Source organism: Struthio camelus, chromosome 3 (assembly GCF_040807025.1).
Source record: "Struthio camelus isolate bStrCam1 chromosome 3, bStrCam1.hap1, whole genome shotgun sequence".
Classification (NCBI taxonomy): domain Eukaryota; kingdom Metazoa; phylum Chordata; class Aves; order Struthioniformes; family Struthionidae; genus Struthio; species Struthio camelus.
The window spans coordinates 313,560-851,737 of NC_090944.1; the positions used below are offsets into that span (position 1 = coordinate 313,560).

Here is a 538,178-nt window from a genome sequence, read left to right on the forward strand (position 1 = left end):
GAAGGAGGAGGAGCTCAGGAGGGGATCCGGGCCACCTAGACAGTGCCTAAGGGATCTGGGGGGCCAAAAAACAGCTCTGGGGCACAACGAGTACTGCAATTGTAGTTCAGAAGTCACGAGAGGGCTTCTAAGGGCTCTGCATGGCCACAAAGAGACTCTGGGGAAGGAGGAGGAGCTCAGGAGGGGCTCTGGGCCACCTAGACCGTTCCTGAGGGCTCAGCACGAGCAAGAGCCAGCTCTGGCTAGCAAGGAAGAGCCAGAGAGTGCTGCGGAGTGCTCTAGAGCAGTGCGAAGGGGCCTAGGGAGCCAAGATCCAGCTCTGGGGCACAGGAACACCTGCCAGAGTAGTCCCGAGGACACCAGAGGGGGCCCTCAAGGCGTGTGCCTAGCCAAAAGACAAGTCTGGGGAAGGAGGAGGAGCTGAGGACGGCGTCTGGGCCACCTAGACAGTGCCTAAGGGGTCCGGAGAGCCAAAAGACAGCTCTGGGGCACCCCAAAGGTCTCCCCAGGGGCTCTGAGGTGGAGAGAGCAGTGCTAAGAGTTCTGGGGGGGCCGAAGACAGCTCTGGGGCACAGGGAAACCTGCCAGAGTAGTCCCGAGGGCACCAGAGGGGGCCCTCAAGGCGTGTGCCTAGCCAAAAGACCACTCTGGGGAAGGAGGAGGAGCTCAGGAGGGGATCCGGGCCACCTAGACAGTGCCTAAGGGATCCGGGGGGCCAAAAAACAGCTCTGGGGCACAACGAGTACTGCAATTGTAGTTCAGAAGTCACGAGAGGGCTTCTAAGGGCTCTGCATGGCCACAAAGAGACTCTGGGGAAGGAGGAGGAGCTCAGGAGGGGCTCTGGGCCACCTAGACCGTTCCTGAGGGCTCAGCACGAGCAAGAGCCAGCTCTGGCTAGCAAGGAGGAGCCAGAGTGTGGTGCGGAGTGCTCTAGGGCAGTGCGAAGGGGCCTAGGGAGCCAAGATCCAGCTCTGGGCACAGGGACACCTGCCAGAGTAGTGCCGAGGGCCCCAGAGGGGGCCCTCAAGGCGTGTGCCTAGCCAAAAGACAAGTCTGGGGAAGGAGGAGGAGCTGAGGACGGCGTCTGGGCCACCTAGACAGTGCCTAAGGGGTCCGGAGAGCCAAAAGACAGCTCTGGGGCACCCCAAAGGTCTCCCCAGGGGCTCTGAGATGGATAGAACACTGCTAAGAGCTCTGGGGGGGCCGAAGACAGCTCTGGGGCACAGGGAAACCTGCCAGAGTAGTGCCGAGGGCACCAGAGGGGGCCCTCAAGGTGTGTGCCTAGCCAAAAGACAAGTCTGGGGAAGGAGGAGGAGCTCAGGAGGGGGTCTGGGCCACCTAGACCGTTCCTGAGGGCTCAGCACGAGCAAGAGCCAGCTCTGGCTAGCAAGGAGGAGCCAAAGAGTGTTGCGGGGTGCTCTAGAGGGTTGCGAAGGGGCCTAGGGAGCCAAGATCCAGCTCTGGGGCACAGGGAAACCTGCCAGAGTAGTGCCGAGGGCACCAGAGGGGGCCCTCAAGGGTTTACATGGCCCAAAACCCCACTCTGGGGAAGGAGGAGGAGCTCAGGAGGGGTCTGGGCCACCTAGACAGTGCCTAAGGGGTCTGGAGAGCCAAAAGACTGCTCTGGGGCACCCCAAAGGTCTGCCCAGGGGCTCTGAGGTGGAGAGAGCAGTGCTAAGAGCTGTGGGGGGCCTGAAGACAGCTCTGGGGCACAGGGAAACCTGCCAGAGTAGTGCCGAGGACACTAGAGGGGGCCCTCAAGGCGTGTGCCTAGCCAAAAGACCACTCTGGGGAAGGAGGAGGAGCTCAGGAGGGGATCCGGGCCACCTAGACAGTGCCTAAGGGATCTGGGGGGCCAAAAAACAGCTCTGGGGCACAACGAGTACTGCAATTGTAGTTCAGAAGTCACAAGAGGGCTTCTAAGGGCTCTGCATGGCCACAAAGAGACTCTGGGGAAGGAGGAGGAGCTCAGGAGGGGCTCTGGGCCACCTAGACCGTTCCTGAGGGCTCAGCACGAGCAAGAGCCAGCTCTGGCTAGCAAGGAAGAGCCAGAGAGTGCTGCGGAGTGCTCTAGAGCAGTGCGAAGGGGCCTAGGGAGCCAAGATCCAGCTCTGGGGCACAGGAACACCTGCCAGAGTAGTCCCGAGGACACCAGAGGGGGCCCTCAAGGCGTGTGCCTAGCCAAAAGACAAGTCTGGGGAAGGAGGAGGAGCTGAGGACGGCGTCTGGGCCACCTAGACAGTGCCTAAGGGGTCCGGAGAGCCAAAAGACAGCTCTGGGGCACCCCAAAGGTCTCCCCAGGGGCTCTGAGGTGGAGAGAGCAGTGCTAAGAGTTCTGGGGGGGCCGAAGACAGCTCTGGGGCACAGGGAAACCTGCCAGAGTAGTCCCGAGGGCACCAGAGGGGACCCTCAAGGCGTGTGCCAGGCCAAAAGGAGACTCTGGGGGAGAAGGAAGAGCTCTGGAGGGGCTCTGGGCCACCTAGACCGTTCCTGAGGGCTCAGCACGAGCAAGAGCCAGCTCTGGCTAGCAAGGAGGAGCCAAAGAGTGTTGTGGGGTGCTCTAGAGAGTTGCGAAGGGGCCTAGGGAGCCAAGATCCAGCTCTGGGGCACAGGGACACCTGCCAGAGTAGTGCCGAGGGCCCCAGAGGGGGCCCTCAAGGCGTGTGCCTAGCCAAAAGACAAGTCTGGGGAAGGAGGAGGAGCTGAGGACGGCGTCTGGGCCACCTAGACAGTGCCTAAGGGGTCCGGAGAGCCAAAAGACAGCTCTGGGGCACGCCAAAGGTCTCCGCAGGGGCTCTGAGATGGATAGAACACTGCTAAGAGCTCTGGGGGGGCCGAAGACAGCTCTGGGGCACAGGGAAACCTGCCAGAGTAGTGCCGAGGGCACCAGAGGGGGCCCTCAAGGTGTGTGCCTAGCCAAAAGACAAGTCTGGGGAAGGAGGAGGAGCTCAGGAGGGGGTCTGGGCCACCTAGACCGTTCCTGAGGGCTCAGCACGAGCAAGAGCCAGCTCTGGCTAGCAAGGAGGAGCCAAAGAGTGTTGCGGGGTGCTCTAGAGAGTTGCGAAGGGGCCTAGGGAGCCAAGATCCAGCTCTGGGGCACAGGGAAACCTGCCAGAGTAGTGCCGAGGGCACCAGAGGGGGCCCTCAAGGGTTTACATGGCCCAAAACCCCACTCTGGGGAAGGAGGAGGAGCTGAGGAGGGGTCTGGGCCGCCTAGACAGTGCCTAAGGGGTCTGGAGAGCCAAAAGACTGCTCTGGGGCACCCCAAAGGTCTCCCCAGGGGCTCTGAGGTGGAGAGAGCAGTGCTAAGAGCTGTGGGGGGCCTGAAGACAGCTCTGGGGCACAGGGAAACCTGCCAGAGTAGTGCCGAGGGCACCAGAGGGGACCCTCAAGGCGTGTGCCAGGCCAAAAGGAGACTCTGGGGGAGAAGGAAGACCTCTGGAGGGGGTCTGGGCCACCTAGACCTTTCCTGAGGGCTCGGCACGAGCAAGGGACAGCTCTGGCTAGCAAGGAAGAGCCAGAGAGTGGTGCAGAGCCCTCTAGAGCAGTGCAAAGGGGCCTAGGGAGCCAAGATCCAGCTCTGGGGCAGAGGGAAACCTGCCAGAGTAGTGCCGAGGGCACCAGAGGGGGCCCTCAAGGCGTGTGCCTAGCCAAAAGACCACTCTGGGGAAGGAAGAGGAGCTTAGGAGGGGTTCCGGGCCACCTAGACAGTGCCTAAGGGATCCGGGGGGCCAAAAAACAGCTCTGGGGCACAACGAGTACTGCAATTGTAGTTCAGAAGTCACGAGAGGGCTTCTAAGGGCTCTGCATGGCCACAAAGAGACTCTGGGGAAGGAGGAGGAGCTCAGGAGGGGCTCTGGGCCACCTAGACCGTTCCTGAGGGCTCAGCACGAGCAAGAGCCAGCTCTGGCTAGCAAGGAAGAGTCAGAGTGTGGTGCGGAGTGCTCTAGGGCAGTGCGAAGGGGCCTAGGGAGCCAAGATCCAGCTCTGGGCACAGGGACACCTGCCAGAGTAGTGCCGAGGGCCCCAGAGGGGGCCCTCAAGGCGTGTGCCTAGCCAAAAGACAAGTCTGGGGAAGGAGGAGGAGCTGAGGACGGCGTCTGGGCCACCTAGACAGTGCCTAAGGGGTCCGGAGAGCCAAAAGACAGCTCTGGGGCACGCCAAAGGTCTCCGCAGGGGCTCTGAGATGGATAGAACACTGCTAAGAGCTGTGGGGGGCCCGAAGACAGCTCTGGGGCACAGGGAAACCTGCCAGAGTAGTGCCGAGGGCACCAGAGGGGGCCCTCAAGGTGTGTGCCTAGCCAAAAGACAAGTCTGGGGAAGGAGGAGGAGCTCAGGAGGGGGTCTGGGCCACCTAGACCGTTCCTGAGGGCTCAGCACGAGCAAGAGCCAGCTCTGGCTAGCAAGGAGGAGCCAAAGAGTGTTGCGGGGTGCTCTAGAGAGTTGCGAAGGGGCCTAGGGAGCCAAGATCCAGCTCTGGGGCACAGGGAAACCTGCCAGAGTAGTGCCGAGGGCACCAGAGGGGGCCCTCAAGGGTTTACATGGCCCAAAACCCCACTCTGGGGAAGGAGGAGGAGCTCAGGAGGGGTCTGGGCCACCTAGACAGTGCCTAAGGGGTCTGGAGAGCCAAAAGACTGCTCTGGGGCACCCCAAAGGTCTCCCCAGGGGCTCTGAGGTGGAGAGAGCAGTGCTAAGAGCTGTGGGGGGCCTGAAGACAGCTCTGGGGCACAGGGAAACCTGCCAGAGTAGTCCCGAGGGCACCAGAGGGGGCCCTCAAGGCGTGTGCCTAGCCAAAAGACCACTCTGGGGAAGGAGGAGGAGCTCAGGAGGGGATCCGGGCCACCTAGACAGTGCCTAAGGGATCCGGGGGGCCAAAAAACAGCTCTGGGGCACAACGAGTACTGCAATTGTAGTTCAGAAGTCACGAGAGGGCTTCTAAGGGCTCTGCATGGCCACAAAGAGACTCTGGGGAAGGAGGAGGAGCTCAGGAGGGGCTCTGGGCCACCTAGACCGTTCCTGAGGGCTCAGCACGAGCAAGAGCCAGCTCTGGCTAGCAAGGAGGAGCCAGAGTGTGGTGCGGAGTGCTCTAGGGCAGTGCGAAGGGGCCTAGGGAGCCAAGATCCAGCTCTGGGCACAGGGACACCTGCCAGAGTAGTGCCGAGGGCCCCAGAGGGGGCCCTCAAGGCGTGTGCCTAGCCAAAAGACAAGTCTGGGGAAGGAGGAGGAGCTGAGGACGGCGTCTGGGCCACCTAGACAGTGCCTAAGGGGTCCAGAGAGCCAAAAGACAGCTCTGGGGCACGCCAAAGGTCTCCGCAGGGGCTCTGAGATGGATAGAACACTGCTAAGAGCTCTGGGGGGGCCGAAGACAGCTCTGGGGCACAGGGAAACCTGCCAGAGTAGTGCCGAGGGCACCAGAGGGGGCCCTCAAGGTGTGTGCCTAGCCAAAAGACAAGTCTGGGGAAGGAGGAGGAGCTCAGGAGGGGGTCTGGGCCACCTAGACCGTTCCTGAGGGCTCAGCACGAGCAAGAGCCAGCTCTGGCTAGCAAGGAGGAGCCAAAGAGTGTTGCGGGGTGCTCTAGAGAGTTGCGAAGGGGCCTAGGGAGCCAAGATCCAGCTCTGGGGCACAGGGAAACCTGCCAGAGTAGTGCCGAGGGCACCAGAGGGGGCCCTCAAGGGTTTACATGGCCCAAAACCCCACTCTGGGGAAGGAGGAGGAGCTCAGGAGGGGTCTGGGCCACCTAGACAGTGCCTAAGGGGTCTGGAGAGCCAAAAGACTGCTCTGGGGCACCCCAAGGGTCTCCCCAGGGGCTCTGAGGTGGAGAGAGCAGTGCTAAGAGCTGTGGGGGGCCTGAAGACAGCTCTGGGGCACAGGGAAACCTGCCAGAGTAGTCCCGAGGACACCAGAGGGGGCCCTCAAGGCGTGTGCCTAGCCAAAAGACCACTCTGGGGAAGGAGGAGGAGCTCAGGAGGGGATCCGGGCCACCTAGACAGTGCCTAAGGGATCTGGGGGGCCAAAAAACAGCTCTGGGGCACAACGAGTACTGCAATTGTAGTTCAGAAGTCACGAGAGGGCTTCTAAGGGCTCTGCATGGCCACAAAGAGACTCTGGGGAAGGAGGAGGAGCTCAGGAGGGGCTCTGGGCCACCTAGACCGTTCCTGAGGGCTCAGCACGAGCAAGAGCCAGCTCTGGCTAGCAAGGAAGAGCCAGAGAGTGCTGCGGAGTGCTCTAGAGCAGTGCGAAGGGGCCTAGGGAGCCAAGATCCAGCTCTGGGGCACAGGAACACCTGCCAGAGTAGTCCCGAGGACACCAGAGGGGGCCCTCAAGGCGTGTGCCTAGCCAAAAGACAAGTCTGGGGAAGGAGGAGGAGCTGAGGACGGCGTCTGGGCCACCTAGACAGTGCCTAAGGGGTCCGGAGAGCCAAAAGACAGCTCTGGGGCACCCCAAAGGTCTCCCCAGGGGCTCTGAGGTGGAGAGAGCAGTGCTAAGAGTTCTGGGGGGGCCGAAGACAGCTCTGGGGCACAGGGAAACCTGCCAGAGTAGTGCCGAGGGCACCAGAGGGGACCCTCAAGGCGTGTGCCAGGCCAAAAGGAGACTCTGGGGGAGAAGGAAGAGCTCTGGAGGGGCTCTGGGCCACCTAGACCGTTCCTGAGGGCTCAGCACGAGCAAGAGCCAGCTCTGGCTAGCAAGGAGGAGCCAAAGAGTGTTGCGGGGTGCTCTAGAGAGTTGCGAAGGGGCCTAGGGAGCCAAGATCCAGCTCTGGGGCACAGGGACACCTGCCAGAGTAGTGCCGAGGGCCCCAGAGGGGGCCCTCAAGGCGTGTGCCTAGCCAAAAGACAAGTCTGGGGAAGGAGGAGGAGCTGAGGACGGCGTCTGGGCCACCTAGACAGTGCCTAAGGGGTCCGGAGAGCCAAAAGACAGCTCTGGGGCACGCCAAAGGTCTCCGCAGGGGCTCTGAGATGGATAGAACACTGCTAAGAGCTCTGGGGGGGCCGAAGACAGCTCTGGGGCACAGGGAAACCTGCCAGAGTAGTGCCGAGGGCACCAGAGGGGGCCCTCAAGGTGTGTGCCTAGCCAAAAGACAAGTCTGGGGAAGGAGGAGGAGCTCAGGAGGGGGTCTGGGCCACCTAGACCGTTCCTGAGGGCTCAGCACGAGCAAGAGCCAGCTCTGGCTAGCAAGGAGGAGCCAAAGAGTGTTGCGGGGTGCTCTAGAGAGTTGCGAAGGGGCCTAGGGAGCCAAGATCCAGCTCTGGGGCACAGGGAAACCTGCCAGAGTAGTGCCGAGGGCACCAGAGGGGGCCCTCAAGGGTTTACATGGCCCAAAACCCCACTCTGGGGAAGGAGGAGGAGCTGAGGAGGGGTCTGGGCCGCCTAGACAGTGCCTAAGGGGTCTGGAGAGCCAAAAGACTGCTCTGGGGCACCCCAAAGGTCTCCCCAGGGGCTCTGAGGTGGAGAGAGCAGTGCTAAGAGCTGTGGGGGGCCTGAAGACAGCTCTGGGGCACAGGGAAACCTGCCAGAGTAGTGCCGAGGGCACCAGAGGGGACCCTCAAGGCGTGTGCCAGGCCAAAAGGAGACTCTGGGGGAGAAGGAAGACCTCTGGAGGGGGTCTGGGCCACCTAGACCTTTCCTGAGGGCTCGGCACGAGCAAGGGACAGCTCTGGCTAGCAAGGAAGAGCCAGAGAGTGGTGCAGAGCCCTCTAGAGCAGTGCAAAGGGGCCTAGGGAGCCAAGATCCAGCTCTGGGGCAGAGGGAAACCTGCCAGAGTAGTCCCGAGGGCACCAGAGGGGGCCCTCAAGGCGTGTGCCTAGCCAAAAGACCACTCTGGGGAAGGAAGAGGAGCTTAGGAGGGGTTCCGGGCCACCTAGACAGTGCCTAAGGGATCCGGGGGGCCAAAAAACAGCTCTGGGGCACAACGAGTACTGCAATTGTAGTTCAGAAGTCACGAGAGGGCTTCTAAGGGCTCTGCATGGCCACAAAGAGACTCTGGGGAAGGAGGAGGAGCTCAGGAGGGGCTCTGGGCCACCTAGACCGTTCCTGAGGGCTCAGCACGAGCAAGAGCCAGCTCTGGCTAGCAAGGAAGAGCCAGAGTGTGGTGCGGAGTGCTCTAGGGCAGTGCGAAGGGGCCTAGGGAGCCAAGATCCAGCTCTGGGCACAGGGACACCTGCCAGAGTAGTGCCGAGGGCCCCAGAGGGGGCCCTCAAGGCGTGTGCCTAGCCAAAAGACAAGTCTGGGGAAGGAGGAGGAGCTGAGGACGGCGTCTGGGCCACCTAGACAGTGCCTAAGGGGTCCGGAGAGCCAAAAGACAGCTCTGGGGCACCCCAAAGGTCTCCGCAGGGGCTCTGAGATGGATAGAACACTGCTAAGAGCTCTGGGGGGGCCGAAGACAGCTCTGGGGCACAGGGAAACCTGCCAGAGTAGTGCCGAGGGCACCAGAGGGGGCCCTCAAGGTGTGTGCCTAGCCAAAAGACAAGTCTGGGGAAGGAGGAGGAGCTCAGGAGGGGGTCTGGGCCACCTGGACCGTTCCTGAGGGCTCAGCACGAGCAAGAGCCAGCTCTGGCTAGCAAGGAGGAGCCAAAGAGTGTTGCGGGGTGCTCTAGAGAGTTGCGAAGGGGCCTAGGGAGCCAAGATCCAGCTCTGGGGCACAGGGACACCTGCCAGAGTAGTGCCGAGGGCACCAGAGGGGGCCCTCAAGGGTTTACATGGCCCAAAACCCCACTCTGGGGAAGGAGGAGGAGCTCAGGAGGGGTCTGGGCCACCTAGACAGTGCCTAAGGGGTCCGGAGAGCCAAAAGACTGCTCTGGGGCACCCCAAAGGTCTCCCCAGGGGCTCTGAGGTGGAGAGAGCAGTGCTAAGAGTTCTGGGGGGGCCGAAGACAGCACTGGGGCACAGGGAAACCTGCCAGAGTAGTGCCGAGGGCACCAGAGGGGGCCCTCAAGGTGTGTGCCTAGCCAAAAGACAAGTCTGGGGAAGGAGGAGGAGCTCAGGAGGGGCTCTGGGCCACCTAGACCGTTCCTGAGGGCTCAGCACGAGCAAGAGCCAGCTCTGGCTAGCAAGGAGGAGCCAAAGAGTGTTGCGGGGTGCTCTAGAGAGTTGCGAAGGGGCCTAGGGAGCCAAGATCCAGCTCTGGGGCACAGGGAAACCTACCAGAGTAGTGCCGAGGGCACCAGAGGGGGCCCTCAAGGGTTTACATGGCCCAAAACCCCACTCTGGGGAAGGAGGAGGAGCTCAGGAGGGGTCTGGGCCACCTAGACAGTGCCTAAGGGGTCTGGAGAGCCAAAAGACTGCTCTGGGGCACCCCAAAGGTCTCCCCAGGGGCTCTGAGGTGGAGAGAGCAGTGCTAAGAGTTCTGGGGGGCCCGAAGACAGCTCTGGGGCACAGGGAAACCTGCCAGAGTAGTCCCGAGGACACCAGAGGGGGCCCTCAAGGCGTGTGCCTAGCCAAAAGACAAGTCTGGGGAAGGAGGAGGAGCTCAGGAGGGGATCCGGGCCACCTAGACAGTGCCTAAGGGATCTGGGGGGCCAAAAAACAGCTCTGGGGCACAACGAGTACTGCAATTGTAGTTCAGAAGTCACGAGAGGGCTTCTAAGGGCTCTGCATGGCCACAAAGAGACTCTGGGGAAGGAGGAGGAGCTCAGGAGGGGCTCTGGGCCACCTAGACCGTTCCTGAGGGCTCAGCACGAGCAAGAGCCAGCTCTGGCTAGCAAGGAGGAGCCAGAGTGTGGTGCGGAGTGCTCTAGGGCAGTGCGAAGGGGCCTAGGGAGCCAAGATCCAGCTCTGGGCACAGGGACACCTGCCAGAGTAGTGCCGAGGGCCCCAGAGGGGGCCCTCAAGGCGTGTGCCTAGCCAAAAGACAAGTCTGGGGAAGGAGGAGGAGCTGAGGATGGCGTCTGGGCCACCTAGACAGTGCCTAAGGGGTCCGGAGAGCCAAAAGACAGCTCTGGGGCACGCCAAAGGTCTCCGCAGGGGCTCTGAGATGGATAGAACACTGCTAAGAGCTCTGGGGGGGCCAAAGACAGCTCTGGGGCACAGGGAAACCTGCCAGAGTAGTGCCGAGGGCACCAGAGGGGGCCCTCAAGGTGTGTGCCTAGCCAAAAGACAAGTCTGGGGAAGGAGGAGGAGCTGAGGAGGGGGTCTGGGCCACCTAGACCGTTCCTGAGGGCTCAGCACGAGCAAGAGCCAGCTCTGGCTAGCAAGGAGGAGCCAAAGAGTGTTGCGGGGTGCTCTAGAGAGTTGCGAAGGGGCCTAGGGAGCCAAGATCCAGCTCTGGGGCAGAGGGAAACCTGCCAGAGTAGTCCCGAGGGCACCAGAGGGGGCCCTCAAGGGTTTACATGGCCCAAAACCCCACTCTGGGGAAGGAGGAGGAGCTGAGGAGGGGTCTGGGCCACCTAGACAGTGCCTAAGGGGTCTGGAGAGCCAAAAGACTGCTCTGGGGCACCCCAAAGGTCTCCCCAGGGGCTCTGAGGTGGAGAGAGCAGTGCTAAGAGCTGTGGGGGGCCTGAAAACAGCTCTGGGGCACAGGGAAACCTGCCAGAGTAGTCCCGAGGACACCAGAGGGGGCCCTCAAGGCGTGTGCCTAGCCAAAAGACCACTCTGGGGAAGGAGGAGGAGCTCAGGAGGGGATCCGGGCCACCTAGACAGTGCCTAAGGGATCTGGGGGGCCAAAAAACAGCTCTGGGGCACAACGAGTACTGCAATTGTAGTTCAGAAGTCACGAGAGGGCTTCTAAGGGCTCTGCATGGCCACAAAGAGACTCTGGGGAAGGAGGAGGAGCTCAGGAGGGGCTCTGGGCCACCTAGACCGTTCCTGAGGGCTCAGCACGAGCAAGAGCCAGCTCTGGCTAGCAAGGAAGAGCCAGAGTGTGGTGCGGAGTGCTCTAGGGCAGTGCGAAGGGGCCTAGGGAGCCAAGATCCAGCTCTGGGCACAGGGACACCTGCCAGAGTAGTCCCGAGGGCCCCAGAGGGGGCCCTCAAGGCGTGTGCCTAGCCAAAAGACAAGTCTGGGGAAGGAGGAGGAGCTGAGGACGGCGTCTGGGCCACCTAGACAGTGCCTAAGGGGTCCGGAGAGCCAAAAGACAGCTCTGGGGCACGCCAAAGGTCTCCGCAGGGGCTCTGAGATGGATAGAACACTGCTAAGAGCTCTGGGGGGGCCGAAGACAGCTCTGGGGCACAGGGAAACCTGCCAGAGTAGTGCCGAGGGCACCAGAGGGGGCCCTCAAGGTGTGTGCCTAGCCAAAAGACAAGTCTGGGGAAGGAGGAGGAGCTCAGGAGGGGGTCTGGGCCACCTAGACCGTTCCTGAGGGCTCAGCACGAGCAAGAGCCAGCTCTGGCTAGCAAGGAGGAGCCAAAGAGTGTTGCGGGGTGCTCTAGAGGGTTGCGAAGGGGCCTAGGGAGCCAAGATCCAGCTCTGGGGCACAGGGAAACCTGCCAGAGTAGTGCCGAGGGCACCAGAGGGGGCCCTCAAGGGTTTACATGGCCCAAAACCCCACTCTGGGGAAGGAGGAGGAGCTGAGGAGGGGTCTGGGCCACCTAGACAGTGCCTAAGGGGTCTGGAGAGCCAAAAGACTGCTCTGGGGCACCCCAAAGGTCTCCCCAGGGGCTCTGAGGTGGAGAGAGCAGTGCTAAGAGCTGTGGGGGGCCTGAAGACAGCTCTGGGGCACAGGGAAACCTGCCAGAGTAGTCCCGAGGGCACCAGAGGGGGCCCTCAAGGCGTGTGCCTAGCCAAAAGACCACTCTGGGGAAGGAAGAGGAGCTCAGGAGGGGATCCGGGCCACCTAGACAGTGCCTAAGGGATCTGGGGGGCCAAAAAACAGCTCTGGGGCACAACGAGTACTGCAATTGTAGTTCAGAAGTCACGAGAGGGCTTCTAAGGGCTCTGCATGGCCACAAAAAGACTCTGGGGAAGGAGGAGGAGCTCAGGAGGGGCTCTGGGCCACCTAGACCATTCCTGAGGGCTCAGCACGAGCAAGAGCCAGCTCTGGCTAGCAAGGAGGAGCCAGAGTGTGGTGCGGAGTGCTCTAGGGCAGTGCGAAGGGGCCTAGGGAGCCAAGATCCAGCTCTGGGCACAGGGACACCTGCCAGAGTAGTGCCGAGGGCCCCAGAGGGGGCCCTCAAGGCGTGTGCCTAGCCAAAAGACAAGTCTGGGGAAGGAGGAGGAGCTGAGGACGGCGTCTGGGCCACCTAGACAGTGCCTAAGGGGTCCGGAGAGCCAAAAGACAGCTCTGGGGCACCCCAAAGGTCTCCGCAGGGGCTCTGAGATGGATAGAACACTGCTAAGAGCTCTGGGGGGGCCGAAGACAGCTCTGGGGCACAGGGAAACCTGCCAGAGTAGTGCCGAGGGCACCAGAGGGGGCCCTCAAGGTGTGTGCCTAGCCAAAAGACAAGTCTGGGGAAGGAGGAGGAGCTCAGGAGGGGCTCTGGGCCACCTAGACCGTTCCTGAGGGCTCAGCACGAGCAAGAGCCAGCTCTGGCTAGCAAGGAAGAGCCAGAGTGTGGTGCGGGGTGCTCTAGAGAGTTGCGAAGGGGCCTAGGGAGCCAAGATCCAGCTCTGGGGCACAGGGAAACCTGCCAGAGTAGTGCCGAGGGCACCAGAGGGGGCCCTCAAGGGTTTACATGGCCCAAAACCCCACTCTGGGGAAGGAGGAGGAGCTCAGGAGGGGTCTGGGCCACCTAGACAGTGCCTAAGGGGTCTGGAGAGCCAAAAGACTGCTCTGGGACACCCCAAAGGTCTCCCCAGGGGCTCTGAGGTGGAGAGAGCAGTGCTAAGAGCTGTGGGGGGCCTGAAGACAGCTCTGGGGCACAGGGAAACCTGCCAGAGTAGTCCCGAGGACACCAGAGGGGGCCCTCAAGGCGTGTGCCTAGCCAAAAGACCACTCTGGGGAAGGAGGAGGAGCTCAGGAGGGGATCCGGGCCACCTAGACAGTGCCTAAGGGATCTGGGGGGCCAAAAAACAGCTCTGGGGCACAACGAGTACTGCAATTGTAGTTCAGAAGTCACGAGAGGGCTTCTAAGGGCTCTACATGGCCACAAAGAGACTCTGGGGAAGGAGGAGGAGCTCAGGAGGGGCTCTGGGCCACCTAGACCGTTCCTGAGGGCTCAGCACAAGCAAGAGCCAGCTCTGGCTAGCAAGGAAGAGCCAGAGAGTGCTGCGGAGTGCTCTAGAGCAGTGCGAAGGGGCCTAGGGAGCCAAGATCCAGCTCTGGGGCACAGGGACACCTGCCAGAGTAGTCCCGAGGACACCAGAGGGGGCCCTCAAGGCGTGTGCCTAGCCAAAAGACAAGTCTGGGGAAGGAGGAGGAGCTGAGGACGGCGTCTGGGCCACCTAGACAGTGCCTAAGGGGTCCGGAGAGCCAAAAGACAGCTCTGGGGCACCCCAAAGGTCTCCCCAGGGGCTCTGAGGTGGAGAGAGCAGTGCTAAGAGTTCTGGGGGGGCCGAAGACAGCTCTGGGGCACAGGGAAACCTGCCAGAGTAGTCCCGAGGGCACCAGAGGGGACCCTCAAGGCGTGTGCCAGGCCAAAAGGAGACTCTGGGGGAGAAGGAAGAGCTCTGGAGGGGCTCTGGGCCACCTAGACCGTTCCTGAGGGCTCAGCACGAGCAAGAGCCAGCTCTGGCTAGCAAGGAGGAGCCAAAGAGTGTTGCGGGGTGCTCTAGAGAGTTGCGAAGGGGCCTAGGGAGCCAAGATCCAGCTCTGGGGCACAGGGAAACCTGCCAGAGTAGTGCCGAGGGCACCAGAGGGGGCCCTCAAGGGTTTACATGGCCCAAAACCCCACTCTGGGGAAGGAGGAGGAGCTGAGGAGGGGTCTGGGCCGCCTAGACAGTGCCTAAGGGGTCTGGAGAGCCAAAAGACTGCTCTGGGGCACCCCAAAGGTCTCCCCAGGGGCTCTGAGGTGGAGAGAGCAGTGCTAAGAGCTGTGGGGGGCCTGAAGACAGCTCTGGGGCACAGGGAAACCTGCCAGAGTAGTGCCGAGGGCACCAGAGGGGACCCTCAAGGCGTGTGCCAGGCCAAAAGGAGACTCTGGGGGAGAAGGAAGACCTCTGGAGGGGGTCTGGGCCACCTAGACCTTTCCTGAGGGCTCGGCACGAGCAAGGGACAGCTCTGGCTAGCAAGGAAGAGCCAGAGAGTGGTGCAGAGCCCTCTAGAGCAGTGCAAAGGGGCCTAGGGAGCCAAGATCCAGCTCTGGGGCAGAGGGAAACCTGCCAGAGTAGTGCCGAGGGCACCAGAGGGGGCCCTCAAGGCGTGTGCCTAGCCAAAAGACCACTCTGGGGAAGGAAGAGGAGCTTAGGAGGGGTTCCGGGCCACCTAGACAGTGCCTAAGGGATCTGGGGGGCCAAAAAACAGCTCTGGGGCACAACGAATACTGCAATTGTAGTTCAGAAGTCACGAGAGGGCTTCTAAGGGCTCTGCATGGCCACAAAGAGACTCTGGGGAAGGAGGAGGAGCTCAGGAGGGGCTCTGGGCCACCTAGACCGTTCCTGAGGGCTCAGCACGAGCAAGAGCCAGCTCTGGCTAGCAAGGAAGAGCCAGAGTGTGGTGCGGAGTGCTCTAGGGCAGTGCGAAGGGGCCTAGGGAGCCAAGATCCAGCTCTGGGCACAGGGACACCTGCCAGAGTAGTGCCGAGGGCCCCAGAGGGGGCCCTCAAGGCGTGTGCCTAGCCAAAAGACAAGTCTGGGGAAGGAGGAGGAGCTGAGGACGGCGTCTGGGCCACCTAGACAGTGCCTAAGGGGTCCGGAGAGCCAAAAGACAGCTCTGGGGCACCCCAAAGGTCTCCGCAGGGGCTCTGAGATGGATAGAACACTGCTAAGGGCTCTGGGGGGGCCGAAGACAGCTCTGGGGCACAGGGAAACCTGCCAGAGTAGTGCCGAGGGCACCAGAGGGGGCCCTCAAGGTGTGTGCCTAGCCAAAAGACAAGTCTGGGGAAGGAGGAGGAGCTGAGGAGGGGGTCTGGGCCACCTGGACCGTTCCTGAGGGCTCAGCACGAGCAAGAGCCAGCTCTGGCTAGCAAGGAGGAGCCAAAGAGTGTTGCGGGGTGCTCTAGAGAGTTGCGAAGGGGCCTAGGGAGCCAAGATCCAGCTCTGGGGCACAGGGAAACCTGCCAGAGTAGTGCCGAGGGCACCAGAGGGGGCCCTCAAGGGTTTACATGGCCCAAAACCCCACTCTGGGGAAGGAGGAGGAGCTGAGGAGGGGTCTGGGCTGCCTAGACAGTGCCTAAGGGGTCTGGAGAGCCAAAAGACTGCTCTGGGGCACCCCAAAGGTCTCCCCAGGGGCTCTGAGGTGGAGAGAGCAGTGCTAAGAGCTGTGGGGGGCCTGAAGACAGCTCTGGGGCACAGGGAAACCTGCCAGAGTAGTCCCGAGGGCACCAGAGGGGGCCCTCAAGGCGTGTGCCTAGCCAAAAGACCACTCTGGGGAAGGAGGAGGAGCTCAGGAGGGGATCCGGGCCACCTAGACAGTGCCTAAGGGATCCGGGGGGCCAAAAAACAGCTCTGGGGCACAACGAGTACTGCAATTGTAGTTCAGAAGTCACGAGAGGGCTTCTAAGGGCTCTGCATGGCCACAAAGAGACTCTGGGGAAGGAGGAGGAGCTCAGGAGGGGCTCTGGGCCACCTAGACCGTTCCTGAGGGCTCAGCACGAGCAAGAGCCAGCTCTGGCTAGCAAGGAAGAGCCAGAGTGTGGTGCGGAGTGCTCTAGGGCAGTGCGAAGGGGCCTAGGGAGCCAAGATCCAGCTCTGGGCACAGGGACACCTGCCAGAGTAGTGCCGAGGGCCCCAGAGGGGGCCCTCAAGGCGTGTGCCTAGCCAAAAGACAAGTCTGGGGAAGGAGGAGGAGCTGAGGACGGCGTCTGGGCCACCTAGACAGTGCCTAAGGGGTCCGGAGAGCCAAAAGACAGCTCTGGGGCACGCCAAAGGTCTCCCCAGGGGCTCTGAGGTGGAGAGAGCAGTGCTAAGAGCTGTGGGGGGCCCGAAGACAGCTCTGGGGCACAGGGAAACCTGCCAGAGTAGTGCTGAGGGCACCAGAGGGGGCCCTCAAGGTGTGTGCCTAGCCAAAAGACAAGTCTGGGGAAGGAGGAGGAGCTGAGGAGGGGGTCTGGGCCACCTGGACCGTTCCTGAGGGCTCAGCACGAGCAAGAGCCAGCTCTGGCTAGCAAGGAGGAGCCAAAGAGTGTTGCGGGGTGCTCTAGAGAGTTGCGAAGGGGCCTAGGGAGCCAAGATCCAGCTCTGGGGCACAGGGAAACCTGCCAGAGTAGTGCCGAGGGCACCAGAGGGGGCCCTCAAGGGTTTACATGGCCCAAAACCCCACTCTGGGGAAGGAGGAGGAGCTGAGGACGGCGTCTGGGCCACCTAGACAGTGCCTAAGGGGTCTGGAGAGCCAAAAGACTGCTCTGGGGCACGCCAAAGGTCTCCCCAGGGGCTCTGAGGTGGAGAGAGCAGTGCTAAGAGCTGTGGGGGGCCCGAAGACAGCTCTGGGGCACAGGGAAACCTGCCAGAGTAGTGCCGAGGACACCAGAGGGGGCCCTCAAGGCGTGTGCCTAGCCAAAAGACAAGTCTGGGGAAGGAGGAGGAGCTCAGGAGGGGATCCGGGCCACCTAGACAGTGCCTAAGGGATCTGGGGGGCCAAAAAACAGCTCTGGGGCACAACGAGTACTGCAATTGTAGTTCAGAAGTCACGAGAGGGCTTCTAAGGGCTCTGCATGGCCACAAAGAGACTCTGGGGAAGGAGGAGGAGCTCAGGAGGGGCTCTGGGCCACCTAGACCGTTCCTGAGGGCTCAGCACGAGCAAGAGCCAGCTCTGGCTAGCAAGGAGGAGCCAGAGTGTGGTGCGGAGTGCTCTAGGGCAGTGCGAAGGGGCCTAGGGAGCCAAGATCCAGCTCTGGGCACAGGGACACCTGCCAGAGTAGTGCCGAGGGCCCCAGAGGGGGCCCTCAAGGCGTGTGCCTAGCCAAAAGACAAGTCTGGGGAAGGAGGAGGAGCTGAGGACGGCGTCTGGGCCACCTAGACAGTGCCTAAGGGGTCCGGAGAGCCAAAAGACAGCTCTGGGGCACGCCAAAGGTCTCCGCAGGGGCTCTGAGATGGATAGAACACTGCTAAGAGCTCTGGGGGGGCCGAAGACAGCTCTGGGGCACAGGGAAACCTGCCAGAGTAGTGCCGAGGGCACCAGAGGGGGCCCTCAAGGTGTGTGCCTAGCCAAAAGACAAGTCTGGGGAAGGAGGAGGAGCTGAGGAGGGGCTCTGGGCCACCTAGACCGTTCCTGAGGGCTCAGCACGAGCAAGAGCCAGCTCTGGCTAGCAAGGAAGAGCCAGAGTGTGGTGCGGGGTGCTCTAGAGCAGTGCGAAGGGGCCTAGGGAGCCAAGATCCAGCTCTGGGGCACAGGGAAACCTGCCAGAGTAGTGCCGAGGGCACCAGAGGGGGCCCTCAAGGGTTTACATGGCCCAAAACCCCACTCTGGGGAAGGAGGAGGAGCTGAGGAGGGGTCTGGGCCACCTAGACAGTGCCTAAGGGGTCTGGAGAGCCAAAAGACTGCTCTGGGGCACCCCAAAGGTCTCCCCAGGGGCTCTGAGGTGGAGAGAGCAGTGCTAAGAGCTGTGGGGGGCCTGAAGACAGCTCTGGGGCACAGGGAAACCTGCCAGAGTAGTGCCGAGGACACCAGAGGGGGCCCTCAAGGCGTGTGCCTAGCCAAAAGACAAGTCTGGGGAAGGAGGAGGAGCTCAGGAGGGGATCCGGGCCACCTAGACAGTGCCTAAGGGATCTGGGGGGCCAAAAAACAGCTCTGGGGCACAACGAGTACTGCAATTGTAGTTCAGAAGTCACGAGAGGGCTTCTAAGGGCTCTGCATGGCCACAAAGAGACTCTGGGGAAGGAGGAGGAGCTCAGGAGGGGCTCTGGGCCACCTAGACCGTTCCTGAGGGCTCAGCACGAGCAAGAGCCAGCTCTGGCTAGCAAGGAAGAGCCAGAGAGTGCTGCGGAGTGCTCTAGAGCAGTGCGAAGGGGCCTAGGGAGCCAAGATCCAGCTCTGGGGCACAGGAACACCTGCCAGAGTAGTGCCGAGGGCCCCAGAGGGGGCCCTCAAGGCGTGTGCCTAGCCAAAAGACAAGTCTGGGGAAGGAGGAGGAGCTGAGGACGGCGTCTGGGCCACCTAGACAGTGCCTAAGGGGTCCGGAGAGCCAAAAGACAGCTCTGGGGCACCCCAAAGGTCTCCGCAGGGGCTCTGAGATGGATAGAACACTGCTAAGAGTTCTGGGGGGGCCGAAGACAGCTCTGGGGCACAGGGAAACCTGCCAGAGTAGTCCCGAGGGCACCAGAGGGGACCCTCAAGGCGTGTGCCAGGCCAAAAGGAGACTCTGGGGGAGAAGGAAGAGCTGAGGAGGGGCTCTGGGCCACCTAGACCATTCCTGAGGGCTCAGCACGAGCAAGAGCCAGCTCTGGCTAGCAAGGAGGAGCCAGAGTGTGGTGCGGAGTGCTCTAGGGCAGTGCGAAGGGGCCTAGGGAGCCAAGATCCAGCTCTGGGCACAGGGACACCTGCCAGAGTAGTGCCGAGGGCCCCAGAGGGGGCCCTCAAGGCGTGTGCCTAGCCAAAAGACAAGTCTGGGGAAGGAGGAGGAGCTGAGGACGGCGTCTGGGCCACCTAGACAGTGCCTAAGGGGTCCGGAGAGCCAAAAGACAGCTCTGGGGCACCCCAAAGGTCTCCGCAGGGGCTCTGAGATGGATAGAACACTGCTAAGAGCTCTGGGGGGGCCGAAGACAGCTCTGGGGCACAGGGAAACCTGCCAGAGTAGTGCCGAGGGCACCAGAGGGGGCCCTCAAGGTGTGTGCCTAGCCAAAAGACAAGTCTGGGGAAGGAGGAGGAGCTCAGGAGGGGCTCTGGGCCACCTAGACCGTTCCTGAGGGCTCAGCACGAGCAAGAGCCAGCTCTGGCTAGCAAGGAAGAGCCAGAGTGTGGTGCGGGGTGCTCTAGAGAGTTGCGAAGGGGCCTAGGGAGCCAAGATCCAGCTCTGGGGCACAGGGAAACCTGCCAGAGTAGTGCCGAGGGCACCAGAGGGGGCCCTCAAGGGTTTACATGGCCCAAAACCCCACTCTGGGGAAGGAGGAGGAGCTCAGGAGGGGTCTGGGCCACCTAGACAGTGCCTAAGGGGTCTGGAGAGCCAAAAGACTGCTCTGGGGCACCCCAAAGGTCTCCCCAGGGGCTCTGAGGTGGAGAGAGCAGTGCTAAGAGCTGTGGGGGGCCTGAAGACAGCTCTGGGGCACAGGGAAACCTGCCAGAGTAGTCCCGAGGACACCAGAGGGGGCCCTCAAGGCGTGTGCCTAGCCAAAAGACCACTCTGGGGAAGGAGGAGGAGCTCAGGAGGGGATCCGGGCCACCTAGACAGTGCCTAAGGGATCTGGGGGGCCAAAAAACAGCTCTGGGGCACAACGAGTACTGCAATTGTAGTTCAGAAGTCACGAGAGGGCTTCTAAGGGCTCTACATGGCCACAAAGAGACTCTGGGGAAGGAGGAGGAGCTCAGGAGGGGCTCTGGGCCACCTAGACCGTTCCTGAGGGCTCAGCACAAGCAAGAGCCAGCTCTGGCTAGCAAGGAAGAGCCAGAGAGTGCTGCGGAGTGCTCTAGAGCAGTGCGAAGGGGCCTAGGGAGCCAAGATCCAGCTCTGGGGCACAGGGACACCTGCCAGAGTAGTCCCGAGGACACCAGAGGGGGCCCTCAAGGCGTGTGCCTAGCCAAAAGACAAGTCTGGGGAAGGAGGAGGAGCTGAGGACGGCGTCTGGGCCACCTAGACAGTGCCTAAGGGGTCCGGAGAGCCAAAAGACAGCTCTGGGGCACCCCAAAGGTCTCCCCAGGGGCTCTGAGGTGGAGAGAGCAGTGCTAAGAGTTCTGGGGGGGCCGAAGACAGCTCTGGGGCACAGGGAAACCTGCCAGAGTAGTCCCGAGGGCACCAGAGGGGACCCTCAAGGCGTGTGCCAGGCCAAAAGGAGACTCTGGGGGAGAAGGAAGAGCTCTGGAGGGGCTCTGGGCCACCTAGACCGTTCCTGAGGGCTCAGCACGAGCAAGAGCCAGCTCTGGCTAGCAAGGAGGAGCCAAAGAGTGTTGCGGGGTGCTCTAGAGAGTTGCGAAGGGGCCTAGGGAGCCAAGATCCAGCTCTGGGGCACAGGGACACCTGCCAGAGTAGTGCCGAGGGCCCCAGAGGGGGCCCTCAAGGCGTGTGCCTAGCCAAAAGACAAGTCTGGGGAAGGAGGAGGAGCTGAGGACGGCGTCTGGGCCACCTAGACAGTGCCTAAGGGGTCCGGAGAGCCAAAAGACAGCTCTGGGGCACGCCAAAGGTCTCCGCAGGGGCTCTGAGATGGATAGAACACTGCTAAGAGCTCTGGGGGGGCCGAAGACAGCTCTGGGGCACAGGGAAACCTGCCAGAGTAGTGCCGAGGGCACCAGAGGGGGCCCTCAAGGTGTGTGCCTAGCCAAAAGACAAGTCTGGGGAAGGAGGAGGAGCTGAGGAGGGGGTCTGGGCCACCTAGACCGTTCCTGAGGGCTCAGCACGAGCAAGAGCCAGCTCTGGCTAGCAAGGAGGAGCCAAAGAGTGTTGCGGGGTGCTCTAGAGAGTTGCGAAGGGGCCTAGGGAGCCAAGATCCAGCTCTGGGGCACAGGGAAACCTGCCAGAGTAGTGCCGAGGGCCCCAGAGGGGGCCCTCAAGGGTTTACATGGCCCAAAACCCCACTCTGGGGAAGGAGGAGGAGCTGAGGAGGGGTCTGGGCCGCCTAGACAGTGCCTAAGGGGTCTGGAGAGCCAAAAGACTGCTCTGGGGCACCCCAAAGGTCTCCCCAGGGGCTCTGAGGTGGAGAGAGCAGTGCTAAGAGCTGTGGGGGGCCTGAAGACAGCTCTGGGGCACAGGGAAACCTGCCAGAGTAGTGCCGAGGGCACCAGAGGGGACCCTCAAGGCGTGTGCCAGGCCAAAAGGAGACTCTGGGGGAGAAGGAAGACCTCTGGAGGGGGTCTGGGCCACCTAGACCTTTCCTGAGGGCTCGGCACGAGCAAGGGACAGCTCTGGCTAGCAAGGAAGAGCCAGAGAGTGGTGCAGAGCCCTCTAGAGCAGTGCAAAGGGGCCTAGGGAGCCAAGATCCAGCTCTGGGGCAGAGGGAAACCTGCCAGAGTAGTGCCGAGGGCACCAGAGGGGGCCCTCAAGGCGTGTGCCTAGCCAAAAGACCACTCTGGGGAAGGAAGAGGAGCTTAGGAGGGGTTCCGGGCCACCTAGACAGTGCCTAAGGGATCTGGGGGGCCAAAAAACAGCTCTGGGGCACAACGAATACTGCAATTGTAGTTCAGAAGTCACGAGAGGGCTTCTAAGGGCTCTGCATGGCCACAAAGAGACTCTGGGGAAGGAGGAGGAGCTCAGGAGGGGCTCTGGGCCACCTAGACCGTTCCTGAGGGCTCAGCACGAGCAAGAGCCAGCTCTGGCTAGCAAGGAAGAGCCAGAGTGTGGTGCGGAGTGCTCTAGGGCAGTGCGAAGGGGCCTAGGGAGCCAAGATCCAGCTCTGGGCACAGGGACACCTGCCAGAGTAGTGCCGAGGGCCCCAGAGGGGGCCCTCAAGGCGTGTGCCTAGCCAAAAGACAAGTCTGGGGAAGGAGGAGGAGCTGAGGACGGCGTCTGGGCCACCTAGACAGTGCCTAAGGGGTCCGGAGAGCCAAAAGACAGCTCTGGGGCACCCCAAAGGTCTCCGCAGGGGCTCTGAGATGGATAGAACACTGCTAAGGGCTCTGGGGGGGCCGAAGACAGCTCTGGGGCACAGGGAAACCTGCCAGAGTAGTGCCGAGGGCACCAGAGGGGGCCCTCAAGGTGTGTGCCTAGCCAAAAGACAAGTCTGGGGAAGGAGGAGGAGCTGAGGAGGGGGTCTGGGCCACCTGGACCGTTCCTGAGGGCTCAGCACGAGCAAGAGCCAGCTCTGGCTAGCAAGGAGGAGCCAAAGAGTGTTGCGGGGTGCTCTAGAGAGTTGCGAAGGGGCCTAGGGAGCCAAGATCCAGCTCTGGGGCACAGGGAAACCTGCCAGAGTAGTGCCGAGGGCACCAGAGGGGGCCCTCAAGGGTTTACATGGCCCAAAACCCCACTCTGGGGAAGGAGGAGGAGCTGAGGAGGGGTCTGGGCTGCCTAGACAGTGCCTAAGGGGTCTGGAGAGCCAAAAGACTGCTCTGGGGCACCCCAAAGGTCTCCCCAGGGGCTCTGAGGTGGAGAGAGCAGTGCTAAGAGCTGTGGGGGGCCTGAAGACAGCTCTGGGGCACAGGGAAACCTGCCAGAGTAGTCCCGAGGGCACCAGAGGGGGCCCTCAAGGCGTGTGCCTAGCCAAAAGACCACTCTGGGGAAGGAGGAGGAGCTCAGGAGGGGATCCGGGCCACCTAGACAGTGCCTAAGGGATCCGGGGGGCCAAAAAACAGCTCTGGGGCACAACGAGTACTGCAATTGTAGTTCAGAAGTCACGAGAGGGCTTCTAAGGGCTCTGCATGGCCACAAAGAGACTCTGGGGAAGGAGGAGGAGCTCAGGAGGGGCTCTGGGCCACCTAGACCGTTCCTGAGGGCTCAGCACGAGCAAGAGCCAGCTCTGGCTAGCAAGGAAGAGCCAGAGTGTGGTGCGGAGTGCTCTAGGGCAGTGCGAAGGGGCCTAGGGAGCCAAGATCCAGCTCTGGGCACAGGGACACCTGCCAGAGTAGTGCCGAGGGCCCCAGAGGGGGCCCTCAAGGCGTGTGCCTAGCCAAAAGACAAGTCTGGGGAAGGAGGAGGAGCTGAGGACGGCGTCTGGGCCACCTAGACAGTGCCTAAGGGGTCCGGAGAGCCAAAAGACAGCTCTGGGGCACGCCAAAGGTCTCCCCAGGGGCTCTGAGGTGGAGAGAGCAGTGCTAAGAGCTGTGGGGGGCCCGAAGACAGCTCTGGGGCACAGGGAAACCTGCCAGAGTAGTGCTGAGGGCACCAGAGGGGGCCCTCAAGGTGTGTGCCTAGCCAAAAGACAAGTCTGGGGAAGGAGGAGGAGCTGAGGAGGGGGTCTGGGCCACCTGGACCGTTCCTGAGGGCTCAGCACGAGCAAGAGCCAGCTCTGGCTAGCAAGGAGGAGCCAAAGAGTGTTGCGGGGTGCTCTAGAGAGTTGCGAAGGGGCCTAGGGAGCCAAGATCCAGCTCTGGGGCACAGGGAAACCTGCCAGAGTAGTGCCGAGGGCACCAGAGGGGGCCCTCAAGGGTTTACATGGCCCAAAACCCCACTCTGGGGAAGGAGGAGGAGCTGAGGACGGCGTCTGGGCCACCTAGACAGTGCCTAAGGGGTCTGGAGAGCCAAAAGACTGCTCTGGGGCACGCCAAAGGTCTCCCCAGGGGCTCTGAGGTGGAGAGAGCAGTGCTAAGAGCTCTGGGGGGCCCGAAGACAGCTCTGGGGCACAGGGAAACCTGCCAGAGTAGTGCCGAGGACACCAGAGGGGGCCCTCAAGGCGTGTGCCTAGCCAAAAGACCACTCTGGGGAAGGAGGAGGAGCTCAGGAGGGGATCCGGGCCACCTAGACAGTGCCTAAGGGATCTGGGGGGCCAAAAAACAGCTCTGGGGCACAACGAGTACTGCAATTGTAGTTCAGAAGTCACGAGAGGGCTTCTAAGGGCTCTGCATGGCCACAAAGAGACTCTGGGGAAGGAGGAGGAGCTCAGGAGGGGCTCTGGGCCACCTAGACCGTTCCTGAGGGCTCAGCACGAGCAAGAGCCAGCTCTGGCTAGCAAGGAGGAGCCAGAGTGTGGTGCGGAGTGCTCTAGGGCAGTGCGAAGGGGCCTAGGGAGCCAAGATCCAGCTCTGGGCACAGGGACACCTGCCAGAGTAGTGCCGAGGGCCCCAGAGGGGGCCCTCAAGGCGTGTGCCTAGCCAAAAGACAAGTCTGGGGAAGGAGGAGGAGCTGAGGACGGCGTCTGGGCCACCTAGACAGTGCCTAAGGGGTCCGGAGAGCCAAAAGACAGCTCTGGGGCACGCCAAAGGTCTCCGCAGGGGCTCTGAGATGGATAGAACACTGCTAAGAGCTCTGGGGGGGCCGAAGACAGCTCTGGGGCACAGGGAAACCTGCCAGAGTAGTGCCGAGGGCACCAGAGGGGGCCCTCAAGGTGTGTGCCTAGCCAAAAGACAAGTCTGGGGAAGGAGGAGGAGCTGAGGAGGGGCTCTGGGCCACCTAGACCGTTCCTGAGGGCTCAGCACGAGCAAGAGCCAGCTCTGGCTAGCAAGGAAGAGCCAGAGTGTGGTGCGGGGTGCTCTAGAGCAGTGCGAAGGGGCCTAGGGAGCCAAGATCCAGCTCTGGGGCACAGGGAAACCTGCCAGAGTAGTGCCGAGGGCACCAGAGGGGGCCCTCAAGGGTTTACATGGCCCAAAACCCCACTCTGGGGAAGGAGGAGGAGCTGAGGAGGGGTCTGGGCCACCTAGACAGTGCCTAAGGGGTCTGGAGAGCCAAAAGACTGCTCTGGGGCACCCCAAAGGTCTCCCCAGGGGCTCTGAGGTGGAGAGAGCAGTGCTAAGAGCTGTGGGGGGCCTGAAGACAGCTCTGGGGCACAGGGAAACCTGCCAGAGTAGTCCCGAGGACACCAGAGGGGGCCCTCAAGGCGTGTGCCTAGCCAAAAGACCACTCTGGGGAAGGAGGAGGAGCTCAGGAGGGGATCCGGGCCACCTAGACAGTGCCTAAGGGATCTGGGGCGCCAAAAAACAGCTCTGGGGCACAACGAGTACTGCAATTGTAGTTCAGAAGTCACGAGAGGGCTTCTAAGGGCTCTGCATGGCCACAAAGAGACTCTGGGGAAGGAGGAGGAGCTCAGGAGGGGCTCTGGGCCACCTAGACCGTTCCTGAGGGCTCAGCACGAGCAAGAGCCAGCTCTGGCTAGCAAGGAAGAGCCAGAGAGTGCTGCGGAGTGCTCTAGAGCAGTGCGAAGGGGCCTAGGGAGCCAAGATCCAGCTCTGGGGCACAGGAACACCTGCCAGAGTAGTGCCGAGGGCCCCAGAGGGGGCCCTCAAGGCGTGTGCCTAGCCAAAAGACAAGTCTGGGGAAGGAGGAGGAGCTGAGGACGGCGTCTGGGCCACCTAGACAGTGCCTAAGGGGTCCGGAGAGCCAAAAGACAGCTCTGGGGCACCCCAAAGGTCTCCGCAGGGGCTCTGAGATGGATAGAACACTGCTAAGAGTTCTGGGGGGGCCGAAGACAGCTCTGGGGCACAGGGAAACCTGCCAGAGTAGTCCCGAGGGCACCAGAGGGGACCCTCAAGGCGTGTGCCAGGCCAAAAGGAGACTCTGGGGGAGAAGGAAGAGCTGAGGAGGGGGTCTGGGCCACCTAGACCGTTCCTGAGGGCTCAGCACGAGCAAGAGCCAGCTCTGGCTAGCAAGGAGGAGCCAAAGAGTGTTGCGGGGTGCTCTAGAGAGTTGCGAAGGGGCCTAGGGAGCCAAGATCCAGCTCTGGGGCACAGGGACACCTGCCAGAGTAGTGCCGAGGGCCCCAGAGGGGGCCCTCAAGGCGTGTGCCTAGCCAAAAGACAAGTCTGGGGAAGGAGGAGGAGCTGAGGACGGCGTCTGGGCCACCTAGACAGTGCCTAAGGGGTCCGGAGAGCCAAAAGACAGCTCTGGGGCACGCCAAAGGTCTCCGCAGGGGCTCTGAGATGGATAGAACACTGCTAAGAGCTCTGGGGGGGCCGAAGACAGCTCTGGGGCACAGGGAAACCTGCCAGAGTAGTGCCGAGGGCACCAGAGGGGGCCCTCAAGGTGTGTGCCTAGCCAAAAGACAAGTCTGGGGAAGGAGGAGGAGCTGAGGAGGGGGTCTGGGCCACCTAGACCGTTCCTGAGGGCTCAGCACGAGCAAGAGCCAGCTCTGGCTAGCAAGGAGGAGCCAAAGAGTGTTGCGGGGTGCTCTAGAGAGTTGCGAAGGGGCCTAGGGAGCCAAGATCCAGCTCTGGGGCACAGGGAAACCTGCCAGAGTAGTGCCGAGGGCCCCAGAGGGGGCCCTCAAGGGTTTACATGGCCCAAAACCCCACTCTGGGGAAGGAGGAGGAGCTGAGGAGGGGTCTGGGCCGCCTAGACAGTGCCTAAGGGGTCTGGAGAGCCAAAAGACTGCTCTGGGGCACGCCAAAGGTCTCCCCAGGGGCTCTGAGGTGGAGAGAGCAGTGCTAAGAGCTGTGGGGGGCCTGAAGACAGCTCTGGGGCACAGGGAAACCTGCCAGAGTAGTGCCGAGGGCACCAGAGGGGACCCTCAAGGCGTGTGCCAGGCCAAAAGGAGACTCTGGGGGAGAAGGAAGACCTCTGGAGGGGGTCTGGGCCACCTAGACCTTTCCTGAGGGCTCGGCACGAGCAAGGGACAGCTCTGGCTAGCAAGGAAGAGCCAGAGAGTGGTGCAGAGCCCTCTAGAGCAGTGCAAAGGGGCCTAGGGAGCCAAGATCCAGCTCTGGGGCAGAGGGAAACCTGCCAGAGTAGTCCCGAGGGCACCAGAGGGGGCCCTCAAGGCGTGTGCCTAGCCAAAAGACCACTCTGGGGAAGGAAGAGGAGCTTAGGAGGGGTTCCGGGCCACCTAGACAGTGCCTAAGGGATCCGGGGGGCCAAAAAACAGCTCTGGGGCACAACGAGTACTGCAATTGTAGTTCAGAAGTCACGAGAGGGCTTCTAAGGGCTCTGCATGGCCACAAAGAGACTCTGGGGAAGGAGGAGGAGCTCAGGAGGGGCTCTGGGCCACCTAGACCGTTCCTGAGGGCTCAGCACGAGCAAGAGCCAGCTCTGGCTAGCAAGGAAGAGCCAGAGAGTGCTGCGGAGTGCTCTAGAGCAGTGCGAAGGGGCCTAGGGAGCCAAGATCCAGCTCTGGGGCACAGGAACACCTGCCAGAGTAGTGCCGAGGGCCCCAGAGGGGGCCCTCAAGGCGTGTGCCTAGCCAAAAGACAAGTCTGGGGAAGGAGGAGGAGCTGAGGACGGCGTCTGGGCCACCTAGACAGTGCCTAAGGGGTCCGGAGAGCCAAAAGACAGCTCTGGGGCACCCCAAAGGTCTCCGCAGGGGCTCTGAGATGGATAGAACACTGCTAAGAGTTCTGGGGGGGCCGAAGACAGCTCTGGGGCACAGGGAAACCTGCCAGAGTAGTCCCGAGGGCACCAGAGGGGGCCCTCAAGGTGTGTGCCTAGCCAAAAGACAAGTCTGGGGAAGGAGGAGGAGCTCAGGAGGGGGTCTGGGCCACCTGGACCGTTCCTGAGGGCTCAGCACGAGCAAGAGCCAGCTCTGGCTAGCAAGGAGGAGCCAAAGAGTGTTGCGGGGTGCTCTAGAGAGTTGCGAAGGGGCCTAGGGAGCCAAGATCCAGCTCTGGGGCACAGGGAAACCTGCCAGAGTAGTGCCGAGGGCCCCAGAGGGGGCCCTCAAGGGTTTACATGGCCCAAAACCCCACTCTGGGGAAGGAGGAGGAGCTGAGGAGGGGTCTGGGCCGCCTAGACAGTGCCTAAGGGGTCCGGAGAGCCAAAAGACTGCTCTGGGGCACCCCAAAGGTCTCCCCAGGGGCTCTGAGATGGATAGAACACTGCTAAGAGCTCTGGGGGGGCCGAAGACAGCTCTGGGGCACAGGGAAACCTGCCAGAGTAGTGCCGAGGGCACCAGAGGGGGCCCTCAAGGTGTGTGCCTAGCCAAAAGACAAGTCTGGGGAAGGAGGAGGAGCTGAGGAGGGGGTCTGGGCCACCTAGACCGTTCCTGAGGGCTCAGCACGAGCAAGAGCCAGCTCTGGCTAGCAAGGAGGAGCCAAAGAGTGTTGCGGGGTGCTCTAGAGAGTTGCGAAGGGGCCTAGGGAGCCAAGATCCAGCTCTGGGGCACAGGGACACCTGCCAGAGTAGTGCCGAGGGCCCCAGAGGGGGCCCTCAAGGCGTGTGCCTAGCCAAAAGACAAGTCTGGGGAAGGAGGAGGAGCTGAGGACGGCGTCTGGGCCACCTAGACAGTGCCTAAGGGGTCCGGAGAGCCAAAAGACAGCTCTGGGGCACGCCAAAGGTCTCCGCAGGGGCTCTGAGATGGATAGAACACTGCTAAGAGCTCTGGGGGGGCCGAAGACAGCTCTGGGGCACAGGGAAACCTGCCAGAGTAGTGCCGAGGGCACCAGAGGGGGCCCTCAAGGTGTGTGCCTAGCCAAAAGACAAGTCTGGGGAAGGAGGAGGAGCTGAGGAGGGGGTCTGGGCCACCTAGACCGTTCCTGAGGGCTCAGCACGAGCAAGAGCCAGCTCTGGCTAGCAAGGAGGAGCCAAAGAGTGTTGCGGGGTGCTCTAGAGAGTTGCGAAGGGGCCTAGGGAGCCAAGATCCAGCTCTGGGGCACAGGGAAACCTGCCAGAGTAGTGCCGAGGGCCCCAGAGGGGGCCCTCAAGGGTTTACATGGCCCAAAACCCCACTCTGGGGAAGGAGGAGGAGCTGAGGAGGGGTCTGGGCCGCCTAGACAGTGCCTAAGGGGTCTGGAGAGCCAAAAGACTGCTCTGGGGCACCCCAAAGGTCTCCCCAGGGGCTCTGAGGTGGAGAGAGCAGTGCTAAGAGCTGTGGGGGGCCTGAAGACAGCTCTGGGGCACAGGGAAACCTGCCAGAGTAGTGCCGAGGGCACCAGAGGGGACCCTCAAGGCGTGTGCCAGGCCAAAAGGAGACTCTGGGGGAGAAGGAAGACCTCTGGAGGGGGTCTGGGCCACCTAGACCTTTCCTGAGGGCTCGGCACGAGCAAGGGACAGCTCTGGCTAGCAAGGAAGAGCCAGAGAGTGGTGCAGAGCCCTCTAGAGCAGTGCAAAGGGGCCTAGGGAGCCAAGATCCAGCTCTGGGGCAGAGGGAAACCTGCCAGAGTAGTGCCGAGGGCACCAGAGGGGGCCCTCAAGGCGTGTGCCTAGCCAAAAGACCACTCTGGGGAAGGAGGAGGAGCTCAGGAGGGGATCCGGGCCACCTAGACAGTGCCTAAGGGATCCGGGGGGCCAAAAAACAGCTCTGGGGCACAACGAGTACTGCAATTGTAGTTCAGAAGTCACGAGAGGGCTTCTAAGGGCTCTGCATGGCCACAAAGAGACTCTGGGGAAGGAGGAGGAGCTCAGGAGGGGCTCTGGGCCACCTAGACCGTTCCTGAGGGCTCAGCACGAGCAAGAGCCAGCTCTGGCTAGCAAGGAAGAGCCAGAGTGTGGTGCGGAGTGCTCTAGGGCAGTGCGAAGGGGCCTAGGGAGCCAAGATCCAGCTCTGGGCACAGGGACACCTGCCAGAGTAGTGCCGAGGGCCCCAGAGGGGGCCCTCAAGGCGTGTGCCTAGCCAAAAGACAAGTCTGGGGAAGGAGGAGGAGCTGAGGACGGCGTCTGGGCCACCTAGACAGTGCCTAAGGGGTCCGGAGAGCCAAAAGACAGCTCTGGGGCACGCCAAAGGTCTCCCCAGGGGCTCTGAGGTGGAGAGAGCAGTGCTAAGAGCTGTGGGGGGCCCGAAGACAGCTCTGGGGCACAGGGAAACCTGCCAGAGTAGTGCTGAGGGCACCAGAGGGGGCCCTCAAGGTGTGTGCCTAGCCAAAAGACAAGTCTGGGGAAGGAGGAGGAGCTGAGGAGGGGGTCTGGGCCACCTGGACCGTTCCTGAGGGCTCAGCACGAGCAAGAGCCAGCTCTGGCTAGCAAGGAGGAGCCAAAGAGTGTTGCGGGGTGCTCTAGAGAGTTGCGAAGGGGCCTAGGGAGCCAAGATCCAGCTCTGGGGCACAGGGAAACCTGCCAGAGTAGTGCCGAGGGCACCAGAGGGGGCCCTCAAGGGTTTACATGGCCCAAAACCCCACTCTGGGGAAGGAGGAGGAGCTGAGGAGGGGTCTGGGCCACCTAGACAGTGCCTAAGGGGTCTGGAGAGCCAAAAGACTGCTCTGGGGCACGCCAAAGGTCTCCCCAGGGGCTCTGAGGTGGAGAGAGCAGTGCTAAGAGCTGTGGGGGGCCCGAAGACAGCTCTGGGGCACAGGGAAACCTGCCAGAGTAGTGCCGAGGACACCAGAGGGGGCCCTCAAGGCGTGTGCCTAGCCAAAAGACAAGTCTGGGGAAGGAGGAGGAGCTCAGGAGGGGATCCGGGCCACCTAGACAGTGCCTAAGGGATCTGGGGGGCCAAAAAACAGCTCTGGGGCACAACGAGTACTGCAATTGTAGTTCAGAAGTCACGAGAGGGCTTCTAAGGGCTCTGCATGGCCACAAAGAGACTCTGGGGAAGGAGGAGGAGCTCAGGAGGGGCTCTGGGCCACCTAGACCGTTCCTGAGGGCTCAGCACGAGCAAGAGCCAGCTCTGGCTAGCAAGGAGGAGCCAGAGTGTGGTGCGGAGTGCTCTAGGGCAGTGCGAAGGGGCCTAGGGAGCCAAGATCCAGCTCTGGGCACAGGGACACCTGCCAGAGTAGTGCCGAGGGCCCCAGAGGGGGCCCTCAAGGCGTGTGCCTAGCCAAAAGACAAGTCTGGGGAAGGAGGAGGAGCTGAGGACGGCGTCTGGGCCACCTAGACAGTGCCTAAGGGGTCCGGAGAGCCAAAAGACAGCTCTGGGGCACGCCAAAGGTCTCCGCAGGGGCTCTGAGATGGATAGAACACTGCTAAGAGCTCTGGGGGGGCCGAAGACAGCTCTGGGGCACAGGGAAACCTGCCAGAGTAGTGCCGAGGGCACCAGAGGGGGCCCTCAAGGTGTGTGCCTAGCCAAAAGACAAGTCTGGGGAAGGAGGAGGAGCTGAGGAGGGGCTCTGGGCCACCTAGACCGTTCCTGAGGGCTCAGCACGAGCAAGAGCCAGCTCTGGCTAGCAAGGAAGAGCCAGAGTGTGGTGCGGGGTGCTCTAGAGCAGTGCGAAGGGGCCTAGGGAGCCAAGATCCAGCTCTGGGGCACAGGGAAACCTGCCAGAGTAGTGCCGAGGGCACCAGAGGGGGCCCTCAAGGGTTTACATGGCCCAAAACCCCACTCTGGGGAAGGAGGAGGAGCTGAGGAGGGGTCTGGGCCACCTAGACAGTGCCTAAGGGGTCTGGAGAGCCAAAAGACTGCTCTGGGGCACCCCAAAGGTCTCCCCAGGGGCTCTGAGGTGGAGAGAGCAGTGCTAAGAGCTGTGGGGGGCCTGAAGACAGCTCTGGGGCACAGGGAAACCTGCCAGAGTAGTCCCGAGGACACCAGAGGGGGCCCTCAAGGCGTGTGCCTAGCCAAAAGACCACTCTGGGGAAGGAGGAGGAGCTCAGGAGGGGATCCGGGCCACCTAGACAGTGCCTAAGGGATCTGGGGCGCCAAAAAACAGCTCTGGGGCACAACGAGTACTGCAATTGTAGTTCAGAAGTCACGAGAGGGCTTCTAAGGGCTCTGCATGGCCACAAAGAGACTCTGGGGAAGGAGGAGGAGCTCAGGAGGGGCTCTGGGCCACCTAGACCGTTCCTGAGGGCTCAGCACGAGCAAGAGCCAGCTCTGGCTAGCAAGGAAGAGCCAGAGAGTGCTGCGGAGTGCTCTAGAGCAGTGCGAAGGGGCCTAGGGAGCCAAGATCCAGCTCTGGGGCACAGGAACACCTGCCAGAGTAGTGCCGAGGGCCCCAGAGGGGGCCCTCAAGGCGTGTGCCTAGCCAAAAGACAAGTCTGGGGAAGGAGGAGGAGCTGAGGACGGCGTCTGGGCCACCTAGACAGTGCCTAAGGGGTCCGGAGAGCCAAAAGACAGCTCTGGGGCACCCCAAAGGTCTCCGCAGGGGCTCTGAGATGGATAGAACACTGCTAAGAGTTCTGGGGGGGCCGAAGACAGCTCTGGGGCACAGGGAAACCTGCCAGAGTAGTCCCGAGGGCACCAGAGGGGACCCTCAAGGCGTGTGCCAGGCCAAAAGGAGACTCTGGGGGAGAAGGAGGAGCTCAGGAGGGGCTCTGGGCCACCTAGACCGTTCCTGAGGGCTCAGCACGAGCAAGAGCCAGCTCTGGCTAGCAAGGAGGAGCCAAAGAGTGTTGCGGGGTGCTCTAGAGAGTTGCGAAGGGGCCTAGGGAGCCAAGATCCAGCTCTGGGGCACAGGGACACCTGCCAGAGTAGTGCCGAGGGCCCCAGAGGGGGCCCTCAAGGCGTGTGCCTAGCCAAAAGACAAGTCTGGGGAAGGAGGAGGAGCTGAGGACGGCGTCTGGGCCACCTAGACAGTGCCTAAGGGGTCCGGAGAGCCAAAAGACAGCTCTGGGGCACGCCAAAGGTCTCCGCAGGGGCTCTGAGATGGATAGAACACTGCTAAGAGCTCTGGGGGGGCCGAAGACAGCTCTGGGGCACAGGGAAACCTGCCAGAGTAGTGCCGAGGGCACCAGAGGGGGCCCTCAAGGTGTGTGCCTAGCCAAAAGACAAGTCTGGGGAAGGAGGAGGAGCTGAGGAGGGGGTCTGGGCCACCTAGACCGTTCCTGAGGGCTCAGCACGAGCAAGAGCCAGCTCTGGCTAGCAAGGAGGAGCCAAAGAGTGTTGCGGGGTGCTCTAGAGAGTTGCGAAGGGGCCTAGGGAGCCAAGATCCAGCTCTGGGGCACAGGGAAACCTGCCAGAGTAGTGCCGAGGGCACCAGAGGGGGCCCTCAAGGGTTTACATGGCCCAAAACCCCACTCTGGGGAAGGAGGAGGAGCTGAGGAGGGGTCTGGGCCGCCTAGACAGTGCCTAAGGGGTCTGGAGAGCCAAAAGACTGCTCTGGGGCACCCCAAAGGTCTCCCCAGGGGCTCTGAGGTGGAGAGAGCAGTGCTAAGAGCTGTGGGGGGCCTGAAGACAGCTCTGGGGCACAGGGAAACCTGCCAGAGTAGTGCCGAGGGCACCAGAGGGGACCCTCAAGGCGTGTGCCAGGCCAAAAGGAGACTCTGGGGGAGAAGGAAGACCTCTGGAGGGGGTCTGGGCCACCTAGACCTTTCCTGAGGGCTCGGCACGAGCAAGGGACAGCTCTGGCTAGCAAGGAAGAGCCAGAGAGTGGTGCAGAGCCCTCTAGAGCAGTGCAAAGGGGCCTAGGGAGCCAAGATCCAGCTCTGGGGCAGAGGGAAACCTGCCAGAGTAGTGCCGAGGGCACCAGAGGGGGCCCTCAAGGCGTGTGCCTAGCCAAAAGACCACTCTGGGGAAGGAAGAGGAGCTTAGGAGGGGTTCCGGGCCACCTAGACAGTGCCTAAGGGATCCGGGGGGCCAAAAAACAGCTCTGGGGCACAACGAGTACTGCAATTGTAGTTCAGAAGTCACGAGAGGGCTTCTAAGGGCTCTGCATGGCCACAAAGAGACTCTGGGGAAGGAGGAGGAGCTCAGGAGGGGCTCTGGGCCACCTAGACCGTTCCTGAGGGCTCAGCACGAGCAAGAGCCAGCTCTGGCTAGCAAGGAAGAGCCAGAGTGTGGTGCGGAGTGCTCTAGGGCAGTGCGAAGGGGCCTAGGGAGCCAAGATCCAGCTCTGGGCACAGGGACACCTGCCAGAGTAGTGCCGAGGGCCCCAGAGGGGGCCCTCAAGGCGTGTGCCTAGCCAAAAGACAAGTCTGGGGAAGGAGGAGGAGCTGAGGACGGCGTCTGGGCCACCTAGACAGTGCCTAAGGGGTCCGGAGAGCCAAAAGACAGCTCTGGGGCACCCCAAAGGTCTCCGCAGGGGCTCTGAGATGGATAGAACACTGCTAAGAGCTCTGGGGGGGCCGAAGACAGCTCTGGGGCACAGGGAAACCTGCCAGAGTAGTGCCGAGGGCACCAGAGGGGGCCCTCAAGGTGTGTGCCTAGGCAAAAGACAAGTCTGGGGAAGGAGGAGGAGCTGAGGAGGGGGTCTGGGCCACCTGGACCGTTCCTGAGGGCTCAGCACAAGCAAGAGCCAGCTCTGGCTAGCAAGGAGGAGCCAAAGAGTGTTGCGGGGTGCTCTAGAGAGTTGCGAAGGGGCCTAGGGAGCCAAGATCCAGCTCTGGGGCACAGGGAAACCTGCCAGAGTAGTGCCGAGGGCCCCAGAGGGGGCCCTCAAGGGTTTACATGGCCCAAAACCCCACTCTGGGGAAGGAGGAGGAGCTCAGGAGGGGTCTGGGCCGCCTAGACAGTGCCTAAGGGGTCTGGAGAGCCAAAAGACTGCTCTGGGGCACCCCAAAGGTCTCCCCAGGGGCTCTGAGATGGATAGAACACTGCTAAGAGCTGTGGGGGGGCCGAAGACAGCTCTGGGGCACAGGGAAACCTGCCAGAGTAGTGCCGAGGGCACCAGAGGGGGCCCTCAAGGTGTGTGCCTAGCCAAAAGACAAGTCTGGGGAAGGAGGAGGAGCTGAGGAGGGGGTCTGGGCCACCTAGACCGTTCCTGAGGGCTCAGCACGAGCAAGAGCCAGCTCTGGCTAGCAAGGAGGAGCCAAAGAGTGTTGCGGGGTGCTCTAGAGAGTTGCGAAGGGGCCTAGGGAGCCAAGATCCAGCTCTGGGCACAGGGACACCTGCCAGAGTAGTGCCGAGGGCCCCAGAGGGGGCCCTCAAGGCGTGTGCCTAGCCAAAAGACAAGTCTGGGGAAGGAGGAGGAGCTGAGGACGGCGTCTGGGCCGCCTAGACAGTGCCTAAGGGTTCCGGAGAGCCAAAAGACAGCTCTGGGGCACCCCAAAGGTCTCCGCAGGGGCTCTGAGATGGATAGAACACTGCTAAGAGCTCTGGGGGGGCCGAAGACAGCTCTGGGGCACAGGGAAACCTGCCAGAGTAGTGCCGAGGGCACCAGAGGGGGCCCTCAAGGTGTGTGCCTAGCCAAAAGACAAGTCTGGGGAAGGAGGAGGAGCTGAGGAGGGGGTCTGGGCCACCTAGACCGTTCCTGAGGGCTCAGCACGAGCAAGAGCCAGCTCTGGCTAGCAAGGAGGAGCCAAAGAGTGTTGCGGGGTGCTCTAGAGAGTTGCGAAGGGGCCTAGGGAGCCAAGATCCAGCTCTGGGGCACAGGGAAACCTGCCAGAGTAGTGCCGAGGGCACCAGAGGGGGCCCTCAAGGGTTTACATGGCCCAAAACCCCACTCTGGGGAAGGAGGAGGAGCTGAGGAGGGGTCTGGGCCGCCTAGACAGTGCCTAAGGGGTCTGGAGAGCCAAAAGACTGCTCTGGGGCACCCCAAAGGTCTCCCCAGGGGCTCTGAGGTGGAGAGAGCAGTGCTAAGAGCTGTGGGGGGCCTGAAGACAGCTCTGGGGCACAGGGAAACCTGCCAGAGTAGTGCCGAGGGCACCAGAGGGGACCCTCAAGGCGTGTGCCAGGCCAAAAGGAGACTCTGGGGGAGAAGGAAGACCTCTGGAGGGGGTCTGGGCCACCTAGACCTTTCCTGAGGGCTCGGCACGAGCAAGGGACAGCTCTGGCTAGCAAGGAAGAGCCAGAGAGTGGTGCAGAGCCCTCTAGAGCAGTGCAAAGGGGCCTAGGGAGCCAAGATCCAGCTCTGGGGCAGAGGGAAACCTGCCAGAGTAGTCCCGAGGGCACCAGAGGGGGCCCTCAAGGCGTGTGCCTAGCCAAAAGACCACTCTGGGGAAGGAAGAGGAGCTTAGGAGGGGTTCCGGGCCACCTAGACAGTGCCTAAGGGATCTGGGGGGCCAAAAAACAGCTCTGGGGCACAACGAGTACTGCAATTGTAGTTCAGAAGTCACGAGAGGGCTTCTAAGGGCTCTGCATGGCCACAAAGAGACTCTGGGGAAGGAGGAGGAGCTCAGGAGGGGCTCTGGGCCACCTAGACCGTTCCTGAGGGCTCAGCACGAGCAAGAGCCAGCTCTGGCTAGCAAGGAAGAGCCAGAGTGTGGTGCGGAGTGCTCTAGGGCAGTGCGAAGGGGCCTAGGGAGCCAAGATCCAGCTCTGGGCACAGGGACACCTGCCAGAGTAGTGCCGAGGGCCCCAGAGGGGGCCCTCAAGGCGTGTGCCTAGCCAAAAGACAAGTCTGGGGAAGGAGGAGGAGCTGAGGACGGCGTCTGGGCCACCTAGACAGTGCCTAAGGGGTCCGGAGAGCCAAAAGACAGCTCTGGGGCACGCCAAAGGTCTCCGCAGGGGCTCTGAGATGGATAGAACACTGCTAAGAGCTCTGGGGGGGCCGAAGACAGCTCTGGGGCACAGGGAAACCTGCCAGAGTAGTGCCGAGGGCACCAGAGGGGGCCCTCAAGGTGTGTGCCTAGCCAAAAGACAAGTCTGGGGAAGGAGGAGGAGCTGAGGAGGGGGTCTGGGCCACCTGGACCGTTCCTGAGGGCTCAGCACGAGCAAGAGCCAGCTCTGGCTAGCAAGGAGGAGCCAAAGAGTGTTGCGGGGTGCTCTAGAGAGTTGCGAAGGGGCCTAGGGAGCCAAGATCCAGCTCTGGGGCACAGGGAAACCTGCCAGAGTAGTGCCGAGGGCCCCAGAGGGGGCCCTCAAGGGTTTACATGGCCCAAAACCCCACTCTGGGGAAGGAGGAGGAGCTCAGGAGGGGTCTGGGCCGCCTAGACAGTGCCTAAGGGGTCCGGAGAGCCAAAAGACTGCTCTGGGGCACCCCAAAGGTCTCCCCAGGGGCTCTGAGATGGATAGAACACTGCTAAGAGCTCTGGGGGGGCCGAAGACAGCTCTGGGGCACAGGGAAACCTGCCAGAGTAGTGCCGAGGGCACCAGAGGGGGCCCTCAAGGTGTGTGCCTAGCCAAAAGACCACTCTGGGGAAGGAGGAGGAGCTGAGGAGGGGGTCTGGGCCACCTAGACCGTTCCTGAGGGCTCAGCACGAGCAAGAGCCAGCTCTGGCTAGCAAGGAGGAGCCAAAGAGTGTTGCGGGGTGCTCTAGAGAGTTGCGAAGGGGCCTAGGGAGCCAAGATCCAGCTCTGGGGCACAGGGACACCTGCCAGAGTAGTGCCGAGGGCCCCAGAGGGGGCCCTCAAGGCGTGTGCCTAGCCAAAAGACAAGTCTGGGGAAGGAGGAGGAGCTGAGGACGGCGTCTGGGCCACCTAGACAGTGCCTAAGGGGTCCGGAGAGCCAAAAGACAGCTCTGGGGCACCCCAAAGGTCTCCGCAGGGGCTCTGAGATGGATAGAACACTGCTAAGAGCTCTGGGGGGGCCGAAGACAGCTCTGGGGCACAGGGAAACCTGCCAGAGTAGTGCCGAGGGCACCAGAGGGGGCCCTCAAGGTGTGTGCCTAGCCAAAAGACAAGTCTGGGGAAGGAGGAGGAGCTGAGGAGGGGGTCTGGGCCACCTAGACCGTTCCTGAGGGCTCAGCACGAGCAAGAGCCAGCTCTGGCTAGCAAGGAGGAGCCAAAGAGTGTTGCGGGGTGCTCTAGAGAGTTGCGAAGGGGCCTAGGGAGCCAAGATCCAGCTCTGGGGCACAGGGAAACCTGCCAGAGTAGTGCCGAGGGCACCAGAGGGGGCCCTCAAGGGTTTACATGGCCCAAAACCCCACTCTGGGGAAGGAGGAGGAGCTGAGGAGGGGTCTGGGCCGCCTAGACAGTGCCTAAGGGGTCTGGAGAGCCAAAAGACTGCTCTGGGGCACCCCAAAGGTCTCCCCAGGGGCTCTGAGGTGGAGAGAGCAGTGCTAAGAGCTGTGGGGGGCCTGAAGACAGCTCTGGGGCACAGGGAAACCTGCCAGAGTAGTGCCGAGGGCACCAGAGGGGACCCTCAAGGCGTGTGCCAGGCCAAAAGGAGACTCTGGGGGAGAAGGAAGACCTCTGGAGGGGGTCTGGGCCACCTAGACCTTTCCTGAGGGCTCGGCACGAGCAAGGGACAGCTCTGGCTAGCAAGGAAGAGCCAGAGAGTGGTGCAGAGCCCTCTAGAGCAGTGCAAAGGGGCCTAGGGAGCCAAGATCCAGCTCTGGGGCAGAGGGAAACCTGCCAGAGTAGTCCCGAGGGCACCAGAGGGGGCCCTCAAGGCGTGTGCCTAGCCAAAAGACCACTCTGGGGAAGGAAGAGGAGCTTAGGAGGGGTTCCGGGCCACCTAGACAGTGCCTAAGGGATCTGGGGGGCCAAAAAACAGCTCTGGGGCACAACGAGTACTGCAATTGTAGTTCAGAAGTCACGAGAGGGCTTCTAAGGGCTCTGCATGGCCACAAAGAGACTCTGGGGAAGGAGGAGGAGCTCAGGAGGGGCTCTGGGCCACCTAGACCGTTCCTGAGGGCTCAGCACGAGCAAGAGCCAGCTCTGGCTAGCAAGGAAGAGCCAGAGTGTGGTGCGGAGTGCTCTAGAGAGTTGCGAAGGGGCCTAGGGAGCCAAGATCCAGCTCTGGGCACAGGGACACCTGCCAGAGTAGTGCCGAGGGCACCAGAGGGGGCCCTCAAGGCGTGTGCCTAGCCAAAAGACAAGTCTGGGGAAGGAGGAGGAGCTGAGGACGGCGTCTGGGCCACCTAGACAGTGCCTAAGGGGTCCGGAGAGCCAAAAGACAGCTCTGGGGCACCCCAAAGGTCTCCGCAGGGGCTCTGAGATGGATAGAACACTGCTAAGAGCTCTGGGGGGGCCGAAGACAGCTCTGGGGCACAGGGAAACCTGCCAGAGTAGTGCCGAGGGCACCAGAGGGGGCCCTCAAGGTGTGTGCCTAGCCAAAAGACAAGTCTGGGGAAGGAGGAGGAGCTGAGGAGGGGGTCTGGGCCACCTGGACCGTTCCTGAGGGCTCAGCACGAGCAAGAGCCAGCTCTGGCTAGCAAGGAGGAGCCAAAGAGTGTTGCGGGGTGCTCTAGAGAGTTGCGAAGGGGCCTAGGGAGCCAAGATCCAGCTCTGGGGCACAGGGAAACCTGCCAGAGTAGTCCCGAGGACACCAGAGGGGGCCCTCAAGGGTTTACATGGCCCAAAACCCCACTCTGGGGAAGGAGGAGGAGCTCAGGAGGGGTCTGGGCCGCCTAGACAGTGCCTAAGGGGTCCGGAGAGCCAAAAGACTGCTCTGGGGCACCCCAAAGGTCTCCCCAGGGGCTCTGAGGTGGAGAGAGCAGTGCTAAGAGTTCTGGGGGGGCCGAAGACAGCTCTGGGGCACAGGGAAACCTGCCAGAGTAGTGCCGAGGGCACCAGAGGGGGCCCTCAAGGTGTGTGCCTAGCCAAAAGACAAGTCTGGGGAAGGAGGAGGAGCTGAGGAGGGGCTCTGGGCCACCTAGACCGTTCCTGAGGGCTCAGCACGAGCAAGAGCCAGCTCTGGCTAGCAAGGAGGAGCCAAAGAGTGTTGCGGGGTGCTCTAGAGAGTTGCGAAGGGGCCTAGGGAGCCAAGATCCAGCTCTGGGGCACAGGGAAACCTGCCAGAGTAGTGCCGAGGGCCCCAGAGGGGGCCCTCAAGGGTTTACATGGCCCAAAACCCCACTCTGGGGAAGGAGGAGGAGCTCAGGAGGGGTCTGGGCCACCTAGACAGTGCCTAAGGGGTCCGGAGAGCCAAAAGACAGCTCTGGGGCACCCCAAAGGTCTCCCCAGGGGCTCTGAGGTGGAGAGAGCAGTGCTAAGAGTTCTGGGGGGCCCGAAGACAGCTCTGGGGCACAGGGAAACCTGCCAGAGTAGTCCCGAGGACACCAGAGGGGGCCCTCAAGGCGTGTGCCTAGCCAAAAGACCACTCTGGGGAAGGAGGAGGAGCTCAGGAGGGGATCCGGGCCACCTAGACAGTGCCTAAGGGATCCGGGGGGCCAAAAAACAGCTCTGGGGCACAATGAGTACTGCAATTGTAGTTCAGAAGTCACGAGAGGGCTTCTAAGGGCTCTGCATGGCCACAAAGAGACTCTGGGGAAGGAGGAGGAGCTCAGGAGGGGCTCTGGGCCACCTAGACCGTTCCTGAGGGCTCAGCACGAGCAAGAGCCAGCTCTGGCTAGCAAGGAAGAGCCAGAGAGTGGTGCAGAGCCCTCTAGAGCAGTGCAAAGGGGCCTAGGGAGCCAAGATCCAGCTCTGGGGCACAGGGAAACCTGCCAGAGTAGTCCCGAGGACACCAGAGGGGGCCCTCAAGGCGTGTGCCTAGCCAAAAGACCACTCTGGGGAAGGAAGAGGAGCTCAGGAGGGGATCCGGGCCACCTAGACAGTGCCTAAGGGATCTGGGGGGCCAAAAAACAGCTCTGGGGCACAACGAGTACTGCAATTGTAGTTCAGAAGTCACGAGAGGGCTTCTAAGGGCTCTGCATGGCCACAAAGAGACTCTGGGGAAGGAGGAGGAGCTCAGGAGGGGCTCTGGGCCACCTAGACCGTTCCTGAGGGCTCAGCACGAGCAAGAGCCAGCTCTGGCTAGCAAGGAAGAGCCAGAGAGTGCTGCGGAGTGCTCTAGAGCAGTGCGAAGGGGCCTAGGGAGCCAAGATCCAGCTCTGGGGCACAGGAACACCTGCCAGAGTAGTCCCGAGGACACCAGAGGGGGCCCTCAAGGCGTGTGCCTAGCCAAAAGACAAGTCTGGGGAAGGAGGAGGAGCTGAGGACGGCGTCTGGGCCACCTAGACAGTGCCTAAGGGGTCCGGAGAGCCAAAAGACAGCTCTGGGGCACCCCAAAGGTCTCCCCAGGGGCTCTGAGGTGGAGAGAGCAGTGCTAAGAGCTGTGGGGGGCCCGAAGACAGCTCTGGGGCACAGGGAAACCTGCCAGAGTAGTGCCGAGGGCACCAGAGGGGGCCCTCAAGGTGTGTGCCTAGCCAAAAGACAAGTCTGGGGAAGGAGGAGGAGCTGAGGAGGGGGTCTGGGCCACCTAGACCGTTCCTGAGGGCTCAGCACGAGCAAGAGCCAGCTCTGGCTAGCAAGGAGGAGCCAAAGAGTGTTGCGGGGTGCTCTAGAGAGTTGCGAAGGGGCCTAGGGAGCCAAGATCCAGCTCTGGGGCACAGGGAAACCTGCCAGAGTAGTGCCGAGGGCCCCAGAGGGGGCCCTCAAGGGTTTACATGGCCCAAAACCCCACTCTGGGGAAGGAGGAGGAGCTGAGGAGGGGTCTGGGCCACCTAGACAGTGCCTAAGGGGTCTGGAGAGCCAAAAGACAGCTCTGGGGCACCCCAAAGGTCTCCCCAGGGGCTCTGAGGTGGAGAGAGCAGTGCTAAGAGTTCTGGGGGGCCCGAAGACAGCTCTGGGGCACAGGGAAACCTGCCAGAGTAGTCCCGAGGACACCAGAGGGGGCCCTCAAGGCGTGTGCCTAGCCAAAAGACCACTCTGGGGAAGGAAGAGGAGCTCAGGAGGGGATCCGGGCCACCTAGACAGTGCCTAAGGGATCTGGGGGGCCAAAAAACAGCTCTGGGGCACAACGAGTACTGCAATTGTAGTTCAGAAGTCACGAGAGGGCTTCTAAGGGCTCTGCATGGCCACAAAGAGACTCTGGGGAAGGAGGAGGAGCTCAGGAGGGGCTCTGGGCCACCTAGACCGTTCCTGAGGGCTCAGCACGAGCAAGAGCCAGCTCTGGCTAGCAAGGAAGAGCCAGAGTGTGGTGCGGAGTGCTCTAGAGCAGTGCGAAGGGGCCTAGGGAGCCAAGATCCAGCTCTGGGCACAGGGACACCTGCCAGAGTAGTGCCGAGGGCCCCAGAGGGGGCCCTCAAGGCGTGTGCCTAGCCAAAAGACAAGTCTGGGGAAGGAGGAGGAGCTGAGGACGGCGTCTGGGCCACCTAGACAGTGCCTAAGGGGTCCGGAGAGCCAAAAGACAGCTCTGGGGCACCCCAAAGGTCTCCCCAGGGGCTCTGAGGTGGAGAGAGCAGTGCTAAGAGCTCTGGGGGGGCCGAAGATCCAGCTCTGGGGCACAGGGAAACCTACCAGAGTAGTGCCGAGGGCACCAGAGGGGGCCCTCAAGGCGTGTGCCTAGCCAAAAGACCACTCTGGGGAAGGAGGAGGAGCTCAGGAGGGGATCCGGGCCACCTAGACAGTGCCTAAGGGATCTGGGGGGCCAAAAAACAGCTCTGGGGCACAACGAGTACTGCAATTGTAGTTCAGAAGTCACGAGAGGGCTTCTAAGGGCTCTGCATGGCCACAAAGAGACTCTGGGGAAGGAGGAGGAGCTCAGGAGGGGCTCTGGGCCACCTAGACCGTTCCTGAGGGCTCAGCACGAGCAAGAGCCAGCTCTGGCTAGCAAGGAAGAGCCAGAGAGTGGTGCAGAGCCCTCTAGAGCAGTGCAAAGGGGCCTAGGGAGCCAAGATCCAGCTCTGGGGCAGAGGGAAACCTGCCAGAGTAGTCCCGAGGGCACCAGAGGGGGCCCTCAAGGCGTGTGCCTAGCCAAAAGACCACTCTGGGGAAGGAAGAGGAGCTCAGGAGGGGATCCGGGCCACCTAGACAGTGCCTAAGGGATCTGGGGGGCCAAAAAACAGCTCTGGGGCACAACGAGTACTGCAATTGTAGTTCAGAAGTCACGAGAGGGCTTCTAAGGGCTCTGCATGGCCACAAAGAGACTCTGGGGAAGGAGGAGGAGCTCAGGAGGGGGTCTGGGCCACCTAGACCGTTCCTGAGGGCTCAGCACGAGCAAGAGCCAGCTCTGGCTAGCAAGGAAGAGCCAGAGAGTGCTGCGGAGTGCTCTAGAGCAGTGCGAAGGGGCCTAGGGAGCCAAGATCCAGCTCTGGGGCACAGGAACACCTGCCAGAGTAGTCCCGAGGACACCAGAGGGGGCCCTCAAGGCGTGTGCCTAGCCAAAAGACAAGTCTGGGGAAGGAGGAGGAGCTGAGGACGGCGTCTGGGCCACCTAGACAGTGCCTAAGGGGTCTGGAGAGCCAAAAGACTGCTCTGGGGCACCCCAAAGGTCTCCCCAGGGGCTCTGAGGTGGAGAGAGCAGTGCTAAGAGCTGTGGGGGGCCCGAAGACAGCTCTGGGGCACAGGGAAACCTGCCAGAGTAGTGCCGAGGGCACCAGAGGGGGCCCTCAAGGTGTGTGCCTAGCCAAAAGACAAGTCTGGGGAAGGAGGAGGAGCTGAGGAGGGGGTCTGGGCCACCTAGACCGTTCCTGAGGGCTCAGCACGAGCAAGAGCCAGCTCTGGCTAGCAAGGAGGAGCCAAAGAGTGTTGCGGGGTGCTCTAGAGAGTTGCGAAGGGGCCTAGGGAGCCAAGATCCAGCTCTGGGGCACAGGGAAACCTGCCAGAGTAGTGCCGAGGGCCCCAGAGGGGGCCCTCAAGGGTTTACATGGCCCAAAACCCCACTCTGGGGAAGGAGGAGGAGCTGAGGAGGGGTCTGGGCCACCTAGACAGTGCCTAAGGGGTCTGGAGAGCCAAAAGACAGCTCTGGGGCACCCCAAAGGTCTCCCCAGGGGCTCTGAGGTGGAGAGAGCAGTGCTAAGAGTTCTGGGGGGGCCGAAGACAGCTCTGGGGCACAGGGAAACCTGCCAGAGTAGTCCCGAGGACACCAGAGGGGGCCCTCAAGGCGTGTGCCTAGCCAAAAGACCACTCTGGGGAAGGAAGAGGAGCTCAGGAGGGGATCCGGGCCACCTAGACAGTGCCTAAGGGATCTGGGGGGCCAAAAAACAGCTCTGGGGCACAACGAGTACTGCAATTGTAGTTCAGAAGTCACGAGAGGGCTTCTAAGGGCTCTGCATGGCCACAAAGAGACTCTGGGGAAGGAGGAGGAGCTCAGGAGGGGCTCTGGGCCACCTAGACCGTTCCTGAGGGCTCAGCACGAGCAAGAGCCAGCTCTGGCTAGCAAGGAAGAGCCAGAGTGTGGTGCGGAGTGCTCTAGAGCAGTGCGAAGGGGCCTAGGGAGCCAAGATCCAGCTCTGGGCACAGGGACACCTGCCAGAGTAGTGCCGAGGGCCCCAGAGGGGGCCCTCAAGGCGTGTGCCTAGCCAAAAGACAAGTCTGGGGAAGGAGGAGGAGCTGAGGACGGCGTCTGGGCCACCTAGACAGTGCCTAAGGGGTCCGGAGAGCCAAAAGACAGCTCTGGGGCACCCCAAAGGTCTCCCCAGGGGCTCTGAGGTGGAGAGAGCAGTGCTAAGAGCTCTGGGGGGGCCGAAGATCCAGCTCTGGGGCACAGGGAAACCTGCCAGAGTAGTGCCGAGGGCACCAGAGGGGGCCCTCAAGGCGTGTGCCTAGCCAAAAGACCACTCTGGGGAAGGAGGAGGAGCTCAGGAGGGGATCCGGGCCACCTAGACAGTGCCTAAGGGATCCGGGGGGCCAAAAAACAGCTCTGGGGCACAACGAGTACTGCAATTGTAGTTCAGAAGTCACGAGAGGGCTTCTAAGGGCTCTGCATGGCCACAAAGAGACTCTGGGGAAGGAGGAGGAGCTCAGGAGGGGCTCTGGGCCACCTAGACCGTTCCTGAGGGCTCAGCACGAGCAAGAGCCAGCTCTGGCTAGCAAGGAAGAGCCAGAGAGTGGTGCAGAGCCCTCTAGAGCAGTGCAAAGGGGCCTAGGGAGCCAAGATCCAGCTCTGGGGCAGAGGGAAACCTGCCAGAGTAGTCCCGAGGGCACCAGAGGGGGCCCTCAAGGCGTGTGCCTAGCCAAAAGACCACTCTGGGGAAGGAAGAGGAGCTCAGGAGGGGATCCGGGCCACCTAGACAGTGCCTAAGGGATCTGGGGGGCCAAAAAACAGCTCTGGGGCACAACGAGTACTGCAATTGTAGTTCAGAAGTCACAAGAGGGCTTCTAAGGGCTCTGCATGGCCACAAAGAGACTCTGGGGAAGGAGGAGGAGCTCAGGAGGGGCTCTGGGCCACCTAGACCGTTCCTGAGGGCTCAGCACGAGCAAGAGCCAGCTCTGGCTAGCAAGGAAGAGCCAGAGAGTGCTGCGGAGTGCTCTAGAGCAGTGCGAAGGGGCCTAGGGAGCCAAGATCCAGCTCTGGGGCACAGGAACACCTGCCAGAGTAGTCCCGAGGACACCAGAGGGGGCCCTCAAGGCGTGTGCCTAGCCAAAAGACAAGTCTGGGGAAGGAGGAGGAGCTGAGGACGGCGTCTGGGCCACCTAGACAGTGCCTAAGGGGTCCGGAGAGCCAAAAGACAGCTCTGGGGCACCCCAAAGGTCTCCCCAGGGGCTCTGAGGTGGAGAGAGCAGTGCTAAGAGCTGTGGGGGGCCCGAAGACAGCTCTGGGGCACAGGGAAACCTGCCAGAGTAGTGCCGAGGGCACCAGAGGGGGCCCTCAAGGTGTGTGCCTAGCCAAAAGACAAGTCTGGGGAAGGAGGAGGAGCTGAGGAGGGGGTCTGGGCCACCTAGACCGTTCCTGAGGGCTCAGCACGAGCAAGAGCCAGCTCTGGCTAGCAAGGAGGAGCCAAAGAGTGTTGCGGGGTGCTCTAGAGAGTTGCGAAGGGGCCTAGGGAGCCAAGATCCAGCTCTGGGGCACAGGGAAACCTGCCAGAGTAGTGCCGAGGGCCCCAGAGGGGGCCCTCAAGGGTTTACATGGCCCAAAACCCCACTCTGGGGAAGGAGGAGGAGCTGAGGAGGGGTCTGGGCCACCTAGACAGTGCCTAAGGGGTCCGGAGAGCCAAAAGACAGCTCTGGGGCACCCCAAAGGTCTCCCCAGGGGCTCTGAGGTGGAGAGAGCAGTGCTAAGAGTTCTGGGGGGCCCGAAGACAGCTCTGGGGCACAGGGAAACCTGCCAGAGTAGTCCCGAGGACACCAGAGGGGGCCCTCAAGGCGTGTGCCTAGCCAAAAGACCACTCTGGGGAAGGAAGAGGAGCTCAGGAGGGGATCCGGGCCACCTAGACAGTGCCTAAGGGATCTGGGGGGCCAAAAAACAGCTCTGGGGCACAACGAGTACTGCAATTGTAGTTCAGAAGTCACGAGAGGGCTTCTAAGGGCTCTGCATGGCCACAAAGAGACTCTGGGGAAGGAGGAGGAGCTCAGGAGGGGCTCTGGGCCACCTAGACCGTTCCTGAGGGCTCAGCACGAGCAAGAGCCAGCTCTGGCTAGCAAGGAAGAGCCAGAGTGTGGTGCGGAGTGCTCTAGAGCAGTGCGAAGGGGCCTAGGGAGCCAAGATCCAGCTCTGGGCACAGGGACACCTGCCAGAGTAGTGCCGAGGGCCCCAGAGGGGGCCCTCAAGGCGTGTGCCTAGCCAAAAGACAAGTCTGGGGAAGGAGGAGGAGCTGAGGACGGCGTCTGGGCCACCTAGACAGTGCCTAAGGGGTCCGGAGAGCCAAAAGACAGCTCTGGGGCACCCCAAAGGTCTCCCCAGGGGCTCTGAGGTGGAGAGAGCAGTGCTAAGAGCTCTGGGGGGGCCGAAGATCCAGCTCTGGGGCACAGGGAAACCTGCCAGAGTAGTGCCGAGGGCACCAGAGGGGGCCCTCAAGGCGTGTGCCTAGCCAAAAGACCACTCTGGGGAAGGAGGAGGAGCTCAGGAGGGGATCCGGGCCACCTAGACAGTGCCTAAGGGATCTGGGGGGCCAAAAAACAGCTCTGGGGCACAACGAGTACTGCAATTGTAGTTCAGAAGTCACGAGAGGGCTTCTAAGGGCTCTGCATGGCCACAAAGAGACTCTGGGGAAGGAGGAGGAGCTCAGGAGGGGCTCTGGGCCACCTAGACCGTTCCTGAGGGCTCAGCACGAGCAAGAGCCAGCTCTGGCTAGCAAGGAAGAGCCAGAGAGTGGTGCAGAGCCCTCTAGAGCAGTGCAAAGGGGCCTAGGGAGCCAAGATCCAGCTCTGGGGCAGAGGGAAACCTGCCAGAGTAGTCCCGAGGGCACCAGAGGGGGCCCTCAAGGCGTGTGCCTAGCCAAAAGACCACTCTGGGGAAGGAAGAGGAGCTCAGGAGGGGATCCGGGCCACCTAGACAGTGCCTAAGGGATCTGGGGGGCCAAAAAACAGCTCTGGGGCACAACGAGTACTGCAATTGTAGTTCAGAAGTCACGAGAGGGCTTCTAAGGGCTCTGCATGGCCACAAAGAGACTCTGGGGAAGGAGGAGGAGCTCAGGAGGGGCTCTGGGCCACCTAGACCGTTCCTGAGGGCTCAGCACGAGCAAGAGCCAGCTCTGGCTAGCAAGGAAGAGCCAGAGAGTGCTGCGGAGTGCTCTAGAGCAGTGCGAAGGGGCCTAGGGAGCCAAGATCCAGCTCTGGGGCACAGGAACACCTGCCAGAGTAGTCCCGAGGACACCAGAGGGGGCCCTCAAGGCGTGTGCCTAGCCAAAAGACAAGTCTGGGGAAGGAGGAGGAGCTGAGGACGGCGTCTGGGCCACCTAGACAGTGCCTAAGGGGTCCAGAGAGCCAAAAGACAGCTCTGGGGCACCCCAAAGGTCTCCCCAGGGGCTCTGAGATGGATAGAACACTGCTAAGAGCTCTGGGGGGGCCGAAGACAGCTCTGGGGCACAGGGAAACCTGCCAGAGTAGTGCCGAGGGCACCAGAGGGGGCCCTCAAGGTGTGTGCCTAGCCAAAAGACAAGTCTGGGGAAGGAGGAGGAGCTGAGGAGGGGGTCTGGGCCACCTAGACCGTTCCTGAGGGCTCAGCACGAGCAAGAGCCAGCTCTGGCTAGCAAGGAGGAGCCAAAGAGTGTTGCGGGGTGCTCTAGAGAGTTGCGAAGGGGCCTAGGGAGCCAAGATCCAGCTCTGGGGCACAGGGAAACCTGCCAGAGTAGTGCCGAGGGCCCCAGAGGGGGCCCTCAAGGGTTTACATGGCCCAAAACCCCACTCTGGGGAAGGAGGAGGAGCTGAGGAGGGGTCTGGGCCACCTAGACAGTGCCTAAGGGGTCTGGAGAGCCAAAAGACAGCTCTGGGGCACCCCAAAGGTCTCCCCAGGGGCTCTGAGGTGGAGAGAGCAGTGCTAAGAGTTCTGGGGGGCCCGAAGACAGCTCTGGGGCACAGGGAAACCTGCCAGAGTAGTCCCGAGGACACCAGAGGGGGCCCTCAAGGCGTGTGCCTAGCCAAAAGACCACTCTGGGGAAGGAAGAGGAGCTCAGGAGGGGATCCGGGCCACCTAGACAGTGCCTAAGGGATCTGGGGGGCCAAAAAACAGCTCTGGGGCACAACGAGTACTGCAATTGTAGTTCAGAAGTCACGAGAGGGCTTCTAAGGGCTCTGCATGGCCACAAAGAGACTCTGGGGAAGGAGGAGGAGCTCAGGAGGGGCTCTGGGCCACCTAGACCGTTCCTGAGGGCTCAGCACGAGCAAGAGCCAGCTCTGGCTAGCAAGGAAGAGCCAGAGTGTGGTGCGGAGTGCTCTAGAGCAGTGCGAAGGGGCCTAGGGAGCCAAGATCCAGCTCTGGGCACAGGGACACCTGCCAGAGTAGTGCCGAGGGCCCCAGAGGGGGCCCTCAAGGCGTGTGCCTAGCCAAAAGACAAGTCTGGGGAAGGAGGAGGAGCTGAGGACGGCGTCTGGGCCACCTAGACAGTGCCTAAGGGGTCCGGAGAGCCAAAAGACAGCTCTGGGGCACCCCAAAGGTCTCCCCAGGGGCTCTGAGGTGGAGAGAGCAGTGCTAAGAGCTCTGGGGGGGCCGAAGATCCAGCTCTGGGGCACAGGGAAACCTGCCAGAGTAGTGCCGAGGGCACCAGAGGGGGCCCTCAAGGCGTGTGCCTAGCCAAAAGACCACTCTGGGGAAGGAGGAGGAGCTCAGGAGGGGATCCGGGCCACCTAGACAGTGCCTAAGGGATCCGGGGGGCCAAAAAACAGCTCTGGGGCACAACGAGTACTGCAATTGTAGTTCAGAAGTCACGAGAGGGCTTCTAAGGGCTCTGCATGGCCACAAAGAGACTCTGGGGAAGGAGGAGGAGCTCAGGAGGGGCTCTGGGCCACCTAGACCGTTCCTGAGGGCTCAGCACGAGCAAGAGCCAGCTCTGGCTAGCAAGGAAGAGCCAGAGAGTGGTGCAGAGCCCTCTAGAGCAGTGCAAAGGGGCCTAGGGAGCCAAGATCCAGCTCTGGGGCAGAGGGAAACCTGCCAGAGTAGTCCCGAGGGCACCAGAGGGGGCCCTCAAGGCGTGTGCCTAGCCAAAAGACCACTCTGGGGAAGGAAGAGGAGCTCAGGAGGGGATCCGGGCCACCTAGACAGTGCCTAAGGGATCTGGGGGGCCAAAAAACAGCTCTGGGGCACAACGAGTACTGCAATTGTAGTTCAGAAGTCACAAGAGGGCTTCTAAGGGCTCTGCATGGCCACAAAGAGACTCTGGGGAAGGAGGAGGAGCTCAGGAGGGGCTCTGGGCCACCTAGACCGTTCCTGAGGGCTCAGCACGAGCAAGAGCCAGCTCTGGCTAGCAAGGAAGAGCCAGAGAGTGCTGCGGAGTGCTCTAGAGCAGTGCGAAGGGGCCTAGGGAGCCAAGATCCAGCTCTGGGGCACAGGAACACCTGCCAGAGTAGTCCCGAGGACACCAGAGGGGGCCCTCAAGGCGTGTGCCTAGCCAAAAGACAAGTCTGGGGAAGGAGGAGGAGCTGAGGACGGCGTCTGGGCCACCTAGACAGTGCCTAAGGGGTCCGGAGAGCCAAAAGACAGCTCTGGGGCACCCCAAAGGTCTCCCCAGGGGCTCTGAGGTGGAGAGAGCAGTGCTAAGAGCTGTGGGGGGCCCGAAGACAGCTCTGGGGCACAGGGAAACCTGCCAGAGTAGTGCCGAGGGCACCAGAGGGGGCCCTCAAGGTGTGTGCCTAGCCAAAAGACAAGTCTGGGGAAGGAGGAGGAGCTGAGGAGGGGGTCTGGGCCACCTAGACCGTTCCTGAGGGCTCAGCACGAGCAAGAGCCAGCTCTGGCTAGCAAGGAGGAGCCAAAGAGTGTTGCGGGGTGCTCTAGAGAGTTGCGAAGGGGCCTAGGGAGCCAAGATCCAGCTCTGGGGCACAGGGAAACCTGCCAGAGTAGTGCCGAGGGCCCCAGAGGGGGCCCTCAAGGGTTTACATGGCCCAAAACCCCACTCTGGGGAAGGAGGAGGAGCTGAGGAGGGGTCTGGGCCACCTAGACAGTGCCTAAGGGGTCTGGAGAGCCAAAAGACAGCTCTGGGGCACCCCAAAGGTCTCCCCAGGGGCTCTGAGGTGGAGAGAGCAGTGCTAAGAGTTCTGGGGGGCCCGAAGACAGCTCTGGGGCACAGGGAAACCTGCCAGAGTAGTCCCGAGGACACCAGAGGGGGCCCTCAAGGCGTGTGCCTAGCCAAAAGACCACTCTGGGGAAGGAAGAGGAGCTCAGGAGGGGATCCGGGCCACCTAGACAGTGCCTAAGGGATCTGGGGGGCCAAAAAACAGCTCTGGGGCACAACGAGTACTGCAATTGTAGTTCAGAAGTCACGAGAGGGCTTCTAAGGGCTCTGCATGGCCACAAAGAGACTCTGGGGAAGGAGGAGGAGCTCAGGAGGGGCTCTGGGCCACCTAGACCGTTCCTGAGGGCTCAGCACGAGCAAGAGCCAGCTCTGGCTAGCAAGGAAGAGCCAGAGTGTGGTGCGGAGTGCTCTAGAGCAGTGCGAAGGGGCCTAGGGAGCCAAGATCCAGCTCTGGGCACAGGGACACCTGCCAGAGTAGTGCCGAGGGCCCCAGAGGGGGCCCTCAAGGCGTGTGCCTAGCCAAAAGACAAGTCTGGGGAAGGAGGAGGAGCTGAGGACGGCGTCTGGGCCACCTAGACAGTGCCTAAGGGGTCCGGAGAGCCAAAAGACAGCTCTGGGGCACCCCAAAGGTCTCCCCAGGGGCTCTGAGGTGGAGAGAGCAGTGCTAAGAGCTCTGGGGGGGCCGAAGATCCAGCTCTGGGGCACAGGGAAACCTGCCAGAGTAGTGCCGAGGGCACCAGAGGGGGCCCTCAAGGCGTGTGCCTAGCCAAAAGACCACTCTGGGGAAGGAGGAGGAGCTCAGGAGGGGATCCGGGCCACCTAGACAGTGCCTAAGGGATCTGGGGGGCCAAAAAACAGCTCTGGGGCACAACGAGTACTGCAATTGTAGTTCAGAAGTCACGAGAGGGCTTCTAAGGGCTCTGCATGGCCACAAAGAGACTCTGGGGAAGGAGGAGGAGCTCAGGAGGGGCTCTGGGCCACCTAGACCGTTCCTGAGGGCTCAGCACGAGCAAGAGCCAGCTCTGGCTAGCAAGGAAGAGCCAGAGAGTGGTGCAGAGCCCTCTAGAGCAGTGCAAAGGGGCCTAGGGAGCCAAGATCCAGCTCTGGGGCAGAGGGAAACCTGCCAGAGTAGTCCCGAGGGCACCAGAGGGGGCCCTCAAGGCGTGTGCCTAGCCAAAAGACCACTCTGGGGAAGGAAGAGGAGCTCAGGAGGGGATCCGGGCCACCTAGACAGTGCCTAAGGGATCTGGGGGGCCAAAAAACAGCTCTGGGGCACAACGAGTACTGCAATTGTAGTTCAGAAGTCACAAGAGGGCTTCTAAGGGCTCTGCATGGCCACAAAGAGACTCTGGGGAAGGAGGAGGAGCTCAGGAGGGGCTCTGGGCCACCTAGACCGTTCCTGAGGGCTCAGCACGAGCAAGAGCCAGCTCTGGCTAGCAAGGAAGAGCCAGAGAGTGCTGCGGAGTGCTCTAGAGCAGTGCGAAGGGGCCTAGGGAGCCAAGATCCAGCTCTGGGGCACAGGAACACCTGCCAGAGTAGTCCCGAGGACACCAGAGGGGGCCCTCAAGGCGTGTGCCTAGCCAAAAGACAAGTCTGGGGAAGGAGGAGGAGCTGAGGACGGCGTCTGGGCCACCTAGACAGTGCCTAAGGGGTCCAGAGAGCCAAAAGACAGCTCTGGGGCACCCCAAAGGTCTCCCCAGGGGCTCTGAGATGGATAGAACACTGCTAAGAGCTCTGGGGGGGCCGAAGACAGCTCTGGGGCACAGGGAAACCTGCCAGAGTAGTGCCGAGGGCACCAGAGGGGGCCCTCAAGGTGTGTGCCTAGCCAAAAGACAAGTCTGGGGAAGGAGGAGGAGCTGAGGAGGGGGTCTGGGCCACCTAGACCGTTCCTGAGGGCTCAGCACGAGCAAGAGCCAGATCTGGCTAGCAAGGAGGAGCCAAAGAGTGTTGCGGGGTGCTCTAGAGAGTTGCGAAGGGGCCTAGGGAGCCAAGATCCAGCTCTGGGGCACAGGGAAACCTGCCAGAGTAGTGCCGAGGGCCCCAGAGGGGGCCCTCAAGGGTTTACATGGCCCAAAACCCCACTCTGGGGAAGGAGGAGGAGCTGAGGAGGGGTCTGGGCCGCCTAGACAGTGCCTAAGGGGTCTGGAGAGCCAAAAGACTGCTCTGGGGCACGCCAAAGGTCTCCCCAGGGGCTCTGAGGTGGAGAGAGCAGTGCTAAGAGCTGTGGGGGGCCTGAAGACAGCTCTGGGGCACAGGGAAACCTGCCAGAGTAGTGCCGAGGGCACCAGAGGGGACCCTCAAGGCGTGTGCCAGGCCAAAAGGAGACTCTGGGGGAGAAGGAAGACCTCTGGAGGGGGTCTGGGCCACCTAGACCTTTCCTGAGGGCTCGGCACGAGCAAGGGACAGCTCTGGCTAGCAAGGAAGAGCCAGAGAGTGGTGCAGAGCCCTCTAGAGCAGTGCAAAGGGGCCTAGGGAGCCAAGATCCAGCTCTGGGGCAGAGGGAAACCTGCCAGAGTAGTCCCGAGGGCACCAGAGGGGGCCCTCAAGGCGTGTGCCTAGCCAAAAGACCACTCTGGGGAAGGAAGAGGAGCTTAGGAGGGGTTCCGGGCCACCTAGACAGTGCCTAAGGGATCTGGGGGGCCAAAAAACAGCTCTGGGGCACAACGAGTACTGCAATTGTAGTTCAGAAGTCACGAGAGGGCTTCTAAGGGCTCTGCATGGCCACAAAGAGACTCTGGGGAAGGAAGAGGAGCTCAGGAGGGGCTCTGGGCCACCTAGACCGTTCCTGAGGGCTCAGCACGAGCAAGAGCCAGCTCTGGCTAGCAAGGAAGAGCCAGAGTGTGGTGCGGAGTGCTCTAGGGCAGTGCGAAGGGGCCTAGGGAGCCAAGATCCAGCTCTGGGCACAGGGATACCTGCCAGAGTAGTGCCGAGGGCCCCAGAGGGGGCCCTCAAGGCGTGTGCCTAGCCAAAAGACAAGTCTGGGGAAGGAGGAGGAGCTGAGGACGGCGTCTGGGCCACCTAGACAGTGCCTAAGGGGTCCGGAGAGCCAAAAGACAGCTCTGGGGCACGCCAAAGGTCTCCGCAGGGGCTCTGAGATGGATAGAACACTGCTAAGAGCTGTGGGGGGGCCGAAGACAGCTCTGGGGCACAGGGAAACCTGCCAGAGTAGTGCCGAGGGCACCAGAGGGGGCCCTCAAGGTGTGTGCCTAGCCAAAAGACAAGTCTGGGGAAGGAGGAGGAGCTGAGGAGGGGGTCTGGGCCACCTGGACCGTTCCTGAGGGCTCAGCACGAGCAAGAGCCAGCTCTGGCTAGCAAGGAGGAGCCAAAGAGTGTTGCGGGGTGCTCTAGAGAGTTGCGAAGGGGCCTAGGGAGCCAAGATCCAGCTCTGGGGCACAGGGAAACCTGCCAGAGTAGTGCCGAGGGCACCAGAGGGGGCCCTCAAGGGTTTACATGGCCCAAAACCCCACTCTGGGGAAGGAGGAGGAGCTCAGGAGGGGTCTGGGCCGCCTAGACAGTGCCTAAGGGGTCCGGAGAGCCAAAAGACTGCTCTGGGGCACGCCAAAGGTCTCCCCAGGGGCTCTGAGGTGGAGAGAGCAGTGCTAAGAGTTCTGGGGGGGCCGAAGACAGCTCTGGGGCACAGGGAAACCTGCCAGAGTAGTGCCGAGGGCACCAGAGGGGGCCCTCAAGGTGTGTGCCTAGCCAAAAGACAAGTCTGGGGAAGGAGGAGGAGCTGAGGAGGGGCTCTGGGCCACCTAGACCGTTCCTGAGGGCTCAGCACGAGCAAGAGCCAGCTCTGGCTAGCAAGGAGGAGCCAAAGAGTGTTGCGGGGTGCTCTAGAGAGTTGCGAAGGGGCCTAGGGAGCCAAGATCCAGCTCTGGGGCACAGGGAAACCTGCCAGAGTAGTGCCGAGGGCCCCAGAGGGGGCCCTCAAGGGTTTACATGGCCCAAAACCCCACTCTGGGGAAGGAGGAGGAGCTCAGGAGGGGTCTGGGCCACCTAGACAGTGCCTAAGGGGTCCGGAGAGCCAAAAGACAGCTCTGGGGCACCCCAAAGGTCTCCCCAGGGGCTCTGAGGTGGAGAGAGCAGTGCTAAGAGTTCTGGGGGGCCCGAAGACAGCTCTGGGGCACAGGGAAACCTGCCAGAGTAGTCCCGAGGACACCAGAGGGGGCCCTCAAGGCGTGTGCCTAGCCAAAAGACCACTCTGGGGAAGGAGGAGGAGCTCAGGAGGGGATCCGGGCCACCTAGACAGTGCCTAAGGGATCCGGGGGGCCAAAAAACAGCTCTGGGGCACAACGAGTACTGCAATTGTAGTTCAGAAGTCACGAGAGGGCTTCTAAGGGCTCTGCATGGCCACAAAGAGACTCTGGGGAAGGAGGAGGAGCTCAGGAGGGGCTCTGGGCCACCTAGACCGTTCCTGAGGGCTCAGCACGAGCAAGAGCCAGCTCTGGCTAGCAAGGAAGAGCCAGAGAGTGGTGCAGAGCCCTCTAGAGCAGTGCAAAGGGGCCTAGGGAGCCAAGATCCAGCTCTGGGGCACAGGGAAACCTGCCAGAGTAGTCCCGAGGACACCAGAGGGGGCCCTCAAGGCGTGTGCCTAGCCAAAAGACCACTCTGGGGAAGGAAGAGGAGCTCAGGAGGGGATCCGGGCCACCTAGACAGTGCCTAAGGGATCTGGGGGGCCAAAAAACAGCTCTGGGGCACAACGAGTACTGCAATTGTAGTTCAGAAGTCACGAGAGGGCTTCTAAGGGCTCTGCATGGCCACAAAGAGACTCTGGGGAAGGAGGAGGAGCTCAGGAGGGGCTCTGGGCCACCTAGACCGTTCCTGAGGGCTCAGCACGAGCAAGAGCCAGCTCTGGCTAGCAAGGAAGAGCCAGAGAGTGCTGCGGAGTGCTCTAGAGCAGTGCGAAGGGGCCTAGGGAGCCAAGATCCAGCTCTGGGGCACAGGAACACCTGCCAGAGTAGTGCCGAGGACACCAGAGGGGGCCCTCAAGGCGTGTGCCTAGCCAAAAGACAAGTCTGGGGAAGGAGGAGGAGCTGAGGACGGCGTCTGGGCCACCTAGACAGTGCCTAAGGGGTCCGGAGAGCCAAAAGACAGCTCTGGGGCACCCCAAAGGTCTCCCCAGGGGCTCTGAGGTGGAGAGAGCAGTGCTAAGAGCTGTGGGGGGCCGAAGACAGCTCTGGGGCACAGGGAAACCTGCCAGAGTAGTGCCGAGGGCACCAGAGGGGGCCCTCAAGGTGTGTGCCTAGCCAAAAGACAAGTCTGGGGAAGGAGGAGGAGCTGAGGAGGGGGTCTGGGCCACCTAGACCGTTCCTGAGGGCTCAGCACGAGCAAGAGCCAGCTCTGGCTAGCAAGGAGGAGCCAAAGAGTGTTGCGGGGTGCTCTAGAGAGTTGCGAAGGGGCCTAGGGAGCCAAGATCCAGCTCTGGGGCACAGGGAAACCTGCCAGAGTAGTGCCGAGGGCACCAGAGGGGGCCCTCAAGGGTTTACATGGCCCAAAACCCCACTCTGGGGAAGGAGGAGGAGCTGAGGAGGGGTCTGGGCCACCTAGACAGTGCCTAAGGGGTCTGGAGAGCCAAAAGACAGCTCTGGGGCACCCCAAAGGTCTCCCCAGGGGCTCTGAGGTGGAGAGAGCAGTGCTAAGAGTTCTGGGGGGCCCGAAGACAGCTCTGGGGCACAGGGAAACCTGCCAGAGTAGTCCCGAGGACACCAGAGGGGGCCCTCAAGGCGTGTGCCTAGCCAAAAGACCACTCTGGGGAAGGAAGAGGAGCTCAGGAGGGGATCCGGGCCACCTAGACAGTGCCTAAGGGATCTGGGGGGCCAAAAAACAGCTCTGGGGCACAACGAGTACTGCAATTGTAGTTCAGAAGTCACGAGAGGGCTTCTAAGGGCTCTGCATGGCCACAAAGAGACTCTGGGGAAGGAGGAGGAGCTCAGGAGGGGCTCTGGGCCACCTAGACCGTTCCTGAGGGCTCAGCACGAGCAAGAGCCAGCTCTGGCTAGCAAGGAAGAGCCAGAGTGTGGTGCGGAGTGCTCTAGAGCAGTGCGAAGGGGCCTAGGGAGCCAAGATCCAGCTCTGGGCACAGGGACACCTGCCAGAGTAGTGCCGAGGGCCCCAGAGGGGGCCCTCAAGGCGTGTGCCTAGCCAAAAGACAAGTCTGGGGAAGGAGGAGGAGCTGAGGACGGCGTCTGGGCCACCTAGACAGTGCCTAAGGGGTCCGGAGAGCCAAAAGACAGCTCTGGGGCACCCCAAAGGTCTCCCCAGGGGCTCTGAGGTGGAGAGAGCAGTGCTAAGAGCTCTGGGGGGGCCGAAGATCCAGCTCTGGGGCACAGGGAAACCTGCCAGAGTAGTGCCGAGGGCACCAGAGGGGGCCCTCAAGGCGTGTGCCTAGCCAAAAGACCACTCTGGGGAAGGAGGAGGAGCTCAGGAGGGGATCCGGGCCACCTAGACAGTGCCTAAGGGATCTGGGGGGCCAAAAAACAGCTCTGGGGCACAACGAGTACTGCAATTGTAGTTCAGAAGTCACGAGAGGGCTTCTAAGGGCTCTGCATGGCCACAAAGAGACTCTGGGGAAGGAGGAGGAGCTCAGGAGGGGCTCTGGGCCACCTAGACCGTTCCTGAGGGCTCAGCACGAGCAAGAGCCAGCTCTGGCTAGCAAGGAAGAGCCAGAGAGTGGTGCAGAGCCCTCTAGAGCAGTGCAAAGGGGCCTAGGGAGCCAAGATCCAGCTCTGGGGCAGAGGGAAACCTGCCAGAGTAGTCCCGAGGGCACCAGAGGGGGCCCTCAAGGCGTGTGCCTAGCCAAAAGACCACTCTGGGGAAGGAAGAGGAGCTCAGGAGGGGATCCGGGCCACCTAGACAGTGCCTAAGGGATCTGGGGGGCCAAAAAACAGCTCTGGGGCACAACGAGTACTGCAATTGTAGTTCAGAAGTCACAAGAGGGCTTCTAAGGGCTCTGCATGGCCACAAAGAGACTCTGGGGAAGGAGGAGGAGCTCAGGAGGGGCTCTGGGCCACCTAGACCGTTCCTGAGGGCTCAGCACGAGCAAGAGCCAGCTCTGGCTAGCAAGGAAGAGCCAGAGAGTGCTGCGGAGTGCTCTAGAGCAGTGCGAAGGGGCCTAGGGAGCCAAGATCCAGCTCTGGGGCACAGGAACACCTGCCAGAGTAGTCCCGAGGACACCAGAGGGGGCCCTCAAGGCGTGTGCCTAGCCAAAAGACAAGTCTGGGGAAGGAGGAGGAGCTGAGGACGGCGTCTGGGCCACCTAGACAGTGCCTAAGGGGTCCGGAGAGCCAAAAGACAGCTCTGGGGCACCCCAAAGGTCTCCCCAGGGGCTCTGAGGTGGAGAGAGCAGTGCTAAGAGCTGTGGGGGGCCCGAAGACAGCTCTGGGGCACAGGGAAACCTGCCAGAGTAGTGCCGAGGGCACCAGAGGGGGCCCTCAAGGTGTGTGCCTAGCCAAAAGACAAGTCTGGGGAAGGAGGAGGAGCTGAGGAGGGGGTCTGGGCCACCTAGACCGTTCCTGAGGGCTCAGCACGAGCAAGAGCCAGCTCTGGCTAGCAAGGAGGAGCCAAAGAGTGTTGCGGGGTGCTCTAGAGAGTTGCGAAGGGGCCTAGGGAGCCAAGATCCAGCTCTGGGGCACAGGGAAACCTGCCAGAGTAGTGCCGAGGGCCCCAGAGGGGGCCCTCAAGGGTTTACATGGCCCAAAACCCCACTCTGGGGAAGGAGGAGGAGCTGAGGAGGGGTCTGGGCCACCTAGACAGTGCCTAAGGGGTCTGGAGAGCCAAAAGACAGCTCTGGGGCACCCCAAAGGTCTCCCCAGGGGCTCTGAGGTGGAGAGAGCAGTGCTAAGAGTTCTGGGGGGCCCGAAGACAGCTCTGGGGCACAGGGAAACCTGCCAGAGTAGTCCCGAGGACACCAGAGGGGGCCCTCAAGGCGTGTGCCTAGCCAAAAGACCACTCTGGGGAAGGAAGAGGAGCTCAGGAGGGGATCCGGGCCACCTAGACAGTGCCTAAGGGATCTGGGGGGCCAAAAAACAGCTCTGGGGCACAACGAGTACTGCAATTGTAGTTCAGAAGTCACGAGAGGGCTTCTAAGGGCTCTGCATGGCCACAAAGAGACTCTGGGGAAGGAGGAGGAGCTCAGGAGGGGCTCTGGGCCACCTAGACCGTTCCTGAGGGCTCAGCACGAGCAAGAGCCAGCTCTGGCTAGCAAGGAAGAGCCAGAGTGTGGTGCGGAGTGCTCTAGAGCAGTGCGAAGGGGCCTAGGGAGCCAAGATCCAGCTCTGGGCACAGGGACACCTGCCAGAGTAGTGCCGAGGGCCCCAGAGGGGGCCCTCAAGGCGTGTGCCTAGCCAAAAGACAAGTCTGGGGAAGGAGGAGGAGCTGAGGACGGCGTCTGGGCCACCTAGACAGTGCCTAAGGGGTCCGGAGAGCCAAAAGACAGCTCTGGGGCACCCCAAAGGTCTCCCCAGGGGCTCTGAGGTGGAGAGAGCAGTGCTAAGAGCTCTGGGGGGGCCGAAGATCCAGCTCTGGGGCACAGGGAAACCTGCCAGAGTAGTGCCGAGGGCACCAGAGGGGGCCCTCAAGGCGTGTGCCTAGCCAAAAGACCACTCTGGGGAAGGAGGAGGAGCTCAGGAGGGGATCCGGGCCACCTAGACAGTGCCTAAGGGATCTGGGGGGCCAAAAAACAGCTCTGGGGCACAACGAGTACTGCAATTGTAGTTCAGAAGTCACGAGAGGGCTTCTAAGGGCTCTGCATGGCCACAAAGAGACTCTGGGGAAGGAGGAGGAGCTCAGGAGGGGCTCTGGGCCACCTAGACCGTTCCTGAGGGCTCAGCACGAGCAAGAGCCAGCTCTGGCTAGCAAGGAAGAGCCAGAGAGTGGTGCAGAGCCCTCTAGAGCAGTGCAAAGGGGCCTAGGGAGCCAAGATCCAGCTCTGGGGCAGAGGGAAACCTGCCAGAGTAGTCCCGAGGGCACCAGAGGGGGCCCTCAAGGCGTGTGCCTAGCCAAAAGACCACTCTGGGGAAGGAAGAGGAGCTCAGGAGGGGATCCGGGCCACCTAGACAGTGCCTAAGGGATCTGGGGGGCCAAAAAACAGCTCTGGGGCACAACGAGTACTGCAATTGTAGTTCAGAAGTCACAAGAGGGCTTCTAAGGGCTCTGCATGGCCACAAAGAGACTCTGGGGAAGGAGGAGGAGCTCAGGAGGGGCTCTGGGCCACCTAGACCGTTCCTGAGGGCTCAGCACGAGCAAGAGCCAGCTCTGGCTAGCAAGGAAGAGCCAGAGAGTGCTGCGGAGTGCTCTAGAGCAGTGCGAAGGGGCCTAGGGAGCCAAGATCCAGCTCTGGGGCACAGGAACACCTGCCAGAGTAGTCCCGAGGACACCAGAGGGGGCCCTCAAGGCGTGTGCCTAGCCAAAAGACAAGTCTGGGGAAGGAGGAGGAGCTGAGGACGGCGTCTGGGCCACCTAGACAGTGCCTAAGGGGTCCAGAGAGCCAAAAGACAGCTCTGGGGCACCCCAAAGGTCTCCCCAGGGGCTCTGAGATGGATAGAACACTGCTAAGAGCTCTGGGGGGGCCGAAGACAGCTCTGGGGCACAGGGAAACCTGCCAGAGTAGTGCCGAGGGCACCAGAGGGGGCCCTCAAGGTGTGTGCCTAGCCAAAAGACAAGTCTGGGGAAGGAGGAGGAGCTGAGGAGGGGGTCTGGGCCACCTAGACCGTTCCTGAGGGCTCAGCACGAGCAAGAGCCAGCTCTGGCTAGCAAGGAGGAGCCAAAGAGTGTTGCGGGGTGCTCTAGAGAGTTGCGAAGGGGCCTAGGGAGCCAAGATCCAGCTCTGGGGCACAGGGAAACCTGCCAGAGTAGTGCCGAGGGCCCCAGAGGGGGCCCTCAAGGGTTTACATGGCCCAAAACCCCACTCTGGGGAAGGAGGAGGAGCTGAGGAGGGGTCTGGGCCACCTAGACAGTGCCTAAGGGGTCTGGAGAGCCAAAAGACAGCTCTGGGGCACCCCAAAGGTCTCCCCAGGGGCTCTGAGGTGGAGAGAGCAGTGCTAAGAGTTCTGGGGGGCCCGAAGACAGCTCTGGGGCACAGGGAAACCTGCCAGAGTAGTCCCGAGGACACCAGAGGGGGCCCTCAAGGCGTGTGCCTAGCCAAAAGACCACTCTGGGGAAGGAAGAGGAGCTCAGGAGGGGATCCGGGCCACCTAGACAGTGCCTAAGGGATCTGGGGGGCCAAAAAACAGCTCTGGGGCACAACGAGTACTGCAATTGTAGTTCAGAAGTCACGAGAGGGCTTCTAAGGGCTCTGCATGGCCACAAAGAGACTCTGGGGAAGGAGGAGGAGCTCAGGAGGGGCTCTGGGCCACCTAGACCGTTCCTGAGGGCTCAGCACGAGCAAGAGCCAGCTCTGGCTAGCAAGGAAGAGCCAGAGTGTGGTGCGGAGTGCTCTAGAGCAGTGCGAAGGGGCCTAGGGAGCCAAGATCCAGCTCTGGGCACAGGGACACCTGCCAGAGTAGTGCCGAGGGCCCCAGAGGGGGCCCTCAAGGCGTGTGCCTAGCCAAAAGACAAGTCTGGGGAAGGAGGAGGAGCTGAGGACGGCGTCTGGGCCACCTAGACAGTGCCTAAGGGGTCCGGAGAGCCAAAAGACAGCTCTGGGGCACCCCAAAGGTCTCCCCAGGGGCTCTGAGGTGGAGAGAGCAGTGCTAAGAGCTCTGGGGGGGCCGAAGATCCAGCTCTGGGGCACAGGGAAACCTGCCAGAGTAGTGCCGAGGGCACCAGAGGGGGCCCTCAAGGCGTGTGCCTAGCCAAAAGACCACTCTGGGGAAGGAGGAGGAGCTCAGGAGGGGATCCGGGCCACCTAGACAGTGCCTAAGGGATCTGGGGGGCCAAAAAACAGCTCTGGGGCACAACGAGTACTGCAATTGTAGTTCAGAAGTCACGAGAGGGCTTCTAAGGGCTCTGCATGGCCACAAAGAGACTCTGGGGAAGGAGGAGGAGCTCAGGAGGGGCTCTGGGCCACCTAGACCGTTCCTGAGGGCTCAGCACGAGCAAGAGCCAGCTCTGGCTAGCAAGGAAGAGCCAGAGAGTGGTGCAGAGCCCTCTAGAGCAGTGCAAAGGGGCCTAGGGAGCCAAGATCCAGCTCTGGGGCAGAGGGAAACCTGCCAGAGTAGTCCCGAGGGCACCAGAGGGGGCCCTCAAGGCGTGTGCCTAGCCAAAAGACCACTCTGGGGAAGGAAGAGGAGCTCAGGAGGGGATCCGGGCCACCTAGACAGTGCCTAAGGGATCTGGGGGGCCAAAAAACAGCTCTGGGGCACAACGAGTACTGCAATTGTAGTTCAGAAGTCACAAGAGGGCTTCTAAGGGCTCTGCATGGCCACAAAGAGACTCTGGGGAAGGAGGAGGAGCTCAGGAGGGGCTCTGGGCCACCTAGACCGTTCCTGAGGGCTCAGCACGAGCAAGAGCCAGCTCTGGCTAGCAAGGAAGAGCCAGAGAGTGCTGCGGAGTGCTCTAGAGCAGTGCGAAGGGGCCTAGGGAGCCAAGATCCAGCTCTGGGGCACAGGAACACCTGCCAGAGTAGTCCCGAGGACACCAGAGGGGGCCCTCAAGGCGTGTGCCTAGCCAAAAGACAAGTCTGGGGAAGGAGGAGGAGCTGAGGACGGCGTCTGGGCCACCTAGACAGTGCCTAAGGGGTCCAGAGAGCCAAAAGACAGCTCTGGGGCACCCCAAAGGTCTCCCCAGGGGCTCTGAGATGGATAGAACACTGCTAAGAGCTCTGGGGGGGCCGAAGACAGCTCTGGGGCACAGGGAAACCTGCCAGAGTAGTGCCGAGGGCACCAGAGGGGGCCCTCAAGGTGTGTGCCTAGCCAAAAGACAAGTCTGGGGAAGGAGGAGGAGCTGAGGAGGGGGTCTGGGCCACCTAGACCGTTCCTGAGGGCTCAGCACGAGCAAGAGCCAGATCTGGCTAGCAAGGAGGAGCCAAAGAGTGTTGCGGGGTGCTCTAGAGAGTTGCGAAGGGGCCTAGGGAGCCAAGATCCAGCTCTGGGGCACAGGGAAACCTGCCAGAGTAGTGCCGAGGGCCCCAGAGGGGGCCCTCAAGGGTTTACATGGCCCAAAACCCCACTCTGGGGAAGGAGGAGGAGCTGAGGAGGGGTCTGGGCCACCTAGACAGTGCCTAAGGGGTCTGGAGAGCCAAAAGACAGCTCTGGGGCACCCCAAAGGTCTCCCCAGGGGCTCTGAGGTGGAGAGAGCAGTGCTAAGAGCTGTGGGGGGCCTGAAGACAGCTCTGGGGCACAGGGAAACCTGCCAGAGTAGTGCCGAGGGCACCAGAGGGGACCCTCAAGGCGTGTGCCAGGCCAAAAGGAGACTCTGGGGGAGAAGGAAGACCTCTGGAGGGGGTCTGGGCCACCTAGACCTTTCCTGAGGGCTCGGCACGAGCAAGGGACAGCTCTGGCTAGCAAGGAAGAGCCAGAGAGTGGTGCAGAGCCCTCTAGAGCAGTGCAAAGGGGCCTAGGGAGCCAAGATCCAGCTCTGGGGCAGAGGGAAACCTGCCAGAGTAGTCCCGAGGGCACCAGAGGGGGCCCTCAAGGCGTGTGCCTAGCCAAAAGACCACTCTGGGGAAGGAAGAGGAGCTCAGGAGGGGATCCGGGCCACCTAGACAGTGCCTAAGGGATCTGGGGGGCCAAAAAACAGCTCTGGGGCACAACGAGTACTGCAATTGTAGTTCAGAAGTCACGAGAGGGCTTCTAAGGGCTCTGCATGGCCACAAAGAGACTCTGGGGAAGGAGGAGGAGCTCAGGAGGGGCTCTGGGCCACCTAGACCGTTCCTGAGGGCTCAGCACGAGCAAGAGCCAGCTCTGGCTAGCAAGGAAGAGCCAGAGAGTGCTGCGGAGTGCTCTAGGGCAGTGCGAAGGGGCCTAGGGAGCCAAGATCCAGCTCTGGGCACAGGGACACCTGCCAGAGTAGTGCCGAGGGCCCCAGAGGGGGCCCTCAAGGCGTGTGCCTAGCCAAAAGACAAGTCTGGGGAAGGAGGAGGAGCTGAGGACGGCGTCTGGGCCACCTAGACAGTGCCTAAGGGGTCCGGAGAGCCAAAAGACAGCTCTGGGGCACGCCAAAGGTCTCCGCAGGGGCTCTGAGATGGATAGAACACTGCTAAGAGCTCTGGGGGGGCCGAAGACAGCTCTGGGGCACAGGGAAACCTGCCAGAGTAGTGCCGAGGGCACCAGAGGGGGCCCTCAAGGTGTGTGCCTAGCCAAAAGACAAGTCTGGGGAAGGAGGAGGAGCTGAGGAGGGGGTCTGGGCCACCTGGACCGTTCCTGAGGGCTCAGCACGAGCAAGAGCCAGCTCTGGCTAGCAAGGAGGAGCCAAAGAGTGTTGCGGGGTGCTCTAGAGAGTTGCGAAGGGGCCTAGGGAGCCAAGATCCAGCTCTGGGGCACAGGGAAACCTGCCAGAGTAGTGCCGAGGGCCCCAGAGGGGGCCCTCAAGGGTTTACATGGCCCAAAACCCCACTCTGGGGAAGGAGGAGGAGCTGAGGAGGGGTCTGGGCCGCCTAGACAGTGCCTAAGGGGTCCGGAGAGCCAAAAGACAGCTCTGGGGCACCCCAAAGGTCTCCCCAGGGGCTCTGAGGTGGAGAGAGCAGTGCTAAGAGCTGTGGGGGGCCCGAAGACAGCTCTGGGGCACAGGGAAACCTGCCAGAGTAGTGCCGAGGGCACCAGAGGGGGCCCTCAAGGTGTGTGCCTAGCCAAAAGACAAGTCTGGGGAAGGAGGAGGAGCTCAGGAGGGGGTCTGGGCCACCTAGACCGTTCCTGAGGGCTCAGCACGAGCAAGAGCCAGCTCTGGCTAGCAAGGAAGAGCCAGAGTGTGGTGCGGAGTGCTCTAGGGCAGTGCGAAGGGGCCTAGGGAGCCAAGATCCAGCTCTGGGCACAGGGACACCTGCCAGAGTAGTGCCGAGGGCCCCAGAGGGGGCCCTCAAGGCGTGTGCCTAGCCAAAAGACAAGTCTGGGGAAGGAGGAGGAGCTGAGGACGGCGTCTGGGCCACCTAGACAGTGCCTAAGGGGTCCGGAGAGCCAAAAGACAGCTCTGGGGCACCCCAAAGGTCTCCCCAGGGGCTCTGAGGTGGAGAGAGCAGTGCTAAGAGCTCTGGGGGGGCCGAAGATCCAGCTCTGGGGCACAGGGAAACCTGCCAGAGTAGTGCCGAGGGCACCAGAGGGGGCCCTCAAGGGTTTACATGGCCCAAAACCCCACTCTGGGGAAGGAGGAGGAGCTCAGGAGGGGTCTGGGCCACCTAGACAGTGCCTAAGGGGTCTGGAGAGCCAAAAGACTGCTCTGGGACACCCCAAAGGTCTCCCCAGGGGCTCTGAGGTGGAGAGAGCAGTGCTAAGAGCTGTGGGGGGCCCGAAGACAGCTCTGGGGCACAGGGAAACCTGCCAGAGTAGTCCCGAGGACACCAGAGGGGGCCCTCAAGGCGTGTGCCTAGCCAAAAGACCACTCTGGGGAAGGAGGAGGAGCTCAGGAGGGGATCCGGGCCACCTAGACAGTGCCTAAGGGATCTGGGGGGCCAAAAAACAGCTCTGGGGCACAACGAGTACTGCAATTGTAGTTCAGAAGTCACGAGAGGGCTTCTAAGGGCTCTGCATGGCCACAAAGAGACTCTGGGGAAGGAGGAGGAGCTCAGGAGGGGCTCTGGGCCACCTAGACCGTTCCTGAGGGCTCAGCACGAGCAAGAGCCAGCTCTGGCTAGCAAGGAAGAGCCAGAGAGTGGTGCAGAGCCCTCTAGAGCAGTGCAAAGGGGCCTAGGGAGCCAAGATCCAGCTCTGGGGCAGAGGGAAACCTGCCAGAGTAGTCCCGAGGGCACCAGAGGGGGCCCTCAAGGCGTGTGCCTAGCCAAAAGACCACTCTGGGGAAGGAGGAGGAGCTCAGGAGGGGATCCGGGCCACCTAGACAGTGCCTAAGGGATCTGGGGGGCCAAAAAACAGCTCTGGGGCACAACGAGTACTGCAATTGTAGTTCAGAAGTCACGAGAGGGCTTCTAAGGGCTCTGCATGGCCACAAAGAGACTCTGGGGAAGGAGGAGGAGCTCAGGAGGGGCTCTGGGCCACCTAGACCGTTCCTGAGGGCTCAGCACGAGCAAGAGCCAGCTCTGGCTAGCAAGGAAGAGCCAGAGAGTGCTGCGGAGTGCTCTAGAGCAGTGCGAAGGGGCCTAGGGAGCCAAGATCCAGCTCTGGGGCACAGGGAAACCTGCCAGAGTAGTCCCGAGGACACCAGAGGGGGCCCTCAAGGCGTGTGCCTAGCCAAAAGACAAGTCTGGGGAAGGAGGAGGAGCTGAGGACGGCGTCTGGGCCACCTAGACAGTGCCTAAGGGGTCCGGAGAGCCAAAAGACAGCTCTGGGGCACCCCAAAGGTCTCCCCAGGGGCTCTGAGGTGGAGAGAGCAGTGCTAAGAGCTGTGGGGGGCCCGAAGACAGCTCTGGGGCACAGGGAAACCTGCCAGAGTAGTGCCGAGGGCACCAGAGGGGGCCCTCAAGGTGTGTGCCTAGCCAAAAGACAAGTCTGGGGAAGGAGGAGGAGCTCAGGAGGGGGTCTGGGCCACCTAGACCGTTCCTGAGGGCTCAGCACGAGCAAGAGCCAGCTCTGGCTAGCAAGGAGGAGCCAAAGAGTGTTGCGGGGTGCTCTAGAGAGTTGCGAAGGGGCCTAGGGAGCCAAGATCCAGCTCTGGGGCACAGGGAAACCTGCCAGAGTAGTGCCGAGGGCACCAGAGGGGGCCCTCAAGGGTTTACATGGCCCAAAACCCCACTCTGGGGAAGGAGGAGGAGCTGAGGACGGCGTCTGGGCCACCTAGACAGTGCCTAAGGGGTCTGGAGAGCCAAAAGACTGCTCTGGGGCACCCCAAAGGTCTCCCCAGGGGCTCTGAGGTGGAGAGAGCAGTGCTAAGAGCTGTGGGGGGCCCGAAGACAGCTCTGGGGCACAGGGAAACCTGCCAGAGTAGTGCCGAGGACACCAGAGGGGGCCCTCAAGGCGTGTGCCTAGCCAAAAGACCACTCTGGGGAAGGAGGAGGAGCTCAGGAGGGGATCCGGGCCACCTAGACAGTGCCTAAGGGATCTGGGGGGCCAAAAAACAGCTCTGGGGCACAACGAGTACTGCAATTGTAGTTCAGAAGTCACGAGAGGGCTTCTAAGGGCTCTGCATGGCCACAAAGAGACTCTGGGGAAGGAGGAGGAGCTCAGGAGGGGCTCTGGGCCACCTAGACCGTTCCTGAGGGCTCAGCACGAGCAAGAGCCAGCTCTGGCTAGCAAGGAAGAGCCAGAGTGTGGTGCGGAGTGCTCTAGGGCAGTGCGAAGGGGCCTAGGGAGCCAAGATCCAGCTCTGGGCACAGGGACACCTGCCAGAGTAGTGCCGAGGGCCCCAGAGGGGGCCCTCAAGGCGTGTGCCTAGCCAAAAGACAAGTCTGGGAAGGAGGAGGAGCTGAGGACGGCGTCTGGGCCACCTAGACAGTGCCTAAGGGGTCCGGAGAGCCAAAAGACAGCTCTGGGGCACGCCAAAGGTCTCCGCAGGGGCTCTGAGATGGATAGAACACTGCTAAGAGCTCTGGGGGGGCCGAAGACAGCTCTGGGGCACAGGGAAACCTGCCAGAGTAGTGCCGAGGGCACCAGAGGGGGCCCTCAAGGTGTGTGCCTAGCCAAAAGACAAGTCTGGGGAAGGAGGAGGAGCTGAGGAGGGGGTCTGGGCCACCTAGACCGTTCCTGAGGGCTCAGCACGAGCAAGAGCCAGCTCTGGCTAGCAAGGAGGAGCCAAAGAGTGTTGCGGGGTGCTCTAGAGAGTTGCGAAGGGGCCTAGGGAGCCAAGATCCAGCTCTGGGCACAGGGACACCTGCCAGAGTAGTGCCGAGGGCCCCAGAGGGGGCCCTCAAGGCGTGTGCCTAGCCAAAAGACAAGTCTGGGGAAGGAGGAGGAGCTGAGGACGGCGTCTGGGCCACCTAGACAGTGCCTAAGGGGTCCGGAGAGCCAAAAGACAGCTCTGGGGCACCCCAAAGGTCTCCCCAGGGGCTCTGAGGTGGAGAGAGCAGTGCTAAGAGCTGTGGGGGGCCGAAGACAGCTCTGGGGCAGAGGGAAACCTGCCAGAGTAGTGCCGAGGGCACCAGAGGGGACCCTCAAGGCGTGTGCCAGGCCAAAAGGAGACTCTGGGGGAGAAGGAAGACCTCTGGAGGGGGTCTGGGCCACCTAGACCTTTCCTGAGGGCTCGGCACGAGCAAGGGACAGCTCTGGCTAGCAAGGAAGAGCCAGAGAGTGGTGCAGAGCCCTCTAGAGCAGTGCAAAGGGGCCTAGGGAGCCAAGATCCAGCTCTGGGGCAGAGGGAAACCTGCCAGAGTAGTGCCGAGGGCACCAGAGGGGGCCCTCAAGGCGTGTGCCTAGCCAAAAGACCACTCTGGGGAAGGAAGAGGAGCTCAGGAGGGGATCCGGGCCACCTAGACAGTGCCTAAGGGATCTGGGGGGCCAAAAAACAGCTCTGGGGCACAACGAGTACTGCAATTGTAGTTCAGAAGTCACGAGAGGGCTTCTAAGGGCTCTGCATGGCCACAAAGAGACTCTGGGGAAGGAGGAGGAGCTCAGGAGGGGCTCTGGGCCACCTAGACCGTTCCTGAGGGCTCAGCACGAGCAAGAGCCAGCTCTGGCTAGCAAGGAAGAGCCAGAGAGTGCTGCGGAGTGCTCTAGAGCAGTGCGAAGGGGCCTAGGGAGCCAAGATCCAGCTCTGGGGCACAGGGAAACCTGCCAGAGTAGTCCCGAGGACACCAGAGGGGGCCCTCAAGGCGTGTGCCTAGCCAAAAGACAAGTCTGGGGAAGGAGGAGGAGCTGAGGACGGCGTCTGGGCCACCTAGACAGTGCCTAAGGGGTCCGGAGAGCCAAAAGACAGCTCTGGGGCACCCCAAAGGTCTCCCCAGGGGCTCTGAGGTGGAGAGAGCAGTGCTAAGAGCTGTGGGGGGCCCGAAGACAGCTCTGGGGCACAGGGAAACCTGCCAGAGTAGTGCCGAGGGCACCAGAGGGGGCCCTCAAGGTGTGTGCCTAGCCAAAAGACAAGTCTGGGGAAGGAGGAGGAGCTCAGGAGGGGGTCTGGGCCACCTAGACCGTTCCTGAGGGCTCAGCACGAGCAAGAGCCAGCTCTGGCTAGCAAGGAGGAGCCAAAGAGTGTTGCGGGGTGCTCTAGAGAGTTGCGAAGGGGCCTAGGGAGCCAAGATCCAGCTCTGGGGCACAGGGAAACCTGCCAGAGTAGTGCCGAGGGCACCAGAGGGGGCCCTCAAGGGTTTACATGGCCCAAAACCCCACTCTGGGGAAGGAGGAGGAGCTGAGGACGGCGTCTGGGCCACCTAGACAGTGCCTAAGGGGTCTGGAGAGCCAAAAGACTGCTCTGGGGCACCCCAAAGGTCTCCCCAGGGGCTCTGAGGTGGAGAGAGCAGTGCTAAGAGCTGTGGGGGGCCCGAAGACAGCTCTGGGGCACAGGGAAACCTGCCAGAGTAGTGCCGAGGACACCAGAGGGGGCCCTCAAGGCGTGTGCCTAGCCAAAAGACCACTCTGGGGAAGGAGGAGGAGCTCAGGAGGGGATCCGGGCCACCTAGACAGTGCCTAAGGGATCTGGGGGGCCAAAAAACAGCTCTGGGGCACAACGAGTACTGCAATTGTAGTTCAGAAGTCACGAGAGGGCTTCTAAGGGCTCTGCATGGCCACAAAGAGACTCTGGGGAAGGAGGAGGAGCTCAGGAGGGGCTCTGGGCCACCTAGACCGTTCCTGAGGGCTCAGCACGAGCAAGAGCCAGCTCTGGCTAGCAAGGAAGAGCCAGAGTGTGGTGCGGAGTGCTCTAGGGCAGTGCGAAGGGGCCTAGGGAGCCAAGATCCAGCTCTGGGCACAGGGACACCTGCCAGAGTAGTGCCGAGGGCCCCAGAGGGGGCCCTCAAGGCGTGTGCCTAGCCAAAAGACAAGTCTGGGAAGGAGGAGGAGCTGAGGACGGCGTCTGGGCCACCTAGACAGTGCCTAAGGGGTCCGGAGAGCCAAAAGACAGCTCTGGGGCACGCCAAAGGTCTCCGCAGGGGCTCTGAGATGGATAGAACACTGCTAAGAGCTCTGGGGGGGCCGAAGACAGCTCTGGGGCACAGGGAAACCTGCCAGAGTAGTGCCGAGGGCACCAGAGGGGGCCCTCAAGGTGTGTGCCTAGCCAAAAGACAAGTCTGGGGAAGGAGGAGGAGCTGAGGAGGGGGTCTGGGCCACCTAGACCGTTCCTGAGGGCTCAGCACGAGCAAGAGCCAGCTCTGGCTAGCAAGGAGGAGCCAAAGAGTGTTGCGGGGTGCTCTAGAGAGTTGCGAAGGGGCCTAGGGAGCCAAGATCCAGCTCTGGGCACAGGGACACCTGCCAGAGTAGTGCCGAGGGCCCCAGAGGGGGCCCTCAAGGCGTGTGCCTAGCCAAAAGACAAGTCTGGGGAAGGAGGAGGAGCTGAGGACGGCGTCTGGGCCACCTAGACAGTGCCTAAGGGGTCCGGAGAGCCAAAAGACAGCTCTGGGGCACCCCAAAGGTCTCCCCAGGGGCTCTGAGGTGGAGAGAGCAGTGCTAAGAGCTGTGGGGGGCCGAAGACAGCTCTGGGGCAGAGGGAAACCTGCCAGAGTAGTGCCGAGGGCACCAGAGGGGACCCTCAAGGCGTGTGCCAGGCCAAAAGGAGACTCTGGGGGAGAAGGAAGACCTCTGGAGGGGGTCTGGGCCACCTAGACCTTTCCTGAGGGCTCGGCACGAGCAAGGGACAGCTCTGGCTAGCAAGGAAGAGCCAGAGAGTGGTGCAGAGCCCTCTAGAGCAGTGCAAAGGGGCCTAGGGAGCCAAGATCCAGCTCTGGGGCAGAGGGAAACCTGCCAGAGTAGTGCCGAGGGCACCAGAGGGGGCCCTCAAGGCGTGTGCCTAGCCAAAAGACCACTCTGGGGAAGGAAGAGGAGCTCAGGAGGGGATCCGGGCCACCTAGACAGTGCCTAAGGGATCTGGGGGGCCAAAAAACAGCTCTGGGGCACAACGAGTACTGCAATTGTAGTTCAGAAGTCACGAGAGGGCTTCTAAGGGCTCTGCATGGCCACAAAGAGACTCTGGGGAAGGAGGAGGAGCTCAGGAGGGGGTCTGGGCCACCTAGACCGTTCCTGAGGGCTCAGCACGAGCAAGAGCCAGCTCTGGCTAGCAAGGAAGAGCCAGAGTGTGGTGCGGAGTGCTCTAGGGCAGTGCGAAGGGGCCTAGGGAGCCAAGATCCAGCTCTGGGCACAGGGACACCTGCCAGAGTAGTGCCGAGGGCCCCAGAGGGGGCCCTCAAGGCGTGTGCCTAGCCAAAAGACAAGTCTGGGGAAGGAGGAGGAGCTGAGGACGGCGTCTGGGCCACCTAGACAGTGCCTAAGGGGTCCGGAGAGCCAAAAGACAGCTCTGGGGCACGCCAAAGGTCTCCCCAGGGGCTCTGAGGTGGAGAGAGCAGTGCTAAGAGCTGTGGGGGGGCCGAAGACAGCTCTGGGGCACAGGGAAACCTGCCAGAGTAGTGCCGAGGGCACCAGAGGGGGCCCTCAAGGTGTGTGCCTAGCCAAAAGACAAGTCTGGGGAAGGAGGAGGAGCTCAGGAGGGGCTCTGGGCCACCTAGACCGTTCCTGAGGGCTCAGCACGAGCAAGAGCCAGCTCTGGCTAGCAAGGAAGAGCCAGAGTGTGGTGCGGAGTGCTCTAGGGCAGTGCGAAGGGGCCTAGGGAGCCAAGATCCAGCTCTGGGCACAGGGACACCTGCCAGAGTAGTGCCGAGGGCCCCAGAGGGGGCCCTCAAGGCGTGTGCCTAGCCAAAAGACAAGTCTGGGGAAGGAGGAGGAGCTGAGGACGGCGTCTGGGCCACCTAGACAGTGCCTAAGGGGTCCGGAGAGCCAAAAGACAGCTCTGGGGCACCCCAAAGGTCTCCCCAGGGGCTCTGAGGTGGAGAGAGCAGTGCTAAGAGCTCTGGGGGGGCCGAAGATCCAGCTCTGGGGCACAGGGAAACCTGCCAGAGTAGTGCCGAGGGCACCAGAGGGGGCCCTCAAGGGTTTACATGGCCCAAAACCCCACTCTGGGGAAGGAGGAGGAGCTCAGGAGGGGTCTGGGCCACCTAGACAGTGCCTAAGGGGTCTGGAGAGCCAAAAGACTGCTCTGGGACACCCCAAAGGTCTCCCCAGGGGCTCTGAGGTGGAGAGAGCAGTGCTAAGAGCTGTGGGGGGCCCGAAGACAGCTCTGGGGCACAGGGAAACCTGCCAGAGTAGTCCCGAGGACACCAGAGGGGGCCCTCAAGGCGTGTGCCTAGCCAAAAGACCACTCTGGGGAAGGAGGAGGAGCTCAGGAGGGGATCCGGGCCACCTAGACAGTGCCTAAGGGATCTGGGGGGCCAAAAAACAGCTCTGGGGCACAACGAGTACTGCAATTGTAGTTCAGAAGTCACGAGAGGGCTTCTAAGGGCTCTGCATGGCCACAAAGAGACTCTGGGGAAGGAGGAGGAGCTCAGGAGGGGCTCTGGGCCACCTAGACCGTTCCTGAGGGCTCAGCACGAGCAAGAGCCAGCTCTGGCTAGCAAGGAAGAGCCAGAGAGTGGTGCAGAGCCCTCTAGAGCAGTGCAAAGGGGCCTAGGGAGCCAAGATCCAGCTCTGGGGCAGAGGGAAACCTGCCAGAGTAGTCCCGAGGGCACCAGAGGGGGCCCTCAAGGCGTGTGCCTAGCCAAAAGACCACTCTGGGGAAGGAGGAGGAGCTCAGGAGGGGATCCGGGCCACCTAGACAGTGCCTAAGGGATCTGGGGGGCCAAAAAACAGCTCTGGGGCACAACGAGTACTGCAATTGTAGTTCAGAAGTCACGAGAGGGCTTCTAAGGGCTCTGCATGGCCACAAAGAGACTCTGGGGAAGGAGGAGGAGCTCAGGAGGGGCTCTGGGCCACCTAGACCGTTCCTGAGGGCTCAGCACGAGCAAGAGCCAGCTCTGGCTAGCAAGGAAGAGCCAGAGAGTGCTGCGGAGTGCTCTAGAGCAGTGCGAAGGGGCCTAGGGAGCCAAGATCCAGCTCTGGGGCACAGGGAAACCTGCCAGAGTAGTCCCGAGGACACCAGAGGGGGCCCTCAAGGCGTGTGCCTAGCCAAAAGACAAGTCTGGGGAAGGAGGAGGAGCTGAGGACGGCGTCTGGGCCACCTAGACAGTGCCTAAGGGGTCCGGAGAGCCAAAAGACAGCTCTGGGGCACCCCAAAGGTCTCCCCAGGGGCTCTGAGGTGGAGAGAGCAGTGCTAAGAGCTGTGGGGGGCCCGAAGACAGCTCTGGGGCACAGGGAAACCTGCCAGAGTAGTGCCGAGGGCACCAGAGGGGGCCCTCAAGGTGTGTGCCTAGCCAAAAGACAAGTCTGGGGAAGGAGGAGGAGCTCAGGAGGGGGTCTGGGCCACCTAGACCGTTCCTGAGGGCTCAGCACGAGCAAGAGCCAGCTCTGGCTAGCAAGGAGGAGCCAAAGAGTGTTGCGGGGTGCTCTAGAGAGTTGCGAAGGGGCCTAGGGAGCCAAGATCCAGCTCTGGGGCACAGGGAAACCTGCCAGAGTAGTGCCGAGGGCACCAGAGGGGGCCCTCAAGGGTTTACATGGCCCAAAACCCCACTCTGGGGAAGGAGGAGGAGCTGAGGACGGCGTCTGGGCCACCTAGACAGTGCCTAAGGGGTCTGGAGAGCCAAAAGACTGCTCTGGGGCACCCCAAAGGTCTCCCCAGGGGCTCTGAGGTGGAGAGAGCAGTGCTAAGAGCTGTGGGGGGCCCGAAGACAGCTCTGGGGCACAGGGAAACCTGCCAGAGTAGTGCCGAGGACACCAGAGGGGGCCCTCAAGGCGTGTGCCTAGCCAAAAGACCACTCTGGGGAAGGAGGAGGAGCTCAGGAGGGGATCCGGGCCACCTAGACAGTGCCTAAGGGATCTGGGGGGCCAAAAAACAGCTCTGGGGCACAACGAGTACTGCAATTGTAGTTCAGAAGTCACGAGAGGGCTTCTAAGGGCTCTGCATGGCCACAAAGAGACTCTGGGGAAGGAGGAGGAGCTCAGGAGGGGCTCTGGGCCACCTAGACCGTTCCTGAGGGCTCAGCACGAGCAAGAGCCAGCTCTGGCTAGCAAGGAAGAGCCAGAGTGTGGTGCGGAGTGCTCTAGGGCAGTGCGAAGGGGCCTAGGGAGCCAAGATCCAGCTCTGGGCACAGGGACACCTGCCAGAGTAGTGCCGAGGGCCCCAGAGGGGGCCCTCAAGGCGTGTGCCTAGCCAAAAGACAAGTCTGGGAAGGAGGAGGAGCTGAGGACGGCGTCTGGGCCACCTAGACAGTGCCTAAGGGGTCCGGAGAGCCAAAAGACAGCTCTGGGGCACGCCAAAGGTCTCCGCAGGGGCTCTGAGATGGATAGAACACTGCTAAGAGCTCTGGGGGGGCCGAAGACAGCTCTGGGGCACAGGGAAACCTGCCAGAGTAGTGCCGAGGGCACCAGAGGGGGCCCTCAAGGTGTGTGCCTAGCCAAAAGACAAGTCTGGGGAAGGAGGAGGAGCTGAGGAGGGGGTCTGGGCCACCTAGACCGTTCCTGAGGGCTCAGCACGAGCAAGAGCCAGCTCTGGCTAGCAAGGAGGAGCCAAAGAGTGTTGCGGGGTGCTCTAGAGAGTTGCGAAGGGGCCTAGGGAGCCAAGATCCAGCTCTGGGCACAGGGACACCTGCCAGAGTAGTGCCGAGGGCCCCAGAGGGGGCCCTCAAGGCGTGTGCCTAGCCAAAAGACAAGTCTGGGGAAGGAGGAGGAGCTGAGGACGGCGTCTGGGCCACCTAGACAGTGCCTAAGGGGTCCGGAGAGCCAAAAGACAGCTCTGGGGCACCCCAAAGGTCTCCCCAGGGGCTCTGAGGTGGAGAGAGCAGTGCTAAGAGCTGTGGGGGGCCGAAGACAGCTCTGGGGCAGAGGGAAACCTGCCAGAGTAGTGCCGAGGGCACCAGAGGGGACCCTCAAGGCGTGTGCCAGGCCAAAAGGAGACTCTGGGGGAGAAGGAAGACCTCTGGAGGGGGTCTGGGCCACCTAGACCTTTCCTGAGGGCTCGGCACGAGCAAGGGACAGCTCTGGCTAGCAAGGAAGAGCCAGAGAGTGGTGCAGAGCCCTCTAGAGCAGTGCAAAGGGGCCTAGGGAGCCAAGATCCAGCTCTGGGGCAGAGGGAAACCTGCCAGAGTAGTGCCGAGGGCACCAGAGGGGGCCCTCAAGGCGTGTGCCTAGCCAAAAGACCACTCTGGGGAAGGAAGAGGAGCTCAGGAGGGGATCCGGGCCACCTAGACAGTGCCTAAGGGATCTGGGGGGCCAAAAAACAGCTCTGGGGCACAACGAGTACTGCAATTGTAGTTCAGAAGTCACGAGAGGGCTTCTAAGGGCTCTGCATGGCCACAAAGAGACTCTGGGGAAGGAGGAGGAGCTCAGGAGGGGGTCTGGGCCACCTAGACCGTTCCTGAGGGCTCAGCACGAGCAAGAGCCAGCTCTGGCTAGCAAGGAAGAGCCAGAGTGTGGTGCGGAGTGCTCTAGGGCAGTGCGAAGGGGCCTAGGGAGCCAAGATCCAGCTCTGGGCACAGGGACACCTGCCAGAGTAGTGCCGAGGGCCCCAGAGGGGGCCCTCAAGGCGTGTGCCTAGCCAAAAGACAAGTCTGGGGAAGGAGGAGGAGCTGAGGACGGCGTCTGGGCCACCTAGACAGTGCCTAAGGGGTCCGGAGAGCCAAAAGACAGCTCTGGGGCACGCCAAAGGTCTCCCCAGGGGCTCTGAGGTGGAGAGAGCAGTGCTAAGAGCTGTGGGGGGGCCGAAGACAGCTCTGGGGCACAGGGAAACCTGCCAGAGTAGTGCCGAGGGCACCAGAGGGGGCCCTCAAGGTGTGTGCCTAGCCAAAAGACAAGTCTGGGGAAGGAGGAGGAGCTGAGGAGGGGGTCTGGGCCACCTAGACCGTTCCTGAGGGCTCAGCACGAGCAAGAGCCAGCTCTGGCTAGCAAGGAGGAGCCAAAGAGTGTTGCGGGGTGCTCTAGAGAGTTGCGAAGGGGCCTAGGGAGCCAAGATCCAGCTCTGGGGCACAGGGAAACCTGCCAGAGTAGTGCCGAGGGCACCAGAGGGGGCCCTCAAGGGTTTACATGGCCCAAAACCCCACTCTGGGGAAGGAGGAGGAGCTGAGGAGGGGTCTGGGCCACCTAGACAGTGCCTAAGGGGTCTGGAGAGCCAAAAGACTGCTCTGGGGCACGCCAAAGGTCTCCCCAGGGGCTCTGAGGTGGAGAGAGCAGTGCTAAGAGCTGTGGGGGGCCCGAAGACAGCTCTGGGGCACAGGGAAACCTGCCAGAGTAGTGCCGAGGACACCAGAGGGGGCCCTCAAGGCGTGTGCCTAGCCAAAAGACCACTCTGGGGAAGGAGGAGGAGCTCAGGAGGGGATCCGGGCCACCTAGACAGTGCCTAAGGGATCTGGGGGGCCAAAAAACAGCTCTGGGGCACAACGAGTACTGCAATTGTAGTTCAGAAGTCACGAGAGGGCTTCTAAGGGCTCTGCATGGCCACAAAGAGACTCTGGGGAAGGAGGAGGAGCTCAGGAGGGGGTCTGGGCCACCTAGACCGTTCCTGAGGGCTCAGCACGAGCAAGAGCCAGCTCTGGCTAGCAAGGAAGAGCCAGAGTGTGGTGCGGAGTGCTCTAGGGCAGTGCGAAGGGGCCTAGGGAGCCAAGATCCAGCTCTGGGCACAGGGACACCTGCCAGAGTAGTGCTGAGGGCCCCAGAGGGGGCCCTCAAGGCGTGTGCCTAGCCAAAAGACAAGTCTGGGAAGGAGGAGGAGCTGAGGACGGCGTCTGGGCCACCTAGACAGTGCCTAAGGGGTCCGGAGAGCCAAAAGACAGCTCTGGGGCACCCCAAAGGTCTCCGCAGGGGCTCTGAGATGGATAGAACACTGCTAAGAGCTCTGGGGGGGCCGAAGACAGCTCTGGGGCACAGGGAAACCTGCCAGAGTAGTGCCGAGGGCACCAGAGGGGGCCCTCAAGGTGTGTGCCTAGCCAAAAGACAAGTCTGGGGAAGGAGGAGGAGCTGAGGAGGGGGTCTGGGCCACCTAGACCGTTCCTGAGGGCTCAGCACGAGCAAGAGCCAGCTCTGGCTAGCAAGGAGGAGCCAAAGAGTGTTGCGGGGTGCTCTAGAGAGTTGCGAAGGGGCCTAGGGAGCCAAGATCCAGCTCTGGGGCACAGGGAAACCTGCCAGAGTAGTGCCGAGGGCACCAGAGGGGGCCCTCAAGGGTTTACATGGCCCAAAACCCCACTCTGGGGAAGGAGGAGGAGCTGAGGAGGGGTCTGGGCCACCTAGACAGTGCCTAAGGGGTCTGGAGAGCCAAAAGACTGCTCTGGGGCACGCCAAAGGTCTCCCCAGGGGCTCTGAGGTGGAGAGAGCAGTGCTAAGAGCTGTGGGGGGCCCGAAGACAGCTCTGGGGCAGAGGGAAACCTGCCAGAGTAGTGCCGAGGACACCAGAGGGGGCCCTCAAGGCGTGTGCCTAGCCAAAAGACAAGTCTGGGGAAGGAGGAGGAGCTCAGGAGGGGATCCGGGCCACCTAGACAGTGCCTAAGGGATCTGGGGGGCCAAAAAACAGCTCTGGGGCACAACGAGTACTGCAATTGTAGTTCAGAAGTCACGAGAGGGCTTCTAAGGGCTCTGCATGGCCACAAAGAGACTCTGGGGAAGGAGGAGGAGCTCAGGAGGGGCTCTGGGCCACCTAGACCGTTCCTGAGGGCTCAGCACGAGCAAGAGCCAGCTCTGGCTAGCAAGGAAGAGCCAGAGTGTGGTGCGGAGTGCTCTAGGGCAGTGCGAAGGGGCCTAGGGAGCCAAGATCCAGCTCTGGGCACAGGGACACCTGCCAGAGTAGTGCTGAGGGCCCCAGAGGGGGCCCTCAAGGCGTGTGCCTAGCCAAAAGACAAGTCTGGGGAAGGAGGAGGAGCTGAGGACGGCGTCTGGGCCACCTAGACAGTGCCTAAGGGGTCCGGAGAGCCAAAAGACTGCTCTGGGGCACGCCAAAGGTCTCCGCAGGGGCTCTGAGATGGATAGAACACTGCTAAGAGCTCTGGGGGGGCCGAAGACAGCTCTGGGGCACAGGGAAACCTGCCAGAGTAGTGCCGAGGGCACCAGAGGGGGCCCTCAAGGTGTGTGCCTAGCCAAAAGACAAGTCTGGGGAAGGAGGAGGAGCTGAGGAGGGGGTCTGGGCCACCTAGACCGTTCCTGAGGGCTCAGCACGAGCAAGAGCCAGCTCTGGCTAGCAAGGAGGAGCCAAAGAGTGTTGCGGGGTGCTCTAGAGAGTTGCGAAGGGGCCTAGGGAGCCAAGATCCAGCTCTGGGCACAGGGACACCTGCCAGAGTAGTGCCGAGGGCCCCAGAGGGGGCCCTCAAGGCGTGTGCCTAGCCAAAAGACAAGTCTGGGGAAGGAGGAGGAGCTGAGGACGGCGTCTGGGCCACCTAGACAGTGCCTAAGGGGTCCGGAGAGCCAAAAGACAGCTCTGGGGCACCCCAAAGGTCTCCCCAGGGGCTCTGAGGTGGAGAGAGCAGTGCTAAGAGCTGTGGGGGGCCCGAAGACAGCTCTGGGGCAGAGGGAAACCTGCCAGAGTAGTGCCGAGGGCACCAGAGGGGACCCTCAAGGCGTGTGCCAGGCCAAAAGGAGACTCTGGGGGAGAAGGAAGACCTCTGGAGGGGGTCTGGGCCACCTAGACCTTTCCTGAGGGCTCGGCACGAGCAAGGGACAGCTCTGGCTAGCAAGGAAGAGCCAGAGAGTGGTGCAGAGCCCTCTAGAGCAGTGCAAAGGGGCCTAGGGAGCCAAGATCCAGCTCTGGGGCAGAGGGAAACCTGCCAGAGTAGTGCCGAGGGCACCAGAGGGGGCCCTCAAGGCGTGTGCCTAGCCAAAAGACCACTCTGGGGAAGGAAGAGGAGCTCAGGAGGGGATCCGGGCCACCTAGACAGTGCCTAAGGGATCTGGGGGGCCAAAAAACAGCTCTGGGGCACAACGAGTACTGCAATTGTAGTTCAGAAGTCACGAGAGGGCTTCTAAGGGCTCTGCATGGCCACAAAGAGACTCTGGGGAAGGAGGAGGAGCTCAGGAGGGGCTCTGGGCCACCTAGACCGTTCCTGAGGGCTCAGCACGAGCAAGAGCCAGCTCTGGCTAGCAAGGAAGAGCCAGAGTGTGGTGCGGAGTGCTCTAGGGCAGTGCGAAGGGGCCTAGGGAGCCAAGATCCAGCTCTGGGCACAGGGACACCTGCCAGAGTAGTGCCGAGGGCCCCAGAGGGGGCCCTCAAGGCGTGTGCCTAGCCAAAAGACAAGTCTGGGGAAGGAGGAGGAGCTGAGGACGGCGTCTGGGCCACCTAGACAGTGCCTAAGGGGTCCGGAGAGCCAAAAGACAGCTCTGGGGCACGCCAAAGGTCTCCCCAGGGGCTCTGAGGTGGAGAGAGCAGTGCTAAGAGCTGTGGGGGGCCCGAAGACAGCTCTGGGGCACAGGGAAACCTGCCAGAGTAGTGCCGAGGGCACCAGAGGGGGCCCTCAAGGTGTGTGCCTAGCCAAAAGACAAGTCTGGGGAAGGAGGAGGAGCTGAGGAGGGGGTCTGGGCCACCTAGACCGTTCCTGAGGGCTCAGCACGAGCAAGAGCCAGCTCTGGCTAGCAAGGAGGAGCCAAAGAGTGTTGCGGGGTGCTCTAGAGAGTTGCGAAGGGGCCTAGGGAGCCAAGATCCAGCTCTGGGGCACAGGGAAACCTGCCAGAGTAGTGCCGAGGGCCCCAGAGGGGGCCCTCAAGGGTTTACATGGCCCAAAACCCCACTCTGGGGAAGGAGGAGGAGCTCAGGAGGGGTCTGGGCCGCCTAGACAGTGCCTAAGGGGTCCGGAGAGCCAAAAGACTGCTCTGGGGCACCCCAAAGGTCTCCCCAGGGGCTCTGAGGTGGAGAGAGCAGTGCTAAGAGTTCTGGGGGGGCCGAAGACAGCTCTGGGGCACAGGGAAACCTGCCAGAGTAGTGCCGAGGGCACCAGAGGGGGCCCTCAAGGTGTGTGCCTAGCCAAAAGACAAGTCTGGGGAAGGAGGAGGAGCTGAGGAGGGGGTCTGGGCCACCTAGACCGTTCCTGAGGGCTCAGCACGAGCAAGAGCCAGCTCTGGCTAGCAAGGAGGAGCCAAAGAGTGTTGCGGGGTGCTCTAGAGAGTTGCGAAGGGGCCTAGGGAGCCAAGATCCAGCTCTGGGGCACAGGGAAACCTGCCAGAGTAGTGCCGAGGGCACCAGAGGGGGCCCTCAAGGGTTTACATGGCCCAAAACCCCACTCTGGGGAAGGAGGAGGAGCTCAGGAGGGGTCTGGGCCGCCTAGACAGTGCCTAAGGGGTCCGGAGAGCCAAAAGACTGCTCTGGGGCACCCCAAAGGTCTCCCCAGGGGCTCTGAGGTGGAGAGAGCAGTGCTAAGAGTTCTGGGGGGGCCGAAGACAGCTCTGGGGCACAGGGAAACCTGCCAGAGTAGTGCCGAGGGCACCAGAGGGGGCCCTCAAGGTGTGTGCCTAGCCAAAAGACAAGTCTGGGGAAGGAGGAGGAGCTGAGGAGGGGGTCTGGGCCACCTAGACCGTTCCTGAGGGCTCAGCACGAGCAAGAGCCAGCTCTGGCTAGCAAGGAGGAGCCAAAGAGTGTTGCGGGGTGCTCTAGAGAGTTGCGAAGGGGCCTAGGGAGCCAAGATCCAGCTCTGGGGCACAGGGAAACCTGCCAGAGTAGTGCCGAGGGCACCAGAGGGGGCCCTCAAGGGTTTACATGGCCCAAAACCCCACTCTGGGGAAGGAGGAGGAGCTGAGGAGGGGTCTGGGCCACCTAGACAGTGCCTAAGGGGTCTGGAGAGCCAAAAGACAGCTCTGGGGCACCCCAAAGGTCTCCCCAGGGGCTCTGAGGTGGAGAGAGCAGTGCTAAGAGTTCTGGGGGGCCCGAAGACAGCTCTGGGGCACAGGGAAACCTGCCAGAGTAGTGCCGAGGACACCAGAGGGGGCCCTCAAGGCGTGTGCCTAGCCAAAAGACCACTCTGGGGAAGGAGGAGGAGCTCAGGAGGGGATCCGGGCCACCTAGACAGTGCCTAAGGGATCTGGGGGGCCAAAAAACAGCTCTGGGGCACAACGAGTACTGCAATTGTAGTTCAGAAGTCACGAGAGGGCTTCTAAGGGCTCTGCATGGCCACAAAGAGACTCTGGGGAAGGAGGAGGAGCTCAGGAGGGGCTCTGGGCCACCTAGACCGTTCCTGAGGGCTCAGCACGAGCAAGAGCCAGCTCTGGCTAGCAAGGAAGAGCCAGAGTGTGGTGCGGAGTGCTCTAGGGCAGTGCGAAGGGGCCTAGGGAGCCAAGATCCAGCTCTGGGCACAGGGACACCTGCCAGAGTAGTGCCGAGGGCCCCAGAGGGGGCCCTCAAGGCGTGTGCCTAGCCAAAAGACAAGTCTGGGGAAGGAGGAGGAGCTGAGGACGGCGTCTGGGCCACCTAGACAGTGCCTAAGGGGTCCGGAGAGCCAAAAGACAGCTCTGGGGCACGCCAAAGGTCTCCCCAGGGGCTCTGAGGTGGAGAGAGCAGTGCTAAGAGCTGTGGGGGGCCCGAAGACAGCTCTGGGGCACAGGGAAACCTGCCAGAGTAGTGCCGAGGGCACCAGAGGGGGCCCTCAAGGTGTGTGCCTAGCCAAAAGACAAGTCTGGGGAAGGAGGAGGAGCTGAGGAGGGGGTCTGGGCCACCTAGACCGTTCCTGAGGGCTCAGCACGAGCAAGAGCCAGCTCTGGCTAGCAAGGAGGAGCCAAAGAGTGTTGCGGGGTGCTCTAGAGAGTTGCGAAGGGGCCTAGGGAGCCAAGATCCAGCTCTGGGGCACAGGGAAACCTGCCAGAGTAGTGCCGAGGGCACCAGAGGGGGCCCTCAAGGGTTTACATGGCCCAAAACCCCACTCTGGGGAAGGAGGAGGAGCTCAGGAGGGGTCTGGGCCGCCTAGACAGTGCCTAAGGGGTCCGGAGAGCCAAAAGACTGCTCTGGGGCACCCCAAAGGTCTCCCCAGGGGCTCTGAGGTGGAGAGAGCAGTGCTAAGAGTTCTGGGGGGGCCGAAGACAGCTCTGGGGCACAGGGAAACCTGCCAGAGTAGTGCCGAGGGCACCAGAGGGGGCCCTCAAGGTGTGTGCCTAGCCAAAAGACAAGTCTGGGGAAGGAGGAGGAGCTGAGGAGGGGCTCTGGGCCACCTAGACCGTTCCTGAGGGCTCAGCACGAGCAAGAGCCAGCTCTGGCTAGCAAGGAGGAGCCAAAGAGTGTTGCGGGGTGCTCTAGAGAGTTGCGAAGGGGCCTAGGGAGCCAAGATCCAGCTCTGGGGCACAGGGAAACCTGCCAGAGTAGTGCCGAGGGCCCCAGAGGGGGCCCTCAAGGGTTTACATGGCCCAAAACCCCACTCTGGGGAAGGAGGAGGAGCTGAGGAGGGGTCTGGGCCACCTAGACAGTGCCTAAGGGGTCTGGAGAGCCAAAAGACAGCTCTGGGGCACCCCAAAGGTCTCCCCAGGGGCTCTGAGGTGGAGAGAGCAGTGCTAAGAGTTCTGGGGGGCCCGAAGACAGCTCTGGGGCACAGGGAAACCTGCCAGAGTAGTCCCGAGGACACCAGAGGGGGCCCTCAAGGCGTGTGCCTAGCCAAAAGACCACTCTGGGGAAGGAGGAGGAGCTCAGGAGGGGATCCGGGCCACCTAGACAGTGCCTAAGGGATCTGGGGGGCCAAAAAACAGCTCTGGGGCACAACGAGTACTGCAATTGTAGTTCAGAAGTCACGAGAGGGCTTCTAAGGGCTCTGCATGGCCACAAAGAGACTCTGGGGAAGGAGGAGGAGCTCAGGAGGGGCTCTGGGCCACCTAGACCGTTCCTGAGGGCTCAGCACGAGCAAGAGCCAGCTCTGGCTAGCAAGGAAGAGCCAGAGAGTGGTGCAGAGCCCTCTAGAGCAGTGCAAAGGGGCCTAGGGAGCCAAGATCCAGCTCTGGGGCAGAGGGAAACCTGCCAGAGTAGTCCCGAGGGCACCAGAGGGGGCCCTCAAGGCGTGTGCCTAGCCAAAAGACCACTCTGGGGAAGGAAGAGGAGCTCAGGAGGGGATCCGGGCCACCTAGACAGTGCCTAAGGGATCTGGGGGGCCAAAAAACAGCTCTGGGGCACAACGAGTACTGCAATTGTAGTTCAGAAGTCACGAGAGGGCTTCTAAGGGCTCTGCATGGCCACAAAGAGACTCTGGGGAAGGAGGAGGAGCTCAGGAGGGGCTCTGGGCCACCTAGACCGTTCCTGAGGGCTCAGCACGAGCAAGAGCCAGCTCTGGCTAGCAAGGAAGAGCCAGAGAGTGGTGCAGAGCCCTCTAGAGCAGTGCAAAGGGGCCTAGGGAGCCAAGATCCAGCTCTGGGGCAGAGGGAAACCTGCCAGAGTAGTCCCGAGGGCACCAGAGGGGGCCCTCAAGGCGTGTGCCTAGCCAAAAGACCACTCTGGGGAAGGAGGAGGAGCTCAGGAGGGGATCCGGGCCACCTAGACAGTGCCTAAGGGATCTGGGGGGCCAAAAAACAGCTCTGGGGCACAACGAGTACTGCAATTGTAGTTCAGAAGTCACGAGAGGGCTTCTAAGGGCTCTGCATGGCCACAAAGAGACTCTGGGGAAGGAGGAGGAGCTCAGGAGGGGCTCTGGGCCACCTAGACCGTTCCTGAGGGCTCAGCACGAGCAAGAGCCAGCTCTGGCTAGCAAGGAGGAGCCAAAGAGTGTTGCGGGGTGCTCTAGAGCAGTGCGAAGGGGCCTAGGGAGCCAAGATCCAGCTCTGGGGCACAGGGAAACCTGCCAGAGTAGTGTCGAGGACACCAGAGGGGGCCCTCAAGGCGTGTGCCTAGCCAAAAGACAAGTCTGGGGAAGGAGGAGGAGCTGAGGACGGCGTCTGGGCCACCTAGACAGTGCCTAAGGGGTCCGGAGAGCCAAAAGACAGCTCTGGGGCACGCCAAAGGTCTCCCCAGGGGCTCTGAGGTGGAGAGAGCAGTGCTAAGAGTTCTGGGGGGGCCGAAGACAGCTCTGGGGCACAGGGAAACCTGCCAGAGTAGTGCTGAGGGCACCAGAGGGGGCCCTCAAGGTGTGTGCCTAGCCAAAAGACAAGTCTGGGGAAGGAGGAGGAGCTGAGGAGGGGGTCTGGGCCACCTGGACCGTTCCTGAGGGCTCAGCACGAGCAAGAGCCAGCTCTGGCTAGCAAGGAGGAGCCAAAGAGTGTTGCGGGGTGCTCTAGAGAGTTGCGAAGGGGCCTAGGGAGCCAAGATCCAGCTCTGGGGCACAGGGAAACCTGCCAGAGTAGTGCCGAGGGCACCAGAGGGGGCCCTCAAGGGTTTACATGGCCCAAAACCCCACTCTGGGGAAGGAGGAGGAGCTGAGGACGGCGTCTGGGCCACCTAGACAGTGCCTAAGGGGTCTGGAGAGCCAAAAGACTGCTCTGGGGCACCCCAAAGGTCTCCCCAGGGGCTCTGAGGTGGAGAGAGCAGTGCTAAGAGCTGTGGGGGGCCCGAAGACAGCTCTGGGGCACAGGGAAACCTGCCAGAGTAGTGCCGAGGACACCAGAGGGGGCCCTCAAGGCGTGTGCCTAGCCAAAAGACAAGTCTGGGGAAGGAGGAGGAGCTCAGGAGGGGATCCGGGCCACCTAGACAGTGCCTAAGGGATCTGGGGGGCCAAAAAACAGCTCTGGGGCACAACGAGTACTGCAATTGTAGTTCAGAAGTCACGAGAGGGCTTCTAAGGGCTCTGCATGGCCACAAAGAGACTCTGGGGAAGGAGGAGGAGCTCAGGAGGGGCTCTGGGCCACCTAGACCGTTCCTGAGGGCTCAGCACGAGCAAGAGCCAGCTCTGGCTAGCAAGGAAGAGCCAGAGTGTGGTGCGGAGTGCTCTAGGGCAGTGCGAAGGGGCCTAGGGAGCCAAGATCCAGCTCTGGGCACAGGGACACCTGCCAGAGTAGTGCCGAGGGCCCCAGAGGGGGCCCTCAAGGCGTGTGCCTAGCCAAAAGACAAGTCTGGGGAAGGAGGAGGAGCTGAGGACGGCGTCTGGGCCACCTAGACAGTGCCTAAGGGGTCCGGAGAGCCAAAAGACAGCTCTGGGGCACGCCAAAGGTCTCCGCAGGGGCTCTGAGATGGATAGAACACTGCTAAGAGCTCTGGGGGGGCCGAAGACAGCTCTGGGGCACAGGGAAACCTGCCAGAGTAGTGCCGAGGGCACCAGAGGGGGCCCTCAAGGTGTGTGCCTAGCCAAAAGACAAGTCTGGGGAAGGAGGAGGAGCTGAGGAGGGGGTCTGGGCCACCTAGACCGTTCCTGAGGGCTCAGCACGAGCAAGAGCCAGCTCTGGCTAGCAAGGAGGAGCCAAAGAGTGTTGCGGGGTGCTCTAGAGAGTTGCGAAGGGGCCTAGGGAGCCAAGATCCAGCTCTGGGGCACAGGGAAACCTGCCAGAGTAGTGCCGAGGGCACCAGAGGGGGCCCTCAAGGGTTTACATGGCCCAAAACCCCACTCTGGGGAAGGAGGAGGAGCTGAGGAGGGGTCTGGGCCACCTAGACAGTGCCTAAGGGGTCTGGAGAGCCAAAAGACTGCTCTGGGGCACGCCAAAGGTCTCCCCAGGGGCTCTGAGGTGGAGAGAGCAGTGCTAAGAGCTGTGGGGGGCCCGAAGACAGCTCTGGGGCACAGGGAAACCTGCCAGAGTAGTGCCGAGGACACCAGAGGGGGCCCTCAAGGCGTGTGCCTAGCCAAAAGACAAGTCTGGGGAAGGAGGAGGAGCTCAGGAGGGGATCCGGGCCACCTAGACAGTGCCTAAGGGATCTGGGGGGCCAAAAAACAGCTCTGGGGCACAACGAGTACTGCAATTGTAGTTCAGAAGTCACGAGAGGGCTTCTAAGGGCTCTGCATGGCCACAAAGAGACTCTGGGGAAGGAGGAGGAGCTCAGGAGGGGGTCTGGGCCACCTAGACCGTTCCTGAGGGCTCAGCACGAGCAAGAGCCAGCTCTGGCTAGCAAGGAAGAGCCAGAGTGTGGTGCGGAGTGCTCTAGGGCAGTGCGAAGGGGCCTAGGGAGCCAAGATCCAGCTCTGGGCACAGGGACACCTGCCAGAGTAGTGCTGAGGGCCCCAGAGGGGGCCCTCAAGGCGTGTGCCTAGCCAAAAGACAAGTCTGGGGAAGGAGGAGGAGCTGAGGACGGCGTCTGGGCCACCTAGACAGTGCCTAAGGGGTCCGGAGAGCCAAAAGACTGCTCTGGGGCACGCCAAAGGTCTCCGCAGGGGCTCTGAGATGGATAGAACACTGCTAAGAGCTCTGGGGGGGCCGAAGACAGCTCTGGGGCACAGGGAAACCTGCCAGAGTAGTGCCGAGGGCACCAGAGGGGGCCCTCAAGGTGTGTGCCTAGCCAAAAGACAAGTCTGGGGAAGGAGGAGGAGCTGAGGAGGGGGTCTGGGCCACCTAGACCGTTCCTGAGGGCTCAGCACGAGCAAGAGCCAGCTCTGGCTAGCAAGGAGGAGCCAAAGAGTGTTGCGGGGTGCTCTAGAGAGTTGCGAAGGGGCCTAGGGAGCCAAGATCCAGCTCTGGGCACAGGGACACCTGCCAGAGTAGTGCCGAGGGCCCCAGAGGGGGCCCTCAAGGCGTGTGCCTAGCCAAAAGACAAGTCTGGGGAAGGAGGAGGAGCTGAGGACGGCGTCTGGGCCACCTAGACAGTGCCTAAGGGGTCCGGAGAGCCAAAAGACAGCTCTGGGGCACCCCAAAGGTCTCCCCAGGGGCTCTGAGGTGGAGAGAGCAGTGCTAAGAGCTGTGGGGGGCCCGAAGACAGCTCTGGGGCACAGGGAAACCTGCCAGAGTAGTGCCGAGGGCACCAGAGGGGACCCTCAAGGCGTGTGCCAGGCCAAAAGGAGACTCTGGGGGAGAAGGAAGACCTCTGGAGGGGGTCTGGGCCACCTAGACCTTTCCTGAGGGCTCGGCACGAGCAAGGGACAGCTCTGGCTAGCAAGGAAGAGCCAGAGAGTGGTGCAGAGCCCTCTAGAGCAGTGCAAAGGGGCCTAGGGAGCCAAGATCCAGCTCTGGGGCAGAGGGAAACCTGCCAGAGTAGTGCCGAGGGCACCAGAGGGGGCCCTCAAGGCGTGTGCCTAGCCAAAAGACCACTCTGGGGAAGGAAGAGGAGCTCAGGAGGGGATCCGGGCCACCTAGACAGTGCCTAAGGGATCTGGGGGGCCAAAAAACAGCTCTGGGGCACAACGAGTACTGCAATTGTAGTTCAGAAGTCACGAGAGGGCTTCTAAGGGCTCTGCATGGCCACAAAGAGACTCTGGGGAAGGAGGAGGAGCTCAGGAGGGGCTCTGGGCCACCTAGACCGTTCCTGAGGGCTCAGCACGAGCAAGAGCCAGCTCTGGCTAGCAAGGAAGAGCCAGAGTGTGGTGCGGAGTGCTCTAGGGCAGTGCGAAGGGGCCTAGGGAGCCAAGATCCAGCTCTGGGCACAGGGACACCTGCCAGAGTAGTGCCGAGGGCCCCAGAGGGGGCCCTCAAGGCGTGTGCCTAGCCAAAAGACAAGTCTGGGGAAGGAGGAGGAGCTGAGGACGGCGTCTGGGCCACCTAGACAGTGCCTAAGGGGTCCGGAGAGCCAAAAGACAGCTCTGGGGCACGCCAAAGGTCTCCGCAGGGGCTCTGAGATGGATAGAACACTGCTAAGAGCTCTGGGGGGGCCGAAGACAGCTCTGGGGCACAGGGAAACCTGCCAGAGTAGTGCCGAGGGCACCAGAGGGGGCCCTCAAGGTGTGTGCCTAGCCAAAAGACAAGTCTGGGGAAGGAGGAGGAGCTCAGGAGGGGGTCTGGGCCACCTGGACCGTTCCTGAGGGCTCAGCACGAGCAAGAGCCAGCTCTGGCTAGCAAGGAGGAGCCAAAGAGTGTTGCGGGGTGCTCTAGAGAGTTGCGAAGGGGCCTAGGGAGCCAAGATCCAGCTCTGGGGCACAGGGAAACCTGCCAGAGTAGTGCCGAGGGCCCCAGAGGGGGCCCTCAAGGGTTTACATGGCCCAAAACCCCACTCTGGGGAAGGAGGAGGAGCTCAGGAGGGGTCTGGGCCGCCTAGACAGTGCCTAAGGGGTCCGGAGAGCCAAAAGACTGCTCTGGGGCACCCCAAAGGTCTCCCCAGGGGCTCTGAGGTGGAGAGAGCAGTGCTAAGAGTTCTGGGGGGGCCGAAGACAGCTCTGGGGCACAGGGAAACCTGCCAGAGTAGTGCCGAGGGCACCAGAGGGGGCCCTCAAGGTGTGTGCCTAGCCAAAAGACAAGTCTGGGGAAGGAGGAGGAGCTGAGGAGGGGGTCTGGGCCACCTAGACCGTTCCTGAGGGCTCAGCACGAGCAAGAGCCAGCTCTGGCTAGCAAGGAGGAGCCAAAGAGTGTTGCGGGGTGCTCTAGAGAGTTGCGAAGGGGCCTAGGGAGCCAAGATCCAGCTCTGGGGCACAGGGAAACCTGCCAGAGTAGTGCCGAGGGCACCAGAGGGGGCCCTCAAGGGTTTACATGGCCCAAAACCCCACTCTGGGGAAGGAGGAGGAGCTCAGGAGGGGTCTGGGCCGCCTAGACAGTGCCTAAGGGGTCCGGAGAGCCAAAAGACTGCTCTGGGGCACCCCAAAGGTCTCCCCAGGGGCTCTGAGGTGGAGAGAGCAGTGCTAAGAGTTCTGGGGGGGCCGAAGACAGCTCTGGGGCACAGGGAAACCTGCCAGAGTAGTGCCGAGGGCACCAGAGGGGGCCCTCAAGGTGTGTGCCTAGCCAAAAGACAAGTCTGGGGAAGGAGGAGGAGCTGAGGAGGGGGTCTGGGCCACCTAGACCGTTCCTGAGGGCTCAGCACGAGCAAGAGCCAGCTCTGGCTAGCAAGGAGGAGCCAAAGAGTGTTGCGGGGTGCTCTAGAGAGTTGCGAAGGGGCCTAGGGAGCCAAGATCCAGCTCTGGGGCACAGGGAAACCTGCCAGAGTAGTGCCGAGGGCACCAGAGGGGGCCCTCAAGGGTTTACATGGCCCAAAACCCCACTCTGGGGAAGGAGGAGGAGCTGAGGAGGGGTCTGGGCCACCTAGACAGTGCCTAAGGGGTCTGGAGAGCCAAAAGACAGCTCTGGGGCACCCCAAAGGTCTCCCCAGGGGCTCTGAGGTGGAGAGAGCAGTGCTAAGAGTTCTGGGGGGCCCGAAGGCAGCTCTGGGGCACAGGGAAACCTGCCAGAGTAGTGCCGAGGACACCAGAGGGGGCCCTCAAGGCGTGTGCCTAGCCAAAAGACAAGTCTGGGGAAGGAGGAGGAGCTCAGGAGGGGATCCGGGCCACCTAGACAGTGCCTAAGGGATCTGGGGGGCCAAAAAACAGCTCTGGGGCACAACGAGTACTGCAATTGTAGTTCAGAAGTCACGAGAGGGCTTCTAAGGGCTCTGCATGGCCACAAAGAGACTCTGGGGAAGGAGGAGGAGCTCAGGAGGGGCTCTGGGCCACCTAGACCGTTCCTGAGGGCTCAGCACGAGCAAGAGCCAGCTCTGGCTAGCAAGGAAGAGCCAGAGTGTGGTGCGGAGTGCTCTAGGGCAGTGCGAAGGGGCCTAGGGAGCCAAGATCCAGCTCTGGGCACAGGGACACCTGCCAGAGTAGTGCCGAGGGCCCCAGAGGGGGCCCTCAAGGCGTGTGCCTAGCCAAAAGACAAGTCTGGGGAAGGAGGAGGAGCTGAGGACGGCGTCTGGGCCACCTAGACAGTGCCTAAGGGGTCCGGAGAGCCAAAAGACAGCTCTGGGGCACGCCAAAGGTCTCCCCAGGGGCTCTGAGGTGGAGAGAGCAGTGCTAAGAGCTGTGGGGGGCCCGAAGACAGCTCTGGGGCACAGGGAAACCTGCCAGAGTAGTGCCGAGGGCACCAGAGGGGGCCCTCAAGGTGTGTGCCTAGCCAAAAGACAAGTCTGGGGAAGGAGGAGGAGCTGAGGAGGGGGTCTGGGCCACCTAGACCGTTCCTGAGGGCTCAGCACGAGCAAGAGCCAGCTCTGGCTAGCAAGGAGGAGCCAAAGAGTGTTGCGGGGTGCTCTAGAGAGTTGCGAAGGGGCCTAGGGAGCCAAGATCCAGCTCTGGGGCACAGGGAAACCTGCCAGAGTAGTGCCGAGGGCACCAGAGGGGGCCCTCAAGGGTTTACATGGCCCAAAACCCCACTCTGGGGAAGGAGGAGGAGCTCAGGAGGGGTCTGGGCCGCCTAGACAGTGCCTAAGGGGTCCGGAGAGCCAAAAGACTGCTCTGGGGCACCCCAAAGGTCTCCCCAGGGGCTCTGAGGTGGAGAGAGCAGTGCTAAGAGTTCTGGGGGGGCCGAAGACAGCTCTGGGGCACAGGGAAACCTGCCAGAGTAGTGCCGAGGGCACCAGAGGGGGCCCTCAAGGTGTGTGCCTAGCCAAAAGACAAGTCTGGGGAAGGAGGAGGAGCTCAGGAGGGGGTCTGGGCCACCTAGACCGTTCCTGAGGGCTCAGCACGAGCAAGAGCCAGCTCTGGCTAGCAAGGAGGAGCCAAAGAGTGTTGCGGGGTGCTCTAGAGAGTTGCGAAGGGGCCTAGGGAGCCAAGATCCAGCTCTGGGGCACAGGGAAACCTGCCAGAGTAGTGCCGAGGGCCCCAGAGGGGGCCCTCAAGGGTTTACATGGCCCAAAACCCCACTCTGGGGAAGGAGGAGGAGCTCAGGAGGGGTCTGGGCCACCTAGACAGTGCCTAAGGGGTCTGGAGAGCCAAAAGACAGCTCTGGGGCACCCCAAAGGTCTCCCCAGGGGCTCTGAGGTGGAGAGAGCAGTGCTAAGAGTTCTGGGGGGCCCGAAGACAGCTCTGGGGCACAGGGAAACCTGCCAGAGTAGTCCCGAGGACACCAGAGGGGGCCCTCAAGGCGTGTGCCTAGCCAAAAGACCACTCTGGGGAAGGAGGAGGAGCTCAGGAGGGGATCCGGGCCACCTAGACAGTGCCTAAGGGATCTGGGGGGCCAAAAAACAGCTCTGGGGCACAACGAGTACTGCAATTGTAGTTCAGAAGTCACGAGAGGGCTTCTAAGGGCTCTGCATGGCCACAAAGAGACTCTGGGGAAGGAGGAGGAGCTCAGGAGGGGCTCTGGGCCACCTAGACCGTTCCTGAGGGCTCAGCACGAGCAAGAGCCAGCTCTGGCTAGCAAGGAAGAGCCAGAGAGTGGTGCAGAGCCCTCTAGAGCAGTGCAAAGGGGCCTAGGGAGCCAAGATCCAGCTCTGGGGCAGAGGGAAACCTGCCAGAGTAGTCCCGAGGGCACCAGAGGGGGCCCTCAAGGCGTGTGCCTAGCCAAAAGACCACTCTGGGGAAGGAAGAGGAGCTCAGGAGGGGATCCGGGCCACCTAGACAGTGCCTAAGGGATCTGGGGGGCCAAAAAACAGCTCTGGGGCACAACGAGTACTGCAATTGTAGTTCAGAAGTCACGAGAGGGCTTCTAAGGGCTCTGCATGGCCACAAAGAGACTCTGGGGAAGGAGGAGGAGCTCAGGAGGGGCTCTGGGCCACCTAGACCGTTCCTGAGGGCTCAGCACGAGCAAGAGCCAGCTCTGGCTAGCAAGGAAGAGCCAGAGAGTGGTGCAGAGCCCTCTAGAGCAGTGCAAAGGGGCCTAGGGAGCCAAGATCCAGCTCTGGGGCAGAGGGAAACCTGCCAGAGTAGTCCCGAGGGCACCAGAGGGGGCCCTCAAGGCGTGTGCCTAGCCAAAAGACCACTCTGGGGAAGGAGGAGGAGCTCAGGAGGGGATCCGGGCCACCTAGACAGTGCCTAAGGGATCTGGGGGGCCAAAAAACAGCTCTGGGGCACAACGAGTACTGCAATTGTAGTTCAGAAGTCACGAGAGGGCTTCTAAGGGCTCTGCATGGCCACAAAGAGACTCTGGGGAAGGAGGAGGAGCTCAGGAGGGGCTCTGGGCCACCTAGACCGTTCCTGAGGGCTCAGCACGAGCAAGAGCCAGCTCTGGCTAGCAAGGAAGAGCCAGAGAGTGCTGCGGAGTGCTCTAGAGCAGTGCGAAGGGGCCTAGGGAGCCAAGATCCAGCTCTGGGGCACAGGGAAACCTGCCAGAGTAGTCCCGAGGACACCAGAGGGGGCCCTCAAGGCGTGTGCCTAGCCAAAAGACAAGTCTGGGGAAGGAGGAGGAGCTGAGGACGGCGTCTGGGCCACCTAGACAGTGCCTAAGGGGTCCGGAGAGCCAAAAGACAGCTCTGGGGCACGCCAAAGGTCTCCCCAGGGGCTCTGAGGTGGAGAGAGCAGTGCTAAGAGCTGTGGGGGGCCCGAAGACAGCTCTGGGGCACAGGGAAACCTGCCAGAGTAGTGCTGAGGGCACCAGAGGGGGCCCTCAAGGTGTGTGCCTAGCCAAAAGACAAGTCTGGGGAAGGAGGAGGAGCTGAGGAGGGGGTCTGGGCCACCTGGACCGTTCCTGAGGGCTCAGCACGAGCAAGAGCCAGCTCTGGCTAGCAAGGAGGAGCCAAAGAGTGTTGCGGGGTGCTCTAGAGAGTTGCGAAGGGGCCTAGGGAGCCAAGATCCAGCTCTGGGGCACAGGGAAACCTGCCAGAGTAGTGCCGAGGGCACCAGAGGGGGCCCTCAAGGGTTTACATGGCCCAAAACCCCACTCTGGGGAAGGAGGAGGAGCTGAGGACGGCGTCTGGGCCACCTAGACAGTGCCTAAGGGGTCTGGAGAGCCAAAAGACTGCTCTGGGGCACCCCAAAGGTCTCCCCAGGGGCTCTGAGGTGGAGAGAGCAGTGCTAAGAGCTGTGGGGGGCCCGAAGACAGCTCTGGGGCACAGGGAAACCTGCCAGAGTAGTGCCGAGGACACCAGAGGGGGCCCTCAAGGCGTGTGCCTAGCCAAAAGACAAGTCTGGGGAAGGAGGAGGAGCTCAGGAGGGGATCCGGGCCACCTAGACAGTGCCTAAGGGATCTGGGGGGCCAAAAAACAGCTCTGGGGCACAACGAGTACTGCAATTGTAGTTCAGAAGTCACGAGAGGGCTTCTAAGGGCTCTGCATGGCCACAAAGAGACTCTGGGGAAGGAGGAGGAGCTCAGGAGGGGCTCTGGGCCACCTAGACCGTTCCTGAGGGCTCAGCACGAGCAAGAGCCAGCTCTGGCTAGCAAGGAAGAGCCAGAGTGTGGTGCGGAGTGCTCTAGGGCAGTGCGAAGGGGCCTAGGGAGCCAAGATCCAGCTCTGGGCACAGGGACACCTGCCAGAGTAGTGCCGAGGGCCCCAGAGGGGGCCCTCAAGGCGTGTGCCTAGCCAAAAGACAAGTCTGGGGAAGGAGGAGGAGCTGAGGACGGCGTCTGGGCCACCTAGACAGTGCCTAAGGGGTCCGGAGAGCCAAAAGACAGCTCTGGGGCACGCCAAAGGTCTCCGCAGGGGCTCTGAGATGGATAGAACACTGCTAAGAGCTCTGGGGGGGCCGAAGACAGCTCTGGGGCACAGGGAAACCTGCCAGAGTAGTGCCGAGGGCACCAGAGGGGGCCCTCAAGGTGTGTGCCTAGCCAAAAGACAAGTCTGGGGAAGGAGGAGGAGCTGAGGAGGGGGTCTGGGCCACCTAGACCGTTCCTGAGGGCTCAGCACGAGCAAGAGCCAGCTCTGGCTAGCAAGGAGGAGCCAAAGAGTGTTGCGGGGTGCTCTAGAGAGTTGCGAAGGGGCCTAGGGAGCCAAGATCCAGCTCTGGGCACAGGGACACCTGCCAGAGTAGTGCCGAGGGCCCCAGAGGGGGCCCTCAAGGCGTGTGCCTAGCCAAAAGACAAGTCTGGGGAAGGAGGAGGAGCTGAGGACGGCGTCTGGGCCACCTAGACAGTGCCTAAGGGGTCCGGAGAGCCAAAAGACAGCTCTGGGGCACCCCAAAGGTCTCCCCAGGGGCTCTGAGGTGGAGAGAGCAGTGCTAAGAGCTGTGGGGGGCCCGAAGACAGCTCTGGGGCACAGGGAAACCTGCCAGAGTAGTGCCGAGGGCACCAGAGGGGACCCTCAAGGCGTGTGCCAGGCCAAAAGGAGACTCTGGGGGAGAAGGAAGACCTCTGGAGGGGGTCTGGGCCACCTAGACCTTTCCTGAGGGCTCGGCACGAGCAAGGGACAGCTCTGGCTAGCAAGGAAGAGCCAGAGAGTGGTGCAGAGCCCTCTAGAGCAGTGCAAAGGGGCCTAGGGAGCCAAGATCCAGCTCTGGGGCAGAGGGAAACCTGCCAGAGTAGTCCCGAGGACACCAGAGGGGGCCCTCAAGGCGTGTGCCTAGCCAAAAGACCACTCTGGGGAAGGAGGAGGAGCTCAGGAGGGGATCCGGGCCACCTAGACAGTGCCTAAGGGATCTGGGGGGCCAAAAAACAGCTCTGGGGCACAACGAGTACTGCAATTGTAGTTCAGAAGTCACGAGAGGGCTTCTAAGGGCTCTGCATGGCCACAAAGAGACTCTGGGGAAGGAGGAGGAGCTCAGGAGGGGCTCTGGGCCACCTAGACCGTTCCTGAGGGCTCAGCACGAGCAAGAGCCAGCTCTGGCTAGCAAGGAAGAGCCAGAGTGTGGTGCGGAGTGCTCTAGGGCAGTGCGAAGGGGCCTAGGGAGCCAAGATCCAGCTCTGGGCACAGGGACACCTGCCAGAGTAGTGCCGAGGGCCCCAGAGGGGGCCCTCAAGGCGTGTGCCTAGCCAAAAGACAAGTCTGGGGAAGGAGGAGGAGCTGAGGACGGCGTCTGGGCCACCTAGACAGTGCCTAAGGGGTCCGGAGAGCCAAAAGACAGCTCTGGGGCACGCCAAAGGTCTCCCCAGGGGCTCTGAGGTGGAGAGAGCAGTGCTAAGAGCTGTGGGGGGCCCGAAGACAGCTCTGGGGCACAGGGAAACCTGCCAGAGTAGTGCTGAGGGCACCAGAGGGGGCCCTCAAGGTGTGTGCCTAGCCAAAAGACAAGTCTGGGGAAGGAGGAGGAGCTGAGGAGGGGGTCTGGGCCACCTAGACCGTTCCTGAGGGCTCAGCACGAGCAAGAGCCAGCTCTGGCTAGCAAGGAGGAGCCAAAGAGTGTTGCGGGGTGCTCTAGAGAGTTGCGAAGGGGCCTAGGGAGCCAAGATCCAGCTCTGGGGCACAGGGAAACCTGCCAGAGTAGTGCCGAGGGCACCAGAGGGGGCCCTCAAGGGTTTACATGGCCCAAAACCCCACTCTGGGGAAGGAGGAGGAGCTCAGGAGGGGTCTGGGCCGCCTAGACAGTGCCTAAGGGGTCCGGAGAGCCAAAAGACTGCTCTGGGGCACCCCAAAGGTCTCCCCAGGGGCTCTGAGGTGGAGAGAGCAGTGCTAAGAGTTCTGGGGGGGCCGAAGACAGCTCTGGGGCACAGGGAAACCTGCCAGAGTAGTGCCGAGGGCACCAGAGGGGGCCCTCAAGGTGTGTGCCTAGCCAAAAGACAAGTCTGGGGAAGGAGGAGGAGCTCAGGAGGGGGTCTGGGCCACCTAGACCGTTCCTGAGGGCTCAGCACGAGCAAGAGCCAGCTCTGGCTAGCAAGGAGGAGCCAAAGAGTGTTGCGGGGTGCTCTAGAGAGTTGCGAAGGGGCCTAGGGAGCCAAGATCCAGCTCTGGGGCACAGGGAAACCTGCCAGAGTAGTGCCGAGGGCACCAGAGGGGGCCCTCAAGGGTTTACATGGCCCAAAACCCCACTCTGGGGAAGGAGGAGGAGCTGAGGAGGGGTCTGGGCCACCTAGACAGTGCCTAAGGGGTCTGGAGAGCCAAAAGACAGCTCTGGGGCACCCCAAAGGTCTCCCCAGGGGCTCTGAGGTGGAGAGAGCAGTGCTAAGAGTTCTGGGGGGCCCGAAGACAGCTCTGGGGCACAGGGAAACCTGCCAGAGTAGTCCCGAGGACACCAGAGGGGGCCCTCAAGGCGTGTGCCTAGCCAAAAGACCACTCTGGGGAAGGAGGAGGAGCTCAGGAGGGGATCCGGGCCACCTAGACAGTGCCTAAGGGATCTGGGGGGCCAAAAAACAGCTCTGGGGCACAACGAGTACTGCAATTGTAGTTCAGAAGTCACGAGAGGGCTTCTAAGGGCTCTGCATGGCCACAAAGAGACTCTGGGGAAGGAGGAGGAGCTCAGGAGGGGCTCTGGGCCACCTAGACCGTTCCTGAGGGCTCAGCACGAGCAAGAGCCAGCTCTGGCTAGCAAGGAAGAGCCAGAGAGTGGTGCAGAGCCCTCTAGAGCAGTGCAAAGGGGCCTAGGGAGCCAAGATCCAGCTCTGGGGCAGAGGGAAACCTGCCAGAGTAGTCCCGAGGGCACCAGAGGGGGCCCTCAAGGCGTGTGCCTAGCCAAAAGACCACTCTGGGGAAGGAAGAGGAGCTCAGGAGGGGATCCGGGCCACCTAGACAGTGCCTAAGGGATCTGGGGGGCCAAAAAACAGCTCTGGGGCACAACGAGTACTGCAATTGTAGTTCAGAAGTCACGAGAGGGCTTCTAAGGGCTCTGCATGGCCACAAAGAGACTCTGGGGAAGGAGGAGGAGCTCAGGAGGGGCTCTGGGCCACCTAGACCGTTCCTGAGGGCTCAGCACGAGCAAGAGCCAGCTCTGGCTAGCAAGGAAGAGCCAGAGAGTGGTGCAGAGCCCTCTAGAGCAGTGCAAAGGGGCCTAGGGAGCCAAGATCCAGCTCTGGGGCAGAGGGAAACCTGCCAGAGTAGTCCCGAGGGCACCAGAGGGGGCCCTCAAGGCGTGTGCCTAGCCAAAAGACCACTCTGGGGAAGGAGGAGGAGCTCAGGAGGGGATCCGGGCCACCTAGACAGTGCCTAAGGGATCTGGGGGGCCAAAAAACAGCTCTGGGGCACAACGAGTACTGCAATTGTAGTTCAGAAGTCACGAGAGGGCTTCTAAGGGCTCTGCATGGCCACAAAGAGACTCTGGGGAAGGAGGAGGAGCTCAGGAGGGGCTCTGGGCCACCTAGACCGTTCCTGAGGGCTCAGCACGAGCAAGAGCCAGCTCTGGCTAGCAAGGAAGAGCCAGAGAGTGCTGCGGAGTGCTCTAGAGCAGTGCGAAGGGGCCTAGGGAGCCAAGATCCAGCTCTGGGGCACAGGGAAACCTGCCAGAGTAGTCCCGAGGACACCAGAGGGGGCCCTCAAGGCGTGTGCCTAGCCAAAAGACAAGTCTGGGGAAGGAGGAGGAGCTGAGGACGGCGTCTGGGCCACCTAGACAGTGCCTAAGGGGTCCGGAGAGCCAAAAGACAGCTCTGGGGCACGCCAAAGGTCTCCCCAGGGGCTCTGAGGTGGAGAGAGCAGTGCTAAGAGCTGTGGGGGGCCCGAAGACAGCTCTGGGGCACAGGGAAACCTGCCAGAGTAGTGCTGAGGGCACCAGAGGGGGCCCTCAAGGTGTGTGCCTAGCCAAAAGACAAGTCTGGGGAAGGAGGAGGAGCTGAGGAGGGGGTCTGGGCCACCTGGACCGTTCCTGAGGGCTCAGCACGAGCAAGAGCCAGCTCTGGCTAGCAAGGAGGAGCCAAAGAGTGTTGCGGGGTGCTCTAGAGAGTTGCGAAGGGGCCTAGGGAGCCAAGATCCAGCTCTGGGGCACAGGGAAACCTGCCAGAGTAGTGCCGAGGGCACCAGAGGGGGCCCTCAAGGGTTTACATGGCCCAAAACCCCACTCTGGGGAAGGAGGAGGAGCTGAGGACGGCGTCTGGGCCACCTAGACAGTGCCTAAGGGGTCTGGAGAGCCAAAAGACTGCTCTGGGGCACCCCAAAGGTCTCCCCAGGGGCTCTGAGGTGGAGAGAGCAGTGCTAAGAGCTGTGGGGGGCCCGAAGACAGCTCTGGGGCAGAGGGAAACCTGCCAGAGTAGTCCCGAGGACACCAGAGGGGGCCCTCAAGGCGTGTGCCTAGCCAAAAGACAAGTCTGGGGAAGGAGGAGGAGCTCAGGAGGGGATCCGGGCCACCTAGACAGTGCCTAAGGGATCTGGGGGGCCAAAAAACAGCTCTGGGGCACAACGAGTACTGCAATTGTAGTTCAGAAGTCACGAGAGGGCTTCTAAGGGCTCTGCATGGCCACAAAGAGACTCTGGGGAAGGAGGAGGAGCTCAGGAGGGGCTCTGGGCCACCTAGACCGTTCCTGAGGGCTCAGCACGAGCAAGAGCCAGCTCTGGCTAGCAAGGAAGAGCCAGAGTGTGGTGCGGAGTGCTCTAGGGCAGTGCGAAGGGGCCTAGGGAGCCAAGATCCAGCTCTGGGCACAGGGACACCTGCCAGAGTAGTGCCGAGGGCCCCAGAGGGGGCCCTCAAGGCGTGTGCCTAGCCAAAAGACAAGTCTGGGGAAGGAGGAGGAGCTGAGGACGGCGTCTGGGCCACCTAGACAGTGCCTAAGGGGTCCGGAGAGCCAAAAGACAGCTCTGGGGCACGCCAAAGGTCTCCGCAGGGGCTCTGAGATGGATAGAACACTGCTAAGAGCTCTGGGGGGGCCGAAGACAGCTCTGGGGCACAGGGAAACCTGCCAGAGTAGTGCCGAGGGCACCAGAGGGGGCCCTCAAGGTGTGTGCCTAGCCAAAAGACAAGTCTGGGGAAGGAGGAGGAGCTGAGGAGGGGGTCTGGGCCACCTAGACCGTTCCTGAGGGCTCAGCACGAGCAAGAGCCAGCTCTGGCTAGCAAGGAGGAGCCAAAGAGTGTTGCGGGGTGCTCTAGAGAGTTGCGAAGGGGCCTAGGGAGCCAAGATCCAGCTCTGGGCACAGGGACACCTGCCAGAGTAGTGCCGAGGGCCCCAGAGGGGGCCCTCAAGGCGTGTGCCTAGCCAAAAGACAAGTCTGGGGAAGGAGGAGGAGCTGAGGACGGCGTCTGGGCCACCTAGACAGTGCCTAAGGGGTCCGGAGAGCCAAAAGACAGCTCTGGGGCACGCCAAAGGTCTCCGCAGGGGCTCTGAGGTGGAGAGAGCAGTGCTAAGAGCTGTGGGGGGCCCGAAGACAGCTCTGGGGCACAGGGAAACCTGCCAGAGTAGTGCCGAGGGCACCAGAGGGGACCCTCAAGGCGTGTGCCAGGCCAAAAGGAGACTCTGGGGGAGAAGGAAGACCTCTGGAGGGGGTCTGGGCCACCTAGACCTTTCCTGAGGGCTCGGCACGAGCAAGGGACAGCTCTGGCTAGCAAGGAAGAGCCAGAGAGTGGTGCAGAGCCCTCTAGAGCAGTGCAAAGGGGCCTAGGGAGCCAAGATCCAGCTCTGGGCACAGGGACACCTGCCAGAGTAGTGCCGAGGGCACCAGAGGGGGCCCTCAAGGCGTGTGCCTAGCCAAAAGACCACTCTGGGGAAGGAAGAGGAGCTCAGGAGGGGATCCGGGCCACCTAGACAGTGCCTAAGGGATCTGGGGGGCCAAAAAACAGCTCTGGGGCACAACGAGTACTGCAATTGTAGTTCAGAAGTCACGAGAGGGCTTCTAAGGGCTCTGCATGGCCACAAAGAGACTCTGGGGAAGGAGGAGGAGCTCAGGAGGGGCTCTGGGCCACCTAGACCGTTCCTGAGGGCTCAGCACGAGCAAGAGCCAGCTCTGGCTAGCAAGGAAGAGCCAGAGTGTGGTGCGGAGTGCTCTAGGGCAGTGCGAAGGGGCCTAGGGAGCCAAGATCCAGCTCTGGGCACAGGGACACCTGCCAGAGTAGTGCCGAGGGCCCCAGAGGGGGCCCTCAAGGCGTGTGCCTAGCCAAAAGACAAGTCTGGGGAAGGAGGAGGAGCTGAGGACGGCGTCTGGGCCACCTAGACAGTGCCTAAGGGGTCCGGAGAGCCAAAAGACAGCTCTGGGGCACCCCAAAGGTCTCCCCAGGGGCTCTGAGGTGGAGAGAGCAGTGCTAAGAGCTGTGGGGGGCCCGAAGACAGCTCTGGGGCACAGGGAAACCTGCCAGAGTAGTGCTGAGGGCACCAGAGGGGGCCCTCAAGGTGTGTGCCTAGCCAAAAGACAAGTCTGGGGAAGGAGGAGGAGCTCAGGAGGGGGTCTGGGCCACCTAGACCGTTCCTGAGGGCTCAGCACGAGCAAGAGCCAGCTCTGGCTAGCAAGGAGGAGCCAAAGAGTGTTGCGGGGTGCTCTAGAGAGTTGCGAAGGGGCCTAGGGAGCCAAGATCCAGCTCTGGGGCACAGGGAAACCTGCCAGAGTAGTGCCGAGGGCACCAGAGGGGGCCCTCAAGGGTTTACATGGCCCAAAACCCCACTCTGGGGAAGGAGGAGGAGCTCAGGAGGGGTCTGGGCCACCTAGACAGTGCCTAAGGGGTCCGGAGAGCCAAAAGACTGCTCTGGGGCACGCCAAAGGTCTCCCCAGGGGCTCTGAGGTGGAGAGAGCAGTGCTAAGAGCTGTGGGGGGCCCGAAGACAGCTCTGGGGCACAGGGAAACCTGCCAGAGTAGTGCCGAGGACACCAGAGGGGGCCCTCAAGGCGTGTGCCTAGCCAAAAGACAAGTCTGGGGAAGGAGGAGGAGCTCAGGAGGGGATCCGGGCCACCTAGACAGTGCCTAAGGGATCTGGGGGGCCAAAAAACAGCTCTGGGGCACAACGAGTACTGCAATTGTAGTTCAGAAGTCACGAGAGGGCTTCTAAGGGCTCTGCATGGCCACAAAGAGACTCTGGGGAAGGAGGAGGAGCTCAGGAGGGGCTCTGGGCCACCTAGACCGTTCCTGAGGGCTCAGCACGAGCAAGAGCCAGCTCTGGCTAGCAAGGAAGAGCCAGAGTGTGGTGCGGAGTGCTCTAGGGCAGTGCGAAGGGGCCTAGGGAGCCAAGATCCAGCTCTGGGCACAGGGACACCTGCCAGAGTAGTGCTGAGGGCCCCAGAGGGGGCCCTCAAGGCGTGTGCCTAGCCAAAAGACAAGTCTGGGAAGGAGGAGGAGCTGAGGACGGCGTCTGGGCCACCTAGACAGTGCCTAAGGGGTCCGGAGAGCCAAAAGACAGCTCTGGGGCACGCCAAAGGTCTCCGCAGGGGCTCTGAGATGGATAGAACACTGCTAAGAGCTCTGGGGGGGCCGAAGACAGCTCTGGGGCACAGGGAAACCTGCCAGAGTAGTGCCGAGGGCACCAGAGGGGGCCCTCAAGGTGTGTGCCTAGCCAAAAGACAAGTCTGGGGAAGGAGGAGGAGCTGAGGAGGGGGTCTGGGCCACCTAGACCGTTCCTGAGGGCTCAGCACGAGCAAGAGCCAGCTCTGGCTAGCAAGGAGGAGCCAAAGAGTGTTGCGGGGTGCTCTAGAGAGTTGCGAAGGGGCCTAGGGAGCCAAGATCCAGCTCTGGGCACAGGGACACCTGCCAGAGTAGTGCCGAGGGCCCCAGAGGGGGCCCTCAAGGCGTGTGCCTAGCCAAAAGACAAGTCTGGGGAAGGAGGAGGAGCTGAGGACGGCGTCTGGGCCACCTAGACAGTGCCTAAGGGGTCCGGAGAGCCAAAAGACAGCTCTGGGGCACCCCAAAGGTCTCCCCAGGGGCTCTGAGGTGGAGAGAGCAGTGCTAAGAGCTGTGGGGGGCCCGAAGACAGCTCTGGGGCAGAGGGAAACCTGCCAGAGTAGTGCCGAGGGCACCAGAGGGGACCCTCAAGGCGTGTGCCAGGCCAAAAGGAGACTCTGGGGGAGAAGGAAGACCTCTGGAGGGGGTCTGGGCCACCTAGACCTTTCCTGAGGGCTCGGCACGAGCAAGGGACAGCTCTGGCTAGCAAGGAAGAGCCAGAGAGTGGTGCAGAGCCCTCTAGAGCAGTGCAAAGGGGCCTAGGGAGCCAAGATCCAGCTCTGGGGCAGAGGGAAACCTGCCAGAGTAGTGCCGAGGGCACCAGAGGGGGCCCTCAAGGCGTGTGCCTAGCCAAAAGACCACTCTGGGGAAGGAAGAGGAGCTCAGGAGGGGATCCGGGCCACCTAGACAGTGCCTAAGGGATCTGGGGGGCCAAAAAACAGCTCTGGGGCACAACGAGTACTGCAATTGTAGTTCAGAAGTCACGAGAGGGCTTCTAAGGGCTCTGCATGGCCACAAAGAGACTCTGGGGAAGGAGGAGGAGCTCAGGAGGGGCTCTGGGCCACCTAGACCGTTCCTGAGGGCTCAGCACGAGCAAGAGCCAGCTCTGGCTAGCAAGGAAGAGCCAGAGTGTGGTGCGGAGTGCTCTAGGGCAGTGCGAAGGGGCCTAGGGAGCCAAGATCCAGCTCTGGGCACAGGGACACCTGCCAGAGTAGTGCCGAGGGCCCCAGAGGGGGCCCTCAAGGCGTGTGCCTAGCCAAAAGACAAGTCTGGGGAAGGAGGAGGAGCTGAGGACGGCGTCTGGGCCACCTAGACAGTGCCTAAGGGGTCCGGAGAGCCAAAAGACAGCTCTGGGGCACGCCAAAGGTCTCCGCAGGGGCTCTGAGATGGATAGAACACTGCTAAGAGCTCTGGGGGGGCCGAAGACAGCTCTGGGGCACAGGGAAACCTGCCAGAGTAGTGCTGAGGGCACCAGAGGGGGCCCTCAAGGTGTGTGCCTAGCCAAAAGACAAGTCTGGGGAAGGAGGAGGAGCTCAGGAGGGGGTCTGGGCCACCTGGACCGTTCCTGAGGGCTCAGCACGAGCAAGAGCCAGCTCTGGCTAGCAAGGAGGAGCCAAAGAGTGTTGCGGGGTGCTCTAGAGAGTTGCGAAGGGGCCTAGGGAGCCAAGATCCAGCTCTGGGGCACAGGGAAACCTGCCAGAGTAGTGCCGAGGGCCCCAGAGGGGGCCCTCAAGGGTTTACATGGCCCAAAACCCCACTCTGGGGAAGGAGGAGGAGCTCAGGAGGGGTCTGGGCCGCCTAGACAGTGCCTAAGGGGTCCGGAGAGCCAAAAGACTGCTCTGGGGCACCCCAAAGGTCTCCCCAGGGGCTCTGAGGTGGAGAGAGCAGTGCTAAGAGTTCTGGGGGGGCCGAAGACAGCTCTGGGGCACAGGGAAACCTGCCAGAGTAGTGCCGAGGGCACCAGAGGGGGCCCTCAAGGTGTGTGCCTAGCCAAAAGACAAGTCTGGGGAAGGAGGAGGAGCTGAGGAGGGGGTCTGGGCCACCTAGACCGTTCCTGAGGGCTCAGCACGAGCAAGAGCCAGCTCTGGCTAGCAAGGAGGAGCCAAAGAGTGTTGCGGGGTGCTCTAGAGAGTTGCGAAGGGGCCTAGGGAGCCAAGATCCAGCTCTGGGGCACAGGGAAACCTGCCAGAGTAGTGCCGAGGGCACCAGAGGGGGCCCTCAAGGGTTTACATGGCCCAAAACCCCACTCTGGGGAAGGAGGAGGAGCTCAGGAGGGGTCTGGGCCGCCTAGACAGTGCCTAAGGGGTCCGGAGAGCCAAAAGACTGCTCTGGGGCACCCCAAAGGTCTCCCCAGGGGCTCTGAGGTGGAGAGAGCAGTGCTAAGAGTTCTGGGGGGGCCGAAGACAGCTCTGGGGCACAGGGAAACCTGCCAGAGTAGTGCCGAGGGCACCAGAGGGGGCCCTCAAGGTGTGTGCCTAGCCAAAAGACAAGTCTGGGGAAGGAGGAGGAGCTGAGGAGGGGGTCTGGGCCACCTAGACCGTTCCTGAGGGCTCAGCACGAGCAAGAGCCAGCTCTGGCTAGCAAGGAGGAGCCAAAGAGTGTTGCGGGGTGCTCTAGAGAGTTGCGAAGGGGCCTAGGGAGCCAAGATCCAGCTCTGGGGCACAGGGAAACCTGCCAGAGTAGTCCCGAGGGCACCAGAGGGGGCCCTCAAGGCGTGTGCCTAGCCAAAAGACCACTCTGGGGAAGGAAGAGGAGCTCAGGAGGGGATCCGGGCCACCTAGACAGTGCCTAAGGGATCTGGGGGGCCAAAAAACAGCTCTGGGGCACAACGAGTACTGCAATTGTAGTTCAGAAGTCACGAGAGGGCTTCTAAGGGCTCTGCATGGCCACAAAGAGACTCTGGGGAAGGAGGAGGAGCTCAGGAGGGGCTCTGGGCCACCTAGACCGTTCCTGAGGGCTCAGCACGAGCAAGAGCCAGCTCTGGCTAGCAAGGAAGAGCCAGAGTGTGGTGCGGAGTGCTCTAGGGCAGTGCGAAGGGGCCTAGGGAGCCAAGATCCAGCTCTGGGCACAGGGACACCTGCCAGAGTAGTGCCGAGGGCCCCAGAGGGGGCCCTCAAGGCGTGTGCCTAGCCAAAAGACAAGTCTGGGGAAGGAGGAGGAGCTGAGGACGGCGTCTGGGCCACCTAGACAGTGCCTAAGGGGTCCGGAGAGCCAAAAGACAGCTCTGGGGCACGCCAAAGGTCTCCGCAGGGGCTCTGAGATGGATAGAACACTGCTAAGAGCTCTGGGGGGGCCGAAGACAGCTCTGGGGCACAGGGAAACCTGCCAGAGTAGTGCCGAGGGCACCAGAGGGGGCCCTCAAGGTGTGTGCCTAGCCAAAAGACAAGTCTGGGGAAGGAGGAGGAGCTCAGGAGGGGGTCTGGGCCACCTGGACCGTTCCTGAGGGCTCAGCACGAGCAAGAGCCAGCTCTGGCTAGCAAGGAGGAGCCAAAGAGTGTTGCGGGGTGCTCTAGAGAGTTGCGAAGGGGCCTAGGGAGCCAAGATCCAGCTCTGGGGCACAGGGAAACCTGCCAGAGTAGTGCCGAGGGCCCCAGAGGGGGCCCTCAAGGGTTTACATGGCCCAAAACCCCACTCTGGGGAAGGAGGAGGAGCTCAGGAGGGGTCTGGGCCGCCTAGACAGTGCCTAAGGGGTCCGGAGAGCCAAAAGACTGCTCTGGGGCACCCCAAAGGTCTCCCCAGGGGCTCTGAGGTGGAGAGAGCAGTGCTAAGAGTTCTGGGGGGGCCGAAGACAGCTCTGGGGCACAGGGAAACCTGCCAGAGTAGTGCCGAGGGCACCAGAGGGGGCCCTCAAGGTGTGTGCCTAGCCAAAAGACAAGTCTGGGGAAGGAGGAGGAGCTCAGGAGGGGGTCTGGGCCACCTAGACCGTTCCTGAGGGCTCAGCACGAGCAAGAGCCAGCTCTGGCTAGCAAGGAGGAGCCAAAGAGTGTTGCGGGGTGCTCTAGAGAGTTGCGAAGGGGCCTAGGGAGCCAAGATCCAGCTCTGGGGCACAGGGAAACCTGCCAGAGTAGTGCCGAGGGCACCAGAGGGGGCCCTCAAGGGTTTACATGGCCCAAAACCCCACTCTGGGGAAGGAGGAGGAGCTCAGGAGGGGTCTGGGCCGCCTAGACAGTGCCTAAGGGATCTGGGGGGCCAAAAGACTGCTCTGGGGCACCCCAAAGGTCTCCCCAGGGGCTCTGAGGTGGAGAGAGCAGTGCTAAGAGTTCTGGGGGGCCCGAAGGCAGCTCTGGGGCACAGGGAAACCTGCCAGAGTAGTGCCGAGGACACCAGAGGGGGCCCTCAAGGCGTGTGCCTAGCCAAAAGACCACTCTGGGGAAGGAGGAGGAGCTCAGGAGGGGATCCGGGCCACCTAGACAGTGCCTAAGGGATCTGGGGGGCCAAAAAACAGCTCTGGGGCACAACGAGTACTGCAATTGTAGTTCAGAAGTCACGAGAGGGCTTCTAAGGGCTCTGCATGGCCACAAAGAGACTCTGGGGAAGGAGGAGGAGCTCAGGAGGGGCTCTGGGCCACCTAGACCGTTCCTGAGGGCTCAGCACGAGCAAGAGCCAGCTCTGGCTAGCAAGGAAGAGCCAGAGTGTGGTGCGGAGTGCTCTAGGGCAGTGCGAAGGGGCCTAGGGAGCCAAGATCCAGCTCTGGGGCACAGGAACACCTGCCAGAGTAGTGCCGAGGGCCCCAGAGGGGGCCCTCAAGGCGTGTGCCTAGCCAAAAGACAAGTCTGGGGAAGGAGGAGGAGCTGAGGACGGCGTCTGGGCCACCTAGACAGTGCCTAAGGGGTCCGGAGAGCCAAAAGACAGCTCTGGGGCACCCCAAAGGTCTCCCCAGGGGCTCTGAGGTGGAGAGAGCAGTGCTAAGAGCTCTGGGGGGGCCGAAGATCCAGCTCTGGGGCACAGGGAAACCTGCCAGAGTAGTGCCGAGGGCACCAGAGGGGGCCCTCAAGGGTTTACATGGCCCAAAACCCCACTCTGGGGAAGGAGGAGGAGCTCAGGAGGGGTCTGGGCCACCTAGACAGTGCCTAAGGGGTCTGGAGAGCCAAAAGACTGCTCTGGGACACCCCAAAGGTCTCCCCAGGGGCTCTGAGGTGGAGAGAGCAGTGCTAAGAGCTGTGGGGGGCCCGAAGACAGCTCTGGGGCACAGGGAAACCTGCCAGAGTAGTCCCGAGGACACCAGAGGGGGCCCTCAAGGCGTGTGCCTAGCCAAAAGACCACTCTGGGGAAGGAGGAGGAGCTCAGGAGGGGATCCGGGCCACCTAGACAGTGCCTAAGGGATCTGGGGGGCCAAAAAACAGCTCTGGGGCACAACGAGTACTGCAATTGTAGTTCAGAAGTCACGAGAGGGCTTCTAAGGGCTCTGCATGGCCACAAAGAGACTCTGGGGAAGGAGGAGGAGCTCAGGAAGGGCTCTGGGCCACCTAGACCGTTCCTGAGGGCTCAGCACGAGCAAGAGCCAGCTCTGGCTAGCAAGGAAGAGCCAGAGAGTGGTGCAGAGCCCTCTAGAGCAGTGCAAAGGGGCCTAGGGAGCCAAGATCCAGCTCTGGGGCAGAGGGAAACCTGCCAGAGTAGTCCCGAGGGCCCCAGAGGGGGCCCTCAAGGCGTGTGCCTAGCCAAAAGACCACTCTGGGGAAGGAAGAGGAGCTCAGGAGGGGTTCCGGGCCACCTAGACAGTGCCTAAGGGATCTGGGGGGCCAAAAAACAGCTCTGGGGCACAACGAGTACTGCAATTGTAGTTCAGAAGTCACGAGAGGGCTTCTAAGGGCTCTGCATGGCCACAAAGAGACTCTGGGGAAGGAGGAGGAGCTCAGGAGGGGCTCTGGGCCACCTAGACCGTTCCTGAGGGCTCAGCACGAGCAAGAGCCAGCTCTGGCTAGCAAGGAAGAGCCAGAGAGTGCTGCGGAGTGCTCTAGAGCAGTGCGAAGGGGCCTAGGGAGCCAAGATCCAGCTCTGGGGCACAGGAACACCTGCCAGAGTAGTCCCGAGGACACCAGAGGGGGCCCTCAAGGCGTGTGCCTAGCCAAAAGACAAGTCTGGGGAAGGAGGAGGAGCTGAGGACGGCGTCTGGGCCACCTAGACAGTGCCTAAGGGGTCCGGAGAGCCAAAAGACAGCTCTGGGGCACGCCAAAGGTCTCCGCAGGGGCTCTGAGATGGATAGAACACTGCTAAGAGCTCTGGGGGGGCCAAAGACAGCTCTGGGGCACAGGGAAACCTGCCAGAGTAGTGCCGAGGGCACCAGAGGGGGCCCTCAAGGTGTGTGCCTAGCCAAAAGACAAGTCTGGGGAAGGAGGAGGAGCTCAGGAGGGGGTCTGGGCCACCTGGACCGTTCCTGAGGGCTCAGCACGAGCAAGAGCCAGCTCTGGCTAGCAAGGAGGAGCCAAAGAGTGTTGCGGGGTGCTCTAGAGAGTTGCGAAGGGGCCTAGGGAGCCAAGATCCAGCTCTGGGGCACAGGGAAACCTGCCAGAGTAGTGCCGAGGGCCCCAGAGGGGGCCCTCAAGGGTTTACATGGCCCAAAACCCCACTCTGGGGAAGGAGGAGGAGCTCAGGAGGGGTCTGGGCCGCCTAGACAGTGCCTAAGGGGTCCGGAGAGCCAAAAGACTGCTCTGGGGCACCCCAAAGGTCTCCCCAGGGGCTCTGAGGTGGAGAGAGCAGTGCTAAGAGTTCTGGGGGGGCCGAAGACAGCTCTGGGGCACAGGGAAACCTGCCAGAGTAGTGCCGAGGGCACCAGAGGGGGCCCTCAAGGTGTGTGCCTAGCCAAAAGACAAGTCTGGGGAAGGAGGAGGAGCTGAGGAGGGGGTCTGGGCCACCTAGACCGTTCCTGAGGGCTCAGCACGAGCAAGAGCCAGCTCTGGCTAGCAAGGAGGAGCCAAAGAGTGTTGCGGGGTGCTCTAGAGAGTTGCGAAGGGGCCTAGGGAGCCAAGATCCAGCTCTGGGGCACAGGGAAACCTGCCAGAGTAGTGCCGAGGGCACCAGAGGGGGCCCTCAAGGGTTTACATGGCCCAAAACCCCACTCTGGGGAAGGAGGAGGAGCTCAGGAGGGGTCTGGGCCGCCTAGACAGTGCCTAAGGGGTCCGGAGAGCCAAAAGACTGCTCTGGGGCACCCCAAAGGTCTCCCCAGGGGCTCTGAGGTGGAGAGAGCAGTGCTAAGAGTTCTGGGGGGGCCGAAGACAGCTCTGGGGCACAGGGAAACCTGCCAGAGTAGTGCCGAGGGCACCAGAGGGGGCCCTCAAGGTGTGTGCCTAGCCAAAAGACAAGTCTGGGGAAGGAGGAGGAGCTGAGGAGGGGGTCTGGGCCACCTAGACCGTTCCTGAGGGCTCAGCACGAGCAAGAGCCAGCTCTGGCTAGCAAGGAGGAGCCAAAGAGTGTTGCGGGGTGCTCTAGAGAGTTGCGAAGGGGCCTAGGGAGCCAAGATCCAGCTCTGGGGCACAGGGAAACCTGCCAGAGTAGTGCCGAGGGCACCAGAGGGGGCCCTCAAGGGTTTACATGGCCCAAAACCCCACTCTGGGGAAGGAGGAGGAGCTGAGGAGGGGTCTGGGCCACCTAGACAGTGCCTAAGGGGTCTGGAGAGCCAAAAGACAGCTCTGGGGCACCCCAAAGGTCTCCCCAGGGGCTCTGAGGTGGAGAGAGCAGTGCTAAGAGTTCTGGGGGGCCCGAAGACAGCTCTGGGGCAGAGGGAAACCTGCCAGAGTAGTCCCGAGGACACCAGAGGGGGCCCTCAAGGCGTGTGCCTAGCCAAAAGACCACTCTGGGGAAGGAGGAGGAGCTCAGGAGGGGATCCGGGCCACCTAGACAGTGCCTAAGGGATCTGGGGGGCCAAAAAACAGCTCTGGGGCACAACGAGTACTGCAATTGTAGTTCAGAAGTCACGAGAGGGCTTCTAAGGGCTCTGCATGGCCACAAAGAGACTCTGGGGAAGGAGGAGGAGCTCAGGAGGGGCTCTGGGCCACCTAGACCGTTCCTGAGGGCTCAGCACGAGCAAGAGCCAGCTCTGGCTAGCAAGGAAGAGCCAGAGTGTGGTGCGGAGTGCTCTAGGGCAGTGCGAAGGGGCCTAGGGAGCCAAGATCCAGCTCTGGGGCACAGGAACACCTGCCAGAGTAGTGCCGAGGGCCCCAGAGGGGGCCCTCAAGGCGTGTGCCTAGCCAAAAGACAAGTCTGGGGAAGGAGGAGGAGCTGAGGACGGCGTCTGGGCCACCTAGACAGTGCCTAAGGGGTCCGGAGAGCCAAAAGACAGCTCTGGGGCACCCCAAAGGTCTCCCCAGGGGCTCTGAGGTGGAGAGAGCAGTGCTAAGAGCTCTGGGGGGGCCGAAGATCCAGCTCTGGGGCACAGGGAAACCTGCCAGAGTAGTGCCGAGGGCACCAGAGGGGGCCCTCAAGGGTTTACATGGCCCAAAACCCCACTCTGGGGAAGGAGGAGGAGCTCAGGAGGGGTCTGGGCCACCTAGACAGTGCCTAAGGGGTCTGGAGAGCCAAAAGACTGCTCTGGGACACCCCAAAGGTCTCCCCAGGGGCTCTGAGGTGGAGAGAGCAGTGCTAAGAGCTGTGGGGGGCCCGAAGACAGCTCTGGGGCACAGGGAAACCTGCCAGAGTAGTCCCGAGGACACCAGAGGGGGCCCTCAAGGCGTGTGCCTAGCCAAAAGACCACTCTGGGGAAGGAGGAGGAGCTCAGGAGGGGATCCGGGCCACCTAGACAGTGCCTAAGGGATCTGGGGGGCCAAAAAACAGCTCTGGGGCACAACGAGTACTGCAATTGTAGTTCAGAAGTCACGAGAGGGCTTCTAAGGGCTCTGCATGGCCACAAAGAGACTCTGGGGAAGGAGGAGGAGCTCAGGAGGGGCTCTGGGCCACCTAGACCGTTCCTGAGGGCTCAGCACGAGCAAGAGCCAGCTCTGGCTAGCAAGGAAGAGCCAGAGAGTGGTGCAGAGCCCTCTAGAGCAGTGCAAAGGGGCCTAGGCAGCCAAGATCCAGCTCTGGGGCAGAGGGAAACCTGCCAGAGTAGTGCCGAGGGCACCAGAGGGGGCCCTCAAGGCGTGTGCCTAGCCAAAAGACCACTCTGGGGAAGGAAGAGGAGCTTAGGAGGGGTTCCGGGCCACCTAGACAGTGCCTAAGGGATCTGGGGGGCCAAAAAACAGCTCTGGGGCACAACGAATACTGCAATTGTAGTTCAGAAGTCACGAGAGGGCTTCTAAGGGCTCTGCATGGCCACAAAGAGACTCTGGGGAAGGAGGAGGAGCTCAGGAGGGGCTCTGGGCCACCTAGACCGTTCCTGAGGGCTCAGCACGAGCAAGAGCCAGCTCTGGCTGGCAAGGAAGAGCCAGAGTGTGGTGCGGAGTGCTCTAGAGCAGTGCGAAGGGGCCTAGGGAGCCAAGATCCAGCTCTGGGGCACAGGGACACCTGCCAGAGTAGTGCCGAGGGCCCCAGAGGGGGCCCTCAAGGCGTGTGCCTAGCCAAAAGACAAGTCTGGGGAAGGAGGAGGAGCTGAGGACGGCGTCTGGGCCACCTAGACAGTGCCTAAGGGGTCCGGAGAGCCAAGACAGCTCTGGGGCACGCCAAAGGTCTCTGCAGGGGCTCTGAGATGGATAGAACACTGCTAAGAGCTCTGGGGGGGCCGAAGACAGCTCTGGGGCACAGGGAAACCTGCCAGAGTAGTGCCGAGGGCACCAGAGGGGGCCCTCAAGGTGTGTGCCTAGCCAAAAGACAAGTCTGGGGAAGGAGGAGGAGCTGAGGAGGGGGTCTGGGCCACCTAGACCGTTCCTGAGGGCTCAGCACGAGCAAGAGCCAGCTCTGGCTAGCAAGGAGGAGCCAAAGAGTGTTGCGGGGTGCTCTAGAGAGTTGCGAAGGGGCCTAGGGAGCCAAGATCCAGCTCTGGGGCACAGGGAAACCTGCCAGAGTAGTGCCGAGGGCACCAGAGGGGGCCCTCAAGGGTTTACATGGCCCAAAACCCCACTCTGGGGAAGGAGGAGGAGCTCAGGAGGGGTCTGGGCCACCTAGACAGTGCCTAAGGGGTCTGGAGAGCCAAAAGACTGCTCTGGGGCACCCCAAAGGTCTCCCCAGGGGCTCTGAGATGGATAGAACACTGCTAAGAGCTCTGGGGGGGCCGAAGATCCAGCTCTGGGGCACAGGGAAACCTACCAGAGTAGTGCCGAGGGCACCAGAGGGGGCCCTCAAGGCGTGTGCCTAGCCAAAAGACCACTCTGGGGAAGGAGGAGGAGCTCAGGAGGGGATCCGGGCCACCTAGACAGTGCCTAAGGGATCTGGGGGGCCAAAAAACAGCTCTGGGGCACAACGAGTACTGCAATTGTAGTTCAGAAGTCACGAGAGGGCTTCTAAGGGCTCTGCATGGCCACAAAGAGACTCTGGGGAAGGAGGAGGAGCTCAGGAGGGGCTCTGGGCCACCTAGACCGTTCCTGAGGGCTCAGCACGAGCAAGAGCCAGCTCTGGCTAGCAAGGAAGAGCCAGAGTGTGGTGCGGAGTGCTCTAGGGCAGTGCGAAGGGGCCTAGGGAGCCAAGATCCAGCTCTGGGCACAGGGACACCTGCCACAGTAGTGCCGAGGGCCCCAGAGGGGGCCCTCAAGGCGTGTGCCTAGCCAAAAGACAAGTCTGGGGAAGGAGGAGGAGCTGAGGACAGCGTCTGGGCCACCTAGACAGTGCCTAAGGGGTCCGGAGAGCCAAGACAGCTCTGGGGCACGCCAAAGGTCTCCGCAGGGGCTCTGAGATGGATAGAACACTGCTAAGAGCTCTGGGGGGGCCGAAGACAGCTCTGGGGCACAGGGAAACCTGCCAGAGTAGTGCCGAGGGCACCAGAGGGGGCCCTCAAGGTGTGTGCCTAGCCAAAAGACAAGTCTGGGGAAGGAGGAGGAGCTGAGGAGGGGGTCTGGGCCACCTAGACCGTTCCTGAGGGCTCAGCACGAGCAAGAGCCAGCTCTGGCTAGCAAGGAAGAGCCAGAGAGTGGTGCGGAGTGCTCTAGAGAGTTGCGAAGGGGCCTAGGGAGCCAAGATCCAGCTCTGGGGCACAGGGAAACCTGCCAGAGTAGTCCCGAGGGCCCCAGAGGGGGCCCTCAAGGCGTGTGCCTAGCCAAAAGACAACTCTGGGGAAGAAGGAGGACCTCCATGGCGGCCTCTGGGGAACAAGAACAGTCCCAAGGGGTCTGGAGGGCCTTAAGAGGACTCTGGGGCACAGCGTTCGGTTCAAGAGTCGTCCCAAGTGTACTAGATGGCTGCTAGGAGGGCCGGAGGGCCACAGCGGGGCTCCTGGACAAACCAAGGTCTCCCCAGGGCTTCTGAAGGGACTAGAGGGGGGCTAAAGGGGCTGGACATCCAAAAGACACCTCTGGGGCCCAAAGGAGGCGGCAAGAGTAGGCCATAGCACACTGGAGGGGGCCTTCAAGGGGTTTATGGGGGCCAGCAGACGTCTGTGGTGAGAAGAAGGTGGCCTAAAGGGGGCTCCAGAGCAGAAGAGAGGGCTGCTGAGGGGGCTGGAGGGCCAACCCAGGGCTCCAGAGGGCTTGTGAGTCGACTCCAGGGGGCCTAAGGGGTCTCGAGGGCCAACATACAGCCTCGGGGAAGAAGACAGGCCAAAAGAGTAGCCCAGAACACACTAGAGGGATGCTGAGGAGACCCGATGGCCAACAAATTAAAACCTGGGGAACAAGGGTGACCTCAGGAGGGCTTCAGAGGCAACTAGACAGTTCCTAGCCAAAGGAACTATTTGCCAGCGGAGGGCTGGCAGACAGCTCTGGGCAGCAAGGAAGACACAAAGAGTGGTCCAGAGTGCCCTGGAGTGGTGCTAAGGGGCCTGAGGAGCCAAGATACAGCTTTAGGGCTGACAGAATGTTGGAAGAGTAGGCTAGAGCGCACTAGAGGACCGCTTGGGCCTCCATGTCCCTGAAAAATGACTCTAGGGAACAAGGAAGACCTGAGGAGGGGTTCTGAGCAGATAAACGGGCTCCTGTAGGTGCTGGAGGGCCAGAAGACAGCTCTGGAGCACAACAAGCATCCGAGGACTGGTTCTGAGTAACAAATGCCTCTGGAAGGTTTCTGAAGGGACTAGAGGGCCAACAGAGGTCTGTGGGTCAAAATTCAAGGCCAAAGTGGAGAGTAGGGCAGCCTAGAGGGGTGCTAAGGGCTCCAGAGGGTTAACACAGAACTCTGGGGTACAACAAAATCCTACAGGGCCGTTCCAAGGGGACTACAGGGGTCCTAAGGGGTCCAAAGGGCCTGACTGTTCTGGGGCAGAAAGAAGTTTGGAAGAGTCATTCAGAGTGCACTAGAGGGATTCTCAGGGGTCTAACATTGCCAAAAAAAGACTCAGGGGTCAGGAGGGCCAAAAGACAGCTCTGTGGCATAATAAAGGCCTCTAGAGGGGTTCAGGGGTGACTGGAAAGGTTCTAGTGGGTCTAGAGGGCCAATAGAGCTCTCTGGGGCACAGGAAAGGCCAAAAGATGGGTACCGAGTTCACTAGAAGGGTCATAAGGGGGTTATATGATCAAAGGAAGCCTCTGGGAACAAAGGTCCTAAAGGATCCTGAGGGGGAAAAGAGAGGTCCTAAGGGATCTGGAGGGCTAAAAGAGGGCTCTGGGACACAATTTTGGCCAAAAGAGACACCTAGAGTAGACTAGGGAGGTTGTAAGTGGGCTAGAAAGAAAAAAAAAAAAAAAAGAAAAAAGCAAGGGGGCACAATGAAGGCAAAAGGAGGGGTTCTGATGGGACTGGAGTGGTCCCCTGAGAGCTAGAAGGCTAACAGAGGGCTCCTGCACAACGCAGGCCAAAAGAGGGGTACTGAAGGAATTAGGTCCTAAGAGAGCTACTGGACCCCAAGAGGGCTCTGGGGCACTACAAAGGCCTCAGGAGGGGTTCTGAGGGTACTAGAGGTACTAGAGGGCTCCTAAGGACTCTACACACCCAAGAGAGCCTCTGGTGCACAATGGAGGGCTTCTGAGAGGATTGGAGCAGGCCTAGGGGGACTAGACATCAAAGAGAGGCCTCTAGGGCACAGTGAAGGCTTTCCAAAATGGAAAAGGACTGGTTCTGATGGGACTAGGTTGCAAACGGCCCTGGAGCGCGACAGGAGAACACAGGGTTCTGGGGTGCTTTGAAGAACAAACATGGGGGTTCTGAAGGGAGTAGAAGATAATTGAGAAGGCATAAGGCAGGCTGCAAGGAAATGGAGGGCTATAGTATGCACTAAGAGGCAAAGGAGGAGAACAGAAAGGGATCTGAGAGAAACAGAACTCCCAAGGAGGAGCTCAGGTGGGATTTGGGGGCATTTAGGCAATGCTGGAACACAATGAAGGCCAGCAGTTTTGAGGCTACATGCCACATGGATTGATTTTGATCAGACTAGAGAACACAGAGAGCTCTGAGGTAAAAGAAAGGAAGATGGAGGAGTCTTGAGGGGACTGGAAGGAAAGGGGACCTGATGGGATAGAGGGCACACAGAACGGTCATAGGGATAGGGCATAGAGAGGACTCTGTGGTGCAATGAATAGAAAAGGAGGGCTTCAGGGCACACTGAAAGGGTGCCATGAGCGCCCAGGGTTCTGGAGTGCCCTCAAGGCAAACAAAGGTTCCTGAGGGGAGCGTGTGGCAATCAGAGGGCTGCTGATGGGACTAAGAGACAGTGAGGTGGGCCCTAAGGGGCTCAGAAGGCAAACAGGGGCATCCTGAGAGGACTACAGGGAAAAACAAAGGCTCTGGGATGCACTAATGGCAAATGGAGGGGTTTTGAGGGACCCAGAAGAAAGAGAGAGGGGACTTAATAGGACAAAAGAACAAACATAGGAGTCTTGATGCTACCAGAAGACCCACAGACTCTAAATGGCAGAGTAATCATGCAGGAACTAGAAAGCAGCAAAGACTTCTGAGGGGACAGGAGAACAAATGGAGTGTCTTGGAGCACACCTGAAGGCAAATGGATAGGTCCTGAAGGAACTAGGGAGCAAACGGGTGAGTCCTGGGGTGATGAGGCAGAAAACTAAAGGTCCTGGGACATTAACTCACCTGCCATAATCCTTCCACTTGGACCCTGCCTCTTACCTCTGAGAAGCAGGCTTTTGCTTTCATTCCGCAGGCAGCTGTCAGCTGTTGTGTAGTCTTGGCAGACAACTTGAGGATCACTGCCCAGGCAGTCTTGACCTACAACACCATGTGCTCAGAACAGTTCTCAGGAAGTCATGCAGAGTCATAACCTGAAGGGCAAAAAGCAAATCTCTTCAGGACAGTTCTTATTTCATCATAGGAGCATTTTTCCCCCCTCTCTTCTCCGCTGTACTGCCTCTAACAACACATCTTCCTCATCACCCTTTTCCCCTGCTACTTCTACTCCTGTCAGTTGCCCCTGCATCTTAGTCCTCTAAAGCACCTGTTTCTCATCCACATGTACTTTTATCTCCTGTTGCCCATTCCCCCTCCTATTTGTCCTATACCAGGCAGCTGAGACCCCCTGGCCTAGTTCTTAGCCGCACACCCCTTTTGATCTGGCCAACAGCTCTAACAGAGCAGAGGGCAGCACAGAGGGTGGATGCGAACATAGCACACCTAGGCACTGAGCAACACAGAAGCAGCAGCAAGGCATCCAAGAGATCCCATGTTTGTAAAGAAAATATGTAGAGGCAACTGGGGATTCTCTGCAGCTGTGCCCAGGGCTCCTGGAGGCTCTTTCCACCCAGTTAAAGGTAGCTGAACACAGTGACCTTGGGAGGCAGTGACACAGTCCCTGGGGCTGCTGTGGGGTGCCTGCGGCTGCTCCAGGGTCTCTCCGGCTCTTTTAGGGTCCTTGGACAGCAACAGTGCTGGTTGCATTTCCTTGTGCTGCAAAACAGGACAGCTTTGCACCATTCCCTCCCAGCGCCACCACTCCTCCTAGTTGTTGCTGCCTACCTGGCCCCAAGCCTGAACAAAGCTATGACTATCAGGAGCCCCCACCGCCCCTCACACTCTCCCTGCCCTCCCCAGGGACAATAGGGACATCCCCAGGCCCTGGGGAGAACCCTGTCTGGGCACACCAGAGATGGAAAATACTTCCTGCCCTGTACCAGGGAAAGACAGGGAAATTCCACTGCCTCGGTGACCCATGGACACTCTCCTGGGAGCAGCAAATGTCCAGTGAGGAACAGAGACACTGGGCCAATGCTGCAGGGCTGAGAAGGCACAGACACCTGGAACTACAGCTCCTGGTATGCCACAGAACACAACGTGGCCAGCAGGTGGGAAACCCGCTGACAGCTGCACCTCCTGCCACCTCGAGAGACACAAGATGGTCTCCCAAAAGCCCAGCAGGAGAAGGTAACACCTGCCAGCATGCCCTGCAGATTAAAATGGCCGCCGGGAAAGCTACTGCTGGAAGACTACTCCTCCCGGCATGCAGAGCGAAGCAACATGGCCGCCCGGAAGCTCAGTGCCGGAAGTTTACTACTCCCGGCAGGCAGAGCGAAACAACATGGCCTCCCGGAAGTCCCGTGCCGGAAGACTACTGCTCCCGGCAGGCAGAGCGAAACAACATGGCCTCCCGGAAGCCCCGTGCCGGAAGACTACTCCTCCCAGTATGCAGAGCGAAATAACATGGCCGCCCGGAAGCCCCGTGCCAGAAGACTACTGCTCCCGGCATGCACGGCGAAACAACATGGCCGCCCGGAAGCCCCGTGCCGGAAGACTACTCCTCCCGGCATGGCCCGCAAAACAACATGGCCGCCCGGAAGCCCCGTGCCGGAAGACTACTGCTCCCGGCATGGCCCGCAAAACAACATGGCCGCCCGGAAGCCCCGTGCCGGAAGACTACTCCTCCCGGCATGGCCCGCGAAACAACATGGCCGCCCGGAAGCCACGTGCCGGAAGACTACTGCTCCCGGCATGCCGCGGTCCTCAGCGCTCGGTGAAGCTTGACCCTCGGGCGATTCAGTTCCTTCCCGTCCCAACCACCCTCCCGCCCCCTGACACCCGGACGCCGCCGAGCCCGGAGAGGGGCCCCGCGATCCCCAACCCCGGCCCGAGATTCCCCCGACGCCGCCGGACCGGCCCCAGGTCAGCTCCGACACTGCCCCTGCCCCCACTGCGACTCTCCCAGGCCTTCCTCTGGGATCTCTCCTTCCCCCGCCCCCCCCGACACGGTCCCGGTCTGACCCAGGACCCCTCGGGCCACTCCCACCGCGCAATAAACCAACCCCGCCAGCCCCGACGCCCCCCCGTCCTCCCTCCCCCCGCACCACTGCAGCCCCGACGCCCCTTTTCTTTCCTCCTCCAGCCCCGGTGCAACCCCTTCCTCGCTCCACCCTCGCCCTGGCGCCCCCCTTTTCTCTCCGCTCCTCGCCCCATCACAGCCCTGGCCCCCCTCCTACCTCCCCCCCAGCCCCGGCGCACCCCCTTCCTGACCACTCCCCGTGGCCCCGGTGCTCCGCTCTTCCCCACCGCCCCGGTGCACCGCCATCCCCGGCGCAGTTTCCGCTGGCCCGAGATGCTCCCGTCTGCCGGGACGCGCGCACCCCCCGGCCCCGCTCACCTCCTCCGCGGTGCGGCCGCAGCGCCGGTCCCGGCGGGCGGTGCTCAGAGGCAGCTCCGTTGTCCCAGACCGGCCCCTGCACGAGCTTCCTCCCGACTGCGGCCCCAGCCCCGGCACATGCCTGCCGTGGCCCCCAGCCCCACCTGGGGCTTGTTCCAGCCCCAGGGCCCCCAGCTGCAGCCCTCAGGAACCAGGGGAAGGGAATTACCCTCAGCCCCATCAGGGACAGCTGGGGCTGCCAGGGCAGCAGAGGCACCCCAGCGCCTGAGAGGTGCTCGCTAAAAGCTGAAGGGAGAGCCCTGGGGGGTACAGAGAGGAAAAGGGAGTATTCAGGGGACAAGAGAACAAATCAAGAGGTCTGGGTGCAACAAAAGTTAAAAAAAAGTTACCAGGTGATGATAGAGAAAACAGAGTGACTCTGGGGGCACCAAAAGGCAAAGGCAGGACCCTGGGGCACACCAAAAAGCACCCAGAAAACTCAGGGACAGGGGAGAAAGATAAACAGAGAACTTTGCGGTGTGCTGCAAAACAAACATCGGGCCCCAGGGCACGCGAAAAAGCACACAGAGGGCTTGCCAGCAACCCAAAATGTGAATTGAGGTGTCCTGAGGACCACCAAAGGGCAAATGCAGGGCTCTTGGGCAAACCAAAATTCAAGTGAAGGGCCTTTGCGCACACTAAAGGGGCCACAAGGCATGTCACAGGGCTCAGTGCAGCTGACGCCAAGGTGCCTGCAGGCTCCCCCTTTCCCCAGGAAAACTGTCTCCCAGCACCAGGGACACAGGCCACCGACACATGAGGGACGTTGCAGAGTGCTGAAAGCAAATCTGAGGGCAGTCTGGGGACTTCACACAGCCCTGAAGGGGCCCTGGCTGCCCCCAGGATAATGGAAATCTCCACCAAGAGCCCCAAGGGTCAAGGCAATGCAAGGGAAGTTACCCCGAGCCCTGTGAACAGCACTGGGGTCCCTGGGAACCGCAGGGACCCCCAAGAACAAAGGATGTGGGGACCAGCTCCCAATCCCAGACACAATGTGTAACCTCCTCCCCTGGGCATCATCTTCAGGCAAAGCGACGGCAGGAACCACAGACACGAGTGCAAAGAGTAAAGCAACTGTTTATTGTTTTACTGCGCAGAAGCAACACCTGGGAGGGAGTTTGCCATGGAGCTCAGTGCCAGCATGCTTCCCCTTACCCTGTGACACCTGAAGAGTCATCTCCGCACCAGCGTTCGTCGGTCCTTTGGGGAAGGGTCAGCTCCTGCTGCTGCCCTTGACGCGGCAGGCGTCTGAGTAGCTGACAGCCTATCCCCTCTACTTTTTCCTTCAGGGATAGGATTCAGCTCTGACAGGTGAGAAGATCTTTGATCTCTGATCCTGCCTGTCTGCACTACTGCCCTACCCCAGACTAGAGCCCTGCAAGACACTTTCACAGCTCTCACCTCACCTGTCACATCACCACTCTCAGTGCGATGGGCCTGCGCCTTATCAAATCCAGACCTCAGGTCAGTGCACAAAGCTGAACGCTGGGAACAGGGGAAGGTTAGGAACCCCAGAGAAGGGTTTGCAGCCTGCTGCTTAGGCTTCGGGGCTTACAGTTTATTATCTAAGGATTCAGCCCTTGTCATTTATCAGTAAGGCGTAAGCCCTGAACCCTAAGTGACAAACTGCAAATCTTGGAACCCAAGTGGTTGCTTTAAAATTTACGGATGAGGTTGGATTTTAAATCCTGCGCCCTGATCGCTAAGTCAGCAAACTGTAAACCCTGACTGATAAAGACAGCCCCACAAAATAAAGTAATAAACCATAGCCCCTGAGTGACAGACCCTCAACAACAAACTAAACAATAAACCTCAAGTGAAAAACTCCAAACCCTCAGCTTTAAGCAAGAAACACCAAAGTACACATGAGCTTGCAAGTTTTGCCCACAGCTTAAGAAGTTTCCCCTTCATTTAGAAGTACAGCAGAACAGGAAGATATGCATCAGAATCACGTTACAGTTGCTGTTTATAAGCTTGGTCTTAGCCACCATTCAAATGTGAGCACATGCAAGAATCGCTCCACAGGACTGCAGTAAGCTGCACTTCCACTGAACCTACCTGAAACATTGCAAGCGCTTATTCAACTCCATTACAGACAATTAATATTTTTGGTCCCCTCAGCTCCATGGGCAAACATCCACAGCCAGTGACTCCAGCAACCACCTAGGGGACAACCACCTTCCACCTCCCAGCCCTGCACACACACAGTGCAGCCCCAAGACTTAGCTGCGTCCACGCTGCAAGTCAGAGCTCGACCTTCATGGCCAACCACAGATCTCCGCAGAGCTCCCAGCTGTGACACCGCTCCTTCGACTGCCAGACTATGCTTCAGCACCTGCAAAGAAGCCAGAACAGTTACTGAGATGCCAGGCAACTGCGCAGCCCTCCTAGAACTACTCCCTTGTCCAAGGCCCGTAACTGTTCCCACAATTATGACTGACCCTCTACACTGCTCCAGTCACTCTCTCAGGCTCCGTTTTATCGCAAGGATGTCACGGCAGCCCTCACATACAGTCAGGCTCGCTCAGGCACTCGGCCACCTCCAGCCTTCGGTAGATGGTCCTCCTCAGGGAAACTGTGCCGCTGACGGACACTCTCAGAAAGCACTGTCCAGCCAAGGCAGGATAAAAACTAAGGCCTCCAAAAACTCCAAACTCTGGAGACTGAGCTGATGGGAAACTGACTCTGGCCTGGACAATGACAGAAGAAGGATTTTGCTTCACTCGTTCAGGCTGCCTAGCATGTGGCCCAAGTTAGACAGACCGTGCTGGAAATCCCTGTGACGTGACAGCGTGTTGGAAAGCAGAGCTGAGCACAGGCTCCTGGAAGAGGAGCAGAGTAAGGCTGATGTAGGGAAGACAACAGTTTGCATAAAGTCAGAAAACAGGGCTCAATGCCAGCGACACAATCACGACTCCAACTGCACCGCGCAGCAGCCCTGTCTGCGCACAGGCAGACAAGACACAGTAACTGCAGACTGCGCTGACGTGTAAGACGGACAACAGCAGCTCCAGACTGCCCTAGCACACCCTGCCCTACCTGCACCTGTCCTAACACCCGAATACTCAGAGCCTCTGCTAATCTCTACCACATGCTAATGTCTACCACATCCCCCCACAGCATCTTTGGCCCATTAGTGCTCCCCCACTGCACATCCGCAGCCCCATGCCTCTGCACAGAGTCACTGCAGGGGTATCTGACATGACCTGAACCAGGCAGATTGATGGGACCCTCTGGTTGCTACTGATCGTCTCTGCCGAGCACCAATTGCCTCTTGACACCTTCCACACCAGACAAAACACAAAGGAATGATGAACCTTCAGCTGGACAGAGGGACAGGGAGCAGAACAGAAGAAAAGAGGGATAGAGAGCTTGGCTGACAGATGGAAAAAGAAAGAGAAGGATAGAGACCTAGCCCCAGGGTCAGGGCCCTGGACAAAGGAAGAGAAAAAGAGGACAGAGGGCCAGACAGGTGGAGGGCTGGACAGAGGACCAGGGAGCAGAAGAGAGAAAAAGAGGGATGTAGAAGTGGACAGAAGAATAAAGAGAGGAAAGGAGGGAAGGGGAAGAAGACAGAGGGACGGGAAGCAAAAGAGAAGGGTGGAGAACCAGACAGAGGAACGGGGACTGGAAGAGAGGGAAAGGGAGCCAGTCAGAGCAATGGGAAGAGAGTGAGAAGGACGAAGAGCCAACCAGAAAGGTGGAGAGAAAAAAAAGAGGGAGGGGAAGTCAGACAGAGAGATGAGATAGAACAGGGGAAAAGAGGGATAGGGAGACAAATAGATGGATGGGGAGCTGAACAGAGGGACAGAAATAGAAAGAGAAGGCTGGAGAGGGGGAGAGAAGGCTGGAAAGGTACAAAGAGACAGACAAGAGCAGCAGAGGGATGGGGAGCTGGACAGAGGAACAGCGGGCAGGTAGTGGGACAGAGAGGGGAAAAGGATGATGGAGAGCTGGATAGAGCGATAGGGAGCCAGTCGGAGGGAGGAAGATATTGACAGAGGGATGCAAAGAGTACCAGAGGGATGGGGAACTGGGCAGGGCACTGAGTAGCTAAACAAAGGGACGGGGTATCGGACAGAGCTACGGGGAAAGAAAGAAAAAGATGGAGCGCTGGACAGAGGGACAGCGAATGGAACCAGATGGATCCAGACAGCCCGGAACAGCCCTCAACACGCTCCAGTTCCACTCACCTGCTGAGCTGCAGAGCTCTCTGTGTACCGCTGGGCCCAAAGTCCACTTGGGCACTGCTGTGTGGAGGACCCGCAGCCACACCGAAAGGCACGTGGAGGCCACTTGTGGGCCTGCTTGCCTGTATCCCTATACCTCCAGAGTGTCTGTGTCTGCAAGAGCGAGGGTGCACCCACGGGCCCACTATTCCCCTCTCTCCTTGGCTGGTCCATGAATTGTGGCTTATTACTCACAAGTCCAGTGAGGATGCAGCCAACCTTCCTACAGCCGAAGTTCTTCAGCAGGACCACGCAGAGAATCTTTCCACTGGCATTTGGATTCTCCTGGCCGCTCTTGACACGCTGTAACTTACAAAGGTCTGAGCGCGGTAGCCTGTAGTTCTTCATGGCAGCATGTAGTCGATCCCCGATGTTCTGAATACCTAAGATTAACACAATTTATAAACACAAAAATACTGCCGCTATAGGGTGTACAGTCAAGCTACAATTTCTGCCACCAAAGAAAACCCCTCCGTGTCTGCCAGAATGAGCCATATGCATCAGCGCCTATAGCTCAAGGCTAGCAACCCCTCCCAGGTGACGTTCTTCTGGCAGGCTGCGTGTCTGAACTCCTCCGTCTTGCCTAAGAGTCTCCGCTGGGACATTATAACTTTGTCAGCCAGCACTTGTTGATGGAGGCACGGTAAAATCCATCATCCTCCGAAAGTATAAAGCAAAGCAAAAAAAAAAAAAAAATCAGAGCTCTGCAGAAAATCATAAGACAAACCCGTTTATATGCACAAAAGCAGATCTAATATACACACAAGCAAAGCAAACGAGCACAGGCAAGCCACAAATACCGCTTCCCCCAACTCCCCTTTTGGAAGCCATGAAGACACTTGGGTTGCTGTGAAAGGGAAGTTAGACTAAGTAGCTCCTAGAGCTTAATCTTTCAGAAGCCTTCTGTGTCCACATTTTTGGCACAACCACGCTCTACCCCTCATTCAATTCAGATGCACAGAAGATGATCCGCTTCTTGGTACACTTGCACTGTAACTCCCCCCTTGTTAAGATCAGTGCCCACTGTCCCACTTAGACAGAGGATACTCTGCTGCCTATTTATTTCCCTGACATGAGCTAGTTTAGAGGGAATTGAGCAGATTGGGCTGCATCTGGGCTGATAAAAGGTAAAAGTCTCAAAGACAGTTACAGCCCAGATTGCTTCTAAACAGTCTTTCTCACAGCCAGAGAGTTTCTGTTCGGGCCTCAAAGGGGATGTAAGGATGATGCCACTGGCACCCACTTTCCCTCTACTGCTCTTTTGCAGCAGCGCTGCTCCCATGGAATCAGTAGATGTGGGAATCCTTACTGAAAAAGGCTTGCCTTGTCCTGGGAATTTGAGGGCAGGAGATTTTACAGCCGCTTCTTTCAGTTGAGTGAAAGCAGCATCATGTTCCTTGTTCCAGCTCCATTCCTGACTCCTTTCCCGTAATTCCCACCGTGGTCTGCCGATACCACGCAAGTTATATTAACACTGCCGGAGGAAATTAAATCCTCCTAAAATTGCCCTAAAGTTGGAACTGACAAGAAAGAGTCTTAATTTCATAAGGGTTTAACCTTTTTTCTAGCTACTATATTCCTGTTTCCCCAAATACCATTGCCATATCAGGAACCTGGGGTTGCACCAATTGAGCCTTCCTGAAATTCACCTCTTAATTTTACAATTCAGATACTTCTCTCTCACTCTCACTTCCTCTTCGGGAACTCTGGTCACTTGACTATCATTCCCCTATGATAATAAGTTGCTGTCTTGTAGCTCTTAAAATATGATGCTTCATAGATACATAAAGTCACATGCAAAGAAATATGTATGCAGCATACTTTTTGTAACACGTGCAGACCTTCTGTTATATGTTGGTGATCTGTTATCCTGATCACTATTCCTAGGGATCCTTCCTCAACAGGAGGAATGGGGTTTCCCTTTTGGGGAGATGGAGACAGCTTTCAGTTGGTTCCATTTGATTTTATTACTTCAGCTTGCTTGCGTTTTCCTGGTCTGTTCAATTTCAGCCATAGCAATTACTCTAACAAGTATTATATCTTTTCCTTTTTGTATACGGATATAAGATAACAACCAAAGCAAAACTGAGGCAGATACAGTTAACAATATCCAAAAGGTAAGAACGGGTTACTTTAGTCCTCAGTGCCACCCCCGGGAGACAGAAATAACAGGGATTTGTTATAATAGTTACCTTAGTTACCCATAGTAGAACACCTCCTTCTGTAGCAGTTTCTGATGATATTAAGGGTCCATTAAGCTTCATTTTTGCTTCCCTGTTTCATCCAGTCCATTAGGTATTAATCACAAAAAACTGCTTGTCCATCTTTTCTCTTTGTCAGCATTTGCTATCATTGCTTCCATCTCTGTAACAAACAGATAAACTTGCATTTTACCTTCAATGAAACACTTACATTTGTGCATGTTCTTTTTCTCTTTACCATGTTCTTTTTTTATTTTCTTTTCCTTAAAGGAAAGGTGCTATAACAGCACTTGGCATCATACATTACAGGGTAAACAGTTTGGTAACAAAACATACAGCAACTAGGGCTAGGTTATTAGACAGGCAGGCACATCACCTAGTACACACCTATGCCATCTTCCATGAAACCTTATTCTGGTTCACTGTTATTGTACCATTCAATATCCTTTCTCAAACCCTTGTATACACGTGCTTAACCAACAATTCTCTCAGTCTTTAACTACATGGAAGAATGACAGCACTTAATTTGCCTGCCTCTGTTTCAAACCTGTTACCTTTTTGATACATCTCCTAGATTATCCCTCCTGTACTTGGATGCTTACCTCAGAGGCGATGACCAAAATGAACAACTGCATCATGACGTCTAGCTGCTTCTCTTCAAGGTGTCCCCCTTCAGTGGGCCACCCTACCAAACAAACCCGAAAGACTGATGAGGCCATGAGGGTACCAGATTTTTGGACCACTTCTCAAAGGTTTTCAGGGTGACTGACTTAACCACTTCTCTTCACGTTACTCAAAGCTACATTCATCTATTACTTAGGACTAACGTGTTTCTATTTTAAGAGAAGATTGTTGTTTCAACTTTATAGTTCATAATCTGCTATGCATCATCTCTAGCCCCTTCCGCTTTTACAGAACTTTTGGTAATTACAGGTGGTAATTAATAGCACCCATTGCCTATGGGCTGGAGTAAGACATTGCTCCTTCTCTGAGAACGTGCCTAAAAGCCAGGCTGTTTTCTGTAGCATCACTGGGGCTTCCCATAGCCCCTCACTGTTCTCCTAGCTTTTTCCTGAGCCTTTTAGTGTTTTAGGTTATCCCTTAGCCTGCAGTTCTATGTTAATATTCTCCTTAAGCATTGTGCACAGCACTATTATCTCAGACCAGCCACACTTAGAGAGTCCTCTTGCACATACAGAGGGCTCGGTGGTGAGGAAAAGAGAGAAAAATCCATTTGTCATCTGTGCATCCACCCATCAACATTCTTCAGCAAGAAGCACTGTAAATTCCCTCTTCTCTAAAGTGGGAAGGAGTCAAGGGGGAGACACAGATCACACCCGATATGTATTAGAACACCTTTTACAAATTAATCTGTTAATTCATAAATTAATAAATTAATTTAAATTATTAAAACCAAGGTACTATTTAGGGGCAGCTGTAGAGGAGGGAGGACTCAGCAAGGCTCAGCGGGGGTTACAGTCAGTTGGTGCCCGGGTTGGCTGGGGCCCACAGTCTGGGCCCGCAGCTGGGGGAGGCCTCAGGGTGCGGGTGCCTGGGAGTACTTTTCCTCTGTTCACCTTCTCATTTCCCTAGCTACAACTCTCAAGTAAACGATCTCGGCGCTGCACTAACTGCACCTGGCTCAAAGTGACCTTAAATCGGTTTGGTCCGGTAGCTTTAAGCTTCCTGGCGACTTACCAGCACCCTCGGGCAGGCCTGCCGCGACGGGAGCCGTCCGCCCAGCGCCGCTCCGGGGCCCGCCAGCCTCGCCGCTCCTCCCGGCCGCCTCCGCAGGGGCGAGCGCCCGCCCCGGCCGCGCCAGGGAGGAACCGGGGCCCTGAGGGCGACACACGGCAAAGGGACGGTCAAACCCGCGCTCCCGGCTGACCCTGGGCCGCGCTGCCGGCGCCAGGCCCGAGCCCCCTCCCCAAACCTCGCCCCGCACCTCCGCCTCCACGCAGCGACGGCCCCCGCGGGCAGGAACCGCCCGACGCCCGCGGCCGCCCGAGGGGACGCGCTCACCTCACCGGGGCCCCCAGATCCCCGACTCCGGGCGGCCTCGGCCCGCACCCGCCGCCGTCCCAGCGAAAACTCCGTCCCTGCGCGCCGCCATGCTGCTCCCCGCCGCCGCGCATGCGCAGCCCGCGAACGGGGCGCGGCAGCGCCAGGGGCCCGGCTCTCGAGCACCGCGCATGCGCCGGCTCCACCCCGAGCGGGAGGGGAGGGGAGGGGGGAGGAGGGGAGCGGAGGGAGGCGAGGGAAGGGGAGGGGGGGAGGAGGGGAGCAGCGGAGGGAGGCCAGGCGGGGAAGAGCGCCCCCGCGTGCTCCCGGCGCGGGGCTGCAGCCGGCCGCTCCCGCACGCGCACTGCAGCCCGCCGCCCCCGCCGCGGCCCCGCGGGGCTCGCGCTCAGCGGCGGGCGATCCGGGGCTGCTCGGTCCGTGCCCGAGAGCCCGGCGGGGATCAGCGAGCGGGCTCCGGTGCTGCACCGGTGTGAGGGCACCGCGGAGCAGCGCCGAGGCGGCACTGCCCGTCCCCGCGACAACAGGAAGGAAGCACCAGTACGGAAAAGCACTCTGCGCTGCGGGTCTGTGAGCACGGGGAAGGGGCGAGGAGCACGGCCCCTTCGCTTACCCGTTAGCGACACACGGCGGAGTAGGGGCGAACACGGTGACCGGCACTGCGCGGGTGCGGGCCGGCTGGCTGTAGTATTCGCCGTACGCCGGCGAGGGCAGCGGCGGCTGCAGAAGTGGCGTGTCGACACCGGAGGGCAGCAGTGAGCAGGGGAAACCGAACGCCCATGCGAGCGCCTTACCCCTGCAGTACCGATTTCTGGCCAGCCGAGGGCAGCAACGAGCCACGCCGAAACCACTGCGCCTGCGCCCCGCTTCGCCTGCAGTACCGATTTCTGGCCAGCCGAGGGCACCAACGAGCCACGCCGAAACCACTGCGCCTGCGCCCCGCTTCGCCTGCAGTACCGATTTCTGGCCAGCCGAGGGCACCAACGAGCCACGCCGAAACCACTGCGCCTGCGCCCCGCTTCGCCTGCAGTACCGATTTCTCGCCAGCCGAGGGCACCAACGAGCCACGCCGAAACCACTGCGCCTGCGCCCCGCTTCGCCTGCAGTACCGATTTCTCGCCAGCCGAGGGCACCAACGAGCCACGCCGAAACCACTGCGCATGCGCCCCGCTTCGGCTGCAGTACTGATTTCTGGCCAGCCGAGGGCACCAACGAGCCACGCCGAGCAAGTGCGCATGCGCGCAGCGGCTGCCTGCAGTACCGATTTTTCGGGCTGCAGTACCGATTTCTGGCCAGCCGAGGGGACCAACGAGCCACGCCGAAACCACTGCGCCTGCGCCCCGCTTCGGCTGCAGTACCGATTTCTCGCCAGCCGAGGGCACCAACGAGCCACGCCGAAACCACTGCGCATGCGCCCCGCTTCGCCTGCAGTACCGATTTTTCGCCAGGCGAGGGCACCAACGAGCCACGCCGAAACCACTGCGCATGCGCCCCGCTTCGCCTGCAGTACCGATTTTTCCGGCTGCAGTACCGATTTCTGGCCAGCCGAGGGCACCAACGAGCCACGCCGAAACCACTGCGCCTGCGCCCCGCTTCGCCTGCAGTACCGATTTCTGGCCAGCCGAGGGCACCAACGAGCCACGCCGAAACCACTGCGCCTGCGCCCCGCTTCGGCTGCAGTACCGATTTCTCGCCAGCCGAGGGCACCAACGAGCCACGCCGAAACCACTGCGCATGCGCCCCGCTTCGCCTGCAGTACCGATTTTTCGCCAGGCGAGGGCACCAACGAGCCACGCCGAAACCACTGCGCATGCGCCCCGCTTCGCCTGCAGTACCGATTTCTCGCCAGCCGAGGGCACCAACGAGCCACGCCGAAACCACTGCGCATGCGCCCCGCTTCGGCTGCAGTACTGATTTCTGGCCAGCCGAGGGCACCAACGAGCCACGCCGAGCAAGTGCGCATGCGCGCAGCGGCTGCCTGCAGTACCGATTTTTCGGGCTGCAGTACCGATTTCTGGCCAGCCGAGGGGACCAACGAGCCACGCCGAAACCACTGCGCCTGCGCCCCGCTTCGGCTGCAGTACCGATTTCTCGCCAGCCGAGGGCACCAACGAGCCACGCCGAAACCACTGCGCATGCGCCCCGCTTCGCCTGCAGTACCGATTTTTCGCCAGGCGAGGGCACCAACGAGCCACGCCGAAACCACTGCGCATGCGCCCCGCTTCGCCTGCAGTACCGATTTTTCCGGCTGCAGTACCGATTTCTGGCCAGCCGAGGGCACCAACGAGCCACGCCGAAACCACTGCGCCTGCGCCCCGCTTCGCCTGCAGTACCGATTTCTGGCCAGCCGAGGGCACCAACGAGCCACGCCGAAACCACTGCGCATGCGCCCCGCTTCGCCTGCAGTACCGAATTTTCGGGCTGCAGTACCGATTTCTGGCCAGCCGAGGGCACCAACGAGCCACGCCGAAACCACTGCGCCTGCGCCCCGCTTCGGCTGCAGTACCGATTTCTCGCCAGCCGAGGGCACCAACGAGCCACGCCGAAACCACTGCGCATGCGCCCCGCTTCGCCTGCAGTACCGATTTTTCGCCAGGCGAGGGCACCAACGAGCCACGCCGAAACCACTGCGCATGCGCCCCGCTTCGCCTGCAGTACCGATTTTTCCGGCTGCAGTACCGATTTCTGGCCAGCCGAGGGCACCAACGAGCCACGCCGAAACCACTGCGCATGCGCCCCGCTTCGCCTGCAGTACCGATTTCTGGCCAGCCGAGGGCACCAACGAGCCACGCCGAAACCACTGCGCCTGCGCCCCGCTTCGCCTGCAGTACCGATTTCTGGCCAGCCGAGGGCACCAACGAGCCACGCCGAAACCACTGCGCATGCGCCCCGCTTCGGCTGCAGTACTGATTTCTGGCCAGCCGAGGGCACCAACGAGCCACGCCGAGCAAGTGCGCATGCGCGCAGCGGCTGCCTGCAGTACTACGCTGTTCGTAGCTGAGGGCCGCAGGGAGCAGTGTCGGGGCGGCGCGCATGCGCGAGGCGGCTGGTTGGCTGGCAGGCTTTCATCGCTCGAGGGGCACCACGGAACCGATGCGTCCAGGACGCATGCGTTCGTCGGCTGGCTGCACTATTGGGGTGGCATCACCCGAGGGCAGCATGGAGCACATCTGGAGCAGTGCGCATGCGTTCATCCCCTGCCTGCAGTACCGGTTCGTAGTCACTTGAGGGCAGCAGGGAGTAAGCGGGTCGCCCCCCAATGCGCATGCGCCACTCCGCTTGCCGCAGCCGCGAGCCGGTCTGACCCAGTGCGCATGCGCGACCCCGCTGGCCTAGGCCGGCAGCGGCCGCCGCCGCTCCCCGCACCCTCCGGTCGGGCCGCCCCGACCCTTTCGTACCCTCCCCCCGGGCACCTGTGTCCTGCAGGAGGAGACGGTGGCGGGGACCTCACGAGCACCCCGTGTCCCGGCGGCGGTGCAGCACCGGGGCGCAGCAGCGCCGAGGGGTGGTGGCGGTGGCAGTCGCGCCTGGGGCGAGCAGGCCTCGGGTGGCAGGGCGCGCCGGGTGCCCGCAGTCAGGGCCCAAGGCAAGGGCCCCAGCCGGGCCTCGTCCTCGGCCTCCTCGGTTTCTGGCAAGCGTGCTTACAGCCGTTTTTCCATCCGGACAGGGAAAAGAGCCTCCTGCCAGTTCTGCTCCTGACTCTTCCAGAACCTCCCACTGCGGTGCTCTGCTGCTACCAGAAAAGTGACGGATACGCCGCTCTAAGAAACACAACCCTCTTCCTCAGCACTAATGGGAAGGACCCTTTATTTCACACAGAGCTTTAACCTTTCTTCTTCTGTCAGCGGGCCGTTTCCCCAATTACAGTACCTTTATAATGAGCCTGGCGTTGCGCTGTGTGCTGTGCACCAACCGGCCTTGAATCCTGTCCCTTCCAGTCAGTTTTAAGGCTCAGGCACCTCGCTCTCACACCTCTTCGTCCGTAGCTCTGCCCACCACAGCACTGTCCACGAAAGGTAATGCCTTTCCTACCTCTCTGCAAGCAACCCGTCTAAACCGTCTCTGACAACGACCACGTGTTAGTGCAGGCACACTGTGAAACCCCAACCAGACCTGAGGAAAGGTGTACTGTTTCTCTCTCCATGTGAAAGCCAATCTGTAAATCGATTTTTCTCTAGTGAGGGGAGTGACCAGGAAACAGCCACTTGTTATCTTGTCGCTTACCAACACCCTTGGGTGCACGAGGTACATCACAGCTATCCTCCCCGGGACGCCGCGCAAAAGTCCTTCTCGCGGGACAGCCTGCCTCCCCACACCTCCAGGCCATCTGCATCTACACGAGCGAGGGCACACGTACAAGTCTGCTCTGGGGAGGAACCTCAGCCCTAAAGGCAGGAATTAAAACAAAGACAGGGAGAGGCAAACATGTGTTCAGGGCAGACCCTGCCCTGTGCCCGCACGGAGCAGAGCACTGTCAGGCCCCTGAAAGCCCGCACCCTTTTCTCCCCGCAACGCATGCCTTGAGGTGGGCCGGAGAAATCCAGGCACCCGCAGCCACCCCAGGGACACCCTCGCCTCTCTGGTTCTGCTGAGCCCTCAGCGCAAGGTGGTTCCGGCCCTTACCCGCCACGGGCAATGAGTGCTGCCGCCTACCAGGAGAAACGCATTGCAAGGCAAAGCCTCCGGAATCGTCAGCGGGCGTATGACCGCCCCCTGGGTTTCTTCTCCTCTTCCTCTGCTCTCGAGGGAAGCTCAATAGCTAGTCCGCTTCTTCCTCCCTTTGCATGTCTAGAGCACCGGCTTATCGACTGCTCTCAGCTGCCTCCTGCGACGCGACGTTAGCGCTAGAAGCACATCCACCGTGTTGCTCGGTATTGGCTCAGAAAGGCGTTTGTTTACTAAAGGTAAGGAAAAGGCAAGAGTACTCCTGGGGAGAACACACGTATATGAACGCAAGCACCATATGAGGGAGGTCATATGCAATGGCAACACAATCTCTGCTTTACGCTCAGTTATGACAGTAAGGCAGTAAGCCAAACGAATACTAGTTTCAAACTTTCAAAGCAACGAACTTATAGAAACAACAACAAAAAATCCAAACTGTGATGAGGATTTCCCCAGAGTTAGCCCAGAAATACTACAAACCACAATAACATATTTGCTTCCCCTCCAAAGGGTTGCAGCTGCATAAAGAGATACCGAGTTTGCCTTTAATCTCTGCTTTATTCAAAAAGGGGAGGGTGCTGACACACAAAGCCAGAAGGAAGGCTTCTCAGGGGAAAAAAAGCCAGAAGCTTGTAAGCGGCACAAAAAAAGCTTTACAAAGGGGGTGGGGGGTGGGGGGTGCAAAAAGCCCAAAAGATAGAAGAGCTTAACAGAGTGAACTGGTGGTGCAAAATTGCAAAAGGAAGGATCGAGGGGCAGCAAAAAAGAAAAGGAAAAGGAAGGGATGTTGTGGGCTGGGCGAGGGAGAAGAAACAATTCAGGGTTCTGTGGGGACAAGATGGTGAAAGGGAGGACCTCAGGGGCAAAAAGAACCTCAGCGGAGGAACCTACAAGTCACAAAAAGCCAAACTCAGGCATCCGCAGAGCACAAATACTTGACAGGAGGGATCGGGGGAGAATGAAAGGCCAGAAGGTGGGCTCTGGGGTGCACATAATCCAAAGAGAGGTACCTTTCTCAGCACTCATCACGGCAGCACTCCGGCCTCTCCCCGTGCTGAAGATGGGCTGTGCCAGGATTCGCCGTGTCCCCGCGATGCCATCCAGGGCCCATTTACTCACAGCTGGCTCCTTCCCCCCTCTGTCCACACCAAACCCTGACCTGCTTCGGGACAAGAAAGAGCAAAATAAGTGCCAAAACACTGCAAAATGGGTAAATTTGGGGGTAATGGGGAGGGCAGAAGACCATGGGGGACCCTAGGAACCCATCCAGAACGCATAAGTATTGCTAATAATATTAAAAAGCTGCTTATACTCCTTGTTTTCTTCCCAGGGATTTTTTGCAAGCATATTCTAGATGAGATTTAAAAGGACAAAATTCCATAAAATTTGCAACCCCTAAACAAGCAATGACCTTACTCATTTAGCACTGTCAACCTCCTGCCTTTCTGTTTGTTACGCAAAGTAGATAGTCAAAAGAGAGCTCCGTGACAGTCTGCGCAGTTTTGAAGATTAAACACAAGGGATGTTTGCACAGAGCATCTCTACCACACTAAAGCATGAAAACATCAGCACTCTGATCATCTTTCGAGGTACTGCAGTCAGCAAGCTCAGAAGGCTCGTTCAGTTTCTAAAATATCTGGACTTTTCGAGTAGCGATCGCAGCTTAAAGGCTCTTATTGTCAGAAAAATCTAGTGGCTTGATTACTACAGGTATTATTAGCGGAAGCACACAGCCTTTTAAAAAGGGCAGATACTGTCTTTTACGTTTCCAGTGACTCCTCAGAATTCTCATTGCTTTTCATTAGGAGTCACCTTCAGCCGCAAGAGCGTTAAAAAGACCAAATACTTTGCTGTCAGGTCAGAACTTTCTGCTTCCTGGGGCCTAAAGGGACACGCGATTGTCTGCTAAAACAGGTACTAAACCCCCCAAAAGAGAGAGGGGAAGTCGGACAGAGAGATGGGATGGTACAGGGGAAAAGAGGGATAAGGAGCTGAACAGAGGGATGGAAACAGAGAAGACTGGAGAGGTGGATGGAGGGCTGAAGGGGCAAAGAGAGGTACGAAGAGGCAGATAGACAGAGCAGTTGGGGGGGGGGGGGTGGTGGAGGGATGGGGAGCCAGGCAGAGGGACAGCAGGCAGGTAGTGGGATCGGGAGAGAAAGAGGACGACGAAGAGCTGGACAGAGCGATAGGGAGCCAGTCAGAGGGATGGAGAAGCAGACAGAGGGAAGCAGGTATTGACAGAGGGACGGGAAGAGTACAAGAGGGATGGGGAGCTGGGCAGAGCAACGAGTAGCTAAACAAAGGGATGGGGCACCGGACAGAGCTATGGGGAAAGAAAGAGAAAGATGGAGAGCTGGACAGAGGGACAGGGAGCAGAACCGGATGGACCCAGGCAGCCCGCCCGGGACAGCCCTCGACCCGCTCCAGCCCCGCTCACCCGCCGAGCGCTCTGCACACCGTTTTCCCCAAGTCCGCCTGTGGGCCTGCTTGCCCGAATCCCTGCGCCTCCAGAGCGCCTGCGTCCGCGAGAGCGAGGGCGCACGCACGGGCCCACACCGGGGAGGAACCTTGCACTCCGTCACGCCCTTTTACTACTGCTTGTGCATCAGCCCCTTTCAGACCGTCACGTGCGCACGCTTAACCCCCCAAATTCTCTCAGCCCTTAACAACTTCCGTACTCACGGCACCTAGCTTTCCCACGCTCTTCCCCGTCTTGTTTGAAAACCCTCCCAGAGCTCTTCTGTACTTACGTGCTTCCTTAAAACAGCATCACCGAAATCAACAAAACGGGTCGAGCGGCTCCTCCTCAGGTTGCTGGCCCTCGGAACACTATTCTGCAAATGAATCAAACCACCAAGGTCACCGGGAGGTTCCTGTTTTGGAGCTTCCTCTCCCCCCTCCCGCTCCCCCCCCCCCCAAGCTTTCATTACGGTTCCCTAACCTGGGCAAACGCAGGTCCTCCCTTAAGCACTGCAACAGTTTTTATTCTGGGGTCCCAAGTTCCCGTTATTACTTGCTGCTAGGCAGCAAAGCAAGGCGAGGACAGGTCGGGTCACAGGTTACCCATCTAGCCATCCTAAATTCTCATTTCAGGCCTCGCCGGTTACTCCGGGTAAACAGACCAAAATAAAGCTCCAGACAGGCAGGTGAGGCTTCACACAGACCTTGCGGGCCTGCTAGCGCCAGCGATGCCATAGCGACTGGGCTACCAGTCGCTACTCCCCCCTCTCCTTTGCTGGTCCACGAAGCGTGGCTCACGGGTCACGGTAAGGACGCTGCCAACCTTCCTACGGCCGAAGGCTCCTCTTCGGGACCGGGCAGAGAACCTTTCCGCTGGCATTTGGATTCTCCTGGCCGCTCCTGACACGCGATAACTGACAGAGGTCTGAGGGCAGCAGCCCGTAGTTCTTCACGGCAGCATATAGTCCTTCCCCAATGTTCCGAACGCCTAGGATTAAGGCAACGCATAAACACAAAAATACTACCGCTATGGGGTGGGTGTAAAGCCAAGCTACAATTCCTGCAGCCAACGAAAACCTCTCCGTGTCTGACAGAACGAGCCACGCGCATCAGCGCCTACGGCTCAAGGCCAACAACCCCTCCCAGGCACCGTTCTTCTGGCAGGCTGCGTGTCTGAACTCCTCCGTCTTGTCTGGCACAGGATAACTTTGTCAGCCAGCGCTTGTCGCTGGGGGCACGGTAAAATCCATCGCCCTACCAAAGCATAAAGCACAGCAAAAAAGCGGAGAGCACCGCAGGAAATTTTTAAGAAACCAAACTCGTTTATAGGCGCAAAAAGCACACACACTAAGACACACGCAAGCAAGGTCAACGATAGCATGCAAGGCACAAACACCGCTTCCCCCAGCCCCCGTTCTGGTCACTATGACGACCCTCGGGTTGCTGTGAAAGGGAAGCGGGACTAAGTAGCCGCTAGAGATTAATCTTTCGGAAGCCTTCTGCGTCCACATTTGTGGCACAACCGCGCTCTGCCCCTCATTCAACTCAGACACGCAGAGGAAGATCCGCTCCTTGTAACGCTTGCGCAGCAACCCACCCCCCGTTACGCTTCGTGCCCGCTGTGCCACTTGGAGAGAGGATGCGCTGCTGTCTACTCGTTTCCCTGGCATTAGCTGTTCCAGAGGGAATTGAGCAGATCGGCCTGCATCTGTGCCATCAGAGGCAAAAAAAAAAAAAATCTCAAGGGCAGCTACAGCCCAGATTGCCGCTAAGCAGTCCTTCTTGCAGCCGGAGAATTTCTGTTCGGGCCTCAAAGGGGATGGATGTAAGGATGCTGCTGCCAGCACCCGCTTTCCCTTACCGCTGTTTTCTAATGGTGCTGCTCCCGCGGAAGCAGCAGACGTGGAAAGCATTACTGAGAAAGGCTTGCCTCGTCCCGGCAACTTTAGGGCAGGAGATTTTTTACAGACACTTCTCTCAGTTTAGTGAAAGCGGCGTCGTGTTCCTTGCTCCGGCTCCGTTCCCGACTCCCTCCAGGAATTTCCGCCACGGTCTGCTGATGCCCGCAAAGCTATCTTACCACTGCTGGAGGAAATTAAATCCTCCTAAAAATCGCTCCAAGTCGGAACTGATGAGGAGGACCCTAAATGCCACGAGGCTTTGGCCTTACTCCTATCTCCCCTCTTCCTCTTTCCCCAAATACCATGGCCATGTCACTAGCCTGGGGTTGCACTAACTGAGCCTTCCTGAAATCACTCTCTTAATTTTACAATTCAGACACCTCTCTCTCCCCTCGCTTCCTTCTCGGTAACTCTGGTCACTTGACTATCATTCCCTTAAGATAATAATTTGCTGTCTTGTAGCTTTTAAAATATGATGCTCCATAGACACACGAAGTCTACACATGCACAGAAACACACGCACGCAGCATACTTTTTGTAGCGCGTACAGACCTGTGATATGTTGGCCATCTGTTATCCTGATCCCCATCGATGGCGATCCTTCCTCACCAGGAGGAACGGGCTTTGCCTCTTTGGGAGACGGAGGCAGCTTTCGGCTGGTTCCATTTGATTTCATTCCTCCAGCTCGCTTACGTTTTTCCGGTCTCTCCAGTTTCAGCCGCGACAATTAATCTACAAAGCATCGCATCTTTCCCTTTTCATAGATGCATGTAAGATAGCGACACCAAACAGAAACACCCAAAGCAAAACTACGGCAGACACAGCTAACAGTAGCCACAGGGTAGGAACGGGTTACTTAGTCCTCAGCACTGCCCCTGGGAGACAGAAATAACAGGCGTTTGTTATCACTAGTTGCCCACGCCAGAACACCTCCTTCTGTAGCAGTTTCTGCTGAGGTGAAGGGTCCGCTAAACTTCGTTCCGGCTTCCTTGTTTCATCCGGTGCCTTAGGTATTAATTGCCAAAAACCGCTCGCCCGCCTTTTCTCTTCGTCAGCTTTTGCTATCGTTGCTTCCATCCCTGTAACAAACAGGGATTGTTAAACTTGCGTTTTTACCTCCAATGAAACACTTAAATTCACGTGTGTTCTTTTTCTCTTTACCATGTTCTTCCCCCCCCACCCCGCCCCGTCCTTAAAGGAGAGGTCTTAATACAGCGCTTTGCATCACGCGACGCGTTACAGGGTAAACAGTTTGGAAACATTACATACGGCCGTTAGGACTAGGTTATCGGACAGGCAGGCACATCCCCTAATGCTCACCCACGCCATTGTTAGAAAAGGGATTTAATTTAGCTGTAGCCCAACTTAGCACTAGTGCCTGAAGTAGACGAAGGCTGCGGGCGTGAACTGGAAATGAGCTCGAGAGACAATGCTGAGGATGCGACTGCAAACCCAGCTAGAACCAGCCCTCAAAGATACAGCACGCACTGGACAGAGGTAACTTCAGGTAAGATAAGGCACCGTGAAAACAGGAACATAGCAACCGTCCCGGGATGCAGACGTGAACCAATCAAAAGGGAAGAGACCACCGACTCCAGTACACAAGACTGGAAGAGACTGTCGCTGGCAGGTGGGGAAATAAGACTGTAAGGAGTAGAATTACTGGCAAATTTCTTTGTTCGGGGTCCTTCCCCAGAGGCACCCAGCTCGAGCTGTTACTTTGCTGTACCAGCGTTTAAACAGATAATTAATTTTGCTGCTAGACGTCCGCGAGACTCTGCTCCTCAGAAACCTAGGGTCGAACTGTTTCCATAACGCCACCTTCCACGACAGCTTATTCGTTTTTATTCCGGTTTGGTGTGATTGTACTGTTCAGTGTCCTTTCTTGAACCCTCGCGTACGCGTGCTTAACCGGCAAGTCTCTTGGTCTTTAACTACGTGGAAGAACGACAGCGCTTCATTTGCCCGCCTCCGTTTCAAACCTTTTGTTGACACGGCTCCTAGATTCCTCCCGTACGCGGACGCTCGCTTCAGAAGCGATGCCCAAAGCGAACAACTGGATCACTAGGTCTAGCTGCTTCTCTTCAAGATGTCCTCCTTCAGTGGGTTACCCTGCCAGACAAACCAACAAGACCGATGAGGCCATGAGGGGATCAGACTTTTGGATCGCTTCTCCAAGGTTTCCGGGGTGACTGATGTAACCGCTTCTCTTCGCGTTACTCAAAGCTACGTTCCTCTATTACTTGGGACTAAACCGTTTCCGGTGTCAGAGGGGCTTGCTGTTTGTTTCAGCTTTACACGCAGTCCATAATCTGCTAGGCATCATCTCTAGTCCCTTCCGCTTTCACAACACTTTTGGTAAGTAAAGGTGGTAATTAACAGTACCCATCGTCCTATGGGCTGGAGGAGCACCTCTCTCCTTCTCCGAGGACAAGCCACATTTAGAGAGTCCTCTTGCACGCGCAGAGGGAAAAATCTGTTTGCCACCTCTGCATCTATCTGTCACCGTTCGTCACCGAGAAGGGCTGTAAGTTCCCTAAGGAACTGCTCTAAGGAGAGCAGAAAAGAGGAGGCGTCAGGCTGCTGTGCCACCGCTGGAGACACCCACACCCCCGTGCAGCATACGAGCGCCTGGGCAGACGTCAGAGGCAACAGGGGACCCATCGACACATACCGGACTGGGGAACCCCGTGGCTTCGGGGCAGCTGTGCAGGAGGGCGCGGGGCTCAGCGAGGCTCAGCAGGGGTTACAGTCAGTTGGTGCCCGGGTTGGCTGGGGCCCACAGTCTGGGCCCGCAGCTGGGGGAGGCCTCAGGGCGCCTGGGCGTATTTTTCCCCTGTCCACCTTCTCGTTTCCCTAGCTACAACTCTCAAGTAAACGTTCTCGGCGCTGCACTAACTGCACCTGGCTCAAAGTGACCTTAAATCGGTTTGGTCCGGTAGCTTTAAGCTTCCTTGCGACTTACCAGCACCCTCGGGCAGGCCTGCCGCGACGGGAGCCGTCCGCCCAGCGCCGCTCCGGGGCCCGCCTGCCTCGCCGCTCCTCCCGGCCGCCTCCGCAGGGGCGAGCGCCCGCCCCGGCCGCGCCGGGGAGGAACCGGGGCCCTGAGGGCGACACACGGCAAACGGACGGTCAAACCCGCGCTCCCGGCTGACCCTGGGCCGCGCTGCCGGCGCCAGGCCCGAGCCCCCTCCCCAAATCTCGCCCCGCACCTCCGCCTCCACGCAGCGACGGCCCCCGCGGGCAGGAACCGCCCGACGCCCGCGGCCGCCCGAGGGGACGCGCTCACCTCACCGGGGCCCCCAGATCCCCGACTCCGGGCGGCCTCGGCCCGCACCCGCCGCCGCCCCAGCGAAAACTCCGTCCCCGCGCGCCGCCATGCTGCTCCCCGCCGCCGCGCATGCGCCGCCCTCCGCGCATGGGCCGATCGCGAACGGGGCGCGGCAGCGCCGGGGGCCGGCTCTCGAGCACCGCGCATGCGCCGGCTCCACCCCGAACGGGAGGGGAGGGGAGGGGAGGCGGGGAGTGGGAGGGACGGAGGGAAGGGGAGGGGGCGAGGGGGGGAGCGGGAGGGGGGCCAGGCGGGGAACGGCGCCCCCGCGTGTTCCCGGCGCGGGGCTGCAGCCCGCCGCCCCCGCCGCGGCCCCGCGGGGCTCGCGCTCAGCGGCGGGCGCCCCGGGGCTGCTCGGTCCGTGCCCGAGAGCCCGGCGGGGATCAGCGAGCGGGCTCCGGTGCTGCACCGGTGCGAGGGCACCGCGGAGCAGCGCCGAGGCGGCACTGCCCGTCCCCGCGACAACAGGAAGGAAGCACCAGTACGGAAAAGCACTCTGCGCTGCGGGTCTGTGAGCACGGGGAAGGGGCGAGGAGCACGGCCCCTTCGCTTACCCGTTACCCAAACACGGCAGAGTAGCAGTGAACACGGCGACCGGCACTGCGCACGTCTACGACTGCTGGCTGCAGTATTCTCCGTATGCCGGCGAGGGCAGTAGCGGCTGCAGTACTGGTCATCGACACCCGATGGCAGCAGTGAACACTGCAGAGCAACTATGGAGCTGTGCACAGTTTACCTGCAGTACTGGCTTGTCGAAAACGAGGGCAGCAGTGAGCATGCTGAACCCCATGCTCATGGGAGACCCGCTGGGTGCAGTACAGAATTTTCACCACTAGGTGACAGCAGTGAGCAACGTTTAACCAGTGCGCATATGCGCGTTATTGATGCAGTACTGCTTTTTCGACACTCGAGGGCACCAGTGAGCAGTGCGGGACCAGAGAGTGTGCTTACGAGTAGGACAGCCATGTCAAGCAAAGATGGCTAGAATAAAAATACTCCCAGGCACCCTGAGGCCTCTGCCAGTCCCAGGCACAGACTAGGCACCAGTTAACCCGGGCACATGTGCGACGGCTGGCTGCAGTGTCCTTTGTATGCAGGCGAGGGCGGTAGTGGCTGCAGTACTCGACACCCAGGGACAGCAGGGAGCACGGCGAGGCCCGTGCGCGTGTGCACCCTCCAGTACAGTACTGATTTTCTGACACGCGGGGGCAACAGAGAGCAAGGGGAACCCAGTACGCATGCGTACGCCCTCTGGGTGCGGTACTGCTATGTCGATACTAGAAGGCAGCAGTGAGCGGTGCGAGAACATTGCGCGTGCGCCCCCCCGTTTGCAGTACCGCTATTTCGACGCGAGGGCAGCAGTGAGCAGAGCGCGACCACAGACTGGTGACGAGTAGGACAGACAACAGCAGCAGCTCCGGACTGCCTTACCACGCCCACTCGTCCTAACAGCCGAGTACTCGGAGCTTCTGCTGATCGCTGCCTCCGGGACACCTTCCCCAGGAGTCTCTTCACTGTCTACCACAGCCTCCACGGCATCTTTGACCCAGTAGTGCTCCCCCACTGCGCATCCACAGCCCTGTGCCTCCACACGTAGAGCCACTGCAGAGGTGTCTGACATGACCCAAACCAGGCAGATGGATGGGCCCATCTGTTTGCTGCTGATCATCTCTGCTGAGTGCCAATCACCTCTTGGCACCTGCATAACCAAAAAAAAAAAAAAAGGGAATGACGGTTATTGAGTACGGCACTGCGCAAGTGGCGGTGTGCGTACGTGTGCGACGGCGGGCTGCAGTACTGGGTTGTATTCAAGCGAGGGCAACAGTGATCACGCCGGCGCCACTGCGCATGCCTGATCAGTCTCGCTGTATAACCTGATTGTGATCAAGGGAGGGCAGCAGGGAGCCAAGGGGCGCCACGGCGCATGCGCGCGCCTCCATGCAGCAGTACTGCGTAGTGATCGAACGGTGGCAGCAGGGAGCAGTGCGGCGCCACTGCGCACGCGTGCTCTGACTCGCTGCAGTACTGCGCTGTGCTCCAGCGGGGGCAGCAGTGAGCATTGCACCCGTACTGCGCATGAGTTCAGCTTTGTCTGCAATGTTTATAATCACGAGAGGGCAGTAGGGAGCACAGAGGAGCACTACGCATGCGTGTGACGGCTGGCTGCAGTACTGCATTGTGATCAAGCGAGGGCAGCAATGAGCATGCTGGCGCCACTACGCATGCGTTCGCCAGCTGAGTGCAACGTTGCTCTCCAATCACGCGAGGGCAGGAGAGAGCCCGGTGGCGCGCTGCGCATGCGTGCGACAACTCGCTGTCGTACTCGGTCCCGGTCGTGGGAGGGCAGCAGTAAGCTCCGCGGCGCCACGACGCATGCGCGCGCAGGCCTTTGGTCATGTGAGGGCCGCCGTGATCGCGTCCCTCGGCTGGCTGTGTCACCGCCGTTTAGCCAGGCGAAGGGCAGCAGGGACCACGCCGGCGCCACGGCGCACGCGCGCGAGGTCTGGCCGCCATACTGCAATGTTATCTCGCGGGGCAGCAGCGAGCACCGCGAAACCCCCACCAGAGCAGAGAAAGGCATGTTGTTTTTGTCTCTACATGTGAAAGCCAACCTGTAAATCAATTTTTCTTTAGTAAGAGGAATGGTAAAGAAACATTTAGCACTTTAACTGGCAGCTGTTTGTTAGCATCTTGTCACCAACACCCTTGGACACTGGAGCTGTTCTCCCAGGGACACCACAAAAAACCCTGCTCAAGGGCCAGACTGCCTCCTCACATCCCAGGCTGCCTGTGAACAAGAGGGCACAGGCACGCCTGCTTTGGGGAGAAACCTTAGCCCTAAAGGCGAGATTTGAAGAAACAAAAGGGAAAATCAAATTTGTGTTCCAGACACACCCTACCCTGTGCACTCACAGTGCATAGTACTGCCAGGCCCCTGAAACCTCGCTATCCTTTCTTTCCCCCACACCCATGCCTTGAGGTGGGCAAGAGAAATCCAGGTACCCACAGCCACCCTAGCGCCGCCACCGTGCCAGTTCAAGAACAAGAATAATTAAAAGCTACTGGAGAAGGTGCTGAAACCCATTCCTGTGCAATAATTTTCTGAATATACTCCAGGGAAGATGAGCAGAGTCTGGTTCAGTTGAGGAGGTGCAATGGAATTAAAAATCTTGGCATATCTGGGTTTAGCTGGAGACAGGTGACTTCCTCGACAGCAAGGTCACATCATGAAGAAAGGTTAGTGATAAGAACTTGAGATGGCCTGTGATACCTGGAGGTAATGGACACTGAAATTAAAGATGATTGGTCCTAACACCTGTGATACCTAGGCAGTAGAGAGACAGAATATTCAGATGGTAAAAATCATTATTACATATGCAGTTGTTCAAAATATAACATACAGGCCTTTAAACTTGAAGGGAGAAGGAAAATTGAGGCACCATACAGGCACAGCTGCTTGTTTTTCAGTATGTTGTGTGAAGGTCCTTTGCACAGCTCCAATTATGGGACTTCAAGGCCTCAAATACACATTTCAATCACACAGTCTAAAAGGAAAGAGGTATTCCACTAGCTTCTTTTGGATTTCAAGCAGCCTAAAGTTGCCCTAAATTAAGGGAATTCTAATGGGTCTCAAGCTATGAACTGAACCTTTAGGGGCAACAGAAAGTCATCAAGAATTACTTGACACTGTTTACCCTCTATACTGGCTCCCACATAACAAGGGATAAACAGGAGTGTTTAGCCAAAACAGGTAGCAATATCCTCTAGAAGCTCGTCTTTCAGCAGCACCGCTTGCTCCTTTGATTCCTATATAGCAGAGCAAAACTTCTGAGAGAACTCCTGAACAGACAGCTAGAAATAATCAACCCAACAGGGTAATAAATACATTGTTTTAACCTTACCAGTATGCTATGAAGTCTTTATTTCAGCTTTGCTTCTGATAAGATAATCTAGACTGAGCCTAGTAAGAAGAAATCTCCCTAATGAAGCCACAGTAAACAGCAGGATAACTATCTGTGTTCTAGTGTTTCCTATCAGCCCATCTCCATGTCCTTGTCTACATGCCTGGTAAACAATCATTTACAGAAACTCCTTGCTTTTGAGTTACCTGCCCTATACCCTTTTGTGCTTCATAAAGAGACATGCAGCTGCTATATAGCCACACAAGCTTCTGTTCTCAGCCTACTGAGAACCAAGCTGGACTCCTTTTATTATTTTCCCTCCAGTGAACTTTCTTTACTCAGAATTTTCTTAGAGTATTCCTCTGACCATGTAATGTCTGTGAGACGCAGCTTCTGTGCATCTAGATGGATGGGCTGTAAGCATAGGGAAAAAAATCCCATATTAGAACAGTGAATTCAAATGTCTTGCTATTAACCACCAAGGATTTCTTAGTACAGAAAATATTTTTAATTACAAACAAAACACCAAACACAAAATGGATGAAATATTGTAATTACCTTGCTTTACTTAGAGAAGTGGACAAGCTTAATTTACTCTATAAAGATCTCACATTTTATCTGCAAAAACATAACACTTTGGGGAGAATTAAAAAAAAAAAAAAGAGAGAGAGAGAGAGAGAGACTCTCTCTTTAGGTCATTATCAGAAGAAAGCAAACATGCCTCTCAGGAGTGTACTGCAACTGCAGCAGAGAGATACCTGGAGGCAGAAGATACACCTCTCTGCATGAGGTGAAAAGACTGCACTCTTGAAGATCTGTCTTAAGTATTCTAGATGATAATGCTGTCAGACCTCAAAATCTAAGGTCTCAACAGGCACATCTAAAGAGTTTGGAGCAAAAGAAAGTGCTCTCTGGTTCTTTTGGCTTTAGGAAGTCACAGTGACAGATGGCCAAACGTGCAGTCAGTTGGATATGAGACTTTCAACTCATGACCAACAGTTACTGCAGGAAGAAAAACATAAATACATCTGAGGGAGCTATTCACAGACCTAAGACTTCACATATGGTTGCATACAAGTTTCTTTATGCCCCTTCCTTTACTATTCACTCCATTACAAGGGATTACAAGCTCTCTGTTTCCGAGAGTCTCATTCATCCTGATTGCTTCTTCTCTGGTATTTCATCCGTGTCTCTTCCATAAAATTTCTGAAGGCTGGTTCTTCGTGGCTCTGCTCAGTAACTGCAGGGGGCAGGAGAGAGGGAAAGGAAGGAAGAGAAAAAAAAGCCACAGTTCAGTGCTATTTCAGCACCTGTTCTGCTTGCATTCCAAAAGAAAGCCAGAATCAGGCTATTTGCTAAATCAGAGCAACACAGAAAGTTTGATCTTCATTTCATTACAAGGCAAAAAGAAATAAGTGATCCTAAAATGAGTGTAACAGGGAAAGAATACAGATACAGGTCTGCAAACTATCTAAGAGAAAATAACACACTTTAAGAACCAACAGCAGGAAAAGAGAAGAGAACCAGGGGCACAAACTGTAAGAGCAAAAAGAAGATGAAACGTGTATTGATCAGGTTCAGTAGTCACTGCATGATCCAAGCACTCTATAAGTTGTCTGGTTTATGCATGTTATACATCTGCTATTAAAAATAATTACTTGAATACAAAATTTTCAGTTGAACTTCCACAATGATTAGAGGGTGAACTCACAGGACTAAGCATCGAGGCTGGGCTTCTGCTCCAGATTCAGATACCTATATTTAGGTGACTGCATGTTTGCTTGTTTTCTAGGCTCTCATAGTCCATACAGTTAACGAAATACAGAGGGCATTCCAATACCAGACCAGCAGCTTTTAGACCAAATCACATCACTCATATCCTTACCATCATGGTCAATGTCATCAGTATCACTCTCCCTCTCTTCATCTTCCTCATCAAGAGTTCCTCGTGTTAGGATCAGATCAGAGGGACCCATTGCAGAAGCATCATCAGAACCTTGAAAGGAACAAAGATGGCTATATCCAAAACCTCATGCTAACAAGTAAGGTTAGCTCATGCCCTGACAGTTAATATTTGCACACAGTGACCTATTCTGAAGGGACAGAAAGCTGCTTTCGGACTTCAAAGATACAGAACAGACTGTAACACCACCATACTGAACATGTAAGGCAGCAGCTCAATCAGTTGCAGAGAGTTCTCATAATCCAATTGAACCGCTTCACCTTTTTTGAAATATTTCATTACTTCTAGTATGCCCACTGCTTTATCTCCACACCAGGGTTTCATCTTCTCATGTCTCTCTCAGTCCTATGACTAACACATAGAAGAGCCAAGTCTGACCCATCCCATAGGGACTAAAGTCCCATTCCTTCTCATTAACATCAAATTGCTTTCATGCTTTTGCTGTGAAGAGAGAAAAAACTTTGCATGACCTCTCAAGGTAAACTCTCCAGAGAGCCTCTGCAGTGTCACAGAATCAGAGTGGTTGAGGTTGGAAGGGACCTCTGGAGATCATCTAGTCCAACCCCCCTGCTCCAGCAGGGTCACCTACAGCACATTGCCCAGGGTCACGTCCAGGTGGGTTTGAATCTCTCCAGCGAAGGAGACTCCACAACCTCCCTGGGCAACCTGGGCCAGTGTCCCTGTCTCCCTCACAGTAAAGAAGTTGTTCCTCCTGTTCAGACGGAACTTCCTGTATTTCAGGTTGTGCCCGATGCCTCTCACCCTATCGCTGGGCACCACTGAGAACAGTCTGGCCCCATCCTCTTGACACCCTCCCTTCAGATAATTATATACATTGATGAGATCCCCTCTCAGCCTTCTCTTCTCCAGGCTAAACAGGCCCAGCGCTCTCAGCCTTTCCTCATAGGAGAGATGCTCCAGTCCCCTCATCCTCTTTGTAGCCCTCCGCTGGAATCTCTCCAGTAGCTCCATGTCTCTCTTGTACCGGGGAGCCCAGAACTGGACACAGTACTCCAGATGCAGCCTCAGCAGGGCTGAGTAGAGGGGCAGGATCACCTCCCTCCACCTGCTGGCAACACTCTTCCTAATGCAACCCAGCACACCATTGTGGCCTTCTTGGCCACAAGGGCACATTGCCGGCTCACGGTCAACTTGTTGTCCACCAGGGCTCCCAGGTAAAGTTAATCTTCTCCCACTAAAGTTAATCTTCTTAGTAAGGTACCTCCAAGTGTGTTGCTCTGCACACATACTGTGCCCATGTCCTTCCACAAGTGTTCCAGCTGCTCTCTCTTTTGTTTATTTTGAGCTTTCTCCTGTAGGTATAAAGTAACATGTGGATTCTGAACACATTTAAAATATCAGTGAAACAGAGCTCACACCTAATACTCACAGTCTGTCCCTTGGGCAAAAAGCAGGAGTCAAACAGGTCTTATATTACAATTTGTGTCAGACAACTTTTGGGTAAGCATGGAAAACAACCTGATGATGGACTTCTAAGAACGTTTCAGCAGCATCAGGAAGCTAAACTCAGTGAAGCTGTATCTGCAGAGAACCGTCTCATGGACAGCCAGAACTCAAGGCAAGCAGAGCAACTAGTCTGTTTAAACAGCACATGCTGCCTTCAATGTTTGTTATTTGTTTCAGCGTCTGAAAGTGCCTTGATGTGAAAAGGGAACCTATTCAATCTTAAGCAATGCCTCTATGGAATCATATGCTTGCTAAAATTTGACAGATATGCTACACAGACATACCACAAATACGTGATCAAGATTTATAAATCATTCTTCCACTAAATTATTTGTGGAAGAGACATTTTGTAATAGATCTCTTAGAGAACGTAAGTTTAACTAATTTTCAAAACTGTAACAGGAAAAGACTTCAAGTCTCTGGTGTTTCAGTTATGTTTGTTTCTAACTCTGTTTCTTCATCTAATGCTAGAAAACATCCACTGAACTAGTAAAGAAGCACAACAGAAAATTTTAGGAAGGCAGAGAGAACACAAAAAGAACAAAAGTTTATGAAACATTACAAACTGAAGTCATTAAAAAAAAAGACTGTGATAAAAGCTACTGATCTTCGTATTCCAATTCAGTCTTCTTTACTAACTATGTCAAAACAGTACACGTAACTGGCATGGAAAGATACAGCAAATCACTTTGGAAAGTTATTAAAAACAAATTCTCTCTCCTTCTGAAAGAAAGTTACCGATATCTTTTCCAACCATTTTCTCATAATCTGCCTAAATAAAGCTAAAGTATTAGCACTAAAGCACTGAACAACAACTGTTTTACAAATATCTTTACGAAAATAATGATGATGCTCTACCAATTCTAATAGATAGAAGAAACAGAAGGTGAACTTCAGGACAGAACTTGTTCATACAGAGGATGATTAGCAAATGAAATGTTAAACCCCACTTTCCCTCCCACACACGCAGAGGCAGTTGTGTGCTTAAAAGTGATCCCAGGATATGCTATCCAGGCATACAACAGTAGAAATACTTACCAGTGTTTTCCTCAGACGCTCGTATTCCGGACGATATTCCCTATAAAGATAAATACACACAGTACATTCACTCTTAAGTAATAGATGCTTTATATTAAGTACTGGCCATCTTGGAGGCTTGTTTTTAAAGTGCCACATGAAAATTTTGACTGCAACCAGAACATGCCCTCAAAGTTTTAATTACCCAGATAAACCTTAAACTAAAAAGTTCTGGTAGGCTCTCATACTTGAGAGAGGTTTCCAAGAAGTCTAAGGGCACTTTTACCCAAATTTGGATTTTGAAACCACAGGATAAGTAAAAACACTTAATTAAAATAGTAAATCCTTCTCTCATGATCTTGCTAGATAAGAAATTAAACCAGCTAGACAGAGGCAGTCGTTTCATTTCCATATCAAAATAGTAGATATAGCACTCTCCTCTAATCAGAGACAGGGTTCCCTCTGGCAGTACCTACACCTCTAGAGACAGTTCAGTGGGATCTCATATAGGAAGACCTTACACAGACTTCCACTCTATTATACCACTCCGGTACCTTTGAAATTTTATTTCTTGAAGAAAAAAGGGATATGGATACCCCCTTGTTAATTAGGGGATCACTGCATAGGCAATGTATCTGATAATCATCTATAGCATGCCTTGGCTATTTCTATGCAACACAAGTTACTAGTTTGGTTTCCAGTGCTATACATCAGCCTCATATATATATATATATGCGCACTGTATCATGAGGAGGAATCCACTAAGCAGCAAGTTCTCAAAAAATTCTTCAATTTCAACTTGCTCACCTATTCAGTCTACCAAAATGATCTGTTAGCTTTCTGAGGATAATTCAAAGCTTGACTATCTTATGGAATCAGAGGACAGAACTGACTTCAGATTTGCTGGCACAGATAGCTTTTACTTTTTTTAACTTAACAGTTAGCATAAAAACAAGCAGTTGAAACAAACTATGCAGTGGTGAATATTTGAGCTGACCCTTGCATCTAAATTTATTAAACACCCTAGACTACTCTGGCTGTGAAAAGTGATCCCCCCTTCAAAGCAAAGGAGTGGGCTCATGAATCACTAACAAGCAGTATTCACTGGTTCAGGGACCAAAGAATCACCTTACCTCTCATATTCATCCACAGCTTTAGAAAGCTGAACAAAAAAATCTTCCAGTCCTGTGCCAAGCACAGCAGAAACACCAACCACCTGCAAAAGAAAACCATATGCCAGAACTGAAGAAGAACTGAACCATGTTCTTAAATAACAATTAGGAGGTGAAAGCTGGAAAGACTAAAGACTATCTTTGAACAAATAACTAGGAGAATCTGGTGACACTCATTTAGTTACCACAGTGACATCAGAATAAGCAGTAACACTATGCTTCTCTTATTTCTACTTTCAACCTCTTTCTCCGTTTGCTGCTAACGTTTGCTACCTCCACATCTTTTTTTCCTCTTTTAACTAAGCTCTTATTTAACCCAGGCAGCTACATTTTCCTGTCTGTTTTATAATATTTATAATGTTAATGGAATAAATAAATAAAAACAATTCAGCAGGCAAAAAAAAAAAAAACCCTACATCCCATCCTTGTGCCTCCATCTCAAAACACCACAAAAAAGGAAGGCAAGAAAATACAATGCCTAAACATAATGAACAGGATGGGCTAATTCAAATGAAAAATCAGTTCTTTCTTCTGTTTACTCAGTTATTGTTAGTAACCCAAGTTCTCATTCTGAACCTGATATTACAAACTCTTGGTATGACTGTTTTGACAAATCAGTTTCCTAGAATTAAATAGCAGAGCAGACCACAAGACCTGATCTTTCACCTCTGAAATTCTGTCCAATAACTCGTATTTAGCTGAAGCACGTTTAAAGAGATGTCAAACCCAACATCAAGAACAGCAAGACATGGAGAATTTATCACTTACTATGGCAATATATTCCCTGTTAAAAATGTGCATCTGCTTTCTAATGTAAATTTGTCCGTCATTACACTTCTGGCCATTTGTTCTCCTTTTATTAAGCCCATTACCTAAAAACACCTTTAAGTCTGTTACTAGCCAGTATTTAGTGACCCTTAGGATTATTATATCCTCTAATCAAGTTTCTACATCGTCTTCATAAGCAAGACAGTCTTAGTGACCCACTTTCAACTTAAAGGCCTTGAATTTTACCAATAGTTCAGTATATATGGAGGAAACCAGGCATTCCAAACAATTTCAGCATTAGTCTGGACAATGTGCCAATATGTTAATATACATTAAAAAATAAAAATAATAAAAAACAGCCTTTCTTGCCATGTTATGGTACTTGAGGCTGTCTTCTACTATGATCCTTTTCACATATCTTGCTCTCCAGTCTGCTATTCAATATATATGGACTGCACACAAACAGTGGACTAGCAAATAAGGATTGGGAAGTAATTCTAGTCTTGCATATGGTACTATTCCAACCAATTTTGAGATACTGTTCCTCATGGAGTAGAGAAGGAGTCTCCTTCGCTGGAGAGATTCAAAACCCACCTGGACGCGACCCTGGGCAATGTGCTGTAGGTGACCCTGCTGGAGCAGGGGGGTTGGACTAGATGATCTCCAGAGGTCCCTTCCAACCTCAACCACTCTGTGATTCTGTACTTAAACTAAATGATTCCATTCAGAATATACAGTTATGATTTAGCTAGAACAAACGCATTTTACCTCCGCTGCCTTCATTGCCTTATCTATAAGAACTTTTTTTGCTTTTTCTTAAGTAAAAGCTGATGCAGAACACAACTAGCTAAACTCTTTTGGCACAGATTATGGGATCATTAACACTCTCCAGTATATAGTGTTTTCAAAGAAACTGAATGGATTTGTCTTCCTGTCACCTGATAAGCGGAAAAGACACTTTTCCCTGCTCAGCAGACATACAGGATTTTTTGGGGTTTTTTTCCCCCTTCTTCCCTCATGGTAAACTCACCAACTATGTCTGACACTTTCAAAACAAGGAAAGATTACCTCAGAGAGGAGACACTTCAAAACAGGACATTTCCTCTTAGCAGCCTATCTTAGCTTTCTTCTGATTATCATTTACAATTTATTCTTAAATAATTCCGTCTGCCACTCAGCTTAACAAGGAACTAAAATTATTTTACATTCAGAACAGAGAATCCTTTCCCCTAACGCAAGGTTGGAAGGGACCTCTGGATATCATCTAGTCCAACTCCCCCTTCTCAAAGCAGGGTCAACTAGAGCAGGTTGTTCAGGACATTGTCCAGACACATTTTGACTATCTCCAAGGATGGGGACTCCACAACCTCTCTGGACAACCTATTCCAGTGTTCAATCACCCTAACAGTAAGCAATTTTTTTCTTACATTTAAATCAAATTTCTTGTATTTCAATTTGTGCCCATTGCCTCTTGTCCTTTCACTGGGTACCACTGATAGGAGTCTGGCTCTTTCTTCTTGACTTCCAGCAGGTATTTATACACATTCGTAAGAACTGCTTTGAGCTTTCTCTTTTCCAGGTTTTTATGAGAAGTAGTAAACAAAGGAAGATTCTTACCTTGAGTGAGCTGTAAAACTCATCCAACACTAAACTCATAGAACGAGTCAGGTTACTGACATAGGATGTCTCTTGATTCAGGGCATCCTGAAACGTCTCGAAGTCCTGCATCCATTCTACTGCAAAACTGTGATCAATTATGTCAGTCTGAAAGGAGCAGAGTTTTTTCAGAGGCAACAATGATGAACTCTTTGCTCACTTAACAACTTAAGTCTAATAAACAATTTCCATTTTAAACTTACTTTCAAAATGCTTATCTTTTCAAAATGTTCAGCCCTGGTCTGAAGTTTTCCATGCTCTGTTTTACCAAACCAGCTACAGGAACAGTAAACAAACGCTATCTCAGTTTCAAGAAGGCGTGTTTAAAGGAAACACAACTGAAAGTCTGGCTACACAAATCTCTATGGTTTTACTGGAATGAGGCATCCAATAGTTGTGCACTCTACAAAAGAGTTTTGGTCCCAAGTATTAGATTGGATGACTGAGGCCAGACAAAAAACTGTCTGCACCGAGGTTCCCAACCTTTCTTGACTGGCTTGGAGAGGGGGAAAAAAAAAAAAAAAAGTCCTGCTCCCTACCCACCTTTTTAATTAACAACTGAAAATTACTATTCAAACATGAGCAATAGACATTGCCCATGTTGGGAAACAGCCTACAGGAACTTTACATAATGAGCTGGGCTCTGACCTAAAGAAATTATAATCTAAACTCAATGCAAGATCATGGATGCCATCAGCTGAGATGGTTCCATAATTTTACATGGATTCACTATTGTCACAATATATCTGATATATTTAGTTTTCCAGCACCAATAAGGAGGAAAATAAAGTACTGCCTAGCATTACTCAAGAGATTTGTGAGAGAGCTGAAACGAGTTTTCAAGGTCCTAAGCCTAGCCATTTACAGTTCGCTTAATTAAATTCTGTAAATAAAATTAAATTAACTCTACACTTTCTATTAATTTTATTCCTCTTCAAATCTAACATTCCTTAAATCTGTCAGCCACACTACATGTTTCAATTCCTTGGGACGTTTCCATATTTATCAACACTCAGTTTTAAAATGCTTGACAAAAATTCTTCAAATGCTACTGGCTTTACTTTTTCGTGAAGGCTAAAAATCAGATCAGAATGAAGTTTAAAGTTACGACTCTTAAACCTTGGGCCTACCTTTCCATGCACATATTAAGTCACATTTCTTTCAGTCTTTCCAAAATGCATTTTCTTAGGACATAACAATTTTCCCCATGCATTTTTCTGCAGAAAAACTTCACAGCTTATTCTACAACTCCACATACATTGGGAGGCATCCCTTGATTAAGAAGGATGCCTGTGGGGATAAGGAAGAATACTCATACCAAAAATCTAATGGGATTCTTCTAACAAATGAAATTGTTATGTTTAAAGAGGTGGACAACTTTCCAGTCCAAAAGCATTTCTTTAAGCTACAGACCTGTACCTATACAAGAATGAAGGTGTATCCTTAGGCTAATAGGTATCTGTTTACTGGCAGACAGTGACGTACTTTAAGTATCATTGATCAGAACCAAACACCTTTTATTGAATTTTACCTGCTACAATGATTAAGACAACTGTTCTGAGGAAGCAGACAACTATAGGAACAGGTTCAGTAATGAACCTAACCTTATGTCAGGAGGTTTGTGTTTGCTTACAGCATAGGGTTAAGGTTTTTGGAAGGGATCCTCATCCATGGATACAGCATTTAAAAAATACTGTAGATGAAAAACATAGCATCAGTTAAAGGGATGGTGAAACAGTGGGAGGTCCCCTTGGATAGGGTCCCAACATTCTACATGTAAAAGACTAAGAGGAGAACAGGACCAGCATCCACTCCCATCCAGCCACAGGAGGCCAGCTTCAAAGCATGGAAGAACTACATCAGTGACATAACACTCACTGTCTCAGATTTTGGGTTGGTTTTTTTTTTTTCCCCTCCAGATTTCACTCAAGAACAAAGGATTTAGAAAGAAGCTGAAGACCTCAAGAAATTAAACCTCTACCAGATCCTGCAATACATTCTTAAAATTGGTAATATTACTTTCTACAATAAAGGTTAATTTAATAACGTAAGCTCTCTTCATCTCTAATTTGAATTTTTTAGACTTTAACCATCTGTCCTTGATTCTTCTTGCGGCTTTCTTTACCTGATTAAAGACCCCTTTTAGTTTCAGTTTTCAGTCTCTAGGTCCCTCACAGCCTCTCTTCAAGAAAATCTGATTATCGTAATAAGAGGAAGACAATACTGTAAAGCAAGATAAACAGAACAATGTTCTGCTGGGACACAGAAGCCATAGGTTCGACTTACCTTGTTCATGACAACAATAAAAGGCAGCTTTGTTTTGTACAGGATACTGGAAGTAGAAAAGAATCATTGAAAAAATAAAATTAATTTAAATCTCATTAGAAGAGAAAAAATGTTACACGTAAGGCAGATATAGCTGTGACTTTGGAAAGAAAATATTTTTCTCTGTATGAATTAGAATGTAATTCTCACCCAGATTCTGCTTACTGAAGTTGACCAAAATTTCTTCCTCACACCCCCACAAAAGGTAAGCACATGTCCGTAAGATATAAAATTTCCTCTACGTGCATGGTTGAGTTTGACTAGTATTTTCCATGAATTTCAGATCAAACTTTTTGCTGTCTTTACATTTTTATATTATTGTGACTTAAACTTTTAGGTTTTCACATATCATTTGTGGACCGATCAATGAATTCAAATAACTCAAAATATCTATAAACCAAAATTTACATTGAAACATGAGCTTTCACATTAATTTCATAATATTCATTCATTTCTCTTGCTTAGCACTAATTTCAAAAAATGCATCAAGTTATAGAGCATATTTTGCATATTCCCATCCCAATGATATAGCTTTCAAGCTTAGTACAAGGATTAATATCTTTCTGAAAAACATTTACTAACATTTACCAAAAATTATGCCAGCTCTAGATATGCTGACCTTTACATAGGTATTCAGTCCCTGGTTTAACATGAAAGAAAATAGTGAATTCCATATAAAAGGAAGAGGACAATACACTAGGAGACAGTATGTGTTCACCAGAATTCAATACCATGCCAAGCTCAGAACAATTTTTGAACAATCACTGAAAACATCAAGAATAAAAAATAGGATAAAATCATATTATATGTTTACCAAAAGGAGTTCAGACTAGGCTATCTTAATATCTCTTAGATTTTATAAGCAACAGGTAACATTAATCTAACTAGCCTTCATTAAACGAAGGTCTCATGGGTTATTTAATGCTTTCAGCAGAAGTTTTGAACAGATGACCCCAAGATGTTCCTTCCCACCGATATTCCATTATTCTATGAGAGAATAACAACCACAGAATCACAGAGTGGTTGAGGTTGGAAGGGACCTCTGGAGATCATCTAGTCCAACCCCCCTGCTCCAGCAGGGTCACCTACAGCACATTGCCCAGGGTCGCGTCCAGGTGGGTTTTGAATCTCTCCAGCGAAGGAGACTCCACAGCCTCCCTGGGCAACCTGGGCCAGTGTCCCTGTCTCCCTCACAGTAAAGAAGTTGTTCCTCCTGTTCAGACGGAACTTCCTGTATTTCAGGTTGTGCCCGATGCCTCTCACCCTATCGCTGGGCACCACTGAGAACAGTCTGGCCCCATCCTCTTGACACCCTCCCTTCAGATAATTATATACATTGATGAGATCCCCTCTCAGCCTTCTCTTCTCCAGGCTAAACAGGCCCAGCGCTCTCAGCCTTTCCTCATAGGAGAGATGCTCCAGTCCCCTCATCCTCTTTGTAGCCCTCCGCTGGAATCTCTCCAGTAGCTCCATGTCTCTCTTGTACCGGGGAGCCCAGAACTGGACACAGTACTCCAGATGCAGCCTCAGCAGGGCTGAGGAGATTGGCAGGATCACCTCCCTCCACCTGCTGGCAACACTCTTCCTAATGCAACCCAGCAGACCATTGTGGCCTTCTTGGCCACAAGGGCACATTGCTGGCTCACGGTCAACTTGTTGTCCACCAGCACTCCCAGGTCTTTCTCTACAGAGCTGCTTTCCAGCAGGTCAGCCCCCAGCCTGTCCTGGTGCATGGGGTTATTCTTCCCCAGGGGCAGGACTCTGCACTTCCCTTTGCTGAACTTCAGGAGGCTCCTCTCCGCCCAACTCTCCAGCCTGTCCAGGTCCCTCTGAATGGCAGCGCAGCCCTCTGGGGTATCAGCCACTCCTCCCAGTTTTGTATCACCAGCAAACTTGCTGAGGGTGCACTCTGCCCCTTCACTCAGGTCACTGATGAATAAGCTGAACAAGACTGGACCCAGTACTGACCCCTGGGGCACACCGCTAGCTACAGGCCTCCAGCTGGACTTGATGCCACTGATCACAACCCTCTGAGCCCTGCCATTCAGCCAGTTCTCAATCCACCTCACCATCCACTCATCCAGCCCGCACTTCCTGAGCTTGCCTATGAGGATGTTATGGGAGACAGTGTCAAAAGCCTTGCTGAAGTCCAGGTAGACAACATCCACTGCTCCGCCCTATCCAGCCAGTTGTCTCATCATAGAAGGCTGTCAGGTTGGTTAAGCATGATTTCCCTTTGGTGAATCCATGCTGACTACTCCTGATCACCTTCTTGTCCTCCACATGCTTAGAGAAGGCATCCAGGAGGAGCTGTTCCATCACCTTTCCAGGCATGGAGGTGAGGCTGACAGGCCTGTAGTTCCATCACCTTTCCATCACCAAGACAGAAAAGAACCAAATCAGCGGATTAAGTATCTCAAAAGGAGATAGCAGTGGGTATTACACGAGTTCCTTGTTTAATGTTCCCTGTAACCACTTACTCTTATTAGAAAAAAATCCATTAGTATATTGCTGCTGTTGTGACAAAGTAGCTTTTAAGACATAGAAAATATTAAACAAACATCAATCAGATTTGAGCAACTTTTCTGTAATGATGCTTACAATCAACAACGAAATTCAATCTTGACTGAGGAAAATGGAATTGTTTCATACCTAAATTGCCAGATGACTCTAACAATACTGCCAGAAAGAATAAGTAAAAGCCACAGATTTTAAAGAAGCAAGAGCAAAGACAGGCCTTTCTCATCAACAAGCTGTATATAATAAAAGGGATGCTACTAGGCAAGCTAAAGTCATAAACTCAAAGAACTACTGAACAAACTTGAATCAGATTTCCAGCACTCCAACTATGTCCACTAGCAAGAGGTACTATTCTGTTATGCCATCATCTGATTTGCCTGAAGCTCAGGAACAAAGGAAAAATCAGAATAAAAGCTTGTGACTTGTCACATAAAATACGAATGCCATTCTTTTCTTATTTACATGCTTTGTTTTCATTTGTTAGGCGGTGTCTCCACCTCTATATACTTTGTTAGGTACGAAGGGGACAACACAGTACTATGAAAGTATAACCACCCAGGCATGTATGTCATGAATGTGAAAAGCATCAGAAAGTTTCACACCTGCAAACAGCCCTATACATCGTCACAGTAATACCTGTAAAGATGTGTACCATCTTTAAATCTCCTTAGAGACTTAGTGGGTCTGTAGATATTGTAAATAAAAAGATTACAAACAGATATTTAATCTGCTAAACCTCTACTTGTTGAAAACCTAAGTTAGTCTCATCCTTTCTCAAAGAGGGCAAGAAGACAAAAACTTTAACAAAGTCAACACCTGAAAGGACTAAATGTAAAAAGAAGCTTTATAAAAGAAGCTGACATTGTAATTCACGTATTTAATAATTTGACTGCCCCATTTTAAACTGAGTAGCAGAAATCCATCATTCAAGCCAGCACACAGACTGGATATAGTCACTATAACAGTCTGGCTACACCTTCCCCGTGAACAAAAAGCCCCAAATCCTCGCTGCTTCCTCTCAACCACTTTCCCAAGAATTGAGATAGACAGATTCTCCTCATCTGAAAAGCCCCTCAGATGAAATCCAAACAAATATTCCCCCCAAAATAGCGATGAAAGAGACATAGCAATCAAAAATGGATTTTCAGCATTTCCTACCTGCAGGCATACAGCATATTAGACATAAAGGTGATAGGATTAGTGCTGCGAGAGGTATCCATCACATAAACAACAACTGATGGAAAAGAGGAAGCCTGGAAACACATGGTAAAAGATATTTTAGTTAGAAGTAGAGGCTATTCAATCGCCACTTTGTTCACACAACCTTGCTGTCAAGTCCTGTAGAATATACTTACCAGTGCCTCAGTTATGATGGTTCCTGATGCTGACCAGGTGAATACCTCTATTTGTCCTGGTGTGTCAATGATAACATACCTGTTAAGAAATCATCCCCAACAAACAAAAAAAAAGAGGGGAGGAAACTAGTCAAGTACAAGGTGCTGGTGAGATCAGATTACCAGAGGCGTGGGAACGGCAGATCACATGACTATTTTGTTACGGATCAGGTAAGTTTCTCCCAAAGACTGACAAGATTTAAGGACAGGCCTGAAAATTTCCTTGTGCACCATGTAACTAAGAGGCACTTATTAATCTCTTCAGATACTATTAAAATCAAAAGCATGAATGTGACGGATACTTAACATTGTTAACTCCTCAGAACGAGAATTAACTGTTGCATATTTGAACAGTGAAGGAGGAAAATGAAGGTCTAATGGAAGACAAAAAAAGGCAGAACTGGCACCGGTAGATATTTCTTTCTTCAACTTACATGTATCAGGTAAGAGTCTAGTTTATCTTTTCTAATTCTATGTCCTTTTTCAGATAAAATTTAAACTGAAACAAAAAGAAAAACAACTAGAAAACATGCAAAGATCCTTTTTAGGGTCTCGCATGGTTTTCCCACAGTGATTCCAAAACAGTAAGACTTCATAGAGCATACTCACTTGGATGCATTTTGTCTTTTTTCAATAAACTTCATGACCTGATTGAAAAGAAAAAGTAGCAGTTTATCTTGCACTTAGGCTCAAAACAAGAAGCTTTTAGAATTGTTCTGTATATAGAAACTATACCAGCTTAAACACGCACAGCTACATGTGCAAATCAAAGCTCTTAAGCTTTTCAACGTGTGGAAATGCCCTACTAAGGAAGGGTGGAAAATGCTCAGACACTGCATGTGCCACAACAACTTTAACTTTGCCCACATTCTAGTACCTGGCTAAAGAATCTGTATAATAAAGGCAGTTGTTCCCTACCTTTTTACTAAGGGATTGTGCAGTGCTTCAATGTCGTGTGTAAGGTTCCCAGCATTGGGATTAAGATTCAAGAGAGCAGTCAGGTTTCTCTAGTGACACTGGATAACTGACTGATCTCCAGAAGTCAGCTTCCCTACTCCAGAATCAGAGCATTCATAAAAAAGATGAAAATCTTGCAGGGAACATAGTGTAACAGAATAGTTTTGTACAAAGACTAAAGTATCAATGTTCTGTACATATGGCTTCTAAGTTTTACCCCCACAAAAAAGGTGGAAAACTGCTCTCTCTCTCAAATTGAGAGCTAATGTAGTTCAGCTACTTTACAGGATACATGGTCCAGCAGGGAGAATAACTCAGAAGAAAAATTAACTGGCTGAATCAAACAATGTTCTCTGAAACTACAGATCGAGAAATAAATAACAGTCTCCCACAAACACGTAGCACAGTATCACACGGAAACAACCTCGTACCTGATCAAATCTTGTAGCAAAGAGATTGAGAGAGGTCACTATTCCACCATTTGGGCCCAGCCCATATCTGGATACTTTATTTAGGAAAGCCTATAATTACACAGACCTCAGAGTGCTTCCTTCTCAAATCTGATAATAGGGGGTCATTTACAATGCACATTGGGCACCTTGCAGCAAAAGACAACGTCAGTAACTCTAAAGGGCACATATTTAAGTTTCCTAAGTGATGCAGTAACATAACAAATACAAAGCAGTCTGTCTCTTGCACAAACACATGGATGATTGACAAAAAGGAAAAGGGGCTACACCATGGCCTTCCCTTGATCATCATTCAAGCATTACAGTTTTTTCCTCTTTGTCCAAAATGATCAAAGCAATCTTCATCAAATTCTGAGTTACTGGCTGCGGTGTTATAAATCTTTTCGGAAAGATAATGTCCTGAATACACTGAAACTTTAAGAATGCATATTTCAAAACATAATTAAAGAATTTCTTGCACAAATTAGTTTTTAGGTAAATGTAAAGGGAAAGAATGGGAATGAGCTTCGTAAAAACACTCAGCTTATCAAAGACAGCTTAAAGATGAAGATGTTAAAATGCTTTGCACACATACGGATCTATGTGCAATGAAGGAAAGAATCTTTTATTACATTAAATATTTTATTTACTGCACAAGAACCAGCACTGATTCATCAGTACAGGCAGTCTTCCAGCGCCACTGCTCTCAATGTCCAAACAAGCTGCCCAACACTCTCCTTAAGCACTATTTAATGAGATGGTTAAACTCCAGTAATGGCTAACAACAGACACAGTAGAGCAAATAACGCATCTGTGTACCAAATTTAAACTTATACTCAGATGGTTTTTGTTAGTAAATCCTAATCAAACACCAGCAAAAGTCAGAATCCTAACCCCCACCATCATTCTTCTTTTCTAAAATATTTTAATTAAGAGTTTCACTCGTATGCCAAATCTAAACCCTGCACAGCATCTCCATCTGCAAAAGCCATTACTTAGGAGGTCAAAGGACTTCCATATCCCACTGGGGGTGCAGTCATTTTAGTGTCATGTCACTGAACTACAGTCAAACTATTGTGTAGCAAGAGCAAATGGTCCAATGTCTTAAGAGATTCAGAAAGACAACAGGGCTTTATGTTCAAATCATGTGGAAAGCTGCCTAGATAGAGAGAGAGAGAAAGAAGAAAAGTTTTCCCCACCTACTAAAGGCAAGCAGGAATTTGGATATGCTTATAACAAACAAAAACAGGGTTATACATGCATGGGAAAAAGGCTGTTGGCTTTCACAATGAAAGACACAAGCTGGTCTAAAGAACAGAAAAGAGAGGTGGACAGAGTGCTTCTTATTTGTGAAAAGGTATTCCTAGGCTGAATCACTGTTAGCACAGGAGAAGGGAACGACCTAAGGAGTATCAGATCTTGTTCAAAATGCATTTCTAATCTTCAATGTAAGAAATACCCAGTCAAAAACTTCTGGTCTTTGCACAACGTTCTGAGTTACTCCAATCCCCAATACACACCCCTCTCTTCATTCTAAAGGGCAGAAGAGATGGCCAACTTTCACGTATTTGGAAATTTTACAGATCATTGTAAGAGGAAAAAAGGATACTGTTTCATGACTTCCTTGTACTTCACTGTGTCCCGGATATCTGGAGGGAGAAGAAGTATAAATAGTTTTAAGACATTACTTCAAAAATAGCTTTGTTTATCAACATGCTGATAAGAGAAAGCCTTTCCTTGTCCAGCAGCTCTCCTTTTGCCTCAATAATAAATCTAGCAACAACAGAAGACTCACAGATAGAATACATAAAATATAATGGATTTGCTATGCTGTCGACATACCTATAAAACCCAAGGTAATTCATGTGAAATATCTCCAGTGTAAGTACTTAGCTGTAACTGCTTACATTGAATTTTCTTCTCAGTTGGCCAACATCAGTTAACAAAGTACAAGTATTTAACTGCATTATGAGAGATCTGGCATTAGAATGCTTTCTCCAGTTCTTCATTTGACACCAGTAAAAATACTTCAGTATCCACACCACCTTTATTATTGCCCAGAGAACCAGGCTGATGAGCTCTAGAAAGTATAAAAGATAGGACCACCACAAATCCAAGGAACAGTAAGCCCTTAGGCATGACAAGCCTTTAGGAATGAGCGGACACAAGGTCTGTTTTATTATTAAGATCTTTTCCTTAAAATTAACGTATTTTAAAGTGTTTGAAAAAAGTTGAAAAGGAGAGGAAAGACCTGGAGGGTCTGAACAGGTCAAACCTGTTACCATGTTCAGCACTGATAAAGGGAAACAAACAAACAAACAAACAAAAACAACAGAAACCAAACAGAGCATCATCAAATCACACAAGGCAATGCAAAAAGGTACAAACAAGATGGTAAGATAGCACTGGTCTCAAGAAATACATGACTAAGAAAAAAGTTTGTTAGGAGAAAAGAATCAAAAGTCAAGAAAAAAAATATTACACGGAGGCCCTTCTCATGCTAGCATTTGCCATCTTTTTAAAGGAGCATAAACAACCTAGCCAAACGCCTTACAAAGCACGGCCCGCATTTCCGTGAAACGCGGGAAAACCAGTACACCACAAACGCTTTAACCTATGGAAAAACGGGCTTGCTCCGCTCTGGCGGACCCCTGAGGCGAGCCCCCCGGCTGCCCCGCGCCGCAGGCCTCACCGATGTTGGCGGGGAAGGGCAGGTCGTGCACGGCCGGGTCCAGGTTGATGACGTACGGCGGGCAGCGCTGGCCGTGCAGGTGGGCCGCGAGGCGCTGCGGGGACACGAGCAGACGTCAGGCCGGGCGGGGGGCGGAGAACGGCCCCGGCCCGGCCCCTGCCGCTCACCTGCACGAAGGTGGTTTTCCCGCAGCCGGCCATGCCCAGCACCAGCACGCACACCGCAGGCGCCGCCGCCGCCGCCGCCTCGCTCGCCGCCGCCATCTTCCCAGTGTCCACTTGTCCTTCCGGGGCGCGGGGGAGGCGGGGGCAGGACGCCGGCAGGGCAGGACGCCGGCAGGGCAGGCCCCGCCGCGCCGCACCGTCCCGCTCCGCCGCCCCGCCGCCGGGCGGGCGCCCCGCACCGAGCCGTCCGCCCGGGCCCCGCTAGCCGCCGCGAGGAGGCGCCCGGAAGCGACCGGGCGGGCGGGAGTTTCCGCCCGGTGCGTGCTGACGTGGCGGCACCATGCGGGGCGGCGGCGGCGGCTCGGTGAGTGCCCGCGGCCTTCGCCGTCGGCTGCTGCCCCGGGCGGGCCATGGGCCCGACGCCGGTCCCGGGCGGGGAGGGGGGGGGGAGGGCGCACAGGGCCGGAAGCCGCCGCGAGATGGGTTCCGCCATCAGCACGGCGGCACCGGGGCGGCCGCGGCGGGGCGGGACCGCCGCCTCGCCCCGAGGGTCCTTCCGGGCCGCGGGCTGGGGACGGCGCGGCGAGCGGGCCCAGCCCGAGGCCGGGCCCCCGCTTATCACCGCCCGCCGGCTGGTCCTCGCGCCGGGACTGCGGCGTGCCCGCAGAGCCGCCGCCGCCGCGGTAGCGCCGGGTTTCCGCTTCGAGCCCGGGCGCCGGCCCGGCAGGCGCCGGCGGCCGTGGGGAGGGGCCCGGAGCGGGGTGCCGCCGGCTCCCGCCCCGGCGGGGCTATCCGTTTTGTCCTAGGAGGTCTTTATTTCAGGAAACGTCAGTCCGTGAAGCACGCAGGGAGCAATGAACGTGTGGGCTTAGAGCACGCAGTTGCCCAGAAGGGGCTGAGCCAGTCCTGCGTGCCCGGGGTTTACCTGGCGGGGTGGGACAGGCACAGCAGCCTGGAGTGCTTGATGCCTCCGCTGACGCCTCTTCTCCGCAGCTGTAGGTCTAGTTCAACTCCTCCAGCGGAGTTTCTGTCCTCTGTTTAAACACCATTTTTCAGACTAGGGCTTATGCGTGGTGGTGGAGCAGCCTGTCCCCAGCAGAAGGCCACGTTCCAGAGCCTGGAACGTCCTCCAAATCCTTGGATTTGGAGTAGCAGGAGTAGCACACCTGGGAAAGAAGTCCCTTCTTCATCCTTTCAGGTTGTAAGGTGCTACTTCTATTTGCCGTGTGTCCAGCCCTTGGCATTCCTGCATACTCTTGTCCTCAGTGTTTTCCCAGTGTTTTCCCAGTGATTTCTAAGTGGGAAATACATTGTATAAATAAGAAACACCCAACGCTTTAAATGTCAGCTTCTCTAGATGTTTTCTTCGTTCTTGCTGCTATCAGCCTCTCGGAAAGTAAGGCAAAACAGATCAGAGAGCTCCTTTTTGTTGCAGACCCTTAACTCTCACTCAAATTCTTCATGCTAATTCTCCAGTTTTATACAAAATCTTGCAGTCCTAAAAAATCTTAAAACATGTGCCATGTTTGTCAGTAGTTCAAGTTCTTCCAACGGGGAATTAGGCCAGCTGATCACAGTAGGCTATGCATATTCTTTTCTTTTTCTCATTGCAACTTCACAGGCCTAATCTTTTCCAGCGTCTCATCACGCTGCAGTTCCTCCAGGTTTCTGATGTAGGGGTCCCCAGACGTTGCTGTTAGTACTGCTCGTGGCGTGTGAGCCACGACAAAGTAATACAAACATTCAGTTCACTTTTCTTCCAAAGACGACAAGTGATTGTCAGAGTATTGGTCAAGCAGTTGTTAACGTATTTCCAGCTACTTTGTTAACCTCTCCACGAGAGCAGGCGCTAGAGGTAGAGGCCCAAGGAAAGTTTGACGGTCCCCGACTGCAGTTTAAGAATTCATATAGTTGATGTCCACGCTTGTTTCTGAGTCTCTTCCCTGGTGTGTACCTGGGGTTAGAAGTCTCTCGCTGATTGTCTTCCTAGGAAGAGTGACCTACTAGGTTATAGCAAGACTGTATTTTTATACGTGTGTATGTGTAGGTACATGCATGCACATATAGTAAAACTAACTTTACTGATCTTTTTTTTGCCACAATATAAGCAGAGGTTTAATTGAACTGCTCATCGTGATATCCAAATCTTTTTCAGTTGTTTATATATGTTCCTAAGCATAAATTAGAAGGTAGGAGCGTATAAGACAGATTCAAGTTAATCTTTCCAATGTGCAGTTGCATGTATTTTTTTAGTGATGAATTTCACTTGTCTTGAAGCTGCCTATTCCCTAGTCTCTTAGTACAGCGTCTGAAATTTCTCAGCATCTGCTTCTGACAAGTTATTACATTTTTATGACCTCTTCAAATTCTTTCACATACCTGTTCACTGTTTTCCCCAGATAATTTCTAATATTTATTTCTAATAACTAAGCACTTTATAGCATGGGTCCAGTTGACTCGTGTGTTACATTTTTCTATAAAGAAGATAGGTCGTTTGGGCATATTCCTTGTTTTCAGTCCCTTAGCCAGTTCTTATATGTGGCAATTTTATCTCTGTTTCTAGCTCACAGTTTTTTCTGTGTCATACTTTTACTGTGCATTGATTTTGTTTTCTGGTCAGTATAACCAAAATCTGTGTCCTGGGTTTCCCAATGAGGCATGAGATTGAGTCATTTAGTATTTGGAAGAAGGTAATAAATGATTCTCCACATGCCAAGAGAATGTCCTTTATATTGATTTAGGGTTGTCAATGGTATCTGTTGCATTACATGTCTTAATAAAAATACAAGAAGTAGAGAGCAATAAATGAGAAAAATCCTTTATTAAATAAGAAGAAAGATTTCGAGACGTGGATAAAGTAAACATTCAGTCAACTGATGGAGTATGACAAAGTAATGGAGATAAAACATGAAAAGAAAACTTAGAGGAGGCTAGAGCCAACATTCTTGACATGGAAAAAGCAAGACTAATTTCATTAAGGAAAGAAGAAGTACTATGGAAAAACTAGTAGGTTAGAATCTAAAATACTTTTCATCATGTGCTAAAGTCTAGGCAGAAAGCAGGTACCACTGAGTGAGTTGGAGACAAAGCATCTTCCATCATGCTATAGTGCAAGGGGAGAGATTGAATTTCATACGGGGAGAGGATTGGGGAGGGCCTTGTCCCTGTTTTGATTCCTGTTCTAATTCAACAGGAGTTGAAAGGGGTAAACGCTTCCTTGTTGCAGAAGACAGTGCTTTCCCTTTCAAAGCAATGGTACACAGCTCCTCAAAGTGCAGTTTATTGTGTTGAACTGAAAAATGAAACATGCAAGAAGAAAAAAAAATTATACTGCTAATCTGAATTGTTCTACTTTGTTAGGATGCCAGGCCTGAACATCACAGACAACAGAAGGTCAAGAGATCTCTGGGAAACAAAAAGTATGTGAACATTTCTTGTCAAGTTTGACTGAGGGCAAGGAAAAAGCTGAGCGATTCCTATTGGGAAGCTGTGTCTGATATTTTCAATAATAGCCTCAACAAAAAGAGCTGCAACCATTTTGATTTGTTTGATGAGAATCTCAATTGAGTTTGCTTATTAGCTCATTGGAAAAGCACTTTTCTGACACTTCAACTGGTATAAGCTTTCATTTTTGTTTTTTAAAAGGATTTTAACACTGGGAAGATAGAAATTATAGCTTGAAGAGCTAAATGGTGTTCCCAAATCCATGCATTTTGAGCATGAGAAATACTAATTCAAAGGTTTCAATCTGAGAATTCCTCTCAACAGCCTTCTACACTCCTCAAACATAGTGTGTGCTATCCCACCTGGTACAATCTGTCCCTGACTTCTTAACTTCTGTACCAAAGTGTTAAGGCATGAGCTCCACAGCTGGGGGTGTAGGAGAGTATTTCTGGGATGGCCATCACAGCTGTCATTCAAAAGATCTACTTGTTTCCCTTTGTGGATTCTGGCAGTAACAGGCTATGTTGATAATTGTTTTCCTTCTGCTCCTCTTACATTAATGGTATTTGCTCAGAGAATATGTACTCAGCGTCTTTTAGCAGCTTAATCGTTGCTGTCATGTACGGTAGTGTAAATGTCTGGGCATTTCAGGGCTGTGAGAAGTATTTGAGAAGAGTGCAGCAAAGTTCCATCTGATCTCTAGAGATAAAATCAGTGTTGCTGACTTCACATTCTAAATTAGTCTTAATATAATGTGATTCATAGGATATATCTTCAGGCTTTTATTGTTGAAGGCCTTGCCGGTTAAAGTTCTTCCTGGTGTTAAGTCTTTAATTTGTGTAATGTCAGCTCTCGTTCTGGGAATGCATACTGAAGGGGATCTTGCCCTTCATGAGAAGGAAAAGATTGGAAGAAGAGTCCTTATATTCCACACTGACAGCTTAAGGATAAATGTTTATTTTTAAACTGAGATGAACTTGCACCTGCTCCTTACTGTTGAAGGGTTGAGGTAGGATGAATTTTTTTTCTGCTGCTTTTGAGTAGCTCTCTAATGTCATTTTCTAAAAGAAGCAGTGAAAAATAATGTTTAGGATGTTTTACCTTGCTGGCACTTCTTTCACAAACCTCAGGAGAGTCAATGAACTGTGAGATGAATTTCTAGAGTGCTTGGGAAGATGAAAGGGATGTTGTCTATCAAGTCACTGTGGTTTTGTTTGTTTACGTACATACGTATATATGATTTCAAGTTGATGTATTCCAGATCTAAGCAATTTGAGGAGCTGGAAACTACTGTCCTAGGACTGAACAGTAACTATGATGAGACAGTCAGCAACGTTTCTTCTGCCTCATCCAAGAGTCGAGTGAACGGGAGTGCAGAGTCAAGAAGCAAGAGGACAATTCGCAGGCCTGCTTACTGGTTGGAAATGAGAGGAATAAAAACCAGCATTAACAAAACTTCAGGAAAAAAAGGTACTCATCACTCTTGGCTCTATATAAAACTATTTTTCTCTCCAATTCTTTTGTGAGAGATTGGATGAGTTTTGAAAGACTTGCTGAAGTTCAGCCACAAATTCCAAACTTGGTAATGATGTTTGTGTATTAGGAGAGAGAAACTTTTACTACTTCAGAATCTTAGGTAAAAATCTCTGCCTTGTGAGAGCAGGTCTGCATAACCTGCATAGTGTTATGAGTGACTTGCCTATTAAAATTAATGATTCTATGGCTGAACTCGGCTTTGTCTATAGAAGAAGTACGTCTAAGGGTTTTGCCAGCTGTTTCAGGAAAATGCTTTGACAGCTTTAAGAACAGAACAAAGCAACACTAAAAATGTACAAAAGTGGACCATGCAGCAGTATTCTGGATTAGACACAGCTTTTCTAGTTGTTAGACTTTTTTGTGGATTTTTAAAAATGTTTTAATTTTCTCATGATTTTCTGATTTAGAGTGGTTTGGAGGTCAAGATTATCTCTTACTTTGCTATAGTAAAGCAGGGACGTTCAGGTTTTCTGGTCTTAGGAGTTGTTTTCCAAACTTTTCATGTGGCTGAGAGCCAAAATGTCAGTCTTATTGCTCTTTCTTCATCTCCTGGATCTCTCTTCCCTCCTTGCTCTCTTACTGAGTATTACTGTTTTCCTAAACTGTGCTACGGTACTGTTTCTTCCATGTCTTCTTTGTCGGGAGATTGCAGGCTGTGGATTTTTTCCTCTAAAGAACATGGAGTGCCTTAGAGTTACTGACTCAGTAGCTTATGTCTGTCTCACTGGTGTCTAGATGATGCACAAAAAGCAACTTTTTTCTTTAGAAGTATTGACTATGAAGAGAAACTGAGACAGCAGACAGACACAAAGCTGTTGACAGACTAAGTATTTCCATTCTTTCTTGTTAGCAGGAGAAGTACTATTGAAAGGCAAGAGGAAATCTGAGCAAGGGGAAGATGAAGATCTTAAAGACTCCCCCAAGAAGAAGCAAAAGATTTCTGGTAATATAAACAACCTGTAATTTCTAGTTACAAGCCTCCAGGTGCTTTTGGCTTCCTATCTGCCTAAATGCTATCCTCTGCTGTCCCCCCATCTCTATTTCTGATTCTGTGAATCTTGCTATATGATACTGCTGCCTAGCTTCTATTTTACATTGGGAGAGGATTGTTCTAATTTCTGTCTCTCTTGAAGTCCAAGCCTATTTTCAACAGTGGAAAAAAAAGGAGTGTAGGGGAAGTATAGGCTAGACAGCTTCATTTTAATTTCCTCCAAATTATTGGACCAAATAATCAGGCAAACTACTTGTAAGCATCTGGAGGTTAATGAGGAGATGATAACAGCAATATGGGTTTTTTAAGAACAAATCACGCTCAACCAGTCAACTTTCCTTCTACCACAAAACTGGAGAGGGAGAAACATTTGCTATCAGAGGTCTTTCATTGGATCAATGTATTCAATCAGTGATTAGCTGCTAAAACAGAAAAAAATATAGAATGAAGTTCCATAGTCTTTCTTAGGTTCAAATCTAATTACTATTTTTTTCACCAGTCAAAAGGACAGAACCGGAAGTATGTAGACAGCACAAAGCTGAGAGAGATGGCAAGTGCATTGGAGAAAAGATTAAACTTCAAAGCAGTCTTCACATTACATAAATAGTCTAAAAGACAGGATGAAATAGAGAGTGTAAAATGAAAGGTACTATAGTTAGGAAGAAATATTTGCCCAACTGAAAGACAAAGAATAACCTGCTAGGTATCAGTTCTTCAGAAAAGGGCTAGGGACTTATGATCACAAGCTGAGTAGGGGCAAACATTGTCATGCTTTTTTGAAAAGGGCAGATGTTATATTGAGATGTTGGAAAAGGAATGTAGACTTTAAGATGTGTGAAATAATTCTGCCCTACTGTAGGGCCTTGCTAGGAGTACTGTTTCCAGTACTGGACAGTGCAATTCAAGAAATCTGTGGACCAACTGAAGAGAATGCAGAGGAGAGCAAAAAGCATAACCAATGAGAAAAGACTGAAGGAATTAGAGTTGTTTAGTCTAAAGAAGAAAAGACTGAGTAGTTGTGATCAGCAGCGCAGTCTAGTTGTAGGTCTGTAGCTAGCGGTGTGCCCCAGGGGTCAGTACTGGGTCCAGTCTTGTTCAGCTTATTCATCAGTGACCTGGGTGAAGGGACAGAGTGCACCCTCAGCAAGTTTGCTGGTGATACAAAACTGGGAGGAGTGGCTGATACCCCAGAGGGCTGTGCTGCCATTCAGAGGGACCTGGACAGAATCACAGAATCACAGAATCACAGACAGGCTGGAGAGTTGGGCGGAGAGGAGCCTCCTGAAGTTCAGCAAAGGGAAGTGCAGAGTCCTGCCCCTGGGGAAGAATAACCCCATGCACCAGGACAGGCTAGGGGCTGACCTGCTGGAAAGCAGCTCTGCAGAGAAAGACCTGGGAGTGCTGGTGGACAACAAGTTGACCGTGAGCCGGCAATGTGCCCTTGTGGCCAAGAAGGCCTCAATGGTGTGCTGGGTTGCATTAGGCAGAGTGTTGCCAGCAGGTGGAGGGAGGTGATCCTGCCAATCTCCTCAGCCCTGCTGAGGCTGCATCTGGAGTACTGTGTCCAGTTCTGGGCTCCCCGGTACAAGAGAGACATGGCACTCCTGGAGAGAGTCCAGCGGAGGGCTACCAAGAGGATTAGAGGGCTGGGGCACCTCTCCTATGAGGAAAGGCTGAGAGCGCTGGGCCTGTTTAGCCTGGAGAAGAGAAGGCTGAGAGGGGATCTCATCAATGTATATAATTATCTGAAGGGAGGGTGTCAAGAGGATGGGGCCAGACTGTTCTCAGTGGTGCCCAGCGATAGGGTGAGAGGCATCGGGCACAACCTGAAATACAGGAAGTTCCGTCTGAACAGGAGGAACAACTTCTTTACTGTGAGGGAGACAGAGGGACACTGGCCCAGGTTGCCCAGGGAGGTTGTGGAGTCTCCTTCGCTGGAGAGATTCAAACCCACCTGGACGCAACCCTGGGCAATGTGCTGTAGGTGACCCTGCTGGAGCAGGGGGGTTGGACTAGATGATCTCCAGAGGTCCCTTCCAACCTCAACCACTCTGTGATTCTCTGAGTGGGACTTTCTCTTTTATTGTGAACAGGTCAGCCATACAGTGAACAGTGTTTGTTTCAGTGTGAAGAGTTTCCGCTCTCAGAGCATTGTGTATTAACAACCATAGAGATTACAAACACCTGGATGGGACTAATGTGTGGCTGATTTCTGGCTGTTGACTGAGAGGAGATGAGATAGCAGTCCATCTCTTTGAGTGTTAGGGGGTTGGAAGATTTTCCCCTAAAAAACAGTCGTTGAGAGACACTGTAGCCGAGGCTTATTCAGGAAACTGTTATTGTGAGTTACTGGGAAAGGTAGGGCATCCTAGCTCCTAGCTTATACCAAAGGCAACCTTCAGTGGCATCAGGGCAAAATATGGCAGGTGTCACTTGTCATATTCTGATGCCGTGCCTTGTGCAGCTTCATTAAAGGAAGTGGAATAAGATCTTGGAATATGGAGTTAGAATTCTCATAGAATTAAAAACAAGTATTTATCATTTTGATGTGGGTTTTTTTGTAATTAATGGAACTTAATGTTATCATCTTTTTTTTTTTTCCGTGTCTTACACTTGGGGCAAATCTGGATAGATTTTTATGGGAAAAAAGATATCTCTTGGAACCTAAAATTGCCTTCCATCCAGGTTTGAAGTTATTACTTTATATCAGTCCTAGAAAAAATAAATTACAACCAAAATCAAGACATTCTATGGGAATATATTATGTAGCCTTCATTCTAGGCTTTGCTGTGCCCTTGACTGAAGAAGCATTAAAAATCCCCTGTGACTTGTATAACTAAGTAATCTGCCTGCATTGGCATATAGTTAAATATAGCTATAGATTTTGAAAGAGAGGAGGGAATGCAATTTTTAAATTACTAAAAAAAAGCATTGAACAATTCTGAGAAAGTGGCTCCTTGCTGGCCCACCCTTGAGATAGACTGACTAGCCGCCTCCTAGGCAAGCTCTTTGCTTTTGTAAAAGGCTCACAGAAGTAAGCCTTGTGGTCTTTCTTGTTTGTATTATAGCAGGAAAAAAACAGCAAGCTGGAGCACAGCAAAACTCCAGAACAAAAGGTCACTGTGTTCAGAAAGAACCACAAACCTATGGCACAGGTAAGAAAGAGCAGTTGTTCAGAGTTGTTTATAAAGCAGTTAAGAGATAAATGCAATTTTAAGAGTTGAGTGTGAGCAATGGCCATGTCTCTATGTTTCCGTTTTTTTGTTCACTTTCCTGTTGATAAGGAAGAGATGGGTGCTATCCTTTGGGTGCTGTATCAGTGTTGCAGAACAATATTGGAGAGACTACATGCTGCCTAGTAGTATAGTTCCACATGATTTTGCCCTAACATCACTGCAGTAATGGGACTGTGAGGGGGGAATCACATCTGAATGGAGAAAAAGCCTGTTAAAATAGTTTCAGCCTAAAACTCTTAAAAAATATATACTTCTTTACTCAGCAGAATATGTTTCCAGAAAGAACTGTGTAGATGCTGCTGCCAAATCAACTTTTCTGATAACCTATTAGCCAGAAACTTGAGCAGTCCCTCCTAGGAAATGTAACATTAGCCTTGACTCTGCCAGCGGAATGACTTGGTATGCATCGCTTACAGCACTCACTAACTACCCAAGCTTTCTCCCAAGCGCTATTCAATTCACTAACTTTTCCTCAACCGCCTGAGGAGGGACAACCCCTGCCTGTTATTACTTGGCAAGGAGAAAAGCCTTTAGATATTTTTATGGTAAGAACTCAAGCACCTGACTGTTAAGCCACTTCTTCTGAGAACCCATTTCAAGAATTTATAATCTTCGTGGCTAAAACTTCTGCTTGACATTTCCAAAAGGCGCCAGGAACTGGAGACCATGCCTGACAGGGTACCTGTGCCTGATGGTACAGATCTGTTCACCTGCAGTGCCAAAACTGCTGTCTAACGTTAGTGAAGTTCTAAAGATTTGGTTAGTAGAATTGAATTGTGGGCTTTTGTCCTGAAACTGGTCACATCTGTGACTACTTTCAGAGTAGTTTTTCAAGGTTGCTTTTCTAAAAGAAAAGTTTATTCTGCATGCCAAAGTAGTTGTGTAGTGAAAATGAACAAAGGAAAAATCTCAACGTATGGAAGAGTTCTCCCCACAAGGAGATAGTAGGAGTAAGAGGTTTTAATCAGATAGTTTCCCCAAAGGAGTGTTGTAAGCCTTGTCATATGACATGTATAAGCTGCAAACAGGATAAAACTGTTGAAGAGAAACTGGACAGGAGTTTGGTAGCATGTGACCAGTTTTCTTTTAGAATTCATTGGGCATATTGAAGAAGTAAAATAAGATTTTATGTTTGCAGTTCTGTTCCAAATCTTCTGTTTGGACAGGTAGTATGGAAGAACAATGGTCTTTGGAAATTCGGGACAAAGGCCGAGTTACCTGTCCAACGTGCAGGGCTGTGGTGAGAAAGACTGTAGAAGGACTGAAGAAGCATATGGCAAACTGCAGGCAGGTGAGAATAAGAAAGATGAGCACTGTTTTCTTTAATCTTCTCCAGCTTAGTGATGAAAGGCCTGCACGTTGTTTTGCATTGTAGTTAAAACCAGTTTCATCATCTCTGTTTAAACAACAGCCCTTTATACCTCTTTAAGACGCTGCAGTTGGTGTTTCTTGCTCAGGCTATTGCTGGAGGCTTGGCATGAAGTGAATGAAGATGTAGGCATTTCCTTCTTCCCCTAAAGTTTTGCTCCAAAGAACCTGTTCTGTTCTTAACAGGCAGTTATCAGGCCTACATAAGATGTTCTGCTCTCCAGCTCTGTTCCCCCAAAGAGTTTCTCAGTGCTTTGGTTGGTTTGCAGTTATGCACCCTATGTCCTTGTTTATTTGTAGGAAATGTTCACTTGTCATCACTGTGGGAAGCAGCTGAAGTCTTTGGGAGGGATGAAATACCATGTCATGGCAGACCATAATAATCAGGTAACAGCACTACCGTGCACATACAATCTTAGAGGCAAGACAGTCTTTTATTCTTTCTCTGAGGCACACAGAAACTGAATATGGTGTGATTTTTCAAATGTGGCCCTTCAAGTCTTGTCTACCTATTATTTTTCCTGCAAGACTGAACACTTGGAAAAATGATAATATGTTATCCAAGATGGTAGACATGCTGCATCTTAGAGGGGATGAATTTCCGTTTAGGCTGGTAATATGTCACACAAAAAAGGCATAAGAATCAGAAGAAATGAAATTAGAGTGCACTTTTCAGTCCTTTACCAGAAAGTAGAAGGAGTTTTGCTACACACAGAGCAGACCAGTTTTTAGTTCTTTACACTTCAAAGGTAAAAAAGCAGAAGCAGTAGTTTACTTCTCAGCTATTTACTGTAAAGATACAAAAGCTACAATCTGCTTTTGCTCTTTGCTGTTACTTTAAAGAAGACAGCGTCTTCCATTCTAGTTATGAAGAATTAGAACTTTTGTAAAGATCATTCAAAAGTTAGGGTCCTAAGATTTAGAAAATTAACTACTGTTATTTTTTTCATAGTTCCTAGTAGTGTGGTTTCTGAAACTACAGGTGTACTAGTTTAAAAAAAAAAAAAAAAAAAAAAAAGCCAGGAAACATGTTCTGGCCCTGAGGAATAGGTCCGTAGTTCAATTCTAAATTTTCTTAGTTTAGGTGTCATATTTAGTATAAGATAATATAGGAAATAATATGCAATAACCATCAGAGATAAGAGAAGAGCTTGAACTGTAGTTTAGCATACATTAATAATTCTTACTGGCAGTTAGTCAGCTTAGCTTCTTAGCTTTAGTTAGGCTAAGTGGAAATTGATAGGACCAATAAATGTTAAAAGATATGTGACAAAGATGAGCCAGCACTTTCCATAGGCAGAAGTGAGGAAAAGTCATTATAGAAGTCTACACCCTTGCTCTTCCCAGCAGTTACAGTTTGGAACCATTTCTTATTAAAGCTTTGTTTGTAGACAGTTATCTGAATGTTAAAACTACCATTTGTAGAGTAGTTTTGAGTAGTTTACTCTTTTTAAAGCTAATTCATTTTTTCCAGTACATAGTCAGTGATCATTGTATTACATACATTTCTGTAAAGTCATAAGTGTCAGAGATTTAATTATTTTTAAACCTTTCATTCTGTAGTGTGTTGAATAGTGAATTCACTATGAGAAGTGCTAAACCTCCTTTGTTTCTCTTTCTTCTCTCTGCCTTGCTTTAGCCAGTTGTGAAGGAGGGAGGAGAACTAGATGAGCAGCGTGAGCGAGACCGCCTTCGGAAGGTTTTGAAGCGTATGGGAAAACTAAAGTGTACAAGGGAGGTAAGCTGCATTGTGCTAAGAGTCTTGAATTGAGCGTCACCCACTGCACGAGTATAAAGTGCTGTAAGACTGGTGGCTACGCTTTTGGGGCTGGCAAAAGCTGGATTTGTTTCAAGACTGTAGCTGTGCTCTCAAGACAAAGTAGTCCCTTGAGGGGATTCAAAGGGATGCTTCCAGGAAAGCAGCAGGAAGCCTGGAGAGTTTCCTTTAAGTAAGTGTGAAGCACTGAGCGTAGAAAATCATTGAAGTGACCGAGACTTGGTTATAACCTCTTGACTGAGCAAAGTGGGAGTCTGGGGAACACTAGCTTGACTGGAAGTGTTAGGGCTTCATGCATGACTTGATGAGTGAAAGTCTCTTGCCTGTACTAGGAAGGAGATCAGCTTCTGTGACTGTCAGATCCCCCTTCTGACTCTAAAAGGTAGGCTTCTAGGGTATTAAAACAGAGTTTTTCTTTACAGTTTTTTTAATAGCTTGTTTAGACCAGATATGTAAATGTATATTGAGCAAGGATATGACTTTATAAATACATTCAATGGAAGATGTCAAGGAGGAAGAAGTTAAAGGATAACCATTTTACCTTCTGACAGTATTATAAACTGTTCATGAATATATTTAGGTTGTTAAATTAAAAGAAACTCTTTGACCACTCCTGAGGAATGAAATTCTGAAATAATCTTCCAAATAAGATACGGGCTACCAAGCAGCTTCCATCATGTTAAGGTGCAGTGTCATACCTATATGAAAAATACTATATAATCAATCAGAAGATAGAAAGTTCAGTTTGTGATAAAATATCCTTAAGTATTTGATGTGTTGGTGTCTTCAAGGGGGATGGGGAGGAAGCTAGGTTGTTGTTTGTGTGCATCAAATGTATTTTATTAATGTGTACTTCTGGACTTTTCCTAGTTGTTTGTGATGGCCAGTTGGTTTTATGCATAATTAACCCCAAGGGTTTGCCTCTTCTGGTTTTTGAAAATACTAAGACTGGCCACAGCTAGAGAAAGGGATGGAGCACAGAATATAGAAGTACATCTAAGAATATAAGAAACTTAACTGATGCATGCTTGATTTGTCCTGCTCCCGAACCCAGGCTCAAATTCATCACTGGATTCAGGGCTAGGAAATTTTCTACTAAGTCTATGCAGGAAACCATTGGAGTTTTTGTTGTCTTTCTTTGTGGATTGAGACATGGACCATATCCTAGGAATATCTGAAAGTTTTATTTAACAATCTCCCTAATATTGCTGGGCTCGAGGACGGTTCAACCAGCCAACGAAGTATAAGAGCCTTTTTTGGTGTTCCCCGCTACCTACAAAGAAGTTGTAAGAAATAATTTCCCCCCACTTCAGCCAAATCTTTCCCAATTTTTTCTACCTGAATAGACAAGCATAAAAGTTTATTACCTAATTGTCTCTGGTCTTGGAGAAAACTAATAGTGCTTTGTTCAGCAAATTGTTGATGCCATACACAGTAGTCTTGTAATCACTTGGAGAGCATTTGCTCCATGGATTTTTCTTCTGCGTTGACAGGGCTGCACAGGCAGCTTCACCAGCATAATGGGATACCTATACCATACTAAAAAGTGTGGGAAAGCTGCTTCTGAGTTGGAGAAAATGACTATGAAATGCCATCACTGTGGAAAAGCATACAAATCAAAGGCAGGACTTGTCTACCATCTCCGATCTAAGCATGGGCCGGTAAGTGCAAATTGCCAGAGTTACCAGGATGGTGTGATAGTGATTACTCCCTCATATACTTCAGACCGTTCTGAACTGAGACCCACATAGGCTTCTGTCCTCTACTTGGGTGGGTAATAAGGGATAGCAAATCTCTGCATTTTTCTGCTTCTCTGGAGTACTCTGTCCTTGTCCCCTTTTCCTTCTGATAGCAGCTGTTCCTGTCCTGTGATTAGGATGACGTTTTTAATGGTAAATCACTGTGGTAGCAGTAAACCTTTGCCCAGTCTGACTTCTGCTCTGTGGGAAAATGATGCTAGCATGTTTAACTGTGAGAGCTTCCTATTACACTTTCCTTTGCTCTTAAAAGACCCAACACTGGAGCAGAACAGGGAAAACTGTGCTTGTTGTCCATGAGGATTTTTACAGAGACAGATGTGGTATCCTTTCAAGGCCACTGGCTGCATGAAGCTCTCTGCTAAAACCTTACTGTTGTGTCCCTGAATAGATTTTGGCGCTGTCTTGCTGGTAGGGTACACTTCTGTCTCATGTCTGTGACAGTGAACCACAGCTGGAGCAGTATTTTTGGCAAGCATTTGAATGAGTGTTCACAGTATTTAGAGTAGCTGAAGTAGGAACGGAGGGAGGCTCACCTTTTTTGGCCTTTCCTTGCAGGTTGCTTTCTTCCATGAAGAGAGAAGAACAGAGAGCTTGAAGGAAATAAAACGGGAGCCAAATAACACAGGCAGAGTTCAGAGGAGATCTGCAAAGGTGGCAATCTACTATCTCCATGAGTTAGCTGGAGAAGAGCTGGCCAAAGAATGGCCCAAGAGGAAAGTGCTGCAGGACTTGATTCCAGATGATCGAAAGGTGCAAGGCCTTCAGAACATTATGTAAAGTTTGAGTCTTCTGCACAGCAGGAGTCTTGCACTGACATCTACCCAGTGTTACCAGTGTGTAATGGCCCGTGGAAAGCAATGTTGAGGAAGTAATGTCTTGTGAAGGGCATCAGATTTTGCGCTCTCTGTCATCTTAGACGATAGTATTGCTAAAGTAGCAATTGCCGTGGCTATCAGTATTTTAGCAAGGTAGGCTAGAAAGACTTTAAAGTACTATTGCTGTAGTAGCAATATTTTTCAGTAGGCACAAGCAGTGAAGGCAGTTATAGGCAGTATGTTGCTCAGAAGTCATAGGCTGAGGCTCACTGCCACGAAGCAGTAGTATTTTCTAGTTTTTCAAACTTTGGACAGTGTCCAGGAGCATCTAATAGGTGGTAAAGGAACCCCAGAGGGAAAGGATGGATTTAGGACTTTGATGGGACGAATACATTTGGAGGAATTATAGTCAAAGTTGTGGGAGGTTTTAGATTCTGGGATTGTAGGGAATTTCCAGATTCAGTCACGTTTGTAGAGGGTCAATGAGACAGGAGAAGGTTATTTATTGAGAGTTTGGCTGTTAGGGTAGGAGGTGAAATAGCACTTCTGTCTCACAGCCTGAGAGAGAGAGAGAGAGAGAGAGAGAGAGAGAGAGAGAGAGAGAGACGTACTTGACACTATGAGTAGCTAGCATTTCTTCTACCTTTTGATTCCATCTCTTTGTCCCAGCTGAAATATACTCGTCCTGGACTGCCTACATTTAGTCAAGACGTGCTGTGCAAATGGAAAACAGAGATAAAGATGTACCGAAGAGTCCACTGCCCAAACCAGGTAACCCTTAAGTCTTTCTGAAGTCTCAAAGGGGACAGATTTCAGGTCTGTATGAGCCAACAACTTTCCACAACTTTGAAACTGCAGTTTGTCTCTCTGTCTGCAAGAGAGAAATTCTGCTCCATCTCAGTATAGTCAGTTAATATAACCAAGACTCCGTGTGGACTGCTGCCCTAGGGATGATCCCTCTGGGGAGGTGTCTGCCCACTTCAGAGCTAGCAACTTGGTGTTGGATTGATACAGCTTCACATCCAGCTAGGAGCTGGTGCAAATGAAGGTTTGACTTAGCAGTGAAAAAACGGCAGGCCCATGCAGTAGAATCTAGCAGGTGCACTAAATCTAATTATAGAGGAAGGGAGGAAGAGAGGTGAATCTGAGGGCTGAGAGACTGTTTTGTCTGGCACAGCACTTAAGTCTTATTTTGAAGGCTGAAAATGGGCCCCGAAACAGATTCGTGCATGGCACTGTGTTGATCTAGGGATGCTTATGCGTGTGTACATAGTTTCTCACAATCCCACACTGCTGTAACAAGTCAGATCCGCTGAGAAGAACGGGCCCCTTTGGTGGAAACTATTGGTACCTCCTTGCTGGAGTGCAAGCACCCGCTTCCTTCACTCTTTGTCCATTAGACTGACTTACACTGCTGGAGGCCTGAGGGTCAGTAGTGGCTTTTGTCTGGGCTTGGTGCAGAGGTAAGACTTTTTTTTTTCTCCTCTGGCACTCTGTCACCAGTTTTCAGGATTGTATTATTTCCAGGCATAAGAATTGCAACATGATGTTGTATATGGAGCTGCCCCCAGAAAGCAGCTGTCCTAGTCCACCGACCACTAACCCAGAAGCATGTCCTGCCCCTACCTCCTGCTGCAGGTTCTGGTCTGTTGTCTGAGTGTGATTAATATCCCGAGACTGATGCCTAAAGCTCTGCATGGGGTAGGCCCTTAAAGCTGCCCTTTTTGCACAATTTAACAGGGACCATTGATGCCAGATGCAGTACTTCACTCTGTGCCGCTAGATGCAAGAGCAGAGCAGGAGAGGTTGTAGTGTCTTGTACTTGCAACTGTGCTTTGTTCTGAATTAATGTCTGCTGCCCTTTAGGCAAAATGCAAACTCTATCATATTACTCAGGCTTTTAGTAGAGAGTGAACGTATCTGTGTGACAGGGGTGCTCAGAAACTGCAAATGTTTAATTTACTGAAATGTTAACTCCCTTGTAAAGGTCTTTTTACTACAGGCCTTTTGGCTTTGTAGGACTTGGTATCTCACTTCCTCTACCTCTCTTACGCCTTTGGGAAGAACGTCCCAGAGATCAAGACTTTCTTTTGCAGGAAGAAGTGTTTCCTTACCAGAGTTTTGCTGACACACACATTTTTCTCCTGTTTCAGGGTTGTGAATCTGTATATGGCAGTGTCTCAGGACTCAAATCTCACCTCGGCACGTGCACCTTGGTTGGTAGCATTTTTGTATTTGCTCTCTTTTATACCTATAGCCTGACTGCCCTGTTCCTCAGATAATTCCTTTTTAAGCTGTTGTCCTGCTGTCTCTTAGTCCTAGTTTTTCACAATATGCATGCTTCCCAACGTGCTAATAGGGCTGCTATTGCAAGCAGCACGGTTTGAGGCAAGGAGGGAACATCTTCATGTCATACATTTTATTGACGTTGCAGTCCTACCTGTAGATTCACAGCTACAAGAGCACTTTTTCCAGGTACAATCCTAGAGACCTCGCAACATCCTGCAGAGTAATCCTTTCCTTTGTGGGTATGATTTGCCAATAATGTCAGTGCTTCTGTTGCTGCAGCATTCGGTCTGGAATGAATAAGACATTCGACTTCTCAATGAGATGGGTTATGTCTGTCCAAGAGTCAAGTATAATATATAGGTGCATCAGCCTTCTAGGCCATAATAGGTGATTTTTTGTTGTTGTTTTGTTTTGTTTTCATGCCAGGGAGACTTTGTGGCTGGTAAATACAAGTGTCTCCTGTGTGAAAAGGAATTTGTTTCAGAGAGCGGGGTCAAGTATCACATCAACTCCGTGCATGCTGAGGTAAGGCAGGCAGAATGGAAGTCCCCAAACCCCAGACTGTTGGAGATGGGGAGGGTGTTTTGGGAAGAAAATGCTGGATGCTTGCCTTGTAATCTTTCCTTGCTCACTGTTGAAAAGAGGGTCCTGGACTAAACGGGCCTTTGATCTGCTTAAATACAGCTGTTCTTACGCATTTGTTTGGGGAGCAAGTGCTGTATCATGTCACATGTCTTGTCCCAACCTGCTGCTGTCCAGTTCAGCTCTTCAGCATTTCCTATGCCATTAGCCAGCCCATTGCTAAATTAAATCAAACTCCTCTGGTGCAGAGTGACACCTGATATGTAACTTTTAAGAACAGAGCTTTGTTAGTCAGCTGCTTTTCCAGATCTAATGTTTCAATAAACTCTTGTCCCGCAGGCAGCTCTGATATGAGCCCTGATAGACTTTGTATGGTATTTCCACTGTCAATACCAACCTGTTGCCTTCTAAACCCTTCAGGACTGGTTTGATGTGAACACAACTACCACCAAAAGCTTTGAGAAGCTAATGAAAATCCGCCAAAGAGAAGAAGAGCAGAGGAAGCAGCGGAAGAAGCGTCCTTTGGCTCGGGGTAGAAAGAAGAGACCTGGGTCCCTGTCTGCCAAGAAACTCCCCAGTGTTGGAGTTGAAAGAACGAGGAGGAGTAAGAGGAGTCGCCCACAGCGGGTGGACAACGAGAGTGAGAGTAGCGAAGAGGGAGAGCCTCAAGTTGCGCAAAGAGCAGAATTTCCAAAAACCTGCCGCAAACGAAGCCGGAAGTAAATCTCTGGAGGAAGAGAGGGAGTAATCCCAAAGCTTTTCAGTTACAAGCCCCACCTCTGTCAGGCTCACAACCCACAGTGCTAACATAAGCAACTGAATGTCTTTGGGACTGCGATTCCACTCATAACTTCTGTGACCTTGATTTTGGAACTGTTGCGTCTGATTGGTTGTGAGAGACTGCAAACCAAAGCTGTGGTGCACAGACTGCATCTCCTGGTGCATTTCCCTTGGACAGTGGCACTAGCAGTGTATGTACCCGGTGTAGCTCATGCCCTAGTTACAGTCTCAGTTTGGGTCACACTAGTTGCTTGTTTAGTGATTTCCAGTGTAGCAGCTGTCTGTGTTTTGTCATCTTACTTTGGTGGGTGAGAGCAGGGTTCTTTATTGTGGCAGTTCTCTGTATAAGAGGCTGACTAGCACTGTGTTTAGGTCTCTTTGAGGGAGGAATCCTCTTTCTTGCACAATATACACACAAACTGAGCAGCACTGTGCAGCATGCAAAGGCTTTAGCTTGCCCTGTAACTCAGTCCTGTCTGTTGTTGGCAAGGCTGCCATAGAAGAGTGTATACCTTCTTGGCATGCGCTCCAGTGTGTTGCACAAGACACTGCCTGTACTTCGTACGTGGGTGTCCAGGCTCAGCACCAGCCGGTAGGATATGATCTCTGGTCTGCTTGAGAGTGATGGGACAGCTTTGTCACCCATGTCAGAAACCTGATGTTCTCCCTGGCATCTGTCTCTGTAGCACTGGGCATTGAATACTTGTAGAGGATCTTCCAGTCCCATGGGGAATAAGGACACAGAATCACAGAATCGTTTAGGTTGGAAGGGACCTCTGGAGATCATCTAGTCCAACCTCCCTGCTCAAGCAGGGTCACCTAGAGCATATTGCCCAGGATCACATCCAGACGGCTTTTGAATATCTCCAGGGAAGGAGACTCCACCACCTCTCTGGGCAACCTGTTCCAATGCTCTGTCACCCTCACAGTGAAGAAGTTTTTTCTCAGGTTCAGATGGAACTTCCTGTGGTTCAGTTTCTGCCCATTGCCTCTTGTCCCGTTGCTGGGCACCACGGAGAAGAGGCTGGCCTCATCCTCTTGACACTCCCCCTTCAGATACTTGTACACGTTGATGAGATCGCCTCTCAATCTTCTCTTCTCCAGGCTGAACAGGCCCAGCTCTTGCAGTCTTTCTTCCTAGGAGAGATGCCCCAGCCCTCTAATCCTCTTGGTAGCCCTCCGCTGGACTCTCTCCAGGAGTGCCATGTCTCTCTTGTACTGGGGAGCCCAGAACTGGACACAGTACTCCAGGTGAGGCCTTCCCAGGGCTGAGGAGAGGGGCAGGATCACCTCCCTCCACCTGCTGGCAACACTCTGCCTAATGCACCCCAGGAGACCATTGGCCTTCTTGGCCACAAGGGCACACTGCTGGCTCATGTTTAACTTGTTGTCCACCAGCACTCCCAGGTCCTTCTCGGCAGAGCTACTTTCCAACAGGTCAGTCCCCAGCCTGTCCTGGTGCATGGGATTATTCCTGCCTAGGTGCAGGACCTTGCACTTGCCTTTGTTGAACTTCATGAGGTTCCTCTCCGCCCACCTTTCCAGCCTGTCCAGGTCCCTCTGAATGGCAGCACAGCCCTGTGGGGTGTCAGCCAGTCCTCCCAGTTTAGTATCATCAGCAAACTTGCTGAGGGGGCACTCTGCCCCTTCCTCCAGGTCATTGATGACTATATTGAACAAGACTGGACCCAGGACTGACCCCTGGGGGACACCACTAGCCACAGGCCTCCAACTTGACTCTGCGCCATTCACCACAACCCTCTGAGCTCTGCCATTCAGCCAGTTCTCCATCCACCTCACCGTCCACTCATCTAGCCCACACTCCCTGAGCTTACCTAGGAGGATGGGATGGGAGACAGTGGCAAAAGCCTTGCTGAAGTCCAGAAAGACAACATCCACTGCTCTGCCCTCATCTACCCAGCCAGTCATTCCGTCATAGAAGGCTATCAGATTGGTCAAGCATGATTTCCCTTTGGGGAATCCATGCTGACTACTCCTGATCACCTCCTTGTCCTCCAGATGCTTAGTGATGACCTTCAGGAGGAGCTGTTCCATCACCTTTCCAGGGATGGAGGTGAGGCTGACAGGCCTGTAGTTTCCTGGCTCCTCCTTCTTGCCCTTTTTGAAGCCTGGGGTGACATTGGCTTTCTTGCAGTCCTCAGGCCCCTCTCCTGATCTCCAGGACCTTTCAAAGAGGATGGAGAGTGGCCTAGCGATAACAGCCGCCAGCTGCCTCAGCACTCGTGGGTGCATCCCATCAGGGCCCATGGATTTATGGATGTCAAGTTTAGACAAAAGATCTCTAAGCTGATCCTCCTCAACCAAGGGAGAGTCTTCCTTTCTCCAGCCTTCCTCTCTTGTCTCCAAGGTCTGGAATTCCTGAGGACTGGCCTTAGCAGTGAAGACGGAAGCAAAGAAGGCATTAAATAACTCTGCCTTCTCTGTATCCTTTGTCACCAGGGCACCCGCCCCATTCAGCAGCGGGCCCACGTTTTCCCTAGTCTTCCTTTTGCTATTGATGTATTTGAAGAAGGCCTTCTTGTTGTCCTTGACATCCCTTGCCAGATTTAATTCCAACTGGGCCTTAGCCTTCCTTGTCGCATCCATGCACGCTCTGACAACGTCCCTGTATTCCTCCCAAGTGGCCTGTCCCCTTTTCCACATTCTGTAGACTTCCTTCTTCTGTTGGAGTTTGGCCAGGAGTTCCTTGCTCATCCATGCAGGTCTCCTGCCCGCTTTGCTGGACTTCTTCCTCAGAGGGATGCACTGATCTTGAGCCTGGAGGAGGTGATGCTTGAATATTAACCAGCTTTCTTGGACCCCTCTTCCCCCCAGGGCCCTACCCCAGGAGATTCCCCTAAGTAGGTCCCTGAAGAGGCCAAAGTCAGCTCTCCTCAAGTCCAGCGTTGCAGTCCCACTCATTGCCCTGCTCCCTCCTTGTAGGATCCTGAACTCCACCATCTCATGGTCACTGCAGCCAAGGCTGCCTCCAACCTTCACATCTCCAACTAGACCTTCTTTGTTTGTTAGTACAAGGTCGAGCATTGCTCCTCCTCAAGAGTTGCCTGTGGAGAACAAGTGTAGCGCCCTCCAAGCCGAGGAGGAGCTGGGCATGGCTCGGATCTTAGGGAACATTTTCTTGTGCTCCAGCAAAGCAGCAGAGGTTGTAGAAACTATTAAGAAGCAGCAGCACAGGCAGCATACTCTCTTTCAGAGAATGAACTGTCCAGAATTTCTGTTACCTGAAGTCCCACTATCCCAGGAAGTTGTAAAGTTTGACCTTTTCCATACAGTTTTGCAGACAAGGAAATAGGCAGCTGGCTCCATGTTGCCTTCCCATGAATTTTCTGTATCTGGGAAAGCTGCCAATACTGAGATTCACAGGGAAGCCTATGCAGTGCCTGGTGAACAGGCAGATTTGTATGTATGTGTTTTTACCAGCATAATCACATTGGCCTTGACAGTGGAAGTGCTGTATAGCCAAAGTGTTCTCAAGAGCTGCTTCTTCCATACAAAAAAGGCAAAGTAGACCCCAGCTGACCATTGTCTGTATCTCATGTGGATTAACAACTGAATGACAGTGAGAGAGCATGTGGTGCTCCATTGTGATCGAAATGCAGTAGTTTCGTTGCCTGTTGGGGATCGGTTGTCACCGTGGTTGCAGTGCTATGCTAACAGTACAAATATCTGGATTCCATGCAAGATGGATAAGGCTTGCAGCAAGAGGGGCAAGATCAGAATAAGACAGAATAAAGCGTCAGCAGTGTGAGAATGTGGTTTCTTGTCCTTTTGGTAAGGGGCGTTGCTGCTACCAACCGTACCTGCACAGCACACCTCAGCCTGGCCACTCAACTGTCGTGCGTGCTCGCTGGTGCTGTTCAGTTCTCTTACCCCGTTTCTCCTTACACAGCTGTACTTTGACCACACATGTTTACTACTTTCCTGCCCAACAGATGGGCAACAACATAAACCCAAGTATTAAAGAAGTTTTTTCTTTGTGGATCTCAGTCAAGAGTCCTGTTTGCTGTCTCTTATGAGTTACTAACCAGCACTGTTTTCCAGGCCTGGCTACTTCATCATTGCCATCTGGATTTTGTGGAGTTACATCAGCAATGAAGTCTCGCATGTAATGTGGCACAGGAAAAAAAAATCATCCAACAGTCCATCCATACTCACTTCGGTCAGTGTTATGGCAGGTCATTTGCTGGAGTGACTTGAGCTGGTGAGTGTGTTAGTGGCACTGCTGCACAAATAGTAGATGCTGGGCAATGCGGGCCTATAAGCAGAGACCTGACAAACTCTGCACCAGCACAACCTGTTGTTTCTGAGGAGTGTGGTCCGTTCAGGAGCACTTGCTTCCTACTGTTGATGGACTAAGGCAGGCTGCTGAGCATGAGTGCAGCAGTGCCCTAAAATACTGCTCTGAGGGCATGAGAAAAATCTGGCCTCAAGGAAGGTGTTTATATTGGGGAATAGAGAACATGATGTGCACTCAGTGCTGTAAATACAGCTGTAACAACAGCTAACTGAACCACAACCTAACATGCTCAGTTATATTTACTCTTCAAGCACCCATGAGTTTACTGTTTGCTCCATTGTTAACAGTTCAGCATGTAGGTGTAGCCTGGCTTTTTGCAAATCAAGGTCAGAAATCCTACCCCAGCAAATTTGGCATTGCTCTTATAACTTCTGTTCAAGCAAATACGTATTTAAAAAAAGATCCAGTTTTGATGTGGAAAAAAGTGATAAGAGAAACCAGCTAGTCACTAGATAGTTGTTCCAGTGATTAATTTCCCTAAAAAATATGTGCCTTACTTCTCATTGGAGTTATTCTTAATTTCAGCCTCTGCATCTCATACTGCTCAACTCATGATAATTCAAATAGCCTTATTTTATCAGAAATTTCTTCCAGCATATTTGTAGACATAATTAACTGCGCACATAATTTGCTATATGAGCTAAAGAGATGTACTAGTCTAAGTCCAAATAGTTCCTCAAATTTTTTTTTTTTGGTTCTTTGCTGACATTTTATATATATTCAGTAGTGGGTTTTGGCTTTTTAAGTCCAGAGACAGCTGGACTGGACTGGTCTGTTTTATGTAGAATGCAATGATAACATCTCTGTGCTCTTAGCTACTATTTCTTTTCCTATTCAAGTGCTGCATTACACTGTTTACATTCAGTTAGCAATTTACTCTCTTAAGCACTCTTATTTAAATTCATCTCAAATTGGGTTTGAGAGCCTACTTCCTTTCTTTCTAGAAATACAATTTAACAGGATTTAAGTCCAGAGAGCAACATGAAGAACTAGTCTGTCCTTTGTAAAAACTGTACTTCAATGAATTATTCCAGTATAGACCTCAATAACTTTTTTTTTGATTAAGCAATTCTTTCATAAAACTCTATTGTGTAGTTAATTTCTTCATTACTTTCTTTTGTCATCAACTTTTTTAGTCTGCAGATTTTTCTTGGCAATTGTTTTATGTTTTCATCAGCATTATTGCTAAAGATAACACGTAGCTTCAGACTCTGGGATTCTCTAGGACAAATCCTATTTACAATTATTTCTTTGCAAACCATTACTAACCAGCGTTTAATATGTGCTCCACTGATCTTTGTATAGCACTGAAAAGCATGTGGAGCTAGGAACAATGCCTTGCAGAAAATCACCATGTCTATAGCCAGTTTTACCAACCCAGACTTGTAATTAAAAAATAATGTTTACAAAAATTAATCTCTGTGAAACCACCTTGAATGGTTTTACTTATAATGTCCTTTAATGACAACTCTTCTGCTGTTTTGCCTGGATGGATTTCAAACCGATTACCTGTACTTACACTGACCACTCATTTTGCCCTTTTTGAAATACTGGCGCAATGCTAAGGTTGTTGTATTTTGTTTCTTGCAAAGGGGGAGAGATTATCTTTTTTGTTTGTTTTCCTTAAGCCTCAAGGATTTCCTCATTGTTTTAAGGATCATTAAAAGCCATTAATAACAATGCAGAGAGCTTCTCAGGTGATTATCTAACAGTCTCCTCTGCAAGTTATCTAGTGCAGTAGCTTCAGAGTTCTGCCTTTAGCTTGCTTTAATGATGACAATGTCCAAAAATTGAGCTGTTCTGTCTAGGTATGCAGGAACTGTAAAACAGAGGACCTTACACAGAGACAACAGCACCAGTTTGTTATTCCTGCCAGAATGAAACAGCTCGACTGCTGTGTGTGGCTAACAAGAGTGAAATGCCTGCAGCACGCATCGTACACACAAACATATAGCTGTGTCTAATTCCTGAAGGAGTGTATCTGACTTGTTTTTGTTTTTGTTTTTTTTAATCTCCAATGGTAAAGACACCACACCTTTGCCAGGCAAGCTCTTCCGCTGCTTAGTTTTCCTTACAGTAACATTAGGTGTAATGTGGATGTTTTGCTGTGCAGCTGCAGTGGGTTTGGGAGTGGACCAGCTCTTGGAGCATTTGGTCCCTGGTGCTTGCTGGGTGACCTGTGTGGGAAGCGTCCAGCTGGAGGGCTGATGTTGCCCTGGGACGCTGTTTGGCTGTGACACTAGGGATGGGACTGGCACTAGGCACAGCATTATTTGTTTCTTAGTGTGATGATTGACTCTGAGAGCCAGCTGTCTTCAAAGTTAAGTAGGTCAATTCCATAATTAAAATACAGCAGAGTTAACAGTGAGACTGGGGGGGGGGGGGGTTATACTGGGTAGCTCTGGTGAGACTTTAATTAGTGCAGTGTCTCCTTTTATGCCCCTTTTATGCATATTGTATCAGACAGGCCTGTCACTTCGGTCCAAAAAGCTATCTGCGTTATACCTGAAGCTTTCCTAAATCAGAGGCATGCCTGTCCTCACCGTCACTGCTGTGGAATGAGAGGCAGCCCCTGGTTGGGGTGCCAGTTCTCATAGAGTACAACAGGAGAGTCTAGAGGCAAGGCAGAGGCACCCAAGCATCTAGGGAGAGCTGGAAATAATAAGCCTTCATAGGGCAGCAGCAGAGAGGCCACTGAACCGTGTGTGCCTGTCTCTATCAGGCTGCCAGTGGAAGGGCAGCATTGTGGCTGGTTGTATGGTGTGGAGGTACTGGCTTTCACTGAAGGCATGTAAACAAATGGGACTCAGCAAGCATGGGACTTTTTTATTATTTAAAAAAACAAAACAAAACAAAACATCAAGCAGAAGGAGGGAGGTGGCAATAGCAAGGGTCCCTGTTTGGACCCTATTAGCCCCCCTCCCCCCCCCTCAAAAAAGCATTCTGCACCCCAGTGCTGCCAGGACACCAATCCACACATTTGCTCCTCTTCCCAATCTTAGAGCAGACCAGCCCAGTGTGAGGCCAGTCGGTCTGCTCCAACCCCTGGAGAAGAGGACAGTTACTGCTAATAGGAGACTGCATGTCTTCAGAGATTCCTGATGCAGGAGCTCTCTGCCATCACTAACAAATAGGCAAAGCCGCTTTAGATGTGGCTTTGATAAGCAGCCCACCTTGCTGCTCATCCTGCCAGTGCCACCTTAAACTTAGATTAAAGAAACTGATGGACAAAAGTTGGTCTGCAGCTGACACAATGGTTCATGATTAGCTGAAACTGAGCTGTGGAAGCAGCACAGAAATGCTTCCTACTGTCTTGCCCCCAGCTACGCTTTCATGCTGCCTGCCTGACATCAGCTGAAAGGCCTGGCCTCAGGTCAGCTTGCTGCTCTAAGTGCAAGCCAGGCCTGCCCACTAAATAAAAATGTCACAGGGTTGTGGCTTATCCCATAGCCACAATTGCCAAAGCCAACATAAAAGAAGCAGCAGGCCACAGCACTATGGGAGAGGGGAGGCTGGGCAGGCCTGCCCTTACCGCAGAAGTATGTTCTCATATGGCCTAATGCAAAGCTTTAGGGCTAAGATTTCAAAAGGCTGAGCACTGACAAACTATAGCAGCTACCTAAGTAGAAAGTCAGTTAGAAGAAAAAGAGAACGTGAGGCGGGAATGTGGACAGCTCAGTTTCTAAAACTATCCAGATTCTGAATCTCAAAGTAACAGACTTGTTATAATGAGCTTCAGTATATAGATACTTAGTTAATAGTCATTTCCAGCAAAGAGCAAATGTATGAATGGGAGAAAAAAAACCCAAGCAGATCAGCTCCGGACCTGTTCCCCAAGCTCATAAGTAAGCAAGGTTTTAGAACCTCAAGCTAAATCACAACAGACTAATCTGCTTGCTCGCCTTGATCAGCCAGACAATATTCTAGAAAAAAAAGGGAAAAGGGTTATCTGGTCTGTTTGGCTTTCAGTAAAGAAGCTGCTACAGTGCCAAAAGGGAAACTAAACTCAAAGTCAAGAACAGGCTCAGACCTGTGAATGAGGAATGGGTCACAAAGGGATGCCAACAGTGTAGCTGTCTACAGCGAGGTGCAGCTAACAAGTTTCTTAATCATCAGTTTTGAGTCCAGTCTTGTTTACTGTGTCAGTTAGTGACTTTGACAAGAAGACAGGGAGGAAGTGTTTTCAAATCAGAGGCGAGTATGGCATACAGAAAGCACTGCCCTGGGGTAAAGGAGTGAAGTGAGTCATCAGGTGAAACTCCACTGTGCATGCAAGCATCATGCACATGGCAACGTGTAAGAGCCATTTCAATTCTAGGCTGAGGCTCAACAATTGAGACCTGGAGAGGAGGCAACCAGGAGCGCATTTGTCATCTCAAGAGGCATGTGGCATGGCATTCAGGTCACCTCACATTAGTCAGCCATGGAGCAAGTATCAACAGCTGAGTAGGCCACCCTGAGCTCCCTTTACTGCCAAGAAGAAACAGGCACGCTAGGGTGAAGTTCATCTGACCTCATTTGAACATTTGCTTTAGAGGACTCACATCCCTGATGCCACCAGTCACACCAGTAAGGGCAGTGCTGGCCCTAAAGGGAAATTGGATGAGATGTGCAGTAGTAGCACTAACCCTGCAGGTATCCAATGACATAGGGCTCATCCATGCACTGTGAGCATGAGAGGAACAGATCAGACTGGGTTATATCCCACATGATGTTTCCAGTAGATGAGGAGTAATATTAATATTGCAGTGCAAAGCCCTAGTACAATTGTACCTATAATATGAGTACTGCTGTGGCACATTCAAAAGAAATGAAGTCAAAGAGGGGCAGGTCCTGCCAGCATCTATGTGAACTTAGGAGAAATTCTGCCTGACTTACAAGAGATGTCCAGCAGTGCACAGCTTGTCTGACCCAGCGGAACTAGACGAGGGGGACATGATTTCTGTCTGTTCATTCAAGAGGTTGGGGTGGAGTTGGTATTCACTGACCATGAATGAGTTTAGGCTAAAATAAGTAGGAGAGCTACAAACCTCAAAGGAGTGAGGTGTGGTGGTAAAAGAAGGAATGAGAAATCAAATGGATTTTATGAAGGATCTTAACCAGTTCATTTTCAAGATGATATGGCATTTTGGTCCTGACAGCAGAGGCTTGGATCAGTGACTCAGCTTGTTCATTCCATTCCTGTGCTTTTTTTCTCCTACATATCCAGGGAGAACAAGTGCTTTTCTAAGAGATTACAGCTCTGAACCTGTTCCCCAAGTAAACAGACACAATGGCCTGCTCCTGCCCACCCTACAGCCTACAGGTTAGTTTGTCCCAGAGTAGCTGGGGGCATCAATGAGGTTTGAACCCTCACAGCAGGCCCCTAGACAGTTGACTGCTTCACTTCAGCTGAGGAGAAACACTTCAGCTGAGGAGAGACCAGCAACCTGAGTCAAAGCAGAAAACTCTTAACACCAACCCCAGCCCAGGAGCTGTGAAGGTGCATTCACCACACCCAACTGCTGCTCTTGTTCAGGGCATGAGGGCCTCCTCAGCTGGAAGACAGTTGGGCTGCCCAGCCAGAGCATACACTTGGACCAACACAACCCCCAAAATCCTCCTCTATGAGTCTCCTTGGAGTCAGGATGATGCTTCCTACGTGGTCCTGTTTGCAGCATCAGATTTGTCTGCTCCTCGCTTGCGCCCCGGAGCATTCAGTGAAGCCTCAATGACAGCACGGATGGAGTGGGAGGTGTCCAGGCGCATTCGGGCTTCCTGCACTGAACAGTTCCTCAACAAGCACAGGAGAGCTGTGGGGACAACCTGCAAGGAGAGGAAAGAGGGCATCAGTGCATCTGCTGGACCACCTCAAATACCCAGACACCTGGGGGACAGCAGCACTTATGCATCACGTTGTGCCATGTGGACCCTCCCTCTGTCCTGATACAAACAGCCCAAGAGCCAAGGGCTCCCTGCTCACTGGCACTATGTCCCTGGTCTGCCAGGGAAAGGCTTTACTGGTGCTTCGCCACGGTTTCTTCTCAGGTGGCATCTCTGCTCAGGCTGGCATTCAAAGGTTAGTTCCCATCCTTTGCACACAGTAATGTGTTTAACTCATGTCTGGCATGAAAGCAACCAGGCAGAGTGGGGCCAGGGCTGAGTTTCCTGGTGTCTTGTGCCATGGAGAGAGGGATGAAGCATGAGTGGTGAACAGGTTCCCAATTACCTTGTTTTTTTCAGTTGCTACCACAATGTGTGTAGAGATCTCTTTGCCACGGAGGTCATCTAACAGCACCTCAGAGTCATAGATGACCTGCAGGAGGCTATCCAGACACCTGGCCTGGGTGTGCCCTGTGAACCGCTGTGAGGAGAGTGCCACACATTAGAGCCAGCACAGAGATGGCCCACACTGAATGGGCAGAGGTGGTGCAAAGTGAAGATGAAGCATAGCCACAGACAATAATGCCAATATCTGTGTGAACGTCCATATGTGTCCATGCAGATCTACAAGCAAGACAGACAGTGCAGAGAGGGGCACATGCTGGCACAGCCAATAACCAGTCTGTGACAGTTCTCTGCGGTCCTATAATGAGTCTCATTGCCTTGCTATTGCAGCATCGGACAGTGACATCTCATTTGCCTCATGGAGTCAATGGAGTAGAGTAACTTAGGCAGGAGGGGATTTCTAGCGGTCCCTAGTTTGACCCCCTAGATCATAGCAGGTCCACTTAGAGCAGGTTGCCCAGGGCCTTGTGCTGCTGATTTTGAGTATCTCCAAGCATGGAGATTCCACAGCCTCTCTGGCCCTGGGTTCACCCTGTTTCAGGAGCCCCCAGACCCTCAGAAACCTTCCTCAGGAGCCTTATGCAAACCTACCTCAGGAGCCCTCAGAGCCAGGTAAGGCCAGGCAGTGAACTCTGAAGGGAGGTTTCTGGCCCTGCCCAGAGTCCTCCCACCTTCCTCCTGCTGCCTCCTCAACTTCCAGCTTGGCAGGGCTCCAGAGACCAGAAATGCACTGGATGTTGAGCTGGCCAGAGGTCCTCTAGACCTCTCCTGGGATCAGAGCCAGACTCCTCACCATGGCCCTAGAAGCAGAAATTGCTAGGAGAGCTGGCTGTTGCCTGTGCTTTTCTGCATGGTGCCAGTTTGTCCTGGGGCAACACCAGCAGCCAGCAAAGGGCCTTGCCTGGAGCACCGTCCTCCCAGAGAGCAGCCTGGCTTTCTCCTTTCCTTACAGTGAGTTTGGTCTCTTCTCTCCTCAGGCCAGAGGACTCTCTGTTTCCTGGCTTCAGGGCCCTGACATGGAGACCCCTACTTTTCACTGGGCTGTTGCCCTGGAGCTCAATACCTGCAGGATGGCCACTGCCCTCCAGAACAGCTTGGCGTTGCTGATCCGCAAGTCTACCGTATAGTTGCGGAGGATTTTGCCCTTCAGGACGTGGGCCCCAGTGCTGACTGTGTTGAGAATCCACTTGGTGCTGAGTTCTCGCTGGAACTTCTGTGTGAAACACAGAAACATGATCTAGAGGAACAAGGCTGCCAGCGAGCGAGGGCTTCAACCACCTCTGCACCCAGCACTCTTTGGATATAGCCCAGGGCCGTGGGGCAGCACAGGACATAGGAGCTTTACCAGACCATGGACAGGACAAGTTGGCTGATGGCCAGTGCCATCCCTGCCAGGAAAGGCACCGCAGCAGCACTGTCTGCATCTGCAATGGCTCCGGCACCTCAGCTTGACTCTAACCCACTGGCAGCTGAGCAGATTGTGGCCAAAGTGTAACTATCCAGGCACATGAGTGGCAGTGTGGGGGCTCTGCGCAGGAGGCTCACCTGCCCACCATGATCCCGAGCTGCTGCAAGACAGTCCCTGCGGCCCTCTTGTAGCCCGTGCTGGCTGCTCTCCAGGGCACAGGCCTGCCCTGATTAGGCAGGGGGGGTTGTGTTGGCCCTTTGGCACGTCAGGGAGCTCCCTGCAGACTTGGCCCAGTGGCTATGACCTGAGCCCAGCACACAAACGTTGTCTGTCTCAGAGGGAAGCAGCCTGAGGATGATACCTGGATAAAATTCCCCTCGTACTCCAGGAACAGTATAGGCCACATGATGCTGATGATGGCAGGGAACAGCTTCTTGAGGGAGGCCTAGTTGGAAAAAGGGAAAAAAGCTGCTCATACAGCAGGGACAACCGAGCTCCTTGTCCTGCAGTGCCAGCTGGCGCATCCAGGGGCCAGGAACACAAGCAATTGGGGAAGGGGGAGCAATGGGGCCTTGGTACTGCCCGACAGGCTGCTGACAGCAGTAGGGAGTGGGACAGATGCATGGAGGGTGCAAAGGAGCTAAGTGGAAGGGCGAGAACAGACCAGGGCTCCCTCCACATCCCAAATGACAATGACAAACAAACACCAAAAGGCAGGGGGTAGAGAGCACACCAGCATGTGGCCACTTGTGTCCCCATGGGAACCTAAGTAAGAAAGGTCAGAGCAGCCCCAGGGCCAGGGTACCTGGGGCAAGAATCTCTCTTTATCTCTCATTTCAAGGCAGTGCTAACATAAAGGCATCTTGTGCAGCCCTTGCCACAGCATGTATGTTAGATACAGTGTGATTACGGTGACACGGGCATGCCCTGTGATACTGTGCCTTACAGGCTGCAATGGGGCAAGGTCTCCTTTCCTCTTACCGGCAGGTACTGCCCAACTGTGGCATGAGACAGTGCTTGGATGTTTGATGTCTTCTCCTTCACCTGAATCACAAGCTCCTCCACCTCGGCAAGGTCATCTTGCGACAAGGAGAGAGATGGGGACAGAGAGCTCAGCATTAGCTAATGGGAAAAACCGCAGGAGAGAGCGAAAAGCCCATTTCCAGGAGACCCAGCCAAAGCAGCCTGCGTGTATGCGCACATGAACACAGCCTCCACACATATGCACATGCCCTTATGCACATATCCACAGGATCCATATGCACAAAGCCCTGATACACACACATGCTGCTCACACACACAGTCCATTCAAACATAACCTTCACCTGTGTCCCCGCACTCACATACATGCACATGGTCTATATACATACACTCACACATGCACACAGGATCCCTGTGCACAGCATCCACACATGCCCTCCTAACACACAAGCTCCTCACACTTGCACATAGGCCCTCCCACCCACACACAGTTCATGCCCATACACCCCTCACATGCACATAAATGTGCCCCTACATATATATGCACACAGTCCATATACACAAAGAAATAAGCCTGCACACACGCACATGTGCCCACACATGGTCCATGCATACACACACACAACCCCTCACACACTCATGCACATGCCCCGCACTCCTGCAAAGCCCTGTGTCCCACATGCACATGATTCCTCAGGCATGCACTCCTATGCACATGCCCCCCACACATATACAGACACATGCATGTACTTGCCATGCATGTCCCTCACATACATATATGCACATGCCCTTATACACACACATGTATACGGCCAATGTACATGGCCCTCTCACACTCATCCCTTCCCACGCACATGCTTGCACCCCCTCCATGCATGTGCCACTTGCACACATATACCCCTCATCCACACCACACCCCCACTCCCCCAACACACTCCTGCCCCCAAGCACCACCATCTGCTCCTCAAGCCACAGCTGTCTGCCTGCTCAGCATCCCTGTCCACCACCCCCACAAATCCTCAGCAGCCCCGACAGCTGCCCCCCTCGCTCACGGTGTCCCTGATGCTGCCAGCTGCCCCCGTCTTGCCTCACAGACTCATAGAATCACCGAGGTTGGAAGGGACCTCTGGAGATCATCTAGTCCACCCCACCCTGCTCAAGCAGGGTCACCTAGAGCACATTGCATGGGATCACGTCCAGGTGGGTTTTGACTATCTCCAGCGAAGGAGACTCCACAACCTCTCCGGGCAACCTGTTCCAGTGCTCACCATCCAGGGTGAAGAGGAAAAGGACTGTGTCTAGCTCTGTTAGGGAGGGCAGAATCGTCTTCACAAAGGCCTCCTGAGAGAAAGCAAACCGTGGGCTCTGCAGGGAAAAGAAGTTCCTCCTTACAAAGGCACCAGCAATGCTTCAGCCCCCTTTGCTGTAGGCCCAGTTGTATCCCTGCACTCATGTCTGCTCCTTTGATACCAGTGCTTCCACAGCCTCCCCCCCTCACTCTCTGCTGTGAGGAGCCTTCATACTAGCCTGAACCAGGCCTGTTGCAGGGGAATGGGGCAGGATGGCAGTACTCAGCACAAGCATGGCATCCCGTGCCATCTGCCTCTCCCCCCTGCATCTGGGCAGCACCCCCTCCTCGAGCACTGCACACTCCTGGGGCCCCGTTCCAACCTTGTCTGCCCCCCACATCCACACCCAAGAGCCACCACATCATCATGGGGCAGCAGGAAAGGAGGAGCCCTAGGGTCTGCTCCCAACCTGCTCAGAGCAGGGCCAACAGGACCAGGGCATGAAGCTGTGTCCTACCAAGGTTTGATCTTGCCAAGGAAGGAGACTCCACAGCTTCTCTGGGCCCTGATCCAGTGCCTGATCACATTCATGGGGAAAACAGTTCTCCTTGTATCTAACAGGATTTTCCTGTTTCCCAGCTGGTGCCATTGCTTCTCATCCTGTCCCTGTACCCACCAAGAAGAATCTAGCTCTGCCTTCCCCACTCTCCCATTAGGTAGTTGAGGATGGCCCTCTCCTAGTGTGTCTTGTGCTCCAGCCCCAGCCAGCTTGGTCATCTCCTGGGCTTGTTTCAGGGTGCCCATGTCTGTCTGGTACTGGGGAATCCAGATAGGAGGTAGCCAGCTGGCATCTCACAGTACGGAGCAGAGGGAATCTTTGCTTGCTCTGGTTTTTGTGCCTGAGAATCCACCGATTGCCAGTGCAGCAAAGCAGCACAGCCATCTCATGCTGTCAGGAGATCTACAGGAGCCCCCAGCCAGCAAGACACTGTCCCAGAAACTCCAGCAGCCTGGGTCTCCCTGTTACGCATATATAGCCAGCTCTTACCTGTGCTAATAGGTCTGTCTCTTTGTTAAAGAACTCACTGTGATCCCCAATTAGGAAGCCTCGCACATCCTTAGAGTCTGTGAAGAAAATTACAGGGAAACAGGCAAGCAAGCCACATGGGAGGGAAATGGCAGTTGTGCAGGACCCTGGAGCAAGAATGCCAGAAGAGAGGGTAGGGACAGGACTGGCTTCCATGACAGCGTCTCACTGGACTAGGTGTAATCCCAGGACCCTCCTTAAGCCACTCACAATTATCAGGGATCCCCTGCCCTTGCTTTTCAACCTCTGCCCTGCTAGGGACACAGCATTCAGGGCTCTGAGGCATGACCTGTCTCTGCCACACAGCATCGTCCCTTACCTGCCCCAAAGGTTGGGACGCACTCCACACCGTCCATGATCGCAATGAGGCCCAGTGTGTGCCAGCCCACCATGTACACACAGGCCTTCTTCTGCAGACTGGAGAAGGTAGAGCACAAGGTAATCACTGAGCGGCAGTGCTGGGAGCTTTGGAGAACCCAGCACAGCGTGACTGCCAGTGTAGGTGTGCATGGGGGATAGATAGTGCAGCAAGGAGAGGGGGACTGCAGCACCGGAGCAGGAAAAGCCAAGCACAGGGCAATCAGCACTGTTGGGTGCAGGAATAGCCCAGCACAAGGTAGCCAGAGGTGCTGGATGCAGGAGTATCCCAGCACAGGGTGATCAAGTGAGGAGAATGCTGGGGTAGGGAAAGCCCAGAATGGGGAGACTGTAAAGGGGGTGGGAGGAGAAGAGAGGGTTGCAAGATGCAGGCAGAAGAGCACAGACCATGGGATATTTGGAAACTGCCAGCATCCACATCCTCAGGGGATGGAGCTGGCAAACATAGGAGGGAAGCTGTAATTAACATGTGGTAGCATTTGAGGTGCACAGCACAAATCCAGGCTATGGTGAAGCTTGCCTCCTGCATGTTCTTATTTGGATGCTTGCAGAACCAGGCACTTAAATGGCTTTTGCCTGAAGCTGTGCCCACTGGCACCCCAATCTTTTCCTTCATCCCCAAAGCCAGCCTTGCTGCTGCAGGTAGGAAGGGACTGACAGCACACCTCACCTGGTACCTGCTTGCTTCAGTAGGGCAGCTATCTTTCTGCTCTGAGCATAGGTGACTTTGTGCGCCCGTTCATATGTTCTCAGGATCTCCACAAGGCACCTAGACAGAAAAGGGGTGCTGTTAAAGCTCACAGGAGCCCATGCTCCCTGTCAAAAAGGGCCAGGTGCTGCATCCTCCTAGGACAGAGGCCAGCCCAGGTGCCATTCATAACAAGCAGCAGCAGCCAGATAGAGGGCTCTTTCCAGAGATCAGCGCCAGCTGTGACAACAGCTGTATGTCATGGGGAGGCTGCCTGCTTGCTTGCCAGAACTCAGCAACCCAACACTCACTTCTCTGAGATCTCAATCTCCCTGGAGACTGTCTTGTGCGCTGCCAGCAGCAGGGTCTCCAGCAGGATCTTGGTGGCACTCCCACCTTTCATCCGTGATGAGCCACAGATGCCTTCAGGCTGGTGAAGTGGGAGAGAAAGAGAAATTGTGCAGGGGTATCAGCCACTAAACATCCCCACCTAGGCAGCGACTCTCAGGAACACAGGTGTCATCCAGAGCAGGAAAGCTAGCAGGACAGTGCATGCCTGTTGCATTTTGCCCCACTGGTGTCCTGCAGCAAAATCTGCTGTGCTTGTTTACTGCCTGGGCTTATCTCTGCTGCAGGGGACTTCAGACCCTTCAGCGTTGTAGCAGTCAGGATGGAGGCCATGGAACCCACTAATGTGAGCAGTGAGGGTGGTAGTTCTGCGTAGCTGGCAGGACGCTGAACTCCTGTCCCCTGCACCCTCTGTTAACACAATTACACAGAAAAAGCACTCTGTGATGCAGTCAGAACCCAGATGGTCTGAGAGGAGAGAGGTTGCTGGGCTTAGGGGTTGTGAATGTCTTTGTAATTTACCCAAACATTGACACTGCAGAGACGGGTCTGCTAGCCCAACTGCCTTCCACCCCAGGTTCCCCCTTGTCTTCCATGATCCCTGGGCCATTTCTCATCATAACACTCCACGGAAAATGAGAAACAGCTTTGCCAATTGGGGAGAGCACTCCAAAGAGGCCAAGTGCCATCCCTGAGGAGACCACAGCTTTTGGGGAGTGCTACCCACCCCCACAGCAGGGTTGAGGATGAAGGCTTTGTGTGATTCCTGCAGCTTCTGCATCCGTTCAGCCACCTGGCGGAAAGTGGAGTGCCAGCCCTCTATCTTATCATTCCTGTAGAAGACATGCAGCATGACAGAAGACATATTACCTGACCAGGGCCTCATGCCCCTGTGAGGCTCTGCCCTGTGAGGGAGATAGATAAGTCTGCAGCTCTGCTTCAAGGCTCCTCATCCCCTGACAGAGCTTTTTGTGCTCCCTGCCACAGCCAAATGTCTAGGGAGAGCCTGGGACCATCCTGACTCTCAGCCTCTTTCTATGAGCCATACACTTACATACCCCCGAGAGACAGAGGATCCTGCCTGACCTAAAACCTTGCTCTGCTCCCACATAACTTTAGTGAAATAGAGTTAAGGCAGCACTGTGGTCCTCACCTGCCTGCAGAGGCTCTCAGTGCCCCTGATCCCTGCATGGCCTTCAGGAGCTTTTTATCCAGGACAATCTTGTTTCCCAACAGAGTCCTCTCACCCACCCTCTCAGTCCTGAGCCTGCTTTGCCCATCCCTGCCAGCTAAGCCCTGCTCTGCCAGGCTGTCCAGGAAGTGACACCCCCCACCCCCAGCCTTGGCACAAGGCACACATCCAGATCCCAGTGGAGACAGGCTTGGGCTGGCCAGGCTGGATGGGAGCACCTCTATCTGGTAGGGACCTGCCTCCAGGCTCAAGTAGGATGACTGAACCCTCCTCTGACACCCCTTAAACTGTTGCAGGCGTTACCTGGCCATGCTGACAGGATTGAATCCCACCAGGACTGGCAAGAAGATGTCCAGATTATTCATGCAGAAATCCAGCTGTCCTGCCACAAATGGAGCCTGGACCAAGGCAAAACAGTAAAACCCTCTCCCAGTTGTGTAATGTGCAGAGCACAGCAGAAGTGCTCCCAAATGCTTAATGCCACAAAGAGGCTTGTACATATGGAGTCAGAAATGTAATCCTAATGTCTGACCAAGCTCCTGCAAGCCAGGAGCCACCCAAGCTGCTGGTGGTACAGGAGGTCACAGCTTGCTCTCAGAGATATGTCTGGACAAATGCTTTCTCATGATGTTTCTAAAGGCCAATCTTTGGTTATTGTCAAAAGCCAAATGTGTGGCTGTTAGCATTTAGCAGAATGTATTAGCAATGCAATACCCTACGTTGTGTCATCAGTGGCATTCATAAACTTCTGAAGGATTTCAGAATGAGTCCGTGGTATCTCAGCAAAGCGCTTTAGCTTAACTACATTATGAATTACAGTGAAACTGGTGCACAAAGGATATGCTGCCTGCTGTGAAGCAATATATAAATATAAAATGGGGACTGCAGAGGGCAACTTGGGGAGCAGTATCTGAAGACACTTTTAAAGAGCCTCAGGGATTTCTGTCTGTCTCATGCCAGCTGTTAACCTGTGGCAAGGAGTCACAAAACAGTGTCCATCCTTCAGTAACAGGCAGAAGTAACGAACCCCCCAGCCCAGGTACCTCAGATGTCCACAGACCTACCCAAGGCAGCTGCCAGCTGCTTCCACTATGGCTGATTGCCACTGATCTTATCCACCCTGAGTGTGACTGCCCCTCCACATGCCAATCTTGCTCCCAGCCAACCTGTAGTCATCACTGAAGCACTTACAGATAAACCACAGGAGATGCCAACGAAAACCACTTTCTTCTTCCCATCACAGACCTGAGTTAGGAAAAAAAAGGGGAAACTGTACTGTGCTAGTGGGAAAAACCATTCCTCCCTATATTGGCAAGGGGCCCTGAAGCAACCTGGTGAAGGTTTTCCAGGACTGGAAAAAAGAGGCTCCTCATTGCATTGGCTGAAAGAGAAACACCATCCTCACTGGAAGACGTGGATGAGGGGCCTTTGCACCATACTCTGTCCAGGCACTGGAACAGGAAGGAGTTCACCTGAGGCACACAGCAAGCAGGAACCCGGCTATGCGGTTTCTTGCTATCCTGCATTTTGTCATTGCCCTGTCCCACATCTCCCCATCACCCCAGTTCCTTGGTGACTTCATCCTCCAGGCAGGTCCATACACACCCCAATGGGCAGCCAGACTTCACTTCTATCTTCCCCATCCCTTGACCTCACCTTCCTCAGCTCCTCAATCCCCAGCAGAGCACTGTCTTCCAGCCCCTCCTGAGACATCACCAAGGATCTACAAGGAAAACACAGCCAAGTTGCAGTTACCTGTGGGCAGAGCTGGAACTTCCCCCCAGACAGAGCAGAGGTGCTGGCAGACACTCCTTCCTCACAAACCAGAGCACACATGCCCATGGTCTCAGCCCGCTGAACCTCTTCTGGTGCAAGACCAGAGCTATTCCCTGTGGTATCAGGTCAGGCAGCACACACCTCCACATCTGTTGCTGGCACAAGTGCTGCAGTAACCAAAAAGCAGGGCCCTGGCTTGGCACAATGGCTCAGGCTCAGGTTTGATCAAGTCAGTGGAAGACAGTAGGTGCCTCTGTCCATGGACAGCACCGGGTGCCCCAGGGCCTGCGTGAGGTAAAGTACGCTGTCATCCACAAGCAGAGGTCCCACTAGATGTTGTGCTTCTGCCTAGAGTCCTCTCTTGGGAACAGACACCTCTTGCAGCAAGAAGCAGGCCATTCTGCACCGTCAGATACAGGTTTTTTTTGCAGGCCCAGGCAGACCCGGCTTCAGGTTGCTTTTCCACCTGGTCTCTGGACTTTCTTTGGAGGGAGGAGCTGCTGCTCCGCAGCTGAGTCTCCTTCCCTGGAGAGATTCAAACCCGCCTGGCCGCGGTCCTGGGAAATATGCTCTGCTGATCTCCAGAGGTCCTGTCCAACCTAAACCATTCTGTGATTCTGTGAAGTCTCCATCAGCCCAGAAGAGGCTGGCTTGGTCATGCAGTGACAGGTACTGATCTCAGAGAGGTTCTGGCTCCAGCCACTGCTCACAGCTCTTGCTGTGTATGTCACACACAAATAAATTATGGGCCAAAATTCCATGGGATAGTCCTCAAGGTAGGGCCCATCATGATGATATCAAGGGATGGTGAACTCAGCAGTCAGGGGAGTCCTGTTGTACTTCAGCCAAGGGTTAATTTCACCTTCTTTCTAACTAGAACATTTATGATTTTATTCCTAGCTCTTGACTCTTACATCACTTCTGTTCATAGATCAAACAGCCCTCTAATACCTAGCATATTTTCCCAAGTTTGTGCATGCATTTAATAACCTCTAGGTTTCTTTTCTAATAACTTTAGCTCTTTCTGCCTCTACTTCTAAGACATTTCTTAATCCTCAGATCATTATCTGTGTCTTCTCTGTATTCCCCAAACGTTCATGTTCTTTTCAGGTGAGATTCCAGGTCAGGCTCCACCACTCCAGAGCCTGTTTCCCTCAGCACAGACAGAAGAATAATCTTCCTCACTGTTCCCCTGTTTACATAGCCATAAAGGACGATTCTTGTCCATGCTGCTCCTGAATCCTTGTCAGCCACTCCTCTGCAGGATGCAGGCTTATCTGTAGGTACAGCCTGTGTTCCTTCATTCTGAATAACTGCATTTGCCATATTAAACGCATTGGCTATGTCTGCACTAGTAAATTAAAGAAGGCCAGGGACATCCTGGGCACTGAAGCATGATCATCCATGCTGTTTTATTTTTATTAGAACAGCCCAGGACAATTAACACTTTCCCAAACTATCCCCAGGCACTCTGCAGATGTTAGCATGGCCCATGGCCCATTCCTGATAAGCAGTCTGGAGGTATACGTCCTGTTTTGGAGAGGTGAATAGTAGTGATAGGACAACTCTGTGCCACCTAGCCTCAGGGCCTGAAAATATTACTGAGCACATTTAATTAACTAGTATATCAGAACCATTTCGTCCAAATGGGTATGGTCCTTTGAGAGCTCTGCAGGACTGTCCTGGCATGAGGATTACTTACCCTGTGCCAATGGCTGTTATCCACAACTGCTATGAATACTGTTGATGTATTTACTTCTGGATCATTGAGCACATCTGGGGCTAATAGTGCTCCCTGCTAAATTCCCTGTGCAACTTTCCCTCCAGTGGGGATATACAGAGTAGGGTGGGAATAGAGTCCTGCTCTGTAATTGCTGCAGCTTAGGATGGCTCAGGGCTGAAGTGCACCAGGCCTGCCTGTAACTGGTGACCCAGTAAGAAAGGCTCTCTGCTGCCCCCCAGACTTGAAAGCCACTCACTGATCTGCTTGCCTGACCCATAGAACACACCTGCAGGGCTGAAAGCAAACTCTGTGCTTTCCCTTACCTGCTTCCTCCAGCAATGATGTATGTGTAACAGGGCTGCTGACCCAGGCCTTTTAGCAGCTTATTAAAGGAAATCTGTTGATAAAAAACAAGGACACAAGTAACAAAGCTATGAACTAACCCTCTCGGGAACTCCCTAGCCAGTGTAATGCAGAAGGCCAGATTGCCTGTGAAGGCCAGGTGAAGCAGACACCAAAGTGACAGGCCTAGGAGATCTCCAGAGCCAGGCAACAGTGTCTGCATCACACACCCCAGCTCTGGTCAGAAACGACTGAGGAGACTTCTGATATGGAAAGCTCTTCCTGCAGGGGCTTGTGGTTTGCCCCATAATAAACAGAAATAGGAACTAGAGATGGGAACTGGAACCTAATGGACTCTCCCAGCACTGTCAGCTAGACCAGCACAGTGTGTCCTGCCCTCCAACCCACCCTCCCAGCCTTCTGCCAGGTATTCTGCTGCCATCTGATGACAGCCCCAGGTCACCTGTAGAACCTTGAGCCCTCAGGATTTCCTGTGGCTCTACCTAGGCACCCCGACCTCTTTACATCTGGTGCCAAACTGGACTCCTTCGATCGCAGCTCTAGCTCAACAGCCACTCCAGGAGAGCTGAGGTATGAGTGGGAGCAGGGTGTGCTGCCAGTCTGGGGGCACTGGGCATCTCTGGGCAGTGTCTCTATGGAAGGGATGGTCTATATGAGTATGGGGATGGGGCTGGAGTACACTCAGAGACTAAGGTGCCCAGTGTCTTGGGTGTTGGAGCACCCTCTGGCAGACGGTGGCTCTGGCTAGAGCCTCTTTGGAGAAGTGAGGCCCCCAGCTTGCTTTGGCAGGAGCCGACTATTGCAAGGGCTCTGGTGGGGTGGAGTGCCTGGTGGGAGAGGAGGGCGTGAGCATGGTGTGAGGGCTGGGAGGGGAGGGGATGTGCTGCTCCATAGCTGCTAGGTGAGTCTGCTTGCGTGAGTCTGGCTGAGTGCCCAAGGCTGAGCATTGTCGGGACAAGGAGTAACACTGGGGCTCCTCAAGGAGAGTGCAGGCTGGGGCCCTGCTCTGGACACTGTCTCGGGCCCAGCACACAGCAGAGATGAGAATTATGTGGGAGGAGAGGAGCTACTCACAGCAATGAGGAAGGCCAGTCTGCCAGACGTGCCGCCACCACTCAGGACAATGAGGCTGTTGTCTGGGTCCTGCAGAACAGAAAGGGCAGGATGAGTGTCTGGTGCGGGTGTGATACACACCCCAACAGCAAGGAGAACTGCAGGCCCTGGTGCTAGAGCTGCGCCTGCCCTCAGGACCTCTGTGGCCTCACAGAAAGGCTCCCTACACACCAACGGCACTGCACCACGCTGGCAGCCCCGTGCCGTGCTTGTGGCCCCGTGCAATGCTGCAGCCCCTCACCTTTAGCACCTCCTGCACTTTGCTGACGACATCAGTCATGGTCTTCAGCACCGACTTGCTGTACAGCCTCTGGGGAGGGAGAGCAGGACTCGAGGGAGCACAGACCTCGCCGGAGTCCAGAAACCGGCATGCGCTGCCCAGGGTGAGGGGTGCGGGTAGTCCCAAGCTTAAAGCTGAGGCTGTCCCCCACAACCTGCGCAGGGGCCAGAGGGCTCAGCGTGGTGTAGCCCCAGGCGCATGCAGTGGACATGCCTGAGCTAAAATGGTGGTGGTAACTACCACTGGCAGTGGTAGCTACAGGGAGTGCAAGTGAGGAGTGAGGGAGGGGCAGGCCGGGGACCAGTGAGGGCTGGCCTTGTCCCCCTTGAAGGCCTGCCATGGGAGTGCCTCTCCTCACAGTGGCCTTGCTGGGGTCACAAGATGGTGCTTGCCCCGTGCCAGGGAGGATGCTGCCCACTGGGGCACCACGAGACGGGTCCTGGTGAGGACCCCTTCCACAGAGCAAGGAAAGATGGCTGCCAGGGAGTGGGATATGTCGGGCTGGGTCCTGAGGTACCTTGTAGTTGAGCAAGGCCTCCTCCTCCTCCTGGAAAATCTCAGCGTCACATTCCTTCAGCAGCTGGACGATCTGCGCCGGGTCAGCCTGGTCCAGTTCCCGTGTGATGGGGTTGGACTTCTCACTGATGGGCAGGGCGGCCTCGTAGCCCGCCAGCTACAAGGTGCCCTGGCAGGGTGAGCCTGGGGCCATGGGACAGGGCAAGGGCTGGCCGGCCGCAGGGACGGCACTGCCTTGCCCAGCCCCGGCCCCAGCCGCTCTCTTGAGGCCCTGACAACAGTGCTTCAAACAGGTTAAACATCACCAGCAAATGGCAGGCTCCTCACTGGGACTGCTGCTGCTGCGGGCATGGCCCTCCGGTGCCCATGGGTGGCCACCCCCCACACCCCGCACACCTGCGGAGCAGCCCTTCTCCACCAGGTTTTGCTGCTGAATGACTCTTCCCAGAGGCATCCCACTGCACACTGTGGGCCCACAGAGGCTTAAACTCCTCTTCCACCATCTGTAACCACGGAGGGTATCCTTCCATATCTAATGCTCCAGCCTTCAAGGTTATGCAGTTCTTCCTGTGCAGTATCCCAACCCTCCTCAATTTTGGCAAATCTCCTAAATTCGGGCCACTGGCCAGCTTCATCAGTTCACTATTTGCTTTGTGTGAAAATTCATAATGAAAATACTCATCTGAGACAAAGCCCCTGGTGTGGCCTATGCAGACCAACCCAGCCATTTCCAGCAATGCAGGCTGCCAGCTGTCCTTACACCAGTGTTTTATCCTAATGACCATTCCTGGCCTGAATCCTATATCATCTCCATTACACTGTTTAGAAAAACATAACTGAAGCCCAGGTAGATGAGATTTAATGGACTTACTTCACTTTGAAAAAATTCTTTTATCTTATCAAAGAGAGCTAGCATGTTAATCTGGCATAATCAGTCTTTGAAAAAAAAATGTTGACATTTTTTGAACTTGTGTTCACATTTCCTTCTAAATTATTCTAAAGTCTTTCATGCTATTGAAGCAAAATTTTCAGGATGTATGTTTTCCAGGTGGTTTTCCCTTTCCTGATTATAAGCATCCCATTCTAGTCTCCAAACAAAATTGCAATGACAGAGCAAAGATATGCTCACAGTTATAAGCTCTGCACCACTGTCTGCCCTTGACAGAGGAAAGAGGGCCATGTTGGTCTGAGCTGAGGACACTTCTGTCCTTGAATCTAGTTAGCAACAACAACAACAACAACAAAAAACAACAACAACGACAAGCCCTCTGTCTGACTTCCCTAGCTGAGTGGAAAAATTCACTTCAGTTACTGGAGTCTCCAAACTTGCATTGAAAACCACCAGGAATTAGTCTTCTACACTAATTTACTTAGCCTCATTGAGCTAGGAGAAAGCAGAATGCTTACTGGCTCTCAGGTTCATTTGAGTCTGCTTTGAAAAAAACAAGCTTTAGGAAAAACTAAAAGATTTGTTCTAGCAATGCAAAAAGGTCAAATTTTTGAGATCACAATTGGAAAGAGATACATAAGTAAGGCATAAAAATAAATACACTCATAATGAAGATATAATAGACTTCAGTCTCTGTCTTTAGCTGTTATTTAAGTACCACATGTGGATCTCAGCAGTAGACACATGCAAGTGATTTCAACATATTCTACAGAGATGCAGTACTCTCTAACGGACCATGTCTTGCCACTATCCCACCCTCTGTTTTATTTACATTGCAGAGACATACAAGAAGAAAAGATGATTGTCTTGGTACATGGCTGCCTTAATTTTTTTGCTTCTATCCATTTCAGCTTGCTGATACCCAGGCAAACTCCCACTAAAACACCCTCCGTTTCTCAGGAGAACAAGGGATGCATTCTTGACAACTATGGGGCTGGCTTCCCTGTGCATCAGTACGCCTGCGAGGAGCTCCTTTGCAGGGCTCTGCTTACAGCTCCCACTTCCCTTGCTAAAAGTAATTGAGCTCGAAGATGAGACATGTGACTGCAATTTACCCTTGAAACCACTGGTGGGGCATAGGGATGCTTTGTCTCTGGCACTATTTTTGGCAAATTTAGACAGACTCTTTCACTGAAGTAGGATAACTGTTCTTATATTCTTATAAAGTCAGAGCAATGGTCCCTGCTGAGGGTCACGGCTGCTGGACACACTAATCTCTTTGGGGCTATAACATCTGCATTTCTGCCCTGAACATTGCTCAGATGCAGAGGCACAGGGAGGGACACATGCCTCAGTACTGTCTGCAGCTGCTCAGAAGGGTCTGCCTTCCTGCAGCTTGCGGTCCCCATCTGCCTCAGGTGGGAATGGAGCCTGGGGGCTGCAATGCCAGAGAAAGGGCCCCTGGCAAGATTGGTTTGGCATGGAGCTGCAGAAAGCAGCAACAAACTACTCTCCCGGATGCTCCTGGCACCAGGTCCTGGCACAGCACATTCCCAGTGCCCGACTGTCCATCCCTCCCCGGGTGAAGTACACCGACCCACACCACACAGGGGTTCTCACCTCCCACCTGCCAGGATCTGGTGTCTCAATGACATGCCTGTATTTCTTCGTCCCCCGCATCATCCAGCCCCAAAAGGGCACAGCAGCTCAGGCAGTGTCCGCAGGGGCCAGAGCAGGTACTGCTGCAGCCCAGCTGGGTCTGGGTCCAACAAGGGCTGGGCGCTCAGGCTCCACCACTCACTGCAGCTTGCTTCGTCCTACCTTCACCAGCCCTTCACTGTAATCATTAATCCAGACAGTTAAATATCAAGCTGTTGCTCTCTCTTTGTGTCCGGCTGCTGCACCAAGCTACCCCAGCTTATGTCCCCAGGTCTCCAGCTAGCAGCCTGGTCTCCCAGCCCCATCAGGATGAGGGCAATGCCTACGTCATTCCTGCCACACAAGAACAAGCAGCCAAGGCAACCTGCAAGCCGCGTATCGCGGCAGGAACGTGCTGGCCTCCGATCAGAGACAGTGCCAGGGGACCAGCTGCCCGCAGCTGGGAGCCTTGCTCTCCCCAGCAAGGCTGAAAGAGTCCGTGCACAGGTATGGCAACCATAGAAGAAAGCCATAAAGAAAGAAAAGACAAACTTAAAATATACCCAAGCTTGAGCTCTTTAAGCTGCCACTAGATTTTCCCAGAGGCTTGTCATTTGTGTTAGGGAAGGCCCAGCCGCCAGGAGCGCTCTTCCCTGCTCCAGGTGCCCTGTAGTCCTGCTCATGGGAAGCTGCAAGAGCAGCCCTGCATGTAAATGAACGTGTCCCTAAGTCCGCTGCAGAGGCTCTTACTCCCTTCTTTTTCATATTAAGTAATTCTGGAAAACTTCCTGTATTAGCAACCCTGAGCAGCTCTCAGCATTTGTGAGAGTGCAAATGAAGTTTTCCTGAGGCTTGTCTGGAGCTGAAAACCTTGAGAAAGTCTTTTACTGCGTTGATTCTTCCTGTGAGTTTCCTGTCTAGGCACTCATTCAGACTGCAGCCTCTCTGATGGACCCACTTTCAGATACTTTGGCTTGCATTAGGAACTATCTTGAAGACTTGCAACTTACAATATACCTGTTTCACAAATCTCATCTGCACTGTTGTGTGCCAGGCTCACAGCTCTGTTCATTATACATATGGCTTGTGATTTGGGTGCCTGCCCTCCTCCCCATCTTTTGCTGGCTTTGTTTCAGAGTGGAAGGGGAAGGTGTGGTTTCTGCTGGAATTTGCAGGTGCAAGGCCTGTGGGACTGATCTAGTTTGCTTGCTTCGAGCCCCAGCCAATCTACAGGTGGGATGTTGCTTCAGAGGTCTTGCAGGTGTGAATAGTTGAAGTTATCAGGCATTTTTTTTTAATAACAAAAGAAATGGGGGCACCTGTGAAAATCACCTGGCTGCACTCAGTGGCCTGGGAATCTCATAGACCTAGGGGAAAAGCAAGAGGTGATCCCAGTGTTAGAGAAGGGAACTGTAGCTGACTTAGCTTCAGCTTAGCATAAGTCTGAGTCTTGCTTAGCATAAGTGCCTAAAGTAGGTGAAGCCCACAGGCTGTGGGGCTGAACTGTAACCCAAAGAACATTGCTGGTGAAGCGACTGCAAAATCAGCCAGAACCAGCCCTCAAGGATACAGAACAGAGTGACCAGAGGTAACGGCTGACCTTTGGATAAGAGACGGTACTGGGGAGCAGGAACATTGCAACCGACCTGGGATGTAGATGTGCACCAATTAAAGGGAGAGAGACCACTGACTCAGTAAAGAAGATTGGAAGAGACTTTCACTGACAGGTGGGGAAATCAAACTGTAAAAAGTATAATTACTTAAGAATTATTTTGCTCTGGGTCCCTCCCTGGAGGCACGCAGCTCAAGCTGTTACTTTGCTGTACCATCATTTAAATAAATAATTAATTTATCTGTTGCATGTGCGTGAGACTCTGCTCCTCGGAAACCTAGGGTTTAACTGTTTCCACAACACAAGGATCTGGGGAAAAGGCCTGGAAAGGGCAGTTGCTGGCCACTGTGGCTGGAAGCACTGCCATAGGGTGCGTCAGCATTGCTCTTTGCAGGAAGAGGGATGTGCAGGCAAGAGAAGATGCTGCTGGGTCTGCCCCAGCCCGTATCCTCCACTGGTAGCAGCTGCAGGGCAGCAGGTAGCAGCTCTGGGGCTGTGTTTTCGCCAAGCCAAGACCCCGCACAGCTCTGGGCGCTGGGCCCCTGGTGGGGACGGCTGCCCCAGACCTGAGGCCTGCCACCCTTAGCTGCCACGGCATCAAGGCTCACAGCTACCTGCTTTTTGCATTAATTCACAACAGGTCTCTGATGGGGCCTGAGCTGGGGCCTGGCAATTCCCATGGTGGGGACCCAAGAGCTGTGGGTGCAGAGACCACTGCCACAGGCGCCAGACACCATGTTGGTGAAAACCAAGGACAGTTCCATGAAAAATAACGTATTTTCCCATATTTTAAAGATGCTTTAAAGAAATACCATTTTCTTTAATGACCAATATTTTGTGAAAGTGTGCTTTCCATAACACCATTACATATGCAATTATAAACTTCAAGCCTTTATTTAAGATGATACTTACTAACAGTTTTTACACACTAAGATACATTATTGGTCTTGGGTATTGATTCATAGAGCACAGCACATATTATAATGTTATATAAGTTTAAGTTATATAATTTTAACTTGAAATTTATCTGTTACATGATCAATAATTAACTGATTTCTGCAACTGACCTTAAGAACAAAATATTCTTTCTACAGGTGCATTAGACAAAATATATTAAATAATATTCAGAAATTGAGAAATTTTGGATTCTAAGATACAGTGGGATCTAATATTTTAATAAAAATCTCCCTGACCATGCACTGACACGGTGCTGCCTAATGTGGTACATGATATTCTTCATCCAGACAATTCGTATCCTGGTGGCCTTTTGTTGGTTTCATTCTTCCAATTATATTTATGATCTCTTGAAAAGTGAACATTTTTCTTCAGATAAATTGCCTGAATCTGGATGTAGTAATTCAGGGCTACAAAGATGATGAGGGGACTGGAGCATCTCTCCTATGAAGAAAGGCTGAGAGCGCTGGGCCTGTTCAGCCTGGAGAAGAGAAGACTGAGAGGCGATCTCATCAACGTGTACAAGTATCTGAAGGGGGAGTGTCAAGAGGATGAGGCCAGCCTCTTCTCCGTGGTGCCCAGCGACAGGACAAGAGGCAACGGGCACCAACTGAACCACAGCAAGGTCCATCTGAACCTGAGGAAAAACTTCTGTGCTGTGTGGGTGACGGAGCACTGGCCCCGGTTGCCAGAGAGATTGCGGAGTCTCCGTCCCTGGAGAGATTCAAACCCGCCTGGCCGCGGTCCTGGGCAACGTGCTCTAGATGCCCCTGCTGGAGCAGGGGCGCTTGCACTAGATGATCTCCAGAGGTCCCTCCCAACCTCAACCACTCTGTGATTCTGTGCTTCCGTAATTCTGTTTGCTGAAATTAGAGATTTGGGAGGTGATGTATGCCAATGAATTAAGTCTCTTTCTATTTTTTTTTTCTGCTTTTCTATTGTGCTTTTTAAACAGGAAAATATTTCAATGAAAGGGCTTGTTGTTAATTGTCTATTTTCACTTAGCTTTCAAAGAAGGTGTTAAATCATATATTTTGGCACATGTGATCGATTCGTTCTCATTTTAAAACTTAATTCTAAAAAGTAGCATATTATAAAAGGAACTTGATAGCCATGAAAAGCGTTTGGTTGTTTCCATCTTTGTAGTCTTCAAGCACTTAAAATTGCAATGGAACAATCCTCTCATTTTATAAAAATACTTTCTAACATCAAGTAACACATTTTTGAATGTATTTTTCAGATATAATTTGCATGTAAACACATTTGCATTTTCATTAGGCATCTTCCATAATTCTGAAACTCTTTTAGTAGATAATTCTCATGATTTACCTACAGCAGATTTTGCCTGATGATGCAATAAAAAACCCCAGGAATTTAGGGAAAGCTAATAATCATTTTCATTTCCCATTAGCCTGCAGACAGACTGGTGTCTGCTGCTCCAGTGAAGGCTCCAAGCTTCCCTGGCTGAATGCTGACCAGACAGCCAGCAAGGACCCACTCCCTCATGCTTGGTTATGTCTTAATCAGTTCATTGTACCCACTAGGTCCGGTCCCTCACCTGCCCTGGGGAAGGTGCTGCTTGGGGACCTTCTTGCTCCCTCTGCCCAAACCGTTCCTCTGCAGGGACACACACCATTGCCTTACGTGCGTGACGCTGCACGCTGCTGGGGTGCTTCCTTCCTGTCTCTTACCATGCAGATGTGCTTAATGGTAGGTCCCGGAAAAAATAACTTGGGCCTTCTGCATGCAAACAGCTGGGTTTCCAGACTTGTCCTGCAGTCATAGGGCAAAGCCAGAAACTGCCAGGCAAGCCTTGCTGTGACTTGAGTGTGCCATTGAAATAGGCTGGTAAAAGATGCTCAGGAGGAGCCTGCTCCGATGCCCATGTCTGCACTGCATGTGACCAGAGTTGGCTGCAGTGAACCCCCACACCACAGGCTGTTTTCTGTGTCGTGCTGCAGGAACAGTCTGCACAGCTCTGGTTACGCAGCTTTGTTGCCTCTGGAGGGCAGCCCACAGGAATATTACCACTTCAGCCTCCATCCTCTTGTACTGGCTTTGCGGTAAAAGCAAGCCAGGGTTTATTTGTCAAAGTTTGAGGTAAATATCTGAAAAGAGAAGTTACAAGCGAAATATAACAGTCCTGGCCTGCACTTGACAGGACGGTCTGGTTCATGCCACCTGCAGGACATTGTTTGAAATACATATGACATGGGTCCCTGTCAAGACAGGCTTTATGAAGATGCCCCAGCCCCTGAGGACTTTCTTGGTGGGAATTTCTCGGGTTTCACTTCTAAAGTATATTAAACAAGCTTCATGATATAATTCATGCCAAAAACATGGATGACTTATCTTAGAAATCATCATCACCGTAATGTTATAATACCAATAATTTCCTGGATTTATCAGTTTTCCTTCTTTTGTCTTTCCTTCACTGCAGTGTTTTGTATTTATCCCTAACCCGCTCCTCCCGTCCAGACAGTCTAACTGCCTTAAAACTTTCTGTTCCACAATAATCTATCTGTATGTCACACAGCATAGCACGTATTAATTACACAACAGCCTGTTCATTCCTGATCTCTTGTACGACTTCAGTTTCCTGTCAAGTCTAGAGCGTGTTTGAGCACTGTGGGAAGCTCCAAGAACCGACTCTTTTGCCTGAATATGCCTACAAGATAATGCAGATTTTTTTTCTTCTCCATTTTTTTCTGGGACTCCTGTGTCCAAACAACCTGGCTGGTGGAGTGCCCCTGGTACTGAGGAGGGGATGAGCATTTTAGCACCAGCTTCTGAGACCTCTGCAATAACCAGTGCTCACAGACATCCCACCTAGGGGTGAGCAGAGAGCGAAGGTCAGCAAAGGTTTGGTACCTTATGGTTTTGATGAAGAACAAACACCTCATCCTGATGGTAAAGAACAATAATGTACATCCGTGTCTCTGCTGACACAAACCTGTGTAGTAACCTTGTAGTAATTTCATCATGGTTCACTGAAGCTGAGTGCAGTAAAGCCAGTAGGTGCTCAGCACCGTGGGGCCAAGTCGTAGTCCCCGCCAACAGCAGGTTTGTGAATGGGCAGAGGGCTCCCACCCAAGGAGGGGGTCATGGTCCTCAGCCCAGCATGGGATGGGGCAAACACACAGCAGTGACCCTCCAGGGAATAGGACACTACAGAGAGAGTAGATAATTACCAAAGGTCTGAAGCTGATTGTGCATTTAAATGGAACATAAGCACCCAGGATGGTTCACCTGACAATTACAGCTATTTAGGCAAAGACTCCTCCTCACCCAGGCCTTAGCCCAGTTTCCAATGAAACTGGCTGGGGAGAAACCTTTATGGGGGAGGGAACAGGAGATACAAGCCCAGATGGCTCTCGTGGGTCTGTGAACCTTTCTAGGGTGCACCTCTCCATCTTGGTCAGAAGCAGACCAGTGGATGGTCCAGGTTTTGGCTCTCTTTTCAGCTGAAAGTCCCATGTCCTGTCACTAACTGCTGCATGGCCTGAGCTTGCCCCAGCAGGGCAGAGTGGCTCAGTGCAAGCTGGCTCCAGGAGGGCATTGCGGTGGACCGGTGTCTGCAGCCAGCCGCGTGGCTCTGGCGAGCTGCTGTACAAAGCAGGCAGGGATGGCAGCAGGGATGAGCTGAGGGCGCATGTAGCAGCCAGCCAAAGGGCTCATCTCAGGGTAGCAAAGGCTGAAAGGGGATAGGATACAGCAGGAGGAGAAAGGGAATGACCTGGCCATTAAATCAGACATTCCCTACACACCAAAGCTGTTCCTGAGTGTTGCTGCCTCTCAAATAAAGGCTCGAGGGTAGGGAGCAATGATTCACCGAGGGCATTGTTGCCATCAGATGCATGTTGTGGACGGAAGGGGCTGGGGCACAGGGGTCATCTCATCAGCCCACAGGGATGTTCCCAGTACCAGACGTGTATCTGGATCCAGTGCAATGCAATGAGTCTGCGCTGTCTGTGGAGCACGACAAGAGTGCATGGAGCAGTTAGGGCAGGGCTGCAGCTGTTCACAGGTCCCCTGTCGAGGCTGAGAGTGGCTGGGCTGGCACAGGAGCAGGCAGGGATGGGCGCAGCCCTGTCTTCAGCCCCGGCCCCAGGCAATGCTGCTGTGCAGTGTGGAGCCAGAGCGGGGAGGGTACTTACTGGCTGCAGGCACCAGCTGTGGGCAGCATGCAGGAGCCTGACTGCCCGCCGGGGACCCAGGCCACATTGCTGGCAGACATGGCCAGCACAAGGACCCATAGTGGATCAGCATAGTCCATGAAACCGTGCTCCCCTCCAGACAAAGTGACTGGGTCCTCACCACCTAACAGGATGGCCCCTGACCTCTGTCGTCCCCAGGCATCCCCAGACCCAGGCCACGTCCCTGTGAGGACTGTGCCAGTGCATTCCTGTGCCAACAAGTGAGGGTCTGCACTGGTGCCATGCCTGACACGTGTAACTGGCCGAGGTAGCTGGGGCTCTCCTTTACACAGGCCGCCAAGTCGGCCTGCATCTCTAACAGATGCCTGTTCCCAGGTTGGTGATGCTGTCCATTGTGCAGGTTTGCCTCTTTCCTTTGCCATCTCAGTTCTTCACCTGGCCTTGCCAGGCCCTGCGCAGCCAGTGTGAGTTGATGCACCACTGTGCAGGACAGAGGCATGCAGAGGAACCACACTGGCTGGCAGGCACATCCACTCTCCTTCATCTGGCCAGCTTCAGCTCTGCTCCCAAATACCAAGAACAACTAACTGCACAGTCAGCACAAGCAAAGACTGAGCAGTTCCCAGCATCAGTGATGCAGATGGCAAATTGTGGTGGCCCTGCCAGAAGCAATATCGGAGAGGACATGCCAGAGGAAAGGCAGCAAGACAGCCCTCCCAGGCAAGGGCTGGGAACTACATCAGCATCCCCCAGTCTCACGCTGAAAGGAGTGACTATCCCCAGTCCCTGTGCAGCCCAGGCCATCAGGGGCTCAGGTCCTACCTCAGGCGCAGAACAGACCATTCCCATCGCTGCAGCAGCCTTGTATACACTCAGCTATCAGGCACATAAAAGAAAGCTGTCATCACTTCCTCCGCCTCCAGTTCCATCTTTCCTAGGCTAAATAGCCCAGGCTAATTCAGGCTTTCCCCATAAGCAGGTTTGCCCAAACATCCTTCCCCAGGATTCTCAGGTCAGTTCTCACCCAAGCCACTTGCTAGCCATACTAGAAGAGGCACCAGCAGTACCAGGCAGAGGACAGAAGTAAGCTCATATGTCTTGCATGCTATGTGCCTATTTACATAACAGTGCATGACACCTTCTTTTGCACGGCAGCTGGTGGCTGCAGAGTGGCATTCGGCTTGGGATGCAGCATTTGCCCGATGCTCCTCACCCTGCGCTCACTGAGGTGAGCTTTTCTGCCCAGCTGCAGTGCTCTGCACAATTCTCTGCTGATCTGCACCTCGGTTTGTAGATCCTATCGCCAATTCAGCAGTGCAAGAGAATCAGTAATAACAAATAAACTTCCTCCCAAGGTGCCATTGTGGGGTCTAATAGTTAGAGGCTGATTTTACCGAGCAAAGAGACTCGGTAATTACCATCACTTGTGGGCTCAGTGTTCATTATAACACTAGATACTATTGATGTCAATACACCCATCAGATCCCCTTTTTAGCCTTACCAGGCTCTTGGCTTTGATGCCTTCATGTGGTGTCAATGATCTGGAAAATGAATGATTGGTAACATTAGTAATCAGGGACTATTGTGTCACTGTATCAATACATAGGGCACACAGGACACAGGATCCACATCTCAAACACCTAGTGCTGTCTAGTTGTCCCTCCTTAAAAGAATAGAAAAGAAACAATCAGCTAGGAAAGATGATAAGGATCTGCAGTGCATAAAAATAGAAAGTAGTTATTAACTACTTCTCATAAAAGAAATTAGGAAACACCACAAGAAATAATTGGGCAGCTGGTCTAAAACCAATCAAATAAATTACTTATCACATCGCACATAATTACATAGCAGAACTCCCGACTTCACAATACCATGTGCTAATCAAAAGCATAAATCTCTGTTCTTGGGTAGCAGTGAATTCCCCAAAGCCAATTATGCAGCACAAGGAAAAAAGTATAATCATCAAATGAATAAAAAAGGAGGATCAGGAATTATTAGTACTTAGCACAGGGGCAAAAGGTTATCTCAGCGGCTGGACCCACAACCTGGACATGGATCTGAGCTCTTTCTTCAGATGAAGACAATGTGAGAATCACACATTTTCCATAGCAGCTTTGTAGAAAAGATCTGTGATTTGCTGTACATACGTGCTCTCCATTATTATTATCACAAGGTACAAATGAGTTAATTCCACTTCCGTAGAAGGGAAATAAGATACAGCAGCCAGCACATAGACATGGCTGAACTGATGTAAATGAACCCTCAGGACATACCTTGGACATTGTCTTCCACTGAACAGGAGGCAGGACAGCAGCTAATGCAGAATACCAGCCGCAGCAGCGTTGATGTGGGCAGGAAGTAGGTGGTCGCGGGAGCTCAGGGCCTGGGAGGGGGCAACTGGCAGCCTGGGCCCAGCAGGAAGACAGGGTCTGGGGGAGCAGATCCAGCATTTGCACACTCCCCAGCCCTCCTCCAGGACAGACTGCAGCAAGCTAAAGGACACTGTTCACCTGGAAAAGGCCACCCTGTGTCACAGCAGCAATTGCTGGGTGCACCGTGTCCCATAGACATAATCTTTCCCAAAGCGACCCATGCTCAGGTCATGGCTGTCTGTGGAGGCTCTGTGGGGCACGGGGGGGAGAGCAGGAGGCTTAGGGGCTCACTGCGGCCCTGGGCACAGATCACAGGGGGTACCATCAAAAGCATTTCAACCTGGGCAGCACCACACAGCCACTCTCTGGAGGCATACCCAGGCAGGATAGGGCCTGCGCAGACCTGCTCTCCTCAGAGAGAGGACAGAGGGTATGGAGACTTTCACAGACATTCATTAACTTGGCCTTTCTTGGGGGAATAATTGCACAAGTGCAGTGTTCCAGGAAGGGGACAGTCAGAGAGGTGCAGGACCCCAGGGCAGCACCCAGCTATCGCAGGCCATGTCATATAATTCCTTTCATAAAGCTGCAAACACCCACCTCATGCTAGCTAAAAGCTAACTAATGCAGATTAGGGACATAAAACGCATGTGCCTGTGGCAGGTTTCATTTCATAGAGAACATTTAATAAGCTACAAAGTCTGTGGAGTTTCTGCATAGCTGTATCATAAATCTAAGGCTTTCCCAGGCTCCCAAGGGCCACAGACACAGGCGCAGAGGTAAATTCCTGACACGCTGGAAACCCTTGCTGTTAGGCCAAGAAAGCCACAGGCATGCTGCAGGTACAGGAAGCTCCAGCACCAGGGCCAGGGCATTCCCTTGCTACTGGCACGTCTCCCAGAGCCTCACATTTGTCTCTGCAACTCTTGCCAAAACTGAAGACTGATATGGACTATGTTTAGAGGCTCCAGAGCCAGGGAGTCTCTGGGAAATCTCTCTTTTCTCTGGAAGAGCCTTCCACACCCTCAGTGCATGCAAGGCAGGGTGCATGGGGCGCAGGAAGGAGCAAGAACAGAGGCAGCAGAGCTGTCGACATCGCTGCACTGAGCACTGCAGTCGTGCAGTGGCACATCGTGGCCAAGCAGCCGTCACAGCAGGTGTGCTCCTTGCCCACACGCAACTTTGGCTCCTGCTTGTACTGGTGAACAGGCACGCAGCACACCAGTACATGCCAAGTGCAGCCGGGTGGAAGGCATGGCTGGGGGGTAGAGCACCCTTGAGGGGGACGGCCAGGGGCGAGTCGGCTGCGGGCTTGCAACTGCTCCTTTGTTGGGTGGGGAGAGGAACTGGCTGGGGCAGAGGCTGTAAGGTGCCTTGCAGTACAGACCGCCGAGGCAAGGATGGCATCTCAAGCCTGCTGCCAGATTTGCCCACTGAGTTCCAAGTATGAGGCACCGCAAGGCATATCATGCAATTTAGATGCCTTGGTTCCTGATCTGTGATGGCAGATTGAATTTTGCCTGGCTAAAACCCCAAACAATCAAATGATAATACAATATGTAGAAAGAGTTTGCACTCTCAGCATTTAGTGGTTTTAGACTGAACCAGACACAAACGCCGTCCCCTGCTCCCACAGCGTGCCCTGCCCCCACCCCGTGCATGGCCACAGGGTTTTTCCCCGATGCAGCGAGCAGAGGGGCCAGTGTGGCACTACAGAGAGATGGTTGCTAAGCTCCCAGGATCGCCCTGAGTGGCACAGCATGTCCTCTTCCCGTGTCCAGGACAACCGAGCTGGTGGGTGTACAAAGCCCAGAAATGTCACCCAGCCAACAGTGGTGGCTGAGGGCAGTCGGATATAAACTTTGACCATATGAAAGCACGATTCTGACAGCTGAGCAATGGAGGTGCAGCCTGGATTGTAGGGGAAGGACTGGGAAATCAGCTCCCCAGAAAGTAGCTACCAGCCTGTCCTGGTACATGGGGTTATTCTTCTCCAGGTGCAGGACTCTGCACTTCCCTTTGCTGAACTTCATCATGTTCCTCTCTGCCCATTTCTCCAGTCTGTCGAGGTCCCTCTGAATGGCAGCACAGCCCTCTGGGGTATCTGCCATTCCTCTGCATTTTCTATTGCCTGTGAGCTTGCTGAGGGTGCACTCGGTCCCATCATCCAGCTCACTAACGAAGATGTTAAACAGTCCTGGCCCCAGCACTGACCCCTGTGGGACACCACTAGTGACTGGCCTCCAGCTGCTGCTGATCACAACCCTCTGAGCTCTGCCCATCAGCCAGTTTTCAGTCCACCTCGCTGTCTGCTCATCTCACCCTTTCTTCACCAGCTCCTCTAGGAGGCTGTCATGGGAGACAATGCTGAAAGTCAGAGTAGACAACATCCACTGCTCTCCCCTCATCTACCCAGCAAGTCATTCTGTCATAGAAGGCTATCAGGTTGCTTAAGCATGACTTCCCCTTTGTGAATCCATGCTGACTACTCCTGATCACCCTCTTGTCCTTCATGTGCCTGGAAATAGTTTCCAGATTAGTCGCTCCATTACTTTCCCAGGGAACAAGGTGAGGCTGACTGTGCTGTAGTTCCCTGCGTCCTCCTTCTTGCCCTTCCCTCTCATCTTCCAGCAGCCACCGCACATCTCACTTTTGCCTTCTGTCAGGCAGCTCTGGCAGCTTGCCCTGCCATGCTGTGCTGTGCTATGCCATACCCTACTGGGCAGTACCATACCCTGCTGCAGTGTACCATGCCCTGCCCTGCTGTTCCCTGCCACACCATCCTGTGCCGTGCCATGCCATGCCACACTGCAAAATCATGCACTGCACTGCCACAACATGCTCTGCCTGCTGTACCATATCACACCATGCTGTGCCCTGTCGTGCTATGCAGTGCCGTACCATCCCTGCCATGCTGTGCCCTGCCGAGGCAAGCTGCCTCCTGCCATGCCAGGCTGCGCTGTGTTGTGCCCTGCTGTGCCATGCCACACTGTGCTGAGCCTCAGCCATTCCCGGCCACAGTGTGGCAGTGGCTCGGCATGACCGGCTGCTTCACCAGCCTGCCCAGCCCCATGGCAGCTGCCACTGAAGGGAAGGGGAGGTCTCCCAGGTAAAACCCAACCATGCCCCACACCCTCTGGCTGCACACAGTGCCCACTGTGGTCAGACTGAGTGTAAGAAGGGGCACCCAAACATGGGCATTTACAGCTAGCCTCTGCCTGCAGGCTGCGCTGCTGTGCGGCTGGTCCTACAGAAAGCACTGCACCCAGAACAGAGGGAGCAACAACTTGGCACAGACAGGGATGGAGACAGAGTTGCCTCCAGGATGTCCCGTATCCTGCAATTTAATAAAGATTACTTTCAGCAGTACTTCAAAGTGTCATTGCCTCCACTCAGACTCCTCTGGCAGGAGAGTGAGAGCCCAGGGTCATGGCTGTGGGGCAGCCCCCAGGTTCAATGTAGATCTCCAGCACACCAAGGCAGAGGGCAGGCTGCTCTGGAGTGGGTATCCCCCTTAGTAAGCACTCAGGAGCCGCACCTAGCAGAAGCATCTCTAACCCAGCTCTCTTCCATGCAGGCCTGGCAAAAACTCTGTCCCAAGGCACAACCCTCCTGGGGAGCAAGCAGAGCTCTGCTGGGAACAGCACCCGCCAAGGCCTCGACAGGCCCGCCAGTGAGCGATGGCCAGGAGAACTTTGCAAGGCTGAGTTCACTCGGTCACAGTGCACAAGAGTGAGACCCACCAGAGCTGGGCTGAACAGCCCAGGCTGGTGGGCGATCACTTGGTGGCCCCAGCTCCTGTGAGGCTGAGGCTTTGGCCAGCACCACCTGCTCCACAGCTCAACACTGTGATGCCTGAGGCATGGAGTGATGAGTTCTCAGAGCGACAGAGCCACAGGACAGGTGGGGCCATATCCTTCTGAAGACCCTTCTGCAGCACAGCCCAGAGGCACGAGAGACCTCTGCAACATGGGAAGGCAACCAATGGCCTCACCAGCATCTAGCCCAGCTGCCTGCTGCAGGTCAGGCAGGGGAGCATGGAACAGCCCTGTGCACGCCTGTGATGTGCCCTGCCACAGATGTGGCACATGGACTGTCAGCACTGGTCCAGCCTGAGGCCTGTGCAATGCAGACACCCCCGAGGGTCCTGGGGACTGGCACCGTCCCGTTGCGCAGTGCAGGGACTACTTAGTGTGCAGCCACCTCTCTGCACCCCAGTGGCAGGACAGGCACTGCTCCCAAGTGCAGTGGCTGCCCTGCACGGAGAAAGGGCTGTACTGCTGTGGGGCACACAGCCGCACAGCACATCCATGGGGTCAGTGGCTGCTACACCATGGGCGTGTGACATGGCACAGAGGTGCACAGGAAGCGCCATGCCGGGACAGAGCAAGAAGGCAGGGCTGTCACGCGACAAAAGATACGAGAACGTGTTGCATGAACGAAGATGAGCTGTCCTGTGCCACACAGGTGCCTAAGTGTGGTCGGAAACCAGCCCAGTTGTGCATGGTGGGCATGAGAGAGCCGCTGTGCAACAGCGCTCAGGGAGTGCTGGCAACGGCAGGCACAGGCTGCGGCGCAGGGAACTGGGGCACATGGTGGGAGGCACCTAACGGAGCCACTGGGGACCGGCACCATGCCGGCAAAGAGCCTGGGCTGGGGGCAGCCTCCCCAGCAGAGGGGATGCTGGTGACGGGTCTGTATGACAGCACATATTAAAAACAGCATGGCATGCAAAATGGACACGTGTGTCAGAGGGGCTGTGCCGCATGGCCATAGGTGTGAGCGTGCCAGTTCAGCACGAGCACACATGTGTAAGAGCACTGGAGCGACGTGGACACACGTGTCAACACCAGACAACCGGTGCAACACGAGACAGGCATGGGAGCGCAGAGGAGGTGCCTGGGCACTGGGCTCAGCCAGCAGCACAGCCTGGGAAGGCTGAGTGCAGACCGTGCGGAAGGGGGCAGCGCTGGTGGTTACTGGGGGTTTGGCACTGGGGAGCTGACAGTGGTGGTCACTGTGGGGGCTGGCTCTGGGGCTGGTGCTGGCTGGAGTCTGCTCAGAGGGCTGGCACAGGCAGTTATGGAGGGCCTGGCACAGGGGTTGGCCCTGGCGGTTATGGGGGTCTGGCCCTGGGCATTAGTGGAGTCTGGCTTGGGGTGGCCATGGTGGTTGTGAGGCCCTGGGGCGGTGGTAGGGTCCTGCCTGCGGTGGTGCTGGCAGCTGTGCAGCTCTGCCTTGGGGCAGCTGAGCGGTTTGGCCCAGGGCGCCTGTGGGGTCCAGGGCAGTTGGGAGGTTCGGCCAGGGGCAGCTGTGGGGGCCCAGGGCGGTTGTGGGGGTCCAGGGCGGCTGTGGTGTCCAGGGCAGTTGTGGCGTCTGGCCTGGGGCAGCTGGGGGGGTGCGGGGCAGCTGGGGGGGCCCAGGGCAGTTGTGAGGTCTGGCCTGGGGCAGCTGTGGGGTCCGGGGCAGTCGTGGGGGCCCAGGGCAGCTGTGGGGTCCAGGGCGGTTGTGGAGTCTGGCCTGGGGCAGTTGTGGGGTCCAGGGCGGCTGTGGGGTCCAGGGTGGTTGTGGGGTCTGGCCTGGGGCAGCAGTAGGGGCGCGGGGCAACAGGGGGGCATCCAGGGCAGTTGTGCAGTCCAGGGTGGCTGTGGGGTCCAGGGTGGTTGTGGCGTCCGGCCTGGAGCAGTTGTGCAGTCCAGGGCAGTTGTGGGGTCCAGGGCAGTTGTGGGGTCCAGGGCGGTTGTGGGGTCCAGGGCAGTTGTGGGGGTCCAGGGCGGTTGTGGGGTCCAGGGCGGCTGTGGGGTCTGGCCTGGGGCGGTTGTGGGGTCCAGGGCAGCTGTGTGGTCCAGGGCAGTTGGGAGGTTTGGCCTGGGGCAGCTGGGGGGGGGCAGGGCGGTTGTGGGGTCCAGGGCAGTTGGGGGGTCTGGCCTGGGGCAGCTGGGGGGATGCGGGGCAGTTGTGGGGGCCCAGGGCGGCTGTGGGGTCCAGGATGGTTGTGGGGTCTGGCCTGGGGCGGTTGTGCAGTCCAGGGCGGTTGTGGGGTCCAGGATGGTTGTGGGGTCTGGCCTGGGGCAGCTGTAGGGTCCGGGGCAGTTGTGGGGGCACAGGGCGGCTGTGGGGTCCAGGGCGGCTGTGGGGTCTGGCCTGGGCCAGTTGTGGGGGCCCAGGGTGGCTATGGGGGCCCAGGGTGGTTGTGGGGTCCAGGGCGGTTGTGGGGTCTGGCCTGGGGCGGTTGTGAGGTCTGGGGCAGTTGTGGGGTCCAGGGCGGCTGTGGGGTCCAGGGCAGTTGTGGGGTCCAGCATGGTTGCGGGGTCTGGCCCGGGGCAGCTGTGGGGGCCCGGGGCAGCTGTGGGGTCCAGGGCGGTTGTGGGGTCCAGGATGGTTGTGGCATCTGGCCTGGGGCAATTGTGCAGTCCAGGGCAGCTGTGGGGTCCAGGGCAGTTTTGGGGTCCAGGGCAGTTGTGGGGTCCAGGGCAGTTGTGGGGACCAGGGCGGCGGTGGGGTCTGGCCTGGGGCGGTTGTGCAGTCCAGGGCAGCTGGGGGGTCCAGGGCGGTTGTGGGGTCCAGGGTGGTTGTGAGGTCTGGCCTGGGACAGTTGTGGGGTCCAGGGCGGTTGTGGGGTCCAGGGTGGCTGTGGGGTCTAGGGCAGTTTTGGGGGCTCAGGGCGGCTGAGGATCTGTCCTGGGGCGGTTGTGGGGTCCAGGGCGGTTGTGGGGTCCAGGGCAGCTGTGGGGTCCAGAGTGGCTGTGGGGTCCAGGGCAGATATGGGGTCCAGGGCGGCTGTGGGGTCTGGCCTGGGGCGGTAGTGCAGTCCAGGGTGGCTGTGGGGTCCAGGGCGGTTGTGGGGTCCAGGGCAGTTGTGGCGTCTGGCCTGGGGCGGTTGTGCAGTCCAGGGCAGTTGTGGGGGCCCGGGGCAGCTGTGGGGTCCATGGCAGTTGTGGGGTTCAGGGCGGCTGTGGGGTCCAGGGCAGTTGTGGGGTCCAGGGCGGCTGTGCGGTCCAGGATGGTTGTGGGGTCCAGGGTGGTTGTGGGATCTGGCCTGGGGCAGTTGTGCAGTCCAGGGCGGCTGTGGGGTCCAGGGTGGTTGTGGGGTCTGGTCTGGGGCAGTTGTGTGGTCCAGGGCAGTTGTGCGGTCCAGGGCAGTTGTGGGGTCCAGGATGGTTGTGGGGTCTGGCCTGGGGTGGTAGTGCGGTCCAGGGTGGTTGTGGGGTCCAGGGCGGTTGTGGGGTCCAGGGTGGCTGTGGGGTCTGGCCTGGGGCAGCTGTGGGTGTCCAGGGCGGCTGTGGGGTCCAGGGCAGTTGTGAGGGCCCGGGGCAGCTGTGGGGTCCAGGGCGGTTGTGGGGTCCAGGGCGATTATGGGGGTCCAGGGCGGTTGTGGGGTCCGGCCTGGGGCAGCTGTGGGGGCCCGGGGCAGTTGTGGGGTCCAGGGCGGTTGTGGCGTCTGGCCTGGGGCAGTTGTGGGGTCCAGGGCAGTTGTGGGGTCCAGGGTGGCTGTGGGGTCCAGGGCGGTTGTGGCGTCTGGCCTGGGGCAGCTGTGGGGGCGCGGGGCGGCTGTGGGGGCTCCGACCCCAGGCGGTTGCGGGGCCCGGCCCGGCCCGGGTGGCCGCGCTGCCGCCTCAGCAGGGCCGTCAGGGCGGCGGGCGGGGCGGGGCCGGCCCGGGGGGCGGGGCGGAGCCGGCCCGGGGGGCGGGGCGGAGCCGGCCCGGGGGGCGGGGCGGAGCCGGCCCGGGGGGCGGGGCGGGGCCGGCCCGGGGGGCGGGGCGGGGCGGCCGTTCCCGCCCCCCCGCGCTGCGGCCGGGGCTCGGCCCCGCTCCGTCCGCCGGCGCAGGCAGCCGCGCCGGCCGGTGCCAGGGCCGGTGCCAGGGCCGGTGCCAGGGCCGGTGGCAGGGCCGCGCCGGGCCCGCCGCCATGGCCCGGTTCTCCGCGTACCTCAGCCCCGTCCTGGTGCTCTTCAGCTGCGACCTCTGCCTCGTGCGGGCCAGTAAGTGCGGGCGGCGGCGCGAGGGAAGGGGGCGCTGGGCCGAGCCGCTGCGGGCCGGGGGTGCCGGCGGCCCCGCTGCCCCGCGGGCTCCTTCCTCCGGCGGGGCGGCCGCGGCGCCTGCGCGCTCCCCAGGCTCGGGCCGGTCCCGCCGGGCCGCCCTCGCCTTCCCCTCCGGGGCGGGAGACGGCCCGGCCCGGCCGGCGGGGGGCCTTCCCCTGCCGCTCCGCCTGGCCCCGCCGTCCCCGGGCACCCCGGTGGCCGGCTGTCGCGGCCCTGGGGCCGGCCGGCCCTTTGGCCGCTCCCCGAGCCTCGGCGGGCCCGGCCCGGCCCGGAGCGGGCCCGGCCCGGCGCTGCCCCCGCAACCCCGGATGGCTGCCTGCGCCCTTGGCTCGCGAAGCCTCGCACCTCCGCGTGAGGCAGCGGGGGAGACCAGCCCCTGCATCTCCCCGCGCAGGGGAGCCTGTTTCCCGCTTTCGCCAGAGCCGCGGTCCCCAGGGAGCCAGCCGGTCCTCCGGGCCGGGATGCTCGGCGCTGCACGTGCAGCCCGTCGCTGCGGTTAGCGTTGCCACGTGCGTTCCCGCCTCGTTGACTTTCTTTCTCCCCGTTGGCACTTGTTGATGCTGAGGTCACCTAGGGTGCCTCTGTCCCTCCTTCCCACGGCCTCTGAACGTCCTGTGTCAGCGGCAGCCTTCTGCTGCCTCTCTGTTTGCCCCTTGTCAGGTTACTGATGTATTAAATTAAATTACCAGTATCAGACATGTTCTGTTAATCTCCTGCCATGATAGAAATCAACTGCTTCATTCTGTGCTTGGCCTTGTGTCCCTTGGCAGTCTCCTTGCAAAGTATGATCTCCAGGGCCTGCCGGATTCAGGAAGAAATGGTTAGAGTTGTAAAAAGGGGCCACTTATTTTTAGATGTGCAGTCTGACACTTGCCTCCCCATTGCAGGGATGTTGGACAAAAATCTGGGTGCCCTTGAGCATTGGTCCCAAGGGCATGGGCCAAGGGGCAGGCGAGGTCCTCATCTCGGGAGTCACAGCAGGCTGGGGAGGACACCAGTGGGGCTCTGCCTTGTCCCTGTGCAGCCACATCTGCCAGTGCCAATCCTGAGGGGCATCTGTTCGGCCCCTTCTCCAGCCTACTGGGCCGGGTTGTGGGGCAGATCTAGTCCAATGCTCAGCTGTCCACAGGCCAGCCCTCCCTGCCGCCCAACCTCAGCCTGCAGTGCTGCCATATCCAAGGCGCAGAACCAACTATTCCCACCTCTTTGGCAGGCCTGAAAGAACTGTATTGCTGTATTGACTCTAGAAAAAGGTGCATCAGGCCATAAATGATTGCTCTTCCTGTGATGGTGCCCACTTGTTAATATGACTTTAATCAAAAGCGCAAGCAGAATAACTTATAAATGATGCAGAATCATTAGTGATTAATGCATTGGGCAGGGCTTAACTGTGGCATGCTTTTCCCGGAGAGCCTAGTGGGGTATTGGAGGAGCTTGGTTTTACAGGAACGTTTTTAATAGTTGGTTTCAGCCTGTAAATTTTTTGGAGCCATTGCATTCACAGATCTTTACAGCAGCAGATCTGGCATAAGCCTGCTTTGACCTCGGCTATAGAGCAGGCTGAAGAACAATAGGTTTGATGCAGGGATAATATGGAAAGCTTTCTATGGTGTGATCTATGCTTTGGAGGTCTTGTCCTAAGGACTTCCAAAGAGGTCTCATCTCACACATCTTTGGGGGGCTAAACATAGCACCTTGTTTCTAGGGTAAATTTCTCTAGTTTCAGTTTCTGCTATTAGATTTTTTCCTGTCTCTTCCTGCTAGGTGTGCAAATCCTTTGTGCTCAGAAACATCTTCACAGCGTCATTTGCAAACTGACCAAGTGACACTGATTTTCCCCCATGAAGAACTGCAGCCTGGATGCCTTCAGCTCTTACAGTCACACAGGTTCAGGTCTGTCTGCCTGGAGCCTGCAAGAGGCATGTTTACAACACAAGAGGTCTGACCAGCCATGCCCGCTGTGGCTCTGCCCTGTATGCTCTCACCCTCTTCTCTGTCAAGCTGGGGCATTTGGAGACTGTCTCTGGGTGTTAGAGCAAAGCCTGCTGGCTCTAGTTGTACTCCCTTTGTAGTTTCATATCAGGGTGGTACCCACCCTGGGTCACACTGGTGTTACCAGTGAGTACAGGTCCTTACAAAGGGCCTGTGCGTGCTATAGCTAAGTACAGTTCAAGCAATACTCCCAGCCCCGTGTGGGCTCAACAGCACGGCTCATGGATCAGTGCAGTGTTCTTTTTCTCGAATCAGAGAATGACTCGGCCCCAGAGCCACATCTCAGCATCCCCAGCCTGAAAAGCTGGGCTGGGCCAGGCTAAGCTCCCTGCAGAAGCCCAGAAAATTCCTGTGCGGAGCAGGGAGCCTGCTACTGGCTTCATCCACTGACTTTCACGTTGCGGAGATCTCAGACCCTAGTTTTAATTTCCCTAAGTCCACTTAAAAGTATGGGAAGCCAAACCACCCACTTTGGACATGCTCAGACCCTTTTCCATTCTGTTAGATGTAAAAAGCTACTTAATTTATTAGTGTAGATGCATCCTGTGAAGCGCTAGGTCCTGTTCTTGGCCTGAGGCCAGCTGGCAAAGTCTAGCTACATCCATAGCACTAAACTCTTGACTTCCAGAGAGGGGGAGCACATCAGTGCTACCTATTAGGAACCATGAATGATTTGTGCTAGCTCCTGAGCCATGCCCAAGAGTGGTTTGGGTGCATGCTGGCTGCTTCAGGCCAAAGAAGTCCAGGGACCATTTTAATCCAGTGGTAGAGATCACTAGATTCCTGAACCGTTTCTGACCCCGTTACATTTACTAGTGTAGTGATAGCCTTGGACAACCATCTCTCTTACTCCTAAAGGCAGGGATGAATGTTGCAGGTAACAGACCTTTTCTTCAAATTCTTCTGCCTGGAAGAGTGCAAAAGAGTGGATATTTGCTAGCTGACAGGGTACTGACTGCAGCTCAGCTGTTGGTTGTGCAGCACTGGCCATGGCTGGACCAGAAAGTCAGAGCACATCCATGTGGAGCTCAGCTCCAGTATGCAGAGAATACATGGGCCCCAGTCAATGGCCAGGTTTGGGACCGCAGCTCTGCTCAGCCTGTTTCCCTGTTGGCTTGTGGAAGAATGGGGTGTGCAGATATGGACGTGTCTCAGGCACCCTCTCTCACTGGTTAGACATGTATTTGATGAACAGGATCCTCACTGGCAAAACTCTAAGGAGACACGAACTCCATGGGGAAAAAAAGATACCTGAGTATCTTTGAATTCTGTCCAGTTCCTCAGCCTTCTGGTCAGAAGTGGTGTCCTTGTTAGTGTTGTCTTCACTGACAGTATCACCTGGTGGTGACTTACTCAGCCCCAGTGTCTCTCTGGGAGCTTCTTTTTGGGCTCTGTGAGTGACCTTCCTGTCCATCTTAGTCATCCTTGGCAGACCACAGTCCTATGTCTCCCAGAGAGGGAATTGCAGCCTTTTCCTGGTTATGTAGCTGGATATATTCAAATACAAATGAATACATTTTAACAGCTGACCTGCAGAAATGACCTTTCCCTATCACTTATTGGTTTTTTTAGTTTGGTTACTGTCGTCTTTTTTCCTGTTCTCCATTGCCCTCCAGGGCTCTGTCTTCCCAGTATAAATCACAACATTGAACTTGTGCCATGCTTGCAGCCTGTAGAAGGACACTGTCTTGTTTACAGAGAGAGAGGACACAGGAACAGCAGCCTCTGTGTCTTTTTTTGTGCACTCCAGTGTCTAATTTTCAGGCAGAAGGCTTTGTGTGCAGGTCCGTGTAACTGTGTAGGACTCTGCCATGGTCCTAGTTAGTACTGTGTAAATCTCTCAATGATACTGGTACAAACTGTGGGACAATCAGACCAGCTTCTCACAGGACAGCAATGACTGAGTGTTGCTGCCTCGCTGCAGCCAGCTTTACAGTCCCCGGCATTGCACTGCTGGGAAAGTCAGCTCTGTCCTCTGCTCTCTGTGTTGGGCTTTCCTCCCTGCTCTAGAGCAGAGAGTAATGCCAGGCAGATGAGATGGCCAGATTGAGTTGCATAGTGTGTTTATTCCAAGCTGCCCCATTTTTCTGTCACAGCTGATATATAAATACTGTGTCTGTGCTGCTGCCTACGCAGTTCTGGGTGGTGTGCCAGGCATCTGTGATGTGCGCATCCACAGGGCAGCCCCAGAGCTTGGAGGAGCCTGATTTTACCATCACAGTCTTGATGTAGAATTGCTTTAATGTAGGGTGTGTTTGGACTCTCTGGACCCTACAGAAACGTGGGACTTGCCTGCCAACAAAGACTTCTAGTACCTGCCTGGACTGAGCAGAAGCAGGTCATGTCAGGCCACCCAGCTTCTGCTATTGCTGGAGCTGAATGCAGTAAACCTTCCAGCAGACTAACGTCTGAGCAGCAGCGTCCTGCTCGACCGTGAAGGTACCTCAGACCGTAAGCAGCTGTCCTCATGGAGAGCTGATGTGAATGTCATCCTCCTGTCTGATGGCAGAGCCACTGCAATGCTCTGAGACTGGCTGTAAGGGCTTTTCTCTGTATGTGTTTTTAATCACAGGGACTAGTTAAATTGCCCTGATGGTCTCTTACACTGTGTAATGCTTTGTTGCTCAGAACAGGCCTCTGAGCATTTCCCATTACAATGTCTGCAAGGCAGAAGGAGCTTGCCAGGCCCTTCATGTCCCAAGCTGGGTCTGGCAGCCTACACTGCTGTATGTGGTCAGCACTACTAACTCCTTTTTCATGGAACATGTATTGCACACATTGGGCCGTGTCTGCCCTGCAAGCAGGCTCTCTGGGGAAGAGCCAGTCAGGCAGATGCCTCCTGAGCTTGTGTTCCTTCTCCGCCATGGGACAGTGCAGGGGCAAGGTATGCAGTGAGCATGTTTCTCGCCAGCAGCCAGGCAGGTAGGAGCCCTGGGCAGCAAGCAAACACTGCCAAATCATGCCATAGAGGGGCACCTGTGCAGGTAGGAAATGGCTCTGCCTGCACCCCGCTGCACCGTAGGCAGCTGCCACCCAGCCTGGTGAGCGCCGTGCCGTGCACATCACCTGCTAGTGGGGGCTCAGCCTCCTGACCTGCTGTGCTGCTTCTCTCCTGGGGACAGACCTGCCAGAAAAGCTGCTCTCTGTAGCCCTGGCGCGCCTGCTGCTGTGGGCAGGTGTTGGGGATGGCCCTGCATGGTGGGGTGCAGGGGTAAGCACGTGTTCTGAGAGATCTTCCTTGCCTCTTTCCTGTGCCCTGTTTTGGTCCATCCCTGGCTCACGCAGACAGGCCACCATCCCCTGTCAACGTGACTGTGACGCAGCTGAAGGCCAACTCTGCCACTGTCTCGTGGGATGTCCCCGAAGGAGATGTGGTCATCGGCTATGCCATCTTACAGCAGGTATCCAGGCTCTGTCCCCAGGGGGTTGGGGAACCCCCCCCCCCCACACACACACACTGATTACCAGCACGCTCTTGTGTCTGCCCTGGCTTTTGCCACAGTTTGGAGCTCCTCTGGCACCTGCCTGAGACCACCCTTCCTGTTGGGACCCCTTGCCAGGGTGCCACATCTGAGACCTCTATCCTGGTGGGAGGGACCAGACCATGGGTGCGTTGTGGGCAGCTGTCCTTCCAAGGGCTTCCCTGGGATTTCCCTCCGTAAGGGCAGCACTCCAGCCTTGATGTTACCCTTCTTTGCCTACCTTGCTCCACCTCCACAGCCCCAGGTGGTGGGAGCTTCTCATGGAGGTGCCTGAATGGTGGGCTTTGCAGGGATGCTGCATAGCAAAGTGCTGACCAGCCTGGCCCACCCCAGGGATGGACGAGTACCTGGGAAGGGAGGATCATGGGCAATGTGCCCAGCACAGCCCTGCAGACAGGGCCTGTGTCTGGTGCAGCTGGGAACAGCCTCTGGGGGATGACCGCTCTTCGCTCTGGCAGCGGCAGGATGGACAGATGCAGCGCTTCATCCGGGAGGTGAATACCACCAACAGGGCCTGCGTGCTGTGGGACTTGGCAGAAGATGCTGATTACATCATCCAAGTGCAGAGCATTGGCCTGTATGGGGAAAGCCAGGCCAGCAAGCGTGTCCACTTCCGGACACTGAAGGAGACTGACCGCCTCCCCTCCAACAGCTCCAACCAAGGTGAGGCAGCTCCTGCCAGCTCGCCCGGGTGCCAGTGGTGACACCATGCCTGGAGATCTCCACACTGCGTGAGGCAGGGATACAGCAGACAGGAAGATGTTGCCCTGGGCAGCAGACTGCATGGTAGCAGGGTTGTACAGACTACTGTTGTGTCCACTATGCTCATGATAATGCCCCCAAACCCTGACTTACTGCCCTTCTATCCCAGGTTTTGGCAGCCTATCCAGCTAAGCAGGCTGTGGCCAGCACATCTAAACTGCTGTCTGTAGGAAACAAATATTGAGTTCTGATCAGAGAACTGGGGCTCTCTGATCTCCCAGCCTGCAAGCTACCGAAGAACAAACACCAGAACCCCACCATCCCCTTTCCCCCTCACATCCACATTGTGCCTCTTGCCTCGGGGTCTTCTAAATGCTGATCATGAATCCAAGAGAGACAATGCCCAGATTGGGTCCATCAGGCCTGGGAGCCTGCCTCCAGCACTAAACCTAAGCCAGTGACTTGGGAAGAGTATAACAGGGCAAGTACATAGGATACTTTCCACGATATTCTTTTCAACTCAGAGCCTTCCCAGTCTGTCCTATTCCCCATGTAGTGAGTAACGTGGAGTTGATGAATTCCCTTTCCATGCATTGTGAAGTCCTCGCTTGAGCTTGCACAAACTTTTGGGATCCCTGATATCCTTTGGCAGGGAGAATGGTTTGACACAGGTCAGCCACATGCTGTATGTCCTCTCCCCAGGCAAGGTGTCATCTTGTACCTGCTCTTGTCTGGGGGCGTGGGAGGTGGGCCTCCATCATAAGGAGCTCCTTCTCAGATGCTTGAGTATTGCTGGTCCATGGAGTAGGTGTTGGTGGGAGGGTGACTGCTGTCAGCCCTGCCATGTGCTCTTCTCCACAGGTGACATCACCATGGAAGGGCTGGACAAGGACAGGCAGCTGCAGACAGGCGAGATTATCATCATTGTGGCTGTGCTGCTCATGTGGGCAGGTAAGTGCTGTAAGCAACGTCCCAGCGGGTTGGTACAGGGACATGATGTGTAGTCCGCAAAGAAGGTGGGGCTCGGAAGGTGCAGAGGAATATAGATACGGGGTTGGCATCCTCCTTCCCAGCGAGTCCATGGAGTTGCTGTAGGAGCTTGAGCCAGCAAGCCAGGGTGTGAAGAGGATCTGCAGCCACCACTGCACACAGTGACAGCCTGGAGCACATGGCCTGGCTGGCCTGGTTGCTATGCTGGAAGAGCAAGAGACAATGTGGGACACAAGCAATACAGAATTACAGGGTAGGAGCCCCACGGTTGGCATTAATGAGCATGTAACTCAGACCTTAGCTTGTTTGACATCTTTTTGATAACATTGCTGCTGGCTGGTAGTGGCTGTGCCACAATCTGCTTAAACTGTAAGATGTGTGAGCTCCTCCTACACAGCACCTGATTAAAGCCAGTGCTCTGGGAAACGGCAGCTTGCCTGGGAGCAAGGAAGTTTAGGGGATAACAGGCAGCTCCTGACTGGTCACACACACAGCTTCTGTGAATAGGAATTCATTTGTCTCCTACCCCCTGTGCAGTAAATGAGGATTTTCTAGTGATATCTTGCAGAAGTCTCTCCTTTTCCTGGCTCTGAACACTTTTATAGTGCACTGGAGGAAAACACAAAATGGCTCCTGGTAATTGCACCCCCAGTGCAAATTGGTATGTCAGAGTACCAAGGGGGAGAAATCAGATCCAGTCTGCAGGTGGCTGTCATAGCACACCTGTGGATCGAATGGGTCAAACACATCTAGTGATTACTGTTCAAAGCATTGCTTTAGAGTCCTGAGTCTGGGGTCACAAGATGTGGAACATGCAGTGTGTAGGACAGGAGCTGTAAAACTCTATTAATAGAGTGACCCCAAATCAGTTTGCAGGGCAGGACAAAGCCAAAGGCTGCCTTTCCTGAGGGCTGCAAGCACCAGGCCACACTGCTAGGGCAGTAAGTTTAGTGCCTTGCTGGAGATGCTCAGAAACCCACTCAGCTGCTCACTGACCCTGAGGGCTGTCTATCTCTGGATGCCTCAACATCTGCCTTTGTCCTTGAAAAATTGACTTGTTGAGCACCTCGTGCATACCCTGGTGGCTGCTGGAGAGGACTGCCTTGACGCACCTGTGCAGATGGTGGGTGTGGGTGACCAGCACCTGGGAATGCCCTGGACCTCTGGCTGCTCTCCAACTGGGATGCTCTGGGGAGAGGAGGCAGGGGGCAGTCCATGTAGAGTCCTTCACCTCTGCTTGTCTCTCCGCAGCGGTGATTGCCCTCTTCTGCAGACAGTATGACATCATCAAGGACAATGACTCCAACAACAACAAGGAGAAGACGAAGCCATCCTCAGAGCACAGCACGCCAGAGCGGCCTACTGGAGGGCTGTTGCGGAGCAAGGTGAGTGGGGAAGGTTGGCAGGAGGGGCAGTGTGCAATGCTTACCATAGGTTGCTGGCTGGAGTGGAAACAGAAATGCCCCAGCTTGTGCTCTTGCCCCTAAAACCAAGGAGTGCAGTGAGTTCTGGCCTGGCTGAGGCTGTGTGCGCCCTGCGGGTGGTTGCAGAAGAAACAGCAGAAGGGAGGGCAGGCTACATCAGTTGGAATGGCTCCCATGTTGCAGGGTGGTTTTTGTCCTCCCACTGTTCCAGCCAGCACCTTGCCCTGTCACTGTGCCCCTCCAAGGCTGCACGTCTTCTGCATCCCATTGAAGGGTCTGGTTTGGGCCCGTTCAGGTAGGAGGCAGCCAAGTTGGGCTGCTGTTCCTGTGGTTCAGCCTTCACTGGGGCCTATTCGAGGCCATCAACACATGGGTCATTCTTGGGAAGGACCCCAGAGCCCTCTCCCCATTCCGATGCAGTGACTGTGACAGGTTTTGGGTGGGAAGAGAGCGGCCCATTCATCTGGCTCTTCTCCCTTTGATGCCTGACAAGGACAGTGATTTATAATCCTGGTGCGCATGCTGTGATGGGACTTTGCATTAGGCTTCTCATCTACCTCCTCTGTCAGTGGTGCCAACTCCACTTTCTGTGTGGCCCATCTGCCCCTCTGCTTCCATGTCTCCTTGGTTCCCAGCAGATGTCGGGGGCAGAAACTTCCTTGTTTGGACCTCAAACCCCCAGTCCTCTCTCCTCCTCTACATTATGCAGCTCCCCAATTACTCCTTGCCAAAGCATCCCTCCTTTTGGATCCCTCCTCCAAACTGACCCCACTCATACTGGACCACAAAAGCAGGTGTACAAGCCCTTCCTGCTGCCCACTAAGATCTTCACCTACACAGGGCTGTTGTACCTGAGTGTGTCTCTTTGTGTTCACCAGATTCCTGGCATTCTTGCAAGTGACAGTACTGCAAGTTTATCCTCGCAGTCCTTGATTACAAAACTGGAAAGAAAGCATAGGAAAGAAAGGGTAGTGATGTAATTATGCTCTGTATCCCCTTCCCCTACTGGCTTCAGGAAAAAAACTGCTGTAAAGTAGCAGACAGCAGTGCAGCTCTTGGACTGAGCCCTGTTACAAAATATGGCCACGAGGACTTTCACCCTCCCGCACCCTGCTTCGTTGGGCTCAGGCTGAGCTAGAGAATGCACGTGCAGCAGGCAGGTCCCCTTCCCTTCCCAGCAGCTTCTCTGAATTCACTTATCTGCTGTGCTATTAAGTGAACAGAGACTTTTTAGTGTAAAGGAAGGTTCCTGCTTGAGACAGTGAGAAAATCCACCTCACTGCATGCAGCCTTTAATTCCCTTAGTGTACTCCAGAGCTGTCATGGGATGTGCCTGGCATTCAGCAGGCCTCTTCTGTCCTTCCACTCCTGTCATCACACACTGTCCTCCTAACCCCTCAGTTACTTTTTCTGCTCTGAGATCTGCACCTGTCTCCTGTCCAAGGGCATCGGGTGTAGCACAGCTACCACTAGGATGGGGCAGAAGTCTACTGTCAGAGGTTTGCAGGCCCTGGAGGCAGAGAACGTGGGGCAGGATGCCTGGTTCACCTGGGAGCATTAGGGCTAGCAGAGGGCAGAAGGGTTTCCTAGGGAGTGGGGTGCAGTGTGGTTGATGGGGCTCACCTGGGGTGAGGCAGGATGATGTAGCTGAGTTACTTGCCCAGGAGGGCAGCTCAGTGCAAAGGGCTCCATCTCCTGGTGTTTCAGAGTTGGTCCTCTTGGTCTGCTTAGGGAGATGCTGAAGCCAGGTCTCTGCTGCAGCACCCAAACCCTTGCCTAGGACAGAGGGCTCAGCTGCAGCTGGCAGCCCCTTTGCGGAGGAGGTCTGCTGGTCTTGATGCCTGCCAGAGTAGGCAGGGGACTCTGCTGCAGGGCCTGCATCCCAAGGGCTTAGCAAAGCAGGGCCTTAAAGCAGATTTTTCTCCCATAGAAGAAGTCCCCCTCTGTCAATATTATCGAGGTGTAAGTGCAGCACCAGCTTGGCATCTGGGGTCCTGGACATCCTGTCAGAGCCGAAAGCAGGCCTGGGAAGAAGAGGCAGCATTGGCGCCCAGCCTGTCATTCTGCATGCGAAGATCTGCATATCAGAACTTACGCTTTCCCAATGGCGCCTGTCTGGGGACGTGCATGGAGCCGTGCATGCAGTGCGTGGCCCCAGCTATCCTGCGTGCCTGGCCGTGCTCCCCTGCCACTGAGGAGCAAGGAGCTGAGCAAGGAGGGAGAGCCACAACCCCAACCGGGGAGTTGGGACGCCTGGGGGAGCAGAGGGGCTGGTGCTCCTTGCAGCCCCAAGGGGAGGCAGCATTCCTGTCCACTAGCTCGGTCAAAGGCCTGGGCACAGCTGCATGACACCAGACTCCTGCCTGGCAGGCAGCCTGGAGCAGGCCCTGCTCTCAGCCGCTGTGTCCAGGCTCAGAGGGCTGCCTGTGAGGGGTGAGAGCTGGTTCCCCTTTCAGCCCCAAGATGGAGGGGATGGGGCAGTGCCGGCGCTTGCCCCAAAGCCACCAGAGAAATTGCAGTGAGGTGGCAGGAGGGTTTGTCTGTGGGGCTGGGCCCAGTAGGCACAGCAGGTCCCTGCTGGGGCATGGGGCTCCTCTGCACCCAGTTGTGGCAGTGCGGTGGGCTCCCAAGGCCTCTCCCAGCCATGGGGAGGACACAGAGCGTAATGAGCCATTGGTGCTGCAGAACCTGGCTGGGCTGCAGAGCTCACAGCTGGGGCAGGGAGTGCCAGCAGGTGGGGAGCAGCCCTATGGGATGGTATGAGCCCCACAGGGCTATGGGGGCAGACAGGGTGAGGGCGAGGCTGCGGTATTGCTATTTCCCCAGTAGGAAAATCAGTCCTGGCAAGCTCAAGCTATTTGTGGGGGAGCTGCTGAGCACCCTGTGAGCTGCGTGATGCTGGTGCTGCCTAGAGATGGTGTAGTGAGACCCAGCAAGGTCTCGACTGGCTCAGCAGGATGTGCACTGTGGAGCCCATCACTGCTCTGGGGACAGCCCCAGCTCCGGCAGCATCGCGTCCTGCTCCTGACCCCTTCTGTCCTGCTGGTGCATGGTCACTGCTGATGCTCTCTCCTGGAGCTGGCCCTGTGTCCTGCCCCAGGCTGGCTGGTGCAACACAGACCTGTGGGAAAGGGCTGGCTGTGAATGCCCAGAGCTGGTGGACCTCTGTAGCTCTACAACCTGTCCGATCTGCTTGGCCATGCAAGGATAGCATGAGCCGTTGACCACACTTAGGCTGGGGAAGAGGTGGCATCTGGACCATGTTTGTGTGCTCCCCAGCACTTGCAGGCAGAAGTCTGTCACTGGGTATCGGCACTGCTCTGTGTCGGAGGCCGAGGCCTGGTGATGCCTGGCCCAGTCATGCCCTCCTGCTGAGGGGGGACACGAGGAGCAGAGATGGCAGCTGGTGGCCTTGCTGCTCTCTGCTCTATGGTGTGCAACTGAGCTGGGGTGCTGGCCCTGCAGCCCCCAGATTCAAGCATCACAGGATCCAGCGTCTTCCAGGAATAAACCTCCCAGCAAAGCACTTTCAGGACTCTTCCTTCTGGGTGCTGCTCAACTCCTGCTGCAGAACTAGGTGGGGAAGGGGTAGGGTAAGCAACTCTCTGTGGCAGGGTCTTTTCAATAAAAGCATTCTGGCTTAATGGCAGCATTGTTCCTACAGAGTTGCGGGTTGGTGCAACTGAGAGAGAAAGAGAGCGTGTGTGTGTGTGTGCGTGCGCGCACGTGTGTGTTCGTGTTCACCGATGCTTCTTGCCCTTCTGTGTACTCATCTTAGAGGGAGACCTGTTCTTGCCGGAGGTGTCAGGGGGCATGTGTTTTGCTGGAGTAGGTTCCCCCAGGCTGTCCCGCATCTCTCTCTGGCCTTTGAGGGGGGGGTGCCAGTGCTGCAGGCTGGGCAATGTTGTGCTGCTGGATTAATATAAGTAGGTGCAGAGCAGTTGCAGACCATTTCCTTTGAGGATGGCACCACAAATGCTTTCTTTGCACACATTAAATGGGATGTAGGGAGTCTGCTGCTGTAGGGAGACGTCCTGGCAGCAGGGCTGGGAAGGATGATGAGGCCAGATGGCAGCAGGCTGCTGGCAGGAGAGGGCTGTGCTGCTTCGCAGTCAGGTGAGGCAAGGGGTCCAGGATGGCACAGAGGCTTTGAGAAGCAAAAGCACCTTCAGAGTGGGGTCCAAGTCCTGCTGTGCAGTGCTGTAACTCAGGCTGCAGGGAACACAGTCATAGTGCCAGAGAAGAGGTAACTTTATGCCAAACCATCTTGCTTTAACAGCTTATTTTTGTTTGTAGGGGAGGTACATTAAATAATTAGGAATGTCAGGGCAACACAAAAAAAATTGTTTGTTTAAAAAAAAAAAAATAAAGCTCTGGTGCTATCCCAGTGGGTCACCGTGGACACATCCCTTCTATCATGAAGGCTTTAAACAGACCAAAGGTGCATGCACAGAAACAAAGTAGTGTAAACTGCACAGTGGAGTCAAGGAGCCAGGTAGAAGGGGAAAAAGTCATATGTCAAGATTGTGGGCAAATAAAAGACCACAAATGTCTGGCACATGAAGTGTAAAATCGAGGCTGGGTGTTGAGGCAAAATAAACAACAACAAACTCTCCTTTTTCATACCAAGGCAGGGTTGGAGAGCTACAGAGACAAACACTGCATGGAAGAGACAGCAGCAGTGCCAGACAAAGGTGGTATGTGAGGTGCATAAAAGTGAGTGAGCCCAGTGGGGGACACAGCAACCATGGGCCATGGGGTCAGGGCCGGGGGCAGGGTGGTGGTGGTGGTGGTTGCAGGTGAAGCCCAGGGACTCATAGACATTGTTGCCTGCTTGGGCCCTGCACACCGAGACACTGCAGCACCAGCGCCTAGCACTGCCTGGAGTTGCCACTGCAGCTGCAAGGGCCTCTGGGTTGCTCTGCCCATGACACCCACTGCTAACACTGGCATTGAGCTGTAATGCAGTTGCACAAGGAATGGACTGCATGGCACATACAGCGCAAACCCATCGAAACCATTTTAAGAGGCCATTTTAAGAAACCATTTTGGAAAGCATTAGCACACAGCAGGTGATGAACCAGTTGTTGGTGAAACCGTGCAGGGCTGTGGTGTTCAACATAGCCACAGCAAGGAACACACAGCAGCAACTGCATATCCTGATGTGCCTATGCAACTGCGACCAGAACACAAGGAAAACCACTCGTGACAAGGTGAGAAGGACCTGGTGGCTCGCTGTCACACTAGCAGGGTAGCAGAAATGCTGTCACAGTACATACAAGGGAACCAGCCCTAGTGTCACATGTGCACGTTTCTGCCCATGCACAGCAAGGGGAGCTAGCTGGTAGTTGTAGGCAAGGACTGTGGGGAAGCACTGGGACAGCTTACCAAGACCACTGCTGCCCTGCTCAGCAGGTCCATTGCACTGCTTCTTGCCCTTCTTCCAAAAGAAGAATAGAAATTATTAGAGCAGGACTAATGATTTAAACTGTGCCTTGGCACAAAGTGGCTGGGTGCCTGTGTCTAGACTAGTGCATGTGTTTCTGGTCCAGCCCCTGTCAAAAGTTGAGAGGACAGCATAGTCCAGCCACAGCAAGGAGAAAGACAGTTAAGCAGCCTGGCCTGCCTCCACCTGGAAATGTGACCGACTGCCCTTCCAAGTGGCAGGAGTTGGTAGAGAAAGAGCAATTATTCCCATCACAACAGCAAGGGGCCTCTGAAGCAATCAACATGTGCCACGGTTAGCAGCAGTGTTGTACACACACATACACACACACCTCCACCCCCACACCCCCCACTAACTGCAGCACTCAGCTGCAGGACCTCACAGATGCCAAGCGGTTAGCCTGGTTCAACATGGGGCTGGAAGCCACACCAAGAGCTGTTAAACCCACAAAACCACCAGGTCAACCAGCTCCGAGTGTGGAAACCTGAAAGGGCCTGACAAGGACCTGCTCTCCCTAACAAGCCCTCTGCTGTGGGAAGAAAGGCAGGAGACCAGGGCTCAAACATGCAAATCCACAGGTGAGGAAACCATACCCAGGTCTTGACTGCCCCACAGAGGCCCAACCCTTCTCATGATGCCTGCTACAGCATTCCTCCGGAGACCAGCTCCAAACCGCACACAGAGAGCATTGGCCAGCTGGGTTTGGGGCCGAGGAGGCCTGGCAGCATCACCAGCCTCAGAAGGGGAACAATGTCGCAACATGACAGGAACCCAGCAGCAAGGCCAGGAAGCAGCTACAAACACCACACCTGCAGGACAAATCAGGCATCCTGCTGGCTGCAGCCTCCTCTGCTCTGGGACTGAAACAAAGCACGTGACTTACCAATGTCTCCAGGCCACAGCCAGGGGTAGAGCAGGGCCAAGGCACCCCAGGATAGAGCAGGCACGTGGGGAGAGAGAAGAATAGGATGAAGCCTGCTGGCACAGAGGGCTCGTGGCTGCCTGGCCTCAGCCTGCTCATACGTCAGCTCTGGTCCACGCAGACAATGCTTGCGCTAGCCTGGGCAAGCTCCCCCCGGATAGAAGGACAAGGGCCACCGTAGGCCCTGCTGGCCTGTGGCACAGGGGGAATGGCTCCCTCAGGGCAGGCAGCCAAGGAGGGCACCAGAGGCCAAGGGTGGCTGCAGACTGCTTGTCAGCTGCCTCAGGCACACCTCAGCCCTCGCCGTGGGCCAGGAGGCCTCACTGCAGCCAGTGCTGCAAAGGCGCAGCACCTAGAACCCTCACCCACAGCCCTCTTCCAATGCTCAGCCCCAAATGACAACAAGTAAAAAAAACTTCAAGTTTATTTCACTACAAAGGCAGAGCTTTCCCTTAAAAACCAGCTCGTTTCACTCATTAGATGGCATACGGCTGAACTGTAGGGGCCCTCCACGCTCCCCCCTCCAGGCCAGGAGCCACTGCTCCCCCAGGGCCACATGCCCCCTTGAGTCGCGAGTCCCACTCCATCCCTGAGGACTGCTCTGCCCTAGCTGGTCCCCAACAGTCATCCCATGGAGTCAGTGGGAGCCACCAAGGGGAGATGCCAGGTCAGCACAGCCCAGGCGTCCTGGCTGTGTCAGGCAGGCCCAGAGCACATGGGGCAGCCGTGCCCACGCGGCCCACACCACAGGAGGGCAAGGCCACATGGGCAGAGCGAGGAGCATCAGCCCCTTAACCTGAGCAGTGAGCCACTGCAGCACGAGGCAGCTCATGCAGGGGAGAGCAGCAGGCAGAGTCTGCGCTGCACGGCAGCACCACCTGTGGACCCCGTGCCAGTGGGCAACACAGGGAGCAGAGGCAGGCGCTGGCTGACCTGGGCACAGGCACAGGGTGAATCCTGAGTGGCTGGTCCATTGCTGCGAAGACTTGGCTTAGCCCAGGGGGGCCGTGGGGCCAGCACTGCTCGGGCCAGGTGTGGGTGGGTCTCCAACCCCTCCCAGCTACTTCTGGCTGTCTGGGGGTTGCCCCAAGTGCGGCCAACTCAGTGGTAGCTGTGTGGCAGGCGAGCTCACTCCAGGCACAGGAGGCACCGACACTGAAAAGCAAGAGAAGGGAGCCCCAGTCCATGAGATGTGAGGTTGGGAACCCAACATGGCCAGGGTGGGGAAGCAGACCTCCCCAGGAGAGCTGTTGGTCCCCTGCCTCTGCAGAAGACATGCTGGGGGATGTGGCAAAGCATTAATTAGGATGGGAACTTACCTGCTGGGCTATGGGGTCCCCTCCCCAACTCCTCCATGCAGCTTGGGAGAGAACAGAACACCCATCACACCTGCGCAACCAGCTGAGAGAACCTTGCACCTGTGGCCCTCACACTGGGCATGGCACAGTAGTTCCCAGGCACTCAGACTGCAAAAAGCCCTAACCCACTTGCTACCAAACCTTTTTCCCAGGCCAGCCTGCAGAGACCGCAAAGCCACATCTCCCTTGAGGACTGCCCACAGGCAAAGGGCTGCCCCTTCACAGCACCATGCACACAGGTCCAATCTGTACATGTGCTGGCTCCCTGCTGATATTAGCTCAGGCCAGAACACCCTGCGGCACTGGCTGCCAGATACACAGAGAACAGTCACGATGTCATAGGCCTGCCACACCCACAGGCACCTCTGCAAAGGCCTATGGGTTAATCTTCCACTTCTGGCCTGGTACTATCAGCTCCTCCTAAGCCCAGTGCAGGCACCAACAAGCTCAACCACCAGGCCCTTGCCTACGCAGGCCCAGCATGGACAGGTCTGCATCCTGGCCCGGGCCTCAATGGGGTCCCTAGTCTCCAGCCAGGGGGGAATCAGTGGGAGGAGATGGGGTAGGGGGGCAACTCTGAGACCCACCTGAGAAGCATCTTCAGACATGCTGGCCTCATCAGAGTGTGGCAGAAACAGTATGAGCTACATCTCTGGGTACCTGCTGAGGGTCAGTGCCTGTCCCTGACAGTTCCATTTTGCCTCTCCACAGTTCAGCTCCCCCATTCACCCCACCTCTCAGCTGACAGAGGCAGAGGAAGCTGCAGGGCACTCCCCCTTGCTCCCATGCAGATCTTCTCCATGTTCCCACCATGCCCATGGCCTGGGGCACAGAGAAAGAAACAGGAACAGAGTTCATCTGTGGGCTCCCTGCACACAAGCAGCAGCTTGCCACCTACCCAGATAAAGCTTCATCAAGGTTGTCATCTTCCTCCTCCTCTTCCTCCTCCTGGCAAATCAAAAAATTTGCTTTACTGCCTGAGCAGGCCTCTGCCAGGAGCCAGGTGGGACTGCTCAGAGCCTGTTCTGGGGCAGCAGGGCAGTCCCCCAGCACCTTCACAGGACACAGTTACCCACCAGGCATGGAACAGGCAAGAGATGTTTACTGGCAGTGGGGGCAAAGAGGGCACCTGCAAGGCTGGGCTGCTGAAATCCTCAGGGCTCAGGCACACAGCAACAGGGGGAGAGACAGACCAAAGGTCTCTTCACATCCACCCAGCCAGCAGAGCACCAAATGTGGGGTGTGAGCTGGGAACAAGCCACAGAGCTGAGAGCTGCTGCACACAGCGCACCTTTGCCTAGAGACAGGACCAGAGTGAGCACGCCTTGCAGCCAGAAGGTCAGGCATAGCCAGGACACACCTGGAAGCAGGCTGCAAGCAAGGATGAGCTCAAGCACTGCCAGTCTGGGCCAGAGCTGGAAGCATGAGGCCAAGGAGTGAGTGTCCAGGGGCTCCTGGTAGGGACAAAGCCCAGCAACACCGGCACTGCCCTGGCCAGCTCTGGACATGCCATGCATGCAGTGCAGTTAGGCAAGGCTGAGGCTCAGCCCAGGCTGGCCAGACAGCAACCGGACACAGGTCCTTCTCCTTCAGAGACACTGTCTCACCCTAAGCTAAGGCACCAAGTGAGCAGAACAGGTCCCAGCTCCCTGTTTGACAGTGCCAGCAGAGCAGGGCTGAGGGCTGCTGCAATGCTGGGCCTGGCAGGAGGCTCCTGGAGCGAACACCACTTGAGGAACTGCTCCTGCCTTGTGAGCCAGGCAGAGCATGGAGTGCCCCTCTCCATGTCAGGCTCCCACGTGTGAGGAAGACCATGCAGACACCAACAGGGTCTCAGCAGGCAGGGAGAAGGGGGCTGTGTAGGGATTACTCTGTCCCTGCCATAGTGTGAGACAGCCCTGGGCACGGGCCAGGCTTGCACATACTGTACCCCAAACTGGTGTCTGAAGGGAGGGCTCCCCGGGGGGGCTGGCTCACTTGCTCTGCCGGGCTCCCTGCTCTCCAAAGCACATGAAGGGTGAAGGGGCTGTTCCTGCCTAGAGCCTGGGACAGGGCAAAAGCAGCAGAGTTAGTGCCTGCAAACCTGGAAAAGGCACAGCAGAGGATGCACAGGCAGGACCGCGGGCAAGGGACAGATACTGTTGCTGTGCTCTGGAGAGGGCGTAAACAAGGCTGGGGGATCCCTGCTCAGGGCAGGTCCCACAGGGCCCTCAGTTGTGCTGCAGCTCAGCAATGCAAAAAGAGTTCAGCAGGGAACCACCCCCCCCCCCCCACCAGAGACAGGCAGGCTCCCCAGATGGGGCAGCAGCAGCAGGGAACACAGCAGCAAGGACACCACTCTCCCTGCTTGGTACATTTCACCAGCCAGGCAGCAAGCCATCTCTCTTCCACACAGCCCAAGGCAGGGTCCTGCACTCCCAGGGCTAGGCAGAGGGAGACATCTGAGAAATTCCTCCTACCTGTATGTGCTGCTTCCCAGAGATCCAGCGCCATCTGGAAGGCCTGGGCCACAGTCAGAGTCACAGCCTGGGCCTGCGGGCAAGAAAGAAGGGAAGTACCTGCTTTCATCTGTGCCCCAGAGCCAGGACCCTCCTCCCCCTCCTGAGACCTGGGAGCATCCAGGCCTCACTGCCCTTCCCCGCAGAACACACACATGGAAGGCCAGAGCTCAGTGCTATGTCTTTCCACCCACCTGGGCCAGCCATCCCCAAGAGGAGATGCCAAAGGAGCTAGGATAGAAGAGCCTCCCATCACTCACCACCCACCTCTGCAGAGGACACATATGCTCTCTGGCTCCATTTCCAGCTGAGGCGCACAGAGGTAGGAGCCATACTGGCTGCACTCAGCAGCACACACTGAAGGGGGAGAAGTAAGGGCCTTGCTCCAGCCCTTACCTCACAGGGCCAAGAGCAGAAGGGAAGTGCTTACAATCTTCTTCTTGGGTGAGAGGAAGGCATGGCACTCCAGGGCCCCGCTCTCCTGGCTCTGGGCAACATAAGCAAACACTTTGTTCTGCAGCTTGTCTGTTGTGCAGTAGGAGATCCTGCAGACAGAGAGGAGCTGCTCAGGGCAGCAGAGAACCCAGCACCAGTCTACTGTCCCAATACATCAACAAACAGTGCTGACAGCTTGACTCTTTCATCTGTCTCCCATAATCAGAGAGCCCAATGCCCCAGCAAGGGCCAGAGTTGCCCAGCACCTAGAGCTGGTGAGAGATTACTGCAACCACATGCATTCCCTCCTGCATTGCCCCCAGTGGGCTCCTCAGTCCTCTGATGCCCAGTTCAAGCAGAGGTGGGAACTCGAGCACTGAGACAAAAGGAACACAGAAGGGCAGGTGATTGCCTCCAAGGACAACATGGGAGGCAAGGCAGTAGGTGTCTGCCTTGACACATCCGCTCTGGTGCTGAGACCAAATTTTGCACCAAGGAGATGCCCTGTATCTGTTTCCCATGCAGCCACCAGCCTGCATCCATGCTCGCCGCACTCGGCATCCACAGACACCCAGCCCAGCCACAGCACGGCTGGCAGGGGCAGAAAGCCCCCACATCAGCTCTCCCAGCAACTGCCTGCAGCCAAACTGAGTGAGCACCCTCATCCTATTGCAGCCACGACAGGGGCCCTGTGTCACTGGAGAGGCAGACATGCCACCCTGCCCTAGCTGTGGAGGCTTTCCACCCATTGGCTCCAACATCCTGCTGATATTCAAAGGACACAGGCAGACCCAGGGAAATGGCCAGATAGACTGACTTAGAGCACAGGGCTGCCCAGGCCCCTGCCTGCATTCAGCCCCAAGGAAATGTTTTCAGGGCACAGTAGGGGAGAGAGGGGAGAGAACACTGGCCTTAGGGAGCCAGAAGGAAGGCATAAGGCAGATGGTACCACTGACTGACACTTCAGCTCTTCCCGACTGCTCAAGATCCCATCAGTCTCCAGCTGGCTGCTGGGAAATACCCCAGCCCTGGTGCCAGTCCCAGCCCTCCCCACACGCTGTGCCCACCTGTAGATGGAGATGTTCTCAACCATCTCCTTTGTCTCCGCATCCTGCAGTGAAATGCCCCTCGGCGACACTGTCAGAATCACCTTCTGGAACTTCCTAGCTCCCACCCGTGCCTGGCAGTGGGGAGACATCAGTCACCTGTGCAAACCTGGCAAGTGACTTCACCCCTCGTCAGCACCAGCCACCCAAACTCTACACAGGACACTATGCACTTGACCCCCCACTGTAAAGGCTCCTGCCACAGAGGTGACAAAGCAGAGCCTGGAGATCAGGCATGCTGTGCACAGAATACTCCTGGGGTCCATTCATGCTACTGCCATGCACATGGGAAAGGACAGGCCCCATCTCCCCCAGCATCTCACCCACCTCTCCGTGTAGCAACAGACACGGCTCCACTGCTGGAGTGCTCCCAGGGGTGAGAGCAAGCAGCAGTGGCTGTCCTGCAGAAAGACAGCTTTTCCCCACAGTGCAGAGGTGGAGACTGGCCAGATTTCTGCACACTACTCCCCTTGGGAACAGCAGGGTCCCCTGCTGGGGGCATAGGGTTGAGATACAGCCACTTCCTCAGTCTAGGGGCTGGACCCTGAACTGGCCCTTCTCCATTCAGGGACAGAAGGGCCCCAGGGCCAGCTCTCACCATGGCAACGATCCGACGGATGGCAGCTGCTGCCATGTCCTCTCCTTTGGGTTTCTCCACCAGCGTCATGCCCAGGTACTTGAGTGTGAAGCACATCCCCTCAAGCAGCGGCTCCTGCATATCAGCCCAGTTCTCAGGGAGCTCTGCAAAGACAAAATGCCACAGCAGCATGAGCCACGTGCCAGCAGCCCACGGTTAGTCCCAGCAGAACTACTCCAGCTTCAGCGGTCCCAGCAGTGGTGCTGCTACCTGCATGCAGCAGGGCACTCTCCTAGCTCCACAATGTCCTTGGAAGAGGAGAGGAATGAGATGATAGTTTACCCTCAAAGCTTTTAGCTCCCCACTCTGGGGTTACAGGCTCTGCTAGCACAGATGGCAAGTTTCTGCGCATCTACAGTGGGGCTCAGATGCTGCTCAGTGTTCAACACTATCCGCAGAAACCAAGCATTCCTAGTATCATCGGTTTCACTAGAAGCGAAATGGGCAGTGCTCTGTACTGTATCCATTTCACCCACCTAAGCCACCGGCACAACTCGGAAACAGCAGCATTTGCTGCCCCACTCACTCAAAACAAAAACCCCAAGTTACCCCAGTGTAATCGAAGCCAAATCCTCTGTTAGCTATGACCTGCAGCAACAGGCTGCCAGGAAAGGGGCAGCTTGTCCAGCATTCAGTCCAAGCAAGTGTGACTGGGAACCAACTGCACCATACAGGCTCTATGTTAAGGAAGAGCTCAGACTGATGTTTCAAGGATGCAAACACTAGCTTCCAGGAAAACATGATTTATGAATGAATTCCAAGGCAGAGAGGGAACAGAGCTCCAGCACACACCACTGTGCAGGTCATGGAATGAAAGGGCCCTGGCCTCTGCTTCCTGTGTCATCTCTTTTCAAAACTCATTGCTGCAGTCAAAAAATCAATGCCTGGAGCACTTGTCCACTCAGGCCTCGCCCCTAGGGACAGTCCTCAGCATGTTCAGCTTCCTCCAGAAACCAGGCAGTTTCACTAGTGTGTTCTGCCTGCACTGCAGGACATACCAGTAGGAGAAGGAGCCCTGGCCCTACTGTCAGACCTGACACCACTATTGTTGGCAGAGGACACACAAAACAAGCACCATAGAAGCACCTATTTAACCTCTGCTCCCATAGGACAAAGTCCCTGGCTTCAGCAGAAAGCTCACCATCACTGAGGGCAAAAGTGTTGTTTATCAGACTAGTGCCACACAGAGAGGAACAATTCCCTTGTGCCAAGCACCTCCTGGTGATGTTTTCAAGGAGAGCTGAAGTAGCTGTTAGCACACATCTACCTTCCTCAAACCTGAAATGACACCAGGGTAGTGACACAGAGGATCTGTAAAAGGGCTAAGAAACAGGGAGCCACGCTCCCTCTCCCTTGCTCTTGGCGATGCAGCCCAGAGAAGGGGAAGAGGACAGGACAAGAGCAGTTACATAAACCTTCACAAACACCAGGTTTGCACACTTCCCTTGGGGACTGCTTAAGCATCTACTGTTCACTCTATTATAATTCTTTTCAGGGTTATTTTTCATCTCTTTCCTGGGATTAACTCCCAGAACATTACTGGCACATTTGCAGAAAGCTCTGACTCATAATTGGGATAAAATGAGTCCATGGGGAAAGCAGGAGACCTTATTTGTGCAGCATACTCCTGTACGAATTATAACTTCGAGGGAACCCATCTCGGTACCACGCAGGCGACAGGCCCCTCTCTCTGGGGCAGAAGAGCCCTGTTTCACCTAAATCTTGGAGAGCAGCCTAGGTGTGCTGGGGCTGCCACAGAGAGCTCTGCTGCCCAGATGCGTGTTTGGGCAGCTGTGACCGAGGCAGCCCAGGTGCAGCCCGTCTGCACACAGGGCTCCACGTACCCAGGATCCAGCTGTGCCGTGGGCAGCGCAGCAGCCCACGAGTGATGCACAGGCCTGCCGCGCTCATTGCACGTGAGCAACCCCACCACCTCACCCCGATCCCATGCCCCAGCCCCACGGCCCACCAACCCGCCCGAGCTCACGGCCTGACCCACCACCTCACCCCGACCCCACACCACAGCCCCAAGGCCCCACCAGCCCGCCCCAGCCCCACGGCCTGACCCACCACCTCACCCCGACCCCACACCACAGCCCCAAGGCCCCACCAGCCCGCCCCAGCCCCACGGCCTGACCCACCACCTCACCCCGACCCCGCGCCCCAGCCCCACAGCCTGACCCACCACCTCACCCCGACCCCACGCCGCAGCCCCACGGCCCGACCCACCACCTCACCCTGACCCCGCGCCCCAGCCCCACGGCCCCAGCCCGCCCCAGCCCCATGGCCGGATGACCCGCCACCTCACCCCGACCCCACACCACAGCCCCACGGCCCCAGTCCGCCTCAGCCCCACGGCCTGACCCACTGCCTCACCCCGACCCCACGCCACAGCCCCACGGCCCGACCCACCGCCTCACCCCGACCCCACGCCACAGCCCCACGGCCCGACCCACCACCTCACCCCGACCCCACGCCACAGCCCCACGGCCCCAGCCCGCCCCAGCCCCATGGCCTGACCCACCACCTCACCCCAACCCCACACCACAGCCCCAAGGCCCCACCAGCCCACCCCAGCCCCACGGCCTGACCCACCACCTCACCCCAACCTCACGCTGCAGCCCCACGGCCCCAGCCCGCCTCAGCCCCACGGCCTGACCCACCGCCTCACCCCGACCCCACGCCCCAGCCCCACGGCCCGACCCACCACCTCACCCCGACCCCGCGCCCCAGCCCCACGGCCCCAGCCCGCCCCAGCCCCATGGCCGGATGACCCACCACCTCACCCCGACCCCACACCACAGCCCCACGGCCCCAGCCCGCCTCAGCCCCACGGCCCGACCCACCGCCTCACCCCGACCCCACACCACAACCCCACGGCCCCAGCCCCACAGCCTGACCCACCACCTCACCCCGACCCCGCGCCCCAGCCCCACGGCCCCAGCCCGCCCCAGCCCCACAGCTTGCCCATAACCCCGCGCCGCTGCCCCACAGCCTGGCCACAGCCCGCCCCCCGGCCCCGCACCGCTGCAGGCAGCAGCCGCGCCCCAGGCCGGCCGGGCCGGGGCTCCCTGCCCGCGCACCGGCGCCGGGCAGGCCGGAGCGATGCTCCCGGCCCCGCGGGCAGGGCAGGGCAGGGCAGGGCAGGGCAGGCCGCCCTTCCGCGCCCCGGTCCCGGCCCCGGCCCGCACTCACTGCGCCGCCGGCGGAGCCCCAGGCCGTGCCGGGCGAGGCGCGGGCTCCGCAAGACGGCCCGTCCCGCCGCCCGCAGCGCCTCCATGGCCGGGCCGAGCCGAACCGGGCCGAGCCGAGCCGGGCCGAGTCCAGCCGAGCCGCGGCGGGAGGCCCGGGCGGGGCGGGGCGGGGCAGAGCGCGCCGCCCTCGGCTCCGCCCGCCGCGGTGACGTCGCGGCGGCGCTGGGGTTGCTGGGCAACGGGGCCGGGCGGGGTGGACCCAGGCCGAGGCGGGCTCGGCGGCGGCGCGGGCCGGGGCCGGGGCCGGGGCCGGGGCCGGGGCCGGGGCGATGCAGCTGCGGCACGTGCGGACCCTGCTGGCCCCGCAGGTGGGCCGGGCCGGGCCGGGCCGGGGCGGAGGGCTGGGCCGGGCCGGGCCGGGGCGGGCGGCGCTGACGCCGTGCTGTGCCCGCAGGACGGGGCCGCGCGAGTGACCTGCATGGCCTGGTCGGCCAGCAGCGCCCGGTTCGCCGTGTGCACCGTGGACCGGGTGGTGCTGCTGTACGACGAGCAGGGCGAGCGGCGCGACAAGTTCTCCACCAAGCCCGCCGACGCCAAGGTGAGGGCCGCGACCCCCCGCCCCCGCCCGCTGCGGCGGGGCCTCGGGCCTGCGCGCGGCCGGGGCCGCCGGGCTCACGGCCCGCTCCGCCCGCAGTACGGCAGGAAGAGCTACGCGGTCAAGGGCATGGCCTTCTCCCCGGACGCCACCAAGATCGCCGTTGGCCAAACAGACAACATCGTCTACGTGTACCGGATTGGAGAGGAGTGGTGAGCGTGGCGCGGGACGTCGAGCGGGGCCGCGCGCCTCCTGCCCACCCGCCTGCGCTCAGGAGCTGCGGCGGGCCCGGGCCCGGGCCGGGGCCTGGTCTGGCCCACCTCGCCGTGGGCGTTAGTAACCTGCGCTGAATCGCTGCAGTGTTCCTGTGCTGATCCTGTGTGGATCCCTGTGGGAGCAGGTGCCAGTGGAGCTTCTGCGGAGCCGCGGCTGCAAAGCCTGCGCTGCTTTCCCCTCTTTCGTAGACGAGGAACTGAGGCATGCACCTTCTGCTTTGCTTCAGTCTCGTTTGCTGAAGCGTGTTCTGCCAGAGCTGCTCAGAAAGGCGGATTGTCAGAATTTTGGAAGCTCAGAGGGTTATTTTCCCATAGCCTCACTCTTGTAAAATGCTGAACCATTTTTTTGAAATTTTTCTACCTAACATTGGCTTATGTTAGATAGCCAGCATACAAAACTTAAGTGGCTTGTTTGGCAACACTAAAAGGGACTGAACGCAAACAGTTGGGTAGCCTGAATGGGCAGTATTACCAGCTTCACTGATACTCTTTTTTTTCTTTTTTTTTTTTTTTTACAGGGGTGACAAGAAGGTGATATGCAACAAGTTCATCCAAACGGTGAGACTCAGACTCCTATCTTACTCCCTTTTCACCAGTGTAAGTAGGATAAGGACTATGAAATGTCTTTTTGCTCATACTAAGCAGGTGTGGTCAAACTGTCAGGGGTATTTGAGCTCCAAAATATGCAGGTAGATCCTAAAATAATCTCTAAATTTTGAGGTATGTCTTACTGGCCAACTTGAGAGGCCTCATAAGGCTTGCATACAATGCAGTAATTGTCGAATGATCAATATAGTTAATTACAAAATTTCAGGGACTATTCTAGGCATAAGTGGATAGAACCTTACTAACTTGTTTTAAGTGAATTGAAAGGGAGAAACAAGAGAGACTGAGCCCAACTGTTTTTCACAGGCCTGCAGCTCTTAAGCATTTCAGTAACTGATCATAGGTCAAAGAATTGCCATAGCCCATCTATTGATCCCTCCAGCAGAGCAATACTCTTTCCTTACTGTGACTAGAACTGAAAGAAAAACTGGGCATCCATGCCCAGCCAGACACCACCACTTATTCCTGCTTCCTCCTTTCTTTGAAGTTCAGTTGCACTGCCTGAAGTTGTGCTGCTGACACTTCCCCGTATCATCCCTGCTACTCTTCCCAGTAGCAGTTCATGCTCTGACATCCAGAGTGAGTCAGTTCTCTGAAGTAATGATTAGATGATAAAGGGATGGGGGAGGTCATCTCACAAACTTAGCCTAACTTAACTGGGAAGCACGGAAGACGGTGACCGGATTGACTGATAGCCTATTTTGATAGTTCAGTCAGGAGTTCCTTTGTTAATGTCCATGGCTAGAAACAAGATATTGGTACCATTAGGTCTGCTGTACCAATTCACTCTGTGACAGTTGGAGATGATATTATGACTGTCTGCCCTACCTGGGAAGGGTTTTTTTTCGCCCACTAGGGAGAGTGGCTGAACAATCAGTGAGTGAGTGCCCGGGTGGCAGTGTTTCGCATTGTATGCTCTTCCAGCATGTAGAAGTAAACAGATACCAGTTTCAGTTTCTGTTAGTAGTCCAAGCTGTGAGCTACATTGTCCGAGTGATAATTTACAGTTCATTTTGAATTCCATTGTCACTGTTGAAATCATTAGCATCAGCACCATTTGGGATAATTATCTCATTAGCCGCTGTAGCTAAACCCAACAGAGACCATGAATATGTTGTGTGTGTGTGTTTACAAACCTATACCAAGCACTCCTAGTTACAAAATAGACAAATCTGCTGCAGTAAATTGATTCACTATTGGCTATTTGAACAAGAAATTTTCATAAAGCTAGGCCACTAGAACTGCTATTTATTTCACTGAGTTTGTCCATTTTATTACCGGCCCAATATAGCTTCCTGTTATGGGTGATAAGAAAGAGTATGGGAGATGGTAATATACTTAGCCTTAAAGTTACTTTTTTTTTAACCTGTGCAAGAACTCATTTCTTATTTTTCTTAACACAGGCTCTTTACCTCTTTACCAATGACATCTGTTTTACCTTTGGTTGATATACCTCTTTTGGGAGCTTCCCTAGACTGACTCATTAGTTTCATCACATTTCATACTTCCAAGCTACAAGAGTTTATCAAAAATTCAGCTTTCTGATTGTGTCTCAGAAATGTCTGTGAATTCAGATAAAGTCCTTACAAGTGTGTAATTTAATTGCTACATACATTTTGTATATGGCTATCGTTTCATTGACTGTCAAGAGCACGGTTTTGGAAAAAGGTGTTACAACTACAGGGATTAGAACACAGGATGAGGTAGTGATATAAAAGAGGGGAGATCTCAAGAAGCCCATGTAATATAGATGATAGAGGTTTGTAGGAGAGGGTAGACATATGTCAGGAGTCCCTGATGTGCTCTAAAGCTAAAAAAGTGACAGTTGTGCTCCTGTTAGCTATGAAAATCTTCTCTTTTATAAGCGTCTAGAGATTGTGGACATCGTATTCTAAAGTAGGTAATCCAATCCTGGTGTCAGTCTAGTGGGGTTTTTTTTTTCGTAGATCTCTGTAGTTTGTCAGTCTCAGACACTGTGGGCACCCAAATTGGACACAATGACTGGGATTCATCTACTTTTGCACAGACTTCCAAGGTGTGGATTAGAAGTGTCTCCTTTCCCCTGACTATGCACTGTGTTTTGTTGGAATGCATTGCTCCAGGGCAGGCATCTAATTCCCCCACAAGCTCAGTGCAATGCATTCTAGATGACTGGGTCTACATCCCGAGCAATACTGTTCCCCTTAAATTTACCTAGATATCTCTATATCTCCACATGTTCAAGATGCTTTCAGGATATTCATGATTTCACACCAGCCTCTGCCTTTTTCCTGCTTTTGCATGCAGACTAATTCCATGGCAGTTGCTGCGGTTCCCTCTTGCAAAAACTCTTTGGTGGACATTCTCTCTGCTTCTGATGACGTTTCCTTCATCCCCTTGTACTGCGAGACCTGGAACGTGCTTGGAACAGAGAGCAGCCTGTAACTTCTGTTGAACAATTTGGAAAGCTGAGATACAATTTTCTGCCTCATGGAAGACCTGGTCAAGTTTGTGGATGTGCCTAGTAGTTCACTGCTCCCCAACCACCATTTCAATTTTCCAGCTGACATTGGAGGAGATAGATTGGTAGCTAATTTCATGCTCCAGCACCATATTACAAAGTGGCTAGTGGCCTGTGCATGGAGTTCTGGGCTCTCAGACAATAGCTGGAAAAACATGAAGGGATGCTAAGGACTCTCTCCAGGGACAGTCCTCCTATGGGACAGGGCATGAAAAAGGGGAGAAAACTGTGGCAAGTAGCCACAGCAGTTGGCTCCTCAGATGCTCAGGAGAGTGGACGCAAGCTCCCTGTATTGTCAAATCTCCATTCTTTACAGACGCAACCTAGGAGAAGTGAGCATGTCCTGGAAATGTTGCTGCAAGTATCTCTCAACAAGATTCACAAACTCATTAAAGGCAATTTGCATTTCTGCAGGCAGCAGTGCATTTATATATTGATGTGCTACAAGTGCCCAGTACCGGTGACCCGGTTCCATCATGGCACATGGGGCCAAAATCCCTTGTTACCAGCCAAATGTGCTGAGTGAGAGAGAGGCAGACACAACAGAGTTTTTGCTTTTCCTTGCAGTTCATTATTTTACTGTGCATCATCACCCCAAGATTCAATACTAACCCAAACATAAAGTGTGCAGAATTCAGCCAAAGTGCAGTTTCCATATGTTCAAACACCTCAGGTTTATAATTTCAGTCAGGTTATCTCCTTGGTCGTCTTCATCTTCTCCTGGTTCTCTAGTTCTGCGGGCATGTGTCAGAGAGCACTCAGTAGCTCTCTATCAAGGATTATCTTGAGGATGATGGAAGCGTCTGGAAAAGGCAAAGGTATTATAGGTTCCCTGCCCAAGAAACCATCTGTATGAGAAAATGCAGTGCAGTGACTAGTTCTTTTACATCTAGGAGCAAATGTCCACCAGCCCTCCAGGTGGTCCAGCCAGTTGCCATCATGCTATGACCCCCACTTTTTCCATTTCACTAGATGAATTCCCTGCTATGTAGGCCAATGAAGTAGCCAGTACCAGGTAAGAAGGAGTCACTCTCCTGGGCCAAATCCCCAAAAGACATAGCTGGAGCTGCTCCTTATGGAGTTTCTGTGTCAGGCCCTCAGGTGAAGGACAGCCTCAGCCTTTGAGTTGAAAGCCTTCATCTCAGGGTCATGGCCTGTTAATGGGGCCACCATTTAGGCTACTCTTATGCAGGCTTAGGAGGGCCCTTCAGCCTCTCTGAATGCTCGCTCCTGGCTGCAGGGGAGGGACCTGTGCAATTCTGTTGCTCTGGTGTTAAACGGCTTTCTTCAAGCTGTTGGCTGTGGCTGAGCTGTTGTGGTGAATGATCATGACACTGGAGGCCATGCACGTGTCTATCCAGACAGGAATAGATGGCAGAAGGGGCTTCATATCCACTTTCCCCTTTCCTGAACATCATGGCTATGCCAGGTGTGGGTGCCTGTAGCCTCAGTGGAGGGACCTTTTGTTGTCACTTGCTGCTTGCATGCGCTGGCAGGGACTGGCACTGCTGTCTGTCCCTCTGGCTCTTCTTTGCTGGGTTACCTGGGTAACAGCCTGATGGGAGCCAGCTTTCCGTTTTGCTTGGCACTGCTCTCTGTTTAGATCAGCAAGTAGTACTCTCTTTGCTGCTTGCATCTCACAGCACTTGGATGCTGTATGCAGCATGCATACTGGTTTTTGTATTTTAATGGTTCATTTCTCTTTTTGCATGCCTTTTATACCATTTCTATCATAATAAATCCTTTATTTTTCTAATGCTGTCTGTGTGGTTTTTTACCACTGTGTCCTCGAGGGAGTAGATTTTCTCCTATAGATAAATGTTGATTTTTACTACCTTTTAGTGCATTGAGTCAATGTTAGGGATCATGTATTGAGCCCTTTCCTTCCCCTGCCATTTGCAAAACTTGTTGAGCGCTCTTGTACATCTTCTGCATACAGTGACCCTGTTCTGCTCTGCTAGCAAACAAGGCATCCTGCTAGAGGGCCAGGATGAGTATGTGCAAGTTTGACTCCCTTATACTAGTAGCTGAGCATGTTGCCACTAGGCAAACTTCATTTCCAAGCTGTCGTTAGGCTGTGGTTGTGTAAGACAGAAAATAAGGATCTGGCAGATAATGAGGGAAAGATATGGATGCCTGGGAGGTAGGAGCAATAAAAATGGGCCTTGGTCGTTGGTTGGACATGTAAGTTATGAGCAGCTTAAGTATCCAGGGGCACTTTGATATCTAATTGTAGCTGTGTTTGCTGATGTGAATGGCAAGAGTGGGGGAGAATAGATGAGTTGAATGAATGAAGGCTTAAACATACCTAAAGCAGGCCTAGATGCTTAAAGTAAAACAGATGAGCCAATGAGGCTGGTGCTGATGGCATGGTGCCTAACACTGGGGTAATATAGCCTTCTTATTAACTGATATTCTTTAGTATAAATGTGAAGCAATTCCATTAACTCTCTTGGCCATCTCTCACAGTTGGGTTTCATGGCCAGCTTTATCCATCCTGGCCCCTGCCTTGGATTTTGAAAATCCCTTTGATTTGGCTTTAGTGAACACATTTCCCCCTGACCTACCAAGGATCTCTTGTTTGTAAATGAAAAAATATGAAGACCTTTTGTGACCCAGCAAATGAAGATCCAAAGTACGAATGTTCTCATATCTATTACAGAAACTAGCAGAGCCAAATTGTTTTTCTGTTTTATACTAGTTGTAAAACATCTTTAGAAATAGCCATGGTTATCTATATTCAACAATAGCGTCTGGAAAATCACACATCAGATCAATGAGAGATCTTCTCAGAAGAGCATCTATACTGAAGAGTATCTAGTATAACTTGATGGCCTGCTTTTGTTCTCAGCCTGTTATTCTACCCCACCTCACTATTATCCAATTCAAGCTTTAGTGTGGAGGGCTTCCCTCAGTCCCACTTTAAGATCCACCCCGGTGACCCCATCTCTTCTTTTCCTGGTCTGAGTGGTGTTACTGTTTATGAGCTGTCTTGTGTGGCAATGGGGCAAGTAGTTTTCTAAGTAGGATGGAGCTTTTATCTCTCTTTTTACCTCCTCCTTGTCAGAGTGCCGTGACCTGCTTATTGTGGCCAGCGGAGAATATCATTGTCTTTGGTCTCGCCGAAGGAAAGGTAGAGAAACTTGTTATTTGTCTGATACTCTCTTCCATGCAGGGGCTACCAGAGCCTGCAAGTGCCTGGTCTGCTGGACAGGAGTCATTACTATGTGGGCTTAGGGCACTGCTCAGCAGTGAAGGGATTACACCACTGACTTGAATTTTCTGGTTCTGGTTCCCAGTTAGCCCTTGGAGGATCTACCAGATCCTTTGGTCCTTTTCCCGAGGCTTCCTAGAAACGTAGAATTGTGACTGCAGCTCCAGCTCTTCTCTGATCTACCAGAAAGCAATGAGCTTTCTGTTATTTCTGGTACTGCTCATGGGCTGGGAGATCTCTGAGGATATTACACTGGGGAAATACACATTCTGATATGGGGAACAGAAGCAGCATTGACCAGGTTCTCTTTCTCAGGTTCGTTTAGCAAATACAAAGAATAACAAGTCCTCCACCATTTATGGGACAGATTCCTATGTGGTCTCGCTAACTTCCAAGTGAGTATGGCATTGCTTAGGCTACGCTGCTTTGGCTCAGTCTCCTACCCAGTCGTTGGCCCTGGCAGAATTTGTGGCAGTTTAGGGGGTTGTCTTTTTACTGTCAGTTCCTTGCGGAGATGATATAATTCTGTGCTTGTCAGAAGGAATTCCTTCCTAAAATCTGACACATGACCAGCCCACAATGGCCCGTGCAGTTTGACTGTCTCCCAAAAACATGACAAGGTGTAAGTCCCCATGAGATTGCTTACATATATTGATTTTTTAATTTTTTTTTAAAGATTATATTTGTCAACTTCATCTAGCTAACTTCTAACATTAGAAAAGCTGAAGGACTACAGAAATAAAAATATTCTGCCAGATAAAACTGTGACAAAGTAATTAGAAAAATCAACCATAAAGTGCAATCTTAAATTATTTTAATTAGATTTCTTTTTAGCTACTTTAGTATCCTTCTCCTAAAATAATATAAGCTATGTTATTGTCTTAGCACTGGGATTTTCGCTAATTGTCATCATCCTGTTTTTTGAGTGCTAACCTATTTCTAAACCTAAAACTAGTCTATGGCTCTGACTCCCTACTACTAGGAAATCTCTCCAAAGTCCTTCTTTATTTCAAAGGCTTTCTATTCTCTCCCTCTTTCTCTCTCTCTCTCTCCCTTCCGCCTTTTTTCTTCCCCTCCCCCTCCCTTGTTCCTTCCCTCTTCTTTCTACCTCCTCTCCCTCCCTCTTCTTTTATTTCTAAGCACAGCTCATGCTACCATTGATATAGAGTCAATGACATATCTGGGATTGCAATAGACAGAAGACAAGCCTGTGATTCTTGTGTTGTTACAGTGTTCGTAGGACTTGGATTCTGTATTTGAATTACCGTTGAAAAGTATTAATTCTGTGTGTTATACAAAGCCTATAGCATCTTCCTTCCTCTCTTCCCCATAATTACATAGAGAACTACACAAGACATTAATGCTACAGATAATGGACTTAGAGTGTTTGTCCAGATAGTTTGTTTCCAACTTTTGTTGCTTTTAGGGATTCCTAGAGTCACAATATCCAGCTCCACTTCTGGATAGTTCCATTGCAAGGGCTGTTTCATACTCCTGCTGTAAGAAATTGTATGCATAGTCATTATTACACTTAAGGTTCCTTAACCTTTCTGTATTTTAGCAATACAATAAGTTGTTACTGTGATTTTACTTGATGAAGATTCTTAACTGGCCACTGTCCTTTTCTCTCTCCATACTTATGTGCTTTGTTTTTGCAGACCCTGCTACAGGTACTAGATCTTCTTGTATACGTCAGCCAGCATACCTTTGGCTCTGAGGAAAGTCAGTGATGGCTCTGGGACTGGCTCCTCTGGGCAGAGGTGGGGAAGAAGAGGTGTGAGTGTTACTGCAACTTTGCATCATTCTGTCTTCGTTTCTTTGCAGTGTGTCAGGGAAGGGAATCCTATCCGGCCATGCAGATGGAACCATAGTACGTTTCTTCTTTGATGACGAGGGCTCAGGTGAATCACAGGTATCAAAGATCCTCCTTCAGTGAGCAAAATTTCTCTTTGTGCAATCTGTTCCCAAGCTCAGGAGCTTTGGAAAGTGATCAAGCTGTGGAGGGAGTTCACATCTGGAGAGGAGCTGCACTCTGTACATGCTAGCATAGGGCTTGTGAAGCACTGATGAAGACAGAACAGTGACTAGATGCTTTGAATTACACTAAATGTGATGGTAATAGAGGAAATTACCTCTGTGTGTGTGAGACGTGAGGCTTTTCAGAGATCTGGAAAGATCTGAGGATGTTAGTACGTCCAAGAGAATGTTGCTTGAGTGGGTAGAGTCCCAGGGCACAGGTATTGCCTTCTGCGGAGGGTGGGAGATCCCTTAGGCAGGAGCTACGCATAGTGAGGAAGAGTACCTTTTAATTTCTCCATCATTTAATGCTGCTTTGGCCCCTTACTTTGTCCGTCACTTAAAGCTGCTTGGTACTGTCTGTGGAAAAGGCAAGGAAAGCAGGCCTTAATGGCTGTCCATTCCTTCCAAGGTGCAGTAAGAACAAATCATCATGGTGCCCATCCCAAGTTCTCACTATCTCTGCTGACGGTATACTCTAGGCACCCAGTATTTCTCCTGAGCCTCCTGTTCCTCCCTAAAAAGAGTAGAGTAGTCTCTGCGCTTTAAGCTGTGTTGAAGGGAATGTTATTCCCACTCAGATCTTTCCTCTCTACGTGAAGCAGTTTGTGTATGTATGCTGTCTAGCATGATATGCTGAAGGCCCCAGAGTTATTCTACTGGGTTAAGATTGCGTCCTAATCAAGTTAATGATATTGGTCTTAGTGACAGGAGGAATCTTCTCTCCTAAATAAATGAATGGGATAGTTCATGCATTTCTCAATTCTGGTTTCTGTCTGCCTTCCTACAGACTGAGACAGGCAGACAAAGCAACCGTCGTGAACTGGACTTTACCGAAGGGCCTCATACTGGTTTCATTGTGATAGCTGACTATAGAGTCCGGTTGGGGAATAGAACCGTTGCTGTTTTCAGAATGTTCTTTCTTGTCTAACATAGGGTAAGTTGGTGATGCATCCCTGTCCTCCTTATGCCCTTGCCTGGGCTTCCAATAGCATTGTGGCTGCAGGCTGTGACAAGAAGATTGTAGCTTATGGGAAGGAAGGTAACGTGATTCAAACCTTTGACTATAGCCGGGACTCCTCAGAGAAGGAATTCACCACAGCAGCCACTAGTCCTGGCGGCCAGGCTGTTGTCATTGGCAGCTATGATAGGTATGGTGCCTAATGGTAAAGTCTCCCCTTTCTAGTGCTTTCTCCTTCAACCATGTACAGTTCTTCAGGTCTGTGCTTTCTCATCTTTTCTGATAGGTTAAGGGTATTGAACTGGAGCCCACGCCGCAGTGCTTGGGAGGAAGCCAAACCCAAAGAAATAGCTCACCTCTACACCATCACAGCTTTAGCATGGAAGAGGGATGGTTCACGGATCTGCGTGGTTTGTATCATCAGTCTTGAGCCCATGAGTCATGTGCCAGGCACAGTCTCATGCATGCTCCTGAGAATAGGATGATGTGATGTGGGGACGGCTGCTGAGAGTGGTCACGTGCCTGGGCTGAGATACAGGTTAAGGGACACTGCTGCATTCAGATGTACTATGTGAAGAGTATGAGAGTGGAAAATAACTTGGGTGCTTGTGTAATTGCTCACTGGAAGCAGCAGTCCTCCTTTTTTTCACAGAAGTATAATAAAAAAGTTCAGCATAGCTTCTCTAGTGCAGTATCACTAGCATTCTTTGCTCTGAGCATCTGTGAGAAGCACTGTAAAAACTGAACTGTTCCTTATACTCCATGATTGCGTGCCATGTTTTCAGTTCAGAGTTATTTTTCTTCTGCTTCCAGACCATGAGCCTTGGTCTGCCTTTCTGTACTAAGTTGAATAAATCTTTAAAGCCCTGCATTTGTTCCTACAAATAATTATTTAGGAATATTGCCATTTACAACTTCTCTTTAATTGTTTTTTCATCTTTTTATCTTCAACAAAATCAGGAATCTTTAAAATATATTCAAACAAAATTAATTGAACAGATGAATGCTTGCAGAGAAGGGGAAGGGGTAAGATACGGGAGAGTAGTGAAAGGGAAACAAAGGGTTTGAGGATGTCATAAAGAACATAAAGGAAGAGATAAAGGTGGAAGGGTTCTCTTGGAAGGGAGAAGAGTTTGAGAGGTTGGGAGAGAGAGGAGTGGCAAACTGAGAGGATTGATGGGGAAGATTACATTGAAGATGTTTTTTAACTCCTCTTCTTTCTCTGCCATGTATGTGCCAATATTTGGTAAACTCTGTTTCTCTGGGTATCTCTGGATCTTTCTTTTCTTTCAAGAAAGTCAAGATAGGGCTAGTCCCTATGCATGTGGGGTGCTTGATCCCAGATCTGTTGGTTGCTGTCTCACCTCTGATCTTCTTCATGTGAGTGGGACCTGGAATATCTTTTCTTATCAGAATTCACTGATGATGTGCTTTGCGTTTGTTTCCCCAGGGCACTCTTTGTGGAGGAGTCGAACAATTTGACTGCTGCCTTCGCAGAAGCATTTACAAAAATAAGTTTGAAATGACATATGTGGGACCAAGCCAGGTAAGAGGCTATCCGATGAAGTAATGTCGCTTGATTAAAATAAGATGTTCATTAAAACTAGACATGTTTGGAGTTTTTGGTGCCATCAGCTTATTTTCTGTCTGCCATCTATCTGTCTCCAGTCCTTAGCCCAGTCATTCAGATTTCTTGTAATCATCTGAGGGGAGCCATGTAAATTCTGTAGTAGCTAGCTTCAGACCCAGTAAAACTATTCTTAAAAGAGTTGAGAGCGAGGGTGTATTTCTCTGAGTCCATTTACTTCATTCCCTCCTGTCACACAGCCTTGAAAAACATGCTCAGAAATCAGAACAGTGAATTACCAGAGGAAGTATTTTAGGTTCATATCTACAGTTTGTCTGTAGTAAACAGACAAACTTGCTGGGAAAAGCATAGGGAAGCATATTTCAGGGACAGGGTAAAGTCTGGGCAGAAATTGACTGGGAGCAGAGAAAATGGAGTTTATTTCCTAGTTTGTAAATTTGTGTGGGGTACCCCTATGCAAAATGCAGGCTCCTTAAAAGACTTAATCTCAGCCCACTTTCCCTGGTTCAAAATTAGATAATAAGGGTAGACTAGCAGTCCAGCCACTCTCTGGAGTCAGTGGAGAGAGATCAGAACTCCCAAAGGGTGACTCACCCCTGAGGGCCTGAGTAGTCCTCCAGATTAGGCTAGGAACTTATAAAATGGTAGAAGTGAGAGTCCCACACTTCTTCTACAGTGCCAACCCCATACAAAAGGGATGGTAAGGTTTCTTTAGAAAGCCGGACAAAGTGCTCGGAGGGGACCTCTAAATATATCTTCCATTGGGCAAGGAATCTGTGTTGTTCTTCCTCTCTGTATGGAAAGAGGCCTCATATTTCTCCCACTTTCTCTAGGTCATTGTGAAGAACCTCTCAACAGGAACTCGAGTTGTGTTGAAATCCCACTATGGTTATGAGATCAATGAGGTGAAGATCTTAGGGAAAGAGAGATATCTGGTGGCCCATACTTCAGACACATTACTGCTGGGTGACATCAGCTCCAACAAGCTCAGTGAGGTACTGGAAAACCTCTGGCATTTCCTGAGTTTCAGATGCTTAACTTTGCAACTCAAAAGAATATGTTTCTGCATGGGAATGATACATTTCTTTTCAAAGAATCGTAGAATTATTCAGATTGGATGTAACCTTGAGAGGTCTTGTGTCCAACCTCCTATTCAAAGCAGGGTGAACATAAAATTCAGACCTGGTTGCTCAGGACTTTATCCAGTTGGATCTTGAAAACCTCCAAGAATGGAGATCCCCCTGTCTCTCCGGGCTCCTATTCCAATGCTTGACTCTTGCCATGGGGAAAAACTTTTCCCTTATGTCATATCAGAATCTCCCCTTTTTTAGTTTATAACCATTTTCTCATCCTCCCACTGTGCTTCTGCAAAAAACGCCTGGCTCTGTCTTCTTAGAGCTCTCCTAAGCCTTTTCTTCTCCATCCTGAGGAAGCCCAGTTCTTTCAGCCTCTACTTACAGTGTGAGTTTTCTAGCCCCAACCAACTTAGTGGCCTTCTCCTGAAGTCGCTCCAGTTTATCAATGTCTTTCTTGTATTGGGGGGGGCTCAAAACTTCATCCTGTAGATCTGTACAGTCCACATGTGAATGTATGAATATGCTTGTGTTTAAAAAAAAATCTACCCATCGCTGCAGTACCACAGTTCATGTCATTACCATTTCTGGTACAGATCTATCCATACAGAGCTGTCCATACCCTGAGGCTCATGGTGCGCTGGGTGCTGAGGCTGTGTGCCAAGTCCATGAAATGTTGGCAATAGGTCTTAATGTCCGACAAAAGTATGAACTTGGCCTCAGGATGCTTTTGCTTTGTTCACACAGGTAGCAAATACCTTTAATCAGGCAAACTGTGTGCTAATCAATCTAGCTGGGAGCTAGATTCTGCTGGGAACCAGCTGCGCTCCTGACTACAGATTTGAGCTGGGGGAATACTGCTGCTTGGTCATCCGTCTGACTAAACAGACTAAATCTCACAGGTTTCTCTGCACCATACTGCACAGAGAACTTTTTCTTTCACTTGCACAACTAGTCCTTTTTAAGGACTCCTTAAAAAGAATATGGTTATGTATGCATAGTCCACTTACCAATTTGCTGTCTCACAGGAGCTTCGTTGAAGCAGTGGCTTGGAGCTCTTGTTCAAGGAGAGAAGGGACAGCTGCAGCTTTGGCTTTCAGTTTTCTGCCTCTCTGTCCACTTGCCTGTTGCCATTGCAGTAACTATTGCATTATCTAGTGCTCTTTCAAAGTGCCAGATCAGCTGGTTCCTCACTGGCACTACGCTGATCATTGCTAACCTGACCCCACACAAGGATATAAAAGAGAAAGCTTTCAGCCCCATGTGGAGATTCTGCCCCCAACAAGTGGTAGCACTGATTCTACGGAGTAGATTTACTGATGCAAAGGAGGAAGGCAGAGAGGTGCCTGTGAAAGAACGGGCTAGAGGGAGTACGCTGGTCACATAAAAGGCTCTTGTCCAGAAGGCAATCAGATGGCTGCAGAAAAAGGACAGGAGTTTAAAGCAGAGGTTGTTGAAAAAGGAGAGGGAAGTGGGGCACTTGCAAACTGAGAATAACTGAATTACAATGCTGACAGCTGAACTGCTGGAACATGATCCCTTGTGCAGTGTAATTCTTGCAATTTGTCCTTGGAGTTGAGAGAGGGGGGCTGAGCTTATCTGTGCTGCTGAGGGAATGGCCCGATTTATTTCCATGTGAGCAGTGTTGAGGTTTTGGGCCTGAGAACTGAGATTTAGTAAGAATTGGATTCCTTCTGCTTGCTCTGAGTGCTAGCAGGAAGTCAGTGAGCCATAACTAACTGGAACGTAGACCATGATGCCTGCAACTAGGTCTCCTGCAAGAGATGTCAGCCTGGCATTTGCTCACTCCATGCCATTGCATTGCAGGTAGCCTGGCAAGGATCTGGAGGGAATGAGAAGTTCTTCTTTGACAATGAAAATGTAAGTTGGATGGGACAGGATGCTAGCCCTTAATGGTGAGTAGAGCAGTGTGTGTATGGGGGGGAAAAGTGTCAATCATGCTTCTGGAAACTCCTGTTCCTCAGCTGTTTCCTGGACTTAGCCTCTCCCTGCACATCCTGATCTGCTTCCTCCCCATACTTGCCTTTCTCAAATGCCAGATACAGAACAAACCCAATGTAAAGATTGTATAAGTCATGCCCCCATAAGAGAGAGGAGCAATAAAATATGGATGTCAGAGATACAGAAAACAGGGCATGTTAGCTATCTGGATGGAATCCTGCTCTGTCTGGCGAGGGAAGGAAATCCGGAGGAGGTGAGGTATCAGCCCATAGGTGTCAGGACAGCTTGGCTCCTCCTGCAGGAGTGATAGGCCCAAGACAAAAATCCTAGCAGCCCTAAAGAAGCTGGCAGTCACCGCAGGAAGACAAGGACAATTCCTTGCTCATCCTAGGGGGCTGGATTTAGACTTGTGTGCAGCAGAATGCTTTTCTGTACACCTCACTAGTAGGTATGTCTGCTTACCTGGCTCTTCAGTAAGAGTGCAGTCCCCTCTTTCTTCCAGGTCTGTATGATCTTTAATGCTGGGGAGCTGACCCTGGTGGAATATGGAAGCAATGACATCCTGGGGTCTGTTCGTACAGAGTTCATGAACCCTCATCTTGTCAGGTGAGTGTCAAAGCTGCCTGTGTGACCAGTACAAGCATTTTTTGAGAGTGACCTTGGACATCACTTGGGAGTGTCTGTTTTCTAGGACACAGTCCCCAGACTCTGGGACCTGAGGGCATAATACCGAATGCTCTCTGAGCAGTTTGCTTCTGGCAGTGACCAATGGTAGGGTTTAATTGCTTGGTTACATTTAATGGGTGTAAAGTTTTAGGAGGTCATGAGCCCATTCTCCTCTGATACATGCTTATTGAAGCCTGACTTGGCAATTGACTGAAGAGGGACCTCCTACGCACATACTCAGGCATGCTGCTGGTCCTGGTGCAGCATTGACAGGGACTCCAGATGCCAGTGGGACCTCCTCTGTCCCTCTGAAATGGCATTTTCCAGTTCAAAAGGAGGGAGAGGAGGACCATGGGCTGCACTGAAGAGGAAACATCATAGGTCATTCAGGCAGGCTTTCAGAGTGAAGCCATGAAGCAGAAGGTTTTGTTCTTAGTTGAGGCAGCCCTAAGTACTGGGTCAGAGAACCACAAAAGCCTCCATGTGGTTGGGGAAACTGCAAGTAATTCTGTGGGGGGAGGACAGGACTCAGTCCTGTGGGTGTAGAGAGCAGTAAAGCTAACAGTCATCATTCCCTTCAAATAATAGCGTCCGTATCAATGAGAGACGGCAGAGAGGCGTGGAGGCGAACAAGAGACTGGCTTATTTGATAGACATCAAGACTATAGCAACAGGTGAATACAAACATCCCTCTCCTGTATTTTCCCAGCCCGCCTGACTCCTTTGTGTTCGCTCTGCCAGGCAGCATATCCCTAAAGGCCCCTTTTGCATTCAGTCTGCCAGGCAGCAGATCACTAGAATCCAGGCTGCCTTACTTTTAGCAAGTTAAGTGTCTGGTGTGGACTCAGCTGTGGGGTGGCTGTGACTGTGTCCTCGACCTGCAGTTCTGTGCAGTTCAGCATGATGATGTTGCTGCCTGCATTGGCTCTGCTCTGTGCATTCTCAGAGAAGGGTGGAGGGAGTTACTGCTGCTAGTAAGGTGCCAAGATAAAATGTCACTGCAGTCTACCCTTCATGTCAGAGTGTGTTTGCCATGGGATCCTCATCAGGTGTTCAGTACCTTGGGGCACATTAGGTACTCACACTGTTTCTTTTCTTTCATTTCCAAGTGGACCTTGTTGGTGGCTACAATGCTGGCACCATCAGCCATGACAGCAAGATTGAATGGCTAGAGTTGAATGAAACAGGCCACAAGCTACTCTTCAGGGACAAGAAGATGAGGGTGAGGCAGATACATCTGGAGGGAGTGTGGCAAGCTGGTGTGCATGGGGAGAGGAAAGACAGATGTGCCTGAGTGCAGGGAAGGAGATGAGGAACACATAATTCCTGCTATCATGCTGGAATCAGTACTGCCATGAGGACAGGGTACTCATCCTGAAGTACCTGTGACTTTTTGACTACTCACTCCTTTGAGGAAGGCAGACCGTGTTCAGATTGCATGAGCTGGCAGCATTGTATGTTTAGTTTCAAGCTATAGCTACAGCTGTTCACACTTTGCATAAGAATGCATACTACCTCTCAGTCATGCAGACCTCCTTACAGAATGCCAGGACAGTGTACATCTGACACTATGTATGTAAAGGACAGCATACTCAGCCTGGTCAAGACAGGATCCAGTTGAGACCAAATACTTTGTACGTAGAGGTTTGTTGGTATTGTGACTGCCTTTCAGTTCATTCTCAAAATTCTGCTACTTCTGCTATCCCTCCTCTCTGAATTTTGCTCTTGACCAGTCCTAGCTCCTTTCCCATCTACTGAGACTTAATTTTTTGCTCTCCTAAAATAACTCTTCAGCCTGACACCATCTCTGAGAAAAATATTCTGTTTGTGGACTTTTGCAACTCCTCTGTTACCTTGGTAAAGGCCTCATATTGGAGCAACAGCTCTTTAAACTGCCGATTAGTAAAGTCTGGGAGCTAAAGCTGCAAAAGAATCTCCTAGAGAAGATGAGCCAGCATGGAATTGAAACACCCAGTCAGCCTGACTCAGAAGGCATGGTTTCTGCTACTGCACCAGCAAAGAGTCTAGGCACTAGTAGTTGAATGTGTTTCAGGACAGTCTCTACAAATTCAAAGACAAGGTTATCCCAGTCTTACTCAGGTACCATGACTGCAGCCCAGTTCCAACCCCAGATTCATTAGTTGTACTCAGCAGGATTAAGGCATGAAGCTAGTTGCTAGATATCTTGCTCCATCTCTTCACTTCTGAAAGTGAATAGACTCTTCTGCTGTGAGACTGAGGCAAGTGAGTGAATATCAAGATGAGGAACCTAATGTTGCACTTACACTTGTAAATAAAAAAAAAGCTGTTGTCTGCAACAGCTCAGCTTCTGTGTGTAAGGTGAACTCTCTAATTCTCCAAAACCGCATAATCACAACCCAATAGCCTGTCCAATATGGCCATTGGCTTGTGTTAATTCCTAAAATAAGACTGAACATTGACTGGGAGAGTACTAGTTAGCCCAGGACAAAACTGTGCCCAAAATCACGGTAAGTTTCACAGTATGAATTATGATCTGTGGGTACTCACCTCATGTCCTAGCTATGTTTAGTTTACTTGTAGAGATACAGCTTAAGAAGCTCAGCAGACAACAAGATCTATTTATCAACTGTGTGACAGTTCCACTCAGCTCACTATCAAGCCCTCTTTAGTATTATGAATATAAGGCCCCCTATTTACTTGCTTCATTTGCTTCTCTTGTCACCAAAGACTCCAGAGAAGAGAGTGTGGCCTTCTTGACAGTGATGTAGTTCACATCCAGAATTTCCATGCGGGTAGCACAGATGCTAAGGCAGACCCAGACCATAGCCACTGCAGTTCATCACAAGATCGTTTTAATTGCTCGAGCGTCCAAATCCCACCGGGGACTGTCTGCAGTAGAATGTTTCCACTTTGGCAAGAGACTGTGACTTCACCCCTCATGTTTCAGGCAGGAGCCCCAGGCTTCTTTGCTGAGCTGCTCATATGTCATTCTTGGTAGCCTGATCCTTAAGACTACATCACAGATTTTAGGGATGCAAAGACACCCTCTTTGCCTGGAAATCACAGATCTCCCCTTAGATATCTGTTTGCTTGTTACCACTCGTATGTGGGCTGACTCGTTGCTGACAGGCTTGTCGGATAGCAACCTTTGTGCTCAACTTTGTAGCCAAAGATTCCAGTTTATATATCTGCTGGCTCACAAACTCTTTAACACAAATACTCCTCTAATAAAGTATGTAAGAGGTAGGCTTGCTTGCACAAAGGCTGTAATTCTGGTTCCAGGCCAGCATAGGACAGGGGCTCCTTCAAGTTCTTTGGGATTCCAGAGAAATGAGAAGAGCAGCCCAACCTGGGTTTGTAGAAAACGTAATGCCTGCATCTACATTAGCATGCATCTCTAACCAAGATCCTCTTGACTCTCAGGGGGAGAATTGTTCCATGTGTACAGATCTTTAAGACATCATTTTCACATATCCATAAAAGCATCATGCAAGAATGATGCAAGCTTCTTCACTTCACAGCTGGATCTTTACTAGTACCAAGGGCTTCTGCTTGGGCTTTGCTGCACTAATTGTCTTCAGAAAAGTGCTAACAGTGATTGTAGCCTTTACCAGATGAAACAAGCTTCTATTTGTGAGTGGTAGGTACACTCCCACAAGGCTGTATATATCCTATCATATGAGAAGAGAGAACTTTCCCAGGAGCATAACTTTTTTATATTTATGTCCACATTCTTCCTCAGTTTACATTTGGATCCTCTAATTTACTATCTCAGAAGAATCTCAGTGGCATCACCAGTATTGCTGTTGCCTCTTCAGGCTCCTTTTCAGACCTGTCAGCAGGGGAGAGCAGTTGCCTGCCCCTTCATCAAACGTTGCCACCAGTCCAGATCAGACAGTATGTGATTCTCCTAAGCTATGTCTATACCTCTTTCTCCAACCAGTTCAGTACAGACCAACATGGGGACTTTCTTGTCCTCTCCTGCCTGTGGCATATCATGAGTCACAGTGCAGTTCTCTTTTATCTTCTTTTTCCCTTTCCCATCTTTGCTAGGTGAGGACAATTAGGAGGAGGAGCAGACACAGCCTAGCACTTTTAAGTCACAAGGCATCACACATCTTTGTAATGACTTGTCAGCTTACACCTTCCAAGTTATCAAGCTTGGTTCAGGGCTATATTCTACAAACAGACATCTTCTCACCTTATTAGCAGTAAGTAACAGTTCATGCAGTAAGACTTTACTTAGGATGAACAATTAAGCCCAGGACTGCAAAGGAATGCCTTTGCATGAAGGACGCAAGAGACCCTTCTCCTAGTAACCATGAATATGCCTGAAGATATTCACAATATGATACAGAAAAAGATGATACTTACCAGTTGCTAGAGGTCTTTGACCCTGTAGTCCATATTGAAATCTGTTCCTTTTCTTCTCCTTCAGAGTCCTTCCTGAGATGCTGCTTCATTGCAACACTTCAACTGAGAGGGGACTAAAGTAGCACAAGGCATATTCCGGTTTATATGTTTATGTTTAGCACAAGAAAAGCAGGGTCTGAGCATGCTGCTTAAAATAACGCAAGGGTAAAAATAAAAAAGTCTTAAGTCTTGAAATGTAACATGTATGAATACTAACAGTGTGGAAGTTTGGGCTACATATCTTGAAGAAGTCTGATTCCTGGTGGGTAATACCTGCTTGCAGGATTCTTGCCTAGACATTCCTGCCATGTTCATGTGAGCAAGCAGCCTAGTCATGAGCCCAGCTGAGCCTTTTTCTCCCCTTTTTTCATCTAGTTGCAGCTCTATGACATTGAAAGAAGCACCAAGACTACCATTTTGAACTATTGCTCCTATGTGCAATGGGTTCCAGGCAGTGATGTGGTGGTGGCTCAGAACAGAAACAGCCTCTGCATTTGGTATAACATTGATGCTCCAGAGCGAGTCACCATGTTTCCTCTGAAGGTAAAAGTCTGGAGGTTTTGATTTTCCCCAGCAGTATTTTCTGTTACTTCTTGTTCACGTATGGGATTAGACAGGGTGGTATTGCAGAAGGGAGAAGGGAGGGAACTGAATTTCTCCTGGACAGGATTTGAGGCCATCTGTCAACTCCATGGCAGAAATCTATGGCAGAACCTGGAGATAGGTTCTCCAGCAAGGAGCTGCTCTGTGGCTTTTTGCTTCCCTCTGTTGAGGTAAGAGCAATGTCTGTGAGGTGTGAGCTCCTTCAGCAGAACTTTAACTAGGCAGAGCTGATAGCTGGTACTCTTTTCAGGGGGATATTGTAGATTTGGAACGGAATGATGGGAAGACTGAAGTAATAGTAACTGAAGGGGTGAACACTGTGTCCTATACCCTGGATGAAGGTCTTATAGAGTTTGGAACTGCCATTGATGATGGGGATTACCACAGGTAAGTGCTAGATATGCCACATTGTGATGGCAGCTAGCCTGCTTCATGTAACAGATGCCTGAGGGTCAACAATCCACACACCACACCAGCAGGGCTTTCCATGCAGAGTTGAAGTTTACGCTCTGAGAATGATGTTGGGTCTCGCTGTAATGCACAGCACATTCCTTCAAGAGTGAATATTCTGCATTGTCATCCCCAGAGATGTCATCCCCCAGCTCCATGGCTTCAGATACGAATCTGGCCAGTCTAGTCCTGCTGACACTGACAGAAATTCACTGCAGGCAGTTTTCACTTACTGCAGTAAATAAGTGTGTCTTCAGTAGCAGCCAAATGTGGAATGGCACTCCAGTGCTCATGCTGCTGCCCCTCCAGGGATGAGGACAGTGTTCAGTGGAAACAGGAGCTGGCCTACTTGTGCAGAGTGAAAACTGGCTGTCTGAAGCAGTCATGGTAGGCACCTGGGCAAGGTTGACATTGTTACCCGGCTTTAAAATTGACCAGGGAAGAAAATTTCACATGCTCATAGCATTGATCCCTCTTGAGAGACTTTTCTGCACCAGGGACTGGCTTCAGACTTCCCCACACTGCTTGCCCCACACTGCTACAGCCTTCTGGTGACCACATATCTCCTAAGTAATTTAGGCCAGATAGGGAGCTCTTAGATAACTGAGTTTCTCCCTGATAGGGCAGGCCCTGTGCTATACAGTCAGAACTAGTCACACTCAGCTTCATTTTTTTTCAGTGCAGTTCTTCTTAGGAGGCTTCTGTCCCAGCCTAGGTTTTTTCTTCAGAGAGCTCTCCTCTTCTGTTACTGAGAATCTGCAAATTTCTCTGTCTTAAGGGCTACTGCATTTCTGGAGACACTGGAAATGTCTGCAGAGACTGAAGCCATGTGGAAGACCCTAAGCAGGCTGGCTTTGGAAGCTACACAGCTGCACATTGCAGAGAGGTACAGGAAGGACCTTCTTTCTACTAGGTTAAACACTCTCTTTTCTGGATCCTTCGCAGAAACCAGGGTCTAACTAAGGATGTGACTTTTTGTGTGGCCTAGAAGATTCACTTCACTGGAGAACGGAGCATTCTCTGTTCCAGGCAATGACTTTGTCCTTTCACCCTAGACACTAACGATAGAACTGAGGACAGGTAGACGTCACGCTGTAGCATAAATTTTTGCTGATGGCAGCACAAAGTAGTGCATAGCGAGGCTGCAGGGAGCAGACAAACATAGGCAAGGTCAGAGGAGCTCTGAAACCTAAGGGAGTGAAGCATGGACATTAGTCATGTCCATGGCTTCTCCCAGGGAGCAGGCCTAGAGGGTAGATCTGAACATGGGTCTTGGCAAAATCTTCTAATGAAGTGGCACTACTGCACCTCTCCAGCTCACACTGCTGGGACTGCTGCCCAGGCTCTGATTTTGCTTTCTGGGACCAAAGGTAGGTAATCAACCCCAGCTGGCAACTAACTGCTTTGCTCTTCCCAGGTGCTTTGCAGCTTTGGGCAACATGGCAAAAGCTCGATTTCTGCATGAAACCAATGCCATTGCAGACCAGGCAGCTCGAGAGCATGTGAGTCAAACTTTGTCTGCTGTGCAGGGCAGCCACTTCCCTGCAAACACTTGCATACGCATTGTCTTCTCTTGTCCGTGTCCTCCAGTACACTGCTACACACCAGGGCCTGGTCATGTAAGAACTGCTGATATAGTTCTTCATCCAGGCCTGCTAGGTCCCTCTTCTGGGTAGCCATTTCCTACTGCTGCTCCTGTCTTGTCATTTTTCATCTATCTTCAGTTTCTGTAACCAGCAATCACCTCCCTTGTAACAAATCCAGAGCCCGTTCTTTCACCCCTACAAACGAATCAAGCTAACTGTGGTTGCTTGCAGGGCGGGGATGGCACAGACCATTACCTGGTGCGTGCCCGCTTGGCCATGCTAGAGAAGAACTACAAGCTGGCAGAGATGATCTTCCTGGAACAAGTGAGTGAAGGGACCAGGAGCAGAAGAGGTCTCATTTGTTTGTGGGCAGTAAGATTTGTGCCCTAGTGTGAAAAAGAACAGAGAGGGAATAGGTTGCTTATTCCTGGGAGAGGATTTTGTGCTGCGGAGTAGAAGGAGAGATTGTTTGTTCCTGGTGCAGGATTGCTCTGAGGTGCAGGGAGGGAGGGTAAGGGGAGGATGTATAGCCATGTAAAGGGGATGGTCCATTTGTTCAAGTGTTTTCTGCACATCTAACCCTGTCCGCTGTGGGAGCTTCATGGCAATGTATCTGCTAAACGGAGCCTTGCCCAGGGTAACACTTTGCTCTCTGACACAGAATGCCACAGAGGAAGCCATGGACATGTACCAGGAGCTGCACATGTGGGATGAATGCATTGTGGTCGCCGAGGCCAAGGTACAGAATATTCTTATGCTGGACTTTGAGCTGGGCTTGCTTGATAAGTGTCCCAGTTGGGAGTTCTATCGCGGTCTGGGTGCTCTTCATCTGCCTTATCAGGACCCCACTTCTGCTTGGAGGTGCTCCCAAAGAGACTCTGAGCCTGCCCTGAAGGTCCCCCATCTGATTCAGTTCCAGGTGGTGGGATTATTGCATGAAGGAGCCTTGATTTCTGGAGGGGTGAGGGTGCCATGCCATCAGAAAGAGGGATCAGAGTCCAGAGCAGGTGATAGGAATAAGAGAACAAGGCGCAATTGTGGAGGCTTGGGTGCGAGAGACTTAACTGCAACGCTTAAAAGGAAGTGTGATGGATATCCCTGATGCCCCTAAAACACAGCAAATGCTGCAGTCAACAAGGCAGCTGTTGGAATGGCAGGAGGCAGGCTTTAGGGGTAGACTGATCTTTGGTTCAACCCAGAAGAGGTACTTTTGTTTCCTAGGATGCAGTGTAACGTGGACCAAGGGCCAAGGGGCCTCAGAGATGTGGTCCAGGCAGGATTGCGCTAGCCAGAGTTGCCCACAGACAAGGCACAGAAGAATCAGTGGTTCATGCATCTGACAGCCAAGGAATAAAACAGAGAAGGGTCTGGAAAAGTCTAGGATGATACAAAGGGAATGTGAGGGGAGGTTGCTTTTGATGGAAGTGCAGACCTGGGTGAGTAGTGAGGGAGAAAGCTACTGAGGTTTGTTTAAGAGTAGCCAGGGCTTCAGAAGAGAACAGATGGTGCAGTTGTACGCAGGGCTGGCATTGTTGTGGTTTTTCCTAACTGCAGTTGCTTAATCTAACTGGGCAGCAATGAAGCTGGTGCCAGGAGCTGTTCAGAGCCTACAGGAGGACCAGGACAACCTCCTGCCTTGCCCAGGTCGACCAATGCTGTATTTCTCAACAGGGACACCCAATGCTGGATAAACTGCGTAAGGGCTACTACCAGTGGCTGCTGGATACGCAGCAGGAGGAGAAGGCTGGGGAGGTCCAGGAGGGGCAGGGAGACTACCTGGCAGCCATCAGCCTATACCTGCGAGCAGGGCTGCCTGCCAAGGCAGCACGACTGGTCATGAGCAGGGATGAGCTCCTGACCAATGGGGATGTCATCAATAGGATCTCCACAGCACTGATCAGAGGGGAATTGTATGAACAGGTGAGTGACCCACCCCATTGGGCCTTGTTCTCAGTGGCGTCAAACTTCTTACCCCATCTGCTGCTTCTGCAATATACAGGGGGACTGGGCTGGAAAGTAGCAGATGTAATTCTATCTTGATAAATGCACAGATAACACTTGGGAGGAAATCCTGACTGCGTCTATCATACATAGGTGAGGTCTAGAATTGCTGTTATTAGGCAGGGAAAAGATCATAAGTGATGCATCTCTGAAACAACAGCTGAGTGTTCAGCAATAGTCAAGGAGTCCCCTGGGAAGTAGGAACCAACAGGAAAGGAGCTGCTAATTAAACAGAAAACATACCACTGTGAAAATCTACAGTGCTTCTTCATAGTAGAATAAGAAATGATGCTACAGCTTTCATATGAGGATATGAAACAGACCAGGCCGTCACTGCACCAGTCACTGTGTAAAGAGAAGAGAGGTTATTTCAAAAGCTTTTATCTTGTTCCCAGAAAAACACTTGGGGCATGTGGGTCAGCAGAGAGGACAATGGTCTTTGCATATGCAAAGACTGCATATGCAGTCTTTCCAAGAAGTTCCCTTTATCCCCATGTTGTTGGTTAGTGTGGGAGTCATAGCTGATGGAGAAGTCTCTGTGGGTAGGGCTTATCTGACAGGATTGACAGATGTACATGGGGCTGGAAGGGTACATGATGGTATGGGGAGACAGTGGCTCTGAAAACTGGCAGCTTGTATTTGTCATTAGGCTGGAGACCTGTTTGAGAAGGTCGGGAACCCACGGAAGGCTCTGGAGTGCTATTGCAAGGGCAGTGCCTTCCTGAAAGGTACTGTGCTAAATATGTTCCTCCCCTATCCCCGGCAGAAGCCCAGGTACTCTGGCCTGCTAGCAGCATGAGCTATTACCCTGGAGCCCAGAGTGGCCTAGTTGCCCTGAAGCTTCCATGTATCACCTCATTCAGTGTATGAGTTCTCGCATAGTTGTGCCTGCAGGCAAAGCCCCAGGACAGGATCCTCTTCCAAAGACCTTGATCATGCTGATTGCACCAGCATGGGTTTGATCTGGCTCCCCATAGGGTCCAGGTCACTGGGCTGCCCTGCTGGAGCTGGAGTGGGTTAGACAGTCCCCCTCCAACAAGGCCCACATTCACCTCACAGCAATGCTTCCTTGCTGGATGCAGCATAACAGCTATTTTGTCCCCTTACAGCGGTGGAGCTGGCTCGCCTAGCATTTCCGGCAGAAGTTATGAAGCTGGAGGAGGCCTGGGGAGACCATTTGGTGCAGCAGAAACAGCTGGATGCTGCCATTAACCATTATATTGAAGCCAGGTGGGAGCAGATGATGGCTATATAACCAGCAGAAGTATAATCTGGCAGGCCATGAAGTTGATATAGTTGGCTTAAATCAACATGACTATTTGATGCTGAGTAAGCCCCCTCATCCTAGCTTTGCCAGTGCCCCTAATACTTATGTGCAGTCTCTGCTGGCCCAGTCATAGTTTCCTCTCCACACCTCTTATCAAGGTGTCTCAGTCCTGATCCCCTGTTCTCTGCTGTCCTAGTTCTTTACTTAGCTCTGTCAGTACTGCAGACCTTTGCTCTCTGCTGATACTGTGAAGTTATTCAGGTCCGTCTTGCTGCTCCAAATGAAGGAAGAAGATTCAAGCAGCAGTCTGCTTTGGTCTCCCTGGCTTAGCTCAGCTAGGGGAGATGGGTGCTGGGACTGTAAAGAGTTATGTTTCTGATGTTAGGTGCTCCATTAAGGCCATTGAAGCAGCCTTGGGAGCCCGGCAGTGGAAGAAGGCCACCTACATTTTGGACTTGCAGGACAAACAGACAGCAGCCAAATATTATCTCAAGGTTGCCCAGCACTATGCAGCCTTGCAGGAGTATCAGGTGAGACTGCAGAGCACAGTCATTGCTTCTCTGGGTCCCTTAGGACTGCTGACCATGGTTGTCTCCCCGCAGGTCGCAGAGGAGCTGTACATCAAAGGAGACCAGACCAAGGAGGCCATTGACATGTACACACAGGCTGGGCTCTGGGAGCAGGCTCACAAGGTAGAGTCAGAAGCAAAAGCTTCTGCGGACCTCACCTGCTTCCAAGTGATGCAGTGTCTTCCATCAGGAAGTGGGGGTGCCTTTTGCCCTAACATCTGAGCAGCAAGCCCTCTTCCCAAAAGATCAATGCAGGGACATCTAGCAGCCAGCAAGAGATCAGCCCCTGCATCCTGTCTCTGTCCCCTTCTACTTCAGCAGCCCCGTGTGGGTACACCTGTGACACAAATAACACTCTCCAAGGGACTTGGTTCCGCATACTTTGATCATAGTGACAAATGACTGCCCATTCTCTGTAGCATACACACCTGTTTATAGTGGGATGGAGATTGCTTTTCTCCGTCTTTGGTACTGTGAGAAGGGTCACTATGTGTCAGGACATTGCAGTGCAGTGTGCTGGAGCTTGTCACGTGTGTGTTCCTCTTGGCAGCTGGCAATCAGGTGTATGAGTCAGGAAGATGTATCTGTGCTCTACATAACCCAGGCCCAAGAGATGGAGAAGCAGGGCAAATACAAAGAAGCAGAGAGGTGAGCATCTTCCTTGGTGCTAGTCCAAGATTGTACCCTGAGAATCTGGCTGTAGAAAGGAGCCCTTTCCTGGAGTGGGAGTGGAGTTTGGGGCTCAGGTTTGGAAGGGTCAGATGTGTTCTCTCCACACTCAGAGACCTCCAGCTGATACTTTAAGCAAAGTTTCTAGGAAGAGAAGTCACTGAACTATTAATGTATCTAAGGGGATATAAAGCAAGAGTAAAAACAGGGAACTGGAAAGGGATGTGGGAGACTTGGGGCTGGCGGAGGTGGGGGAGGGGAGCACTAGGGCCACACATGAGAAGCCCCAGAGGTCAGGTGGGCTGGAGAGGGAAGGAAGGGGCCAACTGCCTTCAACAAACCCCGTGGTGGCGGGGGGTGACAATCTCTGACCACCAGAACACAAAGGAGATCCCGTTGGGACACGGCTGTCTGTAGCAGTGGAAATGGGGCAAGGCTTTTCCCCACTGCAGGATGCCAGGTCTGATCTGGCATGACCAGCTCAGGATCAGATATGGAAAGTGAAATGTTAGGGTTAGCGTCTACAGGGGCAAACAAAGCTGTGTATCTGATACCATGGTACCTGATCTCAAGGATGCCCAGCACATGAGAGGAGGCATTACAGGTGGTAAAGTCACACTGGGTTTAATATTTTTGGTGACTTATATGGGAAAGTTTTGCTGACATTGCCAAGTTGCCATCCCAACTGGACTGACAGCCTCAGGTTGGAGGCAAAGATGAGAGCAGGTCACAAGCCCAGGGGCTCCCTCCAGGTCAAAATGCAGGTTGATAAATGGGGATGGAGTCAGGTTGCAAACACAGTCATGCCTTTTGGCAATGTGCCCAGGTCTCCGTTCCAGCTGGGCAGGATGCAGATGGACTGCTTGGAGTGATCACATCTTCAGCTGAGCCATATGAACATGCTTGTGTTCCCAGGCTGTATATCACTGTGGATGAACCTGATTTGGCCATCACCATGTACAAGAAGTGTAAGATGTATGATGAGATGGTTTGCCTGGTAGCCAAATACCACAAGGACTTACTGAGTGATACTCACCTGCACCTGGGCAAGGTGAGCACAGGTCATGGCAAGGGATCAGCTGGGCTAAGCAGTGACAAGAGCGTCACTAACTCATTGTCTCTCATTGCAGGAGCTGGAGGCAGAGGGACGTTTACAGGAGGCTGAGTACCACTACCTAGAAGCTAAGGACTGGAAGGCCACAGTAAACATGTACAGAATTAATGGCATGTGGGATGAAGCTTATAGGGTAATAATAACTTCACAGCTATCCCACCCTGCAGGGGCCAGGATTTGACTGTAGGGTGCCAGTAGGAATTGCTTTGTCTCTATTCACTACAAAATTTGAAGACGTGAAGTATGCTATTTAGCTTCAGCAGGTGGCACAGCACTGGAGGTCCTTGTGCTACTGCTGTGCTCCTAACTGCTTTGCAGCATTGCACCTCAAAAGCAGTGCTAGGCCCCTAGCCACTCTGCAGCACTGCCTTCCTCCAGGCAGTGCTCTGCACCTAACCACTGCACAGCATTGTACCTCAGAAGTACCTCCCTGCCCCTAGCCACTCAGTAGCACCCCTCTCCAGCACTGCTCCCCTCCAGTGTGGACAGATTGCTGGGGATCACATCTGATGACTGAACACCAGTAAGGACCTTGCTGAGGAGGCAGCAGCCTCTTCTCCCCGTGCTCTGTCATACAAGCCTTTGTCTCACTCTCCCCAGTCCCGTGGTGGCTACAGAAGAGTTCTTCAGGAGACAGCAAGTGTTTCTGATGCTCCCCTATGAGTGCAGGCATCGTATGAGAGGGGACCCCTGGCTCAGCCTGCTGAGGTAGAGGTAGATGAATTGAGTCCTTCAGTTTGCTTTGCTTTGGATAGGTGGCCAAGGCACACGGTGGGGCAAACTCCTATAAGCACGTGGCCTATATGTGGGCAAAGAGCCTGGGTGGAGAGGCAGCTGTGAAACTCCTCAGTAAATTTGGACTTCTGGAGATGGCCATTGACCATGCAGCAGACAGTGGGTAAGTAAGTCCATAAGCCCAGCACTCCTCTTCCATCTGCCCGATCTCAGGAAGAGAGGGCAGCCCAAGGTATTTATACCTTGGTATCTACATGGCAGCTGCAGGTCCAGGATATGGCACGTTATCCCCCCTACCTGCACTTCCTCACGTGGGTAATCTGCTTCCTTGGCACAGAGGATTCACCAGATGAGTCCTGTCCACCTATTAATCTCACAAGTGTAAAATCTGATCTGGACAGACAAAAGCAGTTTGCCCTTTAACCTGAATAGGAGGCCTTGTAAGAGCCTCTGAACAATGGGAGGGATTATTCCTCCTGTCACCATAAGCAGCTGCCTGCCAGAAGAGTATTGGTACTACTCTGCACCTACCCAACCATCTGTCTGCCCTGCCATTCACGGCTACTCCCTCCAACTCTCCCACTTCACCAGGCTCATGACCACCTCTCAGGATTGAGCCAAGGGCTTCTGGCACTAACAGCAGGTGTGAAGGAGCTGAATCTGCTTAGTGGGGACTGTAACAGCCCCTGTTCTCTGGTCAGGAGAAGGAGAAATGGGCAGTGCCCACTCACTTGGGACCCCTCTGTCTTCCCCTCTCCTCCCTGCCAGTGTCTTGTGCTCCACTTGATGTCTTGCTCTTGATGAAGGCTTGCCCTCACAGCACATAGTCCTATTCTCACCCCACTCTTTCTTTCACTGCAGTGTCTTTGAATTTGCTTTTGAACTGGCCCGCCTGTCCATGAAGCAGAAGATGCGAGAGATCCACTTAAAGTATGCCATGTTCCTAGAAGATGAGGTAATTTTACCCCTGGAATAGATTGCAGTTCCCTGGTCACTCAGATAACTGAAAAGCTTTCCTTAAAGGGCTGCCCCAGGAGGCATTGTATGGCTGCAGTTACTGCTCATCCAAAAGGCTCCACAACTGCAGCCCTGAGCTTCCTCACACATCTCTGTTTCGTAAATATGCTTTGCTTCATGGTAAGTACAGGGAATCATGTGTTGGTGTTGGGGTACAAAGAAATTCCTTCCTCTCTCCTAGGGCAAGTTTGAAGAAGCTGAAGCAGAGTTCATTAAAGCTGGGAAACCCAAGGAGGCAGTGCTGATGTATGTATCCTTCCTCACTCTGGTCTGCTGCATCTCCTCTTCCCATGTGGTGCCAGTCTGCTTGCTCCTCCACCACTGGTCTGCTGTTTGCTGCCCCTCTTGTTAAATCTCGTGTAAATTCCTCTAGGTTTGTGCACAATCAGAACTGGGATGCTGCACAGCGTGTGGCCGAGGCTCATGACCCAGACAGTGTGGCTGATGTGCTTGTGGGACAGGCACGTTTTGCCTTTGAGCAGAGAGAGTTCCAGAAAGCAGAGGCCTTCCTCCTGCGAGCACAGAGACCTGAACTGGCAATAAAGTACTACAAGGTAAGTGTAGACTGTGGCAGTATCATTGTGTTCCTCACTGTCTGAGAAGCTGGTTTGGATGGAGAGGGAGTGAGATCCAGCTCCCAGCTCTCCCTGTCAGCTTAGTAGCCAAAGAGAAACCATTTACTCAGGTGGTTCCTAGATCTTCATTCTTGGCCTGCTCTTAGAAGACTGCACTGGTATAGATTTCACAGCATAACATAGCTCTCCCCCAGCTCTGGGAGGAAGTATCCTACCAGAAGGCTATGGTTGGTCCTCAGGAATAACATGAATGGGTTGCATTTGGAGTCTGTAAGTGCCCATTCTACAGAGGTAGCTGGGATAGATGGACCATCCCTGGGGTAACCTGGGTGAACGAATGGACGTAGTTGCCATTCTGGGGAAGAAAGGCGTTAGATGGTGTTGCCGTGGTTTCTTCTCCCTGTGGGTCCTGTGGCAAGATGACTTGAAGGGCCAGACATGTTGTGTGATGCCAGGAGTGTGGTGGATCCTGGTGAATTGGTGTAAGTTTCTCCTCCCCAGTGTCCTTTTGCAGGAGGCTGGCATGTGGAGCGAGGCCCTGCGGATCTGCAAGGAATATGTGCCTAGTCGACTGGAAGCACTACAGGAGGAGTGCAGCAGGGAGGCTGCCAAGAAAGGCTCCAGGTGGGAAATGCTGGGGTCATGCTTCAGGTAACAGACAGTTTGCTCTTCCCTTGGGCCATTGCACTGACCCCTCACAGAGACAGCCTGACTGGATCCCTGACATCCAGATTATCCCGAGGACGGTGGACTTCTTCCTGCATGAGTTTCCCATCTTCCTTCCTGGGAAACTCCAAGCTTATTGTTGCCATCCGAGGTCTCCCAGGTGTTTTCTTGCCACTTACAGATCTCCCAGGTCTCCCCCACTGCTCATGCAGCTCTCCAAGGTCCTTAACCATTTCTTCCCTCAGCATTGCCTGTGCACATTCCTTTCCTCTCTGAGGTCTCTGACTCACCTGTGCTGTGGGCCTTCGTGCCTCATTCCCTACATGCTGTCTACAAGATCTCTGTGGCAGCATCCCAGTCTTGCTCACAGCCTGCATTGCTCCCTACAGAGGAACAGAAGGGCTGCTGGAGCAGGCACGGGAGTGGGAGCAGGCTGGGGAATATGCCAGGGCAGTGGACTGCTACCTGAAGGTGCAGGATCCCAGCAACAGTGTCCTGATGGAGAAGTGCTTGCTGAAGGTATGGTCAGGGGTTATGATGCCCTTCATCTACTCTGCTGTCTGGGAGGTCTCACACAAACTGCGGTGCATCCCAGAGATACCCTATGCAGTGCAGGGCACAAGAGAGGAGCTGCAGGTCCAGTGGCCTCAGGGTCTGAGAGCCCTTCATCACCATTCTCTGAGCTGTGATGGGCTGTGCTCTTAACCTGCACTGCACTGGCACCTTTGCTCTGGCACCACTTTCAGCAGCATGCAGGTGCCCTTGAGCCCATATCTCCTTGCACCAAAGAGCTGGGCTCTGTGACTTAGCTGTTGGCTAGACCAGTGCCCTCTCCTTGTGGCCCAGTCCACCAGCCTGTGGGTTGTGTTCTCGTTCCACCTTTCACTAATAACTGTGCCCTTGCACCAACTTCAGCAACAGTTATGTCCTTGTCTGATGTCCCATATGTAGAAGTAGCTGAGCTTTGCTCCTCTAAATTCCTGAAGTGGGCTGTCATTTCTCCTTTCCTTTCCCCCAAGTGGTCCTGATGCTCAGCCTGGGGCTGAGTTCTTGCCAGCTACATCCCTCTCTCAAGCAGCTTTTATCATCTGTGCTGCTGACAACTTCTCTTCACAGGCAGCTGAGCTGGCCATTAAGTTCTTGGGCCAGTCACAGAGTATGGAGGTGACGCGGACTGTGGCTCCTCAGCTGGTGGCCATGAAGAAATACAGTGCGGTGAGGACTAGCTCCTACCCCTGGAGCACTGAAGAGGCAGTGCCACAGGAAGGGAGAACCATATACAAGGGGAGGAGGCCAAGTCACGTCCTGGGGTGATGGGTGGATTGCCTTATCTGAGAGTCTGGCAGTGCTGAGTCCTTGGGGTGGAGGAAGGAGGGAAAGAGGTTGAGTCCTGGGGTGGTATGAGAGAGCTGGGCCTTGGGAGGAGACAGGAAACAGAGAAGGGAGTTAATCTTCTGGAAAGAGACTTTCTGTTGTTGCTTTGTGCTGGGCACTTCCAACAGCACCAGCTCCAGCCTGGGCTGCAGGGTACTTGTGGGGTTTCAGCCCCCATGGGACCTTCTCTGGCCCTGTAGGCAGCAGAGCTCTACCTCAACTTGGACCTCATACGAGAAGCTATTGATGCCTTCATTGAAGGGGAGGAATGGAACAAGGCCAAACGTGTGGCCAAGGAATTGGACCCCAGGTATGCCCTTGCCTCCTCAAATGGACTCTTCCTTCTCCCACCCTGACCCCCTGATGATCCCTTGCCCTGTCCTGTCCTGTTGCTCCCCGGTACCGTAGATTCTCTCCACTTTGGCCTTCCCAGGCTCCACAGGGCACATCCTCCACAGCTGTCCTTCCCAAGCCCTCTATCCCTTTACTAGCTGGACATTCTTCTATTGCCCTGTTGCCACACATCCTGGAGGAGTCATCATCCCCCTCCTGCCTCAATATCCCCTTCACTTGTCATGTTCCTACACTCATGTTTCCTTCCTGAAAGTCCTGTGATTCCTTTCCCTCCTCACACATTATACTGCATGGAGCTGTCCAGGCCCTTTCTTTTCCCTTCAACCTATGCCCCCAACAGCAGACCAGAAAGATGTGGCACAGCTATAAGTCCTCTTTATGCCAAAGCGGACAAGGTTGAATCCAGCGTCTGTACTAATACAAGGCGCTATTAGTCCTGCTGTCTATTGAGATGTTTTTTGCCCAATAGGTCAGAGGAGTATGTGGATCAGCGTTACAAGGAGTATCTAAAGAACCAAGGAAAGGTAGATTCGGTACGTATTTGGGATGTCCCACAGACATGTCAGGATGTGTGCAGGTCACAAAATCACAGAACAGTTGAAGTTGGAATAAACCTCTGCAGATCATCTAGTCCAACACCCCTGCTCAGGCAGGGTCACCTAGAGCATGTTGCCCAGGACAGCTGTACAGACAGCTTTTGAGCATCTCCAAGGATGGAGACTCCACAACCTCTCTGGGCAGCCTGTTCCAGGGCTCTGTCTCCCTCACAGTAAAGAAGGTTCCTCCTGTTCAGACAGAACTTCCTGTCTTTCAGGTTGTGCCCGTTGCCTCTCATCCTATCGCTGGGCACCACTGAGAACAGTCTGGCCCTATCCTCTTCACACCCTCCCTTCACATACTTATACGCATTGATCAGACCCCTCCTCAGTTTTCTCTTCTCCGGGCTGAACAATCCCAACTCTCTCAGCCTTTCCTCATAGGAGAGATGCTCCCATCCCTTCACGATCCTAGTAGCCCTCCACTGGACTCGCTTCAGCAGCTCCATGTCTCTCTTGTACTGGGGAGCCCAGGTCCTTGGAGTCTTTGTCATGGGGCTTTTACCGGAATATGCCCATAGGTTAGGAGTCTGTATGTGCCTATGAGTCATAGTTTCTGTATACTAGATGTGTCTCACTGGATCTGTGCTTCCATGGAGGGGTGGGACTGTGTGTACATGAAGAAAGGACCTGGATGGGCTGGTGCCTGCTTTGATGCTGGTAGGAAGCCTTGCCTGCCCAGTGAATTGATGGCTGTTTCCATCCCCAGCTGGTGGGAATAGATGTCGTGGCTGCTCTGGACATGTATGCAGAGCGGGAACAATGGGAAAAGTGCCTGGACGTTGCAGCTAAGCAAGTGAGTGCCGTGTGAGCCCTGAAGAGACAGAGATGGGGCCCTGGCTCTGGGGAGCAGGATTAGCAGGGATGAGTGGGCAGGGGTGGAGCAGACATTTCTGTGGGGAGCATGGGGAGTCACTGCAGCAGCTCAAAAAACACCTCTCCCCTGTGCCCATCTTGGGCCCAGTCTGGCCTAGCAGGCAAGCATTAGAACCCAGAAGCATATTAGGTTTAAATTTTGTGATTAGTGGAACACTGTAATGAGCTATATTAGTTCTTTGGGCTGGAAGAAATTGGCACCATGGAAGCAAAGACATTTGTAGAAGAAACCCTTCTTTCTACATGTTCTTTAGAGGCCTGATATCAGTTGAAATGAGTCATCCTCATCATGAAAGCAATTTTGACATCTTTGCATTTTTGCTGACCTAAAAATAACAGCATGACCTCAACAGAATAATAAAAAGGGAGAAAATTAAAATGAAACTGTTTTACAGTGCTATTCCAATACAGTAACAGGAGAGGAATGCTCTAGAGTACCAGGATCCACTTTGAGAGTTTGTTTGTGTTCAATGGTTATTGATAAAGGAGCTAAACTAAGGGCAGGTGTTGATTCTTTAAAGTGAGGAATTGCTTCAGAGTAAACAACAGGGCCACCCCTGGGAAAGAAGTAGCTCTTTTTTCTGACAGGATTGCACATCTTTTGTACCAGCTTCTTTACCTCGTTAGCATATTTAGGCCTGTGTGAAACAGATTCTTCCCAAATTAGAATTTCTCCAAGGTCTGCTACAGTCAGTCCTTAGTAAAGTTTATGGGAGCGGTATACAAGAGCAGTGCTCCAAGGAGTCCTACAGTCTCAGAGATCTGACAGCTTTTGAAAAAGGGACTAGAGTGGCCTTGCATATTCTGAAAGTCTGCAGCCCAACAAGTGTTTGAATTCATTCTTTCACAGGATAGTAAGGGCCCATTTAGAATTGGTACCTCTGGTGCCACATTTGTGGCGATATTTCTTCCGTTAGATATTTGACAGTGTTCCTTTGGCAAGTGGTGCGCAGCTGAAAGACAGCTTTATTTTTCACAAATGAAAGATCAGCACAGCATCAGCTAGCCGGGAGGAGAGGTGTTGTGTGGGGCCCAAACCAAAGGCCAGGTCTGCTGTGTGCAGTGTGTTTTTGTCTGATTATGCTGGTCTCACCCATTGGGACTCCTGTGCATGGGTTTGTGTGTGCCCATCTTAAGCCTCCCTTCCCTAGTTATAAGCGTTCAGTTTGTGAATCTCATGCTATTGCTTTCTGTGTGCCTTCTCCAGAACTATAAAGTCTTGCACAAGTATGTAGCTCTGTATGCAACCCACCTCATCCAGGAGGGCAGCTGGGACAAAGCCCTGAGCCTGTATGTCCACCATGGAGCACCTGCCAACCCACAGGTAACGAAGACAGCATGACACGCCAGTGTGAGTTACCAGAGTGTGCTATGATATGCTACATGAGTCAGCTTTTCAGTCCAGAGCTGGGCCTGCCAGGTAGAAGGTGTCCAAGCTACTTCCATCCCACTATGAATTCTTCCAGGGGCTCCTCAGCTGGAGGACTAAAGGCAGTCCCCCAGCATGTTCTCCACTGGAAGAAGTTGGAGGGTCTTGAGTCTTCGTGTTTGTTTTGAATGCCTTAACCACCAAGTCCAGGATGTGACCATGCTTGCCCCTCTGAGAGTGCTGGCTGGAGGAGCATTCTTCCCAGTTTCCCTGCCTTGTCCTTTAGCACCCCTTGCAATGAGCAATCAGCAGCAGTGCTGCTCCAGGAGCCTGTGTGCAGAGTTGCCATTCTCACAGCCTGTGCTTGACAGCAGGAATGCTCCAAACTTTTGCTGATTCCCCTTCTGGCTCCCTCAAGATTTCTCTCCTTTATTTGTTGCAGAATTTCAACATTTACAAGCGTCTCTTTATGAAAATGGTGAATGCATCTGGCATGAACTGTGCTGAGGCCTACTCCAGCTGGGCTGACCTGCGTGATGTTCTCTTCAATTTGGTGAGTGTGGGCCTGGGCCACCACTACCTGTTAAACTCCAATATCCTGGGCAGCTCCTGTGGAGGGGTGAAGAACCAGTTTCTGGCCAGATGACATGGGAAGTGTTTGAAGAACACAAGCTGGGGGGGAGAGAAGTGATAGCAGAACAAGAAGGATCCTGTGGAATGGACCTGGCCGGGCAAGAGAAGTCAGGGAAGATGACCCTGCACCGAAGGCCAAATCCTTGAAGTGGGTCAGGAGAGGTCAGACAGTGGCAGCTGGGCCTGGACATTGGCACTTGCAGAGCGCCCTGTGTGTGGTGGTACATGGGAACTGGTCACAACATGCCCCTACTTTTCTTCCTACACCCATATTTGTCTGTTTAGGTAGGGCAAGGACCTGTGGAAAGCACAGAACTACTGAGCCTGGAAACTAAGAATTCTCCCCATCTCTCCAGAGATGCTTAGAGCCTTCTACTCCTTCTTCCCTGTCCCAAACACCCCTGCCCCCAGCTAGAGCCCCTGATTGCCACTTCTCTGTTTCTATCCCACAAATTTCCCTCTCTAGCAAAAACTAAAGCCACAAATCCCGTTGTCCATCCAAACTGAACCCTGCTTCCAGGGTTGTCTGTTGACACAGAACCCCTGGCTCTCCCCTTCTCCCACAGCCTCCTTCCTTCAGCACTCTGTTGGGCCGAGCCCTTTTCCAGTCCCCGGGGGGGCCTAGATACCTCAGATCCATCTCTCCCCCCAGCTTTTCCCCAGACTCAAGTGGATGAAGAGTGCCCCTGTGCTTACACATTCCCAATAACTAACCCTTTCTCCTCCTCAGAGTGAAAACTTGGTAAAGTCAAGTGAAGCAAACACTCCAGCACATGAGGAGTTTGAGACCATGCTGTTGATATCACACTACTATGCCACCCGCTCTGCTGCTCAGGGTGTGAAGCAGCTGGTAAGGTCTTGAAGTTCTTTTGTCTGGTCAGCATCCTGAATATGGAGCCTCAGTGGGAGGTGCAGGTTCAGGGCTATCCATAGTTCACTGTTCCACTTCATGGGTCACTTAGCACCATGGATGCATGAGAATGGGACTGTAGTGATCTGAGAGCCCACCATGAGTGGGAGGAACTGGAGATAAAGTCTCGTCTGACTCCTCATGGAGGGAACTGCCCCCAGCCACAGAGGCTGAGACGGAAACTAGGAGGGATTTGCTCCATGAGCTGATCCATGTGTGTGATCCAGTGTGACCTGTGAGAACTGAGGCACATGGAGAAGTAATAGGGATGAGACAAAAATCTGGTCTTCCCAGGAGAGGCATTGCTTCCTCTTCAGATGTCCTGGGCCATGAGAGCCGCTGGGCCTCACACATGGTCATCTTGTCTGAGGCAAAACCTCACTGCCTGAAATTCCTCACAGGTCATACAGGGATTGGGTACTGTTATCTTCTCAGAGTGATTCTCAGGGCCCCTCTGAGATGCTTGGGAATCTCAGCCCCTTCTTGGAAGGAACTGTATTTCACCCATTCTCAGAGCAAAGAACTAGTCAATCAACTACTGGAGAGAGCCATTCCAACCATTTCCACTACGGAAATGTGAGAGTCCACAGAAACAAATTGTCCTCTGGCCCTGAACTTCCTGCCCAGCCAAGGTAATCCATGCAGCTCTTCTGGGAAGACAACTGAGAACTACAGACTGGCTCTTCTACTTTCATTCATGCAGCTCTACCATCTTGTAGGGAAAGGCTAGCATCCTGGCACCACTCTGGCATCTGAAAGCATTGTATTCCAAGGTCTGAACATCATGGCCAGTGCTTGCTCTATCTATTTCACTGCCGTACCAGCCCCACAGCTCTCCCACCCCATCCCTTTGCAGCACTTCTGCAGATGTCATAGACTGGCTTAGGGTAGAAGGAGCACCTGGAAGTCATCTGGTCCAAACCTGCCCCCACTGAAAGCATGGCCAACTTTGAAGTTGTGTCTGACTTTGAACTCAGGTTGCTCAGGGCCATGTCCATGTCCCCATGTTGAGTTTTGAACCTCCCCAAGGAGGGAGATTGTGTGACCTCTCTAGGCCCCTGTTCCAGTGCTTGAGCACTCTTAGGGTGAAATTCTTCTCCTAATAGCTAATCGCCGTTGTGTCCTTCCTGTGCCTGGATATGAATTTCCTAGAATGGGAAGCAGAATCTCCTGGCATGAAGGGCTTCAGAATCAGTTCATGTGCAGGACCTAGCAAGAGACTCACAACAACAATCTTCTGGTTATGACGTAGAAAAGAGGAGGATGTTGAGAGCAGATCTGAAAAAGGTAGAAAAAAGGGTCACAGGATGATCAGAAGTCTGGAACAGCTTCCATACAATGTACAACTAAATCAGCTTGGGTGCCTAGCCCTGAAAAAGAGACCATTGAGGAAGGAAACTGGCACAGAAAAGGTGAATAGAGACCAATTGGCAGCATAATCAGAAAAATAGGGTGCTATTCCTGTGGACTAGGTCCAGAGCGCTGCCTTCAAGCAGGAATAAGCAAGCGTTCAGACACAAAATGGGAAACAACTAGTTAGAGGGATTGTCTGAGATTATAATGGATCATAGCGGAACATGTGTCAGCAGTTTCATGCTCCCACAAAGAAAGGCAGCCATTATATTAGGAAGCCAGAGGAGAGCACCCAAGGAGCAGGAATTAGTCCTTCAGCTCCACTCAGTGGGTGAGGCTTCAGCTAGCATGTGCTGTGTCCAGACTGAAAAATGGGAACCAGTCAGAAAGGGTCTAGAGAACAGAAAAGAGAAGAAAGAGAGGCCTGGCGTACACAGTCTATGGGAAAAGACTGAAGGAAGAGATGATAACAGAAAATAACTGCTGGAACAGGAAAGAAATCATCTGTTTTCCAAATCTTTGTTTGTATGGATTGGATAAGTAAGGGACTTAATTATCACAAGGGAAATGCAGGTTAGACAGAAGAATAAACTTTCTATCAGGAGACCTCCACCTTTGGATGGCCATGGAGGGAAACTCTAAAAGCCTTGGAGGCTTTTAAGTTAGACAAGCATGCCAGGAATATGTGGGTGCAGAGTTCCTGCCTTCAGGCAGGGGCAGGATGATCTCATTAGATCCCTTCTAGCCTGAGTTGCTGTTTTTCTGTGTGACTGTTGTGGCTTTACTGGCCCCTATGTCTGCAGGACACTGTGGCTGCCAAGTTGTCCATTTCCCTGCTGCGCCACACTGAGTTCATCCCTGCGGACAAGGCCTTCTATGAAGCTGGGATAGCAGCCAAGGTAAGAGCTGTCTGCTGCTCAGGAGATGGCGAGCCCTGGGCTCAGGATTCTCAACTTTATCTTCCCTGGTCTTCCCCCAGCTCTCCATCAGCCTCTTTGGTATGCCAGTAGCCAAACACTGACTTTGGAGGCCTTTCCTCCAAAACACTTTGCCATACTCTACATTTCCTCATAGCATGGAAGTAGGTAGTGGAAGGGGAGACCTGAGATAGCAACATGTACTGCAGACCCAAGTGGTTAAACCAGAGGCCACATTATGTTGCCTTTCTCTGTTATTGTAGACGCAGGAGTCCTAACTGTTCTGCCTGGCTCTGGGGCACCTAACTTGGTATCTCACTGATACTCCTAAGGCTACAGGCTGACCTCCTGCCCACATGCAATGACACAAGGCAAACATAGCAGCATGTTGTCACTGCCTGATGCTGGCTGTGCAGTAATGCCTGGTTCCATCTTGTGGAACTGCCTGTGGCTAGGTAGCTGGTTGTCCCAGCAGTTCCCCCTGAAGCAGTCCTCGGGGATGGTGAGTCATGCTGCGCACACTCTCTCTCCATGCCCACCTGCTGCAAGCAGGATGTTGCAGCACAAACAGAACCACATCATTTCTAGCCCATTTCTCAGGGGAGTTGTGGCCATGAAGATAAGCCACCAGCTGCCTGCTCTCACTTGTTTCTCTCTGCACCAGGAAGTCAGCTGGGAGAACATGGCATTCATCTTCCTGAACCGTTTCCTGGACCTTTCAGATGTGAGTATAACCTGCCAGGTGGAGGGGCATCATGCTTAAAAATGTCAGTGTGCTGCAGGGCCAACCCAGACTCTCAGCCTGGCCAGGGCACTCCTGAGGCCCAAATGTGGCAGCACATGTGTGAGCTGGTCCTGATAGAACTCAGGGTCCTGAACACTGCTGTGCATGTGCAGAGCCCTGCGTCCCTCAACACTAGCTGTGGAAGAACTTGCCATGCAGGGCACCTGGGAGGCCCTGACCACACCACCATGCATGTGACCGCATCACTATGCACGCATGTTGCAGCAAAGAGCATGTTGCCCTGACACTTCAGGGCTCCGAAATGCCCTGAAGCAAGTGCCATTACGGTCTTCAGGATGCTCTTATCTGAGTTGTTTCAAGAGGAGAAAAATTATCCAGGGGCGGGGGAGAAGGCATGGCCTAATGTTTTACCCACTGTGAAACAAGAATCAGGAGTTGAGTCCCCATGCCAGTCAGCTCCTTCCTTGACTAACAGGTTGGTCACCATAAAAACACCAAACCCTAGGAAGCTGGCAGACATTATTGTACCAGTGTTCCAAATGCTGTCAGCAGCTGCTGGGAAGAAAAGCTCACCATTTCATCTTTCCTTTCTTGAGGCCACCTGATAAGCTTGAGCAACAGAGTGTTTTGGGGTGCATGCCCTCTGACACTGCAGAGGCTGGCTATAAATACCCACCTGCCAGGAGGACCCAGTCATCACAGCACTAATGGCTAGGGGGCATCAGTAAAGCTATTCCCACAACATGGATTGTGCTGTGAACTCCAAGGATGGTATTGCCTAATGCTCCACCAACTGTAAAAGGAGCCCTGGATGACCCAGCGCAGACGCAGGAGTCTTGCAATGACACTTTAGCTGACATTCATGATCTAAACACCTATGACTAGGGGAAATGAACCCCACTCTCCATTTCATCAGATAAACTGATCTGACTGATGAAAGCAGTGGTGCAGTGTGCTCAGCCAGAGCACACACATTCAGAGTATTTCTGTGTGCTTATTCATAGTTAAAAAAAAAAAAAAAATCAGTAGCAAGCCTTGCAGAATATTCTTAGCTAGTTTTAAATGGTGGTGTTGGTCAGCAGAGGTACTGACAGATGTGTCTTTCTGGGATTTAGCAATTGGCTAACAGAAAAAAATAATATATAACACAGTAAAAGTTGCTGGTAAAAGGGGGAGTGGGAGTTTAGGGTGAGCAAGCATTAGGTGTGCATATACTGGAGCACAGAATGGGTGCGTTGGCTTAACAAGTTTGATTGTGGCCATTGTGAGAAAAGGCTGCTGTTGTGCAGGGCAGGGGCTGCAGGGGTGGCTGATCCCTGCACCACAGCACTGGAGCCAGTGAAGGAAGGTGTGCAAGTCACAGTGGGTGATGCAGTAGGTTCCAGGGAGCAGTAATTCAGTGGTGCTGCTAGATGCTGTCCTAGGTCTTTATCCTTGCTTGGCAAAAGAAATCTGGTAGTGTCCTACTGCACCTAAATGTCTCTGGCCTTCCTGCCACACAGATCATTCTGAGCTGGTCTCTTTCTGTGAACTGTGGCGTGCAAACAGGCCCCAGTATTAGCCCAACTCCATTCAGTTACAAGGCTGCTTGGGCATTACACTGCCTGTGCGTCCTTCTAGCCAAGTATCCTCCTGCAAGTGCCTTGGTGGGACTCCTCTGATGGGGGGTTAGCAGTTGTGTAGTGGGGCACAGAGAGTTCCCAATGCAGTGTCTCCTTCTCAGGCCATCGAGGAGGGGAACCTGGATTCCCTGGACCACTCAGATTTCCAGAGGACAGACATTCCCTTTGAGGTGCCACTTCCAGCCCAGCAGCATGTGCCTGTGAGTATCACCTGCTTTCTTCAGCTCCAGCAAACAGCAGCTACCTCAGGGCTCTCTCCAAACAGGGACTGGGGCAAGGGTGGGACTGCAGGCACTTCAGGAACGTGGCGTCAGCTCTGCGCTGTGGGCCAGCACATGTGCACACACATGCTCACACTCAAGCGTCCCTAGCCAGCCCTGCACACTCACACTCATGTGCCCTCTCAGCACACTGGTGCTGAGAAGCAGGCAACTGACAGTGGCACAGTATGCAGTTTCAGGAGGTGCCCTGGCCTCTATCTTGCAGGAGGAAAAGCGGGAAGAAGTCAGGGACTGGGTGCTCACCATGTCCATGGACCAGCGGCTGGAGCAGGTGTTGCCACAGGATGAACGTGACACGTACGAAGCCTCACTAGTGGCAGCAAGTACAGGGGTGCGCTCCCTGCCCTGTGTGCTTACAGGTGAGCTCTGGGCTGGCCTGCACACATGCAGCGAAGCACATGGTGCCATGCAGAGCACCATGGGAGCTTGTTGGTGGGCTGGGAGGGAGTTGGGCTATGCTGCAGCTGGAGTGGGGAGATTGTGGCTACGGGCACGCTGGTGGAGATGGATTGACCCTGCTCAGCCTCGCACAACGCTGCCTGGGAGACCCTGCCCAGGCTGGCCAGTGCCAACACACATGCACATGCATGTACATGGGGGAAGCAGGGCTGGGTGACCAGGAACAGGGCTCTGGCTCATTGCCCCATGAGAGCAGTCCTAGCCAGTGGGCTGTGCAGGGGAGGGCAGGGGTGCACAGGGGAGGTGCCTGTGGTGGGCCGTGACCTGCCTGTGATCATGTCGCTGTGTGGCCAGGGTATCCTGTGCTAAGGAATAAGATTGAGTTCAAGCGGCCAGGCCGAGAAGCCAACAAAGACACATGGAACAAGTTCCTGATGGCTGTCAAGGTGAGCCAGGCATCCTGTGGGGCATGGAGATGGGAGGGGGGGAGGGTCCTCTCTCGCACGTGCGCTCTCTCTCTCCCTCCCCCCCCCCCCCCCCAAATCTGTCAGGCTTACTGTCCCCCCCCATGCTGACCATAACATACTGTCCCGCTGGGTGGGAGATAACACAGAACAAGGGTGGGTTACCATAACCTCCCTGCATACTGCTGGGCCAGGATTAACTTCCTTATGGAGCTGGGACAGGCCAAGTCCTGTCTGTGCAGCTCTCCCAGTTCCTTGGCGGGGGAGCGGGGGCGGGGGGAGTTGCCCTTGGACAGAAGGTGGCTGCACTGTCCCCATCACCAAGATCAAGAATGCCTCTCTTGCTTTGCAGACATCCCACAGCCCTACATGCCAAGATGTGCTCAAGTTCCTCAGCCAGTGGTGTGGGGGGCTCCCAAGCACCAGCTTTTCCTTTCAGTGAGCTGAGCAGGCAGGGTGGATGTTGCTGATGGCAGCTTCCAGTCCTTCAGCTCCCTGCGGTTCTCCCTCAATAAATATGTCTCTCAATCCCACTGTGCCTGTCCCACTGTGTCTGTCAAGGGATGCTGAGCCCAGGAGCATGTGTAGCCCCCAGGACACAGCCCTATGTCCTTTTCACTTGTACTGCTCCTGGCCTCGCCCTGGTTGTGCCAAATATGTACCTTCTACCCTAGTGGGTGGTGGTTGCACTGGGACTATGTATCCTGGGAGATAAGCAGGAAGATGGGCTTACCCACCAGCTTGATAGCCTTCCATCCGGCATCCGCCTCGGGGGAGCTACTCACAGCAGCCAGCGTGAGAATGAAAACTTTATTTACCCAAGGAAACAGTGAGTCTTCAGCTTCTCTGCAGCTGGGCCACCAGGATCCAGGTCAGCCCTGGCTACCTCTGCCCACCCTTCTGCCAAGCCTCTGCAGGAACAAGACCACCAGAGCCTTTTGTGCTCCAGGAAGGTCCTTATTGTTATGGTTGAAGAACATGGGATCCACTGGGCTGGGGCTGCCTGGTGACCCTGAGCAGCTTGTGCCTGAGGCTTGTCCTGGATGGGGAGAGGGGTGTGCACCCCTCTCTCCTGCGGGCCACCCTGCCTGTGCCTACACCTGGGGCAGGAGCATGGTGCAGCTTCACCCTACTGGGGCCCAGTGCTCCTGCAGCACCACCTGGGAAGGAGAGGGAGAGAGAGTGTATGAGTCCAGGGCTGTGCCACAAGGCCAGGTACCACTGAAACACTGCTGACCTGGCCTATATTTGCAGATCATGCTTGGAAACATGTTTCAGGGGGTCTGGTCTGACAGGGTCCTCTTGACAGCAGCAATGACCAAGCCCTCCTCTCCCCCCAACCCCCCCCAACTCCCCCAGCGCCACCCAGGGCAGAGGCTTCCACCACCAGCCTCTCCCCCAAGTGTAGCCCACACACTGCACTCACCGTTCCAGCTAGACCCAAGAATCAACAGGCCCCACCAGCAACTGCCGCGTCTCATGTGGTGGCCCCTCCTTCACTGTACCTGGCCTGGCCAGCTAGAGGAAAAAGCAACGCCAAGAACATGCCCACAGTATAGGCAAGGTGCAGGCCATGTCATGTCCTTTCCCTCCCCCCCCCCCCGCCCCAGGGCCAGCAGAGATGTGGGCATCACTAGGACAGGCTAGGCTGGACATTGGGGGAGGTTGGCTCAGGGCAGAACAGACTTGACCATCAGGGTCCCGCTGTAACTAACCAAGCTAAAGTGAGCCAGTCCCTTGCCAAGGCTGGCTAGAAGAGGCTCAAGCAGTGCTGCGGCACTGTCAGGAGGGCCGTAGGAGCCCCTCAAAACAGGCCACCCACCCCTCTCCCCCCCCCCCCAGCATCCCCACTGGCACACAACCTGTTTGTATGGGAAGAAGGACCCAGCAGACCCCAGCACCCTCAAAATGTAGCTGAAAGCAAGCAATGCTGAGACAGCAACAGGGAGCTGTAGCTGGGGTGTACCTGCTCTCTGATGGAACTGCGTGCGCAGGGCCCAATGCCCTGGAGGATCAAGGCCACCAAACAGCACCTGCCAGACAGCACAGCCTCTGCGGCCGCCAGCACCATGGAGGGGAACCAGAGCGCCAGGGCCGTGTCCTGCAGAGCAGAGGGTCAGGGGTCCCACAGGCCACATGGGGAGGCAGGGGAGCGCAGGCCACTGCGCTCAGCCTGCCACGCAGCCAAGGACAGAGCCTGTGCTGGCAACGGCGAGCAAGCCCGACACAGGCGCCCACTGGCCCCACACAAACTCACATAGATCCGCGTGGTGTTGAAGGGGCAGTCATTGGTCACTATGGCTGCACGAGCATCAGCAGGCAGCGCAGAGCTGTTGCAGCCCATGACAAGACGCATTCCCCGGCTGCGAATGGTGAGGGCAATGGCCAGTGCCAGGCCCACGCTGCATGCTGTGGACAGCAGGCTGTTCAGGAGGGACACGCTCAGTAAGGTCCAGTGCTGCAGGCAGCAAGGAGAGCACATCAGAGCGGGGCTGGACAGAGCCAGGACAAAAACTACCATGGCACAGTCTGACCTAGGCACTGCCACTGCATGGGGGCCAGGCATATGAAGCCCCTCTGTGGCCACACTACAGGGTAATGGGGCTCCTGGGGACCCAGCTGAGGTCTGTGCCAGGCAAACGTGCAGTCCCTTGGCCCCACAGCATAGCTTGGCCCAGGCTTCTGTATGGTCTTGCATCCTTTGCCTCGCCCATGAACCCAGAATGGCTGGGCTGCCCCCTCCCGCAGGCAGCTGCAGCCATGAGCCCAGCCTGCTGCAGCGCAGACCCAGCTCCGCTGGCAGCCGGGAGCACCTGCCGGCAGCTGTGGCTCGTGCCAGCCAGCCCTGTGCGACTGCAGAAGGGGCTGCCTGTCCTGGTTGTGGTTTTATCCACCACTGGAAATGTTCCCATCCCCAGGAAGATGCCCACACTCCCAGTACTGCCTGCTGGGCTGGGCCAGGGCGGCCTGTGCAGGCAGGCAAAACCTGCCACCCCGCGAAGCACCAGCAGCAGAGGCGGAAGGAGCCGCTGGGGACAAGGTCCAGGGGAGCGGCTGCTCAGCAGGGGCTGGGCTTCGCTCAGCTCCGGCCCAGGCAGCCCCGCACTCACCAGCGCTGCCCGGGACAGGTTGTTGGACACCAGGATGGCGACGATGCCCGCGGCAATGCTCTGCGGAGAAAGACCCGTGCTCAGCACGGGGCAGGGCCGGCCCCCCACTCTGCCCCGCCCGGCTCCCCCGGCCCCTCCGCCCCGCCGCTCTCACCAGCAGCCCAGAGACCACGGACACCACGTTGGCCACCGCGTACTCGGGGGTGACGGCCCGGCCGGCGCCGGCCACGTGCCGCAGAACGGAGCCGTGCACGATGGCGCCCAGCACCAGGTTGCTGTGACCGAGCACGATGAGCCCCAGCCCGGCGCGCATCAGCCGCCGCGGCTCCGCCGCCGCCGGCCCCGAGCGCCACCGGCCCCCGCTCCCGCCGGCCATGGCCGCCGCCGCCCGGCAGCGCCCGCCCCGCCGCCCGGAGCCGCCCCCAGGCGGGGCCTCGCACGGCCCCGGCCCCCCCATCCCGGAAAGAGGCAGCACTCGCGTATTTACAAAACAGTTTATTAAAAATAGGAAATGATAGAAATGAGATGCAGGGGCAGCGCCGCGCCGAGCCCCGGAGGCCGGGGTGGGGGGGAAGCTGCAGGCTCAGCCCCTCCACGCACCCCGGAGGGACCAAGACCCGGCCGACAGGCCCCAGCGCCACCCCCAGGCTCCCCCAGGGAAGTGCTGGGCACGAAGGGCCCGGCTCAGCACCGAGCCCCGTGCCGGGACGGCCAAGGCGCTGCAGGGCCCCTAGGACCAGTGGCAGCACACAGCAGGGCAGGGAGGCCGTGCTGGGCTCCAGGATGCTGCAGGGTGCACAGCCCTGTGTCAATACACATTACAGCCCTGCGCCTTGGGTAGGGCCACGCAGGCCCCCAGACCCGGGGGCAGGGCTGAACGGCTGTGCAAAAGTAATAGTAAACAAAGTGCAGCCGAAGGGGAGCAGAAGAGGCAGGCAAAGCGGCAGGCAGGTGCTGTGGGAGCCTGGCCACCCCAGCTCCATCTGCCCAGGAAGGAGGGTAGTGACAGTTGCAGAGTGGGGTGCAGAAAGAGGGCAGGGCCTAGAGACTCCCCCCCGACACACACTCCCGCTTACCTTTAAATAAAAAAAAAAATTGTGCTGTGCAAAAGACACTTTGTACAATTCAAACAAAACAAACTCCATGCACATGAACGGGGCTACAGAACACCCCAAGCCAGGACCCGGCTCCCCAGCACCACCTGGCAGAATCCCAACAGAAACAGGGCTGGAAATAATACTGACACGCAAAGTCCCCTTTAATAGGCGGGCAGGGAGGATTGTCGCTGGGCCCAGCCACGGCACATGCAGGATGAGCTTCCAAGCACTGCAGCTGGGGTCTTGCTGATGCCCTAAGGTGATGGACAGACACAGAAGGGGGCACAGGCAACAAAGCCGCACTGGCCGCCTGGGAGCCGAGGGGTGCTAAGATGACACTGTGACCGCCGTCAGGGCTCCATTCCGGGTGTAGTAGAACTTGCTGAATGCCTCTTCAAGTAAACAGGTAAGTCTGCTCTGGTCCGCCTGGGAAGAGCAAGCTACAGTGAGGGGTGGGTCCAGCTTAGTGCAAAGCATGGGGCATGGCTAAAGCCTGTCAGGGCACATAGGCAGGGACATATGTTATTTCACTTCCTTCTCCAGGTGGAAAAGGGTTATCAGGTGCAAATACTTAGTTTGAAATAGGAATGTAGAGCTCTATCCCTGCCTGAGCCCCAGGCCTGCTCACCTCACTGATGAATCCCAGCTGGACCAGTTCAGCTGCCAGCTCCTGGATATTGTCATCTGCAACACAGGGAAGGGCATAAGTCCCGTCTCTGACGGCCACTGGCCCCAGTGCATGAGAGTATGGGAGGAAAGGTACTTACTGGGCTGCAGGTCACAGCTCAAGTGTCGATTCAACTTGTCTTCCAGTTTCAGCAGCAGTGTTAACTGCAGGGTAGAGAAGTGCTCATGAGCAGCTGCAGCCTTGCTGGCTACCACAGGCAGTGGCTGCCCTGGAGAGCCAGGAACATCTCCAGGAATCCCCATCAAGCTGGGAATCACCCCCCCTCCAGAACCCCACAGAAGTCTAACACAGACTGCATCCAGTTCAGTTCCCAAACAAGAGCCAGAAGCACCATCCTGTGGAGGAAGCACCCTGAGCCTGCATCTGGGGGTGGGCTGGAAGTGCCCAGTCAGTGCTATGTGCCAAGTCAGCTGCAGGCTCTGGCCTGGATCTGGCTTTGGGCTCCACTGACTGCAGCTCTGGCAGCAGAGGGTCACACCAGGCACCAGCAGCACATCAGAGTGCTGGAGCCACCTGCTCTGCACCAGTGCCTTGGGACACCCCCACACAGCATGCTCAGCCAGATGGGAACATACATGATGCTTGACTCCCTCCTCTACTGACTCAATGTTGCACTGCATCAGCACCACCTGAAACAGAAACAGAGATGCCCCATGACTGACTGCTGCTGTACAACACAGCTGCCCAGAGAAGGGAGAAACAGTGCTCCCATCTCTCACCTTGCGGGTCTCCACCTCAGCAGGCTCTGGAGTTGGGGTTTTCACTGATGGTGGGACAATGGGAGACTTCACTACCACCTGCTGGGGCTGCTGGGGTCGCGGCATCCCAAAAGCAGTGAGTGGGTAGATGCCATTCCTGCAAGAAAGGAGCAGAGTCTGAAGTTACACTTCTATCTCTCTCCAGTCTCACACACACACACACACTAAGGATGCCCTTTAGAAGGGGCCTCTTACCTTACATCCTCTAGGAACTTGTCCAACTCCAATGCTGGAGATTGTGAGAAGCTGGAAGAAAGAAAAAGTACTGAAGTGAAAAGTTAGCTAATACAACCACATGCTTGAGTCTCCTAGAAGGATGTACTTTCAAATCCCCATGTCCTAGACTATGGCTGTGGCAGTGGGGAGAGATGAGTACGGAGAGAGGCAGCCAGCCAAACACGAGATGGACTCCACTGCTGTGAACAGCTGCTTTCTGTACAGCAAGATGGAAGGATGAGGGAACATTTTAATTAGGACAGAAACAGATATCTCCTCCTTGTAGAAAGTTGTCCAATACAATTATTTGGAAACTAGCCCAGTAACACCATGCTCCTAGCATGGCGTTTTGCAGACATCTGTTATGCCAGATGCACGAAGATAGGGTCCCCTCTCCGGAAAAGAGGGCCCTCAGCACTGCAGAGGCAAGGATCTCTGCAGCAGCTGATGGCACCACATAACCAACCATCTCACACCTTGGACAAACAGCTAGAAACCAGCACCTCAGGATTTAATGCGCTACCCAAGTATTTCTCCCTGCTGTTCCAGATACTCTGTTCTCCATGTAATTCCTTCTAAGGATTACTCACTCAGTCTTAGTGGCTTCTTAATGTAATGAATTCCAGAAGAAGTCTTCCTATCGGTCAGTTTTGAATTCCCCAGCCTTTAATTCCATTGAACATCTCCCTTGCTGGTGCTTGAGAGGGGATAACAGGCACTCACAACCCCTCTCCTTTCTTCCATAACTTGTCACATGCTTTTTCCTCTTTCTCATTTCCAAGAATATACAATTCCTCCATGTGGCAAAAATGATTTTCAGCCCCTTGGTAAAGTCAGTTCTCTGATCTGCTCCAGAACTATTCACTCAAGGTTCACAAAGGATGCCACATTGTAAATGTAACGTCTTTAGACATTACACCCAGTCAGCATCACCTTTTCTCCCATTATTTGGCACTCTGATATCATATTTACTCTCAGCTGTAAGCTGCACCGTAGTGAGTTTTCATCAAGCTCACAACAATCTTTTCCTGTGGTGTTAGTTCACAGCCTTCTCAGACAGAAACAATTGTTCTTCCTCTAAAGCAAGTTATTTGCATTCATCAGTCTTTCCTTTTGCACAGTACAGGGGAATTAGCAACACCAGAACAGTCTGCAGTCCCCACCTTACTTCTATCTGGTTCTGACTAGCTAGGAGCCACAGGTTCTCCTACTTCACTAATTCCTCAATACAACACACTGCTCATTACCTTGGTTAATGCAGCTTGTTAACATCCACTTGACCACAACTTAATTTAGACTGGCCACAACAAAAATGTTAAACAGTAACAGTCGTCTTTACCACTGTCTTAGCATTTCAAAGAATTTGAGAGATTAGCAAGAGACCGCAAGCTGCGCAAATCCTGCCATGATCCTTCAAGAGCTTTACTGTTCCATCAAATCAGGTGTAGACTGCCTATTTACCTCGATTCCTCAGACCACTCTGCAGCCCCTTTTAGAATATGCAAACATCTGTTACTTTCCCAACCTCTAGTACAGTAGCAGTTTTAAGCAAGAATTTACAATTTTGCCAGCAGCTCAGCTTCTGTGGAACTCTGATGAATCATCTGGAAATGATGTTCTTTGACATTTCAAGTCATTACTGTGCTTCCCATTTCTTCCTCCAGCACCTCTGAGGCATCTCACTACTAAGAAGCAGGTCCCAGGCTGGCATGTGCCAGACGACCAGTTCTCTGAAGACTGTAGTCCAGTATAGTAGAAACTTTTGTACAGCTTTGGCTATTCATTCTTTGTCCCCCTTTTTGAACCTTTAATTAAAAACCCATCCCAAAGGGAATTCAATACTATTAATTACTATCTCTAGGAAGATCAGAAGGCCAGTTTTTAAGAGATCTGTATGGCTCACATAGCCTCTCCAATGAATAGTGGTTTCCTCCATGTCTTCCAGGTTTCTTTTGACTCACTAGCCTGAGCATCCCAGAATCCTGGTCTACCTTGGAAGCACCCTGGCCATGTCTGGGACTAACACCTGTAATCTTACAGTCTTTCCAGTTAACCTCTCAACCAGCTGAGGTTTCACAATCCAAAATTTAAGATCACTTTGGTACTCTGCTTGCTTCATACATATTATGGTCACTTTCCTAAAGAGCTGCCTCTGCTGCTTAAGTGATTGCTGTGTGTTACTGACAGCTGTCCATAACAGCTTCTCCCATTGCATATTGTAAAATGAGCTGTTATGAAAATGCTGAAGAACTATTTCTCCAACGTTGCAAACTCCATTTGACAAGTCTGTGAGCGGTCCAAGCACCTTCCCCAAATTGTTCTGCCAGGTTTTGCTAAGGATGCTCCAAGTACAGGATGCTAGTTTCCCTCCCCTCAATCTTGGGAATGATTCACATCTCAAATGCATGGAATCTGTTCACACAACATTGGTGCATGGTCTTCCTCCACCCAGGAGCTACCCCCCACAGAACTCCTTGTACCCAGACAGAGAAAGACCACTCTTTCACCAACAGCGAGGGCAGCTCCTTTTTGTTTCCCAGTTCTTGGTGAAATGACAGCACTAACTTGAAAGGAACAGTCCCAGATAGATTGCAGATACTTCAGTGCTCACCCCAATGCCCTGGAGTCCATTCTCACATGCACCTGAGCAGCCCCCTCCCAATAGACCATGGAGTACTCACATCATCTTGATTCCTTCCCTTTCAGCATGGTTAATCTCTGCCAGCACTGCACTCATGTCAAGGTTTTTGGTCATTTCCTCTAAGGCATTTTCAGGAATCATATCTATTAAAATAATAACAACAACAGTTAGAACTGAACTACTGCAACTCCCTTCCATCCTAAGGACAGCAAATTGCAGCCCTTGCAGCAACTACAGTTCTGTTTCACAAGGCCCTGCTCTCAGTTACGAATGGTACAGAAGTCTTGCTTCCCAGGATAGACAGCTTAATGAACACTTAGTGGAGCTTTGCAGAACACAAGATGTGGCATCCCGGGATCCCATACTCACGCTGATGCCCAACGATACAGTGAGCTGCCAGTAGCTTTAGCGATGGCACCTCAAACAATGCCTGATGAAAAAGGAGCTCCCGGGCAGTAGGACGCTTGCCAGGATCCAGTTCCAGACACTTCTGAATGAACTCCTGCAAAGTAAAAATAGCATGAGACCATGTACAAGGCCTGCAGGCTTGCAGGAACACTGACCCCTGCTCACTCACCCTCTGCAAGGGGTCTTCCAGCAGCTGAATGGCACTGTTAATGGCTTCCTGGGGCACATAAGATGACTCTCCATTACCCTGTATTTCCAGGACTGCCATCTGCCAACATAAAGCAGCACATCAGACTTCACTGAAAATTGGTACTGCCTTGAACAGAGCTCAAGGAGACCACTGCCAAGAGTGAGATCATAAGAGCCAAGTTGTTTGGTGCTATTTAAGGTCACAGTTCCTGGAGGCAGACAAACAGAGAACAGCTGCTTCGTTGTAATAGTTTGTTTCTAGCACCCCAGTGGATTGCCTGGGAAACCTGAAAACTATGCCAACATCACCTTAGAAAGTTAATCTCTCTCTCAAATCTCATGGTCCACTGGCCTATACTTTTGGTTGATAATTCCCATCCCCTACTGAACCAGTTAAGTTGGATCACTGCCAGAATCTGGCAGTGTCTCTCCTGGCTGCATGAATAGCTTTGTATTACAGGCAAAAAAGCACCGAACACACACAATGCCATCCAGAACTGGCTCTGGCCAGCACATGTACAAATTCCTAGTTAGGAAAGGCTCACAGAAAATTCCAGAGAATGTTAAGATTCAACACAACTCTTATGAAGCAAAACTTGAGTTTTTTCATACAGTTCTTTTCCTGCTTCACTTACGGGATGTGCAGCATATGTTCAGAGTTTTTTGTGCTGGCTCTTTCTCCCAGATAGTACTCCTACCAACTCCCATTTGCTAATCTTCAGCCTATTGATCACAGGGACAGAGGAATTGCTAAGCTGCTGAGATCAGGTATCTCAGACTCACACTTGACTGTGACCAGCACCTGCTATAACAGGTGGGGACAGGATGGCCCAGAACAGTTATGGACTACAGCTGTCCTCTCCTCCAGATACACAGGAAGAAGAGATACTCCCTGGAAGGGGAGTTTTGTGTTCCTGTATGCTCAGTATAGTTTGCAGTAGTGACTGTTCCCACCAGCAGCTGGGTCAGTCTCCAGAACTAGCCATGACCCACAGGGTAATGAACTGCACACCACAAATTTCAGAAGGAACAACTCTTTACTGAGCTATTTACTTTCTAGTAAGGCAACATTTGGGGGAGCCTCAGATATGGAGCCCTACAAGGCAAAATAGGCTTGGCTCAGAGAGCGTAGCATACTTGTTACTAAGCTAACCTACCTGTAACCACAGCAATTCCACAGAGCTATCTCCTCCTCTCTAACTCATCTCTTCTCTATCCCATAACCAAATGCCCCACACTCACCTCCAGTGCACACATCCCAAAGGAGTAAATGTCCACAGCGGTGGTGACATTGGCAACTTCTGTAACACAGAAACAAGGCTCTGTTGTCAGTCCATCCCTGCACTCAGCAGCAGGACTACCCTGTATTAGGCTACGATAACCCTTCAGCTTTCCCTTCCTCTGCTATTTGAAAGATAGAGTTGGAGCATTTAAACAGGCAAATAACACTAAACAGTTAAATGCTCTCATGAGCATGCAGCTGAAAACAAGATGCAAGAACAGCCCGCACACATTAGTGAGTCAGGCCAGCAAAACCCAGGCTTGAAACTGTTACCATACCATACCTCCATACTCTGGGGCAAAGAAGTGCAGGTTCTTCTGTTCCTCACGACATGTCTTCACATGGTTGTTAATTGTGTCCGGTGCCACTGGGAGGAGAAAGGAGGGGGGAAAAAAACCACACACACAATGCTTAGGATACAGCAGTCCTTAGTCCACCCCCAACTAGATCCCAGGGAACATATGCAATTCCAAGGCCCTCTGCCTGCCCAGAGGGGCAGCACAGTGGAGTTAAGTTGGCTTCTCATCAGTCCCCCATCTCAGCAAGGCAAGTCAGGTGACCTGCCCTGAAATATTTCTGCGTTGTCTCCTCGGCTGCATGTTCATTGGAGCAGCTTAGCAAGAGCAACCATGGAGTCCACAGCATCTGTGCAAAGGTGTGTGCTTGGGGGGGAGTAGGGGGTGGAAATCAGCTGGCAAGGACTCTCCTGTTACAGTGCCAGCCCCAAAAGCTCCTCACTTAAGTCAGACCTATAGCATTTGTCATGAGCAACCTGGCTATCTCAGAAGCCTCAGGAACAGCCAAAGGTGCCAAGATTACTGCAGTTAAAGTCACCACCTCAGGGCTCTTGGAAAGGGTCAGCTCCACAAGGCAACTCTTCTTAGTAGGGCACTGGTGCCAAAGAGCCTCAAGGTAAAGCCAGAGTTACTTAATGAGGAGAGTTAATCACCCTGACAGCAGATGCCTCATCACAGCTAGGACCTGCTGTCCCTTCACCCAGGTCACTGATGAATACATTGAGCAGGGCTGGACTCTATACTGACCCCTAGTTACCAGCCTCCAACTAGATTTTGTGCCACTAATCACAACCCTCTGAGCACTATTTAAGACTGTCAATTGAGGACTTTTCTCCAAAACTGGAAATCTTTGCGTGTCAAGACATTCAAGACTTCTGCTGGGCACTTGCAGGAACCAAAAATAATTTCCCCTAATTTATAATATTCCACTGGTGGGGTGAGTGGTTTAGATAAGGACAGCTGCAGCCCTATGAAGCATCAGAGACTGATCAAAATCACAAAGGCAGTGTTGCTGGAGATGCACACCCACCTGAGTACGGAGAAATTTGGGAGCAGGAATGAATTTTTCCTGCATGTCAGACTGTCCAACAGTAATTTTTCAGCATTCCTGAGGCCTGGGCTGTAACTCGATCTTAAGATCACCCTGATGTATTTCATCTAACAAGTTCCCCGGTACAGCAGGGCTCTTTATTTTTCCCACTTTCTATAAAATGGGGAATTTAAGACTTTTCAGGAAGCCTTCTGCTCTAAAGTCAGAAGGGTGTGTGGGTTTTTTTTTTGTTTTTTTTTTTTTTAATGGAATGATGGGCTTTTGTGTAGCAGATAGCATATATGAAACACGAAACAGGTGTTTTTGGGGGCCCTGCCAGACTTAACACCTATTGCATGCATGATGGCCTCAGACTACAGGGAACTGACTAGACAACCTGGGAACATTAAAAATAAGTCTTATACTTTGTTTTTTGCTGCATTACTTATCAGTGCAATGGAGTATAAGAGCAAGTAGGAACCATCTTCAAATCACCTTCAACTATGCAGCTCTGTACAGTGAAAGATCTGGGAACCACCACACCAAGACTTTGCACGTTGCTGAGCTGCTATCAGGCAAGTGCCAGACCCCTGAGAAGGGCACAGACATCAAGGCCTACCCTGAGGGAAAGGCCTTATGTCAGGAGTGACAGTGTTGCAGGAATTCAGCACATCCCACCACGTGTTAGACCAGTGCCCTCAGACGAGAATTCTGACAGGGTACCATCCAGGACACCACTTCTGCTAAATGTGGAACAGAATTGGCCAAGCAGCATGTTCCAAACCACGTTTTGATTAGCTTCATTTTCCAATAGGTCTTTAAATACTGTTAACACAGTCACTAAGAGGTGTCTGTTGAATGGCAGAGGCCAGTTCCCTATCCACCCATTCTGTCCTTTGCTCCTGGGCCTCATTTAGGAAAGGAGAAGAGGCGAGATCAATCACAAAAAAGGTTTCAACAACGGAAACCTTAGACAGTGGTGTGAAATAGGCACTCCCACAGGGCATTCTGTACTAGAATGGCAAGTTACAATGGAATCCTTGCCCAAACCCTATTGATAAGGGCTCTCTGCACCTTTTTTAGGGTTCAAAAATAAGCTTCTCTGCAGAACATCCCTAGGATCCTGACAAAGCAACAGACCGGTTGCAACTAGCAGTTCTAAGAGCAGCTGTTTGCACTACATGTGGGAACTTCTTACTCAGACACACAAAAAAAAGGAGTTTTGAATTTACTGTTGCAGGTTACCCAGGGATCTGTCCTCTCTGATGTTCTGGTCCTTGTGCCTCCAAACTTGCAGAATCCTTCTGGAATTCCTCAATGTGTTTTTCTGTCATTATTGCAGAAACTGGCTCTGCAGCAGGGTTTGATTAGCCACGTTTAGCAAGCATTTTTCTGTTCCAGCAATTTGCATCACAGCTCATATGTGACTTGGCTATGTCACATGCATAAGCTTGCTCTGTTATTGCGAGCTTGAAACAATGGAATGTTAAAGCAATGGTGTAAGACCACCAGATCCTTCACCATATGCCTTACAGAGCTAAGCAGAGATGGGCTTTTCAGACACACATCTGTCCATTAATTACTGTGGCAGCAACAATCCATTGTTGAGAAGTCAACTCTGAACAACTCACTGCAAGCAAGCCTGTTGAACAAGACAGACAAAACTGATATTGCGCCTTGTGACAGCATTTCAGAAGCTGGGACAAGAGATGATTTTCGGTCTAGTCTAGTCCTTATTGTATGCCAAGATGATGGACCTACAAGCCACTTAGATTAGATATAGGAGGAGAGGAGCTTTGCCAGAGCATACGTTTTAAAAGCAACCAAAGTCATAATTGTGAAAGATAAGAACACAGGTCAAACTTTTAAGGTACCTCTGACATGAGCTCTTGCACGTGGCTTCTACCTGCCATCTACCAGTGCTGTGTGCGTTTATCTTATAAAGCAATTGGATGACAGCCAGCCCCATAGGGCTTAACCTAAAGACGCATCAGTGTGTACCTACAGCAATGAGATTACAGAATCTTACATTTACACTGTTGGCCCAGATAGAAGCACACGGTGAGGACTTGGGGCACGTGCAACCAGATCAGGAAATTAGGTGGACAAGCATGGCAGAATGGTGCACCTAGTGATACAGCTTTAATCCTGTAAAGAATCAGATGCCTGAAAAGTCAGGGATAGTAACGTTAAGCAAGGATGGACAAACAGCGAAGGTCAAAAAGGAAGGTCAGATCACCAACATTAACAGCGAATATGCCCTTCTCAGCCACAGAGAAGGGGAAGACAGCAAGGGGAAGACCACAAGAGGACATAGTACTGCCTGACTGATCAGTTTGGCAGGGAATTAGCAAGAGGAAGATGGATTTTGGAGACGGCTTCAGCCAAATCTGGTATCATCTGCCTTGCATGGATAGGAAGAGACATGAAGCACAGTTGAAGGGAAAGCAAACAGCTTGCCTTTGGCAAGCGAGTTGACAATAAAAGCATAAATAAGAAAAATAAGTATTATTTACAGCAACACACAGAGCTTGCTAGACATCTCAAACCCTCAAGGACATGCTACTGCAAAGAGATCTCACCAGGGTAAACAGACAGCTTATCAGAGAGCTGGTCAGTCATCAGGAGCATCGGCCAAAAACTCACTTAGTGGTGTTACCTCCCAGCTGTCAACAATGGCAAGTTTTAGAAGAGATGCCTAACCACACAAGAGACTTGCCCTTTTAAACACTACATGCTGAAGACAATTTTCCGCTTGTCCTGTATGCGATTCTCCTGCACCTCTGTTCTGCACTCACCACTTCCTCCTTGCAAACAGGCAAGCTAGTCTGCTCAGTTCTTCCTTTGCTCTCAAAAAGTTCAAGGGGTAAAGTACCCATTCCACTCCAAGTCTCTTGCAAATGCCTAAGCTTTCTCTGAAACAGGAATATATTCTTTCACTCTACTAGAAGAGCGTAGAAGTACACTGTACTCTCGATCTCAGCAGATTTAGAAAGCGGGGGAAAAAAGATGACAGCCAGGAGGGTCAACAACTAGACTTTAAGATTAGCCCCAGGCTTGTTCAGCAATCCAGTGACAGGTGACCATTAACTATCCCACCTTTGCTGCACAGCGTCACAGGGACCCAAAGTTCTTCAACTGACAGCAAGACCATTTGTTTGCAACTCTCAAGGGATGGCCACGGAGCCAGGATACATATTAGACCGCATTATCACCCTCTGCTCTCAAACGTTCAAGACAAAATTTTCACTACTGCAAAAGAGCTTAAGGCTGCACAAACACAATGCATCTCACAGTTTACTTCATTTGCACACTAAAGTGACATATGCATTTTCCTTAGGGAGGCCACAGCCTAGAAGATAAGCAACTAGGAAGCTATCAATAACAAACTGAAGCACACTGCCATTAAGCATGGAATGAAAAAGAAAAATGCAGTAGCCAATGCAAACTGATCACAGGATATAAGCATCTTATAGCCCTGCAAATCTACCTCGGGAGATGTAAACAAACTATTTGGATTTTACTGTTAATTATCAAATTCATTTAAAGACACTAGCTGGTGCTTACTGCACCAGAAGCAAAAAGATTTAACAGCTGAATATTTAACAAGATGAAGAGGCAAAGAGGTTCATTACAAGAAAAGTTCACTAGGTTTGATTACCCATGTGCCAAAGTAGAGCCCCTCAACTACTTACACCTGTGTTTATCTTGTCACATCCATTGGCATTGCATCCAAGCAGTGTAACTAGCATCTGCCTAAAAAACAACCAATACTATTGCTTCAAAGAAAACACTACTGTAGCAGAAGCAGTGGCACTTGCAACAGGGAGCTGATATCATACAAAAATTGGTGTAGCTCAAGACTTATCCTTCTCCACACCAATTAATATAAAGGCATAGAGATGAATGATGGAAGGAAACAGCAGAACGACCATGCTGTGTCAAACTTCCTGTGGAAGGATAGATGATATTTTTATGTTAAGTAAAACCCATTCTTAATTTAACTGACATGTTTCTGTCTGGACACAAGACAACACTTCACTTCATCCTCGGAGATATTCCGATCCCCACTCGGCACAGTCCTGGGCAACTTGCTCTAGCTGACCCTGCTGGAGCAGGGGAGTTAGACCAGATGATCTCCAGAGGTCCCTTCCAACCTCAGCTATTCTGTGATTCAGCTTGACCACGTCTATAATACAAAAGTGGAAAGTAGGAGATGGCAGTGCAGGAGGTGCAAAACTGTAGACACAATAATAGATAAATAGGACCTGTAGAGAAGTATTTGTAAAACCCGCCTACATACGAATCTACAGTAGGCACTTAAGAGCTTATTAGCACTTTATCTGGGTGAGTTCAAGATACAAACTTCATTACAAACAAAGTATCCAGGGAGATTTGAAGTCTTGTGTGCTGCTCACAAAACCAATCCAGCCAGAAACTCTGCAATTTCTAGACCAGAGGAATGAAGTTCCCAAGAACTGGGCAAACCGCTACTTGGGTTGCATCATCTGACTGCATTACAGCACTTATGTCAAAAAGATGAAGGGGCAGCTAATAGAAGCAAGATTGCTGTTCTTGCTTAATTCATTTACAACTGAAACAGCAGGGAGCTAATTAACTGCAGTAGACCCACATAACAAGAAAAGAAATTCACTGAATTGCTATGGATCAACCTATTCTGGAGGACTCTTCTATTGATAGACCCAAAAGAAAGATATACATTGAAAAATCAGAGTCCCCAAATGTGTGACTACTAAAATTGTTTTATGTTTTGAACAGCTCTGCCTAACAGAAGTTTGGATTGAACCACTATAAATGCATATTCGATTCAAACATAGTTTGGGTCCACAAGTTTAAAGTGCAACATCTCAAGCTTAATTCTAAATTCCTTAAATTTCAGGCTTCACGTTTCTGTGATTAGCATTATTTTTATAACACGCCAAGGCAAAGCTGCACAACCAAATGATCTTAGCAGACTTAAACAGAAAAGCACATCCCTTAAAAGCAGAAGCTAGAATCAAAATGCAACTCATCTCACAGGCCTCAAGGCCCAAATCATACAGAATTCCAAATAAAGTCCATTAACAATCAGAGAGAATGCTAAGCATTTCATCCTGTAGATTTAAAATACTTGTTAAATTTGTATTCAAGTGATCTACAAGGATCTACCATGGAGCTGACACCAAGGAGCTTACTAAACTGTTAATGCTCCACGTGTCTTCCATCAAAGGACTCCAAAAGGAGTGGGCATATGCAACTGCTGTATCAATATTGAAATTGGTAAACAAAGACCTGGATGACTATAAAACAGCTCCCCTCACACATCCTGGAAAGCCACAGAAAGGCAAATACAAAACACAATCTAGTAGCAGGCCCCTTCAGTACAATAGGAAAAGGTAGAATAAATTTGATCATTGAAAAGGCAAGTTTCTATAACTTGGAGGACTAAACAGGGAATTGAAACAAGGAATCTTCTTAGAAGATCCTACTTGGTTCAAACTGACAACCAGTCTAGACAATAGTTGCTTTCTGGTGTTTTCATGAATAAGATTATTCATAGCAGCAATAAAAAGTTATACTGAGCAAAGAAGGCAAGCATCTGAAGCCACAGCTAGCTTTTAAACCTGCAAAATAAAAATGACAGTTTGATACCTTCACAACATACTAGGATGTACATCTGTTAAGTTTGTACATTTCACTCGGTCACTTTGCAACAATGAAGACACCAATTCTTACTACCAAAACCAACTGGAGAGGAAAAAAAAAAAAAAAAAACCCCAAAGTGACTGATGCATCAGTGATATGCCCACACAGTAAGTTGTGGAGACAGGTGTCAACTGCAATTTCAGAAAACTAACTACAGCAATTAGAAGCCTCTATGCCCAGCTTTACACCTAATACATGCTGCACAAAATTTTGACTCTTCCCTTCCCTCCTCTTCCAGTTGTATTCCATAGCTAGAATTTACCAACTTGTTTTCATTCACCTCCTAAAAGGAATCGGTTGTCACTTACTTCTGACTCTGTTCCTCCTGCCTTGAGTTGCGTCCTTATACATGAAGTCAAGGCAGGTCTCTGCTAACTATTTCTAGCAGCTCCATCCTAAAAGGCCTTCTAATTGTCATAAACTGACAATCAGCCCCAAGCTATTGTTCAAAAGAGGTCCTCAAGAACAGACCTAATGTGAAGGCTCTCCAATTTATGGCAGGCTCTCACATTAGGGAGTCTTCAAGACATCACAAAACAATAAGATCAAAAAAAAAAAAAGGACCAAGCAAGCAAAACTTTAAAAATCCACTTTGCTATATGAATAGCGGCATAGGGTATGCACATCACTTTGGACCTTCTGAAGCATTCTGGGTAAGTACCACCACTCAAAACTATTCATCTGCTAGATCTCATTCCCAGAAGCATCTGGAGTCAGAGACAAATCTTTTCCTCTGCTAGTGAAAGTCTGCTTAGTTCGGCCAGGTTTCCAAGCACTTAAAAATGCTTGCCTCTGTTGGGGATGTGCTTGACTCTACACATAAAACTTGATAGCTAGAAGCTAAAGCTACACAAATTCAAATTATATCTTCTTAAGAGGGTACTGAAACTGGTTAAAAATAGAAAAATCTACCACAAAAATAGGAAAGTGTTTTTTATGTCCAATTTCAAATGTCCAATCATTTTTCTTTAAAACACACTTGACCTAGTTCAGAAAAAAAGTCAGATATAAGATACCCTAGTAACCCCCACGTGATTTCTATACCACCTATCAAGTGTCTCAGGTATCTGTAAAGGATTTGAAAACAGCGTGACAAGTCTTTAAACATCAGGTGACAAAATTCAAAGAGTGAAGAAATTACTAAAATAAGATTAGTTATGAAAAACAGTCATTCACAATCTCATTAGTTCAATGCTCAAAAGACATGTGAGTCTTGTATCATATACTGATAAGTGTTTTCAAACCCCAAATCATTTTTGAAGATTTAAGGATTATACAACCTTTCAGCTCTCACGTCAACCATACAAAGTGACAGTACAATATAGTTAAATCCAATTCAAGAAACCAGCCAAGAGAGCTCAAAATGTCAAGGTTACCTGATGCTGTCTAAGCACAGATGAGGTAGCACACCATTTTCTTAAGCCTGGAGACCACTGGCTGCAAGTCTTTTCTTGCCTTGCTAGAACAAGAGCCTTTTGTTCTGTTCAAGACAAGTGCAGGGACTGGACTGCTGAGAAACTGCTGGATAGTCCTAAGCTTCGCTACTATTAGCTAGCTGAAAGTGCTCCTGGTTCAACATGCTGAAGCTTGAAGCTCCAGGATCAGACTGCTGCGCTCGTGTGCAACCTCACATCCTCCATCTCACACAAGCAGCCTGCTGCATACAACTGTCCAGCCAACTATTTGCACAGCCTGACTTGCCTTGCTTGCAGCATCTGGTAAGCAAGCCGTCCAACAAGGGAATCTCCTCTCCTACAGGCACAAAGCCTGACTACATGATTCCCCCTCAGCTGCACAAGCTATCAGTTTGGCCTTGTGAGAGAGCCTCTGCTCTCGTGATACTGCAAAGCAGTGCATCACATCACATCCTCTCTCTGCTCTCCTGATGCTGCATAACAGCACATCATAGCCTCCCTCTGCAAACACTAAGACTACACAGAGGCCATTTTGATAGGCCCTCCTCCCTCCACCACTTCCATCTGACAGCTGGTAGGTTCCAAACTGCTCAGCTGAAACAAGCTCTGACCATGGAGAACAATCCTAATGGTAAATAAGTAAATACATGAATGCTCAAGTTTCCCCCAAAACAGAGCTTTGGATGGAGAAAAATAAATAGCAAGCCTCACTTCACAACCAGAGACTCATTTGGGTGGGAGATCTTTCTGGCCATCAGGAGCAGGACAGATTTCACTGAAGCATTCATCTTAAAAACAAAATGTCTAAGGAGTTAAAACTACAAGCAAGCAATTGGATACTGGATATCCAAGCACAAAGCAAAGACTAGCCCAGATCTGGTGCTCAGCCAAGTCTAGCAGAATAGTAGCAGGAAAGAGTCTAAATGTACATGGAAAGTTCAGTTGGGAACAGCTCAGAACAATGCATCCAATGGCTTGACATGCAGAAGCTGGCATGCACTAGGGTCCATGGACTAGCACACTAAGAACAAGGAGAGGAAGAAAACTAACGCTCAGACTTCACAAAGGGCAGTGCTCCCTCCCTGTAAGGCTATGGCTGAGCACAAAAGTTTGCATCCCAGCACAGAACAGAGGTCTCACAAGCAGGATGGGCCTAAGCTGAAAAGTTTTACACCAGCCTTATAGCAAAGGAACACTGTATAAATTATAGTGTGTGTGTGTGTGCACACGCACATGTGTGTGTATATTAAAAACATACATTACATATATACCCATTATATATATACATATATATACACACATGTATATACATACACATATAGCAGTACAGTCACACCACAGGAGTGGAGAAGTTTGCTCACCATTAGCAAAAATCCTATGAAAGACTGTTGGTAACAGAGCAGCCCGTAAGCGGGAAGTAAAACAAGACAGAAGTCAATGAGTTGATGAAACAGCAAGCACTTCACATTGATATAGACAACTGGATCAGAATCAGAGCAAAACACGGACAAGATGGAGAGCCCGGCCCTGCCTCCAACTATCTTTGCAAGTCAACTTAACTAAGAAACATTAGCACTTCTAATTGAGAAGCGGACTGGCCAAGGAAAACAAGGTGCTTCTGACCCAATAGAAGATCATAGCCAAATCTGAGGCAAAGAAGCTGCAAATTCTGTTATTTCTGCAAGTGCTCTACAGTCCATTTCCACCCTTCTTCAGCAGACACTGACCTCTCTCCAACATCCCAGCAGCTTCTCCCGGGCATGGATCTTTGCAGCAGCACCCATACTTACATACCTGGCCACATGACTTAATACTTGAGTTAAGACCAAGTAAGACCAGGTCTGCTGGCACCCAGGAATGAACTGAAGAGAGACTGTGGATACACTGCAGCATAAATATGTAACCAACTCTACAGGTCACATGTATTCTGAAGACAAAAAAAGCATTTGTCAGCCAAGTGCCTGGAGGCTCTATTCAGAGATATACTAGCGCAAGACTAAGTTTCCACCCATGCCCTGTGGGACATCTCACTCGGCTACTAAAGCCCTAGTTGAGCAAGCAATAACAAGTGGTAATACCTGGCCAGATCTCACAGGGCACCAGAAGCCATTACAAGACTCTCCAGTTTGAGTCCCCAGTTCTGTAGGGGCACTCCAAGAGCTGCTTCAAAGTTTTTATCGTTATTTTTTATTCTAACCCATCACCTCTTTCCATCTGTAACTGGTTCTCACATTCCCAGTGCGAATTACAAGAAGCCTCTCACGGCACTGCTGAACACCTGCAAGCAGCAGCTCTCTGCTGTACTTTATGCAGATCAAACATCTTATCGAAACGCAACGTTCTTCCTTTGCACTCGGAGTACCTGTCACAGTGAAACATCTTGTAGCTTGCTCCCTTCACAGGCCCATTTGCCAGACAGCACAGATATGCACATACCCAACAGACCCTGCCACACACACACACACAAGACAGGAAAGCCATCTAAGTCTGGAAAAAAGCTCTTTCAGATCCCAGAACCAACTCCAGAGAAATTAGTTTTTAGCATTCTATTAACAGCATGGAGAACTCACTTGCCCTTATGACAGAGAGAAACGGGCGCTAAGAACATGTAAAAGAGTATACAGAAGAACAGAGCTCTCACAAGGAGTGTTTTCATTTGACCACAACTCCATAAAGCAACTGGAACACTCCTATCTCCTAGAACACCAACAGCAAGTCTAGGAGTTGTAGGCGCGTCTTTCCTATTCTCACCACGAATTCCTCAAAGCTCTCCCTGATTTGATTCTCTTCCTCTTTAAATCTATCAACCCTTACTTTATGCAACCAAAAAAAGAGTCAGGAAAAATAATGGATTAAAGATGGCTTTCACACTGTTGAACAGTATGAGACATCCTCCTTCTTTCCCACTCCCTTTTTCTTCTACAGATGGACCTCCTGCACTTGACAGTTTCTTTCACGTTTCATCTGAGTATCACTTCCAACCCTCTCCCCAAAACTCAATGCAATAGTAACAGCCACATCTAAATTCATCTTTTTACTTTGCAATATACAAATGGTCCTGGAAAAAAGAAGAGACTAATCCAGAACTGTATGTAGAGCAAGAAACAAGGAGTCAGTCCTGTTAGTGCTTATGCTTCTGCAATCTGAAGGAGCAGCAAAAAGCACTAGACAAAAAGGCTGCTCCCACATCTAATGAGGTGCTACAGGAGCAAGTAACTGTGTTGCATTAGAAGCGACTGGTACTTCAGAGGCACCGCTCTTCCACTACCTCCTCACCTAGCAGGGAGAGGAATGTTTTGTGGAGTATACTAATGGCTTCCTTTCCTCATATTTCTGCCACACATTCAGTGGGTATTCCCCCTTGCTTAAACTAGAGAGGAGAGCTTTCAGGAGCATAATCCAGAAGAATGCTATCTGTTCCCAGCACCAAAGAGCAGATCACTGTGCACTCAACCATAGCTCCCCTTAAATCCATCAGAATTACTGCCCCGTTCCTTCTATATACACATGGGAGAGTTTTCAGACATCTGCCAGCTCCAAGAAGCAACAAACATGGACCCAACGTTGTCCGTGACACCAGAGTAACTCTCTCTCTAGGACCTGAACATGAAAATAACCCGTCTGCCTCTTGCGCAGCCAGCAGTACTAGAGAATCTCAAGCTAGGATACAGCCAGCAATTCTGATGACAAAGCTTTGTCTTTCCTAGCTGGGTCGGCACTACAGGAGCAAGAATACAGTCTGCAACAGCAGCAGCTCTAATTCCGGCCTGTGCTGGAACCATAGCTGTTAAGTTTGGAGAATTCCTTTTCTGATCATAACTCCACTTGCATTCTCTTCCTTTTTATTTAAGAAAGGATTAGAACCTCCCAGAATAAATCACTTCATTTCTGAACACAAGGTGAGCAAGGCAGTCTAAAACTGAAGCAGGAGAAAGTTTGCTTAGGAGCAACTGGAATTAAGCACTACTCTTGCATACGCATGCTTCCAGAGCATGTCCTCTTCAGGACTACCAGGTAATCTTGCTGTGGATACAGCTGTTAGAGCACACAGACACTCACTACTCTTAAAAAGAGCACATCAGTCTAATTGCCTCTGTTCCTTACGGCATGACTAAGAGAAGCAAAGCTCTATGGAAGTGGGGGTAGGCAAAAACGTAACCATGTTGAGGCAACTATTTATGAATCAGAACCAATGAAGAGCTACCTTTCTTCTAGACAGCCTTTGAATGACACCACTCAGTCTGAACGCTCTCAAGAACACCCTGTTTGCTGCTGATATGCAGAATTGCCCTCTCATATCAAGCCTCAGCCCTAGACACAAAGTTATGAAGAGGTTCTTTTTGCAAACAAAGTGTCAGCTGCCAGTCCAAAAGACTGCAGCTGTATAATATGTTTAAACTAAACTAGAAAGGGAAGGATCTCTTATGTACTCCTTGAGTGGAGTTTACAGGACTTCCCATAAGTGGCCTGAAATAAATGCCACTGAGCCACTTGTGCTTGCCAGCAGGCAGGGATCAGATGTATGTAGCTCTTGGAAATTCTTCCCACCAGGATAAATTCAGAGAAAGATGATAAAGTGAACCCTGTGATGCCATCAGCCTGTACAAAGGATAAGATGTCAGTAAGTTCACAGGCAGATACAGAGCCCAGTGTTCCTCCTGCCATGATCCAGCCTGCTGGTGTACAAGCATAAATCAGAGGATTTTATAGAGAACAGAGACCCCAGTTCTGGAAGGAAGAGACAATACAAGAGCTCTTTGGTGGACAGGAAAGCCACAGAGGTCCGCAGTTTATGAAAGAGATTATTTTTAGATGACAGATCAAGCAGATCATTCTTTCCTGTACACCATCAGCATCAAGCTAAGAACTCACACGGACAGAAGTCCACAGGTTAGCAAGCACACACTCCTCTCGTTTGATGATCCTTGCAGAAGCCAGAAAACAGACAGCGAAATTATCAGTGGAAAGGGTTGATGTCAAGGCATCAGATAACACATCCTGACTGCACACAGATTTTTAGAGGTACAAGGATAGCAACAGGGGGGGGGAAGAAAAAAAAAAAAAAAAAAAAAAGCACAAAAGCATCCAAGGATGCACCACTAGCAAAATCCTCTCCTGCTCATGAAATAAGCATTTCAGTACAGGTGGCTTCCGGAACAGGGTAACTTGTTGAAGTTCAAGCCAAAATGAGTAATGCTGGATGAGAGTCACAGAATCTGTAGCAACTGACATTCATAATCAAGGTTACAAGAAGCACACATGTAACTTTAGGGGCCACAGCTCTCCAGATAGCTCTCAAAGCTTCACAACACTGGGGGGCAAACTCCATGTGTACTAACAAGAAAGACTGCTTGCAAGGGAAGGGCAGAGTAGATCAATCCAAGGATAGCGCGTACACAAAATTGGAAAGTTTCAGCACCATTTCTCTGGTCAGTCCCTTGAGATCAAAAACAGAGAAAGGGGCTGAGAAGGGAAACAGTATCCAGGATCAGACTCTTCTGCGCCTGAAGGTGGTCCACCAATGGTGGATTCTTCTGCCAAGCTCTGGTCCAACTGATGTGGCAGTGTAGGAACACGTGTACCTTCATGCCTATCATGACAGATAGCCTTGAAAGGAATCAGATGCCCCGTCCTGGTTAAGCAATTTTTTTCCTAGGCAAGGGTCACTTCTAATAAGCCTTACCTGACCCAATTTTGATCAGTCCGTTGTGCTGAATGAAGATGGTGTCGCAGGTCAGGTTGCCATGGATGATTGGGGGATCACAGGAATGGAGGTAGCTAGAGATTCAGAACAGAGCATTGGTGAGGGCACTGCCCAGGGTGAGGCAGGAATCCCTCCCTTCATCCCTCCCCTGTCACAAGTAATATCAGAAGAGAAAAAGAGGGCAAAGGCTACACACCAGGGATTTACAATAGTGGGAAGGTTAAGTGACTGTACACCAACCTCTAGCTTGGGCCAGAATCATGAAAATTAAGCAACTGGCCTCTTACTAAGAGGCTCCAGAACATGAGAGAAAATAAGAAGCCTTCTCTGATCAGTTCTCAAGAAACAGAGTTCCAGGAGGAAAAGAAAAGATTTCCTCTGCCCCAGTTCTGGAGAAACACTGTCAGGTGGATGCTAAAAGGGCTCAAATGTTATACTAAAGAAGTCAGAGCCTTATTCTAGCCCCACCATACAGCATCAAAAAGGCGCTCAATGCTGTACAAATATTAGTGTCTCATCACATGTTCCAGCAAGCTCAAATAAAGCTTTTCAGGGCTTGGGTCCCAGGTACATTTGAAATCACCTGGTTTTGCATCCCACTCTGCTTGGTTTTATGTTAGCAGCCAGCACAAATAAGGACTGCCAGCTCCAACAAGCTTGTTAGAACACCAGCTATGCCTGGACAGCTATAGCTAGCCAAATGGGAACAGTCTTCTCTACAGAGTAGGAATCTTGCTCTGATGTCTGGGTTGTTTTTTCAAGGCTGATATTAGCTACATACCAACTCTGGCTCAGGTTGAGAAAAGTCTTTAAAAAAATTAATCCTACTCAGCTGGGTTCACTGAGACAGCTGCAGAAGATCTGCATCATCAAGAAATATACTGAACCACAGCCTCTGCACACACTCGTATTTTCCCAGCTCCACATATACTCCTAACAGCATCACGCCACAACAGTTACGGGTACAGCACACACTGCAAGGCTGCAGCCTGTAAAAATCAATAAAATTTTCCTCGCTCCCCACGCATAGAATTTGATTTGAAACTTCTTTGCAACATCTTCTCAGCCATGATTAGAGCTAACAAAGCTGGATACTCTGGAGTGCTAGGGAATGCTCCCTAAAGCCCAATTCACATACTCACTAGTCAGTATTAGCTTTTGGATCCCAGTGGTAGCTAATACTACGTTACACCATCTTAGAGGCTTCAATATTGTTTAACTGAGCTCTGGGATTGTTAGAGAAAGTACAGTTGATACTCTGCAGACTATGACTGGGACAAGAATCGGACTGTGTGACTGAAAGTCCTCTCCATGCTCCATTCCATGAAGCTTGCTAATAATTGGCAGAATATGTTTACAGCTTGTAATACTCTGTTCACAGACAGGCACCAGGGAGGCTATATTTAAATAGATGGCTAGATCCCAAGACCTATACCTCACATACCTGAGAGCAGAGAGGATCTGGGTGCACCAGCGCTTCCAGGCCTACAGACATAAGAATAAAAAAAGATTAGAAAAAGAAAGTCATGGAAGAACTAATCCAAAGCCCACTCATATGAAGGAACACATCCTCCATCAGTCGTTGCCTGGCTTCTTTTACCCAGAACAGGCGTGTAGGAGCTAAGAACTTATGGGATCAATACTCCCAGGCTCAATTCAGTTTCCACACATTTGTATGTGTCTAGAAACATGCCTCCCCTCCAATTTCCTCTTATGCACAGACCCCTTCCATCTTTCCTGTATTCGCGCATGGAATGGGACATGTCTATCACACCACACGCCAGAAGCTGCAGAACAGCAAGAAGCACAGCAAGTAGTATAGAATAGGTGTCCCAGACGACCTGCAACTAAAGTAGTTTACAGTAACTCAAAGGAATTTCAGCCACACATAAGCACCAGATTTCCTTCTCATTAGGATCCTCTGCTGAAAGAACTTTCCAGAAGCTGATGGGCCTGAGTGAGAACAGGTGTATATGGAGAAGAAGGAGAAGAAAAAAGTTACCTTTTCATTCATAGTCTTGTGGTTTTTCTTTGTCTTCTTCAGGAACTGTTTCAAGCTCCCTGAGGACATATATTCAGTGATGAAGATCACCTGTACAGACAGCATGAGACATTACCCTCTGCTTTACTGGTTATCCACAGGATATAGAGGGAGTGAGAAAACCCAAGGGACTGCTCACTTTACTTACCCTAGCCTTATTCTCCTTTACATCAGCCCAGTATTTGTGAAATTTCACAATGTTCAGATGTTCCAGCTGAATTAAGTTGTCAAACACTGCCTTAACCTTCTCCTATAACATCAGGAAGATAAAGGTGTGTTATATCAGAGACTACCTCAGCCCACATCTTTCTTTCTCTTGGGTCTGGGTGCCCATATACAACATGATACATTTCAAGCTGCTATGCCAAGAACAGACAGCATCTGATTCTGTCACACCCTGCACCTCAGCTGAGCACTGTTCGATCACCAAGATAAACCAACACAAGAGCTCACGGAAATAGCACAGCAATAGTTCTCTGTCACATTTTCTGCAGACATCACGCTTCAGCTAAATTTGCTGCATCTAAGCAGCACAGCACTCCTATCATGGATGAGTTGCGAGTCCAGACAACAACTCCCATGAAAGGTCACTGAAGCCTATAAATCCTGCCCTGGCCCAAGATGTGGAAAACACCTCAGCTTACCTCTTGAAGCTTAAAGTTCTTCCGCTCAGAAAACTGAACCTCATTCCACACCACTTCCACACCTTCCTCTGTATCCATGGCCAGGTAGGCACTATCGATCCCTGGGACATTGCGCTGATTCACCTGGATGGGAAGGTTGGAAAGAGATGCAAGATCCAAGTCAGTAAGACATGATCATTGTTATGCCACTCACTTGACTATTACAAACTTTGAACATTAGCTTTTAAAGAAATGAGCGTTCCAGGACTAGATTGTCGACGTGTATTTCAAGACTGGCATATAACCGAAGGTGAGTATACTGTAGGCCACATAACAAGAAGCCAGAGCCGGGCATTTTCAAGGGAAAAATTTTTTGCACAAACACTATTTTGCAGTAAAAGCTGCCTTTTGGCACTGAGAGAGTAGATCTATTTTTCTGTTTTTTTATATGGAAGGTTTATATGCAAAAAAGGCTCAAAAAAACTCAGCCATGACTTTCTGGAGGAATTTGTTGAAACATTGTAATAGATGAAACACAAGAGAAAAGAACCTAATCCAAGCACAGAGAAATGAAAGCAAAGCTGCAAGTTGGGAAGAGACTTGGGAACGGATTACACAATTTAAACTGCTATAGTAAATTTCCCTAGGCAAGTTAACCCAGCACACGTATGTCCACACCTGAAAAAAAATAACCACCCCACAACAGCACACACATCACACAGAGATAAGAGGAGGGGCCCTGCTAAAACAAGAGTATAAAGCATAAAGCCTAAGGCGAAGACGGCTAGGGCAGTGAAAGAGCTTCAATACTAGAAGATCTATGCAGTTGTAGGATGGGCAGCACTCCTAACAGCAACATTTACCATAATATTGTTTCTTCAGAAACACAGCATCAAAGACATTTATGGTTCTTCCATCCAATATCTAGAGCACCCTTCTGTACTGTAATGTCTTTCCTATGTTATTTCACAGGCATGCAGAAGTCATAGTCATGGTTAAAGTCCTACTGCACTAGGCAACATGCAGTGATAAGAGTGGATTTCTACCTCAAAGTACATACGTAGAGCAGAGAAGACAGAGGGTAGAATTTACCTGTTTAATTATAAATCAACCATAACAATTCACCATCACCCAGCCACATACCCAGAACCGCTTTACTTTCAGCTGATCCAACTGTCCCCCTGAGATAAAAGTCAATATACAGATTCAGCTATCGCTCCAGACTCATTTTCCACTTATATTAGCTCCTTGAAGTCCTGGCCATTTCACTGCTTTTCCTACTAATATTGTCTCATATTCTCTGCCCTCCCTAAGGATCCCCCTCAGCATCCCATTTGCTGGAAGTTTCTCACTCCACACAAAGGTGTCTCCCAAAATCCCTTACCCCCTGTCAGTCACTCTTACATAGTAAGATTTACTCAGTTTCTGCTACTGTGCTTATATGCTAATAGGAAACTGATAGAAATATTCTGCCATCCACAAACTTGAATGGATTAAACACTGACATACCCATTCATTGGATATTTTAATCAATAGCTTAACAACTTCAACTGACAACCAATCACTATAGGTGGTATTTTTGTTGTGATCTTCCAAAGGAATCATATGTCCAATGATATTCAGTATTTTGAAATTACACATGATATACTGGAGAGATAAATGACTACAAGAACAGGATAGCTACAGAGTGACACAGATTGCTCAGTAAACTCAGCAGTAAATTATCCTAATAAAACCAGATGCAATGGGGTGGCACAGGCAGGAATAAGGAATACCACCTATAATTACAGAAAGGCAGACTAAACTGCAGAAAACAACTACTGAAAACAATCACAGCAGACAAGCAATTTAGCATGAACCACTCCCTATCCACCTCAATCTTGTCTCCTGAACAACATCGGGGAAGGGATAAGGTCTGAAAAGTCTGTCAAGGAGACATTCATCATATTTATCAGAAGGAAGTCGTTTGCTCTCTCTATATTGATACGGACATCTCAATACTAGGTCAGGCTTGTTAAGTGTTATTGTTAAAGAAATCCAAAAGATTGAAGACAAAAAAAGTCAGACAAAATTTATTCCTTCATATTTTAGTAAGAACAACATCTAAGGAATGATAGTAGTACAAGAATCCTCAATACAATTAATAAAGTGGGATGCCAAAAGGCTTTATTAAGAAAAGCTTAAACTTCCAGCCAACTGAAAGCAGACATGTGCTTTAGTATTGCCAGGGAAAGACAGAGCCATGACTACCCATGCCCTGTGCCCATGCATCCCTGATAGTCTCTTCTTTCATCATACTTTCTGCATAATTGAAGAGCTTCTAGCTTTGCTGGATTAATTAAGTCCTCAAGTATTGACAACTACTCAAAATCTGCCCTGATGACACAGCCAGCAGGGGTGGATTTGTCATATCTTCTCCTATTTCTATAAAAGCTTACCAAATATAAGTCATTTCCATGACTCATAGGCAATACTTTAAGGCATCACATATGACTCAAGACACCAAATCCATCTGACATCACTGAGGGTAAAAAAAAAAAGAAAATCAGTTCAAGAGGTAATAAACAGTTTGGGCAGAAGAGTAAGAGGGGAAAAATGCAGACAGACAACTGAAAAGGCAAAAGTAAATTCTTTCTTTGTCTAGGTTGCCAAATCACTGCTCCACATCCCTTCTCCATGCTCAGCAAAATGGAATCCTAAGCCCTCATGAAAACAGGTTCTGGCACTTGTCCTGCACCTTCCCTTGGGTTACAGCTGGCTATTGCTTCCAAGTAGCTATCGGTGACTGACTGACGGACGGTTGCAAGCTTAACAGGTCACAGTTTAGAAGCTCTATGGTAGTTAATACTATTGTAAACAGATGAAGCTGGACCAGTATAAATTACAATTCTCCACAAATCTGAGCAGAGCAAGAGGAAATCAAAAAGAGGTGTTCAAAATACTCCCTTCCATGCCTTGCCCTGAAGGGCAAGGGGTGCAACCAACAAAGAATGTAGTCTGGTACACCCATGCCCCGAAGAGAAGACATCCAGGAGAAGAAATACAGTTTTCATCTGAAGAATGCCAAGTTGCTCACTACTTGGGCATAAGCATAGGACAAAGACAATGGGGGTTCACTCCTTACTTTGCCCTAACTTCCTGCAAGCTTTTCAAGTAATTTAAGACTATTTTAATAACACTTCTTTAATTTTAGTTTTAAGACGTCTTTAATTTTAGTGGTGCTTTGATGACCCAGATCAAAGACAAAGTGCCTATGAACTGTGCTGATGGAATGACAAAAGAAATTCCAAACAGAGGACTTCAAAAGAAGAGAACCTCATGCTCAGAGACACTGAGAGGGAGTGAAGCAAGATCAGATCAAGACTGGCATAAATAAAATACCCTGTATTCTTAAAGATGCTGCATTGCTCTGAATAGAAGCAAGTGGTTTACAACTACCCTTCTTTAAAGTGCCAGTTTCTTTCCCAGAAAATCCACATAAACTAGGCAGGTCTTTAAACTATGATAGAGAAAGGTTTTCTTTACTAAGTTCTGTTTACCATGAGTTTCTAAAATAAGACAGAGGAAACAGTGCTGCCACTACAACAAATTTATAACTGAAATATTAACGTAGCTCTTTAGCTATACAAAGAAGAGCTAAAGAAACTCAAAAACATTTAAAGTGAATTTAAATAGTTAAGAGGGGAGAAGAGAAAAAGATTCAAATGCTGCTATTTCAAGGCATAAGCTAGCGACAAGGGAATAAAGTTAGGAAGGTGTAGTTCCCTTGGTCAGGTTATTGCAGAATTGTTCAATACAGATTTTTCCATAGCTCTCAAATATGCCTATCAACGAAAGACGACTTCTGGAGAGACGTTCTCTGGTTCACAAAAATCTGTCAACTGATAAAACATTCAGCCTAAGCCACAAGTGACAGTGATGATAAAAACAGAAAGCAAAAAGAAAAAAAAAAAATCAATAAAATAAGAATAAAAATGGGATAATTAAATTAACAGTACAGAATGAAACAGTGCATTGAGGAAAATGAGGTTAAAAAGTGACAGCATGCTAGGCCAAACACTTATAAAGAGCAGGACATCGGGGTGAGAATACAACAAACATTAAAAAGTTAGCATGGCCACTTGCTCAAGCCAGAGAAAAAGAACAAAACGTTGCTTAGCCAAACTTGCAAAAGCTCAAGAACAGAGGATAATATGCCTATGGAAGACACTAGCAGTACCTCAACAGAAACATTTGCTTTTCTCCTCAGTTCAATGAGAAGTAAAGTAACATATTTACCAATAAAAACAGGGAAAAAAGCAGCTGTCTCAGAAAGGTGCAGTTAATCTAGAGTTGAATTAAAGAATATAAAGTTCATTGCAGGCAAAAGGGGGAAAAACCTACAAAATAAAGAAGCAAGCTTACTTCACGTTTCAATTAAGCTGGTAGCACTGATCTTTGCAATTATATTCATGTTAATAAAATACTTAAAAGGTGTTAATTCAAAAATAAATTAAAATCACTAGTATAATATAAAATGTCAAGGAAGTAGGAAACCAATCTACTATCATGGCTATGCAAATGAATTTATACACAAATCAAAAAATATATGAAAAAATCTGACCATCATCAATACAATAGTTTGTTCTTCCTGCCAGCAACACGCTGGGACAAGTAATAAAATAAAATACATAAGCAGTAAAGCTGTGTACGTAACTGAACCAACAAGTCTTGACTATTCTAATACAGAGTTAGAAGTCCTCCATGAGTCTGAGCTTCCCTCCACTTCTAATTTCACATGCAACAATTTAGGGGAGATGCTGTCTTGAGAGACAGGTCAAATGCGCATATGTTTTTTAAGCAGATATATTAAATGGAAGCGCCCTGTCACCTTCCAGAGATTTCTGCCTCACACTGCCCCATACAACTGAACTGCAGGCATCAGAGCATAGGTCATAGCCAGGAAGCAGTTCACCTAGCCCAGTTTCATTCTATCAGCGATCATCAGAACCGGAAATTCTTAATCATACCACAATTATGCAGATTGCAGCCTAAATGTCCAATCCAGCCTATCCAAAAGCATTTTGACAGTTCTGGTTAAACAACATACTGAGGGCAAGACTTCATTTAAAATTCATATAACTCTCCTGTCAGTAGGTTACCAATGTCTTTATTAAAAAAAAAAAAAAAAGCATGATGAGTCAAGTTGCTTTCAACAGACAAGGTACTGCTTGCTATTCATGTCCCACAAGGAAACAAGCATAATTCCAAATAATGGGCAACAGAAGTAGATACACGAGTTGTTTATCAGGAGCCTAAAGGGCCAAACGTACACATTCATTTAGTGGGGGGGAGGGAGGAGGGGGAAAAAAAAAAAAAATCAAAAAGTAACGAGAGTGAGAGCGCATGCAAGCAAGTGGAAGTACACAAGCAATCCCACAAAGTGAAAGGGAGTTCAGTTTAGTGAGATTCATTATAGGTGTATACGTTTCCCATCCCTAACTCTCAAAGGGATACAGGGGAAAAAAAAGACATAGCAAAAAAAAACTAAAGGAGGGAGAACAAAACCAAAATCTGACAAAAACATTCAGGTAGAAATCTATCAGGAAGGCAACACTAACTTACCAATACGTTCACACTTACTGTACTATTATCACCCGTGTACTACTATCGTAGCTCTTGTCAAACATGAAAAAACCAAGAAATGTAGTGCAGGTAGCTCATATCCATGAGGACAGTCAGAATTAAAACTGACTGCAAGATTCAGGAGGTTCTCAATACTGAACCCAGATGAGTGATAAGCACAGATGAGTGCTAGTAATACAAAGTACCATGAATAGGGAAAAAAAGGCTTAGGATAAACAATGATGGACTCTAGGTTGGCTACTTCCACTTTGTGGAGAGATCTTCAAATCACTGGAGATAACTCTGAAAAACATCATTTGGTTTCAGCAGGTGTTAAAAAGATTACTATTAGGAGTTATCATGAAAGGAATAGGAAATACTATGAAAATTTAATATACTGCTGTGAGTACAGATCTTGATTAGGCTTATAAAAATCACTCACGGTACAGAGAAAACAAATAGAATGCAATTATTTAATTTTCCTCATAATATAAGAGCTAAAAAGCAAACAATGAAGTGATTAAACATCATATTTTAAAAAGAAGAGGAAGCACTTGATCCCAACATACACATAATTAAACTGTAAAGCTGACTACCACATGACACTTTTGAAGCCAGAAGTAAAAATGGTTACAAATCATGATTAAATCAATTAACTGAAGTATGTATTGTAACTACTGTAACTACTAAATACAACAGTCCAAATACAGTATCTGGCTCAGAAATTTCCTAAACTCCTGCTTATTGCAAGAATGTGCCACAGTAAACCATCCTGGGGTTTTTTCCCCCCTCTCCCCCACATTCCTCTCCTGTTCACCTTGTAGACTAGTGGCTTCCTGGCAGAACCTCTGGTTTGGCCACCTAAACACAAAAGATAAAAAGCTAGAGCAATATTCCACATCTTCATGAGATATTCTTCCTCTATCCAGAAAGAGTAATTTAATTACACATTTCTTTTCTTCTCCATATTCTCTATGTGTGTACATGTGTGCACACATGCACAAGCACGCAGATACGATAGTGCAATTCAAGCCAGGCTAGCCAAACAGTTAGCACAAGATGTCTGGGAACGGGATTTTGCAGATACAGAGGACCTGGGAGACAAGTACCAGAGAAATCTGAACAGTGATTTTCCCTGAGCACTGATCCTCAGAAACAAGATCAGGCTACTCATGCTGTGTTTTATGTGGGATGCTTGAAAAGCACTATGCTCCTGTTTGCATTAATCTATTTGTGGCTGGCCATGCCTTTACAGAGCACCCATCTCTACTAGGAATTCCCATGCAGGCTCACTACAGGCAGGACCTGGACTCAGACAGGGAGCAGCCTCTCACCTCTAATGGCCCAGCTGGGAAAGAATTCCCCAGGTCTTCCAGTCCACTAGATTCACCTACCCCTTTACTTACCGTGCATACAGTGAGGACATATGTAAGTGCATCCTGACGCATATCAAATGTTACCTGTACAGCTTTCTACGATACATAATGCTAGTTTTCTCAGTGATGGACTTCACAGACAGGAGATACCATATAATAAGGCCAATATGACTCTCCAATATTTGAGGAACTTTCATTAAACTCAGACTGGCATAACTGTGGCCCGACACTGTATCTGCTGTTAGCTCTTGATGCTATACTTCAACAATTGCCCCACACCAAAGAAGCTGCTGAGATGCCTCAAATCAGAAGGCAAACAACAGTAAAAGGACAGATTTCAACCTGAAAAAAATCAAGTTTGACTTCCTTCCCATATGCAAGCCTGGTTGTAAGATATGATCCCCATGGAACAGGGGCTGCAGAAACCAAGATGTTGCAGTGGTTTCCCCTGGGCCTCAGACCTGTCTGACAATTGGAAGGCTTTGGTGCTGGTAGTAAGCTACATGGAATGTGCTTTTTTAGAACAGCTCTGTAAAGAATGCAAAACAAACTCTATACCTCAGTTACAGACAGCTGAAGTATAGCTAGCGCTTACAACCACCCAGGAAAGCTAGAAAAGAAGTAGGCAGCTGCTCTGGCTGTGCCTGCTCCCCCACTGAGGCACTATAAAGGCTGAGAACTGATGCTGGCTGGTGAGGCACTAAGAAAGCTGCCAGCTGTCTGTTACAGTCAATAAGCAAGAACATAAAGGGTCTGTAGACAACAGGCCCAGAACAAAGGCTCAATTCCTGCTACATCCTGCAGTGCCCTCATCTTATTCAAGCCCATCTCAAGGGTTCACTCCTTCCAGAAAGCCCCCAAATGAGCTAACAAAAACGTTACAAAGGCTGCAACGTACTCCCCCTTTTGAGTACATTCCCAATAGTCAAGTAAAATCATAAGAACTACAGCATGGCATTAACTTTCTACACTAGCTGGAAATACAGGTCCATTGCCAAAGACTGGCAAAACGCTAGCAGCCCTTCTAGCACTAGCTTGCTTTTGCTCTGCTACCCTTCCATTCTCCAGTAGCAGAATCCAAAGCTCAGAGCATCTGAAGTATCACCTTTCCAACAAATACTATCTCATTTTCCCCCACATACAGAAACACAGATGCGTGATAGGAAGAGAAAGCCCAGTGCTTATATTTTACCGCCTCAACAAGTTTCTTTTCAGTCACAAGAGCTGCCAAGAAATTAGACTCAAGCATCAAAGAATCCAAGCACCTAGTTCATTGGTATTTTCTGTCCAAGAATCCTGCACTCTTGTCTGCTTGAAAAAATGTAAATCCAGAGGCAGAAAAAGCATCAACTGGCTCCAGATGAGAAACAATTCAAGAAACTAAGACTCCCACTAGGAGCAAAAAGACAACACAGAAATATAAAATAAAGATGAGGTAGATCCAGTATTTCACTTCATGTCTTGCTGGGTCCAGCTTCTCATAAACCACAGCTTCTTCAGTAACCTTTCACAAAGCCAGCACGGATCAAGGGATACATTAGCTTGATCACTACCCCTCAGCTGTAATGTTCAACCACCTCACCATCAAAGGTCATCAGACTGCCTCGGAACCAGCTACCCAGATGTCAGCAAGGTCTATATTTACCATCTTAAAAAGAGAGAGAGAGGTAAACTAAGGGCAGCGTAGTAAAGACAGAGGTGCTGTCTACATTAACCTTCTGAACTTCCAAGCTACAGGATACAATGAAAAACAGTAAGACTCAAATACTGAGCATGTATATACATACCCCACAGGCACAACCTACACTGCCTCCAATGCAAGTTCTTCACCTGAGCCGATACCTAGGTCCATATGGAACTTTATCACCCTTAGCCTGCACTAAGGCAACTATGTGGACAGGAAAGGGACCTATAAAAGACTGCTCATTTCATCTAGTTTACCTGACAGTAGAAAATACCAGAGAGAGAAAGCCAAAAAAAATATGAACATGGCAACCACTGTATGCACAGATGCACTTATATACAACAAATTTGCCTCCAGGGAGGACACAAAAAAGAACCTGTGGATCTCAGCATTCACTGAAGTGGGGTATCACATGGAAAGTGCTCCAGCTGCTGAGCTTGCAGAAAAACTGATAATACATCAAGCGCAGAACAAAAACTAGATAAGCATGAGGTCAGTTCTTTCTCAGTGGAGGTCACTGATGGCTAGCAAGAGCTCAAACATTACCTCTCGGGCACCCTGAAAATCACCACAGTATTTTAGAATCTGCAGGAGAGAAGCAGTCCCTAAATCTTCAATCTGCACAGGAGGGAGCAAGTCACCTGGGCAAATTTCCAATCAAAGGACCAAACACAAGCAGGACTGCACAAACGATACAAGGTTTTCCTGCTAGTCTTGAGCAGTTTAGCATACATTTGAAGAAAGGGCAAAGGTATTTCAGCAGAGACCAGTACTATTTCTCCCATTCTCTTTCCTCCTTTAAGTGCCAGGCTTCACTCATCCCTGCAGAGTCTTCTGTGTCACGGAATGAAGAAGCATTTGGGGAAAGCTGTACTGCAATAGAACATGCCTCACAAGGAGCCTGCAGAAGGGTAAGTCTAGCATACTGGACTTACTGCACAGTCATTTGCTCTATTAACTATCACAGGCATGCTCACATACATATCTGAAAGGGAAACAGCTTGCTCCCAAGGCTATGTATCCACAATCTGCTACTAGTTAAGAAGTTCATTCAATAGCATTAAACAGGCCATTTATTAAGCGAGTTATGAAGAAATTACCTCATTATACTCATTTCTTGTCATCTCAAAGTTACACAGCATCAAGCCTGCTTGTGAAGCACCCCACAGCTTTTAAACACAACCCCTTAAACACTGAAGGAGAAATTAAAACAGTTTGATTAATCCCTCTGAGCTTCCCAATCAACCACCACAAATTCTTAACCTTAGCAGCCAAGACTGACAAAAGCAGCTTTTCAGACAAACAATTGACCTTTGATGTCAACAAATTATTTAATACAAAGTCTTGGCTTGTGCAATCACATAGTGTTTTCCTATCCACAAAAGGCATAGAAAGAAATCTGGTCAGTAGGTAGCTATTAAGCAGATGACAAGCTATAGGACCATCTAAGTCTGCAAATGGTTGAGTCCTTCCCACTAACATGGGCTCACCAAGCCCCACACAGTAATACTGGGCTGAAAATTCACAAAAAGAAGATTCTGCTGCAGGAGAACATAAGTTTTCCTACAATTATATTTGTGACACTATTCTTTTGGATTTGTGCAGCTCTCGCAGAGAACAGGCATCAAGTCCAAGGCCTAGCAGGCATTTCAGGTTTAATACCTGCCACCGGCACAAGTCTAAAAATGAATTGCAAGTGCGTTACTACAACCCATTTCTATTCCTAGGAGGCGTAGTCTAAACACAGCAGACAAGTTGTCCAAGCATCTTCAAATTAAGAAAAATGTATGCATGCTGACTGAAGGACGAAGGCAGGCACAAGTTTGGAGAGCCAAGGCCTGAAGGGCCTATCAGCCTCAGTCTCTCCCTCCTGTGATTCCGCTAACCTCAAGCTGTAGGTATCTTCGCTACACCTTTCCACCGTGAGATGGGATCCACCCTCTTACAAGTTTATCTTCTGCCCCTTGCAGAGGTTAAAGGGCACACATCACCCTTGCATATGTCAGGGGAGCAATCAGGGGAATTGGTTACAGTTGTGAAGAAGGGTTCAGCTCAGGTATGGAAGCAATACAATTTGCAACACACCAGGAGACCCATGCTTGTGATATATACACCACAGCAAATATTTATTGGTCCCTGCAGTGCCTAAGGATGGGAGAGTTACCTGAAAATGCCAACAGGGGTTACACATTGCAAGAAAGAGGAGAGTGATGCCAAAGTCTTCTCTTGTATAAAATTGTCCAAACAACAGAAAATAAGTACTCTATTGGACAAGCCATGTCCCTCCCCTTCTCCCCCCCCCCATCTCACCTTGGCAGCAACTTCACCCTTAAGGTTTAATCAGAGCATGACCACACCACTATCCATAAAACACGCCATAAAGAGATGAACTTTTGGGAAAGTATAGATGCTTAATCCTTTATCTAGTTACAATAGCATCTTAGTTACAGAACTTCACAAAGCCACTTAATTTTAGAAGAATACCCTGAACCTTCATGGCAATTATACACTTCACGCTACAGATGTTCACTGTCTCTAGGAGAAAACTGCAGTCAATCAACTCAATACAACCCTTGCCTGCATTTGAATTTCAAGCAGACTTGAAGTTATATTAGCTGGCATATTTTACATTGGGCTGCTGTAGCTAAAATATGACTGAGTAACCCACATCCGGCTACATTCTAACTGGACCTTGCAATCCTGCTAACTTGATTGCGCTAATAATTGAAACAATTTCTTCTCTTTTTTCCCCCCCCCCCAAGTTAGCCTATGCTGAATTGCTAACTTTTTCTGGACACAAATCAAGTACACTAAGCTTAATGTGCTAGCTAAAACCAAACGTACCAGAAAACCTGGGCATCAGTTAAGGTTGCTGAACCCCCATGTGATTTAGATCACTGTAACTAAACAAAGACAGAATGAATAAAGGGAGATCTGGGAAGGAGTCCAGGATAGGAGAGGCAGCATTCTAATAACTTATGCTTGACTACTTTGTTAACACAAAGGATCCTTCCCACTGGGACCACACACATCTAACCCTACACCCAGTATGGAGAATAGGCCACCACTAAGAGTTAAAAATCTACCGAAGCAGTTCTCAACCAAAGAATTCTGAAATAAAACCTCTAAGAAGTTGCTAGGTAACAGTGTTGTAGTTTAGGCTCACAAGCAGCCTAAACCTATGAGAGTTTGCGCTAATGATGTAATGCTTTTATCCCACATTTCATTGGCTAGAGGAGGTATCACTCTGGGAAGAGGCTCAAGTCCTTAAGAGTAACAATCATTTGCCTTGTCAGTTTGCCCGAATCAGTTTCCTTGTCTTATGTGCTTTTTCCCAGCTCTTTAGGTAAGACAACCACAGTGGTGCATCATCATTACAAAAATGTATTCCATACATTCACTGCTTTTTAAAATGCTTGCTATTGTGCAAAGAAAGCTTCCTCACAAGATGCAGAGGTGCTCAGGAATCACACTGCAGTTTATTCTACTGGAATCTACTAAAGTTTTAAGGTAAATAACCTGAGCGCTTGCACTTTGCTGTTCTACGTGTGGATCCCAGCGATACCTTTTCCCTCAGATTTATAGGGCTCCTGTCTATACAGCCACTACACCTGTATTCTAGGAAGATCATTACAAAGAGTAATTTCAAAAAAAGAAACAAAAGCAAACAAAAAAACAAAACAAAGCCCCCCACCACACACCAATGCTTAAGGAATTACATATACAAACACACAAAGTGTGCTACCCAAGCTGAGAAGTAAAGAACCTAAACTTTTGAAAACATCAGACTGCATACTGTGCGTACAACCTTAGCTCTTCTCTGTGGGCACACGTGCTGTCTTCTCCCCAGATTATCTCATTACGTTGCTTCAAAGGCATCCAAAGAAGATGTTATAAGAGGATATTATAACTCAGCATCCAAAGAAGATAGTGCTAAGAGGAAGAATCAGGATTGCGCAATGGGGGGGGGGGGGGGAAGGAGGGAAGCAACATTCCTTTTTCGTAGAGTAACACCTCCTCACTGCCAAAGGGGTAGCGAGTGAATAAGAGCTCGTCTATATGGATACACTGACTGGAATAACCAGCGCTGACTGACCTATCACATTAATAGCACTTTATGAAGACACTGCTCTAGTACAAAAGCTACTTTTACTCTGGTGCATTAAGATGCTCAAAAAGTAAAACTGTTACTCCAGAATAAACCTCATGCTGGAACAGCTGAAGTGGAAGACTTTATTCCAGGGTGAAGACTGATCCAAAAGCTGAAGACAGCAAAACATATAAGGTAGGTAATATGGTTAAGGTAACTGAATGCTATTCCACAAGCTCTGGTTTAACCAAACCACAAGTTTACGTGCAAAATTAAGGAACAAGACAGAATTTAACTGCATGATCACTGGAAGGCTACCTAAGAGATATAAGGCCCACATACAAGCAACTATAGCCAATATCAATCCGACCCATAAATGCTCAACATTTCCTGAAGGAAGGCCGTACAACCTGGACAGATGATGTGTTGGGCATTAGAGGACCCAAGTTTACTCCAAGTTAGTCAATAATTTGTTTTGCAACCTTCAAGAGTCATTCTGCTGTCATTTGTCTGTCTGCAAGGTGGAGCAAAGCTCATTCATCTAACCTACAGAGGTGCATTCAAACCAACCAGACCCTCTAGTTCCTAGCTAAAAGACAGCAATTTAGCCATGCCAAAATTTTAGGGAACTTCTTGAGTTTGGGCCCTAATTTGTCTGCATATGAGGGAACCGAAATACAAAGAAAATACTGACGCCTACCAAACTTTACATTTTATCTAGGACAGTACAGAAAAGCCTGGAAGGAAATAAATCTTTCTGTGTCAAAGGGATCTGCAGTAAATAAAACACACTGAAAAAACTATACACACTGAACTTCTGCTTCATTCCCTGAGCCTCTCCGGTGTGCTGATTCAGCACAGATCATAGGAAAAAGCACCTCCTATTCATAGTTTCAGATTATCATAGAGAATATATTCTGAAGGATAGAATTAAAGCTCCATACAGTTACCCTCCTCACCACAATCCAAACTGTAGCTTCACCAGAAAAAGTACATTCTTACTATACCTTGCTACAATTTTGGCTTGTGTCAACAAAAGACAGGTTTCAAGCAAGTAACTGTGGGGAACTGTTGACCTTATTTTGACCTCCTAACTTACACGAGAGAAAATGACTCTTTCACCATCAACAGAGTTTCAGCTACCACATGTCTACGTGGATACGTAAGATGGTCATGAAATTATATGTTAAATCCTGACCTGGCTAAGAAAGAATACGTTAACATTTATGGGGCAGCACTGGAGTTCACATTTTCTGTCTTTCAGCCACTACCACAGCTATACAGCTTGCTCAACCAGAGCAGGTTTCACTGAGCCAACCTGAAGCGCAAACCAGTCCATGGAGACATCCTCCAATAAGATAAACAGCACACAATGAACCGTGTCAAAGAAAGGGCTCCAGAATAAGATCTAATCTGCTTGCATCTTCATATGGGAGAATTCTGATGCACGCACTGAGAAGTAGGTGCAAGGCAAACAACCCAAGAACCAAGTCCGCATAAACAGGCCACGCATTATCTTAACTGAAGACTTCAAAGCAAAGCAAAATCAAGGCATAATTCAAGACCAGACAAGACCGGGCAACTGGAAGCCTCCATATCCGGTACTGTTCCTTTCACGCTCCTGAGCGAACACCAAGAACTGTGAAGGCATTGCTCCAGCTTACTCCCAGAGCAAAAGATCCAACGAAAGGCAGACAGGACGGCTGCAGGTACCCCTTTGCCACGCAGCGGCCACAGCAGGCCCTGACACCACCTGCACAGAGGAGCCCCCAGCGCGATGCGTGCGCGGGGAAGCAAGCGGGCAGCGCTCCAGAGGCCGCAGGCGGCAGGTGAAGGACTCCCCCCGCTGCCCCGGGAGCGCGACGGCCGCTGGCCGCGGCGGCCCGGGGGCGGGAGCAGAGCGGGCAGGGCGCGACGGGACCGCGCTGGCCCCCCCCGCCGCGGCCCGGCTCCGCCGCGCACCGAGGCCCGGTCCAGGCGCTCACCTCCTCGCGCCGCTTCTGCCAGCGGCCGCACGGAGACTCCTCGAGGATCTCGGACTCGTCCTCGCTCTCCTCCTCCTCCTCCTCCTCCGGCGGCGCCGCGGAAGTCACCGGCGGAGACACCGAGGTCATCCCCGGGCCGGACGACGCCGACTCCGGCTTCGAGTCGGAGCCGCCGCTGGGCGCTTGCTTGGACTCGCCCTCCGACATGCTGCGGTCGCGCACCCTGCGGGCGGACGCGGGGCCGTGAGGGGAGGCGAGGCGAGGCGGGGCGGGCCGCGAGGCCGCGCCGGGCCTGTCAGCCGCGGGCCGCGCCTCGGGCCTGCTGGCGGCGCCGAGCCGAGCCGAGCCGGCGGCGCGGGCCGGGCGCCCGGTAGGGGTGGCGGCGGGGGGCGGCGGCGGCGGCGGCGCGCACTCACCGGGCTCACCCGGCGCCTCCCGGTCCCCGAGCGCGTCGCGACTCCGCCGACGGGGCCGCGCCGCCTCCAACCGCCGCGCTGCGTAACGCGCCGGGCGGGACGGGGCGGCGCTCCCGCCGCCCAATGAGAGCGCCGGCGCGCGCCGTCACCCTCCGCGGATTGGCCGGTGGGCGGCGCTCCGGCTATATAAGGGGGCTAGGGGCGCCCGCGCGCGCGCGCGCGCGCAGTCTGTGAGGGGGCTCGGGCGCTCGCCCCCGGCCGCGGGGAGGCGCCGGTCCCGGTCGCGCCCGCCCCGCCACTGGCCGGCGGCGCCCCTTGTCCTCGCGATCCCCCCCTCCCTGAGGAGCCCGGGGCGGGCTGGCACGCCGAGGGGCGCGCCCGGCCCGGGGGAGCCCGCGGGAGGGAGGCGGTGTGGGGGCGGGCCGCGGCCAGGCTCGCTCCTGGCGGGAGGCGAAGTCCCCGGGGGGGAGGGGTAAGGGGGTCGCCGCCCGGCGGGACCACGTTTCTCGCCCGGCCGCGCTATCCCCCCGGCTCGTCTCTATGGCAGGCACTTCCGGCCGCTCTGGTTCGCCCGCGCGGCGGGCTGCGCGCGCGCTCCCCCGAACGCGACTCTCTAGCCCGCGCTTCCGGCCGCGCTACTTCCGCTCGGCGGCTCGCTGGTGGGTGGGTCCGCCGCCGCCGCCGCCGCCGCCTCGCCGCCCGGTGCCGCCCGGTGCCGCCCGCCCCGGTCCGGTCCGGTCCGGTCCGGCCCGGTGGGTGCGGCCCGGCTGCCGCCGCGCCCGCCGCCGCCGCCGCCATGGGCGCCTACCTGTCGCAGCCCAACACGGTGAAGAGCTCGGGCGACGGCGCCGGGCTCGGGCCGCGCCCGCTGCACTTCGGCTTCAGCGCCATGCAGGGCTGGCGCGTCTCCATGGAGGTGAGCGCGGGGCGGGGGCTCCTGCCGCCGCCCGGCCCCGCTCTGCCCGCGCCCCCTCCCCGCCGTGGCCCCGGGCCGGGGATCGCGGCGGGAAAGGAGAGACTCGGGCTGGGCGGGGGGGGGACAGTCTGCTGCCGGGGGCCACCTGGCGCGGCAAGGGGGACGTCCGCGGGCCGGACCTCTGCTTTCCTTTCCGGGGGGAAATGAAGTTTTAGGGTCTTTTTTCCCCCCCCCTCCCTGTTTTTAGTCCTTTCGAGGGAAATTTACTGGGAAAATTCTTATTCCTGCTCTCGCGTGAGACTCCTGTAACCAGGCCTGCCTTTACCCAGCTATCAGCTAGGCTTGTGGGACAAATGAACTGTCACCAGGTAAACATCTGTTAGGCTGAAGAAGTCAGCTGTTTGTCCGAACTCCTCCTGATGGTGGAGTTTGTAGGAATTGCTTTGTAAAGCTGCTCGTGTAAGGCCAAGGTGTATCTGCTTTGGATCGCTTCTCTGCCTCGCCAGCAGTTCCTAGTTCTTTGAATTTAACGCTCTCTGCGACTACTATTAACGTGCTGGCTTATTTTCCCTTCCAGGCAGCTAGCAAACAGCCCAAATTAGATAAGGATGAATAGTGGTCCCTGCAGCCGCCAGGGTACATCTCTGAAAGCAGCCTTCTCGTTTGCAGCCCTTTGGCTACCTTGGAGAGGCCGTCCCGTTCAGAGCACTGGGGATCGATTTTTGCAATTATAGTTTTGTGAGCTGTGCTATCAAATGTTTTATTGCTGCTGAAACATTACAGCAATCTTACTGATAACAGAACAGTGACAATGTTTTTCCTCCTTTCTGCGTGCATTGGAGCTTTATGAAACTGGGCTCTAGTTTCAGAGGCAGAAGAATTGGTGCTTGGGTCTTAGTCTGTCCGTTCTGGTGACCTCTGCACAGGTGAAACGTGACACAGAGGCGTTATTGGAGCACTGAGGTGATGGACGATATAATCTCTGCAAGGCGATTAGCTCGTGTGTAAGAGGCTGAATGCAGGCAGTGTTCTGGGAACCATGGTGCGCGGAGGCTGAAAGCGTTTTAAGGGCACGGTCTTGGATGAGGGAGGGCAGAGAGCTGCCCCTGTTTTAACACTGGTGGGAAGTCAGCTCATAATTTCACTTCTTTGAGGCCTGCTCTTGCTGCCATTGACCTTTATGGAAATTGGATGAGACCCAGAGCTTGCAGCTGTTTTTTCTGCACCAGCCAACATCTTTGGTATATCTCCCTGCTGGTAGAAGCAGCGCTGAGGGCATTGATGTAGACATGATTTAGCTATGTTATCACAAAAGTGAGATGATGGCAGAAGTGCTTATGTTACAGCAAGTTTCTCCTAGGTCCGTGATGAAAGAGAAACAGTTCATTGTTTCGCATACAACCGAGGAGAACGTGATGATTCTGTTGCGTTTTCTTGCCTTCCGGAGTTGTGTGTTTTTCTCTGTATCTTGTCTTGGTTTGTGTGTTTCCTTTTCTTCATGTTTAATTGTACTTTCACCCTTCTGTAAGGATTAGAGAAAGTTCTGAGTAAATATGTATTCTGTTAGTGTACAGTTAAGGCTTGAGTTATGGGTTATGTTAGTGAAGCCAGTCGGAGTGTACACAAGTGGTGGAAGCAGGTACTTGTGGACAGTAGAATTTTGTGTAAAGGAGTTATCTGTTAACTTTAATTTATACTTTAGGAGCACCCAGGCAAATGTATAATAAATATCTGTTCTTAGTCCGGAGAGGTTACTTTGTAGATAAGAAACATTTTAGATAAAATAGCGTTGGATACTACTTATCCTTTTTGGTCTCCAAGTGACTAAGAAGGGAAAAAGCTGAATTACAATAGAGAGAGGAGTGCTCAGGAGTAAAGCGGGATGGACAGGAGGCATTTATGGAGGTAGATGCACTGGGCCTCTGAGTTCTGTGGCTCTGCCTGGAACTCCGAAGAGGACTCCTGTGTACAGCATCATTTCATTCTTCTTGAGCTCACAAAAAGAGTCCTTGCCTCAAAAAAGGCAAGAAGTTTGTTCAAAGTGTCTCCTGCCAATATATGCTGGGCTTGTTTGTCCGCCCTTCTTGACAGCAGTGCCTTGGTCCAGGATCAGGACATATTGTGGTGAGTGCTGTAAAATGAAATAAGAAGACCATTTTTGCTGCTGATGTTAGATTTCCTTCCTAGCAGCATTTGTTTTACTTGCTCTAATTAAACTGCTGCTTAGTCACCTGGGACTTATCCCCGTTACTTTGTTGTGGTTTTGCTGTCTCTCTAGCTTCTGTAAACGCTCTAAAAAGTGACCATACCAGTGTGATTTTTTGTATATCATCTGTGTATCATTTGTATTCATCTGTTGGCCAGTGAACTCTTTGGTTAAATTACCAAAGTCATAAATGGGTCTTTTTTTTTTTTTTTTCTTTTGAACTAAAATCATAATTCGCCCCCTCAGCTTTTGTTTTCATCACAGTGTCAGGTGGTTTCATTGCACTAGGTGCTGTATAAAGCCAGAACCTCTCCTTTTCTGTTTTCGTTAACACTTGATAGAAATCACAGGGGAGTAGAGTTCTCCTTTGTAAGGCACCTTGAAGGGCAAAGAGCTCACAAATCGCATTTAGTTATCAAAAGAGTCCTACAATAAAAGAGTAAAAAAGCTCAACAGATGCTTGGCTGTGCAGTGACCAAGTGTGACTCTGTTGTACACATAGGAGTTTTCTGCTACGGTTGGCAATGTGTCCATCCATACTGTAGAGCCTGCTGCCTTGGAGTAAGCACAGTGTTTTGGGGCACCTGTAGCTCATTTAATTTTCAGGTGAGGAACTTGAACCATGACAAGGAAGGACTATTCTAGATCACATTGTTTAAAATGTCACATGATTGCTTCTGAACAAAGACAAGCGGGGGACAATCAAGCTGTAAGTTGATAGGATGAGACTTGCACTTCAAGGAATGTTAAAAAATTAGTTGAGGGGGGATTAAAAGGCATGTTCAGTCTAGCCATCAGTTCTGAGCTTGGTGCTGGAATAGCCAAGTTTGGTTTGCTGGCCCATAGGATGAAAGAGGTCAGGCACCTGGCTGTAAAACCTGGATGGTGCCTTCAAAATCTCTTGTTCCTGATGAGCTCTTATGGAGAGAAGGGCAGTGTTCTGTATATAGCTTTCATATTATTCATCCTTGTAGTTTGGGAGCATGTGCAGAGAAAGGCTTGGCAGAGTTTCTTATTTATACCCAAAAACATTCTGGGATACACCTATCTGGTTTGCCTCAGGAGATTCTGGGGATTTCTGGACAGTTGGCAGAACCGAAACACCTGACTTGCCTCAGGAAGTGACACCTGGTTTTGTACTTTGATTTAGTTGACTAGTTGATATGTCCCTTGCTTCACTGCTTAAAGGACGCTTGTGAGAGGGCAGGCTCTTTGCCTTTCTCATCAGGGAACTGCCTGAGGCCTAGTGCCTTCCCAGGAGCGTCAAGCAGAGCAGGAAGGAGCCTTTGTCCCAGATGCTCTGAGATGCAGAGCATCTCTGGGAAAAAGTTTTCCAGCCCAGTGTTCGTTCTCACTGAATGTGGTAATCCCATGTACTGTATGGCTGTTTTTCCATTGGGCTGTTGGAGTAGACAATCTGACTGCATTCGCCTGGACAAGCACAAGCAAAGGCTAAGTGTGCTGCTGTATTGTAATCGTAGGCCTGAGGTCAGGAGGCTCTGTATTTGACCTTTTGTCTTCACCAGTGTATCATGAAGTGGCATTCAGGTTGCATGGCTCTTGTTTGGCAAGACCTGGAGAAGAGAGAGCCTGTGTGGGAACGGCCAGGCACCAGAGGTGACCCTGAGCAAGTTACATTGTCTGCATGGGGGAAGTTACCAGTGTATCAACAGCAGGATAACTTGTATTTCTGTGTTTACACTTAGAGAAACCTCAGCCTAGGTACCTATTCATACAGTGGAGCACAGCTCACTGCCTCCTGTGCTTTAAGCACTGTGAGATATTACAGTAATGGAGGCCTTGCAGATACCAGGGGCAGACATCAGTGTAGGAAGAGGGGTTCAATTACGGCTTGTGCTTGGCAATATCCAGAGTTACTGTACTGGAGAAGTGAGGGAGTCTGAAGTACGGTCTGAGAGGTGGTTAGAAGGCTGTGCTACTGCTCTAGCACGGAGCACCATAATGGTAAAGATCTGCCCCTTTTTCAGAGTGCTCACTGGATAAGCTTTTTTAGACCATGGGAGGAGGCTTTCTCGCTCTTCTTGCTTTTCCTCTAGGTCTGAGAATCAGCGCTCATGTCAGCGCTCATCGCCTGCATGCTCCTTTCTCCCAGTTCTCTGCTGGGCCTGGTACAATCAATGTCATTCAGACTTTTGCTCTCTTTTTCAGGATGCGCACAACTGCATACCGGAGCTGGACAGTGAGACAGCCATGTTCTCCGTCTACGACGGACATGGAGGTAACTGCTTCCCTTGTTCTCTGCAGAGTTCTTCACTATTGCTCTTCCAGTCGACTCAATGGAAGTGGCTGCTGTCCTGGCTACTGGAGCAAGCATCTAATTATCCTTAGAAATCCTGCTCCTTCTGGGAAAAGGTTTTCTTTGATAGATATCAGAGTAAGGCTATGAATGTCTCTTAGGGTTTCTAGAAGAAAAGTCATGGTTTCATACAGAATTGCAATGAGACTTGCATTCCACCTTCTAAAAATCTTTTAAGAATGACCATTATTTTCTTGGTAGGTAAGTCAGACAGGATAGTCGCAGAAGAGTGGCCATAAGAAAGACCGAAGTGGAATTAGACTGAAGTGGAATTAGACCAAAGGTCTGACTCTAGTCAGATGTTGTGGTGGTTGGCAGTACTGGTTTCTCAGGGGAAGAGTTAAAAAAAAAAAAAAAAAAAAAATCCATTCCCTGACGTATCTTCCCAACAGCCATTCCCCACTTAAGGGCTCTCTGAGCTAGAGATTTCAGCTATATGATCTTGTAGACAGCTAGAGGTTTTTTTATGCATAAATTTGTGAAACTGCATTTTAAACCAGTTTATATGTTTGGTAGTTATTTGCATAGGCTGTTTTATATATGACAATTATTTTTGTTTGAAAAAAATACTTTAATCAAAATCTGCTGCCTGATAATTTCACTGCAATATTCCCAACACTTCTGTTAGGAGAAATTAGTGAGTAATCACTGTTACCACTTTTCACTTTCATAGTTTTGGACTCTTATGTCCTTTCTTCCAGTCAGAAGATTCTTAAACTTGTGTCTGCTCACACAGCTGTATCTGTAGCAGTAAATTCAATAGCAGCAAAGCTCATTTTCTGGCCCTGAGACCAGTTGGCAGAGTCTGGCCACATCCATGCAATTAAGCTCTCTTAGTATTTGGAATAGTTTGGCTGCATCTAAACTGACTGTTGGTCCCTGGCCCCTACTACATCCTGAACTGTGTCCAGAAATTACTTGAGGGAGTGCTAACTGGCTTGGGGCAAAAGCATGCCTTGGACCAGGCTAGTAATTTTTCACATAGGTGGTAAAATGCCTGGGCCGTGGCACTCATTAGGTTACTCGCGTTGGGCATAGCCGTGGATTCCAGGCATTGTATCGTTCTAACTATGTTTGCCCCTTTTTTTTCTTTGGAGGGGGAGGAAGAGGTTCCAGCTCTGCAGCAAGCTTTTAGTTAGGATGAATAGAGCTGCATATAGCTTTCAAGATACAGATGTACCATGGATTTATTGTGACATTAAGTGTGTTCTGCTTTGTTCTTGGTTCCTTTACTAACAATTCACAACATCCTATTAGCTGTTTGATACACCTAAACAGTGAGTTGACGTTTTCAGAGATCTGTCCACAGTGTTTCTCAGATCTTTCCTAAGTGGTAAGAGCTGTGTTTGAGTCCATCCAACGTGCATGTGTGGTTTGGTTGTCTTTTTTTCATGTTTGTGTCTCTGCAATTGTCAGTGAGGAATTTCATCTGCCGATATAGCGTAGAAGGATAAGATCCCGTTACAACATTTTGAGAATGATTTTAGTTTTGACTCTCCTGAATGATCCATCACTCTTTCTTGACCCTCTTTTCCAGATTATTTATGTAAATGTTGAACAATGCAAATTTTCAAGGAATTCTAACCTTGGTCATCCTCCGTTTGGCAAACTGTTTGCTCCTATCAAATCTTACTTATTTTCCCATGGCAGCTTAGTATGTAAGCATTTGATGACTTATTTGAAACTTTTTTGAAAATCTGTGTCTCTATGTCAGCCAGACCTCCTATTTCCACCTGCTCATTGACTCTTGAAAAAGCTCTGATCAGTTTGTGACACTCTCAGGCATATATTTGTTCCCCATTCTACCGTATATATCTATATATCTGCTAATTTCTGCTGTTTTCTGGGTACAGAAACCAGATGTACGGGTCTATAGTGTTGTAAACCCAATTCCCACCACTCTGAGACCTTTTTAATTTATTTTTGGTTTCATCTGTGTTCCTTCCATTTTTCTGACACTGGAGCTGATAGAAGCAAAAAAGTTACCGACCCCAGTTTATGGTTTGGCACTTTTACGTGCGAGTTCCTTTAGAACTGAGTATCATCTGATTCTGCCAATTTGTAAGTAAGAGTTTGAGACTCTTAATAAAAAGGTCAGTCTGAGTAGATGGCTGGCAAGCTAATAGCTATTCAAAAGATATGATCTCAGTATGAAGCATTAAAATGGATTAAATGTTTTCAAATTATTTTTCAGCCTGAACTTCATCCTAGGGTGTTCAGAGAACTGAGTGGAATAACTGCTGATATCTCCAAGGTTATCTTTGAGAACTATTGGATGATAGGTTTGTCCTGAAAAGCAGAGAAGGACAGAGTAGATAAGAATGTAGAGATTTAGCAACCATTCAACTTAACATCATTTCTTGCAGAATTTCAGGAATAGTTTGTAAACATTTAGCAGATATGAAGATAAGTAACAGCTAGCAAAAACTGATCAAGAATAAATCATGTCAAACCAGTCTATTATTCTTTAAGATCAGAATAGCAGACCTTCCTGATGGCTGAAAAGCAATTTTTTTCCATGCATTCTTTTTAGTAAGACTTTTGACACTCTTGTGACATTCTCATTAGTGTAATACATAAAGTAACATTTTTTTTAAATGCAATAGGAAAGGTTCAAGGTAGGCATTAGGGAAAGACATTAATCAGGATGGGAAAGCACTGTGATAGAATGCAAACCTGTCTTTTAGAATCCCAGTGATTGAGACTCTGCAGCTGTTTCTAAACAAACTTTATGAGGAAGCATACCGATATAGCTGATCCTGCCTCTAAGGATGGAAAATGAAAGGACCTCAAAACCATTTAGTCCGTCCCTACTTGTATATGATTTTACTGATGTATTAGTTCTTTAGATTGATATGATACCTCAGGTTTGTCTTATGGAAAAAAAGGTTTTAGGGCAAACGCCTCCCTAAATTTTATTAGGGTAGTTGCTAGTGCAAAGAATGAATTTAGTGGGTTTTTTTTTTAAGAGCTGTTCTTTTATACCTTATTTATCTATCAGCCTTATAAACTGTCCAGTAAGCTTCCAGATCCAGATGTGTTTGGAAGAAGTTTTATTATTTTGTAGTTGCAAGTTGTTCCTTACAATTTTTTTTTTCATTATCAGTTTTCCATTTAACTCATCATTTTTTTGTTATCTTTTCCCCATCTGGACAAGACTTCCACTTTTTGAAAGATATTGCTGATTTTTGCATTCTGATAGCCTGCCTCACATTCATTTTCACCTGCCCTGTCGCATGCAGTCCCCTCCTTGTCCAATCTTGAGAGACTGACATACAGTTACTCTGCACCTCCAGTATGATGCTTATGTTCATCTGCTACATACAGATGTTTTATATTTTTAACTCTTCCTTTTAATTCTGTTTTAGCAAGTATCTTCATTTTTATGTTGCTCCCTTCTTTGGAGGTGAGTGCCTCATAGGAGTGTGGTGTGTGGTTTTTTTTTTTTATTATTTTTACTTTTTGCTCCTCTCAGGGTGTTTACTTTGAGTATAGCAAAGGCTATTTTAAATTTTTCTAGTTTGTGTGCAGTGTGATTGAACTCTTACCATGTTCTTTGTCTTCATTCTTTCTGATCTATTTCCGTATTCTGCTCTCACTGTCATTGTCTCACGACAGAAGTTAATACTATAGTCCTAATAGTTTTATTTTCCTATTTCAGCATGCTATTCCAATCCATAGGGATTTTGTGGTATTTTTTGGTAGCTAGCTTATTTATATTATTTGACTCTAAGCTTTCTTTATTGTATATTCAAATTCTGTGTATGTATCTAAATATGCATATCAGATCCCAGAGTCAGATTTAATTTCAGCCTTGTGAAGACAAGATAGGGTGGATTTGTGTCTGCATGTACATGCACTGAAAAGATTTGATCTGGGAACTTTTATCTCTGGATGCCTTTTGTCTTGCCTAGATTTCTAGGGTCCCTGCCTTGAGGCTGCTGCCCATTCTTGTCTTCACATGTCATATTCAAGCCTGTGTTCCTGGAGGTGGAGAAATCGTACTGCAGTAAGATTTCAGCTGGGTCTTAGGTTCTCTAGAGCCAGCCTTGTCCAGAATGCCAAGATAAATGGATTTTGCTCCATATTTCATCTGAATGTAACTCCTGCTTTTAGCACTTCATCAGGCGTCGTTTTTTGGCAGTGGCATTTAGCTGTGCAGAAATACGCTCCGAGATGTGAACTTTCTCATGTATGCTTTCACCTTTCCGCCTGATCTTTCAGGCAACCTGAAATCTCTATATATTCTCTGGCAATCAGAAGCTTCCCCATTTTTTATATAATTTTGTAGGAACATAAAAGTCACTCTCCAAAGGATTTTCCAAACGTTTATTTTTTGACTGAGTTCAGTTCTACACGTTCTCTAGACTTTACTTCAGACTCCTGAAGACCTTCCTACTGCATCTGTATCACATTAAGCAGGAAATGCAGCTGAGGCTTTGGTATTACTTAGCTGGATGCTTCCCTTCTTAGAAACGGTAACAAAATGATTCACAGAGCTTTTGAAAGTTTTACAGTGGGTTTCATGTTAGATGCATGGAAAACGTGAGCCTGAATTCATTGTTGGTTTATATATAAATAATTCTATACCATAAGTGTTCAGACCCCGAAGGTTTTCTGAAGTCACTGAAGGCTGAAAGCACTCCACAGCAATGAATTTCAAGGCCTGCTTCTGCACCTCTGCTGCTCCTCTGTCAGCCAAAGGCTACACTTTCCTGCTTCTTGGGCCACTGTGGAGAAACGGAAATCGTATTTGGTGAGGTTTTCTCTTTCCTACTGTTCTAAAACAGTCAGCCCCAAGACTCCTATTGCAGTTTAAAATGCACCTTGGAGTGTGTAGAGCCTTGTCTGGAAGTTATAAGCCAATGGATTTCATTCCCTCCTCTGGGGAAGACAGTCTCATGGTCTCATGCACCTTGGTGAAGGGAAGAGCCTGTGTGGCAGTTCCTCACATTCTCCTTGTTCTGTTACATTGTACTCACACACCCTTAAACAAAATTATTTCTGTCTCCTGGGTGCTTGCATCTTCAGATGCTGCTTACTGGTCTTCAATTCAGGTTTTGTGCTTCAAAGAGCTCTGTCCAGCTTGATACCATTTTTCTGGAAATGTTGTCTCAGATGTTTCTTACAGGTGTAGCCTGAACAGAACCATTTGCTATAGGTCTGCCTAGGCAAATATTTAGCCCTGAGCACTTACCTCATTGCCCACAGATGGTTCTGAGGCTTTCAGTCAGTTCTGATGCCCAGGTGTGAGCATCGGTGATGTAGGAAATATTTTTTTCATGGTAGATTGTCTGTTGCTTCTGTATACAGTCATAGTCGGAGAGTAAATTTGTGTGTAGAACACAGTAGTTGCGGTAGAGAGGGAAATCTAAATTTTGAGAAACTATTATAGTAGGTGAGGCACCATCAAAGAAAAGGAGTGAGTGGCTGGAAAAGGAGTGGGGGAGTTATTTTGCTCTGAGATCCCTATGGCCTGACCAAGGAGTCACTGTTACTCAGTTGCAGCTGCTGTCTCTTTGATAGTTGTTTTCCCTAATGTCAGTGCCACAGGCTGGGAATTATGGAGTTGAATCCTTTGCTCCCTGGTGGAATTGGCAGGGAAAGAATGATAAGGAGTACCAAGCATGACTGAGGTGTCTAAATCAGCTTTTTTTATCTGTCTTTTTGGCCTTGCTGCTGCCGCTCCCATCCCTATCCTGAGCCTGACTCAGAAGAAAGACACTTGATATTTAATGAAGATGAGGTCTTGATAAAATCACAGAATCACAGAGTGGTTGAGGTGGTTGGAAGGGACTTCTGGAGATCATCTAGTCCAAGCGCCCCTGCTCCAGCAGGGTCACCCTGGGTCACATTGCCCAGGGTCGCGTCCAGGTGGGTTTTGAATCTCTCCAGGGAAGGAGACTCCACAACCTCCCTGGGCAACCTGGGCCAGTGTCCCTCTGTCTCCCTCACAGCACAGAATTTTTTCCTCAGGTTCAGATGGAACTTGCTGTGGTTCAGTTTGTGCCCGTTGCCTGTCGTCCTGTCACTGGGCACCACAGAGAAAAGTCTGGCCTCATCCTCTCGACACTCCCCCTTCAGATACTTGTACACGTTGATGCGATCGCCTCTCAATCTTCTCTTCTCCAGGCTGAACAGGCCCAGCTCTTGCAGTCTTTCTTCCTAGGAGAGGTGCCCCAGCCCTCTAATCCTCTTGGTAGCCCTCCGCTGGACTCTCTCCAGGAGTGCCATGTCTCTCTTGTCCTGGGGAGCCCAGAACTGGACACTGTACTCCAGGGGAGGCCTCGGCAGGGCTGAGGAGAGGGGCAGGATCACCTCCCTCCACCTGCTGGCAGCACTCTGCCTAATGCAGCCCAGCACACCATTGTGGTGGATGGGCCAATTTTGACATAAGCATAGTCAGCATAGTGGTATGTTACATAACAAACTGAAAAGAGCTGTTAGCCTCCACCAGGCTAAACCGAGGCTGAACTACAGAAAGGTTCCCTCTCCACGGCTGGCCCTGATACAGGGTGTCCACTCTGTGTGCAGGTCAGGATCTGGAGCAGAGCTGAGTCCTTCATTGCACCTTCACAGAGGTTTTGGACAGTGAGAGGGAACTGACGAGTTTCTGAACCTGTGACAGGTTCGGAGGTGCCAAGACAGAGAATTTTAGTAGCCTTTGTCTGCATGTAGAGGATGAATTCCTTGAGCCAGTCCAGTTTTTCTGGCTGTCATGGCAGTACTGGGCTGTTCTGAGGTAGCTTGTAAAATTGACTGCCCATTAGATCTTACCTGGGGCTGCTGTGCAAACAACTATATCTGCGGTCTGTGTGCTGGGCTGATTGCTGCCGCCTTTGCACCAGAGAGACATGCATCTATTGGGTCTGAGGACTCATTTCGATGGATCATATTTCAGTAGCCAGAGGGCTCTGAAGGACAATCTTGTTTTCCTAGACGTTTTGGTTAAAATACTGTAAGTGAGCACATTCTATCTTTTGTCCAAGGGAGCCAAGGGTATCGTCTTTACCAGCTATTCTCACGGACAGGGTCCTGGTTTATGGGTGAACTGCAGCCGGTGAGGAACAAGATCTAGGAGACTGGCAGCCAGGGGTCCTGTGTAAGGGCTCATCAGCTGCAGCAAAAAAGTCTGTTGTTAAATCTTGTACTGGAGTTCCTTGTCTTCTGTGGCACCTACAAGTTCTCTAACAGGAATTTCTTTCGGGTAGCCACGGCCAGGCACTCCAGAGATTCTTGGATTGCTGTTTAGCCTCAATGTCCCTGTTTCAAAGAAATGGCTTGCTTAATTGTCAAGGTCCTTCAGATTAGGGCTGACTTTCTGCTTCTGTGGTGACACAGCAAGGTCTTTCTCGTTGTATTACTTTGTGCAGTACTATCAAGCTTGTGCAGGGCTTTATCCTGCAAGCTGTGCGCTGCCTCAGTGCCCTATATGGTTATGGAGGAACTACTGGGCCCAAGACTGTAAAGCTGTTAGTGTCTTTTTCACACCAGGCTACCTGTTGCTGTGAAGAAAAGCACTTGTTGGGCTATACGGGCCTAACTCTGGCACGAAGATTGCAATGGTCAAATGCTTTTTTCCAGCTGGTGGGTGATCAGGTATCCCCGCTGGTATTATTAGATCTGTCAGCTGCTTCCAGTAGCACAGACTGTACAGTGCCACTGCCTCATCTGCAGACCCTGCTGGGCAGGCTCAGGGCTACCCTTCAGTCACTCTCTTCTCCCTTTCTGATCTCAGCAGGTAGCTGTGGCAAATGATCTTCTACCAAACAGTTGCTGGGTACAAGTGACCCACCGCTGTCCTGTTCAGCATTTGTATAAGGCCATCAGGAAAGGCACTGAAGAGCCGCAGGGCGCAGCGTGCCTCGCATGCAGATGATCCACCTGCGTGTCTCCTGTCATGTACCCTGGATGATGCAGTTCAGGGCCCTTGTGGTGTCAAAATGAGATTAGGAGGTAGACGGAAGTCAGATGTCAGAGCCATCATGCTGACCCAGATTAAGCAGGCAGGAATGATTACAGGTTGGAAGAGAAAGTAGAGATAGCAGCTGCCCCTTGCAATAACTGGCAGACATGTCAGCAGCCCACTTGGCCTGTTTCATGTCTTGCAGTTTCTGGTTTTGGATTACACCTTCCTGCAGGGTTGTTTGTTGTTGTTCTTATTTTCCTTCCCCCACCAAACTGCTGCAGGATGCTCAATGCACCACCTTACTGGTCAAAACTTTTTATGGGAGTGCCTAGCTCTGACATCTGGGTCTAAACCAAGGTGCTGTCTGAGTCCTAGGACTCCCCTAGAACTGTTTTGCTTGCAGCATGGGCCCTGTGTCCCTGTGGCATACCGTCACAGCAGTCTTTGGGACCAGGCTGCTCAGCTGGATCCCTGTCATATAAGCAAGGACATCGCAGCTGTCAGTGTTCTCGGCGAGTGCTTCAGGGCCGCAGTTTCATGGCTTACAAGGTCTGCTAACTTACACTCTGAATAAAAGGATGCATGTAGTATGCTCCCAACCTACTCTTCCAGGACCATCTCGTAGAGCATTCAAATATGTTAGGTGATTGCTTACCGCAGTCCAAGGCTATGCACGAATTTCCCTCAGTGGCCATGCCTCTCTGAGCAGCTTCTGCACACTCGCCTCCTTGCATCAGCATGAGTGCCGGTATGAACACACCATAGCAGCCACATGGTGAACCGGAAGAACTGATTCAACTGCGGACACGGGGCAAATTTTTGCAGTGTTTTTCTTTCAGATCAGTTTTCCCAGTCTGGTTCCCCGTATGGCCTTACACCGGCTGGTGTGCCAGCACAGAGGTGAGGCTGTCATGGGAATGAGCAGGTGTAGAAGGCATCTGCTGAAACAGTACTGCTGCAAACTGGAAGCATTGGTTCAGAGCAACTGCTTCCTGGGAGGGAGTTTCCCTGTCCAGTCTTGCATGGTGTTTTCTCCGTGACTATTTTTAGCCATGCTAATGTATGCCGTTTGCTCATATTCAGCTTATCAGGTGATCTGGATGGTCACCATCCTTATTCACCACCCCCTTCATCACAAGCAAGTTATTTTTTATTTTGGCTTTTAAATAAAAATGTTACAGTATTATCTGGACCAGCCCTTCAGTGTTGCATATAAACATATGTTCCAATATGGTTTCTTGTTCAATTTCATCTCATGACTGATAGTTGGCAGTTTTTTAACCCATTCAGCACGTGCTGTGTTTGAGCAGTGTTGTCTAGTACCAACTTATATATCTTGCTTAAATCTATTTCATCAGCACACTTAGTTTTATCAATCAAAATCTTAGTGTTGTTAAGAGCAGGTGTTGAGTCTGCTTTCTGTAATCCCATGTCAATGGACATTAACTTCCAGTCCTTCTCATTTGAGAACCTGTAAGTGCCGGTCCTCTCTTTTTTTTTTTTTTTTTGGTGCCAGGTGTGTGATTTGTCACATTACCTTGGTTTTTCCCTCTTAAGTTCTCATTAAAAGTGCTAAAGTTACTCCTATTTCTCTCGCATAATTTGTTTTTCTGTGATCTTCCAGCTCTTTGTCCCCTCTTCTTCCCACTCTGTTTTGGAGAGCGTGGTTAGAACATGGCTCAGTCTCTCTGTTGTCTAGATCCATAACATTGAACTTTCTACAGTGCTATTTTATCAGCAGCCGTTTTGCAAGGTTGATCCCCTTTCTGCAGACACATTTGAAAAGTCTCGTCTGCTGTTTCTTTCTCGGAAATCTCACCACCTCTTCACTTCCCTCTGTCTCTCCCTTCATCTCTTGGTCTCTATCCTCTGCTAAGCTCGTGAGTAGCTACTTTCCAACCCTTCTCATACTTTCCCTCCGTTCCCCCACTCCACTTCCTTCACAAAGCTTTGCCCTTGTGTGCATTGTTTCTCTTCCAGCCCAGCTGCCTGCACAGACTCTGGCTGGAAGAAGGGGGGGGGGGGGGGAACTGGGATGTACTATCAGGGAAATCAAGAATTGCCTGGCTGTACAACTTTGCTGTAAAAAACCTTAGTCTTGTAGCCAGGAGAGAAGGAGTACGCTTGGCTTTCTCGCCTTAATCTATAGCCATAGAAAAGCCTGCAGTGTGCAGAGAGGGTCTCGAGCTCTGCTCTGCCCGCTCGTGCTAACCCTTCTTATGCTCCCAATAGAGAAGGGCTCATCCAGCGCAGGGTGGGGCACGCTGCTGCACTGTTGAAGTACCTCCATCTGCCTGCATCCTGTCCTGCTCCCCTCTCCATCACTCCTCTATGGTTGTTGTTTAGTTTGTTGCTCAGCTTCTAGTTCTGATTTTCCTTTACTATGACCTGTGAGCCAGGGTCCTATGACCTAGATGGTTCTTTGCCTCTCACACCAAAACATAAATTACTAGATTGCTTTTTTTCGGCGTGAGCTGTACTTAATGTTCCCTCTTGTTAAGCTGAATTACAGAAATTCACGATCCTTCACTCCATTTCGGCTTCTTCCTCTCCTAATAGCACCTTCTTGTCTTGGGAAACATCATCATTTCATGATCGCAAAAGCGTCTTCTGTACTCTGCTGTGTACTTGTCAGTACTTCTTACTGAGCTGCAAGAATATGTTTGGCTTTTAAGAATCCCTCAGTTGTTCTAATTGTGGGCACTCAGTTTGTGGTGTTGTCTTTCAGCCCAAGTCATTCTCTGTGCTCTCTGCCACCTGATGTTCTGGGCACCTTTCATCCACGCCATGTGCGCACACACACACACATGCATGCATCTTCCTGTACCAAGGTGACTCTGTCCTGCTGATCGGGACCCCGATCTTCCTCAAAGGCTTATCTCAAGGCTGTGGCATCTCTTTTTCATTGGTCTAGAACGCATACTAGAATACATAATGCTATTTTCTCCTGCTGCTTATCTCTATGAGGTATTTACATTCACCAAAAGCTTCCGTTTTCTCTGCTTCTTGTTTATACCTGCATTTACTTGTGAAAACAGAGCTTTCTAGGTAGTATGGGCCTTAACACTTGGCCTAATGGCCAAAACATGCCTAAACTCCCTTTTGGAAAGCTTATAGCATTGGCCAAACCTGATGGGTAAGAACTCCTTGAGGTTTACCGGGGTCATCAGCAAATCCTGCTGTTTTGGAGATACAGCCTGCTGGGCAGTGTAAGTGACCTCCTCAGCAGTCTGTTGCTGGCTGATTTTTCCTTGTCCAGGTTGGTTCTGCTTTGTGTCCCTAGATTTGCCTCAGGATTTCAGTTGCTCAAGAGTACCTTTTGCCACCGGAAGTACCAGCCTCTAAGTGATTTCTGCTTCCTTTCAGGGGAAGAAGTTGCCCTGTACTGTGCCAAGTATCTCCCTGAGATAATCAAGGACCAGAAGGCCTATAAGGAAGGCAAATTGCAAAAGGTAAGAATCTAGCGCTGCCCTGGGACAAGTGTAGGCACAAAGGCAGAAAAAAGCCTTTGCTAGATACCTGATACTCATACAGTGCCTAGTCCCTCCAAAATGCCTGCCCGGTCTTCCAAGGGTGTCTCTGTTGGTTTCCCTTCCTCATCTCTAGAAGTGTATATCAGGTGTTGGTTGTATTTTCAAAGATAAACCATCTGTTTTCCAGCTCATGGATGTGGGCTTTTTTTGTTTATTTTAATTTGGAGACTGTTGCTACAGCGAAGGGTTTTGTTCTGTTTTCCTTAGCACTAAGTAGCGTGCTGTTGAGGCATGGTGTTCATGTCTTGCCTCCACAAAGTGACCCTTGTAATTCTCCTTCATAGTACTAGTGCCTGGTCTGGCATCTGGTATCCTTTGGGTTGGTGCAGGAATATGTAGCAGTGTGGGTGAGAGGAATGCAGTCCCTTTAGAAGCTTCTGTTTAGATCCGGATTGAGGATAGCCTATGAAGCAAACTTGAATCAGTTTGTGGCTCTGGCTAAATGGCTGAGACCCCCAAGTACTGTGTTTTGCTGATCCCAAGCTGGCTGTGCTTGCTGACGGTGATAAACCTGTTTGAGCAGGGGAGTCTGTGTGCTGAGCTGTTCCCCACAGTAACTTTGAACGCCGCCCCGTCTCGGGCCCCTGTATGGTCTGTGTTCTGGAAGAGACTTGACCACGCAGGGTGACTCACAGGCATCCTATGCGGAAGACGAAGTTGTGTGCACCTCTATGTCTGTGTTTATATGTAGGCCCTGGAAGATGCTTTCTTAGCCATAGATGCCAAGCTCACCACTGAGGAGGTGATTAAAGAGCTCTCTCAGATGGCTGGGCGGCCCCAAGATGATGAAGATGAGAAAGAGAAAGTTGCTGATGAAGATGATGGTAAGTCAGATGCCATGGAATAGACAAGACTTTACCTCCAGGCCAGGGATTAAGAGCAACTGGGCCAGGTCGTTTTTAGCGGAAGGGTTTGCTGTCAAAGTTCCCCAGTTCAATTTCAGCTGAATTTGAGTGCATGCACACACACACCCCACATTGTTGCTTTGTGTGGGTGCTAGGGGGAGTCTGATTTATTTGGTAGCTTAATCCTATGAATAGCAAACCAGTGTGTCACAGTTCTTCATAGGACTTCCTCCATGGAGTGCAGGGCTCTAGGATGTGTTAGAAATCCCTGAACTGGGGAGGGGACTGAATTGTGGAAGTGAAACAGTATGATGTTCCCTTCTTAGCTCTCCCAGGCAGGTTTCAGATACAAGCTGCAGGTGGGATTGTGTTAGATTCCTGTCTCTTTTCAACAACTTTATTTCCAAAGAAGCAAATGTGCTTTTCCATCAGGAAATAGTTACCAGATCAGGAAGCTAGCTAGGTGAATCCTGGAGTAGAATCCTCTGCTGCTCTCAGCTCAGGATCTTGTGACTAGCCTTGAAGCAAATGTAAAGGGATACTGTCACCTTAAATGTTATGTCTGTCTGAAAAAGCTGAGTTTATTTGCCCTCACTGATGGTCACAAAGTTTTGTTTTTTCTGTTTTAAGTAGCGTTCTAGAGAGGGCTGTTTCTTTTCCTTTTTGTATTAGCAAATAAAATGATAACTGAGGGTGTGTCATGAGGAAACAATGGGACTTTATCTGATACCAAAGGAGTTTTTGATCCTTGGCTCATAGTTTAGGGAAAGCTATCCTTTTTTCTGTCTGGTATACTTCTGGGGAGATGATGCATTCACTACCTAAAGCTATTCTATCGTCTCTTTGTCAGTGTCTAGATTACAGCTGTTTGGGATCCCTGAGCCTAAGGCCTGTGGAGCAACTGCTGTAATGAAAACTTGTTCTCAGTTGCAGTATTAATGAACAAATCTGCATATGAAAGTGGTCTATTTGCTTCCCCCACAGCTCATTTGAGCCTGCACTGGTAAAATATGAGGCTCTGCCCTCCAACTTTACCTCTAACTTAAATGCTTCTGTGCTGCCTACAATCAGTGAGATAGCATCAGAGGCCTGAGGCACTAGGATAACTTGCAGATTGCATGTATCAGCAGTGGTTAGAAGCCATTTCCCCTGCCATTTGCATATTGTTCATCTGCAAAGCCTGGGAGCTCTGTGGGACCATGCAGGGCTGGCTGTGTCTGTCTTTGCCTGCTAGTGATCAGCATGTTAAGTGTTGCTGGAACATGTTTGCAATAGCAACCTCCAGCCAGGGCAGCTCACTGCTGAACCCAGCATGTGCTGCACAGCTGCTGCTATGGTTGTGTGTCCTGCTTTCTGATCCTCTTTGCCCTCATCCCCCTCCCCCTTTCCATTTTTAGTGGATAATGAGGAAGCTGCTCTTCTGCATGAAGAAGCCACAATGACCATTGAGGAGCTTCTCACGCGTTATGGACAAAACTGCACCAAGAACCTCAAAAACAAGTCCTTAGTTCCACCTGGGGAGAGCACTGCAGAGGGGACAGGCAAGCAGCATGATGGGGAGTCAAATATGAATGGAGAGGCTGACCCAGGGGAGCTAATCGACCACAAGGAGAGGAAGAATGGGAAGCCAGATGAAGAAGTCACGGGTATTTCCTCCACCTCAGACAAAGCCAGCACTGGAGGCAACAGCCCTGCTCTGCAGAAGCCTGAACTAGGCAAAGGTGACGAGGCCGTCACCTCTTCTACTGGGGAGGCCGGGCCCTCCTGCTCCTCTACGGGAAAGCCCCAGCGCACAACCAAATCCAAATTTTTTGAGGACAGTGAGGATGAGTCAGATGAGGTTGAGGAAGAGGAGGAAGACAGTGAGGTAGGAAACAGCACTGGGAAAGAGTGGCCTTCTGGCTGGGCAGGATTGCAATGCTTGCTGTGGCTCATCCTAGGTCTGTCCTAGGAGTAGGATTTTCAGGCTGATGCTTTGAGACCATTTCATGGGAATATTGGGGATTGTTTGGACGACCCTGAGGGAAACATCCTCATCTCTGCAGCGGCCATAATGGATACCCCTGGTCTTGCTGCATGTACTGTCCTTTCATTCACTGTGGTAGTTGAAAACAGCTACTCTGTTTGTAGACATCAGGCGTGGGGCAAACCTGCCAGGTCATCTCACTCTTATTCTGGGGTGAACTTATCCTCTGTCCCCAGGATGGAGGGACCAGCTGTCTGGGGAGGGCACTGGTAGTGTCCTGTGTGAATCCTAGTGATATATCTTGTTTCTTGCAGGAATGCAGTGAAGACGAAGATGGTTACAGTAGTGAAGAGGCAGAGAATGAAGACGACGAAGATGACACTGAAGAAGCTGAGGAGGATGAGGACGAAGAGGAGGAAATGTTGTTACCAGGCATGGAGGGGAAAGAGGAGGTGCACACCCTGTTCCTGTGTTCTGCCCCATAGTGTGGAGTGAAGAGCTTATAGTGGGGGTTTGACAGGACATCATTTCCCTTTGACCAGGGAAAAAGTCCCTTTTGTTTTCCTGAGGCTGAACACAGCTGTTGACGGCCTGAATTTGCCCTATGCAAAAGGCTGAGGAGAAGTGAGGATAGCGCATGGACCGGGGCAGCAGGTTGAGATCAGAAGACGTTGACCCTATTGCAGGGTTTGTTTAGAAACCGCTGTGGAGGGTGGCATGGAAGGGGAGCACGCGACAGTAGCAGGACTGCTCTGCTGGCGCTGCTGTTCTCAGGCAGCATGTTGCCCTTTGCCTGGCTGAGGCTGTGGCTTGCCAGCCCGAGGTAATGCTGGCAGACAGACCAGGGATCCGGGACCTCAGAGAGAGAGTGCTGCTTCTGAGGTGCCAACGTTCTCTGGAGGGAAGTTCTGGCTTGCAGGGTAGCTCTGACTTGACCTGGGGTGGGGCTGGAGTCACTGCATTAAAGCTGAGGATGCAGCAGAACATGTTGAACGCAGGAGGATCCTGAACCGTTGACAGTCTGTGAGGCTGGAAGGGAGGTGTCACTCCACCATGCCTCTCAGTGAACACGCTCCCACTGTGTTTCACGCTCCCTCAGGCTTCCCTCTCTCGTCCTGGCTGTGCTTCTGGAAAGAGAGGGTGAGGTGGAGCACCTTAGAGTCTGGGACACTGCCGGGCCGCTGATGGCTAGTGCTTGTTCCTTTATGACCTGATACAGAGCAATAGAAAGGGGTCTCAGCAAAACCGTTTGTTTCTTGCAGCCTGGCTCTGACAGTGGGACAACTGCTGTTGTGGCCCTTATCCGGGGCAAGCAGCTGATTGTGGCTAACGCCGGGGACTCTCGCTGTGTGGTGTCAGAAGGCGGCAAAGCCGTGGACATGTCGTATGACCACAAGCCAGAGGATGAAGTAGAGCTGGCCAGGATAAAGAACGCTGGTGGCAAGGTCACCATGGACGGCAGAGTTAATGGTGGTCTCAACCTCTCCAGGGCAATTGGTGAGCAAGTCCGGGGGTGAATGCTGGCATGCCTGCCCTCAGGGTGCTGTGCCCTGGTCATCCATGCTTCCAGCACTCGCCCACCTCAAAGTTTTAGGAGCAGTTTTAACTAGATGATGCCTAGAGCTTATTGAATATTTGACGTGGTGAGATTTCAGTCTAATTAGAGAACATGACCATGAATTTCCATGTTTGCTGAAACTGGCAGACATCAATGGAAAGAGCAGCACCCAGCACCTGTCAGGTTCCCGTGCAAGACACGCTGTGTGAGCACTCCAAGGCTGTTGTGCTCATGGCCAGATTGTCAGAGACCACCTCAAATTTCCTCAAACTAATTGTTGGTTTTTGAGCAGGGAGGATTTTTTCCTCACTGCTACTCTTGTTAGGAGGCTGTTCAAGGACCTTGGTATGCTGCTTCTTGGGGACCTAACTTTATACCAGTTTGAGCCCATTTGTTCTTGAGCCATACTTGCCCTTTATTTGCTTAGGCTCCATTTTTCTCCTTCAGGCAGCACCTGACTGCTGTTTGTACTCATCTTGCAGCCTCTTATGAGCAGCATGGGTACAATTAACAGCTCAGGAGACTAGGCATATCTGTGAGCAGCCAAACAAGGTCTTGGCCCAGTGAATGGTCTCAATTTGAACAGATGAGATGCTGGGAGGCATTAAGGAAAGGGTTGTGAATAACACCAAGAGTATACTAGAAAATGCACAGGAAAGGAAGGAAATGTCAGCAACTGAGGGCCTGAGTTGCTCTTGTGCAAAAAAGACTAAAAATAGTGGAATAATTATCGGGGTAAGTGACTAAACACACTTAGGAGGGAAGCTGGGAGTTTGTTTTTCTGGGGAGACACTGCCTTTCTGCCTTCTCTTGGAAGTCCCTTCCTGGGACATGACTGCAGGTGAGCCTGCTAGTCAGCACTGAGGATCAGTTTTCTCAAGTGAGCTTTGGCAACTGAGGGCTTGGGGAGACCTGAGCCCGGCAGTGCTATGTGGGCTGCCAGGTAGGGAGGGTATTGCACTGAAACATCTTGATAATGAGCACCTGGTGTTATGACAGCAAACTCAAGCTAGTGCTGGTGTGAGCAGCAAATCCTTCTACTCCAAGGCATGTTCCATAGGATAGCTCGCCTCATGAGTGCTGCTGCAAGGATCTCTTAGCTGGCGTCAGATGACACGTGCTGGCCTGGGCTGGACCCAGGAATTGGTGAAGTGGCACTTGGTTTGGCATGAGAAGATGCTGAACCTCTCTCCTGTCAGTGTGTTGGGCTTGCCTTGGATGTGTGGCCCGTTTCCCTTGATCTGGTGCACCCATGGCCCAATCTGCTCCAGCTCTGGGAGCGCTGGCCCAGATTCTGCTGGGGCTGCCCCTTGGCGGGGCAGTGTTCCCTGCTCTTTAAGGGTTGGCAGTATTGCCAGGGCCCAATCACAGCAGAAAGTGATCCTCCTCTCTGCTACAGGTGATCACTTCTACAAGCGAAACAAGAACCTGCCTCCAGAAGAACAGATGATCTCTGCCTTGCCTGACATCAAAGTGCTGACAATAAATGATGACCACGACTTCATGGTCATTGCCTGCGATGGAATCTGGTGGGTAGCGTGGGAGCAGCTTGCTGCTTGGGCATCGCTACCCCAGTATTTCTTCTGGGCTGGGCATCAGGAAGCCCCAAGGGTCCTGGGTGCTAATTAGCCCTTTGTTCCCCATGCCCTCAGAGAGTTAAGGTGGGCCCCTGAGGAGCTGTACCGAACTGGAGGGACATGACAGCGTGCTGAGTTCTGAATCCTCCTGATCCTCGCTGCATGCAGCCTTGTTCCCCTCTGCTCCTGCCACAGCGGGGCGCTCTCAGGACAGAATGGTGTGGGAGGGAGTCAGGGAGCGTGGCGGGACTGCTCTCTTCACTAGCCCCTCTAATCTTTCCACCCTCTGCAGGAATGTGATGAGCAGCCAGGAAGTGGTGGATTTCATCCAATCCAAGATCACCCAAAAGGATGAAAATGGAGTCCTGAGGCCGCTCTCCTCCATTGTAGAAGAGGTAAGGACCAGAGCCCATCCCACCAGTCTCTGTCATCCCTTCAGCTTGCTGTGTTTCTGCATCCCAGCTTCACGCCTGACTCCAGCCTCCCTCTCCATCAGACTGGTTTGTTCAGCACTTGGGCTGTCTGGCAGCACCTAGGGCTGCTACCCTGACTGGTACAGGAGTGGAGATGCATCTGGATTCTGGGGCCCAGTTCTTGTGGCACCCTGATCGATGGCTCTGATCTCTAGGTGTCCATCAAGCAGAAGGAGTTTCTGTCTACTTTGAGAACATCAGGGCTGCTGGGGCTGTTTTTGCCCCTTGCTGGGTTGCAATCAGTATGGGATTTGAGCCCAGCACACACCACTGGTGTGGCAACCCTAAGCTGCTATCAACTGATAAAATGGGCCCAATGCCTTGAATCATTCAGAGTGCTGTCTCTGTGTACTCTGCTAACTTGTCCTGTCCTGTCCCTCCTCAGCTGCTGGATCAGTGTTTGGCTCCAGACACCTCAGGGGATGGCACCGGCTGTGATAACATGACCTGCATCATTATCAGCTTCAAACCCCGTAACACGCACTCCCCTGCTGAAAGTGGGAAACGGAAACTGGAGGACACAGCAGCACCAGCAGAAGAGAACGGCAGCGATAACAGCAAGAAGGCCAAGCTGGAATAGCAGGCCTGGCACAGAGACTTTGCTGTGCACTCACCAGACTCTCGTTTCTTAAAACATGCTGAACTCAAGACTCCAAAGTCTTGTCCTTTTTTTAGCCTTAGCAGAGGCCTTGTTTGTCCATGTCCCGGTCGGCGGGTGGGGGGCGGGTCTGGTTAGCAAGGGCATGTCACACCGTTCATTTGTAACCATTCCAAAGAGTGACCTGAGGGCCGAGCTGCACAGGGGAGCCGCTGCCAGCCACGGTGCAGGAGCCCGCCGCAGGTGGCAGCCTGTTAGCACAGAGCCCTGTGGTTAGAAGGATATCCCCCCGTTGTCTCCATGTGGTTGTTGCCATTTCTGTGCCTGTGACTTTCTGTTTGGAGGGAAGAACTTTTTCACCGTTGAGGTTTTTTAATCTGCACCCGATTATTTAAGGCCCTTTCTGTTTTTATTTGTGAAACAATCTGGTGGTGGTGCTGCTGCCACACCTTGTTCTGTTGTACACTTTCAATCAATACTTTTTCAAACTAAAAGCCCAGAAAACATAGCTGTACTTTGGTCCTTGGTTATTTCCTGGAGGTGAGGGGTGAGGAGGGTGGGCCTGGGAGGAGAATGCTGGTCCTGGTGTCTCAGGGTGCTTCGGGGTATCGGCTGCTGCTCAGGATAAGTTGGCCTCTGCTGTGGGATTGCAGTGCTTGGGCCCTGCTGCCTCTTCATTTAGCCTGAGATGGCTCAGCTGAGCACAGACTGTTGCATATGGAGTAGGGGAGAAGTCTCTGGAGCCGGTTTGTATCTGCTGCATAGAGATGTGGGTGCTTGGCGCAGCCCAGAGCAGCCTGGCTGCAGGATGCTGTACCCATGGAGCTGTGCACTCTTGGAGGTGTGTGAACAGGCAGCTCCTGCCAGGTGTGCTGGATGGTGTAAAGCTTGTAGGGTGTGTGTCAGCAATGCTGCTGCTCCTGCAGCAGTCCCTAGGCTAGAAACCGCAGCTGCAAAAGTCACCTGCTGCTCCCTGCTGCTGTGTCCCTTCAGCTCCCGCCTGGGATAGCAGGAGCACAGATGCAGGTTTGCAGGCCCAGTCACCTGACAGAGCTCCCTGCAGCTGCCCTGGGGCTCCTATGTCAGAGGTGAGTGCCCTTGGCAATGCTCTTCCTGCACAGCGAGGTTTCCTACTGGTAAGTGAACTCTGACTGGCTTGCCCTGGCCAGCTGTTTGGGCCTTGCATGCTGCAACTCAATCTGTCAGTGCCTCACCAGGCTGGACAGAGCCAAGTGCATCATCTTTTTCGATGAGCCGAGCCCTTCCCTGGTGGCCCGGCGCTAAGCCCTTGCATTCGGTGTCTCTCTAGTAACTGTGCTCAGGACTGGGTGGTTTCAGTCCCTGCAGCATCAGAGCTGGGCTCCTGCGGCCGTGCTTGGGTGGGAGATCAGTGCCGCATGCGTGTGCAGGTTGTGCAGCTGGACCTGCTGCTTGGCCCCCTGCCCAGAGACACCCACCCTGTGGTTTCTGTGCTCAGAAGCTGTTTCCGGATTAACTGGCCTTTCCCATGGAAAGGTGCTACTGGAGTAAAACCCCACAGGAGAGGGGGGTGTGTGTGTTTGTTTTTCCTGCTCTGGGAGCTCTTTCCAAAGGCAGATTTTATTGCTCCTTGGGGCATCTCTCATTTGCTGCCAGATGGGTCTGTCTCAGGGTATCTCCAGATAAGGGGCAGCTTAGTACCTGGCACTTCCTCCCTGTGAAGGTACAAGTGCACTGGCCAAGTTGCCTCCAAATTTTGAATAAACAGTCTGAATTCTCATGGGAACAAGGAGAAATATTTTTTCCAGTGCTGAAATCATTTGCCATTTCTGGTGCCTCTTCAGTTTCCGCGCCCCCCTTCTAGAAGTGGGACAGCAGCAATGTTGTAGAGCCTCTCTGCAGGGGGGTAAATCCTGGCTGCCCGGAGCTGAGCCTCTGAAGACTGCGTCGCCCCGGACCAAGTGCCCGAAGCTGCAGTGCCCTCAGCAGCCGGCCTTCACCTGTCCGAAAGGGCTTGGCTGGTCGCTGCCCGGCTGCCTTGTTCCTGCTGTGAGGCACCAGCCTCCAGGGTTCTCGTTTTCAGCTTCCTTCCTGGTGATTAAAGAAAGCTTTTGATATTGGACTTAGCACCAGTCTCTGTGAAGCTCCATTAAAATGGCTCTGGTTAATGGTGAGTTCACATTAGTAATTTGTATTACGTTACCAGTTTTAGACAGTTTACTGTGCTCAGGACTGGGTGGTTTCAGTCCCTGCAGGTGCTTTTCAGTTTACTGTGTGGTCTGTTCATACTCTTTTGTGCCAAATTTTAATAAGAATGCTTTGTCATGTGCTGTATCAAAGGCCTTTATGTCTACAGTTATTTCTATTAACCTAGTAAGTCTATTGAAAGAATAAAATTGGGAGTTTTTCTAAGACTGACTGTTAGGTTATGTGATTAAAGGCTCATCTCCATGAACCCAGAGGAATGAAGGAACCCCAGGGACCTCATCAGGGCCAACGGAGGCCCCTGGCCCTGCTGCTCCTGGGTGGCAGGAGGATGGTCGCAGAGGGCAGAGGCTGCCCCCATCCCTGTGCTGCTCGCGGCAGGCACGATACGGGGGGCCAGGAAGGGCTGTGGGACCAGTCAGCTGTGCCTGGGGGTCCGAGGGGGAGGACGTGAGGTGGAACAGGGGGTCTACATGTGGGGAAAGGGCTGAAGCGGGGCTGGGTGCCTGCCCTGCGCGGTGAGATCCCGCGGGCTGTCCCGTCGACCCAGGAAACCCCATTTCTGGCTCTTTTGCTGTGCCCTGCATGGCGAAATCCTGCGAGCTGTCCCATTTTTATCATGAAACCCCATTTCTGCTTGTTTCCCTGGCATGGGAAATACTCCTGTGTGTGGGCACCAGCTGGCCTGCAGGCCTGCCCTGGGGAAGGGTATGGGACTGTGGGGAATAGCGAGGGCATTGGGGCAACTGCCAGCAAGGATTCAAGGGCTAGCTGCTGTACTGACTGAGTGCCTAAGGCCAGTTACTGCAGGGACGTGTGTGTGGATATCTAAATAGATATATGGACATGCGCACACATTTTGCACTAATGGCCCTTCATCCCGCTCAGCCAGAGTAGGGACTAGGACAAGGACACTGGTGCTGGTTGTGTCTGTGGTGCTCGGCCTCTGACCGATACTGGTGGCTTTGGCCTGCCATGTGCCTATGTCTCTGCGCAGCACACGTATGCTTGGCCATCAGGCATATATGCTAAGCTCAGTGGAGGCTGGAGAGCATGGACTGAGAGATCTCCCTATCTATCAGTGTATGCAGATGTGTCCCCACGCTGGACAGCGTGCTGGCAGCTGCGGTGGCCCTGGGCAGGGCTGTGCAGGGCCCCTGCGCCGGGGGGCCAGACCACCTCTGGGATCCTGGGCACTGCACGTGGCCTTGCAGCCAGGGCTCCTCTAGCTGGCCAGGCACCAGACTGCCTCCAGCACTGGTTTCTGTCCCACTTTGGGTCTAGTGCCAGTGAGGCCCCCTTCGCCTCCTGCCATATGTTCTGTGCTGATGGGGATCCAGGTGGGTCCCATCCTGCAGCACCTGCTACATTAAAGCTGCATCCACCCTAGTGCAGGGCACAGCTGCCCTCACCCCCAGCGCTGGGATCCTTCCCCCCTAAAAAAAAAACCCCACCCATGGCAGAGCAGCAAGGGGCACTCAGGGATGCAGGTCCACACAGCTGCAGCTCACCACACTGAGACCTGCATGCTCCCTCAGCTCTGCCTTGCACCCCCCCCCCCCGCCCGCCCCAGGGTGCCATCCTGCACCACGCGCGAAACCTGCTTGCCTGCAGCCAGGTGCCGCCAGTCTCGCTTGCGGGCACAACAGTAGGGGCAGCCTCAAAGCGTCCTGTTTGCCTGCACGGTGCTGGCCGAGGCACTGCGGCACCATCCCAGCTGCCTGCCCTGTGCCATGCTGTTCCTGCACCCACCAGGCTCGGCTTGCTGGGGTGTTTGCACAAGGGCACATCCCCACTCTCCCCTGGCTCCCCGACTACTCTGCTATTTCCCCTTGCTGCCCCCCCCCCCCCGCCCCGGCCCAGCCCCAGCTTCCACCGCCTGCACTGGTGTGGGACTGGCCCCATCCCACAGCCACGCAGGCCCTGGGACCCCCCCCCCCGCCCAGCCATCCCCTCCCTTGTGCAGCACCAGTGCAGGGGATGCACCGCAAACGGGGGCCTGTCCAGATGGGGCTGTGCCCTTTGGGGGGATGGCTGTGCTGCAGGACGCATACCCTCAGCGATTAAATTTATTTTTTTAGCGGTGCCACTGCTCCATGCTGTCTCTGCAGAGCGGGTGCATAGAGCTGGGCGTGCGGCGCCGGTGGAGCTGAGCGCCCTGGGAGCCCCTGCCCAGCCGGGGGCTGGCCAGGACCCAGTGCACAGGACTTGCAGTGCCCCCGGCCCCGGCGCCCAGCTCTGCCACGGGAACACATGGGATCTTCGTGTCGGTGGAGGGTGGGAGCCCAGAAAAGGGCTCTGAGATCATGGCGGGGGGGGGTCTCCCCACTCCATGCTGCCCAGGCCTCAGCCACAGTCCCCCTCACTCTGCCGTGCCCCCGCAGCGCTGCACCCATCGCTGGGGCCCCCTAGGGAGTCCCCAGAGAGACTCTGCCCTGACAAGGCGCTGCACAGGCTCTGCTCGCGGCCAGGATGCGGCACCGCTTCGATCGCCACCTCCACCTCGATGTTGACGCCTTCCCTGCGGACAGACAGGGGTTAGGGCAGCAGCCCAGGACCTTGCCGAGTCCCTGCCCAGCGTGGGGGGAGGCCACTGGGAAAGGGGGTGGTGGCTCTGGGGCAGCGCCGTGTCAGTCCCCCCCCTCAGCCCCCCCCAGCGGGGCAGCATGGGCCCAGCCCGGGCGCACCTGTGGGACACGTCCTGGCCCTCGCTCAGCGTGCTCCCCGCGAGGCCCACTGTGCTGGCCGACCGGCTGTCCTGCTCCCTCCAGGCGGCCCCGTGGCGCTGGCTGCGACTGCTGCTGGGGAGGGAGGCGGTCGTGTCGGGGACTCCGTCCTCAGCCCCCCGGGGGCTGGGCAGCACTGACCACAGCTCATTCACTAGCAGAGGGAGAAACAGCATCTTGGTAGGGCTCGGAAACAAGCTGGTCCAGGCTGAACCACAGGAAGTTCCACCTAAACCTGAGAAAAAAAACTTCTTCGCTGTGAGGGTGACAGAGCACTGGAGCAGGTTGCCCAGAGAGGTGGTGGAGTCTCCTTCCCTGGGGAGATTCAAAACCCGCCTGGACGCCACCCTGGGCAATATGCTCTAGGTGACCCTGTTTGAGCAGGGAGGTTGGACTGGATGATCTCCAGAGGTCCCTTCCAACCACCTCAACCATTCTGTGATGCTGTGATTTTGGGCAGCACCCACCTCCCCCCGCCCAGCACCAGTGGGTCGCTGTGTCCCTCCAGCTGTAGCCTCGCAGCTGGGACAGGGGTTTGCACAGTACCTCCCAGAGCAGAACAGGGCCCTCCAGCCCTGGCAGGACATGGGTCCATGGATGGCCACCAGCCCCAGAGCTGTCACAGCCCCAGAGCCACGAGCAGGACCGCGGGCTGTGCAGGCCGATGCAGGGCACAGGCCAGCGAGCAGCACAGGACTCACGCTTGGTCAGGTTCTCCAACTCCACCATGCCAAGGTCTCCTGGCTGGCCGCGGCTGCCCCCACAGCCCCAGCGGCTCCGACACAGCGACACCACCACGACCCCATAGACGTAGGTGAGCATCAGGGGCACACCGACTCCTGCGAGCAGATGCACAGCTAGTGACCGGCACCTGTTGGCATCTCCCCCCCCGCCCCACCCTGACCCCCATGTGCCACCCCGGCACCCCAGCTCTCAGAGCCCCTGGTGAGATGCCCTACGGCAGCCCCAGCCCTGGTCTTGCCGAGACCTGGGCAGGGCCCCCCCCCATCCCTGGCCAGGAGCACTTACCAACTGTGACGGCCATGATAATGGGGGACACGAAGAGAGACAGGAGGACACTGCTGGTGACAGATAGGCACTGCTGGCACCCCGACAGGCTGCTCTTCCGGCTCTGGCCTAGCACCTTGAGAAGCAAGAGCGGGTGCAGGGGTCCTGCAGAGGAGCTCAGCCCACAGGCCCTGTCTCGGCTCCTGTGGCCCTGGCAGAGCTCTAGCCAGAGCTGCAGGTTCCCCCTCCACCTCCCCAGTGGCAGACAGCTACGACAGTGCAGCCCCCATGGTTCACGCATCCCTGGAGAACTCCCCCAGACCTGATTCCTCCTCTCACCCACATGAGCCCCTACCTCTCTGGGTCGGGACAGGGATCCTCCCTGGGGGAGGACATTGGGGCCAGCAGGGGAGAGATGCCCACGAGGAGGGACTACGGGGAGACAGGGACGGCACAGAGACATGCTGCGAATGGTGGTGAGCGCTGGGTATCCATCTGGGGCCACCACGGCTCAGCAGGGAGTAGGACTACAGGGACTCATGGCCCTTTGCCAGTACCTTCCTACCCATGTAGATGGGGATCCCGATGGTGATGACAGGGACAGCAATGCCTGCCACGAGGGAGATCACCATGGGCGCCCCCAGCACCATGCCCAGCTGCCACAGGATCTTCCGGGTCCGAGACCAGGGCCGCTTCCCCCAGAAGGTGCAGCCGGAGGGGCTGTGGGGACAGAGTGGGGCTGGCCCAGTGGTTCCTGTGCCGGGGTAGGCAGACACCGGCACAGCCGGTCCCTGGCACTGGGGTGAGACCCACGGGGCAGCAGAAAGCAGTGGCAGCGCTGCCTGTCCACGAGCCAACCTCACCCCATGGGCCACGGGGCAAGGTCGGAGCCCAGCCAGCCCTGGGCATGGTACTAACCCCATCCCGCTCCTGCGCGCCGGCCACCAGCCTGGGGCCCAGACCGTGGGGCGCTGACAGCCCGCCTGGCCCCACGGGGCAGCCAGACCCGGCAGACCAGCAGCACAGACCCCTCTGCTTCCCCCGACGGTCTTGCCACCCAGCCTACCCCACAGCCCTAGCTCTCAGCAGGGCCTCCCTGTCCCCCAGCTCCACCAGGCAAGCCCCAGAGCTCCCGGGAGAGCCCTCAGCCTCAGCTCAGCTCCATAGCAGCTCCTCTAGCCCCACAGCAGGTCCCCTAGCCCAGCCCAGCAGCAGCCCCAACAAGCCCCTCAGCTCCCAGCAGGCCCCTTGCCCAGCCCCACGGCTCTCAGCAGCCCCTCGGCCCCGCACTGACCTCAGGAAGTGCACGTCGGAGATCTCCCGCAGGCAGAGCCAGCAGAAGAGGCAGCCACAGACTGTGCAGTTCATGCGGTTGCAGCTCCCATCGTTGATCTTCATGATGAAGGCACCGCAGCGGGGACAGACCTTGATGTCCTCGGCCTCTGCTGGTGGGGGAGAGGAGGTGGGATGGGGTGGGGAGGAACGGGATGGGGTGGAGCAGGACAGGACAGTGCAGCTCCATCTCCGCACGTTATGCTGGGATTGCTGCCCTCCACCCTCACCCTGCCAGGGTCCGTTGGGACAGACGCCACTTGCCACTGACACAGATGCCTGGGTGACCTGGGCACTACCAGCACAGCAAGGTCCTGCTCCACATCCCCAGCTCGAGCACCCAGCACAGGGGCTACCCGTCCCCACGCAGAGGCAGCCGACGGGGACCACTAGGCTGAGGCTCCAGAGTCCCCACGAGCAGGAAAGTCCGAGCCCAGCGGCCGTGCCAGCTCCCTGCCCTACTCACTCCCACCGTGGGCCAGGGTCTCACCATGGGCCGCATCCTCCTGGTGGACGAGCTGTGCCGAGGGGGTGGTCAGGCTGGGGGCCCGCGGCACCAGCTCGCAGGGGCCGTCGGGGTGCCAGGGCTGCCGGCAGTGGTAGCAAAACTCGGTGCCGCAGCCCTCGCGCTCGCAGGTGAGGCGGGGACACTCGGCGCAGCCATAGGCAATGACGGCATAGCTGCGGGGAGAGCGCAGTCAGCGCGGTGGGAGGGGGCGTCGGTCCCCACCACCCGTCCCGCGTCCCTGCACCGCGCGCAGCCCGTCCCTGGCACAGCAGCCCGTGGAGGGGCAGGTCCCCGCTCCGGTCTGCACTGCACCGCAACCAGCATGCGGAAGAGCCGGGTGCCAGCCCCACCAGCTTGATAGCTGCAGCAAAGCCCTCCCCATCCAGCACCCGCCACCCCCCCCAGGGCCCAAAGCACTGGCCCATCATGGACGGGCCCGCGGGGAGAGCTCTGATCCCGGCGGGTAACGCAGCAGGCCAGGCTCCGCAGCCGGGAAGCACCACGTCTCCGTGAGCAGCCCCAACCACGCACGGGATCAAAGCAAGAGGGGATGGAGCCCAGAAAAGGCCCACAGGGTACCGGCAGTACCTGCAGTCAGGCGCGGGGCACCAGCGGGTGCCGGGGTCAGCCACGAGCAGCCGCCGCAGGAGGAACTCCTCGTACTTGTCGCAGAGGACAGGGTCGGCCAGGAGGCGGTGGACGTCGGCGGGCTGGAGCGCGGCGGGGCAGTGCGGGCAGGCCACCTGCACGCGGCTCTCGCTGACAGCGATGCGCAGGTACTGCTGCAGGCAGGCCCGGCACGAGCGGTGGGCGCAGGAGGCCAGCGTGGGGAAGGCCTCGGGCGGCTGGGGCAGCAGGCACAGGGGGCACTCCACCAGCTCCCCGTCCTCACCCAGGGGCAGCGTGACGTGGATCTCCTCAGGGCCCCCCGGCTCCGGCTCCAGCGACATCTCCCCGACAGCCCGCGGCTTCCGCCCAAGGGAGCCCAGGACGCGGAGAGGCCCAGGCACCCGCGTGGGACGCTTCATGGTGGCACCTCAGGGCAGGTGCCGGCTGCTGTCAGGCCACGGAGGGCAGCAGAGAGACACCAGCCCCAGCGCGGCCCCATGGCCGGCTGGCTGGGCTCCTACCTGGGCCTCGGAGCCCGCACCTCCACGGACCACGGCTGGACCATCTCCCGCTGCAGCATCAGTGTCGCTCAGCCTGCGAAGGAACCGCAGGCGAGAGTGAGCTCTGGGCCCACGGACGTGGCAACGGGCCCTCAGCACCCGTGAGACCCCCCCCCCAACCCTACAGCACCAAAACCCAGCTGCAGCGAAGCTCCCCTGCCTCGCCAACAGGCCCAGTGCAGCCCACAACCCCCAGACTGGAAATTTGAGGCCGTGGAAATCTGGCTGAAGTTTGATTTGAGAAAAAAACTGAGAAAAAACTTCTTTGCTGTGAGGGTGACAGAGCACTGGAACAGGTTGCCCAGCGAGGTGGTGGAGTCTCCTTCCCTGGGGAGATTCAAAACCCGCCTGGACGCCACCCTGGGCAATATGCTCTAGGTGACCCTGGTTGAGCAGGGAGGTTGGACTAGATGATCTCCAGAGGTCCCTTCCAACCTCAACCATTCTGTGATCCCGTGATTCTGTGATTTGAACAGTTGTTAGGCAGTGAGAGGCGCTGCAGGCGGCGAGGGGAAGGAAGGCACTCCGGCAGCGCGGAGGGCAGGGGGGCAGGAGCTTTGCCCGGCAGGGTGGCAGGAGCCAGAACCGGAGCGGCAGCGCCGGCTGCGCCGACGCCACGGACACCGTGCGTCTGATCCGCGGAGTCGCCCCGGGAGGAGACGCCCCACGTGCGCAAGGCTCCTGCACCAGGGCTGCGACCTGCTGCCTGAACAGCCGGGGCTGCGCAGCACAAGCGACAACCACCGGCAGGGATCAAACCAGCCCCTCCGGTACCTGTCAATGGGGAATCATTGCTGACGACGGGGGGGGTGACGTGGCTCCCCAAGGACCACCACGAGGCCCCAATGCCTTCGACTCCCTCCGCACCCTGGAAATAAACAAAATCTCAGCAGCAGGCGGGGAAAGCGGCGCTGCCCGTGGCCATCATCCCAGGATCCCAGGGGAACTCAGGTGGGAAGAGGCCCCCTAGTCCAACCTTGCGCCCAAAACGGGGCAGCTCCGCGGACAGACTAGGTTGCTCCGGGCTTCATCCAATCCAGCCTTGAAAACAGCCAAGGATGGAGATGGCCCAACCTCCTTGAGTTAGCTCACTACTAACTCGAGCGCCCTCCTGTGCGCCTGCGCACCCTGTCCTCTCGTCCCTCTTTGGCCACCCAGGCGCTCTCTGCCAGCATCCCCAGACCCTCCAGTGCTCTGCAGGGGCCTCTTTGCACTGCACACGGGACAGCTGGGTCCCGACCCCCTCCTCCGGCCGTCCTGCCTGGACAAGCTGCCTGCTCAACCCCTTCCTGTCCCGCCAGGCGTTGCTGTCCACCGCGGCGCTGCAGAGCCGGGTCCCGCGAGCCCTGGGCTCCCTGACGCTGCGCAGACCCCGGACCTCAAAAACTGCCTGGCAGGAAACCCCCCCGTGCCCTGTCAGTGCCGGCCCTGGGCAGGGAGAGCTGGCTCCTCTGCTCCGCACAGCTCCTGCCCCTGCTCCACGGGACAGAGCGGGTCCCCCGGCCAGCGCGGCCCCGCAGGGCTACACCGGGCCGAGGGCACGCGGGCGGGCGCCGCGGCCCTGCGCAGGGCTCGGACAGACACCAGCAGGCGACTCACCGAGCTCCTTCCCCTCTCCGGGGGTCCTGCAGCTCGCCGGCGGCCAGGGTCGGGGCCGTGCCTCGCTGCACAGCGGAGGAGCGCGCTGCGGCCGCCCCTGCCAACGCGCAGGCACGGAGACGATCAGCAGGGAACAGCCCCAGCCCCAAGACCCGCAGCCGCCCCCCAGACCTGCTGCCCGGCCCCACGCTGCCGCCCCCCCCCAGCTGCTCCCGGCCGGGGCCGCGGGTCGCCCCGGCTCTTCTGGCCACGCAGCCCTGCCCCGTCACACCCCTTCCCACCTCTCTGGCCCTCTGCGGGGACCAGGGTCCCCACGGCCCCTGTCCCTGCCCCATCCCCGTCCCTGCCCCGTCCCCATCCATGCTCCATCTCTGGTCCCTGCCCTTCCCTGTCCCTGTCCCTGCCCCATCCCCGGCCCCTGCCCTGTCCCCATCCCTGTCCCTGCCCCTTCCCTGTCCCCGTCCCTACCCCTTCCCCATCCCCGTCCCTGCCCCTTCCCTGTCCCCGGCCCTGCCCCATCCCCGGCCCCTGCCCTGGCCCCATCCCTGCCCCTTCCCCGTCCCATCCCCATCCTCGTCCCTGCCCCGTCCCTGTCCCATCCCCATCCCCACTCCTGCTCTGTCCCCATTCCCTGCCCTGTCCCGTCCCCGTCCCCGTCCCCATCCCCGTCCCTGCCCTGTCCCTGTTTCATCCCCATCCCCATTCCCTGCCCCGTCCCTGTCCCTGTCCCGCTCCCCCCCCACCCCATCTACAGTCCTGCCCCATCCCGGACCCCCCCCGCCCCATCCCGGTCCTGCCCCATCCCAGACCCCCCCCCGCCCCATCCCGGACCCCCCCCCACCCCATCCCGGTCCTGCCCCATCCCAGACCCCCCCCCCAATCTCTGGTCCTGCCCTATCCCGGCCCCCCCCCCCATCCCGGTCCTGCCCCATCCCGGACCCCCCCCTGCCCCATCCCGGTCCTGCCCCATCCCGGACCCCCCCCTGCCCCATCCCGGTCCTGCCCCATCCCGGACCCCTCCCCACCCCATCCCAGACCCCCCCCACCCCATCCCGGTCCTGCCCCATCCTGGACCCCCCCCACCCCATCCCGGTCCTGCCCCATCCCGGACCCCCCCCCCCCAATCTCCGGTCCTGCCCCATCCCGGACTCCCCCCGCCCCATCTCCAGTCCTGCCCCATCCCGGACCCCCCCCCCACCCCATCCCGGTCCTGCCCCATCCCAGACCCCCCCCCGCCCCATCCCGGACCCCCCCCACCCCATCCCGGACCCCCCCCCCAATCTCCGGTCCTGCCCCATCCCGGACCCCCCCACACACCCCATCCCGGTCCTGCCCCATCCCGGACCCCCCCCGTCCCATCCCGGACCCCCCCCCGCCCCATCCCGGTCCTGCCCCATCCCAGACCCCCCCCCGCCCCATCCCGGACCCCCCCCAATCTCCGGTCCTGCCCCATCCCGGACCCCCCCACACACCCCATCCCGGTCCTGCCCCATCCCGGACCCCCCCCCGTCCCATCCCGGACCCCCCCCCGCCCCATCCCGGTCCTGCCCCATCCCAGACCCCCCCCCGCCCCATCCCGGACCCCCCCCCAATCTCCGGTCCTGCCCCATCCCGGCCCCCCCCCGCCCCCCGGCCCCCTCCTGCCTCTCCCGCTCCGCGGCCCCGGCGGCCCCCGCGCACGCCGAGACCGGGCCCGCGGCCGGGCGCCGGGGGGGGCAGCGGGGCAGCGGGGCAGCGGGCAGCGGGCAGGCGGCGGAGCGGCGCTCCCTTCCGGCCGCCCGCCTCCGCTTCCGCCGCTGGCCCGGCCCGGCCCGGCCGGAAGCGGAAGTGCGGGGGGCTGAGGCGGGGCGGCGGCGGCGGCCGCCCCGGGCTGGCGGGCGGGCGGGCGGCGGGGCCGGGCCGGGCCCGCCACGATGCCCCGGCGGAAGCAGAGCCACCCGCAGCCGGTGAAGGGTGAGTGGGCGGCGGCCGGTCAGCGGCCGCGGGCGGGAGCGGCCTGCGGGGCGGCGGGGAGGCAGCGGCAGCCGCCTGGCAACGGGCCCTGCCCGCTGAGGGCCCCGTTACCGCCCTGCCCCGGCGGCGGCCGCGGCGGGGCCCGGCCCGGGGCCGGCGCAGCGCGACGGGGCGGCGGGGCCGGGGCCGGGGGGGGCTCCCCGCGGAGCGGCCGGCCCTGACGCTGCCCCCTCCCCGCGCCGTTCGCAGCGGACACGCCGGTGGGGAAGGTCGCCGTGCCGGCCTACGCGCTGAGCGACGACGACTGCTCCTCCGGCTACCAGCAGCTGAGCGTGGAGAGCGACCCCGAGGAAGGCGGGGAGCCCGGCCCCGCCGCCCTGCCCTGCCGCCAGTGCGGGCTGCAGCTGGCCGCCAGCCTGGGGCAGAGCTGCCTGCAGTGCGCGGGGGCCGAGGGGGGCCGCAGCCAGCGCGTCGTCTACTCCTGCCAGCTCTGCCCCTTCGCCTCCCACTACTCCAGCCACCTCAAGCGCCACATGAAGACGCACAACGGGGAGAAGCCGTTTGCCTGCCCGCAGTGTGCCTATGCCTCTGCCCAGCTGGTGAACCTGACCCGCCACCTGCGCACCCACACGGGGGAGAAGCCCTACCGCTGCACGTGCTGCAGCTTCGCCTGCAGCAGCCTGGGCAACCTCAAGCGCCACGAACGGGTCCACAGCCAGGACAAGCCCTTCCAGTGCGCCGCCTGCGACTACCGCTGCAACCAGAGCCGCAACCTGAAGCGGCACATGCTCAGCCACCGCCTGCCCGAAGGCGAGGGGCCGCATCGGCGCGACAAGGACCCAGGTAACGGCGGGGGCGACCGGCCCTGGGGGCGCCCCACGGCACGGCCCGGGGTGGGGGGGAAGTGGGGACCTGGCCCCCCTGCTGCCCCCGCGGGCACGTCCCGCCCTCTACCTTCGTGCCCATCCCAGCGCCCGCCCTCGAGCCCCTGGGGCCTGCCAGGCCTGGCGCGACCTGCCGCCGGCCTCGCGCTGTGGCACCGCCCTCCCCGGGCCCCACGCAGCTGGAGCATCTTCCCCAGCGTGCGCCTGGGGCTCCTTAGGGAGCTGGGCCCTGTACCGCCCCGCTCACGGCCCCGCTTGCGTTTGCCCCGCAGAGCCGCTGCTGCCGGAGCTGAGCCTGCACGTGGGCAGCGGCAGCGGCCCCTTCCTGCCCGGCTGCACTCGGCTGCGGGGCGATGAGACGGCCGCGCTGCCCGAGCTGCTCTTCCCCTTCACGTGCCGCATGTGCGGGCTGGTGCTGGACGACGGGTTCGCGCAGGATGAAGGCCTGGCCGAGCAGGTCTGCGGGCGCTGCAGCCTGGCAGTGCTGGGCACCGAGCCAGGCGCCAGCCCCCGCAAGGGCGCCGGGGACAAGGGCTTTGCCTGCAGCCTCTGCCCTTTTGTCACCCACTACCCCAACCACTTGGCGCGGCACATGAAGACGCACAGCGGGGAGAAGCCGTTCGCCTGCCCGCTCTGCCCCTACGCCTCCGCCCACCTCGACAACCTGAAGCGGCACCAGCGAGTGCACACGGGCGAGAAGCCCTACAAGTGCCAGCTCTGTGACTATGCCTGCGGCAACCTGGCCAACCTCAAGCGCCACGGGCGCATCCACTCGGGCGACAAGCCTTTCCAATGCAGCCTCTGCAGCTACAGCTGCAACCAGAGCATGAACCTGAAGCGGCACATGCTGCGGCACACGGGTGAGAAACCCTTCCAGTGCCGGGACTGCCCCTACACCACTGGCCACTGGGACAACTACAAGCGCCACCAGAAGATCCACGGCCACACGGCTGAGAGCTGGGTAAACCCACGCAATGCCAAAGCCCTCCTGGCCCCTCCTGCTGTGGGCGCAGCTCTGCCCTGAGACAGCACTTAGCCCCATGCAGGGGCTCGGCCCTGCATGGGGCCCCGGGGTGCCTCCGCTGTGGGGCATCCCGGCCATGGGCCTGCCCTCCCTGGGGGAGGGATGGCAGAAACTCCTCTGGGGCTTGGGCTGCCTTAATCAGGGCCAGCTGTGCTGGGGGCAGCAGGGGCCCGCTCTCCAGCAGCCCTTTACCCCTGGGGCAGGGCAAAGCCACGGGCAGCACCCACCTCTGCCCAGCTCGGGCCCACCCCAGCCAGCATGGCCACGATCAGTTATAGCGGTGGTGCTGCGTCCCGGGGGAGGGACCCTGTTCCTGCCTGTCAGAGCCTTCCTTGGCTGGAATCTGGGAGAAACGGGGTGGGGAGGGTGGGGGGAACAGGACTGGCTCCATGGCTGTTGCCATGCCGGTCAGTGTAATTTATATTGTTGTATAAAAGCATTAAACAGTCAGTTTTGTTATCCGCTGTTCTCCCTGGGGGCCTTGTTCTGCTCCCAAAACGGGTAGGCACAGGACTACCACGGTGTGGGCCAGGACAGCAGCCCTCGTCTCTCTCCCCACCGCCCCCAACAGATGGCCCAGTACCAATCAGGATCCATTTTAATCATCATTGCAGTGTGTAAACATTGGTTACTGTCCATTAATGCTCCGGTCAGTCTGAGCAGCAGAAGATACGTGGTTACAAGCCTAGATTACGCTAGAGTCTATGAGCGGGTTAGAAATAGGGCTCTGCGCAGAGCCCCACTGGAGACAGTTTAATGCAGTCTGTCTCTGAGCAGAGACCTAAATGCTAATTTGGCATTACGGAGCCTCACGAGGGCCGCTCGGTGCCACCAGGCTGCTGCCCCCAGCCACCTTGGGGCAGCTGGTCGCTCACACTGGTGCTACAGGCGAGCTCTGGGCCAGGCCTGGCACTGGCCCAGGCCCTCCTAGGGTGGGAAGGGGGCAGCTCTGCTCCCTCCAGAGCTGGACCAGGCTCTGCGATGCCTGCTCCAGGGCTTGGCTGGGGCGTGCTGCTCGGGGCCACTCTGGGAACGAGCCCCCTCCCAGCTGGGCTCCAGCACAGCCCCCCTCGCTGGAAGCCAGCAGCAGGAGGAGTTCAGCTGCCCCCACCCTGAAGGCAATGGTGGGTTGGGGATGAGCTCCCCAGCCCTCGGGGAGCAGGGGAAGGTGGATGGTAGCAGGTGAGAGGCACGTCGATTGCAACCTGTCTGCAGGTTGTACATTCCTCAGCGAAGGCCCTTGGGCCTTCAGGCCAGTGCTGTCCATGGGAAGGGGGAGCAACTACAGGTCTTCATCGCCAATGCCCTCGAAGGCATAATTGCCATGGAAGTCGTTAGCGCCCACATCGTTAGCAGAGCTGGAGTGGCTGATCCCTCGTAGGCTGACTGAAGTGAGCTTGCTCTGTGGAAAGGGGAGACACGTTAGGACAGGCCCTGCTTATCCCCACTGAGGCTGAGGGCGGCAGCATCCAACGTGCCCACATACAACTCACCGAGAGCTTGACCACCGGCTCCCTGGAGGCGTCAGGCGAGTCCTGTAGGACAGTGTAGTCAGGCAGCGGCTGAGGCAGGACCCCCTCGGCCACCCTTCCGTGTCCTGCCTCCAGGAACCTCTCTAACCTTTCAGGAATAAGGCCCAGGGCTGCTAGGCCACGATCCTTTCTCTCCTCTAGGGAGTCTGGTTGCTGGGGACAGGCCTGAGACCCCCTTCCCTTCCCAGAGCTGCAGGGGCGAGGCACCGCAGCCCTGCTGCGCTGACTAGGGCCCTCCCTGCTGCCAGCCCCAGGGAGGGCACAGCAAGGCCAGCGTCACGCCTCGAGGCCCCTGGCCTCTTGCACTAGTTCAGGTACCTGAGACAGGGCTAAACCCCTAGCAGCACTAGTCTCCCCTCCCGGGGCAGCGAGGTCTCTCTCACCAGCAGTGGCGGCGATTTCACAGCTTGCTGGCTGTCAGAGCGCCGCAGGGCCCCATTCACCCGCCGGCGAAACATCTGCAGAGGGAAGAGGCTCAGCTCAGTGGCAGGGTTCCTCACAGGCAGCTCCAGGAGCGCATTTGGCCCTGTCCTGAGAGCAGCGAATAGGGCCGAGCATGGACCCCATGGAGTTGCCAGGGCAGGATGCCCCCCCCCCCTCCTCCCAGAGAGCGCATCCAGCCCCAACCCTCACCTTGCGGATGCTGCCTCCGGATTTCTTCACCATCAGCTCATCCACCATGGACTGCAGGCAGATGCTCAGCATGATGGCCTGCAAGAGAAGCATCACAAGGCTGTCGGAGCCCAGCTCCACACACCCTCCTGCCACCCTGCACTGAGCCCAGACCAGCCTCCCCCTCAGAGCTGCCCCCTTGCTCCCACCCTTCCCTGCTGCCAGCCTGGCACGCAGGCAGCCCTACCTGTGGGCTGGTGATGGTGACCCACTGCAGCCGGTCCTTGCTCATTAGATACTCAAAAGCCAGCTCCAGCTTCACCTCTGACTTCCCTGGGCTGCTCCCTGAGGGACCATTGCTCATCGGTACCTGAAAGGACACATGCCAAGGTTGGAGGTTTTCAGAGGATTTCCCTGACCCCTGCACTCATGAGTTTTGCCCGGCTGGCAGTCTGCCCCAGAGCCCCTGCCCAACCGGCACTGGCCTTTCATCACTGTCGGTTCTCCTCACAGCAGCAGCCTCTCAAACCACGTTCGTACCAATGACCTCACTCAGCCCCAGACCAGAACTGAGACCAGCCCCAGGCCAGCTGGGCTGGACGCAGACAACACAGCCAGTGACTTCCCTGGGGAGAGCTGCTAAAGCAGCCTTGCACAGCAGGGTCCTGACAGACACCCCCCCCCCCCAAACAGCCCTCCTCGCTTCCCAGGGCCCTGCAGGCGAGTGGCACTCACCGAGGACGTGACCCGCCAGCACCGCATGCGTGTGACCTTGAAGCTGCCTTCCTTGATTTGCTCGCTCGGCAGCCGCACCTGGAAGTTGAGCTCGTTGTTGCCAGCGCTAACAACGACGTGGCATCCCTTTTCAGGGAAGTCGGTGACACAGGGGTCAAACTTGAGATAGCCGTAGTACTTCAGGGTCTGCGCCAGGCGTACGAACTGTGGGCAGAGCCAGGCGAGCTCAGCACAGAAAGCCACGCTCCCACCTTGCCTCAGTCCCAGCACTCCCAGGCTAGGAACAGGCCCCACAGGTGCCCACAGGAGCCGTGCCAGTGCCAGCCTGGTGCCTCAGACTGCTCCAGGCACAGCACCGCCCCCTCCCCTACCTCCTTCTTGGAGACTTTTTCCTGCAGGGACTTGAGCTGCCGGTGCTGTTCCTTGTTGACAAGGATCCATCCGTGCTCAATGTCCGACACCGTCTGCCAACAAGCAGAGCCTGGTGAGTGGCTGGGCCCAAAGACCCTGCACAGCGGTAGCTGAGGGATGCAGTGCTCTTTTCCTGCCAGCTGGGCTGCACCAACTCACCTGGGCATACAGCAAGTTCAACCCCACACGATGCTCCATTACATCATCATCATAGGAGGAGTCCCAGTAGCTAGAAGGAAACCACATAGGTCAGCTCATCCTCCCTCTCCTAACAGCAGTGAGGTGAATAACACCTCACATGCTGGGAAAAGCAGCTGGGCTGGCTCTCATGGCCAGCTCCCTCTGGGTAGTCTCCAGCTAGCCATGCTCCTCTCCTCCCCATTAGCTGCCAGCAGGAAGAAGTGCTGCCTCTGAGAAAGTAGAAACAAGCCCAACAGAGAGGGCAGCCCAGCCCCAGGTGTCACTACTGGGAACAGCCAGGCACGTTCCTGGCGGTCAAAGCGTCCCATGGGCTGTGATGGCAGGAGGGAAGGGGCTGTCTCCTCTGCAAAGCAGGGAGACCCTGGATATGATCCCACTGCTCCAGCAGTTGCTGCCCCTCTGGCCCTGCAGCTCACCTCTTGCGCAGAATGATCCTGAACTCAGGGTTGTGCAGGCTGGTGACAGATACGTATGGCAGCTCGAACTCCTGCAGCTTCCGCACAACTGCAGGGAAAAGGCAGCTCAGCAGTGGTTCAGAGCAGGGGGAGCCCGCCAGCCCCCCACCGCCCGGAGCAGGGCCACCTGGTCCAAGAACACAGCTCTCGGGCACAGCTCTCCCACTCCCAGGGCAGCTGCCTCGCCACAGCCCTTGCATGGCTGCCCTCAACACACTCTACTCACAGGAGAAAGCTCCGTCCTTAGTCTCTCTCACCAGGAAGAGGCTGAAGTAGCCAACCAGGTCATCAGGCAGATCCAGCTTGGAGGCCACAGCCTGGGGGTGAGAGCAGGAAGTCACCACTTCCCACTGCCTCCGTGACCTCACCCAGGAGCCACATGGCAGGATCCGGTCTGCGTGCATTATCGGCAGGGTTCCCACCAGCAGGAAGCCAGGGCCTCAGCTGAGCTGGGGGCCAGGGCAGGGGGTGCAAGTGGACAAGCAGGATCAGGGGAATCACTGCCACCATGAAACAACTGGGGACCTCCCAACATGGAGCTGGACCCAGGAAGAGGCACAGGCATACCGTAACCAGCCCCACAGCTTCCCGGTCCCCAAAACAATCCTTGCTCTGGGGTGAGGCTAAGGTAGAGAGGGTGAGGGGGCTGCCTCATGGCTTGCCAGGCTGGGAGGGGACACATCCTGCAAACGTAGGAAGTCACAGGCTTGGCAGGATGGGTTAGTTCTGGCCAGCACAAGAGTTTTGGCACCTCAAGGACATCCTCCGTCTGGTCCGAGGTAAGGATGGTGACCTTGACCTTCTGGCCATTGGAGAGCAGCACTTCCAGCACCACCTCCTCTGTGGGTATCTGCTGCGTCTCCTAAAAAGAGTAACAGGATTAGCAGCCTGGCCCCATCCACCATAGACTACCCCACCCTGCTCAGATTGCCCTGCAGTCCAAGGGCTCTGCCACACGCCACTCCAGCCTAGGTGATCTGCACTCACCCCACACAGGCTACCCCAGCAGCCCACCACATCCAGCAGCTCCCGCCCCCCCCTCCTCACCTGCTGGGCCTTGCGCAGGAAGCTGTTGAAGGTCTCACTGCCTCCCAGCGTTGGGTCCTGCCGCACTGGATGATGGAACGTGGACAAGGAGTCAGGCAACACATGGGAATTTGCTTGGGTCCCCGCCCCTTCCCATCTACTCCACAGTCCCTCTGACTTTGTACCCAGACCGAACGTGAGAGAGAGCGAGCGTGTGTGTGTGTGTGTGTGTGTGTGTGTGTGTGTGTGTGTGTGTGTGTGTATGTGTGTGTAGGGTGTGCACACAGACAGCTATGGATTCCCTGGACCTGGAGGCATCAGCAGGTCCCCACCCTTGCCAGCATGGGGAAAGGGAAGGGCTGGGGACAGAGAAGCAGCCCTGCTCGTACTACTTGCTGGCTGACATCCAGTGGAGAAGGCCAGCTATTACCTGAGCAAGACTGGGGACGTCAAGATGGGCCACAGCAAACTGAGCTTTTGTGGGGAGGAACAGGTCAAATCCAGGTCTGGAAGACAGCTGGGCCATGGGCATGGTAATCCAGGCAGTGCCCTGAGCAACTCTGACAGGGAAGCAGGCGTTGAGCCTCAACACACAGAGAGGGGCATGGGGCACAGGCAGCTTACCAGCCTGCATGTACTTCTCCAGCTGTTCCCGTCGTTGCTCTACCTCTGCTGGGGTGAGGGTGAAGATCTTCTTTGGAGGAAAGGCTGGGACCACATTAGCGCCATACTCTTTCCTTAACTGGAAAGACAGGACAGTGCTACGAGAGCTGCCAGGGAGAGGGCAACTGCTCTGACTCTCCCTTCCCAGCAGTTTCTGGGGCCCCGACAAGGGGAGCAGAGAGTTCACGACCCCTTCCCCATCCAAATGGGAACCTAGCAGTTTGCAAGAACTCAGACAGGACATCGCAGAGCACGAGAGAACGTGCGCACCCAACGCCAAGGACCAGAAAGTGACCCTCGCCCAGCCCCGTGCTCCAGCTCAGGCAGAGTCCAACTCTGGACAACACGTGCCTACTCGCAGCCACCGCACAGCCCGACTCCTCCAGCTCTCCAGCAGCGCTTGGCGCGTTACCGCAGCGCCTGAGGGTGGCCAACCCACCAGGCTGCCAGGCTGGGCCCCGGCACCGCAGGGTCCAGCACCTCGCCTGCGAGGAACACAGCGAGCGCTACAAGGCCCAGCAGAGCTGCCCCGAGGGGAGGCTCATCTGCCGCAGTGCCTCAACCCCAGCCAGGGGCCGGCCCCAGCCAGCCCCCTCGGGGCTCCCTACCTGCTCGTGCAGCCCCAGGAGCTGGCTGTACCGCACTCGGCAGTGCAACACACCGTTCACATGAATGTTGTAGGCCTGTGGGGAGAGACGCACGTCATAACCGAGCCCTCGCAGGCGTGCGCTGGGGGTGGAAGGGCCCCAGAGCCTGCCAGGCTGGGGGGATGCAGCCCAGCCCAGGAAGGAGCCTGCGTGGGGCCCAGCCCAGCGGCAGGGAGAGGGGGGCAGCCTAGGAAGGGGCGATGCTCCCCCAGCTGTGGGGGGAGATAGGGAACCCCCAACCCAGGTCCCCCAGCACCCCTCCTGTGGGCAGGGCACTGGGACAGCAAGAAAAGCCAGCCCAGGAGAGCAAATGGCTTGTTTCTGCTCAGCTGCTCCCTTCAGAGAGGTGGCTGGACTCGAGTGACCAGAGGGAGGGGATGTGACGAGGAGCTGGGCCCCAGGCTCAGCTCTCAGCCCGCTCCAGCCACCAGCAGGAGCTGAGCCAAGGGCCGGCTCAGCCCGACACGCAGTCTGGAAAGCCTCAGACGCGTCTGGCTGTGAGTTACCATGGAAAGACTCCCTGTAAACAGGCCAGGAGTGCCTGCAGCTCCAGGGAGGCCAGGCCCGCTCTCCCAAGCGCAGCCCCTGACACCGCTCCACAGTCGGGTGACCCGGAAGCTGCGCAGCATGAGGAACATCAGCCCTGCGCTGCCCTGACCTGGGACCGAGCAGGCGCTCCCAAAGCAGGGAGACAAGGGTCTGCTGGCACGGTCTGCCCAGGCCCCAGGAAGAGCCGAGACCCACCTGGCTCCCCTTGCCCGCCCTGTGCCGGGGTCGAGTACCACTGCAGGAGCTGCATTTGTCTTGCAGGCACTGACCCTAGCCCAGAGATCCGCAGCCTGCAGCAGCCAGGGCTCGCGCACCATGCGACCCAACCCCGCTCCACGCACTGCCCCCAAAGCGCACGGCTCTGCAGCGCCCGTGCCCCTCAGGCACCCTCCCTTCGCACAGCCCGGGGACCTTCTCCCGGTTCTCCACGGGCAGCGTCTCCAGCAGCTTGGGGGCCAGGCAGCGCTGGGCACCCCCACAGCTGCCTAGGCGAGGCTGAGATCCAGCCCCGCTGGTGCATGTGACAGACAGCCCCCGTGCACAGCCTCCCGTCCACCCCCTCTAGCGCAGCCAGGACCTGAAAAGGCTGCTGTCAGCAGTCGCAGAATAAACCTTAGCAAGGGAGGAGTGGGTCAGATAAACACCTGGGACTCTCAGAGATAAGTACAATAAAGGTGCTGAAGGATTTTGGTGTGTTGCTCATCAAAAGATGAGTCAGCGTCAGCACAGACCTGCAGCTCAGTAAACATGGTAAAAACTGCTCAAAAAGTACAAGCGCATTAAAGGGAGAGATCTGTTTGACATCAGAAACGTGTAATTCTGCTTCTGCCCAGCCACAGGGAGAGCGAGGAGCCGCTCTGCAGCCTCGTAGGCACGAGCGTCCCCAAGTCGGCGGGCAGGGATAACCCCCCGCAGCGAGGAGGAGAGGCGGCGGACAGCTCATCTCTCAGGCTCCTCCTGAAGACGTCGGTGCAGCAACGCTGCGGCCAGCGCGGCACCCAGGCTGGGCCCGGCGGCCAGCTCTGGAGAGCGGGCACCGCGCGGCCGGGACGCCCCCAGCGCGGCGGTGCCAGCGGCTGCAGGCCGGGGCTCCGCCGCCTGCCTCGGCCTCCTCCTCCTGCCAGGGGCAGGGAACCCCTTCCTCGCGGCCTGCCCGGCCGTCCCCATCCCAGCGCCCTGCTGCGTGAGGCCCCCAGGCAGCCCGCCCTCGCCCCAGACGGCCGGCAGAGAGGAGCGCAGAAGGGGATGCGTTTCCCTGCACCCCCCACCGCCGCCCCTCGCAGCCAGAGGGGCCTTTGCCGAGCGGCAGCCGGCGGTGAGAGCCCGCTCCGCGCCCAGCGCTCTCCCTGCCACCCGGACCAGGACCCGCTCCCTCCAGGAGCTGCCCGGCCAGGAGGGCGTTCACACCGCGCAGGGAAAAAAAAAAAAAGAAACAGGGAAAAAAAAAAAAGAAACAGGGAAAAAAAAAAAAAGAAACAGGGAAAAAAAAAAAAGAAACAGGAAAAAAAAAAAAGAAACAGGAAAAAAAAAAAGAAACAGGAAAAAAAAAAAAGAAACAGGAAAAAAAAAAGAAACAGGGAAAAAAAAAAGAAACAGGGGGGAAAAAAAAGAAACAGGGGGAAAAAAAAGAAACAGGGGGAAAAAAAAGAAACAGGGGGAAAAAAAAGAAACAGGGGGAAAAAAAAGAAACAGGGGGAAAAAAAAGAAACAGGGGGAAAAAAAAGAAACAGGGGGAAAAAAAAGAAACAGGGGGAAAAAAAGAAACAGGGGGAAAAAAAGAAACAGGGGGAAAAAAAGAAACAGGGGGAAAAAAAAAGAAACAGGGGGAAAAAAAAAGAAACAGGGGGAAAAAAAAAGAAACAGGGGGAAAAAAAAAGAAACAGGGGGAAAAAAAAGAAACAGGGGGAAAAAAAAAGAAACAGGGGGAAAAAAAAAGAAACAGGGGGAAAAAAAAAAAGAAACAGGGAAAAAAAAAAGAAACAGGGAAAAAAAAAAGAAACAGGGGGAAAAAAAAGAAACAGGGGGAAAAAAAAGAAACAGGGAAAAAAAAAAGAAACAGGGAAAAAAAAAAGAGAAACTTCCTTCTGTGAAGGAAGCCGGGGGACGGATGGGCTGGGGGCTGCGCTCCAGCCCCGGGTCGGGCCGGGGGGGCCAAACGGCCTCCGGCCCCGGCGGAGGAGGGACCGTTTGGGAAAGGGGCCCCCGCCGCCTGCCCCCCGAGGGGACGAGGCCCGGCTGCTCGGCACCCCCGGCCCAGCCGCTCGTCCCGCCGCCCCCGGCCGGCGCTGCTGAGGCCCGCGGGGCCGAGACGGGCCAAAGCCCGAGCCGGGAGCAGGGCCCCCGCCGCCCTCTCCCGCTCCTCGGCGGACAGGGAGGCGCCGGCGCGGGCCGAGAGGGGGCTGCGGCCCGCCGGGCCCCGGCGCAGGGCTGGGCCGCCGCCGCGGGCGCCCGCAGACGCTGCCGGACCGGGGCGGGGCCGAGCGGGGGGGCCGGGCCGCGGCTTCCTGCGGAGCGGGGCAGGGGGCACCGAGGCCTCCCCCCCCGCGGCGGCGGCGGCGGGACGCGGGACCCCCCCGCCCCAACCGCCCTCCGGACGCCGGCGCAGTCGCACCGGCCGGGCCGGGCCCCGCGGCAGCCCCCCTCCCCGCCCGGCGGTCGCCGCCCAGGCCGCGGCCGCCGCCGCTGAGCAGCCGGGCCACAACCGGACGCGGCCCGAACCGGAACCGGAACCGGACCGGACCGCGGGGCCGGGCCGGGCCCCGCGCGGGCAGGCCGCGCCCCCGCTCACCACGTAGGCGGCGCCGCCGTCGCCGGCGCGGGTCTCGGTCTCGGGGATGGAGAAGTGCATGGTGCCGGTGTCGGTACCGGGCGGCCCCCCGCGCCCCGCCGCTACCTGCCGCGCGCCGCCATCTCGGGCCGGGGCCGCCGCGCGCACCACGGCGCCGCCCCGCGGGGAGCCGCGATGGCGCCGCCCCGCCCCCGGCTCCGCCCCGCCCCCGGCTCCGCCCCGCCCCCGGCTCCGCCCCGCCCCCGGCTCCGCCCCGCCCCCGGCTCCGCCCCGCGCCGCGCCATGGCACCGCCCCCGCCCCGCCCCATGGCACCGCCCCCGCCCCGCCCCGCGCCATGGTGCCGCGGGCGAGAGGGAACTACCGCCGGCGGGGGGCGGCGCCGCCCAGATGACAGCGGCCTGGGGGGGCGAGGCGGGGGCTGCGGCGGCCCCCCCCCCCGCAGGCAATGGTGCAGTCCCTTAAAGGGGCCCGCAGCCCGCTGGCGGCCACAGGCCCTCGTGCCCACCGCCCCCAGGGTGCCCTGACCACCCCCGGGCGCTCCCGGGGGCCTTCCCAGCGGCCAGTCTCTGCCCGGCACCCAGCGCTGGGCCCAGCCGGGGCCTGGGACCCCCGGTGGCCCCCAGTGACTCCCAGTAACACCCCAGCGCTGGGCCCGGCTGGGGCCTGGGACCCCCGGTGGCCCCCGGTGACTCCCAGTAGCGCCCCAGCGCTGGGCCCGGCCGGGGCCTGGGACCCCCGGTGGCCCCCGGTGACTCCCAGTAGCGCCCCAGCGCTGGGCCCGGCCGGGGCCTGGGACCCCCGGTGGCCCCCGGTGACTCCCAGTAGCGCCCCAGCGCTGGGCCCGGCCGGGGCCTGGGACCCCCGGTGGCCCCCGGTGACTCCCAGTAGCGCCCCAGCGCTGGGCCCGGCCGGGGCCTGGGACCCCCGGTGGCCCCCGGTGACTCCCAGTAGCGCCCCAGCGCTGGGCCCGGCCGGGGCCTGGGACCCCCGGTGGCCCCCGGTGACTCCCAGTAGCGCCCCAGCGCTGGGCCCGGCCGGGGCCTGGGACCCCCGGTGGCCCCCGGTGACTCCCAGTAGCGCCCCAGCGCTGGGCCCGGCCGGGGCCTGGGACCCCCGGTGGCCCCCGGTGACTCCCAGTAGCGCCCCAGCGCTGGGCCCGGCCGGGGCCTGGGACCCCCGGTGGCCCCCGGTGACTCCCAGTAACACCCCAGTGCTGGGCCCGGCCGGGGCCTGGGACCCCCGGTGACCTCCCAGTGACTCCCAGTAACACCCCAGCGCTGGGCCCGGCCGGGGCCTGGGACCCCCGGTGGCCCCCGGTGACTCCCAGTAGCGCCCCAGCGCTGGGCCCGGCCGGGGCCTGGGACCCCCGGTGGCCCCCGGTGACTCCCAGTAGCGCCCCAGCGCTGGGCCCGGCCGGGGCCTGGGACCCCCGGTGGCCCCCGGTGACTCCCAGTAGCGCCCCAGCGCTGGGCCCGGCCGGGGCCTGGGACCCCCGGTGGCCCCCGGTGACTCCCAGTAACACCCCAGTGCTGGGCCCGGCCGGGGCCTGGGACCCCCGGTGACCTCCCAGTGACTCCCAGTAACACCCCAGCGCTGGGCCCGGCCGGGGCCTGGGACCCCCGGTGGCCCCCGGTGACTCCCAGTAGCGCCCCAGCGCTGGGCCCGGCCGGGGCCTGGGACCCCCGGTGGCCCCCGGTGACTCCCATCCGGCCCCGCTCGGCCCCGCTCCAGCCCCGCCGCCTCCCCGTGGCCCCCGGCCGGCCCCAGGCGGGTCCCTCTCCCCGCAGACCCCGGGCCCCGCCGTCCGGCCCCTCCCGTCTCACCCCCGAGAAAGGGCGCAGCCCCCCCCCCACCACTGAGCGGCGCCAGCGCGCGTCACTCCACGTCACGCCGCCCCGGCGCTGACGTCACTTGACGTCACGCCGCGGGGCCGGCCCGGCGGTGCGGCCGACAGGGGGCGCCGGGCGCGGCGGGAGGCGCCATGGCGGAGCGGGCCGCGCCGGGCGGTGAGTGCGGGCCGCGCCGCCGCCGCCACCGGGACCGGGACCGGGACCGGCCGCGGGGGCTCCCTGCGCCTCGCGGCCGCTGCCGCCCGCGCCCGGTGCCGGCCTGGCCCTAGCGGGCTCGGCCCTGCCTCCCGCGGCCCCAGCCCGGTGCCCGCCGCCGCTCACGCCTCCCTCCCTCCCTCCCTCCCTCCCAGGTGCGGGCCCCGAAGCAGCCGCGCCGCTGCAGGCAGGAGCGCAGGTGGGGGCGGCCGGGGGGGCAGGTGTGGTGGGGGGGGGGCCAGGGGGGTGCTGAGGGGGCGGGTGTGGTGTGGGGGGGGTAGGGGGGTGCTGAGGGGGCGGGTGTGGTGTGCGGGGGGCCAGGGGGGTGCTGAGGGGGCGGGTGTGGTGTGGGGGGGGCCGGGGGGTGCTGAGGGGGCGGGTGTGGTGTGGGGGGGGCAGGGGGGTGCTGAGGGGGCGGGTGTGGTGTGGGGGGGGCAGGGGGGTGCTGAGGGGGCAGGTGTGGTGTGGGGGGGCAGGGGGGTGCTGAGGGGGCGGGTGTGGTGTGGGGGGGGTAGGGGGGTGCTGAGGGGGCGGGTGTGGTGGTGGGGGGGGCCGGGGGGTGCTGAGGGGGCGGGTGTGGTGTGGGGGGGCAGGGGGGTGCTGAGGGGGCGGGTGTGGTGTGGGGGGGCAGGGGGGTGCTGAGGGGGCGGGTGTGGTGTGGGGGGGCAGGGGGGTGCTGAGGGGGCGGGTGTGGTGGTGGGGGGGCAGGGGGGTGCTGAGGGGGCGGGTGTGGTGTGGGGGGGGCCGGGGGGTGCTGAGGGGGCGGGTGTGGTGTGGGGGGGGCAGGGGGTGCTGAGGGGGCGGGTGTGGTGTGGGGGGGGCAGGGGGGTGCTGAGGGGGCTGGTGTGGGGGGGGCAGGAGGGTGCTGGTGTGGGGGCTGGGGGGGGCAGGTCTGGTGTGGGGGGCCAGGGGGGTGCTGGTGTGGGGTGCTGAGGGGGCAGGTGTGGTGTGGGGGGGGCAGGGGGGTGCTGGTGTGGGGTGCTGAGGGGGCAGGTGTGGTGTGGGGGGGCAGGGGGGTGCTGAGGGGGCAGGTGTGGTGTGGGGGGGCAGGGGGGTGCTGAGGGGGCAGGTGTGGTGTGGGGGGGGCAGGAGGGTGCTGGTGTGGGGGCTGGGGGGGGCAGGTCTGGTGTGGGGGGCCAGGGGGGTGCTGGTGTGGAGGGCTGGGGGGGGCAGGTGTGGTGTGAGGGGGGTGCTGGTGTGGAGGGCTGGGGGGGGCAGGTGTGGTGTGAGGGGGGTGCTGGTGTGGGGGGCCGGAGGGGCAGGTCCGGTAGGGGGTCCGGGTGGGTGCTGGTGTGGGGTGCTGAGGGGGAAGGTCCGGTGGGGGGGGCTAGGGGGGTGCTGAGGGGGTCTAGGGAAGGCAGGTCTGGTGTAGGGGGCTGGGGGGGCAGGTGTGGTGTGGAGGGGGCAGGGGGGTGCTGGTGTGGGGTGCTGAGGGGGCAGGTGTGGTGTGGGGGGGGCCGGGGGGTGCTGAGGGGGCAGGTGTGGTGTGGGGGGGGCAGGGGGGTGCTGAGGGGGCAGGTCTGGTGTGGGGGGCCAGGGGGGTGCTGGTGTGGAGGGCTGGGGGGGGCAGGTGTGGTGTGAGGGGGGTGCTGGTGTGGGGGGCCGGAGGGGCAGGTCCGGTAGGGGGTCCAGGTGGGTGCTGGTGTGGGGTGCTGAGGGGGAAGGTCTGGTGGGGGGGGCTAGGGGGGTGCTGAGGGGGTCTAGGGAAGGCAGGTCTGGTGTGGGGGGCTGGGGGGGTGCTGGTGTGGAAGGCCGGGGGGGGAAGGTCGGGGGGTGCTGGTGTGGGGGCTAGGGAGGCAGGTCTGGTGTGGGGGGTCAGTGGGGTGCTGGTGTGGGGGGCTGGGGGGCCGGTCCGATGGGGGGGGGCCAGAAGGTCTGCGTCAGGGCAGGGGCCTGGCTGGGGGCTCCCATGCGGGGGCTGGATGCTGCCTCACCATCTGTGCCCGCAGGTCCCTGAGCTGTCTCAGGAAGAGAAGCTGCAGCTGCGGAAGGAGAAGAAACAGCAGAAAAAGAAGAAGAGGAACGAGAAGGGTCCGGGAGCAGAGCCCCCCGAGCCAGGGACGCCCCCTGAACCAGGGCAGCCCCAGGGTGAGACCTCCCCGCCCCGGGCAGCCCCTGAGCCGGGGCAGCCCCGAGTTGAGGCCTCCTGAGCTGGGATTGCCCCTCAGACTGGGACAGCCCTGTGGTGGGGTGCTCCTTAGAGCCCTTGAGCCAGGAACGTCCCCCGGTTAGGGGTGCCACAGTGGGACCTCTAGGGTGGCCCATTCCTCTGTGCGCTCGAGCACTCGTCCCCACCGCCTCTTGGCAGGAGCGCTTGCGTTCTTGCAGGGACCGAGACGCAGCAAGGCCTGCCTGAAAGCAGGGCTGGCCTGGGGGTCTCCATATCTGCTGCACTGAGGTTTGGGGGTGCTGGAGAATATGAGGTTTGGTCCTACCTGCTCGCCTGAGGACAGACAGTTGCACAGGAGCGAATCTCCTTGTCACAGCCTTCCCCCACATGCTGGGCTGTGTCTCCTGGTGACAAAGGCTGGGTACAGACTTCCCTACTCCTTCTACAGTAGCTGCTCGCCCCGCGTCCCCCCCAGCCTCGGCCGATGGCCCCAGTGGCACTGAGAAGCCCGTGGGGGGCAAGAGCAAAGCTGAGCTACGAGCAGAGCGCCGGGCCAGGCAGGAGGCTGAGCGGGCCCAGAAGCAGGCCAAGAAAGCAGAGCAGAGCCAGGCAGCCACACCAGCCAAGCCCAGGCTGACCCCCACTGAGCCTCAATCCGGTAAAGACCGTGACACCACAGGGATGGGCAAGCAGGGAGGGAGGGAGTAGGAGCTTTGCAGGGTGTATGAGGCACAGGGCGGTACCACCCAGTCCCTGTGGTGTTCCCCTGGTGCCCAGGGTGCTGCTGCGCTGTGCACCTCCAGAGTGAGGGACAGCATATGGGAGCTGCACCAGGGTGGCAGTGCCTCATGCCGCCCTCTCCGCTCCCCTCATAGTGGTGAAGCGGCTGCCAGAGCACGTGCAGGTGGATGACCCCGCTGCCCAGAAGAAATTAGCCAAGAAGCTGGAGCGTCAGCAAGTAGGAGGAGGGCTGGGCATGGGGGAGAGGCTGCATGCTGCTAGGCAGTCGTACTGTGGGTGCACAGGGCGGGGGTCAGGCTGCATGCATGGCTGGGCAGAGGGGACTTCTGGTGTGCCGCTAATAAGCACTGGGGGCAGTGGGTGGTGGTGGAGTGAGTGGGGCGGTATGGAGACGCTGGACAAGTCATCATTGCCACTGTTCGACTACAGGTACCTCTGAGGCAGGACTATGGCACCAAGGTCAACCTGTTCTCCCACTTGCACCAATACAGCCGGAAAAAGCCACTGACTCAGCAGATGAGGTACGCGGCCTCCCCAGCCCAAGCCCCTGGCAATTGCTTGGCTCTGCTTCACCTGGCCTGTTTGCAGGATGGTCCAAAGTGAAAGGGTGCCCTGATTTCTGTGTGTAGGACAGGCTTGATATGTAGAGGGGGCACCTGTCAATCGCTTTGGGGAGCGGAGCTGGGAGCAGCGGGTTGTCCTGTTTGTGGGGCGAGGAGAGCTGCCCTCAAGGAGCGCAGGGTCATAGGAGAAGGGGCTCTGGGGTTAGCTCGACTTCCTGGGTTACAGAGCAAGTAGGAGCCTGACTGATGGCTCTGTTCTTGGGGCGTTCCTCAGGTGGTTTGGATAAGGGCCTGGCAATAGGTTAGTTTTCACTGGGCCGTGGAGTGACAGTGCTGACAGCTTCCTTGTTTGTCCCTGTAGCATCCCCTCCACGGTAATCCATCCAGCTGTGGTGCGTCTTGGCCTTCAGTACTCCCAGGGGATCATCAATGGCTCCAATGCCCGTTGCATTGCCCTGCTGGAAGTCTTCAAACAGGTATGCAAGTTACCCATGCCCACCAGGCAGCAAGGGCATTGCACCAGGTGCAGGCACCTCTCCCTGTTCCCTGAGTCCTGGAGCTATGGGTGTATGGTTATCTTCATCCTCTTCTTTCTGTTCTGGGGCCATGGTTGGGGACACCCCTTCCCACCTTACCTTACCCTACTGCTGCAGCTCACGCGTCCCGGTGGCCCTCTCCGCTCCCCTGCACAGGGGCATCGCCCTGCACAGCTCGTCCTTGTGCCCGGTCTGTGGCCCCTCGGGAGAGGGCAGACGTGGGCAGTACCTGGCCAGAGGGAGCAGGCACCCCAAACTCCTGTGTTCTTTCTTCTTGTGCCAGCTGATCCGGGATTACTCGACTCCCCTCAACGAGGAGCTCTCGCGGGACCTGGTGGCCAAGCTGAAGCCGCACATCAGGTGAGGGCTACCCGCGCCAGAGCAGGGGCTGGAGCTCCACTGAGCGCAGCTCATCAGTCACCTCTCGGAGCTGGTGTTCACCTAAACACAGCCAGGCTTTCCCGGAGGCTCTGGGTTCTGCCCCCCTCCCCACCATCCCCAGCCTGCCTGCATCTTCCCTCTGGCCTTCCTCGCCCCGCAGGCTGCTCTGGAGCTGAGTGTGTTTCCTCCCCACAGCTTCCTGAACCAGTGCCGACCCCTGTCTGCCAGCATGGGCAATGCCATTAAGTTTCTCAAGAAGGAGATTTCCTGCCTCCCCGACACCTTGCGAGAGGAGGAGGTGAGTGGCCTCCCGCAAGCAGCAGGCTCCAGCCCTCTGGCTGTCGTGGGCAGCAGGAAGCCTGCGGGCAGTCAGCCACAGGAGTGTGCTGAGTGGGAAAGGGCCCTGGAGGTGGCAGGGCTGCAGGCTCCGGGGTGAAGGGTTGGCCCTGGTGGAGGTGGGGCCAGGAGAGGGGATGGGTGCAGGTGGGAGCAGTGCTGCAGGGAAGCTGAAGACTGTGCTGCCCTCGGGTGCTGCCTGCTGTGGCTCTGGGAGGCGGCCAGACCTGCTCCCCTTTGCAAGTAGGCACAGCTCAGCAGGGCCAGGGGACTGGGGTGCACTGCAGCAGCGATGCCAGATGGCTGGTGCTTCGGTGCTGGTGGGACAGGAGATTGCCAAGAACAGGGGTGTGAAATGGGAAAGGCCGCAGCAAGAGCACGTGCTCCGGGTAAATACAGCGCTGCCTTGCAGAGCTGGCCAGTAGCCAGCATTGCACCGCATTTAGAAACAGCTCTCGAACAGCTGCAGGACGTTGCAGGTGGCTCCAGCTGGCGCCATCCCCAGCAGCAGGGCAGGCAGAGCATCCAACACTGCGAGCTGCCCCTGTCCCCCAGGACCCCCCTGTGCACCAGGTTGGATGGCGTCAGTAAAGCCGTGGATGAGGGAGGACATGTTTGTCAGTGCTCAGCTGTGTCCTATGCAGAAGGCTCCACGAGAGCCCGGAGGCCATGGAACGAGGTCAGGGTGGCATTATCTATCCAGACCTGGCCATGAGGCCCCACGCAGCAGTGCGACTAATGGGTGAGAGGAGTCGGGCTGTAAAGATATGAGCAGTGACATCTGCAGAGGCTGACCAGAGTGACTGTCCCGGAGATGCAGGGAGCTGATGGCCAAGGCTGGGGAAGGTCTGCTGGTGGCCAGAGCACCCCACATGCAGCAAGGCCCCACGGGCTGCTGGTAGATGTGTGCAGGAGCAGGAGCAGCCCCACGGGCCCTGCAGAGCCCCGTCACAGGGAAGGTGCCTGCAGCAAATGGGCTGGCTGGGAGGGCTGGAGCAGGACAGGGCCTCCCCTGCAGCAGTGCTGAGCCCATGGTCCACGCGGGCTGCGAGGGGGCACAGAGTGTGGCACAGCTGGGCTGCATGTGATGCCACTGTCTCCCTAGGCCAAGGAGAAGCTGCAGAACACAATCGACAAATATTTGCGGGAGAAGATTGTTTTGGCAGCTGAAGCCATTTCTAGATCTGCCTTTGAGAAGATAAATGACAACGATGTGATCCTGGTGTATGGCTGGTAAGAGGAGAGCCAGGGCAGCCAGGCTGAAATGCAGCTCGTCACAGGGGTGTCCCCCAGGGGCTCAAGATGTGCGCATCACTGGAGGGCTCTGGGACTGGGTAGCGCTTGTCACGGGAGGGCTTCAGCTCTGACCAGGCTCTTCTCTTGACAGCCCCAGCCTCACAGGGTCTCAGCGGGAGCCTCGCTCCGGCCTGGGGTGACAGAGCGGTTCTAGACATGTCTATTGGCTTGGATGTGCCCGGGACCCATGGTGACAGCTGGGTCTGGCAGTGCCACTCTGTTGCAGCTGCTGGCAGGCAGCCAGCCTGGCTGGGACCTCAGCACCCCTAGCCCCTGGGACAAGCTGTTCACTGGGGCTGTCCCCTGGCTGAGCCCCCACACTGATGCTCCGCAAACCCCTGGCTGGCTGGCAGCAGCTGAGTCGCCACCAGAACCCATGCCAGGAAAGTCTCCTCTCCCACCTGGCTGGTTTCTGGGGACAGTCTCCAAAGGGGTGCCAGCACAGGGCCAGCTGGGTGGCTGCACGGGTGGGTGAGCGCTCGGCCTGGCTGGCCAGAGCAGCCTGCTCACTCGTGTCTGTCAGCTCTTCCCTGGTGAACCGCACGCTGTGTGACGCCCATGTGAAGAAGGGCCATGCCTTCCGCGTGATCGTAGTGGACAGCCGGCCGCGCCTGGAAGGCCGGGACACGCTGCGCCGGCTGGTGCGTAAGGGCATTCACTGCACCTATGTGATGATCAACGCCATCTCTTATGTGTTGCCCGAGGTGAGGAGCTGTACTGGGGCTGTACAAAGGGTGGCAGTGGGCACAGAGGAGGCTGCAGGGTGGTAAAAGGCACTAATGGGTCTCTGTGCATCCCTGACAGGTGACCAAAGTGCTGCTGGGAGCCCACGCGCTCCTGGCCAACGGCTCTGTTATGTCCCGGGTGGGGACGTCCCAGATAGCACTGGTCTCCAAGGCTTACAACGTGCCCGTCCTGGTGTGCTGCGAGACGTACAAGTTCTGCGAGCGGGTGCAGACGGACTCTTTTGTCTCCAACGAGTTGGGTATGGCTTCAGTCCTCCCCCTGCTGCTGGCCAGGACAGGATGAGCTGCCCTCCTGTCCCCTTTCCCAGGGAGTGGGTCACCACTCGCAGCAGGGTGGCCACTGAGGCCGGCAGGTGGCAGTGTTGCACACCTCCCGAGGGAGGATGGAGACCTGTTGTCCTTTCCCTGGTCCTGCTGGCTGCATCTCTCCCTCTCTCTGTAGATGACCCCGATGACCTGATTGTGCTCCGGAAGGGGCAGGCCCAGCTCAGTGGCTGGGCAGAGAACAAATCCTTGCGACTCCTCAACCTGGTCTACGATGTGACACCCCCCGATCTGGTGGACATGGTCATCACGGACTTGGGCATGATCCCCTGCACCTCGGTGCCTGTCGTCCTGCGTGTCAAGAATGTGGATCAATAGTAGGGGTCACTGCATGGACCCTGAATAAACCCAGTCCCCGCGATATGCCTGCTCTGCCTTCTGTGGTGCGGCAGAGGCCATGGGGCTGTGCATCACCCCAGCCTCACCTCCGAACTTCTCAGGGGCATGGCTGCCTGCTCCAGGCTGCAGTGGGGAAGGGCCTTCCTTGTCCCTGGGCCCCTTCCCTGGGATCTGGGCGAGGAGGTGACACCCAGACCCCTTCCACTCAGCATCTGCCGCCTCTGACTGCGGTTCTGGCAGCCCATCAGGCTGGGCTTCTGCGGGAGAACTTGCCACCTCGACCTAGCCCACAGCCCCCTGGAGAGGCATGCCAGGGCTGCTCCCCGGCATGGCTGCCCCAGCAAGAGGGGCTGGGTGCAGTGGCCAGGCTGGGAAGAGGCTACGGGGTCTGGCCGGGGGGTAGGTGATTCTCCTGTGTGCTGCAGAAATTCACCATCCCCTTCTGCTGTGTCCATGCTGACATCCAGCCCTTCCAGCAGTGGGGCAAGGGTTGCTGTGTGCTGTCTGTGCTTCCCCGGTAGTGCTGAAGCCAGCAGCTGTCGCTGCCCTGCCTATTCCCAGCGCCTGGGTGGGGGCAGAGAGCACAGTGCCTGAGCTTGGCCTCTGCATCAGAATGAGTGGTTTTATACACCCATGTCCCCTGTCAGCGCTGCTTTGGGGAAGCCCTGTGTCCCTGTTGCTGGTTGGGAGCCGGGTGAGGAAGGTCAGGCTCAGGGGCTGCATGGGGCCGCGTGTGGAGGCAGGAGGGCTCCCTCTCCCGCGCCTACTGCCAGGCTTGCTGGTGCTGGGTGGGTGGACGAGGAGGCTGCGGGGACCGGTGAGTCGTCCCTGGGGATCTGAGGGGGAGGACGGGAGGCTGGAATGGGGCGGGGGGGAGGAGAAGGCCCGGAGTGCGCCCTCAGCAAGTTTGCTGCTGCTACTAAAGTGGGGGGCAGTGGCTGACTCCTGAGGGGCCTGGAGCAGCTCTCCTCTGCAGAAAGGCTGCGAGAGCTGGGCCTCTTTAGCCGGGAGAAGAGAAGCCGGCGAGGCGATCTCCCCAACGTGTACCAGTCTGTGAAGTGGGGGGCGAGGGGGGGTGCGTGGAGAGCATGGGGCCAGCCTCTTCTCCGTGGTGCCCAGAAGTCAGGGAGATCCTGGCCCGCAGCTGCTTGTGGCTGGGGGCAGCCGGGCGGAGGTGCTGCGCGGCCCTGGCAGGGGCGGCGGGCAGGCGGAGCGGCCGGTGCTGGCGCGCTTCCGCCGGGCGCCGCTGCAGGAGGGAGGCGGCGTTTGCTCTGTGGCCGGCGCAGGAGCCTCTCCCGGCTCGGCTCGGCTCGGCTCGGCTGGGCTCGGCTGGACTCGGCTGGACTCGGCTGGACTCGGCTGGGCTGGACTCGGCTGGACTCGGCTGGACTCGGCTGGACTCGGCTGGGCTCGGCTGGACTCGGCTGGGCTCGGCTGGACTCGGCTGAGCTCGGCTGGACTCGGCTGGACTCGGCTGAGCTCGGCTGGACTCGGCTGAGCTGGGCTGGGGGGCGGTGCGTGTGCGGGAGGGGCGGTGCGGGGCGTGTCCATGCAGATGAGGCGTCGCGGGGGCCGGCGGGAGCGGTGTTCGCGGGCCGAGGCGGGGCGGGCGGGGGGCGGCGGGAGGTCGGGGCGCGCGTGGGGCGCGGCGGGGCGGCGGGGCGGGGTCGGGGCGTGGGCGGGTGTCGGGGTCGGGGGTGTTGCTGTGGGTGTGCGCGGGGTGTGTGTGTGTGGCGGGGGTTGTTGTGGGGCGGCGTGGGGTGGCGGGGCATACTTACCTGGCAGGGGAGACACCATGATCAGGCAGGTGGTTTTCCCAGGGCGAGGCTCATCCCTTGCACTCCGGGTGTGCTGACCCCTGCGATTTCCCCAAATGCGGGAAACTCGACTGCATAATTTGTGGTAGTGGGGGACTGCGTTCGCGCTCTCCCCTGGCCGGCCCGTGCAAAGACAGACGGACAGACAGACACACGGACGGACGGGGCGGGCGGGCAGGCCGGGGCCGGGGCGGGCGCCCCGCAACGAGCCGCCGCCTCCAGCCGCCGCCGGGGGCAGCGCTCCGCCCAGCGCCGCACGCCCTGCCCTCCGCCTCCTTGGCCCCGACGGCCCCTTCCTGACCCCTCAGCCACCTCCTGCCCACCACCACCCCCGGGCCCTGCCCTGCACAGCTGCTCTCCAACACCTCGCACCCGCACCCGCAGCCGCAGCCGCAGCCGCAGCCAGACGGGAGGCCGCGCTTGCCTCGGCTCACCTTCCGCAGCCTCCCTCGGCCACCGCTCCAGCCTCTCCAGCACCCTCGGAAGGGCAGCGCAGCCCGCTGGGGCCTCCGCCGCTCCTCCTGCTGTGCCATCGTCAGCAGCCTTGCTGCGCGGCCGCTCCCTCCCTAAAGGACGTACGGCAGGACGTTAGTAGGCTGCGTAGCATCCGAGAGGATGAGCAGGAGATGGACAGGGCATTCTCGGAGACTGTGCAGCTCCAGGAGTCCCCAGCCCCCACTGCAGCGGAGGTGTCAGAGGGCTCAGCACCGTGTGTAAAGGTGCATCCTAACGCTGTTGAAGAGGGCTGGAAGCTGGTGACCTCTCGTAGAAGGAGAAAGGCTCTTGCTCCTCCTCGAGAGTTGCCTGTGAAGAACAAGTGTAGCGCCCTCCAAGCCGAGGAGGAGCTGGGCATGGCTCCAAGGGAGGCAACTGGCCTGGCAGACCCTGTGCCGTGCAGGAAGCCCCGGAAGAAGCGGCGAGGGATTGTTGTGGGTGACTGCCTGCTGCAGGGGACGGAGGCGCCTCTCTGCCGACCTGACCTCTTGTCCAGAGAGGTTTGCTGCCTGCCAGGGGCTCGAATAAGAGAGGTCGTGGAAAGACTGCCAAGGCTCGTCCACGCGTCGGACTACTACCCTCTGCTCATCTTCCATGTGGGTGCTAACGACACGAAAGGCAAACTGGAAACCATCAAACGGGACTTCAGAGCTCTGGGAACGGTGGTCAAGGGTCTGGGAGCCCAGGTCGTTTTCTCCTCAGTCTTGCCTGTGAGGGGAAAGGATGGGAGGAGGAGTAGACGAGTTGTCCAAGTTAACAGCTGGCTGCGCCGCTGGTGTTGGCAACAGGGCTTTGGTGTCTATGACCGTGGGACCCTGTTTGAAGATCAACAGCTGATGGGGAGCGATGGGATCCACCTTACCAAGCGGGGCACGCGCGTCTTTGCCAACAGATGGGCCAGCCCGATAAGGAGGGCTTTAAACTAGGCAAGATGGGGGAAGGGGAGTGGTATAGTGGCAGGGGAGTCAGTAAAACACCGCTCAAGTCAGGATGCCTCCAGCGGGTGCATACAGCCAGGGGAGACAGCGTGGAACATGGCTATGGAGGATCCTCTTGCACCTCTCCTGGCAAGCTTGCATGCTTGACTGGCTCTCTGAAATGCCTATATACCAATGCACGCAGCATGGGGAATAAACAGGAAGAGTTAGAGATGTGTGTGCGGTCGCAGGGCCATGATCTCATTGCGGTTACAGAGACAGGGTGGGATAGTTCACAGGACTGGGATGCTGTCATGGATGGCTACGTGCTTTTTAGGAAAGACAGGCCAGGCAGGCGAGGTGGTGGAGTTGCTCTTTATGTGAGGGAGCAACTAGAATGTGTGGAGCTCTGCCTCGGGGTGGATGAAGAGCAAGTGGAGAGCCTATGGGTAAGGATTAAAGGGCAGGCTGACACGGGTGACACTGTTGTGGGGGTTTACTCCAGGCCACGTGACCAGGAGGAAGTCATCGATGAGGCCTTCTACCGACAGCTGGAAGTAGCCTCATGATCACAGGCCCTGGTTCTCCTGGGAGACTTCAACCACCCTGACATCTGTTGGCAAGACAGCACAGCTAGGCACAAGCAGTCAAAGAGGTTCCTGCAGAGGATTGATGATAATTTCTTGACTCAGGTGGTGGAGACGCCAACGAGGAGAGGCGCAATGCTCGACCTTGTACTAACAAACAAAGAAGGTCTAGTTGGAGAGGTGAAGGCTGGGGGCAGCCTTGGCTGCAGTGACCATGAGATGGTGGAGTTGAGGCTCCTACGAGGAGGGAGCAGGGCAGTGAGTGGGACTGCAACGCTGGACTTGAGGAGAGCTAACTTTGGCCTCTTCAGGGACCTACTTAGGGGAATCTCCTGGGGTAGGGCCCTGGGGGGAAGAGGGGTCCAAGAAAGCTGGTTAATATTCCAGCATCACTTCCTCCAGGCTCAAGATCAGGGCATCCCTCTGAGGAAGAAGTCCAGCAAAGCGGATTCGGCAGGAGACCTGCATGGATGAGCAAGGAACTCCTGGCCAAACTCCAACAGAAGAAGGAAGCACACAGAATGTGGGAAAGGGCACAGGCCACTTGGGAGGAATACAGGGACGTTGTCAGAGTGTGCAGGGATGCGATAAGGAAGGCTAAGGCCCACTTGGAATTCAGCCTGGCGAGGGATGCCAAGGCCAACAAGAAGGGCTTCTTCAAATACATCCGAGGCAAAAGGAAGACTAAGGAAAACGTGGGCGCGCTGCTGAATGGGGCGGGTGCCCTGGCAACAAAGGATATAGAGAAGGCAGAGTTATTGAATGCTGCCTTTGCTTCAGTCTTCACTGCTAAGGCCAGTCCTGAGGAATTCCAGACCTTGGAGACAAGAGAGGAAGTCTGGGGAAAGGAAGACTCTGCCTCGGTGGAGGAGGATCAGCTTAGAGATCTTTTGTCCAAACTTGACATCCATAAATCCATGGGCCCCGATGGGATGCAGCCACGAGTGCTGAGGCGGCTGGCGGCTGTTATCGCTAGGCCACTCTCCATCCTCTTTGAAAGGTCCTGGAGATCAGGAGAGGGGCCTGAGGACTGCAAGAAAGCCAACGTCACCCCAGGCTTCAAAAAGGGCAAGAAGGAGGAGCCAGGAAACTACAGGCCCGGCAGCCTCACCTCCATCCCCGGCAAGGTGATGGAACAGCTCCTCCTGGAGGTCCTCACTAAGCATGTGGAGGACAAGGTGGTGATCAGGAGTAGTGCGCATGGATTGCCCAAAGGGAAATCATGCTTGACCAATCTGATAGCCTTCTATGACGGGATGACTGGCTGGGGAGAGGAGGGGAGAGCAGTGGACTTCAGCAAGGCTTTTGCCACTGTCTCCCATCCCATCCTCCTAGGTAAGCTCAGGAAGTGTGGGCTAGATGAGTGGACAGCGAGGTGGATGGAGAACTGGCTGGATGGCCGAGCTCCGAGGGTTGTGGTGAATGGCGCAGAGTCAAGTTGGAGGCCTGTAGCTAGTGGTGTCCCCCAGGGCTCAGTCCTGGGCCCAGTCTTGTTCAATATATTCATCAATGACCTGGAGGAAGGGGCAGAGTGCCCCCTCAGCAAGTTTGCTGATGATACTAAACTGGGGGGAGAAGCTAACACACCAGAAGACTGGGCTGCCATTCCGAGGGACCTGGACAGGCTGGCGAGCTGGGCCGAGGGGGACCTCCTGAAGTTCAACAAAGGCAAGTGCAAGGTCCTGCACCTAGGGAGAAAGAATCCCATGCACCAGGACAGGCTGGGGGTTGACCTGCTGGAAAGTAGCTCTGCCGAGAAGGACCTGGGAGTGCTGGTAGACAACAAGTTAAACATGAGCCAGCAGTGTGCCCTTGTGGCCAAGAAGGCCAATGGTGTGCTGGGCCGCATTAGGCAGAGTGTTGCCAGCAGGACGAGGGAGGTGATCCTGCCCCTCTCCTCAGCCCTGCCGAGGCCTCCCCTGGAGTACAGTGTCCAGTTCTGGGCTCCCCAGGACAAGAGAGACATGGCACTCCTGGAGAGAGTCCAGCGGAGGGCTACCAAGAGGATTAGAGGGCTGGGGCACCTCTCCTAGGAAGAAAGACTGCAAGAGCTGGGCCTGTTCAGCCTGGAGAAGAGAAGACTGAGAGGCGATCGCATCAACGTGTACACGTATCTGAAGGGGGAGTGTCAAGAGGATGAGGCCAGCCTCTTCTCCGTGGTGCCCAGTAACAGGACAAGAGGCAATGGGCAGAAACTGAACCACAGGAAGTTCCACCTAAACCTGAGAAAAAACTTCTTTGCTGTGAGGGTGACAGAGCACTGGAACAGGTTGCCCAGAGAGGTGGTGGAGTCTCCTTCCCTGGGGAGATTCAAAACCCGCCTGGACGCCACCCTGGGCAATATGCTCTAGGTGACCCTGTTTGAGCAGGCAGGTTGGACTAGATGATCTCCAGAGGTCCCTTCCAACCTCAACCATTCTGTGATGCTGTGATTCCTCGATGACCTGGAGGAAGGCCCGGAGTGCGCCCTCAGCAAGTTTGCTGCTGCTACTAAAGTGGGGGGCAGTGGCTGACTCCTGAGGGGCCTGGAGCAGCTCTCCTCTGCAGAAAGGCTGCGAGAGCTGGGCCTCTTTAGCCGGGAGAAGAGAAGCCGGCGAGGCGATCTCCCCAACGTGTACCAGTCTGTGAAGTGGGGGGCGAGGGGGGGTGCGTGGAGAGCATGGGGCCAGCCTCTTCTCCGTGGTGCCCAGAAGTCAGGGAGATCCTGGCCCGCAGCTGCTTGTGGCTGGGGGCAGCCGGGCGGAGGTGCTGCGCGGCCCTGGCAGGGGCGGCGGGCAGGCGGAGCGGCCGGTGCTGGCGCGCTTCCGCCGGGCGCCGCTGCAGGAGGGAGGCGGCGTTTGCTCTGTGGCCGGCGCAGGAGCCTCTCCCGGCTCGGCTCGGCTCGGCTCGGCTCGGCTGGACTCGGCTGGACTCGGCTGGACTCGGCTGGGCTCGGCTGGACTGGACTCGGCTGGACTCGGCTGGACTGGACTCGGCTGGACTCGGCTGGACTCGGCTCGGCTGGACTCGGCTGGACTCGGCTCGGCTGGACTCGGCTCGGCTGGACTCGGCTGGACTCGGCTGGACTCGGCTGGACTCGGCTCGGCTCGGCTGGACTCGGCTGGACTCGGCTGGGCTGGACTCGGCTGGACTCGGCTCGGCTGAGCTGGGCTGGGGGGCGGTGCGTGTGCGGGAGGGGCGGTGCGGGGCGTGTCCATGCAGATGAGGCGTCGCGGGGGCCGGCGGGAGCGGTGTTCGCGGGCCGAGGCGGGGCGGGCGGGGGGCGGCGGGAGGTCGGGGCGCGCGTGGGGCGCGGCGGGGCGGCGGGGCGGGGTCGGGGCGTGGGCGGGTGTCGGGGTCGGGGGTGTTGCTGTGGGTGTGCGCGGGGTGTGTGTGTGTGGCGGGGGTTGTTGTGGGGCGGCGTGGGGTGGCGGGGCATACTTACCTGGCAGGGGAGACACCATGATCAGGCAGGTGGTTTTCCCAGGGCGAGGCTCATCCCTTGCACTCCGGGTGTGCTGACCCCTGCGATTTCCCCAAATGCGGGAAACTCGACTGCATAATTTGTGGTAGTGGGGGACTGCGTTCGCGCTCTCCCCTGGCCGGCCCGTGCAAAGACAGACGGACACACGGACGGACGGACGGACGGGGCGGGCGGGCAGCCCGGGGCCGGGGCGGGCGCCCCGCAACGAGCCGCCGCCTCCAGCCGCCGCCGGGGGCAGCGCTCCGCCCAGCGCCGCACGCCCTGCCCTCCGCCTCCTTGGCCCCGACGGCCCCTTCCTGACCCCTCAGCCACCTCCTGCCCACCACCACCCCCGGGCCCTGCCCTGCACAGCTGCTCTCCAACACCTCGCACCCGCACCCGCACCCGCACCCGCACCCGCAGCCAGACGGGAGGCCGCGCTTGCCTCGGCTCACCTTCCGCAGCCTCCCTCGGCCACCGCTCCAGCCTCTCCAGCACCCTCGGAAGGGCAGCGCAGCCCGCTGGGGCCTCCGCCGCTCCTCCCGCTGTGCCATCGTCAGCAGCCTTGCTGCGCGGCCGCTCCCTCCCTAAAGGACGTACGGCAGGACGTTAGTAGGCTGCGTAGCATCCGAGAGGATGAGCAGGAGATGGACAGGGCGTTCTCGGAGACTGTGCAGCTCCAGGAGTCCCCAGCCCCCACTGCAGCGGAGTTGTCGGAGGGCTCAGCACCGTGTGTAAAGGTGCATCCTAACGCTGTTGAAGAGGGCTGGAAGCTGGTGACCTCTCGTAGAAGGAGAAAGGCTCTTGCTCCTCCTCGAGAGTTGCCTGTGAAGAACAAGTGTAGCGCCCTCCAAGCCGAGGAGGAGCTGGGCATGGCTCCAAGGGAGGCAACTGGCCTGGCAGACCCTGTGCCGTGCAGGAAGCCCCGGAGGAAGCGGCGAGGGATTGTTGTGGGTGACTGCCTGCTGCAGGGGACGGAGGCGCCTCTCTGCCGACCTGACCTCTTGTCCAGAGAGGTTTGCTGCCTGCCAGGGGCTCGAATAAGAGAGGTCGTGGAAAGACTGCCAAGGCTCGTCCACGCATCGGACTACTACCCTCTGCTCATCTTCCACGTGGGTGCTAACGACACGAAAGGCAAACTGGAAACCATCAACCAGGACTTCAGAGCTCTGGGAATGGTGGTCAAGGGTCTGGGAGCCCAGGTCGTTTTCTCCTCAGTCTTGCCTGTGAGGGGAAAGGATGGGAGGAGGAGTAGACGAGTTGTCCAAGTTAACAGCTGGCTGCGCCGCTGGTGTTGGCAACAGGGCTTTGGTGTCTATGACCGTGGGACCCTGTTTGAAGATCAACAGCTGATGGGGAGCGATGGGATCCACCTTACCAAGCGGGGCAGGCGCGTCTTTGCCAACAGGTGGGCCAGCCCGATAAGGAGGGCTTTAAACTAGGCAAGATGGGGGAAGGGGAGTGGTATAGTGGCAGGGGAGTCAGTAAAACACCGCTCAAGTCAGGATGCCTCCAGCGGGTGCATACAGCCAGGGGAGACAGCGTGGAACATGGCTATGGAGGCTCCTCTTGCACCTCTCCCGGCAAGCTTGCATGCTTGACTGGCTCTCTGAAATGCCTATATACCAATGCACGCAGCATGGGGAATAAACAGGAAGAGTTAGAGATGTGTGTGCGGTCGCAGGGCCATGATCTCATTGCGGTTACAGAGACAGGGTGGGATAGTTCACAGGACTGGGATGCTGTCGTGGATGGCTACGTGCCTTTTAGGAAAGACAGGCCAGGAAGGCGAGGTGGTGGAGTTGCTCTTTATGTGAGGGAACAACTAGAATGTGTGGAGCTCTGCCTCGGGGTGGATGAAGAGCAAGTGGAGAGCCTATGGGTAAGGATTAAAGGGCAGGCTAAGACGGGTGACACTGTTGTGGGGGTTTACTCCAGGCCACCTGACCAGGAGGAAGTCATCGATGAGGCCTTCTACCGACAGCTGGAAGTAGCCTCACGATCACAGGCCCTGGTTCTCCTGGGAGACTTCAACCACCCTGACATCTGTTGGCAAGACAGCACAGCTAGGCACAAGCAGTCAAAGAGGTTCCTGCAGAGGATTGATGATAATTTCTTGACTCAGGTGGTGGAGACGCCAACGAGGAGAGGCGCAATGCTCGACCTTGTACTAACAAACAAAGAAGGTCTAGTTGGAGAGGTGAAGGTTGGGGGCAGCCTTGGCTGCAGTGACCATGAGATGGTGGAGTTGAGGGTCCTACGAGGAGGGAGCAGGGCAATGAGTGGGACTGCAACGCTGGACTTGAGGAGAGCTAACTTTGGCCTCTTCAGGGACCTACTTAGGGGAATCTCCTGGGGTAGGGCCCTGGGGGGAAGAGGGGTCCAAGAAAGCTGGTTAATATTCCAGCATCACTTCCTCCAGGCTCAAGATCAGTGCATCCCTCTGAGGAAGAAGTCCAGCAAAGCGGATTCGGCAGGAGACCTGCATGGATGAGCAAGGAACTCCTGGCCAAACTCCAACAGAAGAAGGAAGCACACAGAATGTGGGAAAGGGCACAGGCCACTTGGGAGGAATACAGGGACGTTGTCAGAGTGTGCAGGGATGCGACAAGGAAGGCTAAGGCCCACTTGGAATTCAGCCTGGCCAGGGATGTCAAGGCCAACAAGAAGGGCTTCTTCAAATACATCCGAGGCAAAAGGAAGACTAGGGAAAACGTGGGCGCGCTGCTGAATGGGGCGGGTGCCCTGGCAACAAAGGATATAGAGAAGGCAGAGTTATTGAATGCTGCCTTTGCTTCAGTCTTCACTGCTAAGGCCAGTCCTGAGGAATTCCAGACCTTGGAGACAAGAGAGGAAGTCTGGGGAAAGGAAGACTCTGCCTCGGTGGAGGAGGATCAGCTTAGAGATCTTTTGTCCAAACTTGACATCCATAAATCCATGGGCCCCGATGGGATGCACCCACGAGTGCTGAGGCGGCTGGCGGCTGTTATCGCTAGGCCACTCTCCATCCTCTTTGAAAGGTCCTGGAGATCAGGAGAGGGGCCTGAGGACTGCAAGAAAGCCAACGTCACCCCAGGCTTCAAAAAGGGCAAGAAGGAGGAGCCAGGAAACTACAGGCCCGGCAGCCTCACCTCCATCCCCGGCAAGGTGATGGAACAGCTCCTCCTGGAGGTCCTCACTAAGCATGTGGAGGACAAGGTGGTGATCAGGAGTAGTGCGCATGGATTGCCCAAAGGGAAATCATGCTTGACCAATCTGATAGCCTTCTATGACGGGATGACTGGCTGGGGAGAGGAGGGGAGAGCAGTGGACTTCAGCAAGGCTTTTGCCACTGTCTCCCATCCCATCCTCCTAGGTAAGCTCAGGAAGTGTGGGCTAGATGAGTGGACAGCGAGGTGGATGGAGAACTGGCTGGATGGCCGAGCTCAGAGGGTTGTGGTGAATGGCGCAGAGTCAAGTTGGAGGCCTGTAGCTAGTGGTGTCCCCCAGGGCTCAGTCCTGGGTCCAGTCTTGTTCAATATATTCATCAATGACCTGGAGGAAGGGGCAGAGCGCCCCCTCAGCAAGTTTGCTGATGATACTAAACTGGGGGGAGAGGCTAACACACCAGAAGACTGGGCTGCCGTTCCGAGGGACCTGGACAGGCTGGCGAGCTGGGCCGAGGGGGACCTCCTGAAGTTCAACAAAGGCAAGTGCAAGGTCCTGCACCTAGGGAGAAAGAATCCCATGCACCAGGACAGGCTGGGGGTTGACCTGCTGGAAAGTAGCTCTGCCGAGAAGGACCTGGGAGTGCTGGTGGGCAACAAGTTAAACATGAGCCAGCAGTGTGCCCTTGTGGCCAAGAAGGCCAATGGTGTGCTGGGCCGCATTAGGCAGAGTGTTGCCAGCAGGTGGAGGGAGGTGATCCTGCCCCTCTCCTCAGCCCTGCCGAGGCCTCCCCTGGAGTACAGTGTCCAGTTCTGGGCTCCCCAGGACAAGAGAGACATGGCACTCCTGGAGAGAGTCCAGCGGAGGGCTACCAAGAGGATTAGAGGGCTGGGGCACCTCTCCTAGGAAGAAAGACTGCAAGAGCTGGGCCTGTTCAGCCTGGAGAAGAGAAGACTGAGAGGCGATCGCATCAACGTGTACACGTATCTGAAGGGGGAGTGTCAAGAGGATGAGGCCAGCCTCTTCTCCGTGGTGCCCAGCAACGGGACAAGAGGCAATGGGCAGAAACTGAACCACAGGAAGTTCCACCTAAACCTGAGAAAAAACTTCTTTGCTGTGAGGGTGACAGAGCACTGGAACAGGTTGCCCAGAGAGGTGGTGGAGTCTCCTTCCCTGGAGAGATTCAAAACCCGCCTGGACGTCACCCTGGGCAATATGCTCTAGGTGACCCTGTTTGAGCAGGCAGGTTGGACTAGATGATCTCCAGAGGTCCCTTCCAACCTCAACCATTCTGTGATGCTGTGATTCCTCGATGACCTGGAGGAAGGCCCGGAGTGCGCCCTCAGCAAGTTTGCTGCTGCTACTAAAGTGGGGGGCAGTGGCTGACTCCTGAGGGGCCTGGAGCAGCTCTCCTCTGCAGAAAGGCTGCGAGAGCTGGGCCTCTTTAGCCGGGAGAAGAGAAGCCGGCGAGGCGATCTCCCCAACGTGTACCAGTCTGTGAAGTGGGGGGCGAGGGGGGGTGCGTGGAGAGCATGGGGCCAGCCTCTTCTCCGTGGTGCCCAGAAGTCAGGGAGATCCTGGCCCGCAGCTGCTTGTGGCTGGGGGCAGCCGGGCGGAGGTGCTGCGCGGCCCTGGCAGGGGCGGCGGGCAGGCGGAGCGGCCGGTGCTGGCGCGCTTCCGCCGGGCGCCGCTGCAGGAGGGAGGCGGCGTTTGCTCTGTGGCCGGCGCAGGAGCCTCTCCCGGCTCGGCTCGGCTCGGCTGGGCTCGGCTGGACTCGGCTGGGCTGGACTCGGCTGGACTCGGCTGGACTCGGCTGGACTCGGCTGGACTCGGCTGGACTCGGCTCGGCTCGGCTCGGCTCGGCTCGGCTGGACTCGGCTGGACTCGGCTGGACTGGACTCGGCTGGACTCGGCTGGACTCGGCTGGGCTCGGCTGGACTCGGCTGGACTCGGCTCGGCTGGACTCGGCTGGACTCGGCTGGACTCGGCTGGACTCGGCTGGACTCGGCTCGGCTCGGCTGGGGGGCGGTGCGTGTGCGGGAGGGGCGGTGCGGGGCGTGTCCATGCAGATGAGGCGTCGCGGGGGCCGGCGGGAGCGGTGTTCGCGGGCCGAGGCGGGGCGGGCGGGGGGCGGCGGGAGGTCGGGGCGCGCGTGGGGCGCGGCGGCGCGGCGGGGCGGGGTCGGGGCGTGGGCGGGTGTCGGGGTCGGGGGTGTTGCTGTGGGTGTGCGCGGGGTGTGTGTGTGTGGCGGGGGTTGTTGTGGGGCGGCGTGGGGTGGCGGGGCATACTTACCTGGCAGGGGAGACACCATGATCAGGCAGGTGGTTTTCCCAGGGCGAGGCTCATCCCTTGCACTCCGGGTGTGCTGACCCCTGCGATTTCCCCAAATGCGGGAAACTCGACTGCATAATTTGTGGTAGTGGGGGACTGCGTTCGCGCTCTCCCCTGGCCGGCCCGTGCAAAGACAGACGGACAGACAGACACACGGACGGACGGACGGGGCGGGCGGGCAGGCCGGGGCCGGGACCGGGGCGGGCGCCCCGCAACGAGCCGCCGCCTCCAGCCGCCGCCGGGGGCAGCGCTCCGCCCAGCGCCGCACGCCCTGCCCTCCGCCTCCTTGGCCCCGACGGCCCCTTCCTGACCCCTCAGCCACCTCCTGCCCACCACCACCCCCGGGCCCTGCCCTGCACAGCTGCTCTCCAACACCTCGCACCCGCAGCCGCAGCCGCAGCCAGACGGGAGGCCGCGCTTGCCTCGGCTCACCTTCCGCAGCCTCCCTCGGCCACCGCTCCAGCCTCTCCAGCACCCTCGGAAGGGCAGCGCAGCCCGCTGGGGCCTCCGCCGCTCCTCCCGCTGTGCCATCGTCAGCAGCCTTGCTGCGCGGCCGCTCCCTCCCTAAAGGACGTACGGCAGGACGTTAGTAGGCTGCGTAGCATCCGAGAGGATGAGCAGGAGATGGACAGGGCGTTCTCGGAGACTGTGCAGCTCCAGGAGTCCCCAGCCCCCACTGCAGCGGAGGTGTCAGAGGGCTCAGCACCGTGTGTAAAGGTGCATCCTAACGCTGTTGAAGAGGGCTGGAAGCTGGTGACCTCTCGTAGAAGGAGAAAGGCTCTTGCTCCTCCTCAAGAGTTGCCTGTGGAGAACAAGTCTAGCGCCCTCCAAGCCGAGGAGGAGCTGGGCATGGCTCCAAGGGAGGCAACTGGCCTGGCAGACCCTGTGCCGTGCAGGAAGCCCCGGAGGAAGCGGCGAGGGATTGTTGTGGGTGACTGCCTGCTGCAGGGGACGGAGGCGCCTCTCTGCCGACCTGACCTCTTGTCCAGAGAGGTTTGCTGCCTGCCAGGGGCTCGAATAAGAGAGGTCGTGGAAAGACTGCCAAGGCTCGTCCACGCATCGGACTACTACCCTCTGCTCATCTTCCACGTGGGTGCTAACAACACGAAAGGCAAACTGGAAACCATCAAACGGGACTTCAGAGCTCTGGGAATGGTGGTCAAGGGTCTGGGAGCCCAGGTCGTTTTCTCCTCAATCTTGCCTGTGAGGGGAAAGGATGGGAGGAGGAGTAGACGAGTTGTCCAAGTTAACAGCTGGCTGCGCCGCTGGTGTTGGCAACAGGGCTTTGGTGTCTATGACCGTGGGACCCTGTTTGAAGATCAACAGCTGATGGGGAGCGATGGGATCCACCTTACCAAGCAGGGCACGCGTGTCTTTGCCAACAGATGGGCCAGCCCGGTAAGGAGGGCTTTAAACTAGGCAAGATGGGGGAAGGGGAGTGGTATAGTGGCAGGGGAGTCAGTAAAACACCGCTCAAGTCAGGATGCCTCCAGCGGGTGCATACAGCCAGGGGAGACAGCGTGGAACATGGCTATGGAGGATCCTCTTGCACCTCTCCTGGCAAGCTTGCATGCTTGACTGGCTCTCTGAAATGCCTATATACCAATGCACGCAGCATGGGGAATAAGCAGGAAGAGTTAGAGATGTGTGTGCGGTCGCAGGGCCATGATCTCATTGCGGTTACAGAGACAGGGTGGGATAGTTCACAGGACTGGGATGCTGTCGTGGATGGCTACGTGCTTTTTAGGAAAGACAGGCCAGGAAGGCGAGGTGGTGGAGTTGCTCTTTATGTGAGGGAGCAACTAGAATGTGTGGAGCTCTGCCTCGGGGTGGATGAAGAGCAAGTGGAGAGCCTATGGGTAAGGATTAAAGGGCAGGCTGACACGGGTGACACTGTTGTGGGGGTTTACTACAGGCCACCTGACCAGGAGGAAGTCATCGATGAGGCCTTCTACCGACGGCTGGAAGTAGCCTCACGATCACAGGCCCTGGTTCTCCTGGGAGACTTCAACCACCCTGACATCTGTTGGCAAGACAGCACAGCTAGGCACAAGCAGTCAAAGAGGTTCCTGCAGAGGATTGATGATAATTTCTTGACTCAGGTGGTGGAGACGCCAACGAGGAGAGGCGCAATGCTCGACCTTGTACTAACAAACAAAGAAGGTCTAGTTGGAGAGGTGAAGGCTGGGGGCAGCCTTGGCTGCAGTGACCATGAGATGGTGGAGTTGAGGCTCCTACGAGGAGGGAGCAGGGCAATGAGTGGGACTGCAACGCTGGACTTGAGGAGAGCTAACTTTGGCCTCTTCAGGGACCTACTTAGGGGAATCTCCTGGGGTAGGGCCCTGGGGGGAAGAGGGGTCCAAGAAAGCTGGTTAATATTCCAGCATCACTTCCTCCAGGCTCAAGATCAGGGCATCCCTCTGAGGAAGAAGTCCAGCAAAGCGGATTCGGCAGGAGACCTGCATGGATGAGCAAGGAACTCCTGGCCAAACTCCAACAGAAGAAGGAAGCACACAGAATGTGGGAAAGGGCACAGGCCACTTGGGAGGAATACAGGGACGTTGTCAGAGTGTGCAGGGATGCGACAAGGAAGGCTAAGGCCCACTTGGAATTCAGCCTGGCCAGGGATGCCAAGGCCAACAAGAAGGGCTTCTTCAAATACATCCGAGGCAAAAGGAAGACTAGGGAAAACGTGGGCCCGCTGCTGAATGGGGCGGGTGCCCTGGCAACAAAGGATATAGAGAAGGCAGAGTTATTGAATGCTGCCTTTGCTTCAGTCTTCACTGCTAAGGGCAGGCCTCAGGAATTCCAGACCTTGGAGACAAGAGAGGAAGTCTGGGGAAAGGAAGACTCTGCCTCGGTGGAGGAGGATCAGCTTAGAGATCTTTTGTCCAAACTTGACATCCATAAATCCATGGGCCCCGATGGGATGCACCCACGAGTGCTGAGGCGGCTGGCGGCTGTTATCGCTAGGCCACTCTCCATCCTCTTTGAAAGGTCCTGGAGATCAGGAGAGGGGCCTGAGGACTGCAAGAAAGCCAACGTCACCCCAGGCTTCAAAAAGGGCAAGAAGGAGGAGCCAGGAAACTACAGGCCCGGCAGCCTCACCTCCATCCCCGGAAAGGTGATGGAACAGCTCCTCCTGGAGGTCCTCACTAAGCATGTGGAGGACAAGAAGGTGATCAGGAGTAGTGCGCATGGATTGCCCAAAGGGAAATCATGCTTGACCAATCTGATAGCCTTCTATGACGGGATGACTGGCTGGGGAGAGGAGGGGAGAGCAGTGGACTTCAGCAAGGCTTTTGCCACTGTCTCCCATCCCATCCTCCTAGGTAAGCTCAGGAAGTGTGGGCTAGATGAGTGGACAGTGAGGTGGATGGAGAACTGGCTGGATGGCCGAGCTCAGAGGGTTGTGGTGAATGGCGCAGAGTCAAGTTGGAGGCCTGTAGCTAGTGGTGTCCCCCAGGGCTCAGTCCTGGGCCCAGTCTTGTTCAATATATTCATCAATGACCTGGAGGAAGGGGCAGAGTGCCCCCTCAGCAAGTTTGCTGATGATACTAAACTGGGGGGAGAGGCTAACACACCAGAAGACTGGGCTGCCGTTCCGAGGGACCTGGATAGGCTGGCGAGCTGGGCCGAGGGGGACCTCCTGAAGTTCAACAAAGGCAAGTGCAAGGTCCTGCACCTAGGGAGAAAGAATCCCATGCACCAGGACAGGCTGGGGGTTGACCTGCTGGAAAGTAGCTCTGCCGAGAAGGACCTGGGAGTGCTGGTGGGCAACAAGTTAAACATGAGCCAGCAGTGTGCCCTTGTGGCCAAGAAGGCCAATGGTGTGCTGGGCCGCATTAGGCAGAGTGTTGCCAGCAGGTGGAGGGAGGTGATCCTGCCCCTCTCCTCAGCCCTGCCGAGGCCTCCCCTGGAGTACAGTGTCCAGTTCTGGGCTCCCCAGGACAAGAGAGACATGGCACTCCTGGAGAGAGTCCAGCGGAGGGCTACCAAGAGGATTAGAGGGCTGGGGCACCTCTCCTAGGAAGAAAGACTGCAAGAGCTGGGCCTGTTCAGCCTGGAGAAGAGAAGACTGAGAGGCGATCGCATCAACGTGTACACGTATCTGAAGGGGGAGTGTCAAGAGGATGAGGCCAGCCTCTTCTCCGTGGTGCCCAGCAACGGGACAAGAGGCAATGGGCAGAAACTGAACCACAGGAAGTTCCACCTAAACCTGAGAAAAAACTTCTTTGCTGTGAGGGTGACAGAGCACTGGAACAGGTTGCCCAGAGAGGTGGTGGAGTCTCCTTCCCTGGGGAGATTCAAAACCCGCCTGGACGCCACCCTGGGCAATATGCTCTAGGTGACCCTGTTTGAGCAGGCAGGTTGGACTAGATGATCTCCAGAGGTCCTTTCCAACCTCAACCATTCTGTGATGCTGTGATTCCTCGATGACCTGGAGGAAGGCCCGCAGTGCGCCCTCAGCAAGTTTGCTGCTGCTACTAAAGTGGGGGGCAGTGGCTGACTCCTGAGGGGCCTGGAGCAGCTCTCCTCTGCAGAAAGGCTGCGAGAGCTGGGCCTCTTTAGCCAGGAGAAGAGAAGCCGGCGAGGCGATCTCCCCAACGTGTACCAGTCTGTGAAGTGGGGGGCGAGGGGGGGTGCGTGGAGAGCATGGGGCCAGCCTCTTCTCCGTGGTGCCCAGAAGTCAGGGAGATCCTGGCCCGCAGCTGCTTGTGGCTGGGGGCAGCCGGGCGGAGGTGCTGCGCGGCCCTGGCAGGGGCGGCGGGCAGGCGGAGCGGCCGGTGCTGGCGCGCTTCCGCCGGGCGCCGCTGCAGGAGGGAGGCGGCGTTTGCTCTGTGGCCGGCGCAGGAGCCTCTCCCGGCTCGGCTCGGCTGGACTCGGCTGGGCTCGGCTGGACTCGGCTCGGCTGGACTCGGCTGGACTCGGCTGGACTCGGCTGGACTCGGCTCGGCTGGACTCGGCTGGGCTGGACTCGGCTGGGCTGGACTCGGCTGGACTCGGCTGGACTCGGCTCGGCTGGGCTGGACTCGGCTGGACTCGGCTGGACTCGGCTGGACTCGGCTCGGCTGGGCTGGACTCGGCTGGACTCGGCTGGACTCGGCTCGGCTCGGCTGGACTCGGCTGGACTCGGCTGGACTCGGCTGGACCCGGCTGGACTCGGCTGGGCTGGACTCGGCTGGACTCGGCTGGACTGGGCTGGACTCGGCTCGGCTGGACTCGGCTGGACTCGGCTGGACTCGGCTGGACTGGGCTGGACTCGGCTGGACTCGGCTGGACTCGGCTGGACCCGGCTGGACTCGGCTCGGCTGGACTCGGCTGGACTCGGCTGGACTCGGCTGGACTCGGCTCGGCTGGACTCGGCTGGACTCGGCTGGACTCGGCTGGACTCGGCTCGGCTGGACTCGGCTGGACTCGGCTGGACTGGGCTGGACTCGGCTGGACTCGGCTGGACTCGGCTGGACTCGGCTCGGCTCGGCTGGACTCGGCTGGACTCGGCTGGACTCGGCTCGGCTGGACTCGGCTGGACTCGGCTGGACTCGGCTGGACTCGGCTGGACTCGGCTGGGGGGCGGTGCGTGTGCGGGAGGGGCGGTGCGGGGCGTGTCCATGCAGATGAGGCGTCGCGGGGGCCGGCGGGAGCGGTGTTCGCGGGCCGAGGCGGGGCGGGCGGGGGGCGGCGGGAGGTCGGGGCGCGCGTGGGGCGCGGCGGGGCGGCGGGGCGGGGTCGGGGGGTGGGCGGGTGTCGGGGTCGGGGGTGTTGCTGTGGGTGTGCGCGGGGTGTGTGTGTGTGGCGGGGGTTGTTGTGGGGCGGCGTGGGGTGGCGGGGCATACTTACCTGGCAGGGGAGACACCATGATCAGGCAGGTGGTTTTCCCAGGGCGAGGCTCATCCCTTGCACTCCGGGTGTGCTGACCCCTGCGATTTCCCCAAATGCGGGAAACTCGACTGCATAATTTGTGGTAGTGGGGGACTGCGTTCGCGCTCTCCCCTGGCCGGCCCGTGCAAAGACAGACAGACACACGGACGGGGCGGGCGGGCAGGCCGGGGCCGGGGCCGGGGCGGGCGCCCCGCAACGAGCCGCCGCCTCCAGCCGCCGCCGGGGGCAGCGCTCCGCCCAGCGCCGCACGCCCTGCCCTCCGCCTCCTTGGCCCCGACGGCCCCTTCCTGACCCCTCAGCCACCTCCTGCCCACCACCACCCCCGGGCCCTGCCCTGCACAGCTGCTCTCCAACACCTCGCACCCGCACCCGCAGCCGCAGCCAGACGGGAGGCCGCGCTTGCCTCGGCTCACCTTCCGCAGCCTCCCTCGGCCACCGCTCCAGCCTCTCCAGCACCCTCGGAAGGGCAGCGCAGCCCGCTGGGGCCTCCGCCGCTCCTCCCGCTGTGCCATCGTCAGCAGCCTTGCTGCGCGGCCGCTCCCTCCCTAAAGGACGTACGGCAGGACGTTAGTAGGCTGCGTAGCATCCGAGAGGATGAGCAGGAGATGGACAGGGCGTTCTCGGAGACTGTGCAGCTCCAGGAGTCCCCAGCCCCCACTGCAGCGGAGTTGTCGGAGGGCTCAGCACCGTGTGTAAAGGTGCATCCTAACGCTGTTGAAGAGGGCTGGAAGCTGGTGACCTCTCGTAGAAGGAGAAAGGCTCTTGCTCCTCCTCAAGAGTTGCCTGTGGAGAACAAGTGTAGCGCCCTCCAAGCCGAGGAGGAGCTGGGCATGGCTCCAAGGGAGGCAACTGGCCTGGCAGACCCTGTGCCGTGCAGGAAGCCCCGGAGGAAGCGGCGAGGGATTGTTGTGGGTGACTGCCTGCTGCAGGGGACGGAGGCGCCTCTCTGCCGACCTGACCTCTTGTCCAGAGAGGTTTGCTGCCTGCCAGGGGCTCGAATAAGAGAGGTCGTGGAAAGACTGCCAAGGCTCGTCCACGCATCGGACTACTACCCTCTGCTCATCTTCCACGTGGGTGCTAACAACACGAAAGGCAAACTGGAAACCATCAAACGGGACTTCAGAGCTCTGGGAATGGTGGTCAAGGGTCTGGGAGCCCAGGTCGTTTTCTCCTCAATCTTGCCTGTGAGGGGAAAGGATGGGAGGAGGAGTAGACGAGTTGTCCAAGTTAACAGCTGGCTGCGCCGCTGGTGTTGGCAACAGGGCTTTGGTGTCTATGACCGTGGGACCCTGTTTGAAGATCAACAGCTGATGGGGAGCGATGGGATCCACCTTACCAAGCAGGGCACGCGTGTCTTTGCCAACAGATGGGCCAGCCCGGTAAGGAGGGCTTTAAACTAGGCAAGATGGGGGAAGGGGAGTGGTATAGTGGCAGGGGAGTCAGTAAAACACCGCTCAAGTCAGGATGCCTCCAGCGGGTGCATACAGCCAGGGGAGACAGCGTGGAACATGGCTATGGAGGATCCTCTTGCACCTCTCCTGGCAAGCTTGCATGCTTGACTGGCTCTCTGAAATGCCTATATACCAATGCACGCAGCATGGGGAATAAGCAGGAAGAGTTAGAGATGTGTGTGCGGTCGCAGGGCCATGATCTCATTGCGGTTACAGAGACAGGGTGGGATAGTTCACAGGACTGGGATGCTGTCGTGGATGGCTACGTGCTTTTTAGGAAAGACAGGCCAGGCAGGCGAGGTGGTGGAGTTGCTCTTTATGTGAGGGAGCAACTAGAATGTGTGGAGCTCTGCCTCGGGGTGGATGAAGAGCAAGTGGAGAGCCTATGGGTAAGGATTAAAGGGCAGGCTGACACGGGTGACACTGTTGTGGGGGTTTACTACAGGCCACCTGACCAGGAGGAAGTCATCGATGAGGCCTTCTACCGACGGCTGGAAGTAGCCTCACGATCACAGGCCCTGGTTCTCCTGGGAGACTTCAACCACCCTGACATCTGTTGGCAAGACAGCACAGCTAGGCACAAGCAGTCAAAGAGGTTCCTGCAGAGGATTGATGATAATTTCTTGACTCAGGTGGTGGAGACGCCAACGAGGAGAGGCGCAATGCTCGACCTTGTACTAACAAACAAAGAAGGTCTAGTTGGAGAGGTGAAGGCTGGGGGCAGCCTTGGCTGCAGTGACCATGAGATGGTGGAGTTGAGGCTCCTACGAGGAGGGAGCAGGGCAATGAGTGGGACTGCAACGCTGGACTTGAGGAGAGCTAACTTTGGCCTCTTCAGGGACCTACTTAGGGGAATCTCCTGGGGTAGGGCCCTGGGGGGAAGAGGGGTCCAAGAAAGCTGGTTAATATTCCAGCATCACTTCCTCCAGGCTCAAGATCAGGGCATCCCTCTGAGGAAGAAGTCCAGCAAAGCGGATTCGGCAGGAGACCTGCATGGATGAGCAAGGAACTCCTGGCCAAACTCCAACAGAAGAAGGAAGCACACAGAATGTGGGAAAGGGCACAGGCCACTTGGGAGGAATACAGGGACGTTGTCAGAGTGTGCAGGGATGCGACAAGGAAGGCTAAGGCCCACTTGGAATTCAGCCTGGCCAGGGATGCCAAGGCCAACAAGAAGGGCTTCTTCAAATACATCCGAGGCAAAAGGAAGACTAGGGAAAACGTGGGCCCGCTGCTGAATGGGGCGGGTGCCCTGGCAACAAAGGATATAGAGAAGGCAGAGTTATTGAATGCTGCCTTTGCTTCAGTCTTCACTGCTAAGGGCAGGCCTCAGGAATTCCAGACCTTGGAGACAAGAGAGGAAGTCTGGGGAAAGGAAGACTCTGCCTCGGTGGAGGAGGATCAGCTTAGAGATCTTTTGTCCAAACTTGACATCCATAAATCCATGGGCCCCGATGGGATGCACCCACGAGTGCTGAGGCGGCTGGCGGCTGTTATCGCTAGGCCACTCTCCATCCTCTTTGAAAGGTCCTGGAGATCAGGAGAGGGGCCTGAGGACTGCAAGAAAGCCAACGTCACCCCAGGCTTCAAAAAGGGCAAGAAGGAGGAGCCAGGAAACTACAGGCCCGGCAGCCTCACCTCCATCCCCGGCAAGGTGATGGAACAGCTCCTCCTGGAGGTCCTCACTAAGCATGTGGAGGACAAGAAGGTGATCAGGAGTAGTGCGCATGGATTGCCCAAAGGGAAATCATGCTTGACCAATCTGATAGCCTTCTATGACGGGATGACTGGCTGGGGAGAGGAGGGGAGAGCAGTGGACTTCAGCAAGGCTTTTGCCACTGTCTCCCATCCCATCCTCCTAGGTAAGCTCAGGAAGTGTGGGCTAGATGAGTGGACAGTGAGGTGGATGGAGAACTGGCTGGATGGCCGAGCTCAGAGGGTTGTGGTGAATGGCGCAGAGTCAAGTTGGAGGCCTGTAGCTAGTGGTGTCCCCCAGGGCTCAGTCCTGGGCCCAGTCTTGTTCAATATATTCATCAATGACCTGGAGGAAGGGGCAGAGTGCCCCCTCAGCAAGTTTGCTGATGATACTAAACTGGGGGGAGAGGCTAACACACCAGAAGACTGGGCTGCCGTTCCGAGGGACCTGGATAGGCTGGCGAGCTGGGCCGAGGGGGACCTCCTGAAGTTCAACAAAGGCAAGTGCAAGGTCCTGCACCTAGGGAGAAAGAATCCCATGCACCAGGACAGGCTGGGGGTTGACCTGCTGGAAAGTAGCTCTGCCGAGAAGGACCTGGGAGTGCTGGTGGGCAACAAGTTAAACATGAGCCAGCAGTGTGCCCTTGTGGCCAAGAAGGCCAATGGTGTGCTGGGCCGCATTAGGCAGAGTGTTGCCAGCAGGTGGAGGGAGGTGATCCTGCCCCTCTCCTCAGCCCTGCCGAGGCCTCCCCTGGAGTACAGTGTCCAGTTCTGGGCTCCCCAGGACAAGAGAGACATGGCACTCCTGGAGAGAGTCCAGCGGAGGGCTACCAAGAGGATTAGAGGGCTGGGGCACCTCTCCTAGGAAGAAAGACTGCAAGAGCTGGGCCTGTTCAGCCTGGAGAAGAGAAGACTGAGAGGCGATCGCATCAACGTGTACACGTATCTGAAGGGGGAGTGTCAAGAGGATGAGGCCAGCCTCTTCTCCGTGGTGCCCAGCAACGGGACAAGAGGCAATGGGCAGAAACTGAACCACAGGAAGTTCCACCTAAACCTGAGAAAAAACTTCTTTGCTGTGAGGGTGACAGAGCACTGGAACAGGTTGCCCAGAGAGGTGGTGGAGTCTCCTTCCCTGGGGAGATTCAAAACCCGCCTGGACGCCACCCTGGGCAATATGCTCTAGGTGACCCTGTTTGAGCAGGCAGGTTGGACTAGATGATCTCCAGAGGTCCTTTCCAACCTCAACCATTCTGTGATGCTGTGATTCCTCGATGACCTGGAGGAAGGCCCGCAGTGCGCCCTCAGCAAGTTTGCTGCTGCTACTAAAGTGGGGGGCAGTGGCTGACTCCTGAGGGGCCTGGAGCAGCTCTCCTCTGCAGAAAGGCTGCGAGAGCTGGGCCTCTTTAGCCGGGAGAAGAGAAGCCGGCGAGGCGATCTCCCCAACGTGTACCAGTCTGTGAAGTGGGGGGCGAGGGGGGGTGCGTGGAGAGCATGGGGCCAGCCTCTTCTCCGTGGTGCCCAGAAGTCAGGGAGATCCTGGCCCGCAGCTGCTTGTGGCTGGGGGCAGCCGGGCGGAGGTGCTGCGCGGCCCTGGCAGGGGCGGCGGGCAGGCGGAGCGGCCGGTGCTGGCGCGCTTCCGCCGGGCGCCGCTGCAGGAGGGAGGCGGCGTTTGCTCTGTGGCCGGCGCAGGAGCCTCTCCCGGCTCGGCTCGGCTCGGCTCGGCTCGGCTCGGCTCGGCTGGGCTCGGCTGGACTCGGCTGGACTCGGCTGGGCTCGGCTGGACTGGACTCGGCTGGACTCGACTGGACTGGACTCGGCTGGACTCGGCTGGGCTCGGCTGGACTCGGCTGGACTCGGCTCGGCTGGACTCGGCTGGGCTGGACTCGGCTGGACTCGGCTGGACTCGGCTGGACTCGGCTCGACTGGACTCGGCTGGACTCGGCTGGACTCGGCTGGGCTGGGCTGGGCTCGGCTGGACTCGGCTAGACTCGACTGGACTCGGCTCGGCTCGGCTGGACTCGGCTGGACTCGGCTCGGCTCGGCTGGACTCGGCTGGACTCGGCTCGGTTCGGCTGGACTCGGCTGGACTCGGCTGGACTCGGCTGAGCTCGGCTGGGGGGCGGGAGGGGCGTGTGCGGGAGGGGCGGTGCGGGGCGTGTCCATGCAGATGAGGCGTCGCGGGGGCCGGCGGGAGCGGTGTTCGCGGGCCGAGGCGGGGCGGGCGGGGGGCGGCGGGAGGTCGGGGCGCGCGTGGGGCGCGGCGGGGCGGCGGGGCGGGGTCGGGGCGTGGGCGGGTGTCGGGGTCGGGGGTGTTGCTGCGGGTGTGCGCGGGGTGTGTGTGTGTGGCGGGGGTTGTTGTGGGGCGGCGTGGGGTGGCGGGGCATACTTACCTGGCAGGGGAGACACCATGATCAGGCAGGTGGTTTTCCCAGGGCGAGGCTCATCCCTTGCACTCCGGGTGTGCTGACCCCTGCGATTTCCCCAAATGCGGGAAACTCGACTGCATAATTTGTGGTAGTGGGGGACTGCGTTCGCGCTCTCCCCTGGCCGGCCCGTGCAAAGACAGACGGACACACGGACGGACGGACGGACGGGGCGGGCGGGCAGGCCGGGGCCGGGGCGGGCGCCCCGCAACGAGCCGCCGCCTCCAGCCGCCGCCGGGGGCAGCGCTCCGCCCAGCGCCGCACGCCCTGCCCTCCGCCTCCTTGGCCCCGACGGCCCCTTCCTGACCCCTCAGCCACCTCCTGCCCACCACCACCCCCGGGCCCTGCCCTGCACAGCTGCTCTCCAACACCTCGCACCCGCACCCACACCCGCACCCGCACCCGCAGCCAGACGGGAGGCCGCGCTTGCCTCGGCTCACCTTCCGCAGCCTCCCTCGGCCACCGCTCCAGCCTCTCCAGCACCCTCGGAAGGGCAGCGCAGCCCGCTGGGGCCTCCGCCGCTCCTCCCGCTGTGCCATCGTCAGCAGCCTTGCTGCGCGGCCGCTCCCTCCCTAAAGGACGTACGGCAGGACGTTAGTAGGCTGCGTAGCATCCGAGAGGATGAGCAGGAGATGGACAGGGCGTTCTCGGAGACTGTGCAGCTCCAGGAGTCCCCAGCCCCCACTACAGCGGAGGTGTCAGAGGGCTCAGCACCGTGTGTAAAGGTGCATCCTAACGCTGTTGAAGAGGGCTGGAAGCTGGTGACCTCTCGTAGAAGGAGAAAGGCTCTTGCTCCTCCTCAAGAGTTGCCTGTGAAGAACAAGTGTAGCGCCCTCCAAGCCGAGGAGGAGCTGGGCATGGCTCCAAGGGAGGCAACTGGCCTGGCAGACCCTGTGCCGTGCAGGAAGCCCCGGAGGAAGCAGCGAGGGATTGTTGTGGGTGACTGCCTGCTGCAGGGGACGGAGGCGCCTCTCTGCCGACCTGACCTCTTGTCCAGAGAGGTTTGCTGCCTGCCAGGGGCTCGAATAAGAGAGGTCGTGGAAAGACTGCCAAGGCTTGTCCACGCATCGGACTACTACCCTCTGCTCATCTTCCATGTGGGTGCTAACGACACGAAAGGCAAACTGGAAACCATCAAACGGGACTTCAGAGCTCTGGGAATGGTGGTCAAGGGTCTGGGAGCCCAGGTCGTTTTCTCCTCAATCTTGCCTGTGAGGGGAAAGGATGGGAGGAGGAGTAGACGAGTTGTCCAAGTTAACAGCTGGCTGCGCCGCTGGTGTTGGCAACAGGGCTTTGGTTTCTATGACCGTGGGACCCTGTTTGAAGATCAACAGCTGATGGGGAGCGATGGGATCCACCTTACCAAGCGGGGCAGGCGCGTCTTTGCCAACAGGTGGGCCAGCCCGGTAAGGAGGGCTTTAAACTAGGCAAGATGGGGGAAGGGGAGTGGTATAGTGGCAGGGGAGTCAGTAAAACACCGCTCAAGTCAGGATGCCTCCAGCGGGTGCATACAGCCAGGGGAGACAGCGTGGAACATGGCTGTGGAGGATCCTCTTGCACCTCTCCTGGCAAGCTTGCATGCTTGACTGGCTCTCTGAAATGCCTATATACCAATGCACGCAGCATGGGGAATAAGCAGGAAGAGTTAGAGATGTGTGTGCGGTCGCAGGGCCATGATCTCATTGCGGTTACAGAGACAGGGTGGGATAGTTCACAGGACTGGGATGCTGTCGTGGATGGCTACGTGCTTTTTAGGAAAGACAGGCCAGGCAGGCGAGGTGGTGGAGTTGCTCTTTATGTGAGGGAGCAACTAGAATGTGTGGAGCTCTGCCTCGGGGTGGATGAAGAGCAAGTGGAGAGCCTATGGGTAAGGATTAAAGGGCAGGCTGACACGGGTGACACTGTTGTGGGGGTTTACTCCAGGCCACGTGACCAGGAGGAAGTCATCGATGAGGCCTTCTACCGACAGCTGGAAGTAGCCTCACGATCACAGGCCCTGGTTCTCCTGGGAGACTTCAACCACCCTGACATCTGTTGGCAAGACAGCACAGCTAGGCACAAGCAGTCAAAGAGGTTCCTGCAGAGGATTGATGATAATTTCTTGACTCAGGTGGTGGAGACGCCAACGAGGAGAGGCGCAATGCTCGACCTTGTACTAACAAACAAAGGTCTAGTTGGAGAGGTGAAGGTTGGGGGCAGCCTTGGCTGCAGTGACCATGAGATGGTGGAGTTGAGGCTCCTACGAGGAGGGAGCAGGGCAATGAGTGGGACTGCAACACTGGACTTGAGGAGAGCTAACTTTGGCCTCTTCAGGGACCTACTTAGGGGAATCTCCTGGGGTAGGGCCCTGGGGGGAAGAGGGGTCCAAGAAAGCTGGTTAATATTCCAGCATCACTTCCTCCAGGCTCAAGATCAGGGCATCCCTCTGAGGAAGAAGTCCAGCAAAGTGGATTCGGCAGGAGACCTGCATGGATGAGCAAGGAACTCCTGGCCAAACTCCAACAGAAGAAGGAAGCACACAGAATGTGGGAAAGGGCACAGGCCACTTGGGAGGAATACAGGGACATTGTCAGAGTGTGCAGGGATGCGACAAGGAAGGCTAAGGCCCACTTGGAATTCAGCCTGGCCAGGGATATCAAGGCCAACAAGAAGGGCTTCTTCAAATACATCCGAGGCAAAAGGAAGACTGGCTAAGGCCCAGTTGGAATTCAGCCTGGCCAGGGATGTCAAGGCCAACAAGAAGGGCTTCTTCAAATACATCCGAGGCAAAAGGAAGACTAGGGAAAACGTGGGCGCGCTGCTGAATGGGGCGGGTGCCCTGGCAACAAAGGATATAGAGAAGGCAGAGTTATTGAATGCTGCCTTTGCTTCAGTCTTCACTGCTAAGGCCAGGCCTCAGGAATTCCAGACCTTGGAGACAAGAGAGGAAGTCTGGGGAAAGGAAGACTCTGCCTCGGTGGAGGAGGATCAGCTTAGAGATCTTTTGTCCAAACTTGACATCCATAAATCCATGGGCCCCGATGGGATGCACCCACGAGTGCTGAGGCAGCTGGCGGCTGTTATCGCTAGGCCACTCTCCATCCTCTTTGAAAGGTCCTGGAGATCAGGAGAGGGGCCTGAGGACTGCAAGAAAGCCAACGTCACCCCAGGCTTCAAAAAGGGCAAGAAGGAGGAGCCAGGAAACTACAGGCCCGGCAGCCTCACCTCCATCCCCGGCAAGGTGATGGAACAGCTCCTCCTGGAGGTCCTCACTAAGCATGTGGAGGACAAGGTGGTGATCAGGAGTAGTGCGCATGGATTCCCCAAAGGGAAATCATGCTTGACCAATCTGATAGCCCTTCTATGACGGGATGACTGGCTGGGGAGAGGAGGGGAGAGCAGTGGACTTCAGCAAGGCTTTTGCCACTGTCTCCCATCCCATCCTCCTAGGTAAGCTCAGGAAGTGTGGGCTAGATGAGTGGACAGCGAGGTGGATGGAGAACTGGCTGGATGGCCGAGCTCCGAGGGTTGTGGTGAATGGCGCAGAGTCAAGTTGGAGGCCTGTAGCTAGTGGTGTCCCCCAGGGCTCAGTCCTGGGCCCAGTCTTGTTCAATATATTCATCAATGACCTGGAGGAAGGGGCAGAGTGCCCCCTCAGCAAGTTTGCTGATGATACTAAACTGGGGGGAGAGGCTAACACCCCAGAAGACTGGGCTGCCATTCCGAGGGACCTGGACAGGCTGGCGAGCTGGGCCGAGGGGGACCTCCTGAAGTTCAACAAAGGCAAGTGCAAGGTCCTGCACCTAGGGAGAAAGAATCCCATGCACCAGGACAGGCTGGGGGTTGACCTGCTGGAAAGTAGCTCTGCCGAGAAGGACCTGGGAGTGCTGGTGGGCAACAAGTTAAACGTGAGCCAGCAGTGTGCCCTTGTGGCCAAGAAGGCCAATGGTGTGCTGGGCCGCATTAGGCAGAGTGTTGCCAGCAGGTGGAGGGAGGTGATCCTGCCCCTCTCCTCAGCCCTGCCGAGGCCTCCCCTGGAGTACAGTGTCCAGTTCTGGGCTCCCCAGGACAAGAGAGACATGGCACTCCTGGAGAGAGTCCAGCGGAGGGCTACCAAGAGGATTAGAGGGCTGGGGCACCTCTCCTAGGAAGAAAGACTGCAAGAGCTGGGCCTGTTCAGCCTGGAGAAGAGAAGATTGAGAGGCGATCGCATCAACGTGTACACGTATCTGAAGGGGGAGTGTCAAGAGGATGAGGCCAGCCTCTTCTCCGTGGTGCCCAGCAACGGGACAAGAGGCAATGGGCAGAAACTGAACCACAGGAAGTTCCACCTAAACCTGAGAAAAAACTTCTTTGCTGTGAGGGTGACAGAGCACTGGAACAGGTTGCCCAGAGAGGTGGTGGAGTCTCCTTCCCTGGGGAGATTCAAAACCCGCCTGGACGCCACCCTGGGCAATATGCTCTAGGTGACCCTGTTTGAGCAGGCAGGTTGGACTAGATGATCTCCAGAGGTCCCTTCCAACCTCAACCATTCTGTGATGCTGTGATTCCTCGATGACCTGGAGGAAGGCCCGGAGTGCGCCCTCAGCAAGTTTGCTGCTGCTACTAAAGTGGGGGGCAGTGGCTGACTCCTGAGGGGCCTGGAGCAGCTCTCCTCTGCAGAAAGGCTGCGAGAGCTGGGCCTCTTTAGCCGGGAGAAGAGAAGCCGGCGAGGCGATCTCCCCAACGTGTACCAGTCTGTGAAGTGGGGGGCGAGGGGGGGTGCGTGGAGAGCATGGGGCCAGCCTCTTCTCCGTGGTGCCCAGAAGTCAGGGAGATCCTGGCCCGCAGCTGCTTGTGGCTGGGGGCAGCCGGGCGGAGGTGCTGCGCGGCCCTGGCAGGGGCGGCGGGCAGGCGGAGCGGCCGGTGCTGGCGCGCTTCCGCCGGGCGCCGCTGCAGGAGGGAGGCGGCGTTTGCTCTGTGGCCGGCGCAGGAGCCTCTCCCGGCTCGGCTCGGCTCGGCTCGGCTGGGCTCGGCTGGACTCGGCTGGGCTCGGCTGGACTCGGCTGGACTCGGCTGGACTCGGCTGGACTCGGCTGGACTCGGCTCGGCTGGACTGGACTCGGCTGGACTCGACTGGACTCGGCTGGACTCGGCTGGACTCGGCTGGGCTGGACTCGGCTGGACTCGGCTGGGCTGGACTCGGCTGGACTCGGCTCGGTTCGGCTGGACTCGGCTGGACTCGGCTCGGCTGGACTCGGCTGGACTCGGCTAGACTCGACTGGACACGGCTCGGCTCGGCTGGACTCGGCTGGACTCGGCTCGGCTCGGCTGGACTCGGCTGGACTCGGCTCGGCTGGACTCGGCTGGACTCGGCTGGACTCGGCTGGACTCGGCTGGACTCGGCTCGGTTCGGCTGGACTCGGCTGGACTCGGCTGGACTCGGCTGAGCTCGGCTGGGGGGCGGGAGGGGCGTGTGCGGGAGGGGCGGTGCGGGGCGTGTCCATGCAGATGAGGGGTCGCGGGGGCCGGCGGGAGCGGTGTTCGCGGGCCGAGGCGGGGCGGGCGGGGGGCGGCGGGAGGTCGGGGCGCGCGTGGGGCGCGGCGGGGCGGCGGGGCGGGGTCGGGGCGTGGGCGGGTGTCGGGGTCGGGGGTGTTGCTGTGGGTGTGCGCGGGGTGTGTGTGTGTGGCGGGGGTTGTTGTGGGGCGGCGTGGGGTGGCGGGGCATACTTACCTGGCAGGGGAGACACCATGATCAGGCAGGTGGTTTTCCCAGGGCGAGGCTCATCCCTTGCACTCCGGGTGTGCTGACCCCTGCGATTTCCCCAAATGCGGGAAACTCGACTGCATAATTTGTGGTAGTGGGGGACTGCGTTCGCGCTCTCCCCTGGCCGGCCCGTGCAAAGACAGACAGACACACGGACGGGGCGGGCGGGCAGGCCGGGGCCGGGGCCGGGGCGGGCGCCCCGCAACGAGCCGCCGCCTCCAGCCGCCGCCGGGGGCAGCGCTCCGCCCAGCGCCGCACGCCCTGCCCTCCGCCTCCTTGGCCCCGACGGCCCCTTCCTGACCCCTCAGCCACCTCCTGCCCACCACCACCCCCGGGCCCTGCCCTGCACAGCTGCTCTCCAACACCTCGCACCCGCACCCGCACCCGCACCCGCACCCGCAGCCAGACGGGAGGCCGCGCTTGCCTCGGCTCACCTTCCGCAGCCTCCCTCGGCCACCGCTCCAGCCTCTCCAGCACCCTCGGAAGGGCAGCGCAGCCCGCTGGGGCCTCCGCCGCTCCTCCCGCTGTGCCATCGTCAGCAGCCTTGCTGCGCGGCCGCTCCCTCCCTAAAGGACGTACGGCAGGACGTTAGTAGGCTGCGTAGCATCCGAGAGGATGAGCAGGAGATGGACAGGGCGTTCTCGGAGACTGTGCAGCTCCAGGAGTCCCCAGCCCCCACTGCAGCGGAGGTGTCAGAGGGCTCAGCACCGTGTGTAAAGGTGCATCCTAACGCTGTTGAAGAGGGCTGGAAGCTGGTGACCTCTCGTAGAAGGAGAAAGGCTCTTGCTCCTCCTCAAGAGTTGCCTGTGAAGAACAAGTGTAGCGCCCTCCAAGCCGAGGAGGAGCTGGGCATGGCTCCAAGGGAGGCAACTGGCCTGGCAGACCCTGTGCCGTGCAGGAAGCCCCGGAGGAAGCGGCGAGGGATTGTTGTGGGTGACTGCCTGCTGCAGGGGACGGAGGCGCCTCTCTGCCGACCTGACCTCTTGTCCAGAGAGGTTTGCTGCCTGCCAGGGGCTCGAATAAGAGAGGTCGTGGAAAGACTGCCAAGGCTTGTCCACGCATCGGACTACTACCCTCTGCTCATCTTCCATGTGGGTGCTAACGACACGAAAGGCAAACTGGAAACCATCAAACGGGACTTCAGAGCTCTGGGAATGGTGGTCAAGGGTCTGGGAGCCCAGGTCGTTTTCTCCTCAATCTTGCCTGTGAGGGGAAAGGATGGGAGGAGGAGTAGACGAGTTGTCCAAGTTAACAGCTGGCTGCGCCGCTGGTGTTGGCAACAGGGCTTTGGTTTCTATGACCGTGGGACCCTGTTTGAAGATCAACAGCTGATGGGGAGCGATGGGATCCACCTTACCAAGCGGGGCAGGCGCGTCTTTGCCAACAGGTGGGCCAGCCCGATAAGGAGGGCTTTAAACTAGGCAAGATGGGGGAAGGGGAGTGGTATAGTGGCAGGGGAGTCAGTAAAACACCGCTCAAGTCAGGATGCCTCCAGCGGGTGCATACAGCCAGGGGAGACAGCGTGGAACATGGCTGTGGAGGATCCTCTTGCACCTCTCCTGGCAAGCTTGCATGCTTGACTGGCTCTCTGAAATGCCTATATACCAATGCACGCAGCATGGGGAATAAGCAGGAAGAGTTAGAGATGTGTGTGCGGTCGCAGGGCCATGATCTCATTGCGGTTACAGAGACAGGGTGGGATAGTTCACAGGACTGGGATGCTGTCGTGGATGGCTACGTGCTTTTTAGGAAAGACAGGCCAGGCAGGCGAGGTGGTGGAGTTGCTCTTTATGTGAGGGAGCAACTAGAATGTGTGGAGCTCTGCCTCGGGGTGGATGAAGAGCAAGTGGAGAGCCTATGGGTAAGGATTAAAGGGCAGGCTGACACGGGTGACACTGTTGTGGGGGTTTACTACAGGCCACGTGACCAGGAGGAAGTCATCGATGAGGCCTTCTACCGACAGCTGGAAGTAGCCTCACGATCACAGGCCCTGGTTCTCCTGGGAGACTTCAACCACCCTGACATCTGTTGGCAAGACAGCACAGCTAGGCACAAGCAGTCAAAGAGGTTCCTGCAGAGGATTGATGATAATTTCTTGACTCAGGTGGTGGAGACGCCAACGAGGAGAGGCGCAATGCTCGACCTTGTACTAACAAACAAAGGTCTAGTTGGAGAGGTGAAGGTTGGGGGCAGCCTTGGCTGCAGTGACCATGAGATGGTGGAGTTGAGGCTCCTACGAGGAGGGAGCAGGGCAATGAGTGGGACTGCAACACTGGACTTGAGGAGAGCTAACTTTGGCCTCTTCAGGGACCTACTTAGGGGAATCTCCTGGGGTAGGGCCCTGGGGGGAAGAGGGGTCCAAGAAAGCTGGTTAATATTCCAGCATCACTTCCTCCAGGCTCAAGATCAGGGCATCCCTCTGAGGAAGAAGTCCAGCAAAGCGGATTCGGCAGGAGACCTGCATGGATGAGCAAGGAACTCCTGGCCAAACTCCAACAGAAGAAGGAAGCACACAGAATGTGGGAAAGGGCACAGGCCACTTGGGAGGAATACAGGGACGTTGTCAGAGTGTGCAGGGATGCGACAAGGAAGGCTAAGGCCCACTTGGAATTCAGCCTGGCCAGGGATGTCAAGGCCAACAAGAAGGGCTTCTTCAAATACATCCGAGGCAAAAGGAAGACTGGCTAAGGCCCAGTTGGAATTCAGCCTGGCGAGGGATGTCAAGGCCAACAAGAAGGGCTTCTTCAAATACATCCGAGGCAAAAGGAAGACTAGGGAAAACGTGGGCGCGCTGCTGAATGGGGCGGGTGCCCTGGCAACAAAGGATATAGAGAAGGCAGAGTTATTGAATGCTGCCTTTGCTTCAGTCTTCACTGCTAAGGCCAGGCCTCAGGAATTCCAGACCTTGGAGACAAGAGAGGAAGTCTGGGGAAAGGAAGACTCTGCCTCGGTGGAGGAGGATCAGCTTAGAGATCTTTTGTCCAAACTTGACATCCATAAATCCATGGGCCCCGATGGGATGCACCCACGAGTGCTGAGGCAGCTGGCGGCTGTTATCGCTAGGCCACTCTCCATCCTCTTTGAAAGGTCCTGGAGATCAGGAGAGGGGCCTGAGGACTGCAAGAAAGCCAACGTCACCCCAGGCTTCAAAAAGGGCAAGAAGGAGGAGCCAGGAAACTACAGGCCCGGCAGCCTCACCTCCATCCCCGGCAAGGTGATGGAACAGCTCCTCCTGGAGGTCCTCACTAAGCATGTGGAGGACAAGGTGGTGATCAGGAGTAGTGCGCATGGATTCCCCAAAGGGAAATCATGCTTGACCAATCTGATAGCCCTTCTATGACGGGATGACTGGCTGGGGAGAGGAGGGGAGAGCAGTGGACTTCAGCAAGGCTTTTGCCACTGTCTCCCATCCCATCCTCCTAGGTAAGCTCAGGAAGTGTGGGCTAGATGAGTGGACAGCGAGGTGGATGGAGAACTGGCTGGATGGCCGAGCTCCGAGGGTTGTGGTGAATGGCGCAGAGTCAAGTTGGAGGCCTGTAGCTAGTGGTGTCCCCCAGGGCTCAGTCCTGGGCCCAGTCTTGTTCAATATATTCATCAATGACCTGGAGGAAGGGGCAGAGTGCCCCCTCAGCAAGTTTGCTGATGATACTAAACTGGGGGGAGAGGCTAACACCCCAGAAGACTGGGCTGCCATTCCGAGGGACCTGGACAGGCTGGCGAGCTGGGCCGAGGGGGACCTCCTGAAGTTCAACAAAGGCAAGTGCAAGGTCCTGCACCTAGGGAGAAAGAATCCCATGCACCAGGACAGGCTGGGGGTTGACCTGCTGGAAAGTAGCTCTGCCGAGAAGGACCTGGGAGTGCTGGTGGGCAACAAGTTAAACATGAGCCAGCAGTGTGCCCTTGTGGCCAAGAAGGCCAATGGTGTGCTGGGCCGCATTAGGCAGAGTGTTGCCAGCAGGACGAGGGAGGTGATCCTGCCCCTCTCCTCAGCCCTGCCGAGGCCTCCCCTGGAGTACAGTGTCCAGTTCTGGGCTCCCCAGGACAAGAGAGACATGGCACTCCTGGAGAGAGTCCAGCGGAGGGCTACCAAGAGGATTAGAGGGCTGGGGCACCTCTCCTAGGAAGAAAGACTGCAAGAGCTGGGCCTGTTCAGCCTGGAGAAGAGAAGATTGAGAGGCGATCGCATCAACGTGTACACGTATCTGAAGGGGGAGTGTCAAGAGGATGAGGCCAGCCTCTTCTCCGTGGTGCCCAGCAACGGGACAAGAGGCAATGGGCAGAAACTGAACCACAGGAAGTTCCACCTAAACCTGAGAAAAAACTTCTTTGCTGTGAGGGTGACAGAGCACTGGAACAGGTTGCCCAGAGAGGTGGTGGAGTCTCCTTCCCTGGAGAGATTCAAAACCCGCCTGGACGCCACCCTGGGCAATATGCTCTAGGTGACCCTGTTTGAGCAGGCAGGTTGGACTAGATGATCTCCAGAGGTCCCTTCCAACCTCAACCATTCTGTGATGCTGTGATTCCTCGATGACCTGGAGGAAGGCCCGAAGTGCGCCCTCAGCAAGTTTGCTGCTGCTACTAAAGTGGGGGGCAGTGGCTGACTCCTGAGGGGCCTGGAGCAGCTCTCCTCTGCAGAAAGGCTGCGAGAGCTGGGCCTCTTTAGCCGGGAGAAGAGAAGCCGGCGAGGCGATCTCCCCAACGTGTACCAGTCTGTGAAGTGGGGGGCGAGGGGGGGTGCGTGGAGAGCATGGGGCCAGCCTCTTCTCCGTGGTGCCCAGAAGTCAGGGAGATCCTGGCCCGCAGCTGCTTGTGGCTGGGGGCAGCCGGGCGGAGGTGCTGCGCGGCCCTGGCAGGGGCGGCGGGCAGGCGGAGCGGCCGGTGCTGGCGCGCTTCCGCCGGGCGCCGCTGCAGGAGGGAGGCGGCGTTTGCTCTGTGGCCGGCGCAGGAGCCTCTCCCGGCTCGGCTCGGCTCGGCTCGGCTCGGCTGGACTCGGCTGGACTCGGCTGGACTCGGCTGGGCTGGACTCGGCTGGACTCGGCTGGACTCGGCTGGGCTGGACTCGGCTGGGCTCGGCTGGGCTCGGCTGGACTCGGCTGGACTCGGCTGGACTCGGCTCGGCTGGACTGGACTCGGCTGGACTCGGCTGGGCTCGGCTGGACTCGGCTGGACTCGGCTGGGCTGGACTCGGCTGGACTCGGCTCGGTTCGGCTGGACTCGGCTGGACTCGGCTCGGCTGGACTCGGCTGGACTCGGCTAGACTCGACTGGACTCGGCTCGGCTCGGCTGGACTCGGCTGGACTCGGCTCGGCTCGGCTGGACTCGGCTGGACTCGGCTCGGTTCGGCTGGACTCGGCTGGACTCGGCTGGACTCGGCTGAGCTCGGCTGGGGGGCGGGAGGGGCGTGTGCGGGAGGGGCGGTGCGGGGCGTGTCCATGCAGATGAGGCGTCGCGGGGGCCGGCGGGAGCGGTGTTCGCGGGCCGAGGCGGGGCGGGCGGGGGGCGGCGGGAGGTCGGGGCGCGCGTGGGGCGCGGCGGGGCGGCGGGGCGGGGTCGGGGCGTGGGCGGGTGTCGGGGTCGGGGGTGTTGCTGTGGGTGTGCGCGGGGTGTGTGTGTGTGGCGGGGGTTGTTGTGGGGCGGCGTGGGGTGGCGGGGCATACTTACCTGGCAGGGGAGACACCATGATCAGGCAGGTGGTTTTCCCAGGGCGAGGCTCATCCCTTGCACTCCGGGTGTGCTGACCCCTGCGATTTCCCCAAATGCGGGAAACTCGACTGCATAATTTGTGGTAGTGGGGGACTGCGTTCGCGCTCTCCCCTGGCCGGCCCGTGCAAAGACAGACAGACACACGGACGGACGGACGGGGCGGGCGGGCAGGCCGGGGCCGGGGCCGGGGCGGGCGCCCCGCAACGAGCCGCCGCCTCCAGCCGCCGCCGGGGGCAGCGCTCCGCCCAGCGCCGCACGCCCTGCCCTCCGCCTCCTTGGCCCCGACGGCCCCTTCCTGACCCCTCAGCCACCTCCTGCCCACCACCACCCCCGGGCCCTGCCCTGCACAGCTGCTCTCCAACACCTCGCACCCGCACCCGCACCCGCACCCGCAGCCAGACGGGAGGCCGCGCTTGCCTCGGCTCACCTTCCGCAGCCTCCCTCGGCCACCGCTCCAGCCTCTCCAGCACCCTCGGAAGGGCAGCGCAGCCCGCTGGGGCCTCCGCCGCTCCTCCCGCTGTGCCATCGTCAGCAGCCTTGCTGCGCGGCCGCTCCCTCCCTAAAGGACGTACGGCAGGACGTTAGTAGGCTGCGTAGCATCCGAGAGGATGAGCAGGAGATGGACAGGGCGTTCTCGGAGACTGTGCAGCTCCAGGAGTCCCCAGCCCCCACTGCAGCGGAGGTGTCAGAGGGCTCAGCACCGTGTGTAAAGGTGCATCCTAACGCTGTTGAAGAGGGCTGGAAGCTGGTGACCTCTCGTAGAAGGAGAAAGGCTCTTGCTCCTCCTCAAGAGTTGCCTGTGAAGAACAAGTGTAGCGCCCTCCAAGCCGAGGAGGAGCTGGGCATGGCTCCAAGGGAGGCAACTGGCCTGGCAGACCCTGTGCCGTGCAGGAAGCCCCGGAGGAAGCGGCGAGGGATTGTTGTGGGTGACTGCCTGCTGCAGGGGACGGAGGCGCCTCTCTGCCGACCTGACCTCTTGTCCAGAGAGGTTTGCTGCCTGCCAGGGGCTCGAATAAGAGAGGTCGTGGAAAGACTGCCAAGGCTTGTCCACGCATCGGACTACTACCCTCTGCTCATCTTCCATGTGGGTGCTAACGACACGAAAGGCAAACTGGAAACCATCAAACGGGACTTCAGAGCTCTGGGAATGGTGGTCAAGGGTCTGGGAGCCCAGGTCGTTTTCTCCTCAATCTTGCCTGTGAGGGGAAAGGATGGGAGGAGGAGTAGACGAGTTGTCCAAGTTAACAGCTGGCTGCGCCGCTGGTGTTGGCAACAGGGCTTTGGTTTCTATGACCGTGGGACCCTGTTTGAAGATCAACAGCTGATGGGGAGCGATGGGATCCACCTTACCAAGCGGGGCAGGCGCGTCTTTGCCAACAGGTGGGCCAGCCCGGTAAGGAGGGCTTTAAACTAGGCAAGATGGGGGAAGGGGAGTGGTATAGTGGCAGGGGAGTCAGTAAAACACCGCTCAAGTCAGGATGCCTCCAGCGGGTGCATACAGCCAGGGGAGACAGCGTGGAACATGGCTGTGGAGGATCCTCTTGCACCTCTCCTGGCAAGCTTGCATGCTTGACTGGCTCTCTGAAATGCCTATATACCAATGCACGCAGCATGGGGAATAAGCAGGAAGAGTTAGAGATGTGTGTGCGGTCGCAGGGCCATGATCTCATTGCGGTTACAGAGACAGGGTGGGATAGTTCACAGGACTGGGATGCTGTCGTGGATGGCTACGTGCTTTTTAGGAAAGACAGGCCAGGCAGGCGAGGTGGTGGAGTTGCTCTTTATGTGAGGGAGCAACTAGAATGTGTGGAGCTCTGCCTCGGGGTGGATGAAGAGCAAGTGGAGAGCCTATGGGTAAGGATTAAAGGGCAGGCTGACACGGGTGACACTGTTGTGGGGGTTTACTCCAGGCCACGTGACCAGGAGGAAGTCATCGATGAGGCCTTCTACCGACAGCTGGAAGTAGCCTCACGATCACAGGCCCTGGTTCTCCTGGGAGACTTCAACCACCCTGACATCTGTTGGCAAGACAGCACAGCTAGGCACAAGCAGTCAAAGAGGTTCCTGCAGAGGATTGATGATAATTTCTTGACTCAGGTGGTGGAGACGCCAACGAGGAGAGGCGCAATGCTCGACCTTGTACTAACAAACAAAGGTCTAGTTGGAGAGGTGAAGGTTGGGGGCAGCCTTGGCTGCAGTGACCATGAGATGGTGGAGTTGAGGCTCCTACGAGGAGGGAGCAGGGCAATGAGTGGGACTGCAACACTGGACTTGAGGAGAGCTAACTTTGGCCTCTTCAGGGACCTACTTAGGGGAATCTCCTGGGGTAGGGCCCTGGGGGGAAGAGGGGTCCAAGAAAGCTGGTTAATATTCCAGCATCACTTCCTCCAGGCTCAAGATCAGGGCATCCCTCTGAGGAAGAAGTCCAGCAAAGCGGATTCGGCAGGAGACCTGCATGGATGAGCAAGGAACTCCTGGCCAAACTCCAACAGAAGAAGGAAGCACACAGAATGTGGGAAAGGGCACAGGCCACTTGGGAGGAATACAGGGACGTTGTCAGAGTGTGCAGGGATGCGACAAGGAAGGCTAAGGCCCACTTGGAATTCAGCCTGGCCAGGGATGTCAAGGCCAACAAGAAGGGCTTCTTCAAATACATCCGAGGCAAAAGGAAGACTGGCTAAGGCCCAGTTGGAATTCAGCCTGGCGAGGGATGTCAAGGCCAACAAGAAGGGCTTCTTCAAATACATCCGAGGCAAAAGGAAGACTAGGGAAAACGTGGGCGCGCTGCTGAATGGGGCGGGTGCCCTGGCAACAAAGGATATAGAGAAGGCAGAGTTATTGAATGCTGCCTTTGCTTCAGTCTTCACTGCTAAGGCCAGGCCTCAGGAATTCCAGACCTTGGAGACAAGAGAGGAAGTCTGGGGAAAGGAAGACTCTGCCTCGGTGGAGGAGGATCAGCTTAGAGATCTTTTGTCCAAACTTGACATCCATAAATCCATGGGCCCCGATGGGATGCACCCACGAGTGCTGAGGCAGCTGGCGGCTGTTATCGCTAGGCCACTCTCCATCCTCTTTGAAAGGTCCTGGAGATCAGGAGAGGGGCCTGAGGACTGCAAGAAAGCCAACGTCACCCCAGGCTTCAAAAAGGGCAAGAAGGAGGAGCCAGGAAACTACAGGCCCGGCAGCCTCACCTCCATCCCCGGCAAGGTGATGGAACAGCTCCTCCTGGAGGTCCTCACTAAGCATGTGGAGGACAAGGTGGTGATCAGGAGTAGTGCGCATGGATTCCCCAAAGGGAAATCATGCTTGACCAATCTGATAGCCCTTCTATGACGGGATGACTGGCTGGGGAGAGGAGGGGAGAGCAGTGGACTTCAGCAAGGCTTTTGCCACTGTCTCCCATCCCATCCTCCTAGGTAAGCTCAGGAAGTGTGGGCTAGATGAGTGGACAGCGAGGTGGATGGAGAACTGGCTGGATGGCCGAGCTCCGAGGGTTGTGGTGAATGGCGCAGAGTCAAGTTGGAGGCCTGTAGCTAGTGGTGTCCCCCAGGGCTCAGTCCTGGGCCCAGTCTTGTTCAATATATTCATCAATGACCTGGAGGAAGGGGCAGAGTGCCCCCTCAGCAAGTTTGCTGATGATACTAAACTGGGGGGAGAGGCTAACACCCCAGAAGACTGGGCTGCCATTCCGAGGGACCTGGACAGGCTGGCGAGCTGGGCCGAGGGGGACCTCCTGAAGTTCAACAAAGGCAAGTGCAAGGTCCTGCACCTAGGGAGAAAGAATCCCATGCACCAGGACAGGCTGGGGGTTGACCTGCTGGAAAGTAGCTCTGCCGAGAAGGACCTGGGAGTGCTGGTGGGCAACAAGTTAAACATGAGCCAGCAGTGTGCCCTTGTGGCCAAGAAGGCCAATGGTGTGCTGGGCCGCATTAGGCAGAGTGTTGCCAGCAGGACGAGGGAGGTGATCCTGCCCCTCTCCTCAGCCCTGCCGAGGCCTCCCCTGGAGTACAGTGTCCAGTTCTGGGCTCCCCAGGACAAGAGAGACATGGCACTCCTGGAGAGAGTCCAGCGGAGGGCTACCAAGAGGATTAGAGGGCTGGGGCACCTCTCCTAGGAAGAAAGACTGCAAGAGCTGGGCCTGTTCAGCCTGGAGAAGAGAAGATTGAGAGGCGATCGCATCAACGTGTACACGTATCTGAAGGGGGAGTGTCAAGAGGATGAGGCCAGCCTCTTCTCCGTGGTGCCCAGCAACGGGACAAGAGGCAATGGGCAGAAACTGAACCACAGGAAGTTCCACCTAAACCTGAGAAAAAACTTCTTTGCTGTGAGGGTGACAGAGCACTGGAACAGGTTGCCCAGAGAGGTGGTGGAGTCTCCTTCCCTGGAGAGATTCAAAACCCGCCTGGACGCCACCCTGGGCAATATGCTCTAGGTGACCCTGTTTGAGCAGGCAGGTTGGACTAGATGATCTCCAGAGGTCCCTTCCAACCTCAACCATTCTGTGATGCTGTGATTCCTCGATGACCTGGAGGAAGGCCCGAAGTGCGCCCTCAGCAAGTTTGCTGCTGCTACTAAAGTGGGGGGCAGTGGCTGACTCCTGAGGGGCCTGGAGCAGCTCTCCTCTGCAGAAAGGCTGCGAGAGCTGGGCCTCTTTAGCCGGGAGAAGAGAAGCCGGCGAGGCGATCTCCCCAACGTGTACCAGTCTGTGAAGTGGGGGGCGAGGGGGGGTGCGTGGAGAGCATGGGGCCAGCCTCTTCTCCGTGGTGCCCAGAAGTCAGGGAGATCCTGGCCCGCAGCTGCTTGTGGCTGGGGGCAGCCGGGCGGAGGTGCTGCGCGGCCCTGGCAGGGGCGGCGGGCAGGCGGAGCGGCCGGTGCTGGCGCGCTTCCGCCGGGCGCCGCTGCAGGAGGGAGGCGGCGTTTGCTCTGTGGCCGGCGCAGGAGCCTCTCCCGGCTCGGCTCGGCTCGGCTCGGCTCGGCTGGACTCGGCTGGACTCGGCTGGACTCGGCTGGGCTGGACTCGGCTGGACTCGGCTGGACTCGGCTGGGCTGGACTCGGCTGGGCTCGGCTGGGCTCGGCTGGACTCGGCTGGACTCGGCTGGACTCGGCTCGGCTGGACTGGACTCGGCTGGACTCGGCTGGGCTCGGCTGGACTCGGCTGGACTCGGCTGGGCTGGACTCGGCTGGACTCGGCTCGGTTCGGCTGGACTCGGCTGGACTCGGCTCGGCTGGACTCGGCTGGACTCGGCTAGACTCGACTGGACTCGGCTCGGCTCGGCTGGACTCGGCTGGACTCGGCTCGGCTCGGCTGGACTCGGCTGGACTCGGCTCGGTTCGGCTGGACTCGGCTGGACTCGGCTGGACTCGGCTGAGCTCGGCTGGGGGGCGGGAGGGGCGTGTGCGGGAGGGGCGGTGCGGGGCGTGTCCATGCAGATGAGGCGTCGCGGGGGCCGGCGGGAGCGGTGTTCGCGGGCCGAGGCGGGGCGGGCGGGGGGCGGCGGGAGGTCGGGGCGCGCGTGGGGCGCGGCGGGGCGGCGGGGCGGGGTCGGGGCGTGGGCGGGTGTCGGGGTCGGGGGTGTTGCTGTGGGTGTGCGCGGGGTGTGTGTGTGTGGCGGGGGTTGTTGTGGGGCGGCGTGGGGTGGCGGGGCATACTTACCTGGCAGGGGAGACACCATGATCAGGCAGGTGGTTTTCCCAGGGCGAGGCTCATCCCTTGCACTCCGGGTGTGCTGACCCCTGCGATTTCCCCAAATGCGGGAAACTCGACTGCATAATTTGTGGTAGTGGGGGACTGCGTTCGCGCTCTCCCCTGGCCGGCCCGTGCAAAGACAGACGGACACACGGACGGACGGACGGACGGGGCGGGCGGGCAGGCCGGGGCCGGGGCCGGGGCGGGCGCCCCGCAACGAGCCGCCGCCTCCAGCCGCCGCCGGGGGCAGCGCTCCGCCCAGCGCCGCACGCCCTGCCCTCCGCCTCCTTGGCCCCGACGGCCCCTTCCTGACCCCTCAGCCACCTCCTGCCCACCACCACCCCCGGGCCCTGCCCTGCACAGCTGCTCTCCAACACCTCGCACCCGCACCCGCACCCGCACCCGCAGCCAGACGGGAGGCCGCGCTTGCCTCGGCTCACCTTCCGCAGCCTCCCTCGGCCACCGCTCCAGCCTCTCCAGCACCCTCGGAAGGGCAGCGCAGCCCGCTGGGGCCTCCGCCGCTCCTCCCGCTGTGCCATCGTCAGCAGCCTTGCTGCGCGGCCGCTCCCTCCCTAAAGGACGTACGGCAGGACGTTAGTAGGCTGCGTAGCATCCGAGAGGATGAGCAGGAGATGGACAGGGCGTTCTCGGAGACTGTGCAGCTCCAGGAGTCCCCAGCCCCCACTGCAGCGGAGGTGTCAGAGGGCTCAGCACCGTGTGTAAAGGTGCATCCTAACGCTGTTGAAGAGGGCTGGAAGCTGGTGACCTCTCGTAGAAGGAGAAAGGCTCTTGCTCCTCCTCAAGAGTTGCCTGTGAAGAACAAGTGTAGCGCCCTCCAAGCCGAGGAGGAGCTGGGCATGGCTCCAAGGGAGGCAACTGGCCTGGCAGACCCTGTGCCGTGCAGGAAGCCCCGGAGGAAGCGGCGAGGGATTGTTGTGGGTGACTGCCTGCTGCAGGGGACGGAGGCGCCTCTCTGCCGACCTGACCTCTTGTCCAGAGAGGTTTGCTGCCTGCCAGGGGCTCGAATAAGAGAGGTCGTGGAAAGACTGCCAAGGCTTGTCCACGCATCGGACTACTACCCTCTGCTCATCTTCCATGTGGGTGCTAACGACACGAAAGGCAAACTGGAAACCATCAAACGGGACTTCAGAGCTCTGGGAATGGTGGTCAAGGGTCTGGGAGCCCAGGTCGTTTTCTCCTCAATCTTGCCTGTGAGGGGAAAGGATGGGAGGAGGAGTAGACGAGTTGTCCAAGTTAACAGCTGGCTGCGCCGCTGGTGTTGGCAACAGGGCTTTGGTTTCTATGACCGTGGGACCCTGTTTGAAGATCAACAGCTGATGGGGAGCGATGGGATCCACCTTACCAAGCGGGGCAGGCGCGTCTTTGCCAACAGGTGGGCCAGCCCGGTAAGGAGGGCTTTAAACTAGGCAAGATGGGGGAAGGGGAGTGGTATAGTGGCAGGGGAGTCAGTAAAACACCGCTCAAGTCAGGATGCCTCCAGCGGGTGCATACAGCCAGGGGAGACAGCGTGGAACATGGCTGTGGAGGATCCTCTTGCACCTCTCCTGGCAAGCTTGCATGCTTGACTGGCTCTCTGAAATGCCTATATACCAATGCACGCAGCATGGGGAATAAGCAGGAAGAGTTAGAGATGTGTGTGCGGTCGCAGGGCCATGATCTCATTGCGGTTACAGAGACAGGGTGGGATAGTTCACAGGACTGGGATGCTGTCGTGGATGGCTACGTGCTTTTTAGGAAAGACAGGCCAGGCAGGCGAGGTGGTGGAGTTGCTCTTTATGTGAGGGAGCAACTAGAATGTGTGGAGCTCTGCCTCGGGGTGGATGAAGAGCAAGTGGAGAGCCTATGGGTAAGGATTAAAGGGCAGGCTGACACGGGTGACACTGTTGTGGGGGTTTACTACAGGCCACGTGACCAGGAGGAAGTCATCGATGAGGCCTTCTACCGACAGCTGGAAGTAGCCTCACGATCACAGGCCCTGGTTCTCCTGGGAGACTTCAACCACCCTGACATCTGTTGGCAAGACAGCACAGCTAGGCACAAGCAGTCAAAGAGGTTCCTGCAGAGGATTGATGATAATTTCTTGACTCAGGTGGTGGAGACGCCAACGAGGAGAGGCGCAATGCTCGACCTTGTACTAACAAACAAAGGTCTAGTTGGAGAGGTGAAGGTTGGGGGCAGCCTTGGCTGCAGTGACCATGAGATGGTGGAGTTGAGGCTCCTACGAGGAGGGAGCAGGGCAATGAGTGGGACTGCAACACTGGACTTGAGGAGAGCTAACTTTGGCCTCTTCAGGGACCTACTTAGGGGAATCTCCTGGGGTAGGGCCCTGGGGGGAAGAGGGGTCCAAGAAAGCTGGTTAATATTCCAGCATCACTTCCTCCAGGCTCAAGATCAGGGCATCCCTCTGAGGAAGAAGTCCAGCAAAGCGGATTCGGCAGGAGACCTGCATGGATGAGCAAGGAACTCCTGGCCAAACTCCAACAGAAGAAGGAAGCACACAGAATGTGGGAAAGGGCACAGGCCACTTGGGAGGAATACAGGGACGTTGTCAGAGTGTGCAGGGATGCGACAAGGAAGGCTAAGGCCCACTTGGAATTCAGCCTGGCCAGGGATGTCAAGGCCAACAAGAAGGGCTTCTTCAAATACATCCGAGGCAAAAGGAAGACTGGCTAAGGCCCAGTTGGAATTCAGCCTGGCGAGGGATGTCAAGGCCAACAAGAAGGGCTTCTTCAAATACATCCGAGGCAAAAGGAAGACTAGGGAAAACGTGGGCGCGCTGCTGAATGGGGCGGGTGCCCTGGCAACAAAGGATATAGAGAAGGCAGAGTTATTGAATGCTGCCTTTGCTTCAGTCTTCACTGCTAAGGCCAGGCCTCAGGAATTCCAGACCTTGGAGACAAGAGAGGAAGTCTGGGGAAAGGAAGACTCTGCCTCGGTGGAGGAGGATCAGCTTAGAGATCTTTTGTCCAAACTTGACATCCATAAATCCATGGGCCCCGATGGGATGCACCCACGAGTGCTGAGGCAGCTGGCGGCTGTTATCGCTAGGCCACTCTCCATCCTCTTTGAAAGGTCCTGGAGATCAGGAGAGGGGCCTGAGGACTGCAAGAAAGCCAACGTCACCCCAGGCTTCAAAAAGGGCAAGAAGGAGGAGCCAGGAAACTACAGGCCCGGCAGCCTCACCTCCATCCCCGGCAAGGTGATGGAACAGCTCCTCCTGGAGGTCCTCACTAAGCATGTGGAGGACAAGGTGGTGATCAGGAGTAGTGCGCATGGATTCCCCAAAGGGAAATCATGCTTGACCAATCTGATAGCCCTTCTATGACGGGATGACTGGCTGGGGAGAGGAGGGGAGAGCAGTGGACTTCAGCAAGGCTTTTGCCACTGTCTCCCATCCCATCCTCCTAGGTAAGCTCAGGAAGTGTGGGCTAGATGAGTGGACAGCGAGGTGGATGGAGAACTGGCTGGATGGCCGAGCTCCGAGGGTTGTGGTGAATGGCGCAGAGTCAAGTTGGAGGCCTGTAGCTAGTGGTGTCCCCCAGGGCTCAGTCCTGGGCCCAGTCTTGTTCAATATATTCATCAATGACCTGGAGGAAGGGGCAGAGTGCCCCCTCAGCAAGTTTGCTGATGATACTAAACTGGGGGGAGAGGCTAACACCCCAGAAGACTGGGCTGCCATTCCGAGGGACCTGGACAGGCTGGCGAGCTGGGCCGAGGGGGACCTCCTGAAGTTCAACAAAGGCAAGTGCAAGGTCCTGCACCTAGGGAGAAAGAATCCCATGCACCAGGACAGGCTGGGGGTTGACCTGCTGGAAAGTAGCTCTGCCGAGAAGGACCTGGGAGTGCTGGTGGGCAACAAGTTAAACATGAGCCAGCAGTGTGCCCTTGTGGCCAAGAAGGCCAATGGTGTGCTGGGCCGCATTAGGCAGAGTGTTGCCAGCAGGACGAGGGAGGTGATCCTGCCCCTCTCCTCAGCCCTGCCGAGGCCTCCCCTGGAGTACAGTGTCCAGTTCTGGGCTCCCCAGGACAAGAGAGACATGGCACTCCTGGAGAGAGTCCAGCGGAGGGCTACCAAGAGGATTAGAGGGCTGGGGCACCTCTCCTAGGAAGAAAGACTGCAAGAGCTGGGCCTGTTCAGCCTGGAGAAGAGAAGATTGAGAGGCGATCGCATCAACGTGTACACGTATCTGAAGGGGGAGTGTCAAGAGGATGAGGCCAGCCTCTTCTCCGTGGTGCCCAGCAACGGGACAAGAGGCAATGGGCAGAAACTGAACCACAGGAAGTTCCACCTAAACCTGAGAAAAAACTTCTTTGCTGTGAGGGTGACAGAGCACTGGAACAGGTTGCCCAGAGAGGTGGTGGAGTCTCCTTCCCTGGAGAGATTCAAAACCCGCCTGGACGCCACCCTGGGCAATATGCTCTAGGTGACCCTGTTTGAGCAGGCAGGTTGGACTAGATGATCTCCAGAGGTCCCTTCCAACCTCAACCATTCTGTGATGCTGTGATTCCTCGATGACCTGGAGGAAGGCCCGAAGTGCGCCCTCAGCAAGTTTGCTGCTGCTACTAAAGTGGGGGGCAGTGGCTGACTCCTGAGGGGCCTGGAGCAGCTCTCCTCTGCAGAAAGGCTGCGAGAGCTGGGCCTCTTTAGCCGGGAGAAGAGAAGCCGGCGAGGCGATCTCCCCAACGTGTACCAGTCTGTGAAGTGGGGGGCGAGGGGGGGTGCGTGGAGAGCATGGGGCCAGCCTCTTCTCCGTGGTGCCCAGAAGTCAGGGAGATCCTGGCCCGCAGCTGCTTGTGGCTGGGGGCAGCCGGGCGGAGGTGCTGCGCGGCCCTGGCAGGGGCGGCGGGCAGGCGGAGCGGCCGGTGCTGGCGCGCTTCCGCCGGGCGCCGCTGCAGGAGGGAGGCGGCGTTTGCTCTGTGGCCGGCGCAGGAGCCTCTCCCGGCTCGGCTCGGCTCGGCTCGGCTGGACTCGGCTGGACTCGGCTGGGCTGGACTCGGCTGGACTCGGCTGGACTCGGCTGGACTCGGCTCGGCTGGACTCGGCTGGACTCGGCTGGGCTCGGCTGGGCTCGGCTGGACTCGGCTGGACTCGGCTCGGCTGGACTCGGCTCGGCTGGACTCGGCTGGACTCGGCTGGGCTGGACTCGGCTGGACTCGGCTGGGCTGGACTCGGCTGGACTCGGCTCGGTTCGGCTGGACTCGGCTGGACTCGGCTCGGCTGGACTCGGCTGGACTCGGCTAGACTCGACTGGACTCGGCTCGGCTCGGCTGGACTCGGCTGGACTCGGCTCGGCTCGGCTGGACTCGGCTGGACTCGGCTCGGTTCGGCTGGACTCGGCTGGACTCGGCTGGACTCGGCTGAGCTCGGCTGGGGGGCGGGAGGGGCGTGTGCGGGAGGGGCGGTGCGGGGCGTGTCCATGCAGATGAGGGGTCGCGGGGGCCGGCGGGAGCGGTGTTCGCGGGCCGAGGCGGGGCGGGCGGGGGGCGGCGGGAGGTCGGGGCGCGCGTGGGGCGCGGCGGGGCGGCGGGGCGGGGTCGGGGCGTGGGCGGGTGTCGGGGTCGGGGGTGTTGCTGTGGGTGTGCGCGGGGTGTGTGTGTGTGGCGGGGGTTGTTGTGGGGCGGCGTGGGGTGGCGGGGCATACTTACCTGGCAGGGGAGACACCATGATCAGGCAGGTGGTTTTCCCAGGGCGAGGCTCATCCCTTGCACTCCGGGTGTGCTGACCCCTGCGATTTCCCCAAATGCGGGAAACTCGACTGCATAATTTGTGGTAGTGGGGGACTGCGTTCGCGCTCTCCCCTGGCCGGCCCGTGCAAAGACAGACGGACACACGGACGGACGGACGGACGGGGCGGGCGGGCAGGCCGGGGCCGGGGCGGGCGCCCCGCAACGAGCCGCCGCCTCCAGCCGCCGCCGGGGGCAGCGCTCCGCCCAGCGCCGCACGCCCTGCCCTCCGCCTCCTTGGCCCCGACGGCCCCTTCCTGACCCCTCAGCCACCTCCTGCCCACCACCACCCCCGGGCCCTGCCCTGCACAGCTGCTCTCCAACACCTCGCACCCGCACCCGCACCCGCACCCGCAGCCGCAGCCAGACGGGAGGCCGCGCTTGCCTCGGCTCACCTTCCGCAGCCTCCCTCGGCCACCGCTCCAGCCTCTCCAGCACCCTCAGAAGGGCAGCGCAGCCCGCTGGGGCCTCCGCCGCTCCTCCCGCTGTGCCATCGTCAGCAGCCTTGCTGCGCGGCCGCTCCCTCCCTAAAGGACGTACGGCAGGACGTTAGTAGGCTGCGTAGCATCCGAGAGGATGAGCAGGAGATGGACAGGGCGTTCTCGGAGACTGTGCAGCTCCAGGAGTCCCCAGCCCCCACTGCAGCGGAGGTGTCAGAGGGCTCAGCACCGTGTGTAAAGGTGCATCCTAACGCTGTTGAAGAGGGCTGGAAGCTGGTGACCTCTCGTAGAAGGAGAAAGGCTCTTGCTCCTCCTCAAGAGTTGCCTGTGAAGAACAAGTCTAGCGCCCTCCAAGCCGAGGAGGAGCTGGGCATGGCTCCAAGGGAGGCAACTGGCCTGGCAGACCCTGTGCCGTGCAGGAAGCCCCGGAGGAAGCGGCGAGGGATTGTTGTGGGTGACTGCCTGCTGCAGGGGACGGAGGCGCCTCTCTGCCGACCTGACCTCTTGTCCAGAGAGGTTTGCTGCCTGCCAGGGGCTCGAATAAGAGAGGTCGTGGAAAGACTGCCAAGGCTTGTCCACGCATCGGACTACTACCCTCTGCTCATCTTCCATGTGGGTGCTAACGACACGAAAGGCAAACTGGAAACCATCAAACGGGACTTCAGAGCTCTGGGAATGGTGGTCAAGGGTCTGGGAGCCCAGGTCGTTTTCTCCTCAATCTTGCCTGTGAGGGGAAAGGATGGGAGGAGGAGTAGACGAGTTGTCCAAGTTAACAGCTGGCTGCGCCGCTGGTGTTGGCAACAGGGCTTTGGTTTCTATGACCGTGGGACCCTGTTTGAAGATCAACAGCTGATGGGGAGCGATGGGATCCACCTTACCAAGCGGGGCAGGCGCGTCTTTGCCAACAGGTGGGCCAGCCCGGTAAGGAGGGCTTTAAACTAGGCAAGATGGGGGAAGGGGAGTGGTATAGTGGCAGGGGAGTCAGTAAAACACCGCTCAAGTCAGGATGCCTCCAGCGGGTGCATACAGCCAGGGGAGACAGCGTGGAACATGGCTGTGGAGGATCCTCTTGCACCTCTCCTGGCAAGCTTGCATGCTTGACTGGCTCTCTGAAATGCCTATATACCAATGCACGCAGCATGGGGAATAAGCAGGAAGAGTTAGAGATGTGTGTGCGGTCGCAGGGCCATGATCTCATTGCGGTTACAGAGACAGGGTGGGATAGTTCACAGGACTGGGATGCTGTCGTGGATGGCTACGTGCTTTTTAGGAAAGACAGGCCAGGCAGGCGAGGTGGTGGAGTTGCTCTTTATGTGAGGGAGCAACTAGAATGTGTGGAGCTCTGCCTCGGGGTGGATGAAGAGCAAGTGGAGAGCCTATGGGTAAGGATTAAAGGGCAGGCTGACACGGGTGACACTGTTGTGGGGGTTTACTACAGGCCACGTGACCAGGAGGAAGTCATCGATGAGGCCTTCTACCGACAGCTGGAAGTAGCCTCACGATCACAGGCCCTGGTTCTCCTGGGAGACTTCAACCACCCTGACATCTGTTGGCAAGACAGCACAGCTAGGCACAAGCAGTCAAAGAGGTTCCTGCAGAGGATTGATGATAATTTCTTGACTCAGGTGGTGGAGACGCCAACGAGGAGAGGCGCAATGCTCGACCTTGTACTAACAAACAAAGGTCTAGTTGGAGAGGTGAAGGTTGGGGGCAGCCTTGGCTGCAGTGACCATGAGATGGTGGAGTTGAGGCTCCTACGAGGAGGGAGCAGGGCAATGAGTGGGACTGCAACACTGGACTTGAGGAGAGCTAACTTTGGCCTCTTCAGGGACCTACTTAGGGGAATCTCCTGGGGTAGGGCCCTGGGGGGAAGAGGGGTCCAAGAAAGCTGGTTAATATTCCAGCATCACTTCCTCCAGGCTCAAGATCAGGGCATCCCTCTGAGGAAGAAGTCCAGCAAAGCGGATTCGGCAGGAGACCTGCATGGATGAGCAAGGAACTCCTGGCCAAACTCCAACAGAAGAAGGAAGCACACAGAATGTGGGAAAGGGCACAGGCCACTTGGGAGGAATACAGGGACGTTGTCAGAGTGTGCAGGGATGCGACAAGGAAGGCTAAGGCCCACTTGGAATTCAGCCTGGCCAGGGATGTCAAGGCCAACAAGAAGGGCTTCTTCAAATACATCCGAGGCAAAAGGAAGACTGGCTAAGGCCCAGTTGGAATTCAGCCTGGCGAGGGATGTCAAGGCCAACAAGAAGGGCTTCTTCAAATACATCCGAGGCAAAAGGAAGACTAGGGAAAACGTGGGCGCGCTGCTGAATGGGGCGGGTGCCCTGGCAACAAAGGATATAGAGAAGGCAGAGTTATTGAATGCTGCCTTTGCTTCAGTCTTCACTGCTAAGGCCAGGCCTCAGGAATTCCAGACCTTGGAGACAAGAGAGGAAGTCTGGGGAAAGGAAGACTCTGCCTCGGTGGAGGAGGATCAGCTTAGAGATCTTTTGTCCAAACTTGACATCCATAAATCCATGGGCCCCGATGGGATGCACCCACGAGTGCTGAGGCAGCTGGCGGCTGTTATCGCTAGGCCACTCTCCATCCTCTTTGAAAGGTCCTGGAGATCAGGAGAGGGGCCTGAGGACTGCAAGAAAGCCAACGTCACCCCAGGCTTCAAAAAGGGCAAGAAGGAGGAGCCAGGAAACTACAGGCCCGGCAGCCTCACCTCCATCCCCGGCAAGGTGATGGAACAGCTCCTCCTGGAGGTCCTCACTAAGCATGTGGAGGACAAGGTGGTGATCAGGAGTAGTGCGCATGGATTCCCCAAAGGGAAATCATGCTTGACCAATCTGATAGCCCTTCTATGACGGGATGACTGGCTGGGGAGAGGAGGGGAGAGCAGTGGACTTCAGCAAGGCTTTTGCCACTGTCTCCCATCCCATCCTCCTAGGTAAGCTCAGGAAGTGTGGGCTAGATGAGTGGACAGCGAGGTGGATGGAGAACTGGCTGGATGGCCGAGCTCCGAGGGTTGTGGTGAATGGCGCAGAGTCAAGTTGGAGGCCTGTAGCTAGTGGTGTCCCCCAGGGCTCAGTCCTGGGCCCAGTCTTGTTCAATATATTCATCAATGACCTGGAGGAAGGGGCAGAGTGCCCCCTCAGCAAGTTTGCTGATGATACTAAACTGGGGGGAGAGGCTAACACCCCAGAAGACTGGGCTGCCATTCCGAGGGACCTGGACAGGCTGGCGAGCTGGGCCGAGGGGGACCTCCTGAAGTTCAACAAAGGCAAGTGCAAGGTCCTGCACCTAGGGAGAAAGAATCCCATGCACCAGGACAGGCTGGGGGTTGACCTGCTGGAAAGTAGCTCTGCCGAGAAGGACCTGGGAGTGCTGGTGGGCAACAAGTTAAACATGAGCCAGCAGTGTGCCCTTGTGGCCAAGAAGGCCAATGGTGTGCTGGGCCGCATTAGGCAGAGTGTTGCCAGCAGGACGAGGGAGGTGATCCTGCCCCTCTCCTCAGCCCTGCCGAGGCCTCCCCTGGAGTACAGTGTCCAGTTCTGGGCTCCCCAGGACAAGAGAGACATGGCACTCCTGGAGAGAGTCCAGCGGAGGGCTACCAAGAGGATTAGAGGGCTGGGGCACCTCTCCTAGGAAGAAAGACTGCAAGAGCTGGGCCTGTTCAGCCTGGAGAAGAGAAGATTGAGAGGCGATCGCATCAACGTGTACACGTATCTGAAGGGGGAGTGTCAAGAGGATGAGGCCAGCCTCTTCTCCGTGGTGCCCAGCAACGGGACAAGAGGCAATGGGCAGAAACTGAACCACAGGAAGTTCCACCTAAACCTGAGAAAAAACTTCTTTGCTGTGAGGGTGACAGAGCACTGGAACAGGTTGCCCAGAGAGGTGGTGGAGTCTCCTTCCCTGGAGAGATTCAAAACCCGCCTGGACGCCACCCTGGGCAATATGCTCTAGGTGACCCTGTTTGAGCAGGCAGGTTGGACTAGATGATCTCCAGAGGTCCCTTCCAACCTCAACCATTCTGTGATGCTGTGATTCCTCGATGACCTGGAGGAAGGCCCGAAGTGCGCCCTCAGCAAGTTTGCTGCTGCTACTAAAGTGGGGGGCAGTGGCTGACTCCTGAGGGGCCTGGAGCAGCTCTCCTCTGCAGAAAGGCTGCGAGAGCTGGGCCTCTTTAGCCGGGAGAAGAGAAGCCGGCGAGGCGATCTCCCCAACGTGTACCAGTCTGTGAAGTGGGGGGCGAGGGGGGGTGCGTGGAGAGCATGGGGCCAGCCTCTTCTCCGTGGTGCCCAGAAGTCAGGGAGATCCTGGCCCGCAGCTGCTTGTGGCTGGGGGCAGCCGGGCGGAGGTGCTGCGCGGCCCTGGCAGGGGCGGCGGGCAGGCGGAGCGGCCGGTGCTGGCGCGCTTCCGCCGGGCGCCGCTGCAGGAGGGAGGCGGCGTTTGCTCTGTGGCCGGCGCAGGAGCCTCTCCCGGCTCGGCTCGGCTCGGCTCGGCTGGACTCGGCTGGACTCGGCTGGGCTGGACTCGGCTGGACTCGGCTGGACTCGGCTGGACTCGGCTCGGCTGGACTCGGCTGGACTCGGCTGGGCTCGGCTGGGCTCGGCTGGACTCGGCTGGACTCGGCTGGACTCGGCTCGGCTGGACTCGGCTCGGCTGGACTCGGCTGGACTCGGCTGGGCTGGACTCGGCTGGACTCGGCTGGGCTGGACTCGGCTGGACTCGGCTCGGTTCGGCTGGACTCGGCTGGACTCGGCTCGGCTGGACTCGGCTGGACTCGGCTAGACTCGACTGGACTCGGCTCGGCTCGGCTGGACTCGGCTGGACTCGGCTCGGCTCGGCTGGACTCGGCTGGACTCGGCTCGGTTCGGCTGGACTCGGCTGGACTCGGCTGGACTCGGCTGAGCTCGGCTGGGGGGCGGGAGGGGCGTGTGCGGGAGGGGCGGTGCGGGGCGTGTCCATGCAGATGAGGCGTCGCGGGGGCCGGCGGGAGCGGTGTTCGCGGGCCGAGGCGGGGCGGGCGGGGGGCGGCGGGAGGTCGGGGCGCGCGTGGGGCGCGGCGGGGCGGCGGGGCGGGGTCGGGGCGTGGGCGGGTGTCGGGGTCGGGGGTGTTGCTGTGGGTGTGCGCGGGGTGTGTGTGTGTGGCGGGGGTTGTTGTGGGGCGGCGTGGGGTGGCGGGGCATACTTACCTGGCAGGGGAGACACCATGATCAGGCAGGTGGTTTTCCCAGGGCGAGGCTCATCCCTTGCACTCCGGGTGTGCTGACCCCTGCGATTTCCCCAAATGCGGGAAACTCGACTGCATAATTTGTGGTAGTGGGGGACTGCGTTCGCGCTCTCCCCTGGCCGGCCCGTGCAAAGACAGACGGACACACGGACGGACGGACGGACGGGGCGGGCGGGCAGGCCGGGGCCGGGGCGGGCGCCCCGCAACGAGCCGCCGCCTCCAGCCGCCGCCGGGGGCAGCGCTCCGCCCAGCGCCGCACGCCCTGCCCTCCGCCTCCTTGGCCCCGACGGCCCCTTCCTGACCCCTCAGCCACCTCCTGCCCACCACCACCCCCGGGCCCTGCCCTGCACAGCTGCTCTCCAACACCTCGCACCCGCACCCGCACCCGCACCCGCAGCCGCAGCCAGACGGGAGGCCGCGCTTGCCTCGGCTCACCTTCCGCAGCCTCCCTCGGCCACCGCTCCAGCCTCTCCAGCACCCTCGGAAGGGCAGCGCAGCCCGCTGGGGCCTCCGCCGCTCCTCCCGCTGTGCCATCGTCAGCAGCCTTGCTGCGCGGCCGCTCCCTCCCTAAAGGACGTACGGCAGGACGTTAGTAGGCTGCGTAGCATCCGAGAGGATGAGCAGGAGATGGACAGGGCGTTCTCGGAGACTGTGCAGCTCCAGGAGTCCCCAGCCCCCACTGCAGCGGAGGTGTCAGAGGGCTCAGCACCGTGTGTAAAGGTGCATCCTAACGCTGTTGAAGAGGGCTGGAAGCTGGTGACCTCTCGTAGAAGGAGAAAGGCTCTTGCTCCTCCTCAAGAGTTGCCTGTGAAGAACAAGTCTAGCGCCCTCCAAGCCGAGGAGGAGCTGGGCATGGCTCCAAGGGAGGCAACTGGCCTGGCAGACCCTGTGCCGTGCAGGAAGCCCCGGAGGAAGCGGCGAGGGATTGTTGTGGGTGACTGCCTGCTGCAGGGGACGGAGGCGCCTCTCTGCCGACCTGACCTCTTGTCCAGAGAGGTTTGCTGCCTGCCAGGGGCTCGAATAAGAGAGGTCGTGGAAAGACTGCCAAGGCTTGTCCACGCATCGGACTACTACCCTCTGCTCATCTTCCATGTGGGTGCTAACGACACGAAAGGCAAACTGGAAACCATCAAACGGGACTTCAGAGCTCTGGGAATGGTGGTCAAGGGTCTGGGAGCCCAGGTCGTTTTCTCCTCAATCTTGCCTGTGAGGGGAAAGGATGGGAGGAGGAGTAGACGAGTTGTCCAAGTTAACAGCTGGCTGCGCCGCTGGTGTTGGCAACAGGGCTTTGGTTTCTATGACCGTGGGACCCTGTTTGAAGATCAACAGCTGATGGGGAGCGATGGGATCCACCTTACCAAGCGGGGCAGGCGCGTCTTTGCCAACAGGTGGGCCAGCCCGGTAAGGAGGGCTTTAAACTAGGCAAGATGGGGGAAGGGGAGTGGTATAGTGGCAGGGGAGTCAGTAAAACACCGCTCAAGTCAGGATGCCTCCAGCGGGTGCATACAGCCAGGGGAGACAGCGTGGAACATGGCTGTGGAGGATCCTCTTGCACCTCTCCTGGCAAGCTTGCATGCTTGACTGGCTCTCTGAAATGCCTATATACCAATGCACGCAGCATGGGGAATAAGCAGGAAGAGTTAGAGATGTGTGTGCGGTCGCAGGGCCATGATCTCATTGCGGTTACAGAGACAGGGTGGGATAGTTCACAGGACTGGGATGCTGTCGTGGATGGCTACGTGCTTTTTAGGAAAGACAGGCCAGGCAGGCGAGGTGGTGGAGTTGCTCTTTATGTGAGGGAGCAACTAGAATGTGTGGAGCTCTGCCTCGGGGTGGATGAAGAGCAAGTGGAGAGCCTATGGGTAAGGATTAAAGGGCAGGCTGACACGGGTGACACTGTTGTGGGGGTTTACTACAGGCCACGTGACCAGGAGGAAGTCATCGATGAGGCCTTCTACCGACGGCTGGAAGTAGCCTCACGATCACAGGCCCTGGTTCTCCTGGGAGACTTCAACCACCCTGACATCTGTTGGCAAGACAGCACAGCTAGGCACAAGCAGTCAAAGAGGTTCCTGCAGAGGATTGATGATAATTTCTTGACTCAGGTGGTGGAGACGCCAACGAGGAGAGGCGCAATGCTCGACCTTGTACTAACAAACAAAGGTCTAGTTGGAGAGGTGAAGGTTGGGGGCAGCCTTGGCTGCAGTGACCATGAGATGGTGGAGTTGAGGCTCCTACGAGGAGGGAGCAGGGCAATGAGTGGGACTGCAACACTGGACTTGAGGAGAGCTAACTTTGGCCTCTTCAGGGACCTACTTAGGGGAATCTCCTGGGGTAGGGCCCTGGGGGGAAGAGGGGTCCAAGAAAGCTGGTTAATATTCCAGCATCACTTCCTCCAGGCTCAAGATCAGGGCATCCCTCTGAGGAAGAAGTCCAGCAAAGCGGATTCGGCAGGAGACCTGCATGGATGAGCAAGGAACTCCTGGCCAAACTCCAACAGAAGAAGGAAGCACACAGAATGTGGGAAAGGGCACAGGCCACTTGGGAGGAATACAGGGACGTTGTCAGAGTGTGCAGGGATGCGACAAGGAAGGCTAAGGCCCACTTGGAATTCAGCCTGGCCAGGGATGTCAAGGCCAACAAGAAGGGCTTCTTCAAATACATCCGAGGCAAAAGGAAGACTGGCTAAGGCCCAGTTGGAATTCAGCCTGGCGAGGGATGTCAAGGCCAACAAGAAGGGCTTCTTCAAATACATCCGAGGCAAAAGGAAGACTAGGGAAAACGTGGGCGCGCTGCTGAATGGGGCGGGTGCCCTGGCAACAAAGGATATAGAGAAGGCAGAGTTATTGAATGCTGCCTTTGCTTCAGTCTTCACTGCTAAGGCCAGGCCTCAGGAATTCCAGACCTTGGAGACAAGAGAGGAAGTCTGGGGAAAGGAAGACTCTGCCTCGGTGGAGGAGGATCAGCTTAGAGATCTTTTGTCCAAACTTGACATCCATAAATCCATGGGCCCCGATGGGATGCACCCACGAGTGCTGAGGCAGCTGGCGGCTGTTATCGCTAGGCCACTCTCCATCCTCTTTGAAAGGTCCTGGAGATCAGGAGAGGGGCCTGAGGACTGCAAGAAAGCCAACGTCACCCCAGGCTTCAAAAAGGGCAAGAAGGAGGAGCCAGGAAACTACAGGCCCGGCAGCCTCACCTCCATCCCCGGCAAGGTGATGGAACAGCTCCTCCTGGAGGTCCTCACTAAGCATGTGGAGGACAAGGTGGTGATCAGGAGTAGTGCGCATGGATTCCCCAAAGGGAAATCATGCTTGACCAATCTGATAGCCCTTCTATGACGGGATGACTGGCTGGGGAGAGGAGGGGAGAGCAGTGGACTTCAGCAAGGCTTTTGCCACTGTCTCCCATCCCATCCTCCTAGGTAAGCTCAGGAAGTGTGGGCTAGATGAGTGGACAGCGAGGTGGATGGAGAACTGGCTGGATGGCCGAGCTCCGAGGGTTGTGGTGAATGGCGCAGAGTCAAGTTGGAGGCCTGTAGCTAGTGGTGTCCCCCAGGGCTCAGTCCTGGGCCCAGTCTTGTTCAATATATTCATCAATGACCTGGAGGAAGGGGCAGAGTGCCCCCTCAGCAAGTTTGCTGATGATACTAAACTGGGGGGAGAGGCTAACACCCCAGAAGACTGGGCTGCCATTCCGAGGGACCTGGACAGGCTGGCGAGCTGGGCCGAGGGGGACCTCCTGAAGTTCAACAAAGGCAAGTGCAAGGTCCTGCACCTAGGGAGAAAGAATCCCATGCACCAGGACAGGCTGGGGGTTGACCTGCTGGAAAGTAGCTCTGCCGAGAAGGACCTGGGAGTGCTGGTGGGCAACAAGTTAAACATGAGCCAGCAGTGTGCCCTTGTGGCCAAGAAGGCCAATGGTGTGCTGGGCCGCATTAGGCAGAGTGTTGCCAGCAGGACGAGGGAGGTGATCCTGCCCCTCTCCTCAGCCCTGCCGAGGCCTCCCCTGGAGTACAGTGTCCAGTTCTGGGCTCCCCAGGACAAGAGAGACATGGCACTCCTGGAGAGAGTCCAGCGGAGGGCTACCAAGAGGATTAGAGGGCTGGGGCACCTCTCCTAGGAAGAAAGACTGCAAGAGCTGGGCCTGTTCAGCCTGGAGAAGAGAAGATTGAGAGGCGATCGCATCAACGTGTACACGTATCTGAAGGGGGAGTGTCAAGAGGATGAGGCCAGCCTCTTCTCCGTGGTGCCCAGCAACGGGACAAGAGGCAATGGGCAGAAACTGAACCACAGGAAGTTCCACCTAAACCTGAGAAAAAACTTCTTTGCTGTGAGGGTGACAGAGCACTGGAACAGGTTGCCCAGAGAGGTGGTGGAGTCTCCTTCCCTGGAGAGATTCAAAACCCGCCTGGACGCCACCCTGGGCAATATGCTCTAGGTGACCCTGTTTGAGCAGGCAGGTTGGACTAGATGATCTCCAGAGGTCCCTTCCAACCTCAACCATTCTGTGATGCTGTGATTCCTCGATGACCTGGAGGAAGGCCCGAAGTGCGCCCTCAGCAAGTTTGCTGCTGCTACTAAAGTGGGGGGCAGTGGCTGACTCCTGAGGGGCCTGGAGCAGCTCTCCTCTGCAGAAAGGCTGCGAGAGCTGGGCCTCTTTAGCCGGGAGAAGAGAAGCCGGCGAGGCGATCTCCCCAACGTGTACCAGTCTGTGAAGTGGGGGGCGAGGGGGGGTGCGTGGAGAGCATGGGGCCAGCCTCTTCTCCGTGGTGCCCAGAAGTCAGGGAGATCCTGGCCCGCAGCTGCTTGTGGCTGGGGGCAGCCGGGCGGAGGTGCTGCGCGGCCCTGGCAGGGGCGGCGGGCAGGCGGAGCGGCCGGTGCTGGCGCGCTTCCGCCGGGCGCCGCTGCAGGAGGGAGGCGGCGTTTGCTCTGTGGCCGGCGCAGGAGCCTCTCCCGGCTCGGCTCGGCTCGGCTCGGCTGGACTCGGCTGGACTCGGCTCGGCTGGACTCGGCTGGACTCGGCTGGACTCGGCTGGACTCGGCTCGGCTGGACTCGGCTGGACTCGGCTGGGCTCGGCTGGGCTCGGCTGGACTCGGCTGGACTCGGCTCGGCTGGACTCGGCTCGGCTGGACTCGGCTGGACTCGGCTGGGCTGGACTCGGCTGGACTCGGCTGGGCTGGACTCGGCTGGACTCGGCTCGGTTCGGCTGGACTCGGCTGGACTCGGCTCGGCTGGACTCGGCTGGACTCGGCTAGACTCGACTGGACTCGGCTCGGCTCGGCTGGACTCGGCTGGACTCGGCTCGGCTCGGCTGGACTCGGCTGGACTCGGCTCGGTTCGGCTGGACTCGGCTGGACTCGGCTGAGCTCGGCTGGGGGGCGGGAGGGGCGTGTGCGGGAGGGGCGGTGCGGGGCGTGTCCATGCAGATGAGGCGTCGCGGGGGCCGGCGGGAGCGGTGTTCGCGGGCCGAGGCGGGGCGGGCGGGGGGCGGCGGGAGGTCGGGGCGCGCGTGGGGCGCGGCGGGGCGGCGGGGCGGGGTCGGGGCGTGGGCGGGTGTCGGGGTCGGGGGTGTTGCTGTGGGTGTGCGCGGGGTGTGTGTGTGTGGCGGGGGTTGTTGTGGGGCGGCGTGGGGTGGCGGGGCATACTTACCTGGCAGGGGAGACACCATGATCAGGCAGGTGGTTTTCCCAGGGCGAGGCTCATCCCTTGCACTCCGGGTGTGCTGACCCCTGCGATTTCCCCAAATGCGGGAAACTCGACTGCATAATTTGTGGTAGTGGGGGACTGCGTTCGCGCTCTCCCCTGGCCGGCCCGTGCAAAGACAGACGGACACACGGACGGACGGACGGACGGGGCGGGCGGGCAGGCCGGGGCCGGGGCGGGCGCCCCGCAACGAGCCGCCGCCTCCAGCCGCCGCCGGGGGCAGCGCTCCGCCCAGCGCCGCACGCCCTGCCCTCCGCCTCCTTGGCCCCGACGGCCCCTTCCTGACCCCTCAGCCACCTCCTGCCCACCACCACCCCCGGGCCCTGCCCTGCACAGCTGCTCTCCAACACCTCGCACCCGCACCCGCACCCGCACCCGCAGCCGCAGCCAGACGGGAGGCCGCGCTTGCCTCGGCTCACCTTCCGCAGCCTCCCTCGGCCACCGCTCCAGCCTCTCCAGCACCCTCGGAAGGGCAGCGCAGCCCGCTGGGGCCTCCGCCGCTCCTCCCGCTGTGCCATCGTCAGCAGCCTTGCTGCGCGGCCGCTCCCTCCCTAAAGGACGTACGGCAGGACGTTAGTAGGCTGCGTAGCATCCGAGAGGATGAGCAGGAGATGGACAGGGCGTTCTCGGAGACTGTGCAGCTCCAGGAGTCCCCAGCCCCCACTGCAGCGGAGGTGTCAGAGGGCTCAGCACCGTGTGTAAAGGTGCATCCTAACGCTGTTGAAGAGGGCTGGAAGCTGGTGACCTCTCGTAGAAGGAGAAAGGCTCTTGCTCCTCCTCAAGAGTTGCCTGTGAAGAACAAGTCTAGCGCCCTCCAAGCCGAGGAGGAGCTGGGCATGGCTCCAAGGGAGGCAACTGGCCTGGCAGACCCTGTGCCGTGCAGGAAGCCCCGGAGGAAGCGGCGAGGGATTGTTGTGGGTGACTGCCTGCTGCAGGGGACGGAGGCGCCTCTCTGCCGACCTGACCTCTTGTCCAGAGAGGTTTGCTGCCTGCCAGGGGCTCGAATAAGAGAGGTCGTGGAAAGACTGCCAAGGCTTGTCCACGCATCGGACTACTACCCTCTGCTCATCTTCCATGTGGGTGCTAACGACACGAAAGGCAAACTGGAAACCATCAAACGGGACTTCAGAGCTCTGGGAATGGTGGTCAAGGGTCTGGGAGCCCAGGTCGTTTTCTCCTCAATCTTGCCTGTGAGGGGAAAGGATGGGAGGAGGAGTAGACGAGTTGTCCAAGTTAACAGCTGGCTGCGCCGCTGGTGTTGGCAACAGGGCTTTGGTTTCTATGACCGTGGGACCCTGTTTGAAGATCAACAGCTGATGGGGAGCGATGGGATCCACCTTACCAAGCGGGGCAGGCGCGTCTTTGCCAACAGGTGGGCCAGCCCGGTAAGGAGGGCTTTAAACTAGGCAAGATGGGGGAAGGGGAGTGGTATAGTGGCAGGGGAGTCAGTAAAACACCGCTCAAGTCAGGATGCCTCCAGCGGGTGCATACAGCCAGGGGAGACAGCGTGGAACATGGCTGTGGAGGATCCTCTTGCACCTCTCCTGGCAAGCTTGCATGCTTGACTGGCTCTCTGAAATGCCTATATACCAATGCACGCAGCATGGGGAATAAGCAGGAAGAGTTAGAGATGTGTGTGCGGTCGCAGGGCCATGATCTCATTGCGGTTACAGAGACAGGGTGGGATAGTTCACAGGACTGGGATGCTGTCGTGGATGGCTACGTGCTTTTTAGGAAAGACAGGCCAGGCAGGCGAGGTGGTGGAGTTGCTCTTTATGTGAGGGAGCAACTAGAATGTGTGGAGCTCTGCCTCGGGGTGGATGAAGAGCAAGTGGAGAGCCTATGGGTAAGGATTAAAGGGCAGGCTGACACGGGTGACACTGTTGTGGGGGTTTACTACAGGCCACGTGACCAGGAGGAAGTCATCGATGAGGCCTTCTACCGACAGCTGGAAGTAGCCTCACGATCACAGGCCCTGGTTCTCCTGGGAGACTTCAACCACCCTGACATCTGTTGGCAAGACAGCACAGCTAGGCACAAGCAGTCAAAGAGGTTCCTGCAGAGGATTGATGATAATTTCTTGACTCAGGTGGTGGAGACGCCAACGAGGAGAGGCGCAATGCTCGACCTTGTACTAACAAACAAAGGTCTAGTTGGAGAGGTGAAGGTTGGGGGCAGCCTTGGCTGCAGTGACCATGAGATGGTGGAGTTGAGGCTCCTACGAGGAGGGAGCAGGGCAATGAGTGGGACTGCAACACTGGACTTGAGGAGAGCTAACTTTGGCCTCTTCAGGGACCTACTTAGGGGAATCTCCTGGGGTAGGGCCCTGGGGGGAAGAGGGGTCCAAGAAAGCTGGTTAATATTCCAGCATCACTTCCTCCAGGCTCAAGATCAGGGCATCCCTCTGAGGAAGAAGTCCAGCAAAGCGGATTCGGCAGGAGACCTGCATGGATGAGCAAGGAACTCCTGGCCAAACTCCAACAGAAGAAGGAAGCACACAGAATGTGGGAAAGGGCACAGGCCACTTGGGAGGAATACAGGGACGTTGTCAGAGTGTGCAGGGATGCGACAAGGAAGGCTAAGGCCCACTTGGAATTCAGCCTGGCCAGGGATGTCAAGGCCAACAAGAAGGGCTTCTTCAAATACATCCGAGGCAAAAGGAAGACTGGCTAAGGCCCAGTTGGAATTCAGCCTGGCGAGGGATGTCAAGGCCAACAAGAAGGGCTTCTTCAAATACATCCGAGGCAAAAGGAAGACTAGGGAAAACGTGGGCGCGCTGCTGAATGGGGCGGGTGCCCTGGCAACAAAGGATATAGAGAAGGCAGAGTTATTGAATGCTGCCTTTGCTTCAGTCTTCACTGCTAAGGCCAGGCCTCAGGAATTCCAGACCTTGGAGACAAGAGAGGAAGTCTGGGGAAAGGAAGACTCTGCCTCGGTGGAGGAGGATCAGCTTAGAGATCTTTTGTCCAAACTTGACATCCATAAATCCATGGGCCCCGATGGGATGCACCCACGAGTGCTGAGGCAGCTGGCGGCTGTTATCGCTAGGCCACTCTCCATCCTCTTTGAAAGGTCCTGGAGATCAGGAGAGGGGCCTGAGGACTGCAAGAAAGCCAACGTCACCCCAGGCTTCAAAAAGGGCAAGAAGGAGGAGCCAGGAAACTACAGGCCCGGCAGCCTCACCTCCATCCCCGGCAAGGTGATGGAACAGCTCCTCCTGGAGGTCCTCACTAAGCATGTGGAGGACAAGGTGGTGATCAGGAGTAGTGCGCATGGATTCCCCAAAGGGAAATCATGCTTGACCAATCTGATAGCCCTTCTATGACGGGATGACTGGCTGGGGAGAGGAGGGGAGAGCAGTGGACTTCAGCAAGGCTTTTGCCCCTGTCTCCCATCCCATCCTCCTAGGTAAGCTCAGGAAGTGTGGGCTAGATGAGTGGACAGCGAGGTGGATGGAGAACTGGCTGGATGGCCGAGCTCCGAGGGTTGTGGTGAATGGCGCAGAGTCAAGTTGGAGGCCTGTAGCTAGTGGTGTCCCCCAGGGCTCAGTCCTGGGCCCAGTCTTGTTCAATATATTCATCAATGACCTGGAGGAAGGGGCAGAGTGCCCCCTCAGCAAGTTTGCTGATGATACTAAACTGGGGGGAGAGGCTAACACCCCAGAAGACTGGGCTGCCATTCCGAGGGACCTGGACAGGCTGGCGAGCTGGGCCGAGGGGGACCTCCTGAAGTTCAACAAAGGCAAGTGCAAGGTCCTGCACCTAGGGAGAAAGAATCCCATGCACCAGGACAGGCTGGGGGTTGACCTGCTGGAAAGTAGCTCTGCCGAGAAGGACCTGGGAGTGCTGGTGGGCAACAAGTTAAACATGAGCCAGCAGTGTGCCCTTGTGGCCAAGAAGGCCAATGGTGTGCTGGGCCGCATTAGGCAGAGTGTTGCCAGCAGGACGAGGGAGGTGATCCTGCCCCTCTCCTCAGCCCTGCCGAGGCCTCCCCTGGAGTACAGTGTCCAGTTCTGGGCTCCCCAGGACAAGAGAGACATGGCACTCCTGGAGAGAGTCCAGCGGAGGGCTACCAAGAGGATTAGAGGGCTGGGGCACCTCTCCTAGGAAGAAAGACTGCAAGAGCTGGGCCTGTTCAGCCTGGAGAAGAGAAGATTGAGAGGCGATCGCATCAACGTGTACACGTATCTGAAGGGGGAGTGTCAAGAGGATGAGGCCAGCCTCTTCTCCGTGGTGCCCAGCAACGGGACAAGAGGCAATGGGCAGAAACTGAACCACAGGAAGTTCCACCTAAACCTGAGAAAAAACTTCTTTGCTGTGAGGGTGACAGAGCACTGGAACAGGTTGCCCAGAGAGGTGGTGGAGTCTCCTTCCCTGGAGAGATTCAAAACCCGCCTGGACGCCACCCTGGGCAATATGCTCTAGGTGACCCTGTTTGAGCAGGCAGGTTGGACTAGATGATCTCCAGAGGTCCCTTCCAACCTCAACCATTCTGTGATGCTGTGATTCCTCGATGACCTGGAGGAAGGCCCGAAGTGCGCCCTCAGCAAGTTTGCTGCTGCTACTAAAGTGGGGGGCAGTGGCTGACTCCTGAGGGGCCTGGAGCAGCTCTCCTCTGCAGAAAGGCTGCGAGAGCTGGGCCTCTTTAGCCGGGAGAAGAGAAGCCGGCGAGGCGATCTCCCCAACGTGTACCAGTCTGTGAAGTGGGGGGCGAGGGGGGGTGCGTGGAGAGCATGGGGCCAGCCTCTTCTCCGTGGTGCCCAGAAGTCAGGGAGATCCTGGCCCGCAGCTGCTTGTGGCTGGGGGCAGCCGGGCGGAGGTGCTGCGCGGCCCTGGCAGGGGCGGCGGGCAGGCGGAGCGGCCGGTGCTGGCGCGCTTCCGCCGGGCGCCGCTGCAGGAGGGAGGCGGCGTTTGCTCTGTGGCCGGCGCAGGAGCCTCTCCCGGCTCGGCTCGGCTCGGCTCGGCTGGACTCGGCTGGACTCGGCTGGGCTGGACTCGGCTGGACTCGGCTGGACTCGGCTGGACTCGGCTCGGCTGGACTCGGCTGGACTCGGCTGGGCTCGGCTGGGCTCGGCTGGACTCGGCTGGACTCGGCTCGGCTGGACTCGGCTCGGCTGGACTCGGCTGGACTCGGCTGGGCTGGACTCGGCTGGACTCGGCTGGGCTGGACTCGGCTGGACTCGGCTCGGTTCGGCTGGACTCGGCTGGACTCGGCTCGGCTGGACTCGGCTGGACTCGGCTAGACTCGACTGGACTCGGCTCGGCTCGGCTGGACTCGGCTGGACTCGGCTCGGCTCGGCTGGACTCGGCTGGACTCGGCTCGGTTCGGCTGGACTCGGCTGGACTCGGCTGAGCTCGGCTGGGGGGCGGGAGGGGCGTGTGCGGGAGGGGCGGTGCGGGGCGTGTCCATGCAGATGAGGCGTCGCGGGGGCCGGCGGGAGCGGTGTTCGCGGGCCGAGGCGGGGCGGGCGGGGGGCGGCGGGAGGTCGGGGCGCGCGTGGGGCGCGGCGGGGCGGCGGGGCGGGGTCGGGGCGTGGGCGGGTGTCGGGGTCGGGGGTGTTGCTGTGGGTGTGCGCGGGGTGTGTGTGTGTGGCGGGGGTTGTTGTGGGGCGGCGTGGGGTGGCGGGGCATACTTACCTGGCAGGGGAGACACCATGATCAGGCAGGTGGTTTTCCCAGGGCGAGGCTCATCCCTTGCACTCCGGGTGTGCTGACCCCTGCGATTTCCCCAAATGCGGGAAACTCGACTGCATAATTTGTGGTAGTGGGGGACTGCGTTCGCGCTCTCCCCTGGCCGGCCCGTGCAAAGACAGACGGACACACGGACGGACGGACGGACGGGGCGGGCGGGCAGGCCGGGGCCGGGGCGGGCGCCCCGCAACGAGCCGCCGCCTCCAGCCGCCGCCGGGGGCAGCGCTCCGCCCAGCGCCGCACGCCCTGCCCTCCGCCTCCTTGGCCCCGACGGCCCCTTCCTGACCCCTCAGCCACCTCCTGCCCACCACCACCCCCGGGCCCTGCCCTGCACAGCTGCTCTCCAACACCTCGCACCCGCACCCGCACCCGCACCCGCAGCCGCAGCCAGACGGGAGGCCGCGCTTGCCTCGGCTCACCTTCCGCAGCCTCCCTCGGCCACCGCTCCAGCCTCTCCAGCACCCTCGGAAGGGCAGCGCAGCCCGCTGGGGCCTCCGCCGCTCCTCCCGCTGTGCCATCGTCAGCAGCCTTGCTGCGCGGCCGCTCCCTCCCTAAAGGACGTACGGCAGGACGTTAGTAGGCTGCGTAGCATCCGAGAGGATGAGCAGGAGATGGACAGGGCGTTCTCGGAGACTGTGCAGCTCCAGGAGTCCCCAGCCCCCACTGCAGCGGAGGTGTCAGAGGGCTCAGCACCGTGTGTAAAGGTGCATCCTAACGCTGTTGAAGAGGGCTGGAAGCTGGTGACCTCTCGTAGAAGGAGAAAGGCTCTTGCTCCTCCTCAAGAGTTGCCTGTGAAGAACAAGTCTAGCGCCCTCCAAGCCGAGGAGGAGCTGGGCATGGCTCCAAGGGAGGCAACTGGCCTGGCAGACCCTGTGCCGTGCAGGAAGCCCCGGAGGAAGCGGCGAGGGATTGTTGTGGGTGACTGCCTGCTGCAGGGGACGGAGGCGCCTCTCTGCCGACCTGACCTCTTGTCCAGAGAGGTTTGCTGCCTGCCAGGGGCTCGAATAAGAGAGGTCGTGGAAAGACTGCCAAGGCTTGTCCACGCATCGGACTACTACCCTCTGCTCATCTTCCATGTGGGTGCTAACGACACGAAAGGCAAACTGGAAACCATCAAACGGGACTTCAGAGCTCTGGGAATGGTGGTCAAGGGTCTGGGAGCCCAGGTCGTTTTCTCCTCAATCTTGCCTGTGAGGGGAAAGGATGGGAGGAGGAGTAGACGAGTTGTCCAAGTTAACAGCTGGCTGCGCCGCTGGTGTTGGCAACAGGGCTTTGGTTTCTATGACCGTGGGACCCTGTTTGAAGATCAACAGCTGATGGGGAGCGATGGGATCCACCTTACCAAGCGAGGCAGGCGCGTCTTTGCCAACAGGTGGGCCAGCCCGGTAAGGAGGGCTTTAAACTAGGCAAGATGGGGGAAGGGGAGTGGTATAGTGGCAGGGGAGTCAGTAAAACACCGCTCAAGTCAGGATGCCTCCAGCGGGTGCATACAGCCAGGGGAGACAGCGTGGAACATGGCTGTGGAGGATCCTCTTGCACCTCTCCTGGCAAGCTTGCATGCTTGACTGGCTCTCTGAAATGCCTATATACCAATGCACGCAGCATGGGGAATAAGCAGGAAGAGTTAGAGATGTGTGTGCGGTCGCAGGGCCATGATCTCATTGCGGTTACAGAGACAGGGTGGGATAGTTCACAGGACTGGGATGCTGTCGTGGATGGCTACGTGCTTTTTAGGAAAGACAGGCCAGGCAGGCGAGGTGGTGGAGTTGCTCTTTATGTGAGGGAGCAACTAGAATGTGTGGAGCTCTGCCTCGGGGTGGATGAAGAGCAAGTGGAGAGCCTATGGGTAAGGATTAAAGGGCAGGCTGACACGGGTGACACTGTTGTGGGGGTTTACTACAGGCCACGTGACCAGGAGGAAGTCATCGATGAGGCCTTCTACCGACAGCTGGAAGTAGCCTCACGATCACAGGCCCTGGTTCTCCTGGGAGACTTCAACCACCCTGACATCTGTTGGCAAGACAGCACAGCTAGGCACAAGCAGTCAAAGAGGTTCCTGCAGAGGATTGATGATAATTTCTTGACTCAGGTGGTGGAGACGCCAACGAGGAGAGGCGCAATGCTCGACCTTGTACTAACAAACAAAGGTCTAGTTGGAGAGGTGAAGGTTGGGGGCAGCCTTGGCTGCAGTGACCATGAGATGGTGGAGTTGAGGCTCCTACGAGGAGGGAGCAGGGCAATGAGTGGGACTGCAACACTGGACTTGAGGAGAGCTAACTTTGGCCTCTTCAGGGACCTACTTAGGGGAATCTCCTGGGGTAGGGCCCTGGGGGGAAGAGGGGTCCAAGAAAGCTGGTTAATATTCCAGCATCACTTCCTCCAGGCTCAAGATCAGGGCATCCCTCTGAGGAAGAAGTCCAGCAAAGCGGATTCGGCAGGAGACCTGCATGGATGAGCAAGGAACTCCTGGCCAAACTCCAACAGAAGAAGGAAGCACACAGAATGTGGGAAAGGGCACAGGCCACTTGGGAGGAATACAGGGACGTTGTCAGAGTGTGCAGGGATGCGACAAGGAAGGCTAAGGCCCACTTGGAATTCAGCCTGGCCAGGGATGTCAAGGCCAACAAGAAGGGCTTCTTCAAATACATCCGAGGCAAAAGGAAGACTGGCTAAGGCCCAGTTGGAATTCAGCCTGGCGAGGGATGTCAAGGCCAACAAGAAGGGCTTCTTCAAATACATCCGAGGCAAAAGGAAGACTAGGGAAAACGTGGGCGCGCTGCTGAATGGGGCGGGTGCCCTGGCAACAAAGGATATAGAGAAGGCAGAGTTATTGAATGCTGCCTTTGCTTCAGTCTTCACTGCTAAGGCCAGGCCTCAGGAATTCCAGACCTTGGAGACAAGAGAGGAAGTCTGGGGAAAGGAAGACTCTGCCTCGGTGGAGGAGGATCAGCTTAGAGATCTTTTGTCCAAACTTGACATCCATAAATCCATGGGCCCCGATGGGATGCACCCACGAGTGCTGAGGCAGCTGGCGGCTGTTATCGCTAGGCCACTCTCCATCCTCTTTGAAAGGTCCTGGAGATCAGGAGAGGGGCCTGAGGACTGCAAGAAAGCCAACGTCACCCCAGGCTTCAAAAAGGGCAAGAAGGAGGAGCCAGGAAACTACAGGCCCGGCAGCCTCACCTCCATCCCCGGCAAGGTGATGGAACAGCTCCTCCTGGAGGTCCTCACTAAGCATGTGGAGGACAAGGTGGTGATCAGGAGTAGTGCGCATGGATTCCCCAAAGGGAAATCATGCTTGACCAATCTGATAGCCCTTCTATGACGGGATGACTGGCTGGGGAGAGGAGGGGAGAGCAGTGGACTTCAGCAAGGCTTTTGCCCCTGTCTCCCATCCCATCCTCCTAGGTAAGCTCAGGAAGTGTGGGCTAGATGAGTGGACAGCGAGGTGGATGGAGAACTGGCTGGATGGCCGAGCTCCGAGGGTTGTGGTGAATGGCGCAGAGTCAAGTTGGAGGCCTGTAGCTAGTGGTGTCCCCCAGGGCTCAGTCCTGGGCCCAGTCTTGTTCAATATATTCATCAATGACCTGGAGGAAGGGGCAGAGTGCCCCCTCAGCAAGTTTGCTGATGATACTAAACTGGGGGGAGAGGCTAACACCCCAGAAGACTGGGCTGCCATTCCGAGGGACCTGGACAGGCTGGCGAGCTGGGCCGAGGGGGACCTCCTGAAGTTCAACAAAGGCAAGTGCAAGGTCCTGCACCTAGGGAGAAAGAATCCCATGCACCAGGACAGGCTGGGGGTTGACCTGCTGGAAAGTAGCTCTGCCGAGAAGGACCTGGGAGTGCTGGTGGGCAACAAGTTAAACATGAGCCAGCAGTGTGCCCTTGTGGCCAAGAAGGCCAATGGTGTGCTGGGCCGCATTAGGCAGAGTGTTGCCAGCAGGACGAGGGAGGTGATCCTGCCCCTCTCCTCAGCCCTGCCGAGGCCTCCCCTGGAGTACAGTGTCCAGTTCTGGGCTCCCCAGGACAAGAGAGACATGGCACTCCTGGAGAGAGTCCAGCGGAGGGCTACCAAGAGGATTAGAGGGCTGGGGCACCTCTCCTAGGAAGAAAGACTGCAAGAGCTGGGCCTGTTCAGCCTGGAGAAGAGAAGATTGAGAGGCGATCGCATCAACGTGTACACGTATCTGAAGGGGGAGTGTCAAGAGGATGAGGCCAGCCTCTTCTCCGTGGTGCCCAGCAACGGGACAAGAGGCAATGGGCAGAAACTGAACCACAGGAAGTTCCACCTAAACCTGAGAAAAAACTTCTTTGCTGTGAGGGTGACAGAGCACTGGAACAGGTTGCCCAGAGAGGTGGTGGAGTCTCCTTCCCTGGAGAGATTCAAAACCCGCCTGGACGCCACCCTGGGCAATATGCTCTAGGTGACCCTGTTTGAGCAGGCAGGTTGGACTAGATGATCTCCAGAGGTCCCTTCCAACCTCAACCATTCTGTGATGCTGTGATTCCTCGATGACCTGGAGGAAGGCCCGAAGTGCGCCCTCAGCAAGTTTGCTGCTGCTACTAAAGTGGGGGGCAGTGGCTGACTCCTGAGGGGCCTGGAGCAGCTCTCCTCTGCAGAAAGGCTGCGAGAGCTGGGCCTCTTTAGCCGGGAGAAGAGAAGCCGGCGAGGCGATCTCCCCAACGTGTACCAGTCTGTGAAGTGGGGGGCGAGGGGGGGTGCGTGGAGAGCATGGGGCCAGCCTCTTCTCCGTGGTGCCCAGAAGTCAGGGAGATCCTGGCCCGCAGCTGCTTGTGGCTGGGGGCAGCCGGGCGGAGGTGCTGCGCGGCCCTGGCAGGGGCGGCGGGCAGGCGGAGCGGCCGGTGCTGGCGCGCTTCCGCCGGGCGCCGCTGCAGGAGGGAGGCGGCGTTTGCTCTGTGGCCGGCGCAGGAGCCTCTCCCGGCTCGGCTCGGCTCGGCTCGGCTGGACTCGGCTGGACTCGGCTGGGCTGGACTCGGCTGGACTCGGCTGGACTCGGCTGGACTCGGCTCGGCTGGACTCGGCTGGACTCGGCTGGGCTCGGCTGGGCTCGGCTGGACTCGGCTGGACTCGGCTCGGCTGGACTCGGCTCGGCTGGACTCGGCTGGACTCGGCTGGGCTGGACTCGGCTGGACTCGGCTGGGCTGGACTCGGCTGGACTCGGCTCGGTTCGGCTGGACTCGGCTGGACTCGGCTCGGCTGGACTCGGCTGGACTCGGCTAGACTCGACTGGACTCGGCTCGGCTCGGCTGGACTCGGCTGGACTCGGCTCGGCTCGGCTGGACTCGGCTGGACTCGGCTCGGTTCGGCTGGACTCGGCTGGACTCGGCTGGACTCGGCTGAGCTCGGCTGGGGGGCGGGAGGGGCGTGTGCGGGAGGGGCGGTGCGGGGCGTGTCCATGCAGATGAGGCGTCGCGGGGGCCGGCGGGAGCGGTGTTCGCGGGCCGAGGCGGGGCGGGCGGGGGGCGGCGGGAGGTCGGGGCGCGCGTGGGGCGCGGCGGGGCGGCGGGGCGGGGTCGGGGCGTGGGCGGGTGTCGGGGTCGGGGGTGTTGCTGTGGGTGTGCGCGGGGTGTGTGTGTGTGGCGGGGGTTGTTGTGGGGCGGCGTGGGGTGGCGGGGCATACTTACCTGGCAGGGGAGACACCATGATCAGGCAGGTGGTTTTCCCAGGGCGAGGCTCATCCCTTGCACTCCGGGTGTGCTGACCCCTGCGATTTCCCCAAATGCGGGAAACTCGACTGCATAATTTGTGGTAGTGGGGGACTGCGTTCGCGCTCTCCCCTGGCCGGCCCGTGCAAAGACAGACGGACACACGGACGGACGGACGGGGCGGGCGGGCAGGCCGGGGCCGGGGCGGGCGCCCCGCAACGAGCCGCCGCCTCCAGCCGCCGCCGGGGGCAGCGCTCCGCCCAGCGCCGCACGCCCTGCCCTCCGCCTCCTTGGCCCCGACGGCCCCTTCCTGACCCCTCAGCCACCTCCTGCCCACCACCACCCCCGGGCCCTGCCCTGCACAGCTGCTCTCCAACACCTCGCACCCGCACCCGCACCCGCACCCGCAGCCGCAGCCAGACGGGAGGCCGCGCTTGCCTCGGCTCACCTTCCGCAGCCTCCCTCGGCCACCGCTCCAGCCTCTCCAGCACCCTCGGAAGGGCAGCGCAGCCCGCTGGGGCCTCCGCCGCTCCTCCCGCTGTGCCATCGTCAGCAGCCTTGCTGCGCGGCCGCTCCCTCCCTAAAGGACGTACGGCAGGACGTTAGTAGGCTGCGTAGCATCCGAGAGGATGAGCAGGAGATGGACAGGGCGTTCTCGGAGACTGTGCAGCTCCAGGAGTCCCCAGCCCCCACTGCAGCGGAGGTGTCAGAGGGCTCAGCACCGTGTGTAAAGGTGCATCCTAACGCTGTTGAAGAGGGCTGGAAGCTGGTGACCTCTCGTAGAAGGAGAAAGGCTCTTGCTCCTCCTCAAGAGTTGCCTGTGAAGAACAAGTCTAGCGCCCTCCAAGCCGAGGAGGAGCTGGGCATGGCTCCAAGGGAGGCAACTGGCCTGGCAGACCCTGTGCCGTGCAGGAAGCCCCGGAGGAAGCGGCGAGGGATTGTTGTGGGTGACTGCCTGCTGCAGGGGACGGAGGCGCCTCTCTGCCGACCTGACCTCTTGTCCAGAGAGGTTTGCTGCCTGCCAGGGGCTCGAATAAGAGAGGTCGTGGAAAGACTGCCAAGGCTTGTCCACGCATCGGACTACTACCCTCTGCTCATCTTCCATGTGGGTGCTAACGACACGAAAGGCAAACTGGAAACCATCAAACGGGACTTCAGAGCTCTGGGAATGGTGGTCAAGGGTCTGGGAGCCCAGGTCGTTTTCTCCTCAATCTTGCCTGTGAGGGGAAAGGATGGGAGGAGGAGTAGACGAGTTGTCCAAGTTAACAGCTGGCTGCGCCGCTGGTGTTGGCAACAGGGCTTTGGTTTCTATGACCGTGGGACCCTGTTTGAAGATCAACAGCTGATGGGGAGCGATGGGATCCACCTTACCAAGCGAGGCAGGCGCGTCTTTGCCAACAGGTGGGCCAGCCCGGTAAGGAGGGCTTTAAACTAGGCAAGATGGGGGAAGGGGAGTGGTATAGTGGCAGGGGAGTCAGTAAAACACCGCTCAAGTCAGGATGCCTCCAGCGGGTGCATACAGCCAGGGGAGACAGCGTGGAACATGGCTGTGGAGGATCCTCTTGCACCTCTCCTGGCAAGCTTGCATGCTTGACTGGCTCTCTGAAATGCCTATATACCAATGCACGCAGCATGGGGAATAAGCAGGAAGAGTTAGAGATGTGTGTGCGGTCGCAGGGCCATGATCTCATTGCGGTTACAGAGACAGGGTGGGATAGTTCACAGGACTGGGATGCTGTCGTGGATGGCTACGTGCTTTTTAGGAAAGACAGGCCAGGCAGGCGAGGTGGTGGAGTTGCTCTTTATGTGAGGGAGCAACTAGAATGTGTGGAGCTCTGCCTCGGGGTGGATGAAGAGCAAGTGGAGAGCCTATGGGTAAGGATTAAAGGGCAGGCTGACACGGGTGACACTGTTGTGGGGGTTTACTACAGGCCACGTGACCAGGAGGAAGTCATCGATGAGGCCTTCTACCGACAGCTGGAAGTAGCCTCACGATCACAGGCCCTGGTTCTCCTGGGAGACTTCAACCACCCTGACATCTGTTGGCAAGACAGCACAGCTAGGCACAAGCAGTCAAAGAGGTTCCTGCAGAGGATTGATGATAATTTCTTGACTCAGGTGGTGGAGACGCCAACGAGGAGAGGCGCAATGCTCGACCTTGTACTAACAAACAAAGGTCTAGTTGGAGAGGTGAAGGTTGGGGGCAGCCTTGGCTGCAGTGACCATGAGATGGTGGAGTTGAGGCTCCTACGAGGAGGGAGCAGGGCAATGAGTGGGACTGCAACACTGGACTTGAGGAGAGCTAACTTTGGCCTCTTCAGGGACCTACTTAGGGGAATCTCCTGGGGTAGGGCCCTGGGGGGAAGAGGGGTCCAAGAAAGCTGGTTAATATTCCAGCATCACTTCCTCCAGGCTCAAGATCAGGGCATCCCTCTGAGGAAGAAGTCCAGCAAAGCGGATTCGGCAGGAGACCTGCATGGATGAGCAAGGAACTCCTGGCCAAACTCCAACAGAAGAAGGAAGCACACAGAATGTGGGAAAGGGCACAGGCCACTTGGGAGGAATACAGGGACGTTGTCAGAGTGTGCAGGGATGCGACAAGGAAGGCTAAGGCCCACTTGGAATTCAGCCTGGCCAGGGATGTCAAGGCCAACAAGAAGGGCTTCTTCAAATACATCCGAGGCAAAAGGAAGACTGGCTAAGGCCCAGTTGGAATTCAGCCTGGCGAGGGATGTCAAGGCCAACAAGAAGGGCTTCTTCAAATACATCCGAGGCAAAAGGAAGACTAGGGAAAACGTGGGCGCGCTGCTGAATGGGGCGGGTGCCCTGGCAACAAAGGATATAGAGAAGGCAGAGTTATTGAATGCTGCCTTTGCTTCAGTCTTCACTGCTAAGGCCAGGCCTCAGGAATTCCAGACCTTGGAGACAAGAGAGGAAGTCTGGGGAAAGGAAGACTCTGCCTCGGTGGAGGAGGATCAGCTTAGAGATCTTTTGTCCAAACTTGACATCCATAAATCCATGGGCCCCGATGGGATGCACCCACGAGTGCTGAGGCAGCTGGCGGCTGTTATCGCTAGGCCACTCTCCATCCTCTTTGAAAGGTCCTGGAGATCAGGAGAGGGGCCTGAGGACTGCAAGAAAGCCAACGTCACCCCAGGCTTCAAAAAGGGCAAGAAGGAGGAGCCAGGAAACTACAGGCCCGGCAGCCTCACCTCCATCCCCGGCAAGGTGATGGAACAGCTCCTCCTGGAGGTCCTCACTAAGCATGTGGAGGACAAGGTGGTGATCAGGAGTAGTGCGCATGGATTCCCCAAAGGGAAATCATGCTTGACCAATCTGATAGCCCTTCTATGACGGGATGACTGGCTGGGGAGAGGAGGGGAGAGCAGTGGACTTCAGCAAGGCTTTTGCCACTGTCTCCCATCCCATCCTCCTAGGTAAGCTCAGGAAGTGTGGGCTAGATGAGTGGACAGCGAGGTGGATGGAGAACTGGCTGGATGGCCGAGCTCCGAGGGTTGTGGTGAATGGCGCAGAGTCAAGTTGGAGGCCTGTAGCTAGTGGTGTCCCCCAGGGCTCAGTCCTGGGCCCAGTCTTGTTCAATATATTCATCAATGACCTGGAGGAAGGGGCAGAGTGCCCCCTCAGCAAGTTTGCTGATGATACTAAACTGGGGGGAGAGGCTAACACCCCAGAAGACTGGGCTGCCATTCCGAGGGACCTGGACAGGCTGGCGAGCTGGGCCGAGGGGGACCTCCTGAAGTTCAACAAAGGCAAGTGCAAGGTCCTGCACCTAGGGAGAAAGAATCCCATGCACCAGGACAGGCTGGGGGTTGACCTGCTGGAAAGTAGCTCTGCCGAGAAGGACCTGGGAGTGCTGGTGGGCAACAAGTTAAACATGAGCCAGCAGTGTGCCCTTGTGGCCAAGAAGGCCAATGGTGTGCTGGGCCGCATTAGGCAGAGTGTTGCCAGCAGGACGAGGGAGGTGATCCTGCCCCTCTCCTCAGCCCTGCCGAGGCCTCCCCTGGAGTACAGTGTCCAGTTCTGGGCTCCCCAGGACAAGAGAGACATGGCACTCCTGGAGAGAGTCCAGCGGAGGGCTACCAAGAGGATTAGAGGGCTGGGGCACCTCTCCTAGGAAGAAAGACTGCAAGAGCTGGGCCTGTTCAGCCTGGAGAAGAGAAGATTGAGAGGCGATCGCATCAACGTGTACACGTATCTGAAGGGGGAGTGTCAAGAGGATGAGGCCAGCCTCTTCTCCGTGGTGCCAGCAACGGGACAAGAGGCAATGGGCAGAAACTGAACCACAGGAAGTTCCACCTAAACCTGAGAAAAAACTTCTTTGCTGTGAGGGTGACAGAGCACTGGAACAGGTTGCCCAGAGAGGTGGTGGAGTCTCCTTCCCTGGAGAGATTCAAAACCCGCCTGGACGCCACCCTGGGCAATATGCTCTAGGTGACCCTGTTTGAGCAGGCAGGTTGGACTAGATGATCTCCAGAGGTCCCTTCCAACCTCAACCATTCTGTGATGCTGTGATTCCTCGATGACCTGGAGGAAGGCCCGAAGTGCGCCCTCAGCAAGTTTGCTGCTGCTACTAAAGTGGGGGGCAGTGGCTGACTCCTGAGGGGCCTGGAGCAGCTCTCCTCTGCAGAAAGGCTGCGAGAGCTGGGCCTCTTTAGCCGGGAGAAGAGAAGCCGGCGAGGCGATCTCCCCAACGTGTACCAGTCTGTGAAGTGGGGGGCGAGGGGGGGTGCGTGGAGAGCATGGGGCCAGCCTCTTCTCCGTGGTGCCCAGAAGTCAGGGAGATCCTGGCCCGCAGCTGCTTGTGGCTGGGGGCAGCCGGGCGGAGGTGCTGCGCGGCCCTGGCAGGGGCGGCGGGCAGGCGGAGCGGCCGGTGCTGGCGCGCTTCCGCCGGGCGCCGCTGCAGGAGGGAGGCGGCGTTTGCTCTGTGGCCGGCGCAGGAGCCTCTCCCGGCTCGGCTCGGCTCGGCTCGGCTGGACTCGGCTGGACTCGGCTCGGCTGGACTCGGCTGGACTCGGCTGGACTCGGCTGGACTCGGCTCGGCTGGACTCGGCTGGACTCGGCTGGGCTCGGCTGGGCTCGGCTGGACTCGGCTGGACTCGGCTCGGCTGGACTCGGCTCGGCTGGACTCGGCTGGACTCGGCTGGGCTGGACTCGGCTGGACTCGGCTGGGCTGGACTCGGCTGGACTCGGCTCGGTTCGGCTGGACTCGGCTGGACTCGGCTCGGCTGGACTCGGCTGGACTCGGCTAGACTCGACTGGACTCGGCTCGGCTCGGCTGGACTCGGCTGGACTCGGCTCGGCTCGGCTGGACTCGGCTGGACTCGGCTCGGTTCGGCTGGACTCGGCTGGACTCGGCTGGACTCGGCTGAGCTCGGCTGGGGGGCGGGAGGGGCGTGTGCGGGAGGGGCGGTGCGGGGCGTGTCCATGCAGATGAGGCGTCGCGGGGGCCGGCGGGAGCGGTGTTCGCGGGCCGAGGCGGGGCGGGCGGGGGGCGGCGGGAGGTCGGGGCGCGCGTGGGGCGCGGCGGGGCGGCGGGGCGGGGTCGGGGCGTGGGCGGGTGTCGGGGTCGGGGGTGTTGCTGTGGGTGTGCGCGGGGTGTGTGTGTGTGGCGGGGGTTGTTGTGGGGCGGCGTGGGGTGGCGGGGCATACTTACCTGGCAGGGGAGACACCATGATCAGGCAGGTGGTTTTCCCAGGGCGAGGCTCATCCCTTGCACTCCGGGTGTGCTGACCCCTGCGATTTCCCCAAATGCGGGAAACTCGACTGCATAATTTGTGGTAGTGGGGGACTGCGTTCGCGCTCTCCCCTGGCCGGCCCGTGCAAAGACAGACGGACACACGGACGGACGGACGGACGGGGCGGGCGGGCAGGCCGGGGCCGGGGCGGGCGCCCCGCAACGAGCCGCCGCCTCCAGCCGCCGCCGGGGGCAGCGCTCCGCCCAGCGCCGCACGCCCTGCCCTCCGCCTCCTTGGCCCCGACGGCCCCTTCCTGACCCCTCAGCCACCTCCTGCCCACCACCACCCCCGGGCCCTGCCCTGCACAGCTGCTCTCCAACACCTCGCACCCGCACCCGCACCCGCACCCGCAGCCGCAGCCAGACGGGAGGCCGCGCTTGCCTCGGCTCACCTTCCGCAGCCTCCCTCGGCCACCGCTCCAGCCTCTCCAGCACCCTCGGAAGGGCAGCGCAGCCCGCTGGGGCCTCCGCCGCTCCTCCCGCTGTGCCATCGTCAGCAGCCTTGCTGCGCGGCCGCTCCCTCCCTAAAGGACGTACGGCAGGACGTTAGTAGGCTGCGTAGCATCCGAGAGGATGAGCAGGAGATGGACAGGGCGTTCTCGGAGACTGTGCAGCTCCAGGAGTCCCCAGCCCCCACTGCAGCGGAGGTGTCAGAGGGCTCAGCACCGTGTGTAAAGGTGCATCCTAACGCTGTTGAAGAGGGCTGGAAGCTGGTGACCTCTCGTAGAAGGAGAAAGGCTCTTGCTCCTCCTCAAGAGTTGCCTGTGAAGAACAAGTCTAGCGCCCTCCAAGCCGAGGAGGAGCTGGGCATGGCTCCAAGGGAGGCAACTGGCCTGGCAGACCCTGTGCCGTGCAGGAAGCCCCGGAGGAAGCGGCGAGGGATTGTTGTGGGTGACTGCCTGCTGCAGGGGACGGAGGCGCCTCTCTGCCGACCTGACCTCTTGTCCAGAGAGGTTTGCTGCCTGCCAGGGGCTCGAATAAGAGAGGTCGTGGAAAGACTGCCAAGGCTTGTCCACGCATCGGACTACTACCCTCTGCTCATCTTCCATGTGGGTGCTAACGACACGAAAGGCAAACTGGAAACCATCAAACGGGACTTCAGAGCTCTGGGAATGGTGGTCAAGGGTCTGGGAGCCCAGGTCGTTTTCTCCTCAATCTTGCCTGTGAGGGGAAAGGATGGGAGGAGGAGTAGACGAGTTGTCCAAGTTAACAGCTGGCTGCGCCGCTGGTGTTGGCAACAGGGCTTTGGTTTCTATGACCGTGGGACCCTGTTTGAAGATCAACAGCTGATGGGGAGCGATGGGATCCACCTTACCAAGCGGGGCAGGCGCGTCTTTGCCAACAGGTGGGCCAGCCCGGTAAGGAGGGCTTTAAACTAGGCAAGATGGGGGAAGGGGAGTGGTATAGTGGCAGGGGAGTCAGTAAAACACCGCTCAAGTCAGGATGCCTCCAGCGGGTGCATACAGCCAGGGGAGACAGCGTGGAACATGGCTGTGGAGGATCCTCTTGCACCTCTCCTGGCAAGCTTGCATGCTTGACTGGCTCTCTGAAATGCCTATATACCAATGCACGCAGCATGGGGAATAAGCAGGAAGAGTTAGAGATGTGTGTGCGGTCGCAGGGCCATGATCTCATTGCGGTTACAGAGACAGGGTGGGATAGTTCACAGGACTGGGATGCTGTCGTGGATGGCTACGTGCTTTTTAGGAAAGACAGGCCAGGCAGGCGAGGTGGTGGAGTTGCTCTTTATGTGAGGGAGCAACTAGAATGTGTGGAGCTCTGCCTCGGGGTGGATGAAGAGCAAGTGGAGAGCCTATGGGTAAGGATTAAAGGGCAGGCTGACACGGGTGACACTGTTGTGGGGGTTTACTACAGGCCACGTGACCAGGAGGAAGTCATCGATGAGGCCTTCTACCGACAGCTGGAAGTAGCCTCACGATCACAGGCCCTGGTTCTCCTGGGAGACTTCAACCACCCTGACATCTGTTGGCAAGACAGCACAGCTAGGCACAAGCAGTCAAAGAGGTTCCTGCAGAGGATTGATGATAATTTCTTGACTCAGGTGGTGGAGACGCCAACGAGGAGAGGCGCAATGCTCGACCTTGTACTAACAAACAAAGGTCTAGTTGGAGAGGTGAAGGTTGGGGGCAGCCTTGGCTGCAGTGACCATGAGATGGTGGAGTTGAGGCTCCTACGAGGAGGGAGCAGGGCAATGAGTGGGACTGCAACACTGGACTTGAGGAGAGCTAACTTTGGCCTCTTCAGGGACCTACTTAGGGGAATCTCCTGGGGTAGGGCCCTGGGGGGAAGAGGGGTCCAAGAAAGCTGGTTAATATTCCAGCATCACTTCCTCCAGGCTCAAGATCAGGGCATCCCTCTGAGGAAGAAGTCCAGCAAAGCGGATTCGGCAGGAGACCTGCATGGATGAGCAAGGAACTCCTGGCCAAACTCCAACAGAAGAAGGAAGCACACAGAATGTGGGAAAGGGCACAGGCCACTTGGGAGGAATACAGGGACGTTGTCAGAGTGTGCAGGGATGCGACAAGGAAGGCTAAGGCCCACTTGGAATTCAGCCTGGCCAGGGATGTCAAGGCCAACAAGAAGGGCTTCTTCAAATACATCCGAGGCAAAAGGAAGACTGGCTAAGGCCCAGTTGGAATTCAGCCTGGCGAGGGATGTCAAGGCCAACAAGAAGGGCTTCTTCAAATACATCCGAGGCAAAAGGAAGACTAGGGAAAACGTGGGCGCGCTGCTGAATGGGGCGGGTGCCCTGGCAACAAAGGATATAGAGAAGGCAGAGTTATTGAATGCTGCCTTTGCTTCAGTCTTCACTGCTAAGGCCAGGCCTCAGGAATTCCAGACCTTGGAGACAAGAGAGGAAGTCTGGGGAAAGGAAGACTCTGCCTCGGTGGAGGAGGATCAGCTTAGAGATCTTTTGTCCAAACTTGACATCCATAAATCCATGGGCCCCGATGGGATGCACCCACGAGTGCTGAGGCAGCTGGCGGCTGTTATCGCTAGGCCACTCTCCATCCTCTTTGAAAGGTCCTGGAGATCAGGAGAGGGGCCTGAGGACTGCAAGAAAGCCAACGTCACCCCAGGCTTCAAAAAGGGCAAGAAGGAGGAGCCAGGAAACTACAGGCCCGGCAGCCTCACCTCCATCCCCGGCAAGGTGATGGAACAGCTCCTCCTGGAGGTCCTCACTAAGCATGTGGAGGACAAGGTGGTGATCAGGAGTAGTGCGCATGGATTCCCCAAAGGGAAATCATGCTTGACCAATCTGATAGCCCTTCTATGACGGGATGACTGGCTGGGGAGAGGAGGGGAGAGCAGTGGACTTCAGCAAGGCTTTTGCCACTGTCTCCCATCCCATCCTCCTAGGTAAGCTCAGGAAGTGTGGGCTAGATGAGTGGACAGCGAGGTGGATGGAGAACTGGCTGGATGGCCGAGCTCCGAGGGTTGTGGTGAATGGCGCAGAGTCAAGTTGGAGGCCTGTAGCTAGTGGTGTCCCCCAGGGCTCAGTCCTGGGCCCAGTCTTGTTCAATATATTCATCAATGACCTGGAGGAAGGGGCAGAGTGCCCCCTCAGCAAGTTTGCTGATGATACTAAACTGGGGGGAGAGGCTAACACCCCAGAAGACTGGGCTGCCATTCCGAGGGACCTGGACAGGCTGGCGAGCTGGGCCGAGGGGGACCTCCTGAAGTTCAACAAAGGCAAGTGCAAGGTCCTGCACCTAGGGAGAAAGAATCCCATGCACCAGGACAGGCTGGGGGTTGACCTGCTGGAAAGTAGCTCTGCCGAGAAGGACCTGGGAGTGCTGGTGGGCAACAAGTTAAACATGAGCCAGCAGTGTGCCCTTGTGGCCAAGAAGGCCAATGGTGTGCTGGGCCGCATTAGGCAGAGTGTTGCCAGCAGGACGAGGGAGGTGATCCTGCCCCTCTCCTCAGCCCTGCCGAGGCCTCCCCTGGAGTACAGTGTCCAGTTCTGGGCTCCCCAGGACAAGAGAGACATGGCACTCCTGGAGAGAGTCCAGCGGAGGGCTACCAAGAGGATTAGAGGGCTGGGGCACCTCTCCTAGGAAGAAAGACTGCAAGAGCTGGGCCTGTTCAGCCTGGAGAAGAGAAGATTGAGAGGCGATCGCATCAACGTGTACACGTATCTGAAGGGGGAGTGTCAAGAGGATGAGGCCAGCCTCTTCTCCGTGGTGCCCAGCAACGGGACAAGAGGCAATGGGCAGAAACTGAACCACAGGAAGTTCCACCTAAACCTGAGAAAAAACTTCTTTGCTGTGAGGGTGACAGAGCACTGGAACAGGTTGCCCAGAGAGGTGGTGGAGTCTCCTTCCCTGGAGAGATTCAAAACCCGCCTGGACGCCACCCTGGGCAATATGCTCTAGGTGACCCTGTTTGAGCAGGCAGGTTGGACTAGATGATCTCCAGAGGTCCCTTCCAACCTCAACCATTCTGTGATGCTGTGATTCCTCGATGACCTGGAGGAAGGCCCGAAGTGCGCCCTCAGCAAGTTTGCTGCTGCTACTAAAGTGGGGGGCAGTGGCTGACTCCTGAGGGGCCTGGAGCAGCTCTCCTCTGCAGAAAGGCTGCGAGAGCTGGGCCTCTTTAGCCGGGAGAAGAGAAGCCGGCGAGGCGATCTCCCCAACGTGTACCAGTCTGTGAAGTGGGGGGCGAGGGGGGGTGCGTGGAGAGCATGGGGCCAGCCTCTTCTCCGTGGTGCCCAGAAGTCAGGGAGATCCTGGCCCGCAGCTGCTTGTGGCTGGGGGCAGCCGGGCGGAGGTGCTGCGCGGCCCTGGCAGGGGCGGCGGGCAGGCGGAGCGGCCGGTGCTGGCGCGCTTCCGCCGGGCGCCGCTGCAGGAGGGAGGCGGCGTTTGCTCTGTGGCCGGCGCAGGAGCCTCTCCCGGCTCGGCTCGGCTCGGCTCGGCTGGACTCGGCTGGACTCGGCTGGGCTGGACTCGGCTGGACTCGGCTGGACTCGGCTGGACTCGGCTCGGCTGGACTCGGCTGGACTCGGCTGGGCTCGGCTGGGCTCGGCTGGACTCGGCTGGACTCGGCTGGACTCGGCTCGGCTGGACTGGACTCGGCTGGGCTCGGCTGGGCTCGGCTGGACTCGGCTGGACTCGGCTGGGCTGGACTCGGCTGGACTCGGCTCGGTTCGGCTGGACTCGGCTGGACTCGGCTCGGCTGGACTCGGCTGGACTCGGCTAGACTCGACTGGACTCGGCTCGGCTCGGCTGGACTCGGCTGGACTCGGCTCGGTTCGGCTGGACTCGGCTGGACTCGGCTGGACTCGGCTGAGCTCGGCTGGGGGGCGGGAGGGGCGTGTGCGGGAGGGGCGGTGCGGGGCGTGTCCATGCAGATGAGGCGTCGCGGGGGCCGGCGGGAGCGGTGTTCGCGGGCCGAGGCGGGGCGGGCGGGGGGCGGCGGGAGGTCGGGGCGCGCGTGGGGCGCGGCGGGGCGGCGGGGCGGGGTCGGGGCGTGGGCGGGTGTCGGGGTCGGGGGTGTTGCTGTGGGTGTGCGCGGGGTGTGTGTGTGTGGCGGGGGTTGTTGTGGGGCGGCGTGGGGTGGCGGGGCATACTTACCTGGCAGGGGAGACACCATGATCAGGCAGGTGGTTTTCCCAGGGCGAGGCTCATCCCTTGCACTCCGGGTGTGCTGACCCCTGCGATTTCCCCAAATGCGGGAAACTCGACTGCATAATTTGTGGTAGTGGGGGACTGCGTTCGCGCTCTCCCCTGGCCGGCCCGTGCAAAGACAGACAGACAGACACACGGACGGACGGACGGGGCGGGCGGGCAGGCCGGGGCCGGGGCGGGCGCCCCGCAACGAGCCGCCGCCTCCAGCCGCCGCCGGGGGCAGCGCTCCGCCCAGCGCCGCACGCCCTGCCCTCCGCCTCCTTGGCCCCGACGGCCCCTTCCTGACCCCTCAGCCACCTCCTGCCCACCACCACCCCCGGGCCCTGCCCTGCACAGCTGCTCTCCAACACCTCGCACCCGCACCCGCACCCGCACCCGCAGCCGCAGCCAGACGGGAGGCCGCGCTTGCCTCGGCTCACCTTCCGCAGCCTCCCTCGGCCACCGCTCCAGCCTCTCCAGCACCCTCGGAAGGGCAGCGCAGCCCGCTGGGGCCTCCGCCGCTCCTCCCGCTGTGCCATCGTCAGCAGCCTTGCTGCGCGGCCGCTCCCTCCCTAAAGGACGTACGGCAGGACGTTAGTAGGCTGCGTAGCATCCGAGAGGATGAGCAGGAGATGGACAGGGCGTTCTCGGAGACTGTGCAGCTCCAGGAGTCCCCAGCCCCCACTGCAGCGGAGGTGTCAGAGGGCTCAGCACCGTGTGTAAAGGTGCATCCTAACGCTGTTGAAGAGGGCTGGAAGCTGGTGACCTCTCGTAGAAGGAGAAAGGCTCTTGCTCCTCCTCAAGAGTTGCCTGTGAAGAACAAGTCTAGCGCCCTCCAAGCCGAGGAGGAGCTGGGCATGGCTCCAAGGGAGGCAACTGGCCTGGCAGACCCTGTGCCGTGCAGGAAGCCCCGGAGGAAGCGGCGAGGGATTGTTGTGGGTGACTGCCTGCTGCAGGGGACGGAGGCACCTCTCTGCCGACCTGACCTCTTGTCCAGAGAGGTTTGCTGCCTGCCAGGGGCTCGAATAAGAGAGGTCGTGGAAAGACTGCCAAGGTTTGTCCACGCATCGGACTACTACCCTCTGCTCATCTTCCATGTGGGTGCTAACGACACGAAAGGCAAACTGGAAACCATCAAACGGGACTTCAGAGCTCTGGGAATGGTGGTCAAGGGTCTGGGAGCCCAGGTCGTTTTCTCCTCAATCTTGCCTGTGAGGGGAAAGGATGGGAGGAGGAGTAGACGAGTTGTCCAAGTTAACAGCTGGCTGCGCCGCTGGTGTTGGCAACAGGGCTTTGGTTTCTATGACCGTGGGACCCTGTTTGAAGATCAACAGCTGATGGGGAGCGATGGGATCCACCTTACCAAGCGGGGCAGGCGCGTCTTTGCCAACAGGTGGGCCAGCCCGGTAAGGAGGGCTTTAAACTAGGCAAGATGGGGGAAGGGGAGTGGTATAGTGGCAGGGGAGTCAGTAAAACACCGCTCAAGTCAGGATGCCTCCAGCGGGTGCATACAGCCAGGGGAGACAGCGTGGAACATGGCTGTGGAGGATCCTCTTGCACCTCTCCTGGCAAGCTTGCATGCTTGACTGGCTCTCTGAAATGCCTATATACCAATGCACGCAGCATGGGGAATAAGCAGGAAGAGTTAGAGATGTGTGTGCGGTCGCAGGGCCATGATCTCATTGCGGTTACAGAGACAGGGTGGGATAGTTCACAGGACTGGGATGCTGTCGTGGATGGCTACGTGCTTTTTAGGAAAGACAGGCCAGGCAGGCGAGGTGGTGGAGTTGCTCTTTATGTGAGGGAGCAACTAGAATGTGTGGAGCTCTGCCTCGGGGTGGATGAAGAGCAAGTGGAGAGCCTATGGGTAAGGATTAAAGGGCAGGCTGACACGGGTGACACTGTTGTGGGGGTTTACTACAGGCCACGTGACCAGGAGGAAGTCATCGATGAGGCCTTCTACCGACAGCTGGAAGTAGCCTCACGATCACAGGCCCTGGTTCTCCTGGGAGACTTCAACCACCCTGACATCTGTTGGCAAGACAGCACAGCTAGGCACAAGCAGTCAAAGAGGTTCCTGCAGAGGATTGATGATAATTTCTTGACTCAGGTGGTGGAGACGCCAACGAGGAGAGGCGCAATGCTCGACCTTGTACTAACAAACAAAGGTCTAGTTGGAGAGGTGAAGGTTGGGGGCAGCCTTGGCTGCAGTGACCATGAGATGGTGGAGTTGAGGCTCCTACGAGGAGGGAGCAGGGCAATGAGTGGGACTGCAACACTGGACTTGAGGAGAGCTAACTTTGGCCTCTTCAGGGACCTACTTAGGGGAATCTCCTGGGGTAGGGCCCTGGGGGGAAGAGGGGTCCAAGAAAGCTGGTTAATATTCCAGCATCACTTCCTCCAGGCTCAAGATCAGGGCATCCCTCTGAGGAAGAAGTCCAGCAAAGCGGATTCGGCAGGAGACCTGCATGGATGAGCAAGGAACTCCTGGCCAAACTCCAACAGAAGAAGGAAGCACACAGAATGTGGGAAAGGGCACAGGCCACTTGGGAGGAATACAGGGACGTTGTCAGAGTGTGCAGGGATGCGACAAGGAAGGCTAAGGCCCACTTGGAATTCAGCCTGGCCAGGGATGTCAAGGCCAACAAGAAGGGCTTCTTCAAATACATCCGAGGCAAAAGGAAGACTGGCTAAGGCCCAGTTGGAATTCAGCCTGGCGAGGGATGTCAAGGCCAACAAGAAGGGCTTCTTCAAATACATCCGAGGCAAAAGGAAGACTAGGGAAAACGTGGGCGCGCTGCTGAATGGGGCGGGTGCCCTGGCAACAAAGGATATAGAGAAGGCAGAGTTATTGAATGCTGCCTTTGCTTCAGTCTTCACTGCTAAGGCCAGGCCTCAGGAATTCCAGACCTTGGAGACAAGAGAGGAAGTCTGGGGAAAGGAAGACTCTGCCTCGGTGGAGGAGGATCAGCTTAGAGATCTTTTGTCCAAACTTGACATCCATAAATCCATGGGCCCCGATGGGATGCACCCACGAGTGCTGAGGCAGCTGGCGGCTGTTATCGCTAGGCCACTCTCCATCCTCTTTGAAAGGTCCTGGAGATCAGGAGAGGGGCCTGAGGACTGCAAGAAAGCCAACGTCACCCCAGGCTTCAAAAAGGGCAAGAAGGAGGAGCCAGGAAACTACAGGCCCGGCAGCCTCACCTCCATCCCCGGCAAGGTGATGGAACAGCTCCTCCTGGAGGTCCTCACTAAGCATGTGGAGGACAAGGTGGTGATCAGGAGTAGTGCGCATGGATTCCCCAAAGGGAAATCATGCTTGACCAATCTGATAGCCCTTCTATGACGGGATGACTGGCTGGGGAGAGGAGGGGAGAGCAGTGGACTTCAGCAAGGCTTTTGCCACTGTCTCCCATCCCATCCTCCTAGGTAAGCTCAGGAAGTGTGGGCTAGATGAGTGGACAGCGAGGTGGATGGAGAACTGGCTGGATGGCCGAGCTCAGAGGGTTGTGGTGAATGGCGCAGAGTCAAGTTGGAGGCCTGTAGCTAGTGGTGTCCCCCAGGGCTCAGTCCTGGGCCCAGTCTTGTTCAATATATTCATCAATGACCTGGAGGAAGGGGCAGAGTGCCCCCTCAGCAAGTTTGCTGATGATACTAAACTGGGGGGAGAGGCTAACACCCCAGAAGACTGGGCTGCCATTCCGAGGGACCTGGACAGGCTGGCGAGCTGGGCCGAGGGGGACCTCCTGAAGTTCAACAAAGGCAAGTGCAAGGTCCTGCACCTAGGGAGAAAGAATCCCATGCACCAGGACAGGCTGGGGGTTGACCTGCTGGAAAGTAGCTCTGCCGAGAAGGACCTGGGAGTGCTGGTGGGCAACAAGTTAAACATGAGCCAGCAGTGTGCCCTTGTGGCCAAGAAGGCCAATGGTGTGCTGGGCCGCATTAGGCAGAGTGTTGCCAGCAGGACGAGGGAGGTGATCCTGCCCCTCTCCTCAGCCCTGCCGAGGCCTCCCCTGGAGTACAGTGTCCAGTTCTGGGCTCCCCAGGACAAGAGAGACATGGCACTCCTGGAGAGAGTCCAGCGGAGGGCTACCAAGAGGATTAGAGGGCTGGGGCACCTCTCCTAGGAAGAAAGACTGCAAGAGCTGGGCCTGTTCAGCCTGGAGAAGAGAAGATTGAGAGGCGATCGCATCAACGTGTACACGTATCTGAAGGGGGAGTGTCAAGAGGATGAGGCCAGCCTCTTCTCCGTGGTGCCCAGCAACGGGACAAGAGGCAATGGGCAGAAACTGAACCACAGGAAGTTCCACCTAAACCTGAGAAAAAACTTCTTTGCTGTGAGGGTGACAGAGCACTGGAACAGGTTGCCCAGAGAGGTGGTGGAGTCTCCTTCCCTGGAGAGATTCAAAACCCGCCTGGACGCCACCCTGGGCAATATGCTCTAGGTGACCCTGTTTGAGCAGGCAGGTTGGACTAGATGATCTCCAGAGGTCCCTTCCAACCTCAACCATTCTGTGATGCTGTGATTCCTCGATGACCTGGAGGAAGGCCCGAAGTGCGCCCTCAGCAAGTTTGCTGCTGCTACTAAAGTGGGGGGCAGTGGCTGACTCCTGAGGGGCCTGGAGCAGCTCTCCTCTGCAGAAAGGCTGCGAGAGCTGGGCCTCTTTAGCCGGGAGAAGAGAAGCCGGCGAGGCGATCTCCCCAACGTGTACCAGTCTGTGAAGTGGGGGGCGAGGGGGGGTGCGTGGAGAGCATGGGGCCAGCCTCTTCTCCGTGGTGCCCAGAAGTCAGGGAGATCCTGGCCCGCAGCTGCTTGTGGCTGGGGGCAGCCGGGCGGAGGTGCTGCGCGGCCCTGGCAGGGGCGGCGGGCAGGCGGAGCGGCCGGTGCTGGCGCGCTTCCGCCGGGCGCCGCTGCAGGAGGGAGGCGGCGTTTGCTCTGTGGCCGGCGCAGGAGCCTCTCCCGGCTCGGCTCGGCTCGGCTCGGCTCGGCTGGACTCGGCTGGACTCGGCTGGACTCGGCTGGGCTGGACTCGGCTGGACTCGGCTGGACTCGGCTGGGCTCGGCTGGACTCGGCTGGGCTGGACTCGGCTGGGCTCGGCTGGGCTCGGCTGGACTCGGCTGGACTCGGCTGGACTCGGCTCGGCTGGACTGGACTCGGCTGGACTCGGCTGGGCTCGGCTGGACTCGGCTGGACTCGGCTGGGCTGGACTCGGCTGGACTCGGCTGGGCTGGACTCGGCTGGACTCGGCTCGGTTCGGCTGGACTCGGCTGGACTCGGCTAGACTCGACTGGACTCGGCTCGGCTCGGCTGGACTCGGCTGGACTCGGCTCGGCTCGGCTGGGCTGGACTCGGCTGGACTCGGCTGGACTCGGCTGGACTCGGCTGGACTCGGCTGGACTCGGCTGGACTCGGCTGAGCTCGGCTGGGGGGCGGGAGGGGCGTGTGCGGGAGGGGCGGTGCGGGGCGTGTCCATGCAGATGAGGCGTCGCGGGGGCCGGCGGGAGCGGTGTTCGCGGGCCGAGGCGGGGCGGGCGGGGGGCGGCGGGAGGTCGGGGCGCGCGTGGGGCGCGGCGGGGCGGCGGGGCGGGGTCGGGGCGTGGGCGGGTGTCGGGGTCGGGGGTGTTGCTGTGGGTGTGCGCGGGGTGTGTGTGTGTGGCGGGGGTTGTTGTGGGGCGGCGTGGGGTGGCGGGGCATACTTACCTGGCAGGGGAGACACCATGATCAGGCAGGTGGTTTTCCCAGGGCGAGGCTCATCCCTTGCACTCCGGGTGTGCTGACCCCTGCGATTTCCCCAAATGCGGGAAACTCGACTGCATAATTTGTGGTAGTGGGGGACTGCGTTCGCGCTCTCCCCTGGCCGGCCCGTGCAAAGACAGACGGACACACGGACGGACGGGGCGGGCGGGCAGGCCGGGGCCGGGGCGGGCGCCCCGCAACGAGCCGCCGCCTCCAGCCGCCGCCGGGGGCAGCGCTCCGCCCAGCGCCGCACGCCCTGCCCTCCGCCTCCTTGGCCCCGACGGCCCCTTCCTGACCCCTCAGCCACCTCCTGCCCACCACCACCCCCGGGCCCTGCCCTGCACAGCTGCTCTCCAACACCTCGCACCCGCACCCGCACCCGCACCCGCAGCCGCAGCCAGACGGGAGGCCGCGCTTGCCTCGGCTCACCTTCCGCAGCCTCCCTCGGCCACCGCTCCAGCCTCTCCAGCACCCTCGGAAGGGCAGCGCAGCCCGCTGGGGCCTCCGCCGCTCCTCCCGCTGTGCCATCGTCAGCAGCCTTGCTGCGCGGCCGCTCCCTCCCTAAAGGACGTACGGCAGGACGTTAGTAGGCTGCGTAGCATCCGAGAGGATGAGCAGGAGATGGACAGGGCGTTCTCGGAGACTGTGCAGCTCCAGGAGTCCCCAGCCCCCACTGCAGCGGAGGTGTCAGAGGGCTCAGCACCGTGTGTAAAGGTGCATCCTAACGCTGTTGAAGAGGGCTGGAAGCTGGTGACCTCTCGTAGAAGGAGAAAGGCTCTTGCTCCTCCTCAAGAGTTGCCTGTGAAGAACAAGTCTAGCGCCCTCCAAGCCGAGGAGGAGCTGGGCATGGCTCCAAGGGAGGCAACTGGCCTGGCAGACCCTGTGCCGTGCAGGAAGCCCCGGAGGAAGCGGCGAGGGATTGTTGTGGGTGACTGCCTGCTGCAGGGGACGGAGGCGCCTCTCTGCCGACCTGACCTCTTGTCCAGAGAGGTTTGCTGCCTGCCAGGGGCTCGAATAAGAGAGGTCGTGGAAAGACTGCCAAGGCTCGTCCACGCATCGGACTACTACCCTCTGCTCATCTTCCACGTGGGTGCTAACGACACGCAAGGCAAACTGGAAACCATCAAACGGGACTTCAGAGCTCTGGGAATGGTGGTCAAGGGTCTGGGAGCCCAGGTCGTTTTCTCCTCAATCTTGCCTGTGAGGGGAAAGGATGGGAGGAGGAGTAGACGAGTTGTCCAAGTTAACAGCTGGCTGCGCCGCTGGTGTTGGCAACAGGGCTTTGGTTTCTATGACCGTGGGACCCTGTTTGAAGATCAACAGCTGATGGGGAGCGATGGGATCCACCTTACCAAGCGGGGCACGCGCGTCTTTGCCAACAGGTGGGCCAGCCCGGTAAGGAGGGCTTTAAACTAGGCAAGATGGGGGAAGGGGAGTGGTATAGTGGCAGGGGAGTCAGTAAAACACCGCTCAAGTCAGGATGCCTCCAGCGGGTGCATACAGCCAGGGGAGACAGCGTGGAACATGGCTGTGGAGGATCCTCTTGCACCTCTCCTGGCAAGCTTGCATGCTTGACTGGCTCTCTGAAATGCCTATATACCAATGCACGCAGCATGGGGAATAAGCAGGAAGAGTTAGAGATGTGTGTGCGGTCGCAGGGCCATGATCTCATTGCGGTTACAGAGACAGGGTGGGATAGTTCACAGGACTGGGATGCTGTCGTGGATGGCTACGTGCTTTTTAGGAAAGACAGGCCAGGCAGGCGAGGTGGTGGAGTTGCTCTTTATGTGAGGGAGCAACTAGAATGTGTGGAGCTCTGCCTCGGGGTGGATGAAGAGCAAGTGGAGAGCCTATGGGTAAGGATTAAAGGGCAGGCTGACACGGGTGACACTGTTGTGGGGGTTTACTACAGGCCACGTGACCAGGAGGAAGTCATCGATGAGGCCTTCTACCGACAGCTGGAAGTAGCCTCACGATCACAGGCCCTGGTTCTCCTGGGAGACTTCAACCACCCTGACATCTGTTGGCAAGACAGCACAGCTAGGCACAAGCAGTCAAAGAGGTTCCTGCAGAGGATTGATGATAATTTCTTGACTCAGGTGGTGGAGACGCCAACGAGGAGAGGCGCAATGCTCGACCTTGTACTAACAAACAAAGAAGGTCTAGCTGGAGAGGTGAAGGCTGGGGGCAGCCTTGGCTGCAGTGACCATGAGATGGTGGAGTTGAGGCTCCTACGAGGAGGGAGCAGGGCAGTGAGTGGGACTGCAACGCTGGACTTGAGGAGAGCTAACTTTGGCCTCTTCAGGGACCTACTTAGGGGAATCTCCTGGGGTAGGGCCCTGGGGGGAAGAGGGGTCCAAGAAAGCTGGTTAATATTCCAGCATCACTTCCTCCAGGCTCAAGATCAGGGCATCCCTCTGAGGAAGAAGTCCAGCAAAGCGGATTCGGCAGGAGACCTGCATGGATGAGCAAGGAACTCCTGGCCAAACTCCAACAGAAGAAGGAAGCACACAGAATGTGGGAAAGGGCACAGGCCACTTGGGAGGAATACAGGGACGTTGTCAGAGTGTGCAGGGATGCGACAAGGAAGGCTAAGGCCCACTTGGAATTCAGCCTGGCCAGGGATGTCAAGGCCAACAAGAAGGGCTTCTTCAAATACATCCGAGGCAAAAGGAAGACTAGGGAAAATGTGGGCGCGCTGCTGAATGGGGCGGGTGCCCTGGCAACAAAGGATATAGAGAAGGCAGAGTTATTGAATGCTGCCTTTGCTTCAGTCTTCACTGCTAAGGCCAGTCCTGAGGAATTCCAGACCTTGGAGACAAGAGAGGAAGTCTGGGGAAAGGAAGACTCTGCCTCGGTGGAGGAGGATCAGCTTAGAGATCTTTTGTCCAAACTTGACATCCATAAATCCATGGGCCCCGATGGGATGCACCCACGAGTGCTGAGGCGGCTGGCGGCTGTTATCGCTAGGCCACTCTCCATCCTCTTTGAAAGGTCCTGGAGATCAGGAGAGGGGCCTGAGGACTGGAAGAAAGCCAACGTCACCCCAGGCTTCAAAAAGGGCAAGAAGGAGGAGCCAGGAAACTACAGGCCCGGCAGCCTCACCTCCATCCCCGGCAAGGTGATGGAACAGCTCCTCCTGGAGGTCCTCACTAAGCATGTGGAGGACAAGGGGGTGATCAGGAGTAGTGCGCATGGATTCCCCAAAGGGAAATCATGCTTGACCAATCTGATAGCCTTCTATGACGGGATGACTGGCTGGGGAGAGGAGGGGAGAGCAGTGGGTGTTGTCTCCCTGGACTTCAGCAAGGCTTTTGCCACTGTCTCCCATCCCATCCTCCTAGGTAAGCTCAGGAAGTGTGGGCTAGATGAGTGGACAGTGAGGTGGATGGAGAACTGGCTGGATGGCCGAGCTCAGAGGGTTGTGGTGAATGGCGCAGAGTCTCGTTGGAGGCCTGTAGCTAGTGGTGTCCCCCAGGGCTCAGTCCTGGGCCCAGTCTTGTTCAATATATTCATCAATGACCTGGAGGAAGGGGCAGAGTGCCCCCTCAGCAAGTTTGCTGATGATACTAAACTGGGGGGAGAGGCTAACACACCAGAAGACTGGGCTGCCGTTCCGAGGGACCTGGACAGGCTGGCGAGCTGGGCCGAGGGGGACCTCCTGAAGTTCAACAAAGGCAAGTGCAAGGTCCTGCACCTAGGGAGAAAGAATCCCATGCACCAGGACAGGCTGGGGGTTGACCTGCTGGAAAGTAGCTCTGCCGAGAAGGACCTGGGAGTGCTGGTGGGCAACAAGTTAAACATGAGCCAGCAGTGTGCCCTTGTGGCCAAGAAGGCCAATGGTGTGCTGGGCCGCATTAGGCAGAGTGTTGCCAGCAGGTGGAGGGAGGTGATCCTGCCCCTCTCCTCAGCCCTGCCGAGGCCTCCCCTGGAGTACAGTGCCCAGTTCTGGGCTCCCCAGGACAAGAGAGACATGGCACTCCTGGAGAGAGTCCAGCGGAGGGCTACCAAGAGGATTAGAGGGCTGGGGCACCTCTCCTAGGAAGAAAGACTGCAAGAGCTGGGCCTGTTCAGCCTGGAGAAGAGAAGATTGAGAGGCGATCGCATCAACGTGTACACGTATCTGAAGGGGGAGTGTCAAGAGGATGAGGCCAGCCTCTTCTCCGTGGTGCCCAGCAACGGGACAAGAGGCAATGGGCAGAAACTGAACCACAGGAAGTTCCACCTAAACCTGAGAAAAAACTTCTTTGCTGTGAGGGTGACAGAGCACTGGAACAGGTTGCCCAGAGAGGTGGTGGAGTCTCCTTCCCTGGGGAGATTCAAAACCCGCCTGGACGCCACCCTGGGCAATATGCTCTAGGTGACCCTGTTTGAGCAGGCAGGTTGGACTAGATGATCTCCAGAGGTCCCTTCCAACCTCAACCATTCTGTGATGCTGTGATTCCTCGATGACCTGGAGGAAGGCCCGGAGTGCGCCCTCAGCAAGTTTGCTGCTGCTACTAAAGTGGGGGGCAGTGGCTGACTCCTGAGGGGCCTGGAGCAGCTCTCCTCTGCAGAAAGGCTGCGAGAGCTGGGCCTCTTTAGCCGGGAGAAGAGAAGCCGGCGAGGCGATCTCCCCAACGTGTACCAGTCTGTGAAGTGGGGGGCGAGGGGGGGTGCGTGGAGAGCATGGGGCCAGCCTCTTCTCCGTGGTGCCCAGAAGTCAGGGAGATCCTGGCCCGCAGCTGCTTGTGGCTGGGGGCAGCCGGGCGGAGGTGCTGCGCGGCCCTGGCAGGGGCGGCGGGCAGGCGGAGCGGCCGGTGCTGGCGCGCTTCCGCCGGGCGCCGCTGCAGGAGGGAGGCGGCGTTTGCTCTGTGGCCGGCGCAGGAGCCTCTCCCGGCTCGGCTCGGCTCGGCTCGGCTGGGCTCGGCTGGACTCGGCTGGGCTCGGCTGGACTCGGCTGGACTCGGCTGGACTCGGCTGGACTCGGCTGGACTCGGCTCGGCTGGACTCGGCTGGACTCGGCTGGACTCGGCTGGACTCGGCTGGACTCGGCTCGGCTGGACTCGGCTGGACTCGGCTGGACTCGGCTGGGCTCGGCTGGACTCGGCTGGGCTCGGCTGGGCTCGGCTGGACTCGGCTGGACTCGGCTGGGGGGCGGCGCGTGTGCGGGAGGGGCGGTGCGGGGCGTGTCCATGCAGATGAGGCGTCGCGGGGGCCGGCGGGAGCGGTGTTCGCGGGCCGAGGCGGGGCGGGCGGGGGGCGGCGGGAGGTCGGGGCGCGCGTGGGGCGCGGCGGGGCGGCGGGGCGGGGTCGGGGCGTGGGCGGGTGTCGGGGTCGGGGGTGTTGCTGTGGGTGTGCGCGGGGTGTGTGTGTGTGGCGGGGGTTGTTGTGGGGCGGCGTGGGGTGGCGGGGCATACTTACCTGGCAGGGGAGACACCATGATCAGGCAGGTGGTTTTCCCAGGGCGAGGCTCATCCCTTGCACTCCGGGTGTGCTGACCCCTGCGATTTCCCCAAATGCGGGAAACTCGACTGCATAATTTGTGGTAGTGGGGGACTGCGTTCGCGCTCTCCCCTGGCCGGCCCGTGCAAAGACAGACGGACAGACAGACACACGGACGGACGGAGGGGGCGGGCGGGCAGGCCGGGGCCGGGGCCGGGGCGGGCGCCCCGCAACGAGCCGCCGCCTCCAGCCGCCGCCGGGGGCAGCGCTCCGCCCAGCGCCGCACGCCCTGCCCTCCGCCTCCTTGGCCCCGACGGCCCCTTCCTGACCCCTCAGCCACCTCCTGCCCACCACCACCCCCGGGCCCTGCCCTGCACAGCTGCTCTCCAACACCTCGCACCCGCACCCGCACCCGCAGCCGCACCCGCAGCCGCAGCCAGACGGGAGGCCGCGCTTGCCTCGGCTCACCTTCCGCAGCCTCCCTCGGCCACCGCTCCAGCCTCTCCAGCACCCTCGGAAGGGCAGCGCAGCCCGCTGGGGCCTCCGCCGCTCCTCCCGCTGTGCCATCGTCAGCAGCCTTGCTGCGCGGCCGCTCCCTCCCTAAAGGACGTACGGCAGGACGTTAGTAGGCTGCGTAGCATCCGAGAGGATGAGCAGGAGATGGACAGGGCGTTCTCGGAGACTGTGCAGCTCCAGGAGTCCCCAGCCCCCACTGCAGCGGAGTTGTCGGAGGGCTCAGCACCGTGTGTAAAGGTGCATCCTAACGCTGTTGAAGAGGGCTGGAAGCTGGTGACCTCTCGTAGAAGGAGAAAGGCTCTTGCTCCTCCTCAAGAGTTGCCTGTGAAGAACAAGTCTAGCGCCCTCCAAGCCGAGGAGGAGCTGGGCATGGCTCCAAGGGAGGCAACTGGCCTGGCAGACCCTGTGCCGTGCAGGAAGCCCCGGAGGAAGCGGCGAGGGATTGTTGTGGGTGACTGCCTGCTGCAGGGGACGGAGGCGCCTCTCTGCCGACCTGACCTCTTGTCCAGAGAGGTTTGCTGCCTGCCAGGGGCTCGAATAAGAGAGGTCGTGGAAAGACTGCCAAGGCTCGTCCACGCATCGGACTACTACCCTCTGCTCATCTTCCACGTGGGTGCTAACGACACGCAAGGCAAACTGGAAACCATCAAACGGGACTTCAGAGCTCTGGGAATGGTGGTCAAGGGTCTGGGAGCCCAGGTCGTTTTCTCCTCAATCTTGCCTGTGAGGGGAAAGGATGGGAGGAGGAGTAGACGAGTTGTCCAAGTTAACAGCTGGCTGCGCCGCTGGTGTTGGCAACAGGGCTTTGGTGTCTATGACCGTGGGACCCTGTTTGAAGATCAACAGCTGATGGGGAGCGATGGGATCCACCTTACCAAGCGGGGCACGTGCGTCTTTGCCAACAGATGGGCCAGCCCGGTAAGGAGGGCTTTAAACTAGGCAAGATGGGGGAAGGGGAGTGGTATAGTGGCAGGGGAGTCAGTAAAACACCGCTCAAGTCAGGATGCCTCCAGCGGGTGCATACAGCCAGGGGAGACAGCGTGGAACATGGCTATGGAGGCTCCTCTTGCACCTCTCCTGGCAAGCTTGCATGCTTGACTGGCTCTCTGAAATGCCTATATACCAATGCACGCAGCATGGGGAATAAGCAGGAAGAGTTAGAGATGTGTGTGCGGTCGCAGGGCCATGATCTCATTGCGGTTACAGAGACAGGGTGGGATAGTTCACAGGACTGGGATGCTGTCGTGGATGGCTACGTGCTTTTTAGGAAAGACAGGCCAGGCAGGCGAGGTGGTGGAGTTGCTCTTTATGTGAGGGAGCAACTAGAATGTGTGGAGCTCTGCCTCGGGGTGGATGAAGAGCAAGTGGAGAGCCTATGGGTAAGGATTAAAGGGCAGGCTAAGACGGGTGACACTGTTGTGGGGGTTTACTACAGGCCACCTGACCAGGAGGAAGTCATCGATGAGGCCTTCTACCGACAGCTGGAAGTAGCCTCACGATCACAGGCCCTGGTTCTCCTGGGAGACTTCAACCACCCTGACATCTGTTGGCAAGACAGCACAGCTAGGCACAAGCAGTCAAAGAGGTTCCTGCAGAGGATTGATGATAATTTCTTGACTCAGGTGGTGGAGACGCCAACGAGGAGAGGCGCAATGCTCGACCTTGTACTAACAAACAAAGAAGGTCTAGTTGGAGAGGTGAAGGTTGGGGGCAGCCTTGGCTGCAGTGACCATGAGATGGTGGAGTTGAGGGTCCTACGAGGAGGGAGCAGGGCAGTGAGTGGGACTGCAGCGCTGGACTTGAGGAGAGCTAACTTTGGCCTCTTCAGGGACCTACTTAGGGGCATCTCCTGGGGTAGGGCCCTGGGGGAAGAGGGGTCCAAGAAAGCTGGTTAATATTCCAGCATCACTTCCTCCAGGCTCAAGATCAGTGCATCCCTCTGAGGAAGAAGTCCAGCAAAGCGGATTCGGCAGGAGACCTGCATGGATGAGCAAGGAACTCCTGGCCAAACTCCAACAGAAGAAGGAAGCACACAGAATGTGGGAAAGGGCACAGGCCACTTGGGAGGAATACAGGGACGTTGTCAGAGTGTGCAGGGATGCGACAAGGAAGGCTAAGGCCCACTTGGAATTCAGCCTGGCCAGGGATGTCAAGGCCAACAAGAAGGGCTTCTTCAAATACATCCGAGGCAAAAGGAAGACTAGGGAAAACGTGGGCGTGCTGCTGAACGGGGCGGGTGCCCTGGCAACAAAGGATATAGAGAAGGCAGAGTTATTGAATGCTGCCTTTGCTTCAGTCTTCACTGCTAAGGGCAGGCCTGAGGAATTCCAGACCTTGGAGACAAGAGAGGAAGTCTGGGGAAAGGAAGACTCTGCCTCGGTGGAGGAGGATCAGCTTAGAGATCTTTTGTCCAAACTTGACATCCATAAATCCATGGGCCCCGATGGGATGCAGCCACGAGTGCTGAGGCGGCTGGCGGCTGTTATCGCTAGGCCACTCTCCATCCTCTTTGAAAGGTCCTGGAGATCAGGAGAGGGGCCTGAGGACTGCAAGAAAGCCAACGTCACCCCAGGCTTCAAAAAGGGCAAGAAGGAGGAGCCAGGAAACTACAGGCCCGGCAGCCTCACCTCCATCCCCGGAAAGGTGATGGAACAGCTCCTCCTGGAGGTCCTCACTAAGCATGTGGAGGACAAGGGGGTGATCAGGAGTAGTGCGCATGGATTGCCCAAAGGGAAATCATGCTTGACCAATCTGATAGCCTTCTATGACGGGATGACTGGCTGGGGAGAGGAGGGGAGAGCAGTGGACTTCAGCAAGGCTTTTGCCACTGTCTCCCATCCCATCCTCCTAGGTAAGCTCAGGAAGTGTGGGCTAGATGAGTGGACAGCGAGGTGGATGGAGAACTGGCTGGATGGCCGAGCTCCGAGGGTTGTGGTGAATGGCGCAGAGTCAAGTTGGAGGCCTGTAGCTAGTGGTGTCCCCCAGGGCTCAGTCCTGGGTCCAGTCTTGTTCAATATATTCATCAATGACCTGGAGGAAGGGGCAGAGTGCCCCCTCAGCAAGTTTGCTGATGATACTAAACTGGGGGGAGAGGCTAACACACCAGAAGACTGGGCTGCCATTCCGAGGGACCTGGACAGGCTGGCGAGCTGGGCCGAGGGGGACCTCCTGAAGTTCAACAAAGGCAAGTGCAAGGTCCTGCACCTAGGGAGAAAGAATCCCATGCACCAGGACAGGCTGGGGGTTGACCTGCTGGAAAGTAGCTCTGCCGAGAAGGACCTGGGAGTGCTGGTGGGCAACAAGTTAAACGTGAGCCAGCAGTGTGCCCTTGTGGCCAAGAAGGCCAATGGTGTGCTGGGCCGCATTAGGCAGAGTGTTGCCAGCAGGTGGAGGGAGGTGATCCTGCCCCTCTCCTCAGCCCTGCCGAGGCCTCCCCTGGAGTACAGTGTCCAGTTCTGGGCTCCCCAGGACAAGAGAGACATGGCACTCCTGGAGAGAGTCCAGCGGAGGGCTACCAAGAGGATTAGAGGGCTGGGGCACCTCTCCTAGGAAGAAAGACTGCAAGAGCTGGGCCTGTTCAGCCTGGAGAAGAGAAGACTGAGAGGCGATCGCATCAACGTGTACACGTATCTGAAGGGGGAGTGTCAAGAGGATGAGGCCAGCCTCTTCTCCGTGGTGCCCAGCAACGGGACAAGAGGCAATGGGCAGAAACTGAACCACAGGAAGTTCCACCTAAACCTGAGAAAAAACTTCTTTGCTGTGAGGGTGACAGAGCACTGGAACAGGTTGCCCAGAGAGGTGGTGGAGTCTCCTTCCCTGGGGAGATTCAAAACCCGCCTGGACGCCACCCTGGGCAATATGCTCTAGGTGACCCTGTTTGAGCAGGCAGGTTGGACTAGATGATCTCCAGAGGTCCTTTCCAACCTCAACCATTCTGTGATGCTGTGATTCCTCGATGACCTGGAGGAAGGCCCGCAGTGCGCCCTCAGCAAGTTTGCTGCTGCTACTAAAGTGGGGGGCAGTGGCTGACTCCTGAGGGGCCTGGAGCAGCTCTCCTCTGCAGAAAGGCTGCGAGAGCTGGGCCTCTTTAGCCAGGAGAAGAGAAGCCGGCGAGGCGATCTCCCCAACGTGTACCAGTCTGTGAAGTGGGGGGCGAGGGGGGGTGCGTGGAGAGCATGGGGCCAGCCTCTTCTCCGTGGTGCCCAGAAGTCAGGGAGATCCTGGCCCGCAGCTGCTTGTGGCTGGGGGCAGCCGGGCGGAGGTGCTGCGCGGCCCTGGCAGGGGCGGCGGGCAGGCGGAGCGGCCGGTGCTGGCGCGCTTCCGCCGGGCGCCGCTGCAGGAGGGAGGCGGCGTTTGCTCTGTGGCCGGCGCAGGAGCCTCTCCCGGCTCGGCTCGGCTCGGCTCGGCTGGGCTCGGCTGGACTCGGCTGGACTCGGCTGGACTCGGCTCGGCTGGACTCGGCTGGACTCGGCTCGGCTGGACTCGGCTGGACTCGGCTGGACTCGGCTGAGCTCGGCTGGGGGGCGGTGCGTGTGCGGGAGGGGCGGTGCGGGGCGTGTCCATGCAGATGAGGCGTCGCGGGGGCCGGCGGGAGCGGTGTTCGCGGGCCGAGGCGGGGCGGGCGGGGGGCGGCGGGAGGTCGGGGCGCGCGTGGGGCGCGGCGGGGCGGCGGGGCGGGGTCGGGGGGTGGGCGGGTGTCGGGGTCGGGGGTGTTGCTGTGGGTGTGCGCGGGGTGTGTGTGTGTGGCGGGGGTTGTTGTGGGGCGGCGTGGGGTGGCGGGGCATACTTACCTGGCAGGGGAGACACCATGATCAGGCAGGTGGTTTTCCCAGGGCGAGGCTCATCCCTTGCACTCCGGGTGTGCTGACCCCTGCGATTTCCCCAAATGCGGGAAACTCGACTGCATAATTTGTGGTAGTGGGGGACTGCGTTCGCGCTCTCCCCTGGCCGGCCCGTGCAAAGACAGACGGACAGACAGACACACGGACGGACGGAGGGGGCGGGCGGGCAGGCCGGGGCCGGGGCCGGGGCGGGCGCCCCGCAACGAGCCGCCGCCTCCAGCCGCCGCCGGGGGCAGCGCTCCGCCCAGCGCCGCACGCCCTGCCCTCCGCCTCCTTGGCCCCGACGGCCCCTTCCTGACCCCTCAGCCACCTCCTGCCCACCACCACCCCCGGGCCCTGCCCTGCACAGCTGCTCTCCAACACCTCGCACCCGCAGCCGCAGCCGCAGCCAGACGGGAGGCCGCGCTTGCCTCGGCTCACCTTCCGCAGCCTCCCTCGGCCACCGCTCCAGCCTCTCCAGCACCCTCGGAAGGGCAGCGCAGCCCGCTGGGGCCTCCGCCGCTCCTCCCGCTGTGCCATCGTCAGCAGCCTTGCTGCGCGGCCGCTCCCTCCCTAAAGGACGTACGGCAGGACGTTAGTAGGCTGCGTAGCATCCGAGAGGATGAGCAGGAGATGGACAGGGCATTCTCGGAGACTGTGCAGCTCCAGGAGTCCCCAGCCCCCACTGCAGCGGAGGTGTCAGAGGGCTCAGCACCGTGTGTAAAGGTGCATCCTAACGCTGTTGAAGAGGGCTGGAAGCTGGTGACCTCTCGTAGAAGGAGAAAGGCTCTTGCTCCTCCTCAAGAGTTGCCTGTGGAGAACAAGTGTAGCGCCCTCCAAGCCGAGGAGGAGCTGGGCATGGCTCCAAGGGAGGCAACTGGCCTGGCAGACCCTGTGCCGTGCAGGAAGCCCCGGAGGAAGCGGCGAGGGATTGTTGTGGGTGACTGCCTGCTGCAGGGGACGGAGGCGCCTCTCTGCCGACCTGACCTCTTGTCCAGAGAGGTTTGCTGCCTGCCAGGGGCTCGAATAAGAGAGGTCGTGGAAAGACTGCCAAGGCTCGTCCACGCATCGGACTACTACCCTCTGCTCATCTTCCACGTGGGTGCTAACAACACGAAAGGCAAACTGGAAACCATCAAACGGGACTTCAGAGCTCTGGGAATGGTGGTCAAGGGTCTGGGAGCCCAGGTCGTTTTCTCCTCAGTCTTGCCTGTGAGGGGAAAGGATGGGAGGAGGAGTAGACGAGTTGTCCAAGTTAACAGCTGGCTGCGCCGCTGGTGTTGGCAACAGGGCTTTGGTGTCTATGACCGTGGGACCCTGTTTGAAGATCAACAGCTGATGGGGAGCGATGGGATCCACCTTACCAAGCAGGGCACGCGCGTCTTTGCCAACAGATGGGCCAGCCCGGTAAGGAGGGCTTTAAACTAGGCAAGATGGGGGAAGGGGAGTGGTATAGTGGCAGGGGAGTCAGTAAAACACCGCTCAAGTCAGGATGCCTCCAGCGGGTGCATACAGCCAGGGGAGACAGCGTGGAACATGGCTATGGAGGATCCTCTTGCACCTCTCCTGGCAAGCTTGCATGCTTGACTGGCTCTCTGAAATGCCTATATACCAATGCACGCAGCATGGGGAATAAGCAGGAAGAGTTAGAGATGTGTGTGCGGTCGCAGGGCCATGATCTCATTGCGGTTACAGAGACAGGGTGGGATAGTTCACAGGACTGGGATGCTGTCGTGGATGGCTACGTGCTTTTTAGGAAAGACAGGCCAGGCAGGCGAGGTGGTGGAGTTGCTCTTTATGTGAGGGAGCAACTAGAATGTGTGGAGCTCTGCCTCGGGGTGGATGAAGAGCAAGTGGAGAGCCTATGGGTAAGGATTAAAGGGCAGGCTGACACGGGTGACACTGTTGTGGGGGTTTACTACAGGCCACCTGACCAGGAGGAAGTCATCGATGAGGCCTTCTACCGACGGCTGGAAGTAGCCTCACGATCACAGGCCCTGGTTCTCCTGGGAGACTTCAACCACCCTGACATCTGTTGGCAAGACAGCACAGCTAGGCACAAGCAGTCAAAGAGGTTCCTGCAGAGGATTGATGATAATTTCTTGACTCAGGTGGTGGAGACGCCAACGAGGAGAGGCGCAATGCTCGACCTTGTACTAACAAACAAAGAAGGTCTAGTTGGAGAGGTGAAGGCTGGGGGCAGCCTTGGCTGCAGTGACCATGAGATGGTGGAGTTGAGGCTCCTACGAGGAGGGAGCAGGGCAATGAGTGGGACTGCAACGCTGGACTTGAGGAGAGCTAACTTTGGCCTCTTCAGGGACCTACTTAGGGGAATCTCCTGGGGTAGGGCCCTGGGGGGAAGAGGGGTCCAAGAAAGCTGGTTAATATTCCAGCATCACTTCCTCCAGGCTCAAGATCAGTGCATCCCTCTGAGGAAGAAGTCCAGCAAAGCGGATTCGGCAGGAGACCTGCATGGATGAGCAAGGAACTCCTGGCCAAACTCCAACAGAAGAAGGAAGCACACAGAATGTGGGAAAGGGCACAGGCCACTTGGGAGGAATACAGGGACGTTGTCAGAGTGTGCAGGGATGCGACAAGGAAGGCTAAGGCCCACTTGGAATTCAGCCTGGCCAGGGATGCCAAGGCCAACAAGAAGGGCTTCTTCAAATACATCCGAGGCAAAAGGAAGACTAGGGAAAACGTGGGCGCGCTGCTGAATGGGGCGGGTGCCCTGGCAACAAAGGATATAGAGAAGGCAGAGTTATTGAATGCTGCCTTTGCTTCAGTCTTCACTGCTAAGGCCAGTCCTGAGGAATTCCAGACCTTGGAGACAAGAGAGGAAGTCTGGGGAAAGGAAGACTCTGCCTCGGTGGAGGAGGATCAGCTTAGAGATCTTTTGTCCAAACTTGACATCCATAAATCCATGGGCCCCGATGGGATGCACCCACGAGTGCTGAGGCGGCTGGCGGCTGTTATCGCTAGGCCACTCTCCATCCTCTTTGAAAGGTCCTGGAGATCAGGAGAGGGGCCTGAGGACTGCAAGAAAGCCAACGTCACCCCAGGCTTCAAAAAGGGCAAGAAGGAGGAGCCAGGAAACTACAGGCCCGGCAGCCTCACCTCCATCCCCGGCAAGGTGATGGAACAGCTCCTCCTGGAGGTCCTCACTAAGCATGTGGAGGACAAGGTGGTGATCAGGAGTAGTGCGCATGGATTGCCCAAAGGGAAATCATGCTTGACCAATCTGATAGCCTTCTATGACGGGATGACTGGCTGGGGAGAGGAGGGGAGAGCAGTGGACTTCAGCAAGGCTTTTGCCACTGTCTCCCATCCCATCCTCCTAGGTAAGCTCAGGAAGTGTGGGCTAGATGAGTGGACAGTGAGGTGGATGGAGAACTGGCTGGATGGCCGAGCTCAGAGGGTTGTGGTGAATGGCGCAGAGTCAAGTTGGAGGCCTGTAGCTAGTGGTGTCCCCCAGGGCTCAGTCCTGGGCCCAGTCTTGTTCAATATATTCATCAATGACCTGGAGGAAGGGGCAGAGTGCCCCCTCAGCAAGTTTGCTGATGATACTAAACTGGGGGGAGAGGCTAACACACCAGAAGACTGGGCTGCCGTTCCGAGGGACCTGGATAGGCTGGCGAGCTGGGCCGAGGGGGACCTCCTGAAGTTCAACAAAGGCAAGTGCAAGGTCCTGCACCTAGGGAGAAAGAATCCCATGCACCAGGACAGGCTGGGGGTTGACCTGCTGGAAAGTAGCTCTGCCGAGAAGGACCTGGGAGTGCTGGTGGGCAACAAGTTAAACATGAGCCAGCAGTGTGCCCTTGTGGCCAAGAAGGCCAATGGTGTGCTGGGCCGCATTAGGCAGAGTGTTGCCAGCAGGTGGAGGGAGGTGATCCTGCCCCTCTCCTCAGCCCTGCCGAGGCCTCCCCTGGAGTACAGTGTCCAGTTCTGGGCTCCCCAGGACAAGAGAGACATGGCACTCCTGGAGAGAGTCCAGCGGAGGGCTACCAAGAGGATTAGAGGGCTGGGGCACCTCTCCTAGGAAGAAAGACTGCAAGAGCTGGGCCTGTTCAGCCTGGAGAAGAGAAGACTGAGAGGCGATCGCATCAACGTGTACACGTATCTGAAGGGGGAGTGTCAAGAGGATGAGGCCAGCCTCTTCTCCGTGGTGCCCAGCAACGGGACAAGAGGCAATGGGCAGAAACTGAACCACAGGAAGTTCCACCTAAACCTGAGAAAAAACTTCTTTGCTGTGAGGGTGACAGAGCACTGGAACAGGTTGCCCAGAGAGGTGGTGGAGTCTCCTTCCCTGGGGAGATTCAAAACCCGCCTGGACGCCACCCTGGGCAATATGCTCTAGGTGACCCTGTTTGAGCAGGCAGGTTGGACTAGATGATCTCCAGAGGTCCTTTCCAACCTCAACCATTCTGTGATGCTGTGATTCCTCGATGACCTGGAGGAAGGCCCGCAGTGCGCCCTCAGCAAGTTTGCTGCTGCTACTAAAGTGGGGGGCAGTGGCTGACTCCTGAGGGGCCTGGAGCAGCTCTCCTCTGCAGAAAGGCTGCGAGAGCTGGGCCTCTTTAGCCAGGAGAAGAGAAGCCGGCGAGGCGATCTCCCCAACGTGTACCAGTCTGTGAAGTGGGGGGCGAGGGGGGGTGCGTGGAGAGCATGGGGCCAGCCTCTTCTCCGTGGTGCCCAGAAGTCAGGGAGATCCTGGCCCGCAGCTGCTTGTGGCTGGGCGCAGCCGGGCGGAGGTGCTGCGCGGCCCTGGCAGGGGCGGCGGGCAGGCGGAGCGGCCGGTGCTGGCGCGCTTCCGCCGGGCGCCGCTGCAGGAGGGAGGCGGCGTTTGCTCTGTGGCCGGCGCAGGAGCCTCTCCCGGCTCGGCTCGGCTGGACTCGGCTCGGCTCGGCTGGACTCGGCTCGGCTGGACTCGGCTGGACTCGGCTGGACTCGGCTGGACTCGGCTCGGCTGGACTCGGCTGGGCTGGACTCGGCTGGGCTGGACTCGGCTGGACTCGGCTGGACTCGGCTCGGCTGGGCTGGACCCGGCTGGACTCGGCTGGACTCGGCTGGACTCGGCTCGGCTGGGCTGGACTCGGCTGGACTCGGCTGGACTCGGCTGGACTCGGCTCGGCTCGGCTGGACTCGGCTGGACTCGGCTGGACTCGGCTGGACCCGGCTGGACTCGGCTCGGCTGGACTCGGCTGGACTCGGCTGGACTGGGCTGGACTCGGCTCGGCTGGACTCGGCTGGACTCGGCTGGACTGGGCTGGACTCGGCTGGACTCGGCTGGACTCGGCTGGACCCGGCTGGACTCGGCTCGGCTGGACTCGGCTGGACTCGGCTGGACTCGGCTCGGCTGGACTCGGCTGGACTCGGCTGGACTGGGCTGGACTCGGCTGGACTCGGCTGGACTCGGCTGGACTCGGCTCGGCTGGACTCGGCTGGACTCGGCTGGACTCGGCTGGACTCGGCTGGACTCGGCTCGGCTCGGCTGGACTCGGCTGGACTCGGCTGGACTCGGCTGGGGGGCGGTGCGTGTGCGGGAGGGGCGGTGCGGGGCGTGTCCATGCAGATGAGGGGTCGCGGGGGCCGGCGGGAGCGGTGTTCGCGGGCCGAGGCGGGGCGGGCGGGGGGCGGCGGGAGGTCGGGGCGCGCGTGGGGCGCGGCGGGGCGGCGGGGCGGGGTCGGGGGGTGGGCGGGTGTCGGGGTCGGGGGTGTTGCTGTGGGTGTGCGCGGGGTGTGTGTGTGTGGCGGGGGTTGTTGTGGGGCGGCGTGGGGTGGCGGGGCATACTTACCTGGCAGGGGAGACACCATGATCAGGCAGGTGGTTTTCCCAGGGCGAGGCTCATCCCTTGCACTCCGGGTGTGCTGACCCCTGCGATTTCCCCAAATGCGGGAAACTCGACTGCATAATTTGTGGTAGTGGGGGACTGCGTTCGCGCTCTCCCCTGGCCGGCCCGTGCAAAGACAGACAGACACACGGACGGGGCGGGCGGGCAGGCCGGGGCCGGGGCGGGCGCCCCGCAACGAGCCGCCGCCTCCAGCCGCCGCCGGGGGCAGCGCTCCGCCCAGCGCCGCACGCCCTGCCCTCCGCCTCCTTGGCCCCGACGGCCCCTTCCTGACCCCTCAGCCACCTCCTGCCCACCACCACCCCCGGGCCCTGCCCTGCACAGCTGCTCTCCAACACCTCGCACCCGCACCCGCAGCCGCACCCGCAGCCGCAGCCAGACGGGAGGCCGCGCTTGCCTCGGCTCACCTTCCGCAGCCTCCCTCGGCCACCGCTCCAGCCTCTCCAGCACCCTCGGAAGGGCAGCGCAGCCCGCTGGGGCCTCCGCCGCTCCTCCCGCTGTGCCAGCGTCAGCAGCCTTGCTGCGCGGCCGCTCCCTCCCTAAAGGACGTACGGCAGGACGTTAGTAGGCTGCGTAGCATCCGAGAGGATGAGCAGGAGATGGACAGGGCGTTCTCGGAGACTGTGCAGCTCCAGGAGTCCCCAGCCCCCACTGCAGCGGAGTTGTCGGAGGGCTCAGCACCGTGTGTAAAGGTGCATCCTAACGCTGTTGAAGAGGGCTGGAAGCTGGTGACCTCTCGTAGAAGGAGAAAGGCTCTTGCTCCTCCTCAAGAGTTGCCTGTGGAGAACAAGTGTAGCGCCCTCCAAGCCGAGGAGGAGCTGGGCATGGCTCCAAGGGAGGCAACTGGCCTGGCAGACCCTGTGCCGTGCAGGAAGCCCCGGAGGAAGCGGCGAGGGATTGTTGTGGGTGACTGCCTGCTGCAGGGGACGGAGGCGCCTCTCTGCCGACCTGACCTCTTGTCCAGAGAGGTTTGCTGCCTGCCAGGGGCTCGAATAAGAGAGGTCGTGGAAAGACTGCCAAGGCTCGTCCACGCATCGGACTACTACCCTCTGCTCATCTTCCACGTGGGTGCTAACAACACGAAAGGCAAACTGGAAACCATCAAACGGGACTTCAGAGCTCTGGGAATGGTGGTCAAGGGTCTGGGAGCCCAGGTCGTTTTCTCCTCAATCTTGCCTGTGAGGGGAAAGGATGGGAGGAGGAGTAGACGAGTTGTCCAAGTTAACAGCTGGCTGCGCCGCTGGTGTTGGCAACAGGGCTTTGGTGTCTATGACCGTGGGACCCTGTTTGAAGATCAACAGCTGATGGGGAGCGATGGGATCCACCTTACCAAGCGGGGCAGGCGCGTCTTTGCCAACAGGTGGGCCAGCCCGATAAGGAGGGCTTTAAACTAGGCAAGATGGGGGAAGGGGAGTGGTATAGTGGCAGGGGAGTCAGTAAAACACCGCTCAAGTCAGGATGCCTCCAGCGGGTGCATACAGCCAGGGGAGACAGCGTGGAACATGGCTATGGAGGATCCTCTTGCACCTCTCCTGGCAAGCTTGCATGCTTGACTGGCTCTCTGAAATGCCTATATACCAATGCACGCAGCATGGGGAATAAGCAGGAAGAGTTAGAGATGTGTGTGCGGTCGCAGGGCCATGATCTCATTGCGGTTACAGAGACAGGGTGGGATAGTTCACAGGACTGGGATGCTGTCGTGGATGGCTACGTGCTTTTTAGGAAAGACAGGCCAGGCAGGCGAGGTGGTGGAGTTGCTCTTTATGTGAGGGAGCAACTAGAATGTGTGGAGCTCTGCCTCGGGGTGGATGAAGAGCAAGTGGAGAGCCTATGGGTAAGGATTAAAGGGCAGGCTGACACGGGTGACACTGTTGTGGGGGTTTACTACAGGCCACCTGACCAGGAGGAAGTCATCGATGAGGCCTTCTACCGACGGCTGGAAGTAGCCTCACGATCACAGGCCCTGGTTCTCCTGGGAGACTTCAACCACCCTGACATCTGTTGGCAAGACAGCACAGCTAGGCACAAGCAGTCAAAGAGGTTCCTGCAGAGGATTGATGATAATTTCTTGACTCAGGTGGTGGAGACGCCAACGAGGAGAGGCGCAATGCTCGACCTTGTACTAACAAACAAAGAAGGTCTAGTTGGAGAGGTGAAGGCTGGGGGCAGCCTTGGCTGCAGTGACCATGAGATGGTGGAGTTGAGGCTCCTACGAGGAGGGAGCAGGGCAATGAGTGGGACTGCAACGCTGGACTTGAGGAGAGCTAACTTTGGGCTCTTCAGGGACCTACTTAGGGGAATCTCCTGGGGTAGGGCCCTGGGGGGAAGAGGGGTCCAAGAAAGCTGGTTAATATTCCAGCATCACTTCCTCCAGGCTCAAGATCAGTGCATCCCTCTGAGGAAGAAGTCCAGCAAAGCGGATTCGGCAGGAGACCTGCATGGATGAGCAAGGAACTCCTGGCCAAACTCCAACAGAAGAAGGAAGCACACAGAATGTGGGAAAGGGCACAGGCCACTTGGGAGGAATACAGGGACGTTGTCAGAGTGTGCAGGGATGCGACAAGGAAGGCTAAGGCCCACTTGGAATTCAGCCTGGCCAGGGATGCCAAGGCCAACAAGAAGGGCTTCTTCAAATACATCCGAGGCAAAAGGAAGACTAGGGAAAACGTGGGCGCGCTGCTGAATGGGGCGGGTGCCCTGGCAACAAAGGATATAGAGAAGGCAGAGTTATTGAATGCTGCCTTTGCTTCAGTCTTCACTGCTAAGGCCAGTCCTCAGGAATTCCAGACCTTGGAGACAAGAGAGGAAGTCTGGGGAAAGGAAGACTCTGCCTCGGTGGAGGAGGATCAGCTTAGAGATCTTTTGTCCAAACTTGACATCCATAAATCCATGGGCCCCGATGGGATGCACCCACGAGTGCTGAGGCGGCTGGCGGCTGTTATCGCTAGGCCACTCTCCATCCTCTTTGAAAGGTCCTGGAGATCAGGAGAGGGGCCTGAGGACTGCAAGAAAGCCAACGTCACCCCAGGCTTCAAAAAGGGCAAGAAGGAGGAGCCAGGAAACTACAGGCCCGGCAGCCTCACCTCCATCCCCGGAAAGGTGATGGAACAGCTCCTCCTGGAGGTCCTCACTAAGCATGTGGAGGACAAGAAGGTGATCAGGAGTAGTGCGCATGGATTGCCCAAAGGGAAATCATGCTTGACCAATCTGATAGCCTTCTATGACGGGATGACTGGCTGGGGAGAGGAGGGGAGAGCAGTGGACTTCAGCAAGGCTTTTGCCACTGTCTCCCATCCCATCCTCCTAGGTAAGCTCAGGAAGTGTGGGCTAGATGAGTGGACAGTGAGGTGGATGGAGAACTGGCTGGATGGCCGAGCTCAGAGGGTTGTGGTGAATGGCGCAGAGTCAAGTTGGAGGCCTGTAGCTAGTGGTGTCCCCCAGGGCTCAGTCCTGGGCCCAGTCTTGTTCAATATATTCATCAATGACCTGGAGGAAGGGGCAGAGTGCCCCCTCAGCAAGTTTGCTGATGATACTAAACTGGGGGGAGAGGCTAACACACCAGAAGACTGGGCTGCCGTTCCGAGGGACCTGGATAGGCTGGCGAGCTGGGCCGAGGGGGACCTCCTGAAGTTCAACAAAGGCAAGTGCAAGGTCCTGCACCTAGGGAGAAAGAATCCCATGCACCAGGACAGGCTGGGGGTTGACCTGCTGGAAAGTAGCTCTGCCGAGAAGGACCTGGGAGTGCTGGTGGGCAACAAGTTAAACATGAGCCAGCAGTGTGCCCTTGTGGCCAAGAAGGCCAATGGTGTGCTGGGCCGCATTAGGCAGAGTGTTGCCAGCAGGTGGAGGGAGGTGATCCTGCCCCTCTCCTCAGCCCTGCCGAGGCCTCCCCTGGAGTACAGTGTCCAGTTCTGGGCTCCCCAGGACAAGAGAGACATGGCACTCCTGGAGAGAGTCCAGCGGAGGGCTACCAAGAGGATTAGAGGGCTGGGGCACCTCTCCTAGGAAGAAAGACTGCAAGAGCTGGGCCTGTTCAGCCTGGAGAAGAGAAGACTGAGAGGCGATCGCATCAACGTGTACACGTATCTGAAGGGGGAGTGTCAAGAGGATGAGGCCAGCCTCTTCTCCGTGGTGCCCAGCAACGGGACAAGAGGCAATGGGCAGAAACTGAACCACAGGAAGTTCCACCTAAACCTGAGAAAAAACTTCTTTGCTGTGAGGGTGACAGAGCACTGGAACAGGTTGCCCAGAGAGGTGGTGGAGTCTCCTTCCCTGGGGAGATTCAAAACCCGCCTGGACGCCACCCTGGGCAATATGCTCTAGGTGACCCTGTTTGAGCAGGCAGGTTGGACTAGATGATCTCCAGAGGTCCTTTCCAACCTCAACCATTCTGTGATGCTGTGATTCCTCGATGACCTGGAGGAAGGCCCGCAGTGCGCCCTCAGCAAGTTTGCTGCTGCTACTAAAGTGGGGGGCAGTGGCTGACTCCTGAGGGGCCTGGAGCAGCTCTCCTCTGCAGAAAGGCTGCGAGAGCTGGGCCTCTTTAGCCGGGAGAAGAGAAGCCGGCGAGGCGATCTCCCCAACGTGTACCAGTCTGTGAAGTGGGGGGCGAGGGGGGGTGCGTGGAGAGCATGGGGCCAGCCTCTTCTCCGTGGTGCCCAGAAGTCAGGGAGATCCTGGCCCGCAGCTGCTTGTGGCTGGGGGCAGCCGGGCGGAGGTGCTGCGCGGCCCTGGCAGGGGCGGCGGGCAGGCGGAGCGGCCGGTGCTGGCGCGCTTCCGCCGGGCGCCGCTGCAGGAGGGAGGCGGCGTTTGCTCTGTGGCCGGCGCAGGAGCCTCTCCCGGCTCGGCTCGGCTCGGCTCGGCTGGACTCGGCTGGGCTCGGCTGGACTCGGCTGGACTCGGCTGGACTCGGCTCGGCTGGACTCGGCTGGACTCGGCTGGACTCGGCTGGACTCGGCTGGACTCGGCTGGACTCGGCTCGGCTGGACTCGGCTGGACTCGGCTGGACTCGGCTGGACTCGGCTCGGCTGGACTCGGCTGGACTCGACTGGGCTCGGCTGGACTCGGCTCGGCTGGACTCGGCTGGACTCGGCTGGACTCGGCTGGACTCGGCTGGACTCGGCTCGGCTGGACTCGGCTGGACTCGGCTGGACTCGGCTGGGCTCGGCTCGGCTGGACTCGGCTGGACTCGGCTGGACTCGGCTGGGCTCGGCTGGGCTCGGCTCGGCTGGACTCGGCTCGGCTCGGCTGGACTCGGCTGGGCTCGGCTCGGCTCGGCTCGGCTGGACTCGGCTGGGCTCGGCCGGACTCGGCTCGGCTGGACTCGGCTGGACTCGGCTGGACTCGGCTGGACTCGGCTCGGCTGGACTCGGCTGGACTCGGCTGGACTGGGCTGGACTCGGCTGGACTCGGCTGGACTCGGCTGGACTCGGCTGGACTCGGCTCGGCTCGGCTGGACTCGGCTCGGCTCGGCTGGACTCGGCTGGGGGGCGGTGCGTGTGCGGGAGGGGCGGTGCGGGGCGTGTCCATGCAGATGAGGCGTCGCGGGGGCCGGCGGGAGCGGTGTTCGCGGGCCGAGGCGGGGCGGGCGGGGGGCGGCGGGAGGTCGGGGCGCGCGTGGGGCGCGGCGGGGCGGCGGGGCGGGGTCGGGGCGTGGGCGGGTGTCGGGGTCGGGGGTGTTGCTGTGGGTGTGCGCGGGGTGTGTGTGTGTGGCGGGGGTTGTTGTGGGGCGGCGTGGGGTGGCGGGGCATACTTACCTGGCAGGGGAGACACCATGATCAGGCAGGTGGTTTTCCCAGGGCGAGGCTCATCCCTTGCACTCCGGGTGTGCTGACCCCTGCGATTTCCCCAAATGCGGGAAACTCGACTGCATAATTTGTGGTAGTGGGGGACTGCGTTCGCGCTCTCCCCTGGCCGGCCCGTGCAAAGACAGACGGACAGACAGACACACGGACGGACGGAGGGGGCGGGCGGGCAGGCCGGGGCCGGGGCCGGGGCGGGCGCCCCGCAACGAGCCGCCGCCTCCAGCCGCCGCCGGGGGCAGCGCTCCGCCCAGCGCCGCACGCCCTGCCCTCCGCCTCCTTGGCCCCGACGGCCCCTTCCTGACCCCTCAGCCACCTCCTGCCCACCACCACCCCCGGGCCCTGCCCTGCACAGCTGCTCTCCAACACCTCGCACCCGCACCCGCAGCCGCAGCCAGACGGGAGGCCGCGCTTGCCTCGGCTCACCTTCCGCAGCCTCCCTCGGCCACCGCTCCAGCCTCTCCAGCACCCTCGGAAGGGCAGCGCAGCCCGCTGGGGCCTCCGCCGCTCCTCCCGCTGTGCCATCGTCAGCAGCCTTGCTGCGCGGCCGCTCCCTCCCTAAAGGACGTACGGCAGGACGTTAGTAGGCTGAGTAGCATCCGAGAGGATGAGCAGGAGATGGACAGGGCGTTCTCGGAGACTGTGCAGCTCCAGGAGTCCCCAGCCCCCACTGCAGCGGAGTTGTCGGAGGGCTCAGCACCGTGTGTAAAGGTGCATCCTAACGCTGTTGAAGAGGGCTGGAAGCTGGTGACCTCTCGTAGAAGGAGAAAGGCTCTTGCTCCTCCTCAAGAGTTGCCTGTGGAGAACAAGTCTAGCGCCCTCCAAGCCGAGGAGGAGCTGGGCATGGCTCCAAGGGAGGCAACTGGCCTGGCAGACCCTGTGCCGTGCAGGAAGCCCCGGAGGAAGCGGCGAGGGATTGTTGTGGGTGACTGCCTGCTGCAGGGGACGGAGGCGCCTCTCTGCCGACCTGACCTCTTGTCCAGAGAGGTTTGCTGCCTGCCAGGGGCTCGAATAAGAGAGGTCGTGGAAAGACTGCCAAGGCTCGTCCACGCATCGGACTACTACCCTCTGCTCATCTTCCACGTGGGTGCTAACAACACGAAAGGCAAACTGGAAACCATCAAACGGGACTTCAGAGCTCTGGGAATGGTGGTCAAGGGTCTGGGAGCCCAGGTCGTTTTCTCCTCAATCTTGCCTGTGAGGGGAAAGGATGGGAGGAGGAGTAGACGAGTTGTCCAAGTTAACAGCTGGCTGCGCCGCTGGTGTTGGCAACAGGGCTTTGGTGTCTATGACCGTGGGACCCTGTTTGAAGATCAACAGCTGATGGGGAGCGATGGGATCCACCTTACCAAGCAGGGCACGCGTGTCTTTGCCAACAGATGGGCCAGCCCGGTAAGGAGGGCTTTAAACTAGGCAAGATGGGGGAAGGGGAGTGGTATAGTGGCAGGGGAGTCAGTAAAACACCGCTCAAGTCAGGATGCCTCCAGCGGGTGCATACAGCCAGGGGAGACAGCGTGGAACATGGCTATGGAGGATCCTCTTGCACCTCTCCTGGCAAGCTTGCATGCTTGACTGGCTCTCTGAAATGCCTATATACCAATGCACGCAGCATGGGGAATAAGCAGGAAGAGTTAGAGATGTGTGTGCGGTCGCAGGGCCATGATCTCATTGCGGTTACAGAGACAGGGTGGGATAGTTCACAGGACTGGGATGCTGTCGTGGATGGCTACGTGCTTTTTAGGAAAGACAGGCCAGGAAGGCGAGGTGGTGGAGTTGCTCTTTATGTGAGGGAGCAACTAGAATGTGTGGAGCTCTGCCTCGGGGTGGATGAAGAGCAAGTGGAGAGCCTATGGGTAAGGATTAAAGGGCAGGCTGACACGGGTGACACTGTTGTGGGGGTTTACTACAGGCCACCTGACCAGGAGGAAGTCATCGATGAGGCCTTCTACCGACGGCTGGAAGTAGCCTCACGATCACAGGCCCTGGTTCTCCTGGGAGACTTCAACCACCCTGACATCTGTTGGCAAGACAGCACAGCTAGGCACAAGCAGTCAAAGAGGTTCCTGCAGAGGATTGATGATAATTTCTTGACTCAGGTGGTGGAGACGCCAACGAGGAGAGGCGCAATGCTCGACCTTGTACTAACAAACAAAGAAGGTCTAGTTGGAGAGGTGAAGGCTGGGGGCAGCCTTGGCTGCAGTGACCATGAGATGGTGGAGTTGAGGCTCCTACGAGGAGGGAGCAGGGCAATGAGTGGGACTGCAACGCTGGACTTGAGGAGAGCTAACTTTGGCCTCTTCAGGGACCTACTTAGGGGAATCTCCTGGGGTAGGGCCCTGGGGGGAAGAGGGGTCCAAGAAAGCTGGTTAATATTCCAGCATCACTTCCTCCAGGCTCAAGATCAGTGCATCCCTCTGAGGAAGAAGTCCAGCAAAGCGGATTCGGCAGGAGACCTGCATGGATGAGCAAGGAACTCCTGGCCAAACTCCAACAGAAGAAGGAAGCACACAGAATGTGGGAAAGGGCACAGGCCACTTGGGAGGAATACAGGGACGTTGTCAGAGTGTGCAGGGATGCGACAAGGAAGGCTAAGGCCCACTTGGAATTCAGCCTGGCCAGGGATGCCAAGGCCAACAAGAAGGGCTTCTTCAAATACATCCGAGGCAAAAGGAAGACTAGGGAAAACGTGGGCCCGCTGCTGAATGGGGCGGGTGCCCTGGCAACAAAGGATATAGAGAAGGCAGAGTTATTGAATGCTGCCTTTGCTTCAGTCTTCACTGCTAAGGCCAGTCCTCAGGAATTCCAGACCTTGGAGACAAGAGAGGAAGTCTGGGGAAAGGAAGACTCTGCCTCGGTGGAGGAGGATCAGCTTAGAGATCTTTTGTCCAAACTTGACATCCATAAATCCATGGGCCCCGATGGGATGCACCCACGAGTGCTGAGGCGGCTGGCGGCTGTTATCGCTAGGCCACTCTCCATCCTCTTTGAAAGGTCCTGGAGATCAGGAGAGGGGCCTGAGGACTGCAAGAAAGCCAACGTCACCCCAGGCTTCAAAAAGGGCAAGAAGGAGGAGCCAGGAAACTACAGGCCCGGCAGCCTCACCTCCATCCCCGGCAAGGTGATGGAACAGCTCCTCCTGGAGGTCCTCACTAAGCATGTGGAGGACAAGGTGGTGATCAGGAGTAGTGCGCATGGATTGCCCAAAGGGAAATCATGCTTGACCAATCTGATAGCCTTCTATGACGGGATGACTGGCTGGGGAGAGGAGGGGAGAGCAGTGGACTTCAGCAAGGCTTTTGCCACTGTCTCCCATCCCATCCTCCTAGGTAAGCTCAGGAAGTGTGGGCTAGATGAGTGGACAGTGAGGTGGATGGAGAACTGGCTGGATGGCCGAGCTCAGAGGGTTGTGGTGAATGGCGCAGAGTCAAGTTGGAGGCCTGTAGCTAGTGGTGTCCCCCAGGGCTCAGTCCTGGGCCCAGTCTTGTTCAATATATTCATCAATGACCTGGAGGAAGGGGCAGAGTGCCCCCTCAGCAAGTTTGCTGATGATACTAAACTGGGGGGAGAGGCTAACACACCAGAAGACTGGGCTGCCGTTCCGAGGGACCTGGATAGGCTGGCGAGCTGGGCCGAGGGGGACCTCCTGAAGTTCAACAAAGGCAAGTGCAAGGTCCTGCACCTAGGGAGAAAGAATCCCATGCACCAGGACAGGCTGGGGGTTGACCTGCTGGAAAGTAGCTCTGCCGAGAAGGACCTGGGAGTGCTGGTGGGCAACAAGTTAAACATGAGCCAGCAGTGTGCCCTTGTGGCCAAGAAGGCCAATGGTGTGCTGGGCCGCATTAGGCAGAGTGTTGCCAGCAGGTGGAGGGAGGTGATCCTGCCCCTCTCCTCAGCCCTGCCGAGGCCTCCCCTGGAGTACAGTGTCCAGTTCTGGGCTCCCCAGGACAAGAGAGACATGGCACTCCTGGAGAGAGTCCAGCGGAGGGCTACCAAGAGGATTAGAGGGCTGGGGCACCTCTCCTAGGAAGAAAGACTGCAAGAGCTGGGCCTGTTCAGCCTGGAGAAGAGAAGACTGAGAGGCGATCGCATCAACGTGTACACGTATCTGAAGGGGGAGTGTCAAGAGGATGAGGCCAGCCTCTTCTCCGTGGTGCCCAGCAACGGGACAAGAGGCAATGGGCAGAAACTGAACCACAGGAAGTTCCACCTAAACCTGAGAAAAAACTTCTTTGCTGTGAGGGTGACAGAGCACTGGAACAGGTTGCCCAGAGAGGTGGTGGAGTCTCCTTCCCTGGGGAGATTCAAAACCCGCCTGGACGCCACCCTGGGCAATATGCTCTAGGTGACCCTGTTTGAGCAGGCAGGTTGGACTAGATGATCTCCAGAGGTCCTTTCCAACCTCAACCATTCTGTGATGCTGTGATTCCTCGATGACCTGGAGGAAGGCCCGCAGTGCGCCCTCAGCAAGTTTGCTGCTGCTACTAAAGTGGGGGGCAGTGGCTGACTCCTGAGGGGCCTGGAGCAGCTCTCCTCTGCAGAAAGGCTGCGAGAGCTGGGCCTCTTTAGCCAGGAGAAGAGAAGCCGGCGAGGCGATCTCCCCAACGTGTACCAGTCTGTGAAGTGGGGGGCGAGGGGGGGTGCGTGGAGAGCATGGGGCCAGCCTCTTCTCCGTGGTGCCCAGAAGTCAGGGAGATCCTGGCCCGCAGCTGCTTGTGGCTGGGCGCAGCCGGGCGGAGGTGCTGCGCGGCCCTGGCAGGGGCGGCGGGCAGGCGGAGCGGCCGGTGCTGGCGCGCTTCCGCCGGGCGCCGCTGCAGGAGGGAGGCGGCGTTTGCTCTGTGGCCGGCGCAGGAGCCTCTCCCGGCTCGGCTCGGCTCGGCTGGGCTCGGCTGGACTCGGCTGGGCTGGACTCGGCTGGACTCGGCTGGACTCGGCTGGACTCGGCTGGACTCGGCTGGGCTCGGCTGGACTCGGCTCGGCTGGGCTGGACTCGGCTGGACTCGGCTGGACTCGGCTGGACTCGGCTCGGCTGGGCTGGACTCGGCTGGACTCGGCTGGACTCGGCTGGACTCGGCTGGGCTGGACTCGGCTGGGCTGGGCTGGGCTCGGCTCGGCTCGGCTCGGCTGGACTCGGCTGGACTCGGCTGGACTCGGCTGGACTCGGCTGGACTCGGTTCGGCTGGACTCGGCTGGACTCGGCTGGACTCGGCTCGGCTCGGCTGGACTCGGCTCGGCTCGGCTGGGGGGCGGGAGGGGCGTGTGCGGGAGGGGCGGTGCGGGGCGTGTCCATGCAGATGAGGGGTCGCGGGGGCCGGCGGGAGCGGTGTTCGCGGGCCGAGGCGGGGCGGGCGGGGGGCGGCGGGAGGTCGGGGCGCGCGTGGGGCGCGGCGGGGCGGCGGGGCGGGGTCGGGGGGTGGGCGGGTGTCGGGGTCGGGGGTGTTGCTGTGGGTGTGCGCGGGGTGTGTGTGTGTGGCGGGGGTTGTTGTGGGGCGGCGTGGGGTGGCGGGGCATACTTACCTGGCAGGGGAGACACCATGATCAGGCAGGTGGTTTTCCCAGGGCGAGGCTCATCCCTTGCACTCCGGGTGTGCTGACCCCTGCGATTTCCCCAAATGCGGGAAACTCGACTGCATAATTTGTGGTAGTGGGGGACTGCGTTCGCGCTCTCCCCTGGCCGGCCCGTGCAAAGACAGACAGACACACGGACGGGGCGGGCGGGCAGGCCGGGGCCGGGGCCGGGGCGGGCGCCCCGCAACGAGCCGCCGCCTCCAGCCGCCGCCGGGGGCAGCGCTCCGCCCAGCGCCGCACGCCCTGCCCTCCGCCTCCTTGGCCCCGACGGCCCCTTCCTGACCCCTCAGCCACCTCCTGCCCACCACCACCCCCGGGCCCTGCCCTGCACAGCTGCTCTCCAACACCTCGCACCCGCACCCGCAGCCGCAGCCAGACGGGAGGCCGCGCTTGCCTCGGCTCACCTTCCGCAGCCTCCCTCGGCCACCGCTCCAGCCTCTCCAGCACCCTCGGAAGGGCAGCGCAGCCCGCTGGGGCCTCCGCCGCTCCTCCCGCTGTGCCATCGTCAGCAGCCTTGCTGCGCGGCCGCTCCCTCCCTAAAGGACGTACGGCAGGACGTTAGTAGGCTGCGTAGCATCCGAGAGGATGAGCAGGAGATGGACAGGGCGTTCTCGGAGACTGTGCAGCTCCAGGAGTCCCCAGCCCCCACTGCAGCGGAGGTGTCAGAGGGCTCAGCACCGTGTGTAAAGGTGCATCCTAACGCTGTTGAAGAGGGCTGGAAGCTGGTGACCTCTCGTAGAAGGAGAAAGGCTCTTGCTCCTCCTCAAGAGTTGCCTGTGAAGAACAAGTCTAGCGCCCTCCAAGCCGAGGAGGAGCTGGGCATGGCTCCAAGGGAGGCAACTGGCCTGGCAGACCCTGTGCCGTGCAGGAAGCCCCGGAGGAAGCGGCGAGGGATTGTTGTGGGTGACTGCCTGCTGCAGGGGACGGAGGCGCCTCTCTGCCGACCTGACCTCTTGTCCAGAGAGGTTTGCTGCCTGCCAGGGGCTCGAATAAGAGAGGTCGTGGAAAGACTGCCAAGGCTTGTCCACGCGTCGGACTACTACCCTCTGCTCATCTTCCACGTGGGTGCTAACGACACGAAAGGCAAACTGGAAACCATCAAACGGGACTTCAGAGCTCTGGGAATGGTGGTCAAGGGTCTGGGAGCCCAGGTCGTTTTCTCCTCAATCTTGCCTGTGAGGGGAAAGGATGGGAGGAGGAGTAGACGAGTTGTCCAAGTTAACAGCTGGCTGCGCCGCTGGTGTTGGCAACAGGGCTTTGGTTTCTATGACCGTGGGACCCTGTTTGAAGATCAACAGCTGATGGGGAGCGATGGGATCCACCTTACCAAGCGGGGCACGCGCGTCTTTGCCAACAGGTGGGCCAGCCCGGTAAGGAGGGCTTTAAACTAGGCAAGATGGGGGAAGGGGAGTGGTATAGTGGCAGGGGAGTCAGTAAAACACCGCTCAAGTCAGGATGCCTCCAGCGGGTGCATACAGCCAGGGGAGACAGCGTGGAACATGGCTGTGGAGGATCCTCTTGCACCTCTCCTGGCAAGCTTGCATGCTTGACTGGCTCTCTGAAATGCCTATATACCAATGCACGCAGCATGGGGAATAAGCAGGAAGAGTTAGAGATGTGTGTGCGGTCGCAGGGCCATGATCTCATTGCGGTTACAGAGACAGGGTGGGATAGTTCACAGGACTGGGATGCTGTCGTGGATGGCTACGTGCTTTTTAGGAAAGACAGGCCAGGCAGGCGAGGTGGTGGAGTTGCTCTTTATGTGAGGGAGCAACTAGAATGTGTGGAGCTCTGCCTCGGGGTGGATGAAGAGCAAGTGGAGAGCCTATGGGTAAGGATTAAAGGGCAGGCTGACACGGGTGACACTGTTGTGGGGGTTTACTACAGGCCACGTGACCAGGAGGAAGTCATCGATGAGGCCTTCTACCGACAGCTGGAAGTAGCCTCACGATCACAGGCCCTGGTTCTCCTGGGAGACTTCAACCACCCTGACATCTGTTGGCAAGACAGCACAGCTAGGCACAAGCAGTCAAAGAGGTTCCTGCAGAGGATTGATGATAATTTCTTGACTCAGGTGGTGGAGACGCCAACGAGGAGAGGCGCAATGCTCGACCTTGTACTAACAAACAAAGGTCTAGTTGGAGAGGTGAAGGTTGGGGGCAGCCTTGGCTGCAGTGACCATGAGATGGTGGAGTTGAGGGTGCTACGAGGAGGGAGCAGGGCAATGAGTGGGACTGCAACGCTGGACTTGAGGAGAGCTAACTTTGGCCTCTTCAGGGACCTACTTAGGGGAATCTCCTGGGGTAGGGCCCTGGGGGGAAGAGGGGTCCAAGAAAGCTGGTTAATATTCCAGCATCACTTCCTCCAGGCTCAAGATCAGTGCATCCCTCTGAGGAAGAAGTCCAGCAAAGCGGATTCGGCAGGAGACCTGCATGGATGAGCAAGGAACTCCTGGCCAAACTCCAACAGAAGAAGGAAGCACACAGAATGTGGGAAAGGGCACAGGCCACTTGGGAGGAATACAGGGACGTTGTCAGAGTGTGCAGGGATGCGACAAGGAAGGCTAAGGCCCACTTGGAATTCAGCCTGGCCAGGGATGTCAAGGCCAACAAGAAGGGCTTCTTCAAATACATCCGAGGCAAAAGGAAGACTAGGGAAAACGTGGGCGCGCTGCTGAATGGGGCGGGTGCCCTGGCAACAAAGGATATAGAGAAGGCAGAGTTATTGAATGCTGCCTTTGCTTCAGTCTTCACTGCTAAGGCCAGTCCTGAGGAATTCCAGACCTTGGAGACAAGAGAGGAAGTCTGGGGAAAGGAAGACTCTGCCTCGGTGGAGGAGGATCAGCTTAGAGATCTTTTGTCCAAACTTGACATCCATAAATCCATGGGCCCCGATGGGATGCACCCACGAGTGCTGAGGCGGCTGGCGGCTGTTATCGCTAGGCCACTCTCCATCCTCTTTGAAAGGTCCTGGAGATCAGGAGAGGGGCCTGAGGACTGCAAGAAAGCCAACGTCACCCCAGGCTTCAAAAAGGGCAAGAAGGAGGAGCCAGGAAACTACAGGCCCGGCAGCCTCACCTCCATCCCCGGCAAGGTGATGGAACAGCTCCTCCTGGAGGTCCTCACTAAGCATGTGGAGGACAAGAAGGTGATCAGGAGTAGTGCGCATGGATTGCCCAAAGGGAAATCATGCTTGACCAATCTGATAGCCTTCTATGACGGGATGACTGGCTGGGGAGAGGAGGGGAGAGCAGTGGACTTCAGCAAGGCTTTTGCCACTGTCTCCCATCCCATCCTCCTAGGTAAGCTCAGGAAGTGTGGGCTAGATGAGTGGACAGCGAGGTGGATGGAGAACTGGCTGGATGGCCGAGCTCAGAGGGTTGTGGTGAATGGCGCAGAGTCTCGTTGGAGGCCTGTAGCTAGTGGTGTCCCCCAGGGCTCAGTCCTGGGTCCAGTCTTGTTCAATATATTCATCAATGACCTGGAGGAAGGGGCAGAGTGCCCCCTCAGCAAGTTTGCTGATGATACTAAACTGGGGGGAGAGGCTAACACACCAGAAGACTGGGCTGCCATTCCGAGGGACCTGGACAGGCTGGCGAGCTGGGCCGAGGGGGACCTCCTGAAGTTCAACAAAGGCAAGTGCAAGGTCCTGCACCTAGGGAGAAAGAATCCCATGCACCAGGACAGGCTGGGGGTTGACCTGCTGGAAAGTAGCTCTGCCGAGAAGGACCTGGGAGTGCTGGTGGGCAACAAGTTAAACATGAGCCAGCAGTGTGCCCTTGTGGCCAAGAAGGCCAATGGTGTGCTGGGCCGCATTAGGCAGAGTGTTGCCAGCAGGTGGAGGGAGGTGATCCTGCCCCTCTCCTCAGCCCTGCCGAGGCCTCCCCTGGAGTACAGTGTCCAGTTCTGGGCTCCCCAGGACAAGAGAGACATGGCACTCCTGGAGAGAGTCCAGCGGAGGGCTACCAAGAGGATTAGAGGGCTGGGGCACCTCTCCTAGGAAGAAAGACTGCAAGAGCTGGGCCTGTTCAGCCTGGAGAAGAGAAGACTGAGAGGCGATCGCATCAACGTGTACACGTATCTGAAGGGGGAGTGTCAAGAGGATGAGGCCAGCCTCTTCTCCGTGGTGCCCAGCAACGGGACAAGAGGCAATGGGCAGAAACTGAACCACAGGAAGTTCCACCTAAACCTGAGAAAAAACTTCTTTGCTGTGAGGGTGACAGAGCACTGGAACAGGTTGCCCAGAGAGGTGGTGGAGTCTCCTTCCCTGGGGAGATTCAAAACCCGCCTGGACGCCACCCTGGGCAATATGCTCTAGGTGACCCTGTTTGAGCAGGCAGGTTGGACTAGATGATCTCCAGAGGTCCCTTCCAACCTCAACCATTCTGTGATGCTGTGATTCCTCGATGACCTGGAGGAAGGCCCGGAGTGCGCCCTCAGCAAGTTTGCTGCTGCTACTAAAGTGGGGGGCAGTGGCTGACTCCTGAGGGGCCTGGAGCAGCTCTCCTCTGCAGAAAGGCTGCGAGAGCTGGGCCTCTTTAGCCGGGAGAAGAGAAGCCGGCGAGGCGATCTCCCCAACGTGTACCAGTCTGTGAAGTGGGGGGCGAGGGGGGGTGCGTGGAGAGCATGGGGCCAGCCTCTTCTCCGTGGTGCCCAGAAGTCAGGGAGATCCTGGCCCGCAGCTGCTTGTGGCTGGGGGCAGCCGGGCGGAGGTGCTGCGCGGCCCTGGCAGGGGCGGCGGGCAGGCGGAGCGGCCGGTGCTGGCGCGCTTCCGCCGGGCGCCGCTGCAGGAGGGAGGCGGCGTTTGCTCTGTGGCCGGCGCAGGAGCCTCTCCCGGCTCGGCTCGGCTGGGCTCGGCTGGACTCGGCTCGGCTGGACTCGGCTGGACTCGGCTGGACTCGGCTGGACTCGGCTGGACTCGGCTGGACTCGGCTGGACTCGGCTCGGCTGGACTCGGCTGGACTCGGCTGGACTCGGCTCGGCTGGACTCGGCTGGACTCGGCTGGACTCGGCTCGGTTCGGCTGGACTCGGCTGGACTCGGCTGGACTCGGCTGGACTCGGCTCGGTTCGGCTGGACTCGGCTGGACTCGGCTGGACTCGGCTGAGCTCGGCTGGGGGGCGGGAGGGGCGTGTGCGGGAGGGGCGGTGCGGGGCGTGTCCATGCAGATGAGGCGTCGCGGGGGCCGGCGGGAGCGGTGTTCGCGGGCCGAGGCGGGGCGGGCGGGGGGCGGCGGGAGGTCGGGGCGCGCGTGGGGCGCGGCGGGGCGGCGGGGCGGGGTCGGGGCGTGGGCGGGTGTCGGGGTCGGGGGTGTTGCTGTGGGTGTGCGCGGGGTGTGTGTGTGTGGCGGGGGTTGTTGTGGGGCGGCGTGGGGTGGCGGGGCATACTTACCTGGCAGGGGAGACACCATGATCAGGCAGGTGGTTTTCCCAGGGCGAGGCTCATCCCTTGCACTCCGGGTGTGCTGACCCCTGCGATTTCCCCAAATGCGGGAAACTCGACTGCATAATTTGTGGTAGTGGGGGACTGCGTTCGCGCTCTCCCCTGGCCGGCCCGTGCAAAGACAGACGGACACACGGACGGACGGACGGGGCGGGCGGGCCGGGGCCGGGGCCGGGGCGGGCGCCCCGCAACGAGCCGCCGCCTCCAGCCGCCGCCGGGGGCAGCGCTCCGCCCAGCGCCGCACGCCCTGCCCTCCGCCTCCTTGGCCCCGACGGCCCCTTCCTGACCCCTCAGCCACCTCCTGCCCACCACCACCCCCGGGCCCTGCCCTGCACAGCTGCTCTCCAACACCTCGCACCCGCACCCGCACCCGCACCCGCACCCGCAGCTGCAGCCGCAGCCAGACGGGAGGCCGCGCTTGCCTCGGCTCACCTTCCGCAGCCTCCCTCGGCCACCGCTCCAGCCTCTCCAGCACCCTCGGAAGGGCAGCGCAGCCCGCTGGGGCCTCCGCCGCTCCTCCCGCTGTGCCATCGTCAGCAGCCTTGCTGCGCGGCCGCTCCCTCCCTAAAGGACGTACGGCAGGACGTTAGTAGGCTGCGTAGCATCCGAGAGGATGAGCAGGAGATGGACAGGGCGTTCTCGGAGACTGTGCAGCTCCAGGAGTCCCCAGCCCCCACTGCAGCGGAGGTGTCAGAGGGCTCAGCACCGTGTGTAAAGGTGCATCCTAACGCTGTTGAAGAGGGCTGGAAGCTGGTGACCTCTCGTAGAAGGAGAAAGGCTCTTGCTCCTCCTCAAGAGTTGCCTGTGAAGAACAAGTCTAGCGCCCTCCAAGCCGAGGAGGAGCTGGGCATGGCTCCAAGGGAGGCAACTGGCCTGGCAGACCCTGTGCCGTGCAGGAAGCCCCGGAGGAAGCGGCGAGGGATTGTTGTGGGTGACTGCCTGCTGCAGGGGACGGAGGCGCCTCTCTGCCGACCTGACCTCTTGTCCAGAGAGGTTTGCTGCCTGCCAGGGGCTCGAATAAGAGAGGTCGTGGAAAGACTGCCAAGGCTCGTCCACGCATCGGACTACTACCCTCTGCTCATCTTCCACGTGGGTGCTAACAACACGAAAGGCAAACTGGAAACCATCAAACGGGACTTCAGAGCTCTGGGAATGGTGGTCAAGGGTCTGGGAGCCCAGGTCGTTTTCTCCTCAATCTTGCCTGTGAGGGGAAAGGATGGGAGGAGGAGTAGACGAGTTGTCCAAGTTAACAGCTGGCTGCGCCGCTGGTGTTGGCAACAGGGCTTTGGTTTCTATGACCGTGGGACCCTGTTTGAAGATCAACAGCTGATGGGGAGCGATGGGATCCACCTTACCAAGCGGGGCACGCGCGTCTTTGCCAACAGGTGGGCCAGCCCGGTAAGGAGGGCTTTAAACTAGGCAAGATGGGGGAAGGGGAGTGGTATAGTGGCAGGGGAGTCAGTAAAACACCGCTCAAGTCAGGATGCCTCCAGCGGGTGCATACAGCCAGGGGAGACAGCGTGGAACATGGCTGTGGAGGATCCTCTTGCACCTCTCCTGGCAAGCTTGCATGCTTGACTGGCTCTCTGAAATGCCTATATACCAATGCACGCAGCATGGGGAATAAGCAGGAAGAGTTAGAGATGTGTGTGCGGTCGCAGGGCCATGATCTCATTGCGGTTACAGAGACAGGGTGGGATAGTTCACAGGACTGGGATGCTGTCGTGGATGGCTACGTGCTTTTTAGGAAAGACAGGCCAGGCAGGCGAGGTGGTGGAGTTGCTCTTTATGTGAGGGAGCAACTAGAATGTGTGGAGCTCTGCCTCGGGGTGGATGAAGAGCAAGTGGAGAGCCTATGGGTAAGGATTAAAGGGCAGGCTGACACGGGTGACACTGTTGTGGGGGTTTACTACAGGCCACGTGACCAGGAGGAAGTCATCGATGAGGCCTTCTACCGACAGCTGGAAGTAGCCTCACGATCACAGGCCCTGGTTCTCCTGGGAGACTTCAACCACCCTGACATCTGTTGGCAAGACAGCACAGCTAGGCACAAGCAGTCAAAGAGGTTCCTGCAGAGGATTGATGATAATTTCTTGACTCAGGTGGTGGAGACGCCAACGAGGAGAGGCGCAATGCTCGACCTTGTACTAACAAACAAAGGTCTAGTTGGAGAGGTGAAGGTTGGGGGCAGCCTTGGCTGCAGTGACCATGAGATGGTGGAGTTGAGGGTGCTACGAGGAGGGAGCAGGGCAATGAGTGGGACTGCAACGCTGGACTTGAGGAGAGCTAACTTTGGCCTCTTCAGGGACCTACTTAGGGGAATCTCCTGGGGTAGGGCCCTGGGGGGAAGAGGGGTCCAAGAAAGCTGGTTAATATTCCAGCATCACTTCCTCCAGGCTCAAGATCAGTGCATCCCTCTGAGGAAGAAGTCCAGCAAAGCGGATTCGGCAGGAGACCTGCATGGATGAGCAAGGAACTCCTGGCCAAACTCCAACAGAAGAAGGAAGCACACAGAATGTGGGAAAGGGCACAGGCCACTTGGGAGGAATACAGGGACGTTGTCAGAGTGTGCAGGGATGCGACAAGGAAGGCTAAGGCCCACTTGGAATTCAGCCTGGCCAGGGATGTCAAGGCCAACAAGAAGGGCTTCTTCAAATACATCCGAGGCAAAAGGAAGACTAGGGAAAACGTGGGCGCGCTGCTGAATGGGGCGGGTGCCCTGGCAACAAAGGATATAGAGAAGGCAGAGTTATTGAATGCTGCCTTTGCTTCAGTCTTCACTGCTAAGGCCAGTCCTGAGGAATTCCAGACCTTGGAGACAAGAGAGGAAGTCTGGGGAAAGGAAGACTCTGCCTCGGTGGAGGAGGATCAGCTTAGAGATCTTTTGTCCAAACTTGACATCCATAAATCCATGGGCCCCGATGGGATGCACCCACGAGTGCTGAGGCAGCTGGCGGCTGTTATCGCTAGGCCACTCTCCATCCTCTTTGAAAGGTCCTGGAGATCAGGAGAGGGGCCTGAGGACTGCAAGAAAGCCAACGTCACCCCAGGCTTCAAAAAGGGCAAGAAGGAGGAGCCAGGAAACTACAGGCCCGGCAGCCTCACCTCCATCCCCGGCAAGGTGATGGAACAGCTCCTCCTGGAGGTCCTCACTAAGCATGTGGAGGACAAGAAGGTGATCAGGAGTAGTGCGCATGGATTGCCCAAAGGGAAATCATGCTTGACCAATCTGATAGCCTTCTATGACGGGATGACTGGCTGGGGAGAGGAGGGGAGAGCAGTGGACTTCAGCAAGGCTTTTGCCACTGTCTCCCATCCCATCCTCCTAGGTAAGCTCAGGAAGTGTGGGCTAGATGAGTGGACAGCGAGGTGGATGGAGAACTGGCTGGATGGCCGAGCTCAGAGGGTTGTGGTGAATGGCGCAGAGTCTCGTTGGAGGCCTGTAGCTAGTGGTGTCCCCCAGGGCTCAGTCCTGGGTCCAGTCTTGTTCAATATATTCATCAATGACCTGGAGGAAGGGGCAGAGTGCCCCCTCAGCAAGTTTGCTGATGATACTAAACTGGGGGGAGAGGCTAACACACCAGAAGACTGGGCTGCCATTCCGAGGGACCTGGACAGGCTGGCGAGCTGGGCCGAGGGGGACCTCCTGAAGTTCAACAAAGGCAAGTGCAAGGTCCTGCACCTAGGGAGAAAGAATCCCATGCACCAGGACAGGCTGGGGGTTGACCTGCTGGAAAGTAGCTCTGCCGAGAAGGACCTGGGAGTGCTGGTGGGCAACAAGTTAAACGTGAGCCAGCAGTGTGCCCTTGTGGCCAAGAAGGCCAATGGTGTGCTGGGCCGCATTAGGCAGAGTGTTGCCAGCAGGTGGAGGGAGGTGATCCTGCCCCTCTCCTCAGCCCTGCCGAGGCCTCCCCTGGAGTACAGTGTCCAGTTCTGGGCTCCCCAGGACAAGAGAGACATGGCACTCCTGGAGAGAGTCCAGCGGAGGGCTACCAAGAGGATTAGAGGGCTGGGGCACCTCTCCTAGGAAGAAAGACTGCAAGAGCTGGGCCTGTTCAGCCTGGAGAAGAGAAGACTGAGAGGCGATCGCATCAACGTGTACACGTATCTGAAGGGGGAGTGTCAAGAGGATGAGGCCAGCCTCTTCTCCGTGGTGCCAGCAACGGGACAAGAGGCAATGGGCAGAAACTGAACCACAGGAAGTTCCACCTAAACCTGAGAAAAAACTTCTTTGCTGTGAGGGTGACAGAGCACTGGAACAGGTTGCCCAGAGAGGTGGTGGAGTCTCCTTCCCTGGGGAGATTCAAAACCCGCCTGGACGCCACCCTGGGCAATATGCTCTAGGTGACCCTGTTTGAGCAGGCAGGTTGGACTAGATGATCTCCAGAGGTCCCTTCCAACCTCAACCATTCTGTGATGCTGTGATTCCTCGATGACCTGGAGGAAGGCCCGGAGTGCGCCCTCAGCAAGTTTGCTGCTGCTACTAAAGTGGGGGGCAGTGGCTGACTCCTGAGGGGCCTGGAGCAGCTCTCCTCTGCAGAAAGGCTGCGAGAGCTGGGCCTCTTTAGCCGGGAGAAGAGAAGCCGGCGAGGCGATCTCCCCAACGTGTACCAGTCTGTGAAGTGGGGGGCGAGGGGGGGTGCGTGGAGAGCATGGGGCCAGCCTCTTCTCCGTGGTGCCCAGAAGTCAGGGAGATCCTGGCCCGCAGCTGCTTGTGGCTGGGGGCAGCCGGGCGGAGGTGCTGCGCGGCCCTGGCAGGGGCGGCGGGCAGGCGGAGCGGCCGGTGCTGGCGCGCTTCCGCCGGGCGCCGCTGCAGGAGGGAGGCGGCGTTCGCTCTGTGGCCGGCGCAGGAGCCTCTCCCGGCTCGGCTCGGCTCGGCTCGGCTGGGCTCGGCTGGACTCGGCTGGGCTCGGCTGGACTCGGCTGGACTCGGCTGGACTCGGCTGGACTCGGCTGGACTCGGCTCGGCTGGACTCGGCTGGACTCGGCTGGACTCGGTTGGACTCGGCTGGACTCGGCTGGACTCGGCTGGACTCGGCTGGACTCGGCTCGGCTGGACTCGGCTGGACTCGGCTGGACTCGGCTCGGCTGGACTCGGCTGGACTCGGCTGGGCTCGGCTCGGCTGGACTCGGCTGGACTCGGCTCGGCTCGGCTCGGCTCGGCTCGGCTGGACTCGGCTGGACTCGGCTGGACTCGGCTGGGCTGGACTCGGCTGGGCTCGGCTCGGCTCGGCTCGGCTCGGCTCGGCTGGACTCGGCTGGACTCGGCTCGGCTGGGCTGGACTCGGCTGGACTCGGCTGGACTCGGCTGGGCTCGGCTGGGCTCGGCTGGGCTCGGCTGGACTCGGCTGGGCTCGGCTCGGCTCGGCTGGACTCGGCTGGACTCGGCTGGACTCGGCTCGGCTGGACTCGGCTGGACTCGGCTGGGCTCGGCTGGACTCGGCTGGACTCGGCTCGGCTGGACTCGGCTCGGCTCGGCTGGGCTCGGCTGGACTCGGCTGGACTCGGCTGGACTCGGCTGGACTCGGCTCGGTTCGGCTGGACTCGGCTGGACTCGGCTGGACTCGGCTGAGCTCGGCTGGGGGGCGGGAGGGGCGTGTGCGGGAGGGGCGGTGCGGGGCGTGTCCATGCAGATGAGGCGTCGCGGGGGCCGGCGGGAGCGGTGTTCGCGGGCCGAGGCGGGGCGGGCGGGGGGCGGCGGGAGGTCGGGGCGCGCGTGGGGCGCGGCGGGGCGGCGGGGCGGGGTCGGGGCGTGGGCGGGTGTCGGGGTCGGGGGTGTTGCTGTGGGTGTGCGCGGGGTGTGTGTGTGTGGCGGGGGTTGTTGTGGGGCGGCGTGGGGTGGCGGGGCATACTTACCTGGCAGGGGAGACACCATGATCAGGCAGGTGGTTTTCCCAGGGCGAGGCTCATCCCTTGCACTCCGGGTGTGCTGACCCCTGCGATTTCCCCAAATGCGGGAAACTCGACTGCATAATTTGTGGTAGTGGGGGACTGCGTTCGCGCTCTCCCCTGGCCGGCCCGTGCAAAGACAGACAGACACACAGACGGACGGACGGGGCGGGCGGGCAGGCCGGGGCCGGGGCCGGGGCGGGCGCCCCGCAACGAGCCGCCGCCTCCAGCCGCCGCCGGGGGCAGCGCTCCGCCCAGCGCCGCACGCCCTGCCCTCCGCCTCCTTGGCCCCGACGGCCCCTTCCTGACCCCTCAGCCACCTCCTGCCCACCACCACCCCCGGGCCCTGCCCTGCACAGCTGCTCTCCAACACCTCGCACCCGCACCCGCACCCGCACCCGCAGCCGCAGCCAGACGGGAGGCCGCGCTTGCCTCGGCTCACCTTCCGCAGCCTCCCTCGGCCACCGCTCCAGCCTCTCCAGCACCCTCGGAAGGGCAGCGCAGCCCGCTGGGGCCTCCGCCGCTCCTCCCGCTGTGCCATCGTCAGCAGCCTTGCTGCGCGGCCGCTCCCTCCCTAAAGGACGTACGGCAGGACGTTAGTAGGCTGCGTAGCATCCGAGAGGATGAGCAGGAGATGGACAGGGCGTTCTCGGAGACTGTGCAGCTCCAGGAGTCCCCAGCCCCCACTGCAGCGGAGGTGTCAGAGGGCTCAGCACCGTGTGTAAAGGTGCATCCTAACGCTGTTGAAGAGGGCTGGAAGCTGGTGACCTCTCGTAGAAGGAGAAAGGCTCTTGCTCCTCCTCAAGAGTTGCCTGTGAAGAACAAGTCTAGCGCCCTCCAAGCCGAGGAGGAGCTGGGCATGGCTCCAAGGGAGGCAACTGGCCTGGCAGACCCTGTGCCGTGCAGGAAGCCCCGGAGGAAGCGGCGAGGGATTGTTGTGGGTGACTGCCTGCTGCAGGGGACGGAGGCGCCTCTCTGCCGACCTGACCTCTTGTCCAGAGAGGTTTGCTGCCTGCCAGGGGCTCGAATAAGAGAGGTCGTGGAAAGACTGCCAAGGCTTGTCCACGCGTCGGACTACTACCCTCTGCTCATCTTCCACGTGGGTGCTAACGACACGAAAGGCAAACTGGAAACCATCAAACGGGACTTCAGAGCTCTGGGAATGGTGGTCAAGGGTCTGGGAGCCCAGGTCGTTTTCTCCTCAGTCTTGCCTGTGAGGGGAAAGGATGGGAGGAGGAGTAGACGAGTTGTCCAAGTTAACAGCTGGCTGCGCCGCTGGTGTTGGCAACAGGGCTTTGGTTTCTATGACCGTGGGACCCTGTTTGAAGATCAACAGCTGATGGGGAGCGATGGGATCCACCTTACCAAGCGGGGCAGGCGCGTCTTTGCCAACAGGTGGGCCAGCCCGGTAAGGAGGGCTTTAAACTAGGCAAGATGGGGGAAGGGGAGTGGTATAGTGGCAGGGGAGTCAGTAAAACACCGCTCAAGTCAGGATGCCTCCAGCGGGTGCATACAGCCAGGGGAGACAGCGTGGAACATGGCTGTGGAGGATCCTCTTGCACCTCTCCTGGCAAGCTTGCATGCTTGACTGGCTCTCTGAAATGCCTATATACCAATGCACGCAGCATGGGGAATAAGCAGGAAGAGTTAGAGATGTGTGTGCGGTCGCAGGGCCATGATCTCATTGCGGTTACAGAGACAGGGTGGGATAGTTCACAGGACTGGGATGCTGTCGTGGATGGCTACGTGCTTTTTAGGAAAGACAGGCCAGGCAGGCGAGGTGGTGGAGTTGCTCTTTATGTGAGGGAGCAACTAGAATGTGTGGAGCTCTGCCTCGGGGTGGATGAAGAGCAAGTGGAGAGCCTATGGGTAAGGATTAAAGGGCAGGCTGACACGGGTGACACTGTTGTGGGGGTTTACTACAGGCCACCTGACCAGGAGGAAGTCATCGATGAGGCCTTCTACCGACAGCTGGAAGTAGCCTCACGATCACAGGCCCTGGTTCTCCTGGGAGACTTCAACCACCCTGACATCTGTTGGCAAGACAGCACAGCTAGGCACAAGCAGTCAAAGAGGTTCCTGCAGAGGATTGATGATAATTTCTTGACTCAGGTGGTGGAGACGCCAACGAGGAGAGGCGCAATGCTCGACCTTGTACTAACAAACAAAGGTCTAGTTGGAGAGGTGAAGGTTGGGGGCAGCCTTGGCTGCAGTGACCATGAGATGGTGGAGTTGAGGGTGCTACGAGGAGGGAGCAGGGCAATGAGTGGGACTGCAACGCTGGACTTGAGGAGAGCTAACTTTGGCCTCTTCAGGGACCTACTTAGGGGAATCTCCTGGGGTAGGGCCCTGGGGGGAAGAGGGGTCCAAGAAAGCTGGTTAATATTCCAGCATCACTTCCTCCAGGCTCAAGATCAGTGCATCCCTCTGAGGAAGAAGTCCAGCAAAGCGGATTCGGCAGGAGACCTGCATGGATGAGCAAGGAACTCCTGGCCAAACTCCAACAGAAGAAGGAAGCACACAGAATGTGGGAAAGGGCACAGGCCACTTGGGAGGAATACAGGGACGTTGTCAGAGTGTGCAGGGATGCGACAAGGAAGGCTAAGGCCCACTTGGAATTCAGCCTGGCCAGGGATGTCAAGGCCAACAAGAAGGGCTTCTTCAAATACATCCGAGGCAAAAGGAAGACTAGGGAAAACGTGGGCGCGCTGCTGAATGGGGCGGGTGCCCTGGCAACAAAGGATATAGAGAAGGCAGAGTTATTGAATGCTGCCTTTGCTTCAGTCTTCACTGCTAAGGCCAGTCCTGAGGAATTCCAGACCTTGGAGACAAGAGAGGAAGTCTGGGGAAAGGAAGACTCTGCCTCGGTGGAGGAGGATCAGCTTAGAGATCTTTTGTCCAAACTTGACATCCATAAATCCATGGGCCCCGATGGGATGCACCCACGAGTGCTGAGGCAGCTGGCGGCTGTTATCGCTAGGCCACTCTCCATCCTCTTTGAAAGGTCCTGGAGATCAGGAGAGGGGCCTGAGGACTGCAAGAAAGCCAACGTCACCCCAGGCTTCAAAAAGGGCAAGAAGGAGGAGCCAGGAAACTACAGGCCCGGCAGCCTCACCTCCATCCCCGGCAAGGTGATGGAACAGCTCCTCCTGGAGGTCCTCACTAAGCATGTGGAGGACAAGAAGGTGATCAGGAGTAGTGCGCATGGATTGCCCAAAGGGAAATCATGCTTGACCAATCTGATAGCCTTCTATGACGGGATGACTGGCTGGGGAGAGGAGGGGAGAGCAGTGGACTTCAGCAAGGCTTTTGCCACTGTCTCCCATCCCATCCTCCTAGGTAAGCTCAGGAAGTGTGGGCTAGATGAGTGGACAGCGAGGTGGATGGAGAACTGGCTGGATGGCCGAGCTCAGAGGGTTGTGGTGAATGGCGCAGAGTCTCGTTGGAGGCCTGTAGCTAGTGGTGTCCCCCAGGGCTCAGTCCTGGGTCCAGTCTTGTTCAATATATTCATCAATGACCTGGAGGAAGGGGCAGAGTGCCCCCTCAGCAAGTTTGCTGATGATACTAAACTGGGGGGAGAGGCTAACACACCAGAAGACTGGGCTGCCATTCCGAGGGACCTGGACAGGCTGGCGAGCTGGGCCGAGGGGGACCTCCTGAAGTTCAACAAAGGCAAGTGCAAGGTCCTGCACCTAGGGAGAAAGAATCCCATGCACCAGGACAGGCTGGGGGTTGACCTGCTGGAAAGTAGCTCTGCCGAGAAGGACCTGGGAGTGCTGGTGGGCAACAAGTTAAACGTGAGCCAGCAGTGTGCCCTTGTGGCCAAGAAGGCCAATGGTGTGCTGGGCCGCATTAGGCAGAGTGTTGCCAGCAGGTGGAGGGAGGTGATCCTGCCCCTCTCCTCAGCCCTGCCGAGGCCTCCCCTGGAGTACAGTGTCCAGTTCTGGGCTCCCCAGGACAAGAGAGACATGGCACTCCTGGAGAGAGTCCAGCGGAGGGCTACCAAGAGGATTAGAGGGCTGGGGCACCTCTCCTAGGAAGAAAGACTGCAAGAGCTGGGCCTGTTCAGCCTGGAGAAGAGAAGACTGAGAGGCGATCGCATCAACGTGTACACGTATCTGAAGGGGGAGTGTCAAGAGGATGAGGCCAGCCTCTTCTCCGTGGTGCCAGCAACGGGACAAGAGGCAATGGGCAGAAACTGAACCACAGGAAGTTCCACCTAAACCTGAGAAAAAACTTCTTTGCTGTGAGGGTGACAGAGCACTGGAACAGGTTGCCCAGAGAGGTGGTGGAGTCTCCTTCCCTGGGGAGATTCAAAACCCGCCTGGACGCCACCCTGGGCAATATGCTCTAGGTGACCCTGTTTGAGCAGGCAGGTTGGACTAGATGATCTCCAGAGGTCCCTTCCAACCTCAACCATTCTGTGATGCTGTGATTCCTCGATGACCTGGAGGAAGGCCCGGAGTGCGCCCTCAGCAAGTTTGCTGCTGCTACTAAAGTGGGGGGCAGTGGCTGACTCCTGAGGGGCCTGGAGCAGCTCTCCTCTGCAGAAAGGCTGCGAGAGCTGGGCCTCTTTAGCCGGGAGAAGAGAAGCCGGCGAGGCGATCTCCCCAACGTGTACCAGTCTGTGAAGTGGGGGGCGAGGGGGGGTGCGTGGAGAGCATGGGGCCAGCCTCTTCTCCGTGGTGCCCAGAAGTCAGGGAGATCCTGGCCCGCAGCTGCTTGTGGCTGGGCGCAGCCGGGCGGAGGTGCTGCGCGGCCCTGGCAGGGGCGGCGGGCAGGCGGAGCGGCCGGTGCTGGCGCGCTTCCGCCGGGCGCCGCTGCAGGAGGGAGGCGGCGTTCGCTCTGTGGCCGGCGCAGGAGCCTCTCCCGGCTCGGCTCGGCTCGGCTCGGCTGGGCTCGGCTGGACTCGGCTGGGCTCGGCTGGACTCGGCTGGACTCGGCTGGACTCGGCTGGACTCGGCTGGACTCGGCTCGGCTGGACTCGGCTGGACTCGGCTGGACTCGGCTGGACTCGGCTGGACTCGGCTGGACTCGGCTCGGCTGGACTCGGCTGGACTCGGCTGGACTCGGCTCGGCTGGACTCGGCTGGACTCGGCTGGGCTCGGCTCGGCTGGACTCGGCTGGACTCGGCTCGGCTCGGCTCGGCTCGGCTGGACTCGGCTGGACTCGGCTGGACTCGGCTGGGCTGGACTCGGCTGGGCTCGGCTCGGCTCGGCTCGGCTCGGCTCGGCTGGACTCGGCTGGACTCGGCTCGGCTGGGCTGGACTCGGCTGGACTCGGCTGGACTCGGCTGGGCTCGGCTGGACTCGGCTGGGCTCGGCTGGACTCGGCTGGGCTCGGCTCGGCTCGGCTCGGCTCGGCTCGGCTGGACTCGGCTGGACTCGGCTGGGCTCGGCTGGGCTCGGCTGGACTCGGCTGGACTCGGCTCGGCTGGACTCGGCTGGACTCGGCTCGGTTCGGCTGGACTCGGCTGGACTCGGCTGGACTCGGCTGGACTCGGCTGGACTCGGCTGGGGGGCGGGAGGGGCGTGTGCGGGAGGGGCGGTGCGGGGCGTGTCCATGCAGATGAGGCGTCGCGGGGGCCGGCGGGAGCGGTGTTCGCGGGCCGAGGCGGGGCGGGCGGGGGGCGGCGGGAGGTCGGGGCGCGCGTGGGGCGCGGCGGGGCGGCGGGGCGGGGTCGGGGCGTGGGCGGGTGTCGGGGTCGGGGGTGTTGCTGTGGGTGTGCGCGGGGTGTGTGTGTGTGGCGGGGGTTGTTGTGGGGCGGCGTGGGGTGGCGGGGCATACTTACCTGGCAGGGGAGACACCATGATCAGGCAGGTGGTTTTCCCAGGGCGAGGCTCATCCCTTGCACTCCGGGTGTGCTGACCCCTGCGATTTCCCCAAATGCGGGAAACTCGACTGCATAATTTGTGGTAGTGGGGGACTGCGTTCGCGCTCTCCCCTGGCCGGCCCGTGCAAAGACAGACAGACACACAGACGGACGGACGGGGCGGGCGGGCAGGCCGGGGCCGGGGCCGGGGCGGGCGCCCCGCAACGAGCCGCCGCCTCCAGCCGCCGCCGGGGGCAGCGCTCCGCCCAGCGCCGCACGCCCTGCCCTCCGCCTCCTTGGCCCCGACGGCCCCTTCCTGACCCCTCAGCCACCTCCTGCCCACCACCACCCCCGGGCCCTGCCCTGCACAGCTGCTCTCCAACACCTCGCACCCGCACCCGCACCCGCACCCGCAGCCGCAGCCAGACGGGAGGCCGCGCTTGCCTCGGCTCACCTTCCGCAGCCTCCCTCGGCCACCGCTCCAGCCTCTCCAGCACCCTCGGAAGGGCAGCGCAGCCCGCTGGGGCCTCCGCCGCTCCTCCCGCTGTGCCATCGTCAGCAGCCTTGCTGCGCGGCCGCTCCCTCCCTAAAGGACGTACGGCAGGACGTTAGTAGGCTGCGTAGCATCCGAGAGGATGAGCAGGAGATGGACAGGGCGTTCTCGGAGACTGTGCAGCTCCAGGAGTCCCCAGCCCCCACTGCAGCGGAGGTGTCAGAGGGCTCAGCACCGTGTGTAAAGGTGCATCCTAACGCTGTTGAAGAGGGCTGGAAGCTGGTGACCTCTCGTAGAAGGAGAAAGGCTCTTGCTCCTCCTCAAGAGTTGCCTGTGAAGAACAAGTCTAGCGCCCTCCAAGCCGAGGAGGAGCTGGGCATGGCTCCAAGGGAGGCAACTGGCCTGGCAGACCCTGTGCCGTGCAGGAAGCCCCGGAGGAAGCGGCGAGGGATTGTTGTGGGTGACTGCCTGCTGCAGGGGACGGAGGCGCCTCTCTGCCGACCTGACCTCTTGTCCAGAGAGGTTTGCTGCCTGCCAGGGGCTCGAATAAGAGAGGTCGTGGAAAGACTGCCAAGGCTCGTCCACGCATCGGACTACTACCCTCTGCTCATCTTCCACGTGGGTGCTAACAACACGAAAGGCAAACTGGAAACCATCAAACGGGACTTCAGAGCTCTGGGAATGGTGGTCAAGGGTCTGGGAGCCCAGGTCGTTTTCTCCTCAATCTTGCCTGTGAGGGGAAAGGATGGGAGGAGGAGTAGACGAGTTGTCCAAGTTAACAGCTGGCTGCGCCGCTGGTGTTGGCAACAGGGCTTTGGTTTCTATGACCGTGGGACCCTGTTTGAAGATCAACAGCTGATGGGGAGCGATGGGATCCACCTTACCAAGCGGGGCACGCGCGTCTTTGCCAACAGGTGGGCCAGCCCGGTAAGGAGGGCTTTAAACTAGGCAAGATGGGGGAAGGGGAGTGGTATAGTGGCAGGGGAGTCAGTAAAACACCGCTCAAGTCAGGATGCCTCCAGCGGGTGCATACAGCCAGGGGAGACAGCGTGGAACATGGCTGTGGAGGATCCTCTTGCACCTCTCCTGGCAAGCTTGCATGCTTGACTGGCTCTCTGAAATGCCTATATACCAATGCACGCAGCATGGGGAATAAGCAGGAAGAGTTAGAGATGTGTGTGCGGTCGCAGGGCCATGATCTCATTGCGGTTACAGAGACAGGGTGGGATAGTTCACAGGACTGGGATGCTGTCGTGGATGGCTACGTGCTTTTTAGGAAAGACAGGCCAGGCAGGCGAGGTGGTGGAGTTGCTCTTTATGTGAGGGAGCAACTAGAATGTGTGGAGCTCTGCCTCGGGGTGGATGAAGAGCAAGTGGAGAGCCTATGGGTAAGGATTAAAGGGCAGGCTGACACGGGTGACACTGTTGTGGGGGTTTACTACAGGCCACGTGACCAGGAGGAAGTCATCGATGAGGCCTTCTACCGACAGCTGGAAGTAGCCTCACGATCACAGGCCCTGGTTCTCCTGGGAGACTTCAACCACCCTGACATCTGTTGGCAAGACAGCACAGCTAGGCACAAGCAGTCAAAGAGGTTCCTGCAGAGGATTGATGATAATTTCTTGACTCAGGTGGTGGAGACGCCAACGAGGAGAGGCGCAATGCTCGACCTTGTACTAACAAACAAAGGTCTAGTTGGAGAGGTGAAGGTTGGGGGCAGCCTTGGCTGCAGTGACCATGAGATGGTGGAGTTGAGGGTGCTACGAGGAGGGAGCAGGGCAATGAGTGGGACTGCAACGCTGGACTTGAGGAGAGCTAACTTTGGCCTCTTCAGGGACCTACTTAGGGGAATCTCCTGGGGTAGGGCCCTGGGGGGAAGAGGGGTCCAAGAAAGCTGGTTAATATTCCAGCATCACTTCCTCCAGGCTCAAGATCAGTGCATCCCTCTGAGGAAGAAGTCCAGCAAAGCGGATTCGGCAGGAGACCTGCATGGATGAGCAAGGAACTCCTGGCCAAACTCCAACAGAAGAAGGAAGCACACAGAATGTGGGAAAGGGCACAGGCCACTTGGGAGGAATACAGGGACGTTGTCAGAGTGTGCAGGGATGCGACAAGGAAGGCTAAGGCCCACTTGGAATTCAGCCTGGCCAGGGATGTCAAGGCCAACAAGAAGGGCTTCTTCAAATACATCCGAGGCAAAAGGAAGACTAGGGAAAACGTGGGCGCGCTGCTGAATGGGGCGGGTGCCCTGGCAACAAAGGATATAGAGAAGGCAGAGTTATTGAATGCTGCCTTTGCTTCAGTCTTCACTGCTAAGGCCAGTCCTGAGGAATTCCAGACCTTGGAGACAAGAGAGGAAGTCTGGGGAAAGGAAGACTCTGCCTCGGTGGAGGAGGATCAGCTTAGAGATCTTTTGTCCAAACTTGACATCCATAAATCCATGGGCCCCGATGGGATGCACCCACGAGTGCTGAGGCAGCTGGCGGCTGTTATCGCTAGGCCACTCTCCATCCTCTTTGAAAGGTCCTGGAGATCAGGAGAGGGGCCTGAGGACTGCAAGAAAGCCAACGTCACCCCAGGCTTCAAAAAGGGCAAGAAGGAGGAGCCAGGAAACTACAGGCCCGGCAGCCTCACCTCCATCCCCGGCAAGGTGATGGAACAGCTCCTCCTGGAGGTCCTCACTAAGCATGTGGAGGACAAGAAGGTGATCAGGAGTAGTGCGCATGGATTGCCCAAAGGGAAATCATGCTTGACCAATCTGATAGCCTTCTATGACGGGATGACTGGCTGGGGAGAGGAGGGGAGAGCAGTGGACTTCAGCAAGGCTTTTGCCACTGTCTCCCATCCCATCCTCCTAGGTAAGCTCAGGAAGTGTGGGCTAGATGAGTGGACAGCGAGGTGGATGGAGAACTGGCTGGATGGCCGAGCTCAGAGGGTTGTGGTGAATGGCGCAGAGTCTCGTTGGAGGCCTGTAGCTAGTGGTGTCCCCCAGGGCTCAGTCCTGGGTCCAGTCTTGTTCAATATATTCATCAATGACCTGGAGGAAGGGGCAGAGTGCCCCCTCAGCAAGTTTGCTGATGATACTAAACTGGGGGGAGAGGCTAACACACCAGAAGACTGGGCTGCCATTCCGAGGGACCTGGACAGGCTGGCGAGCTGGGCCGAGGGGGACCTCCTGAAGTTCAACAAAGGCAAGTGCAAGGTCCTGCACCTAGGGAGAAAGAATCCCATGCACCAGGACAGGCTGGGGGTTGACCTGCTGGAAAGTAGCTCTGCCGAGAAGGACCTGGGAGTGCTGGTGGGCAACAAGTTAAACGTGAGCCAGCAGTGTGCCCTTGTGGCCAAGAAGGCCAATGGTGTGCTGGGCCGCATTAGGCAGAGTGTTGCCAGCAGGTGGAGGGAGGTGATCCTGCCCCTCTCCTCAGCCCTGCCGAGGCCTCCCCTGGAGTACAGTGTCCAGTTCTGGGCTCCCCAGGACAAGAGAGACATGGCACTCCTGGAGAGAGTCCAGCGGAGGGCTACCAAGAGGATTAGAGGGCTGGGGCACCTCTCCTAGGAAGAAAGACTGCAAGAGCTGGGCCTGTTCAGCCTGGAGAAGAGAAGACTGAGAGGCGATCGCATCAACGTGTACACGTATCTGAAGGGGGAGTGTCAAGAGGATGAGGCCAGCCTCTTCTCCGTGGTGCCAGCAACGGGACAAGAGGCAATGGGCAGAAACTGAACCACAGGAAGTTCCACCTAAACCTGAGAAAAAACTTCTTTGCTGTGAGGGTGACAGAGCACTGGAACAGGTTGCCCAGAGAGGTGGTGGAGTCTCCTTCCCTGGGGAGATTCAAAACCCGCCTGGACGCCACCCTGGGCAATATGCTCTAGGTGACCCTGTTTGAGCAGGCAGGTTGGACTAGATGATCTCCAGAGGTCCCTTCCAACCTCAACCATTCTGTGATGCTGTGATTCCTCGATGACCTGGAGGAAGGCCCGGAGTGCGCCCTCAGCAAGTTTGCTGCTGCTACTAAAGTGGGGGGCAGTGGCTGACTCCTGAGGGGCCTGGAGCAGCTCTCCTCTGCAGAAAGGCTGCGAGAGCTGGGCCTCTTTAGCCGGGAGAAGAGAAGCCGGCGAGGCGATCTCCCCAACGTGTACCAGTCTGTGAAGTGGGGGGCGAGGGGGGGTGCGTGGAGAGCATGGGGCCAGCCTCTTCTCCGTGGTGCCCAGAAGTCAGGGAGATCCTGGCCCGCAGCTGCTTGTGGCTGGGGGCAGCCGGGCGGAGGTGCTGCGCGGCCCTGGCAGGGGCGGCGGGCAGGCGGAGCGGCCGGTGCTGGCGCGCTTCCGCCGGGCGCCGCTGCAGGAGGGAGGCGGCGTTCGCTCTGTGGCCGGCGCAGGAGCCTCTCCCGGCTCGGCTCGGCTCGGCTCGGCTGGGCTCGGCTGGACTCGGCTGGGCTCGGCTGGACTCGGCTGGACTCGGCTGGACTCGGCTGGACTCGGCTGGACTCGGCTCGGCTGGACTCGGCTGGACTCGGCTGGACTCGGTTGGACTCGGCTGGACTCGGCTGGACTCGGCTGGACTCGGCTGGACTCGGCTCGGCTGGACTCGGCTGGACTCGGCTGGACTCGGCTCGGCTGGACTCGGCTGGACTCGGCTGGGCTCGGCTCGGCTGGACTCGGCTGGACTCGGCTCGGCTCGGCTCGGCTCGGCTCGGCTGGACTCGGCTCGGCTGGACTCGGCTGGACTCGGCTGGGCTGGACTCGGCTGGGCTCGGCTCGGCTCGGCTCGGCTCGGCTCGGCTGGACTCGGCTGGACTCGGCTCGGCTGGGCTGGACTCGGCTGGACTCGGCTGGACTCGGCTGGGCTCGGCTGGGCTCGGCTGGGCTCGGCTGGACTCGGCTGGGCTCGGCTCGGCTCGGCTGGACTCGGCTGGACTCGGCTGGACTCGGCTCGGCTGGACTCGGCTGGACTCGGCTGGGCTCGGCTGGACTCGGCTGGACTCGGCTCGGCTGGACTCGGCTCGGCTCGGCTGGGCTCGGCTGGACTCGGCTGGACTCGGCTGGACTCGGCTGGACTCGGCTCGGTTCGGCTGGACTCGGCTGGACTCGGCTGGACTCGGCTGAGCTCGGCTGGGGGGCGGGAGGGGCGTGTGCGGGAGGGGCGGTGCGGGGCGTGTCCATGCAGATGAGGCGTCGCGGGGGCCGGCGGGAGCGGTGTTCGCGGGCCGAGGCGGGGCGGGCGGGGGGCGGCGGGAGGTCGGGGCGCGCGTGGGGCGCGGCGGGGCGGCGGGGCGGGGTCGGGGCGTGGGCGGGTGTCGGGGTCGGGGGTGTTGCTGTGGGTGTGCGCGGGGTGTGTGTGTGTGGCGGGGGTTGTTGTGGGGCGGCGTGGGGTGGCGGGGCATACTTACCTGGCAGGGGAGACACCATGATCAGGCAGGTGGTTTTCCCAGGGCGAGGCTCATCCCTTGCACTCCGGGTGTGCTGACCCCTGCGATTTCCCCAAATGCGGGAAACTCGACTGCATAATTTGTGGTAGTGGGGGACTGCGTTCGCGCTCTCCCCTGGCCGGCCCGTGCAAAGACAGACGGACGGACGGGGCGGGCGGGCAGGCCGGGGCCGGGGCCGGGGCGGGCGCCCCGCAACGAGCCGCCGCCTCCAGCCGCCGCCGGGGGCAGCGCTCCGCCCAGCGCCGCACGCCCTGCCCTCCGCCTCCTTGGCCCCGACGGCCCCTTCCTGACCCCTCAGCCACCTCCTGCCCACCACCACCCCCGGGCCCTGCCCTGCACAGCTGCTCTCCAACACCTCGCACCCGCACCCGCACCCGCACCCGCAGCCGCAGCCAGACGGGAGGCCGCGCTTGCCTCGGCTCACCTTCCGCAGCCTCCCTCGGCCACCGCTCCAGCCTCTCCAGCACCCTCGGAAGGGCAGCGCAGCCCGCTGGGGCCTCCGCCGCTCCTCCCGCTGTGCCATCGTCAGCAGCCTTGCTGCGCGGCCGCTCCCTCCCTAAAGGACGTACGGCAGGACGTTAGTAGGCTGCGTAGCATCCGAGAGGATGAGCAGGAGATGGACAGGGCGTTCTCGGAGACTGTGCAGCTCCAGGAGTCCCCAGCCCCCACTGCAGCGGAGGTGTCAGAGGGCTCAGCACCGTGTGTAAAGGTGCATCCTAACGCTGTTGAAGAGGGCTGGAAGCTGGTGACCTCTCGTAGAAGGAGAAAGGCTCTTGCTCCTCCTCAAGAGTTGCCTGTGAAGAACAAGTCTAGCGCCCTCCAAGCCGAGGAGGAGCTGGGCATGGCTCCAAGGGAGGCAACTGGCCTGGCAGACCCTGTGCCGTGCAGGAAGCCCCGGAGGAAGCGGCGAGGGATTGTTGTGGGTGACTGCCTGCTGCAGGGGACGGAGGCGCCTCTCTGCCGACCTGACCTCTTGTCCAGAGAGGTTTGCTGCCTGCCAGGGGCTCGAATAAGAGAGGTCGTGGAAAGACTGCCAAGGCTTGTCCACGCGTCGGACTACTACCCTCTGCTCATCTTCCACGTGGGTGCTAACGACACGAAAGGCAAACTGGAAACCATCAAACGGGACTTCAGAGCTCTGGGAATGGTGGTCAAGGGTCTGGGAGCCCAGGTCGTTTTCTCCTCAGTCTTGCCTGTGAGGGGAAAGGATGGGAGGAGGAGTAGACGAGTTGTCCAAGTTAACAGCTGGCTGCGCCGCTGGTGTTGGCAACAGGGCTTTGGTTTCTATGACCGTGGGACCCTGTTTGAAGATCAACAGCTGATGGGGAGCGATGGGATCCACCTTACCAAGCGGGGCAGGCGCGTCTTTGCCAACAGGTGGGCCAGCCCGGTAAGGAGGGCTTTAAACTAGGCAAGATGGGGGAAGGGGAGTGGTATAGTGGCAGGGGAGTCAGTAAAACACCGCTCAAGTCAGGATGCCTCCAGCGGGTGCATACAGCCAGGGGAGACAGCGTGGAACATGGCTGTGGAGGATCCTCTTGCACCTCTCCTGGCAAGCTTGCATGCTTGACTGGCTCTCTGAAATGCCTATATACCAATGCACGCAGCATGGGGAATAAGCAGGAAGAGTTAGAGATGTGTGTGCGGTCGCAGGGCCATGATCTCATTGCGGTTACAGAGACAGGGTGGGATAGTTCACAGGACTGGGATGCTGTCGTGGATGGCTACGTGCTTTTTAGGAAAGACAGGCCAGGCAGGCGAGGTGGTGGAGTTGCTCTTTATGTGAGGGAGCAACTAGAATGTGTGGAGCTCTGCCTCGGGGTGGATGAAGAGCAAGTGGAGAGCCTATGGGTAAGGATTAAAGGGCAGGCTGACACGGGTGACACTGTTGTGGGGGTTTACTACAGGCCACCTGACCAGGAGGAAGTCATCGATGAGGCCTTCTACCGACAGCTGGAAGTAGCCTCACGATCACAGGCCCTGGTTCTCCTGGGAGACTTCAACCACCCTGACATCTGTTGGCAAGACAGCACAGCTAGGCACAAGCAGTCAAAGAGGTTCCTGCAGAGGATTGATGATAATTTCTTGACTCAGGTGGTGGAGACGCCAACGAGGAGAGGCGCAATGCTCGACCTTGTACTAACAAACAAAGGTCTAGTTGGAGAGGTGAAGGTTGGGGGCAGCCTTGGCTGCAGTGACCATGAGATGGTGGAGTTGAGGCTCCTACGAGGAGGGAGCAGGGCAATGAGTGGGACTGCAACGCTGGACTTGAGGAGAGCTAACTTTGGCCTCTTCAGGGACCTACTTAGGGGAATCTCCTGGGGTAGGGCCCTGGGGGGAAGAGGGGTCCAAGAAAGCTGGTTAATATTCCAGCATCACTTCCTCCAGGCTCAAGATCAGTGCATCCCTCTGAGGAAGAAGTCCAGCAAAGCGGATTCGGCAGGAGACCTGCATGGATGAGCAAGGAACTCCTGGCCAAACTCCAACAGAAGAAGGAAGCACACAGAATGTGGGAAAGGGCACAGGCCACTTGGGAGGAATACAGGGACGTTGTCAGAGTGTGCAGGGATGCGACAAGGAAGGCTAAGGCCCACTTGGAATTCAGCCTGGCCAGGGATGTCAAGGCCAACAAGAAGGGCTTCTTCAAATACATCCGAGGCAAAAGGAAGACTAGGGAAAACGTGGGCGCGCTGCTGAATGGGGCGGGTGCCCTGGCAACAAAGGATATAGAGAAGGCAGAGTTATTGAATGCTGCCTTTGCTTCAGTCTTCACTGCTAAGGCCAGTCCTGAGGAATTCCAGACCTTGGAGACAAGAGAGGAAGTCTGGGGAAAGGAAGACTCTGCCTCGGTGGAGGAGGATCAGCTTAGAGATCTTTTGTCCAAACTTGACATCCATAAATCCATGGGCCCCGATGGGATGCACCCACGAGTGCTGAGGCAGCTGGCGGCTGTTATCGCTAGGCCACTCTCCATCCTCTTTGAAAGGTCCTGGAGATCAGGAGAGGGGCCTGAGGACTGCAAGAAAGCCAACGTCACCCCAGGCTTCAAAAAGGGCAAGAAGGAGGAGCCAGGAAACTACAGGCCCGGCAGCCTCACCTCCATCCCCGGCAAGGTGATGGAACAGCTCCTCCTGGAGGTCCTCACTAAGCATGTGGAGGACAAGAAGGTGATCAGGAGTAGTGCGCATGGATTGCCCAAAGGGAAATCATGCTTGACCAATCTGATAGCCTTCTATGACGGGATGACTGGCTGGGGAGAGGAGGGGAGAGCAGTGGACTTCAGCAAGGCTTTTGCCACTGTCTCCCATCCCATCCTCCTAGGTAAGCTCAGGAAGTGTGGGCTAGATGAGTGGACAGCGAGGTGGATGGAGAACTGGCTGGATGGCCGAGCTCAGAGGGTTGTGGTGAATGGCGCAGAGTCTCGTTGGAGGCCTGTAGCTAGTGGTGTCCCCCAGGGCTCAGTCCTGGGTCCAGTCTTGTTCAATATATTCATCAATGACCTGGAGGAAGGGGCAGAGTGCCCCCTCAGCAAGTTTGCTGATGATACTAAACTGGGGGGAGAGGCTAACACACCAGAAGACTGGGCTGCCATTCCGAGGGACCTGGACAGGCTGGCGAGCTGGGCCGAGGGGGACCTCCTGAAGTTCAACAAAGGCAAGTGCAAGGTCCTGCACCTAGGGAGAAAGAATCCCATGCACCAGGACAGGCTGGGGGTTGACCTGCTGGAAAGTAGCTCTGCCGAGAAGGACCTGGGAGTGCTGGTGGGCAACAAGTTAAACGTGAGCCAGCAGTGTGCCCTTGTGGCCAAGAAGGCCAATGGTGTGCTGGGCCGCATTAGGCAGAGTGTTGCCAGCAGGTGGAGGGAGGTGATCCTGCCCCTCTCCTCAGCCCTGCCGAGGCCTCCCCTGGAGTACAGTGTCCAGTTCTGGGCTCCCCAGGACAAGAGAGACATGGCACTCCTGGAGAGAGTCCAGCGGAGGGCTACCAAGAGGATTAGAGGGCTGGGGCACCTCTCCTAGGAAGAAAGACTGCAAGAGCTGGGCCTGTTCAGCCTGGAGAAGAGAAGACTGAGAGGCGATCGCATCAACGTGTACACGTATCTGAAGGGGGAGTGTCAAGAGGATGAGGCCAGCCTCTTCTCCGTGGTGCCAGCAACGGGACAAGAGGCAATGGGCAGAAACTGAACCACAGGAAGTTCCACCTAAACCTGAGAAAAAACTTCTTTGCTGTGAGGGTGACAGAGCACTGGAACAGGTTGCCCAGAGAGGTGGTGGAGTCTCCTTCCCTGGGGAGATTCAAAACCCGCCTGGACGCCACCCTGGGCAATATGCTCTAGGTGACCCTGTTTGAGCAGGCAGGTTGGACTAGATGATCTCCAGAGGTCCCTTCCAACCTCAACCATTCTGTGATGCTGTGATTCCTCGATGACCTGGAGGAAGGCCCGGAGTGCGCCCTCAGCAAGTTTGCTGCTGCTACTAAAGTGGGGGGCAGTGGCTGACTCCTGAGGGGCCTGGAGCAGCTCTCCTCTGCAGAAAGGCTGCGAGAGCTGGGCCTCTTTAGCCGGGAGAAGAGAAGCCGGCGAGGCGATCTCCCCAACGTGTACCAGTCTGTGAAGTGGGGGGCGAGGGGGGGTGCGTGGAGAGCATGGGGCCAGCCTCTTCTCCGTGGTGCCCAGAAGTCAGGGAGATCCTGGCCCGCAGCTGCTTGTGGCTGGGCGCAGCCGGGCGGAGGTGCTGCGCGGCCCTGGCAGGGGCGGCGGGCAGGCGGAGCGGCCGGTGCTGGCGCGCTTCCGCCGGGCGCCGCTGCAGGAGGGAGGCGGCGTTCGCTCTGTGGCCGGCGCAGGAGCCTCTCCCGGCTCGGCTCGGCTCGGCTCGGCTGGGCTCGGCTGGACTCGGCTGGGCTCGGCTGGACTCGGCTGGACTCGGCTGGACTCGGCTGGACTCGGCTCGGCTGGACTCGGCTGGACTCGGCTGGACTCGGCTGGACTCGGCTGGACTCGGCTGGACTCGGCTCGGCTGGACTCGGCTCGGCTGGACTCGGCTGGACTCGGCTGGGCTCGGCTCGGCTGGACTCGGCTGGACTCGGCTCGGCTCGGCTCGGCTCGGCTGGACTCGGCTGGACTCGGCTGGACTCGGCTGGACTCGGCTGGGCTGGACTCGGCTGGGCTCGGCTCGGCTCGGCTCGGCTCGGCTCGGCTGGACTCGGCTGGACTCGGCTCGGCTGGGCTGGACTCGGCTGGACTCGGCTGGACTCGGCTGGGCTCGGCTGGACTCGGCTGGGCTCGGCTGGACTCGGCTGGGCTCGGCTCGGCTCGGCTCGGCTCGGCTCGGCTGGACTCGGCTGGACTCGGCTGGGCTCGGCTGGGCTCGGCTGGACTCGGCTGGACTCGGCTCGGCTGGACTCGGCTGGACTCGGCTCGGTTCGGCTGGACTCGGCTGGACTCGGCTGGACTCGGCTGGACTCGGCTGAGCTCGGCTGGGGGGCGGGAGGGGCGTGTGCGGGAGGGGCGGTGCGGGGCGTGTCCATGCAGATGAGGCGTCGCGGGGGCCGGCGGGAGCGGTGTTCGCGGGCCGAGGCGGGGCGGGCGGGGGGCGGCGGGAGGTCGGGGCGCGCGTGGGGCGCGGCGGGGCGGCGGGGCGGGGTCGGGGCGTGGGCGGGTGTCGGGGTCGGGGGTGTTGCTGTGGGTGTGCGCGGGGTGTGTGTGTGTGGCGGGGGTTGTTGTGGGGCGGCGTGGGGTGGCGGGGCATACTTACCTGGCAGGGGAGACACCATGATCAGGCAGGTGGTTTTCCCAGGGCGAGGCTCATCCCTTGCACTCCGGGTGTGCTGACCCCTGCGATTTCCCCAAATGCGGGAAACTCGACTGCATAATTTGTGGTAGTGGGGGACTGCGTTCGCGCTCTCCCCTGGCCGGCCCGTGCAAAGACAGACAGACACACAGACGGACGGACGGGGCGGGCGGGCAGGCCGGGGCCGGGGCCGGGGCGGGCGCCCCGCAACGAGCCGCCGCCTCCAGCCGCCGCCGGGGGCAGCGCTCCGCCCAGCGCCGCACGCCCTGCCCTCCGCCTCCTTGGCCCCGACGGCCCCTTCCTGACCCCTCAGCCACCTCCTGCCCACCACCACCCCCGGGCCCTGCCCTGCACAGCTGCTCTCCAACACCTCGCACCCGCACCCGCACCCGCACCCGCAGCCGCAGCCAGACGGGAGGCCGCGCTTGCCTCGGCTCACCTTCCGCAGCCTCCCTCGGCCACCGCTCCAGCCTCTCCAGCACCCTCGGAAGGGCAGCGCAGCCCGCTGGGGCCTCCGCCGCTCCTCCCGCTGTGCCATCGTCAGCAGCCTTGCTGCGCGGCCGCTCCCTCCCTAAAGGACGTACGGCAGGACGTTAGTAGGCTGCGTAGCATCCGAGAGGATGAGCAGGAGATGGACAGGGCGTTCTCGGAGACTGTGCAGCTCCAGGAGTCCCCAGCCCCCACTGCAGCGGAGGTGTCAGAGGGCTCAGCACCGTGTGTAAAGGTGCATCCTAACGCTGTTGAAGAGGGCTGGAAGCTGGTGACCTCTCGTAGAAGGAGAAAGGCTCTTGCTCCTCCTCAAGAGTTGCCTGTGAAGAACAAGTCTAGCGCCCTCCAAGCCGAGGAGGAGCTGGGCATGGCTCCAAGGGAGGCAACTGGCCTGGCAGACCCTGTGCCGTGCAGGAAGCCCCGGAGGAAGCGGCGAGGGATTGTTGTGGGTGACTGCCTGCTGCAGGGGACGGAGGCGCCTCTCTGCCGACCTGACCTCTTGTCCAGAGAGGTTTGCTGCCTGCCAGGGGCTCGAATAAGAGAGGTCGTGGAAAGACTGCCAAGGCTTGTCCACGCGTCGGACTACTACCCTCTGCTCATCTTCCACGTGGGTGCTAACGACACGAAAGGCAAACTGGAAACCATCAAACGGGACTTCAGAGCTCTGGGAATGGTGGTCAAGGGTCTGGGAGCCCAGGTCGTTTTCTCCTCAATCTTGCCTGTGAGGGGAAAGGATGGGAGGAGGAGTAGACGAGTTGTCCAAGTTAACAGCTGGCTGCGCCGCTGGTGTTGGCAACAGGGCTTTGGTTTCTATGACCGTGGGACCCTGTTTGAAGATCAACAGCTGATGGGGAGCGATGGGATCCACCTTACCAAGCGGGGCAGGCGCGTCTTTGCCAACAGGTGGGCCAGCCCGGTAAGGAGGGCTTTAAACTAGGCAAGATGGGGGAAGGGGAGTGGTATAGTGGCAGGGGAGTCAGTAAAACACCGCTCAAGTCAGGATGCCTCCAGCGGGTGCATACAGCCAGGGGAGACAGCGTGGAACATGGCTGTGGAGGATCCTCTTGCACCTCTCCTGGCAAGCTTGCATGCTTGACTGGCTCTCTGAAATGCCTATATACCAATGCACGCAGCATGGGGAATAAGCAGGAAGAGTTAGAGATGTGTGTGCGGTCGCAGGGCCATGATCTCATTGCGGTTACAGAGACAGGGTGGGATAGTTCACAGGACTGGGATGCTGTCGTGGATGGCTACGTGCTTTTTAGGAAAGACAGGCCAGGCAGGCGAGGTGGTGGAGTTGCTCTTTATGTGAGGGAGCAACTAGAATGTGTGGAGCTCTGCCTCGGGGTGGATGAAGAGCAAGTGGAGAGCCTATGGGTAAGGATTAAAGGGCAGGCTGACACGGGTGACACTGTTGTGGGGGTTTACTACAGGCCACGTGACCAGGAGGAAGTCATCGATGAGGCCTTCTACCGACAGCTGGAAGTAGCCTCACGATCACAGGCCCTGGTTCTCCTGGGAGACTTCAACCACCCTGACATCTGTTGGCAAGACAGCACAGCTAGGCACAAGCAGTCAAAGAGGTTCCTGCAGAGGATTGATGATAATTTCTTGACTCAGGTGGTGGAGACGCCAACGAGGAGAGGCGCAATGCTCGACCTTGTACTAACAAACAAAGGTCTAGTTGGAGAGGTGAAGGTTGGGGGCAGCCTTGGCTGCAGTGACCATGAGATGGTGGAGTTGAGGCTCCTACGAGGAGGGAGCAGGGCAATGAGTGGGACTGCAACGCTGGACTTGAGGAGAGCTAACTTTGGCCTCTTCAGGGACCTACTTAGGGGAATCTCCTGGGGTAGGGCCCTGGGGGGAAGAGGGGTCCAAGAAAGCTGGTTAATATTCCAGCATCACTTCCTCCAGGCTCAAGATCAGTGCATCCCTCTGAGGAAGAAGTCCAGCAAAGCGGATTCGGCAGGAGACCTGCATGGATGAGCAAGGAACTCCTGGCCAAACTCCAACAGAAGAAGGAAGCACACAGAATGTGGGAAAGGGCACAGGCCACTTGGGAGGAATACAGGGACGTTGTCAGAGTGTGCAGGGATGCGACAAGGAAGGCTAAGGCCCACTTGGAATTCAGCCTGGCGAGGGATGTCAAGGCCAACAAGAAGGGCTTCTTCAAATACATCCGAGGCAAAAGGAAGACTAGGGAAAATGTGGGCGCGCTGCTGAATGGGGCGGGTGCCCTGGCAACAAAGGATATAGAGAAGGCAGAGTTATTGAATGCTGCCTTTGCTTCAGTCTTCACTGCTAAGGCCAGTCCTGAGGAATTCCAGACCTTGGAGACAAGAGAGGAAGTCTGGGGAAAGGAAGACTCTGCCTCGGTGGAGGAGGATCAGCTTAGAGATCTTTTGTCCAAACTTGACATCCATAAATCCATGGGCCCCGATGGGATGCACCCACGAGTGCTGAGGCAGCTGGCGGCTGTTATCGCTAGGCCACTCTCCATCCTCTTTGAAAGGTCCTGGAGATCAGGAGAGGGGCCTGAGGACTGCAAGAAAGCCAACGTCACCCCAGGCTTCAAAAAGGGCAAGAAGGAGGAGCCAGGAAACTACAGGCCCGGCAGCCTCACCTCCATCCCCGGCAAGGTGATGGAACAGCTCCTCCTGGAGGTCCTCACTAAGCATGTGGAGGACAAGAAGGTGATCAGGAGTAGTGCGCATGGATTGCCCAAAGGGAAATCATGCTTGACCAATCTGATAGCCTTCTATGACGGGATGACTGGCTGGGGAGAGGAGGGGAGAGCAGTGGACTTCAGCAAGGCTTTTGCCACTGTCTCCCATCCCATCCTCCTAGGTAAGCTCAGGAAGTGTGGGCTAGATGAGTGGACAGCGAGGTGGATGGAGAACTGGCTGGATGGCCGAGCTCAGAGGGTTGTGGTGAATGGCGCAGAGTCTCGTTGGAGGCCTGTAGCTAGTGGTGTCCCCCAGGGCTCAGTCCTGGGTCCAGTCTTGTTCAATATATTCATCAATGACCTGGAGGAAGGGGCAGAGTGCCCCCTCAGCAAGTTTGCTGATGATACTAAACTGGGGGGAGAGGCTAACACACCAGAAGACTGGGCTGCCATTCCGAGGGACCTGGACAGGCTGGCGAGCTGGGCCGAGGGGGACCTCCTGAAGTTCAACAAAGGCAAGTGCAAGGTCCTGCACCTAGGGAGAAAGAATCCCATGCACCAGGACAGGCTGGGGGTTGACCTGCTGGAAAGTAGCTCTGCCGAGAAGGACCTGGGAGTGCTGGTGGGCAACAAGTTAAACGTGAGCCAGCAGTGTGCCCTTGTGGCCAAGAAGGCCAATGGTGTGCTGGGCCGCATTAGGCAGAGTGTTGCCAGCAGGTGGAGGGAGGTGATCCTGCCCCTCTCCTCAGCCCTGCCGAGGCCTCCCCTGGAGTACAGTGTCCAGTTCTGGGCTCCCCAGGACAAGAGAGACATGGCACTCCTGGAGAGAGTCCAGCGGAGGGCTACCAAGAGGATTAGAGGGCTGGGGCACCTCTCCTAGGAAGAAAGACTGCAAGAGCTGGGCCTGTTCAGCCTGGAGAAGAGAAGACTGAGAGGCGATCGCATCAACGTGTACACGTATCTGAAGGGGGAGTGTCAAGAGGATGAGGCCAGCCTCTTCTCCGTGGTGCCAGCAACGGGACAAGAGGCAATGGGCAGAAACTGAACCACAGGAAGTTCCACCTAAACCTGAGAAAAAACTTCTTTGCTGTGAGGGTGACAGAGCACTGGAACAGGTTGCCCAGAGAGGTGGTGGAGTCTCCTTCCCTGGGGAGATTCAAAACCCGCCTGGACGCCACCCTGGGCAATATGCTCTAGGTGACCCTGTTTGAGCAGGCAGGTTGGACTAGATGATCTCCAGAGGTCCCTTCCAACCTCAACCATTCTGTGATGCTGTGATTCCTCGATGACCTGGAGGAAGGCCCGGAGTGCGCCCTCAGCAAGTTTGCTGCTGCTACTAAAGTGGGGGGCAGTGGCTGACTCCTGAGGGGCCTGGAGCAGCTCTCCTCTGCAGAAAGGCTGCGAGAGCTGGGCCTCTTTAGCCGGGAGAAGAGAAGCCGGCGAGGCGATCTCCCCAACGTGTACCAGTCTGTGAAGTGGGGGGCGAGGGGGGGTGCGTGGAGAGCATGGGGCCAGCCTCTTCTCCGTGGTGCCCAGAAGTCAGGGAGATCCTGGCCCGCAGCTGCTTGTGGCTGGGCGCAGCCGGGCGGAGGTGCTGCGCGGCCCTGGCAGGGGCGGCGGGCAGGCGGAGCGGCCGGTGCTGGCGCGCTTCCGCCGGGCGCCGCTGCAGGAGGGAGGCGGCGTTCGCTCTGTGGCCGGCGCAGGAGCCTCTCCCGGCTCGGCTCGGCTCGGCTCGGCTGGACTCGGCTGGACTCGGCTGGGCTCGGCTCGGCTGACTCGGCTGGACTCGGCTGGACTCGGCTGGACTCGGCTGGGCTCGGCTGGACTCGGCTGGACTCGGCTGGACTCGGCTCGGCTCGGCTCGGCTGGACTCGGCTGGGCTCGGCTGGACTCGGCTGGACTCGGCTGGGCTGGACTCGGCTGGACTCGGCTGGACTCGGCTCGGCTGGACTCGGCTGGACTCGGCTGGGCTGGACTCGGCTGGACTCGGCTCGGCTCGGCTCGGCTCGGCTCGGCTGGACTCGGCTGGACTCGGCTCGGCTGGGCTGGACTCGGCTGGACTCGGCTGGGCTCGGCTGGGCTCGGCTGGACTCGGCTGGACTCGGCTGGACTCGGCTGGACTCGGCTGGGCTCGGCTGGACTCGGCTGGACTCGGCTGGACTCGGCTCGGCTCGGCTCGGCTGGACTCGGCTGGGCTCGGCTGGACTCGGCTGGACTCGGCTGGGCTGGACTCGGCTGGACTCGGCTGGACTCGGCTCGGCTGGACTCGGCTGGACTCGGCTGGGCTGGACTCGGCTGGACTCGGCTCGGCTCGGCTCGGCTCGGCTCGGCTGGACTCGGCTGGACTCGGCTCGGCTGGGCTGGACTCGGCTGGACTCGGCTGGACTCGGCTCGGTTCGGCTGGACTCGGCTGGACTCGGCTGGACTCGGCTGGACTCGGCTGAGCTCGGCTGGGGGGCGGGAGGGGCGTGTGCGGGAGGGGCGGTGCGGGGCGTGTCCATGCAGATGAGGCGTCGCGGGGGCCGGCGGGAGCGGTGTTCGCGGGCCGAGGCGGGGCGGGCGGGGGGCGGCGGGAGGTCGGGGCGCGCGTGGGGCGCGGCGGGGCGGCGGGGCGGGGTCGGGGCGTGGGCGGGTGTCGGGGTCGGGGGTGTTGCTGTGGGTGTGCGCGGGGTGTGTGTGTGTGGCGGGGGTTGTTGTGGGGCGGCGTGGGGTGGCGGGGCATACTTACCTGGCAGGGGAGACACCATGATCAGGCAGGTGGTTTTCCCAGGGCGAGGCTCATCCCTTGCACTCCGGGTGTGCTGACCCCTGCGATTTCCCCAAATGCGGGAAACTCGACTGCATAATTTGTGGTAGTGGGGGACTGCGTTCGCGCTCTCCCCTGGCCGGCCCGTGCAAAGACAGACGGACACACGGACGGACGGACGGGGCGGGCGGGCAGGCCGGGGCCGGGGCCGGGGCCGGGGCGGGCGCCCCGCAACGAGCCGCCGCCTCCAGCCGCCGCCGGGGGCAGCGCTCCGCCCAGCGCCGCACGCCCTGCCCTCCGCCTCCTTGGCCCCGACGGCCCCTTCCTGACCCCTCAGCCACCTCCTGCCCACCACCACCCCCGGGCCCTGCCCTGCACAGCTGCTCTCCAACACCTCGCACCCGCACCCGCACCCGCAGCCGCAGCCGCAGCCAGACGGGAGGCCGCGCTTGC

The 538,178-nt window shown here is 56.4% G+C and overlaps 14 protein-coding genes and 27 non-coding genes across 75 annotated transcripts; 33 read left to right on the plus strand and 8 right to left on the minus strand.

Annotated features, from left to right (window-relative positions):
* Positions 1–117,072: 117,072 nt before the first annotated feature.
* On the minus strand, positions 117,073–136,882 carry LOC138066639 (uncharacterized). Of its 12 annotated transcripts, none has more exons than XM_068936544.1 (11): positions 136,779–136,861; positions 136,455–136,593; positions 135,153–135,601; positions 134,042–134,568; positions 132,412–132,576; positions 131,879–131,962; positions 130,136–130,287; positions 122,433–122,604; positions 122,082–122,160; positions 120,205–120,623; positions 117,073–118,346 (listed from the first exon to the last, which is right to left on the minus strand). In XM_068936544.1, the coding sequence occupies exons 8-11, from the start codon at positions 122,502–122,504 to the stop codon at positions 118,101–118,103; spliced, it is 816 nt and encodes a 271-aa protein (XP_068792645.1). In that variant the 5' UTR covers positions 122,505–122,604; positions 130,136–130,287; positions 131,879–131,962; positions 132,412–132,576; positions 134,042–134,568; positions 135,153–135,601; positions 136,455–136,593; positions 136,779–136,861; the 3' UTR covers positions 117,073–118,100. The 12 variants fall into 12 exon arrangements, 6 of the variants coding, with proteins under 6 accessions (XP_068792645.1, XP_068792646.1, XP_068792641.1 ...); XR_011139922.1 differs by lacking the exons at positions 122,082–122,160; positions 122,433–122,604 and adding exons at positions 124,140–124,278; positions 125,074–129,358 and having other exon boundaries at positions 117,960–118,346; positions 120,436–120,623; positions 136,779–136,882; XR_011139924.1 differs by lacking the exon at positions 122,082–122,160 and adding exons at positions 124,140–124,278; positions 125,074–129,358 and having other exon boundaries at positions 117,960–120,623; positions 136,779–136,882.
* A 4,381-nt stretch (positions 136,883–141,263) lies between these two features.
* On the minus strand, positions 141,264–159,418 carry GPN1 (GPN-loop GTPase 1). Of its 2 annotated transcripts, XM_068936605.1 has the most exons (14): positions 159,270–159,418; positions 159,103–159,196; positions 158,020–158,059; positions 156,393–156,459; positions 155,614–155,651; positions 154,966–155,044; positions 154,769–154,863; positions 151,052–151,097; positions 148,727–148,873; positions 146,303–146,385; positions 145,191–145,230; positions 143,908–143,998; positions 142,608–142,718; positions 141,264–141,962 (listed from the first exon to the last, which is right to left on the minus strand). In XM_068936605.1, exons 1-14 carry the CDS (start codon positions 159,363–159,365, stop codon positions 141,871–141,873), a joined length of 1,119 nt encoding a protein of 372 aa, XP_068792706.1. In that variant the 5' UTR covers positions 159,366–159,418; the 3' UTR covers positions 141,264–141,870. The 2 variants fall into 2 exon arrangements, with proteins under 2 accessions (XP_068792706.1, XP_068792707.1); XM_068936606.1 differs by lacking the exon at positions 159,103–159,196 and having other exon boundaries at positions 159,270–159,372.
* A 66-nt stretch (positions 159,419–159,484) lies between these two features.
* On the plus strand, positions 159,485–178,266 carry ZNF512 (zinc finger protein 512). 8 transcript variants are annotated; one of them, XM_068936597.1, is made up of 15 exons: positions 159,523–159,630; positions 160,328–160,464; positions 162,627–162,685; positions 163,972–164,180; positions 165,097–165,189; positions 168,306–168,392; positions 169,640–169,764; positions 170,142–170,228; positions 171,481–171,579; positions 173,112–173,279; positions 173,934–174,128; positions 174,863–174,964; positions 176,347–176,409; positions 176,909–177,007; positions 177,485–178,266. In XM_068936597.1, exons 2-15 carry the CDS (start codon positions 160,333–160,335, stop codon positions 177,785–177,787), a joined length of 1,821 nt encoding a protein of 606 aa, XP_068792698.1. In that variant the 5' UTR covers positions 159,523–159,630; positions 160,328–160,332; the 3' UTR covers positions 177,788–178,266. The 8 variants fall into 8 exon arrangements, with proteins under 8 accessions (XP_068792704.1, XP_068792703.1, XP_068792698.1 ...); XM_068936599.1 differs by having other exon boundaries at positions 165,100–165,189; XM_068936598.1 differs by having other exon boundaries at positions 159,537–159,630; positions 160,323–160,464.
* A 9,046-nt stretch (positions 178,267–187,312) lies between these two features.
* Positions 187,313–204,279, minus strand: GCKR (glucokinase regulator). The gene is made up of 19 exons (XM_009665530.2): positions 204,081–204,279; positions 201,573–201,728; positions 201,017–201,085; positions 200,737–200,805; positions 199,623–199,696; positions 197,457–197,523; positions 196,992–197,045; positions 196,104–196,198; positions 195,336–195,441; positions 194,572–194,690; positions 194,243–194,341; positions 193,514–193,611; positions 193,156–193,232; positions 192,087–192,183; positions 190,819–190,916; positions 190,199–190,282; positions 189,493–189,642; positions 188,371–188,505; positions 187,313–187,967 (listed from the first exon to the last, which is right to left on the minus strand). Exons 1-19 carry the CDS (start codon positions 204,141–204,143, stop codon positions 187,800–187,802), a joined length of 1,878 nt encoding a protein of 625 aa, XP_009663825.2. The 5' UTR covers positions 204,144–204,279; the 3' UTR covers positions 187,313–187,799.
* A 16,723-nt stretch (positions 204,280–221,002) lies between these two features.
* Positions 221,003–233,468, plus strand: FNDC4 (fibronectin type III domain containing 4). Of its 3 annotated transcripts, none has more exons than XM_068936549.1 (6): positions 221,003–221,174; positions 226,512–226,627; positions 227,167–227,371; positions 228,272–228,361; positions 229,652–229,785; positions 231,755–233,468. In XM_068936549.1, the coding sequence occupies exons 1-6, from the start codon at positions 221,102–221,104 to the stop codon at positions 231,788–231,790; spliced, it is 654 nt and encodes a 217-aa protein (XP_068792650.1). In that variant the 5' UTR covers positions 221,003–221,101; the 3' UTR covers positions 231,791–233,468. The 3 variants fall into 3 exon arrangements, with proteins under 3 accessions (XP_068792650.1, XP_068792651.1, XP_068792652.1); XM_068936550.1 differs by having other exon boundaries at positions 221,023–221,174; positions 231,758–231,935; XM_068936551.1 differs by lacking the exon at positions 221,003–221,174 and having other exon boundaries at positions 226,539–226,627; positions 227,124–227,371.
* A 3,130-nt stretch (positions 233,469–236,598) lies between these two features.
* Positions 236,599–245,609, minus strand: LOC104138083 (low density lipoprotein receptor adapter protein 1). 2 transcript variants are annotated; one of them, XM_068936548.1, is made up of 9 exons: positions 245,422–245,609; positions 242,188–242,330; positions 241,551–241,663; positions 240,479–240,593; positions 240,010–240,082; positions 239,481–239,593; positions 238,449–238,498; positions 237,512–237,552; positions 236,599–237,347 (listed from the first exon to the last, which is right to left on the minus strand). In XM_068936548.1, exons 1-9 carry the CDS (start codon positions 245,504–245,506, stop codon positions 237,253–237,255), a joined length of 828 nt encoding a protein of 275 aa, XP_068792649.1. In that variant the 5' UTR covers positions 245,507–245,609; the 3' UTR covers positions 236,599–237,252. The 2 variants fall into 2 exon arrangements, with proteins under 2 accessions (XP_068792649.1, XP_068792648.1); XM_068936547.1 differs by lacking the exon at positions 237,512–237,552.
* A 65-nt stretch (positions 245,610–245,674) lies between these two features.
* Positions 245,675–288,950, plus strand: IFT172 (intraflagellar transport 172). The gene is made up of 48 exons (XM_068936552.1): positions 245,675–245,788; positions 245,875–246,018; positions 246,115–246,227; positions 246,809–246,848; positions 252,464–252,529; positions 252,926–253,005; positions 254,435–254,522; positions 255,563–255,777; positions 255,874–255,997; positions 257,038–257,133; positions 258,009–258,170; positions 260,076–260,129; positions 260,713–260,816; positions 261,465–261,550; positions 261,986–262,098; positions 265,647–265,814; positions 266,125–266,261; positions 267,103–267,210; positions 267,742–267,826; positions 268,142–268,234; positions 268,572–268,649; positions 269,582–269,830; positions 270,561–270,639; positions 271,021–271,141; positions 271,564–271,708; positions 271,781–271,870; positions 272,298–272,395; positions 273,332–273,467; positions 273,547–273,663; positions 274,286–274,428; positions 275,127–275,220; positions 275,464–275,528; positions 275,656–275,836; positions 276,372–276,481; positions 276,913–277,042; positions 277,640–277,738; positions 278,098–278,207; positions 278,721–278,784; positions 279,557–279,643; positions 280,931–281,047; positions 281,535–281,645; positions 282,456–282,575; positions 284,792–284,887; positions 285,570–285,629; positions 287,374–287,472; positions 287,759–287,912; positions 288,307–288,398; positions 288,769–288,950. Exons 1-48 carry the CDS (start codon positions 245,750–245,752, stop codon positions 288,856–288,858), a joined length of 5,250 nt encoding a protein of 1,749 aa, XP_068792653.1. The 5' UTR covers positions 245,675–245,749; the 3' UTR covers positions 288,859–288,950.
* A 262-nt stretch (positions 288,951–289,212) lies between these two features.
* On the minus strand, positions 289,213–291,925 carry KRTCAP3 (keratinocyte associated protein 3). The gene is made up of 6 exons (XM_068936554.1): positions 291,681–291,925; positions 291,527–291,586; positions 290,674–290,874; positions 290,383–290,517; positions 289,843–289,934; positions 289,213–289,576 (listed from the first exon to the last, which is right to left on the minus strand). Exons 1-5 carry the CDS (start codon positions 291,900–291,902, stop codon positions 289,851–289,853), a joined length of 702 nt encoding a protein of 233 aa, XP_068792655.1. The 5' UTR covers positions 291,903–291,925; the 3' UTR covers positions 289,213–289,576; positions 289,843–289,850.
* An 83-nt stretch (positions 291,926–292,008) lies between these two features.
* On the minus strand, positions 292,009–330,900 carry NRBP1 (nuclear receptor binding protein 1). Its single transcript, XM_068936555.1, has 18 exons — positions 330,776–330,900; positions 330,360–330,582; positions 315,642–315,764; positions 315,146–315,247; positions 314,959–315,048; positions 314,401–314,441; positions 312,936–313,030; positions 299,089–299,172; positions 298,766–298,824; positions 297,504–297,602; positions 297,296–297,428; positions 296,967–297,069; positions 294,265–294,315; positions 294,031–294,166; positions 293,887–293,940; positions 293,391–293,454; positions 293,252–293,307; positions 292,009–293,049 (listed from the first exon to the last, which is right to left on the minus strand). Exons 2-18 carry the CDS (start codon positions 330,564–330,566, stop codon positions 292,951–292,953), a joined length of 1,596 nt encoding a protein of 531 aa, XP_068792656.1. The 5' UTR covers positions 330,567–330,582; positions 330,776–330,900; the 3' UTR covers positions 292,009–292,950.
* Positions 330,901–331,386: 486 nt separating this feature from the next.
* Positions 331,387–355,181, plus strand: PPM1G (protein phosphatase, Mg2+/Mn2+ dependent 1G). Its single transcript, XM_068936556.1, has 10 exons — positions 331,387–331,691; positions 336,067–336,136; positions 347,490–347,575; positions 348,348–348,480; positions 349,899–350,368; positions 350,782–350,919; positions 351,730–351,964; positions 353,425–353,554; positions 353,895–353,997; positions 354,461–355,181. Exons 1-10 carry the CDS (start codon positions 331,572–331,574, stop codon positions 354,653–354,655), a joined length of 1,680 nt encoding a protein of 559 aa, XP_068792657.1. The 5' UTR covers positions 331,387–331,571; the 3' UTR covers positions 354,656–355,181.
* A 3,732-nt stretch (positions 355,182–358,913) lies between these two features.
* On the minus strand, positions 358,914–366,880 carry LOC104138093 (E3 ubiquitin-protein ligase RNF19B-like). 10 transcript variants are annotated; one of them, XM_068936564.1, is made up of 12 exons: positions 366,844–366,880; positions 365,200–365,296; positions 364,375–364,468; positions 363,562–363,634; positions 363,020–363,467; positions 362,414–362,604; positions 361,886–362,036; positions 361,157–361,311; positions 360,613–360,756; positions 360,285–360,422; positions 359,545–359,818; positions 358,914–359,378 (listed from the first exon to the last, which is right to left on the minus strand). In XM_068936564.1, exons 5-12 carry the CDS (start codon positions 363,457–363,459, stop codon positions 359,204–359,206), a joined length of 1,668 nt encoding a protein of 555 aa, XP_068792665.1. In that variant the 5' UTR covers positions 363,460–363,467; positions 363,562–363,634; positions 364,375–364,468; positions 365,200–365,296; positions 366,844–366,880; the 3' UTR covers positions 358,914–359,203. The 10 variants fall into 10 exon arrangements, 9 of the variants coding, with proteins under 9 accessions (XP_068792665.1, XP_068792666.1, XP_068792672.1 ...); XR_011139928.1 differs by lacking the exon at positions 366,844–366,880 and having other exon boundaries at positions 360,613–360,727; positions 365,200–365,334; XM_068936565.1 differs by lacking the exon at positions 366,844–366,880 and having other exon boundaries at positions 361,886–362,033; positions 365,200–365,334.
* Positions 366,881–367,071: 191 nt separating this feature from the next.
* Positions 367,072–369,518, plus strand: ZNF513 (zinc finger protein 513). Its single transcript, XM_068936561.1, has 3 exons — positions 367,072–367,152; positions 367,402–367,995; positions 368,309–369,518. The coding sequence occupies exons 1-3, from the start codon at positions 367,113–367,115 to the stop codon at positions 369,058–369,060; spliced, it is 1,386 nt and encodes a 461-aa protein (XP_068792662.1). The 5' UTR covers positions 367,072–367,112; the 3' UTR covers positions 369,061–369,518.
* Positions 369,519–369,640: 122 nt separating this feature from the next.
* SNX17 (sorting nexin 17) lies at positions 369,641–378,872 on the minus strand. Of its 4 annotated transcripts, none has more exons than XM_068936557.1 (15): positions 378,680–378,872; positions 375,304–375,378; positions 374,657–374,774; positions 374,054–374,118; positions 373,758–373,868; positions 373,233–373,323; positions 372,968–373,055; positions 372,510–372,579; positions 372,311–372,403; positions 371,940–372,143; positions 371,452–371,574; positions 371,226–371,303; positions 370,976–371,050; positions 370,554–370,595; positions 369,641–370,462 (listed from the first exon to the last, which is right to left on the minus strand). In XM_068936557.1, exons 1-15 carry the CDS (start codon positions 378,737–378,739, stop codon positions 370,343–370,345), a joined length of 1,413 nt encoding a protein of 470 aa, XP_068792658.1. In that variant the 5' UTR covers positions 378,740–378,872; the 3' UTR covers positions 369,641–370,342. The 4 variants fall into 4 exon arrangements, with proteins under 4 accessions (XP_068792658.1, XP_068792661.1, XP_068792660.1 ...); XM_068936560.1 differs by having other exon boundaries at positions 370,554–370,575; positions 371,940–372,017; positions 378,680–378,847; XM_068936559.1 differs by having other exon boundaries at positions 371,940–372,017; positions 378,680–378,846.
* Positions 378,873–380,621: 1,749 nt separating this feature from the next.
* On the plus strand, positions 380,622–388,119 carry EIF2B4 (eukaryotic translation initiation factor 2B subunit delta). The gene is made up of 13 exons (XM_068936562.1): positions 380,622–380,686; positions 380,881–380,924; positions 382,675–382,813; positions 383,284–383,493; positions 383,711–383,793; positions 384,006–384,097; positions 384,501–384,615; positions 384,959–385,035; positions 385,252–385,354; positions 386,498–386,625; positions 387,212–387,392; positions 387,493–387,673; positions 387,877–388,119. The coding sequence occupies exons 1-13, from the start codon at positions 380,662–380,664 to the stop codon at positions 388,074–388,076; spliced, it is 1,578 nt and encodes a 525-aa protein (XP_068792663.1). The 5' UTR covers positions 380,622–380,661; the 3' UTR covers positions 388,077–388,119.
* A 1,748-nt stretch (positions 388,120–389,867) lies between these two features.
* Positions 389,868–390,031, plus strand: LOC138066925 (U1 spliceosomal RNA). The gene has a single exon (XR_011140635.1). It is a non-coding gene; the product is annotated as a U1 spliceosomal RNA (small nuclear RNA).
* Positions 390,032–395,329: 5,298 nt separating this feature from the next.
* On the plus strand, positions 395,330–395,493 carry LOC138066936 (U1 spliceosomal RNA). The gene has a single exon (XR_011140646.1). It is a non-coding gene; the product is annotated as a U1 spliceosomal RNA (small nuclear RNA).
* A 5,293-nt stretch (positions 395,494–400,786) lies between these two features.
* Positions 400,787–400,950, plus strand: LOC138066947 (U1 spliceosomal RNA). The gene has a single exon (XR_011140657.1). It is a non-coding gene; the product is annotated as a U1 spliceosomal RNA (small nuclear RNA).
* Positions 400,951–406,666: 5,716 nt separating this feature from the next.
* On the plus strand, positions 406,667–406,830 carry LOC138066959 (U1 spliceosomal RNA). The gene has a single exon (XR_011140668.1). It is a non-coding gene; the product is annotated as a U1 spliceosomal RNA (small nuclear RNA).
* Positions 406,831–412,244: 5,414 nt separating this feature from the next.
* LOC138066970 (U1 spliceosomal RNA) lies at positions 412,245–412,408 on the plus strand. The gene has a single exon (XR_011140679.1). It is a non-coding gene; the product is annotated as a U1 spliceosomal RNA (small nuclear RNA).
* A 5,561-nt stretch (positions 412,409–417,969) lies between these two features.
* On the plus strand, positions 417,970–418,133 carry LOC138066926 (U1 spliceosomal RNA). The gene has a single exon (XR_011140636.1). It is a non-coding gene; the product is annotated as a U1 spliceosomal RNA (small nuclear RNA).
* Positions 418,134–423,663: 5,530 nt separating this feature from the next.
* LOC138066927 (U1 spliceosomal RNA) lies at positions 423,664–423,827 on the plus strand. Its single transcript, XR_011140637.1, has one exon. It is a non-coding gene; the product is annotated as a U1 spliceosomal RNA (small nuclear RNA).
* Positions 423,828–429,359: 5,532 nt separating this feature from the next.
* LOC138066928 (U1 spliceosomal RNA) lies at positions 429,360–429,523 on the plus strand. The gene has a single exon (XR_011140638.1). It is a non-coding gene; the product is annotated as a U1 spliceosomal RNA (small nuclear RNA).
* A 5,536-nt stretch (positions 429,524–435,059) lies between these two features.
* Positions 435,060–435,223, plus strand: LOC138066929 (U1 spliceosomal RNA). Its single transcript, XR_011140639.1, has one exon. It is a non-coding gene; the product is annotated as a U1 spliceosomal RNA (small nuclear RNA).
* A 5,546-nt stretch (positions 435,224–440,769) lies between these two features.
* On the plus strand, positions 440,770–440,933 carry LOC138066930 (U1 spliceosomal RNA). Its single transcript, XR_011140640.1, has one exon. It is a non-coding gene; the product is annotated as a U1 spliceosomal RNA (small nuclear RNA).
* A 5,526-nt stretch (positions 440,934–446,459) lies between these two features.
* LOC138066931 (U1 spliceosomal RNA) lies at positions 446,460–446,623 on the plus strand. Its single transcript, XR_011140641.1, has one exon. It is a non-coding gene; the product is annotated as a U1 spliceosomal RNA (small nuclear RNA).
* A 5,526-nt stretch (positions 446,624–452,149) lies between these two features.
* LOC138066932 (U1 spliceosomal RNA) lies at positions 452,150–452,313 on the plus strand. The gene has a single exon (XR_011140642.1). It is a non-coding gene; the product is annotated as a U1 spliceosomal RNA (small nuclear RNA).
* A 5,536-nt stretch (positions 452,314–457,849) lies between these two features.
* LOC138066933 (U1 spliceosomal RNA) lies at positions 457,850–458,013 on the plus strand. The gene has a single exon (XR_011140643.1). It is a non-coding gene; the product is annotated as a U1 spliceosomal RNA (small nuclear RNA).
* A 5,531-nt stretch (positions 458,014–463,544) lies between these two features.
* Positions 463,545–463,708, plus strand: LOC138066934 (U1 spliceosomal RNA). The gene has a single exon (XR_011140644.1). It is a non-coding gene; the product is annotated as a U1 spliceosomal RNA (small nuclear RNA).
* A 5,511-nt stretch (positions 463,709–469,219) lies between these two features.
* Positions 469,220–469,383, plus strand: LOC138066935 (U1 spliceosomal RNA). Its single transcript, XR_011140645.1, has one exon. It is a non-coding gene; the product is annotated as a U1 spliceosomal RNA (small nuclear RNA).
* A 5,571-nt stretch (positions 469,384–474,954) lies between these two features.
* On the plus strand, positions 474,955–475,118 carry LOC138066937 (U1 spliceosomal RNA). The gene has a single exon (XR_011140647.1). It is a non-coding gene; the product is annotated as a U1 spliceosomal RNA (small nuclear RNA).
* Positions 475,119–480,393: 5,275 nt separating this feature from the next.
* LOC138066938 (U1 spliceosomal RNA) lies at positions 480,394–480,557 on the plus strand. The gene has a single exon (XR_011140648.1). It is a non-coding gene; the product is annotated as a U1 spliceosomal RNA (small nuclear RNA).
* Positions 480,558–485,720: 5,163 nt separating this feature from the next.
* On the plus strand, positions 485,721–485,884 carry LOC138066939 (U1 spliceosomal RNA). Its single transcript, XR_011140649.1, has one exon. It is a non-coding gene; the product is annotated as a U1 spliceosomal RNA (small nuclear RNA).
* Positions 485,885–491,545: 5,661 nt separating this feature from the next.
* Positions 491,546–491,709, plus strand: LOC138066940 (U1 spliceosomal RNA). Its single transcript, XR_011140650.1, has one exon. It is a non-coding gene; the product is annotated as a U1 spliceosomal RNA (small nuclear RNA).
* A 5,646-nt stretch (positions 491,710–497,355) lies between these two features.
* On the plus strand, positions 497,356–497,519 carry LOC138066941 (U1 spliceosomal RNA). Its single transcript, XR_011140651.1, has one exon. It is a non-coding gene; the product is annotated as a U1 spliceosomal RNA (small nuclear RNA).
* A 5,395-nt stretch (positions 497,520–502,914) lies between these two features.
* On the plus strand, positions 502,915–503,078 carry LOC138066942 (U1 spliceosomal RNA). Its single transcript, XR_011140652.1, has one exon. It is a non-coding gene; the product is annotated as a U1 spliceosomal RNA (small nuclear RNA).
* Positions 503,079–508,354: 5,276 nt separating this feature from the next.
* LOC138066943 (U1 spliceosomal RNA) lies at positions 508,355–508,518 on the plus strand. Its single transcript, XR_011140653.1, has one exon. It is a non-coding gene; the product is annotated as a U1 spliceosomal RNA (small nuclear RNA).
* A 5,743-nt stretch (positions 508,519–514,261) lies between these two features.
* On the plus strand, positions 514,262–514,425 carry LOC138066944 (U1 spliceosomal RNA). The gene has a single exon (XR_011140654.1). It is a non-coding gene; the product is annotated as a U1 spliceosomal RNA (small nuclear RNA).
* A 5,660-nt stretch (positions 514,426–520,085) lies between these two features.
* Positions 520,086–520,249, plus strand: LOC138066945 (U1 spliceosomal RNA). Its single transcript, XR_011140655.1, has one exon. It is a non-coding gene; the product is annotated as a U1 spliceosomal RNA (small nuclear RNA).
* Positions 520,250–525,989: 5,740 nt separating this feature from the next.
* Positions 525,990–526,153, plus strand: LOC138066946 (U1 spliceosomal RNA). Its single transcript, XR_011140656.1, has one exon. It is a non-coding gene; the product is annotated as a U1 spliceosomal RNA (small nuclear RNA).
* A 5,628-nt stretch (positions 526,154–531,781) lies between these two features.
* On the plus strand, positions 531,782–531,945 carry LOC138066948 (U1 spliceosomal RNA). The gene has a single exon (XR_011140658.1). It is a non-coding gene; the product is annotated as a U1 spliceosomal RNA (small nuclear RNA).
* A 5,754-nt stretch (positions 531,946–537,699) lies between these two features.
* LOC138066949 (U1 spliceosomal RNA) lies at positions 537,700–537,863 on the plus strand. The gene has a single exon (XR_011140659.1). It is a non-coding gene; the product is annotated as a U1 spliceosomal RNA (small nuclear RNA).
* The last annotated feature ends 315 nt before the right edge of the window (positions 537,864–538,178 follow it).

What these genes read in the sequence shown, in the direction of transcription:
- LOC138066639 (XM_068936540.1), bottom strand. Translation starts at nt 127,495, where the DNA reads ATGCGCGCCGCCCCGACACTGCTCCCTGCGGCCCTCAGCTACGAACAG. An exon ending in CCGCCGTGTGTCGCTAACGG is followed by an intron (nt 124,279 to 125,073) that starts GTAAGCGAAGGG and finishes TGTCGCCCTCAG; the next exon opens with GGCCCCGGTTCCTCCCTGGC. An exon ending in AGGCCTGCCCGAGGGTGCTG is followed by an intron (nt 122,161 to 124,139) that starts GTAAGTCGCCAG and finishes TCTCCCCAAAAG; the next exon opens with GGAAACCCCATTCCTCCTGT.
- GPN1 (XM_068936605.1), bottom strand. Translation starts at nt 159,365, where the DNA reads ATGGCGGCGGCGAGCGAGGCGGCGGCGGCGGCGGCGCCTGCGGTGTGC. An exon ending in TTGCTACAAGATTTGATCAG is followed by an intron (nt 155,652 to 156,392) that starts GTACGAGGTTGT and finishes CTTTTCAATCAG; the next exon opens with GTCATGAAGTTTATTGAAAA. An exon ending in AATATGCTGTATGCCTGCAG is followed by an intron (nt 151,098 to 154,768) that starts GTAGGAAATGCT and finishes TTCTACTTCCAG; the next exon opens with TATCCTGTACAAAACAAAGC.
- ZNF512 (XM_068936597.1), top strand. Translation starts at nt 160,333, where the DNA reads ATGCGTGGTGGTGGAGCAGCCTGTCCCCAGCAGAAGGCCACGTTCCAG. An exon ending in CAAAACTTCAGGAAAAAAAG is followed by an intron (nt 164,181 to 165,096) that starts GTACTCATCACT and finishes CTTTCTTGTTAG; the next exon opens with CAGGAGAAGTACTATTGAAA. An exon ending in ACCACAAACCTATGGCACAG is followed by an intron (nt 168,393 to 169,639) that starts GTAAGAAAGAGC and finishes CTGTTTGGACAG; the next exon opens with GTAGTATGGAAGAACAATGG.
- GCKR (XM_009665530.2), bottom strand. Translation starts at nt 204,143, where the DNA reads ATGATGCGGGGGACGAAGAAATACAGGCATGTCATTGAGACACCAGAT. An exon ending in ACGAGGGGAATTTTATCCAG is followed by an intron (nt 189,643 to 190,198) that starts GTATCATCCTCA and finishes TGTTTCACACAG; the next exon opens with AAGTTCCAGCGAGAACTCAG. An exon ending in GGGCAGTGGCCATCCTGCAG is followed by an intron (nt 188,506 to 189,492) that starts GTATTGAGCTCC and finishes CTCTCCTCACAG; the next exon opens with CGGTTCACAGGGCACACCCA.
- FNDC4 (XM_068936549.1), top strand. Translation starts at nt 221,102, where the DNA reads ATGGCCCGGTTCTCCGCGTACCTCAGCCCCGTCCTGGTGCTCTTCAGC. An exon ending in GCTATGCCATCTTACAGCAG is followed by an intron (nt 226,628 to 227,166) that starts GTATCCAGGCTC and finishes TCGCTCTGGCAG; the next exon opens with CGGCAGGATGGACAGATGCA. An exon ending in TGTGCTGCTCATGTGGGCAG is followed by an intron (nt 228,362 to 229,651) that starts GTAAGTGCTGTA and finishes GTCTCTCCGCAG; the next exon opens with CGGTGATTGCCCTCTTCTGC.
- LOC104138083 (XM_068936547.1), bottom strand. Translation starts at nt 245,506, where the DNA reads ATGGAGGCGCTGCGGGCGGCGGGACGGGCCGTCTTGCGGAGCCCGCGC. An exon ending in GAGAACATCTCCATCTACAG is followed by an intron (nt 240,594 to 241,550) that starts GTGGGCACAGCG and finishes CTCTGTCTGCAG; the next exon opens with GATCTCCTACTGCACAACAG. An exon ending in CCTTCAGACACCAGTTTGGG is followed by an intron (nt 238,499 to 239,480) that starts GTACAGTATGTG and finishes TTGATTTGCCAG; the next exon opens with GAGGAGGAAGAGGAGGAGGA.
- IFT172 (XM_068936552.1), top strand. Translation starts at nt 245,750, where the DNA reads ATGCAGCTGCGGCACGTGCGGACCCTGCTGGCCCCGCAG. An exon ending in CCAAGCCCGCCGACGCCAAG is followed by an intron (nt 246,019 to 246,114) that starts GTGAGGGCCGCG and finishes CTCCGCCCGCAG; the next exon opens with TACGGCAGGAAGAGCTACGC. An exon ending in CTCAGGGTGTGAAGCAGCTG is followed by an intron (nt 282,576 to 284,791) that starts GTAAGGTCTTGA and finishes CTATGTCTGCAG; the next exon opens with GACACTGTGGCTGCCAAGTT.
- KRTCAP3 (XM_068936554.1), bottom strand. Translation starts at nt 291,902, where the DNA reads ATGGCCGGCGGGAGCGGGGGCCGGTGGCGCTCGGGGCCGGCGGCGGCG. An exon ending in CCGTGGTCTCTGGGCTGCTG is followed by an intron (nt 291,587 to 291,680) that starts GTGAGAGCGGCG and finishes CTTTCTCCGCAG; the next exon opens with AGCATTGCCGCGGGCATCGT. An exon ending in GCAGTTCCATCAGAGAGCAG is followed by an intron (nt 289,935 to 290,382) that starts GTACACCCCAGC and finishes TTTTTCCTCTAG; the next exon opens with CTGGCCAGGCCAGGTACAGT.
- NRBP1 (XM_068936555.1), bottom strand. Translation starts at nt 330,566, where the DNA reads ATGTCGGAGGGCGAGTCCAAGCAAGCGCCCAGCGGCGGCTCCGACTCG. An exon ending in GGCAGAAGCGGCGCGAGGAG is followed by an intron (nt 315,765 to 330,359) that starts GTGAGCGCCTGG and finishes CTTCCCATCCAG; the next exon opens with GTGAATCAGCGCAATGTCCC. An exon ending in CTGTATCGTTGGGCATCAGC is followed by an intron (nt 297,070 to 297,295) that starts GTGAGTATGGGA and finishes TTATTTTAATAG; the next exon opens with ATATGATTCCTGAAAATGCC.
- PPM1G (XM_068936556.1), top strand. Translation starts at nt 331,572, where the DNA reads ATGGGCGCCTACCTGTCGCAGCCCAACACGGTGAAGAGCTCGGGCGAC. An exon ending in CAACCTCTCCAGGGCAATTG is followed by an intron (nt 351,965 to 353,424) that starts GTGAGCAAGTCC and finishes TCTCTGCTACAG; the next exon opens with GTGATCACTTCTACAAGCGA. An exon ending in TCTCCTCCATTGTAGAAGAG is followed by an intron (nt 353,998 to 354,460) that starts GTAAGGACCAGA and finishes GTCCCTCCTCAG; the next exon opens with CTGCTGGATCAGTGTTTGGC.
- LOC104138093 (XM_068936564.1), bottom strand. Translation starts at nt 363,459, where the DNA reads ATGAAGCGTCCCACGCGGGTGCCTGGGCCTCTCCGCGTCCTGGGCTCC. An exon ending in TGCCCCGCGCCTGACTGCAG is followed by an intron (nt 362,605 to 363,019) that starts GTACTGCCGGTA and finishes CTCTCCCCGCAG; the next exon opens with CTATGCCGTCATTGCCTATG. An exon ending in GGCCAGGACGTGTCCCACAG is followed by an intron (nt 359,379 to 359,544) that starts GTGCGCCCGGGC and finishes GTCTGTCCGCAG; the next exon opens with GGAAGGCGTCAACATCGAGG.
- ZNF513 (XM_068936561.1), top strand. Translation starts at nt 367,113, where the DNA reads ATGCCCCGGCGGAAGCAGAGCCACCCGCAGCCGGTGAAGG. An exon ending in CCACCCGCAGCCGGTGAAGG is followed by an intron (nt 367,153 to 367,401) that starts GTGAGTGGGCGG and finishes CGCCGTTCGCAG; the next exon opens with CGGACACGCCGGTGGGGAAG. An exon ending in TCGGCGCGACAAGGACCCAG is followed by an intron (nt 367,996 to 368,308) that starts GTAACGGCGGGG and finishes TTTGCCCCGCAG; the next exon opens with AGCCGCTGCTGCCGGAGCTG.
- SNX17 (XM_068936557.1), bottom strand. Translation starts at nt 378,739, where the DNA reads ATGCACTTCTCCATCCCCGAGACCGAGACCCGCGCCGGCGACGGCGGC. An exon ending in GGAGAAGTACATGCAGGCTG is followed by an intron (nt 374,119 to 374,656) that starts GTAAGCTGCCTG and finishes TCCATCATCCAG; the next exon opens with TGCGGCAGGACCCAACGCTG. An exon ending in TGAAATCGCCGCCACTGCTG is followed by an intron (nt 370,596 to 370,975) that starts GTGAGAGAGACC and finishes ACTGTCCTACAG; the next exon opens with GACTCGCCTGACGCCTCCAG.
- EIF2B4 (XM_068936562.1), top strand. Translation starts at nt 380,662, where the DNA reads ATGGCGGAGCGGGCCGCGCCGGGCG. An exon ending in CCACTGACTCAGCAGATGAG is followed by an intron (nt 384,098 to 384,500) that starts GTACGCGGCCTC and finishes TTGTCCCTGTAG; the next exon opens with CATCCCCTCCACGGTAATCC. An exon ending in ACACCTTGCGAGAGGAGGAG is followed by an intron (nt 385,355 to 386,497) that starts GTGAGTGGCCTC and finishes CTGTCTCCCTAG; the next exon opens with GCCAAGGAGAAGCTGCAGAA.